Source organism: Oryctolagus cuniculus, chromosome 4, assembly GCF_051225735.1.
Source record: "Oryctolagus cuniculus isolate XC-2025 breed Fujian yellow rabbit chromosome 4, ASM5122573v1, whole genome shotgun sequence".
Classification (NCBI taxonomy): domain Eukaryota; kingdom Metazoa; phylum Chordata; class Mammalia; order Lagomorpha; family Leporidae; genus Oryctolagus; species Oryctolagus cuniculus.
Genome location: NC_142870.1, coordinates 114,816,577 through 115,393,292, shown reverse-complemented (window position 1 = coordinate 115,393,292; position 576,716 = coordinate 114,816,577). Strand labels below are relative to the sequence as shown.

The 576,716-nt window shown below is 37.0% G+C and overlaps 1 protein-coding gene, 1 long non-coding RNA gene and 1 pseudogene across 8 annotated transcripts; 1 reads left to right on the top strand and 2 right to left on the bottom strand.

Annotated features, from left to right (window-relative positions):
- Positions 1–63,032: 63,032 nt before the first annotated feature.
- Positions 63,033–82,968, bottom strand: SLITRK3 (SLIT and NTRK like family member 3). Of its 6 annotated transcripts, none has more exons than XR_011388070.2 (3): positions 81,631–82,162; positions 73,490–76,769; positions 63,033–65,641 (listed from the first exon to the last, which is right to left on the bottom strand). XR_011388070.2 is itself a non-coding variant. In XM_089331016.1 (3 exons), the coding sequence occupies exons 1-3, from the start codon at positions 81,631–81,633 to the stop codon at positions 74,369–74,371; spliced, it is 2,157 nt and encodes a 718-aa protein (XP_089187142.1). In that variant the 5' UTR covers positions 81,634–82,176; the 3' UTR covers positions 74,232–74,368. The 6 variants fall into 6 exon arrangements, 5 of the variants coding, with proteins under 5 accessions (XP_008264655.1, XP_008264656.1, XP_008264654.1 ...); XM_089331016.1 differs by lacking the exon at positions 63,033–65,641 and having other exon boundaries at positions 74,232–74,746; positions 74,994–76,769; positions 81,631–82,176; XM_008266433.4 differs by lacking the exon at positions 81,631–82,162 and adding an exon at positions 82,604–82,968 and having other exon boundaries at positions 63,033–76,769.
- A 12,408-nt stretch (positions 82,969–95,376) lies between these two features.
- On the top strand, positions 95,377–531,912 carry LOC127482892 (uncharacterized). Of its 2 annotated transcripts, XR_016232584.1 has the most exons (4): positions 95,377–95,608; positions 202,326–202,464; positions 344,397–344,454; positions 367,177–369,009. It is a non-coding gene; the product is annotated as an uncharacterized LOC127482892 (long non-coding RNA). The 2 variants fall into 2 exon arrangements; XR_016232585.1 differs by lacking the exons at positions 344,397–344,454; positions 367,177–369,009 and adding an exon at positions 521,531–531,912.
- LOC100354047 (elongation factor 1-alpha 1 pseudogene) lies at positions 411,524–412,878 on the bottom strand (annotated as a pseudogene).
- Positions 531,913–576,716: the final 44,804 nt, after the last annotated feature.

Here is a 576,716-nt window from a genome sequence, read left to right as displayed (position 1 = left end):
TTAATAATTCTTTTAATAAAATTAAGTATTCACTCATGATGGAAATTCTCAACATTTTTGAAATAAAAGATGAATATGTTTTAATCTGATTAAAGCCATTTGAAAAAAACTGCATACCTAATATCATTTTAATGTTGAAAGATTAAATGCTTTTTATGTAGGATCAGGAAAAAGGCAAGGATATGTATTCTCACTTTTCTTAATTAACAGTATTCTAGATGTTCTTTCCAGGTTGTAAAATTAAAAAAGGAAAAGACATATAGATTGAAAAAGAAAAAATATGTCTTCTATTAATAAATAGTATGATTTTCTAGCTAGAAAATATTCCCAAGTCTGGGATGGTTGTTTTACATGTAAGTTTAGCTATCTAGTATTCAGTGACCCATTCAAACAATTTTTCAGTGAAGATATTTGTTATACATGTCTAATACCTATAATCAGTTGACTTTAAATACAGGAAATTATTCTTGATTCTATGAATTGGCTTCCTCCAAGCAGCTGAAAGACCTTAAAAGCAAAACTAAGATTTCCCTGGAGAAAAGAAATTCTGCCTCAAGCCTAAATCACCAACTCCTGCCCAAGAGTTTTCATATTGCTGGACTGCCCTACAAAGTTTTGACTTGCTTGCTTCCAAAGTCTCATGAGTCAATTCCTTAAAATAAATGTAACTTGCTTTGTTTCTCTGGATATCCATGACTAACACAGAATCTAAAAATAAACAACAAACTCATTCAGAAATGAATGAATTTAGCAAGGACATGGTACACAAGGTCAAAACACTCAAATCCAACATTTGGAGTCTAAAATTTAACATTCAGTATGATTTTAATAGCTGTAAGAAGTGAAATACAAAAATATAAATCTAATAAAAATCTTTTGAAGCATCCACACTTGGAAACTAGTAAAGATGATGCCAAAGAAAACCTAAATACTGGGGAGAGACATACTCTCCTCTATGGAATGAACTGTTCAATTGAACATATTAAGTAAGTTTAATTGAACATATTAAGTAAGTCAAATTTCTCCAAAGTGAGCCTGGAGTACAAGGCTATTCTAATAACTAGGTAACTAGATGTTTTTGTTAATATAACCAACCTAAATCTAAAATTTACATGAGTAAGCAAAGAAAAATTTTTAGTGGGAATGTTAAATGACAAAGTCATTCAGAAAATTAGTTTAGCAGTATCTTGTAAGTTGAAGAATAAACTTGCAACATAACCATAACCCACTAATTTTATTCTCACAAATGAAAACTGTTTATCAAAAAAATTGCCTGTATTTCTAGGTAGTCTATTCATAATCACCAAAATCTGGAAATAATTCAGCAGGTGAATGAATAAGCAGACTGTGGTAGCTTTCACACAACGGGATACTACTCAGAACTATGAAGGAATAGGACATTGCTGTACGCAACCATATGAATAGATCTCAAAGGCATTATTTGGAGAGAGGGAAACCAGCTTTAAAAGGATACTTTATCTCTGATTACACTTAATTGACTGCCCTGAAAACACACAACTATAGAGATGGAGAACTGATAACTGTTGTTCAGGGTTAGGATCAGGAGGAAGATCTGACGTTGAATCAGAAGAGTTTTGTGATCGATAGAACTATTCTTATCTCGATGGCAGATGTGGTTATACAAGTGTATGCATGTGTTAAAACTCATAAAAGTGTGAATCAATAAAGATCATTTTCAATGTACATCAACTTAAAGCATAAAAATAATAAAAATCATTTAAACAATGATATATCCTGAAAAACATAGTCACCTTGCTTCCAGTCTCCACATAGTTCTGTGTTCTAACACATGGTATAATATAATTGCTTTACATATTTATTCTTTATTATCTATCTTTCCCATTAAAATTTAAATTCTTTTGTCTAAAGACAGGCATTATTTCCCTTCTTGCTGCTGATTTAGTTCCAGTACCTTAAAAGAGCATTGCAAACAGTAGGTTCTCAATGAATATTCACTTAATGAATGAATGAAGGCACAAATATATTAAAGGGTTGTTACCATCTTCATTTCAATTAAAAAATAGATGGATAATGGTAGTTCATTGGAGACTGGGGCTTTCTTTTCAAATATGTTACTCAAGCATAATAGCAATAAAACAGATAATAGAGGAGAAAGTTGTTATGGTACTTTGATCTTCTTATCACAGTGAACTTTGTATTGCCAATGTACTTGTATTCTATATTTATTTCTCAGTGGGAAGTTAATTATAAAAAGTATGATTATCTTGTTATGTTCCATTTTATCAATTTGTGTGAACTTAAATTATTTAAGTAGAACATGATGTACCAAAATTTTCTATGCTAGTTCTTTTCCTAAAAACCCATATTTAGTGGGACACATAGTAATCTGTAGCACTGGCATACCATATGGGTGCCAGCTTGTGTTATGGATGTTCCTAATCTGATCCAGCTCTCTGCTTCAAATTTCTCATGTGTTTGCATATTAGGTTATACTTTTAATTATTATTTTCTCATTGTATTTAACGTTAATAGCTTTATGAAGTTTAATTGACTTTTTTAAACTTTTATTTAGTAAATATAAATTTCCAAAGTACAGTTTATGGATTACAATGGCTCCCCCCCCATAATTTCCCTCCCACTCACACCCCTCCCATCTCATGCTCCCTCTCCCATTCACATCAAGATTCATTTTTTTTTTTTGACAGGCAGAGTGGACAGTGAGAGAGAGAGACAGAGAGAAAGGTCTTCCTTTGCCGTTGGTTCACCCTCCAATGGCCGCCACGGCCGGTGCACTGCGGCCGGCGCACCGCGCTGATCCGATGGCAGGAGCCAGGAGCCAGGTGCTTTTCCTGGTCTCCCATGGGGTGCAGGGCCCAAGCACCTGGGCCATCCTCCACTGCACTCCCTGGCTACAGCAGAGAGCTGGCCTGGAAGAGGGGCAACCGGGACAGAATCCGGCGCCCCAACCAGGGCTAGAACCCGGTGTGCCGGTGCCGCTAGGCGGAGGATTAGCCTAGTGAGCCGCGGCACCGGCCCGATTCATTTTCAATTATCTTTATATACAGAAGATCAATTCAGTATATATTAAGTAAAGATTTCATCAGTTTGCACCCACACAGAAACACAAAGTGTAAAATACTGTTTCAGTACTAGTTATAGCATTACTTCACATTGGACAACACATTAAGGACAGATCCCACATGAGGAGTAAGTACACAGTGACTCCTGTTGTTGACTTACCAATTTGACACTCTTGTTTATGGCGTCAGTAATCACCCAAGGCTCTTGTCATGAGTTGCCAAGGCTATGGAAGCCTTTTGAGTTCGCCAATTTTGATCTTATTCCGACAGGGTCATAGTCAAAGTGGAAGTTCTCTCCTCCCTTCAGAGAAAGGTACCTCCTTCTTTGATGGCCCTGTTCTTTCCACTGGGATCTCACTCACAGAGATCTTCCATTTGGGTCCTCTACTTTTTTTTTTTTTTTTTGCCAGAGAGTCTTGGCTTTCCATGCCTAAAATACTCTCATGGGCTCTTCAGCCAGATCTGAATGCCTTAAGGGCTGATTCTGAGGCCAGAGTGCTATTTAGGACATCTGCCATTGTCTGAGTCTACTATGTATCCCGCTTCCCATGATGGATCGTTCTCTCCCTTTTTGGTTCTATCAGCTGGTATTAGCAGACACTAGACTTGTTTGTGTGATTCCTTTGACTCTTAGACCTATCAATGTGGTCAGTTGTGAACTGAAATTGATCACTTGGACTAGTGAGATGGCATTGGTACATGCCACCTTGATGGGATTTTATTGGAATCCCCTGGCATGTTTCTAACTCCACTATTTGGGGAAAGTCCGATGCACCATGTCCCAAATTGTACATCTCCTCCCTCTCTTATTCCCACTCTTATATTTAACAGGGATCACTTTTCAGTTAAAATTTAAACACCTAGGAATAATTGTGTGTTAATTACAGAGTTCAACTGATAGTATTAAGTGGAACAAAAAAATACTAAAATGGATATAGTATTTCATTGTACATCAACAGAAAGGACAAGGGCTGATCAAGTCACTGTTTCTCATAGTGTCCATTTCACTTCAACAGGTTTCCCCTTTGGTGCTCAGTTAGTTGTCACCAATCAGGGAGAACATATGGTATTTGTCCCTTTGGGACTGGCTTAATTCACTCAGCATAATGTTTTCCAGATTCCTCCATCTTGTTGCAAATGACTGGCTTTCGTTGTTTTTGACTGCTCTATAGTATTCTATAGAGTACATATCCCATAATTTCTTTATGCAGTCTACTGTTGATGGGAATTTGGGTTGGATCCAGGTCTTAGCTATTGTGAATTGAGCTGCAATAAACATTAATGTGCAGACAGCTTGTTTGTTTGCCAATTTCATTTCCTTTGGGTAAATTCCGAGTAGTGGGATGGCTGGGTTGAATGGTAGGGTTATATTCAGGTTTCTGAGGAATCTCCAGACTGACTTCCATAGTGGCTTGACCAGTTTGCATTCCCACCAACAGTGGGTTAATGTCCCTTTTCCCCCACATCCTCTCCAGCAACTGTTGTTGGTAGATTTCTGAATCTGAGCCATTCTTACCTGGGTGAGGTGAAACCTAATTGTGGTTTTGATTTCCATTTCCCTGATTGCTAGTGATCTTGAACATTTTTTCATGTGTTTGTTGGCCATTTGGATTTCCTCTTTTGAAAAATGTCTATTGAGGTCCTTGGCCCATCTCTTAAGTGGGTTGTTGGTTTTGTTTTTGTGGAGTTTCTTGATCTCTTTGTAGATTCTGGTTATCAACCCTTTATCTGTTGCATAGTTTGCAAATATATTTTCCCATAGCTTTAGCTATTTTCCAAATAGCTTTAGCTATTCGAGGTCTCCTGTGTCTCCATATGAATTTCCACATCCTTTTTTCCAGATCTGAGAAGAATGTCTTCGGTATTTTGATTGGTATTGCATTGAATCTATAAACTGCTTTTGGGAGAATGGACATTTTGATGATATTGATTCTTCCAATCCATGAGCATGGAAGATTTTTCCATTTCTTGGTATCCTCTTCTATTTCTTTCTTTAAGGTTTTGTAATTTTCATCGTAGAGATCTTAAACGTCCTTGTTTAAGTTTATTCCCAGGTATTTGATTGTTTTTTGTAGCTATTATGAATGGGATTGATCTTATAAGTACTTCCTCATCATGGCATTGCCTGTGTATGCAAACTGTTCATTTTTGTGCATTGATTTATATCCTGCTACTTTGTCAAACTCTTCTATGAGTTCCAATAGTCTCTTAGTAGAGTTCTTTGGGTCCCCTAAATAAAGAATCATATCATCTGCAATGAGGGATAGTTTGACTTCTTGCTTCCCAATTTGTATCCCTTTGATGTCTTTTTCTTGCCTAATAGCTCTGACTAGAACTTCCAGAACTATATTTAATAGCAGTGGTGAGATAGGGAATCCCTGTCTGGTACCAGATCACAGTGGAAATGCTTCCAACTTTTCCCCATTCAGTAGGATGTTGGCCGTGGGTTTTTCATAAATTGCTTAGATTGTATTGAGGAATGTTCCTTTCATACCCAGTTTGCTTAGAGTTTTCATCATGAAAGGGTGTTGTATTTTATCAAATGCTTTGTCAGCGTCTATTGAGATAATCATGTGGTTTTTCTTCTGCAGTCTGTTGATGTGGTGTATCACATTGATTGATTTGCGAACATTAAACCATCCCTGCATACCAGGGATAAATCTCACTTGTTCTGGGTGGATGATCTCTCTGATGAGTTTTTGCATTCGATTGGCGAGTATTTTATTGAGGATTTTTGAGTCTATGTTCATCAGGGATGTTGGTCTGTAATTCTCTTTCAATGCTGCATCTTTTTCCAGCTTAGGGATTAAGATGATGCTGGCTTCATAGAAAGAATTTGGGAGTATTCCCTCTTTTTTGATTGTTCTGAACAGTTTGAGAAGAATTGGAGTCAGTTCTTCTTTAAATGTCTGGTAGAATTCAGCAGTGAATCCATCTGGTCCTGGGCTTTTTTGTTGGGAGGGCATTTATTGATGTTTCACTTTCTGTCTCAGTTATGGGTCTGTTTAGGTTTTCTATGTCTTCATGGCTCAATTTAGGTAGGTTGCATGTGTCAGGAATCTCTCCATTTCTGATAGGTTTCCCTGTTTGCTGGCATACAAGTCCTTGTAGTAATTTCTAATGATTCTTTTTATTTCTGTGGTGTTTGTTGTTATGTTTCCTTTTTCACCTCTGATTTTATTGATTTGGGTCTTTTCTCTTCTTTTTTAGTTAGTTGGGCCAATGGGGTGTCAATTTTGTTTATTTTTTCAGAAAAACAGCTCCTCGTTTGACTGAGTTTTTGTGATTTTTTTTTTGATTCAAACCCTTTGATTTCTTCTCTGATTTTAATTATTTCTCTTCTCCTACTAGATTTGTGTCTGGTTTGCTGCAGATTTTCTAGATCCTTGAGATGAATTTTAACTCATTTATTTGGTGCCTTTCCAATTTCTTGATATAGGCACCTATTGCTATAAACTTGCCTCTCAGTACTGCTTTTGCTGTATCCCATAAGTTTTGATATGTTGTGTTGTTATCCTCATTTACTTCCAGAAAATTTTTTATTTCTCTTTAATTTCTTCTATGAACCAGTGTTTATTCAGGAGCATGTTGTTCAATCTCCATGTGTTTGCATATGCTCTAAGGATTCCTGAGTTGCTAATTTCCAACTTCATTCCTTTATGGTCTGAGAAGCTGCATCGTATGATTCTAATTCTTTTGAATTTGCTGAGACTTGCTTTATGGCCTAGTATGTGGTCAATCCTAGAGAAAGTTGCATGTACTGCTGAGAAGAATGTAAATGCTTTTTGTGTAGGATGAAAAGTTCTGTAGATATCTGTTCAATCCATTTGGGCTATATGCCATTTAAATCTACTGTATCCTTGTTGATCTTCTGTCCTGTTGATCTGTCTATTTCTGAGAGTGGAGTATTGAAGGCCGCCAGTACTATTGTATTGGAGTCTAATCTGCCTTTAAGTCCCTTAACAAATCTTTTAAATAAACTGGTGCCCTGTAATTAGGTGCATATACATTGATAATCGTTATATCTTCCTGTTGAATTCATCCCTTAATCATTATATAGTGCCCCTCTTTGTCTCTCTTAACAGTTTTTGTGGTAAAGTTTATGTTGTCCAATATTAAGATGGCTACGCCCGCTCTTTTTACATTTCTGTTGGCATGGTATGTTTTTTGCAGCCTTTCACTTTCATTCTGTTTGCATCTTTGTTGGAAAGATGTGTTTCTTGTAAGCAGCAAATAATTGGGTTTTGTTCCTTAACCCAATCAGCCAATCGGTGTCTTTTAACTGGACAGTTCAGGCCATTAACATTCAATGTGACTAATGATAAGTGGTAACTTTGCCCTGCCATTTGCCAAAGATATTTTCTAATATATGCTTTGAATTCCCTATGATCTTTTGCTGTGAGGTTTCCTTCCTTTACCTTCTTTCTTGATGACCGTGTTTCTGTGTGTAACACATCTTTAAGCATCTTTTGCAGGGCTGGATGAGTGGCCACAAAGTCTTTCAATTTCTGTTTGCTATGAAAGGTCTTTATTTCACCTTCATTCACAAATGAGAGCTTTGCAGGATATAATATTCTGGGCTGGCAGTTTTTCTCTCTTAGTACCTGGGCTATGTCTCGCCATTCCCTTCTAGCTTGCAGGGTTTCTGATGAGAAGTCTGCTGTGAGTCTAAATGGAGATCCTAAGAGAGCAATCGGACGTTTCTCTCTTACACATTTTAGAATCTTTTCTTTCTGTTTCACTGTGGTGAGTTTGATTACAACGTGTCATAGTGAGGATATCTTTTGGTCATGTTTACTAGGGGTTCTATGAGCTTCCTGTACTAGGATGTCTCTGTCCTTCTCCAAACCTGGGAAGTTCTCTGCAAGTATCTCACTAAAAAGGCCTTCTAATCCTTTCTCTCTCTCCATGCCTCAGGAACTCCTAGAATTCGAATGTTGGGTTTTTTTAATAGTATCCTATAGATTCCCAACAATATTTTTTAGATTTCTAATTTCGTCTTCTTTTTTTGGTTTGACTGTACACTTTCCTGTGCTCTGTCTTCTAAGTCCGATATTCTCTCTTCTGTTTCACTTACTCTGTTTTTAAGGCTCTCTAATGTGTTTTTCATTTGATCTATTGAGTTCTTCATTTCATTTTGATTTCTCTTCACTATCACACTTTCCTGTTCTACTAGTTTCTGCATTTCATTTTGATTCCTCCTTAAGATTTCATTTTCTCAAAGGAGATTTTCTCTCCTGTCCAGTAAGGAATTCCATAGCTCGAGCATTTGTTTTTGAAAACTTATAATTGTTCTTATAAATTTTTTGAAATCCATATCTTGTATTTCTTCCATATAATCATCTTCATAATCTTGGCTTGGGGTGGCTTGTTCATTTGTGGGTGTCATAATGTCTTCCTTGTTCTTGTTTTCTCGGTTTTTGCATTTGTTGCTTGGCATTGTGGAGATACTCTTTGGAATCTTCTTCCCTCGCTGTGGTGTTTTTTTCTTGTTATACTATGACTGTATTTAGTGGACTGTCTGCTTTTGATGGAGCCTTAGAGGCTTGAGATGGGTGTGGCCTGAGAGCTCTGTTTGGTTCCTCAGGATTAAGGGTGTGCCAAAGGTGACACTCCCAGGTAAGGCATGGTGAATCTCTCTCTCTCTCTCTCTCTCTTTCTTTCTTTGATTCAAAAGGGAAGTAATTCCACACAGCTGAGTGGAATTGGAGGTAATTAGCAGGCGAATGATATACCCACAGGAGCCAGAAATTGGAAGCTCTTTCCCAAGGACCACACAGGGAATCTGTTCTGCCCTCATTGTGGGCTCAAATTCTCCTGCAGTCTCCCACTGGGTTGCCAAGGTTACCGAATTGTAGCATCTCTGGAGAGTATTCACGTGAATTTGTGAATTCCGTGAGTTCTCTCCCACACTGTCTCTTTTTTCACAGTCTCAGTTCATTACCACCACACATTCACTAGGTCCTAATCTCCTGTTGTTTCACTCCCCACCCAGAGTCAGGTTTTTCTGCGTGGTTGAGGGCAGTTGCAGACCCAAGGTTGCCCCGCTTATGACATATTTCCAAAATGGCACCTGCTCTTTGTCTTGCTCACCTTTGAGAGGTGAGCAGGGAGAGAGAAACTCATGTCCGTATTGGTCACCTTTTTTTTTCCCCCTCTCTCTTCTAGTTAGCCTGGTGATCTTTTCCCCACGCGGTTTCAAGCCTCGTTCCCTCTAGTCTCCTCTTTCCACTTGCCCGCCGGTGTCTAGGGCTATTGCGGTTCAGCTCACCTCGCGTTCCAGCGCTGGTGTGTTGATTCTGCCACTGGTGTCCTGAACTGTGGGCACCCACGCTCTCCATGCAGGTCCACTGTGAATCACTAGTTCAGGGAGAGTTTCCTCTGCTGTTTCTTCCCCTACTCTTCCTTGAACCTACAGTATCTCCACTTTTATTAAACTGTCTCTTCCCAGACTATTAGTGTGCCCCCTTCCTATTTTGCCATCTTGCCGCTCTCTCAATTCAACGTTTATTACAATAAATATTTGTGGAAAATTTCCTCATGCGTCCCCCAGGAGTGAGAGAAAATAACTGCTTTGGAGTACATCAGAAAATTATGTTGTCCTTATCAGGAACTTCCCCTCAAGAGAAACTATGTGTATTTCACCAGATACTAAACCACTGAGGATTTTCAGAGCCTAACCAGCCCCAGTGGATGGAAAATACTCAACCCCAGCCCATGTTGGCCATCCTGTGCTAAGCAGGGAAAAGAAAATGAGAAACATGTGTAAAAGTCATTATTCATAAAAAGAGATTTACCAAAACACTGAGATTAATTATGCAGCTGTTGATGCTTCCTCTCCACTCATACTTTACCACCACATTGCTAGAAGTCTATGCATCACAATTCTTTTTACCAAGTTTAAAATTACAGGGAAAATTCACCAGAAGATTAAAAAAAAATCAAGAAAATTAAATAGTTTGAATAGACAAAACAAGTACCAGAATCAGAATCGGATATGGTGGGGATGTTGGAATTAGGCTAGAATTTTAAAACTGTTATGCTTAATAAGTCAAGGGTTCAATCTTAATCTGTGTAGGCTGATGTAGCAAAATACCACATGTTGTGTGGCCTAAATAAAAGGTATTTATTGCTCACAGGTCTGGAGGTTGGAAAGTCCAATGAAAAATGTGGATTCAGTTCTTGGTGAAGCCTTATTCCTGATAAACACCCACATTCTGAACGTGTTCTCTTGTGGCTGAGGGAGTGAGAGAGAGAACACAACTGTTTCCTCTCCAGAAAATATTCTTTCACTCTCTCACAAGCATCCAGGGATAGAATTTCCACTTTGTTTTCCCTTTAATTATAAATTCTATTTTAAGGTAATTTCTTTTGTGCTCTGATTTCACTGTAAGCAGTTAAAATGAGCCATGCAGTAGTCTGAATGTTTTTCTGACTGAAGACTTTTTACACCCGATATTCTAGTTCACCGCTTTTAAATTCTTCATTCCATAAATTCCTTGGGCATAGATGCAATATAGTGAAGTTCTTTGTATCTTTATAACAAGTGTGGACTTAACTTCAGTTTCCAATATCCAGTTCTTTAATCACAGCTGAGACCTTGCCACAGTGGGTTTTACTGTCCACATTTCTATCAACATTCTGGTCATGAACACTTAAATCTCTGATAAATTCCAGAATTTCCCATCATTCTTCTGAGTCCCCATCAGAATTGCCCTTGAAGCTGCATTCATGGCAATATAAGATTTTGCTGACATTCACTTCAAAACTCTTTCAGCCCCATTGTTAGTATCCAAAGCTACTTTTACAATTTCAGATGCTTATATATCAACAGCTTTGTTCCCAATCAATTTTCTCTCTTAATCCATTTTCTTGTTTTGTAACTGAGTATTACAGACTAAGTAATTTATGAAACAAAGAAATAGAAATACCATGAATTTCCCTAGTGCGCTCTCTCTCTCTCTCTCTCTCTCTCTCTCCTCTGTAAGACACAATTAGAAGTTTTCTCCTTAGTCTCTTTCTGGAGAAAGAGAGAAAGACAAACAGAATGACAATGATAAAAGCCAGTAAGATTTTGGACATACATTGAGACAATGCTAGGTATGTTAGAAGTCATAGTCTAAATACCGTGAAGAAGATGCCTCAGTAAAGCATATTTGGACAGAGATCATGATGGAAGGCTTGGAGTTTATGCTAGGTAATTGTTAAATTTAGCATCATTGTTATAATTCCTGGCAGAAATCTTGAGGTGTAAAGTCCACAGATTTGGCAATCAGAAGAAAGCTCTGGCTTAGAGATGTAAGTGTGAATTTCACCAGAGGGCAACCTAAGTCATTTAACTAGATAAGATTACTTTTTAAAAGTATACATGTAGAGAAGAGAAACTAATAGACTGAGAACTGGCAAGTATTATAACTAAACAGTCAGGGGAAAAAGGAAATATATAAGAAAACTAAAATAACAGGGAGGGATCAGAGATTTGGGGAAAAAACAAGGGAAGTGTCCTAAAAGTCAAATTTCAAAAGTTGTATTAAGGAGGAAGAGTTTACAAATGTTGTTAATGGCAATCATTAACTTCAGAAAATTATAGGTGAATTTTCCGAGAGCAGTTTTATTGGAGTGGTGTTAATGTTCAGTTAGACTGAGTTTAAGAGAGCAATAGTGAAAGAAATTTAACATTGTTTCATTATCTATTTTCTTTGAATAAAATCATTATTTTATTTAATGAAAATCTTAATGCACATACAAATGTTTTATATAACAAGAATTTTTAGAGAAGATTTTAAGTTATAGAAGTTTGGTTTTGAAATTATAATTAACTTGGATAATCCATGCTACAATTTTCTTTAAAGTTATATGACAAGTAGAGATATAGATAGTGAGACAGAGACAGGAGAAAGGTCTGCTATGGCAGGTTCTGCGCCGATATGAAGTCAGGAGCCGGGTGCTTCCTCCTGGTCTCCCATGTGGGTGCAGGGGCTCAAGCACCTGAGCGATCCTCCACTGACCCCCCAGGCCACAGCAAAGAGCTGGATTGGAAGAGGAGCAACCGGGACTAGAATCCGGCGCCCATATGGGATGCCAGTGCCACAGGCAGAGGATTAACCAAGTGAGCCACGGCGCTGGCTCCCATGCTACAATTTAAAGACAGTTTATCATCTCCAAAAGTCCTGTTGAAATTTGGTTCCTAATATAACACTGTTAAGAGTTGATGAGTCTTTTAAGAGGCTTTTTGGGGGCCTGCACTGTAGCACAGCAGGTAAAGCCACTACCTGCAGTGCTGGCATCCCATACGTTCAAGGGTTCAAGACTTGGCTGCTCCACTTCTGATCCAGCTCCCTGCTAATGTTCTTGGGAAAACATCGGAAGATGGTCCAAGTAATTGGAGCCCCTGCACCCCTGTGGGAGACCTGGAAGAAATTCATGGCTTCTGGCTTCAGATCAGCTCAGCTTTGGCCATTGCGGCCCACTTGGGGAGTGAATCAGCGGATGGAAGATCTCTCTCTCTCTCTCTCTCCCTTTCTCTCTCTCTCTCTCCCCCACCCCTGCTTCTCTGTAACTCTACCTCTCAAGCAAATAAATCTTAAAAAAAAAAAAAAAAAAAAAAAAAAAAAACTGAGACTTTTGGATCATGTGGGCAAAAGAGTTAATGATGCTGTACTGGGCTGGGTTAATCCTGAGGGAGGGAGTGGGTTCTCACTGTCACAAGACTGGAAAAGTTACTGCAAGAGTAGATTGTTAGAAAATGAGGCAGCCCTTCAAATTTTCTCTTTTCCACACATTCCCGGTTCATGTTCCATTTCCACTTCATTTCATGAATCAGCATGAGACTCTCTCCAGAACATCATATTTTTATTTTTAACTTTTGTTATATTTTCTATGTTAAATACTTTTCTCCAATTTATTTTCATGATAGTTATAATCTTTTCACTTCTTTTCAAGATGCATTTACTTATTTGAAAGGCAGAACGAGAGAGAGAGAGAGAGAGAATCTTCCATCTGCTGGTTCATGCCCTAAATGGCCACAATGGCAGAGTACATTTACTTCATTTCAATAATTTTAAACTTTTCTGAGCTTCTCACTCATAATGAATTACCTTTCTAGAGATGAATCATGTGTATTTTCCTCTATCTCATTAATCTCCCTTAAACATCATTATTGTGAATTCTTTTAATTCATTGATTCCCATTTCTTTGTGATCTGTTACAAGAAAGCTATTGAGTTCTTTTGGAGGCATCATGTTACCATGTTTATTCAAGTTTCTACATTTCTTCCTATACAACTGGTAGGTCAGTGGCTTCTATAATTTAATAGGATATTTTATATAGTAAAATATTTTCTGATGACTATGTATCCTAGGATGCTAGTTGGATATGGTAGATTTCTTTTGGTTCCAGGTGGTTGCTTTAATGCAGTGTCCATGTAATGTCTTCAGAAGCAATCAATGTTGGTGATGTCTGTGGGTGCCTCAATACCTAGTCTTCAGGCATTGTGAGATTTGAATGCCACTGGGGATAAAGCAACCTTGGCCAGTGATGTACCCAGCTGCAGTTGTAGGCACTTTAATGTTTCTATGTGTCATGTGAGGATGAGGTCATCCCCAGGTGCGTGCAGCGCAGCATGCCTAGTGTGAGTTGGGGTGCCAGTCACTGTCTGAGTACCACGCAGTCCTGGGTTACCTGGGTGTGCCTCTATAGGGCGCTTTCATTCACCTGGGGCTGCATAGATAAATTCATGTGGTTTTTCACAGGCTGATTTGAAATTTTTCTTGGGAACAAAGGTATGCAGGAAGCATCAAGTACCTATGTCTCAGGAATCAATGTGCTAGTCTTCTGAAAGCGGGTTTTTCAAATGCTTCTTTGGAATACGTAAGAATTGATGTAGTCATTCAGTCCAAGTCCCTCAGGAAAGGCTGCCCAGTTGTTCCTGAGTTGTGGGTGAATGTTCATAGCCACTAGTATGTCTCCCTGGGCCTCTGTGGGCCAAGCCACTCAGGACTGTTTGTTGGATTACTTAACAAAGCCAAGGGTGCATAGCTGGAGCCTTGCAGCTGCTTCTGGGGCAGCAGAGGAGGTGAGCAGTGCCACCCACTTGTTTTCTGGGAGCCTCTGCAGGCCAAATTGCACACAGTGTGCCACCCATGTTCTTCCTGGAGCCATGAGAGGGTGGGTGGGGCTTCCTATCTGGTTCATAAGATTAGATCCTTGGAACTGTTCAGGGAAGCTGCTTCAGAGGAACCAGGTGAGTGGAGTCTCATGGGGACTGCATGCAGCAAGACCCTGGATGGGGGAGAATGCAATGTAGATTGGATCCTTTCTACAGATAACAAATGATGTGGTAACCCGGCAGCTCACCAAGCTGGGCTCAGGACCTGCGGGAGTCACAGTGTTCACCTGTGATAAATGCCTCAGGTGTCTATGGGTATGAGTGAGATTTGTGAGGGCCCTTCTGTTTTCCCTTTCCCTACAGAGCAAAGCCTCTCCTGGTTTAGGGTTAATCTCAGTAGATATAACAGCAGATGCTATTTCCTCAGCTCCCTCATTGATAAGGCCATAGTAAAACTCCTTGCTTGGCAATGTCTAGTCCGGTGCTAACTTCCCTTACCCACTCTCCAGAGGGTGGAGTCTTCTTTGCTGTGCTCTCAGGAATTCTATTATAACAGAAACTGGACTAAGACAAATACCATCTGAAATATGCTGCTTATTCCTTTGTTAATATTGTAGATAGCATATGGAAGTTATATTTTTGGGGAATGCGTTATCTTTTAGGTTCTAACTATTTGAGGCTGTAAAACATGTTTTTCATTCTTTCATTGCTACCAAAATTGTTCTTTGATGGCATCACTTAATGCTTACCCACTGCATGAGACATGCTTCATTTACTTATTTTATTTTATTTTTTAAAGATTTATTTATTTATTTGAAAGTCAGAATTAGGGGGAGAGAGAGGAAGAAAGAGAGAGAATCTTTCATTTGCTGGATCACTCCCTCGATGGCCACAATAGCCAGGCTGGGCTAGGCTGAAGGCAGGAGCCAGGAGAGTCTTCTGAGTCTGCCATGTGGTTGTAAGTGGTCCAAGCACTTGGGTCATCTTCCACTGCTTTTCTCAGGCCATTAGTAGGGAGCTAGGTAGGAAGTGAATCATCCAGAGCACGAATCGGGATGCTGGCATCACAAGCAGTGGCTTTACCTGCTAAACCACAACATTGCCTCCACCCTCCTACTTTTCTTTTTTCTTTTTTCTTTTTTTTTCTTTTAGATTTACCTTTTTTTATTTATTTGAAAGTTAGGGTTAAAGAGAGAGAGAGAGAGACACCATTGATTTAATTTGTGATGTTTATTGTAGTAATAAAAATCAGATAAATCTCTTGGCTGTCATATAACTTAAAAAGGTTTCTACCTCTAAATAAATTTCTGTATAATTTTCCAAAGAATACGAAATAAGAACTTCAGTGTATCATCATTAAAAATTTTTGTGCCCGTTTTATAGCTTAAGGAAATGAATTTTTCAAAGTCTATCCCTCTGACAGTATTTTCCTATTTACTATCACTGGGAAATACACAACATAAGTTAAATAAGAAGATAATGATCGGCCGGCACCGCGGCTCACTAGGCTAATCCTCCGCCTAGCGGCGCCGGCACACCGGGTTCTAGTCCCGGTTGGGGTGCCGGATTCTGTCCCGGTTGCCCCTCTTCCAGGCCAGCCCTCTGCTGTGGCCAGGGAGTGCAGTGGAGGATGGCCCAGGTGCTTGGGCCCTGCACCCCATGGGAGACCAGGAAAAGCACCTGGCTCCTGGCTCCTGCCATCGGATCAGCGCGGTGCGCCGGCCGCAGCGCGCCGGCCGCGGCGGCCATTGGAGGGTGAACCAACGGCAAAGGAAGACCTTTCTCTCTGTCTCTCTCTCTCACTGTCCACTCTGCCTGTCAAAAAAAAAAAATAAATAAATAAATAAAAAAAAAAAAAAAAAAGAAGATAATGATCAATTCTTGTAAATAGCTTTATCTATATCCCAACATATTTGGTCATTCAAGATATAAAAAATACACAATTTGACCATCTGTATATCACACCATGTTCATATGCTATTATTTATTTCAATTCTGTATTAAAGTAGTTAATGTTATGATTGTGTTGTATAAAAATAAAGTGTAGCTTATGGAGTGGATTATATTGCTTTTCTAAGATGACATGCCTATAACATGAAGGTTTAAAATATTTAGGAAGTAAATATTAGTGACCCTAAAGAGATCCAGTAGGAAGGCCAAGCGACATTAATAAAAATCACTCAAACTTTTCTAGAAAACATAGAAGATCAAGAAAAACCAACAACAAAGAATATGCCCTAGCTAATTTCCTAATGTCTCTGACATTGTTTCAGAATTGGTTATAAAACAATAATATATTATACATAGTAACATTTTTATTTTTTTAAGATTATTATTCATAGTAACATTTTTAAAAGAAAAAATCAATTTAAATTTTGGTTAAGGATATATAAAGAAAGAAAACAAGTGATCTTGGATATTGATTCCAGTAGATTAAATGAATAAATATTTTCACATAGTATCTTAAATGAACGTAAATGATTAATTTGTCCATAAAATATTGAGTGGATTTTTTCATGTTTTAATATTTCAGAAAGAGTGAGTTTCATTTGTTTGTGGTTTTTTATGCATTTGTTTATAAAACAAACATAAATTTAGTATGGATAACATTACTGAAATCATTTTTACGACTGTTGGCTATTCTATCCAATTGACTGAATTGGTCTGAGACAGGAGATTTGCTAAGATATATTGGATACTTAAATTTGAGATGAACGAGTCATTTCACATTCACCTAAGTATTTTCACCCATATAATGCTTATGTTAAATAAACTCATATAACTCTATGAGTTCTGATTTCCCTTCTCAGATAAAAATTGATTTTGAACATTTCCTATCTTTTGCTACAAAAGTAAAATACTATGTCTAAAATTATGAAGTCTTAAATGTGTGTAATCAATAATTATGTACATTTCCAGAATAACCATAAAAAAGTGAACTTTTTTTCAATCTACCTCTCTGTGGTATACAAAATAGCATGGTACCTGAGTTCCTTCGTAGCTACATCATTCTTTTCCTGGATGTGTCTTTTACAAGGATGCGATTATAGCTTCTGGCTCACCAATCCCTATCTTCCCTCTCTTCTGTCACCATATTGTAAATATGTTCAGTGATGCCTACTAGCCATTATGCCATTTTGCAGTCAAGAAGACTAAGAGTGCAGAGGGAAATATACATTGAATGAGATGATTACTACTGTTTGAGAACTTTATGGATTGGAAAGACCAAGGATGTGGGCCAAATGTGATTGGAATAATAACAAAAACAAGGATTGCACATACACATTAGCAGATCTTCTGATAGGAACTCATAGAAAACTACCACTTGTTCCTAAACTGTAACCACAGAAATCAAGAACAGGTGCCCATTACGTATACATAATAATTGCTCTCTTCTTGGTTTCAAAGCTTGTCTCAGGGCATAAAATAATACAAGAAAAATAACTAATAAAAATGCTGAATGCAAAGAGGTATGAGATTAAACTATATCTCATTCTACATGTGTTTCATTGTGATAAATAAGATTTAAATTCTTTATACTGGACAAGAAGTAAGATCCAAAATTTAATCACAAAAATTATTTGTAAAATTTTGTTGATCACATGAAATGATGAAAAGGAGAAAGAACATTTTATTTATCTATCTGGAGAAAATCTACTGCCTTATTATGATATTTAAAAATCCAGATTAGTGTGAAAATGAATTGTTTCTGAGATGCATAAACCTACATTTTCTCTTACTAGCACTAATAACAAAATAAGTTTAAGAAGAGAAGTCAAAAGAGAAAAATGTGGAGGCAAATTACTAAAACTCATGTAGTATAGACATGGAAAGATGGTAGTACTCAAAACAAAATGAAAAAATAGTAAGAAATTAAAGAAGTAATTTTTTTTTGACAGGCAGAGTTAGACAGTGAGAGAGAGAGAGACAGAGATAAAGGTCTTCATTTTCCGTTGGTTCACCCCCTAAATGTGCCGATCCGAAGCCAGGAGCCAGGTGCTTCCTCCTGGTCTCCCATGTGGGTGCAGGGCCCAAGAACTTGGGCCATCCTCCACTGCCCTCCCGGGCCACAGGAGAAAACTGGACTGGAAGAGGAGCAACCGAGACAGAATCTGGTGCCCCAACCGGGACTAGAACCCGGGGTAGCGGCACCGCAGGCAGAGAAATAGCCAAGTGAGCCACAGTGCGGCCTAAAAAAGTAATTTAATTGCTGAAAATGTGCAATGTTATATGACTCTACCTTATGTTAACTTTTTATTTTGAAAATTTACATGCTGACTGAAAATATATTAGTAGAAATATTTTAGATACTTCAAATCACCTTATAAATTTACCTTGATATTAATTAATGGGACTAAAAAGCAACATAAAAAATCTCACAAAAATTGATTTCAGAAACTAAAAAGGTGTTAAATGTCAGTAGTATGCTAGAAGAGTTAGTATAACAAGTTTCTTAAATATCTGTTATTATTTAATGAAATGGTTTCCAGTGTGGGAGACAAAAAGAAAGGAAGTTAACACTATTACATCCAATTCTTTTTGTAAAACACTGTGTAATATATATTCTTTTTTCATTATTTTATTTTATCCTTTGGTAAAAAGAAACACATGGACTGTGAAGTTGTTCTAGATATACAGGTGGAAAACACAAAGTTCAATGTCCTCAGTCAGCAAAGGTTCCTAGATTTCTATCTTGATAGACCACACTCCCTGCATTAAATCACTCAACATTTTGGAGTTTAGCCTATCATATATTTTAAACAATAAATAATAAGTTCATATAGAATGTAACCATTAATAATCTTCTGAGCCTCATCTGAATTACCCGGGTTAAGTCCAAAAGTTCACCAGGTCCTTTTTATTTATAAGAATACATTATCTTGACTGTGATAGTGCACATGCAGGAAGCACATGTCATCATAAAGATGACTTCCAATGAAGCCCTTTGTCAAGTAAGGCAGATTTAATTTCTGTCATGTCCATAGAAACTGAAGATGTGGGAAAGCAGTGACAGTTGAATTAAAAGACAAGTCAACAGTGCATGCAATTGATAAATATCATGGCATGTCTAGGGGTGACTGTATAGCCTAAATACATCCAAGACTCTCATTCACCGTTGGAAATTTTAAAACTTATAGAAATACCATTTTGATAAGCCTGGGGATTTCTGAATACCAGCTATAATTTTTACTTTAGTTAGTAATTCCTGCTTAGGAGGAGCAGAAGGTGGGTATCCACTCTATTATCTTTTAAGACTTCTCATGGTCATGTTTTCCCTCCCTCTTGATGACTCAAATAATTTGCCTTTTCTCTTTTCCCTTAACCATTAAAACAGACATTTACCTGAACAATTAAATACTGCACAACCAATACATTACTGCTTCCAAGTTAAGTCAGGGTTTGTGATGTATTACAAATATGGAGAACAGGAAACAAATTATGTTTAAATACTTTAGCTAACACTGTTAAAAATGTAGAAATTAAAGTTACTGGTTCAAATTACTGATTAGCAAAATGGTAGTTTTGAAGAAATAAAAAATAATGAATTTCTGTCATACCAAAGTAAGTTACAGATGAACTAAAATCTTAGTGTAGTAAATGAAAGTATAAAAGTACTATGAGGAAACAGAAGAAATGGTCTTATTTTCTTTTTTTTTAAAGAAGCTCTGAGTAGGGAGTTATCTAAATATGTTTCAAAATTCGGAAATGTATATATAGAAAAAAATAGCAAATTAAATACATAAAATGTAAATGAATTACTTTTGTTCAAAACATGGAAAACTGAAGTGTGCATTAAGTCTAGTGATTAAAACTCCTGCATCTCACATTGGAGTACCTGGATTTGGTACTCACTTCCAGTTCCTGACTCCCACTTCCAGCCAATGTGGACTTTGAGAGGCAGCCTGTGATGGCTCAAATACTTGGATTCCTCCCCACCCCTCCCCAGTTTGAGGCCTGATTGCATTCCTGGCTCTTGGCTCCAGGCCTAGCTCTATCTCTTGGAGATACTTGAAGAGTAAACTAGCAAATGCAAGGGCTTTCTCTCTCTCTCTCTCTCTCTCTCTCTCTCTCTCTTTCTCAACATCAGAGTTTCTTTTCTGGAATTAACCTAATCTTCTATAAAAAAATCAGTAAAACCAAAGATCTACTGAAAAGGGCCAAAATTATGAACAGACATTACCCAGGAAAAAAGATGGCTCTTAGAAAATACTCACATAAGAAGAAATACAAAATGGAAACCACCTGATCATGAGCAGTAAACTAATTAGACAAAACTGTGATAGTGTGTGGGAAACAGTCCTTTTCACTCACATCTTGGTAGGATTGCTTTCAGCTTGAAAAATGGTGATTTTGGAATTTCTTTTATTAAAAATGTGTATTGGGTCTAGTGTTGAGACGCAATCGGTTAAGTCACTGCTTGTGAGGCTGGCATTCCATATTGGAGTGCTGGTCCAAGTCAGCTTCTCCACTTCTGACCCAAATTGCTGCTAATTTGCTCCTGAAAGCAGTGGAAAATGGTGAAGTCCTTGGGCCCCTGCTACACATATGAGAGCCTGGTACAGTGTTCTTAGCTTCTGGCTTCAGCCTGGCACAATCCTGGCTTTTGCTTACATTTGGAGAATGAACCGGTATATTGAAGATCTCTCACTCCTACTCTCTTATGAAGTCTATTTGCTCCAACATTTACTTTGTATTAAACATTAGTAGTAAGGTAGGGATTATTTAAATTGTTTAGATGGATTCGTGGAGGTTATATTCAGAGTTTAGCATTTTATCTAACAAGTTTGAATACTCAGAGATTTGGTATCCAACAGCTGAGGGACAACTGAACATAAGCTGTGGATATACACATGCTTGCCAGTCACTGCCTCTAGGGTTTTCTCCTCGCTAGGGCAGGGCTTTATACGACATTCACTTTTGCAGGCTATTAGTTATGAAAAAAAAAAGAAGAATCAGAATTAATTCTGTGCAAAAGTCTTAACATTAATAACATCTATTAACTATGCAATCTTGGGTGGTTATTCTGCATCCTGTTTTCCTCAACCATAAAGCAGTTGTGGTATCTTGTTTGCGTAAGAGACTATTTGTCCCAGTACATCAGATCACATTAATCATAGGATTAAAGATTATGTTCTTATTTTTGTTTCTTGTATTCTGTTCCTGACAAGTTACTTAGTCCACCTATATTTCATTTTTATAATTTATATTTTCATTTCATAATTTATTATATTTATAATATTTCAGTTTTATAATTTATAATTTATGAGAATAAATAGTACCAATCTCCTAACAATGGAATAAAGGTAAAATAGTTTGGTTGGAGGCAAAGAAGTTGTACAGATAGAAAAGACTAGATGTATTTCCTGATTAATTTAATAACCTAGTCACAATATCACACAATATATCTTCAATTACATACCAATGTAGAGATAAATATGCACACAAATGTTCTTAAATTATTTTATTTTTTGAAGATTTATTTATTTATTTGAAGACAGAGTTACAGAGATGCAGAGGCAGAGAAGAAAGAGAGGCCTTCCATCTGCTGGTTCACTCCACAAATGGCTACAAACACTGGAACTGGAAAAATCTGAAGCCAGGAGCCGGGAGCTTCTTCCGGGTCTCCCACACAGGTGCAGGGGTGCAAGGACTTTGGCCAACTTCTACTGCTTTCCCAGGCCATAGCAAGAGAGCTGGATCTGAAGTGTAGCAGCCGGGACTCGAACAGGCACTCATATGGGATGCCAGTACTGCAGACGGTGGTTTTCCTCATTACACCATAGCACTGGCCCCATTAAATTATTTTAAACATGAACTTTGTAGTCATATGGTTTAAAAGAATTTTAGACTTTTGAGGACTTTAAGTATATTGACTTTAGAGTTTATCATTAACCTTTAATTATAGCAATGAAAGCTGAAATATCACTCACTTTTATAGTACATATCTATTATCTCTTTAAAAAGACAGTATTTAGAAAATATTTTTAAAATAAAAATAGGATTTAATATTGTGATGGATTTTTTTGGAGCAGGTGTTGTTGAGGGTAAACTTTGGGAAAAGTAAAAATAAATGCCAGAACATAAGTTGTAAATTAGTAGCTTGAACTTATATATATTAGTTTTCATCAAAAGTGTATGTCTCTTTCTATACATTCTTTTATTGACACTTGTTTTTGGAGTGTTCAAAATAACTAATCTTTTTTCCAAAATTAGAAGCACTGCTAATATTGTATCAATTACCTTTCAAAATGACTCTGGATGCAAAACATTAGCAACTTGCAAACATTTTGACTAAGAAATTGTGAAATAATCCACCCAAATAACTTTCTGAAAGAGCTCATATTTGGAGTACTAATGCAGAATACAACCAGTGCCAATCTCAAATTCAATTCTGTCCAATAATTTTACTGTTTAAATTTTTCTGTTCCAGGTGGGTATTTGGACTATGAATTACAAAGTTGATGTTAATAAAGATGTCTATGTTCCACGTCAGGGTGCCTGGGTTCAATTCTTAACTCCGGTTCCTGCTTCCTGCTTCCTGCCAATGCAGATCCTGATAGGCAGTAAGTGATGGCTCAAGTTGAATAACTGCCACCCATGTGGGTGAATTTAATTTAGTTCCCAGCTGCTGATTTAGACATGGCCTAGTCCTGGTCACCACAGGTTTTTAGTGAGTAAGCCGGTAGATGGGAGCTCCCTCTGTCTGTCTTTCTGTTTCTGTTTCTCAAATAAGTTAAAAAAATACTAAGAACATTTCCAGTTTAATGATGACATTTGTTCCTACTGTCATCACACTTAATTAGTATGTTTTATCAGGGTGAGCTTACAGTTCATTCTAACTATCAAAAAGATAAGCTGTTGGCATATTCATAAACATTTATTAGAAATCAGGTTATAGAAATTATTTGAATGAAGAGAAGAAAATAAAGGGAATAGATAGCAATCCTCTATACATATAATTATTACACCAAAAAGTTTGAAAACTATTTTGGTACAAAGAAATCTCTTTCAATAACATTATTAAATACTAGAGCAGAAAGAAATTCTTAGAACATTTGTAGTGAGCTATAAAAGGAAATCTTTTTATTCAGGCAAAAGATAATACAAGTAAAAGACTATGAAATTAAATAATCAGCACTCCAGGACAGCCAATAGACACATATTTTAGGATTAAATAAACTACTAAATACAAATATATTCCTTATTTCCAAATTTGGAAACTGTTATTTGAAGAAAAAAATCAAGATCTACTGAGAATTCTTGGTCATTTAGTCAAAATATTTTTTTAAAATATTTACTGATTGATTTGAAAGAGAGAGTGACAGTGAGAGGGAGAGACAGAGAGAGATAAAGACAAAGAAATCTTCAACCCACTGGTTCACTCCCCAAGTGACACCAACAGGCATGGCTGGGCCAGGAAGCCCATCTGGATTTCCCATAAAGGACAGGGCCTCAAACACTTGGAAGTTCTTCCCCTATCTTTACATATGCATTTTCAGGGAGCTGTTCTAAAACTGAGCAATAGAACTCAAACCAGCACTCTGATATGGAATACTTGCATTGCAAGCACCATCTTAAACCACTGTACCACAATGCCAGCTTACAATAATGTTTTTAAGTACTTAAATATGCAATAGTTTACACTAAGAATGTCTACCTTTTGAACCAAAGTAGTCTCATATTTTTCATTGCTAAATAAATATAAATGAAATAAACCCATATGTCATAGGGTTGCAAGCAATGTGTTCTCGTTTTGAATCGGTTTGGTGGATAAAAGTCTGAATTTGGTGATGCTTGATAGGACTGCTTGCCTGAATTATCTATTCAGCTCACCACACATATTCAATGGCATTTTGAATATTCTAAATATTTGTGAAGTCCTACATAGCTTACAAAAATAACAAGGTAATTATATCTTGTTTTCTATGGTATTAGCAAATGTACTCATACGTTTCTCCAGAGGTAAGATAAAACACAGGCATTCTGACTGTCTTATAAAGAGAGTCGCTAACGCATTCTTTGATTTCCTAGCCAAAACTATTAGGGCTGTCACATGTTCTTCAAGATTAGACTAACTACCAAGTAATTAGTGAATGTTCTGTCCTTCAATGTCATCTGTTATTGAGCTTCAATTCAACATAGAAAGAAATAATTTTAAGATCCTAATGGGAAATTAAATATTTATAATACTGGTAGGTGATCAGATTTGAAGGTATTCATACTATCAAAGTAACCAAACTATTAGAATTTGAAAAAGGATGTCCCAAGGCATTATCTAGGGCTTTCTTCTATAGAGCTACTTCTGTATCACAAAGAAATAATTTTCAACTTTTTAAAAGAGTAACAAATAAATATTTTATCAAAAAATTAATATTTATTAATTAATTTAATTTATTATATAAATATTAAATAAATTTATATAATTTATTAGAACCTTACAGAAAAATGCTTATCCAAGGTAGACATAAAGTGTTTACATTTTACTATATGTAAATTATATTCTAAATAAGGATAAAATTGAAAAGTTTATAGTGTCAATAGATACACTGTAAATAAGATCTAAGACTCACTAATATGTGGCCGGCGCCATGGCTCAGTTGGTTAATCCTCCGCCTGTGGTGCCAGCATCCCATATGGACGCCGGTTCTAGTCCCAGCTGCTCCTCTTCCAGTCCAGCTCTCTGCTGTGGCCCAGGAGGGCAGTGGAGGATGGCCCAAGTGCTTGGGCCCCTGCACCCACATGGGAGACCAGGAAGAAGCAGCTGGCTCCTGGCTTCAGATTGGCATAGTCCGGCCATGGCGCCCATTTGCGGAATGAACCAACGGAAGGAGACCATTCTCTCTGTCTCTCTCACTGTCTAACTCTGTCAAATAAAAAAAAAATTAAGATTCACCAATTTTTGGTCTCCAGAACCATCAGCTTCCTGATTCAGCTATGAAGATGTTTACACACATGATATTACCAAGCTGATATATCTATCACTAATGGTGTTTAAGCAGTTACCAAACTTACCTGTTTGTAAGGCGGTATGTATGCTATTAAACTCAGATATCCTAGAGCTTCTCTAAATCAATTGAATCTGTATGTTTAACAAATTCATCAAATGAGTCTTAGAATGAGCATATTTGAAAAACAGTGATTTTGCTTTCCCCAGTCTTTTTTCTTTTTAAGATGTATTTATTTATTTGAAATGCAGCGTTACAAAGAGGGAGAGAGAGAGGGAGAGGGAGAGGGAGAGGGGGAGAGAGAGAGAGAGAGAGAGAGATGCTTCATCCGCTGTTTCACTCCCCAGATGCCTAGATGGCCACAACTGCCAGAGCAGCACTGATCAGAACCTAGGAGCCAGGAACTTCTTCCAGGTCTCCCTTATGGGTGCAGGGGCCCAAGGACTTGGTCCATCTTCTATTGCTTTCACAGGCCAGCAGAGAGAGCTGGGTCAGAAGTAGAGCAGCCAGAACTGAAATCGGTGCCCTTATGGGATGCCAGCACTGCAGGCGGCGACCTCACCTGCCCCCACAGCGCTGCCCCTACAAGTCTGTCTTAATAATCACTTTTCTACTGTCTTCTAATTTTTTCCAGCTCAAATTTGTGCCATCGTTCAAATTGTTCAAAGTTTTATGGACCACTCCTTTCTAAAGTTCAATATTTGGTTTTATACATTGATGATATTCTAATCAGGAATTCAAAAAAGAATAAATATAAAGAAAGACTAAAGATTCCTGCTTCTTTTTACTGCATCATGCAATATATTGAAAGAAAATAAAAATATGAGCGTCTTCAAAAAGCTCATAGACAATGCATATTATTTTACAAAATATGCATAGATTTAAAAAATGTTTGCATCAAAATAACCTTATCCTTTAATTCTATTTTCCCATGAGCTTTTTGAAATCTTTCATATGGTTATGATTTACTCCCAATGTCACCTTATTAAACTTAGCTTTACACTCATGCCAGTATTCTTACTTCACACATAATTATGTATTTTTGTAAAGAAAAAATAAACTGCTGTAAGCATTTTGAAGGTCACTAATAGTTCCAAAAAATTACAAAGAACAAATAGGAGAACCAAACAAACAAGGTTTTATTATTTCACTAGTCATTTGGGAAAGAAAATTTATAAATTTTTAAGATAAAACTTAGCATGTCTGACTATATATTTCTGATTTCAAAGAAAAACATTATAATATCCACTTGTTTGAGGTTAAATGTATGTATATAGCTCTCATGTAAAAATTTCGCCTCAATAATTTTTAATTAATTATATGTGCCATTTTCACAAATTTCTAAATTATTGAGTCATTTTGATTATGGTTACACAAAGTTGTCTGAACCGAATACAAATGCTGACAAGTGCCTGGCGTTTCAGCTACCCAAATTATCATCACAAGAGTTTGTTGGCAGGCTTATTCCCATTTACTCTAATAGTCATGATTAAAGAAACTGTCAAAATCACCTGAAATGCTCACCAAAAACAGATTCCTGGATCTTGCCTCATACACGTTCCTCATTTCTGTGTTATCACTCTAATTAAAACTGAATAGTTTATCAACTTTTTAATGTATCTATTTTAAATATTTTGGAGGGTAGTAATTGACAGAAAGCTGTTGCCACTTAATAACAAGACACATTATAACAGCATTTTCTTGAGACTGTTTTAAATTAATCTTTGTCCAGTACACACAAGCTATGGTAATCACTACCATAAAATTGATTAGATAGCACAGTGATCAGTTTTCCTCACGTGGGAGAAAATGTGTTTGTACAAGACACACACATTAACTAAAGCAAAAATTCAGAATAAAAAGTGCATCTGGTATAAATCATACCCCTGTATAAATTATACCAAAAGGAACATGTATTTTATTTATTTAATCTATTCATTTTCCTGGTCTTAAATAAAAAAGAAAAAAAAAACAGTGAAGAAAATCAGTCACCATTAGTTTGCATAGAAATTGATGCCCTAAGATCCATTTATTAAAGAGCACCTTGATGGCCTGAAATAGACAATGCTTGTCAAGTGGAGACATTTCCAGGGAACCCAGAGTGAGTCTAGAAGAATATTTATGTGCTGCCATTTTAAAGTAGGCTAAATGATTTATTAAAATGACCCTTTTTCTTTCACATTTTGAAAATAAAATACTTTTAAAAATGAGTAATCATTTACAAAGTGAATCCTCTAAAGATAATAAAATAAAAACTTTGAAGAAATAGCAATTACAAATATGACAAAGCAACTAATTAAGAATTGAGCACAGGTTCACATATAAATGTATCTAAAATACATTCCTAGAAAGTTTACATACTGAATCAGCCATTGCCTAAACCACATCACTTGTTAAAGTGCAATACTTTTATTATGGTATTTATTATTTTATTTCTCTTTTAATCTTCAATAAATAATGTTAACTCCTTGTTCATGAATATTTTATGAAATAATAAAATTCTCAAAGAATCCCTTCTATTTCCTACATGCATGTTTTCTTACCTAATCTATGTAATCCCAAGAACAATAGCAAAACAAGTGGTTTCAGTCAAGCGAACAGTATCATCAGGTTTGCATTTTCAAAGCTCGATAAATTTAAGTAGAGAGCGTACATTGGAGTGTGTTGAGTTGAAGATATTTTGCTAATCTAGCTTTGGGTTTTGAGGAAACAGTTTGATTTGAGGTAAGACACCAAGTTGTCTGCTACTGATTTAAAAGCTGACTCTGATAGGCCTGGAGAATTCTTTTTTCTTACATTAAAAAAGCTTACATTTTACCAGCAGGTCAAAGGCATTAAAAAGATAAATTAATGAGAGTATAAAGACGTAAGATAATAAATAGTGGTCGAAATAAAAGTAAGGAAGGTAGTATGGGAATGTGAGGGTGGACATGAGAGTTGTACAGTTAAATAGAAAGAGTAGATGGCACTTCCTTGAGAAGGAGCACTTTGAATGATACTATCTTGAAAGCAATTAGGGTGTGAGCATGTGCAGCTCTGGGTGACAAATGACCTAAGCAGAGGGATGGGAGACTGCAGAGAACCTAGCCAGGTGCTGACTGATTGTTGCAGAAACAATCTAGATTATGGAAACCTTTTGGATCTCACATTCCATGCCTGCTTTCCTTGCTACTTCCTTTCTCCAGATCCTAGCCCATGGTCTGGCGAAAGCAAAGAGATCTCCAGCATGCTTGTCCAGAGCCAAAACTCACTTTTGACCTCCATCAGGGGACCGAGGCCCAAGCTTCACCACAGCCTCTAGAGCTGCTTACCTGGCCTAACCAACTTCTTTCCCTAGTTCAAGGCCAGGTGGACTCCAAGTAAGTATGCCTGAGCAGGCATGGAGAGAAGAGGCTGGTAGTTTTGAGGTAGCCCAGTGTGCATATAGTTCTGTGCTTTCCACTTAGTTCTTTGTAGTCCCTGAGTTACAATAGACTAAGAGTGCTAAGAGGCTATGTAGGGTTGATGCTCCTCAGAACCCAGCTTGGCCTCATGGGCAATTTAGTATTGCCCAGGCAGTGCAAGTGACAAATTCTAAGGACAACTATGGGAAGAGGGAGTCTTATTTGCCCCACCTTTTAACTCATTGTAGAACGTCAATTTTTCATTGAGTCACTGAAGTTTTGAGCAGACAATTCACAGCCTTACTTCTGTTTCTTAAGTATCAATGACTTTTGTATGAAGAATAAATGGTAAGCTATCACTCAGAACAGCAAAGACACATATCATGAGAACTGAGTGACTCCACAGTGGTTTTAAAAGGCATCAGCAACCAAAGTGCAACAATTTTATGAACTTTATTCTCTTCCTCTAGATGTCATTTGCCATCAGTTCTTAATTCAGACAAGTGTTCCACAAGTACATTTTCTTTTTGTGTTCTCTTAACATTTTAATGATGAAGTTGCCTGATCCAAGTAGAGTCAGTCTTCAACTTTGATGAGATTGAAATATTTTCGCTTTCTTTTTGCCTTCTATTCACAACATCAAGAATTCTCAGTCACACATCCAAGGCACAGGAAACCAGCAGAAATTTGGATTGTGATTATATGAGTTCAAGTATAACAGGAGCAATCTGGTTAAATTTAAGAAGGTGTTCATCATACATTGAAATCTTATTGATTACAGTGCTATTAGTCTGGGAAAGGGGATGGAAACAGCATACTCAAAATGTATTTCTATCTTGAATGGTTTAGTGATTACTATTTATCTTGAAATTGGATGTAATAGCAAAGAAAAAATCATTAGAATTACTAAATTCAGTAAATTTGCAAGATAAAAAAATCAACATAAAAAACAATACAGTTTCTATATACTATGAAGAAAAGAAATTAAGAAAATAATTCAATTTGCTATATCCCCAAAAGCATTAAAATACTTAAGAATAAATTTACCGAAGGAGTAAAAAGTCTGTACACTGAAAATAATAAAACATTACTGAAAGAATATACAAATAATTGGAAAAATATCCTATGTTCATGGAAGAAAAAGAATCTTAATTGTCAAAAATATCCAAATTACCAAATTAATCCAAAGATTTGCCACAGTCTGTATCAAATTTTTACAGAAATAGGAAAACAAATAGCCAAAGCCATCTTGAATAAAAATAAAAAACAAAGTTGGAGGCATCTAATATCCTGACTTCAATTTATGTAACATATGTATAGTAATCAAAATAAAAATTATGAAAATGACGTGAAAGACATATTGACCAATAAAACAGAATAGAGAGCCTAAAAATAAAACCATGAAACTATGACAAGCTAATCTGTGGAAAATATGCTAAGAATGCAGAATAGGGAAAGGATCGTCTCTTTTAGTTAGGAAAACTGGAGATATATGTGCAAAATAAAGAAATCAAATTCTTTACAGCAATCACACAAATCAATGCAAAATAGTTTAAAGATTTAAATGCCTATAGAATGATAATAAATTTTTGAAAACCATGTAGTCAATAGCAAGTCATCATCCAAAATTGATATAACTCGTAAAAATACAAGTAACTTGATTAAACGTAGGGAAAAGAGTTGAATGGACTTTTTTCAGACATAAAAATATCCAACAAATATTTGAAAAGGTGTTCAGCATCACTTATTTTTAAGAATGTGCAAGTCACAACACAATAAAATATTACCTCACAGATTAAGGTAGCTATCACAAAATACAGAAATATAGTTTGTTGGCAAGGAAGTGAAGAGATGGAACACTCGACACTGTTGGTGGGAATGGAAATTGGCACAGCCATATGTATAACAGTAGGGAGGATCCTCAAAAAATTTAAAAATAAAGCTACCATAGTATTCAACAATCCTAGATGTGTGTGTGTGTGTGTGTGTATGCATGTGTAATGGAATCACTATCTGAATGACATCTCTGAAATCCCATGTTCATTGCAGCATTATATAAATATTAATGATAGCAGAAAAAAACCTATTTGCTTATTCTTTACTGAATACATACAAAGAATATCTCTACAGACACAATGGATTATTCTACAATAAAAATAAATATTGCTATTTGACACAGCAAGGGTGAACCCAAAGGACATTAAGCCAAATGACACAGATAAGACACAGGAAAACAGATACTGAATGATATCACTTATGTGTGGAATCTAAAAACAAAACAGAAATATAGTAGAACGGTGATTACCAGGGGCTGGTGGGCAAGGTGAAATCAGGAGATATCTGTTCTCAGTCCATGGAGAAGAGCATTTCATTTTTTACCACTAAATATGCAATTGTTCTGTTTTTATATGGGATTAGTTTCAGGTTTCCCTGTAGATAACAAAATCAGCCTATGTTCAAGCCTCTTAGATAAAATATATACACACACACACACATTTACCCAAGTACTTTAAGTGCACTCTTCAATTCTGCATTTCTTACAATACCTAACACAACATAAATGTTTTTCAGATAGTTTTCATATTGTTAATATTTTGTTAAGGATCTTTACATTTTTGTTCATGAGGGATATAGGCTTGGAGTTTTGTTGGCTTTTTTTTTAATAAGGGTACTGAATGTATTTGGGATAACAGAGTATCAGAATAATACTATTTGATAAAATGATTCAGGAATGTCCTTTCTCTTCTAGTTTCTGAAAGAGATTATGGTGAATTTTTGTTCATTTTTTATTTTTTTAACATTTGGTAGAATTCTATAGGGAAAGGATCTAGGCCTGGATATTTGGGGATTTTTAAAAATCTGATCTCAATTCCTGAACAGTTATGAAGCTATTAAAACTACTTAATATTGGATAAATTGTTATAACTTACATATTTTGAATAATCTTTCCAAGTTCCAGTTTATTTGTGTAAAGTTGTTCACAGTATTCTGTTTTGATTCCTTTGATATCTAAAGGATCTATTGTGATATTAGTATCTTTTCTGTATTTTATTTTATTTTTAAAAGATTTTTATTTATTTATTTGACAGGTAGAATTACAGACAGTGAAGAGAGAGAGACAGAGAGAAAAGTCTTCCTTCCGTTGGTTCACTCCCCAAATGGACGCTATGGCTGGAGCTATGCCGATTTGAAGTCAGGAGCCAGATGCTTTCTCCTGGTCTCCCATGCGGGTGTAGGGGCCCAAGCACTTGGGCCATCCTCCACTGCCTTCCCGGGCCACAGCAGAGAGCTGGACTGGAGGAAGACCAACTGGGACAAGAACTCAGCACCCATATGGGATGCTGGTGCCGCAGGCGGAGGATTAACCAAGCGAGCCACAATGCCGGCCCCTGTATTTTATTTTTTACCAGTTTTGCTAGATGTTTGTCAATGTTATTGACTGAATCAATTCTCATTCATGATTTCTTTTGGTTTTTGTTGTTGTTGTTGTTGTTTCCAAACTTAAGTTTGCTCTTACTTTACCAAATCTTCCCTTCTGCTTTCTTTGTGTTTATATTGATCTTTTTTCCAGTGTCTTCACGTGAAAGTATAGTATTGTCTCAAAATTTTCCTCTTTTTTTAAGAATTGGCTTAGTTGAAAGAGAGAATACCAAATTGAGAGCAGAAGAGAAAGAAAGAATGAGACCTTTCATCCATGGTTGCAAAACCAGGACTGGGCCAGGCTGAAGCCAAGAGCCTGGAAATCCACCAGATTTCCCACATGGATTGCAGGAGCCCAAGAATCTGAGTCATGAAGTGTTCTCATTTTTCTAATAGAACTTAATGTTAAGAATTTGTCTTCAGCACTACTTTAGCTTTGTGCCATAAATTTTATGTTATATTTTTACTTTCATTTTTATTCATGTGTATATATATATATATATAAATATATATATACACACATATATAAATTTTCCCTTGAGACTTCTTTGGCTCATGGATTAATTAGAATTGTGTTTTTAAAATTAATATATGTTTGGAGGATCTCCTGTTTTCTTTCTATTATTGACTGCTGGTTTTATTCCATTGTCACTAGAATCCATACTCTATATTACTTCATTTATTGTTCTTCAAATTGGGGGATCATTTCTACTTAAATGAATTCTAGAGAAAAATTAATTAAATTCCAATTCTATTGAAAGGACAAACTCCACAGATACTCTTTACATGATAGGAAATACACTTCAATATTAGTAAGATATGATCCTCTTAAATTACATGTAATCTAAATATTAAGTTACTTATATAGCCTTAATGTTCACTGATTTACAGTGTGACCTCAGATAATTTACATTTCTCCACTTCCTCCATTATAAAGTGTCCTCAAATATCCATCCCAGTTTTAAAGTTTTATGTTTTTATGATTCACATCGATTTATGATTTAGTCATTTGTGTAAAAATACCAAGAACCAAATGTGATCACTAGAAAATGTGTTGCCCTTCTTTATCACAGTCCTACCCGTTTATATCTACCATCCTACTTCATCTTGATGCCCTTCTGTCACCTTCGCTTTGCAATTATTGGAGCTACAAACATTCACAACTCACATGCACAGTCACCTCTTTGAACTCCATTTCCATGATATGAAACTCAGAATATTTCCATACAGCTCTCATGCTCCCATCATTCCTTTTCTCTCCCAGTCCTGCTGACTCGCATTTCTCCTCTTTATGGTGTTAGGTCCTTACAATTCTAAGCACCATAGAAAGGTCACCTAACTGCTGATTGAATCCCCTCAAAGGTCAATTAAACAATCTCAGAGAAGCTCTGAACTATACTTTATTTTATTTGTCCATAGTCAAATGTCCATACAATCATGGATCTGTAAACCTTGTCACATTTTTTTTTTTACAATTAATGAAGAAAACCTTTCTTTCTCTTCAGGTCTCACTTAAATTTCTATAACATCAAATTTCTTGAACATATTAGACTGCTTGCCATTCAAAACTTCAATGTTTTGACATTCTTATATATTGTCATTAATGAGTTTAAATCTCCAATTTACACACTTAGAGCCTAGTATATACCAAAGCAAATGTCTACTCTCTCTGTTATTGCTAACTGTTTTTAAAAACCAGGTGATGTGTTCCTCAGGTTCAGGAATTCTACTTTCCAACCAGTCGTTAATCCTGTTGCCAGAGTTCCACCTTTTTTTTTTTTTTCTTTTTCTTAATTGCACCTGAAACTCTGAAGGATGTCTTAGATAAGGGATTGGAATGACTGTCTTTTGCTGAATTGCTAACTGTAACCAGATTTCTCAGAGCTGTTTATTGCAATTGTTTCCTTGACCTTTCAACCAAAATGTCCTACATGCCCTTCTAATACAGTACAACAAAATTGAATTTCCCTTCCCAAGTCAACTTCTTCTCCCATAATTGTTTTTTTTTTCCTGTAACCCCTCTCCACCTAATCTTTCCTTTTCCCACTCTTGACTACAAAGAATTCTCAAAAAACCTTAATATGCTCTCTTAGTATTTCAAATCTTAGCTTATCTCTATTGCTCTTCCAAAGTCAGAAAACTAAACAAACCAAAAAGGAAAGAAACAAAAAACTAAGAAAAAATAGCCTCAGAGATGACAAGGATAGTCTTGGTGTTACTGAAGCAAGGCAAATGAAAGGGATTGAAAGAGAAGATGTTGAATAGTCCAGTGCTGCAGAGCGGGAAAGCAATTTAAACATACTACATTTGCTGCCTGTTTTGTGAACCAGGTAGTTGTTCACTAGTAATAATAAATGACAAACAGTTAAAGATAATGAGCTTTGTCAATGTTTAAATTATTTTGCCAATGGACATTGGTTTGAGGGGATAAGCAGAAGGATATGGATTTAAGAGCACACTGCAAAATAAATACAAAATATATGGAAAACCATTGCCTTTATACATTAAAAAAGGCATATAGAAAAATTTTTGAATCTTGACTTTAAAGTAATGATGCAGAGAAATAATCTTTAAACAGAAAATGCTTACACCAAATGTTTTTAAATGGGAACTCAGAGGTTAGTTTTAAGAACAGACTACCTTGAATATGATAATACATCTCATAGTATATTTTCAGGATACTGAAAAATATTAGAATTAACATTTTTCATATCACGATTAAAGATGAGGCAAACAAGACATCTGGGGTAAAATATAAAGAAATAATTGCTCTAGGGTTCTTGCAAGTGTAGAGTCATTATTTGCATTGGATAGCGTTACTACCTTTAATTTTGTGCCTTGAGTACCTTGCTAGCCTCACTCAGATCCTAGATCGACCATTTGTAAAATGTATCCATATACTTTAAAAATACCACAAGAAATGAAGCCTAACAATTCAAAACTCCAGCTTAGAATATAATAGTATGCAAAGGGATTTCAAAATTGCATGAAAAGTGTTTTGTGAAAAACCTATGCATATTTTTAAAAATAAACATCTTTTAATTCCATTTTTCAAGAAGCTTTGTGAAGTGCTCTATTTGCTTATAGACTCAAAGGTCATATTATTTTGTTGTCAAATTATATACAGAAAAATTTTACTTATAAACATGAATCAGCCAGGGTAAGAATCATTAAATGAGTTAGCATGCATATTTTGTAGTGTATATTTTGAGGCTATGTTTAGATAATATTAGTGATATTGCAAAATTTGCATTTAAGTATTAAATAAAATGAGGAGGCTATAAAAAGAATTCACTGTTTGGTTCAAATTAAATAAATTTATAGATACATAGATGCATAAAGAAAATTAGGAAAAATGCATCAAAATATAAGTAATTTTATTTTATAATTTTCCAAGTTATTTAATTTTTTCACTGTATATTTCCCTGTATTTCTAACTTTGTCCCATAATTTTAGATTAGAAAGAAAAATATAATTTTGAAAGCATGTGTCTTTATTGAAAACCTACTAATCTTGAAATATAAATTATTTAAGAATCAAAGATAAGGAAAACAGTAGTCCCTGAAAAGGAATCTCACTGTTGGGAAGCAGCTCACCATCATACCCATACCAACGCAATTGGTTACAGTGTAACATAATATTTTCCACGATACAGCACAGAAATTTCTCTAAGTGATAGCAAAATAATATGATCTTTCTCTAAGAAAATAAGTCACTTAATTTCATTCCCCAAATGTCCACAACATCCAGATCTGGGCCAGATCAAAACTCAGAACTGGAAAATCAATCCATATCTCTCATGTGAGTGGCAGGTACCCAAGCATTTTAATCACCACTTGCTGCCTCCCAGTGTACACTTTAGCAGGAAGTTATTCTCAGGAGCAGAGAGCCACGACTTGAATTCAGGCATAGCAATATGAATGATTTAATTACTGCTCCACACTTTTTTTCTTCTAGATTACTTGTCATTGAAGAAACTCAAAGCATTTTTTTTCCTTGAGAAAATAATCAGTTGATATCTATACTCATGTGTATTTCCCATATTACAATGAATTATTCATTTAAAAGAGCAGTAAATAATTGAAACTAAATGTTCATAATCATGGTAATGTTATCTCTGTCCCTTATTATAATATTTTATTCTCTTTTATTTATATATATGCTTTAAGAGAAGTTATTAATCTATGTTGACATGTTTTTCTGAGTACAGTTCATACTTATAGATGAATATTATATCTTTCAAGCTTTTCACATCATATGTTTCTCAAGAAACTTAAATCTAAGTGTACATTCCCTACTGATTCATATAAAAGGTAGTAACAAATGTTTTCATTTTCCACAAATTCAATTATTCAATTCATTTCTCATTAATAGGATGGATGATCACTACATTTTATTTTACTTCAGTAGTTACTACCTAATTGTTATAATATTTATTATCTATTTTATGTTTGTTTATGCTTTTCCCAGCAACACCATTTTTTTTTACTTCTTATTTTTTGTAATTTTAGGCTGAGATTTATTGTAAAACAAATTTCAAGCAGTTTTTTTTTTTTGGTAAATGTGGAAGGATTTGGAAAAGAAGGTTAATACATGAATGTATTTTCACACTTATCTCAAAGAGATACACACATTTTTCCTTTCTGCTATGCTCTAAAGATGTACCTGAGCCTAAGAGGAATTAAATACATCAATTTCAAAAGAAAGGAATATTTAATGTTGCTAGCATTGCACTCATAATGAAGAATGAAGAATTTTTCCCCAGAATACTTTTATTTAAGGAGAACAGACTTCATGCAGTTCATAAGTACAACTTTAGAAACATAACGTTTTTCCTACCATACCCATCCTCCCGCCCACCCCTCCACCCTCCAACGCACACTCCTAATCCACTTCTTCCTCACTCTCTCATTCCCAATTTTATATTTTACTAAGATCTATTTTCAATTAACTTGTTACACAGACAATTAATTCTATACTAACTAAATAGCCCAATAAATTATATGAAAAAAATGTTCCTCAATAGTCAAAATTAGGGTTTTTCAAAGCCATTGCAACTCACAGTGTCAATTTCACATCTATAGATTATCTTTTAAGTGCTCTAATAGTTATCACAGATCAGGGAGAACATATAGTGTTTGTTCTTTTGAGATCATTTACTTCAATCAGCATGATGTTTTCCAGTTTCATCTACTTTGTTGCAATGACAGGATTTCATATTTTTAACAATCTGTAGTATTCCATGGTGTACATATCCCATAATTTCTCTATCTAGTCTTCAACTGATGGACTTATGGACCTTTGAGTTGATTCCATATCTTAGCTATTATGCACTGAGTGTCAATAAATATGAGGCTGCAGATAACTCTTTCATATGCTGATATCATTTCCCTTGGGTAAATTCCCAGGAATGGGCTGGCTGAGCCATATGGTAAGTCTATATTCATATTTCTGAAGAATCTCCATGCTGTCTTCCACTTAACTTTACCAGTTTACATTCTCACCAACAGTGGACTAGGGTTCCATTTTCCCCATATCTTTGCTAGCCCTTAATGGTTGTTTTTTTTCTTAAACTTTTATTTAATGAATATAAATTTCCAAAGTACAGCTTATGGATTACAATGGCTTCCCCCCCATAACGTCCCTCCAACCCACAACCCTCCCCTTTCCCACTCTCTCTCCCCTTCCATTCACATCAAGATTCATTTTCATTTCTCTTTATATACAGAAGATCAGTTCAGCATACATTAAGTAAAGATTTCAACAGTTTGTTCCCACACAGAAACATAAAGTGAAAAATACTGTTTGAGTACTAGTTATAGCATTAAATCTCAATGTACAGCAACTAAGGACAAAGATCCTACATGAGGAGTAAGTGCACAGTGACTCCTGTTGTTGACTTAACAAATTGACACTCTTATTTATGGCCTCAGTAATCACCCTAGGCTCTAGTCATGAGCTGCCAAGGCTATGGAAGCCCCCTGAGTTCACTGACTCTGATAATTTTTAGACAAGGCCATGGTCAAAGTGGAAGTTCTTTCCTCCCTTCAGAGAAAGGTACCTCCTTCTTTGATGACCCGTTTTTTCCACTGGGATCTCACTCGCAGATATGTTTCATTTAGGCTTTCCCCCCCCCCCCCAGAGTGTCTGGGCTTTCCATGCCTGAAATACTCTCATGGGCTTTTCAGCTGGATCCACATGCCTTAAGGGCTGATTCTGAGGCCAGAGTGCTGTTTAGGACATCTGCCATTCTATGAGTCTGCTGTGTATCTCACTTCCCATGTTGGATCATACTCTCCCTTTTTTATTCTATCAGCTAGTATTTGCAGACACTATTCTTGTTTATGTGATCCCTTTGGTTCTTAGTCCTATCATTATGATCAATTGTGAACAGAAATTGATCACTGGGACTAGTGAGATGGCATTGGTACATGCCACCTTGATGGGATTGAATTGGAATCCCCTGGTATGTTCCCAACTCTACCATTTGAGGTAAGTCAGCTTGAGCATGTCCCGAATTGCACATCTCTTCCCTCTCTTATTCCCACTCTTATATTTAACAGTGATCACTTTTCAGTAAGAATTGTGTATTGATTACAGTATTCAACCAAAAGTATTAAGTAGAACAAACAAAAAAAAATACTAAGAGGGATAACATATCAAGTTGCTCATCAAAAGTCAGGGTGAGGGCTGATCAAGTCACCGTTTCTCATAGTGTTCATTTCACTTTAACAGGTTTCCTTTTTGGTGCTCAGTTAGTTGTCACCTATCAAGGAGTACAAGTGGTATTTGTCCCTTTGGGATTGGCTTATTTCACTCAGCATAATGTTTTCCAAATTCCTAACAGGGATCACTTTTCAGTTAAAATTTAAACACCTAACTATAATTGTGTGTTAATTACAGAGTTCAACCAATGGTACGAGAACAAAAAAAATACTAAAATGGATAAAGTATTACATTTGTACATCAACCATCAGGACAAGAGCTGATCAAGTCACTGTTTCTCATAGTGTCCATTTCACTTCAACAAGTTTCCCCTTTGGTGCTCAGTTAGTTGTCACCAATCAGGGAGAACATATGATATTTGTCCCTTTGGGACTGGCTTATTTCACTCAGCATGATGTTTTCCAAATTCCTCCATCTTGTTACAGATGACCGGCTTTCGTTGTTTTTGACTGCTGTATAGTATTCTATAGAGTACATGTCCCATAATTTCTTTATCCAGTCTACTGTTGATGGGCATTTGGGTTGGTTCCAGGTCTTAGCTATTGTGAATTGAGCTGCAATATACATTAATCTTCAGACAGCTTTTTTGTTTGCCAATTTCATTTCCTTTGGGTAAATTCCAAAGAGTGGGATGGCTGGGTTGAATGGTAGGGTTATATTCAGGTTTTCTGAGGAATCTCCAGACTGACTTCCATAGTGGCTTAACCAGTTTGCATTCCCACCAACAGTGGGTTAGTGTTCCTTTTTCCCCACATCCTCTCCAGCATCTGTTGTTGGTAGATTTCTGAATGTGAGCCATTCTAACTGGGGTGAGGTGAAACCTCATTGTGGTTTTGATTTGCATTTCCCTGATGGCTAGTGATCTTGAACATTTTTTCATGTGTTTGTTGGCCATTTGGATTTCCTCTTTTGAAAAAAGTCTATTGAGGTCCTTGGCCCATCTCTTAAGTGGGTTGTTTGTTTTGTTTTTGTGGAGTTTCTTGATTTCTTTGTAGATTCTGGTTATCAACCCTTTATCTGTTGCATAGTTTGCAAATATATTTTCCCATTCTGTCGGTTGTCTCTTCACTTTCCTGACTGTTTCTTTTGCAGTACAGAAACTTCTCAATTTGATGCAATCCCAATAGTTGATTTTGGCTTTGACTGCCTGTGCTTCTAGGGTCTTTTCCAATAAGTCATTGCCAGTACCTATATCTTGCAGGGTTTTTCCAATGCTCTCTAATAATTTGATGGTGTCAGGTTGTAGATTTAAGTCTTTAATCCATGTTGAGTGAATTTTGTGTAAGGTGAAAGGTAGGGGTCTTGCTTCATGATTCTGCACGTGGAAATCCAATTTTCCCAGCACCATTTATTGAATAGACTGTCCTTACTCCAGGGATTGGTTTTGGATCCTTGATCAAATATGAGTTGGCTGTAGATGTTTATATTGATTTCTGGTGTTTCAATTCTGTTCCATTGGTCTATCCATCTGTTTCTGTACCAGTACCATGCTGTTTTGATTACAACTGCCCTGTAGTATGTCCTGAAATATGGTATTGTGATGCCTCCAGCTTTGTTTTTGTTGTACAAGATTGCTTTAGCTATTCGAGGTCTCCTGTGTCTCCATATAAATTTCAGCACCAATTTTTCCAGATCTGAGAAGAATGTCTTCGGTATTTTGATTGGTATTGCATTGAATCTATAAATTGCTTTTGGGAGAATGGACATTTTGATTATATTGATTCTTCCAATTCATGAGCATGGAAGATTTTTCCATTTGTTGGTATCCTCTTCTATTTCTTTCTTTAAGGTTTTGTAATTTTCATCATAGAGATCTTTAACGTCTTGGTTAAGTTTATTCCAAGGTATTTGATTGTTTTTGTAGCTATTGTGAATATAAAGAAAACAAATTTCATTAATTTCATAGGTACAATTCTAAGATAACCATACTTCCCACCCTACCCCACTCCCACCCTCAATCCTCCTCTTTCAACAGGTATTATTTTTACTTACTCCAGATGTAACCCTCAAAAAGCAGAGGAATTCAATGATTGACAAGTTTTAAGAATATTATTTAGTTCCCAAATTTATTGGTTTCTATGATTTTCAAAAAATGCCTGGATGGCACAGTTGAAAGCTACATGCTTGTCTCTTCTACTTGTTTCTTCCGGTGTTTCCTTCCAAAACTTAACTGAGCTGTATAATATATAATGGTGAATTTATTAATATCCTAGTGCTGCAATAAAAATATATAGGTTTAGAACAACAGAAATTTGCTGCTTCATTCTGGAGATAAAAAATGAGATTAAGATGTTGGCACAGCTGATTTTTCCTGTGTGTTAGGAGGAGATATATATATTCCCAGCCTTTCTCCTAGCTTCTGATCCTATGCTGACCATCTTTGCATGCCTTATATATGCATCACCTTGATCCTCACCTTCCTCTTCACTTATATTTTCCTGGTGTATGTGTGTGCATACATCCAAACTTCCCTATTTTGAGTGTGCCAGGACACACAGATCAAGATCTATTCTGAGGACCTTATTTTAGATTCTCTCTGTGAAGATTCTATCTCCAAACGAGGTCACATTTTTTAACACTTGGGAGTAAGAACTTCTGCTGGCACACAGCTGCACTCACAACAGTAGATATAACATTTTAGTATTGGTCAAAATCCATAGACCTTTACAACACAAGCAGACTTCAATGTGTAAAAAAGTTTTTAATCATTTAGGAAGTCAATAGGTCCCAGAAAAAAATGAAAACTTTGACAAAAGAATATAATTAAAAAGATGTGAAACATTTTATCAAAAATGCTGATTTAAAAAATTTTGGAAATGAATGGCATCTGTAAAATTAATAGCAAAAAGAATTGCACATGAATGCTACATTGAACTTATTAATATTGTTTACTACAGAGGTATCGGTTAGCAAGCTAATGCTTCTGTACATGTATTATAGAATTCAATAATTAATTAAATGGAAGGTGGATAATCAGAGCCAGTTTTATCATAGTATACAGGGGAGGAGGTTGGAATTATCTGTGATTTAAAGGCTTAGAGGTGGAGGTATCAGTAATTCATATTTAACTTAATGTAAATATAGATGGTATTTATACAAATATTTATAGATACTTGTATATACAAAGGAGTGCACAAATGTATTTATTTATTCAGTAGTTGAGAGGAACTGAAAGAGATGACACCACAGTAGAGATGTGCAAACCTGGAACTCAAGTCCTGGTTTCTAATAACAATCACTCTCAAAAGGGATCCTTGGGAAATGGCTGACCTAGGACTAAGATCAGCAGGAAACCTACAAGAAAATGCTCAAGTAGGAGTCTCTTTAGGAAGTCAGTAGGTCCCAGAAAGTTAGGGACGAGTTAAAACAAAATCAAATTTATGAGAACGTATCGAAGTGGTGTGGTACAGACGCCATGTGAATGATTTTAGGAAAAAAAAACACATTAACCAATAATGCAAATAATAAAATAAATATCTGTGAGTGAATACCGGTACACCTAAGTGAATGGATAGGTTATTTAATGGCAGATAAGAAAAAAATTTCTTGTACAGAATTCCAAATAAGTTAGTTAGCTATTTTACCCCACTCTAAAGAAGCAGAATATGACTGCCCACTTTTTTTAAAAAGAAGAGAAAAAAAAAAACATTTTTAAGATTTATTTTTTGAAATGCAGAGTTACAGAAAGGCAGAGCCAGAGAGAGAAAGAGAAACAAAGAGAGGTCTTCCATCCGCTGGTTCACACCCCAAATAGACACAACAGCTGGAGCTGGGCCAATGGAAGCCAGGAGCCAGGAGCTTCTTCCAGGTCTCACAAGCAGATGCAGGGTCCCAAGGACTTGGGCCATCTTCTACTGCTTTCGCAGGCCATAGCATATAGTTGGATCTGAAATGGAGCAGCTGGGCTTTACCCACTGTGCCACAGCACCAGCCCCTGACTGCACACTTCTTAAGTGTGGGCTGTGCATGGTGATTTTCTCCAAAGGTGTACAATATGAAAATGAAGACAAAGAGTAACTTTATAGTGGAGTAAACTGGCAAACCCTACTTTACCCAGGTGATCATAGTCAACACCAACAGTCATAAATCATATTGTTGGTATGCAGCTTTGGTACATGAGATGAACATGGCACTTTCTTTCTCTGACCTCTTTTTCAAAAATCCATTAACATTACATTTAAACTTGCAAGTATAAGAAAATTCTTCTACTTCTCTAAAAAATTATTATTTATGAAATATGTATAACATATATAATTATGAAAGACTATAGGTACTGTTTTAAGCAATTTGTAGATATAATGAGTTTAGTAAATTAATTCATTTGGTATTACAAATGTAAGGTAAGCCTTACTAAGTTCTCAGTTATAAATTCCTGTCTAATATCTCGGAGAAGTTGAAATGCTTTTAAAGAAAGGAAATCTGACTTCAGAATCTCTGTATCTAAGAACTATAGCATACTGCCTCTCAGACTCCTGGAAGTTTACAACTTATCTGTAAAAAACAAATAATAATGATCAATATAAATGTATATATGTGTATGTTTCTCTTTGTGAATATGCAAGTGCAATAAGCTTAATTGAAGAAAGAATTCAATGGATTCATATACAATGGATCTTCATTATTTGTACACTCTGTTTCCATGAATTTACCGACTCAATAAAATGTATTTGCAAACTCTAAATACGTGAGACAGTTGGGGAGATTATTAATGTACACATGCAGAGTGAATATAAATGAAAACATGCTTCCAGCTGAGGTTCACCATAGCAATACTTCCCAGGTATAGTTCTCATTCTGAAATGACCATGGCATGTCAAAGGCAGAGAGCATTACAATATAGTGTACTGCAAACTGTAATTAATACACAATTATTCTTAAGTGCTGAAACTTAACTGAAAAGTGATAGCTGTTAAATATAAGAGTGGGAATAAGAGAGGGAAGAGATGTGCAATTCAGGACATGCTCAAGCTGACTTACCTCAAATGGTAGAGTTAGAAACATACCAGGGGATTCCAATTCAATCCCATCAAGGTGGCATGTACCAATGCCATCTCACTAGTCCCAGTGATCAATTTCTGTTCACAATTGATCATAATGATAGGACTAAGAACCAAAGGGATCACATAAACAAGAATAGTGTCTGCAAATACTAGCTGATAGAATAAAAAAGGGAGAGAACGATCCAATATGGGAAGTGAGATACACAGCAGACTCATAGAATGGCAGATGTCCTAAACAGCACTCTGGCCTCAGAATCAGCCCTTAAGGCATGCGGATCTGGCTGAAAAGCCCATGAGAGTATTTCAGGCATGGAAAGAACGGGTCATCAAAGAAGGAGGTTCTGAAAGAACTTCCACTTTGACCATGGCTTTGTCTAAATATGATCAGAATCGGTGAACTCAGGGGGCTTCCATAGCCTTGGCAGCTCATGACTAGAGCCTAGGGTGATTACTGAGGCCATAAATAAGAGTGTCAATTTGTTAAGTCAACAAAAGGAGTCACTGTGCACTTACTCCTCATGTAGGATCTTTGTCCTTAGTGTGCTGTACATTGAGATTTAATGCTATAACTAGTACTCAAACAGTATTTTTCACTTTATGTTTCTGTGTGGGAACAAACTGTTGAAATCTTTACTTAATGTATGCTGAACTGATCTTCTGTATATAAAGAGAAATGAAAATGAATCTTGATGTGAATGGAAGGGGAGAGAGAGTGGGAAAGGGGAGGGTTGTGGGTTGGAGGGACGTTATGGGGGGGAAGCCATTGTAATCCATAAGCTGTACTTTGGAAATTTATATTCATTAAATAAAAATTAAAAAAAAAATGTAGTGTAGTGCAAGAAATACTAGATCTGGAGACAGTGGAACTGGGTTTGTATCTCAACTTTGGCATTCATTTTTGGGCCACCAGAAAATAACTTAACACCTCAGAACCTAATTTTCACTAGAAGAGACTTTTTTATTTAATTGAAAGAGAGGGATGGAGAGGAGGAGGGAGAGAGAGAAAGCAGACCAAGGGAGGTGAAGAGCTCCCATCCAAATGCTCTCAGTGTCTGGGACTGGGCTAGGCTGGGACCCGAGCAAAAAACCAGGGACTCAGCTAAGTTCTCTCATGTGAGTTGCAGAATTACAACTAGTTGAAGCATCAGTGCAGAGTTTACAGGAAAATAGAGTCAGGAATGGGTTCCAAGAATCAGACCCAAGCACTCTAATGGGGAACGTGGGTGCCTTAACCACTAGGCTTAACCTCTTATTCTTTACATTTTGAAATAAAGAAACTACAGATACCAAGATGAATTGCTTTTAAGTTAATATTACAACCTATGTGGGGTGTTATGTGTATGCAGGAAGGTGTATATTAATATATAAATTATTATCTACAAATAATATATATTTTTCCTAGAAGAAAGAGTTCATTATCATGTAATCAATGTTTACTCAGCTAAACTGATTCAAATAAAAAAAGACTGCATTTTAAAGCATGACACATGTTCAAAATTTGCTAGATTCCAGCATGTACATAGTCTCTGACCAAAAAATGTCAGTGTCAAGGGGGAAGAAACTAAAAGTTTCATAAGAGAATTAAAAGTAAAAAAAAAAATCTTTCTAGAAACACTTGGCATATCAAGGGGATAAAAGGTAAATTCTATCTTGGACTTCTTAACCAAAGGAATTATTTTTCCTCTCATCTCTCCCTTCTTTTTCCTATCAGAAGTAAGTTTTTTTGGAGTGAGCAGATTGAATAAATAATTCCAATTTGATGTTCAGTTTTAATTCTCGATCTGTATGCCAAAGAAAACCTTTGGAATCTGCCTTCCTCTCTATTTTATGGCATCCAAAGTTATGCAGACCATGCAGTTTGTGAGGTTGTGTCTTGTCCTTGTACTAAACAAAGGCACGAAAGAATTTGTTTTCTTGTGGCTGGATGTCTCTGTTTCTTCCTTAATTCACACACTTGCATCTTTGCTTTTAGGCAAAAAATAACACAAACATGTATGAAAACCACCAAAGTTAATTTTATTATAATTTTAATCTCAACAGATGTTACTAGAAAGTCAAAGAACCACTATAATTTTAATAGTGAGCTTAAATGGCATTAGATTAGTTTTAGAATTAAATTTTTATTTTGGGTTGACAGTGCATTGCCACTTAATACTATAATATTCAGTTTTCTTTTCCCTGAAATTGAAACAAGTGAATAAATTAAAAAAAAATTCCCAAGAAATCTACATTTACTATCTCATTCCATTACAGATGTAAAGTAGGACACAGATTTACAACTTAATAACCTATCATTAATATAGTCTAAATTTTTCCAACTTAAGACATATAAATCACATTACAGTTCAGCTTTTATTTCTTTTGTTCACATTGATCATTAATATTTTGGTAACAATTATAAAAATAATTAACTAAAATAAAGATCACTGTCAAGTGATCTTTTCACTTAAAGATGAGAAAAAAAGCTAACATTTACATAAGAATTTTTTTTTTTTTTGCTTTTAATTTTCCTAGAAACATTGGCAAAACTAGTGTCTTCCTCGGGTTTTGCCCATTAACATTGCCTGGAATCAGTTTATGAATCTTTTACATTTTTCCCAGAAGTACTCACTTGGCAAGCACATGGCTCCTAGAATTGAGAGATAAGCAACTATTGGGCCCCCTGTCCCAATATCAGTATTTACAGAAGCAATGGGGTGATGGCCATCCATCTTTTGCTGTACAAAAAGTCTCATTTATCCTTCAGATGCCAGAAATGGCCTAAATGAAGTGACAAAATTAATTAAAGACATTAGATCATGCAAGGTGACTGAACACTCATTAGACTCTTGAAAGCCACTATCTCATGGTGTTGAAATACAATCACATGGTATTTCCTTGTGTGTCCTTTGCTAGTACTTTTTTTTATTAAAGATTTATTTATTTATTTGAAAGGCAGAGTTACACAGAGAGAGGAGAGGCAGAGAGAGAGAATGGTCTTTTTTTTCCCTTTTTTAAAGATTTATTTTATTTATTTGTAAGACAGAGTTACAGAGAGAGGTAGAGACAGAGAGAGAGGTCTTCCATCTACTGGTTCACTCCCCAGATGGCTGCAACATCCGGAGCAGTGCCAATCCGAAGCCAGGAGCTTCTTCTGGGCAGGGGCCCAAGGACTAGGACCATTTTCCACTGTTTTCCCAGGCCATAGCAGAGAGCTGGATTGGAAAGGAGCAGCTGGGACTAGAACCGGTGCCCATATGGGATGCCGATGCTTCAGGCCAGGGCTTTAATCCACTGCACCACAGTGCTGGCCCCAAGAGAATGGTCTTCCATCCGATGGTTCACTCCCCAATTCACCAAAATGGCTAGAGCTGTGCTGATCTGAAGCCAGGCGCCAGGAGCTTCTTCCAGGTCTCCTACGTGAGTGCAGGGGTCCAGGAACATGGGCCGTCTTCCACTGCTTTCTCAGGACACAGTAGAGAGCTGTATCGGAAGTGGAGCAGCTGGATCTCGAACCGGCACCCAAATGGGATGCTGGCACTCTAGGCCAGCGCGTTAACCTGCTGCACATCAGCCCAATCCCCTGCTAGTACTTTCAATTTAGGGCTCTTTACAACACTAAATTTCTTTAAAATGTCTTTATAGCCTTTTTTGTGCCTATAACCTCAATGTAAACATAAAATGTGATAATTTATGATGGAATTCACATGTGTCTCACCCATCAGGTCACTCTGGAAGAAACAGATTTTATAATTTCACAGTCTCATATTCTTTGTTGTAGTAAAACTAGCCACATATTATTTTTAGAATCCATGAAGATGAACTATCACACTATAATGCAAATTTCTTGGGGAATATTATTAAAGCTTATAATCTTTTGTATATTCATACCTTTGTAAACTCTGAAAATTCTGAGCACAAAGTGCCAAAAACAGAGATAGAGACAAAGACAAGCTGAGAGAACTTTTTCTTCTTCTAGGAAAGCTTTTGGCTGTTAAAACTGCCACATAGTATCCTAGATAGCCTAATAATCTACCTCCTGTTTCTTCTCAATTTTCCTCCCTCAGTACTGAGGCCTGGCCCAAGCAGAAATAGTTAAGCTAGTGTTTAACAGAGTGATATAAAATGTGCATAATCTATCAACCCATAACCATTCCAAAACATGAAACTAGGTGACTGCTTTGATATATTGACAGGTTTGCAATTCCATCAAAAAGATCCTCCAGATTCATCCTTTGTAGGATGTGCAGTGTGACTTCATGGGTTAAGCTGACCCTTGGGATGAAGTCACCCCATATTGGAGAGCTGCTGTAAGTCTTAGCTACTCTGCTTCAGATCCAACTCCTTGATGTTGCACCTTGGAGACAAGAGTGATGGTTCAAGCACTTGACTTCCTACTACCCCTGTGGGAGTCCCAAATGGAGTTTGTGGCTCCTGGCTTCAGCTTGGCTGAGCCTTAGCAGTTGCATCAATTTAGAAAGTGGACCTGCACATAACTCTCTCTCTCTCTCTCTCTCTCTCTCTCTCTCTGTCACTCCATCTTTCAAATAAATAGATCTTTACCAAAAAAAAAATCATACTTCCACAAGTATACTACTCTTTTAGAGAATATATACAGAATGGATCATCTTTATAAAATTTTGAATTTCATAACCCTGTTAGATGGTTGTAGTAAAAGACAAAACACAATTAAAAAGTACTCTTCCACCAGCATTTCTCCTTCTTAGGAAAGAGAAGTGTGTGTGTGTGTGTGTGTATGTATGTATCTACTTTCTCATATAGTTGAAAAAATATGTCAAAGTAATTTACAGTTTCATTTTACTATTTCTATTCCATAACATAATATTTCATAAATGGTTACAGTTTGTAGGAAGATAAAACATATTGCTTTTTAAGAATTGGAAACACTGGTGCCCAACATTGTGGAGTAGCAAGTTAAGCCACCATGTATTATATTGGGATCCAATATGGGTGCTGGTTGGAGCCCCTGCTGCTTCATTTCAGCTCCAGCTCTCTGCTAATATAGCTGGGAAAAAAGCATAGGATCGTCTGGGTACTTATACCCCTGCCACCCATTTGGGAGACCTGGATGGGTTCCTGGCTATAGTAAACCAGCAGATGGTAGATACTCTCTCTCTCTCTTTCCCTCTCTATCTATAACTTTTTCTTTCAAATAAAATAAATAAACTTTAAAAATAAATAATCCAAGACACTGAAACTCTAATTCACTAAGCTGTATAATTAATGTTAGCATCTTAAAATCCTTGATTTTAAATGTGGAGATCTTAATTTAGATCTCTCACATGGATGGTAGGGACCCAACTACATGAACCATCACCTTTGCTTCTAATGGTCTGCATTGACATGAAGCTGGCATCAGGAGTTGGAAGTCAGGAAACAAACTGAGGCATTCATGTGAGATATGGGATATGGGCATTTTAACCATTAAGCTAAATGTATGTTCTGGGTTTGTTTGTTTGCTTGCTTGCTTTGTAGTTATAAAATAAATAATGAATAATATATATTAAAAACAATGCTTAAGCATTTATACAAATTCATTAAATTTTCCCCACGATCTTCAGTTAAGCTATAAAGAATATGTATCCAAGGAATATGTTTAGATGATATTTTCTAATCTATGTCACATGTGCAGTATTTCTTTGAGCTGTTTGAAAAAATATTTTTTAAATAGAAGTGGAAAACAAAGTAAAAGAGAGATAGAGATGATAGAGAGAGAAAGAGAAAGAGAGAGAGACAGAGATGGGGGTGGAGAGAGAGGATAGTTGTTTCTTCGCCAACACACTTGGAGTGTAGGAGCCTGGTTTTGAGAAATCTATCATTTTCAAATGTACCCTGCCATAGTGCCTGGAACTAAGAATGTGATAAACATATTGAATAAAAATGCAGTTGACAGCACAATGATGGCCATCCTAGCCCTTATATAGGGATTATTTGGTACTTTAAAAAAATTTGAGAAGCAGAAGACAGAGTGAAAGAGACCATCAAACATAGTCTCATCTGCTGGTCCATTCCCCAAATTTGCACAATGGACAGGCCTGACTTAGGACTGGAACTAGGAGCTCAGACCACAACCTAGGTCTCCATTATGAGTTATGGGAACCCAACTACTTAAGCCATTCCTACTGCCTCCCAGAGTCTGCATGAGCAGGAAGCTTCAGTCAGCAGTCAGAGACAAGCATCAAACCCAAACACTCCAGTCTTGGATGCAGGCATCTTAAATCATTAGTCCAAATGCCCACCCCATATCATAAAGAAGATTAGAAAGGTCAGATAGGTAGATAAATAGATATTGTTATAACCAATTTTATACTTTTTCAAAATGGGACATTTTTGAGGATATATGTTAAGGGGCAGATTTTGCTTTCCCACATGTCTCTTAAATAGCATTTTACATAATAGGAACCGATTGCTATGAGACTAAAGTCCGAATAAGGTCTGTCTTCTGAACAAGGTGACAATTTGTTTCTTTTGAGGAAGGCAGACTCCTTAACTTATGGCTGACTCACTGAAATGGAAAATGAGCATCAGTATGCTTTTATCTTTGTTTTTATAGTTACACACAGTATCCGTCCCTTCTTCCAGTACCTAATTGGGCAATAAATTTGTTTCTATGAAAGTAAAATCCATTGCTACTTAGGTTTTGGTTAGGGCAAATGGAATTTTCTTCTATTATTCATTTAAAATAAATCGTTAAAGAAAAGTTACATTAAAATAATCCAAATAAAACAAAATTTACAGAAGTTTCACTTCAACCTAGGATATCAAAAACTAATCAATTTTAATTTAAAATATGATGTATGAGTATTTAAAAATCCCTTTAAAACACAAATTTCTACAGCAAGCCTGGAAGGTATAATCTTAGATGACAGCATGTAAGCAAAGCAGGTTCACCTTTCACTGATGTTGACTAACTTGTCTGAATCCCAGGGAGCAGAACATGCAACTACAAGCTGCATGGAATGGGTTTATTAGGCACAGATAGGTAGCAAGGGACAATAGAAGTTTTGGATTCATTACTAAAACCAAATCTCCTAAGGTTTAGAAATGCTGCCCCAAGTGAATGGAGATTCTTCTGTGCATGCCTCGCTTATACTACAGCTGAGGAACCTAGAAAGATCCCCACCCTCCATGTTGCATCCCTGTGAAACAAATGCTGTAACAACTTGTTGAAGTGTACCTTTTCAGATGAAACTGGTATAGAGTCCAGGCTAATATGGGAAATCCCTCCTTATCTAGGGTGTTACATTTACAGCATGTTCTAACTAATTTTTAAAGATTTATTCATTTATTTGAAAGGCAGACAGAAACACAGACAGATACACACACACACACACACACACACACAGAGAGAGAGAATCTTCCATCCACCTGTTCACTCACCAAATGACCACAACAGGCTGTGCTAGTCCTGGTCAAAGCCAAGAGACAGAAATTCCATTGGGCCTCCTATGTGGGTGGCAGGAACTCAAGTGCTTTATTCACCATCTGCTGTTTCCAAGGTTTATTAGCAGGAAAATGAATTGGAAACAGTACCCAGAACTCAAACTGGCACTCCTATATGAGATGTATATATCCCAAGTGCCAGTTTACCTACCCACTTGTACCACAAGGTTTGGCTTACTTTCTAGTTATTTTTGAAGACTACAGTAAGGAGGGAGAATATACTAGTTACACCTTCAATGTAGTGTAATGATCAACAACTACAAAATTTTTAAGCAAAATATATCATTTTGATAATAAAAATATAATAATGTAAATCATTATATAAAAATTAGGATAGAGTATTTGTTTATGTGGAACTCATCTTATAGTTCTAATTTGGGAACTCAGATTTTGTAGTTTTATTTTCTCAAACACATATGAACACCTTCAATGTAACAGAGTTCATTATGGCCATAAATACTGCTCATAATCTAGAAAAGTTATCACAGTAGGTTGTAGTCCCAACTTCATTTGTAAGGATAGAATATCTCTAAGAATTTCTTTTCTCAGCACCTAAAATATAGTTTCAAGGTCTATGCTCTGATCTCCTAACACTTTAATCAAGTACACCTTAATAACTGGCAAATTTACACCCTCTGACATCGAGCTGGCTTTTCTATAATCAGTAGATTTGGCTCTAGGTCTGTTAAGTTTTACTGAATTAAAATCCATCTTACCCTGGGTAGGATCCAGCCATCTTGGACATTTGTAAAACAAGATCTATTTGGTCCATTATTTGCACCAGTTTCAGGAAGTGAGGAATTATTGTCATACTTGTATGTCACTTTATATAGTCAACTGACACTCTTGATTTTTTTTAAATGTTTACTATCTTCAGATAATTTTTACTAATAAATTGAATTTTAAACTTGTTTATTTTCTATGAATATATTAATTTCACAAACACACACACACATACACAATTATGCCTAATCTCAAAGCACATACAGCAAACCTCCAGGCTGTTCATCCCTCTTTTGGATCCCCTTGTAATCAGCTCATCAGTGTGCTTTCAACCAAGACTTCTTAACTGATGTTTGCCTTCACTATTAGCAGCTTCTTACTCTGGCTCTCCTGAGGGCTGACCTACAAATTGCTCCTCTGCATTCCTGGTACCACTTGTTATTGTACTGTGCTTCTTTAAAATTCTTAATGTTAGTTTTAATTAATTTTTAACAGATTCAATAGGATTTTTATTCTAAATTTGCATTAAAGTAAGAAGTTTAACAAGTAAAAAGCAAAAAGATCCTAGTTTAGTGAGAGTATATATAATGGCTATAAACAATAATTGAATGTATAAATGACCATTTCACCCATATACAGGTTTTTTTTTGGTCAATTAGGTATTCATAATTTCTTTCAATGAAATATGACCAATGACAACATAACATCTAAATATTTTCTGTTATTATTATTATTATAAGATAATAATTAAGTTAATTTAGAATTTAAGTCATTTCCCCTCAACTGTTTATGCACAGGAATAATTGTATGCATATTGCAGTGCAAATAACTATACTTAATGTTTTTTGTACTCTATTAGTTATCACACATCAGAGAAGACAAATGATATTTTTCTTTTGAGGTCCGGCTTATTTCAATAAATATAATGTTTTCCAGTTGCATCCATTTTTTTGCAAAAGACACTACTGCCTTCTTTTTACAGCTGAGTAATATACTAATATATTATATGCTAATATACTAATGTATATTATATTAAAATAGTATATTATATTAGTAATATACCAATATAACACATACTAATATACTAATGTGTATGTACCATATTTTCTATGTCCAGTCATCTGCTGACAGACATTTAGGTGGATTCCACATCTTAGCTATTGTGAGTTGAACTGCAATAAACATGGGGGTACAGATAACACTTTCATATGTTGATTTAATTTCACTTAGGTAAATTCCCAGGAGTGGGATGGCTGGGTCATATGGTATTGTTATTATACTTATAACTGTTCAAGAGGAAGAGATGCCAAAAAAGCTTGCCAGTCCTGGCTCTTTTATACCCACAGTAGCTCTCTTTGATTGCCCCTTTCTGAAAACCAGATTCAGATTTAACCAATCACCGTTACCAGATCAGTGTTTGGTGCTTTATTAGAAAAAATATTTTTTAAAAGATTTTATTTATTTATTTGAGAGGTAGAGTTACAGACAGTGAGAGGGAGAGACAGAGAGAAAGGTCTTCAGTCCATTGGTTCACTCCTCAAATGGCCGGAACTGCCAGAGCTGTGCCGACCCAAAGCCAGGAGCCAGGTGCTTCTTCCTGGTCTCCCATGCAGGTGCAGGGGCCCAAGCACTTGGGCCATCTTCTACTGCTTTCCCAGGCCACAGCAGAGAGCTGGATTGGAAGAGGAGCAACTGGGACTAGAACCGGTGTCCATATGGGATGCCGGCGCTGCACCACAGCTCTGCCCCCCAAAAAATATTTTTAGAAAAACATTGTTGCTCTTATTACTTACTATTTCAACAGCTACCACCATCATTAGTTAAAAATATCACTCCTTGTCTAGAATAAATGTGCAAGAGGGTATACAACCTGAAGCAAACTTATATTTCTATCACAATCTTTCTTGTTTCCTATGGTAATTTTTCTACAATTGAAATCTTAAACATCCTCATTAGATAAATAAGGCATAATTACTCTCAGAAACTTTCAAAGGAAGTGAGCGTCTTTCATTTTTCATTTTGCATTGACACAAATTAAGTCCCCAAAATACAAATCACTTTTAAGACATGAAAACCTTTGCATCAAAACTTTATTTAAATGCTAAATAGTATATCTTTTTAAGCAGGTATTTTACTTTGTGTTTCTAAATCACTTCCCTAACAGTCTTAAAATAATTTCCAAAAGGTTAAATAAATTACCCAGATTATAACAAGTTGACCTCTATATTTCAATTTTCTTTCTTTTTGAATTACTAAGCCTATTTGTTAATAGAATTTGCCCTGTGCAAACAGTGGTAATATAGGCCCTTGATTTTTTTTTTTTTGAATTGGGAAATATCCCTTGTTAAATAATCATAAGTGACTGTGTGATAGGACTGCAGACTCACTTACTTCAGAATTTTTCTTTCTACACCTCTACCTTACACCTATTCTGAATGTTTATTATAATAATTTGAATATAGTACATTATCGTGTTTTAGATTTTGCTATTACCATTACATAACATTCTTTCGTCCCATGAACTGCACTAAATACCACTGTTTATATATATTTACTATTATTATTATTTATTTGACAGGTAGAGTTATAGACAGTGAGAGAGAGAGAGAGAGACAGAGAGAAAGGTTTTCCTTCAGTTGGCTCACTCCCCAAATGGCCACCATGGCTGGCTCTGCGCTGATCCGAAGCCAGGAGCCAGGTGCTTCTTCTCGTCTCCCATGCGGGTTCAGGGGCCCAAGCACTTGGGCCATCCTCCACTGCCCTCCTGGGCCACAGCAGAGAGCTGGACTGGAAGAGGGGCAACCAGGACTAGAACCAGTGCCCATATAGAATGCCGGTGCTGCAGGCAGAGGATTAACCAAGTGAGGCAGGGCGCCGACCCCAACCACTGTTTATATACATATAAATTCCAATATAAGTCACATTAACTAATACCATTGCTTCCATTTTGAAGAAAGGAAAATTAGTCTTAAAAATATTAAAGTCTTTGCTGAAGGTCAACACAGCAAATAAGTGGAGCATTCCAAGTCCAGAGCCTATATCTTAACCTAAACATTGCATTGCACAACTTCATATTTTCTTGCTTCACTAGAGAGGTAAAACAGTTTCTAAGCTGGCTATACTATTTAGAAGCATAGATTGGTATTACTTTAAATTTTCTGTTGCTGCACTTATGCCGGGTCCTTGGCATCTCTGATGCATGTTGTGGTTTATACACAGACTCAGCAACCACATTGTGTAACTGCTGTATCTACCACCATGAGCAACATTGCTTAGAGCAGACAATTTTCTCAAACCTGTCTTCAGTTCTTCCCAAACTCCTCTCCTTTTCATTACTTTGGCTATTGAATTACTGGCTCCATATCCTTACACTTTGTTTCTGTACCTTCCTGGTACTTTAAAAAAAAATCTAGAGCCTAGATTCCTACAAATATCAGATTGTGTTCATAACTTCAGTTTAAATCCACTGAAGATTGGATACAATCTTCATTCAGTATCCTATCTTATGAGTGATTCCCCATTCTTTGCATCAGGGGAAATGTATTGAGACTTATTAGACTGAATCATACTAAATAAAATAATAAGAGACTGATAATAAACTAGAATACCAATATCTTTATTTACAGTGAGAACTCTATAAAAGATATGAGAATAGCTTTGTCTGCTCTCAGTGGCTTTTCTTTCTGAAAAAAAAGGGACATTTCCTTAAAAAGTTAATAGTAATAGCTGGTGATCACAGAATCAAAGCAAGGTTAATAACCAGATAATCTTAATGGATACTTCATTCTGCTTCATGCTAGGACAGTAGATCTTAATGATTCCCTATGAGGTATCCATACCCCTGAGAAAGTGTTGTGAAATAGTGATATATTTGTACCCAGTGACAGTTTAACCAGTTGTTGATATTAATTGTGCTTCCTTAAAGATACACTAGAATAGGCTTTAGCTCTCATTTATTAATTAATTCATTCATTCAAAAATATTTATTAAATAGGTGATATACTAAGCAAGGGGAAAGGCACAGTTTTTATCCTCATGTAAATTTTCTGAAAGAAAATGGTGTTATGTGAGTGCACTACAGAACACCCCCTTCTCTGTGTTGAAGTTACAGAAAACATCCCATTAGAAATGATTTTTAAGCTACAAAGTAAAGGATAAATAGATTGACACTACAAAGAAGTGGAGGAAAAAATTTTTAGGCAGTGGGGAAATGAAAGAAGACCCTCAGATGAGAAATCAATTTAGTATTTTAAGTAACTAATAGAAAACAGAAATGAGAATTATGTTGTAGTGATTATCATGCAATTTCTGTGAACCTGAGAACATAATGTATTAATGAATTCCTTAAATAAAAAAGTAAGCAAATAAATAAAGTGAATCCTTAACAAAGGCAAGATATAAGTAAATAAATAAAATATTTACTTTATAAAAGGAGAGATATCCTGGAGTTTAGCTAAATGAAAAGAAGTGACTAATTATAGGAGGGAGATATTCGGGAAATGAGATCATCTTCCCATTTATACTGAATATTTTAGATTTTCCAAGAGGATCATGAGTTGTTGACAGGTTTTTTTAAGCAAGAAAGGAACTGATAAGAAAATCATTTTAGCTGCTTTGGCAAATGTGTTTCACAAGGTGGGATCAAAAGTGAGTGTGTTTAGAATAATTAGCATTGCTACAGTTCAGAAAAAGATTATGGCAGCTAAATAATGTTTTCTGGCATAAGAAAAGATAAAACCATAAATGGAACAAGGACATAGAATCAATAACAGCTCATTCCTGTCATGGAACTCCGAGACTGACCTAAATCATTGTGGCCAAATATGGTTATGTAAGAAAGTCATCAAGAGGAATAACCATGTAGGTTATTCTTGCAGATAGCTAGGATTTTCCATTATAAACTCATCACATTGATAGGGATTCCAGGGGGCCCTGGATAGGAAAGAAAAGCATAGCAGTAAACACACACACACAATAACTCTCCCAGAGTAATGAGGGAGGGGGTGTTGGATACAAGTGAAATGTATACAATGTTACCTTCAGAATGGACTTCACAGAACCCCATCCACTTATGTCCAAAAAAGGTTACTCCTGATGGGCTCCTGTAGCCTGCCTCAGTAGCATGCACTTTCAGTTTCCTGATTGGTTCATATAGCATGCCTCATTAGCATACACTTTCAGTTCTGTTGTTGGTTGTTATATGCTTCCTGACTGATTGTTATTCTACTTCCCCCATGATTGGTGAAATCTGGATCTGGTTTTCAAAAAGTGGACAGTTAGAGCCACTTTGAGTATGAAAGAGGCAGAACTGGCAAGATTTTTTGATAATTCATCCCTTGGAATCTACCTCCTGACTGTTATAGAAGTTTTCTTTCTTTCAAATAATCTCACTTCCCTCACTGGCCCTGCCACTGGAAATTCCTTTTCTTTGTGAGACAAGAACTAAGATTGCCTTCATTGTCCTGGCACAGCGTTGTGCCTATGATTTTGATTTAAGAGAATAACTTCTTTAAGCAGCAGAATAGCGATAACTCCTTTGGATTCACTACAGAGATTAGTAATTATGCACTGAAATTAACAGAATATGTGTAGAATGCTAAGAGTAGTGATATTAACCCAGAGGATTATGGAAAAAAGCTGATCCCCAACAGTTCCACCTCAAAATCTTCAGCCATTCTCTCTGAGCAATGTAGTTAAGTACTTTCCTATCATTCATAAAATAATTACAAGAATATCATAATTCTGAACTCATCCAGAGTTAAATATAAATTCAATCAGATTTAAGGAGTCAGAAGTTGTTTCCAGAAAATATGATTAAATAGGTATTTTAAAGCAAAATGATATGAAATTCTTCTTTCTTGCAGAAGGAGTGCTTAATATCTTCAGATGTAGTTTGAACAAGCCAGCATTTTCTAAATCCAGAACCCTTTTTAAAATTTCAATAGTTTAAATAATAATAACTGTATCATTAAGTGACCCTCCAACTAAGGAATTTTAAGTGCAGAATTGTGGCTAATCTTCTTTCAAATAGTTTCAATACGTAACTAATCTATACATGTAATGACTGATGTGAGTTTATACAGACCAAAATAAAAATGAACTGTGACCAGGAGCTGAGACATGGTAACTTCTATATTCTCCCAAGGTTCAGCAGGTCGTTTTCACAGTGGATCGGCTTGTTGAGAACCTCACACAACATTGATGTGACTTTCTGACAAATGGAAACTTAATCCCTTTTAATTCCTGGAATATGTTTTCTCTATACCAATTTTTTGTGATATTTTCTAATAAATGTGTATGTGTGATCCATAGCTCCTGAAACTAATCTCTCATTTCCTTGAGATTATCTATTTTTGCATTCCCAAAAGCTTACTTTGGAGTAGATATTCAATAACTCTATGCAAAATAGGATGCTATATATTCTTGTTAGTAACTGGCCAACCTATTGATAAATGACCTTGTCATTTGTGTCTGTAACACACCTAACATCATTTTAAATCATTATACTCATAAAATGACTGACCTCTTGCCTGTTTTATAGTAGGTTTAAAATTTAAAGTGGCAGGATTAAATTCCTCACTCAAAACAATATAAGGAAGGAAAAAGATACTGGTGTGCCAAAAGAACTCATGTAACTGAGAAGAATCAAGCACCAATACCACAGACAATAAAGTTAACGTCATTCAAAAACAGCCTTTAAAAACCACTTTCTTTCCTCTAAGGAAGAAGTCTATAGATGTCTATCTAGAGAACTTCCGAGAATATATTTAAATGGCACACATTATTGAAGACCTTCTTTCAATCTCTATCCTAAAAACACATACTTAAATTATGCAAACAGCAGATCCTCTGCTTAGCACTGTGGTGTCTGTGCATTCACTGGAAAAGCAAGGCAGAGAGTTGACCATTATTTCAAATAACAGCAGCAAAATTAAGTAACCCTGTGGATAAAGAAGGAGTAGGCATGTTCTAAACACCCACATTCTTATTATTTACCTATGTGAAGCCAATGTTTACTGGCATTTCGTCCATCCCCAGAGACTGAAGTTGAGCTATGAAATTTACTTAAAGAATTCATGGCCTGAATTTTGCAAAGCTAGTTCTCAATGAAAGCATTCATTTCCTTAATAACATTGCCTTGTTTGTGAATGCTTTTAAACCTTATTTATTATTCTCTATGGCTTCTCATGTATATTGCTCAGAATAATAAAAATATAAAGCAGATCAAACGAAAGATACACATAAAGCCCCTAAGAGAACAAATTTACTAGAAGACTATAAACAGAAGTAGAAGTGAAGTCAGCTCCAGTATTTTCCTTTTCTTCGTAGCTCATATCCTTTCAGCAACCTAGCCAGTTGTTTCTAGATTCAAAATATATTTTATATTCACTTCCTTCTATCTTCACTGGTACTAGCCTAGTGTATTCCAGGCTGTAATACAGAAAAAATAAATAAAATTAAGCACAAAAGTTATGCTTACAACCTATATTGGATCCTGGAACAGAATAAAACGATAGTGAAAGAATTACTGAAATCTAGATAAGTCCTAGAGTTTAATTAATAATGCTATACCAATGTTAATTTCTTAGTTTTTACAAATATGCCAACATTATGTGAGCAGTTAACATTAGGGGAACCTGGCTGAAGGGTATACAGGAAACTCTCTCTGTATTATCTTTGTCAGTTTTACATGAACTTAAAATTATAACAAACAATTTTTTAAAGGAACAAAAAGCCTAACTGCTTTCTTAGCTGCCATCTTAGTTCCCTTCTGTACACTCAGAGTGATCATTTAATAAGATAAATCTGACTGTGTAATTTAGAGGGATTAAGCAGCTCAGAAAGATAAAAACAACCTGTCAAAGATTACATGGATATTAATAACTGAACCGAGATTCTCACCCGGATCTGACAGATGCAATAGCACCTCAGCATGATGTTCCTGGACGCTTTCTATGATACACTCAGCATTTCTACGAAATAAACCAGTATCTCACAGCGTTACACATTTTCCATATATGATTTACATTTGATCTGATTCAGATCCTTAAGCAATTCATGGTAATAAATATGAGCATGGATACATATCAAACTTATTTTGCCCAAATATGTATCAATCATTTTAATAAAAATTAATTTTCAAACCATGCACATATAACTATTTCTTGCTTTTACATACACACACCCATTATATTGGCCTCAAATACAATTGTAAGTTTCTTTAAATGTTAATGCTTATGCCAATAGACATAGTTCGTAGTTACAAAAGTCTTCAGATTTTAAGTTATGGTCTAAAACATTTTAAAATAACTAAATCCTCAAAGAGTTGTTATAGTATATTAACAAATGTACAAAGAAAATCAGCAATCTCATTTATTCCACATTAGAGACTCTCTAACAATATAAAAATTCTAGATGAATATTAAAAATATCAGTCATTTAATATGTTACTATTCCTCTATGAGCCTATACATCAAAAAACCAGTGACTTGTCTTTAGTTCTATATTCTCTTTCACTCAAATATATGTATTAAGGAGAGATAGGGGCACTCAATAGGTTAATGAACAGAACATATCATCATTTTAAAGACTAATATAATGATTTTTTTCAAGGATAATTTGAAAGTTAAAATAGTCAACAAAGCATACAATGTGTAAATTTTTGAAGCTGTGTGGGAATGGTGGTGAGTAAAGCTTTTAAAGCAGAGGAAAAAAGCAGATACAATTGTTTATATTTGACACATTAGGAATGTTGAATGGCTTCATAGAAATTGATATTAGGAAACACCTGGATTGGAGCCAAGGGTGTGGCTTAGCAGGTAAAGCCCCACCTGCAGTGCCAGTATCCCATATATGGGCACTAATTCAAGTCCCAGCTGCTCCATTTCCAATCCAGCTCTCTGCTATGGCCTGGGAAAGTAGTGGAAGATGGCCCAAGTCCTTGGCCCCTGCACCTGCATGGGATACCTGGAAGAAGCTCCAGGTTCCTGGCTTCAGATAGGCCCAGCTCCAGCCATTGTGGCCATTTGGGGAGTGAACCAGCAGTTGGAAGACCTCTCTCTTGCTCGCTCCCTCTGCCTCTCTGTAACTCTGCCTTTCAAATAAATAAATAAAACTTTAAAAAAAAAAGGAAGAAAATACCATGATTGTTGAAGCACCTTTTGATTATAATATTTTGTCTCCACAACCATTCTCCAGACGTTAAGTGTCACACACATACAGCCTACTGCCAGCGGCTAAGACTTAGGCATAGAGAAATCAATTGTTTATTGCACTCACTACTGGCTATACAGTGTTCAGTTCTTATATGTAATTACATTTTCTTTCAATTTTAGTATATGTGCTGCCAAAGTGAGTGCTATAATTACCTTTTCTTAGTCATTTACTCCTATGAATTTTTAAACATTTATTTAAATATTTAAATATTATTTATTTGAAAGGCAGAGTTACAGGAAGGCAGAAGTGGAAAGAGAGAGAGGTCTTCCATCCACTGGTTTACTCCCAAGATGGCCGCAATGGCTGGAGCTGAGCTGATCTGAAGCCAGGAGTCAGTCCTCTGGGTCTCCAACGAGAGTGCAGAGCTGGATTGGAAGTAGAGCAGCCGGAACTTGAACCAGCACCCGTATAGGATGCTGGTACTGCAGGCAGCGAAATGAGATCTTTACCAATACCAAGTAAATTAGTAGGCCATGAGAATGATGAAAGGAGGGGTTTTTTTTATGTCTTCACCCACAATCCAACTTTCAATGTTCAAAATAGTTCAGTGCCTGGGACTTTCTCAAGGTAGCAGCAGAGGTCTGTGAGATTACTGCAACAGTTACAGTTGCTTTCACCATGATATCTTACAAATCTAGACATTCGAACACATGCTGTAGCAGTGATCACTAGCAGAGATCCCACTCTTTGAACATAAAGCTTCATTCTCTTTGTTTCAAATATTCATTTATTTATTTGAAAGGCAAAGCAGTGGAAAGAGAGGAAGACACACATGGAGAGAAAGAGAGAGAGAGAGAGAGAGAGGGAGGGAGGGAGGGAGGGGGAGAGGGAGGAGAGGAGAGGGGGAGAGGGAGGTTGATTGAGGTCTTTTGTCTGCTGATTCACTCCCCCAAATGCCTGCAATGGCCAATTCTCCACCAAGCTGGTCTCCCACGTGGGTGGCAGGGTCCCAAGCCCTTTGACTATCTGTTGCCTTCCTAGGCACAGTAACAGGAAGCTGGGTAAGATGCTTAGCAGCTGGGACTTGAACCACTACTCTGATATGGGATACTGTCTTTGCTAGCAGCAGCTTAAACCCGGTGCCATAAGGCTAGCCACTTCATTCATTTACTTAGGAAGCAATAGCCAGATCATAAAGACATCCTTCTGAAGTTTAGCATCATTAAACATTCTAGAGTGTAGTAGAAAACTAAAACTATGAAAAACCCATTGAGAATTTGTAAGATGTTCTGTCATAGCTGTGCTCAGTATTAGGACAAGAAAAGCTCCAACAGCCCCAAGTCATTCATTCATAAGGAAAAGAGTTTTTAGCAGTGAGATATAAAACCTGTGTTTATCTCTAGGATCCTCTTTTAACTTGATTTCTATCATACAATAGATACCTCAGCTGAGAAACATGAACACAAGGATGCATTACATGTCACTACAGTCTTTTTCTATCTAGTCTTGCTTATAATAGCAGAAAGCAGAGAAAATCTAAATCCTTATAACAAACACTTAAATAAGTTCATGGTTTCTGAGTTTGTTTTTCATCTTTTTCCTTTGTTTCTTTTGTTTTGGTCATTCATGCAATGAACATCACTCATAAGAAATAATTTTGACTCAGAGCAAAATCTGCATACTGTCATGATAGCATATTCTCCACTCTGAAATAATTCTGACCACACTGCTATCCACAACTCTAAACAATCAAACAAAACGGAACATCTTAGTATGCAATAAAAACTACTTTTCATGTTTTGTAGATATCAGCACTCTATAAAACTCCAATAAAACTTATAGTTTGACTATGAGTGTTTTTAAGGTATCTAAAAACTTTTCCTGTGAGTTATTAATTATCACCACATCTGCTCTCGGTATAACATGTTTTACACAGCTGGTTATTTAGAAGAATTTAAGTTAAAATATCTACTAAGATTTTACAGAGGGTTAATATATAAAACAATTCATGTGTCATTTTCATAGTTTTTATAAGTTGTATACTAACCTTTTTATGAATTTTATCATTTTTATTCATGGAAATGTTAATAAGATTGGGATATTGATACATGTATACACATTTATAAATATTTTATCTTAAAATCCCAATATGCTAAATCATCTCAAAGATAGTATTTCCAGATTTTGATTTTATACATGCCTACTTTATGTTTGAAGGATGTGTTATCCTTATATTCCTGATTCTATTAAGTATCAAGATATACTTTATGGTACATTTTTTACATGTTTGACTATATGCCATTTATTTGCTTTGACAACAGTTGAAAATCCTGCAATCCATTTTGCACAGTGTGTTGCTAAATGACTTCTAAAATAATTAAATTATACTCAAAATGTACTAAAATATGCAAATATACGGTTTAGGATCACTTTTTTCTCTAATAGGATTAGCATTCAATCACAAGTATACTTCAAAGACAACATAAAATGCCAACAAGGTTATATAACTTTAACACAAAGTCACATTAAGACAGCTATGGTATAGGACCACAAGGACAAGCATTCACAAACCAGCTCTAAATTTTCATATTGATACCCATACTTTAAATAAAATAAGTGCTCATAGTGTATATAAAAATAACAAGGTATGACTTTGCTGTCTTATCTTCCTTAAATGTTTTTTATTGTGCTAAATTCACAATTAAATAAACTCTAGTTGATGTTTGTAGCCTTCAGTAAGATGGAAGGGAGTGTGATCATAGTAATATTTCAAGAAAAGAAACACAATATGTGTTCTCTGATTGGTGGTAACTAACATATAGGGCACAAAAATGTAATTTGTATGAATAAAATCGACATCTTGATATTTAATTTATGTTTATAGCCCTTGTCTATACTCCTGAGGAACAGTGGTCTTTCTACATACTACTTGTTGAATTCTTTGTATAGTGGAGGATTAAGCTTGTGATTACAAAGTAAACTGAAAGTATGTTGTCACAAATATTAAAAGATAAGAAGGGAAGGAGGAGGGAGAACTAGAAGCATTGTTCTGTTCTTAAAACTGTAAATATATAATACCTGAAATTTGTTCCCTTTATACAAATGAATTTAAAATAAAATTTTAAAACATTCAAACTTCAGTAAAAACATACTTTTTTAAAAGATCTTACACTACCTAACTGAAAATTTGGTTTGATATGCACTAAAATGGGAAATTGGAAGACATACAGTTATATATTCATCCACAGGATCACTCATACAAGCTTTTGTTCATCATCTATTCTTTCTTCACCTTTGTTCACAACAGGGTCAGAATTTGAAATAAAGTAATAGAGTTAGCAATATTATCTCACTCCCATTGTGAAATTCTTGTATATTTTGGTTGAATAGAAGATACAAAAATTATTGAGACTGCTCAGTTCTCTAAAGAAAGGTGATATGTTTAGTACTCGTAAGTGTTCCCCGCTTTATTTTAATACTCTTGGCCAGATTAACACTCTGGTATAATTTCCAGCGAAGTGTTAGAACTGCTAAGGAATCATCATAAAAACATCAACAGACCTACTAAACTATCACAGTTTTTTGTAAACATTGAACCAACAAACCAAAATCTTCAGGAGTACCATTTTTTATTCTGTTTGCAATGCCCCTTTCTCTGCTTTGCCTGCTCCAGAGGAAGATACAGCTGAGCTCTACACATCTGTACTCTCTTTCCTCCTTCCTCAAGGTCTCCCTCTCTTCCTTTCTTTTCTCCATTACTTTCTTCCTAGAAAAAGGCTCATATTATTCAATGTTCTTCAATCTCGATTTCTTGAGTTTAGTGTGTGTATTATTAATAAAGTTAAGGAAAGTAAAAGAAATCATTAGATTACCATACTGTTACACTTCTTACTATCTCTCTTGCACACCAAACTCCTTCATGTTTATCATTTCTACCAGAAGACTGACAACTTTTGTAAGAACCTATCATCCACACAAATTTTAAAACTTTGTTCATTCATTTATTAAGCAAATGTTCCTCTAGTGTCTGGTACTACTAAGGCTCTGTGTTGGAAACAACAGGAAGGCAATACTGTGACTATTCTAGAAACAAGATTGATGAAACCTGGGATTTTGATGATAATATATTGCCCAAAGCTGTGTAAAATATGGGTTACACCATGGACTACAAAACACCTTTAAGACAGTCTGTGCTCTCAAGTGCTTACAGTATAATTGAAAAGCCAGAATTCTTGGCGCAGAGAGACAAAATGACTGAAGGAACACTTAGGATAAAATATTCCAACATACCCAAATCAGCAAAGTGTAAACAATGTCCATGAATCTTTGAGAAAATTCCAAACTTTTAGTTTACTGTATCAGGAAAGGGCTGTTGAATGAAGGAAATTTGGACTTTAATTTTGATGCCCCTCAAAGTATGTATTTTCAGAAAATAAAATATCCACAGTGATCTGGGCAAAATAAGAGTGAACAAATTGCAAATTCTAAAAGATAAAATTCTGAGAGATGGGTTGGTTTGTGGCCAGACTCTTGCAGAGAACAGTATTCCACAAAGAAGCTGATGAATTGATATATCAAAGTACTTCAGAAGTTTCTGTCCATTTGACCACGCATTATCTTCTCTGTCTCTTCATTTTCTGTTCGCAACATTTCTTTCCATTATTCTGTGTTGATCCTAACAGTGGAAATAAGAGTGAAGCTGTGTGTATTACAGTTAGGTTAAGCAGAGTATAGTTTTCAGAAAAGTTCCCCAAGAATCAATATCTTTACCCTCTCTTCTTTGAATTAGGGCACAATGATTAATATGCTAACTCATGTTTTTGAAATGGGGTGGGAGTAGTGAACAGAGTATCTCAGAACTGCTTAGCCATGCTTAAATTTAAATGAAAACTGATTAAATATCAAACTCAAGTGTAGTCATTTAACAAATTAAACATTACTGGTTCAACATTCTACACTACAGCTTACCAACATTGTCCTAAGTGCAACACTGTATGATGCAAATTGTCACATATTTGATTAAAATGCTGTTAAATAAAATACATATGTGTGAATATACATAGCCACAATTCCTTTGAGCAAGTGCTCAGCTATAAGTTTTACACATGCACAAAGAAAGAAGAGTATATGGTCCAAATTAAGAAGCTTTTTCAAATAGTTTATACTGGTAAAATTCAAATTATAAACAGAAATAGAGAATGATATTATAGTTAATGAGAAATTCTTCGAAATATGTATATCTGGATTTGAGATAGTCATAGTCTAGAATATACTACCTGATAAATCATTTAAATATACATGGTTTTCTTAAATAAACATTAATAATTGCTTTTGTTCCTTAAATGCATTCTGGAATGGGGGAGAAAGACAAAGTAATATCAAAATGTCCCCAAAATTAATTGTTATAATGAAGAGTTCATTCAATTCATGAGGTGTTCTTATTTATGCAGGGAAACAATTTTTTTAAGAAAAAAAATAAGTGTTAATAAAGGCACATGTCTGTACCATGGACAATGCTAACTGGTTTAGGATGCATTGTTACCTCAGTTTATCTTAGTTATTTTTGTCATTAAAAATTAATTATAATTCAAATTTAGGAGTATAGTTTAGTTACTGTTAAAGGTTTTAATGTCCAGTTAGTGTGGCACAACATGGTAATTGAAGTGCCTCAGAACTACACTGGCAGATACAGTGGACCTATTATGAGACATAAAGTCTTCCACAGAGAGAAATCAAAATTAATATGAAAGCCTAGCTCAGACTTTCTCCATTAAGCTTTTATCAAGTCTTCAGAAAGGGAGAGCATTTTCATTTCTTCCCATTTTCTGTCCATTGCTCTTTTTGTTAAAGGTTCCCTGAAGAAAAAATGAGATTTATGGACCTGGTTATTCCACAGAGAGATTACTTATTCCCATAATTAACATTTCTCACTCACTTCCCTTTTTACAGCCAGCTAGAATACAAAAAAGGAACTATCAATTTGAAACAGAGGAACATATTTCAATTTTTTGAATCTAAATCTGGAAAAGAGGAACACAAGCAGAAAAAGAAATCCCCACTCAATTTAATACTATAAAATACCCAAATTAGATAGAACTACAAGTTTTCTTTTTTTCCCCCAAATAATATGTCTTTTTGTGTGGTTAAATTTTTTTTCAAAGACTATCTTTAACAAACTTATTTTTAGTATAAAGTTAGTTATTACAACCCCCCCCCCCCAAAAAAAACAAAAAACAAACAAAAAAAAAAGGTGGATGATGGTGAGGGAGGGCTTTTAAGATAAATTGTTTTACTAGAATCCCATTAAAAAAAATCCTCAATTCAAAGTAACAATGTAACACCTGGATGGTCCAAATTTAAAGAAATGATGTGTGGATTCTAGTCAAAGGCAACTATTTTTATATAAATATATTGCATTGAAGTTTTAATCTTAATTAAATCAATATTTTGGATTCCATGGAAAAGATAAATGGAACACCAGATGAGAAAAATCAAGTCTGTAAGATTTTAAAACTAGGTTTTATATTTTAAAAACATTTGCTTATTGTTGATTTACACAAATTGATCTAGCATTGAGATTCTGCTTTTTTGTTTTTTATTTTACCAGACTTAGAAATGTTTCCACGAGGAGGAGAGATTTGTTGAATTATTTTCTTAACTGAGGTACAAAGATAAGTGAATAGGATATTTTGTCATCAGATGTGAAGACACTCATCAATCCCTGATCTTGCCTTGGCACCTAACTTGAGCTCACTGAATCTGTCATTAGTCAGAAGAATATCTTGGTAGAGTCAGAAACAGAAGTAGGAGCTGTGCTTTCAGCAGGCAGTGGTGAAAGGAGTCAGGTCTGAAGAGAGAAGAGCACTTCTTCCCATCTTCCCACACAATCGGAGGACATCTTTGTTTTAGCGTCTCTCTTCAGAGCTAACATTTGTCATTTCCAGGAAATGGAAGTGCTCTTGTTTTCAAGCTACTAAAAATCATGATATAGTGTTCTATCATTCAAACGAACTCTAAACCTGTAACAATAGTTCCATCTTCACATATAATAGAGCATTATACAGATAATTTAGTGCCTTTCCTTAATTAGGGCACAGTATACTAATATTTATAATTTAATTAAAATATTCAGATTATCTTTACATGATCATTAGCACATTTTTATGAAACTTGTTCAGTTTTGATATAATCTAATACCCTGTAAACTCTATCACTCACTGCATTACTCAAAAACAAGTAGATAGACTAAATACACTAAAAAAAAAAAAAAAAAAAAAAACCTTTGATTAAGTATATTGAGTCTCTTTGTTACTGAATGGTAATGAAGACAGTTTTTATTTTTTTATGAATGTTTATCATGTTTTAATGTTTAAAGTTATTCTAGGGGTTGGGTCCAACCATAAATTTATTATAATGTCTCTTTAGCTATGTGTCTTTCAGGTTCATCATAAATACTATTTCCTGGGGCCAGCTCCGTGGCGCAGTATGTTAATCCTCTGCCTGTGGTGCCAGCATCCTGTATAGTCACAGGTTCCAGTCCCAGCTGCTCCTCTTCCAATCCAGCTCTCTACTGTGGCCCAGGAAAGCAGTGGAAGATGGCCCAAGTGCTTGAGCCCCTGCACCCGCAAGGGAGAAGAAGCATCTGGCTTCCGGCTTTCGATCGGCACAGCTCCAGCTATTGTGGCCACTTGGAGAGTGAAGCAATGGACGGAAGATTTTCTCTCTGTCTCTCCCTTTCACTGTCTGTAACTCTACCTCTCAAATAAATAAATAAAATCTTTAAAAAAATATTATTTCCTTTAAGAATTTAGACACTGAAAAATCATCTGTATGAGTATAATAGAAGGCAAATGATATATTTTCTCAAAATTAAACATATTAGTCTCAAGACCAAATGTTATCAGAAGAAGCTGGTTAGAGCATTACCTCTTCAAGACCAGCAACTCCTGTTGTTTACCTGCATTCCTGATAAGAAAAAGCTGCCCCTTCTACTCAGATTCCATTTACATTTATGCATGCCACAAATGGTGAGCTCTGCTTATTCCTAAGCATTTTAAATTACAGGGGATATTAAAAGAAACAAAATGGGATGATGAATATCTTAACACTGGTTCTTCACTTTTCACAATTCAACTTCAATATTTCACTTTTTCTAAATATGTAGATAAATTACAAAGGTCTTATCTCATCAATACATCTATTAAAATTGTTTTTACTTATAAAATCTATTCTAGAAATACAGAAATGAAAGAAAAAAGTATTTGATTTTCATTTGACTTAAGTTGCATTCTTGTAAGAATGGGGTCCCTTTACCATGAAGGTTTAACTTGAATAAATCACAATGTGATGGAGATTTGCCCTCTTTGTTAAACAACAAAAAGAAACAGAATGGCAGATAAAAGAACTTTTAAATTCAGAAGTATTCATTACAGCATTACTTTTTACAGGTAAATATTCTCAAAATGAAAACTCATAATTTCATCCAGCCTCACTTGAGGGGTATCTAGACAGGAAAAATAAATGCAGAAAATGGAAAGTGTTATACATGTAATAAAAATGCACACTATACACAGAATTCAGCATCTGTAAGTTATATACATGTATATACACTGTATATACATATATAATAGTGCTGTATATACACACACGATTGCCCAATGACACATGTGTTATTGCTCCTCTTACTTTTAAAAGGCCTATCGCATATTAAACAAAACACATATATGGTAAATTTAATGATATCATTTAAGTTCTGTTCACCTGAATTTTCAGAGTTGAGGGTTTTGAGCTAATTTATCAACGTCTAAATTCAAATTAAACCAGCTCAAATCACATAAGATGAAGTGTCCTTTTATTATCATTTCCTCTCACATTATCTTGATGCTATAATAATACACCTCTCATCTTTTGAAGCATCTCCTTGCTTTCTTTGTCATAGTCATTTCACAAAAGTGCAACCTTTCTTGGCTTAGACAACAAAATTGCAAAATGATGGGACTGCACAAATAATCACTTTGCACTAAATGAATAAAAATGCTTTGCAGTGGTTAAAGACGAGTCCTTTTGTTCTATGTCACATTATGAATTTTTATCATCCTAAACACAAACATTATTTTCAGATATCAAGGGTTTAAAATCAACATTCATAGGTAAGAAAAAATAAAAATAACAACTTCCAAACTCAGTCATTAAAGTTGCCTTGCAATCTCTCTCTCTGAACCTTTTATTAAAATATGGTATTCATCATCCTTACTTCTTAACTATTTTGCAATTAGATGAAATAAGATAACTTTCTAAATAAAAATATAAAGGCATACACATAAATAATACCATATATGATATATAACATGTTAAACTATTACTGAATTAAACTGATAGTTCATTTTCAATTATTTTTCACTAACCATGTTATAGATTAAGGGATATTTCAATATGTTTATTATTTCCAGTATTATTACTATCATTAGTAATAAAAATAGCAATGAGTAATAGCAAATATATGTAAGATTTGGTACTGCTTCAATCAAATCGACTAACAACTATGAAGTTCATTAGTGATCTATTTTTTTCTTAAAAAAATATTTTACTGTAGCAAAACATAAAATAGATCCTAACCATAGTACCTATATACCATGATATTTCATGAAAACACATCAGGAATTATAAATTAAAGCTAATTTAAGTAATTTTAATGCACAGCTAAAATAGGTGGTTTGATCAGGGGGTAGAAATCTCCCTGGAAGAAAAAATTATCTCCTTGAGTAGAAAATTCCACTCTCATATAAATTTATTTTCATCAAATTTATTCCTTATTCAAGGGAGAAATTTCTAGCTCTGTTTAAGACAAGATAGTCTCTCTATTTTATATATGAATTTAAGCATCATTATTATCAAGTTATATTGCAAATTAATAAGGTTTGTGGAGACTCATCTTTCAAATGTTGGAAGCATCAGGGTCTTTGTCTTTCAGGGATCACACTTTATCTTGATTGGTGCAATAAGCCATGTTATGGTGATGGTGTTCAGCAGTATCTGGCTTTGCACGCTGAATTTTTACTGGATACATGCTTTCTACCATTCACCAAAATGTTTTGATTGGAAGAAATGGAAGCATGATAAATTGAGATTCCAAAATTTAGGTTCCCAAACACTTTGGGGAAAGTACTGAGTTTCTGTGCCTTACAAAAAGAAATTCGTGGAGGAGGGAGACGATTGGAAAGAATGAGAAAGGCAAAACAACAGATGGGGAAAAGGTGACTTGCAAAGTAAAATCAAGAAGAAGAAGAATATAGAAAAAAACAACAAAAAAGGAATGACACCTATTTAATCATGGAACTGACTTTCTGGTATAAGAAGAGCTTTACTTAAATATTGTACAAAAAATTAGAGAGTGAATCATATTCATGGGATCTTTTCTGTTCTCTAACATACTTCAAATAATAGAGACAAAGTTATAGGTACAACATGTCCGCAAGGGAGCAGTGAAATTTCAGAGTTTTATATTGTTGCCTTGAGTTTTTTATTAGTTTGAGTACCTGTGTTGGTACTTACATGAAAATTTCAGGATATATATAGAGTATGTTCTTCTAGACATTTATGGGCTTGTTTTAAGTACAGTGCCTTAGTGTATCAACCACAGACCTTTAGAAGCTGCTATTCTAATTCCTTGTGGGGAAAAATGTGATGTAAGGCATCAGTGACTTGTGATGAATTACATTCAACACATAATGACAATTTCTAAGGGCAGTTGGAGGAAACACTAGTTAAAAACACTGGCCTCCCTGCGCAAGGCTGCAGCGCTGTTGGTGGATCATTGGAGCTCTGCTGCCCTCTGCTGGCTGAATTTATGACTGCCTCAAAGCTCTCCAGTTTCTTTTGAACAAAATACTGGCACCTAAAAAAAAAAAATCCAATGTCTTTGGTTTTGTTCACATGGAAATAGATAATAACTTGGATTATTGTCAGATTAATTTTGTAGCATAACCTTACTGTCCAAAAAGGAAACCTCATTCGGCATCCCCTTAGATCAAGCATTCTGGGGCCAGTTGTAGTGAGTGGTTAGAAAAACAAAACAAAACAAAACAAAACAAAACGAAACAAAAAAATGAAAACAAAAAATGGTAGCCAAATATAGCACTGACAACTTCCACAGATAATGGGATTCTGAAAGTTGAACTGGCTCCGAGACCTTTGATTGGGTGCTATGTGTACCTGTGCGTAGGTAAGAGTATATATGTCTGATTTTAGTGCCTAGCTTTCCAAGAATAACAAGTTCACCTTTCTTTTCCTCTATGTCATTTACTATCTGGAAATGCATAAATCCTTGAATCCATTCTCCTGATAATTCTGTAGTTTTTAGCCATGTAGTTAATTTCCCCCAAATGCATCCTACCTTGCGAACGATGCGTCATTGGGATACTAAGTTTGAAATTCACAATCCAAGAAAAAGAAGTGAACTATAAATCAGATTTCATTAAGCCCTAATTGTATCCTAGCATGGGATGGGGGTAATGGATTATAAGACTTATCAACATCACAGTGAATCAAACTTGTTAATAAATTAGTTTTCTGTATAACAAATAAAAGAAATATATTTGTAAGATGGGAGCACGAAAGGCATGGCATAGCTGAAGTTTAAGGTTCAAGCTTTGTATCCTCTATATATAATATATTATGTTTTTCAAAAACTTTTTATTAGGAAAGCTATACCAGACGCATAATCACTATACAATGATTAAACATTACCTTTACAATTTATAATCACTGAAATTACAGAATAAATATATGCACATTTCTTTTGAATCTTTGTGTGTGTGAGAGAAAACATTAAAAGTGCTTCCTACAAAGCTGTTAGTGATATATACCCAGTTGCTTTTTAATTTTTTAATATTATATATATATATAAGAAAGTGCACATGTTCTCCAAAAAATATTGGTGTCAGGATGAAGTGTCACAAAGAGGGTACTTATCCCTAGGCGTCTGTCTCCAGCTGTTAAACCACCAGGCCTTCACTTCAGTAGGATCCAGCCTCGAATGTGACTTTTCCAGGGTGGTAGGAGAGATGCTGTGAGCTGTACACTAGGGAAGAAGGGCAGGTGAAACTCCAGAGAGGAGAGAAATGTATCAAACCCGAACTAAGTAGTTTGGGTTGAATGGACGTGGTGTGTGTGTGTGCATGTGTGTGTGTGTGTGTTGGTGTGTGTGTACCTGTAAGAGCAGAAAGAGGACCTAACTGTGCAAGGACCTGTGGGCTGAGTATGTGCGTGAGAGACAAGAATGAGTGAGAACATTCGAGCAAGACCCGCCCCCCCTCCCCGTCTTGCAGTTTCCAGGCATGCAGCAAACTGCATTGTTCATACATGTACAGAATCTGTGCCATGATGGGAAGAGGAAAGAAAGCCACAAACGTCAATTCCCCCCTCCCTTTTGAACAAAATTCTAACTAAAGAAAAAAGTTATTGAAAATAAAAAGACACTTTGAATTTTACTGAATTAGGATCAATAGAACGATCCCCAGTATACCTTATACATGGCACAGTCAAAGTCTTAAGTTTCAGTATAAAAAAATAATGGTAACATTTGCTGGCAAAAGTCTGCGAAGGCACTTCATTGATTAATGATCTGAGTGTGGCCCTTCCTCCAAATCACATCTGAGAAGGGAGAGCATACATCTGTGTCTCGAATTGTCATGCGATGTCAGTCCTGTTCAGGACAGGAAAGATGGTGAGGATGGAGTTACTGGGACAAATGAAAGGGAGCGAGGGGTAGATTTATTTTCCTTTTCCTTTCCAAAAAAAAAGAAAAAAAAAAAAAGCACTAATTTATTTTCAGCTTTCCGTTAGAACCTGTATGTTGTCTTCTCTAGGACTTCGAGGTAATCCGGCTTGGTTTGAAGTTTGGCCCTTAACTCGAGGTAATCGCTTTTTTGGGTTTGGTGGTCTGTGAAGCCCTTTCCAGCTGAGAAGAGAAGGGTTTCTTTGAGCCTGGCGTCCTGCTGTAAGTCTGGGTATTGCATGCCAGGAGGGTGGACGTGCAGTTCCTTTAATTTGGGCACTGTGCCATAAAGGCAGTCCACGAATCCCACCGTGCAGGGGGCTGGCTGTGGCCTATCTCGGTCTAGTAGCATACTGCCACCACCACAGCCTCCCCCTGGAGGAAACAGCACCACCCCGCCGTTCTTCTCATGGTGGCGGAATCCAGCCAAGTCTCCCCCGGACCCCCCGACCACCCCTGAAACCCCACCGACTGCCGGGTGGTGAGGGTGAGGGTGATGGTGATTCACCGTCACTATGGTGTTTAGCTGGGAGCTGGACACGGCCAGGGCCCACTCCTTCTCTTTCTCCAGCAAGGTCCGGTAGTTGCTGTGGTTCTCCTTGGGTGTCTCAGCAAATTGCTCACTTCCTAGGAGAACCTCACCCATTCCCGGTGGTTGTGTCCCAGGGCCCCCACGCTCCGCGCCCCCTGCTTCCTGGCCCGATGATACGGCCACTTCTTCCTCCTCGCGAGGCTTATAGATGGGGTTGTTGCACATCTGGGTAACTGGATGCGGGATGTACTCATACACATGCCCCACAGGAGGGGCCTTTTCTGGGGAGGAAAGCGTTGGTCGACCTCCACCTCCATTTCCACCACCACCACCGCCTCCACCATCCTCGAATAGCCGGTGGCATTGCATCTGGATGCCAGTGAGGTCCACGCCTTCCTGCCGCTTACTTCTAAAGGGCAGCTTCTTCCGTCGCCGGCGGAGCACATAGGCAAAGAGGCCTGCAGCGACAAAGACTGCGGAGAAAAACAGAACCAGCAGGCTGAGGATCAATACGGAAAGCGGCACAGGGCCCCCAGGGGGTGAGAACTCATAAGGTGATGCACTTGTTGGCCCCCCAACAAGGTGAGAATCTCCAGGCTGGGCTGGGGATGCCCCAGCTGGTGCAACATGCAGCATCTCTGGGCAGAGAACTTCCAGCTCAATAGTACGCACATCACGGTGGGTGAGGTTCTCAGGGCTCCTGCAAAGCACATCACCTACCACGCTGACTGAGCTGATGGTTTCAATCCACTGTTTAAAGGGCACCAGGTCACAAGTGCAATCCCAAGGATTCTCATTGAGGTCTATCTGGACAATGGCATTCAAGTGTTCCAGGACGCCAGCCACAGGAAGGTAGAGGAAGTAGTTCTTCCTCAAGTTGAGCCGGGCCAGGGATGTGCCTGCAAAGGCATCCGTTGGAAGGGTCCTCAACAAGTTGTTATTGAGGAACAGCAGTTTCAAGTTGGGCATGAGGCTGAAGGCCGCAGGCTGGATTTCTCGTATGACATTGAACTCAAAGTACAAGTAGTGCAAACTCTGTAGGCCTCGGAACATGCCCGGTGTCAGCTTCTCTATGTCATTGCCATTGAGAAAGAGGCTCTTTAGGTTGGGAAGGTTGATGAAGGCCCCATCCTGGACATAAGAAATACGATTGTTTCCCAGATGCAAGAGATCCAAGGAAGAAAAATTCCAAAAATCAGAACGGTATATTTTCTGTATGAGATTGCTGCTCAGGTACAGTTTCTTGGCATTCAATGGCCTTGGAAGAAGTTCAGAAATGTTATTAAATCCTCGTTCTTTGCAGTTGACAGTCAAACCAAGGTCATTGATGTGCAAATTACAGGTACACCCAGTAGGACATATAATGGGAATTGGTGGTCTGGTCTGATAAGGTGCAATGGGAGGTTGGTTTGGACCAGGATATAAAGCTTGGGATGTGGAGGGTGGTCTTGGTGTTCGGGGTTGTTTGGTGGGCTTAGGCTGTTTATTTGAGGACTTGTATTCAACAGAAGAAGCAGTAAAATGCACAGAGGACAACATGGAAGAGGGCTTAGTTGGCCATGCATTCTCCTTGCTTGATGTCAAGTGGGGGATACCCAAACTAGCCTCCACCTCAGAGTCAGACAGCAAGGGACACAGTTCTGTCTTCTTGATTTCTCGAAGGTCCTTCCCATGGAAATGGAAAGGTGTCTCACAGGTGATGTCCCCCACCAGGGCAGTGTAAGGAATGCGTTCCAGCCAGCTCTTCAGCTGTACAATCTCACAGGTACAGTTCCAAGGATTTTCTTCCAGCTGGAGCTCCATGAGGCTTCTGCCAATGTGATCTAGCATTCCTCGGTAAAAGAGAACCTTCAACCTGTTCCCACGTAGATCCAAATGCGTTAAAGAGACAGCTTTAAATAAGTTTGTTGGGAGCATGGGGATGAGATTATCATTTAGAATGAGAACCCTCAGCTTACTTAGGTTACGAAATGCCCCACTTTCTATACGTTTAATGACATTGTAATCTGCCTGCAGATATTCCAGACTTTCCAAGCCAAGAAAGGTGTCATTTCTGAAGACATCTAATTTGTTCTCATGTAGATACAGCCTCTTTAAAATCTTAAGACCATTGAAAGCTCCTGTCTGAATGTCCTGCAATGCATTGTTCCCAAGGTTAATGGACACGGCATTATTTAAATGAAGAAAACTGTTGGTGTATAATTTCCTCATTGAATTCCTCTGCAGATACAGTTTGAAAGGTCTTGACCAGAACTCTGTGATCTGACTAATATTTGTAAATCCTTTACTGTCACAATGTATATGAAAGAGGCTTTCTTTAACTTCACAGTAGCATGGATCAAAACAGGGCTCATCTATTTCCTCTGAGTCCTCTATCAGGGGAATCGGGGTAGTCCATCCTAGAGCAATTGTGCTTAGAAGAATTATCCACAACATCCTCCCTCTGTGAAGCATCTCAGCTACGGACGGTTTCATCATTCGTGGTTGATTACAAAACTGCAACAGAAATAAAGATGCAGATATTTAGCTTGCAGCCATATGTACTATTTTAATTATCTCCTATATGTGAGGCTTTTTAAGAACATTATCAAAATAAGAAGTTGTGAAACTGACATTCAAAATGAGTTAGCAACATGCTTAATGTTTACAGTGTGTGCTATATTTTAATTTGCGATACATTGAAATATTGAACCGATGCAATGACAGTTTCCAGAGCCAAGCCATATTTGGTAAGTGGCATATCACATGAATAAAAAAAGTTTGTATTACCTCTTATTGAAAATAATAAGATTAGTATAGAGTGGCACCTTTTGGACATAAGGAAACCCAGTAATACTGGGAATAATTTGGTCATTACACTTGATTGATTGTTAAAGTCACATTGGCACTGCCCATTATAAAATTGGAATTTTGATAGGGGAAAAAGATGTTTCTAAAATTATAGGCTTCTACTGCTAAAAAGATATACCCCAAAGTTATTAGAGAGTATGATGAAATTGGAACTTATTACTCAACATCAGTTGCTGAGATGTGTGAAATGATTGGCATCCCCCAAAATTTAAGAATTCTTTTAAGAAGTGAGTGATCATGATAAATGCAATTTCAGTGTATGGTCGTAACACTCTATGCCCCTCTCCCTTTGGCCCAAGCACAGATTATTGGCCTGTCCTTTAATTAGATAACTTCTACATATTTGTGTCATTTGCCAATTTAAATCTTTTACCAGTGATTAGTCCTTGTGAAGAATGTGTCCATGCAACTGTCAGAGCTAAAGATAGTGACTCCTAAGGGATGCTGTGTCTGGGAATGTCTGAATTAAAACATTCTTGGAGCTTAGTTTGGAATGACCAATGCAGAAACCTGTAAAAAGTTGGAAAAGCAGGAGACTGGTTTAGGAGGGGTGGGTGGTTAAAGGTAAGAGAGGATGGAAACCTCAATTCTTACCTGCTGATAAATAAACTATCATATGAAATATATTTCAGAAGAAGACATCATTCTTTTTCAATCGGAAGAAACAGATGCAGTGCACTCTTCTACATACAGAACCTTCCTCCATGGCTCTCTTTCCTTGACTAATATCATCAGTATATAAAAATGTGCACATAAATAAATTATAAGAATGCAGTTTTATTAGATTATCCTTCCTGAGTCACTGAAATATCAATCAAAATTGAATGACTGATTTTAATCAATAAAAATAAACCGGAGCTTCAGGCATACATTTTCTCCCTTCACAGATACCTATATCAAAGCAGTATTTTACTAACCCTCCAACTTAAAACACAATGATGTAATTTATAGAGAAAATGAAAAGAATAAATCTTCACATTCAACTTGCATATAATTTACACAGCTGTAAGGAAAAGAGAAACCATGAGAAAGCAAAGAGAAATATGCCTCAGGCATGCAATACTCAATTTTTAGAAACAATTAAATGAAAAAGAGAGATAGAGAGAAACAAGGCAGACCAGGGTACATTGCAGCACCAGTTAGTCTTCCCTGTCTCCCTTATAAAATATTAAAATCTACTTAAGCTCTTTCATCTTCACCACTCTTTTCTTAAATGTTTTTCTTGTTTTTTGTTTTTTTTTTTTTTGTTTTTTTTTTTTGTTTTTTTTTTTTTTTTTACTACCCTGAGGTTTTGGAAAGATAGGCTCCAGATGTCTTTGACTTACCCATTTTGCAGATTTTTTTTTTTAGCATTGAACAATGAAAAGAGGGGTAAAGCTTGAGTTTAAGAATTCTATCTCTTTCCCTCTCCCGCCCCTCCTCTTGCTGAAACTGAAGCAAAGGGAGCTGGGGTTGGGGGGAGACTAAGAGGGGGAAAAAGGCCAGTTAGAGACGTGCCAGGAATGCAATGTGCTCCTCAATGGGCTTCTTTAGGATGCAGAACTGCTGCTTGGCACACTCAATAGGGGAGGGAGAAGGGGCTGCGGGCTTCCAGCTTTGCTGCTGCTGCTGCTGCTGCTGCTGCCGCCGCCGCTGCCGCCGCCTCCGCGGTGGCTGCTCTATGGGCACCAGCAGCACATCATTGGGCACTGGGAGGAAAGGTGGGAAGAAGGCAGGGAGGAAGGAAGGAGCAGAATCTTGGACTTCTCTCACCCGGGATTTTTCTTTCTTTTCCTTTTCTTTTCTCTTTTTAAATTTTAATATGTGCTGTAACCCTGGAGCCAGCTTTCCACGTCATGAAAAAGAGCTCCAAGCAGGGGAACGCGCTTAGCATGGGGTCGGGAGCGAGCACTAGGAAGCCCTGACTATTGAGTTGTGTGTGCCTGTGTGTGTGTGTGTGTGTTTGTGCGAGCATGTGTGTGCGCGCGTGCGTTTCAGGGCAAGGAAAAGAAGTGGAGGAGTCTAAGTGACAAATTGGCGAAATAAGAAACAAGAGTGAACTGGTAAGAGATGAACCCAGGAAACATTCCTTTGCTGGGGGAGGTGGAGATGAGGTTGTTTCCCCTTTCTTCCCTTTTATTTCCTCTCTTCTGCTCTGCTCTTCTCGTCTCCTCTCGTCTCCTCTCTTCTCCTCTCGTCTACTCTCTTCTCCTCTCCTTTCCTCTCCTCTCCTCTCCTCTCCTCTCCTCTCCTCTCCTCTCCTCTCCTCTTTTCATCTCTCTTCTCCTCTCTTCTCTCTTCCTTTTTTCTTTCAAGGAAACCAATCCCTTAGATGATGTGATCCTCTTCTCTGTAGCACAGATGGTTAGGAAAGTGAATTTATTCCTAAGAATTATCCATTTTACAGCACACATCCCCTCCAAAGGTGAGGGTGAGGGGGGAATCCAGGTCCCCAGGGCAAAAGTGCTGAATCTGGCTGATTCTGTTTGAATTCTGTTTGAATTGTCCAGAGTAACAGCCCAGGCAGCCTGAGCAACTTGGACTGAGTTTCTCCTGCATTTTGCTTCGATCCCTTTGCACCAGGAATCCTTTTGTTGTGCTGCAGCTCAAAGCCCTTGATTTACCCTGAATTTAACAGCCATGTGTTTTCTTCCACCCTTTTAAAACCAAAGCCATGGCTCTGGGAGATGCAGACCACTTGGGTAACGGCCGGCACACTTCACTTCCTTCCATCTGCAAAACCCTCACAGAGGAGAGCGAGTGCAGGATTTCAGGATTTGGATTCTTTTTATTTTTCTTTCTTTCTTTTAAAAATCCAAATATTTATCTGTGATATTTTTGGAAACGGGGTGGTAGGGAGCAGTAGAGTGGGCTAGATTGGAGGAAGGTGTTGATATGTAGAAGAACCACCAGGTCATAGTTGGCAGGAAACCTCAAAAAGGAATTTTAAAAGGCTCAAGTGATTCTACAGTCCTATCTGATGAGAGGAAATGCTGCTGAGGGGGAAACTGAGGAGAGCCAAGTGTGCAGATGAGGTGCCTAGCTAGCTGGAATTGTGTGTGGCTGATGCATACCTCCCTCACCCCAGCATACACCAATCCTATCATCAACCCAAGGGGAGAGGGGAGGGGAGGGACTTCCTGGTCACTAAAGAACTAGATTGAACCTCAGTTGCCCAAAGGGATCAGAGTTAGTAGGTCGTCGTGACTTTCCCTTGAAATATTCCTTGCAAAACCAAATTTTAAAGAAAAGCACAGCTTATCCATTTTTTTTGCCACCAAAATATATGCATCATCAAACTAAAAATGTTCCTTTAAAAAGTCATAAGCAATTAACATGATATTGTGCATTTAAAATGACCGTCCCTGTGTCCACTTCCTCCCAGTAGCTAAGACTGGTACAGCAACCAACGATGAGATAAGCAGGGGGCAGAATCCTGTAACATTCTACACCCTTATTATTCCAGACCCACCCTATTCTCAGATAGGTCTCAGCCAAGAAGCAAGCCAACACCAACCAGCAGCCTGACCCCACAGACAATTCCACCCCTTCCCCCTACCCCACTGCACTCCCAGTACCTTCCGTGTTCAATATGCAAAGGCGGGGACTGTTTTCACGGATTTTTATCTGAACCCATGATTTAATAAAATCAGTGGGTAACCAGGAGGCTGCCCTGTGCTCCCCAGTGTCTCTCTGCAATCAAGTCCGGTTGTCTGGTGAACTACAACCCCCTAAGCCTGGACTTGGGCCATGCCCTCAAGGCTATTTCATCCTTTTCCTTCCTTTCATTTCAGGATAGCGTGTCCAAGGGACAGGGAAGACTCCAAAAGTTAGGGGACACGAGGGCCCGGGGGCCCGGTTTCCTACGCGTCCTGCTGGGAGCGCCCAGCACCATTTGTTTGTGCAGAGAACAAGAAGCCCTTTCTCCTGGCTGTGCCCCCTACCCACCTCCCCATTCCCATCGCCGGATCCGCGAACCCTCTCCTCTCTCCAAATCGAAGGTTAAATCTTCCAATATGGAAGCAGAACGATCTCCCCTAGAACAAATAATTAAAATGCTGCATCATTCATTTTCTGAAGAGCTTTGAGTCTCCTAGAGATCCTTTGCTAATCCGCTGTCGCCAGGCGAAACGCACAATGGGTCTGTTCAGACACGGAAAATTGTGGGAAGCACAAGCCGTTTTCCTCCTATCTTTTTACAACACCAGCGAGCGAGCTATTGGGGGGAGGGGTCCCTCGCTCCGCCACCTGGCCCATTTGTCTGAGTTACTTACGATTTCCTTCCCCAGAGACGGGGTCCGAGAGCAGGCTGGTCTCCGGTACCCCTCCTTCCATCATCGTCCTTAGACCTACCGATCCACTTCAAAAATGCAACAAACCCCTAGCACCTGTGAGCGTACGGAAGACGCGGCGGCCAAACTCTTGGCGTGCTGTGCATTGCACACCCTGCCTGCGAGACATACTGGTTTCAATTAGGCAAAGTAAGGAAAAGGATGGCGGCGAGTACCTAGCGGCGCAGAGCGCTCACCATCTCCGAGGTTTGCGGCGAGGGGCTTCCCAGCGGGAGGGGCAAACTCTCGGGGAGGCTGAATTGTATCCACCATGCTGGAGCCTTGCAGCGTCTCCTCTGCTGGCTAGCAACTTTCAGATTGCTCCCGAATCCCGCTTGTAATCCGTTCGAGCGTTTCCACCTTCAGGGAAATGGTCGCTTGCATACCAGCGAAGCCAGGCGCGCACCTAGCGTCAGGGGGGCTCCCGACCACAGCCCGAGGTGGCCCGATGGCAGGCACGCAGCGTGAGCGTCCCACGTCTGGCTTCCTTCGATGTGGAACCTCGGGGCTGTGGATCAGCCAGCGGCGAGCCTCGCTGCTCCCGAGGGCCCGGGGCTCGGGTTCCGGCTCTCTCTCTGTCTTGTCTCTCTCTTCCTGAAAGGTTGTCACTCAGAAGCGCGCAGTTCCCGGCCCGAGGCCTCCTGCTATCCGAGGAGACGGGAAGGAGCCCTCGCCTTTTTCCCGGGTGGCTGCGCTCTTTTGCCCTTTGGGTGGGTGGCCGTGGGGGCTTGGTGGTGTGTGGACCAGAGGCGGAAAGGAGGCAGGAAGGGGTGACTAGATCCCAGATCCCAGCATTGGTCAGACCGCCAAGGTTGGGGGGTGGGGGGTGCGGGGCGGCAGGGAGGGAGGCGGAGGGAGCAGAGACAAATACAACAGTATGGCTGTACACACCAAAGGCGCCTCGGGTGTGGGAGACCTCGCGCGGCGCACCAAGGTGCAGAGATCTCGCTGGCCGCGAGCGAGTGCCCTGACAGCTCACCATTCAGGCACCCTCACTTCTCCGGCCAGAGCCGGGCGGGGGAGGGGGCGGCCGAAAGGCTCAGGCCAAGGAGACGCTCGCGGCGGCGGCGGCGGCGGCGGCGGCAGCGGCATCTTCTCAGACTGACCTGCTTTAAAAGTGCCACTTTAATGGCCTAGGAAATAACTGAAATCGGATTACACGTTACTTACCGACGTCTGCTCCGAAAACTGGGAGCGCCAGGTCGGGTATTAGGGAGGCGAGATAGGACACGCAGGGGCTGGAACCCGAAGGCAGATCCATCAGCCGCCCCCAAATCGCGCACCGAGGGAGCGGCGCTCGGGAGCCCCCAGATCAGCCCATCGCCGGAGCCTCCGCCAGCTGGGCCCCCCCGCACCCCCGGCCCCTCCTCCGCGCCAACTGTGTAAATCAGCCGCCGCAGTCCTCTCGCCGCGCATCGCAGGCAAATCCCTGCTTAGGAAGCAAGGAAGCAAGCGATCCTCGCTCTCTCGCGCGCGCTCTCTTTCTCTCTCTCTCTCTCTCTCTCTCTCTCTGCCTCCTTCCCTTCCTCCCTCCCCAGTCCTCTCTCTCTCTCTCTCTCCCCCCCTCCTCTCTCTCTCTCTCCTCTCTCTCTCTCTCCTCTCTCTCTCTCCTCTCTCTCTCTCTCCTCCTCTCTCTCCTTTATGGGTCACAATCTGGCAGCTCTACAAAGAGGAACCCTACAGAATCTAGTACCAGGAAGTCAGCATTCTTTCTTTCCGGATTGATTTTAACTTTTGCAAAGGAAGATATGGCTGTTTGGAAAATTACAGCCCAAACTGGGGGGATGGGGTGATCAAATTAGGAACATCTGAGCTGTATTGGTGGGCGGTATCGCTAAACGCCTCCGACGACGAGCCGTTTCCAAGTGATTTGCAGTAATCTCCCACCTTCGTGAGACATAGGTGACAATTTGAAAGTACACATATTGCCTCATCTGTTTACACGTGCTAAGGGCAGGTGGCATAGAACTGGAGGGTTAGGGGAGGTCTGAGGGGGCGTTTGCTGGAGGGAGGCTGGACACCATTTCGTTACAAATTAGATAAGAACATTTGAACAATGATTGCACCTACGTGAAACTGTTATCACAACATTATGGAAGCCACCATTACCCCCACTGCAGTCATACTAATGCAGTCGTTTAATGCTCCATTCAATCTGCAGTGTAAACCAACGCAGTGCTTTTTAATAGATCCCTTTCATCAGTGGTGGTGTTGAAGAGGGGAGCCTTCCACGAACTTCCCAGCTGAGCACGAGGTAGCCTGAGAAATCATCTTAGTATCTCTTGCTGTTCCTTCCTGAAGTGAAGCCGGCAAATTGTCCAAGACAAGCCAAGTTGTGTAGCTATAATAAGTGTAGACCAAAAATGAACCTGACCCTATTTTTGAAAGCTTTCAAAGGATCTCTAGCTCACCCTTTGCAAAGAAACACATTTTAATTTAAATATGGAAATATTTGAGAGGCAGGCCTAGAGGTAGGACTTCAGCCTTTATCTTGTGAGTTTTCTGTATGCTGTAAATTATACCATTAAACCACAATTCGAGATGAGAATTGGTATAGGGAGAACCAGGGGCCTACAAAATTTTCTGAATATATACAAATACATTTATGTATGTGTGTATATATACACACACACATACACACATGGCAACTATTGGTTATGCACAAAGTATGGCTCTATATTATATACTCATGAATGTGTGTATATAAACATTTATATATTGTGTTTATAATATTACAATCTGTTTTCCAAAATAATCAGTACTATTTAAGATTAGTAAGGCATCTCCAAGTATATAGTAACTGCAAAGACACCAAGATATGAAAACCTACTCTAAATATAGCATTTCACAACTATTGACATGAATTTCAACCCTATATTCAGTATTTTCTAGGAAAATAAGTCCTTCCATGTGAATTTTACCTTTATGAAGACATAGATATGGAAAGACTATTTGTCCTATGTGTTTCACCACTAGGTCTCCAAATGGGGTTTTAAAGAGGTATATTCAGGAAAGCTGGCCAAAGGAGTTCATCTCTTTAATAAATAAGTGTGATTTAGGAGAAGGCAAATGGCATCAGTAGGCTGATGAGTCACAGAAATGTGTCTGGCCTTTTCAGGTGGTTGCTCAATTCGAGGCAAATCATCCCTGGGTACAACATATTCTGTGTGGGCAAGTGTGAACTCACACACATGCCCCTTGAGCCTCAGTGCTGGGAGGTACATTAGAGTAACCCTGAAAGAAACCAGGCAACATCATTCCTAAAACAACTGAATCACTTTAACTTTTTGGAAGTATTTTCACTTTATTTGATTTTCAAGGTTATCAGTTGATAAAAGGAATCATGAACATGTTAATGGATTTATTCCCAGCAGATGCTGGTACTTGGGAGGCACAGAACACTCAATAGCTGACATGTGTTGTGAGTCTTAAAAGTGACTTCTTCCAATACAAATATTTCATGCCAGATAAAAATGCACTGGGGTGATCATGAAGAATGCTTGATTTTACGTTACAACATTTGAGTGATTTCTGCAATGACACTTATATGTCCACAGCTTTATTTTAATAAAATATTTCCTTGTGAAAAGGAGGAATTCTTGTGGAAAAAAGGTCTTTATGTACATAATGGATAAAAGGAAAACATAAAAATAACATACAGGATGCAACTTTCAGTTCAACAAAAATATATCTACATTGCTGATTAGTGTGTGTCTAAGTCAAAATGGCATTACAGTATTTCAAATAGCTTCTTTCTAACTATTCTGTATTTTTCTAGAGAGGGACAGTGGTATTAAAATGACTAAAATAAGTATAATTTTCTTGTCTAGCATGTACTTCACTCATTCTGATGGCTTAAATAAAAAAATCTTTCAATAGATTTATTGGTAGAGTAACAATAGAGAACTCTTTAACATGCGGTGGAGTATTTATCAAGAAAGTTCCAAACTCTAAAGGCAGTCATCTTTGTTTATGTACAGTGTACCTAAGTCTTCTACATATTATATTCACTTCTCTTTAACTTTTGTACAAGTATTCATGAAGGTTACTGCTTTTTTTTTCTTTTGTCCATTCCAAATGATGTTTAGGCCAACAGACCATATATTTGATAATCAGGAGAAAGCTAACTGGCATCCTCTTTGATATACTACTGTTGAGACAATTGAAAATATATTGCACACAGTTGTCTAGCTGCAAATTAAGCCTGTAAAAGTTAAGCAAATAAAAATATGATAAATTAGAGATTATTGTTTCACTTTTGTTTTGTTTGGGGATTGTCAGTGTTTACTGAAATTCTAAGTGCTGAACAGTATTCATTCAGATGGAGGGCTATATACTTGCAGAAACTGTAATTTGTGTAGATTTTCCTACATCTATATGAAATAAATACTTTGGAAATATTTTATATCCTGTAAAAAAGTTGTAAAGCAGTCTAAAACTGTGTTTTTCAAAAAGATCTTGTAAAATTTAGTGAATCAGCATATATTTGTGTAGCTCCATTATCATTAAAACTAATATGCTATAAATACAGAAAAGTTACAAGATATCCAATTAGACATTGATCTTTTATATCATGTTACACTAAAACATTTCAAAGTACTCTATAAGCATCCACTAAATGAAACCTCAGCTTATTTTTTAAATAAACAAGTATTTTAATCTCAAAGGTTAATTGAATTATTTTAGGACAACAAAAGTAAGTCTATTCAATATGAAAAAAGTTTTTTAATTTGTAAACTGGATTAAGCATAGAAAGCTATTGCTTCCTTTGTAAGATATTTTTAAACATTACTTGTAATCAATGAATTGCAGATGTTATAATGAAAATTAACAAGATTTTTTTTAAAAGTCTTGAAGGACCAAGAAGAGGAAAAAGAAATAACATGCACTTGTTGAAGTAAATTGATTATTGAATAATGCACTGAGAAATAAAGAATTGGTATTATATGTAATTGAAAGAGGTAAATCACATAAGTTTTAGTAGTAAAGGAAGATTATTAAAATAGATGACATTATGAGAAAAGGCAGTGAGAATAATTTTGCAGAATCACAGACTCTCAGGCTTAAGAGGCCTTGGAAGGTTTTATATATTGAACGATTCTGCGATATTTGAATCTTTACAACACTGTGCCCTAACAAATTCGTATCAAGACTATGCTTTAGTAGAACTATGATGTGGAGTTTACTTCAAGATAGCCCATTTTACTTTTGAACAAATTTAACTGAGAAAACACGCTTGCATTAATTTGTCTTGGTTTCACCCCTTACAGACCTGTTTATATGACTTAGAAATTTAATCATGCAGAGACACCTGGCAGGTAGGAAAGCAGAACCAATCAGTCTTCAAGAGTTGCACTGGGGCTAGAGAAACAGTGACTGATAAATTGATACGTGAAGCCATGAGGCCGATTGTCCTAGCTCCATCCGTTGCTGCCATTTGGAGAATGAACCAGCAGGTGGAAGACCACTCTCTCTCTTGCTGTATCTCTGCCTCTCAAATAAATAAGTAAATCTTTTAAAAAGAAAAAAAAAAAAAGGAGAGTAAATCAGCAGATGGAAGATTCTCATTCTTTCCTCTCTCTATTTCTCTCTGTGTGCGTGTGTGTTTATAATGCTGTGTTTTAAATAAATAAATAAGTCTAAACAAGGTCCATTTCATATTTTTTATCTCAAGTAACTTAAAAATTCAAACAGGAGAAACTAGATTTCTCAAATATCATATTATGGTTTAGTCTCTCTAACATATGTGGCTATTACCAGTGCTATTGCTCTATTATGTTGTAGGGTTTTTCAAATTATTGTTTTAAAGATTTATTTATTTATCTGAAAGGCAGAGTGACAGTGAGAGAGGGAGAAACAAAGAGATAAAGAGATCTTCTGCCTGTTGGTTCACTCACCAAACAACCACAGAAGCCAGGAGACTGGAACTCCATTTGGGTCTCCCACATGGATGGCAAGGGCCCAAGCACTTGTGCTGTCCTCCTCTGTTTTTGAAGCGAAGCAGCCCAGCCCAATATGGAATGGCAGCATTGCAGGTGGCACCAAACTATCAATGTCACAATATCAGACATTATGGATGCTTTTAAGTTTAGTAGATTAAAGGGAAACATACATGGGAAGGTATTTAGCACAGTAGTTAAGACACTGCTTGGGATGTCCATATCCCCTATTAGAAAGCCTGGATTTAAATCTCAACCCCACTCCCAATTCCAGATGTTTGTTAATACAGTCCCTGAGATCCCTGCTCCCAGCTTAGCCAGGACCAGTTCCACCTGTTGCAGGTATTTGGGGAGTGAACTAGTAGATGAGAACTTCTCTCTCTCTCTCTCTCTCTCTCTCTTTCTGCCTTTCAAACAAATAAAAACAAAATTTTAAAAATTTGACCCTAAGCATGCAAAGAATATATGATAATAGAGGGAACTAAAATAAAAAGGGACACATAAAGCATTTCAAATGTGTTTCCAAAAGAATTCCAATGATAGCTTATCAAAATAGTTTAGATATTTTCTACCTAATTTTCAAGAGCTGGGCAAATCTGAACCTAGTAGCCAAGAGCTTCATGCAGGTCTCCCAGTTGTGTGCAGGGGCCCAAGCACTTGGGCCATCTTCCACTACTTTCTGAGGCCATCAGCAGGGAGCTGGATTGGAAGTGGAGCAGCTGGGACTTGAACTGGAACCTGTGCCCATATGGGATGCCAGCATAACAGGGGGAGGCCTAACTTACTAGGGCACCACACAGGCCCCCAGTTGACTTTCTTTTAAATGGTTGCAATGGCTGAAGCTGGGCCTGGCTGAAGCTAGGAGCCAGGGACTCCTTCCATGTCTCCCATTTGAGTGCAGAGGCCCAGGCATGTATGCATCTCCTGTTGCTTTCCCTGGTGTATTGCCAGGGGCCTGGATTAGAGGTGGAGCAGCTGGTAAAGGAACCAGTGCTGGTATGGAATGCCAGTTTTGCGGGCAGTGGCTTAACCTGCTATGCCAGGACGCTAGCCCCTGAAATAGATACTTTTTTCTAATTTTTTCATTGAATTTATAGAATTCAATGAAAAAGTCTTACCCCCCTCCCAACTGTTGGGTAAGACAAAAGGTTTTAATATACTCATGTGCTATAATGCACAGACAATGGAAACCTTATGGATAGTCTTGCATTTCAAGTGTAGAACAAAATGTTATGAAACACTGAATATGTTTGTTAATGTCAGCAATTCCTAAAGCGATGCATTTAAATCGACGACACTTAAGTTGCCTTGAACTTAGCTGCCTCCCCTTTATCAGTATGCTGAGGCTTTGGCATTTAACTTCTTTTAGCTCCAGTATTCTCTCCAAAAGTCCCTTCATGTTTCTATGTTGTTAACCAACTAATGTTTAGTGATTCCCATATGTCTGTACCTCTGTATTTTACATTTTGAAATTGACTTTTGTTTCACATTTAGGCATCTGATTGTAAATATATGCGATTTCATATGGGTGCCTATTTTTTTTTTCCATCAAGTCAGACAAAATACTCTTCTTTCATAGATGAATGATCTGAATTTTATTTCCTCAGATGCCGGTGCTTTACAAAATTTGGTGATCGGAAAATTTTTTATTCAGCAAATATTTTCAGTAAAGTAAGAAAAAATTAATAAGCATATGTGGTATGGCTAACCTACCACTCCCTGGTTTTTTTGTTTTTGTTTTTGTTTTTAGATGTCTTGATTTTTATTCATTTTTTTTTTTTTTGACAGGCAGAGTGGACAGTGAGAGAGAGAGACAGAGAGAGAAAGGTCTTCCTTTTGCCGCTGGTTCACCCTCCAATGGCCGCCGCTGCAGCCGGCGCACCGCGCTGATCCTGGCAGGAGCCAGGAGCCAGGTGCTTTTCCTGGTCTCCCATGGGGTGCAGGGCCCAAGCACCTGGGCCATCCTCCACTGCACTCCCTGGCCATAGCAGAGAGCTGGCCTGGAAGAGGGGCAACCGGGACAGAATCCGGCGCCCCAACCGGGACTAGAACCCGGTGTGCCGGCGCCGCAAGGTGGAGGATTAGCCTATTGAGCCACGGCGCCGGCTGATTTTTATTCATTTGAAAGTCAGATTCATAGAGAGAGGGAGAAACAGAGAGAGATCTCCCATCTGCTGGTTCACTCCCCAAATGGCCACAATGGCCAGAGCAGGGCCAGGCCAAAGTCAGGAGTCTGGAGCCTCATCTGAGTCTCCCACATGGATGGGAGGCGCCCAAGTACTTGGCCATTTTCCACTTTTTCCCAGACACATTAAAAGCAAGCTGGGTTGGAAATGAAGCAGTCAGTATTCAAACTGGTGCTGGCATTGCAGGCAGCACCTAGTAGTAGCACCTAGTAGGTTTTACCTACTATTCCACAATGCGAGCCCCCACTTAAGGTTTTTAATGATGACAAAATTATCAAGTGTGGAACCTTGATATTATAAATTTACCACACCTCCTCAAATTATAATAAATCTTCTAGAAAGAATCATCAAAGATATCAATAGAAGATAAATAACAGTTTTATATATGAGCATGTATTTTGATGTTGATCACATAACAAAACAATTTTGTTATTTCTTATTTTAGCTGAGTAATTTTTTTAACAGGTAGAGTTAGACAGTAAGAGAGAGAGACAGAAAGAAAGGTCTTCCTTCTGTTGACTCAGCCCCCAAATAGCCACTATAGCCGGCACGCTGTGCTGAACCGAAGCCAGGAGCCAGGTGCTTCCTCCTGGTCTGCCATGTGGTGCAGGCGCTCAAGCACCTGGGCCATCCTCCACTGCCTTCCCAGGCCACAGCAGAGAGTTGGACTTGAAGAGGAGCCACCTGGCCTAGAACATGGTGCCCACATGGGATGCCAGCACTGCAGGCGGAGGATTAAACAAGTGAGCCACAGTGCTGGCCCCTAGCTGAGTATTTTCATTCAAAATATGGTAGTGACATGTCTAATATTATTAAGACAGTGGCAAAGTGGTATAACTCCTCTCCCCTATTTTGAAGGACTGTATAGTTGATTTTATATTGTGTCATAAGAAATACCATGAGAAATACTGAAAATATGCCTGCACATATGCAATGACACGTGTGTGTGTATGCGTGTGTATCAAAAAAATCAAAATTATAAAGTATTGGACTCCTTATAAAACATTTGTTTGAGCCGGCGCCGTGGCTCAATAGGCTAATCCTCCACCTTGCGGCGCCGGCACACCGGGTTCTAGTCCCGGTTGGGGCGCCGGATTCTGTCCCGGTTGCCCCTCTTCCAGGCCAGCTCTCTGCTATGGCCAGGGAGTGCAGTGGAGGATGGCCCAGGTGCTTGGGCCCTGCACCCCATGGGAGACCAGGAAAAGCACCTGGCTCCTGGCTCCTGCCAGGATCAGCGCGGTGCGCCGGCTGCAGCGGCGGCCATTGGAGGGTGAACCAGCGGCAAAAGGAAGACCTTTCTCTCTCTGTCTCTCTCTCTCACTGCCCACTCTGCCTGTCAAAAAAAAAAAAAAAAAAAAAAAAAAAAAAAAAAATTTGTTTGAATGTTTTATCTCTAAAATGGGAAAGTATCCTTCTTTTCAAAGAAAAAAACAAAATATAAAAAACAAAATAGCTTTGTACAAAATATTAAATTTGAGTCACATATCCTCAATACATTTTCATTGATAGTGAATGAAAATATTCATCCAGTTAGCATCTTGGACAACTCTCATGTCATAGAGGACCTGACAAATCTTTATTTTAGAAGTTGACCTTTCTTTTGCACTTAAACCAAACCCTGGAAAAATAACTTTCTCAACAAAGTAATAGACGACATAAACTCCACATATGTAAGATTTTTCTGCATTTTCTATCATTTAAAAAAGATAAAGTTTTAAAAATTTTTGAGGTCGGTGGTGTGGTGCAGTGGGTTAAAGCCCTGGCCTGCAACACTGGCATGCCATAAGGGCACCATTTTGAGTTCTGGCTGTTCCACTTTCCATCCTGTTCCCTGCTAATGTGCCTGGGAAAGCAGCAAAGGATGGCCCAAGTGCTTGAGTGCCTGCACCCACATGGGAGACCTGGAAGAAGTTCCTGGCTCCTCCCTTCAGATCATCTCAGCTGTTGTCTCTATTTGGTGAGTGAACCAGCAGATGGAAGACTCTCTCTCTCTCTCTCTCTTTGTCTGTCTCCCTCTCCCCATCCCCTCTCTCTTTAAAGGAAAAATTTACAGCTCCATTTCATGGAAATCAAGGACTGAAAGAAGTATAGCCAGACCTCATGAGAAACATAATAGGAAATTAGGACATACTTTGTCCCCCTCAGGGTCCACATGGCCTCCCTGTCACCTCCCTCACTTCCCATCTGTTCTTTATAGCAGCAAGGGTGACTCTTAAAAATATAGATCTGATGTAAATCTTCTAGTAACCCTTGATTGGCTTCCTGTCTCTCTACATCAAAGCCAGTGAGTGCCCTTAGACAAGTGCTACGTGATCTTGTTGCTCACTCCATGTCTGACCTTATAATCTATTATATGACCTCTTTCTCCCACAATAAGTCAGATTTTCCATCCTGCTTTTCCTTTGACTCATGAAGAACACATATATTTCAGTCTTTGTACCATGCACTCTTCTCATAAAACCCTTTCCACAAACATAAGCATGTCTTTCATCTTCACTGCATTTAAGTTTCTGTGCAACTAACACAAGAAGAAATAGACATCCCTGATCATCCTACCCAAGTAACATTTCTTGCATTGCTTTTCAAGTTCATAATTTTCTTTCTTTCTATTCCTACAGCTTTTCACTTAATAGCATATAATGTATTTGCTTGCTTGGGTTTATTTAATCTCTCTAACTGTAAAAATAATTTTCATGAGTTTATAGACCTTGTTCAATCCATTTGGGTATCCCTGGCACATGGAGCAGTGACTAGTGTATAACAATAAATTAACATGAATGTATAGAAAGAATCAAATGAATGAATGTTATCTTCATTTTTATTTCATTTTATTTATTTATTTTTACCATCTGATACTTTTTCATATTATTGTGATATTAATACAAAGAGAACAGATTCAGTATAGATCACAGGTGCAATTATAATATAACATTCTTTTCTTCCTTCCCTCCAACCAAACTCCCTTCCTCCCTTCCACCCTGCCTCTCTCAATAAGGTTATCTTTAATTTCTACTTTCTTTTGAATCTGCTGGGTGACTTTCTTTCCATCAGCCAGCACATAGCTCATAATTGCTACATGACCTGTCAGTTATAGTATGCTCTACCCAATGGAAATTCTTTTACTTTAGTACAATTTCATGAAAATCTAATTAGACAGACTTATTTTTTCCAGTAAGGCCAAACAAACCACAGAGTTCTGGCTAATCTATGGATGTATTCGTTTTGGTCAGATGTATATACTCCTGGTCTAATAATTTTGAGCAACCTGAGAGTTTTGCTAATTAATTGTAAGGGGTTTTGGGCGGGCAGCCAGGCAACATAAACATGTCTAGTACAAATAGCCATTTCAGCTGCATGTGCACCACAGCTCTTCATTGTCCCATGTCTTGCCCATGAGTCTGACATCACTTTCAACTCTGCATCTACCTACTTCTTCCATGACCTTCCTGATTAAATGGCTTCTCCAATATTTTTTGTTCATGACAGATACAGCTATGCATCTATAACAATTCTGTGATAAGTAGACTCATGTCCCTGTCTTGATCCTACAGGCTAAAAAATGTCCCTGTACTCCTTCTGTCCTCAATTCTGTTTTACCTAGCTTTTAATTAGTAAGCAAGAAATTCCATATTGGTCACACAGATCCTGTTGCAGACATACTCTGTGATGACCTCCAGTGAATTCATGTTCCTACTTAAAATCCTCTCCATTCTGTGAGCAGAACCTGCCACTTGCATCTCCTCAGTAGAATATGGCAAAGGTGAAGGGACTGTGTAGTCATTAACAAAGTCCCAACGAACAGGGACATTATTCTGGCTGGGCCTGGCTTAATCAACTGAAAGTCCCTAAAAGAATCATTTGGTCCCCTTCCTGATACGAATATACATTTTCCTACTAGCCTTGAAGAAGAGAGCCACCATGAGTACTATAGCCCCAAAGAAATGAAGTTCCTAACAACTTAATTGAACTTCGAGACTGGTTCTTCCTTAGCCAGGCCTCTAGATTAGAATACAGTTCAATTGACACCTAGATTTCAGTCATGGGAGACCCTGAGCTAAGAATTCATTTAAGCATTGTCTGTACTATTGTAAGAAACTATGAGATAATAAATGATCTTTGTTTTAATCCCCTGCTCTATTTTATTAAGGCTAGCAATAAAAAGCTAACATAGATCTTTATCCTGGTTCCTTTTAATATAATTTTTATGTGTTTAATTTTATTTTTCACTAAAATATTTCCTTTAAATGCTGGGGAGTATTTATTTAAATATTTATGGGTAAAATGATCCCAAATTAATCTGAGTATTACATATAAATGCTCATATAAACTTTTTGGCAAATGCTGGTATTTCTATGTTTGATCACAGATATGCATTTCTTTTTTTTTTTTCATAAGGTTCCAAATGTTATTTATTCTGTTTACGGTCTTTATATATTTGAGTGTCTTTACTTCTGAAGAATTTCTATATGTCATTCACCACAGTATAGTTTATAAAGGCATGTAATTTAGGATTCATTTAGTTATAAAATATATTTTTATTTTTCAAAGTACAAGGTGGCATGAATAGGGTATGAATAGTTAATCTTCATTTCAATCATATCAAAACATATATTTAGAGAACCATTACAAACTCACAAAAAAGTGTAGTTTAAATATTTGGCACCTGCTCTTTTTAATAGAAAACTTACATTTCTTTAGCAGATGTTTAATGGCATGTGTTTGAAAAGCAAATATATTCACTTTCATACATGGAAATAAATATTTAATATGAAATATGATGAAACAAATTTCTTCTATGTTTATCCCACCAGAAATTGTCAAATACTGGTTTGAAATTGAAGTGATTATGACTTTCTATTTCCCAAAGGGGCCCCGAAGAGTATATAATCAAACTTTGGTTCACACTTTGCCGGAAAAAAATCACACAATCACTGTAAATGAGTCTCTGATTACGTAGTTTCAAAGTGGAGTTTTGATTTTGAAGGAACAGGGAATTCCAAATTTTGAGGCATGGTGGAAATAGAATGGAATGGGTTGAGAGAGGGGGTAGCAATGCATGTTTGCTTTCTTGGGAATAGAGAAACATGCATTTGTCATCTTGCTGAATGCATATCACGGTACATAAGCCTTAAAAATGTCCTGTGCAATTAATTAAGCTTATATCTCATTCAGTTATACCAGTTATCCTCTAAGGGAAAGAGGCTTAGGGAGATGAAAGGAATTAACTCTGAGTTCTGCTAAAATTTTCAAGTTATATGGACACCTGTCACAGGAACTGCTTTTACTTGTTGTCATACTCAGTTAGTATAATGCATAGATATGGAACCTGTTAATCATCTTCAGGCATAAGATTTGTAATTTTTAAAAGTCACAGAGCTTGTTTAACATGCTTGCATTGTGTTGGTTGGGATGCGCATAATTTCTCTTTTGGAAAGCTTTCTTTGAGTTAAATACCAAAATCTTGGAAACTTCTAATAGAAGTCGGTGTTAATTATTTTCTTGTCGGATGAGTCACCAAGAAGCAAAAAATGAATTTGCTGTCTCCTGTTTGTACATACACGAGATCACACTTTTACTTTATTGTGAAGTATGAAAGAAATACAAATTTCACAGGCAATAGAATGTGCTTTTCCTGCGTTTTTTTTTTTTCTTGGCTTTTATTTTTTACGTGCCCTGGGATGGGTAAATAAACCCAGTATGCTTATTTAACAAAGAATCTGCTGACATTCTTGTTCCGCCCACAGTTGTTCTAAATTTGCTGCAGCTGCCTCGAGGCACCTCCAGATGGCGCCCCAGCGCGTGTTCTCTCCTCCCGTGATCGGCCGGTTGCCAGCTGCCGGGGAGAATGAGCTTGGAGCGGCAGGGCTTAACCCGGTGCGGCTCAGAGGTGGTTTCTGAAGGACTCGAAGAGGCAGCTGCAACAAGGCATCACTTACTGCACAAGTGTATCCATTTCTGAGAGCGAAAGCAAGAACTTAAGCGGGTGGTACTTGGAGCGTAAATTGCTTTGTAGTATTTAAAAGCAGCATGGATCGTGGGCAACCGAGCTGGTACGTGCGGTAGAAACTACTCAATGGAACTGTGCTGGGTAGGAACCCGTGTGATCATCCTTTGTGTACCAAATGTTCTGTGTCCGGGATTGTGCCTATGTGTATACGCCCATTTCATTTTCATCAGGAAGCTGGGGGCTGAGGGGTCGAGGTCTTTCATTCTTTCCAATACGATATAATAAAAGCTTTACAGAACGTTGTTTATGGATAGAAATGTGACCCGAGTCCTGGTCTGCAGGAACACATGATAATGGCACCAAATACTTTTATATTTCTTTGTTAGAGGACAAGAAGTAAGAAACTTCAATCAGGTTACTTCATAGTTTTACCTGATATGAGTGTTGAAAGACAATGGCAAACAAATATGTTTAATTACCGTGAACTAGATATTAAAACACTTTTAACTGTAAATGTGGACTTGAACACACCTGTAAAATCTCAATATTTTCATGTCTGTGTCAGAGAGAACAGTGTGTAGCTCTGAAAGTACTAGTTATGAAAAACGTGTCATGTGTATGTGCTTTTTATGGTCTAACGTGCCATCTGGATGTGTCATGTATGTGTGTATTCAGTAGTATGTATATGTGACCTAGATGTAGAATTATTATTGCATAGTTTATAATGTACATTGATAAACATGGATGGATTTTAGTGCCTTCACATGTGTTATTTTTATCTAAATAATTTAGAATATAGAATATCTATTACCAAACATTAAATTTGAATTTTAAAAAATGTACTTTTTTACCTGTTATAGTTTAAATTTGTCAAGTTTCACTCAGTTGTGCAGTTTGGTTGCAGTGCTTTTAAATTCTGAGGAAAGTGTTGGTTTTAAGAAATATTGATTTAGGTGATAATTTGGGAATAAGGTGCAAACACATATAAATATAAGTTCCCTGGACATGAGAATGCACATGGAGTTCACAAGAATTTTGAAATCTTAAGTGTTATGACTGAGAGTTTTTATTGTAAATAAATCAGAAAATTGAAAATTCAAAGATTCAGAACTAAACTGGAAATACCTGAGGCTGAATCTTACTCAATAATATTGTTCTAAGTCTAGTGTTAAACTACTTAAAAAATTGATGGACTCCCTTGGAACAGCTATTGCACACAAAGCAGCAGCTAAATATTATGTCCGTCCATTGCACACAAACAAATATAACACAATTAAACATCAGAAATAAAAATTTAGGGCTAAATATATAATAAAATATGCTAAATAACATCTAAGATACCAAAAAAAAAGTTTGAATTTGAAACTGTTGAACTTCTGCCCTCCAGGAGTTGCCAGTTGAATGGCTTGGTGGGGCTTACTCATGAACACAGGCTAACAGTGAAGTACAAATGAAATAAATACCACTAGGGAGAAGATGCACAGCATGTGAGCCACTTAAATAGAGAAAGAGCTCCGACTTAAAGGTATTAATAAGGACTTCATGTTGGAAAGTCCCTTCTCTCAATGGATGAGTTGAAATCACCATTTTGGCAGATGTGATTAGGTAGAGAATTATTCCAGTTAGTTGGTGTTAATACTACCTTCTTCATTGATTGTAGACATGACCAGTAAGAGAAGATTTTATGCCAATAGATTGGGTAACATTGGACATGAGGTTGAACAGCAGACTCGAAATTTGGGGTTTCATCATTAGCTCACTGGCAGCACCACTAACAAGGTACATTCAGCACTCATAGGAACACTGAATACTATGTATAACAGTGAGATCCAGTGCAAAGTTTTAGAATAATTTTTTAAATTTATTTACTGTCTACCATAATAGAACATAAGTTCCAAGATATGGATCTCTTTTTCAAAATTATCTCCTCAGATCCTACGTTAATGTTTGAAAACATTTACCAAACTGAATGAATGAATGAATGAATGGTAAAATGGAGATAAACCGGGATTATGTATCTTTCACTTTTAGTTTCTGTGAGAGTCATAAAAGATTAACAGCCTCAAACTTTACCAAGTCTTTGGTGCTATTGCTCCAGCTAAATCCATTTCAGATACATCAAGCAAGCTCCCTGGAATCCCTGCTACTGATAAATAATCACACTCTAATATCCTATTTTCAAACTTTTACATAGTCTTTCCTTCACATTTTAAAAAATGCTTATTAAGATAATTATAGACTGTGATTATTCAGACATAATTCATTAGTTCATCTGCATATCCCACTGTAGACATTGTAGATAAGAACACACATCAAACAAATAAATTCAGGAAACAGTTGAAGAATTTGTGGAAGTTTTTGCACTCTGTGACATGTTTACTTTCTTACAAATACACTTCAAGTACTTGATTGTCTGCACTCAGTTCAGATGAAACTCACTAGAGTCAATAAGTCTAGATTTCAAATGGATCATTTAAGAGAATCTTAGCTCCCGTAGCACGTGGAAGACTGACACAGTTTGACCATGGAGGTTCCTTTTCTCTCTCCCTGTGTACTGATGTCCTTACCCTTTATGGAAAATGACAGACATACGCAAGAAACTAGTAAAGAAAACGATGCAACTAAATGAAAAAAAAAAGAAATTTTAAAGGAATTTATAAATGTGATTTGTTCAACTAAATTATGAATGAATGCAGATCTTACAAACAGAAAAGTCAAACAAACAATGCCATTTAACCAACAAGTTAAAAAAAATTCACCTGGAATTTAGTCCCCCAAGAGGGACATCATCTGTGATGATGATTTTTATATCCCAATTTACTTTTATCTGACTCACCTAAAATATATATAAGGGTGGAATTTCTCAGTTTAACAATATATGATGTTAGCGTTTATATATGTCAGTTAAATCGAGAGTGCAGAATTTCAGTTTCACTTTGAGCTAATCTGCGCAGAGTCAGGCTTTTTCTTTCATCAGTGTCAATATGACAAATTTCCACACCAGCCCCATTCTCCATCCTGCTGGACCTGCTGTTAATGCTTTATTTTTAGCTCTTTGAGAGGAGGTGCTAAGACATAGTGGCTGACCCAAAACTTTCACCTTATTCTAAGCCCTGGGGCACGGGTTGGCAAGAGACTAATGGATTGGGGAAGCACACATTGTTCCTAAGATGCTGGATGTTCAGTTTTGGGGAAATATACTGCAGTGTATACTGCAGATTTTTTCCCCTAGTGGTTGACTTAAAGCTGTTGTGTTTCTTAAAACATCAGAAGTAATCTTTTCTTCATACAATGCAGCCAATTTGGTCAAGATTTTCTCAATTTGTAAAAACTTATTTCACAAGAGCATATGGTTTTCTTTAAATGATGAGTTTGAAAGGTACAAAGGCAATGTCCTATAACACATACCGAGGGTTTTTCTTTATTTTTTGGAAGGCTGGATATTAGAAAAATACACAAATACAAACTAATATAAAATAATAATAGATGATTCCCTACAACTCGATCCCATATTGTACTCTATATTTTGATGTGTAGAGGAAAGTTTCCTTCTCTCTGTGTATCCAATGCCACTCTTTTCTATAGTCAGTGTCAATGAATCAGTGTCACATGGTTTCTCTTTAGCCTCTCCAACCATAATGCAAACTTCTTAAACGCAGGGAACAGATTTCATACCTCTTTTGAAATTCCCAGTTATACTAAACACACTGCCAAGCCCAAATATCCCTTGCATTTGTTCATTTTTTTTTTGGAAAATTGAATAAAGATTAAATTATTTTTTCATGTAGATTGAAGCAGGTATATATTGCCGTACAGTACCGACTTCTGAAGGGTAGTTCCGTATACCGGGAACATTACACCTGCCACGTTTTGGAAGGAAAAAAAGTTCCTTCATCTTTGCTATTTACAATGAAACATCTTTTTAAAATGTCTGAAAACTGGAGCTATCCATAAAGTCACAAAACTTGCCTTTACTGTATAAAGCTATTTACCTGTAGAATAACTGTCTTCTAGCATATCTGCGTCTCTGGGGCATTGTGTAACTATAGGTAGAACATTGCAACATCAGAATTGCTAAAAGCTAGGGACAATGAGAATATTTCCTAGGAGTAAAAATTGAAGGAAGACTAGAAGCATTGACATGCTTTGGAGCTATTCTTGAAAAAATGTGTATTTTTGTAATGAACATATTTATGAACATACCACAGTCTGCCGCCAAGATGCATAAAATTGAGTTAGTAGCAGTAAATTGCTATTTTTGCAAGTGCTAAAGGAAAATAACAAAGGATCTGTGGCTGTATTGTCTACAGGAGTGAAGAAGCTTCTCTTGTATCTCTGGACAGAAAGGCTAACAGAAGAGCTTTTGGTTACTAAGATGTATTCTTTCCTGGTCTCAGGCTCATTAACGAGGGAAGTAGGAGGGAGAGCCTATAAAGCGGCAGCTGCAGCTGTGGGCACTCAGATCATTTGTCACCTGGCATGAAGTTAGTGTTGGCAGCTCCAGAGATCCAGCACTGAACACCAGGGAGCAAATGCCAGCTGATTGTTGTTGTCCCCAGCTTGCTGGCTGAGTCTTGCTCATTCTTTGCATCTCTGCTGAAGTGTTGCTTCCTCCAGGTAGCTTGATGCTCCCTAGGATGCACTTAGCACCTTCCTCTCTGTTGTTGTGACCTGTATTTCAACCTTGCTATATCACATTTACCTTCTGAAGACAGTCTGCCCTCTTCCCCAGCCTGAGGGCAGAGCTGAGTGTCCTCCAACATTATTCAGTGTCTGGTCTTGCAAACAGTAGATTGTAAATACTGATGAAGGTATTTCCTGTTGTATGATGGTTTTAGGACTGCTGGATTTTGATGTTGACAAAGGTGGAGTTGGGCTCTTGGTCCCCATGTAAGCTGAGAAGAAACTAAACTCTCCTGCAGTGTCTTTATCCAGGATCTGGGTAAATTCTGTACATGCATCTCAAGGGTGGTTGCTGAAGTTAAAAATAATATCTATTGTTGTGATTATTATTATTATAAAAGCAATACTATGAAGATTTTCCCATGGGATTTCTACATATTAACTGAGTTAATCCTCAAAAAAAAAGCCCTTCTGAGTATCAATTTGGTATTATTATTATCCTACTTTATACAGGAATAGAGGCATTAAAAATGAAAAAAGAACCATGGAAAATTTGTTTCATTCCCAAGGTCATGGAGAGAAGAATAATGAAAATGAAGGACTGATGACATAACTCAGAAGAGTAGACATGCATTCAGTCCTGGTTTGGAGGCTATTGCAATTTTGTGAGGGCAAAGCTGATTCCCAAACAATTGGGAAATTACCCTACAAAGTTAAGAACAGTTTGTTCCCTGATTTCAGAACTTTCTGTTGCAAATATTTTATTTGTAGAATTCCCACAGAAGCAAATGTGGTCAGGGAAAAAACCTCTAATCTGTGTACAATCTGAGAGAATCTTTATCTTTCATTGAGGACTTCTCAGGGTAGGCATGTTATAAACTAAAGAAAAAATTTAAAAAGCAAATAATAGCATATTTTGATAATTTGCATTACTCTGTCTTTATTTTGTTTTATTTCCAAATGCATCATTTTAAAATTTCATTTTATTTTATACATTACATATTTTTTTCTCAGTACAAAATGCCTTTTGGAGAAAATGTGTAAAATACAGATGAACTGCGAAATAGAAAAAATATAGTCCAAAAGTGTTTAACCAAGGCATAACTGCTATTAAGATTTTGACATGTTTCTTTCTTATCTCTTAATAAAATTACAAACACATAGCTGTATACACACATGCACTCACACACAAATAATTTAATATGTAGGAGATCATGTTACATATATATTTTATGTCATATTTCATAGCTATCATTTTATCATGTTTTTAAAATAGTAATTTTAGTACCTGTATGATTTTTTAATGTGGTTATAATTTGAATTATGATTTTTGCTTTGTTTAATATGCTAATTTGTAGGTTCTTCTATTGTTTCCAATTTTAGCCCATTTGAACAGGCTTTCTAAGGGACTTTACATAGCAGATGTACTTCCTAAATAATCATACCTAGATGAGTGATTAATCTCTAATAATAAGATTTTAAATGTGGGAATGTGTTTCTACTCAGAAAGAAAAAGACCGAAAAAGAATTTTAAAATGAGGTTCATGTTTAAGAAAATGACAAGGAAAAAAAGAGAACTGAAATTGGGAATGGAGTATTACTTCTTGAGTGACCTACAAAGACCAATGATATAATCATAATTTTACCATGATTAACTGGAGCTCAAAGAGGATGAATGACAAAATCTGGCTGCTCTAGTGGCACTGCCAGGATTCCAATGTAAGTCTCCCTCCTGGACATTGTTATCTTTGTCACCCTATCACGCAGGCTACACAGCATCCTGACAGTGTTCACAGCATCCCACAGCTTAATTTCTTTGAGCCTCAGTTTCCTCAACTGTAAAATGGAAACATTAATAATACTCATTACAGAGGACTTTTGAGATGATTACTTTGACTAAATGTGGAGTTGAATGCCAAAGAAATTTTTCATAGAGCTCAATGATTTCATTGAAGTTGATAAATAACTCATAAAATACTTCCACAAACTGATAAGAGTTTAAAAATCCTGGGATTAGATGGGCTGGCAGAAGCATTGCTAACTATCAAAATTCACAAATGTGGGGGCCAGCTTTATGGTGTAGTGGGTGAAGTCAAGGCTTGCAATGCAAGTATCCCATATGGGTGCTGGTTGCCGACCTGGCAGTTCCACTTCTGATCCAGCTCCCTGCCAAGTGCTGGGAAAAGCAACAGAAGATGATGCTAGTGTTTGTGCCCCTGCCACCCACGTGGGAGACCAGATAAAATACCTGGATGTTGGCTTCTGCCTGGCCCAGCATCAGTTGAGTGAAGCAGCAGATAGGAAAAATCTATCTTTAAAAGTGAATTCACAAAGGTGGGTCTAGAAAACATACTCAGAATCTGAGGTAGGTCATTGTCTTGGTCTTTTACAAGTTCTTCCAGTGATTTTACTAAGATGTAATAAATGGCAAACATGGATACAAGCAAGTTGAAAAATGAGGTTGAAAGAATGCTGAAAAATGTAATTCCAGACATGGAAATTTGGTAGTCATTGGACAGTGGTTGAAAGTAGACATAGCCACCCATTTAAGAAAGAGGGTGGCTGGAAACAGTCAGGACATAAAAACAACTCAGGGTTGGAAGGCGTCATTTTCCCAGGTGATTTGAATTATGTTAAAAGACATTTGAAATCAACAGCAAAAATAATACAGAAGTGACTTAACAGAAATGACATATATTAAAGGTTTACCAAGGTAGGATGTGTTTTATTTTTTCCCCAGAAAATTCCTTTATTTAAGGAATACAGATTTCATTAATGTCATACAACTGGATGATAATGGAAGTAAATGCCCTGGGTGCTTGGTGCTTGGGTGTCATGATCGCATGCACACTATCTATGCTGAGAAATCTGATTTGAATTTTCAATTTTACTGTTTTTACAATCAGGATGTTTTAGGGTTAGTCAGTTTCTTCCATCTCTACAATTCCATTGTATTTTTCCATTCTTTCATACTGAGTAACAGTTGATGCAATTAACAGTTTTTAAGCAAGTGAAAAGTGTTTTCCCTGATCTGTGGTAACTAATGGAGCATCGAAACTATAATGTATAGGAGTGAAATTAACTTGAATAATACGTCACGAGCTCGTGGAGAACAAGGTCCTATATTATTCAAGAATGATGCTTAAGAAACAATTTTTGATCCATGTATTTGTCAATCCATATTTTCTCTAATTTTGATATCATGAGAACATTTCACAACTCTAAGAACATTCTGTATGGGAGACATTCATTAATACTGATTAATTAAAATTATACTGAAGGTATTAGGACATTTTCCTTGTGTGTATTTGAAGCGACTTCTAAGAGGCTACTGGAGAAAATATTTCTTTTTTAAATTCTCATTTTATCTGAAAGGCATAGGAGAGGAGGAGGGAAGATCTTCAAATTATTAACTCCACAAATGCCTGCAAGAGCCAGAGCTGGCTGAAATCAAGAGCTAGGAACTGAATCCCAGTGCCCCAAGTATATGGGCCATCACCTGTTGCCTCCTGGGGTGCACATTAACAGGAAGTTTCAATTGGAAGCAGAGCCCTGACAGGATCACAGGCATCAGCATGGGATGTGGTGTCCCAAACAGTGTGTTAACTGCTATACCCATAAAAACATTTCTAACATTTAAGACCAATGTTCTCCAAGGTTTGCGTTGTTAGGAAGCAGCAAGCTGCCTGACATTCAGATCTTGATGATTGTTACTGAGAAGTGTGAATTCCTTGGTGTACCTTCAGCTACGAAGATTTCGTGTTGTGCCAACCAATTTTGTGGATCTGTTACTACATCAAGAATTTACTGGAGGCTAGATATTTTGACTAATAGGAATGTGGCATACTTTATTATTTTTCTGGTTAAATATAACCTTTAAATTCTCTATAATTGCATTTTTGAACTGGCCCTTAACATATATCTTAAAATCTTATGGGGGCTGAAGAAGAGCTTGAAAAGTGATTTTCAGGGTGAGATGAGAACCTGTACAATTCCCAAGTATTTTCAAAAAAGCCGTGTCACAACTTCCTCTGCTAAGCCATCACAGTGTGCAGCTAGCTGCATTGCTGTAAGGTTCTTGGTTAAGCCCTTTCCTAAATCCTTCCTGGTGCTGCATAAGCCCCCATCTTCATGCTTGATCTTAGCGGAGACTGAGAAAAGCTGGTTACGGTCTTTTTAATACTTGTTATTTAGATGTTAGGAACTTGTTATTGAAATCTTCCTCAACAAATATTGCAGACATGTTACGCATGTCACCAGGATCTCTGGATGATTTCCTTTTGTAGGGTAGGCTGCTGTCCCATACACTTTAATGTAGCTACAAGAGGGTCTTCTTCAAGCCTCCTTGTCTTCTTATTTCTACCTTTTTAAATCAATTTATCTGGTACTGTATTATATCTAAGTTGGCTATTTTTTGTTTTTTGCTCCCTTCTTCAATTTCTCCACTTGTCTTTTTACCTTCCACCTATGACCAACTACATTCAGAGAGAAAAAAAAAAAAAGCAGCTGAGCACTAATGGAGCACTTTTACAATAGGATTTTATATGGATGGGATTTCATACACAAATTTCAGAAACCCCTATTATCATTGTCCTTTTGGCATGGACTATTCAAATGTAGCTTTACATCAAACAGTAAATGGGTTTCTAAATAATGCAAAGGAGTAAACCTCGCCCTTGTGGGAGGCCCAGCCTGCATATAGCAATAACAAAAGCAATACTACCTACTTGCTGTGTGCTGAATCCTAACAAAAATCCTGATGAGAGGTAATATGAATACACTGGAACTAAAAACAAAAGATTGTTTGAGTGATCATGCTGATCTTTTCACCTAATTCCTGAGCAAAGATTGTTTTGTCAAAGTGAGAAACTGTTCTGCTCTTCAGAAATTTAGCCTGTTTCTATTCATTTAATTTATGTCACCTACAGTAATTTGTACCATCCAGTTCTAGAGAGCAAGATTTCCTTGTTTTTTTTCTTTTTCACTTTTTTTTCCCCCTCATCTCATTTTGCAAGTCACTTTCTCTCCTGGCATACTTATGGATTTCACAAGTGAGAAGGTTGTTGAAGTCACATTGATTGCCATTTTCTATGCAGAATCTTCCAGCTAATGTCAAAGACAGCTTATATTACATTGATATCTCACGTATAGGAAATTAGATTCAGAATGGACTGGTTATAGTGAATTCACTGTATTCTATTAGATGAAATTAGATTCACTACAGATTTTCTCATGAACCTTTAAAATGTACCTATTTAATATTAAAATTGAGTGCAATTAATTGAGATAAATTATTTTGGAGTATGTTCATGGTCTTATGCATCATTTTCAGAGACACTTTTTATATTTACATTATATTTTTATTGTATATCTTTCAGCTATTTATTTATTTATTTAAGTTGCTTTCTCTTCAATGTTCAGAGAAATGTGTCTTTGGAAAATAAGAGTTGGGATTCTCCCTAGCTTTTGGTTATCTGCACTACATGCCTGGACAAATTACAAAGGGGCAAAGGAATTAGGCATTGAATTATGAGACATGAAATCCTTTATCCATAAGGAAAAGATGCTCTTTGATTGCATGATTCATATCATATTGTAAATAATAAGAAAAATTGAGGTTTGTATAAACAGTTAGGCTTGATATAAGAAAATGATGCTTTGTCAATTAGTTTGCTGTAATTTAACTTTCATTTGTTGCTGATAAGCATTTTTATAGAGCTTGAGAAATTGTTCCATTTAATTTTGTCTAATACGGTACTTAAACAGATCAATCACTGATTTGGATTTTGTTATGAAAAGGATTGTTAGGAAGAAAATTTCCTGTATGGTGGGTAGTAATGAAGTGTTTCAAAAGCCCTGTTGTGCAATGGCTTCTTAGGATGTGATAAGACATTAAATTATATCAAAATTAATTTATTACAAAGATAAATGTGAAATGCAAGCGGTGAAATGAAACAAAAATATTGAAACAATTAATGTTCAAAAAACAAATTTTAAATGTATTGATGACTGAGATACATTAATTTATATCTGGGCTTTATTTTTATATGCTATTACCATCCCAAATGTCAGCAATGCTTGCACAAAGGCTCATTTTAACATATTAAATCTGAGCAGAATATATAAAATTATGTTGCTAAAGAAAGGCAAATCTGAAGGCCTTTATATACAGCAGAAGGGCCTTTAATCTCTACTTCCTTCAGTTTTTATTTGTTATTTTGGTTTTATTCCTATCATTGCCCTCCTCTGTGTTCTCTGGTTTCTTACTCCATCCCACATTTGGACCAGTCTGTAGTAAAGAGATTCAGAGTGAAAACTCCAGTTAAGATTAGAATGGCAGGGACCATGTTATGGCATAGCAGTTAACCTCAGCATTCCATATCACATTGCAACATTGAGTCCTGACTACTCCACTTCCAATGCAGCTTCCTGCTAATGCACCTGGGAAGACAGTGGGAGATGGCTCAAGTGCTTGGACCCCTGACACCATGTCGTAGACTGGATGAAGTTCTTAGATTCTGAGTTCAGCTTGGTCGGAGTCCTAGCTTTTGCAGCCATTGGGGAGTGAACCTGTATATGGAAGATATCTCTCTCATTCTCTCTTCCTGTTTCTCTGTCACACCACCTTCCAAATAAATAAACAAATAAATAGTTTTTAAAAAAAGTTTAGAGTGGCCGGTGTGGTGGCACAGTAGGTTGATCCTCCGCCTGTGGCGCCAGCATCCCATATGGGTGCTGGTTCTAGTCCCGGCTGTTCCTCTTCCAATGGTCTAGGAAAGCAGTAGAAGATGGCTCAAGTCCTTAGGCCCCTGCACCCACACGGGAGACCCGGAAGAAGCTCCTGGCTCCTGACTTCGAGTCGGCCCAGCTCTGGCTGTTGTGGCTATTTGGGAAGTGAACCAGACCTTTTTCTCTGTCTCTCCCTCTCACTGTAACTCTACCTCTCAAATAAATAAATAAAATCTTTAAAAAAATTTACAACAGAACAAAAATTTTAAAAAAAAATTAGAACACTGTATGAAATAAGGTTGTGGTAGGAGAAGCAGCTGAAGGTTTGATTTGTATACCAATAATCATATATCTGCACCTGCAGTAAGATTTTTGCCATCACAGTCAACTCTTTATTATTTAGAGAACTCTGCTTTGTAGATATTTGGCTGTAGCCCCAGACGTACTTCCCTGGAACACCTAACTTTGCTCTTGGATCCTGGCAGCATGGTCTCTTTTGGAAGAATTCAGCTTAGAGGTGGAGAAGGAGACAATATGAGTTTGTGTATGTGTGAATGAGAATGAATTCCTCCAGATTTCAAAAGCAAATATAAACGGTTTGGGTGCACTATTGTATATACAAGCCTCTTTCTAACATATTAAAACTGATTTTGAGATTTGTGTACCTTTAATACATTTCATTGTAGTGCATGTTTAAATATATTTCATGTGATTTCCCTTAATGTCATGCTTAATATTTAAATAACTATATAGTGAATCATTTCATTTTGGCTACATATACTTGATAGTCCAAGATTTATTTTCCTTTCATGGCTACCCTCAAAGGACTAGTATATTTGTAAACTTCTCTGAGTGAGTTTTAACCTTCCTAATAAGCAAATGTTACTTACATGCTTTTCCACCCACTCCACCAGAGAGAATATAACAGGTACTGGCATTTTGGATTCCTGGTCTTTGGAGACATTCATTTACAAAATCTAAATATTTTCAAAATATCACCTAGCAAACCATTTAAATACCTACTCATGTCTCTTTTGGCTAACAAACATAACACAAAATATACCTACAAGTGACTATAGTAAAGAAAAAGTCCTTTAAACTTTTTTTGTTCTTAACATATTCTGTTTAGGAATGCCTATTCAAAATTGAAGCCTAATAGAAATAATATATTAGATGTTAATATAAAGAATAGTAATACAATGGAACATATTTAATATGAACATTTCTATCTCTTTCATCAGCAGGTGATACATAAGATAGCTGTAGAACCTCAATATTCAAAAGAACATTAAATGCATCATAATCTAGCATCAAAGGCAGGAGTTATGATGTGGGGCAAGACTGTTGGAGAGAGCTTGATGACACATTGTTTAACACTTTCCTTGTTTATTCAAAGTTTGAACTTTCATTCACTGGGCAATGGCATTTTTCCTGTGCTTCCTGTGTGGGATAATGTTATGATTGATTTTGTGTATTAGAAAGATAATCCTGGCAACAATGGGAAGGGCAAATTTGAAAAAAATTTTGTTGCCAGAAAATATGGGACCAAACTGTCAGTGGAAGTAGTGATGGAAAGGAAATGGTGGATTTATAAGTAGATCAATAGAATTTGGCATTAAGGGGTGAAAGAAAGTGTAGAATTAAGGATGACTCTGAGATGTCTGGCTAACGTGACTGGGTAGTTGATATTGCATTGATCATAGGAATAGCAACTAACTTTCTTGAAAGAATGCTTGCACTTTTAAAAGTGACATGGATAGCAGAGTGGAGATTATGAGCTTGGAGTTGTTTGTGTTGAATTTGTTAACCATGGGCCATAAGAACAGAGCAGAGTTTTCCCACCTTGTTCTTATTGATGCTGTAAGCTGATAATGCTTTCTTGTGAAGGCTGTTTTGTACATTTTTGGATGTATGCTTTAACATCCCAGGCCTCTACCCACTAGATGTCAGTAGTACCCCTCCCAGTTGTGCCAACCAAAATTATCTCCAGACTATTCCTAACGTTCCCTGAGGCAGGCGCAAAATCACTCCCAGTAGAGACCACTGAGAACAGTGACAACAGAGTATTGTGATTGTGTGTCTAGAATTTAGGAGACAAATAAGGCTTGAAATCAATATTTTGAGTCCTTATTGGTGGCAATCTAAGCAAGATGATATGTGAGATTGTGCAGGGGGTGAATGTTTATTATAATTTTGTGTGTTTGCTTGACTATGTCCAGAGACTTAAAATTTCCAAACTCATAGAGGAAGCACATTCTGTATATGGATAATTCCAAATGCTAAATCATAATATTGTTATGTACTGTTACAGATGGAGCCGATTGCTTGTATTGAGACACAATTAATCATTCCAAAAATGTCATTCTTTGGACCTAATTTTTCTTTCATGGGACATGAAACAAATCTATTAGGACAAGTCAAATGATTCATCTTAAATCTCTCCGTATTGTTTAATACAACTGCCAAATTAGCTTCTATAATTCAGTGGTATTGTGTGCTGGTTAAATGTTTTTAACATTTTCTGCCTTCCTTTATATGCCATATTTTGAGACTTCTTACTTTATGGGCACTTTCTCTTGAATCATGCCCATTTGAAATACCCTGATTAACACATAGAGCAGAGAACTGAACAAACTCCATCTTTGACCTTCTACTTTATCTTAAAGCTTCATGTTCCAGATTTTGGTCAGAGCACTTTTAACAAAATAGCTCAAAATTGCATTATTATTTTTGTCAGCCATGTTGTATCATTAATGATTTTTAAAAATATCCAAGATAGAAACTTAATATTCATTCCTTTGAAATTATAAGTTTCTTTCATAGCTCAGCATTTCAATCTGCTTGATCTTTTTGCATTATAATTTCATCACCCAACATGTTTGCTCTTTCTATCAGCTTCATGCCTTCTTCACAGTTGAGCAGCATACTCCACAGACACATTCATTCAACTCATTAATAAAAACGTGAGCAGGTGAAGTTTAGAAATAATGGGATTACATATTGTTATAGATCTTTTCTTCAGTGCTTTTCCAGCAGCTTTATACCTAAAAGTCTACAGAATTTAGACTCATGAATAGCCATTGCACTCCAACTTTTCCTAAATAATGCATTCAAATGTAATGCTACTATAGAACATGGTAAGGTTCCATTTACAAGATGGAATATTGTCAGGGGAAAATGATCTTGTTAAGCAATAAAAGTAGGATACAAATTTGAAAGCAAAATGTGACTTTACTACACAGAGTGGATGTAGTTATAAACATACACCTAAGTATTAAAATAGAGACTGTCAAACTCTTAATGATAGTTGTCTCTAAAATGGTTATTTTGATGCATTTTTTGTATTACATTTTGTAATCTCAGAATGTTATTAATTTGTCACTATATTCAGGAAGTATTGAACTGTATTTTCAATATGTAATTTTGATTCGAAAAGTTGAAAACAGAATCAAGGAGAAAACAAGTGGATTCCTGAAGACCAAGGTATGAGGAAAAGGCCTATATGATAGGAAAAACTTTCCTAAGGAAGCCAAATGTTTTCAACATTCCTTAGGCAGAAGGAGAGCTGAAAGTGCACAAGAGTTTCCCATCACCAGCACCTCACTGCAGCTGAAAAATCGCTGAAGAGACGTTAGATGTGGCTGCATAGACCAGAAGAAGTTGGGAAAAGTTGGGGAATCATCCTATATGTATTCACAGGGTTGTTATAAAGATCAAGTGAATGGGAAAATCCGAGTGTAAAAAGATTAAAACTTATTCAAGGGTAGATTATCTATAAAAAGGAGATTATATTGTAATTGTTTAATTTTAAAGATGTGCTTTAGAAATATATAGACTATTTCATCACTCTGCAGAGAAAGTCCCTCAGATAATGATGTATTTAGGTTGGTGTTGTAGCAGTGGGTTAAGCTGCTGCCTGTGATGCTGGCAACCCACATTGGATTGCCAGCTTGAGTCCTGGTTGTTCTACTTCCTACACTAATGTGTCTAGGAACGCAGCAGCAGATGACCCACCTACTTGGGCCCATGTCACCAATGCTGGAGACTGGGACGGTACTTCTGGCTGCTGCTTTGGCAGTTGTGGCCATTTGGGAAGTGAACCAGTGGATGTAGGATTGATATATACTCTTTCTCTCTCTCTCTCCTCTCTCTGCCTTTCAAATAAAAATTCTTTTAAAAGATAATGAGATCTTATTAAATTTTGTATGTCTCTGCACATAACAAATAACCTTATGCCTGTGTTTTAGGTATGGATAGAGAAAGAGTCATATTAATGACATTATTTATACAATTGCAGTAATTTTTAAAGATTTTTTTTTTTCATTTAATGAAAGGCATAGAGACAGAGAGAAATCAAGGTAGAGAGAGATTGCCCCGATGCTTCACTTCCCAAATGTGTGCCACAGCCTTGGCTAGGCCAGGACAAAGCTAAAAGGCAGTAACTCAATCTCTGATGTGGCTGGCAGGGACTCAACTACTTGAGCCAAGACCTGAAGCACTACACAGGGCACATTAGCTGGAAGTTATATGGGAAGCAGAGAAGCCAGAAGAGGAACCAGACACTTGAATATGGGGCACAGGCATCTGAAACAATGACTATATCACTACAAAAAATGCCTACCTCAATTTGCTATTGATAAGATAAATGGAATCTAATGCTGTTAAACTGCCATTTTGTTATAATAGATCATCTATTTACATTATTATTGAATAATAAACAATATTTGACATACTTGTATATTTGCTGATCTTAAGCACTTTAGGAATTTATGTTTGGTCTTATTCTTTATATTCTCATCATTTGAATTGTATCAAGTTCATACACTCCCAAATATCTGTGTTGATGAATTAAATCTGCCTGGACTTTTTTTCCTGTCCTGCAGTCTAACTTGTTGAACATCTTTCCTGGCCATCTTCACATCTATTCAAATTCAACCTGTATAAAACTGAACCTACGGTCGACAGCCCTAACATGATGACCCACTTTCCAAATTACACAGGAGATAACAAATTATTTCAATTTGTTACATATCCTAACCTTTCTGAGAGAGAGAGAGAGAGAGGAGAGAGAGAGAGAATCTTCCATCCATTGGTTTATTCATCAGGCCAAAGCCAGGAATCTGGAACTTCACCTGGGTTTCCCACATAGGTGTCAGGGACCAAACTACTTAGGCCACCACCTGCTAGTTCTCAGTGTGCACATGAACAGGAAGCAGGGCTCAGAAGCTGGAGCTGGAATGCAAACCGTGGCACCCTTCCTTAAGGGATGCAGGCATCTCAAGTGGTATTTAACCACTGCACCAAACGCCTGCCACACATGTCACGTTTAAAGGAGAAAAAGAAGTTCGTGGATTTGAAATGGGTTTCCATTAAGTATGCCTTAGGAGGGATCACAGAGTCCACTAACATTGTTGGAAACGATACCAGGAAACTTCAGCTTCTCCTCTTCCTCCCCGCCACCACCCTGACACCTCTTTCTCCTTTTTCCTTTCTTCCTTGTCACCCTTTCCTCCTAATGCTCATCTTGAATAAGCATGAGCTAAATTGGAAATTTTATAATTTTCATGACTATATAAAGATATTTAAAGAAGTATAATCTAATTTTGTGTACAAAAGCATACTCCCACATGGCTTCAGTGAGTGGCAGCTGTGTTCCATTGATGACTGATTTCTATTTTCTCATGTTTAGTATTTCTCCTGTAGCCCTGTAATCAGTGAACACCATTCTTCTTTAATGCCTGAGTTTACTGTACTTTAAGAGGTTAAATTCAAACAAGAACAATTTTGCAGAACCATCCCACATTCTTTTTCCTGTTTGATAGTTCAGCTTTAGATATGAACCACAGCAGTGGGTTTTTGAGCAACACTGAATATAAAAATCAGGTTTCAGAACATTCCATTATTATTTTTAAATCCTATTTTTTAAATCTTTTTAAACCTTTCTTTTTTAAAAGATTCTTAATTTTAATTAAAAGTAGAGCTGGCAGGCGCCGCGGCTCACTAGGCTAATCCTCCGCCTGTGGTGCCTGTACCCAGGGTTCTAGTCCCGGTTAGGGTGCCGGTTCTGTCCCGGTTGCTCCTCTTCCAGTCCAGCTCTCTGCTGTGGCAAGGGAAGGCAGTGGAGGATGGCCCAAGTACTTGGGCCCTGCACCCGCATGGAAGACCAGGAGGAAGCACCTGGCTCCTGGCTTCAGATTGGCGCAGCGCCAGCCTTAGCAGCCATTTTGGGGGTGAACCAACGGAAAAGGAAGACTTTCTCTCTGTCTCTCTCTCTCACTGTCTAACTCTGCCTGTCAAAAAAAAGAAAAGAAAAGAAAAGAAAAGAAAAGAAAAGAAAATGAAAAAAGAAAGTAGAGTTACAGAGAGAGAGGAAGAGAGAGAGATCTTCCATCTACTGGCCTATTCCCCAAATGACCTTAATGCCTGGAGCTGGCCCAGTCCAAAGCAAAGAGCTAGGAGCTTCCTCTGGGTCTCCCATGTGGTTGCAGGGGCCCAAGTACTTGGGCCATTTTCCATTGCCTTCCCAGGCACATTAGCAAGGAGCTGGGTCAGAAGTCGAGCAGCCAGGATTCGAACTGGTGCCCACATGGGATGCCAGCACTCAGTGGCCTTACCTGCTAGCCACAGTGCTGGCCCTAAACTTGTTTTTCGAATGATTCCTTTGTCCACACTCACTATTGCTTAAATGATGTAATGAGTCTTCCAAGTGCTCAGTCCTAACTGGGCATTCAGATTTAACAGATTGCACAAAGGTTCTCAACCTGAAGTTCCTGAACTAGCATCTGGATCCACAACTGAAAATGCAAACTTTTAGGTGCCACTCCCAAAGTGAGTCTAAATTCCTTGGAGGGAAGTCTAGCAGACTCTGCAAATCCTCCTACCAATTCTGATGCATTTTAGAACTAATGGTTTAAATTATCAGATGCAGGCAATGGATGTAAATTATTCCAGAGGGCTTTGATTAAATATGACATATTATTTTCTGCTAAATTTCTGTATTTGAATTTTTCAGTCAGTACTCTATCTCTGCCCATAGTTTCCTTTTGCATTCATATTATTAATAGTGTCCTGACTTGAATTTTTTAAAGACCTATTTATTTATTTATTTGAAAGTCAAAACTACAAAGAGAGAGGGGGGTAGACAGAGAGAGAAAGGGAGAGGTATTCTGTACACTTGTTCACTCCCAGATGTTTGCAATGGCCAGAGGTGTGGCAGACTGAAGCCAGGAGCCAGGAGTTTCTTCCAGTTTTCCCACGTGGGTGGCAGGGACGCAAGCACTCAGCCCATGCTCCACTGGAATTGAAGCCAGGATTCTAACCCACTGTTCCATTATGGAATGCCACTGTCCCTAGCATGGCAGTGCCAACTGCCCACCTCAATCTGCCTCTCTTGACGTTTGATAATGTATGAAAATAATTTCAGTCTGTGAGGTCAGTTACAAATGTTAGTATCTGTCAATGGTGTAGTCACAGAACAATATCTATAATATTTATTTTCAGGAACAATATATTTGATGTAATTGAAAGATGTCCTCTTCATTTATTTTCTAATGGTTTTGAATTGCCTTGAAGGTATTATTATATATCAAGCACTTATTTTGTTAGAGGTTACACATCTAACCCATAGTGGCAAATGCTTGGATTCCATAAATGTTACCAATTTCTTTTTGTTTCTTCACTTCTCTTTAGCTACTTTTGTCTCTCTGGTGGAGTATAGTGCACACATGGATCCTCATTTTTAAGTCACCCCTTCTATTTTCCTTCCTTTGACTCATTCTTTAGTTTCTTATCTTACCTTATGCCTCAGTAATTACAGCATCCTTAGTTCAGCTAAAATGGGCAAGTATATCATTATGTGTAAAGTGAAGAACAGTCCGGAGAGCTGAAGACCATAGGTTGTACTTTGATAAAAATTCTTCTGTTTGTACTATGGCTCTACTGAACAAAAGAGATGGCAATGAAGACAGCGTAAGTTCGACATATAGTTTTAAGTTAATTTTCTTAGGTTGGCAGCATTAACAGCTTGTTAATTGGACTACTTGAAATAATAAGACAAAATTAGATGAAGTCTCAAAATATTGACTACTAGAGATAATGAAAAATAAATCATTAGTTGATGACAAGAACAAGTTTTAGAAAATTAACATATATCAAAGTTATGCATTTCATTGGTTTTTCTTTCTTAATACCTTCCTATCTCCAAACAGAGGTGTGATTCTCCACCTTATCATTCTTAATAGGTCAGGTTCATCATATTCATTTTCTTAATTTCATGGGTTCTCATTTCTATTGGGCATATCTACTGGCCATTGCTTTCATGAAAGATTAGTACCCTGGCATAGGCAAAAATAAGCTTCTTCATATATCACCTTCTCTTAAAAGTACACTGGATTGTAAACTGTTAGTGCAAATAGGGATCATATAAACCATTTAACTGAAGCCTTTGTTTTACTGGTGAGGAACTCCAAACCCAGAGAAGTCATATAAGTTAACTAAGATCCTTTAGTACGTTAACAATAGGGTCAATGTCAGAATTCCTGTGCTCTGATTCCCAATTCAGTGTTGTCATACACATATGGTTAACTACTAACTTTCTAGTTCTAGAAGTAGAAATAAAACAGCATCATTTCCCTATATGAGTAGATCTTTACTAACTGTAGCAACTGATAGCATCTAAATGCATACTGTATGTCAAATGCTTACTGAGTGTAAAATGTCTTGCATGTATGAGTCTCAGAGATCCTTTGATGTCAAGAATGTAACTACTGTGGCCAACGTTGTGGAATAGTGGGGAAAGCTGCCCCACAATGCTGGCATCCCATTTGGACACACTGGCTGAGTACTGGGTGCTCCAATTCCAATACAGCTCCTGGCTAATGTGCCTGGGGAAGCAGTAGAAAGTGCTTGGGCCCCTAGACCATGTGGGGGACCTGGAAGATGCTCATGGCTTTGGACCTGTCCAGCTCTAGCTGTTGTGGCCATTTGGAGAGTGAGCCAGAAGGTGGAAGATCTCTGTCTCTGTTTTTCCCTCTCTTTCTTTGTAACTCTTTCTTTCAAATAAGCAATTCCTTTTTTAAATAATGTCACTATTTCCACTTTACTGATGGAGAAAATGAGGCAGATCATAAATAACGTGCCTAATATTACAGACTCAGATAGTCTCGGATTCAGAGAAACCACAGACAACAGGATGAAACATATCCAGTACCCTCTTAGATAATGGCTGCACTGAGTCAACCAGACATGGAATCCTTCCTAATGTAATCAGAGATGGGAAGGAACAGGAGTGAGGAAAAGAGCATTGTTCTGGTTGGATCTCAGTGGGTATTTCTGTCTTGGCAAGGATCAGTAAGTTATATGTCCTGTAACCTCAAGAATGTTTCCACTCTCATTTCTTTGTAGGACTGAATGCCCCAGCCTGTTGGACTCACAAGTTGGGGATACACTCAGTTCCTGACTGTGAACCTCTCAATATGACAACTAATTCTTCACAGCCTTCTAGGCTTTCAAGTCTCTAGGGAATCTGCCAGCATGAAAAAAATTAATTTTTATTATAAATTATTACTTCTATATTGTATGCATTTATGGGGTACAAAGTGATATGTTTTATACACATGATGTGGAATAATTAAAGTACTTTATCACCTTACACACAACATTTGCTATGGTGAGAACATTTGAAATTTACTTTTTTGGCCTTTATTTTTTCATTTCATTTTAAACTTTATTTAAGGACACAAATTATACATATTTATGGTTTACTATGTGATGTTCTGTTACATGCATGTATTGTTCAATGTTCAGTTTAGGTAAAAATAACTATCTCTTCAAATATTTAACACTTTTCATGGTGAAAACATCCAAAATCCTATCTTCTGGGTTTGCTTTTTAATACAGAGAAGTATATAATACATTAAAATTATAGCCACCCTACTATGAAATAGAACCTGAGAACTTCTTACCCTTATGTTATTATAATATAGTACCCATTAATTTACCTTTGCTCCTTTTCCCTCTTTGCTCACCATCCCGTGATAAACATCACTATATTTTTAACAGCTATGAGGTCATTTTTCTTTGTTTTGGACTTCACATAGGACTCAGATCATGCAATATTTATCTGTATTTCATGTGATATAACGACATCCATTTCCACTCATATGTTACATATAACATGGTAAGGTTTCATTCTTTCATGGATCAGTAATATTCCATTATGAATATGTACCATATTTTCTTTATCAATCCATCAGTGAGTGGACAAAGATATTGCTGCCATTGCTTGGCTATTGTGAACAGTGCTGCAATAAACACAGAAGTGCACATGTCTCTTTGACAGACTGATATCATTTCCCTTCGATATATACCCAGTAGTGGGACTGCTGGACCATATAGTAGCTTCATTTTTAGTTTTTGTGTAACCTCCATGCTGTTTTTCACAATTGGTGTACACATTTTAATTTCCCCCAGGAGTGCGCTAGGGTTCGTCTTTCTCCACATCTTGCAAACACTTGCTGTCTTTTATCTTTTTGACAATAGCCAATCTAACTGTAATGAGGTGACATTTCATTGTGATTTCAATTTTCATTTCCCTGATGATTAGTGTTGATGAGCATATCACTGTTGGTCATTTGTATATCTTCCTTTGAGATATGTCTGTGTAGAGCTACTGGCCATTTTTAAGTGAAATGCATGTGTGTTTGCTGTTGAGTTCTTTATAAATTCTAGATATTAACCCCTTGTCAGATGTACAGCTTGCAAATATTTTCTCCCATTCTGCAGTTGTCTCCTCACTCTGTTGATTGTTTCTTTTGTTATACAGAGATCTTTAATTTGCTGAATTCCATTTTTCTATTTTTGTTATTCTTTCCTGTGCTTCTGGGGTCTGATATAAATAATTTTTGTCCATTCTACCATTCTGAAGTATTTTCTCTACATTTTCTTCTAGTAGTTTTAAACTTTCAGGTCTGACATTTAGATATTTTATACATTTTTAAAAATTTTGTGTATTAATTTGAGTTTTTAGAGTTACAGACAGAGAGAAGGTGAGAGAGAGAGAAGTCTTCCATCTGTTGGTTCACTCCTAAATGGCCACAATAGTTGGAGCTGGGCCAATCTGAAGCCAAGAGCTAGGAGCTTCTTCCAGTTCTCCCACGTCGGTGCAGGGGCCCAAGCACTTGGACCATCTTTCAATGCTTTCTCAGGCCATATCAGAGAGCTGGATAGGAAGAGGAGCAGCTGGGACTCTAACTGGCACCCATATGGGTTGCCAGCACTGCAAGCGGAAGCTTATCCAGCTATGCCACAGCACCAGCCCCATTTGATCCATTTTTTTTTATTTGACAGGTAGAGTTATAGACAGTGAGAGAAAACAGAGAGAACGGTCTTCCTTCTGTTGGTTCACTCCCCAATGGCCGCTACGGCCGGCGCTGCGCTGATCCGAAGCCAGGAGCTGTGTGCTTCCTCCTGATCTCCCATGCAGATGCAGGAACCCAAGCACTTGGGCCATACACCGTTGCCCTCCCAGGCCACAGTAGAGATCTGGACTGGAAGAGGAGCAACCAGGACTAGCACCCGGTGCCCCAACCGGGACTAGAACCCGGGGTGCCGGAGCTGTAGGCGGAGGATTAACTAAGTGAGCCACCGTGCCGGCCAACCATTTTTAATAGATTCATTTTATGTGGCATAAGATAGATAAGGGTCTAGTTTCATTCTTCTTTATGTGAATGTCCAAATTTCCCAGCATCATGCACTGAAAAGACTGTCATTTTTGTCCCATGTATGTTCTTAGAACCTTTATCAAATATCAAATGGCTACAGATGTGTTGGTTTACTTTCATGGTTTCTTTTTTTTTAACTTTTGTTTAATAAATATAGATTTCCAAAGTACAGCTTATGGATTACAGTGGCTTCCTCACCACCCCCCCCATAACTTCCCTCCCACCCGCAACTCTCCCATCTCCTGCTCCCTCTCCCATTCCATTCACATCAAGATTCATTTTCAATTATCTTTATATACAGAAGATCAATCTAGTATATATTAAGATTTCAACACAAAGTGTAAAGTACTGTTTGAGTATTAGTTATAGCATTAATTCACATTGTACAACACATTAAGGACAGAGATCCTACATGAGGAGTAAGTGCACAGTGACTCCTGTTGTTGACTTAACAAATTGACATTCTTGTTTATGGCGTCAGTAATCACCCTAGGCTCTTGTCATGAGTTGCCAAGGCTATGGAAGCCTTTTGAGTTCACCAATTCCGATCATATTTAGACAAGGTCATAGTCAAAGTGGAAGTTCTCTCCTCCCTTCAGAGAAAGGACCTCCTTCTTTGATGGCCCATATTTCCACTGAGATCTCACTCGTAGAGATCTTTCATTTAGGTTTTCTTGTTTGTTTGTTTGTTTTGCCAGTCTTGGCTTTCCATGCCTGAAATACTGTCATGGGCTTTTTAGCGGGATCTGCATGCCTTAAGGGCTGATTCTGAGGCCAGAGTGCTGTTTAGGACATCTGCCATTCTATGAGTCTTCTGTGTATCCCACTTCCCATGTTGGATTTTTCTCTCCTTTTTAATTCTATTGGTTAGTATTTTCAGACACTAGTCTTGTTTAGGTGATCCTTTTGACTCTTAGTCCTATCATTATGATCAATTGTGAACTGAAATTGATCACTTGGACTAGTGAGAATGCATTGGTACATGCCACCCTGATGGGATTGCATTGGAATCCCCTGGCACATTTCTACTTTTAGGGTTTCTATTCAGTTCCATTAGTCTGTGATTCTATTTGTATGTCAATACCATGCTTTTTGAATATCTGTAGCTTTTTAATATATTTAAAGGCAGTTAGTGTAATTTTGCATCCTTTGTTCATTTTGCTCAAGATTGCTTTGGCTAGTTGGGGTCCTCAGTGGTTCCACACAAATTTTAGTACTGTTTTTCTAATTCTGTGAAAAATGACATGGAAATATATTTATTTGAAAGGCCAAAAGAGAGACACTCATAGAGAGACATAGACAGATACAGAGCAATCTTTTATCTACTAGTTCAGCCACACAACATCTACTAGTTCGAAGCCCCACAACATTTGGAGCTGGGCTGGCTGAAGTTGGGAGCACAGAACTCAGTCTGTATCTCTTGAACTAAGTACTTAAACCATCATTTGCTGCCTTCTAGTGTGTACGTTACTGAAAACTGGAATTGGAAGTAGAGACACTCAGGCCCTTTGAAATAGGATGCAGGTATACCAAGCAGCATCTTAACCACTGCACCAAATGCCCGCAACGTCATTTGATAGGGATCACATTAAATATTAAATAACTTTGAGTAGTGTATATAGTTTAATAATATTGATTCTTCTAATCCATGAATACAAGGTGTCTTTCCATTTCTTTGTGTCCTCATCAATTTCTTTCATCAATGATTTATAGTTTTTGTTGTTGAGATCTTTTGTTGTTTTGATTAAATTTAGTCCTAGATTTTAAATTTTTGTTCTCTTCGTAATTTTTAAATGTACAATACTTTTTATTAACTATATGAGGGTACTTCAAAAAGTTCATGGAAATTAAGACTAAAAGATATGTTTGTTTTGGTGCAAAATATTTTGAAATCCATTATTATAAAAGGAATATAAAAAGTCCATGCAAAATGCAGATAAAAATACATGGATTTCAAATGTTTTGCACCAAAGCACATTTATCTTTTAGCTGCATTTTCTCATGAAGTTTTTTAAGTACCCTCTTATTCATCCTGATGTATAGTAATTACAAAAAAAAGTTCTTTTTGTCTGAGATTTTTTTACCCTTTTTGCTGCTATTGCCCTCAGCCTTGTTCCCTCAGCCTAAGCCTCTGTAACCACCATTTTACTCTATATGTTTATGAATTCTGTTGTTTTAGATCCCACATACAAGTGAGAAAGCTGTGATGGTCTTTCTATATTTGCTTATTTCACTCACAATAATGTTCTTGAATTCTCTAATGTTATGACAAATAATAGATTTCTCTTCTTTTTAAAGGCTAAATAGTATTACTTTGCCTATATATGACATTTTATTTATCCAGTCATCTACTGATATAGATTTAAGTTTGTTATATTATACATCTTTTGGGAATAGTGAGCTAGTAAACACAGATGTGCAAAGATCTCTTGAACAAACAGATTTAAAATATTTTAGATAACACAGAGCTGCATTTTTAGATTTTTAAAGGAACATTATGGATATATAAGTTTCCATACTGGCTTTATTAATTGATATTCTACCCAAACTGTACACTGATTTCTTTTCCTCCATATCCTTTCCAACACTTATTTTTGTCTTTTTGAAGATAGACATTCTGATAAGTGTAAGATGATATCCCATTGCCATTATAATTGCATTTCCCCATGCAATATTAAACATGTCTTTTATACCTTTTGGCCATTTGTGTGTCTTCTTTTGAGAAATGTCTATTTAGGTCCATTGCCTGTTTTTTAATTTTTTTTATTTGATCTCTTGCCATTGAGTTATTTGAGCACATTAAATATTTTGGAAATTAACCCTTCATTGGATATTAAACTTGCAAATATTTTCTCCCAATCTGTAGATTGGCTCTGTACACTGTTGTTTCCTCTGCTCTACAGATTTTTTTTTTTTTTTTTTTTTTTGGATAGGCAGAGTTAGACAGTGAGAGAGAGAAACAGAGAGAAAGGTCTTCCTTCCATTGGTTCATACCCCAGATGGCCGCTAGAGCTGGCGCACTACGCTGATCCGAAGCCAGGAGCCAGGTGCTTCCTCCTGGTCTCCCATGCAGGTGCAAGGGCCCAAGCATTTGGGCCATCCTCCACTGCTTTCTTGGGCCACAGTAGAGAGCTGGAGTGGAAGAGAAGCAACCGGGACTAGAACCTGGTGCCCATATGGGATGCCGGCGCCGCAGGCGGAGGTGAGCCACCAGGTAAGCCACCAGCACCAACCCCTACAGATGTTTTTACATTTGATGTAATCCCCATCGTTTATTTTTTGTTTATGTTGCCTGCACTTTTTGGGGATAGAATACAAAAACAATCACTACCAGACCAAATTCGTATAAATGCTCCCCCTGTGTTCTCTTCTAGTCATGTTAGCTTCTAGCTTTAGTAATCCATCTTGACTTGATTTTGTATTTGAAGTGAAGTAGGGTTAATTCTTCTTTCTGTGGATATCCAACTTTCCTAACATGCTTTATTGCATAAACAAGTCCAGTAAAGTTTCAGGATATAGAGTCAACACACAAAAATCAATACTGTTCCTGTGTATTAACAATAAAGTATCCAAAAAAAGGAATCAGGAGACCAATCCAATTTACAATAGCTGCAAAAATTACTAAGGAATATTTAACCAAGGAGGTGAAAGACTTGCTCATTGAAAATTATGAACATTGATGAAATAAATTCAGGAATGCACAAATAAATGTAGAGATATCACATGTTCATAGATGGAAAAATTAATATTTTTAGATGTATATACTACCCAGAGTGGTAGATTCAATACAAGATCTGTCAAATTCCAATGTCACTTTACATAAAAACAGGAAAGGCAATCCCCCAAATCATATGTAATCCCCCCAAAGTAACCAATCATATCAGGAGCAAAAATATTAATTCTGGATGTTTCATACTCCCTGATTTCAAGTTACACAACAAAGCTATTTGAAATTATTTGTGTACATACTGTGCTTAATAATGGATCTGTTCTTCAAAAGGTCATGAAGGGGATTGCTGGGTCTCTTAGAGTGATAAACATTTAAGAAGTGCAGGATGGGAAGTAGGATTGGGGCCACGGCATGGCCTCTGCATTACAAAATAAAGCCCTGGATATCCTCAAAAAATAATGGATCTGTACGTTTCTGGGCAAAAGAGTCCATACCTTTTATTTCTCTCATGGAGCTAAGTATAGTAAGATATTAGGGGCAGGCATTTGGTATAGTGGTTAAGATGCTCATACTCTATACCAGACTGGATTCAAGTCCTGGCACCAATCCCAATTTCAACATCCTATTAATGAGCACTCTGAGTGGTAGCAGATGATGGCTTAAGTAGTTGGGTCCTTGCCAGTCCAATTGGAGACCCTGATTGGGTTTGCGTCTCCTTATCTTCAGCCTGACCCAGCCCTAGCTGTTGTAAGCGTTTGGGGAGGGAAGCAGCGGATAGAGACCTTTCCATTTTGTAGCTCTCTGGGTCTATCTTTCTTTCTTTCTGCATTTCAAATAAATAAAATAAATTTAAAAAAAAAACACAATATCACATTAGAAAAAGTAAATGAATTCAGTGTACAGAGAAACAAGAAAGTTTTTATATCTACCTGCATACTAAATAGCAAAATAATATTGCTATTACTATAATAATTTATGAAACTGATGTTCACTTGTCTGAAATATGCTAGTGGAAATTTGACCCTATTATCTTCGTCTTCTTTTCATACAAATAGACATTGATCCAGACCATTTCTCTACTTTCAGGAAACATTCTATGAGAGCGTGTGGATCAATTTCTACAAATCTATCATTAACACTCTTAAAAGAAACTTTAAAGTGCATGCTTTAGTTGTAGTGTGTGAGAAATTGTCATCTTTTCATTGCAAAGTGAGCAGTATTTTATAGTTGACCTCACTAATCATGTGACATATTAATTCAACCTGTGCTGTAACTTTTCCATTCCATTCTTTCTTGACATACTTTCTAAGGAAGCTTAATTTTTAAAATAAATACATAAGTATATCCTTAGAGAGTTTTATTTTAAATTGTTTTCCTGCTAGTAATAGCGCTGTTCCTCTGCTTCCCACCTTGAAATACTAAGCCAGGTACAGAGACTTGTTGTTTCATACACAGTGATTGAAATAGTGGTTGGGAGGTGGTGGATGTGTTTTGGGACTTTTGTCTTCAATAAAGCATATAATGAACAAGAAAAAAAAAGAGAAAATTTAAATCATTGTGTTCTTTCATTTATTCAAAAATCAAAATCAAAACTCCAACCCTAAATTGTAATCTTTTCTATACTGAGGAAAGACCAGAGAAACACTATTATGTTATAAAAGCTTTATAATCATTAAAATTGAAGGGCCTGCATTTTAATTTTCACAAAGTTGCTCAGTGATAAATCCAATCTTTTAAAACATTTCAATATAGACACAAAATAATATTTTAGTAAGTGCATTGCATTCCTCATAATGACTTATAATGATCACTTTATAGAGTAGGTATTTAATAATAGTAGATGCTGCTTAGCTTTTTAAAATCTATTATTGTAGAAACATAATTGTTTGGAAATAACATGCATACAAAATATTTCAAGGACTTTATTAAATTTGCTCCAGTCTGATAATAAAGAAAATTGGAAGATAAAAAAAAAAAACTTATTTGGGAAAAGTACCTAAGCAATATTGAACAGTTAGTAATTACTGTTAGTATAAGATCAAATGCTAAATGGTGTAAAAAAATTATATGTGGCCAAAATCCAGAGGGGGAGAGATCGATGCATAATATGAAAAACAGGTTTAATCATAAACCATATTAAAAACTGTTTTAAACAATAATTTGAATTAGTACAGTTTTTCATGACTTTTATTATAGATAAATGGTCTTGTGATGTTTTATTGAGCTGTATTTTTCTGATGTTCTAAGACTGGGACACATGGGGTTATCTCAGACCTTATGCAAGTAATTGAATGCTTGATTGAACTCTTCCCCCTTCCTTTCTTGCCTCAGTTGCTCTTGAGGCATGAAGAAAAAACAAATGCTGCTTTGTAAAGTGACTTTCCAGAATATTGTGGCCAAGAGCTCTGTGACTGACTCTCAAAGAGGATAGAGAAGAAACAAGAGAGCTAAATGAGAAGAGAATTTCTGAAGAGGATTCCTTTGGGAAGAGGTGTGCTATGAATTCCATCTTACCATTGACTGAGAAGGTGAAGAATGTCTGCTTTAACCTTAAACATAATGAGAAGGATTTCAATGAGATTACTTTGAGAGCTTGCTGTGTGTCCTTAGTAATTGAGAGGCTTAGTGGGTTTGTGCTTGGAGTCCTGACCAAAAAAGCTAAAGGGACTAGTGTCAACAGAGAGAACATATTTTTCTGAAAAGAACCTGGACTCATTTTTTCATAAGTCAAATTCCTGTGACGTCACACTTTGTGCTCTCTCAGAAGCCAACTCTGGAGCTGGCTTGCAAGAAAAAAAAAAAAGAGAAAACGGGTGGGTACCCTTTAGTACAACAGCTGTGAAAGGGGAGGCTGAGAGTTGAGCTGGGGAGTTAAATCATTTTTCAGATTCTGCTTGACTTGGAGAAAGGGGCCATGTCTCCTTGTTAATCAGTCTTTGGACTTTGACTGCCCACGGATAGCTGAGAGTACCCCTCCCACTAACTAGGGAATTAACCACTTCTTAGTGAAGGGAAATCTTGGCAGTGCATCAGAATAGTCATCACCAATTTTATATTCTAGGTAAGAAGCTCAAAGAGAAATTTTAGCTTGGAGTCTACTGTCTTCAAAAGTGGGGAGGCACTACCTTTAGCTGGAAAGAGGTGTATCCCTGTGGCACCAAGAGTATACAGAAAGCAATTAGGTGTAGGAAGAGCACTGTCAGAGGCAAGGGAACTCCAATGGGGGAATTTCTTCAACAGAAATACATTGTCAATGGCATATGTAATACTATTATAGTAGTCACATTTTTAAAAAGTTAAAAAGAGGTGAAATTCATTTTAATAATAATGCATTTAACAATTTAAATAATATTTTTCTAACTGAAAATATAATGTAAGATATTTTCATTTTGATCTTGCAGTGAGAATTTTAAAAAACATTAATGAGATATTTTACATTATTTTTTCAAACTAGGCCTTGGGAATCAGTGTTGTTAAGAAACTGGCTCAGTTTTATCTATGGCGTGATCTACACCCTGATTTACATCCTATGCTCTGGCTCCTTTCCCACCATTGCTGGAAGCCAGGTGGCCACAAGGCCCAACCACCAGTGTCAAGTTCCACTCCCATCCTAATGGGATTCATTGCTCCAGCTTCCCTGCCTGCCCTCCGGCAAAGTTTTAAGAGGGCCTGTTCCTGAACACTTGGCTCTCTTGGCTCTTCTCTCCTGCTCTCTTGGCTCCTCTCATCTGCTCTCTCCTCCTCTCAATCTCTCTTCTCTCTGCTCTATCTTCTCTCCTAACTAGCTCCTCTCCTTTGTCTCTCTCTCTCTCTTATACTCTCTTTCTCTCTCTTATACTTCTTCATCCCTCCCCTCCAGTCTGCTGGGTTTTCCCCAATAAACCTTTTCCCTTACTCTGGTGTTCAGGATGCTTTGTGACAGCTAACAAGTGTAGAGTTTATTCTCACTGTAACCACAATTCAAGTGTGTAGTAGCCTCAAGTGACCATATATTAGTACAGCATTAGAAAGCCTAAAGAAATGTCTCTGGAGAGGAAATTTCCAATTTAAATATTTTCCAGACTCAAAGGTTGTCATTATATGATAGTGGCAATCAAATCATAACATTTTACATCATCATAACTGCAGCTCTTTTCTTGAACAGTAAGAAGATGCCTATGCCTTCTTCCCCAAAGGTAATCAGTCTGCTCAAGGTATTTGAGGGGAGATGGAACTACAGTTCCTTATGTGAAGATAAACGTGCTGGATATGTTGGAAAATAATTGATGTTTAGAACTACAAGTTGAAATTGGAAACACTTCTTAAAAAGACCACATTTTGTCCAATAGTTTTATTGATATATGATTGACATGCAATCATCCGCTTATATACAAAGGGTGTATGTTAAGTTTTAACAGATGCACACATTTATGAAACCACCACTACAATCAAGTTAATCAATATTTCCATCATGCCCAAGTTTCTGTATGCCTCTTGGTAGTCCACACCTCCTCTCCCTACTTCTTGTATCAGGCATCTACTGTACTCTTTTCTGTCACTTCAGATTAGTTTTAATTTTTTAGAACTTTATATAAATGCAATAATATAGTGTGAATTCTTTTGTGCCTAGATAGTCATGTTCATGCAGTGCAATTCATGTTATAATATGAATCATCTCATTTTACTCATTGAGAAGAAGTCTATTATATATATTTATATATATATATATATATACCAAAATCGTTTATTCAACTTGTTTTGGATATTTGGACTGTTTTCATTTTTGGGCATTACAAATAAACCCTCCCTGAATATTTGTGTATAAATAGCTGCAAGCACATATCCTTTCATTTCTATTCAGCAAAACGTCAGAGTAGAGTCACTAGATTTATGTTTAATTTTTAAATACATGGTCAAACTTCTCATATGGCTACACCATTTTACATTCTCACGAACATTTTCTCCTCCTTCTCCACAAAACTTATTATTGTCATTCATTTAAATTTTATCTATTAATATGTGTATCTCATATGTGCAGTAGTATCTCATAGTTGTTTAAAGTGCATTTCCTTAATGAAAAATGTGAAATAACTCTTCATGAAACTAGTTTGCATCCATTTGGAGGTGTCTTCATTGTCAAAGTTTATTTTTTTAAGATTTATTTATTTATTTGAAAGGCAGAGTTACAGAGAGGCAGAAGCAGAGAGAGAGAGAGGTCTTTCATCTACTGGCTCCCTCCTCAGATGGCTGCAATGGCCAGAGCTGCACAGATCAAAAGCCAGGAGGCAGGAGCTTTTTCCAGTCTTCCACATGGGTGCAGGGGCCCAAGGACTTGGGTCATCTTCTTCTGCTTTCCCAGGCCATAGCAGAGAGCTGGATCAGAAGTGGAGCAGCTAGGACTTGAACCAGCACCAATATGGGATGCTGGCACTGCAGGCAGTGGTTTTACCTGATACACCACAGCACTGGCCCCTGTCAAAGTTTTTGTTAATCTTATTTGACATCTAATTATCTTCTATGATAAATTGTTTTCAAACACTTTGCCTATTTTTTAAAAAAAATAGATTTTTTTTTACTGAATTGTGCATGTAAATGTTAATTAATTAACCTTCAATACTAGAATATTTCTTTAGATATTATTTATTTCCTTATTTAAATTAAATTTATTTACTTATTTGAGAAGCAGAGACATTGAAAGAGACAGAGAGTGAGGTCAAGAGAGACAGAGAGAGAGATGCAATGCCGGCATCCATATTGCATTCACTGGTTGATTCTCCAAATGCCTGCAAGAACTGGGCCTCAATTTAGTTGAAACTGGAAGCCAAGAACTCCGTTTAGGTCCTCTACATGACTGGCATGAACCCAACTTCTCAAGCCATCATCTGCTGCTTCTCAGGTTGTTCATTAACAGAAAGCTGGGCTCAGATTAGAGTCTAGGACTTGAACCCAGGCACATCCCTGATATGAGAAGCACAAGTCTCATCTCACATTTTAACTGCTAGTTCAAATGTGCACCCCAAGATATTTTAAAAGAACTTGCTATTTTATTTTATTTTTTTTTCTTTCTCTCCAACCTTATGTATTTTTATTTAATGAATATAAATTTCCAAAGTACAGAATATGGATTACAATGGCTTCCCCCCATAACGTCCCTCCCACCCACACCCCTCCCCTTTCCCACTCCCTCTCCCCTTCCATTCACATCAAGATTAATATTCGTTTCTCTTTATATACAGAAGATCAGTTTAGCATGCTATTTTAGACACTATTATTTGAAAGTAAGGAGAAGCATTCCATCACCATTCTCATAAAGAATGGATGTTTTAAAAATCTCCTTTCAAATCTCTCTTTGTGAATCTAGGATATCTCCATAGCTCTCACCAGTCACGCTGACATTGGGGAGCACAGAGGAAAGCTCAGATCAGACATAGGTTTTGAATGTTTAAATACCATTAACACCAGAATTTACTTTTTAGAAAGTATAAAATATTAAAGAAATGCAAATTCCAATTTCAAGTGGCATTGTCAAACTTTTTTTTAAAGATTTATTTTATTTATTTGAAAAACAGAGTTATGGAGAGAAGTACAGACAGAGAGAGAGATCTTCCATCCACTGGTTCACTCCTCAGATGGCCGCAAAGGCCGGAGCTGTGCCAATCCGAAGCCAGGAGGCAGGAGCTTCTTCTAGGTCTCCCACGTGAGTGGAGGGGCCCAAGGACCCTACTGCTTTCCCAGCCCATAGCAGAGAGCTGGATGGGAAGAGGAGCAGCCGGGACTTGAACTGGCACCCATATGGGATTCTGGCACTTCAGGCCAGGGAGTTAACCCACTGCACCACAGCGCCGGCCCGGCACTGTCAAATTTTAATGTCCTAAGACTGCCTACTCTGTAATGGCCTCTCACTTCATTGTAAAGACTTGCCACTTTGTTAACTTCTTCCAAATTTCAAATTACACACATACGCACAAGTAAGACACAATATTAAGCACTCTTGTTTATATAATCTATCAATAAATTATGGAAAAAATGAGGAGAACAAATATAGATGCTTTATAGACTCTTGTGAATTTGTTAAGTATACATCAGTGTTTGACACAAGCAGGAGAGGGTCCGCATTATTAGACTTGAGATTGATTTGCTTTCTTAATATTTCAGTCAGAAATTTTTTCAATTAACTGAATGTTTTCTTGGTTGACCTATATATAGCATTGATAGAAAACTGAGTTGGAATTTAGTGAGCTATGTTTGAAAACCAGACATCTATAATGTAAAAGCAGGACCCAGGCTGTCTGTCTCCCTTAGCCCAAGGAGTCTTTGCCTGTACTCTGTCAAAAGGAATTCACTGTCTTGAGGGAGTGATGCAACTAGTCCTACAATGTTCCTATCGTTGCTGGCGCTGTTGCATAGTGGGTAAAGCTGCCACCTGCAGTGTCGGCATCCCATATGGACACAGGTTGGAGTCTCAGCCACTCCACTTCCAATCCAGCTCTCTGCTATGAACTGGGAAAGTGGTACAAAATGGCCCAAACATTTTGGCTGCTGCACTTGTGTGGGAGACTGGAAGGAAGCCCCTGGCTCCTGCCTTCAGATTGGCGTAGCTCTAGAGGTTACTGCCACCTGGGGAGAAAACCAGCAGATGGAAGAGACCCCCCCACCTCTGCCTCTCTGTAACTCCTCCTTTCAAATAAACAAATAAATATATCTTTTTTAAAAAAGTTCTTTAATTTAACAGGGATCACTTTTCAGTTAAATTTAAACACCTAAGAATAACGGTGTGTTAATTACAGAGTTCAACCAATAGTATTAAATAGAACAAAAAACCAATTTGGGACATGCTCAATTGGACTTGCACCAAATGGTAGAGTTAGAAATGTGCCAGGGGATTCCAATACAATCCCATCAAGGTGGCATGTACCAATGCCATCTCACTAGTCCCAGTGATCAATTTCTGTTCACAATTGATCGTAATGATAGGACTAAGAACCAAAGGGATCACATAAACAAGAATAGTGTCTGTTAATACTAACTGATAGAATAAAAAAGGGAGAGAATGATCCAACATGGGAAGCAGGATACACAGCAGACTCCTAGAATGGCAGATGTCCTAAACAGCACTCTGGCCTCAGAATCAGCCTTAAGGCATGTGGATCTGGCTGAAAAGCCCATGAGAGTATTTCAGGCATGGAAAGCCAAGACACTCTGGCAAAAAAAAAATGACCTAAATGAAAGATCTCTGTGAGTGAGATCCCAATGGAAAGAAGGGGCCATCAAAGAAGGAGGTACCTTTCTCTTAAGGGAGGAGAGAACTTCCACTTTGACTTTGACCTTGTCTAAATAAGATCGAAGTCGGTGAACTCAAAAGGCTTCCATAGCCTTGGCAGCTCATGACTAGAGCCTAGGGAGATTACTGACACCATGAACAAGCGTGTCAATTTGTTAAGTCAACAACAGGAGTCACTGTGCACTTACTCCTCATGTAGGATCTCTGTCCTTAATGTGTTGTCCAATGTGAAGTAATGCTATAACTAGTACTGAAATCTTTACTTAATATATACTAAATCGAACTTATGTATATAAAGATAATTGAAAATGAATTTTGAAACTGGCGCTGCGGCTCACTAGGCTAATCCTCCACCTTGCGGCACCGGCACACCGGGTTCTAGTCCCAGTTGGGGTGCCGGATTCTGTTCTGGTTGCCCCTCTTCCAGGCCAGCTCTCTGCTGTGGCCAGGGAGTACAGTGGAGGATGGCCCAAGTCCTTGGGCCCTGCACCCCATGGTAGACCAGGATAAGTACCTGGCTCCTGCCATCGGATCAGCGCGGTGCACCAGCTGCAGCGCGCCGGCCGCGGCGGCCATTGGAGGGTGAACCAATGGCAAAGGAAGACCTTTCTCTCTGTCTCTCTCTCTCACTGTCCACTCTGCCTGTCAAAAAATTAAAAAAAAGAAAAAAAAAAAGAAAATGAGTTTTGATGTGAATGGAATAGGAGAGGGAGCGGGAGATGGGAGGGGTGCAGGTGGGAGGGAAGTTATGGGGGGGGAGCCCTTGTAATCCATAGACTGTACTTTGGAAATTTTTATTCACTAAATAAAAGTTTAAAAAAAAGTTCTTATTATCAGACAGAGGAGTAATTTACTTCTCCAATAGATAAGAACTTTAAAGAGCAGTATTGTCTGGGTTTGAAGCCCAGCTGTCCATCATAAATTTTCTAAAGAATATGGTATGACTGACCAATTAAAGGAAAGTCAGGAGTACCACTGACTGAACAGAAACTTGGACATGACCTCTCAGCCCAAATTTCAATCTACAAGAATCTCCACCCCTACCTCCTAAGGGAGCTCAAGGATTAATCAATAGCTGCTGGCTTCCTTGCTGTACATTTTGCAGTAAGTATCTACTTTCTTCCACCATGCCCTGATTTGCTTTCTGTGAGTTGGGAAAGTGGGCCTAGTTTGGGGGTTCTACAGCAATGCCTCCAACTAATTTTGAATGTTTTTCTGTAACACAAAATGCAAATCTTGATATTATTCTTATAAAGGAAATGTGAAATACTGGATATGTTACAAAGTCATGAATAAAGGGAGAAATTTAAAAATTGAATGTTAATTGCAAGGGAAAACTAAATAGTAGAAAGGCAAAAATTTACAAATACAGCGAATTATAATTTTCCTGAATACCAAGTAAGGTTTTGATGTTCTGTGAATAGCTTTATAAATTTATGTGAAGATGAGATGAATGGGTAAAATGCAATACATTAATATTGTGTCCTAACCTTTTAAAGAAAAAATAATTCATGCAGTGCTTTTGTTAGCATTGTATGTCCCTAAAGCATCATTGTATTGGTTTCAAGTTGTTCTTAATTGTGGCCTCTGTTACAGCATGTCTGTGTGCTTGTGTACTACTGAAAATGAGAGCTTGTTATTTTTAACTGCACTTTCCCAAATGTGCTAGATAAACATAGAAATCTGTTAATCTGTATTTCTCCAATGTACTATTTTGAAATTTTTACTCAGAGAAACTCAGGAGTCTGTAATGCTTAAAACATTTCAAATTTCTGTAGCACAAAAGTATGTTAGTTATAAAAATAGCATCAATTTTAGACTGATTATTGAAATGCTTATTCTTAAATTCAAAGCAGAATAATAGAAAATTGGAAACCATTTAATTAGCTATCATCTTCAATTAATGGAAAAAGTGTTGAAACTTATTGGGACTAAATCCTTTAACCTGACTGTTAATACTAAGATGTTAAGCTATCTTGATGTAGATCCAAATGACTGAGCTAAATTGTTAAGTGAAAATACCAAGCTTTAATACATTCTGAGATTGTTTTTGTCACTTTTCATTCTCAAAATATATAAAGTAAATATGAAGCAGAAAAAGGCATTTCAGTAAAAAAGTGAGAATGCTTATCACTTACACATTATTTTTCCTTTTTCTATATTCTAATAGGCTAAAAAATTAGTGAATAATTTAAAAACAAATACAAAAAATGGAGGAATGATCTTAGACATTGAAGAATTACACTGCAGCATGCTAGAGAGTAGAAGTGATGTTCCTTTCACCAAAATGTTACTAAGAAATAGCAATCAGAACGTTATGTGAAGTCATTTCACCAAAGACCATGAGGGCATAAGAAAATCGAGTCACCAATGGTCTCCAATGTGGTTTATGAGACAATTTGTCCTCTTTAAAACTTACAGACTTAAAGAAATTGTACAAAAGTAGGAGAAACCTTGGTGCTATGATTATTGTGAGCCTTGACTAGTAGTTAACTGCAGCATATAGAAATCAGAATTATGTTTGTCCATTGTCTTGTATGTGATTCTTCAATATTGAAGTAGAAAATTCTAGGAATCCATCAGTCTTCAATTTTGTTTTCAACTAGTCTTAATTTTCAGCTTTTGTTCTTAACATAGCCAGTACCTTGGTGAGGACGTCATCTAACACCTTGCTACAGCATTAACATCACCTGACAGTTTGTCAAAAATGTAGAATCCATAGTGAAATAATATCTCATCATGGTTTTCACCTGTATTGTCTTGATGATTACGATTGGTAAGTGTTTTTAGACATACTTATTAGCTATTTGAATATTTTCTTTTGAGAAAAATCTTCAAATCTTTTTTTCTATTTTTCAATCTGATTTATTTTCTTGAGAGTTTTTTTTTTTTTTTTTTACTTTCTTCTGTATTCTGGATGTTAATTCTCAGATGCAGAGTTATCAAATGTTGCCTTTCATTCTGTACATTGTCTCTTCATTTTGTTGTTTCCTTTGATGTGCAGAAAAAATTTTTAAAGACCTATTTATTTATTTGAAAGGCTGAGTTACAGAGAGGCAGAGGCAGACAGAGAGAGAGGTCTTCCATCCACCTGTCCACTCTCCAGATGCCCACACTGGCCAGAGCTGTACCGATCTGAAACCAGGACCCAGGAGCTTCCTCTGGTTCTCCCATGCACCCAAAGACCTGGACCATTCTCCACTGCTTTCCCAGGACTTAACAGAGAGCTGGATTTCAAGTGGAGCAACCAGGACTCAAACCAGTGCCCATATGGGATGCAAGCACTGCAGGTGGTGGCCCCACCCACTATGTCCTAGCACTGACCCATAGAAAATTCTTATTCTGAGGTAATTCCATGTGTCTACTTTTTGCTTTAGTTACATTTGCATTTGGAGACTTATCCAAAAATCCACTGCCTTTACCAACATCTGGAAGTGCTTTGTCTATGTTTTCCTCTAGTAGTTTCATAGTTTCAGATCTTATATTTAAATTTTTGATCCATTTTGAGCTTATTTCTTATATATGGTGAGATATAAAATTCTAGTGTGTTTTTTTTTTTTTTTTTTTTTTTTTTTTTTTTTTTTTAAGACAGGCAGAGTGGACAGTGAGAGCGAGAGACAGAGAGAAAGGTCTTCCTTTTTGCCGTTGGTTCACCCTCCAATGGCCACTGCGGCCAGCGCGCTGATCCAAAGCCAGGAGCCAGGTGCTTTTCCTGGCCTCCCATGGGGTGCAGGGCCCAAGGACTTGGGCCATCCTCCACTGCACTCCCAGACCATAGCAGAGAGCTGGCCTGGAAGAGGGCCAACCGGGACAGAATCTGGCGCCCCAACCAGGACTAGAACCCCGTGTGCTGGCTCCGCAAGGCAGAGGTTAAGCCCATTGAGCCACGGCACCAGCCTAAATTCTAGTTTTATTCTTCAGCATGAGGATTTCTAGTTTTCCTGGACCATCCAGTTAGGATGGCTGTTATCTAAAAAGGCAAAAAGTCTCAACTGCTGGTGAGGATACAGATAACTTTTTTTTTTAAGATTTATTTATTTATTTGACAGGCAGAATTACAGAGAGAGAGAGGGAGAAGGTGATTCAGAGAAAGATCTTCCATACACTGGTTCACTCCCCAAATGGCCACAATGGCTGGAGTTGGTCCAATCTGAAGCCAGGAGCCAGGAGCTTCTTCTGGGTCTTCCACATGGGTGCAGGGACCCAAGCACTTGGGTCATCTTCTGCTGCTTTCCCAGGCACATTAGCAGGGAACCAGATCAGAGTGGAGCAGTCAGGACTTGAACTGGTGCCCATACCAGATGCAGGCAATGGTACCGACCCCACAAAAGACTCTTATACACTACTGTGGGAAACATAATTTGGCACAGCCATTATGGAAAATAGTATAGAATTTCTTTCAAAATTAGAAACACAGCTAACCTATTGTAGGTATATATCCAAAGGAAATGGAATTATTACATCAAAGAGGTAACCGCACTCTTAATGTTTACTGCAGCATTGCTCACAATATCCAAAGAATAGAATCAACAAATGTTTTCATTTGTCAATGAATATAAAGAGAACATTGAAGAGACCCTGCAAGATATTGGCACCAAAAAAGACTTCCTGGAAAAGACTCTGGAGGCACGGGCAGTCAAAGCCAAAGTTAACTATTAGGATTGCATCAAATTGAGAAGTTTCTGAACTGCAAAAGAAACAGTCAGGAGAGTGAAGAGGCAACCGACAGAATGGGAAAAAATATTTACAAACTATGCTACAGATAAAGGATTAATAACCAGAATCTACAAAGAGATCAAGAAACTCCACAACAACAAAACAAACAACACACTTGAGAGATGGGCCAAGGACCTCAATAGACATTTTTCAAAAGAGGAAATCCAAATGGCCAACAGACACATGAAAAAATGTTCAAGATCACTAGCCATCAGGGAAATGCGAATCAAAACCACAATGAGGTTTTATCTCACCCCAGTGAGAATGGCTCACATTCAGAAATCTACCAACAACAGATGCTGGTGAGGGTGTGGGGAAACAGGGACACTAACCCACTGTTGATGGGAATGCAAACTGCTAAAGCCACTATAGAAGTCAGTCTGGAGATTCCTCAGAAACGTGAATATAACCCTACCATTCAACCCAGCCATCCCACTCCTGGGAATTTACCCAAAGGAAATTAAATTGGGAAATAAAAAAAGCGGTCTGCACCTTAATGTTTATTGCAGCTCAATTCACAATAGCTAAAACCTGGAATCGACCTAAATGCCCATCAACAGTAGACTGGATAAAGAAATCATGGGATATGTACTCTATAGAATACTATACAGCAGTAAAAAACAATGAAATCTGGTCATTTGCAACAAAATGGTGGAATCTGGAAAACATTATGCTGAGTGAAATAAGCCAGTCCCAAAGGGACAAATATCATATGTTCTCCCTGATCGGGGACAACTAATCGAGCACCAAAAAGGAAACTGCTAAAGTGAAATGGACACTAGGAGAAACGGTGACTTGATCAGCCCTTGCCCTGACTATTGATGAACAACTTAATACTTTATCCCTCTTAGTATTTTTTTGTTTGTTTGTTCTACTTAATACTTTTGGTTGAATTCTGTAATTAATACAAAGTTATTCTCAAGTGTTGAAACTTAACTGAAAAGTGATCCCTGTGAAATATAAGAGTGGGATTAAGAGAGGGAAGAGAAGTACAATCTGGGACATGCTCAAGCTGACTTGACCCAAATGGTAGAGTTAGAAACATACCAGGGGATTCCAATACAATCCCATCAAGGTGGCATATACCAATGCCATCTCACTAGTCCCAGTGATCAATTTCTGTTCACAATTGATCATAATAATAGGACTAAGAGTCAAAGAGATCATATAAACAAGACTAGTGTCTGAATAATACTAACTGATAGAATAAAAAAGGGAGAGAATGATCCAACATGGGAAGCAGGATGCACAGCAGACTCATAGAATGGCGGATGTCCTAAATAGCACTCTGGCCTCAGAATCAGCCCTTAAGGCATGTGGATCTGGCTGAAAAGCCCATGAGAGTATTTCAGGCATGGAAAGCCAGGATACTCTGCCAAAAAAAAAAAAATGACCTAAATGAAGGATTTCTGAGCGTGAGATCCCAGTGGAAGGAACGGGTCATCAAAGAAGGAGGTACCTTTCTCTGAAGGGAGGAAAGAACTTCCACTTTGACTATGGCCTTGTCTAAATATGATCGGAATTGGTGAACTCAAAAGGCTTCCATAGCCTTGGTATCTCATGACAAGAGCCTAGGGTGATTACTGATGCCGTAAACAAGAGTGTCAATCTGTTAAGTCAACAACAGGAGTCACTGTGCACTTACTCCTCATGTAGGATCTCTGTCTTTAATGTGCTGTACATTGTGATTTGATGCTATAACTAGTACTCAAACAGTATTTTTCACTTTGTGTTTCTATGTGGGTGCAAACTGTTGAAATCTTTACTTAATGTATGCTAAACTGATCTTCTGTATATAAAGAGAATTGAAAATGAATCTTGATGTGAATGGAAGGGGAGAGGGAGCAGGAAAGGGGAGTGTTGCAAGTGGGAGGGAAGTTATGGGGGGAAAAGCCATTGAAATCCATAAGCTGTACTTTGGAAATATATGTTCATTAAATAAATGTTAAAAAAGAAAGAGAAAATGTGGTTAATATACACAATGAAATATTATTTAACCATAAAAAAGAATGAAAATTTTGTCATTTGCTACAACATGAATGAACTAGAGGATATGATGTTAAAAGAAGTACAGAAAGACAAATACTATTGACTATCATTTGTATGTGGAGGGTAAAAAGTCAATTTCATGGGAGAGTAGAATAGTGATTACTGGAGACTATTCTAAGAGGACAAATGATAAAGGGATATTGAATAATGGGTACTAAAGTACAGTTTCACAGGAGGAATAAATTCTAGTGCTTATGACAGAGTGGGTTGCTTATAAGTTTAACTGACTAACACAGTTTATAAATAGCCCAAAGTAAGAGTTTGTAGGCTCAAAGCACAAAGAAATGATGAACATTTAAGGAGACAGATATGCTAATTGACTTGTTTCATCATTATATATTGAATAGAGGTATCAAATTATCACACTATACCACACAAAGATGTGCAGCTACTATGTATCAATTAAAATCAGTTTTTAAAGATGTACAATCTGAAGTACTACTTTGGACTTACTGAACTAGAATGATCATCTGCATGTTAATGAGATACCCTGGTGTTTCCTATGCACATTAACCTGTGAGTAGCACTGGTCTAAAAGACTCATTTTCTGGGAAAGAGATGCATTCTTGTAATTTAATTTTCCCTGCTGCTGCCTTTGTCCAGTAATTTGTTCTTCATTCTTTTTGGAATATCTTCGTATACTTTTAGCACTATTGATTCAGGAAAAACTTTAAATTAGGTAATGTTTGACTTTGTTGTCTTCTGTTGCATATATATTAATAAAATATACATATATGTATAAAGTGTATCTCACTTTCACTTTCATTTTATATTCCCCCTTCCATTGCTCCACGATCCAGTCACACTGTCCTCCTATCTACCATCTGAATGTGCCAAATTCTCTTCTACCTCTGGGCCTTTGGTCTTTGCTCAGTGTACACAGTTCAAAGCTTATTCGTGTGTTCACATCAGATCTTTCACTTTTCTAAACTCAAATACCCTCTTCTCTTGGGGGTCTTCTGTGTAAAGCAGATGCTTTCTAATATCAGCTTCATCAAATGTATGGTTGTTATTTTTTAGAAATATATACAGCATTCACGGAAATTACTAATAATGGGAAAAATTTTGTATATTTTGCTTTTTCTGAATGTTTTCATGGAACAATGTTTGGTATTTACTAGGTCTCATAATTATTCATGATAAGTAAAATAAGAAATCTCATTTTCTTATATCTTCTTTATTCTGCTCATATAATTAGCCAAACACATACTGAGGCAAACTACATCTCAGTCATTTTCCCAAGTGCTAGTAATTAGATGAAAAAACCAAAAACCAAACAAAAAATCATTCTCAACTTCCAGGATCTTATGATCTAGAGGAGAAAGGTATGTATTGTAATAAACAAGTAGGATATTCATAGAGGCAGAGGTCATTGTAGGTTGTAAAAAACATGTGAAAAAACCAGAAATGTTTGTAAAATGATGAGCCTCCCTGTTGTTACTCAGTCTGAAATTATTCCAGTCATAGAAGAAATGTGCCAAGCATAAATATAAGCAAGTAAAACACAAGAAAATGCAGCAATCTCTACATTACTAGAAGGAATGTTTAGGAAAGATGTAAGGTGGTGCAGCTGAAACTTGAATTTATATGTGAATAACTGATGAGAGACTGTCATGGCTCAAGCATATCTCAAAAAAAATCTTCTGAAATGGCTGAATTCTTCACTCTCTTCATCTTGAATACAAATAAAACAAAAACCATGGAAGCAAAAGAAAATGCATTTTAAAGGCCACTGTGAAAGACAAAATGGGCAAGACAGTTCAGGACATGTTATTCTGGCCATTGCAACAGGGAGAATTTTCATTCATGGAGAACATCTCAATGAAGGAGACTAGAAGAAATTTATAAAGCCAGAGAGTGATTGAGGCAGGGTGGAGGTGGATCTTTTCATGGAATATGCTTGGGCAGAGTGGCTTTTTACAATTTCTCAGAACAAACATTGTTAGGAGGATTTCTTAGCCCTCTGGATTTTCCAGAAGCACAGACTCGAGTTCAATATAGCCACCACAAACCTCCCTCCCTCTAACCATTTATAGGAGTAAAATCTAAACTTTCCATGGTTTTTCAATTCTGTCAGAATATGTTTTACTGGTACACATATCCCGGTTATAAAGACGATCCATCAGAGTATGAAAATCTAGGTGAAATTGAAAATAAATCAAAATATCATACTTTACTATGAGACTTTATATTTTAGAGTACAGAAAATTTAAGCCATAATTGAATGTTAGAGTACTGTGCAGCTTAGAAATAGTGAAGAATTACTGTAAGTGTAATAAATGTTCTGTGGTTCAAAATTAATTTTCTAACTCTTTGAAATTATGTCATATCTGTTTAAAGTGGTATCTAATCCTGATATTTTAATAGTATCAAAGAAGAGGATATAACTGTGCTCCATAAATATTTCCTAATCATGTTAAATGATCTACAATTAAACTCAAACAATATTTACTATATATTAATACTCTAGAAGTTTCATTTAGAGTTTAGATTCAAAAATCAATTGAGATGAAAGAAAAATCCACTTAAAAAAGACAGAAATGGTTATTCTTTTTTTAAGATTTCTTTATTTGTTTTGAAACTCAGAATTACAGAGAGAGAGAGAAAGAGAGAGAATCTTTCATCCACTAGTTCACTTGCAAGATGGACTCAGAAAACCAGGAGCCAGGAGTTTCATCGGGATTAACCATGTGGGTGGTAAAGGTCCAGTCACTTGGGTCATCCTCCTCTGCTTTTCCTAGGCCATTAGTAGGGAGCTAGATGGGAAATGGAGCAGTCAGGACAGAAACTAACACCCAGAGGGGTGCTGGAGTCCCAGGCGGAGGATTTATCTGCCACACCAACCTGAATAAAAGATTCTTAACAGAAAATGATTTTTGTCCTCCAAGGGACATTTAGCAATGTTTGAAAACATTGGTTTTAATAAAATTACTTGGAGGGTTCTACTGACACCTAGTGGATAGAGGCTAGAGAGAATGATAAACAGCCTACTATGCACATAATAGCTCCTAAAAAGATAATTATTTGCTCTGAAATATCAATAGTTCTGAGGTTCTGAGTCCTGGGATTAAATAAATATCTATCTATCTATCTATCTATCTATAATCTATTTATGTATATTTCATGTATCTATATATATATATAGATCAATATGTGCTTATATCTATAAAGATCTAGAGGGTGTGCATCTATATGCCTGTTTATAATTTTAATTTAAAATTACAAAATCTTGCTCTTCATTTTACTGACTAGAAAAACTGGTATCGTCTTCCACTATAATCTTTGAGAATATGGCAATATTGATTACCAATTACTTTCCAGTGGGGTAAAAATCCTTTGGTTATAAGTAGAATTCACAAAAGGCTTTTTTTTTTAAGATCCCCAGTCCAAAATGACAAGAGCAGCAATACAAAAGAATAAAGTTGACAGCAAACAATTAAATCATCACATTCTAGAACATTATCAATTTTATTATTTTCCAAAGTTGAAAGAAGTAATGAAAAGAAATTTGAAAGTTCTTAGACGAAACCATTTGTTTTGACACAGAGTGAGACAGAGAGAGAATCAGAACGAATAAAAATATTTTTCTATATTTAAAGACTCACAGACAAAATGTAACTATGTGAAAAGGACATTATAATTTGAACTGGGGTGGAGAATCAACATCTTCCACAAGAAGTGATCATAGAAATTCAGTCAAAGAAAATGTAGTCAGTGAAATTATAGGCAGCTCAAAGCAAAATCAGGAATTCTAGATTCTTATAACTGCCATGTTTTGCATTGTTTCAAGACAGATATTCAAAAGTTACAGTTAGCCACATCAGAGATTTGCAAAAAAAAAAAAAAAAAAAAAAAAAAAAAAAACAAAAAAAAAAAACAAAAAAAAAAACAAAGAACAAAGGCATTGAAAGTGCCAAGAAATTGAAATTTGGTTAATAACAAAGAAAAAAGATGGCAACAGGAGAAATCATTGCTGCACTTGTGGAGAGCCAGTCTGAACTTAACTCAAAAGCTGATTATACTTCATAAAATATATGACATAAACAACTGCTGAAATTTCTTTTCATCAATTTCCTTAAACAATTTATAAAATTTTGAGTATATTTGTCAGAGTAAAATTTAAACTTTAATGTACATCACGACCACCACGGGTTGCTCCTTATTCACTAACCCTTGCCCTGATTTCTGCTTCGGTAGTTCTGGAATTCTAGTAGGTCCCCAGTGAAACACATGCTGCTGGGACCGGGTCGACACATTTTGAGAAGCACTCTCTATAAAGAATATCAGATTAAGAGGCAGGCATTTGGCACTGTGGTAAAGTCATTGCTTGGGATGTATGAATTCCATGTTGAAGTCCCTGGATTCAGTTCCTCACTTCTCTTCCAATTCAGCTTCCCACTAGTATGCACCATCAGAGACAGGAGATGGTGGTGCAAGTAGCTGAGTCCATGCCACTTCCTAGACTGGGTTCTGAGCTCTGGGCTCAGCCTGTCCCAGCCTCAGCTTTAGTGGGCATTTTGGAAGTACATCAGTGAATGGAATCTCTCTCTCTTTCTCTCTCTCTCTTTCAAAATTAAATATTTTTAAAAAGCAACGTCAGATTAAGTGTCATGTGATCTGACCAGGTGTCAGATAAGAAATTTTATTAACTATTTTACCTTTGTGAACCTCCTTACCTATAAATTAAAGAGGTTGTATGGTTCCTTAATGCATTTTATGTTACTGTAGCAAAATACCCCAGACTGGTTAATTTATAAGAATAGATTTCTGTGAAGTCCTGTATCAAGGAGTCGACATTGAGTAAAGACATTAGTGCTGTATTAAGACATGGTGGAAGGCATTGCATAGCCAGCAAACACATGAGCTCAGGTCACTCTGCCTCTTATAAAGCCACTAATTGCATAGTTGGGGGAACCCAACCTTATAACTTCTTCTAACCCTAATTTTCTCCCAAATACCCCACTCTATACAGCATCAACATGGATTTGAGGATCAAATTCCTAACACATAGTTTTTACGTGGACCCATTCTAGTCGTAGGAGATGACATCTTTACCATAGAAATAGGGAGCACCCTAGTTAAGTTAATAATGACTGCGATCTCAAATAGAAAATATTCTTACTCTTTAGAAGAGAATGAATGTTCGTCTCTGCTATGACTAATTGATTAAATTCGATCCTGAAGCTTTAACACTGAGTCAGCAAATTGAATGTCCAGTTATTAACCTGGCTCATTATCTTTGATGGTGGTTTGGAGACCATCGTTCCTTCCTTTGGTATCTCACGATATCCTCTGAGAACTGCAAGATATTTTTCACGATATGTTTTCCAATTTCTGGTCTCATTTTTACCAAAAGAGCTTTTGGCCTTTATTTAAGTTAATATGCAATTCTTAATCACATATTTCCAAAGAGGTCTCAGTGCTGTACAGAGATGTTTGCCTCTTAATTGATGGTAAATCCACCTTACAATTCATGTTTTGGAATTATCATAAAGCTCCATATTGCAAACTTGATAATAGATAAACTCAAGAGACTTCAGACTTCAGTGCACATAATGATGGTTGGGCCATTGCAGTGAGATGTTTATTTGGGAATCACTGGCCTTGTTCATATAGGGCAGAAGTGAAGACAGTTTTCATTGCTAACAGAGAACCTAGTGGTTAAAACATTTATTGCTCTGTCAGCGTTTTTACTGAGCTAAACTGCTTATTTTTTCTTTGAATTTGGAAAGGAATTTATCTTCATCATTGGCAAAGGACTCTCTTTATAAAGGCTTCTTTGACTAATTGGAAGGGTAAAATTTGGGTGAGAGAAGAGATGATGTGACAAGAGAATGGCTATTTGCTGAATGATGTGTACAACTCCTTATTAGTAAGCAAATTTGAGGGTCTTTTATACAGTATAAATTAACTTTGATATGAAAAATAAAAAAAAAAAGTACTTCTGCTTCAATGCAATTTATCTTTCCAGTCACATTTTCTTTGGAGTTCCAGAGTTAATGATTATTTATTTTAATAGAATGAGTAGATTTAAGTTGATTAAATACAGAGAATTGAATTTCAGGATTGATGAATAGTGCCACTAATCTGAAGAAAGCCAGGTATGTGAACAGAAAAGAATATCTAATGATGACAGATAAAAATTAAGAATGTGAACCATGTAAATATGAAATTTACCTTTTAGACTCACAGTTTAAAGTTATGCCACATGTGTCCACCTTACTTAGGTTTTTCTGTCTCTTGATGTGGCTCATGATACTTCAGAGTATCTGAATATTTATGAGACCACTAACTATAATAAATAGTACTTAATGTACACAGCATTAACTCATTTGTTCCTAATTTCTCTAAGCAGATACATTTTTATCATAGCTAACATTTGATTGAAAATGACAGCTCAGAATAAGGAGGAAATTCATACTGGCAATCATTACAGTAAATTCTGGAACTGGCTTACTTCTAGTGGTGTGATTTTGTGAAAGTTATTTAACTTCATTGGATTTCAGTCTCCTTAATTTAAAAATTATAAAATTTAACACCTATTCCTTTCAAGATTCTGCCTTTTATATTTTTGTCAATGAGTCTTGGTTATAGTTGGGTCACTCAGTATACTGCCTCAAACTGAAAAACGAAGGACCAGGTATTTGTTTCAGCAGTTAAGGCATTCCTTGGGACATGGATGTTATGTCAGAGTGGTTCCTCTATTGCTAACAAAACTTCCTGCTATCATACACCCAGGGAGGCAGCAGGTGATGGCGCAAGGAGCTGGGTCCCTGACACACACTTCAGAGATTTGGATGAAGTGCCAAGATCCTGATTTCAGTCTGGCCTAGACCTACACATTGCTAACATTTGGGGACTGAAACAGCTGATAGAAGATGTTTTTGTCTCTCTTCCTCTCAAATAAATTGAAAATAAATTTTAAAAAACTGAGGATATTTTAAATCACATTGATAAAAGAAAAGATTCATATATTAAAATATTATAGGCTTGGTGTTATATGGATAAGAAATATATACATATATGTTATCATTTATGTTGGTTACTGAGTTGACAATGTTATTAGATTTTTTTACTTATTTAGTTTTTAATATCTAATGCATTATTATTTTAATATAATTTATTTTTCGTTTCTTACAATCTTCAGAAAAAAATCCTGAAAAAAAAATGTATGGTTAGCTGAAATCTTTAAAATGTAATGATGAAAGATGTTATAGGTTTACATAACAGGGTAATGACTAATAATTTTATTTTATGTAATTTCCCCACACTGATAATTTTGTTTTTCAGAAAGAAAGCACTAACCATGACAACATAAATACATAACAATCAGGTTTCAGACATTCTACTAATGTCTTTAAGATATTGTTACAGTGCTCTTATTTAGACTAAGAAAGACTTGTTAACTGCTTTTCAGTCTAATCAAATGGATTAAGCTCTATGAATCCCGTCGTTGAGATTTTCTACTGATAGTTGACAGTTCTCTATAGGAAAAAAAAAATCCAGAAGTCTTTGGTTTTCAAAGCTCTCTATCTACTAAAAGATTAGAAATATGACATACAATCATGATTTGCCTAACTTGCATAAGGAGAGATTGCCACATGTTATATACAGATTATAATTCTAAGATTTATTTTAGGTAATCAGAGATAATACTAAAGACTGCATTTTATGTGCAAGTAAATGTGTAATTCATATTTATATATTAGAGTCTTACAAAGCAATTAATATGATTTCCTTAACATCAAATCTATGAGAAAATAACAGAATTATGGAGGATTTTTCATTGACTGTCATTATCTTGTATAGAAGATTCTCTGAAAATACAAATTATATTTACTTGACAACTTTCTTTTTAATATATGAAGCTTTTTGGATTTGCGAATAGAGCCTCCACGAACTTGTCATGCAGTAACATTTCCAAGTATTTTTGCTATGTATTAATCTTATAGGATGTTTAACACTCAGAATCAGCTTAAACTTGACCGGGCAGCATTCCTTCAATTTTATTGTCTCCTCTGCTAGCCTGACATCATTAATGAAAGGCTGACTGTCACAAGGCAATGAGGACTGCCCATCAGTTGTGTAGCTTAGTCAACTGTGTAAAAGAACCTCATTGATTTGCTTTTTTTGTACCCTTTGTGACTCTTGACATATCTTGAGCTTCTTAGTGATATTGCTTATTTCACCACTTCTAAACCTTTTGTGTCATTTTACTAACCATTATGGAGTTTATTTTCTATATCTAGTAAGTCACTTGCGAAGTAATTCCCACTTTAGCAGCTAATTGGCGCAAAAGCAGTGTAACAACGCTATTAAAGGCAAAAACATCAGAGATGTTAGGAAATTAGAAACTACATTCACCTTATTTCTTTATTTTTGAAAAAAAATCGAAGGCTAAAAAGCAAATACACCATTGGTATTGGAAAATAAATAATAAGTATATAAATAAAAAGATTAAAGTAATTATAGAGTAATATATGTCTTGTTTTGATATCTCTATCTGCAATGCTTTTCAACACCAACCACCAATTCTCTGAATCTCTAGACACCAATTGGGTTTTCAGCAATTCAATTTGTTTCCAACTGATGCTAACTTACTTGAGATTAGTACATATCTCACAGTTTGATGACAGTTCCACAAAATTGTCTGCATTTCGAACCCATAGCCAGTCTTAAACCACTCATGGACCAGACCCGCTGCCTATATATTGAGGGTGCCTACAGCCCTTCTCCTAATGTTTGAAAATTTGCCAGAAGGGCTCACAGAATTCAGAAAGACAATTCAATATTTTTTCTTATTATGAAGAATGCAATTCAAAAACAGACAAATGGAGAAGACAGAGCCAGGAATGGGGTGGAGGATTGTGAGGTAGATGTCCACAGAGCTTCCATTCTCTTTCTGGGCCTCCCACCTTCCCAACATGTGGATGTTTTATCAGCCTAGAAGCTCATCAAATCTAAGTGTGAAAGACTTATTATAGAGCTCACTCTCCAGCCTCTGCTCCCCTTTTCTGAAGTTACTTGGGCCGAAACAACCACTCCTCCAGTCATTTGACCTTTCTGGCTAACAGCCCCATATTGAGATTATCTTGGGAGCCCTAATTTAATTTAATTCACTAACATAAACTCAGGTGTGATAAAAAATAATTCATTATGAACAACAAAAGTTATTTTTAAGACTTAGGAACTTCGAAGACTTTTAGGAATTTTGTTACAGGCATGTTGGCTAAAAACCAAATGTATTTATACCATGTTATTCCAATCCTAGTTTTAGAAGTCCAGTTTGTATTCTTCCCATTTTTTTTGCGTGTGAGAGCTCAGGATGAGACTGGATTGGACGCAAGGAAACAAAAAAGATATATATTATGCAAATTAATCAATAAATTAAAATCTAAATAACCATTACATAAATTTAAAACATTAGATATATTTTATAGTTCTTTTTATTTTATATTAATGAGATAATTCTTCCTAAAACTTACAAAGTGTTCCCTGAGATAAGCATTTCACAATTTATTTAAGTATTCATCATTGATGAACATTTAATACTTTTCAGTTTTCATTTTTATCAGTGATGCTGTAATTAATATCATGGTGTATATAGATTGAACCATTTCCGTATGACAAATTATTTTCTGGAATAAATAATATGCATGTTTAAAATGTTCCTTTAAAAAGTATACAGCAATATACATTAAAGTTTATATTCTATGATTTTCCCATTTCTTCATAATCATGACTTTAAAAAGTAATAATGTCAATGTGTTTGTTGAAGCACGTTTTGTTTAAACTTGGCTGTGATCCCAGAACCTCACATAATTCCTAATTAAGTGTCACTTGTTGACAGCATAATATCATACGGTGTATCAGGAATGTGTGCTGAAATTGATCAAGCTTTATTTAGAGGTTGGAGATCTTTTACTACTCTTATTATCCAAACTTCTTATTCTATTACAGTGTGGATGTTGGAAGCCATAGCTAAGAAGCAGCCACTAAAAATCTGTGCTTCTCTAGTTCTTTTGGGGACAAGGGAAGAAACTGAAAGAATATGTAATATTTGCCCTCATGGATAGTTAAATGCATTATTATATTTCTTCAATTTCAAAAATAACAAAAGTAAAAAGTGTAATTAAGGGGCTATCATATAATGTGAGAAAGATCATTATGAAGGATCAAATAAAACTAAGAACACACATGCAAAATAAAGAAAGCTGTGATTACAAACTTCAAGAAAACAAAATAAACTTTTTCCAAAAATGAAAAAAAAGGCAATGTAACTAGAGTACACTAACTGGCTCAAGGTTAACTGTATTAACTACTAACAATGAAACAAGCACTAAATACTGATTTGAGCATTAAAATAAAATAATTTCACTGAGTATATATGGTAGGTGGGTGTAATATCTAAATCTGTATTTTAAAGAGAAGGTAATTGTTAATCTTTTAAATGATAAATTGAAAGTTGATGGACTTTGCATGTAATTTAGAAGTACAAAATTAAAAGCATAAATGGTTAAAAGGCTTCAAATCCCCTAATTCTGAGGAGCAGAATTGAAAAATGGCCTGTTTTTAGTTTAACAATTTAGGATTTTTTTAAATTGAATTTGAACTTTTAATTTAAATTTATTTTTGTATGAATTTTTATATAATTTGATAAAACAATGTAATTTTAAATGTAAAAGTAAAGGAGAAGGCCGGCGCCACGGCTCACTAGGCTAATCCTCTACCTTGTGGTGCCGGCACACTGGGTTCTAGTCCCAGTCGGGGCGCCAGATTCTGTCCCAGTTGCCCCTCTTCCAGGCCAGCTCTCTGCTATGGCCCAGGAGTGTAGTGGAGGATGGCCCAAGTGCTTGGGCTTGCACCCCATAGGAGACCAGGATAAGTACCTGGCTCCTGCCTTCGGATCAGCGCGGTGAGCTGGCCACAGCGCGCTGGCCGCGGCGGCCATTGGAGGGTGAACCAATGGCAGGGGAAGACCTTTCTCTCTGTTTCTCTCTCTCACTGTCCACTCTTCCTGTCCAAAAAAAAAAAAAAAAAAAAAAAGTAAAGGAGAAATGAATTAATGGAGATTAGTTCCTCACAAGCCAGACTAGAGGGAAAGAGAGAAAAAGAATGAGGGAGAATGGAAGATGGAGAGGGAAAGAGACAGACAAAAAATAGGGAAAGAGAGAGATTCTGAATTTATTTGATAAAATCTGTATTTTATATTTATAGGCAGTATTTGCAATGTTCTCATAACTACTTTTCTTTACCTTAGTATTTGGGAAATTAAATCTCTCCAGAAATTTCTCATCCCCCACCTCACTGTCTTTCCCATGTGTTTTATAAGTCAGTTATGACAACCACATTCTAGCTAGTGTGCTCTGTATAGCTTTGGAGTCAGTTTGGAATCGTCATCCTTTTTATTTTTACAGATCACAAATTCCTACCAGTTCCATCTAATATATATCCACTCTGTCCTCTGTATTCCTCCCCATTGTTGTCATGTTTTGAGTCTATTTTTTCTTGTCTTGGTTATTTCTTTTTTCTTTTTTTAAAATTTTTTTTATTTGACAGGTAGAGTCATAGACAGTGACAGAGAGAGAGACAGAGAGGAAGGTCTTCCTTCCATTGGTTCACTCCCCAAATGGCTGCTAAAGCCGGCGCTGCGCCAATCGGAAGCCAGGAGCCAGGTGCCTCTTCCTGGTCACATATACAGGTGCAGGGGACCAAGCACTTGGGCCATCCTCCACTGCCTTCTTGGGCCACAGCAGATGGCTGGACTGGAAGAGGAGCAACTGGGACTAGAACCCAGCACCCATATGGGATGCTGGTGCCACAGGCAGCGGATTAACCAAGTGAGCCACAGCACTGGCCCCCTTGACTTGGTTATTTCAAGATTTATAATCTTAAAATACCAGATGTATCTCTTTTATTATTAATTATTTTATTATGAATAATATCAAATATACATAAAAGCTGTGTTTCTACTCAGCTCCAAATTTTAAATATTACTGTTTTACTCTATATTAACGCCAGTAACATAATATGTGAACTTATTCAGATCAGCTAGTGTCTGTATTCCTTCACACTACTTTTTGTTAGTTGTAATTTTTTAGAGGAAATAAGCATTATGTATTATCTTATTTGTGAACCATTATTTAATTTTGGGTATAGATTATGATTATTATTTCCTTGACACAAATCCTTATGCTCATGTATATTCAAATATTGTAATTGTTTGAAGCTTAGTTACAAGAAAAGACTTATTAAAAACAACATGCTATGTTTATAATAGCTTGTAAATTATGTGTTTCAAAGTAAGTTTAGGGACAGGTGTTTAGCATGGCAATGAAGTCTCTTGGGACATCAGCAATCCATATCACAGTGCATGGTTTGAGTTCTGGTTTGGCTTTCATTCCAGCTTCCTGCTAATGTGCTCCCTGGGAGACAGCAAATGAAGGTTCAAGTACGTGGTTCCCTTGTGGGAAATGAGGCTGGAATTCCTGGCTCTTAACATCAGCTTGGTCCAGCACTGGCTCATGTGGGCATTAGGGGAGTGAAACAGAGGAGAGAAGATCTTTCTCTTTCTCTGTGTCTCTTTCTTATTCAGAAATTATGTCTTTCAAATAAATTTTAAAAGAAAAAGTTTGGTTGTAAATGAAATCCTAGACTCTCATTTTATTTGGTTATCTTTCATAAAGATATTACTATTCTCTGGCACATTATATTTGAACAATCTGGTAATAATCAGATTTTTTTTAGGTCACTTGGTCTTTCTATCTATAAGGGCAAAATAGATCTCTACTGTTAAAGTTTGACAGTTACACCAATGTGCCTTGGTTTTGCTCTTCTGGGTCAGTTTTCCAGGTATGTTGTTGTTGTTTCAATACTTTTTCAATATTGTTCACAATCTTCTTCTATTTACAAAAAAAAATCTTATACTGTTTGGTGGTCATTGTATTTCATTGTTTTGCCTCTATTTCCACATCATTTGGAGCCTTTGTATATGTTTCTATTTTTTTTTGAGAAAATATTATTTTCTCCTTTACATTTTCTGCTTCACTTAAGGAGACTAAAACTTTTAATTTAGTTTTTATTTATGATTTTTTTATTTTCTTCTAATCTTTTTTCCTTTTTTGTTTTTAATTAACTTCATATACAGAAGCCCAACCCTATACTAAGTAAAGATTTAACAAATTTAACAATTTGCACCCCCCCCACAAAGTATAAAGAACTGTTTTTTTTTTTTTTAAAAAAACAAGTTTTACAGTTAATTCTCATATTACAGTTCCTTAAAGACAGAGGTCCTACATAGAGAGTAAGTGCACATTGACTCTTGTTGTTTATTTAACAATCAATACTTTTATTTATGAGGTCAGTGATCACTCGAGGCTCTTGACATGAGCTGCCAAGGCTACAAACTCTGTCAGTATTTAGACAGGGCCATAAGCAAAGTGAAATTCCTCGCCTCCCTTCCAATAAATGTACACACTTCTTTGACGGCCCCTTCTTTCCACTGGGGTCCCACTCACAGAGATCCTTCACGTAGAACATTTTTTGCCACAGTGTCTTTACTTTCCATGCCTGAAATGCTCTCATGGGCTTTCTAGCTAGATGTGAATGCCTTAAGGGCTGATTTTGAGGTCAGAGTGCTGTTTAGGGTGTTAGTCATTTTATAAGTCTGCTGTGTAGCTTGCTTGCCATGTTGGAACTTTCTTTTTTAATTCTATTTATTGTTATTATCAGACACTTGGTCTTATTTATATGATCCCTTTGACACTTAATCCTATCTATATAATAAATTACACACTTGATATGATCACTTAATCACATAAGATGCGATTAGTACCACCTAGCTTAATGGGATTTGGAGTCCCATGGCAAGTTTTTAGCTTTACCATTGGGGTAAGTCCGTGGGGATGTGTGCCTAACTGTATATCTCCTCCCTCTCTTATTCACACTCTTATTTTTACTGGGATCTCTTTTCTATTGAATTTATACATCTATGATTAATTCTATGTTAAGTAAAGTGTTCAAACAATGGCTTTGAGAATAAAGAAATAATAAAAAATAAGATGATAAGCTGTTTCTCGACAGTCAAGACAAGGGCTGTTCAAGCCATTACTTCTCATAGTTTCAATTTCCACTTCTACAGGTTCCCTTTAGGGTACTTTGTTAGTTGTCAAATATCAGGGAGTACATATGGTATTTTTCCCTTTGGGATTGGCTTATTTCACTCAGCATAATGTTTTCCAGATTCATCCATTTTGTTGTAAGAGACCAGATTTCTTTTTTTTTTTTTTTTTTTTTAACTACTGTGTAGTATTCCATAGAGTACATATCCCATAATTTCTTTATCCACTTTTCTGCTGTGGGCATTTAGGTTGATTCCATGTCTTATTTATTGTGAATTGAGCTTCAACAAACATGCAGGTGCAGATAGCTCTTTTATTTGATGATTTAATTTCACTTGGGTAAATTCCGAGGAGAGTGATGACTGGGTTGTATGGTACAACTATATTCATATTTCTGAGGTATCTCCAAACTGTCTTCTATAGTGGTTTTACCTGTTTGCATTCCCATCAATAATGGATTAGGGTACTTTTCCCCCACAGTCTTGCCAGCATTTGTTGTTTTTTGATTTCTGTATGAAAACAATTCAAACCGGGGTGAGATGAATCCTCATTGTGGTTTTGATTTACATTTCCCTGATGCCTAGAGATCCTGAACATTTTTTCATGTGTCTGTTGGCCATTTGGATTTCCTTTTTTTGAAAATGCTTATTTAAGTCCTTTGCCCATGTCTTAACTCGATTTTTTTAGTATCTTGATCTCTTTATAGATTCTGGTTATTAATCCTTTACCAGTTGCTTAGTTTGCAAATAATTTCTCCCATTCTATCAGTTGCCTCTTCACATTCCTGAGTGTTTCTTTTACTGTACAGGAACTTCTCAATTTAAAGTAATCCCATTGTTAATTTTGGCTTTGACTGCCTGTGCCTCTGGGTCTTTTCCAAGAACTTTTTTCCTGTGCCAATGTCTTGCAGGGTTTCCTCAATGTTCTCTAATAATTTGAAGGTGCTGGGTCATAGATTTAAATATTTAACCCATATTGAGTGGATTTTCTGCAAGGTGTAAAGTAGGGGTCTTACTTCATACTTCTGTATGTGGAAATCCAGTTTTTCCAGAACTATTTGTTGAAGACATTGTCCTTCCTCTAGTGACTGGTTTTAGCTCCTCAGTCAAATATAACTTGGTTGTAGATGATTGTATTGATTTCTGGTGAATCTGTTCTGTTGCATTGGTCTATCCATCTGTTTTTGTACCAATACCAGGGTGTTTTGATTATAACTGTCTTGTAGTAAATCTTGTAATCTGGTATTGTGATGTTTCCAGCTTTGTTTCTGTTGTATGAGATTGCTTTAGCTATTCGAGGTGTCCTATGCCTCTATACGAATTTCAGCATCATATTTTCCAGATCTGAGAAGAATATCTTTGGTATTTTGATTGGTATCACATTTAATCTATAAATTTCTTTTGGAAAAATGGACATTTTGATGATACGGAGTCTTCCAATCCATGAACATGGAAGACTTTTCCATTTTTGGTATCCTCTTCTATTTCTTTCTTTAAGGTTTTGTAATTCTCATCGTAGAGATCTTTAACATCTTTGGTTAAGTTTATTCCAAGGTATTTGATCATTTTTGTAGATATTGTGAATGGAACTTATCTTAGAAGTTCTTTCTCAACTATGGCATTGTCTGTGTATACAAAGGCTGTTGATTATTGTGCATTGATTTTATATCCTGCCACTTTGACAAACTCTTCTATGAGTTCCAATAGTCTTTTAGTAGAGTTCTTTGGATCCCCTAAATAAAGAATCATATCATCTGCAAAGAGGGATAGTTTTGACTTCTTCCTTCTCAATTTATATCATTTTAAATTCTTTTTCTTGCCTTATGGCTCTGGCTAAAACTACCAGAACTATATTGAATAGCAATGGTGAGAGTGGGCATCCTTGTCTGGTACCAGATCTCAGTGTAAATGGTTCCAACTTTTCCCCATTCAATAGGATGCTGGCTGTGGGTTTTCCATAAATTGCTTTGATTGTGTTGAGGAATGTTCCTTCTATACCTAATTTGTTGAGAATTTTCATCATGAAAGGGTGTTGTATTTTATCAAATGCTTTCTCTACATCTAATGAGATAATCATATGGTTTTTGTTCAGTAGTTTGTTATTGTGGTATATCACACTGATTGATTTGCGTATGTTGTACCATCTCTGCATACCAGGGATAAATCCCACTTGGTCTGGGTGGATGATCTTTCTGATGTGTTATTGGATTTGGATTCTTTTCTGCTACTTCTTAAATTATGCAATTTCTAATTCTATCGTCTTCAATCATGTCATATCTTCAGTTTTTCTAATTCCATAGTTTATTTCACTTTTATAAGTTTATATTTTTTAGCTTGTTTTGAAATATAATTTTCTGTTTGATTTTGCTTTTGCCTTTTCTTTCTCTGATAGATGGTTGCTTTTAACTTATTCGCACCTTCACTTGGTGTAGGTATGTTATTCTGCACATTATGCCTACTTCATTTATAAGTATATTTGCATGAATTTTACTACAATGCACTTCTACTACTCATAAATAAATCAAATCATTCCTCTTATACTCTTAAAAATATTCATGTAAGATAGCCTAATTCATAGCTCTAGAGTTTCTGTTATTCTTGCAGATGCTTGAAACATACTGCTTGTATTTTTGAAATGTTGCCTCTCTTTCCCTTTCCCAATTCTATTTGAATCTCCTCTATTTAGATTTTTTATTCTACGATTTGTCTCAGTGCATCACTACCTGGATAGTGAATTTCAAGGCTACATAGGACACAACCAGTCTCAACAACAGCCTTTATTCAGTCTCCTTAGACATACCTTTGAACTGGTGTTTTGACTGCTGTGGTTTGAATGCCTGGCCAAATTTTTAAGTAGCATCGTCTATTTGTAGACAACTTCAAGGTTCTCAGATTGTGAACTTCATGTAAACTTCTGGGTCATTCCCCTGCTTCCTTTCTTATAGCTGTTGACACTTTGTGGATCTTGTTTTGTCATGCTCTATCTGTAGGTATGTGTGTTTTATATGTGTTCTATGTGTAGGTATGTTCTGTGTGTAGGTATGTGTGATTTCATAGTAGCTTTACTGAAATATAATTCATGTATCATAAACTTTTAAAATGCATGATCCAGTACTTTTTAAGTATATAGAGTTGCACAACAATAATAATCTAATATTTGAAATTTTCATTACTCTGAAAGGAAACCCATTAACAATAACTCTTCATTATCCCTTCCTGACAATACCTGGTAACCACTAACCTACTGTTTATAGAGACTATTTTCTTCCAAGATTTCATTAAATGGAATAATGCAATGGGCTTTTCGTAATTTTTGTAATTTCTCTCCCATAGCCTACATGCAAGATTCTTCTGTATTGTACTGCATTGCTGACTATTATTCCATTACATGGATATACTGTGCTTTGCTCATCCAGTCATCAAACAACGGACAACCGAGAAACTGAATTGTTTTACCTGGGTTATGTGTTTACTCTCTAATATCTCATTAGAGAATTTTGTGGCTTCCAACTTTCTGTGATTTCATTAATCCAAAACTGCCCTCGGCAATCTGTCCTGACTAATCAAAGCCTTAGTCACCTTATCAAGTTTGATATTTACCTAAGCAATGATTGTTTTACATCTATTTAAAATGCAAAAATGAATAGGATATTTGTATATAAAATGAGATTTCAATATATTTCAAGTAATCATAATTTAGAAACTTCAGATGATTATAAAATTCTATCTTGAAGTAGGTATGCTGTGAAATCGTGTGTTCCTTCAATAGAATTTTCAGTTATTGTATACATATCTAATAACAATATTATGGAAAAATTTCCCTTATTACTGAGAAGTTAGACAAACTGACCATCAGTTTCACTTTCAATTTTCTATTTCTATTGTTATATATCCTAGGTATTATGAAAGATTTTTAATATTCACTAACATCATATGTGGTCACTTTTCAAATGGGGTATATATTTTTTTAATTTTTACTTATTATTTTATTTTTTGAGAGGTAAGAAATATATGGTTACACATAGAGCCCTCAACCTCAGTTTCACTGCTCAAGTGTCCACAACAGCTGGGGTAGGGCTGACCTGAGCCGGGACCAATGAACTCAATCCGGGTCTCCTACATGGATGGAAGGGATCCAAGCATTGGAGCCATCAGCTTGAGGGTATGCAGCAGCCAGCTGGAATCATGAGTGGAGCTGGGACTCAAACCCAGGCACTTTGACATGGGATTTGGACTATGGGCTTCCCAATCAGCATCTTAACTGCCAGGCCAGAAGTTCGCCTCTGGAATAGTTTTTTCTGGAACACCTGCTCACATAAAACATGTTGCTCTGTTATACTACAAAAGATATATTCCAACAATATTTGAGCTATTTTCCAAAATTTTATGTTTAAAAATGTCAGGACTGGGGACAATGCTGTGGCATAGTACCTAAAGCTGCTTCCTGAAACACAGGCATTCCATATGGGCATGGATTAATATTGTAGCTGCTCTAGTTCTTTTTGTTTATTTGTTTTGTTTATTTGACAGGTAGAGTTATAGACAGTGAGAGAGAGAGAGAGAGAGAGACAGAGAGAAAGGTCTTCCTTCCATTGGTTCACTCCCCAAATGGCTGCTAAAGCCGGCGCTGCGCCAATCGGAAGCCAGGAGCCAGGTGCCTCTTCCTGGTCTCCCATGGAGGTTCAGGGGCTCAAGCACTTGGGCCATCCTCCACTGCCTTCTTGGGCCACAGCAAAGATCTGGACTGGAAGAAGAGCAACTGGGACTAGAACCTGGTGCCCTTATGGGATGCTGGCGCTGCTGGCGGAGGATTAACCAAATGAGCCATGGCACTGGCCCCTGCTCCAGTTCTGACCCAACTCCCTGCTAATGGCCTGGGAAAAGCAGAAGAACACATCAACACAACCCAAATGTTTGGGCCCCTGCAACCACATGGGAGACCAGGAAGAAACTCTTGGATCCTGGCTTTGTCCAGGCACAGTCCTGGCTGTTGCAGCCATCTAGGATTAAACCAGCGGAAGGAAGATCTCTCTGTCTTCTTGCCTTTCTTTCTCTCTCCAGAACTCTTACTGTCAAATAAATAAATAAATTAACTCTAAAAATGACAATGCTTAGAGTAAAATTAAGGATAGGCTGACCATTCATAATTTATAAAATGCTTCAATTAGGACACAAAAATAAATAAAACAATATTCTTTATAAATATGCAAATGCAGTTAAAGATATACCTCAAATTCCAAGTGTCTAAATATTATAATACATATATAATTTTAGTTACTAAAGATAACATAAACACTTTGGAAAAACTTATAAAGAAGATTTGAGGTAGGTTGCTCTATTATGAAGATAAAAATTAGAATTAAATAATGTATTTGTTTTATTGGGAACTAAAATGAATTATTACAAACTTAGTGGCTTAAAGCAATAGACATTTATATTCTTACAGTTCTGACCATCAGAATAAAATTAAAGTACTATGTCAGCAGGACAACACTTTAAAGAGACTTTACAACAAATTCTGTTCCTTATTACTTCCAGCTTGTGGTAATTATTAGCATATTTTGACTTATGCCTGCACCACTCTAGTCCCTGTCTTCATTTTCATCTGAATTTTTTCTGTGTGTATCTTCCTTATTTCTATCTGTCTCAAATCTCTTCCGCCTTTCTCTTATAAGTACACTTGCTGTTGGTTTTCAGTCCCATCCAGATACTCCAGGATTGTATCTCCATCCCAATTTCTTTTTTTTTTTTTTTTTTTATCTTTTATTTAATGAATATAAATTTCCAAAGTACGACTCATGGGTTACAATGGCTTCCCCCCCCATACCGTCCCTCCCACCAACAACCCTCCCCTTTCCCACTCCCTCTCCCCTTCCATTCACATCAAGATTCATTTTCGATTATCTTAATATACAGAAGATCAGCTTAGTATACCTTAAGTAAGTATTTCAACAGTTTGCTCCCACACAGAAACATAAAGTGAAAAATAATAGATGATTTTTTTAAAATGATTCCATCCCAATTTCTTTAACAATTATATCAGCAAAAAACATTTTTCTAAATAAGACAATGTTCACAGATTGTAGGAATGAAGATGTGAACATGTGTGTTTGGATTTAGTATTCCACCCAATATATGATAGCAGACAACACATAAGCCAGTTTTGAGCTAGCAGTTGTCCAACATGAGTCAACAGTTAAATGTGGGGTCAGTTACATCATGTCTGATGCAATACTTTTTTCATGGTTTGCTGCACTCGGCAGTTACTTGGTGGCACAAAGCTAACGTGCTAAGGAAAGTTATACATGCACCAATGGAACTTAAACATCCTGTTGACATTAATACTCTGTTACCAGTCACATGTGACTAATTCACTTTCCAGAAAATACACATTGTGGCAGAAAGACTATAAATCAAGTATAAATAAACAGGAAACTACACTCCAGTTATAACATTTAAATTCTTATCAGATTGAGAAGTTTTAGAAAGGCAATATTGTGTTTTAGTTATTGAGAAAACTGACAAAACTACATTTACAAATGACTTAACTGGGATTTCAGGCGGGCATATACAGCTGGGAAAGTGGCATTTTATCAGATGATTCTGAAAGTTTTAAGTATAAAATAATGCCTTATTTCCAAAGAATGTAATTTTTGGAATCATTTATGTAAGGATATAAAACAAATATATTGAGATTTGTTCTCATAACATATAACTCAAGCATAGTATCATTAAATATAAGCTTTTCAGGATTCACTATGATTTCCCCAAATTTTTTTAGTTTGTTGTTTGTTTTTGGTATTTGCTATTTTCTCCTTTTCTATCTTTCTTTTCCATTACACTATTTTGTTTTTCAACTTCAGCAATGTGGAGCATATGGAGATACAGTATTTCCTTTAGTACCTTTTGTTGACGAAGCGTGAGACAGAATCAGATCCACTGTATGCCTCTGGGGAATGAGGAGAAAATCCTTTCACATTTTATTTCTGTCAAGTCTTCTGTTAAAGAGAGAATAGTATTTAGTCGAATTTCTAAAGAATTTGATCACCTTACTGAAATCCTACATCAGTTTCAGTAAAATCCTCCTTATACACATAAAAACATCACAGGTTGTATCTTATTTTGGAGTAAAAATAGAGTTATTTTAAGATATAACCATAATAGAGTGGCAGTGCCTGAGTTTCTTCAATAAATTGACAGTAAAAATGTTTTTCTCCATACTTAAGAACTATTAGGCTGGATTTTAGAATTTGTCTAGATAGCACAATTGTGTAATGCTATGTACCTATAAAAATCAATACATTTCTAGCTTAAGAAAAGCATAAGCTGTGGACTCACAGAAGGGTATATGGTTTGCACACTTGGTAAAAGCAGATTCCTTCTCAGAAGTAAAGTTGAGCTTGCTTTTGAAATGGGCTATCAATATTTAATCTATCATCTTCAATGATATCATTTTTAATGATTTATTTTATCATTTTCAAGACCAAGAACTTTCAGAAGCATATAGCATGTACCCTAGAGAAGAAGGGAACATTGCAGGCAGTTCTTACTTTTGTCCCTTTTATTTTGCTGTTTTACTCAATCTCAATTTCCTTATTGTGTTCCTTATCTCAGTTTACTCATTCATTCGGAGATTTTTCCAAAAAGTAACACTACATGTATTGAAGAATCTGTCCCATGTATATCAGCAACAATTTATATTTGTGACATTCAAGTTAATTCAACAAATCCTACAAGTATCAAGCACTTAGTGTTGTCTGAGATGCTCTGTGGGAGGTGATGTGGCCAGGTAGAGAGGGCAAGGCCCTAATGGTGTGGCCTTAAGGCCTGTGCAGTAAGCCCCGCAAGCCAGAGTGCATTGAATAAGAATCAGTGTATCTGTGAAAGAATACACGAATGCTTCCCGGCACAATCCATAATCTTAAACATTTGCTTTCGTGATTAACACCATTCAAGTCCTTAGGAAAGCTTCACTACACATCCCAGCCTATTAATATAGGTTTTTTCTGTGTGTATCTTCCTTATTTCTATCTGTCTGTCTCAAATCTCTTCTGCCTTTCTCTTACAAGTACACTTGCTGTTGGTTTTCAGTCCAGATACTCCAGGATTGTATCTCCATCCCTTTTGGAAACAAAAGGTGACTGTATCCAAATGCTTTGAAGATTTGTGTGTTGCGTCATTACCAATGTCAGAGACTGACATACTGCTCTGCAGTAGAGAGAACATTGGAGAGGAAGAAACGCTTAAAAATAAAAGACAAATCGATTTTTAACATCCTTCCTTTCAGTTAATATGAATCCATTAGCTTCTTACATAATGAAGTAATGTGTCGCAGGAATGAGTGTCCATTTTCTTGTAACTCTTTGTATTCATTCTTGTGAACCTCAAAATAACTAGAAATAAGAAATTTCAATTTATTTTTATTTGCAATTGTTCCACATACCAGTTGGGGAACACATTTTAATATTTAAGAACTCATATTACTCATTAATTTAATTAACTGTAGCTTCAGATGAAATGTTTATAAAGCATTACACTAGTTGTTGGGTGAATAAATAAACATTGAATGACAGGCTTCAGAGTAGTTTTATTCTTATAAAAATACTTAATGACAAAATGCAATTTTCATAAAATTAAATCTTAAAATCACCTTTACATAATTTTATTAAAATTCTTGTAATTTTATATTTTTCTTTATATTATAGTGGAATATTATTATTAATTTTGAACAATAACAATATATAAAAACATTTTTAATTTTATGTTTTTTATTTTTAGTTAGTTTGAATCATATTTGTATTAGGCTACTGGATTTTCATATACTTTTAATGTAATTATTTTATTTAGGTTATTATGTGAAATTTTCTGTTAGTATTGTCATTACTTATAATTTTGTTAAAATGAAGGAAGAAAATATGTTTTATAAAATAAATATGATATATGAAATATATGTATTTTTAACTTGATATTTTATTTTTTGAAATAGCATGTTTTTAAAAGATTATTTACTTGAAAGTTAGAGTCATAGAAAGAGAGAGTGAGACGGAAAGATCTTCCATCCTCTTGTCACTCCCCAGATGACCTCAATGACCAGGTTTGGGCCAAGGCAAAGCCAGGAATCTGGAATTCTATCCAGGTCTCCCATGTGGATGACAGTGGACCAAATACTAGAGCCATCTTCTACTTCTTTCTTAGGGGCATTTACAGGGAGCTGACTTGGAAGTGGAGCAGCCAAGACGAACTGGCACTTTCATGGGCTGTTGGTGTTTCTAGCTGTTGCTTAACCCCCTATACCATAACACTGACCCCCTCCGCCAGATAACATATTTTTAATTTACATTATATCAAAGGCTTAATGGCTCTAGTAACTAAAGAGTTCAAGAAATAAGTAAAAAAGACCATAGTCTAGCAGGAAGGTAGGCAGGGGCTATTAACGATAATCAAATGAAAAGATATTCAACTTCACTTACATAAATTATACTTTAAAATAGTCATAAAATCACTAAAAGTATAATAGTATATAATTCCTGTCAGTTTCTTTTACAAAGATTTAAAGTTTAACCAAATACTGTATTGTGCATATAATTGTGTATATATTTATGTGTGTGTGTGTATATATATATATATATGTCTGGATCTTAACATCAACATAGTAACACAGCATCCAGGCATGTACAGCAAAAGCTACATTTGTCTATGATATATTGTTTATCAAACTGATAGCTTGACACATTTTAAATTAATTAATTTTTAATTTTTTTTCAATGGGAAGCTTAATTTGCTAATGTAAGAAATAGAAGATATCTTGTAGTGTTTTATTTTATTCACAGTTACTAAGAAGTGACTTGTGGATCTGCATTTGCACTCATGTCCTGGGTCCTGCCACATGTTAGGGTCAGGTCAGATTTACACTTTCAGGTTGGAATCCAGCTGAGAAGAAATGTCTGCTAAACTTATCCAAGAAAGTGTTTGCCAAGAACTCTACTGGCTTCTCCCAACATTGCAATGTAACCCAGTCAATGAAGAAAATGTAGACTAACTTGACAAAGTGAACCTTTTTCTTTAGTGCATTACCTATCTTATAAAAATGAATACTCATGGGAAATTTAACAAACAATATCATTTAAAAAAAAATACTGTCCTAGACATTGAGACAAGTACTGTTGATATTTCAGTTTTCAACATTCTTAAATAATGACTATATTTTATGTGAAATTTTAATTCTAATTGAATTTTCTAATTATTAAAATAAGATATTCACTTTGAAAATGTGTACATTAAAATGTTACAACTTTCTAGATTTTTAAATGTTTTAAGCAGTAACATTTTGGTGTAGTTTTAAAATACACTATTTTTATGTGTGCATTTATATCCTGAATCTTTCATCATTACTGAAGGAGAATAACTGATCCCAAGATTTAGAGGACAAAGGCTGATTGATAATTTCACATTTTAAGTGATTTTTATTATTTCTCATCTCAACCAAAGTAAATATAGGTAAAATAATTCAATATGAACTTTAATTATGATGAAAAGTATCAATTAAGTTTTAGGCTGTAGGATGTCTTTTATGTTGTTGTTAGCCTCTAATAACTTTGCAAGAGGAAAATAAAACAAAACAAAATATGGTTTAGTAACTCACTGAGCCTAATAGCTCAACTGTGCAGTTTAGATATTATTCTCAGTGTCTGCAGATAAAAGGATTATTTCATCTTTAGAGCTTCTGTCAATGCAGGAAAGAGATTCCATCTGCACTATTGATGAAGAATGTGTACTCAAGAATTATTTCTGGTACAGGAAAAAAGAAACAGTTGAAGGAAGTATTTCAGGATTAAGCTTCACATTATAGCCTTGTACAGTCGATCAAAAATTCATTTTGTGTTTAATTGATTTCTTATTCAGAATAGGTTCTGCTAATCTATTCAGTTTTGTCACCCTTAAATTGCATATTATCTGTAAGTTTTTTGTTTCAGAGTATGAGTTCAACATAGTTTTAGTTTTTATTTAGGAAGATTTATTAGTGCTGTTAGTTCTAGTCCTATACATATCGTAAAAAGTCTTTCAATTTGATATATGAGTATCAAATAAGTGAAATAGACATACAATTTATGGCTTTTAACACTTTATTTCATTGTCTTCTGCAAAGCAGTGGTTCCTCTTCTGCCTAAAGCTACTAGGATTTTTTATTCTTTATCTTACTGATCGGGAAATTTGCTAGGCTATTTATAGTGTTAAGCTCTTTTCATTGATTTTTTTTTTCTTACAGTGTAGTAATAGCTTGGATTTGTGTTCTTAGTTCCTGTAATCCAAATAATTTTTAAAATTTTTGTTTATTCATTTGAGAAGCAGAGAGATAGAGACAGAAAGAGTGGAGGGAGGGAGAGAGAGAGAAAAAAAGAGAGAGAAAGAGTTCTCTCTCTACTGGTACATTCTCCAATACTGGAAGGCTGGAATTCAGTATGGGTATCCCATGTAGGTGACAAGGACCTAACTTCTGGAACCTTCAACTGCTGTTTCCCAGGCTGTGTGTTGACAGGAAGCTGGAATCAGGAATGGAACCAGGACTCAAACTCAAGCACTCTAATAAGCAGTGCAGGTGCCCCAACCAGCATTGTCATGGCTAATCCTGATACATGCCTCTAATTTTTTTTTAGAGATTTATTTATTTGAAGGCAGAGTTACAGAGAGGGAAATTGAGAGAAAAAGAGAGAGTGTGTGTGTGTGAGAGAGAGAGAGAGAGAGAGAGAGAAAATTAATCTTCCCTTTGCTGGTTTACTCTGAATTGTTGCCATGGCCTGGTCTGGGCCAGGCTGAAGCCAAGAGTCTAAAACTCCATCCAGTTCTTCCACGTGGTAAGGGGCCCAAGGATTTGGGCCAATTTCTGCTGCTTTCACAGGCCCATTAGCAGGGAATGCTAATTCCCATTTGGAATGCTGGCTTTTCAGGCAGCAGCTTAAATTGTTATGCCACAACACCATGCTCCCCTATGTATTTATAATGACTCCTTTATGATACAGTTTATTGTTTCTGCTTTAGTTCATCTCATTTTCTTATTAAAGACATTGAAAAATCTATAATTATATTGTTTTGTATTACCTAATGTCAGTGTCTGTCATTTTCTCCTTAAATTTCTTTTTATATTTGCTTTTCATCATCTGTTTACTAGAAGTTACCAATTTCCCTCCTCAACATCTCTTGTTTAGTTCATACCTTTGCCAATTCTACCCTTTATTTCTCCACTTGAAGAATTAATTATGTACTTTTAGTCTTTAATCATGTATTTTCATTTCTCTTTTGTGATTGTTCACCCCAGTTTTTCTCCTTGCCATTCATTCCTCCTACTTAGCTATTGTTATTATACAATAGTTTTGTTAGTATTCTCCTAATGCCTAGACAAAAACATTGTCAAGAGCCCCTTTGTCTTTTGCACAGTTGGAATTATATTCCAATTCCAAGTACCATAGTGTAATGGATTGTTGGAATATAACCATGTTGTTTCATTGTGCTTTCTGTTTGTTGTGTCTGTTTGTTCATTCTCAAACCACAATTCGGCTCTCTAGATGCACTCTTCGCCTACAAGATTGATGTCTTTGCCCTTTCCTCTGCCAAATGACATGCTAATTTAGTCTCTTCCTCAAAACCACTGCTTCTTGGAACCTGGCACTTTCTGAACCACAGAACACAATCATTTAATGACAATTTCTTCTATTCTCCCACAAATGAGAGAAAAGATACACAATTAGTATTATTCCAATTGAAAAGGAGAGAAGTCACTTCGTTGTTTTCAATTTAATTCTTTCTAGAAACTCAGATTAACAACAACAACAACAACAACAACAACAACAAAAAGCTGGAAAAGTTAAAGTATACAGTTTCTAATCCAATGCATGGTGTCTAATATAACTTTGCTCTTAAAAAGATATAACAAAGAAACATTTTTATACTATTGTTTAATGATATCAGTGCTAACCCCCTTGCTTTTTATTGGTGATATTCAAAGATATATATATATATATATATATATATACACACACACACACACACACACATACCACTGTGACTGGAGTAGCCTGAGGAAGCACATAGAAACATTAAGCAGTAATCACAATTTCAGTGTACTGACATACTGACCCAGGAATACTTAGTTTTACTTTTGCTAGTAATACCAATAGTCTTATTCTTCCGTAGCCATCTTCAGATCTTGATTCAAATGTCACCTGCTGAAATGTGACCTACTTATCTAAAATTTTCCTTTATTCATCTCCACTTTCCTTAGTCCTTTTCACTTCTGTATTTTTTCCTTAAGAAGTATTACTATTTAGAATATTATTTGATTTATTTGTCTATCCTCTATAAAATGTGACCTTATGACATTGTCTTTTCAATTTATTTTTTCATCTTTTTGTCTTTTTTTCTGTATTTTTTAAAAGATTTATTTATTTGAAAGACAGAGTTAAGAGGTCTTCCATCTGCTGGTTCACTCCCCAGATGGTCACAATGGCTGGAGCTGCACCAATTGGAAGCCAGGAACCAGGACCTTCTTCTGGATCTCCCACATGGGTGCAGGGACCCAAGGATTTAGGCCATTTTTTGCTGCTATCCCATCTTCTACTGCTATCCTAGGCCATAGCAGAGAGCTAGATGGGAAGAGGAGCAGCTGGGACTAGAACCAGCGGCCATATGGTCAGAGCCTCAGACCAAGGCATTAATCTGTTGTGCCACAGTGCCAGCCCCTTGTTCTGTATTTTTTTTTTTTTTTTTGGATAGGCAGAGTTAGACAGTGAGAGAGAGAGAGAGAAAGAGACAGAGAGAAAAGTCTTCCTTCCGTTGGTTCACTCCCCAAATGGCCGCCATGGCTGGCGCTGTGCCAATCCCGAAGCCAGGAGCCAGGTGCTGCCTCCTGGTCTCCCATGCAGGTTCAGGGCCCAAGCACTTGGGCCGTCCTCCACTGCCCTCCCGGGCCACAGCAGAGAGCTGGACTGGAAGAGGAGCAACCGGAACAGAATCCAGTGCCCCAACGGGGACTAGAACCGGTGCCGCAGGTGGAGGATTAGCCAAGTGAGCTGTGGTGCTGGCCCCTTTTTCTGTATTTTTAAGATTTAAATATAAATTTATTTTTTGAAAAGCAGAATTTGTTGGGGGGGTAGATAATGAAGGAGAAAGAAATATTCCATCTACTGGTTCACTCCCAAATGGCCGCGACAGCTGGGGCTGAGCCATGCTGAAACCAGGAGTCCAGAACTCTATCAGAGTCTCTCAAGTGGATGGCAGGATTCCAAATACTCAGTCCATCTTTCTCTGCCTTCCCAGGTGCATTAGCAGGTAGCTGGATCAGAAGTGGAGCCACTAGGCACAGGCAGGTCTTAAGGCTGTGCTACAAGGCCAGGCTCTTTTGTCTGTGTTTGGTATAGATTCTAAAGCTATTTTTTTCCTTTATTTCTTTGTTTTGCAGATGGGTGTAGTGACTGAGCATATGCAGAATGGATGAATTTCTGATGAAAGTTTGTGTATGTGAATGTATATTGTTCTGAGTTAGGATTAATGAGAAGGAAACTCATGAGATTTGGTGTTCAATTTGTGCCACGTATTTTAAGCTTGCCCTCTTGTTAAATAATCACAAAAATCCAGCTCTTATTTGATAATCAGCAAGGAAATATGCTGGAGTTTTCTTATCTAGTAGAGAAGTTGAGCTGTAAAGTCTTGTATTACAGAATTCTTTTACTAGAAGTGAAAAACCACTAGAACACTTGAGAAATATTTTGAAGAATAAGTAGGAATCTATTAATTATGTGAAATGACACTGGCATTTCAAGCAAAGAAAGAAGGGCAGGAAAAAAAGCAAAAGTATAAAATACCACAGAATGTTAATTTGGTATTTTATTTGTAACGTTTTGTCATACATTTTCCTTTAATTGCTCATAACTTGGATTTATTTTTGGTAAAGTCATCAAATTGAGATATAATAAACAATTATGGCATTGGTCCTTGGGAAAAATAGCATTACCTAATACAGCTGACTTTAAGTCTGATTTTAATGTTTCTATTGAAGAAACAAGAAGAGATTGTCTGTGTGTAGCATAGGACCTCACTCAGCATTAAGAAGCTGATATTTAAAATATCCATGAAAAAGATTTTTAAGTATGAACTGAAGTGATACCTTTGTCTAAAATAGAATCCTTTCCTATATTCCATGTAAGTGATGGGCTGAAGGAGGTGAGTCAATGTTTCTTAGCTCTAATAAATGCACATTCTTAGATGATTTACACTCTGCTTCATTTCTCAATTCCTCATGGAATAAACTTTTTCTTTCTTTGGATATGTATGCCTATTATCTGGCCATAGGGATTGATTTTTACTCTTTGAGACATTTTTGTATTCCTTCACTTAACTAAGACAGACAAGGTAACTTGAAAAATACTATGGAAAATGGAATTAAGTCATAAATTTACTTTGGTGCAAACATTATGGAAATCCATACAAAGCTTTTCATGATACATCTCTTCCAGGAATTTATGGAAGATATCTCATATGTCTCACTTTCTATGTCCCAAATTCCCAGTCATGGATTTATAAATTGGTCACTTCACTCTCTCAGTTCCAAAAAGGGAAAACAAATCATTCTTGTAGTAATTTAAACATTTCTCAGTATCTATTTTGAAAAGCCAAAAATAGTGATAAAATAATCAGAATCTATTCCCACAAAATAAGGGTATCAAATATATTTTGTTATTTTCTTTTAGTAAAATTAATCAGATATTTCATATTGTACTTTCCTCATTGTATTGTTTGTTAATTTGTATGTTGGGCTTTGTAAAATGTTAGCTATCATCCTGTCATCTCTATTTAGAGTTGCTGAGGTCTAGAAAGATTACACTATTTGCTATTATCTCATAACTAGTTAGACTACATGAAATTTCTATCCCTTATCGAAGGACTTTTTGTACTAAAGCATATTATCTCATTCTGGATGTAGTATGTTTGGAAGATGTATCTTTTTTAGAATAGTTGCTTCCCCTTGATTTTCAATTATTTTAGCATATCTCCTAAGAAAACTTGGTGGAGTTTTCTAACAGCAACTCATTGGCAAATATCATGATCCTCATTTAGCTGGATGACATAGGACTGGACTTACATTGGCAAATATTTAATCATCTGTCAGCCTCTTGTTGGTGACTTTGAGCTAATCAATATCCAATCATGCATTTATGCCATCTGTATTCAGTTCAGCTTCAGGCATGGTCCTGATTCTATTTAGATTGGTTTTGAATCTATTCTATTCTGAAATCCTTTTATCACTTTGTGTATTTCTTATGACTGTAGTATTCTGAATTCTCCTTGTCTTGCTTTCAGCTCCCCTTCAGCAACTCAATTCTTCAATGATGATTTATAATTTCTAAAAAACCCAAACTCCTACCATACCCATAAAAACAAAAGACTAGTTGATGAAATGAATCACCAGTTAAGGGTTAAAATTTCAGTACTGAAAAAAAAATCTAGGGATATTGAAATCTGGTCATCCTAGAGACTTTCAGGAGGTACTGCCAGGTCAACACTATTTTCTTAATAATAATAAGATGCAATTTCATATTTTGTTTTCATTCTAATGTGAATATACAGTAGTTTTCCAGGGGTTACCTGACCGAATGCTGAAACTAAGAATTCAGTTGTTCCTATTAAATAAAGAAATTTGTAAAATAATGCTATGATTATAAATAACATTTTATTATGAAAAATTATAGTCTATAAAGATCAGTTAATTAATTTTTAAAATTTAGGAGCCAAAGAGAGATGAGATAGAGAGAGAGAGACATACAGAGATAGCTCTTCCACCTGCTAGTTCATTCCCCAAATGCCTAGAGCAATCAGGGTAGGCCAGACAGAAGTCAAGAGTGAGCAACTCAATTCTTATCTTCCACGCAGGTAGCAGGGACCAAACTACTTGAGCCATCACTGTTGCTCCCAGAGTGTGTTAGCAGGAAGTGAGAATCATGAGCAGAACCAGACTTGAGCCAGGCATTAATGCCACAACCAGTGTCTTAAGTGCTAGGCCAAATTACTGCCTGAGAAAAGCAGAATTTTATTTTCCTTTTATAAATAATTTTAATGTTAATTTGAAATAAATTTATTTTTAAAGATGAACTAATAAACTTTTTTTTAAAAGTTCTCAGTTGTAACTTACTGCAAAAGTGTGTTACATGCTTTAAAGAGAGAGTTTGAACTCTTTCACATTTATAAGCTGTACAATTTAGGGCAAGTTAACTATGATAAATCTTCCTTTTTTAAGACTTTTTATCTATTCGAGAAGCAGAGTTACTGACAGAGAGAGAGAGAGAGAAAGCGAGAAAGGTCTTCAATCCTCTGGTTCATGCCTCAGATGGCTGCAACAGCAGGAGCTGAGCTTATCGAAAGCCAGGAGACAAGAGATTCTTCAGGTCTCCCACGAGGGTGCAGGGACCCAAGCATTTGGGCTATCTTCTAATGCTTTCTCAGGTCATGGCAGAGAGTTGGATTGGAAGTTGAATGGCCAGGTCACTAACCAGCACCTGAATGCAATGTTGGCCCCACAGGTGGAAGCTTAGCCTATTGTACCACAGAACCAGCTCTAAATCTTCTATTTCTAAATAGAGCACAGAATCATACCAACTGACTTTGAAATAAATGCTATTTATTTTTATTAATACTCAGGACACTCAGGTTACCCCTTCTTTTACAAATTTTGAAGCATTTAAAAAGCTTTTAAGAAGAGATTTATTTATTTATTTTTTATAAGTCAGAGTTACTGAGCTAGAGGGAGAAATGAGAGAGAGAGAGAGAGAGATATTCCATCTGTTGGTTCATTCTCAAGATGGCCACAATAGCCAGGGCTGGGCCAATCTGAATCCAGGAGCCAAGAGCTTCTTCCAGATCTCCCACATGGGTGGCAGGTACCCAATCACTGGGTCATCTTCTACTGCTTTTCCCAGGGAACTGGATTGGAAGTGGAGCAGCAGGGACATGAATCAGCACACATATGAGATGCTGGTATCCCAGGCGATGGCTTTATACCCTATGCAACAATGTTAGCCCCAAATGAAGAATTTTTATAAGAATATTTTAGTTGATTGTGTTTAATGTTCAATATTCTATATCATGTAAATGAAATAAAAATAATTTCCAGATTACAATTCCAGATACCATATCAAATGTCCCATTTTTGTGTCTAATTATGATATTGATTTATTTCATAACTTTCCTTTTTTAAATTTGGATTCAGAGTTAGGGAAGACTATACGTGTTCCAGAATACCAGGGAAAGTAACATATCTGGTTCAGAGGATCTGTTCAGAAACAGAACAACTCATAGATAAGTAAAAAGTGGATCATCGCATAAGATCTCATGATTTCACATTACAAAGTCTTAGTTAAGTGTGACTACCTATAATGATTGTGATTTCTGAATCACTTTGTAAAGAATGGTTTGTATCCAGGGTATCAACCTACAACAACTAATTACAGTTACAAAATGGTTAGCAGATGGGCTCTGTCCAAAATCAGGAAATTCCACTTAAAAAAAAACGGAACCTGGGAAGATACATGATACATTTAGCTGTGGGTAAGATCCTTTGCTTTGGGATCATATCCTTCATTTAACTGACCTCCATGTATGACAAAAATACTCCAGTTTTAACTAAAAATAAAGAAAATCTAAGCAATGTTGATAAGAACTGTGTGGCTTCACAGATTTCGTATAAAAGGTTGGCATATAAATGTCACTGGCTCTCGACCTTTCACAAAGTAGGTTTGTGTCCTGCATGATACTTTTTGTAATGATAGGATCAGAGATCAGCCGTCCTCACACTGTCTTTCCATTGCATTCTGGACAGCAACCTGCTTTTGTTTGATAGCTTTTAGGAACACTGCAGATCCGAATAGGCAAATGTCAAATTAGTTGACAATGGAATTAGATTTCTGATCCCGTCACTAATAGTGCAAAGTTGTAAGTATTGGAGGTGTGGCCACTGACAGCACATACCGTTCACAGACATTTGACAAAAACAATACACATGAAGTAAATCTGTTTTAACTCATTATGTAAAGTGAATGTACAGAGAAAAAGTGAATGACTTATTTTTTCAATATCTGTTCTATTTCCATCTGAATTCCAACCTTTGAACAGTGTGCCTTACAGGAGGGAGATTTAGGGAGTGACTATACTAATGATTCTACACAAAACTATCCAAGTGTTTAGTGTTTATTTTTGTATTAAAAACAGCAAGTTATTAATCTCTCTACCCTTCAAACTACTATCATCCCATATGAGCAAGAGGGTTGAGGCTTCTATGTCTTTGTAAATATGGGAGTAAAGAGATTATGTTGGTCCTCAAGTGTGTAAAGTTAGACACCTGCTGGTCTCCTAGGAAATAACTCTTTTATGCTTGCTCCACTAACAGATTCACATTCTCTCTTTCTATAGGCCTTGAGGACCTTTCAGCCTTCTTCCTCTCAGCTGTCTTGATCTGCCAACCACCACCGCTCAGTCTGGGTTCTAAAACAGGTTACATCAGTGTGTCATGACACACACCATGATGCGTCCTCTGGTTCTTCCTTAACTTCCAACTCATAGAGGAAGTACACTGAGCCCTGAAAGCTAAACCACAAAGCCTCTCATACCTGGTCACATTTTGCTCCAGACTGTTGCTGACCTATTGTGCAGTCACCTCCTGCCAGTGGTTTAAGTAGGTAGTTTCAGGGAGAGCTCTTGTTTTCAACACTCTTTTATAATAAGGTATTTATCCTTCTACAGTTTCTCAAAGATTAAAATGGGGTAAACTTTTGTTTTGTTTCTTCCAATTCATTTAGGCCGTCTTCCAAGTTGAACTATAGTAGACATTGATGGAGGAATTTTGAGAATTCTTATGTAAGCTTGTAATAGCTGTGTTACATCAGAACAACAAAAATCATTAATTTTTAAGTGTTTATTTATTTTTGACAGTCACAGTTATAGAGAGAAAGACAGAGAGAGGGAGAGGGAGAGAGAGATATCAATCTTCCATCTGCTGGTTCACTCTCCAGGTGGGCACAATGGCCAGAAATGGGCCAGGTGGAAGCCAGGAGCCAGGAGGTTAATCTGGGTCTCCCACATGTGTGGCAGGGGCTCAAACACTTCAGCCATTTCTGTTGCTTTTCCTAGGCCATTATCAAGGAGCTGAACTGGAGGTACAGCATCTGGGACACATCGTACGCAGCAGCTTTATCTGCTATACCACAACACTGGCCTCCAGTAATTGCTTTAAGCAATAGCCAAGCTTACAATTGTGTCCGTGTTTGTCTCTGCATGTATATGGATGGCTCTGCATGCAAGTCCCAAAATGCAAATTGAAAAGACCAAATAGAAACATCTCAACATATTCAACTTCTGGCTAGTGAGATAATTTGTGACGGTGTGCGTGTGAGAGTGATGAGTATATCCTTTATTTGTCATACTTTGTATTAATTAATGATATGAAAAGCCTATGAAAAGTCCCTTTTTTCTTAGAGTTATTACTGAAATGGTATTTCATAGAACCATACTTTCTGCTCCAATAATTTAGAATAAGAAATGGAAGAAAGAAAAGATTCCATATGATAGGGATTATATTGTCAACACTGAGAACTTCTTTAGAATAAAACTGTAACTTATAGATGTAAGCTACAAATATTATAACCTATGAAATTTAAACAAACCATGTATTTTCTTTATCTCTACAACATGAAGTACAATAACAGTTAGCTGTCCTTATATAATAGTGAGATTGCTTATATGAGGAAGATAATAAGAAACTTTAAGTGGACCAAAAAAAGGATAAACTTTAATCAGAACACAAGAGATTTCTCAAAGGCAGTATCCTTCAAAATCCCTTTTTAATCTCTAAAATAAAGAGAATGGACCAATGATTTCTGAGGTTCCCTTCCTACCACAGTGTTCTCTGATAGCATGAAATCCTGCTCCCTAATGAAGGATAATGCTGCATTGAATCAGGCCAAAGAGATTTACTGATACAAAATATGAGAAACCCCTATTAATCAGCAGAGTGAAGGAGTCTATGACTGGCTTACGGCTTATTTTTCTCAGATTAACACAAAGTAGAACTGATTCTGAATTGAAATAATTATCTGAAACTATTTCAGTATTTCAATTTTAACATTACACATTACATTAAACTGTATATTTAGGAATACATGGTTATTTACATTTATGGAATTAGTTTTAAATATAACCAATGCTAGAAGCTAAATATTTTGTTCTTTTATTTTTACATATCTCATAGCATTCATTAGGGCCAACTAGGTAGGGCTTGATAACATTGTTTATAGCAGTGACTCATTTATCTGGAAGGTCATTTTCTGACTGATACAACTGTTTAAAATGAAGACAAACCCTCTCAAAATCTGAGAAATTTCCTTAAGCTATCTGAAATCTTTCTCCAACACACAGATACATACACATATGTGAGGCTGTGTGTGAGTGCACATATATATAATCACTTTAATGAAATGGCCTGGAATATGAAAAATGGTATGGAAAAAAAGAGACAAAGAAAGTGGGCTAAGAAAATGCAGTAATATAAACTTGAAAAGAGATGGCAGATATATAGATAGTGAGGGAAGAAATAAGGATCAGAACAAACACAAGAATGTTTGAGATCTGGGCCCGGGCATTGAGTAGAGCAGTTAAGACCCTCCTTAGCCTGCACCGAGGCTCACTAGGCTAATCCTCCGCCTGCGGCACGGGCACCCCTGGTTCTATTCCTGGTTGGGGCGCCAGATTCTGTCCCGGTTGCTCCTCTTCCAATACAGCTCTCTGCTGTGGCCTAGGAAGGCAGTGGAGGATGGCCCAAGTCCTTGGGCCCTGCACCCACATGGGAGACCAGGAAGAAATGCTTGGCTTCTGGCTTCAGATCGGCATGTAGCGGCCATTTGGGGAGTGAACCAACGGAAAGAATACCTTTCTCTCTGTCTCTGCTTCTGTTGTAAACTACCTGTTAATGCACACTTTGGGAGGTAGCAGTGATGTTTCAAGTACTTTCATCCCTCTCCACTTGGGAGATTTGGATTGAGTTTCTAGCTCCTGCTTTGGCCTGGCCTTGCCTGGCTATTGCAGGCATTTGGCAAATGAACCAGTGGATGGAGCTCTTTCTCTCCCTCTGCATTTTTGCATTAAAAAAAAAAAATAGAAAAAACAAAAACTATCTGAATGATAAAACAAGAATCTGTGTATTGTGTAAGTATAATAATGGGCACTCATTATGATAATAATTATTTAGGAAACCAATGAAGTCTATTATTTCTAAAAGATTTCATCAAATATTGTTAGAGGGACCAGTGTTGTGGCACAGTGGACTAAGCCACTGCTCGGGATGTCGGTATCCCATATCAGAGTGCCAGTTTGAGTCCTGGTTGCTCTACTTCAGATTCAGCTCAATGCTAATGCACAAAATAAGGCAAGAGATGATGATCCAAGCACCTGGACCCATGCCTCCCATGTGAGGGACATGGATGGAGTTCCTGGCTCCTGTGTTTGTTCTGGTCCAGCCCTGAGTGTTGAAGCCATTTGGGGAGTAACCTAGGGGTTGGAAGATCTCTATCTCTCCCTTGGCTCTGTTTTTAAAAAAATATTATTAAATCAGTTAAGTCTTAAATGAATTTATTTATTTTTTAAAAAATTTTATATTATTTTTAATTGACACATTCATACATATTTATGGGGTACAATGTACTATTTTCATATATGTTTAAATTTTATAATAATTAAATCTGGATAATTAGCACATTTATCACCTTAAAACTTTTTAATTTCTTGTGGTGACAGCATTCAATAATCTTTCTTTTATATATTTTGAAATCTATAATACATTGTTTTTAATTACAGTAATCCTGATGTACAGTAGAAGCCCAGAATTATTCCTTGTATCTAACTGTAATGTAGTTGTTGAACAATCTTTCATCATTCCTTCTCCTCTAACAACACTAGCTGCTGGCAATCACGATTCTTCTTCATACTTCTATGAGATCAAGTTCTTTAGATTCTGATGTGAATGTGGTCAATGTAACATCTATCTTTTTATGATTCATTTACTTCACTTTAAATGATGTGCTCCAGTTTCATCCACGTTGTCTCAAATACAATTTCATCCTTTTTTATGGCTGGGTTGTATTCCAAGTGTATTAATAACCCCATTTTCTTTATACATTCATCTATTGATAAACATTTACATTTATTCCATGTCTTAGATATTAAGAATAGTGAGGCCGGCGCCACGGCTCACTAGGCTAATCCTCCGCCTTGTGGCGACGGCACACTGGGTTCTAATCCCGCTCGGGATGCCGGATTCTGTCCTGGTTGCCCCTCTTCCAGGCCAGCTCTCTGCTGTGGCCAGGGAGTGCAGTGGAGGATGGCCCAAGTCCTTGGACCCTGCACCCCATGGGAGACCAGGATGAGTGCCTGGCTCCTGCCATCGGATCAGCGTGGTGCGCCAGCTGCAGGGCGCCAGCCATGGTGGCCATTGGAGGGTGAACCAATGGCAAAGGAAGACCTTTCTCTCTGTCTCTCTCTCTCTCACTGTCCACTCTGCCTGTCAAAAAAAAAAAAAAAAAAAAGAAGAGTGAAGCAGTAAACATGGGAGTACAAAGGTCTTTTTGACAGAGTGATTTCATCTCCTTAGTTATTTGCCAAGTAGTGGAATTGTTGAAACATATGACATCCCTATTTTTAAATATTTAAGGAATCTCCATACTGTTTTGATAGTGGCAATAGTAATTTACAATCTTCACATCCTTGCAAATGCTTGTTATCTTTTGTCTTTTTTTATAGTGGACATTTTAATAGAATAAGGTAGTGATTTGATTTATATTTCCCTAATGATAAGTGATGTTGTGAAGTTTTTCAATGATTTTTTTGGTCATTTCTATGTCTTCTTTTAAGAAATGTGTTATCTTGATATAGTGTCTATTTTTTAAAAATTTATTTATTTAGTTGAGAGGTATAGTTGCAGACAGAGAAAGGGAGAGACTGAGTTCTTCCATCTGCTGGTTCACTTCCCAAGTCGTTGCAATGGACAGAGATGGGCTGATCTGATGCCAGGAACCAGAAAATTCTTCTGGGTCTTCCACAGAGGTATAGGGGTCCAAGTACTTGGGCCATCTTCTATTCTCATTCCAAGCCATTAGCAGGGAGCTGGATCAGAAGCAGGAAAGCTGGGACTGGAATCGCCACCCATATGGGATGCCTGCACTAAAAGTGGATGCTTAAACTACTATGCCATAGCGCCTTCCCCTAGTGTCTATTTGTAAACTATTGTTATTATATGTGCAATATATATGTGTGTATGTGTGTTTTATATAGAATATATTACATATATTATACACATATATTATAACAACCCTTTATTTATCTTATAGTTTCCATTCGGTAGGCTATCTCTTTATTTGCTGATTACTTCCTTGGGTGTGTAGAAGCTTTATGGTCATGAAAATCTAAGTTTCTTGTTTTAGTTTTTGTTTTCTGTACTTTTGAGGTCTTATCCAAACACTGTATGCCCAATCCATTTTTTTTCAATAGGCAGAATTAGACAGTGAGAGAGAGAGGCAGAGAGAAAGTCTTTCTTTCCATTGGTTCACCCCCCAAAATGGCCGCTACATGCCAGTGTGCTGCACCAATCTGAATCCAGGAGCCAGGTACTTCCTCCTGGTCTCCCATGCAGGTGCAGGGCCCAAGCACTGGGGCCATCCTCCACTGCCCTCCCAGGCCACAGCAGAGAGCTGGACTGGAAGGGCAGCAACCAGGACAGAACTGGCGCCCCAACCGGGACTAGAACCCGGGATGCCAGCGCCGCAGGCGGAGGATTAGGCAAGTGAGCCGCGGTGCCGCACATGCTCAATCCAAATCATTAAACTTTTCCTATGCTTTCTTCTAGTAGTTTCATAATTTTGAACTTCCATTTAAGTCATAATGGGTCTTAAATTTATCAAATGGATATTTATTTATTTATTTTCAAGTTACTGAAGGCAGCTGGTATAGCACTCAGCAGTTTTTTTGTTTTGTTTTGTTTTGTTTTGTTTTAGATTTATTTATTTGAAAGGTAGAGTTACAGAGAGGATCATGGAGAGAGAGAAATCTTCCATCCTCTGGTTCACTCCCCAAATGGCCAGGCTGAAGCCAGGAGCTATGAGCTTCATCTGGGTCTCCCCTGTGAATGTAGGGGCCTAAGCATTTGGGTTATCTTCTGCTCCTTTCCCAGGCACATTCGCAGGGAGCTGGATTGGAAGTGGAGCAGCTGGAACTAGAACCTGCACCCACATAGGATGCCAACACTACAGGTGGAAATTTAACCTGCTACACCTTAGTGCAGGCCCCTAATTTTTTTTGTTTTTTTGATAGGCAGAGTTAGACAGTGAGAGAGAGATAGAGAGAAAGGTCTTCCTTTTGTTGGTTTACCCCCCAAATGGCCTGTACAGCTGGCACACTGTGCCAATCTGAATCCAGGAGCCAGGTACTTCCTCCTAGTCTCCCATGCGGGTGCAGGGCCCAAGCACTTAGGCCACCCTTTACTGCCTTCCTGGGCCACAACAGAGAGCTGGACTGGAAGAGGAGCAACCAGGACAGAACCGGCACCCTAACCGGGACTAGAACCTGGAGTGCCCGCGCTGCAGGTGGAGGATTAGTCTAGTGAGCCACGGCACTGGCCAACAGGCCCCTAATTTATAATTTTATTTATTTGAAAAAGAGAAAGAGAAAGGGAAGGAAAGAGAGCATGAGAGGAAAAGAAAAATAGAATTCTCATCCACTGGTTCACTCCTCAAGTGCTCGTAACCACCAGGACTGAACCAGTCCAAAGCCAGGAGGCTGGAATGCAATCCAGATCTTCTACAAGTGTGGAGGGACCACCGTACTCTAGCCAGCATTGGTTGCCTCCCAGAATGTTCATTAGCAGGAGTTGGAGTTGAGATTAGAACCAGGACCCAAACTCAAGCTCTCAGATATGGAATGTGGTTCATAAGTGCTATGCCAGCTCCTTCCGCTCTTGCAAATATATGTATTTTAATTCTCTGAAAAATACACTTTGATTAAACAGCTCATTTTATTAATAAATTAAGCATAAAGCTTATGGTGTTTTTCAAGTGTGTGCCCTTGTTCCTTTCTTCAGTAGAACCATCTGTTATTTTCTGTGGAGTTAGGTAAAATTGATTTAAGGTCTTAGATTAAAAAAAAAAAAAAAAAAAAGATTTGTTTATTTGAAAGGCAGAGCCAGAGAGAGAGACACATACACAAAGAGAGTGTGACAGATCTTTCATTTGCAGGCTCACTCTCCAAATGGCTGCATCAGCCAGGGCTGGGACAGGCTGGAACTGGAGCCAAGAACTGTATCCATGTCTCCCTTATGAGTGTCAGGGACACAAGTTCTTGGGTCATTTTCCACTGTCATCCCAGGTAGGTTAGCAGGAAGTTGGATGAGCTTTGGAACAGTTGGGACTTAACCCACTGCATCACAATATTGGCACCTAAAGCCTTATTTTTATGTTGAAAATGATTACTATTGCCATTTTATTTTATTATAGTTATCATAGAAAAAAGATTTTAAATTACTGAGAATATTGCTTTGGATGGATGTTGTTTCTTTCGTGTTCTAAACCATCATTTTAAAGCCCTGCTATTTAGAACTCTTCGCTAAATCCTAACTACTACAGGTTCATAATTCATGATAGCTCTAGGACTAGGATAATTGGTAGTGAAATATTTAAAAGTTTGCTCTAATTTTTATATTTTTTGTATATATTCTTAATAAGATTTTCTGAATGTTTCAATAGACAACATGTAAATATCTGAAAAATTAAAGGAAACAATTCATGGGACAGTTACCAAAAATGTACTGAATACATATAAGAAAATTGCAATGGAGTGAAAAGTCTCTCTGAGATGTATACGTCTGGGCAGGATATATTTAAATATAGAGTTATGCAATTTTACTTTTAAAATTTCTGACATAGAATATAAACATGTGTTTATAATGTCTGAAAATGATGCTAGTATGTAATATAATGATATTACGTAACTTAATATACTCTGGTATTATTGACTAAAACATATTCATGGTGTCAAGTTCTAATTGCTTTAATATGCATCCATGTAATATTACATAATTACCATTTTCTTATAATGCAACAAATTCTTAGTACATTAAACAGAGTGGGAATTTTGAGTTAATTATAAGTGATTTCTTGAGAGCAAGAAATATTCTAAAATTAATAGAAAAATAAAGTCAGATTTGAAGTGTGTTAATGAAGGAAGTAGAATAAATTTTCATAAATTCAGAATTCTCGATTAATATTTAAAAATAAGTCTTATTTGTAAAAGAAGAAGGCTGCTATAAAAAGCAGCAGTCCACAGAAATTTAAATGCTATAAATTAAAAGTATAAGTGCTAAAAGAAACAAATAATTTAGTTGGGGAAGAAAAATGCTAGATGGACAAAATATTCAGTCAAAAATCAAAATATAGGTCTCTGTCCATCTTGAGTTGATTTTTGTATGTGGTGAGTGGTAAGAATCTAATTTCATTCTTCTACACATACATATTTAGTTTGCTAGCATTATTTATTGAAGAGGCTATCTTTTCTCCAGTGTATGTTCTGAGCATCTTAGCCAAAAATCTGTTGACTGTACGTAATGGACCCTCTATTGTGTTCCATTGATCTTTGTACCAATTTTTATGCTACTTCTGTGCTGTTTTAATTGCTGTAGCCTTGTAGTATAATTTGAAATTTCTGCAGGTTGATTTCTTTTGCTCAGGGTCACTTTGGCTATTCTGGACCTTTGTGATTGGATATGAATTTTAGGATTTTTTTTTCTAATTCTGTAAAGAATGTCATTTATTCCCCTATTACTTTAAACATTCATTTTTTGTGATAAACATATTCTAAATATTTTCATCTCACTTTTTACTTTTAATTTTTTCCAGAAAGCTTTTATTTAAAGTATACACACTTTATGTGTATTTTATTTATTTATTTATTTATTTCATAAATACAAATTTAGGAACATAGTGATTCTTCCCACCATACCTATCTCTCACCCTTCCTTCTCTTCCCTCTCCTATTTCCATTCTTATTTTTTTTTTACTGAGATCTATTTTCAGTTAACTTTAAACACATAAGATTAACCCTATACTAAGTAAAGAGCTCAACAAATAGCATAAAATATGTTCCTCAACGGTTGAGACAAAGGCTGCTCAAAATCATTGCATCTCAAAGTGTCAGTCTCACTTCTATAGATTACCTTTTGGTATTCTATTAGTTCCCATAGATCAGGGAGAACATATGATATTTTTCCTATGGGACTGGCTTATTTCACTAAGTGTAATGTTTTCCAGTTGCATCCATTTTGTTGCAAATGACAGGATTTCATTTTTACCACTGTGTAGTATTCCATGGTATACATATCCCATGATTTCTTTATCCAGTCTTCAGTTGATGGACATCTGAGTTGATTCCATACCTTAGATATTGTGATTTGAGTTGCAATAAACATGGGGATACAGAAAAGTCTTTCATATGCTGATTTCATTTTCCTTGGGTAAATTCCCATGAGTGGAATGGCTGGGTCATATCACAAATCTATATTCAGGTTTCTGAGGTATCTCCAAACTGTCTTTCAGAGTGGCTAGGTTACATTCCCCCCAACAGTGGACCAGTGTTCCTTATTCCCCACATGCTCGACAGCATGTGACGTTTGTTAATTTTTGTATGAATGTCATTCTAATGGAGATGAAATGAAACTTCATTGTGGTTTTGATTTGCATTTATCTGATGGCTAGTGATTCTGAACATTTTTTCAAGTGTCTGTTGGCCATTTGGATTTCCTCTTATGAAAAATATCTCCCGAGGCCAAACCGGAGCCCCAGCCCAAGGCCAAGGCCAAGCCAGAGCCCCAGCCCGAGGCTGAACACTAGCGTGAGCCCGAGCACAGGCCTGAGCTCTGGCACTGGGGCAGAGGGTGCAGGAATGTTTCCCTTACAGGAAGTGATGGGACCCAATGGCCCCACCAAAATACGGGTCCCCTTTAAAATGCAGGATTTAAATGAGATGGAAGCAGAAATGGGAAGCTTCACTGAGGACCCCAACAGGTGGCTAGAGGGATGGTATAAGATTACCAGCATGTTTGAGCTTACTTGGAAGGGTGTAGTATTCCTTCTAAACACTACCCTAACTCATGGGGAAAAGCAAATGGTGTCGCAGCATGCCAATGATTATGCAAACGCCTTGCATAGGCAGGATGAGGGAAACCCAATCGCGGAACCAGTGATCCCAATTAAGGAACCTTCATGGAACTATAATACCCCTGAGGGAAGAAAAAGTAGGGACCACATGCTGGCTTGTCTTTTAGCAGGTCTAAGGGCAGCCAGTAAGGCAAGACCGAAGAACTTTAATAAGCTATCAATGATAGAACAGGGACCACGGGAAAATCCAGCTGCCTTTCTTAGAAAGGCTCAAAGAGGGTCTTGATAAGTATACTGATTTAGATCCTGATTCTGCTGTAGGAAATGCCATATTAGGGGATAGGTTCCTAACTCAAGCTGCCCCTGATATTAGAAGAAAGCTTCAGAAATCAGGGTTGGGTTGAGCACTCCCTTGACTGGCATCATAGAGGCTGCCTCCTTGGTCTACTTTATTAGAGACCAGGAGAATGAGGAGCAAGCAAGCAGCAGAGGATATGTGGGGAGCAATCCGGACTGGACTAAGTTACTGGAATTAAGACTTATTCTATGCATCTGCTCTCCCACAATATGGCGCTGGGAGAGAAGTAAACAGCTTCCACACAGCTGCCTCCAGTTCAACCAATAAACTGTAGGACTTGCTCCTGATTGGAGAGCAGCGTACTCGGCGTGTGGGCAGCCGAGTTGGGATTGGCAGAGGAGGACTATAAAGGAGGAGAGAGACGGCATTCACCGGGAACATCTAAGGGGAACATCTGAAGGAACACCTGTGCAGCCCCCCAGAGAGCCGGCCGGCGGTGTGCCGCTCCCCTGCGGAAGTGGGGAATGTGGCCAGGGGGAACTGCCCTTCCACGGAGGTGGAAGGGATAGTAGCCAACCCGGGAAGAACCAGCAGCAAACCCGGGGAGGGCCGAGCAGACGAAAGAACAGTGCAGGGTCCTGTGTTGCTCCTCCACGAAGAGGGGGAGCGACAAGGATAGGCAACAGGCCAATCAATGGCTGCTTTACACAGTGATCTGCCATCAAGGAGACCCAGAAAGGCTAATGCACCCCAAACAGCACCTGTTGCTGATATAAGGAGCCAGGGCATTGGGCAAGCAGCTGTCGTGACAGCAAATGCCTTCTGTCAGCTCTGCCAAGAGCACGACCACTGGACACGGAACTGCCCTGGGTGTCAAAGGACTCCTGGTTCAGAACCACAGACCCTGTGGCCCTGAGCTAAAAAGCCTTTGGCTCTGCCCAGCCTCTGCCCAGCTTCCAGCTCCAGCCACTGCTATTGAGGGATGGCCTAGGGTCAGTGAAACGCAAGTTGCCTATTTCTATCAGCCTCCTATTCGGCTCTCCTCCTAGCCCAGCCATGTAATGCAAGTCAACAGGGTGCCTCCCTTAAAGGAGATTTGCATCTCTTGCAATTCTCTTCCAGCACCCCGTGGATAGGTCTGGGCCTCACACATCCAGCCAGGCCTTAAAAATCTATCCAATAGTGTTAAGCGTAGAAAGCCCTCCCTGCCAGTCCCTAAAAACAGGGCTTTCAGTAACAGCTAACTCAGATAGTCCTGCACCTATTTGGACAGGTCCTCGCTGAGGACTTAAAGGGCCTATCTCTTGAGGGGGGTGCACAATAATTCATAATGTACATGGTTAAATGTAAATGATTTGTTAGTCTGTCTCTTTTCCCAACCTGAGACTCTAGTCTTGTACATTGGCTTAACTTCCTAGCAAAACTAGCTACTAGATATCCAGAGGAAAGCAAAGCATAGCTAGTCCATTAGAGTGTAATTATTTAACCCTTATCCTCACCCCTGGGGAGAGAAAACCAGCCCCAGAGAGGATATAGGCCATGCAGCAAATTCCTATTTCTGCCAACTTCAGGCAGTCCCAGTTTTTCTCTATCAGGTTACAGGTTCCTAGATACAGGGAAATAGCACAGTTCCTAAACCAGGCTCTCGACAGGCAGCCAATGCAGAGCCCTGTGCCGGCCTGCAGCACAGAGAGCCGGGTTTCCCTGGGCGGGGAGTGGGAGTGCTGGGACGGGGCGCAGAGGGTGGAGCCAGGACAAGTCCTGGTCGGCGCTCGCTTGTTCAACAAACCCAGTGGTGTTTGGGCATGGCCAATTGTGCACAGGAGGGAGCACAGGGGATTTGCATGTTGGGGAGACTGGGGAGTTCCCGGTGGGCTTCTTCCTCTTGACAGAGGTGTGGCTGATTGTCTGCATCATCTCTTGTGGGAGGTTTGGCAGTGGGATGGGGTTCTTCCTGTCTCTTCCTGGAATCTCCTTGGCCTGGTTGTCTGTGCCGGGAAGTCTCCATTCATGTGTTTGAGTGTGGATGGTGGTGGTGGGGGGGCAGCTACCTGTGGCTGCCCTCATTTCCCCCTTTTTTGTTTTTTGAGGCATTGTTCCTGTCTTGGGTTGCCCGCCTCTCTTCTTGTCCTTGCCCGTCGTTGGACGCCCCGGATGTTCTCCGGGGCTCCTGTCTTGGGTTGGTGCAGGGAGACCGAGTCTTGCCCTTCATTAGAATTTGGTGCCATCCTTTTTGGCTCGGGGGTGGAGCTGTGGGCACAGCTTTGGAATCTCAGATCCGGCAGCACCGGAGGACACGGAGAGGCATTGGAGTGTGCAGGGCAGGCACGGACAGGAGGGCGGGGGCAGCAATGGAGGACCCGGCAACATCGAGGGCTGGTGGGCCCATTGGGATCCACCAAGAGAAAAGGGATTGATTGGAAGCATGTGCTGGGGTTCACCTTTTGGCTGCTGAAAGATGTTTTATTCGGGGAGCATTATTTGAGATACTGGAGCAGCAGCCTCCAGGAGTCAGGTCACAGCTTATACGATCTTTCAGTGGTGGGTGGTCAGTGGCAGCCCAGTTGCGCAGTGCACCTGTCCGGACCTGATCGAGTTCCTCAGAGATGTTGGCTAAAGCAGCAGCAGTCATGTTTACAGTTTTGGTGACAATACATGCTAGTTCTCTTAAACCTTGATTGTTAGCATGGGCAGGGCCTGGAGCGCCCAGCGCGGGGGGGGGGGGGGGGCAGTGGGACAGGGGCTTCCTTTGGTCGGATTGCTGAAGGGGTGGAGTTTGTGCCAGTGATTTTTGTGGACTCCTTTTTGGTGGAGGGAACTCCCAGGATGTTGTTGGTTGGCAGGTTGGTGGGAGAATCGGCTGTATTTGCACAAGGGGATGACGTACCAGCCGAGGCAGCTGGATGTGGCCAGAGGTTGCCGCTTTCGACAGAGAGGGAGGAATTGACCACAAGAGTCACTCTAACAGTTTCAGCCAATGCATCAATAAGGCCTCCCTTCCAGAATTGATAGGGGTATACCCTGGTGTCCGACAGTGTGACCAGTTTTGATGTGCCGGGATCGGTGTTCTCCCTTTAGGCCATTGATTTTCAGCTGTATCCCTCCCAATACAGAGCAGGGTTTGATTGTTCCTTGCCCATTGTACAAACCCTGCTGTTTTGATTCCATTGTCCTAAGTGCATGAATGGTTTGGAACTGCCAGCGAACCAACTGAGGTGGTGGCATGGGTTTGGCTTGGAGTGAGCCGGCAAGCTTCGTTCATCTTCAGGGGGATCCCGATCAGCAATGTTGTCATGATGAGGATTAGGGGGCTGCTTCGTGGCATTGTCTGTTTGCCACACCAGTTGCTCAGACTAAAAGCTGTCAAACTCCAAATGGTCGTCAGACAAGGCTTCCAGCCCATTCCACTGGACGACATGAGCAGCCCTCTGGACCGAGCAGCACAGTCTTTCCAAGGCCACTGTCGCACACAATAAGACAGATAGCAAGAGGAAATACCCAAATCCCCCTCAACGCCCACATGCCAGCTTTGAAGAAGTTACAGAAAACAGAACTCTTTCCATAATCCCAAAGAAGAATTTTGGGTGTTACCTCTTGAGGGAGGAATATTAGGTAGGAAGTCAGTTATGAGCTTATGTGTGTGTGACATGAAGGCCTAGAGAGAAGACATCTATGTCCAGCATATGCTGCATCTCAAGGTCGTCCCAATGGTGTTTCAGGGGCAGCCCGGTATTCACATCCTGCACTGCCCTGCCCCCTTCCACCTGATAACCTGCCAGGTGAGGGGGTCCCCACCCCTTCTGCCTGACAAATCTTCCACAATCTCCCAGGTGCAGCCCAGTATCTGCATCTCAAACACCCTGCTCCCTTCCTCCTGTCTGATAACATTTGCATCCATAAAGTCCTTCATTTCAGACCTTCAAGAGAGAAGTTTTTCTATTTACATTCAAAAAGCCCTTTGTTCCAAGAGGGGCAGAGGTGGGGAAGCAAGACCCATCTCCTTAAAAGGCCCCCCGGACTCCTCAACCGGACTTCGCGCTCAGCCCTCTGCCTCTCTGCTGAGCCGCCTGCTTGGCCTGGTCAGGTGTAATCTTTCTACTCAACCATGTAACCTCACTCCTCCCCCACCCCCAGTCTCTCAGGTCCTGTTTGGAGAGGTGCCCATGCGTTCTTACGGATGTCCCTTCCCTAATAAACCTTGCTATTTTACCTCTCACTAAAATAAATAAATAAATAAAAATAAAAAGGGAAAAAAAAAGAAAAATATCTTAAGTCTTTAATTGAGTTGTTTGTTTTGTTGTTGTGGAGTTTCTTGATTTTTTGTATATTCTAGCTATTAATCCTTTATCATTTATAAAGTTTGTAAATAATTTCTCTCATTCTATTGGTTGCCTCTTCACTTTCTTGAGTGTTTCTTTTGCAGTGTAGAAGCTTCTCAATTTGATGGAATCTCATCTGTCAATTTTAGAGTTGATTGCCTGTCCCTCTGCAGTCTCTTTCAAGAACTCTTTGCCAATGTCAATGTCTTGCAGGGTTTCCTCAATGTTCTCTCATAATTTGATGATATTGGGTCATAGATTTAGGTCTTTAATGCATTTTGAGTGGATTTTTGTTTAAGGTGTAAGTAAGGGGTCTTGCTTCATACTTCTGCATGTGGAGATCCAATTTTCCCAGAACCATTTGTTGAAGAGAATATCCTTGCACCAGGGATTGATTTTTGCTCCTTTGTCAATGATAAGTTGGTTGTGGATGCATGGATTGATTTCTGTAGTTTCTATTCTGTTCCATTGGTCTGGAAGTCTGTTTTTTGTGCCAGTACAGGGCTTTTTTGATTGTAACTACCCTTTACTATGTCTTGAAATCTGGTATTGTGATGCCTCCATCTTTGTTTTTGCTGTATAAGATTGCTTTAGCTATTTAGGGTCTCCTGTGTTTTTTTCTAATCTGAAAAAAATCTCTTTGATATTTTGATTGGTATCACATTGAATCTGTAAATTGCTTTCTGTATTATGAACACTTTGATTATCTTTATTCTTCTTATCCACGAGCATGGAAGATTTTTCCATTTTTAAGATCTTCTTCTATTTCTTTATTGTTCTGTAATTCTCATCGTAGAGATTTTTGGTGTCCTTGGTTAGACCAATTCCTACGTATTTAATTTTTTTGTAGCTATTGTGAATGGGATTATTCTTAGATGTTCTTTCTCAGCCATGGCATTGTCTATGTATACAAAGGCTACTAATTTTTGTATGTTGATTTTATATCCTGCCACTTTACCAAACTCTTTTATTAAAGAGTCCCAATAGTCTCTCAGTGGAATCTTCTGGATCTTTTATATATACAGTCATGTCATCTTCAAGTAGGGATAGTTTGACTTCCTCTCTCCCAATTTGAATCATTTTGATTTGTTTTTCTTGTCTAATGGCTCTGGCTAAAACTTGCAGGTCTATATTAAACAATGGTGAGTGTGGGCATCCTTCTCTGGTTACAGGTCTTATTGGGAATGCTTCCAACTTTTCCCCACTCAGTAGGATGCTGGACATGGTTTTGGCATAGATTACCTTGATTGTGTTGAAGAGTGTTCCTTCTACACCCTATTTACTTAATGTTTTCTTCATGAAAGGATACTATATTTTATCAAATGCTTTCTCTGCTTCTATTGAGATAATCATGCATTTTTTGTTCTTCAGTTTGTTAAAGTGTTGTATCGTATTGATTGATTTGTGGATGGTGAACCCTCCCTGCACACCAGGGATAAATTCCACTTAGTCCAGGTGAATAATTTTTCTGCTGTATTGTTACATTCAAATGGCTAGTATTTTGTTGAGGATTTTTGAATCTATGTTCATCAGAGAAATTGGCCTGTAGCTCTCTTTCTCTGTTGTATCTGTTTCAGGTTCAGGAGTTAAGGAGATGTTGGCATCGAAGAAGGATTTTGGGAGGATTCCCTGCCTTTCAATTGTTTCGAATATCTTGAGAAGAATTGGAGTTGTTTTTAAGTCCTTGAGATGCATTGATATCTCATTTATTTGATGCCTTTCCAATTTCTTGGTGTAGGCAGCAATTGCTATAAACTTTTCTTTTAACACTGATTTTGCTGTGTCTTATAAGTTTTGATATATTTTACTGTCATCTTCATTTGTTTCCAGAAATTTTTTTATTTCTCTTTTGATTTCTCCTGTGTCCCAGTGTTCATTCAGCAACATGTTGTTTAGTCTCCATTGTTTGTATAAGTTCTAGAGATTCTTGTGTTTTTGATATCCAGCCTCATCCCATTGTGGTCAATGAAGATTTATGATGCGATTTCAAGTTTTTTGAGTTTGTTGGGACTTGTTTTATGGCCTAGAATATGGTCTATGTTCTATGTACTGATCAGCAGAATGTATATTCTGTAGGTTAAAAGTTCTGTAGATATTCATTTGATCTATAATGTCAATTAACTCTGTTGTTTCCTTGCTGATTTTCTCTCTGGTTCATCTGTCCATTGCTGAAAGTGGAGTATTGAAGCCCCCCATTACTATTGTATGTCTGCCTTTGGATCTATTAACATTTCTTTCAAATAGCCAGGTGTCTTGTAGTTGAGTGCATATACATTTATTATATTAACATGTTTTGAGATGATCCTTTAATAATTAATTAAATTAATTAAATAATTAATAAAAATTAATAATTGCATAATAATTGCATAGTGCCATAGTTTCTGTGTTAAAGTATATTTTGGCTGGTATTAGGATGCTTTAATCAGCTCTTTTTAGTTTCTGTTACCTTGCAATATCTTTTTATATCCTTTCACTTTCAGTCTACATGTATGTTTGTTGGTGAGATGTGTTTCTTATAGGAAGCAAATAGATGAGTCTTGTTTTTTAATCCGTTCAACCAGTCTGTGTCTTTTAAATGGAGGGTTAAAGATGTTTACATTCAAAGTTTCAATTGATAAATAATGATTTGGCTCTTCCAAATATTATGTATATATAAATATCCCTATTATTTACTTTGGACTTATTTTGGACTTCTACTGGGAGATTTTCTGCCTTCACCTTTCTTTCATAGTGATGACCACGTTTCTGTGTTTCTGAGTGTACCACATCTTTAAGCATCTTTTGTAAGGCTTGACAAATTGTGACAAATTCTTTTTCTGTTTGTTATTGAAGATCTTTATTTCATCTTCATTTATAAACGAGAGCTTTGCAGAGTACGCCATTCTAGATGAGCAATTTTTTTAAGATAGAGAATATATCTTGCCACTTTCTTCTAGCTGTAGAGTTTCTGATGAGAAGTCAGCTGTGAGTCTAATTGGAGATCCTCTGAAAGTAATCTGGCATTTCATGCACATTTTAGAATCTTTTCTTTAGGTTTTACTGCGGAAAGCTTGATTACAATGTGTCTTGGTGAAGATCATTTCTGGTCATATCTGTTAGGAATTTTGTGTGCTTCCTTTACTTGGATGTCCCTTTCTGCAAATTGGGAAATTTTCTTTAATTATTTCAGTAAAAAAGGCCTTATAATCTATTTTCTCTTTCCATGACTTCAGGACCATATAAGGTCCATATGTTGGATTGTTTGACAGCATCCCATAAATCTCCAACAGTGTTTTTAGTTTTCCAATTTCTTCTCCTTTTATTTTGTCTGACTATAAAATTTCCAGAGGTTGGTCTTCTAACTCAGATATCCTTTCTTCTGCCTCAACAAGTCTGTAGTTAAGGCTTTCAATTGCATTTTTATTTGATTTATTGAACAAGGCCTGTGCAGCACTGAGGAAATCACTGTCATCTTCCAACATATTCTTTATAGAAAAGAGACTAAAAATACATTTACCAAGCATTTAACAACACCAACAAAATAAAACCAAGAAAAGTAAATGAAATAAAAGTTGTTAGAGTCATTTGCAAAGATCAACTGCTTTCTACAATGGATTGAAAGAAAGTAATGTGAATTAAAAATGAAGAATTGCCCTTTCAAATGAATAAACAAACGAAGAATTTCCCCTTAGTAATAGAATTTATTAAATTTATTAAATAATATTCAAATTGCCAAGATCTATATGAAAAAAATATATAGTTCCTTACTCCTACAGTAAGTGAAGACAGAATCTGGATTTAAAGAATCGATCATGTGAAGTGTTAGTGGTAGACACTGTGATATTCTACCCAGATTCTTCTTCAGTGAGCGTTATTTCCACATTGCTAGAAGTGCTGTAGACAGATAGCCCTCAGCAATCACTCCCATTAGAAATTGCCTTAGCTAAATAAACTGCTTCTCCCAAGGTCATGTTCTTCATATCCAATGCCTGACTGATTAAGATATTTGGATCTTTTCATCACAAGTTGGGACAACATTGGTTTGCTTTTCTAATTTCAGAGCTTCCAATAGGGTGGGAAGAGGCTTTCTCTGTGTCTGTAGCATTTCAACATTTTCTGACAACTCTCTGTTTATTTCAGTTCTCTTTCATATGGCTCTTCTTAGTGAGTGATCATCCATGTCTCCAAGTCTCTGTTGGTCTCCAAGTCTCTTTCCCAATGGACCTAGCTTTGATGAATATCCTTTCATCTCAGATTCATGTGAAATACAACTGTCTCACTTTAATTTATGAGTCAAAGATAGTGTAATCAAATTCCAGAAAGAATTGGTTTAGAGTGGGATTACATGCTAGTTTTCAGATTCATATATTTGCAAGATTTTTCTGTCAAATTAAAAGCAAATATTATGATGCAGGAAAGGAGCAACACTCTGAATAAAAAATAAAAAAGTCTTAAAAATGACTGTAGCTGAATCTGGTGCTATAGTATTGAATTAAACAAGTAATGACCAAAGGAATCCAAGTTTATATTTATGTGGATTGCTGAACATGATATTTGATAACTGAATTGATGAAAAAATAATTTTAAAAAATGGTGTTGGAGGAAATGGCTATACCTCTGGAGGAAAACATTGTGCGGGTCTATCTCAAATCATATCCCAAAGTACTAGATCGAGTGCATATGTAAGCAATTAAAGAAACTATAAAATGGAAGAAAGCCTTTAATAATACCATGAGGAAAGCCAGAATAAAACACACTAATGTTAAACTTTGAAGGATTTAAATTTGAGTTAATCAAATTTAAAACATAAGACAGGCAAAGGACACCATAATCATCGCAAACTTTAAGATATAAAGCACAGAATCTGAAAATATTTTAAAAATATACGATAGCTGACTGATATCTCAAGGGAAAAAGCCCTCCAATAAATGAGTCAACCAACATGACTCAGCTTTTGCCTTATGTAATGGAAAATGCACAGCATTTGTGACTTTAATTGATGTTTGAATTTCCAGTAAATTCAAAATATAAATTTATAATTTGTGTCCATATTTCCAACTGTAACCCACATTAATTTCTATCTTAGTTGTTCAAAGAACATTCATTTAGGTACCTAGATACCCCTAGAAGAATCTAAAATATAATCCCTAGTTTGGACAATGAGTAGTGGGCCTCAAGCCTGTTTTACTCAAATCCAGACACCCTAATTTATTCAGGAGTTTCTTGAAGAGATTACACCAGGGACCAGAATTACTTTTCCCAAGGCCTTCAAGAGCTGATTGTCAAGATCAGTTGACATTCATCTGACAGTTGCTGAGGGCTATTTTGGGGGGAATTTGAGACTCCAGTAGCTGATGCTAGTGTGTGGGTTTTGGTAACACTGCTCTGGGAAATGATAGTGTTATAGCTATCATAGAAACTGAAATGTTAGATATTGAAAGATTTTCAAAGAAATATTAGTTCAGTTTTTGTTTACTTCTGGGGAAGCCATGACAAGCATGCCCTAAAAAAACACTACATAGTATTTGGGAATAACATCTTTATTTGCATTACTGAATTCTTTATGTGTGTACAATGCATTAATCCCATTGCTAAAACTCTGGAATATATTCTTTTTTAAAGATTTATTTATTTATTTATTTATTTGGGAAAGTTATGCAGATTGAGAAGGAGAGGAAGAGAGAGAGAGAGAGAAAGAGGTGTCTTCCACCCGCTTGTTAACTCCCTAATTGGCTGCAATGGCCGGAGCTGAGCCGATCCAAAACTAAGAGCCAGGAGCTTCTTCCAGGTCTTCCATGTGGGTGTGGGGGCTCAAGGACTTGGGCCATCTTCTACTGCTTTCCCAGGCCATAGAAGAGAGCTGGATTGGAAGTGGAGCAGCAGGGTTTCAACCGGCGACCCATATGGGATGATGGCACTGGAGGTGGCAGCTTTATCTGCTATGCCACAGCACTGGCCCCAGGAATATATTCTTAAAAGTGTCTGCGTGCTACACACACTCTATTATTGCACAATGTTTTCACAAGGGATTTCTTAGGAGAGAAGGTTTCTAGACATTTGATGCTAATATTGCTGACCTGACACACTTATTATCTCTTGTCAAGCTTGTGATTAATATATGAACAGTCCCCTGCTGCTGTTGTCTTTGGATTCTTTCTTGACCTTCTTATCTAGACTTTTGTTTTAAGACAACACATCATTGTCATAAGCCATAGTCATTTTCTTTATCCTGGTTTAAATTATTAATGTACTATAAGAGTAAAGTACTGCTTTGAGTACTTATTATGTGGACTGACACCATACTAGCATACTAAGAAAGTTAATAGAATGATAGCTAATCTTTGTTGACTGCTAACTGATTTATAATTCTATACTAAGACCTTTATCTTTACATACATTATCACATTGAATCTTCATCTCTATAAAGTATGAATTATTAGCCTTTTTACAGATGATGAACCTCACTATAGAATTAACATAACTTGGCTGAAGTTACAAAGCTTAGAAAAGTTAGAATTTGACATTTAAATTGAGGTCTCTCTGATAGCAGATACCAGAGCAACATCTTTATAGACTCTCAGGGATCCCTCCAGTGTAATGTGGCAGTCATGAACATAATCTTTCCCAGGAGTCAGTTTTTCAGATGGAAAATGAATGCAGGTTGTTGAGTAACTGAACATGCTCTGTCTTTTCTTCATGGAATTTCATATGGTTATACTTCTGCCCACTCTTTGACTTCTAACTCCCCATCAGTTTGTTCTAAGGGATTGTAAAACTGTCTTACAACAAAATAATCACTCATTACATATTTACTTAGAATCTATTTACAGATAGTTATTCTACAATCTCTTATTTTGGGCTATAGCATATATATGTCACATGCCAAAATATTACAGGTCTCAAGTAAAACATAGAGTTCTTATTGAATTAAATCCAGGGATGAGGTCTGGGTAATCATTTTCATACTCAAATGCTTTCCAAAAATTTCTTTTTTGCCTTCTTCTTTGCTATAGAAGCTAAGTCCTTTTACAAAGACTGTCTTGTTTGGGATATTTATATTTTCCCTTTCTCCAAATTTTTACTAAATAGGCTCATATATAAAATTCAACAATTTTTCTTCCCTGTGTTTTGAGTATATGCTACTAATGTGTTTTATACCTTTATTTAGAATCAGTTATTACTGTTTTGTTTTTCATTAATTATCCTTTTGAAGTATTTGTGAAACATTTATATTTTGATACATTCAATTTAAGCTTTGGCTTTCTAATTTTCACTTTAGTAGTAGTTTACACAGAGCCATCCATTTAGTTATTTTAAATGACTCCAGAGTAGGTGGGAAACTATGTAAATTGGAAAATGGAAGTGTTTAAAAATTTTTCACACTCCATTGCTCTTAATCTTAGTAGAAGAAAATAGAACACTGATTTATTTTAGGAAAACATACTCGCTAGAAGAGATAGTAGAAAAAATTTGAAAAAGAAATATCCATCAAAATATGTTTCAGTGAATCAATACATTTAAGTATTTCAAAAAGTAGCAATGCAATTGATTTATTTGCAATATTTTTCCTTATGTCTGTAGATTGTTCTCTCTGATTTTTGACATTAATCACATGCTTGTACTTTGCATGATACTAAAAAGGCTAGTTTTAAACTATGTAAATTTTTATTTCAGAGTCAGGGGAGAGAAAGAGAGAGAAAAAAACAGGGAGAGAGAGAGACAGAGAGGGACCACCCATCTGCTGGTTCACTCCCCAGATGCACACAACAAGCTGAAGTTGGGAACTGGGAATTTAATTCAGGTCTCCTATTCAGATGCGCTGAACCATCACCTACTTCATCACAGGACGGGTAAAACATGTGTGAAGTCAGGAACCCAGGCACCCTGATATCAGACACAGGTGTCCCAAATGGTATCCTAAGCATCAAGCAAATATCCACCCCTACAATAAGTTATTTTTATAACCTCACTTTAAAATCATTTTTGTACATTTGAAGAATACTTTTTGCCTTAGTTTTACTTTGAAATTTTGTTTTATTTCCAATGTTACTGAAACTGCAATATGTTAAAATAAGAACTTGTCTAATTTTGGAAATGTTCAGTTCTGGTCAATTACATTTCTATCTCAACAAGGAGTTTTGTTGTCTCTTGCTTAATAAGGTGAAAGCATTGTATTTCATAGAGCTACATTGTTGAGTTTTCTCTCAAATTATACACTTAATAATGATGTTGCACTTACCTTTATGTATTAGACTTCTCCAGAGAAACACTGGTGGGATGTAAGGAGAGAAGGATTCTGAGAATTGGCTCATATGCTATTGTAGGTTGAGAAGTCCTACTTTCTGCTTTGCAAGCTGGAGGACAAGGAAAGCTGCTTATTCAATTTTGTGCAAATTCTGAGTCTGAAGGCGTAAGAACCAGAGAAACCAATAGTGTAAATCCTGGGTATCCAAAGGCCAGAGAACCTGGAGGGAAGAGACAAGGGTACAAGTCCTAGCCTGAGGGGCTAGTGTTGTGGTGCAGCAGCTTAAACTGCCATGCCATATTGGAGTATCATTTAGAGTTCTGGCTGCTTGGCTTTTGATCTGGTTCCTCGTTAATGGTCTTGGGAAAGCAGCAGAGAACAGGTCACATGTTTGGGCCTCTGCCACCCACATGGCAGAGACAAATGGGGTTTCATACTCTTGCTAACCTGGACAGTAGCAGTCATTTGAGGAGTGAACCATCAGATGAAAGACTTTCTCTCTTTCTCCTCCTCCCTCCCTCCCTTCCTCTCTCTCTCCCCCGTCAACGTGCTTTTCAAACACATTAATAAATCTTAAAAAAAAAAAAAAATCTAGCCTGAGTCATAAAATCCCCAAATGTAAGAAGGCAGTGTATGGCTGTCTCAACCTAAACAGAAGGAACAAGTTTGCTTTTCCTCTACTTTGTGTTCTACTTGGTTCTTCAGTTGTGAGATGTGCACCTTGGTGATGGCAGTCTTGACTCAATCTACAACTGCAATGCTAACCAGAAACACCCTCATATCACACCTAAAAATCATTCACGAGAAATCGTTTTCCAATTATTTGGGCAACTTTAGCCCATTCAGGCTGACACATAAAATTAATCACAATGAGTAAATTTCTTTTTTTGTTTCCTTTTTCAGTCATGGAACAAAGAAGGGAAACTTAAAAAAATGCTGAGATAATTACAATGCACCATTTATTTCTCTATAAAGAATAAAAAATAGAAGAAAGAATTTTGAATTCTTTTACCATAAATGTTAAATGTTTGACGAGATAGTTTTGTTTACCCTAATTGGCCATTAAATAATACATATATGTAATGATACATCACGCATATATCACACATCAGTATTAACAATTTTAATATGTCAGGTGAAATTTTAAAATAATATATATTTCAGAAAGTTTGGTTGGTGAATTTACTTGAATAGACTGCATTAAAGAGGAGGAATTATCTCAAATGTTACAGTATATACTTAATATGTCAGAAGGGTTAGTGGAAAATTTCCTGATTCAGGACTTAGTAATTAATAGCAACTCAATAAATATTTGTAGAATGAGTGAATACAATTATCTTTCTTCTGAATAAGTTCAATGTCGTATAAGAGAGGAACTATCTGACAGGCAGAAAGTAGCATTGCTAAATTTTGTTATCTGCCTTCTTGACCCCCTTACTTTCTATGCAGTAATTTCTTCTAGTAATGCTTTCTCTTTCCCTTAACAGGCATTGTCACAAGTTGTGATGATTCTGTTGGTCATTTTCCTTATTTTGTGTCTGTCACCCCTACTGGAATGTAATATCCAGGTGAATCAATTGTCACGTGTATCTTGTTCAAAATTTTAGCCTGCTGAATGTGACTGTGAGGCATTCAATTAAAATGTGTTGGTAGAGTGGTTTAGCTTCTTCATGGGACCATTTTTACCTTACCAGAAAACGGTAAAGCATTCTGCATTTGACAGTATTTTTTTTTTTTTTTGTCTGATACATCTATCTTTTCTGTGCACCAAATTTGCCATGACTCCCATGGTTCATCAATTTCACAGTGTGTTTACAATTTCATTGGTAAAAAAAAAAAACTAGTCTACACCTTTACTAGGCTTATTATCTCACAAAACACATAGTATTTCTGGCAATTGTAACAGCCACACTGGTACTGTTGTAAGCAAGATGCCTAAAAACCATTTGACACTCAGATATTTTGTTTTGGAAAATTTGCATTTAATTTTGGATTTCTGTTTTGCCACATTTTAGCCCCAGTAATTTATGATTTCCTAAATTGAGGAACTCTGACCTATTCATCCTGATTAAAATTATGAGAGGAAAGAAATAAACGGACCCAGTCTAGTCCTTACTGGGAAGAACAACGAGCAACTCTTACATTTGCCCAAGGTACTATGTTAAGTCAAACAATCTTATGATGGACTGGTGCTTCTCCACAGGCAGGAAATTCTGTTGTAAGCTGAAACTGATGCTAGTTGTATAGAGTACTGATAGAAAATGTAGAAATTAGACAAATGGATGTAGGAGAGTAAAGGCAAATGGACCAACCATTCATATTGTTCAACTAGCAGTGTTTTATAAATATGTGTTCAGAGTACTAGGTGGATCTTGAAAAATTACAACCATAGGAACATACAAGAAAATTGACACTGTGCTCACCTTGTGCTTGACTGTCCTATAACCATAGAATAGTCTCTTGGGTTTGGCACTCTCCACCTGCAATGCCATTCCCAGAGTCTCTCACAATTTCTCACTGTGGCTTTCATAACAGTTCTTTGATTTACTGAGTTTTCCTGCCAGTAGTTTATACCATTGTTAATCTTCCCCACAATAGAAAGTTGTTTTTTTTTTTTTTTTCAATTAGGTAATTTACACTCTCCATTGCTATACCTTTGCATCTGTTTTTATGCCAATATTCTCTGACTAGTCCGTATTCTCATTGATATTTTTACTGAAAACTGTGCAAACCTAGCTAATTGTTGATCCTCGTCACATTCTTTTGAAAGGAACAAATGATCTTGAGAGGCCATCTCTCTTTTTTAAAAATATTTATTTTATTTATTTGAAAGGCAGAGTGACAAAGAGAGATAGAAGACACAGAGAGAGGTCTTTCATCTGCTGGTTCACTCCACAAATGGCCATGATGGCCTGAGCTGAGCTGATCTGAAGCCAAGAGCCAGGAGCTTCTTCTGGGTCTCCCACAAGGGTGCAGGGGCCCAAGAATTTGGACCATCTTCGACTGTTTTCACAGGCCATAGCAGCAAGCTAGATTGGAAGAGGAACAGCAGGGATTCAAACTGGTGCCCATAAGGGATGCCAGCACTGCAGGCTGGGGCTTTAACCAGCTGTGTCACAGTGCTGGAGAGGCCATATTTTAATGGAATAATGAAATAGAATTTCCCGTATATATTGGAAGAATTAACTTTGGAGATAATACTCCAGTGTATTTGTCTCAAATTATATAGTAAATTACTGAAACAAAAATCGCAGAGCAAGCAAGCCTGGGAGTATAATCCCAGAAACAAAAATGAAGAAAAGGCCTGAAATAATTACCTTCTGATTTTAGAGTTTTATACTGTTTAGTGTAGAATGCTGAGTGATGATTAAAAGTCCAATGAGTATCCCCAAATAAGACACATTAGCTCATCAAAGTTTTAGTTTCTCTGAAATAAATGCTGCTAGTTGATTCTCTAAGAATTGATGTCTGATAAATGTCTTAGTGCATGGATTCAAGGTGAATATGGATTAATTGGTTGCTCAGGGAGATTTCATTGATCAATAATAGCAAACAACAGGAAATGGAAACTTGAGTGCTAACAATATTTTTAGAGTAGACCAAAGGAAGTAATCACTGCACAAATTCAGATCTGCTAGAGTGGATTAATAGATTGATGGCACTTTATAGTTGTTGATATTCCTAACATTTGTCTATCCACTACTATTTACTTGGAATGGCATGTACATTTGAGTATGATGTTCTACCATCATATTAAAATTAAGGCATTCTCATCATCATCATTTGAAATTTTCCCTGATCAACACAGACTCATTATAAGCTATCTATTCCCTCCCACTTGACAGCTATACTGCTGGCTTAAGTGGTTTTTAGTTGAGTATAAAGCAAAACTAAGAAACTTGGAAAATCCCCAGGTTTCCATTCACAAGTCATTTGGGGCCCAGTGTTATTGCAGATTGTGCCCAGGAAATATTCTGCAAAACCTGCAGTTCACCAATTTAGATTTGTAACCCAAACTTTAATACTCCAAGGTGTTGATTAGCTTCTGCTTTTGCACATGTTAGCTCTTAGAATAAACATGTACATTCATATGTGATTTATTGTTGTAAAGTTTTCAGTTTTGGTCAGTAGGCATTATATCTTACAAGTATTAATTCATTTCTTAACTGAAGACTAGGGATATTTTAATGCAAATATCTCTATGCATTGTTATTATAGCTAATGAACTACTAAAATGTGAACTCTTTGAACTCAGGCAGTATTTACTAAGTTGTGTATGCTCATTTGTATATGTCAAAATCTACAACTGCATTTAATTTATATCATAATTAAATAGGACAAATTTTGCAGTTAGAAAATATTTTAGAATCAGAATTTTTTTTTTTGACAGGCAGAGTGGATAGTGAGAGAGAGAGACAGAGAGAGAGAGAAAGGTCCTCCTTTTGCTGTTGGTTCACCCTCCAATGGCCGCCACAGCCAGTGCGCTGCGGCCGGTGCACAGCGCTGATCTGCTGGCAGGAGCCAGGTGCTTCTCCTGGTCTCCCATGGGGTGCAGGGCCCAAGCACTTGGGCCATCCTCCACTGCACTCCTGGGCCATAGCAGAGAGCTGGCCTGGAAGAGGGGCAACCGAGACAGAATCTGGTGCCCCGACCCGGACTAGAACCTGGTGTGCTAGCACTGCTAGGTGGAGGATTAGCCTAGTGAGCCGTGGCACCGGCTAGAATCAGAATTTTTAAAGTATACAAATTTAGTGATAGTTTTACTTTTAAAGATGTATTTATTTGAAAATCAGATTTACAGAGAGAGAGGGAGAGGCACACACAGAGAGATCTTGTATCCACTGGTTCACTCATCAATTGGCTGCATTGGCCATGTCAGAGCCAGGCCAGAGCCAGGCCAGAGCCAGGACAAAGCCAGGAACCAGGAGCTTCTTCCAGGTCTCCCACATGGGTGCAGGAACTGAAGCTCTTGGGCCATCTATGCCTTAAGCAGATTTTAATTAAAAGTACATACAAATTTTTATTCATTTTTCAATATTTTTAATTTCTTTCAACTATTCAATCCATTTCTTTTACTATAATTTGAACATATGTGTCAAAAATATATATGCTTATTTTCTTTATTGGCATCAGAGGAAGTGAAGAATATAGGGAGAGGAGGAAACTATATTGTAAATAATAAAAATGATCCCTGCCTTCCTCAAGCAGTATTTTGCCATTAACCAGAAGAGGCATCTTGGGTAAGTCCCTTCATTATAAGCTTCACATACTTTTTCTATAAAGTAATATTGAATGGCCAGGTGATCTTTAAATGTTCTAGGAATCTATAGCATAATTAGAATGAAAAAATATATTGAAAAAAAAAACTTAAGGGAAATGTGCCAAATAAGCTAAAGCAACTGTACTATAATATACTAAGTATCTATATATTGTAGTATAAACTAGATGGCGTGTATACAAGCCACAAGATACTTCTGTTGAAATCATGTGATGCATTTAAATTATAGAAACAAGTGATCTTGTGTTTTACCCTTCATAAAGTTTCCACATTGAAAAAAAAAAAAGAAACCAAGAATGATCTTTCCAAAAATAACAGCATTTATTCTGCAGATGAATTGTAATTTTTATAAAAGCTCTGCTGTCTCTTTTACTCTGAGTTCAAAGCCATGCTCTGGTTCTCTTTAGAGAACACAATATTTTGGGACTTATCCCAGATAATAATCAATGCAAGACCCTGTGGCAAAAATTCAACACAGATGCTTAGATGGATGGTGACCTCATGATATCTACCGAATGTTACTATTCCTGCTTTGGCTCCTAATAAATGCTTGGGCAGTTAAATACACAGAAGCTGAATGCAAGTACAGGCAATGGCCCCAAGAGATGTCAGGAGCAATAAATACTGAAGATCTGGAAATGTGGTAGCTGTTGATGGCCTGAGATAGTGTTCCAGCACAGTGAGTCCCAGAAACTGGCAGCCAGATATCAAAGGGAAAAAGATAACTTCTAGATTTTTTTTTGTAACTAGAGGAAAAAAGCCTCTGCATAGGAGCTACAGATGTATATAAGTAGCATGTTACGAGAATGTCATTTTCAAAGGCTACAGGATGTGTGATTTTTGTGGTATTAATGCGTTGTCATAATAGCTTTGGTTCACCAGAAAAGATGACCCTTAGATGAACAACACTCTGAAGTCAGAGTTTACGAAATTTGTTAAAAGTCTCATTTAAAATTCATTGTATCACCTATTTATTCTTGCAAATAGATCTGCTATTTGATACTTGTTTGTAAGACTCTTTAGGATAGAGATCAGTGGTCTCTTCCATGTATTTGTAGACTTGATAATGCCCAGCAGGTTAAAAATACATGATACGGCAACAGCAATAAGACTTTATATTTAAAAATGCTCTCAGACACATCTCCATACCTTTTTCTCATGAGTCTCATAATAAAAAAGAGAGATTATTCATATTTTGCATAGGAAAATTTCAAGTTTAGGGATCTCTAAGTCACTAGTCTGAGAACAATACCCCCTAAATGATAGAGCTAATTCTAAAATATTTTCATATTAAACCGAAAGCTTTACCTATCATATCACCTGGGCTTCTCAAAGCATGTGATGTTTTCCTCTCACTACAGCAAAGAGAGAGTCACTGTTCACTCGGCATCTACTGTAATAGGCACTATCCTAAGTATTTTAGTTTTTAATAATTTCTCCTCCCAACCCTATGAAGTGGGTCCTATGTCCCTATTGCAGTAGATGTGTTAATTTAGGCAACCTAAATGGCCTTCTCTGCATAACATTACTAACAAGGAGATAAGCCGGAATGCAAGCCCAGAACTAAATAAATGTTGATGACATCATTATGGGATTGAGAGTAAGATTATATAGAAAATAAAATTATATCATTCTACTAGACACTTCAGGTACATATACAGCTTGTATATACAGTCAACATAAAAAGGTTCTGACTTGCTTTAAGTCTGTTTCCTTTGGCTTTCAAAAAAGTTGTAAAAGGTGATGTGTGGAGAGAGAACTTGAGTGTGGAGGAGGTACTGTGAATTAGGATGACTTGAAAATATAGGAAGAAACACTCTTTCAATAATATTTCAGATCTATAGAAAAATTTAGATTATATTTACTGCATTAAAAGCAAACTAGCTTTTGATGGATAGGAGACAAGTTACTGCTTTTTCCTGGATAAGTGTCTTCCTTTGTAAATTGACACAGCAACGTTAAGAGTTTTCATACTAAGTAACCAGAAAGGTGGATGTCTGAATTTTCACCTGTTTACTCCACGTAATTTAAATAAAGCTAAACCAAGCCATTTGGATATCTTCTCTACTACATCTAAAGTAATTTTGTATTAGCTGAGATATTCCTAATAATGATAGAATTAGTTGATATAATTTAGCCTTCTTTGCTGGTTGTTAACACAGCCTGTGCTCCCTAAGGATGTCCCTCTGTTCTGGCAGACTTCCAAAACACATGGGTATTGTTTTGAACCTGAGCCAGAATTGCATGGACATTCTAGAATTTACTCATTTGCTTAATTTCACGTGTTCATCCAAGAGCAATTCCCTGTAGTAATTCCAGATAAAGACTGAATAGTGAACAATAAAGTATGGAACAATTATGAAGCTGAGAGATACATGCATCAAATTTCTAGCTCTTATGACATGTAAAATTGACAGTTGGTCTTCCTCACCTTTTCTTTTTATAAATTATCATTTTCCTTACTGTACTCTGCCTATGTCTCCCTGTCACTAAGCTAGAATTCTGCAGCCCCACCAATCCTTGAATGTCTGTGGTTCCCTTTGTTATTTCTACACCAAACCTATTACAAAAATGTTACAATGATAAACATCCACTTAATTATGACATTTTAATGAAAATACTAACCTTATTTTTTCCAGGCCAAAATTGACTGATAAGTTTCTCTTCTACTGTAGATTAGTAATTGATAAAAGTGCTAGTGAAGGGGCCGGCGCCGTGGCTCACTTGGTTAATCCTCCGCCTGCAGTGCCAGCATCCCCCCGTATGGGCGCTGGGTTCTAGTCCCAGTTGTTCCTCTTCTAGTCCAGCTCTCTATGGCCTGGAAAGGCAGTGGAGGATAGCCCAGGTGCTTGGGCCCCTGCACCCGCATGGGTGCAGGCTCCTGGCTTTGGATTGGTGCAGCACGCCGGCCGTAGCGGCCATTTGTGGGGTGAACCAACGGAAGGAAGACCTTTCTCTCTGTTTCTCTCTCTCACTGTCTAACTCTGCCTGTCAAATAAAAAAAAAGTACTGGTGAAACAATTCGTGGTAGGGCAATGCCTGAACTACCTGCTGTACTAACTCAGGGGCAATAACTACAGTTGCCTCAACTGAAATTAATGATGAAATTTCATATTTTACCATACTTTGTGCTTTGATTGGTGGTGGTTTCACATATTAGCATTTATAATATTAATACAGTGTTAACAATATTATCATTTCCTAATATACCATGGTTGTTTTAGTTAATATATTAATAGTAATAATGTAAATATTTTTATATTTTATAAATGTTCATATGTTAATTTTAATGTATAAATAAACTATAAATCAAAAATATATGCTAATATATATTATATGAAATATAAGCATTACAGGCATCCATTAAACCTACTGTGTTGGACAGTCACCCTCTCTATCCTCCTTATAAAGTCATCTCTTCTGTCAGCACTAAGATGTCTATTAGAAAGCCTTGCTTTTGTTGGCCTACCAGGCACACAGCCAGTTGGCTACAAGCCTACAGGTTTCAGTGCCAGATTTTCATAGGATCTTCTCAAAGTTGTTTGGTAAAGTGTAGACTAACATTACCTATTTCTTTTCCCTTACAGAAATATGTCATGAGAATAAATGAGATAATTTAGAAGAAGTACTTTGAGATCCTGGAAAGAAAATGCATTGAGCTTATCCAAGTTGTTGTAGTCCTTAGTATACTCATTTATTAAATACTACATTGAAGTTGACCTGAAGGTAAGGTTTGGAACTTTACTATTACTGTATTCGAACATAAGGCTTCTACAAAATTGTTTGCAATTTGCTTCCAGGCTAACAATACATGTTAGAATTTCTCATTTTATTGAATATGAAGTTGTGGAATTGCTTCCCTTCCTAAGTGCATTTGCAATGTAAACAATTTGTTTTACAAATCAAGGGCATTTTTCATAGCTGACATGTTGTAATTTCCAATAGAAATATAAGCTAAATTGATGAGTTCATTAGGAGGCGTAGAGTAAGGTGATGCTCATTTATTTTCAAGGGATGAATATAACAGGAATACTAAGTTTGTTTTTATTTTTATTGTTTTCCTTCTGAACAAAAGAATGAAGAAATCCCAAATTGTCAAAAAGGGAAAACAATGGGCGAACAGAAGCTTGTGAATAAAAGATTTTGAATGGAGAAAAAAAGGATAACTTACTACAAAAAGACTAATAATTTAAATGCAGTCTTCCCTTCTTTGTGCATGAACAGAAGGCAAAGCTTTTTTGTTATGAGTATTCTTCTGTTTTTGTCTTATCAGATTACCTCTCCTATTTTCCAATTGTACAAGTATATAGAGAGACACTAGTCTAGGTTACCCAATTCCAGACCATAAGTGGATAGTCTAAAAAAAAGCTGAGTCTGAGACATTACTTTAGTCTGATGAAAGACCATTTTTCCCATATTAATTATCTTCTATTTTTTAAATTATTTGTAAATGAGAGAGGAGGGCTTTTTCAAGAACAGGAATGTCCTTCTTTATTCCTGAACCAGAGCTTTCCAGAGGCAGACATCCTCTGTATGGACAAGTTAGGGACCTTATTTTATATTTGACAATTCTAGATTGATAAAAAAAATAGAATGTTTTCCACCATTCCTAATTTTTTTTTTAACCTGGGAAGAAATAGATTGAGTTCCAGCAAGTGCAACATTATGTTCTTTATTTGAATACAAAAAGAATTGTAATCCACTAAAATAATGTGTTAGATCAAATGTATAAAATAGAATAAAGCCATAATAAAGTTCTGCTGTCCTTCTAAAGGCATATGTCACTGAATTCAAATAATATTCCTTCAAATATTAGAAAATGCTATGCATTATCTTTATGAGTAGTTATAAAGAGAATACCATTTTGACGTCTTTATTTTTAACAGCACTGTCAATATAATGTATTCATATTATTAGAGTTGGAAATGCTAATTCAAATCTATATTACCTTACGAGAAAATGTAAGAAGGATGCCAAAATCTGTTTTAAGAAAATGAAACTTAGACTTGAGACATTTGTAGTATATGTTTCCAAAGCATTGGCCCAAAATATAGACAGAACATATATATTTTTTAAAGAGATGAGTATGTTTAAATTGTGTGAGTAATTTATTATAATAAGCAAAGAAATTTGCTTCCCTTTATGCTTAACACACTTTTTAGCAGGAAATTGCTCACCTAGGAACCATCAATACTCTTATACCACTTACACTGTCTTGCAGTATAAGGCTTTTGTATTTGGGGGTGTATATTTTACATCTTCTAACTCACTGACTGATGGATGCTTATCATGACATTTCCGGAACCTGAGCTGGGAGAGCCAAGAAGGGTAAGTTGAGGCTCCCCTCTTGTGTTCCTCCTCAGTGTTATGACTGTATTCTGCAGAGAAGGAATTTAAAGGTAATCTTTCTTCAAATTTCCTCTTAGTATGAATTGTTACAGGTTGGGGACAGAGGGTTACCCTATTTGCTGATCTTTGGCCAAAATATACAATTTTTAAGATTTATTGTTGAAAATTCTAATTTCGTATATTATTTCTGCTTCTGTATACTGGATATATAGATATTGAAACAGAAAAATACCAACAGGTATGTATGTGAGTAAATTATTTTATACATTGAATATTTATAATTATATAGCAATATTTTCAACTATAATTGAACTTTGATCCAAACAGTAAAATTTTTTAAGTAAAACAAATATATTTCACAAAATATATTATTTGATATATACACTAATGCAGCCATTTATATACTAATGTAGCATTTTACCTAAAAGAAAAATAAAAAACCTAGTGTGTGACCTTGAAATTTTTTCCTGTATAGATCAGTGCCTCTAGTGTGTATAGGCAGTGGAACTAGCTAAGCCATCTCTCCCTCAACATGATATCCAGTGTTCTTGTAGATTGAAAGAAAAGTGAAAGAAGGGGTAAAACGCATAATATTCCCCCTTCAGTATAACAAAATATTTACTTTGGTATTTATTGCTCTAAATTAATTTGAGCAGAAAATAATGAATGATGAATTACTTAAGGAGAGTAAAATGCAACTGTAAAGAATGATACCCCTGAAGATGATGATGTATTAGGCAGACCAGCATGGACATCTAAATATGAATTTGTAAAGAAATTGTCAGGAATAAAGAATATTAAGGAGCAGACAATATAAGAAGGAAATATGCTAAGAGATGATAGTGAGAATACTGGCTTAAATGTAATTATATGTTCATATTAGGGAATTACTGTTCATTCTATCTTGGATAGAACAGGTTCAATCAGGTGATGGAGAGTATTGAAAACCAGATGCAGCACATTGTGCCTGATTGCAGTGGTCAATAGGACACTATTGTAGATTATTAAGGAGAAAACAAAAGCAATGGGTTTGAAAGAGTAAATCAGTGATAAGAAGAATAAAAGCTTTTGGGAAAGAAGATTCTGGAAAGACTACCAGATTCCATGCACTAAAAAGCTACTGCATGAGTTGGTAATAGGAGGAAATAATGGACATATTTCATGTCTTGATGGATTTTGTCACTGCAAGAAACACTGCATGCAGTGAAAGACAGAAAACTGATACTTTTTTTTCACTTTTCTCTTAATTTGGTTAAAGTGAAAGACTTTAATGAGCTTATGGTATAAATTAAAGGAGACTTTGAAGAGAACCTGGTACAATTGTTAAAGGAAATAGAATGTTTCCAGGGATCATGGGCATAGATGAATCTAGAATACTGATGAAAATAAAGAGACTTCAGTAAATATGAGAAAATAGACGTAGAAACAGTGCTCTCTAGGAGTATATTAATTAGAATTCCATGGTTATAATAAAAACTGATTTTTAATGATAACTCAGAGCAATAGAGCATCTTGAATTGCTTTCTAAACATTCAGTGATTAATTTGTGCTCAAAATAGGTTTAGTACTCTTGTTAGCAGACACAAAGGATCCATTCTTGGGGTGCTGAAAAGCACTCAGCCTCAAGCGGGAGTGTCTCAGACAGAAGCTGTATTTACCTCTGACAAGAATAAGAGATGGTGGGAAGCTATAGTTCCTTGAAGAACCACCTCCTTGAGAAGCCGTTTTCTAGGGCTTTAACAGCAAATATTCAGGGAGATTCCAGGATGTAGCAGAGGGTCCCTCCTGCTTAAGGAAAATACTTCATCCTCCATATGTTTAAAACTCTGACTCAGATTAATTTCTCTCGGTGTTCCTTGATTGACTAGTGGGCTGGCCCCCTTGACATACAGTATTTCAAGATAAACTTTCCTGCAACATCCTCTAAAAAACAAGTTCAGTTCAGTCAACTGTCTCAGATTTTCTGCCTCTATTCTTGTGCTCCCTCTTGCCTAAGTCCTACGCTCTGGATTTTAATATCAATGTATCATAATCCTATGAAAACAAGTAAATCATGTGTGTTTACACAAAAACTTTCTAGCAACCAGAAAATATAAAATTAGAAAATGTATTTTTTTCTAATGAGAATGATACTAAAGTATTTCTTACCTTTGCCAAATAACCATTAGAAATTATGGAACTTTCAATACAAATCTGAAGTATTTTTAAATTTTTTAATGAGAAAGCAATCCCAAATCTTTACATACTTAGAGAAACATCTTATTCTTGTGTAAATACAAACTTCAGATTAAAAAAATATTACTTGATGACTCTGAGAAGAAAATTCAGAATGGCATTGCCTTATATTGTTTCCCTGTTGAATTTTACCAAAATTTATACAATAAAGATTTTATTACTAAGTGTAAATAATCAAATCTCTTAGAACCATAAGGATCAGGCTATCACACTGGTGTTATTTCTTATGTGAAATTATTTTGAGATATAATCAGATTTTAACAGAACATGAATGCTTTTCTAAAATCTAGTTTTTTATGGATAAAAATCAAATGTTTGTAAAATATAAACATGATATCTCTAAACAGTACAGAGACTTCTGTTTAATCAGGCAATCTTCATTAACATGTACAAATAAGATCCTGATTAATGAATTGACAACATTCTAATTTTACAGAAATTTTTCATGGTGTGTTTTTGATTTTTGTATGAAAACAATTAGAAAAAGAGGAGTTTTAGGAGAGGTGATAATGACCCTTTCAAGATAAGAATGATGACCATCTTTCACTTAGTGAGTGCTTACTAAATGTCAGGCATCATGATAAAATCTATAGTATTTGATTTTTCCAGCATCTATCTTTCTCATCTAATATGAGAAAAATAACTTTGAAAATCTTTAATATCTTCCCTAAAATCACACAGTTAATAATGTATCAGCATCAATTTTCAAATCCAGGGAGAAATTCTTTCAATAGCCATGACCTTTGCCACTTTTTCATACTGTCTTTTGATATGTGGTTCAAAATGAGGAAATTGGTCAAAAAGGTCGGTGTGAGTGATCACTTGTTTGCAGCTTGGGAGAAAAACACAACAATCAAGAGTATAAAAACTGTATAGAATCATGAAATTTTAAACTTTTAATTTTAGAGGGAGAGAGACAGAGACAGCATTTTGTCCCGTAGTTCATTCCCCCAAAATCCACAGTGGCTGGAAGCTAGGAACCCAAGCCAGGTCTTCCACACACGCATGGCAGAATTCCAATTAATGAAGCCGTTGCCATTGCATCCCCTGCAGTCGGGAGCTGCAAATGGGTATTGAACATAGACACTTCCTTATGGGATGTGGGAATTTTAGGTGCTAAGACAAACACCCACCCCAAATAATGGAAATTTAAAGATAGCAATACAATTTTCAGATCATAGAGTCCAGGTTCTCAACTGAGAAAACTAAGACTCAAAATAGGAAATTAGCGAGTGACATTACAGATAGATCAAATCAAATAGGCATTTAGTTAATCAGTTTTATAATATTTACAGTAAAACCCTAATGTGTGTGTATATATATATATATTACATATAGTGTGTACATGCACACACGTGTAGACAATCTCTCTTAACATTGGAGATATGATGGGGAGAGGAGATTATGATGAGAAGGCAAGTCACTAAATTGTTCTCTACAACATTTCAAAGGGCAAAAAAAGCCTGTTTGTCATAATCTGTCAAGAGTTAATATTAAATGCAGAAGAACAACCTAGTGAACTCCTTCAATATATGAGGCCCGTATTACATATTTCTACATTTATTATCTCATTTAACACTCACAAGTGGTGTTTGGAACTGTTAAAGTGCGCAGTTAATATATGAGTATCAATATTAATACTTGTTGGCAAGTATACTCATTTTAGAATTATCTACCAGTCCTACATTCACAGATAAAAATGTAATAATTATATAATGATATCTATCAGTGTGGTGTGAATACTAATCATTTTCTCCTCTGGCTTATTTAAGATATAAGGGAAAAATTGTATGCATTTAAAATGATATCTGTTATACTTGTGTACCTTGTGAAACATATACCATGATCAAACTAATCAACATATTCATCACCTCATTGTCATAGTTACATGTTTTGTATGTGTTAAGAATACTTTCATATTTCCAAAAAATTCAGTAATACGACAAGAAATTATTGCCTGTAGGCATCATGCTCTTCATTAGATCCTCCGAGCTTATATATAACTAAACTTGTGTGCACTTTGAACAGTATCTCTTCATTTCTCCCATCCCACAGTCCCTGCCTAACACTATTCTCACTGTTCTGAAGAGTTTGACTTCTTTAGATTCCACATATCAGTTAGATCATGGAGTTTTTGTCTTTCTTATCTGGCTTACTTTATCTAGCATAATGTCGTCAGGGTTCTGCCAGCAGGATTCCCTTCTCTTTTATGGCTGAGTCTAACATTCCATATTGTGTGTATGAGTGTGTAATGTATCCATCCTTGTGTCATCAACAGGGACTTCGGTTATTTCTCTGCCTTTGCTTTTGTGAATAATGCTGCGATGGACATGGGATATGTCTTCAACATGCTGATTTCATTCCCTTTGGAGATATACCCAGAAGTAGAGATGTTGGATCATATGGTAGATAGTTTTCTAATTTTCCGAGAAACCTCAATATTGTTTTGTTTAATGACTGTGCCAATTTACATTCCCACCAACAGTGCACAACAGCTCCTTTTAAACTATTCCTAACACTTGTTATTCTTTCTCTTGTAATAAAAGTCATCCTGGCAGATGTGAGATGGTTTGATTTAGACTTCCCTAATGTTAGTGATATTGAATACTTTTTTCACATGCTTCTTGGTCATTTATATCATCTTCTTAAAAGTGTCTATTCAGGCCCTTTGCTTATTTTTTTAGTTATATTATTTGGTGTTTTACTACTGAGTTATTTGAATTCCTTATACATGTTGTATATTTAACCTACCTTTGGCACTTTAGGCTGGCACAAAAAAAAAAAATACTTCCGAGTGGGAAGTTTGTAAACAACAATTTATTGCTTCCAGTTCTGGAGGTTGGAATGAATATAATAAGGCACTGGCAGATTCAGTGTCATGGATGGTGCTTCCTACTTTGGCCTCACATGTTGGAGACAAAGGGTTTTCAAGTTCCTTCCAGCCACTTTTATAAGGACTCTAATGCCATTTATCCCTCATGGCCTACTCCACTCTGACAATCCCCATGTCTTCACACCAAGGCATTGAGGAATAATTTTCAACATATAATTTGGAAGGAGGTAGGGTACACACATTGAGATCATGGTCAATACCTTATCAGATGTGTGGATTTTAATTATCTTATTCTATTCCAGAGGTTATATCTTCACACTGTTGACTGTTTCCTTGAGAATGCAGAAGCATTTTAGGTAGAATTCCAGACGACCAATGCTTTAAAAACAAAGTTGCCTCTAGTTGGATATGCCTTGGTACATCCCAGCACTTTACTATGGAATATGATTATGTTTCTATACAGTGCAAGCTTTTCTATCCTAGAGTATCTGATTGCAAGTGCTTTAAATGGTATTCAAATATTATTTTGTTTACATATGGTTTTTCTGATATCCAAAAATGAAATGATTTAAATAAGCGCACACACACACCAATATATAGCATCTATGATCCAGATCCAGTTTCTGGACCTCTGTTTCTGCACTATAATCTACTAAAGATATTGTTGAAGGTGTAGATTCCCGGCTGTACTCCAGACAAACTGAATCAGAATCTAAGGCTTGAGCCAGATATGCATTTTTAACAAATTCTTGGTGATTTCTGGGGCTTGTGCTGTGGTTCAGTAGGTTAATCCTCTGCCTGCGGCGCCGGCATCCCAAATGGGCACCGGTTCTAGTCCTGGCTGCTCCACTTCTGATCCAGCTCTCTGCTATGGCCTGGGAAGGCAGTGGAAGATGGCCCAAGTCCTTGGGCCCCTGCACCTGTGAGGGAGACCCGGAGGAAGCTCCTGGCTCCTGGCTTCAGATTAGAGCAGCACCAGCTGTTCTGGCCATTTGGGGAATGAACCAACAGAAGGAAGACCTTTCTCTCTGTCTCTCCCTCTCACTGTCTGTAACTCTGCCTCTCAAATAAATAAATAAAATCTTAAAAAAAACAAAACAAAACAAAATTCTTGGTGATTTCAATACATGTTAATGCTGAGAAGCCTTACTCTGTATTCTCAGTCAAAAGCTGTTCCTTATTGCCACCAAAGGGTTAATTTAGCAACTATGAAAGCATTTTTCCTGTTTATTTTTTGCATTATATTGTGGGAGATTCATAACTCATATGTATCAGGAAGAACCTTGTCTTGAGAGGAAAAAAATATCAATGTTGGAAGCAGTTATTTTCTTTTCCTGAAGAATAAATATATGTATACATGTATATGTATGTACACTTACTTGTATATGAAATAGGAAGGAAAAATTAACTACTGTTGTCACCCTCATATAAATAACGTTTTTAAGAAGTTAAGTTGGGTATATGATTCCAAGAAGAGATATCACATTTGTGTGCATTTTGTCCTTATTTTTGATTCTCCTATCTACACAACCCTTTACAGTGAATAATGGATGCCCTGTACTCCTTTGTAATACAGTCACTGAATTGCACTCATGGAAATCTTCTTTAAAGGTCATCTTGTCCTTCGCTTGACCTCCAAACCTCATGTATTTGAAATTCTATTTTTAAAAGATTTCCACAATTGCAATGTTCTGAAGTCCCCTGAGAACCCATTTAGTGTTGAACAGTCTTTTCCATTATCAAAAGCGTCTTTCTTCCTTCCCCTGTTTTTCTATTAAAATTCATCATTCTCTGTTATGTTTTCAATGAAAATGGAAAATCCGTGGTCATCATCATCTGTGACATAACCCTTCATTGAAGACTGTTAATAAAGACCCTTTAACCAGTTCTTCTCTAGCCAAGTAACATAAGTCCTTTAAACATTCATTAGAATTTCCATTTTCTAATCCTTCAGTTATTTCTTTTCTTCAATCTTGAGCTCACTTCAACCTCAAGTTCTGGGATGTGAAACTAGACAGTAGGAGCTCGCCTTGGCTGAATATAATAGTAGGATTACCTTGCTGTTCTTATTTACTCTACTCCTATATATGCATCCTGTAGAACTCTGAGAGGTACAGATAAGATGTAAATGGTGTCCTGATGCTCATGGTCTTGAATAATTTCATAGCATTTTTTCATAAAGATATGGATGCTATTCCCAGGAACCTGGCTAGTTTGTATCACAGGTAATTACTTTCGGCCTATCTATAGCATTCTAGGTTTCAATTAGATGAAATATTCTTCATTTTCACCGAGAAAGCCATTATTGCAAAAAGTTGTTTCAGCGGAACAAAACAGCACTGCATTTTAACAGAGAAAGGACCACTTTATATTCATCCTGTAAAAAGGCTAACATTCCTCACAGGTATGAAACACAGTAATACAGACTCTTTCTCCCCAAGTTAATGTACATGATTCAACATGCTATTTTTTTCTTTTATATCCTGATCTGGTTTAGTTATCCTAAATGCTATGAAGAAAATCTACCTTGATAATGTATTTTCATTCACTAGTTACAGTGACTTTTTAAGATAGAACTTGACAGGTGGCATTTACCAGATAAAATGCTGGGCCATATTTGAGGGCCTGGGATTGATTCCTGGTTTCAGCCCCTAGTTATTTGTTAATGCAGGCAGGAGGTGGCAGTGTTGATGTTTTAAGTAATTGAGTCTTTGCCACCATGTAGAAGTCCTGGAATCAGATTCATCCATCCAGGGGCCAATGTGGGTATTTGGTGAGTGAATGATGGAAGTTCTTTATCTCTGCCTGTGTTTGTCTTTCTGTCCTCAATAATTTTTAAAAAGATATTTTGAAAAATTAAAAGTTAGGTAAAATATGAAATTGTCAAAATTGCAAGTGATATGTATGTATACTTGTTTTATTGATATTATTGAACATACAGAGGATTTACTTCATTTTTTAAGATTTTATTTATTTATTTATTTGCAAGGTAGAGTTACAGACAAAGGGAAATACATGGAGAAGGGTCTTCCATCTGCTGGTTCACTCCCTAGATGGCCACAACAGCTGGAGCTGAGCCAATCCAAAGCCAGGAACCAAGAGCTACTTCTGGGTCTCCCACATGGGTGCAAGGGCCTAAGCACTTCGGCCATCTTCTACTACTTTCCTAGTCCATAGTAGAGAGCTGGGTCAGAAGAGGAGTAGCCAGGACACGAACCGACACCCATGTGGGATGCCGGCACCACAGGCAGAGGCTTAACACACTATGCCACAGCTCCAGCACCAAGAATTTACTTTTTTTTTGCTTGTCTTTTATTGTCTTCTTCCATGTTAGAAAAGACCAAAGAATATGAATATATGTATGTATATACATATATATATGAACACATGTATATGCACACATTATTCCATAAAAACCAGTTGATCATTTATATGTCAGTGCCTACAATTTATTAGTCATCAAAAATTCGAAAACATGTTAGAGCATTCTGGCTTTTGATGTATTCTCTATTTGAATAGATTTGCTTTTTTTTTTTTTAATAGCATCTTCACTATTACCTCATTTTTTGGTAAGATTTATTTTATTTATTTGAAAGAGCAGAGTTAGAGAGAGAGAGAGAGAGAGTGAGAGAGGTCCTCCATTCACTGGTTCACCCTCCAAGTGATGGCAACATTTGGGACTTGGCCAGGTAAATGCCTGGAGACAGGAGCATCTTCCAGTTCTCCTACACGGGTACAGGGTCCAAGCACTTGGGCCATCCTCAGCTGGTTTCCCAGGCACATCAGACACATCAGCAGAGAGCCTGAAAGGAAGCAGAGCAGCTGGGACTCTAACTGGTGCTCATATGAGATGCCAGGGTCGAAGGCAATAGCTTTACCTGCTATGCCACAATGCCAGCCCAAAGGCTTTCTGTTTTGCTTTCTCACATACTCGACTTCTTGGAAATCGCATATTTTGTTTTAACCTGTTTAACTCTATGTGCATTCTAGAGCCTCTTAGATGCATGTGAAGGCTCAGGGGCCTTTGCAGAAGGGTTACAGCAGCACTTCTATATCCACTCTTTCCTCAAGTCTTTCCCTACCTTCCTGAACATTCTTCCCACGATGGGAAGAAGCTTCTGCCTAAGCAGGCTTTGTGAAGGCATATCTTCCTAAATGGAATGCAGCTGCATTAGCAGAAGGTTTGGGTTATTATTAGATATTTCTTTTAGGAAAACTCCTTATCATACTCCAAGGACATAGAAGATGAGCCAGGATCGGAAGTGGAGCAACCGGGACTCAAACCCTTAATTATATATTTGTAAAAACAGATAAAAAAAGATCCTTTTCGAAGATTAAAGATGTGGAAACAAATAGGGTGGTTTGTGAGCATAAATCTGTGGGAATGTATTCAACATATATTAGACCATAAACTGTTAAAGGGCAGGAACTATACCTAATTACTTAAATTACTTTAATAATTAATTACTTCCCTCTAGATACTGAATTAGATGAAAGATACATGCTCAAAAAATTATATTTTGCAAGTGCACCTTTGCTTTCTGGAATAATGAAAATGATTTTTAAAAACCACTAAAACTGAAGTATAACTTTTTTCTATGAGTCACTTCATAGCAATATAAATATTAGGTCATCACTACTATTTTCAATAAAGTGCATTTGGATCAACTCCAAAACTGTTTTGCACAGTTCATTTTTTTCTCTTCTGAAAAATCATTATTGTGGTGGCTTTTCATAATTAACAAGCAAAAATCATAAAATAATATTCTTAAGACATAAAAATTCAACAGTATGGGGTTGTTTTCTCTCATGAAGCATTCAGCAGATGGTAGGATCACTGTGATTCTTGGTGAGTGGGAAGTAAGAACAGTTCCACATTGTACCATGGACAAGTGTCAGCTGACAAGAACATTTTAGTGTAAATCTGATGGGACTTGATATTCCCCTTCGATAGTGAAGTGTTTGTGCTTAAAGGATCCCCGTTTTGAGACTCTATAATGATGCCTGATCCATATCAGAGGATGGGAATTCCCTGTAATATTTCATTAGGCTTGTCAACCAGATTTATTCATAAATGAGAATAAATGAGCATGTCAGCATAAGTTATTGTGGTAATTTGTGAAACTGTTAATGAGATATTTTCAGAGCTCATAAAAGAGAAGTGCTATGTCATTAAATTACTTCACAATAATTTTATTTTGATACAGTAAGTGAGCCAATATCTTATCAAAAATGCCACTCTGATGCATCAGTGAACTGAAGATGAACAATTAAATGTTCCAATGAAAGGGGTTTGATATTATTTATAAATTATGACTTATAAAAATGTGAAGTTGTTCTTAATACATTGGACACATTGTAAACTTTATCAGAAGTAACCTATGCTTATCAGCAAGTAACTTAGTCGTAAGTATGACCTGGAAATTGAAAGTACAATGCACCCAGACATGTCACAGTGTAACAAGTGTATGGTATTCTTGAATATAAATCCTGATATCAGATGTGTGCTGAATGCTTGAGGGATAAACCGGTCTTACCAGGACGTCTAGAGAGACAGCACATCTTGACTACTAAGTCCAGTGGGTTGCAAGAAAAGAGAGAAAAAGGCAGGAATCCTGGAGAAAGATGAATATGTGAGTGCACCTTGATTTGAGAATGTTTAAAAATAACCTGCTATAAACACTGCGGCAGGAAAAGGAAGCTGGTGGTGTCAGCAGATACTACAAAGCATCCTATCAGCAGAAAAGAAACATAGGCTACTAGGATGGAAAATGTCTCTCCCTTCACGGAGAAGAGGCATCTGTGGCTTGATGGATACTAATGTTGGAAGTCAATTGGGGAGACTGTTTCATTAAAAGTGTACTGTTCGGCCCTTTAGTACCATCTATGTGGTATCCATAGATTGAGTATAGCTTTTGTGATGCCTTAAAGAACAAGTGCAGATACTATCATAAAGGTTTGTACACCTCACTGGGAATACAGAAAAAGTTTACTGTCTGCACAGGGGCCTGAGAGTCAAAATAGGAAAGCCTGCGCACAGGTGTGCTGTTGTGAAGTACCAGTATAAGCCTAACTCGTAAATACTCTTTCCTTTTAACTCTGGCTTCATATTGTATCCCTTAATGTGTCTGGGTTGATGGACACCTTCCTGAAATCTTTCACCTCTGGCTTTTTTTTTTTTTTTTTTTTTGAGACAGGCAGAGTGGACAGTGAGAAAGAAAGGTCTTCCTTTACTGTTGGTTCACCCTCCAATGGCCACTGCAGCCAGAGCTCTCCGGCCGGCACACCGCGCTGAGCCAAAGCCAGGAGCCAGGTGCCTCTCCTGGTCTCCCATGCGGGTGCAGGGCCCAAGGACTTGGGCCATCCTCCACTGCCTTCCTGGGCCACAGCAGAGAGCTGGCCTGGAAGAGGGGCAACCAGGACAGAATCCGGTGCCCCGACCGGGACTAGAACCCGGTGTGCCGGCGCTGCAGGTGGAGGATTAGCCTAGTGAGCCACGGCGCCAGCCTCACCTCTGGCTTTTATTTCACTAAGTAAGGGAATCATTATTGGCTCTATTCCTTAAAAGCTAAGTCAGACCCAGAAGACTTGAAGCAGACTGATCCTAAACTTATGCAACAGCCATAATCACATTGATTTAATGAGAGACGTTGCTGGGGTCTGGGTCTGCAGTAAGGACCTGGGGATGCTCTTAGACAGAAGAGGCCCCCTGCCACATGGAGCCAGCAATGTAGGTAAGACATAGGAGACACCCGTAAAAACAAAAGCGACATAGAAGTAACTGAACTAAACAGTGCCATATGTCTTTGAATGAGCACAGAAAGGTATATGAGAGTTTAGAGGGCTTATGGAAAGAAACACCTTCATTTGAGGCATAACACAAAATTCAGTAACGATAACTGGTGCTTTATAGTGTACAAAAGTTTTATGCATGTTCTTTAACTAGTTTGTTTCAAGAACCATGAAAATAATTATTATTTGTTTGTTTTTGAAGCTAGTGAATCACAAGCACAGTAGAGTTAAGAGACAAATTCAAGTCTTCTGTTTTGTAACTTTTCTGAAAAACTTTATTACCAAAATCATGTAGGCAATAAATAGTAAAGATCATGTAACCTGGCAATCAGATTCTGGCTTCTTTGTATTTTAGCTATGTGATCTCTGACACATTATTGTGTCTTTGTTGCATTTATAAATCATGAAAGTATCATGCACTCATAGGGTTGTTTTAAGGATTAAACGAAACAGTGTTTACAGTGAGTTCAGACTAATATCTAGCATGTATTCAGCAATAATTCTCAAGTGTTGGGTCTTAGGGCTCCTTTACAAACTCAAAAGTTACTACTCTGCACCCTAAAGAGTTTTTATAGGGGCCAAAGTGTGGCACAATGATTTAGTTTGCACTTGGTATGCCCAAATCTTGTATCTAACTGCCATGGTTCAAGCCCCATCTTTGGTTCCAATCCAATTTCCTGTACAGTGCACTGAATGACATAGCCAGTGATAGTTCAAGCACTTGGGACACTACTACCCATGTAAGAGACATAAGTGGAGTTCCAGGCTCCTGGCTTCAGCCTGCCTGTGCCTAGCTTTTGTGGGTATTCAGGGGGTGAACCTGATGGAAGATGGAAGGTAGGTCTCTCTCTCTCTTTATCCCTCTCTCTTTCTCTCTCATTCTTTCAAATAATTAAATAGAGCTTTTAAAAAAGGATTTTTGTGTATGTGGAATATAATTAACAATTTAAAAAATATTTGCCTATTAAATAACTTTAACAAATTGATTACAATGTTATATAAATGATATAGTTTTTAATAAAACAGTTTACCAGATAAAAATATTTAGTTATAAAAGCAGAATTATTTCACGCTTTTGTAATTATCTTTAGAATTTGGCTTAATAAAACAGAGCTCACTGAGTGCATGGGAGCTGTTGATAATTTTTGAAGGAAAATGTGAATAAAATCTGTTCTCCCACAGGTATAAAGTTGGAGAAGGGATGAATGTTCTCAAAAGCTTTTCATGCAGTTGTAGATAATCATTGGTGATGCTATAACAAACACTGACAAATTGTAGTTTCCTAGCTAATTGTGGTGTGGAATCTGAAACTATATTGATGAACATTTTGAAGTCTGTTGCATTAATCTATTTATGTATCATGTATTTGGATGGATGTTTCACTGATACAAAATTTTATATAATCAGGCATGGTCATTTGAAAAATCTTGGTTAACTGAATATTGAACAATCTTCCAAGTGTTGACACATTTCATTGCTATAATTAATATCAAAAAACTACATTGAAAGAATATGAACTCAGAGGGACAGATGAAAATTCTCTGTTTCTTATTTTGGCTTGAAATCTTGAACATTATTATTGGTAACGAACAATGCCAGCTGTTTTTCTTGAAGAATAAGCTTACTTTGTTCATTTCTGAGGAAATTTCTGCCAAGTGCACATCTGAATGGTTGTAGCTTATTAATCATCCTTTTCTATGTAAAATAGAAATAGTTCAGTCAGCACTGAACTCACATAAATTGACAACTACATTTTCTCAAGATGATCATCATACTTCAGTTTGCAGCAGAGGTGCTTATGTAAAGTTTCCATTTTATTATAAGGAAGAATAAAAACGACATTCTTAAGGACTGTGATTTAATATTGTTTTCCTGTTTCCTGGACACCCTTATGTTAATTTGTTGTTTTTCCTTTCATTTTTTAACTATGAGAGTGTGGTGATGAATGCAGTGACTGACAAGAGAGTTGTGTGCCACTGCCTTGATCTCTGCCCAGTTATTAGCTGTTTTTTTTTTAATATTTTATTTCACAGTAGTTTTAAATTTACCAAACAAAATGATGAGGTATTATTGCAAAGAGTTCGTGTATACCCCATGCAGTTTTCTTTACTATCGCTTTTACACCTTCAGTGCAAGCGTCAACACAGTGAAAATAGAAGAAAAAATGTAAGAAGCAGTTTGAATTTCAAGAACCTCAGTGAAAATGTCGGTATCTCCAGGATCCTGGACTACAGATTATACATTTTCTCCATATGCTTTGTGGCCATTTGTGTGCCTTCTTTTGAGAAATGTCACTTCAGATCATTTCCCCTTTTTCATTCAGATCATTTGATTTTTGTTGTTGAGGACTTTCTAAATAAATTTTCATTTTTTTGAGAGAGAGAGAGAGAAAGAGAGAGACTTCTGTCTACTGGTTCACACCGCAAATGCTTGCAACAGTTAGAGCTGGGCCTGGCTGAAGCCAGGAGTCAGGAACGCCATCCTGATCTCTCATGTGGGAAGAAGGGGCCAAAGTACTTGGGTCATTTCCCACTACTTTCCCAGGCAGATTAGCAGGGTGTTGGATCAGGAGCAGTGCAGCCAGGACCCAGAAATGGGATACAGGCAGTCAGGTTGTAACTTAATGTCTGTGCCAAATGTTGCCCTTGTTACTCAGGTTTCTTACATATCTAGATGTTATTCTTGCTTCTGATGAGTAGATTGCAAGTATTTCTTCCCATTTTATAGATTGTTTCCTTTGCTGTAGAAGCTTTTTGATTTGATATAATTCCAGTTGTCATTATTTTTTCTTTTGTTGACAGTGGTTTTTGTTGTTGTTGTTGTTTCATTGTGCAAAAAAAAATCTTCACCAATGTCAGACACCATTTCTCTATTTTCTTCTGGTCACTTTATGATTTGGCATTTTAACTTTAATTCTTTAATCCATTTCATTTTGATTTTTATTTACTGTTGTAGTAGATGCCTTGTCTTACTCTTCTGCTTTTGGATATCCAGTTTTCTCAGCATTTCAAAAACAACTGTCCTTGTCCATCCTGTATGTGTGTTCTTTGTCAAAAATTAATTGACTGGTAGTGGAGAGGCTTATTTCTTGGTGTCCATCTTGTCTATTCCATTGGTGTTTGTGGGTATTTTTATGCAGGTGCCATGCTGTTTTGGTTACCATAACTTGTAGTATATTTTGAAGTCAGCTTTATTCTTTTTGCTTGAGATTATTTTGGCCACTCTGTAACTTTTGTATTCTGTACAAATTTTAGGGCTGTTCTTATCCATTTTAGTGAAGTATGCCAGTGATGTTTTTTGTTTGTTTTTGTTTTTTAATTTATTTGACCAGTAGAGTTATAGACAGTGAGAGAGACAGAGAGAAAGGTCTTCCTTCCATCGGTTCACTCACCAAATGGCCACTATAGCCGGCGCCACGCTGATTCGAAGCCAGGAGCTAGGTGCCTCCTCCTGGTCTCCCATGCGGGTGTGGGGGCCCAAGCAATTGGGCCATCCTCCACTGCCCTCCCAGGCCACAGCAGAGAGCTGGACTGGAAGAGGAGCAACCGGGACTAGAGCCCGGCACCCATATGGGATGCCAGCGCCGCAGGTGGAGGATTAGCCAAGTGAGTCATGGTGCTGTCCCTGTCATTGATGTTTTGAAAGGAACTGCATTAAATGTGTATATCACTTTAAGTAGCATGGATATTTTGAGAATATTAGTTCTTCCAATCCAGGAACACTAGGTGTGTTTCCATTTACTTCTGTCATCTTTTCAATTTTACTCATCAATGTTTTATACTTTTCATTGACCCTCTTTTTTAAGCTTACTTTTAGATATCTTATTTCCTTTTTGATTATTGCAAATAAGATTAAATTCCTGATTTATTTTCAATATTATTTACTGTTGGCATTAACACTTTGATATTTTACATTGGTTTTCATCCTGCAACTTTAATGAATTTGCTTTTCAGTCCTAATAGGTTTATCTTTCTGTTGGAGTCTATAGTATTTTTTGTATATATCATGGTGTCATTTATAAAACAGAGACAGTTTGCCTTCCTTCTTTACTACTTGGTTATTTTTTCTTACTGTGGCTTGATCGCTCTATACAGGGTTTACAGTTCTATGCCAAATAGAAAATGGTGAAAATAGTCATGCTGGCTTGTTTCTAGTCTTAGAGGAAAAAACTTTGATCATCTCTACATTCACTTATATTAGTTATGTGTTTGTCACGTGATATTTATTTTGTTTCCAAAAGAGAAGCATTATCTTTTCCTCATCATAATACATCTATTTTCAAATTATATTTAGCTAGGCAGGAACATTTATTGATTTTTTTATACTAGGATGATCTTTAAAATTTAGAATTAACTTGTCTGCATTGCACTTTGAATTTTAACGCAGAGTTTTTACTATGTAATTGTCTCATTGAATATTCTGAAGAATCTTGTGAAATCTGAGTTTTATCTCCATTTAGCTGTTCTTTCTACATGATCCTCAGACCATAAAGCTGAGAATTGAGAATAAAGAGTTTAATCTAGAATTTCTGATTTTTGCATAGCTTTGAATAAATATAGTGAACTTCACTTTATATTCAAATACACAATTTGTTATACTGCTGTACACAATCAAGTGTTAAAACCTTCACCAAAATATCCTTGTTAATCTGTCATGGTCAAACGATGTTGTAAAACTGCAGTAAAAATATTTGCAGCTCAGCCTCTGTTTGCCAGTAGGGGTTGCTCTTAGGTTAGTGATTACCTTGAGATTACATTAAATCAAGAATATTAAGCAACTGAATGAAAGCTACATTATGCTGCAATTATGCAGAAGGTAGGTTTAAATTGAATAACAACTACTTGAGTGACTCTCATGTGCTAATATTTACATTATCAAAAATTTTACTCTTTATAAAGATATCTCTGTAGAAGAGCAGAAATGGATGTTCTTAAAATGAAAATAGATTGTGTTTTGCCAGCAGCTAAACATTGCTAATTTTGAAAATAAAAAAATTAAGTTTATCAAGAAGGATCTATAAATTCATATATGTATTCTAATCATATTATTTTTTGTTTTCTAGAACAAAGTGAAAATCGGTACACATAGGTTTGAAGAAAACAGGTAGTTACATATGCTTCAAAATGTGTCCTAATATGTTTGTAAGAAAATGATACTCCATATTAATAAGCAGAACACATAAATACAAGAAATGACAAAGCATAGACTATCTATAAAATGAACTTGGCCCATTTAAGAACCAATACAAAAAACAGTTGTAGAATTTGAATTCTCTTGTGGTAATTCAGATATGTAAAATTAATTAAACCAAATATTCATTGAACTGGTACTTTAAAAACTGACTTTATTTTAGAAGATTTGAAATGTCAGACAACATTGAGAAGTGGACCTTTTGTCCACATTGTTAGCAATATGATGCTTTGAAAAAAACAAACACTCCTACTAAGATATGATTTTCTACAAATACACATTTGAAACAAAAGTATCCAAGGTTCTAAACCATCTTGTCAGTAACAATAGATTATCCATAACAATGATATATATGGAAGATCAGCCAAGTTTTTCTGTCGAGGGCCAAATAGTAAATATTTTAAATTTGGCAGGCCATGTTTCTACCATAATGACTATGGTCCTGCCTTTAACACAAAAGCAGCCATAAACTAGATGTAAAGGAAAAGCTCTACATTGATCCAACAAAAGCTTATTTACAGGGGCCTGCGTTGTGGTATAGCCTGTAGGGACAGCATCCCATATGGGTGCCTGTTTGTGTTCTGGCTGCTGAGTTTCTGATCCAGCTCCTTGCTAATGGTCTCAGAAAAAACAGTGGAAGATGCCCCAAAGAGTCCTGGAAGAAGCTCCTGGCTCCTGGCTTTGGCCTGGCTTGCCCTAGACATTGCAGCCATCTAAAGAGTGAACCAACGATGGAAGACCTCTCTCTCTCTCTCTCTCTCTCTCCTTTTCATTTTGTAACTCTACTTTTCAAAGAAATAAATAAATATTTTTTAAAAAGTGACAATTTAGAGATTGATTTTCTAGAATAGGGGACAATATAGGCATGAAAAACTTATTTGCATGTTTTTGTGATTAAGTGCTCACACTCAACACAAGTGGACCCAAAGGAATATTCCTACTAGTCCTGTTTCTTTGGTAGATCTAGGGAAGAGGGAGTGGGAAGGATGCTGATAGTGTGACGAGGCAGTTCTTGCCAAGAGAAGTGTATACTGTCATAATGAGTATAATTTTATTTCTTATATCACCTCAAATATTTAAAATGTTTATTAATCAATTTATGTAGTTATTTATTTATTAAAGAGAGAGGGCAAAAGAGAAAGGAGAGGGAGAGGGAGAGAAAAAAGGTATAGGAGAAGGAGAAGGAGAGATTGATTTACCTTCCTTATATTGATTCACTCCCCAAATGGCCATAGCAGCCAGGGCTAGGCCAGGCTAAATCAAGGAGCCAGGAGCACAAACACTTGGGCCATCTTCCACTAACTTCCCAGGCACATTAGCAGGTACCTTAATTGGAAGTGAGGCAGCCAGGACTCAAATATGGAGCTACAATATTGGATGCTGGAGTTGGAAGCAGCAATTTAACCCACCGAGCCACAACACTGATCACATACATCAGTTGTTTCCCGCCTTACCTGACACATGAATACAGGACCAGTGATACAACAACAAGTGCTGGAGCAGGGATGATTGGTAAACGAGAAGTCATAACTATAGTTTTAAGCTTTGGAGTAGAATTTTAAAAGGTCTGATGTGGGTGGGTTGAGTTTCTTTTTATCTGAAAAAGAAAGTCAGGGTCAACAATGAATGCAAGCTGTGATATGCAATGTGGTAAAATAATTACTGCTATTAACCACTAGTTTTGCAACTGTGTAATCTTGCTTGCTCCAAATGGGAATGGATTAGAGGGCAGGTACTTCCTAGACTAGTCTTGTCGCCTGCAGTCTAGAACAGCACAGTAATCAGTTGTAATATTGCTTCCAAAGATAAAAACTTAGGCATTGATAGAAAGAAATATACTAAGTTAGTGTTAAGGAATAAATAAATGAATTATGAAATGGAAATCCAATGTTATATAACACCTCAAAGAGGCTCAGAGTAAGAGGTAAGGTTGTCTCTTAGCTCAGTTATATCCAATGCAAGAAAAGAGTATACCTGTGTTGACTGAAACCATTTCTGATTTTGGAATTTGACAAGATTGAATGGAAGCCTGCAACTCTAGGTGGCCCCAACCCTGGGAGATATATTCTTATAACATGTGGACTAATTGTTTATGATAAAATGGGAAGTCGTATACCTGACATAATTAAAAGTATTTCTTTTACAAAGCTTTCATTTCCTTCCCTTTTCTTTTTTCCTTTTTAGTCAATGTTTATTTTTCCATAGAGTTACAGACTATCTTCTGTAATTATTTTGTTTAATGTTAATACTTAGAAACAGTATGTCAAAGTTTTGTATATGTATATTTTTGAATATGGGTCCTGGTGAAATTAGTTTTATACTATACAGGTAATAACAAAATTTCAGTGTCAAGATATTTTGTGTTCAAAATCGTTGCATCTGAAAGCGTCGATTTTACTTCTGTGTCTTGACTGTTGAGGAACAGTTTTTTTCTTTTTTTTCATACTATTTCTTGAACTCTTTACTTAGTGTGAGGTTAATTTTATGACTATAAGGTTAACTGAAGATAGATCTTTGTAAAAAATAAGAATGGAAATAGGAGAGGGAAGAGGAAGGAGAATGGGAGTGCAAGCAGAAGGGAAGATAGGGTGGGGAAAATCACTATGTTCCTAAATTTGTGTATGTGAAATGCATGGTTTATAGACCTTAAAAATGTTTTTAGGTAAAAAAAGATATATTTTATGAGAATTTGAATGAATAAGTCATTTTAATGTCTTAAGCATTCTAATTATATCTTCATTATTTTATTTTATCTAAAAATGTACTAGTACTGCACTCATGTGACTGTTACAGGGAGAAATTTTTCAAGCTATTCTCAACCACTTGGGAGTCTTGATGGTATAGTATCAGGCATTACTTAGAAACCATAGTCCTAATAATATCTAACCTTAAGTGATAGGCATAATAGTAAAAATTCAAATAATAACAATTTGAAGAAACTTGATCAAACACTTTACAAACCAGAAAACTGATTTTTAGGAATGTTTGCTCCCTGCTTAGTAAATCCATGAAAAATTTTTATTGAGCATCTTAAGCTTATGGAAGGAGTAAGTTTTGCAAGTTGCCCAAAACCTCAATGAGATTTGTGTTCACAATAGTCTTATGTAACCCCAGCAACAGCTATGAATGTGTTAAAACTAATGAAAATTTAGAAAATAAGCAAAATGTAAATGATATATATATATTTAGAAGTACTTTTAAATATTGAAAGATTTGAAGCACCCTCAGTATTTTAAAAGATATTTCTTAAAATCAATATATTTAGAACCAACAAATTTAATTAAGATAATTTTCTGTAGTATTTGTTATTAAGCCTTCTGTGAGAAAGTATATTGTGCAGGAATTTTTATATTTCTTGTGAAGAATAATTATAATCTAATATGTTTTAAAAAGTGTATGTATTTTTCTGTCACAAATATTAGTTAAAAAACACGTTGAATCCTTAAGTTTGAATAAATTTTATTCAACCTGACTTTGGGTCTGAATAGTACAAGCTAAAACAAGAATTAAAAATGAATTTTAACTTCTTGAAAATTACCCTTTGTTAAACTGATTTTTGTACCCTGTATGAATTTATGTAACTATCCTAATTTTTTAAAGATTTATTTATTTATTTAACAAAGTTACAGAGAGAGAAGGAAGAGAGTAATAGATCTTCCATCTGCTGGTTCACTCCCCAGATGGTTGCAATGGCAAGGGCTGAACCATGCTAAAGACAGTAGTCAGGAGCTTCCTCTGGATCTCTCACGTGGCTGACAGGTACCCAAGGACTTGAGTTGTCTTCTGCTGATTTCCCAGCCCTTTACAAGGGAGTTGGATTGGAAGTGGAGCAGCCAGTATACAAACCAGCGCCCATATGGGATGCCAGCGTTGCAGGCCATGACCCAAACTGCTAGGCAACAACATCCCTCTGAAAGTTTTCAAATGCTTAATATTTAAAAATATTTTTCTCTAAGATAATAGCTTAATCCCAATGTGGAAATGAACATTTTTCATTAAGAAAAATAATGATGTCATTTATTTTCAGAGAGTTTGGATTTCCATTTCTTTCCTGGAGAAAATAATGTCACAAGTAGTTAGAGAAACAAATTAGAAAAGACAATAAAATATTTAAAATTTAGCTTTCTGATATGTATTCAAATTATTCATAAAGGATATGTGTATATTAAAGGATATGTAATTTTCATTTAGGAAGCCATCAGTCACACATGTTAACATAAGACATTTGAATAATGTACCTTGATTTCAGACTGTATATACTTAAGTACTTGTTGTGACTTGTGTTGGTTAAAAGGGAACATTAACTTCGGTCACATTCAAGTATTAACAGGAATATATACAGTTTCTGAATTGATTGCAGTTATCAGTGATTGCATGTTATCCTTTTTCATGGTGAGGTAGAGTAACACAGGGCAAACTGTAGCCTAGAGTTAAACTTTCTCTTTGAATGCATGAACAGATTTAACTGTATGCTCTAGGATTAAATACCATATCTGAGGACAATACTCAATACTTAGGAAGCTCATCTTATAAAAGAAAAAATAATAGGCTCTTAGATTTGGCATCCAAATAACAATCACAACAGTTTAGCATTATTATCTCTTCAGTATGTTTGCAAAGTATGTATATCCCAACAATATGCTTGGATGAGCTTTTCTAACCTATGTTTTATGTGCAGTTTTTCTTTTCACTATTGTAAAGAAAATTTTTAAAACAAAAAATTGAAATAAAAGGAATAAAGCAAGATAAGCAGATAAATGGACAGATTTATGATAGATAGGTAGAAGGAAGGAAGGAAGGAAGGAAGGAAGGAAGGAAGGAAAGAAAGAAGGGAAGAAAGAAAGAAAGAAAGAAAGAAAGGAGAAAGAAGAAAGAAAGAAAGAAAGAAAGAAAGAAAGAAAGAAAGAAAGAAAGAAAGAAAGACAGACAGACACATTGGTTATTATTGTTTCCTTACTAAGCTTAGGGCTTCCCAGTTGAAAATCTGTTGTAGAGTCTGGAGCAACAGAAATGTGATAAATATTTGTTGTTAAAAATGTGATTGAAAATACAGAATAGTGAATCTCCAAACCCTTATAGAGCATTTTTGGTCCAATTTTGTTTTTGAGAGATGAACACGCTCATCTGCTCTTCACTCTCTAAATACTCACAATGGTCATGGCTAGAAGCAAGAGTCAAGAAAGCAATCCAGGTCCTCAACATGGGTGGCAGAAATTCAATTACTTGAGTCATCACTACAGCTTCCTAGCATCTGCATTGGTGGAAGTTGGAGTCAGGAGTTGTAGACAGACATTGAACCCAGACACACTGATGTTGAATGAACAGCTTTGCCACTAGACTAAATGCCTCCTCTGTTTTTTTCCCCTAATTTGTAAATAAACAATGAATAGTATATGCTACATAACATTTTTGTCTAAGTTTTATCAAATCCTTTCAACAGTTAGGTAGGTCCCAATATGATTTCTATTTTATGGAGCAGAACAGATTTATATAGAGAGTTGGTAATTTGGCCAAGATTAAATACAGGCAATCTCTGTACAGGATCTGTCCTCTAAATCACTTCATTAATGTTGACTCATAAATATGACCTTGATATGTCTGTCATTCAAAAAGTATGGTGGAAATTGTTGATTCTCTCTCTCTCTCTCTCTCTCTCTCTCTCTCTCTGTGTGTGTGTGTGTGTGTGTGTGTGTGCCTGAAGGTGGTGTCTGAAGGTCCTGGCCTGTACTGAGAGGGTTTTCTCATGTTTTGATTTTTTCTTTAGCATACCTGAATTACACTATGCTATGATATATCAAGTTTATAATATTTAAGAGAAACTTCAAAATCTATTAACATGCACAAATCTAGTCTAGATTTCATCTAGTCTGTATCTGCATTTTCTCTTAGTTTTAGTCTTTAGTGATTTAACTATAGGGTTTTTTTTAAATAAGCTTTGGCATAGGCATTTGGTCTAGTATTTAAGGCACTAGTTAAGAGGCTCATGTCCCTTATCTGAGAAGTTGGTTTCGAGTCCCAGCTCTGTAGATTCCAGCTTCCTGCTAATAAAGAATTTGGGATGCAGCAATTGACAGTTGAAATAGTTGGTTTTCCTGTCAGCCATGTGAGAGATCTTGCTTGAGTCCCCGAGTCCCTGTCCTGCCTTCTCTCTTTGACCTGGCCACACTTTGACTGTTCCTGGAATTTGGAGAGTAAACTAGTGGATGGGAGCTTGCTTGCTCTCTCTCTCTCTCAAATAATAATAATAATAATAATAGTAATAATAAACAGATGCAAGGGGCAGGTGTTTGATACAGTGGTTAAGACACTGCTTGAGACACCTGTATCTCATATGTACTTGTGTTCAAATCCTGCTTCTTCTGCCGATTCAGCTTCCTCATAGTACGCACCCTGGAAGGCGAGAGGTAATGACTCAAGTAGTTAACTCCCTGTTGCCAGAGTAGGAGACCTGGATTGAGTTCCTAGCTCAGCCCCAGCTGGTGTAGATAGATATTGAGAAATGAACAAATGGGCAGGAGCATTCTCTCTTTCACTCTTTCTCTTTAAAAATCACCTGACTTTTGGTTGCTGGAAACTAGTGAAAGAAGATTCATCTTTAAAAGCTATATGGGTGGCTGAAAAGCCCATGAGAGTATTTCAGGCATGGAAAGCCAAGACACTCTGGCAAAAGATCTCTGTGAGTGAGATCTCAGTGAAAAGAACAGGTCTTCAAAGAAGGAGGTACCTTTCTCTGAAGGGAGGAGAGAACCTCCACTTTGACTATGACCTTGTCTAAACAAGATAAGAGTCGGAGAACTCAAGGGGCTTCCATAGCCTTGGAAACTCATGACTGGAGCATAGGGAGATTACTGATGCCATAGACAGGAGTGTCAATTGGTAAAGTCAACAACAGGAGTCACTGTGCACTTACTCCTCATGTAGGATCTCTGTCATTAATGTGCTGTGCATTGAGATTTAATGCTATAACGAGTACTCAAATAATATATTTCACTTTGTGTTTCTATGGGGGTGCAAACTGTTGAAATCTTTACTTAATGCATACTAAACTGATCCTCTGTAAAAAAAAAAAAAAAAAAAAAAAAAAAAAAAAAAAGAAAAGAATAGAAACTATCAACTCCCAACTTGACTCTCACTGGGATTAAACATGACAATAGGTCTGATCTGATTTCATCATCATTAAAAAAAATCATCTATTATTTTTCACTTTATGTTTCTGTGTGGGAGCAAACTGTTGAAATCCTTACTTAATGTATACTAAGCTGATCTTCTGTATATTAGATAATCGAAAATGAATCTTGATGTGAATGGAAGGGGAGAGGGAGTGGGAAAGGGGAGGGTTGTGGGTGGGAGGGACGGTATGGGGGGGAAGCCATAGTAATCCATTATTCGTACTTTGGAAACGTATATTCATTAAATAAAAGTTAAAAAAAAAAATAGCTATATGGGGACCCAGTGCTGTGGCATAGTGGGTAAAGCCACCACCTGCAGTGGCAGCATCCCATATGTGTGCTGGTTCAAGTCCCAGCTGGTCCACTTCCAATCTAGCTCTCTGTTATGGCCTGGAAAAGCAGTAAAATGTGACCCAATGTTTGGACCTCTGCACCTGCGTGGGAGACCCGGAAGAAGCTCCTGGATCCTAGCTTCAGATCGGCGCAGCTCCGGCTGTTGCAGTCAATTGGGGAGTGAACCAGTGGATGGAAGACCTTTCTTTCTCTCTCTCTCTGCCTCTCCTTCTCTCTCTGTGTAACGCTGACTTTCAAATAAATAAATAAATCTTTAAAAAACTATTATGGGTGCGTATATTGCATTTATTATTTATTTTGACATATTTTGTGCTAATGCCTCAAAATAAGGTCAGCCATCCATTCTTTGACTCAATGAAAGATGCACCATATTTATTTTAATTAAGACTATCATGCTTTAATGAAATTGTTTTTATTGTAAAAATCATAGAAGAATGTTTCTTAGAGCACTCCAAATTACTTCAGTCATCCAAAAAACATTTCAGTTATTTTCTGGTACTTTGCCATGTGTCTTTTAAGGGAAAAACTCTTAACTTAGAAATACAAGCTCAGAAAAACCAAAGGATGCATGATAGAACGTAAGAGATAAGGCAGCTTACAAAAAGGACCTGAAGCTGTGAACTCACGGCTGCTTGGCAGAAGCTGTGAATCAATCATACAGCTTGCAGGAAACATTTCGGTCATATAGATATGAAAGGCATTGGCTTAGTTAATTTACATAAAATTTATATTTTCAATTGAATGTTGAACCATTCAGTCCATGTAGTTCTGTTCATAGCTACAATTACTACTTCATTGATACTAATTTTTCTCTCACATTTTACACAGTTGTTTACCATCCCATAGGCAAAATTTTATTATAAACAGCACTAAATTGCTAGCTGCTAATTTTAATTGTAATACAGTTTTATTTTTAAACATTTTTTATATTATATGCAATTGATTTTCAACAGTAAAACTCAAGATTGAGTCTACCATCCTCAAGTTTGTGACCTCATCCATTGACAAAGACAAATGGAATGGTCCTGTGTCATCATTTAATCTGATGAGAAAATTATTTATACTTCCATTGGTGAGTTGATATTTACATAACCAGGCTACAAGAAAATATATGATCAAATTGCTAAAAGTTCTTATTTATTGTTTGCTTTTATTCTATCCAGCTTTTGCTTCTCTAAACATTGCAGGTAATGTGAGACAGGCAAATTTCTTAGATTTTCAAGGTTATTACATATTAAAGTGAATTCTTAGATATTTAAATACTTTGAATGTGTATATTAAACTAAGAAATATGACCTATTTACATGCCACAATACTCTTGAGCTGACCATTTTGACAAACATCTTTCTGAATTGAATACACACTAAGTGTGTGATTCTGAATGTAGCTTACACTCCTTTTATGATTCTCCTTTTATGATTCTCTCCTCCTCTTCTAATGAAAATGTCTCCTGTCTATTCCAAAAATGTATTTTATACCACCTGCTTTGATTTTCGGTGCTGTAATTATTTTCTAAATTGGCAGCACTGGCTATTTATCCTTATTCCTTATTCCTAAAAACACTTATATCTTCCTCTTTCTAAACCAATATTCTGCTCCCACTCTCTACTTTTCTATAACTATTGTTCAATCTCTACCTTCCTTTTTAATCCTGAACATCGCTCAGATATCTCCCAATAGGCCTCATATCTCTTCCAAAGAATTCAGAGGGCCTTTCCTTCTTCCTTTTTATCTTTTCTGCCTGCCCTTACGTTCTATTTTCAATGTCACTAACAGAAACCAGGAATAGAATTTTTTTATGTAATACAGTATATCCTATACAATAGCACAAATTCTGAATCAAAAAATAACTGATAAAAGTTATTATTAGCATAAACGTAGTTATCAATGAATGCGTCTATATGCTTTTACTAAAAGTGTTTTTAAAACAAATCATGTATTTAACACTGGAAGGGTCAAGGAAGCTGGGATACAAGGCCTATGATGTTAGATATATAAAAAGTGCTAAAGGCAGCATATCTTTATTGTTTACAAGTAGAGATTATATAAGCTTCAAGGAAAGTTTGCCTCTTTCCCATTTAACTGCCTATATAATTATTGTACTCCTTTCCGATTTTAAGGTTTTCAATTACTGTATCCTTAGCTTCTTATAATTCTCAATTAGGATAAATTTTTATAGTGCATTAGCTATTCAGCTCTTTGGAGACTGTGTGATGCTTTCATGGAATTCATATTTCAATTTTGTTCTTATTCTCTCTTCTAGAGTCCTAGAGGACAGATATTCCAATGTTGTGCTATAGGAAAAGAATAGTAGTATTGATAAAAACGTGAATGTTGTGATGGGAGTCTTTTTCAAGTTCGAGAAATAGGAAATTTACAAGTATGGTGAGGGAGTCAATACTGATATCTGAAAAGATGGTGAAAATGTATGACCTCAGAGGTCACAAATAAATATACATTTAGCATCATCAGTATATAGCCAGAAATGCAGAGAAAGAACAACCTTTTCTCTTAATTTTAAAAGAAACATCCACAATTTGAGAGTTGATGAGAGAATCTTTAGAGTAAAGGGACAGAGGGGCAATGATAAGTCAGGAAAAAGAAACTCAAGAATACGCAATGTTAGGTTAAAAAAAAAAAGATCATATTCAAGAATGAAGAGATAGGGACTTGCACTGTGGCATAGTTGGTAAAGCTGCCATCTGCAATGCTTGCATGCCATGTGGGTGCTGTTTTGAGTCCTGGCTGCTTCTCTTCTGATCCAGCTCTCTGCTGTGGCCTGGGAAAGCAGTAGAAGATGGCCCAAGTCCTTGAGCCCTGCACCCACATGGGAAGAGCAGGAAGAAGCTCCTGGCTGTTGGCTTTGGATCGGCACAGCTCTGGCCCTTGGGACTGATTGGGGAGTGAACAAGCAGAAGAGAGACTTCTCTCTCTCTCTGCCTCTTCTCTGTCTGTAACTCTGACGTTCAAATAAATAAATAAATCTTTAAAAAAAAGAATGAAGAGATAGTGGTCATACATTCTCCAGTAAGCTTTATAAGAACTGAAACCTAGAAGAGCACTTACAATTAGTCAATAGGAACTTAATTTGAGATTTAGAGTGTGGGTTCATATACTCATGGGTGACTAAGACAAATTGGAAAGATTAAGAGGAAGAGGTTATATTAAAATAGAAAGTAGTTGGTTTGAAATACTGAATCAAAAATTTTGGAGGGAAAAGCTTATATATATATATATATTTTTTGACAGGCAGAGTGGACAGTGAGAGAGAGAGACAGAGAGAAAGGTCTTCCTTTGCCGTTGGTTCACCCTCCAATGGCCGCCGCGGCCGGCGCGCTGTGGCCGGCACACCGCGCTGATCCGATGGCAGGAGCCAGGTGCTTCTCCTGGTCTCCCATGGGGTGCAGGGCCCAAGCACCTGGGCCATCCTCCACTGCACTCCCTGGCCACAGCAGAGAGCTGGCCTGGAAGAGGGGCAACCGGGACAGAATCCGGCACCCCGACCGGGACTAGAACCCGGTGTGCCGGCGCCGCTAGGCGGAGGATTAGCCTAGTGAGCCGCGGCGCCGGCCAGGAAAAGCTTATATTTTTGCTTTTCAGTGTTGAGTATCTCAGTACCTGCACCTTTACTCTAATTTATTAATTTATTCCATTAATTGCCTTTCTTTTCTCATTTTTTTCTCTTCTGATACCTCAAGTTAAGTACCTGATTATGAAACCCAGCTCACCTTGCCTGTGTAATGGTAGCAATGGAGGCTGGAATTATAAAATTGCAAATCTCTCATGATACATCAAGTGTGTTCAAATGAAGCCGGAAAGCTGAAAAAGCACAATAAATGTCTACTATAACATTGTATGATCTTTTCTGTTTGTGCAGAATATAAAACCCATCTTGGGCCTGACATTGTGGCTTAGAGGGTTAAGACACCACCTGAGTTGCTGGCATCACATATTATGGGTGCCAGTTTGAGACGTGGCTGTTTCACTCTGATCCAGTTCCTGCTGATATGCCTGGGAAAGCAGCAGAAGATGGCCCAAGTCGTTACCCCTGCACCCACTTAGGAGACTTGGAAGAATCTCCTACCTCCTGGCTTCAGCTGGCCCAGCTCCAGATGTTGTGGCCATTTGAGGATTGAACCAGCAGATGGAAGGTCTCTCTCTCTCTCCCTCTCTCTAACTCTGCCTCTCAAATAAATAAAAATAAATCCTAATTTAAAAAACCCTATTTTGAGGGATAGTGTACGATTGTAAAAAGACAACCCATCAGCAATTCGGGAGATTCTTGAGTGTTAGACTAATGAATTGATACCACTTGGCAAATGAGGGGCTGTCAAGGAGTGCACTGTGTTAGAAGATTAAATTGGCAATAGTACAAGGAAGAGAAATAAGGATAGGCTCAGTTTACACTAGTTAGGAAGTTTTGTGTTTTTTCCCCAACAGTAAAGTCAAGCTATTTCAGTAATTTCATCTTAAAGGTAGCAGGGTTGAAAACAGGCAGGGGAAAGTATGGCAATCTGTGGGTTTTCAAGAAGTTAACAACTTATAGCAGAACAAACAAAAAAGACCCAAAAATTAAGATGACTTGACCCTTTAAATACATGAAAAGAGTAGATGGCAAGGTGATGAATTTGATTTTTGATTTGATAAGATTTATTGTGAACATTAGGGGAGACAATGTTGAGGAAGAGAAAAGTGTTAGGTAAAGAAGGATTTTGAAATCTAAATGCAGGGATTGAGATTCAGAAAAGAGATACTTCTTTTTCTAAGACTAAATAACAGAATAACAGATAGATGTAGGGAAAGTAATTTACTGAGTTTGGGAGAATTTTTACCCGAGGAACTGTACGCTAGTTGTTACTGAGTGTGTGTGAACTGTAATTTTAAAAAGCATGAGCAAATTTTGATATTGCTTCTTGTGAATGTGCTAAAACATGAGAAAAATGTATAAATTAAATGTTTTGCAGGGATAAGTGTTGTGGTACAGCAGTGAGGTTAAGCCACAGATGTAAACCACCTGCTGTGGCTTAGCAGGTAAAGCCACGGCCTGCAGAGCCAGCATCCCATATGTGTGCTGGTTCTAGTCCCAGCTACTCAACTTCTCATCCAGCTCTCTTCCATGGCCTGGGAATGCAGTGGAAGATGGTTTAATTCATTGGGCCCCTTCACCTGCATCTGAGACCTGGAATAAGCTCCTGGCCCCTGGCTTCAGATTGGCTCAGCTCCAGCCATTGCAGCCATCTGGGGAGTGAATCAGTGAATGGAAGACATTTCTCTCTCTCTCTCTCTTTCTCTCTCTCTCTCTCCCCCCCCCCAACCTCCCTCTCTCTCTCTTAATCTCTTTCTCTCTCTCTCTGCCTCTGCCTCTTTGTAACTCTGCCTTTCAAATAAATTAATAAGTCTTTAAACCACCACTTGGAATGTCCACATCAGAGGGCATCAGAGTGTCTGGGATCCAGTCCTACCTCCATTTATTGCTAACACACCTTAGAGGAACAGAAGGTGCAAATACTTGGGTCCGTGCCACATAAATGGTAGACATGGATGGAATTCCTAGTTCCTGGCTTCAGCCTGGTCTTACCTTTGCTGATGTGGGCATTTGGGGAATGAACCAGTAGATGGAAGTGTTCTCTCTCTCTTTCTCCACCACCCTGCCTTGTGTCTTTCAAATAAATATACAAATATTTAAATATTTTGAAATAGTGAATTCCCAGTAAAAGATGAATATCCTGAATATTTTAAGGGACTTTGTCTTCATGTATTAAATCTTTATTCAGCAGTAATTTATGGCCCATCCTGGAAGCACAAAAACAATAATTTTGGAGAAATCTGAGATTGGGAAGATTGTCAAAGTCAGGATGAGTCCATCATAATTAAAGTTAAAGATCTGTAAATAGGGTTGTGTGAGAGGAGTTCATACTATGTGACCTTGAATGAAAGAAAAGTTGAACGTTTTATCATGGTGCAGAGAATCACCTGTTTTAAGATCTTGAAGATAGAGAGGTTCTGAATGATGCCCATGTGGATGGAGAAATGTGAATTGTGGAGAACGTAAGAGATGTCATGACTAGAAGCTACTAAGCTAGGACTTAGCAATAGGAAAAATGGGATCCCAGGCATGATGGGGAAAATGAGAAAAGGAGGCAAATCATCTAGGCGTTCCTTTCATTTCAGCTGAAAGGAGTCACATTAAAGCAGAATTCCAGTGTTTAGTAGATGGTAAGGGTTACAAAACCTCCAGAACTGAGATAGGTACTCTTTTTCCTACCGAATATTTACAGCATCTTTGCGTGCCTTACAAAATTATCAATTTAAAATTATCTTTATCAAATTTCAAACATCCCACCTGCAGTTGCCTTGGCAGGGCCAGACCCAATAATGTTGTGGGCCTTGTAGGTCCTGTGGGTTGGATGGCTCCCACTCCCGCTCCAGAAGGATCACAGCAATCTGACATCAGTCTGAAGCTAAACTTCCAAAGCTGCAAGCACATCAATGTACAAGAACTATGAGAGATTTAAATAGAATGAAAAGACAACGTGAAGGCTAAGGAATTATTTTGCAGTACGGGAATCTTTTTCCCCTATTCCTCTCAGTTTCTTCCCCTCTGCTTTGCAATATATCTCCTAAATGATATTAAAAGACAACTGGAAGATAGGAAGAATAATTTTACATTCCATTTCCTCTTGTTCTATGAATGCCTAAGTTTAACATCACACCAGCTTGCAGATATTCATTGAAAAGGATTTATACTTAAATGTATAATGTAAGCCATTTCTATGCAATTACATTTTTATTCAGTCATTAGAGTTTTTTTCTTTCGGAGGACTTCCCCAAGCTGCCTGTCTCCTATATTTATAAATGTTAAATTCAACAATGCTGAAATCAGGTTCCACCTAACAAAGCTGTTTTCTCTACTCTTTTCTGAATCCTTCAACCAAATACATCTGATGTCTCCCACCCTTGAGCCCTGCTAGCACTTATCAATATTTTTTTAAACTGAACTGAACAGACCCTTCATTTCTTTTTTCTTTTTAAAGATTTATTTTATTTATTTAAAGTCAGAGTAACACAGAAAGAGGAGAGGCAGAGAGAGAGAGAGAGAGAGAGAGAGAGAGAAAGAGAGAGAGAGGTCTTCCATCCCCTGGCCCACTCCCCAGATGGCGGCAACGGCTGGAGCTGCGCCGATCCGAAGCCAGGAACCAGGAGCCTCCTCCAGGTCTCCTATGTAGGCGCAGGGGCTCAAGGACTCGGGCCATCTTCCATTACTCTCCCAGGCCATATCAGAGAGCAGGATCAGGAGAGGAGCAGCGGAGACCAGAACCAGCGTCCATATGGGATGTCAGCACTTCAGGCCAGGGCTCTAACCCACTGCGCCACAGCGCTGGCCCCAGCCCCTTCATTTCTTATATCGACGATATACTAGATTCGTGTTTTCTTCTGCCTCACATGCTAAAATGTGAACTTATTTATATTTCTATTCTTGATGGTTCTTAGCATTGAATATTATAGAAAACAAGCTCCCAGGTTTGCCTGAAAAGTTGCTAGCATACTGATTACAGTTTTAATTTGATTGTTGTTACCTTTTTGACTATCCAATATATTGTCTTTCATATTATGCTGCACATTCTGCAATACATTCATATCATGTCAACCATTTTCTTAATGTCTTTGGAAATTAGGTTTATACATAACACAGAGAGGATTTTTAAAAAAATATTTATTTATTCTTATATCTTTTTAAAATTTTATTTAATGAATATAAATTTCCAAGTACAGCTTAGGGATTACAGTGACTTTTCCTCCCATAACTTCCCTCCCACCCGCAACCCTCCCATCTCCCGCTCCCTCTCCCATCCCATTCACATCAAGATTCATTTTCAATTATCTTTATATACAGAAGATCAATTTAGCATGCATTAAGTAAAGATTTCAAAAGTTTGCATTCACACCAAAACACAAAGTGAAAAATAATGTTTGAGTACTAGTTATAGCATTAATTCACAATGTACAACATATTAAGGACAGAGATCCTATAGGAGGAGTAGGTGCACAGTGACTCCTGTTGTTGACTTAACAAATTGATACTCTTGTTTATGGTGTCAGTAATCTCCCTAGGCTCTTGTCATGAGCTGTCAAAGCTATGGAGGCCTTTTGAGTTCACCAACTCCGATCTTATTTAGACAAGGTCATAGTCAAAGTGGAAGTTCTCTCCTCCCTTCAGAGAAAGGTACCTCCTTCTTTGATGGCCCCATTCTTTCCACTGGGATCTCACTCGCAGAGATCTTTCATTTAATTTTTTTTTTTTTTTTTTTTTTTTTTTTTTTTGCCAGAGTGTCTTGGCTTTCCATGCCTAAAATACTCTCATGGGCTCTTCAGCCATATCCAAATGCCTTAAGGGCTGATTCAAAAGCCAGAGTGCTGTTTAGGACATCTGCCATTCTAGGAGTCTGCTGTGTATCCTGCTTCCCATGTTGGATCGTTCTCTCCCTTTTTTATTCTATCAGTTAGTATTATTAGACACTAGTCTTATTTATGTCATCCCGTTGACTCTTAGACCTATCAGTATGATCAATTGTGAACAGAAAATTATCACTTGGACTAGTAAGATGGCACTGGTACATGCCACCTTGATGGGATTGAATTGGAATCCCCTGGCACGTTTCTAACTCCACCATTTGGGGCAAGTCCGATTGAGCATGTCCCTAATTGTACATCTCCTCCCTCTCTTATTTCCACTCTTTTTTTTTTTTTATTTTTTTATTTATTTATTTTTTTTGACAGGCAGAGTGGACAGTGAGAGAGAGAGACAGAGAGAAAGGTCTTCCTTTTGCCGTTGGTTCACCCTCCAATGGCCGCCGCTGCAGCCGGCGCACTGCGCTGATCCGATGGCAGGAGCCAGGATCCAGGTGCTTTTCCTGGTCTCCCATGGGGTGCAGGGCCCAAGCACCTGGGCCATCCTCCACTGCACTCCCTGGCCATAGCAGAGAGCTGGCCTGGAAGAGGGGCAACCGGGACAGAATCCGGCGCCCCGACCGGGACTAGAACCCGGTGTGCCGGCGCCGCAAGGTGGAGGATTAGCCTATTGAGCCACGGCGCCGGCTCTTATTTCCACTCTTATATTTAACAGGGATCACTTTTCAGTTAAATTTTAACACTTAAGAATAATTGTGTATTAATTACAGATTTCAACCAATATTATTAAGTAGAACAAAAAATACTAAAAGGGATAAAGTAGTAAGTTGTACTTCAATAGTCAGGACAAGGACTGATCAAGTCACTGTTTCTCATAGTGTCTATTTCACTTCCACAGGTTTTCTGTTTGGTGCTCAGTTAGTTGTCACCAATCAGGGAGAACATATGATAATTGTCCCTTTGGGACTGGCTTAATTCACTCAGCATGATGTGTTTCAAATTCCTCCATTTTGCTGCAAATCACTGGATTTCATTGTTTTTTTACTGCTGTATAGTATTCTATAGAGTACATATCCCATAATTTCTTTTTCCAGTCTACTGTTGATGGTAATTTATGTTGATTCCAGATTTTTTGTTCGCCAATTTAATTTCCTTTGGATAAATGCCAAGGAGTGGGATGGCTAGGTTGTGTGGTAGGGTTAAATTCAGGTTTCTGAGGAATCTCCAAACTGACTTCCATAGTGGCTTTAGCAGTTTGCATTCCCACCAACAGTGGGTTAGTGTCCCTTTTTCCCCACATTCTCACCAGTATCTGTTGTTGGTAGATTTCTGTATGTGAGCCATTCTAATCGGTGTGAGATGAACCTCATTGTGGTTTCTATTTGCATTTCCCTGATTACTAGTGATCCTGAACATTTTTTCATGTGTCTGTTGGCCACTTGGATTTCCTCTTTTGAAAAATGTCTATTAAGGTCCTTGGCCCATCTCTTAAGTGGGTTGCTTGTTTTGTTTTTGTGGAGTTTCTTGATCTCTTTGTAGATTCTGGTTATTATTCCTTTATCTGTTGCATAGTTTGCAAATATTTTTTCCCATTCTGTCGGTTGCCTCTTCACTTTCCTGTTTCTTTTGCAGTACAGAAACTTCTCAATTTGATGCAATCCCAAGTGTTAATTGTGGCTTTGATTGCCTATGCCTCTGGGGTCTTTTCTAAGAAGTCTTTGCCAGTGCCAATATCTTGCAGGGTTTCTCCAACGTTCTCTAATAATTTGATGGTGTCGGGTCATAGATTTAGGTCTTTAATCCATGTTGAGTAGATTTTTGTGTAATGTGTAAGGTAGGGGTCTTGCTTCATGCTTCTGCACGTGGAAATCCAGTTTTCCCAGCACCATTTATTGAATAGACTGTCCTTGCTCCAGGAATTTGTTTTAGATCCTTGATGAAATATAAGTTGGCTGTAGATGTTTGGATGATTTCTGGTGTTTCTATTCTGTTCCATTGGTCTATCCACCGTTTCTGGACCAGGATATTAGTAGAAAGCTGAATCAGAAAAATGGCAGCTGGGACACGAACTGGTGCCCATATGGATGCTGACATCATAGGTGGAGTCTTAGTTTATTACCAGCACCGACCCTGAAGCCCAATTTCCTGCCCACTATGTTTTAATTCCTTCTCTCTTTCTTTGCAGGCTCTGAAACCCATTCACTAAGCTGAATGCTGCTATCCCCAGTTTAGCACTGGCTGGCAGGATCGTAGTTCACCTTTCATGTCCTCCACTGAGCACATCCTCAGGACTTTAGAAGGATAATCATTCCTAGATTTATGAAACCACTCTATTTTAAATTTCTGTACTTTCAGTTAAAGAATGCTTCTAGTTATAATCATTTGTTTATCCAATCAAGCATTCATTAACTACAATTTTCCAGCAATTTGCAAAACTAGAAGAGTAGAATGATCCTGAATCACATAGCTTTTCATTTCATTGGTTTTTTAATTTGATCATAGTACCCTTGTTTTTAGTCTCCTGGAAATAATCAAACCATTGATTTTGTGACTATCTACTTCTACTTCCCAAATTATTATTCTTTCTGGCATCCTATAGCATCTTCAGACCAGGCACCTTCACTTGTTCTACCTTGTGTGAACTTTTCTTTGCAATGTTTTTATTCCAAGGTGGATAAGAGTCATTGTTTTTGTACTATTTTTTGATGATGAGGCATCAAAAACCAAAATCATTAATTCTTCCCCATGCGGCATAGGATATTCTCGTAAATGCAATGTTGTTGTGTCCTAGGGCCCCTGGAATTGGATTTGCTGAGATTTTTGGCACGTCTTTATTTTCATAGTAAAATAATTATCCTTATAAATAACATCACATGCCTGCATCCCATATTGGAGTGCATGGTTTGAGTCTTGGCACTTGGTGCTTCCACTCATTTCTGACTACTATGCCTGAGAGGCAGTGGAAGATGGTTTAAGTAGTTTGGTTTCTGTATTCTATGTGAGAGAGCTGGATGGAGTTTCTGGCCTCTGACTTTGGTCTCCCTTAATCCTATGTGTTGCACACATTTGGAGAGTGAACCAGCAGAAGGTAGCTCTGTCTTTCTGTCTCTCTCTCTGAAAATCTGTCTTTTAAATAAATAAACTAAAAAAAATTTAAAAGGGTAGGTGGTGTGGTGCAGCACATTCAGTTGCTGCTTGGGATACCCACATCTCATATTGGAGTGTTAGTTCGAGTCCCAGCTACTTTGCTTCTCATTCAGCTTTCTGGTAATATCCCCTGAGAGGTGGCAGATGATGGCTCAAGTGCTTTTGTTCCTGCCACCCCCTTGAGAGAGCTAGATGGTGTTCTTAGCTCCAATTTGTGGCCTGACCTACTCCTGGCTGTTGTGGGAATCTGTGGGAGTGAAGCAGTGAATGAGATTACCTCTTTCTCTCTCTTTCTCACTCTTCCCCTCCTTTTCAAATAGATGAAAATAAAAAAAAAAATTAAACATTTTAAATGAGAAACTTTATTGTATAACCTATTAGAATACTTATTTCAATATACTGATTTTCTTCAATTTCTGTAAATGGAAACAATAAATTATAAATTGCCTGACAAAACAGAAACCAAACAAGTGGATTTAATCAAAAGAAAAAGAATGTCTAATGACTGACCATTCCCACAGTTGGGCTAGTTTTACCTGTGGAGTGAAACATTTGCAAAGTCCACTGGATAGAAATACATATCCTCTGAAGTGTGCTAGGGTGAGCAGTGAGTACTTATTGCCACTGTTATAATTTTGTTACCCATTCTAGCATGTCCACACTGTGCATAGTTGAGTAAATTCCTTTTCATCAGTCATGTTTGTTTTAAACTATTTATTTTCATTGTTTGGAAGAGACAGACAGAGATCTCTATCCAGTGGTTTACTCCCCAAATGCCCAAAACTGCCATGGCTGGGCGGGATCAGAACCAGGAGCATGGAACTCAATCCGAGTCTCCCCATTTCCTGGCAGCACTTGAGCCATTACCTGCTGCTTCTCCGAATGCGCATTGTTAGGAAGCTGGAAGTCGAAGTGGTTGGAACTGGAATCCAGGCACTTTTACATGGGTTGTGGGTGTCCCAAGCAGCATCCCAACTGCTACACCAAACACCCACCTCCCTTATTTTTAATATGTTATTAAACGTGTTTATTTCATAGTCTTTGAAAGGCCACCACAAAACACGCCAGACACTGGAGTAAAGGAAAAATTTATTGTTGGCTGACAAAGCTGCCTCTCCGTGCACGAGAGAAACAGAAGCCTGTACTAGGAGAACAGGGCTGATAGCTTAGCAGAGATAAGGAAGTAAGGAGAGCAAATTCCATTGGTGGAGCAAAAGCAATCATATGGTTGGGCCATTAGGTCACCTGATTTCTGGCAAACAGGCTGGACTTAGGAAACTGAAATTTATCTCAGAGAAATCAAAACTTACTACACAAAATGTTGACTGGGCTGGAGCCTAAGTTGGTGCCTGAGGTATAAGATGGCTTCTCAGATAAGATGGCACCAGTTTCACTAACAGGGTTGGTGTGAGGATTAAATGAAAGACACTTCAAAAAACATAGATTACTGCCTTAAATGCATTAAGTGCTCAATGGCTTTAGATTTATTTAATGTCTGGCTAATTCTCTTTCTTAAAGACATGTTTCCCTAATCTAATTTAATCTTTTCAATCAAGAGAACATCAAAGATTTTGACTTCAGATTCATTTAATTCTTTAGGATGACTTACATGATTAGTTATTTTTAAAAGTTGTACTTATGTATTTGAAAGACAAAGCAAGAGAGAGAGAGAGAGAGAGAGAGAGATCACTCATTCTCTTGTTTGCTGCCCCAATGGCTACATATACTTCTACATATTCCTTCAAAAGTTTTGAAATGATCTGATATAAACCATCTGTCATGGATTCTGAAGCAGTGGCTTGTGTTCATTTGGTTCAGAAGTCCTTCTAAGAGGCAAAGTGATTATTAACATTCACTGTTCACAGCCTGTTGTGTGGCACTTCTTGCCCAGTGTTCTTCCTGTGGTTTCAAATGTTGCTTAAGTATTATGAGATACACTGTTAACTCATGAGATTTCTGAGTTTAAAAACTCTCCTACAAGATTTTAAATGAAATAATGAGGACAGCTACGAATTTTGGGAAGCCCCTAGATGAAAACTCCTGTGAAAATATGTCATAAATTGAGCCAAAATTGCTTCAACAGCATTGTAAAAAAGGTAGTTGACTAGCCTCATGCTTCAAATTGCTGAACATTCACTCAGATCAATAGGAGACAAGCTACCAAGATTAAATAAAGAACTGAACAGCAACCTCACTCAATAGCACAATGGTTTCATATTTAAAAATCTAAAATCTTAATTGAAGATGTAGAATAATGCAGTCAATGCTAACAGCTAATGTCATCTGCATTAAGTGTCATAGATTATTTTATTTTGTTTAGTTGTGATTCTTTTATTCATCTTTTCCCATAAACAGACCATTTATTCTTCATATTAACATTGAATGACAAGAGTGAAACAACCATTTTTTTTAATATACCAGATTTAAATATTTTTATTTTAAGCACTTTAAAATTCTGTACCATTTTTCATACAATTACCCCACTGAAAGATGGGGTTCCTTTATAAGGAAAATGTTTCATGAATGTTGATACTTTTACTGTTAATTTCTTAAAGATTTATTTATTTATTTATTAAATCTATGACAGAGAGTGAATGGGAGACAGAGACAGACTTTCCAACAACAGCCAGTATTGGGCCAGGCAGAAGCTAAAAACCCTGTCTAGGTCACCCACATGGTTGGTAGGAATCCAATTACTTGGGCTTTTTCTCAGGTCCATTAGCAAAAAGCAGGATTGAAAGTGGAGCAGCAGGGACTTGAATCAGCATTTCCTATGGGGTTCCAGTGTTGCAATACATGGCCTAACTTGCTGTGCCACAAAGGCAGTCCGCTCTGTTACTGGTGCCAGCTTGCCTGGATTCTTTTTTGCCAATGAGGTAACAAATTAGAATTCAGAGAGATGAAAGCAAGTGTAGTAAAGCAAAAGTTTATTGATGTTCCAAGGGAGGAATGGGCCTGTGGAGAGCACATGCATTCTTTCTTTCTGGGTTGGGGAGTTTATCCCTGAAGTATGAAAGAGCTTGACTAGTGAGGTGGATTGGCATTTGGGAGTTGCATACCTTTGGGCTGTCTGTATGTGTGGCTACAAACTAGACTTTGCTAGTTTGGCTGAGCTGCCATTTTCTAAGAATACTTTAACCACAAATTGAACTGCAAAGTGGACAGTTTTGGCTTGGTCCTGCTGGAGAGTAACGCCCTTGGATTTGCTTCTGCAAGAGAGTTTTGCTGCCCGTCCCCAGTCTCTGATGTCTAATTATTTGCCTGACAAATCCATTGTCAAATTTTTGTTTGTAATTTTAAATTTAAGGGTCCTGTTGAGTACATGCCCAAGGGTTATTTATCAGTAAAGAAAGATGAGAGTGTATAAAGGTGGTAATGATGATTATGACAATGTTTGCTTCAACATCCATATAGCTACCAAGATTGTATCACTTATTATGCTCCAGAAAATACGCTGAGCAATTAACATCTTCTGAAATTATTTGACAAGCAGTTAAATTAATTTTGTTTTCTACATTATCTTGATAAAATTGAAGAATAAAAAATTTACCTTACAAAGTGAAATTTAATCAGTAAACTACTTTATATTCAGATCTTTTGGACTCCCAAATCTGTGCTTTTAACATTGATGTTTCATTGTATATACACAAAAGAACAGTTATCCATGTTCATGTTAATTACAGACATTTCTAGTTTAAAAAATAAAATCACGATTAAAAGTATCTGTTCCATTAGCCAATTTCACATTACTGAAATGTGTATATTATAGAGACATGTTTTCTAGAATTAAACATATTTTATCTCCCAGTTTGCATCTCATTTCTTTCTTTCCTGTTGCTTAGGACGACCAAAATATTAACTAGTGCAAAGTTATTTTAAATATTTTTATTTGCGCTTCTCAAATTGGGGAAGTAATTTTATAGTCGGCGTTTTATAGATGAACATGGACTTTTCGGTTTTCTAGCACTGATGACCGCCTAGCTGCTGTTCAAATTGCGGGGGGCGCTCCGCTACGCCTTCAGCGCAGACCTGCTCATCAGCCCGCCACCTGGCGGCTGTGGCTGCTGCGGAAGAATCTACCCGGGGCTCAATCAGGGCTGCAGGAGCTTTGCCATGAAGCCACCCAAAGGCCTCACATCCTTGAAGTCTGCCAGGTTAAAGGGATTTAAGTATGCCTCCAAGTGAAAGCGTCACCCTACTGCTCACTGTAGAGACAGCGATGTCAGAGTTCAGAAGTTCGTCCTCAGAGCCATTTTGGTGAGATGTGGAGTGCTTTCCCAGCCGCCAAATCCAGTATTTCTAACGATTCTGCAACCCCAAATTATGTATCTTTAGCTCTCCAGCATCTGGTAGAAGCTTTCTTCCTATGTGCCACTTATTTGTTAAACAAATGGCCACGAATTGTAGGTTTTTACTAGAGTCTTCTTCCATCTCCAAAACCAACACAGGTATTAGCTGGAATGGGTGAAGAATTGACTAAAAGTTGAAAGACCAGAAACTTAATATTTTAAATATTAATTTGTCACTGAGACAATATGTGATGTATGTCTGGGCTGACGGGCTTTCCTCTTAGCATCTCCTGAGGATTTGAAGCTACTTCCAACTTTTTGCCTACTCTGAGAGGAAATGGTTTCCAAGGTGACGGTGACCAAGGAGAGCATCCGGAGGCTGTGCGGTATTTAAAATGGCAAGGGCAGCGAGTGTCTCACTCTGCTCTGTTACACTCCGCTGGTAGCCCCAGGAACAACACAGTGGTAAGGAGAGTAGCAAGTAGAAGGGTGTTAAGCGGTATACTCCTTAGCACAGTAACTGACTGAAGGATCCTATTAATTTAAAAATCTGATGGATTCCATAAAAGAAATTTATTGCCAAGATAAGTTGAATTTTTAAAAATCAGTATTATTTTAGTAGATGGATTATAATTGTGGATTTTTTGGGCTACCATGTGAACAATGTATCTAAAACATGAAATGATTAAATCAAATAATTACCATATCCATCACCTCACTTACTTACCCATATGTTTTGCTGAAACACTTGAAATATGTTCTCTTAGCAGTTTTGAAATGTAAATAGATTATTCACTATAGTAACTTTACTGTGCAAAAAATCTTGAAATATTTTTTCTGTTAACTGAAACTTTGCACCATTTGACCAATGTCTCCCATGCTTCATTACATTCTATTGTCATCACATTCTATTCTCTCTTTCTATAAGTTTGACTTTTTCAGCTCCTACAGATAAGTGAGATGTGGTTGGTATTTGTCTTCCCCACCCCCTGGTTTAATGTTCTCCAGAGTTATCCACATAATCCTAAATGACCGGATTTTCTTCTTCCTGAAGTTTGAATAATAATTCATTGGACATATTTATCATAGTTTCATTATCCACACATTCATTGAAGGCCATTTATGTTGGGTCTATGACTTGGTTATTGTAAATAATGCTGCAATAAACATGAGAGTTCAAATATCTTTAAGGATTTATTTATTTATTTGACAGAGTTATACAAAGAGAGAAGGGGAGACAGAGAGAGAGAGAGAGGTCTTCCATTTGCTGGTTTACTTCCCAGAGCTGGGCCAATCTGAAGCCAGGAGTCAGGAGCTTCTTCTGGGTCTACCACATGGGTGCAGGGGCCCAAGGACTTGGGAAATCTTTTAATAATTTTTCATTCCATAACAGAGAGATGCATAGGAGGTGGAGCAGCTGGGACTTGAACTGATGCCCAGATGAGATGTGGGCACTGCAGGCGGCTGCTTTACCCACTATGCCAAAGCATAATGAGACAGTCCAAATATCTTTGGCACATTGATCTCAGTTCCTCTGGGTGTGTACCTAGTAGTGGGTTTCCTAGGTCAGATGGTAATTCTAGTTACAGCTTTTTGAGGGATGATCATAACGGCATTATCAATTTACATTCTCACCAGCAATATAATAAGGATTTTCTTTTCCTACATCCTCATCAACATTTCTTTTTCACCTTTTTTGTACTAGCCATGTTAATAGATGTGAGATGATATCTAACTCTGGTTTTGATTTGTATTTTCCTGATGAATATTGATGTCAATAATTTTCCATGAACCTGTTAGCCGTTCATTCATATGTCTTCTTTTAGGTAATGTCTGTTCAGGCATTTACCCCTTTCCCCTTTCTAACTGGATTATTTATTACTATTTTGAATAAAACTCCTTTTCAGATGTATAGTTACAGATATTTTCTCCAATTCTGTAGTATATATCTTCACTCTGTTAATGTGTTCTTTGTTGTACAGAGCGTTTTAGTTTGATACAATTTAATTTGTCTAATATTCTTTGTTACTTGTGCTTTCAGGGTTGTTATGGGAAAATGATTGCCAAAACCAATACCATGTAGATTTTCCCTGTTTTTTTTTTCTAGTAATTTTAGTTTTATGTCTTAAATTTAAATCTTTCTTTCATTCATTCTTTTTTCTAAAAGATTTATTTACTTTTTTTTTTTTTTTAGGTCAGAGAGAGAGAGAGAGAGATCTTCCATCTGCTGGTTCACTCCCTAGATGGCTGTAATGGCCGGGACTGGGCCAGGCCGAAACCAGGAGTCAGAAACTTTATCTGTGTGTCCTACATGGGTAGCGGGGCCCACATAGTTAGGACGTGTTCCCCTGCTTTTTCCCAGACCATTAGCAGGGAGTTAGATTCAAACTGGAGCAAGTGGGACACAGACCAGTGTCCATATGGTATGTGGCCATGGCAGGCGTTGATTTTGGGACTATACAACAATGCCAGCCCTGACTTTCATTATTTCTTTGTAAAAATTTAAACTGACCAATAAAAAGGTTTATATACATCATCAAGTGGATAAATTTAGATAATTAATATATATTAATTAACGAACCCAGGGTATTAACACAATTCATTTGCTTACTTTTGTGGTGAGGATATTTAAAATAGGGACACATGCTGTGGCATAGCAGGTAAAGCCACTGCCTGCATATGGGTGCTGGTTCAAGTCCCAGCTGCTCCACTTCTGGTCCTGCTCTCTGCTATGGCCTGGGAAAGCACTAGAAGATGGCTCAAGTCCTTGGGCCTCTGTACCCATGTGGGAGACTCGGGAGGAGCTCCTGACTTGGGGCTTCAGATCAGCCCAGCTCCAGCCACTTGAGGGTGAACCAGTGGATAAGAGACTCTCTCTCTCTCTCTCCCTCTCTCTCTCTCCTTCTGTCTCTCTCTGCCTCTGCTTCTCTGTAAATTGTATATCAAATAAATAAAACTTTTTAAAAAAGAATATCTAAAATGAACTCTGAAACTGATTTTCAGGCATTATAATCACCACACTATACCAATGATCTCTTGAACTCATTCCTCCTGTATAATCATCCCAAATAACTTTGTATCCTTTGACTTGACCAATATCACCCCAATTACTTACCTTCTTTATGGTTTTCACTGTCTTTCTCGTGATGAAGGGGAAAGCAGCATTTCTGTCTCCTTACAATGAGGTCACCTCTGCTATTGTTCATTTTGTCATTGTGCTTGTTTATTATTTTGCTCACTTGCCTGCTTCCTGAAGTGTGTTGCTCATTATAAGTTCGTCATATGTGGAGGGGACAGTGGTAAGTCCTAGTTCAGTGGTAATATAGCAGTGCTTCATACTTCTGTTTAATGGAATCACCTCGAAAATCTTCCATGTAAATGTTTAAGTAGTTAAAGCCACTAATCTCCCACTTTCATTGTGTGTGTGTGTGTGTGTGTCTGGTGTGAGACAAGGATCCAATTTCATTCTTCCCCATGTGGATATCTAGTTATCTGGCACACCGTTTTTTATTAAATATATTTTATTTATTTGAAAAGCAGATGGAGAGAGTGGAGATATTCCATCTGCTGGTTAATTGCCCAAATATCTATAACAGTCAGGGCTGGGCAAGGCTGAATTCAGGAACCCAGAACTCAATATGGATTTCCAATATGGGTAAGGTCCCGACTGCTTGAATCACTTTCTACTGCCTCCCAGGGTGGACATTAACAAGAAGCTGGAATTGGGAGCAGCGTCAAGATTTGAACAAAGATACTCCAATTTGGGATGCAGATGTTCCAAGTGGCACAGTAACTGTTGCACCAAACTTCTACCTTCTAGAACCACTTATTAAAGAGATTGTCCTTTCTTCATTGTATGTTCGTGGCCATTGTTAAATTTCAACTGGCCTTGTGTGGTAGTTCTTTTTCTGGATTTCTATTCTGTTCTATTGGTTCATATGTCTGTTTTTATGTTAGTACTATACTCTTTTAATTACAATAATTTATAATATTTGAAATCTGGGAGTATGATGCCTCCAGCTTTGCCTCATTACTCCAGCTTGCTTTTGGCTAATCAAGTTTTTTTTTTTTTATTTTTGCAATTCCATATAAAGTTTGTTATTTTTTTCCTGTTTGTCAGCAATAGCATTGGAATTTTATAAGGATTTCATTGAATCTGTAAATTACTTGGGGTAGTATGGACATTTTAGCAATGTGAATTGTTTCACTCTAAAAACACAAGATACATTTCCATTTATTTAATTTTTTCTAAAACATCTTTCATCAACATTTTATAATTTTCAATATATGGGACAATTTTGATCATAAAATCTTTGAGAGCTATTTTGTGAAGCCTTATTGTATATGTCAAAGTACACAGTAATAACTTTTTCTGTGTAACTTAGCTGGTGCTAAACTGGTTTTATAAGATCATGATTTGATGCCCAGAAGAGAGAGGTCAGGACAATGCAGTAAAACCAGAATTGGACACTTGAGGAGCTGGGATACAGGTCCAGATATGACCTGACACTTTGCATAACCTCTCCATGACTCACTGTCCTCATTTATAAAATGAGCAGTGCAGCTCATGTGTTCTGTAGAACTTTCTATCTCCAGAATTCTCGGGCTTCACTCATCCAAGAAGAAAGGACAGCAGTGGTCAAAGGCATCAACTCTGCTGTCAGAACTTCTTGACTTAACCTGGCTAAGCATTTATTAGCAGGATGAATTTAATCTTCCATGTACTTCAATTTTCTCATGCACACAATGTTGCCTCATAAATTTCTTCAGAGGGCTAAATGACCTAATGGATGGAAGTCAGTATTCCTTGAATTTAATATTTGCCAATTTTTAGTTATTATTTTCATGTGAGTAAGCCTGTGAAAGAAACCTTGGTGCCTGTCAAAAGTAATCAAGCTATTTGGTAGTAAAGTTGGAAATGTATTCCTTGATTTTCATTCTTCCCATTTGCACTAGACAACACTATTACTAAAATTTTTAAATATTTCCATACAAAGTAATTATTTCAGAAGTTATTATTTCTGTATAAAATATTTAAAATGAAAATGTAGTCATCCCTATATATATAAAACTATTTACAAGCTTTCCTGCAAAATGTCTATGCACCTCTAACTCTGGCTAAAAATTATTGAGCTTCCCAAATTCAAGGTTTTTGAAAAATATTATTGAATATTTCTTCAATAGTAGCTATCAGACCTACATTCATTAAAATGAGAATTAAAAGTCATATGCACAATTCTGAGCATGGTAACATATAGGGTAACTACAGACACTAGAAAACTAGATATTTTCTTGAGGGAGAACATTGTTCTATTTTTACAAATCCTGATGTCTTAGAAGTATTTATTCTGTGGGCATGGCTAATGTAACAATTGTTACTGGCAATTTGTTATATTTTTAATATTTGAAATACATACAGTATTTCTTTTAAAGTATTTAAAGGGGGAAACCACTTGTTTAGTGAGAGCCCCGCAGCACGTTTCTCACATGTTTTCATGTTTAATTTCAGAGCCACCTCGAGGAGGGGGATTCTTATTCTCTGGTTCAGATGAAGGAACACAGCTCAGAACCTCAGTAGCTGGTACATAGCAAGTTCTATGTACATTTAAGCGCTCAACACCAAATCAAATATTCACCCAACACTATGCCATCCTCTCCTTCGTTGTCTAAAATACTGGGGCTCTAGTGAATAAAATAGGCACATTAAGATAAATGTGAAAGAGTGTGGGTCTGGTTTTGAGGCAAAGATCATTTTTACTGTCTCCAGAGGTGCCTGAAATGTTCTCATATGGAGGATGATTGTTCACTGGGTAAGGATATATAAGTAGCTATGTTTGAAAATTATAAAGCTCCAGGCCATTGATGCCATTATCATTATTACTACTGTTATTTTAAATATCGGTATAACCTCTATCTTAATTTCCCCACAGTTGACACAATAACAGTTGTTTAAGATCATCAAGAACTTCTTTCATTATTTATTTATTTATTTATTTATTTGACAGGCAGAGTGGACAGTGAGAGAGAGGCAGAGAAAGGTCTTCCTTTGCCGTTGGTTCACCCTCCAATGGCCGCGCTGATCCGAAGGCAGGAGCCACGTGCTTATCCTGGTCTCCCATGGGGTGCAGGGCCCAAGGACTTGGGCCATCCTCCACTGCCTTCCCGGGCCACAGCAGAGAGCTGGCCTGGAAGAGGGGCAACCAGGACAGAATCCGGCGCCCCAACCGGGACTAGAACCCGGTGTGCCAGCGCCGCAGGTGGAGGATTAGCCTATTGAGCTGCGGCGCAGGCTTCTTTCATTATTAATCTACTTAGTTTTTCTATGACATTTGACCATTCTTTACTTGCTCAAACTCTTCTCTCATGACTTTTCTTTTTAAATTTTATTTAAGGTATATGAATTTCATGTACGCAGATTTAGGAACGCAGTGATATGTCATGACTTGATGTCTCCTCGTTTTGCATTCTTATCCTGCACACCCACTACCACCTCTTCTTGGTCTCCAGACCCCTGTCTGTTGGAGTCTTAGTTGACAGTTCTAAGGTTTTCCCTGCTGTCATTTTGTTATTGTAGTAACTGTGTTTGGTTCAATGCTTCATCCTTTTTTTCAGTAGCTTTTACTGATGGCCTTGGCCAGTGAATAAAATCTGTACTTCCAGCAATAATTCTTCTTTAAGTGCCAGTTCTATATTTCTAACTGACTGTATCTCTAGTTTTAAATTTTATGTGTGTGTGTATGTACGTATGCATTTAAGAGGCAGATAGAGAAAACAGAGACTGAAGAGACAGAGAGCTCCCACTTGCTGGTTCACTATCCAAATGCTTGCAATTAGCCAGGGCTGACTCAGGCGGGAATTTGAGAGTTGGGAACTCAATTGAAGCCTCCCATGTGGATGGAAGGAACCCAAGTATTTAAGCCATCACCTTCTGACTCCCAGGGTGTTCATTTGATGGAGTCAAAAGCTAGAGACAGATCAAACTCAGATACTCTGATATGTGATGTAGGAGTCTTTAACCAGCATTTTAATTACCAGTCTAAATGCCCACATCTATCTTCATCTTTATATCCTCCAAGCCTCTGAAACTGAAAGCTAGCTTTCTCATCAGAGGTAGGCATTCTCAATTTTTCTCTCTCCTTCATTAACTAAATATAGGATGTCTCTAAATATAATTATTTTAATGCTTATGTATGCAGTCTCGACCCACGAGGCCCACGCACTGCTGGGAGGGTAGGGCGACAGCATTCTTCGGCAAGATAAGTGTGCTGTTCAATGTGAATTAATGCTATAACTAGTACTCAAACAGTATTTAACACTTTATGTTCTATGTGGGTGCAAACTGTTGAAATCTTTACTTAATGTATACTAAATTGATTTTCTCTATATAAAGATAATTGGAAATGAATCTTGATGAGAATGGAAGGGGAGAGGGAGTGGGAGAGTGGAGGGTTGCAGGTGGAAGGGAAGTTATGGGGGAAAAAGCCATTGTAATCCATAAGCTGTACTTTGGAAATTTATATTCATTAAATAAAAGTTAAAAAAATATAAACAGACGAATCATTAAATAGACTGTGCATTAACCCAGATGAGTGAACATGTCTCAGACTAGGTTAGTAGCAATGCAAATGAGACCTGCTTCAAAAAAAAAAAATACACTTCCTGCTGGAAAAGGTGATAACTGTGAGGGAAAAATAATAATTCTTCATTTAGATTAAAGAGTAGAGTGGATTTGAAGCTATTCATTGATATGAGAAAGACATGGAAGGAAAGTAGGAGGATTTCAGGAGAATGAGAAGAGAATTATGTTTTGAGACCCAGTTTGAGAAGGTAAAGAGTCACATGGGCCTATGAATGTGAAGCTGAAAACAGGGATAATGGCTGGAGAGAATTCACCATCGATGATATGCGAGTGATGGCACTGGGAGGTCACCAGGAGAGTAAAGTTGATAGGAGGAAATGAACGACTTAGAAGATACACTTCTGAAATTTTATAGCTTATAAATTATGAGTTTTCAGTTACTCTGAGCAGTGAACATAGTCAGGAAGTTACATTATCCTCTGAGCAGGTACAAATTACAGTTATGTGGACATCGTAGAACAAAGCTACCAGATCAGATCAAAACCAGATATGAAAACTATATTTTTTATCAAAGGAGATAACTGTGTGAAATTAAAATATGAAACAACATCATTCAGTAGCAATACATTTTCTACCCCTTTATTATTTCTCTAAGAATGACCATTGATTTCTGATACATTGAGTCATAACACTGTTGATTTTCTGATAGGAGAGTGGAAACATTATTGATGCTGATCCACACAAGGAAACCCTGCAAAGTCATCCAGGTCATGCATTAAGCCAAACTTTACATTAAGAATTCCATTGGAATAGATATTTTCCTGTCATATGTAATCTAGGGATTCTTCCAAAATGCTGCTGCTATTGCAACATATCTAATGATTGGCAATTCCAACCTGAAATATGTTTTGATAGATAAACAATTGAATAGAAATTCAGTAGATGTATGATAATTAAATTAATCTGCCTGGAAATTGCATATCTATCATCATCATCATCATCATCTATTATCTATCCATGTATCTTCCTCTCACATAGTATATGGTCTTTCTAAACAGCTTAAGCATCTGCAAAATGCTGTTTTTTTTTTTTTTATTTCTAGAAGAAAAAAATATCTTGTGTGGTTACATTGTTCCCAAGACAACTGAAAAACAAGCATAATGAAATGATCCTATTTATATATCTGCCTAAATTAGGATAGCTCTTGAGAAAACTGAAGATTTTGTCATAAGAAACAAAGACTATAAATATTTAGAGTCATTAAGAAATTAATTACTAGATGCATAACAGTATATGTTATGGCTATATACATATCATACTAGTATGTTTTCACTAGGAAATAACTAGTGGCGTGGGTTGTCAGAAATTCCCATTTATAAGATATATGTAATCACATTCTGGCCTTAGGACACTATAGATGATGACAGATTATACACCCATAGCTGGGAGGGTTGACAGAGGAAGGCTGGATTTCTGGAAATGGAGTGTTTACTAATTTTAGCAACCTCTTATTTCTATGCTAAATTTGCTATAGTTTATTTACGCTGGTTTGCGGCCATTCTTTTGAACAATATCTTTATACAGTGGGCGAAGAGAAGGTGAGTAGGGGGAAACGGTACTGCAACCAAGGCTGAAAAGAAAGAGTCTGAGTCATTGAAGCAGATCAATTGAAAGGCAATAAAATATCTCCAGCGGATGGTTAAATTTAGGCCAAAGCATATCTCATTTGAAAATCAGTTGCTATAATAAAACGGGAAACTTTCCATACACAGAGTTTCAAAGAGTTAAAAAGAAATACTTTTGAAAATTCTATCAACATTATCAAATACACCATGTATCATTTCCAAGTTTCCTTTTTTTCATATGCAAAATAATTCATTATTAAAAATTTTGGTAGGTTACTAATATTAAAAATACCTAAAATTGTTATGTCATTCTTACTTAAAAATTAATATAAGCTTAATTCCTATGACTTATTTTTTCAAAAAATTCTACTTATATTTATTTTCATATTTAAAAATGAAAAGACTAGCATATTTTGAATACTTTGTTAAGCATAGCATCCTCTGAGGTAAATCATCATTATAAGAAATAAACAACAACCCTGGCCGCAAACAGCTTGAAATTGGTTTAGAAAACAAGTTAGAATCATGTTAAAATATAAATACAAAACAGTAGAAGTGATATTGCTGTTTACATAAATATTGTAAAATAGCTGAATAGCAGGACTACAAAAACTTTGAGGAACACAGTTCTTGATACAATTCATTCATGTAAAAAGATTCAGGTGAAAAATGGTTATATAAAAAAAATTCTTTTTCCCTCCAGAACTCTGTACAGTTCTACTTTCATTATCTGTGTTTCTGTATTGTATTAATTATCAAGACTCATGGTGAAATAAGTGAAGAAAAAATAAATCCTACAAATAAAACTGTTCCAAAAAAATCTACCTCCAATTGATAAAAGTTTCAAGGCAAATACATTTAAAAATTATGCATTTTATGTATAGTGTGTTTAAGCATGTTATAGATATTTTTCTGATAATGTTCTGAATACATTTTCATATTTTACTAATTCATTGGATCAACAAAATATAGAACATTTAAAGTGTGAAAAATAGTAGGCTGCCAGATTGACTTAATTCAGAAAGGTCATTTATTTACAATATTTTGTAAAAATGTTCTAGTTATTTTGCATATTTAATAGTTCCAAATTGGAAAGACTTATTAATTCCACAGAAACATAGTCAAAATGTGAATATAATACAAATGAAGCACACCATCATTTTTATGGAGTCATATACACAGAGCTGCTATATTTACAAATTGGTACTTGTCAGAAGGTGTATGAATTTATTATTGAAGAAAAGCAACATTTCTGAAAATACTTAAACTTGAATATAGAGTCATAATCTCTACATTTTTTTGCACACTAAAACATAAATGCACACTTCTAAAATTTAAAGTATTAATAATATATTGTTGTTAGGAATATTCCTGTTTCTCATGAATGTTTTTATGGGATCCACCTTTTCCAAAATGGTAGCATCTTGTTATACATGGCTATTGAGGTTGGAGACGTGGGGTAATTATAAAATACATTCCAGATTTCAAGGGCTTAAAACAAATAAAAGGCTAAAATATCATTCATTAATGTCTTATGATTAGTTATTGAAGTAATATTCTTGATCTATTGGTTAAATACATTACTGACCCTTCTGTTTCACTTTAATAATGTGGCCATGAGAAAATTTATAGATTTTAAATTTATATTTCATTTATAAAATCTATAAGTATATATGTGTCTCATTTTGCTCAAATAATGCTAGACTATGTTGTTGTATTAATGTTTTATTTTTATAGATCAAAATAGTACTTCTATATATGAATTAGAGCAACATTCTTTATTACACCATTCTAATATGGGCATTATGGCTGCTTCCATTAAATGCTTCCAATCCTGGATAATGACACAATGAATAGCTTAATGTTTATAGCTATCTCTTTTATTGAAACATTTAATTAGAATAATAGGCACAAGTCAAGCCAAAGGTCATAGATAATTTTATGTGTCTTGTTACTTACACATATATTGCATGTCATGGAAGTGTTGTGTATACTTTTATAGTGCCTATAGCAATAAATTAGTAAGCTAGATTCACCAAAACTCCAATAGAATTAATGTTTTATTGAAACATTGCTACTTTAATGACTATAAAATGCTCTTTCCAGGTAACTTTCACATTCCTCATTTTTATGGATGATGAATATTATATCATTATACTTACTAATGCATCATCTCTAAATCATCTCTTTTTACCCTTTGGTTGTTTATGAGAATTTTAAAAAGTTTCTTGGAAAGTCGAAGAAAATATGTGCACATGAGTAAAGGAAACAAAAATTTGAATTGTCTTGAAATTATTGAATATCTACTCTATTTCAAATACAGTTATAGGAACTTTATATATTTTATTTATATTTAATTTTCATATGAACCTTAAAGATAGATATTATTAGTTCTATCAAGTAATTAAAATAAAGAAGTTTTAATAAGTTGACAGAGGATTTATTAAGAGAAAGGATGAGACAATTTGTCTTCAAAGCCAATACTTTTTCTTTCATATAGCGTGTTCCTTATTTAATAAATAATTTATTTTTCTATTATATTTGATTAAAGTACTTTCTACCCTTTTGCTGCAATTTAAGAAATTGTATTGTTATCTAAAAAAACACATTTGGGCTAGCAAACAACCTTGTGCAATATTTTTTCTAAAATGTATTAATGTGACAAAATGCTTGGGGAAAAATTATTCAAAATTCAGAATAACAGAGGCAAAAATTAGATTTGAGAATGGCTAGGAGAAAAAAATTACATTTGAGTTTAGACAAAAAGTACAGTGTACCCATCTGTAGAAATACTATATTGTATTCATGTCACACACACTTGCTGAATATAAGATAGTAGGTGATGAGGAGATGAGGCAAAGTACCTTCTTATCCAAGTGATAATGAATAACAAGAGCAAAACAAATGAGGCCTAAATACCTCATACAAAGATCCACAAAAGTGATATCTGACCTCCATGGGTTAGAAAGAATTTACTTAGTAATCCAGGTAGAGAGAGATATTCCGGGCAGAGGAAAGAGCATGAGCAAACAGATATTAAAGGAGTAGACATACTTGAAAATTCTGGAAATCTGATTTATTGAGTCTGAGATTCCTGGGTTAATGGGGGGATTATGTATTAGAACAGAACTTAATTTACTTTATTGAGTACCTCCTGTGTTCCCAGCATTGTGGCAGGTGTTTTTTAAATGTTTTTTGTCATTTTCACATTTCTTTATAAGCCCACTTAAAAATGGGGATTCTGTGCTTCAATGATATAAGTAATTTTGCTAAAACAAAATAAATGAAATGGTTTGTTAGGTGTCAAACTCAGTCTATCTGTAAGGAAGCTTTTATCTGCCAAGGGGCACTTCGATATTAATAACATCAATCATGGGCCATATAAAATGATCAACTTAAAAATTAACCTGCTACAGATTTATTGAATTTTGAGTCCCACCTGTAGTTGCCAGGACAGGGTCAGACCAAATGATTTTGCAGGCCTTATTGGACCTACGGGCTGATGTTCCCCACCTGTGGCAAGGTCCCATTATTTAAGTAATGGCGGGGCCTTTAGATATTATGATGAATTTGGGGGAAAATCACATTTAGTTAAGATTTAAGAAATCGGATTTAATGAATGGTGCTGCTGATGACCTGAAGACTTGGGAAATAAGGAGTCGGTTAGAAGGCTACAGTGGAAGATCTGAGGCAAATCAATGAGAATCTCAACCAAGGCAGTGAAAGTTAGAAGCGGAAATAAAATCAAATAAAATCGGGGGTGGGGAGTCTACCTGCCCTGCCCATTCAGGAGGTTTAGAGAGTATGGCACACCACCTCTCCCAGGAAGGACCACTCAACCTGACTGCTGGCAGGCTGTGGGAGCCCCAGGCACTTTCCCCCACTCCTACTTAAAGGGAGTTAAAGGGCCCTGTAATTACCCACCAAGTAAACAGCTCCCAGGTGTGGCCCAGACCCATCAGGACCACCTGGAAAGCTGTCTTAGCTATGTGACCTTCAAGCTGATTGGAGAAGCATAGCAGCGCCAATATCGGTTCTATCCTTTAGAATTCACATTGCCCTGAATTAGTTACATCCCTCCTGCATGCCCTTTAAAAGATGCACTTGCTCTTTATTTTTTTTTTTTTACTTTTTAAACTTTTATTTAATAAATATAAATCTCCAAAGTACAGCTTTTGGATTACAGTGCTTTTCCCCCCATAACTTCCCTCCCACCCGCAACCCTCCCATCTCCTGCTCCCTCTCCCATCCTATTCACATCAAGATTCATTTTCAATTATCTTTATATACAGAAGATCATCTAGTATATATTAAGTAAAGATTTCAACAGTTTGCACCCACACCAAAACACAAAGTGTAAAATACTGTTTGAGTACTAGTTATAGCATTACTTCACATTGAACAACATATTAAGGACAGAGATCCCACATGAGGAGTAAGTGCACAGTGACTCCTATTGTTGACTTAACAAATTGACACTCTTGTTTATGGCATCAGTAATCTCCCTAGGCTCTAGTCATGAGTTGCATAGTCTATGGAAGCCTTTTGAGTTCACCGACTTCGATCTTATTTAGACAAGTGGAAGCTCTCCTCCCTTCAGAGAAAGGTACCTCCTTCTTTGATGACCCATTCTTTCCACTGGGATCTCACTTCTCACTTGCAGAGATCTTTCATTTAGGTATTTATTTATTTATTTATTTATTTTTTGCCAGAGTGTCTTGGCTTTCCATGCCTAAAATACTCTCATGGGCTCTTCAGCCAGATCTGAATGCCTTAAGGGCTGATTCTGAGGCCAGAGTGCTGTTTAGGACATCTGCCATTCTAGGAGTCTGCTGTGTATCCCGCTTTCCATGTTGGATCATTCTCTCCCTTTTTTATTCTATCAGTTGGTATTTGCAGACACTAGTGTTGTTTATGTGATCCCTTTGACTCTTAGACCTATCAATATGATCAATTGTGAACTGAAATTGATCACTTGGACTAGTGAGATGGCATTGGTACATGCCACCTAAGTGGGATTGAATTGGAATCCCCTGGGACATTTCTAGCTCTACCATTTGGAGCAAGTCTGATTGAGCATGTCCCAAATTATACATCTCCTCCCTCTCTTATTCCCACTCTTATATTTAACAGAGACCATTTTTCAGTTAAATTTATTTTTTTTATTTAATAAATGTGAATTTAAAAAGTGCTACTTTTGTATTGTTGTGGCTCCCCCCCAACCTCCCTCTCTCCAGCGGTCCTCCCCTCTCCCACTCCCTCTCCCATCCCTTCATCGAGTTTCATTTTCAATTACCTTCATATACAGAAGATCATCAGTTAAATTTAAACACCTAAGAATAATTGTGTGTTAATTAAAGAGTTCAACCAATATTATTAAGTAGAACAAAAAAATACTAAAAGGGATAAAGTATTAAATTGTACATCAATACTCAGGACAAAGGCCGATCAAGTCACTGTTTCTCAGTGTCCATTTCACTTCAACAGGTTTCCTTTTTGGTACTCAGATAGTTGTCACTGATCAGGGAGAACATATGATATTTGTCCCTTTTGGACTGGCTTATTTCACTCAGCATGATGTGTTCCAGATTCCTCCATTTTGTTGCAAATGACCAGGTTTCATTTTTTTTTTACTACTTTATAGTATTCTATAGATTACATGTTCCATAATTTCTTTATCCAGTCTACTGTTGATGGGCATTTGGGTTGATTCCAGGTCTTAGCTATTGTGAATTGAGCTGCAAAAAACCTTAAGGTGCAGACAGTTTTTATGTTTGCCAATTTAATTTCCTTTGGGTAAATTCCACCCTGATTAGCCATTGTCTACAAAGCAGCCAATGTGGTATTTTAACGTTAATGACATCCTTCTGCTCAGATCCCTCCAATGGCTTATCATTGCACTTGGAATAAAATTCAAGCTCCATCCAAGTCTCTATCTGAGATAGTCACTGCTTCTCTTTCCAATCTTATCACCTCTTTTCCCTGCTCACTGATTTTTTTCTAATCACAAGAGTGTAATCTAAGTTTCTCTAGAACACCAACCTTATTGCCACTCTTGAAGCTTTACATCTACTTTTCCCTTTGCTTGTAGCTCTCTGCTCCTAATGTATACATACTCGATTTTCTTTTTACATCTTCTCAGAGAGAATTGCCTTGACAATCAATTGAAAGAACTACTTCAGTTTATCTCTCTCTCTTTCTCTCACTCTCTGCTGTTTTTTTGTACGAAGTAGTCCTCATCACCTGAATTTATATTATTTGAGTATTGTTTATTCTATCCTCTAAAATATAAACTCTATTTTGAAAAGTCATTTTCTGCCTTTGTATTACTGTATACCCAGCCCCACTAATAGGAACACTGTAAGGTGTTTATCTGGTTGGATGGGGGCAGGGAGGGATACAGAAAGACAGACAGATAGACAGACACACACATACAAGCATAGGCTCTCACACACATAAATTATGTACATGTAACATTGAAGTGATAGACATCTAATTCACATTCTTCTCAAATTTGCCTTGAAAACATGCTGACTTGTAAGATTCTTGGATTCAAAAACTTCTCTGTGCAAGTATTTGGAAGATTCTATTAAAGATTTATGAATTTCATTGCTCTGTTAATTATTCTGTAAACTTTTTCAGCAAATGTTTCTATTTAATGATAGCTAATCAAATGAAACTTAAAGTTACTTAGCCTTGGAAAACATTTTTCCCTTTTAACATGTATTAAAACCTTGGGAAATCTTGTCTAAATAAACATAATCTTGAACTTAGAAAATAGGATAACAAGAGGAAGCTATAGACCATTATCTTCTTTCAAAATTGTTTGAAATAAAATCTCAATGAATAAGATCTGTATATTTGGTTTGAGTATTTGAGAGAAATTAGAAATAACTAGATTAAGAGAAAAATATGCTAAAGAGGAAATTTGGTATGTAGCAGATATGTAGCTACAATGCAAGAAAGAATGAATACTTTGCAGTAGTTTCAGATTTTTGAAGAATAGTATTAGGAAAATATGAATAGAAAGTAATGTTCCATCCAAGTGTAATATTTATGTGTAATAATATTTATGTGTAATAATTATGTTACTTGCCTGTTAGGAACTCTATAAAAACATATTTGAGAGAACACAAACATTAATAACCTGGTTATAATTATGGGAAGTGCTGCAAAACAGGAGTTTCAAAGTTAAATCAAAGGAGAGATTATGGAGATTAAACAGATAGTAATAAGCCCATGAAATTTATATTTAATGATGGCAAAGAGATAATTTTTAAAAGAAGCTTTTTGAAGAACCTAATTTTTAACTACATAAAATTTTGAGGCCAGCATCATGGCACAAGCCATCACTGTGATGCTAGCAACCCAGATGAGCACCAATTTGAGTCTTACCTACTCCGCTTCCAATCCAACTGCCTGCTAATGAACCTCGGAGAGCAGCAGCAGATGACCCAACTTCTTGAGCACCTGCACATCTGTGGGAGACCTGAATGGAGTTCCACAGTCCTGGCTTTGGTATGGCTCAGGCCGTTACCACCATTTGGAGAGTTTACCAGCGGATGGAAGTTTCTCTCTCTCCCTCTTTCTCTCTTTCTCTCATGCTTACTTGCAAATAAATGAAATAAATCTTTTTTTAAGATTTATTTTATTTATTTGAAAGACAGAGTTACAGAGAGATGTATAGACAGAGAGGGAGAGATCTTCCATCCGCTGGTTCACCCTCCATATGGCTGCATAGGCCAGAGCTGGGCTGATCCAAAGCCAGGAGCCAGGAGCTTCTTCCGGGTCTCCCACTCAGGTGCAGGGGCCCAAGAACTTAGGCCATCTTCTGCTATCCCAGGCCATAGCAGAGAGCTAGATCGGAAGTGGAGCAGCCGGGACTAGAACCATTGCCCAAATGGGATACTGGCACTTCAGGCCAGGGCATTAATCTGCTGTGCCACAGAGCCGGCCACAAAATAAATCTTTAAAAAAAAAAGCTACATAATATTTTACCAACATGGTTATAATGTCTTACATTTTTAACATATATTTATATTTGCCTTGATTTCTTACATGAAGAGCAAGCATGTATGTTTTAGAAAAATGCTTGCCGTAGAGAGTATTAAACTCCTAAATGGAAAAGAGTATACAGCTGAACTCCTAGGTATCTATGTTTATGTATCTATCCAGAGAATGGCTGTTATATTTTTTAAACTTCATTCCTGGAAGCACTGCAGATGTCAGATCAATTTAGAAAGCTGAAAGGCACCAATGGGAATGACATGGCAGCAGTAGAAACAGTATTTGGCCAAAGTATAGTGTATACCAAGGATGCCAAAAATTACAGTGACCTGGCAATGGTCACAACTATTTTGTGTGTTCATTAGTGGTTTCTCCACTGAAAAACCATTGTTTATGTAGTAAAATGGAGCTCAGAATTTAGGTAAGGTATTCTCTTAATTTAATATAAGCAATAGCTGGTTGGGGATTATATGAATCATAAATAGGATTCCTCAAACAAACTATTTGACAAAACCATCTTTAATAAGCTATATGATAGCTCACTTAGCAATGGAAAGGAGAGAATATAAATGTGGGGATATATTTGGCTGCTGAATCTTCGTATCCAAAGTGACATTCCGATTCTAAACTATTCATTCATTCATTTCTGATTCGAACAGACTGACTTGGTTTTAACACCACAAAAGAAGTTTTCAGTTTGAAATGTTTATTCTACACAATTAATAAGATAATTATTTGAAATAATTTCCTCTGTAAGTTCAGCGCTCCCATATCTCTGCTCTTTTAGTCTACCTGATGGTTTTGTGTTCAATGTTGCTATTTAGGGGAAAAAAAACCCTCATTTTAATATTTCTTAGACTATCAAACCAACCACAGTTGCCAAAGTGCCTGGAAATTCATCATTGGTGTTATGAAATTCAAAAAAGTTGGGGCTGACATTGTGGCATAGCAAGTTAAACCACTACCTGTGACACTGGCATCCCATAGGGTACTGGTTTGAGACCAGCTGTCCAACTTCAGATCCAATTTCCTACTAATGCAACTGGGAAAGCAGTGGAAGATGGCCCAAATGCTTGGGCCCCTGCACCTACATGGGAATTCCAGATAAATTTCCTGACTCCTGACTTCAGCCTGGTCTAGCCCTGGGTGTTGTGGCCATTTGGGGATTTCACTAGCAAACAAAAAATCTCCCGTTCTCTCTGTACCTCCTTCTCTCTCTGTAACTCTGCTTTTCACATAAAATAAATGAATCTTAAAATAAAACCCTAGAAATCCACAAAAGTTGATATGTGTATCTGTAATCTCCTTGTGTGTGATTGTCCTAATAATTGTCTAATAATGAACAATGCTCAATGAACTATATCACATCTTAACGTGAGAAAAGCTGGTATCTTGAATGTTTGGAATTTTTCTTTTTTAAAATTTAATGCCCATTTATTTATTTGAAAGGCAGAGAGACCACACTGAGAGAGAGAGAGAGAGAGAGAGAGAGAGAGAATTCCATTTCCAAATATCAGCAACAGCCCAGAATGATCCAACTTAAAGCCAGGAACTGGAAACTCAACCCGAGTCTCTCATATGGGTGGCATGAACCTAGTTATTTGAGCCATCATCGCTGTTCCCAGAGTGTGCATATCAGGAAGCTGGGATCCAAAACAGAGCTGAGACTTGAACTCAGGCACTCCTGAATGGGATGTGGGAATCCCAAGTGGAATCTTAAGTGCTAAGTCAAACGGTCAAAGAATTTTCCCTTTTCATAATTTGTGAAGAAGAATTTCATACTGAAGACATTACATCAAATGCATTAATATATTTTTTCTTAAAAATACTGTTATGGGATATTAATTTTATTTTGTAAGACTCAAATGTAATTAAATAATCTCAATCTTATCCATATTTTATGGAAAGTTCATTAAATTTGATCTATGTATATCTTGCCTCTTCCTCATAAAATGTACCTTATCTAGTCACTCCTCTTTTTTTCTTTCTTTTGACAAAGTTTTCTTTTTTAATATCTCTTTATTTGAAGGTAGAAAGACAGCCACATACATGCACATACACAGATGGGACAAATGATATCTTGCATACACTTGTTCACTTTCCAAATGCCTTCATGAACTGGGCCATGGCCATGCTGAAGCCAGAAACCTAGAACTCCATCCAGGCTTCCCACATGGGTGACAGGGATGCAAGGACTTGAGCCATTATCTGCTGCATCCCAGGATGCACATTAGCAGGAATCTGAAATCCGAGGTGGAGCCAGAACTTGAATCAAGGCATAACAATATCACAAGAGAAGTCTTAACTGCTATGCTAAATGTTCACTCTTTACTCTCATATTTAGTTCTTGGATCAATTAAGTGAACCTAATAACATCTATCTATAAAATAGTGGTTTTAACAAGAAAGCAGAGAGTAATTATCATAACTTTCATTTTCATTATGTTTATTATCAAATTAAATGCAGCCACAAAAGATTCTAAAACTTCCACACTCACAAATATTCATGCAAATCTGACTCCCCTATTCATGAGCTTAGAAGGCACAAATCAGAATTAATATACTACTGATTACCAAATGTAATTTTGACTTTTTTTAAATCAATTGTTGTACCTGCCAAAATTCTCAAATGGTTATTTTGGACAAACAGAAGAAGATACAGAAAGTCTACTTGTAAAAATGCAAATGTTTAATTCAAGCAAAATAAATTATTGGGTGCCTCTAGGCTATTTTATTACCAAGTTGTCATAAAAAAGACTTTGAGTAATCACAAATGAATTGATACTTTTATTGAAATTTAATCTCCCCATATTATGTCTTAAGTAATGCAGTTAAATAAACAGCTTGACAAAGAAATTAAATTCACTAGAGCTATTATAATACTGACACCATGAATTATATTTTAAATGTAAAAAGTAGTTTTGATGTCCAGCATATCTTATTCCATTTGTGATAATAAGATCCTAATATAAAACTAGATTATTAAATAATCCAGACATTTTCTAATTAATTACACAAGTGCAGGTGTTCTTGGCAGAATTGGTGGTAAGCATTGCTGAGGGCAAACTTCCAAATCTAGGGACTGAAATAAAGTGAAAAGTACACACATCTGGCAAACAAAGCTGTGCAAATCTTTTATTATTCTCACTGAGTTTAAATTTTGCAGTTTATTTTTGTGAGATTTGAGTTGATTTTGTGTCAACTTGTATATCCATGAGAAACTCATAATATAACAAAATATAAATAAGTTTGAATGTATGGGTCATTTCATTTATTCCATCCAACCACTGAGCAAACAAAGATCTTTTTTCTGAATATCTGTTTTCAAAAGGCAAAATTAAATGATGTCTGAAAGTCCAGAATGAAAAGCAGACTTAAAAATAATAGTACGAGAAGTGTTGCTCTACACATATATACATGCATACACCATACATAGCAAGGGACAAAGGAAAGTGCCATTTCAGCTTTTCAACATCAGAAACAAGGAAATCTTTAGAGAAGAAAAAAAATCACTAGGATTTGGTTTTGAAATTTAGCAAGAGAATTTCCAAATACTTAAGACAGAGTTGTTTATTCCAAGAGGAAGTAAAAATATCATGTGCAGAGGCAAAGAGTAAGATTGCATGGTCCAAGTTCAGTGAATAAATTATATGAACCAATAGGTGACCACAGATTTTTATAAGATATAATTAAATGCTAAACTAAGCCAATGAAGTAAAGGTAAAGAAGAAATTGTGCTGAAAAATGGGTAGGACATAGTAATGCATTGCACGTAATATCAGTACAGGGAAGAAGAATGAAGATCCCCAGAAGGCTCTATGAGTTCAGGTTTGGTAAAAATATTGTATAATTATTTTATCCGTATCAGAAAACTTCTGAGTGTGAAAGGAAGTTCTAAAATAATAACAATTTTGTGAGGTTGGCATTTATTTCTTAACAAATTTGTTGGTTTTTATGCTGATGAATATATAAAATCTTTAATTCAAAAACTAAACCATTGGAGCTGGCTTTATGGCACAGTACATTAAGCTACCATTTGCAGTGCCAGCATCCCTTATGTATGCTGATTTCAGTCCTGGCTTCTCCACTTCTAATGCAGGGACCTGCTAATAGGACTGGGAAAGCAATGAAAGATGGTTAAGTGCTTGGGCCTCTGTATCCATGTGGGAGACCCTGAATAATCTCCCCTGGCTCCTGGTTTCGGCCCTGTCCAAACCAAGCAATTGGGGTTGAGCCAGTGGATGGAATATCTCTCTCTGTCTCTCCCTGTCTCTTTCTGTAACTTTGCCTTTTAAATAAAATAAATCAAATTTTTAAAAAAATAAAATAAAATCATTGAGGCTAGTATTGTGGAACAGGTGGGTGGCTTAATATGGTGGCATCCCATATTGGAATGCTGATTCTAGTTCCAGCTACTCTTCTTTGGATCCTGCTTCCTGCTAATGAGTTGGGAGAGGTTGACTCCAAAACTCTGTACCATGTACCCAGATGGGGGACTATGATGGAATTCCTGGCTCTTGATATACATATACATATATATATATATATATATATATATCAAAGAAAAGTAAAACATTAAAAATTTACATAAGTAATGACCACCTTCGTGGCACAGTAGGTTAATCCTCCGCCCGCAGCGCCAGCATCCTTTATGGGCACTCGTTCTATTCCTGGCTGCCTCTCTTCCAACCCAGCTCTCTGCTGTGGCCTGGGAAAGCAGTAGAAGTTGGCCCAAGTGTTTGGGTCCCTGCACTTGCAGGGGAGATCGGGAAGAAGGACCTGGCTCCTGGCTTCAGATCGGCGCAGCTCCGGCCGTTGTGGCCATCTGGAGAGTGAACCAACGGAAGGAAGACCTTTCTGTCTCTCCCTCTCACTGTCTGTAACTCTACCTCTCAAACAAATAAATAAAAAAAAATTTTAAAAAAAGTTACATAAGTGGAATGATGATTTTTGTCTCATATACTCATAGATTCACGTGCTTTATTTAGCCATAACTATCTCTAAAACCATGCCACTGAAGAGTGCACTTTTTGAATACATTCCAATTCATTTATGAGCTTTTAAAAATTAAAATTACTGGCTTGTGTTTCTTCAAAATTACATTTTATTGTTAATAAATTTGAATTTTTTGACTTTCTACAAGTCAAAAATATATGTACACTGAATTTGTTCCTGCAAATTTTCTGAGTTCCATTTTGTTGTTGTTCATTACTCTATTTTATTTAGTCAGCTTGGGCTTCTCTAACAAAGCACCATAGACAGGATCACTTAAAAGCAATTGAAAGTTATTGCTCACAGTTTTGGAAGCTGGGAATCCGAGATCGGGGTGCCAGCCTGGCTGAGTTCTGGTGACGTTTTAGACTGCAAATTCATGGTGAGATGAATGCATACGACCTCTCTGGGGTCTGGTTTAAAACGGCTGTACTCATGAGGGCTCCAACTTCATGAATTAATCATTTCTCACAACGTCCTCCACATGTTAATACCACCATATGGCAGGGGGATAGGATTTTAGCCTACGGATTTGTGGGGAACACAAATATTCACCCACAACCATAGGGGAAATTTTTATTCTTTCCATTTACAACTTTAGGTTCAATAATATCAAAGTCTTGAAAATAATGGTGTTGTGTTTTTCTTTGCAATATTTTTAGATAAACAGCAAAATTTTGAAAAAAAGCAACAGAAATTTAGAAAATCATTTCACAGTACAGTTCAATATCTTGCAGGGCACAGACTTGTTAACAAGGTTGTTTGGCAAAGGCTAAGATATTTCTAGAATTGATGAGCAGTTAAGTGAAGTGTGCAAAGCCTCATTGTTTTCAATTTTATTTGAGATATACAAATTTCATGTATTTTGCATATACATATTTAGGAACATAGTGATACTTCCCACCCTACCCTTCCTCCTGCCCACAGTCACACCCTCTTCATCTTTCCTCTCTTATTCCCACTCTTAATTTTACAAAGATCTATTTTCAGTTTACTTTGTACCCATAAGATCAATCCTACACTATCCTCATTTAAATATGTTGTGAGTGTGTTTCTGTGTGTATGATAGCCATAGTATGCAGCTTGGCATAGTAGGTTGGTAAAATATTATAGACAGTTTGGAAATTACTTTTTCGTGTATATAACCAATCACAAATTTACTTCAATACATGCATTTCTTAATTATTTACCATGACTTTGTGATCCACAATCATTTATATCTCCCCAAAAGCATGTCATTTTAATTCTTCAAGGTTTACATTTTAATTATTTTATAATCATACAATAATCTAGACGTTTCACCATGGAAGAATTAGCTACATAAAGTTTTTCTAAGAGTCCATGAAGTAGATGAACTGTAATTGCTGTTGGGGTTAATCTAACTGGCTGTCTATTTAAAATAACTTTAGAGATTAATTTAAACCACACATCACTTTACTATATGAAAAATTCCTCTTAGGAAAATAGGAGTGAGGCCGGTGCTGTGTTGTAGTTGGATAAACCTCCACCTGTGGCACAAGCATCCCATATGGGCACCAGGTTGTCTTGGCTGCTCCTCTTCTGATCCAGCAGTCTGCTAATGGACTGGGAAAGCAGTGAAAAATGACTCAAGTGCTTGGGCCCTTGCCCTCACATGGTAGACATGGAAAAAGATCCTGACTCATGGCTTAGGATCAGCTAAGCCCTGGCCGTTGCAGCCATTTGGGTAGTGAACCAATGGATGGAAGACCTTTCTCTCTGTCTCTCCCTTTCTCTGTAACTCTAAATCTCAAATAAATAAATATAAATAAAATCTTTTTTAAAAACAAAAATAGAACTAATCCATGAACAGTTATTGCTATATCTTATGTGCATAAACAAGAAAATTTGGGATTACAAAAACATGCAACTAAAATGAAGCATTTTATTTAATCTAAATTAGAATTTATTCCAGCAGTGATTTGGCTTTTGAAAATTCATATTCCTTTGTTTATTGACAAATTAGTACAAAACGTGTATTGCTTTTTAAGATTCTTATGTATTAAGTATTGCTATTAAAATATTTGTGACAAATATTTTTAGCTTGTTGTCTCTTAACAATGTCTAAGAACTGACAGATATTTAAAAATTTGAGTTTATGCATCACATTGAACACCGCTTCTCTTTGTGTTACATTTAAATACTTCTATATCTATTTATATATTGTATATTTCATATTTTATATATTTCATATTAAGATATGCTGACACTTTATATTTCAGTTTTTATTTTACTACATTAAAATTTGAACTCAAAAATTATTTTATCCTTTCTATCAATATTAACATAGTATTGAAAATCATCAGAATAGTCTTTAATTCATGTTTGATTCAGGTAACTTAATTTGTATTCCATGTCGTTTATATAGAAGTTACAATTTTTTCAAATTAGATCAAAGTTGACAATGTTATTGATTTGTTGTGTTATATGAAAAGCATAGTACAGATTAAAATAATGTCATTGTATCTTAGTACACAGTATAATCCTTGACACATTATTAGTGTATATAATTCTTATGTTTACAGAATTGGATTGTGAAATTGACTTATCATAAGAAATCAATACCATGGTAATTATTTTATTCCTATAAGGTCATGCATGGCCTTTCTGAAACTATGCTTCTAACCAAGCCAACACATTCAGTTGTCCTCATTCCTTCCCTCTGTGTTATTTCTATCCAGCTTCAGATGATGTTGTCATAGTCTCCCATCTGTTTCTTCTTCAGAATTCTGCTGCCTGAAATAAAATGTTGTGTATTTATACAGTGAATCTTCTTTCTGAACACTTTAGATGACCACCCATTATCTAATATTCTGTCTGCCTGAGTTTTTCTATAAAGCTGGTTTTATGTGTTCTCAAATATGAAAACAATCATTCCTCCCCAAAATCTCTACATTCTGAACCTTCTTATATTATCTGCAGTGAGGAGACTACAACAAATGCTTGGTTACTTGCTTACTGACCATGTATTTTACAATAATCATTTTGATTAGTAGTAGTTCTAGCAAAAACCAGATATTACTCAGAGATTTTTACTAGAAAATAATTCAACATTTGCTAAAGAATAGAACTCTGTGGGGAGCAACTGGGAGCAACTCGGACTAGACTAAGTTACTGGAATTAAGACTTATTCTATGCATCTGCTCTCCTACAATATGGCGCTGGGAGAGGAGAAAACAGCTTCTACGCAGCTGCCTCTTGCCAACTTGAGTGATGACCTCCAGGAGCTGATCCTGCTCCTGATTGGAGGAGAGCAGCGTACTCGGCGTGTGGGTAGCCGAGTTGGGATTGGCGGAAGAGGACTATAAAGGAGGAGAGAGACAACATGCACCAGGAACATCTAAGAGGAACATCTAAGAGGAACATCTAAGAGGAACACCTGTGCAGTCCCCGAGAGAGCCAGCTGGCGGTGTGCCGCTCCCCTGCGGAAGTGGGGAAAGTGGCCGGGGGAACCGCCCTTCCACGGAGGTGGAAGGGTCGGCAGCCAACCTGGGAAGAACCAGCAGCAAACCCGGGGAGGGCCAAGAAGACAAAAGAACAGCGCAGGGTCCTGTGTCGTTCCTCCACGAAGAGGGGGAGCGACAGAACTCCACAGCTGATACATAAATTGTTGGAAAAAAGAATGACATTGAGTAAAAAAAGACATGTGCTTGGGTATTATTTTCCTTAATATTAAAATACAGCTTTATATGTAATAAGATGATCAAATTTTCTGAGATGATGTAGATTGAGTTTAAAACTTAAAGCTTTCTAAAGTAGAGGAGGATATTTGGCTTAGTGGTTAAGATTTCTGGAATGCTTATATCTTATATTTGGGTGCCTGGGTTCAAGTAACATCTTCTCTTCTGATTCCATCTTCCTGTTAATGTGCGCCCAAGGAGGCAGTAGGTGATGGCTCAAGTACACCCCTGCCACCTACAGGAGAAATCTACACTGATTTTTTGTTTCCTGGCTTTGGCGTGGCCACCCTGGACATTCCAGGCATTTGGCAAGGGAGCCAGTAGAGGGGAGCTGATTGTCTATCTGTCTGTCTCTCTCCCTTTCTTTGTCTCTATGCCTCTCAAAAAGTAAAACAAATAAATAAAAAAGTCTTTCTAGGCCAATAGAAAGTATGGGACAAGGGACAGACAGTCAAAATTCAAAGAAGAAAAAATGAGTATAAAGATCTCCATAGAGTAAAACTAACACACATCTGATGTGGTTTCTCTCGATAGATAGATATAGATTAGATATAGATATAGATATAGATATAGATATAGATATAGATATAGATATATGTGTGTTTTTAAGAAATAAACATGGTAAGAAGAAACAGGGGCAGATAATGTTTTAAGGCTAATGTGAAGAAAAATAATGAGTCAATAACTACAACTGTGTGGGTAACCCATAAAACAAGATTTATGGGAAGAGCTGAGTCTAAAACCTCACAGTTTTGCCTGAGGCCAACTCTATTCTTCTTCATCTATGTACCAGGCAAAGAAAAACACTGTGGAAGTTTATCCTGTGTTGTAGAACCTCATGGGTTGACATTTTTGTGGACCATGGTTGTCTATAAATTTTGCACCTAGTAACAAGGAAGTTACAGATGAATAACTCTATCATATTTTTTGATGGTTCATTAAAATAATAATACCCAATACTTATTAAACTCTCACTGTATGCAGACACTGTGCTAAGTTCCTAAAACATGTTTTATTTTATCATACCAGAAACTTTATAAGAAAATAAAAATGAAACACACATTACAGATGAGGATACTGAAGTTTAAGGAGACCTGATTGATACAAGTAAACAGGTAGTTAATGAGTTGCAAAGAGCAGAAGGCTACCAACATCTAAGCCCTGTGCACCATCTAAATTCCAGCACCTTCTATGTCAATTCAATGTGGCTGAAGGTTCTTCACACTAGATCCCCATCATGCACCAGATGCCATGACACATTCCTGGAGATGGCCAAATGCTGCTCTCAGCACCACCCCTTATCCTACAAAAGGACAATCCCAGCCTGGATGGCAACAATTTTCTTTCAAAAGGTTCTCCATGCTCGCAACTAAGAATGTACTATCCATTTGCCTTTCAATAAATCCTGCTTTTCTGATTTACTCTATCTATATCTCCTGGTTGTACTTCTACACACAGGAAGACAATAACCTGGACTACATGCAGCAAGAGATTTCCACAAACCCGTGTGGTATTCCTGTTCCCACACTACTGTATGTCACAAAAATAGAAGTGGTAGAGCAGGAAGCTGAATGTAGGAGTGTCATCACAGACGTTAGGGGGGAAAGGCCCTTAATATCAAGTCATACAAGATCCAGCTTTCAAAATTAGCAACATCAAAATTACTAGATATGGAGTAGGTGTTTGATCCATCAGGTAAGTTGTCTACAACCCTTATCAGAGTGCCTGGGTTCAAGGACCAGCTTGGCTTCTGGCAACCCCAGGTGAAGTTTCAAGTAGTCGGGTCCTTGTCACCCACGTGGGAAACTCAGATGGAGTTGAAGTCTCCTTGCATCTACCTGTCCCATCCCTTGCTGTTGTAGGCATTTGGAGAATGAACCAGCAGATAGGAGTTCTCTGTTTGTCTGTCTCTCTGTTTCACTGTCTGATATTTTGCCTTTCAGATAAATAAAAATAATTAAAATTACTGGGTTTGTTAAGAATTTGTAGATATAATCATGTCAGCTTTTAGGATTTAATATTTCTTCCACAGATTTAATAATTATAATATACAAATATATTGCATATTGATTCACATTAGTAAATAGTATACTAATAACAATTTATACTTATAATAATGACTCTGTCATCATGATAGTTCTTAAAAAACGATAGAAGACAGCGTAATTCACTGGATTAATTTAAATGACTTAAGGTTGTATCCTCTAGTTAGGTCTCATAAGTAAATCCTTAATCTGATGATCTTTCAGTGGCATTCTTTATATAAGTACAGAAATTAATGAGCGATGTGAAATGAATGGCTTTCACATTGAGAAATATTGATCTAAAACTGAGACGTTTGTCTCTTCAGATTTGTCTAAAAGGCATTACTTGATGACACCAAAATTTGAAGTGGTATATATGTTTCTAGTTTTTTGCATTCTTTTGAGGTTTCAAATGAAATAGAGAGTACCAAAGAATAAATAATGTATTAAAGGTGAGATACGATTTTTTCAGATGAGGTTGTAACAGGACGACAGAGACAAGATAATTTATCAAGTAAGTGAGTTTTACATATTGCTCTGAAGGAAATGCATAAAAAGAAAGTAGGTAATGAGATGATCGTTGTGTTGGTTTATTTTTGTTGTACCATTTTTGACACGTCAGCTGGAAGTAACCTGTGTTCCCATTAACCTCTGCTCTCTTTGCTGCTGTGTCCAAACCTTCCAGATGGCCTCTGAACAAGGATCACTTTTGATCATTTGAGATTGGAGAAAAGAGCTTATTTTAGTCCCTCCTGGGATACTGTTCAATTTGAAAAAGAAACTATAAGGAAACGTTTCTTGATGCCTTAAAATAGCTAGCGATTTATTTCAGCTACCACAGTAAAGTTAATGATTTGTCTAATTAATTAATATTATAAAATATAATGATTATATTTATGTTATGCTTAAGAATACATATCACATTAATAACATGATTTTTCATCTTATTTACTTGATAGCCATAATTCTTTCACTAACATTACAGATAATTGTGCCTTTTTCTAAGCATGAAATATAAAATACACATATAGAGAAGGTACTGAGTATGGATTCCTAAACTGAAATATTATCTTGTCCTTTTTCCTATAAAATATTATAAATTAATCACATGGGTTGGATTAATTAATGTGAAGGAAGACATATTTAGACATTTGATAGTTTCTACATTTAACCAGTACTGCAAAATATTAAGCACAATCACTTCAAGTTTGCACAGTCATTTTCCCATTGAGATTCAAAGCAATGCCATCCATCCAATGTGGTTAAGATTTTTGTTTTCATTTCATTGGAAAGACAGGGAGAAACAGATACAACCAGAGATCTTCCATCCACATCCATGTGGTTCACTCCCACATGCATGCAACAACTGGGGCTGGGACAAACTAAAGCCGAGGCTGGTATCTTGGTCTCCTGCATAGGAGTCAGAAACAATTACAGCCTCGGTCTGTATTATGCTGAGAAGTGGCCAACTTCTGCGACTGAGGATGTTTTAAAGGAATATTCATTTTTCCTTCATCACGTACTGAATTAGTAAATCATATATTAAGTCTCTGCTACATATCAGGTACTGTTTGAGGAACTAGAGATATAGATATTTGTTTTGACAGGCAGAGTGGACAGTGAGAGAGAGAGAGAGAGAGACAGAGAGAAAGGTCTTCCTTTGCCGTTGGTTCACCCCACAATGGCTGCTGCGGCCAGCGCGCTGTGGCCAGCGCACCACGCTGATCTGAAGCCAGGAGCCAGGTGCTTCTCCTGGTTTCCCATGGGGTGCAGGGCCCAAGCACTTGGGCCATCCTCCACTGCACTCCCGGGCCACAGCAGAGAGCTGGACTGGAAGAGGGGCAACCGGGACAGAATCCGGCGCCCTGACTGGGACTAGAACCTGGTTTGCCGGCGCTGCAGGCAGAGGATTAGCCTAGTGAGCCGCGGCACCGGCCCATGTCAGGTAACTTTCAAACCAATGATAATAGGACTTGACTATATAGACTCTCTCTCTCTCTCTTTCTCTCTCTCTCTCTCTCTCTCTATATATATATATATATAAAACACATATATAGAGTATATATATATATATAACACACACACACACATATATAATCAGTTGGCTAACTTCTTTTCTGATAAACATTAATATAGGACACAAGAAAGGATAAAAAAAGGTTGATAGCTTTATCTATAGGGTCAGGAAAGACTTCAATAGCTTTAGGAAGAAATACTATGCCAACCTGAATCCTTATTTGTGACCTGTTTTGCTCTGAAAGTCTATAAGCTCTTATTATTTCTAGTATGCTGAATCACAATGATATGCTTGAGTATATTGTAATCTCCCATTCTGAATACTGGTGAAATTCTTAGATTGTGTAGCCTAGATATTACTTCTTTATCAATGTCCTTCACTTTCTTTTTTTTTTTTTTAAAAGAGACTTATTTATTTATTTGAGATGTATAGTTACAGACAAGAGAGGTAGAGACAGAGAGAAAAGTCTTCCATTTGCTGGTTCATACCCCAGATGGCTACAATGGTCGGAGCCGGGCCTCAAACCAGTGCCCATATGGGATGCTGGCATAGCAGGTGGTAGCTTTAACCTGCCACACCACAGCGCTGGTCCCTGTCTTTCACTCCATTTGCTGTTTCTTTTCTAGCTTTTCATTTAATAAGATCTTGGGTCTGCTGAGACAATTCTCCAAATTTCTCATCCTCCTTTTTACATTTTCTTTTCTCTCATTTAACTTTACTATAAGATATATAATACATACAGAGATCTAAAAATACATGACACTTAATAATTAAATGAATATTTTTGTACAAATATTCTAGGATAAGAAAGAGACCATTACAAATAACTTAGATCCTTTTAATATTTTACTTAAGAATTATATTCCTTCTGTGTTAAAGAAATTTGTTTTATTCTTAGTTTGTCTTTTTTAATCCTTGAGTGGATTTTCTATTGGAAGGACATTTTTTTCTCCCTTGCCATGACAATATGGTTAGTTACTTCTCTAACATTAAAACAAGATTGCATGTATGAGACAGATCTAACACAGTCTTTTTTATAAGTTGTCTTCGTTTCAGTAAATGTTTTCTATAGGATCTTTGCTTCAACATTCATGGGTGAGATGCTAGTAAATTTCCTTTTGCATGGTATGTGTAAGTTTGGGAACAAGTCAAGGAGTATTCTCTGTTAGTCTGTCCTTTGAGAATAATACAATATTGAGTAGTCATCTTTCCATTGTGTCAACTTAGTTAAGCTGGAATAACATTTCCAGAATTCCCTTCCCTTTATGGTTCTGTGAAAGAGAGGGCCATGAGAGAAACAAGCATATATGTAGATGTAAAGGGGAACATAAAATAACAGCATGATTCTCTGAGGTTGTTGCAGGGAACCAGATATCATTGCAATTTGCATATTTCTGCCCACTTGCTCATCTTATTGGAACCTCAGCTCTTCAAGGTTCTGTAGTTGCATTTAGTGCTCCTTCAAATGTTCGGAATTCTGAGCCAGAGGCATGTAGTTAAGGACACTAGGGTCCGTAGAGATTGATCCTAGGGAAAGACAGACACAGATTCTAAAACTTCCTGTGCCTCTAGGTTTGTCTGGGAAGCTCCCAACTGATCTTTGTTCTCCTGAACTACATATATAGGAATTACTTCCCAATGGCCATCATGCTGATTTAGTGGCTTCAGACCCAACACAAGATGCAGAAGTAACAGCTTTCCTAGGGTTTTTGATCTTTTCCAACAGTTACATGTGGCCTGATTCCGGAGTCTGCTCCATGAAGCCAGTGTTTTACAAACACCTCCATACTCAGAAGTGTGTTCATATGCTGTGGTTGCCATTGAAAAGTTCTTTTTTTAATAAAGATTTATTTTATTTATTTAAAAGACAGAGTAACAGAGAGAGGTAGAGCCAGAGAGAGAGAGAGAGAGAGGTCTTCCATCCACTGATCCATTTCCCAAATGACTTCAGTGGCTGGAGCTGAGCTGATCCGAAGCCAGGAGCCAGGAGCTTCTTCTGGATTTTCCACGTGGGTGCAGGGGCCCAAGAAATTGGGCCATCTTCTACTGCTTTTCCAGGCCATAGCAAAGAACTGGAGTGGAAGTGGAACAGCGGGGACACAACCTGCACCCGTATGGGATTTTGGCACTGCAGGCCGGGGCTTTAACCCCCTGAGCCACAGTGCCAGCCCCCATTGAAAAGTTCTTAAGTTTTTATCTTTGAATTTGTGCTGTGTGATAAAAATCTGATATGAAAGTTGAGTGTAAGACAGAGGCTTGGTCCTGCCTTCCTGGGAGGACCTTTTTGGATGTCCATTCCCTAGGCCTGCCCAACATTTGCTGCTCTGTTTTGGAACCTGGACAGGTACATGCAATCTATGCATCAACTCCTAAGGCTGAATTGGTGCCTGCAAGGCTCTGCACTAACCCTCACAAATTTCCATACTCTAGATAGTATGAGATTAAACAGTAAATAAAAACACCCTGGCAGGTAGAGAGATTGGGGAAGAAGTAAAAGGCTTTGTTCCTGTTTCTTTGAACAAGAGGTTTACATTTTTCTCTGTTGTGGACCCTCTAAATAACTTAGCTAGCCTGGTCTAATTCCTGAAACAAATCCCTTTTTCTCCTTACTCTTCATGGTTCTGATTCTCTGATTAAACCCTAATTGGTACTTAGTAGAATGAATGTTTCTTCATTGTCGATAGAATTTACTTGTCATACAATTTGACAATGTAGTCACTGTAGGAAGATAGTTATCTGATTACATTTTTAATGTTTATTCAGAATTTTAATATCTTCTAATAAAGAATTGATAAATGTTGTTATCTAAGGATTTATTAACTTCATCTAACTGTTCAAATGTGTAGGTATAAACTTGATTTTGAAATTTTTGTAGCTGATTAACTTCTGTAGTATCTGTGCTTTTGTCCTCTGCCTTCTCTGATTTTGCTTAAACTAATCATCAGTCTGCTTCCTAGACTTTTCCATGAACCACCAATCATTACTGACCTTTCTATGGTGTTTTTTTATTTAGTTAATTTCTGTTCTTCCATCTTTGCTTTTGCATTCTTTGAATTTATTCTGCTACTGGTTTTCAATTTTTTATTTAAAAATTGATTAACCGATTTTTTAAGTTTTCAGTTATACATCATTCTTTTCTGTTTTAATTTTTAATGCTTGCTTTTATATTGCTGTGATACTAATACAAAGAGGAGATTCAATGTAGCTTATAGATGCAATTCTAAGAATATAAGGATATTCCCTTCCTCCCTTCCTCCTTCACTTTGGTCTTTTTAGAAAACTAACAGTTAAGAATGTATGATTATATTTAAGTGAAAAATTTTTATTGAAAGCATTTTATAAAATTTGCGTAAAATAAAAACTATCTTCAGTATACACAAAGTTTAGCATGTTTTGACAAATATATGCAGCCATATAACCACCATTCCAATCAAGATACACAATATTTCCATTACCCTAAACGGTTTCCTCACGCCCTTTTTCTGTAACACTTTCTCTTGAGCTAGGTAACCTTTGATCTACTTCTCCATTATTATAGATTACTTTGACTACCATAAAAGTTTATAAGTGTAAAGATACAGAATATATTTTGGAGGAACAGTTGCCAAAACCACTTATCACTTTAATGCATGTATAAACTTGAAAGTATAAGAGAGTTGACATCCCACAGAGCAAAACTGCCTTAATGAACAGGGATAGCAGCTGAAAGCAACTATCTCCCCCTCTTCATTTCCTGGTGTGGATGATCCTTATCACATTCTACATGACTCCTCAGAGTTGTCCCCAAGGAAATCAGATTCACCTGTCCATCTCAGTGACCATCCAGGAATTGGGTTTCCATCTTCTACTTCACACTTTCCAATCCTCTAATAATTCCTTGGAAATCATTTTCCATAATAAACTGTGTCCTGCAAACACACATCTTTGGCTTTCCATTTTGTGGGAAACCATACTAAAAGAAAACAAGTATAGTCATCAAAATGATTAGGTAGTTCTACATAAGCATATGAAAAGCTAGCAAAAATTTTCTAAAACAACTAATGAACATTTCCATAATAACAAAACCAATACTTCTCATACAGAGTTTGGGGAAGTACTAACATTTCTGCAAAGAAAATCCATTTATGAAGGTGTTCAAAAAGTTTGTGGAGAAGCCTGTGCGGTGGTGTAGTGAGTAAAGCCGCTGCCTGCAGTGCCAGTATCCCATATGGGTGCCAGTTCGAGTCCCAGTTGCTCCTCTTCCAATCTAGCTCTCTGCTATGGCCTGGAAAAGCAGTAGAAGATGGCCCAAGTGCTTGGGCCACTGCACCTGCGTGGGATACCTGAAAGAAGCTCCTGGCTCCTGGCTTTGGATCTGCACAGTTCTGGCGGTTGCGGTGATTTGGAGAGTAAACCAGTGGATGAAAGACCTCTCTCTCTCTCTCTCTGCCTCTCCTTCTCTCTCTGTGTAACTCTTCATTTCAAATAAAATAAATATATCTAAAAAAAAAGTTTGCGGTGAATCCCAGTGTCCCTTAATTCCATTTCCATGGATTTTTGAAGCCCTTCAATTTTTTAACAAAAAATTAACAGTAATATAAAAATAGTGCATATTTATGAGCTACCCAGTGAGTGAGTGGTATATATATATATATATAGAGAGAGAGAGAGAGAGAGAGAGAGTGCAAAATATCCACTCAGATTAAACATATCTGTCTCCCCAAACACTTAACAGCTCTTTTTTTGTTTATTACATTTATTCATTTATTTGAAAGGCAGAATTACAGAAACAGAGAGAGAGAGAGAGAGAGAGAGAAAGATTTTCTATTTGCCGGTTCGCTCCCAAAATGATCACAACAGTCAAGGCTGGGCCAGGCTGAAACTAAGAACAGGAGCATCTTCCAAGTATCCCATATGTGTGGCGGGGACCCAAGCCTTGGGCCATCTTCTGCCTTCCCAGGTGCATAAGTAGGGTGCTGGGTTGGAAGTAGAGGACAATCATATGGGATACTGGTATCTCAGTCAGTTGATTAGCCCACTGTACCACAATGTGTGTCCCTGTTAAAAATTTCTTTATGGAAAATCTGAAATCCAATTTCATACTTCTTTTCTACATGATACATATTATATACCAATGCATATTTTAGATTGTTAATTATGTGACTAACATCATCTCTATCAATGTGTCACAATGGTAGTATTATTGTCATCCCTTTTGAAATCTGTAGAAATACTTTAGTGGTTACAGATGTTGGGAGAGGGGTTGGTGTTCTTGTCATTTACCCAGTGGAGTCCAATAGTACTAAATATCCTCACTTTTCCTAAGAGAATGTCCAATAGTAACATATGTATCATATGTTGCATTACTAAAACTAGACCCTAACTTTCTTTTCCACACACAAAGCATTGTGTCAGTGTTTTATAATACACAGAATTTTCTAAGCATATACTTACAACAAGACTAAGTGAAGATAATGCGAACACCAGGGTGGCAGTCTGGACCGTCAGAAATAGCCTGCATCCGGATTTCACTCAGGGATGAGCAAACACACCGAGCAGTTGATCTCAAGCGTATGCCAGGTTACATGGGCTAATACATTTCCTTATTGGTAAAACCCTTTTGAGCTCTGTTATTTTCATTTTAAAAATTCTTGTCAGAAGCAATCCAAAAGTTTTATATCAGGGTGCTTATTATCATTATCTTTGCTGTGCTGTATTGATATTTTTAGCATAAAATTCCTCACAATCTATTAGTAAACTTTAAAGATTATTAGTATTTTACTTATTTTTAATCAAAGCCCTTTAGTAAACATTTTTTAAAAAATATTTATTTATTTGAATGGCAGAGTTAGAGCAAGAGAAATGGAGAGGTAGAGAGAGAAATCTTACACTTCCTGGTTCACTCTCCAAATGACCACAATGGCTGGGGCTGGGTCAGGCGGAAGCTAGGAGCCAAGAACTTCTTCCAGGTCTGCCAAGTGGGTGCAAAGGCCCAAGCACTTGGGCCATCTTCCTCTGCTTTCCCAGGCATGTTAGCAGGGAGCTGGATCAGAGGTGGAGTATCTGGGACTCAAAATGGCATCCATGTGGGATGTCAGCACTGCAGGTGGTGGCTTAACCCATTGCACCACAGTGCTGGCCTCTTTTGTCAACTGAAATAAAATGTATATTTAGAGTTCTGAATTGGGCAAATGCTTTATATGCATTAATTTGATAACTTTCTTTTTAAGGTACTTTTTGTGTTTTTCTAAGTATAAAGCCTGTGCATCTTTATAACATAACTAATAAACAATTTAACTGATAATTTTCTGTGCTATTTTTAAAATTTGTTTTAAATTATTTTAAATTTAAATAATTTTAAATTATTTTATTTTCATACTTTATAATATTTGGTAATGGATTCAGTTTACTTTTTCTGCACTATGGGAAACTCTAAGCAGCATCTGATTTGAAATTATTAAAAGAATCATATTCTTTTATTACTAAAACAATTCTCCATGTCTCATTTTTCATTATCATATAGCTAACCTTTTAAAGATATATATTTTATATTAATATGTTTGAAAAGCAAAGTGTCAGAGTGAGAGGCAGAGACAGCTAGTTCATTCCCCAAATGGCCATAGCAGCAAGGTCTGAGCCAGGCTGAAACCAGGAGCCAGAAACTCCATTGTGGTCTCCCACACCCGAGGCAGGGGCCCAAGCACTTGGGCCATCTTCTGCTGCCTTTCCCGGCACATTAGCAGGATGCTGGATTGGCAGCAAAGCAGCCAGGACTGAAATCAGCACTCTAATATCAGAGGCTGGCACTGCAAGCAATGACTCAACCATCTGAGCCACAATGCCAGCCTCTCCTGTATGTAATTCTCAATTTTATTTAAATTTATTATAATTATCATGACCAAAGTTTTGTGTATTATCTTACTTCATGTCAAATACACTGTGCTTGAAATATTTATTAGTTGTGCTTTTTCTGTGCCTTAAAATTTTTCTTTATTTATATACAAAATATATGTTTTATTATGTATCCTGGTTTTTACAGCATTCTTCTTAATTAGTATATTTTTACATACATGTACCATGACTTGTTATTTGCTATTTTAGATATTTAATATGCTTCTTTTTTTTGGCTCTGACATATACATTGTGATAAATATTATCATAAATATTTCATTGTTAGTTTCTCTGATTACTTCCTAAGGAAACAATCCTACAAAAAGCTCCTAGGTAGAATGTAATAAACCCTTTTATCAGCAGGAAGCATTGCAAGACCCAAAGAGATGCCTGCACCCATGAATAGTGCTAAAACCTCTGTATACTATACTTTGTCTTATATGTTCATACCTAGGATACATTTTTATTTATAAATTAGTGAACATTAGAGAATAACTACCATTATTCTAAAGTTTAGCTACCTCAACATGCAATTTGTTTTCTTTCCTCATTATTTTAGCAACTTTAACCTTTAACGAAAGAAAGGAAGGAAGGAAGGAAGGAAGGAAGGAAGGAAGGAAGGAAGGAAGGAAGGAAGAAAGAAAGAAAGAAAGAAAGAAAGAAAGAAAGAAAGAAAGAAAGGAGGGAGGGAGGGAGGGAGGGAGGGAAAGAAACTTTAGGGCTCTCTTTGGCATACCTGAATTCCCAGCATCACTGCATTTGGGAAGGCATCACTAAGTAAAACGAGAGTTTTTGAATACAAGTGCTGCTTTAGGAACATTCAATCTGATAACCAAGTTGGCTACGAACTAGTGGCTAAGTAGCTGACACAAACAGAGGAATGATTTACATCCTAGGCAGGATGGAATTGGATGGCATGAGATATATTATGCTACAAAGAAGTGTGTACAATAAAATTTATGAATTATTAATTTCTGGAATTTTCCACTCGATATTATTTGACTGAAATTTATTGTGGATAACTGAAAAACCAAGAAAATAAAATTATGGCTAAGGGAAGACTCTGTACTTTCTCTCTCTCTCTCTCTATCTCCCCCTCTCCCACCCTGCCCCCCCAGTCTCTTCCTCCTTTTTTCCCCTCTCTCTTTACCTGCCTCCCTCTCTTTTCCATCCTCATTGTTATGCATATTCAAAATAATTGCTTATTAAAATCTTTGACTGATAGCCATCAGCATGATTCGGAAGTTCGATTTTAAGCATGGATATAGATTTAGGTAATTATTTTTCCAACGATCACACTTACTTAAAAGTGTAAGTGGGACATTGTAATGCTATACCCTTTTTATTGCATCTAGAAAACATTGAAAGAAATGTAAAATAGTTTCATCTTAGAATTCTTGTAATGAAAGAGATCAAGAAACTCCACAAAAACAAAACCAACAACCCAATTAAGAGATGGGCCAAGGACCTCAATAGACATTTTTCAAAAGAGGAAATCCAAATGGCCAACAGGCACATGAAAAAATGTTCAAAGTCATTAGCAATCAGGGAAATGCAAATCAAAACCACAATGAGGTTCCACCTCACCCCGGTTAGAATGGCTCCCATACAGAAATCTACCAACAACAGATGCTGGCGAGGATGTGGGGAAAAAGGGACACTAACCCACTGTTGGTGGGAATGCAAACTGGTCAAGCCACTATGGAAGTCAGTCTGGAGATCCCTCAGAAACCTGAAGATAACCCTACCGTTCGACCCAGCCATCCCACTCCTTGGAATTTACCCAAAGGAATTTAAATTGGCAAACAAAAAAGCGGTCTGCACCCCAATGTTTATTGCAGCTCAATTCACAATAGCTAAGACCTGGAACCAACCTAAATGCCCAGCAACGGTAGACTGGATAAAGAAATTATGGGATATGTACTCTTTAGAATACTATACCGCAGTAAGAAACAACGAAATCCAGTCATTTGCAACAAAATGGAGGAATCTGGAACACATCATGCTGAGTGAAATAAGCCAGTCCCAAAGGGACAAATACCATATGTTCTTCCTGATCGGTGACAACTGACTGAACACCAAAAAGGAAACCTGTTGAAGTGGAATGGACACTATGGGAAACGGTGACTTGATCAGCATAGCCCTGACTGTTAATGAACAACTTAATACATTATCCCTCTTAGTAGTTTTTTTGTCTGTTCTACTTAATATGACTGGTTTAATTCTGTAATTAATACACAATTATTCTTAAGTGTTGAAATTTAACTGAAATGTGATCCCTGTTAAACATAAGAGTAGGAATAAGAGAGGGAAGAGATATATAATTTGGGACATGCTCAAGCTGACTTGCCCCAAATGGTAGAGTTAGAAACATACCAGGGGACTCCAATTTAATCCCATCAAGGTGGCATGTACCAATGCCATCTCACTATTCCAAGTGATCAATTTCAGTTCACAATTGATCATAATGAAAGGACTAAGAGTCAAAGGGAGCACATAAACAAGTCTAGTACCTGCTAACACTAACCGATAGAATAAATAAAGGGGAGAGTGATCCAACATGGGAAGTGAGATACTCAGCAGACTCATAGAATGGCAGATGTCCTAAATAGCACTCTGGCCTCAGAATCAGCCCTAAAGGCATGCGGAGCTGGCTGAAAAGCCCATGAGAGTATTTCAGGCATGGAAAGCCAAGACACTCTGGCAAAAGATCTCTGTGAGTGAGATCTCAGTGGAAAGAACAGGTCTTCAAAGAAGGAGGTACCTTTCTCTGAAGGGAGGAGAGAACCTCCACTTTGACTATGACCTTGTCTAAACAAGATAAGAATTGGAGAACTCAGAGGGCTTCCATAGCCTTGGAAACTCATGACTGGAGCATAGGGAGATTACTGATGCCATAGACAGGAGTGTCAATTGGTAAAGTCAACAACATGAGTCACTGTGCACTTACTCCTCATGTAGGATCTCTGTCCTTAATGTGCTGTGCATTGAGATTTAATGCTATAACGAGTACTCAAACAGTATATTTCACTTTGTGTTTCTATGGGGGTGCAAACTGTTGAAATCTTTACTTAATGCATACTAAACTGATCCTCTGTAAAAAAAAAAAAAAAAAAGAAACTATCAACTCCCAACTTGACTCTCACTGGGATTAAACATGACAATAGGTCTGATCTGATTTCATCATCATTTAAAAAAAATCATCTATCATTTTTCACTTTATGTTTTTGTGTGGGAGCAAACTGTAGAAATCCTTACTTAATGTATACTAAGCTGATCTTCTGTATATTAAGATAATCAAAAATGAATCTTGATGTGAATGGAAGGGGAGAGGGAGTGGGAAAGGGGAGGGTTGTGGGTGGGAGGGACGGTATGGGGGGGAAGCCATTGTAATCCATAATTCGTACTTTGGAAATTTATATTCATTAAATAAAAGTTTAAAAAAAAGAATTCTTGTAATGAAGAGAAAAATAATAGTAAATATTGAAATAGTCTATTTCCATGGAGAATTTGGAGCTATCTACAAAAGAAATAATTTAAGTAATTTAACTATAAGCTGTAAAGTTTGAACTATAGCTTTTCTATATAATCATGTTTTCATTTCATTATATAAATAAAAGAAGGGGAGTATATAGCTGTAAATTCGTAATCAAAAATGAGTATCAGTGGAGAGGAACAGTTAGGCTATTTTCTCTACATTTCTTATTCTTTACGTTTGTTAATTTTTATTTATTTGAGAGGGACAGAGGAATGAGAGGGAGGGAGACAAAGAGCACTTCCATTTGCTGGTTCTCTTCCAAATTGCCTGTAAAACAAGGTTCCAAGAATCTCTGGGTGTCCCACATGGGTGTCAGGTGTGCAAATACCTGAGCAACCATCTGCCAAAACCCAGCGTATATATCATAGATAAAAGTGCATTTGGGGGGATTTGATTCCCGGAACTCTGATATGGGTTGTGGGGATCCCAAGCAGTAGCTCAACCTGCTGCACAACAATATCACCCCTCTTCTGTATTTAATAACCTCTTGTCCCGTGACTTTCAGCTTCTTGTCAAATCTCTGAACTCTTCAAGAACACTCTTAAGGTAGAAAAACACATTTCAACGTTTTCTAGAATTACAAAACAACTCTCTTGGCTTCCTCACACTTGCAGCTCTGTATACTGGAATGCTTACTGAAAATGAGGGAATGGGGTTTTCAATTATGAAACTCAATTGTTTCTATTTGTTTACACAAGAAAGATAGGAAGACAGGGACAACTGGCTGATAGTTAGAAATATGAGTTCAAGTTCTCTTCCTATAAATTTAGTGATTTTGGAAAGGCATGTTAATATTCTTAAACCTCAGGAATATTAAATTGATTGTGTATGTGTGTGTGTGTAGCTATACATATATATATATATATATAATGACATTACTAGTTTCTCATACCTTTTCAGTGAAAAGTGTGCTCAGGGATAAAAAAGGTTTGTGGGAAAATTCTGTCTTTTGATTTCATTTTTCTATGGACTTTTTGATGCTCCCTCATATATATAACAATTTACTTTTTTTTTTATTTTTATTTATTTTTATTTTTTTTTTTGACAGGCAGAGTGGACAGTGAGAGAGAGAAAGGTCTTCCTCTGCCGTTGGTCCACCCTCCAATGGCTGCCACAGCCCGCGCGCTGCAGACGGCATATCGCGCTGATCCGAAGCCAGGAGCCAGGTGTTTCTCCTGGTCTCCCATGGGGTGCAGGACCCAAGCACTTGGGCCATCCTCCACTGCACTCCCTGGCCACAGCAGAGAGCTGGCCTGGAAGAGGGGCAACCGGGACCCCAACTGGCACTAGAACCTGGTGTGCCTGCGCCGCAAGGCAGAGGATTGGCCTATTGAGCCACGGCGCCGGCCACAATTTACTTTCAAACTTTGTTTATTATTTAACATGTTTTCACTGATTAATTGGAGTTTGTGCATGTGTGTGCACGCACATGTGTACCTGTATACGGTATATCTGTGTATGCAGGCACAATATAATAAATTTGAAAGCATAAGCATTTACAGTAGCCATTGATTTTTTTTTTCTGAAGGAGACAAGCTTATTGGTGGAACTTAGATTCATATTTCAGACCCACTATCCATTTAAGTACATGACCTTGAATAAGTTACACAGTTGCTCTTTTGTTTTATGCACCATGCATCTGCCACCCCTATTTGGGCCAATTGAAGAAACTACTTGAGCAAAACTTGAAATTCATTCATGGAGCAGATTCTTTATCTCTTCCAGACCTTTTATTATACCCTAGCTAACCATCTCATTATGCACACTGCTAAGGTCAGGGAGAGAATGTCAAATATCAAAGCCTCTCTTTGTCTTTCAAGGTCACTATAAGTAAGGAACATATACTTTACACCTGTATTAAACTGCTTATTTAAATTTCCTGCTTCTGTCTATTTGCTGTAACAAAAATAAGAAGTTTAAAAATGTGTAACAGCCTGTTTAGAATATACATCCACTTACTTCTACAATTCATGGATGAACCAACCCCCAGGAGACATCTGTACTGAATCAAGAACTCCATCGAGCATCGAATATTTTTGTTTTCTTTCAGTAGTTTTCTTTTGTCTACTTTTCCTCCCTTAACATTTACTTTGGGAAAATTACACTGAATTCACAATCAGGCTTATTCTAGTCTTCTCAACACAATAGTGGGAATAAAATGAAATGTATAACCAGCATACTGGCAATCCACATTTACAGTAATGCTTATGAATGTGGCATCTAGATGCCTGACAGATGTTTGTCTATGTAATTATCTGGAATTATATTTTCCATTGCTTTTCTGTTAACATGAAGCATAGAGCTGAAAATTTATCCCTGAGCACACTTTTCACTGAAAAGGTATAAGAAACTAGTAATGTCATTATTATTTCTACTGTAACTGCATTTGTCTGATTCCGATATTAGATGCCTGCCAGAATGTCTATCATCTGACACTCCATTTTCTTCTAAAGATGAATTCTTTATAAGCCTCTTCTACCAGCCTCACCCCTATTGAGTTCTCCCTCATTCCTTCAGTAAATTACATTTTACATCTAACCCATATTACTTACTACTGAACTATGCTTATTATTTATGTAAATATGTTTTCACTGATCAGCTAATATGTTTTACTTTGAAAAAATATTTGGCTATATAGAGTTGAGATGGAATATATTAGATTTTCCCATTAAAACTAGTAAATTGTGTATATGTATTGGGATGCAAATTTTTGAGAAAACATTAAAATTGTAAATTAAAAATTTACAAATTTACATAAATTTATGAGACACTCAGAAAGTATAATTTCTATACTATCTATGAATACACCTTTCTTATTGAATATCACAAATAATCTTTAAATTAAGTATCAGGTTTTTTTTTTAACCTAGATACCTTTTATTTAAGGTATGCAAACTTCATGCATTTCATGTATACAAATTTTGGAACATAATGATTCTTCCCACTCTGCCCTCCCTCCCACTCACACCCTACCCTTCTTCCTACTCTCTCTCCTAGTCCCATTCTTATTTTTTACTAAGATTTATTTTTAATTAACTTTATACACATAAGATTAACCTTACAATAAGTAAAGAGTTCAACAAATAGCATGAAAACAAAACAACAACGAAAAAAACTTTTCCTCAACAGTTGAGACATCGATTATTAAATTCCATAAATAGCCTGCTGCAAACAAAACAAAGCATACATTTAAAATAAACTTGTATAAATTTTCTTATTAAATTCAGATAGTATTTATTATATAAATAATGTAGGAATCTTAGCATGCTATTTTAAAAACTTATAACTTAAAAGTGACAAAATTTGATACTAGATTGTCTAGGATAATTTTTTTTAAAGATTTTATTTATTTTTTTGAAAGTCAGAGAGCTACACAGAGAGGAGAGAGGCAGAGTTAGAGAGGTCTTCCATCCACTGGTTCACTCCCCAATTGACTGCAACGGCCGGAGCTATGCCGATATGAAGCCAGGAGCCAGGAGCCAGGAGCCCCCTCAGGTCTCCCACGCGGGTGTAGGGGCCCAAGGACTTAGGCCATTCTCCACTGCTATCATCTACCACAGCATCATATCTACCATAGCATATCTACCATACCATACTGCTGTCATATCTACCATAACAGAGAGCTGGATCGGACAAGGAGCAGCTGGGACTAGAACCGGCACCCACAAGGAATGCTGGTGCCTCATTCCAGGGCGTCAACCAGCTATGCCACAGCGCCGGCCCAGAGGTTAATTTTAATACATAAAAAGATTATCTCATCTAAATGTTAGCTTAATTGTTACATTGTAAAGTCTATTTCCTCAGTACTTATTTCATTATATTTTTATCATGAATAATGAGAAATTTAATATGGGTTTTAATAATACTGATTTATTAGAAGATAATAAAATTTTAGAGTGTCTTAATACATTAAGACAATTATGTTTAAAGTCAAGGCAAACATTGCCTTTGTTTATAAAAAATATTTATTTATTTGAAAGACCTGCAATAGAGAGGGAGAGACAGAGAGAAATCTTCCATCTGCTGGTTCACTGTCCAAATGGCTCACAACAGCCAGGTCTGGGCCAGGTCCAAGCCAGGAGGCAGGACCTCCATCTGGGTCTCTCAAGTGTTGGGTGGGAGTCCAAGGACTTGGCCATCATCTGCTGCCTTTCAAGGTACATTACCAGGGTGCTGCGTCAGGAGCAGAGCAGCCAGGATTTGAACCAGGGCTCCGGTATTGGATGCTAGCGTCACTGGTGATGGCTTAAACTGCAAACCATGTCTGCCCTTGTAATTTTTTTAACATTAAAATTTAAGTGAACGTTTTAAGGAGAGAACTTTTACCTGATACATTTTATGCTCAGTGATATCAAAGTGTAACCTAAATATTTAGATCTACAATACCTATGCTTGTCTTTGAATGGTGTTTATGGAGTTAGAAAATTGCTTTATAGATAGATCAGTCTATATCATGTTGCTATAACTTAATACCTGAGATTGGGTAATTTAAAGAACAGAAGTTTAGTCAGCACATGGTTCTAGAGGTTGAGACGTCCAAGAGCTTAGAGTTGGCATCTGTTTTGCATTTGGAGAGTGACTTCCTGCTGGTTCTTTTATAAGGTGGTGGAGGGCATTGCATGAGGAGCCAGAGCAAGCTTGCTGGTAGGGATATCTTTTCACGAAGTCCCTAGTTGCATCATGTGGCCCTCACCCTTATGATTTTATCAAATCCTACTCACTTCTAAATGCCTCATCTCCAAGCATCACTACTTTATGACTTTGAAGATTAAGTTTCCAATTTATGAAATATATTCATGGGCCAGCGCTGTGGAGTAGCAGGTAAAGCTGCCGCCTACAGTGTGGGCATCCCATATGGGCGGTGGTTCGAGTCCTGGCTGCTCCATTTCCAATCCAGCTCTCTGCTGTGGCCTGGGAAAGCAGAAGATGGCCCAAGTCCAAGAGCTCCTGGCTCTTGGCTGCGGCCATTGCAGCCAACTGGGGAGTGAATCAGCGGATGGAAGACCTCTCTCTCTCTCTCTCTCTCTCTCTCTGCTTCTCTGTGTAACTCTGACTTTCAAATAAATAAATAAAATCTTTATAAAAAATTTTAAAAAAAGAAAGATATTCAAATCAAGATATTCAAATACCAAACTTGTAATGGGACATTAATTACACTAACTAGTCTTCCTTCCCTTTAATAAAACTTTTCTCTTTTATTGTTTTGTAATCCCTTTGAATTATTTCAGTTCAATTATTAATTTTAGATTATTTTGGTAATATGCTTTGTAGCCCATTTTTATTGTGTGATTACCATAAAATCATCTTAGTATTTTGTAAAATAGGCTTTCAAAAATGATCTTAATTCTTTAGTTTCTCAGTTACTTTTTTTGTTTTTGACAGGCAGAGTGGACAGTGGGAGAGAGAGAGAGAGAGAGAAAGGTCTTCCTTTACCGTTGGTTCATCCCCCAATGGCTGCTGCGGCAGGCGCACTGCAGCAGGCTCACCACGCTGATCTGAAGCCAGGAGCCAGGTGCTTCTCCTGGTTTCCCACGCGGGTGCAGGGCCCAAGCACTCAGGCCATCCTCCACTGCCTTCCCGGCCTCAGCACAGAGCTGGACAGGAAGAGGGGCAACCGGGACAGAATCCGGCACCCTGGCCGGAGGATCAGCCTAGTGAGCCATGGCGCCAGCCAGTTTCTCAGTTACTTTCTTTTTTTTTTTTCTTTTTTCTTTTTTCTTTTTTCTTTTTTCTTTTTTCTTTTTTTTTTTTTTTTTTTTTTTTGACAGGCAGAGTGGACAGTGAGAGAGAGAGACAGAGAGAAAGGTCTTCCTTTGCCGTTGGTTCACCCTCCACCGCGCTGATCCGATGGCAGGAGCCAGGAGCCAGGTACTTCTCCTGGTCTCCCATGGGGTGCAGGGCCCAAGCACCTGGGCCATCCTCCACTGCACTCCCTGGCCACAGCAGAGAGCTGGCCTGGAAGAGGGGCAACCGGGACAGAATCCGCCGCCCCAACTGGGACTAGAACCCGGTGTGCCGGCGCCGCAAGGTGGAGGATTAGCCTAGTGAGCCGCAGCGCCGGCAGTTACTTTCAACATTTATGACAAAGTACCCTCCTTTTCTCAAATGGATTTATGATATATGATATAATCTATTTTTCATGTGGTTCAGATCTTCCATGACCAGCTTTATGGAGTCACAAATTCTCCTGTGGTAATTAAACAAATGCAAGATTTTTTTAAACAAAATTTAATACAGTTGAATTGACAAGCTATGTAAAAAAACAGCAAAACTGTATGTAATTATTAATGTATTTAGATAAGTTTAGTTCTGTGACTAAAGACTAAGACTGTGAATTCCTTACTGATGATATTAAACATAATGATTTTAAATTCAAATAAAGCAAAAGAACCACTATATAACATTTCTGAACTATGTAGATAGGTAAAGATATATAATGAGAGATTTTAAAAAATATCTCCTTCTTGTTGGGCTGATATAATGGTCCCTATGACTGTTCAGCTTATAAACTAAAGGGGTTGGAGTCAGGAGACACGTTTTGAAAAATACTTTGAAATTTTCTATTCTCCAGCTCAGGAGTTGACCCTCTAGTGTAGCATTTCAGTGTGTATTTCATAGAAACTATAGTTAACTGCACTGTACATATAGACTTGTTGTCTTTTTCCTTCTGTACTATGTGGTAAATTTCTTTCCCTGGTAGCAAGTAGTAAACTTTATTTCCTAAGAACATATAAAATGAATTGATGTTTTTATTTCTCTATAGCTAAATAGTTAAACTGGGCCAAGCTAAAATACAGAAGAGCTTAAGCTTAGATAACATTTCAAGTCTGGGATTTACTTTCCCTGATCACAGTTAAACAATGCTAGTTTTATGGGAAATAAAAACAGTTTCAGTGCACATCTATTTCTTTTGGGTTCCATTTTCATTATTATTTTAAGCAACTATGGTAGAGAATAAATTTCAGAAACAAAATGTGTTCTGAGTTTATTACTCTGTCTTTATTACTGATTTACAGATACAGTATTTAAAATAGGTCAAATAAAGATACAATATGAAAATAAACATTCCTTAATGCATTTAATTTTTATAATATACTTTTATGAAACAAATACCAAACATTAAATGTTAATACATATGAATGCTATATGTAAATATTTGTGAATTAATGTCATCTTGAGATACAATTATCATTTTCTAAATTCATTTGTCACAACTTGTCATTCCACTTAAGTATGCTCAAAATTTTATAAATGGTAATATATTTAATATATTACTGAGTGCAAGTTACATATGGCCAAGTCAGTTACAATAAATTTCCCTTGAAAAATTTTTACTAAAAGTGCTTAATTCTTTATAAACTTGGTTCACAAAATTACACCTATGAGTATTGACCAAAATAATTAAAAATGAACAAATAACAATAAAAATTAGATAAATACAACTGAAAAATACCTGCTTAATTTATAATATAAAATATATTTATGATTTGTTCTGTATATGCTGTCAAAAAGCTCCTGAGGTAATATAATTTTAAAATACATGTGTACACAAGACAGTTTCAAAAGTCAGTTTTTAAAAGTGGGAAAGTAGCTTAGATATCTTAATAAAACTTCTAATATACTAAAGTTTTTTGAAAACAAATGCAATAATTTATCCAATTTCTCTCTGCATTTTAGAAATCTGTGAAGTGAATTCATAGATAATTCATGAACTTCTTATCATAAGAAATATGATTCTTATGTGAATTTTGCCCTACCCAATTTTTACTGCTTATTCTCTATCCCTGGGTTTATTGAAAGTTCAGTCATAAGAGGAATGTAAGTGAATAGGCTGAGAGATGCTACACTTAAAAGACAACTCAGCAGGGGAGAAATGTACCTGAATTTAAAACCATACACTGTCAGATAAAATATTCACATAACAGATCTGATAAAGGACTTATAAAAATAATAAAATATGTAGACATGAAAATAAGCAAATGAAGAGATGCTCAACATCATGTGATTAAGGGATGCATGTGAAAGTAGTGAGATATCTGTCCTCCCTCTACCACCCAAATTAAATAAATAAATAAATAATAACAAAAGAAAATCAATTTCCACATTTGTTTCTTTCTCTTTTTTTTTTAAGTAAGTTGTGTATAAGTCATGTAAGCTTCTGTCTGCAGTGCTGGTATCCCATATGGACGCCGGTTTGAGTCCCAGCTGCTCTGCTTCCGATCGGCTGTCTGCTGTGGCCTAGGAAAGCAGTAGAAGATGGCCCATGTGCTTGGACCCCTGCACCCTCATGGGAGACCTGGAAGAAGCTCCAGCCATTGTAAATATTTAGGGAGTGAATCAGTGGGTGGAAGACCTTTCCCCCTTTGTCTCTCCCTCTCTCTGTCTGTAACTCTTTTTCTCAAATAAATAAATAAATTTTTTTTTTTTTGACAGGCAGAGTGGACAGTGAGAGAGAGAGACAGAGAGAAAGGTCTTCCTTTGCCGTTGGTTCACCCTCCAATGGCTGTCGTGGCCGGCGCACCGTGCTGATCCGAAAGCAGGAGCCAGGTACTTATCCTGGTCTCCCGTGGGGTGCAGGGCCCAAGCACTTGGGCCATCCTCCACTGCACTCCCGGGCCACAGCAGAGAGCTGGCCTGGAAGAGGGGCAACCAGGACACAATCCAGCGCCCTGACCGGGACTAGAACCTGGTGTGCCAGCGCTGCAAGGCGGAGGATTATCCTAGTGAGCCGCAGCGCCGGCCATCAATAAAATCTTAAAAATGAAACAAAACAAACAAACAAACAAAAAAAACCACCACACATTCTTTATGAAAATACAAACTGGTCAGGGAAAATCACGCCCCAGATCACCCTTTGATAGATAATCTAGTTCAGTATTAATATTTTGCTTTTAGTTGTGACACCTTACTGTTAACAAAACTGCTATATGAAACACAATCACACAGGTTCCTTGTGTGCCATATATAGAAGCGAAAGCACATCATTGGTGAATAGACCTGAAGAAAAGAGCTTTGTCTTTTGAGACAAACTGTGATGTTTCTCAAAGCATCTTGCAAAGACTAACTCTATCAGCTACTCGTTCAAAGGAATCTTTGGAGCCAGCGTGGTGTCATAGCAGGTAAAGCCATTACCTATGTCACCAGCATCCCATATAAGCGCAGGTTCAATATCCTGCTGCTCCACTTCCAACTGGCACCCTGCTAATGTACTTGGGGATGCAGGGGAAGATGGCTCAAGTCCTTGGGCCCCTGGATGAAGTCCCTGGCTCCTGGCTTTGGACTGGTCCAGCTCCAGCAGTTGTAGCCATTGCAGGAGTAAACCAGCAGTTGGAAAATCTCTCCCTCTCTCTCTGTAAACTCCATCTTTCAAATAAATAACTCTTAAAAAAAAAATCCTCAATCTTATCCCTAGACCTTTTAATAAACAATCTGCAGGATTTAGAAACCATAATCAGCAGCAGTTTAAGCCACAGCATAGGATGGGGCATCCCCCATGTGAGTACAGATTTCAGTTCTGCCACCTCTGCTTCTTCTTTTTCTTTTCTTTTCTTTTCTTTTTTTTTTTTTTTTTTTTAACAGGCAGAGTGGACAGTGAGAGAGAGAGAGAGACAGAGAGAAAGGTCTTCCTTTGCCGTTGACCTCTGCTTCTGATCCTGCTTCCTGAAAATGCATCCTGGGAAGCAGCAGATGATGGCGCCAGTGCTTGGGCTGCTTCCAGCCATGTGAGAAACCTGAACAGAGTTCCTGACTCAGTCCTAACTGTTGTGAGCTTTTGGTTTGGGGAATAAATAGCAGATGGAACATCTCTCTGTCTCACTCTCTCTCTCTCCATCATCTCTCCCTATATATATATACATCACCTCTATCTCTCTTTCCCTCTCTGTTGCATTACCTTTCACATACATGAAAATAAATATTTTGAAAGAAGAATTTGCACAAAAAATATAAAAAATTAAAAGTTACCTTTCATTGGAGAACTATTATTCTGTTTCAGAGTAAATCTATATTCCAAAGAAATCTTTACATTAATGTTAATAAATAAGTAGAATTAACAATGAATAATGTTACTGTTAATGGTAGCAAGTAATTTATCATTATATCAAATTGAATTTAAATCATATATTTAATTTGACTTGAAATGATATTCGTAGATTATTAGTAATATTTTAAGATTTGTAACAAATATTTTTGTGTCATTGAGAAATATTTAAAAATATTCAACTAATACTTAAATAATTGAGTTGAATATGTATTTGATGTGTTCAGTAGTAATTAGTTAATAGATAATAGTTTTACTATTTAACAATATTGAATGTTATATAATCCAAAACAGGTTGGTATTTACTGATCTCTATATAAGATTTGTGCCAATGAATTTATTTTAGAGACAGTAGAGTTTATAAGGTATCATGGGTTGAGATGGCTTAGGGATCTTTTAGCCCCAAACTTCCATTTTAATGAGGAAAGCAGGAATATCTATAGGAAAACTTCATAGAAGTCAGATTTCTGGTTCAAAGTGTAAATACTTTTGAATTTTGATACATTGCCAAATTATACTGTTTTGTTGTTTTTAATTTGTAGTTCTACCAAAATGAATGATAGCCTTTATTTCTCCTTAGCATTTCTTTTTTCATGAAGGTTTTTTTAATTGTATCAACAAATTTTTATTTACAGATATAAATCTCTTAAAAAGCTACATGCCTTCATTTAACCACTGGTTAAAAAAACTTATTAAATAGAAACAGAGCCTAAACATTACCACTTAATTTAAAGAGAGATATAGATCATTAAAAGTGTATGAACACAGAACACAAAATGTAGCTTTTACTTAAGCAGTCATATGAATGAGGGTGTTTTTAAGTTTCTTCACTGTCAACTCCATTTTAACTATTGAAAAAAATTGTACTTAAATTAACAGTGGTCAAAATGTAAAAATTCAAATTTCACCATGAAAATATGGAACAACAACAACAAAAGAACAGGAAATATCTTTATTACCAAACAGATTAACAAATTTGCAGACACTCAAATACTTTCTGAGGCATATCAATACACTTACATCAAAGGTTGCATTCATTTGCGAGGTATCAATACATGTTCAGTGCTAAGACTATTTGTAGCACTTACAGTATATACAAAGCAACATTAAATTACTATGGTTCACATTTGTGAAACACAGATTTAAGCTTTATGCTACAACTTGGAAATTTAACATTAAAGCTAAAGCAGAAACATTTACCCATTTCATATTTTTTTCTTCTGAAACTCAGTAAGCAAGTTATAAGTTAAGCACACAGATAAATTCCATGTTTTTTTTTTCCTTATAATAGTAAATTTTAAAATCCAAATACTTTGTGTCATGGAAACTTTACATAGCTCACAAATACAAAGGCTCACAAATACAGTACAGTCATAAAGGTTATTTTTTTATAGATTCCGTTAATTTATAGTTATTTTAGTACAGATAAATGCAGGACACTACTCCAAATTTTTGGACAACAAAAATTCAGTGTGTCATTAGCTGTATTTAAGTATGAGCACACTGCTGGCACCGCAGCTTAATAGGCTAATCCTCCGCCTGAGGCGCCGGCACACCGGGTTCTAGTCCCGGTCAGGGCGCCAGATTATGTCCCGGTTGCCCCTCTTCCAGGCCAGCTCCCTGGAGTGCAGTGGAGGATGGCCCAAGTGCTTGGGCCCTGCACCCCATGGGAGACCAGGATAAGTACCTGGCTCCTGGCTTTAGATCAGTGCGGTGCGCAGGCTGCAGGGCGCCGGCCGCGGTGGCCATTGGAGGGTGAACCAACGGCAAAAGGAAGACCTTTTCTCTCTGTCTCTGTCTCTCTTACTGTCCACTCTGCCTGTCAAAAAAATAATAAAATAAAAAAATAAAAAAATAAGTATGAGCACACCACACCCACAATCATGGCAAATAAACGCCTTTACATATCCTCCATTGCTTCTTGGGGTTTCTTTCCACATCACAGGAGCTAGACGAATGGATACTGTCAGATCTCAACCTATCTCTGAAAGTTCCTTTATTAAAAATTTTCAAATTTAACTAATGGAACATCTACAATCTCAATAAGATTGTTTTATTTTTCTTATTCTTCCCTAACTAGTTCAAATATAATATGTAATGTTTTAAATCTTTATAGACATGTTATTGACTTTTTTTTTTTTTTGGACAGGTAGAGTGGATAGTGAGAGAGAGAGAGAGAGAGGGAGAAAGAGAGAAAGGTCTTCCTTTTGCCGTTGGTTCACCCTCCAATGGCCGCTGCGGCCAGTGTGCTGAGGCCAGCACACTGTGCTGATCCGATGGCAGGAGCCAGGTACTTATCCTGGTCTCCCATGGGGTGCAGGGCCCAAGCACTTGGGCCATCCTCCTCTGCACTTCCCTGGCCACAGCAGAGAGCTGGCCTGGAAGAGGGGCAACCGGGACAGAATCCGGTGCCCCAACCGTGACTAGAACCCGGTGTGCCGGCGCCCCAAGGCAGAGGATTAGCCTAGTGAGCCGCGGCGCCGGCCATATAGACATGTTATTAAAATGATTAAAGGTATCTAAAATACCATTAATGGTAAAATATTAATCAAAAATGACACTGAGTATTTTTGAGACTATTTTTCCCTAACTAGAAAAGCTATGGGATTCATAATGAACACAGATATAATGACACTTTAACCCTGCTGTTTTATGGCATCAATAATATCAATAAATGCATGAAGCACAGAAAAGATGAGCAGGATTTCACAAGAAAAATCTGGTGAACTTGAATTTTGGAAGCCTCAAACACAAAAGGGTTCACAGTGCTTATAAGCACTATTATTATTTTCATCCTTTAAGTAGTGCAAATCTTTATTTCATTTCTAATTTTATTCAAAATTAAAATCTAATTCATTTCATATGTATCTTATAAATTTCAGTTTTCAAATATTCAAGTAATGCAAACCCAAGTATTTTCTTTGTAGCAACAACATACTTATGGACTGAGCTTCAAAGACAGGGAAAAAATCACTTAAATAACCAATACACTCTTCTGCCCAGAGACATAAGGGCTAAGACTTAACACTGAAATCACACAAATTGTATGTAATAAGAGAGGGAAAAAAATTGATCCAATATAATAAATGTCTTTTTCCTGCCATTTTTCTATAAATGTTCCCATTGTTTAATTTGGATTTCCTTTGTACATTTACTGGGAGATTTTCTGCCTCCACCTTCTTTCATAGTGATGATCATGTTTCTATGTTTCTATGCATAACACATTCTTAAGCATCATTTGTAAGGCTGGGTGAGTGGTGACAAATTCTTTGAATTTCTGTTTGTTATGGAAGGTCTTTTTTTCACCTTCATTCATAAATGAGAGCTTTGCAGGGTACAGTATTCTGAGTTGACAGTCTTTTTTTCTCTTAAGACTGGGAATATATCTCACCATTCTCTCCTAGCCTGTAGGGTTTCTGATGAGAAGTGAGCTGTAGTCTAATTGGAGAGCCACTGAAAGTAATCTGGAGTTTCTCTTGTGTACATTTTAGAATTTTTACTTATGTTTTACTATGCAGAGTTTGACTACAATGTGTTGTGTTGAGGATTTTTTTCTGATAATGTCTAATAGGAATTCTATGTGCTTCTTGTGCTTGGAAATCCCTTTATTTCTGCACATTAAGGAAGTTTTCATAATTATTTTACTAAATAGGACTTCTAATCCATTCTCTCTTAACATGCCTTCAGGAACTCCTAAGACCTTTATTTTGGGTTATTTGATAGTATCCCATGAATCTCCAATACTGTTTTTTGGTTTTCTAATTTTTTTTTTTTTGGTTTGGCTGTAAAATGTCCAGAGATTTGTCTTGTAACTCACAATTTTAGATGTCATTGATAACATTTGTGTTTCATGGGAGGAGATGAAAATGTCAATATCAACAGGAGTATGGGAAATATTCATGAAAACCCTCATGGATGTTTTTGAGGACTTTAAGACTTCAGTGGTTGACATAATAGAAGATTTGGTGGGAAAAGTGAGAACTAGAACTAGAAGCGGGTCTTGAAGATGTGACTTAGTTTCTGAAATCTCATGATACAACCTTAAATGATGAACAGTTGCTTCTCTTGGATGGGCAAGGAATGCAGTTTCTGGAGTTGGAATCTATTCCTGGTGAAAATTCTTGAGTATTGTTGGGATGACGGTAAAAGATGTAGACTATCTTATAAACTTAGTTGATTAAAATGGTAGCAGAACTTGAGATGATCTCCTCAACTATGAAAAATGTTCTACTGTGGGCAAAATGCGATCAAACAATTTGACATGTTAGAGAAATTTTTCATGAAAGGAAGTGTCCAAATGATAAACTTCACTGTCTTATTATAAGAAATTGCCATGTCACCTTCAGCAACCCCGACTCTGAGCAATCTGTAACCACCATTGTCAATGCAAGACCCTTCAGGAAAAAAAAGATTTACTGAAAGCTCAGATAATTGATAACATTTTTTAGCAATAGAGTACTTTTAAATTGAAGTTCATACATTGTTTTCTTTTATACATAATGCTATTGCATATTTATTAAAATACCTTATTGGTAATATAACTTCTATATATACTGGAAAGTCAAGAAGTTTGTGTGACTCACTTTATTGTGATATCGCTTTATTACAGAATATGGAACCAAACCCTCAATATCTCTAAGGTATACCTATGCTATGTTGGGGAAATTTGTGTTTATGAAAGATTTGATATATAATGCCCCTTCATGATGTAAGAGAGGAAAAATAATTCTTTTAAATTTTCCTGAGTTCTTAGTTTGAAAAGATCCCTGTAAGAAAATGCAGGTTAACATATGCATTACATATATCCATTATTGATACCTGAAGAATAAATGTTTCTTAAAGAGATGGCTTTGAATTTCAGTTTTAAAAACTGTTCAACAAAGAACACTAAGTTTGTACAAATTTGAAAAGACAAAGGGAAAGGACTTTGAATATCTGGGGATGACAAACTGTGGAAAGGTAAATGAACAGCAGATAAAAGCTAGTTAACAAATCTTGTTTAATGTAAATTCCTCTGGTGCCATCTCTAGGCTGGTATGTGTCTAAAGGCAGAACATATTTTATCTTTATAAATTCAATTTTTACTTGTAAACAAAATAGAGGGGGTGCAGAGAGCTTTCCTGCCTGTACTTCTTTATTGCTTTCAGCTAAAAACAATCCTAAAATCAAAAAAGTATGTTTTGGGATAGCCTTTTCTCATCTCCCATAGTGTAAACATATTTGCCAGATATTAATATCTATATTATTCTGGCCTCCTCAAATAAACTTGGGATTTTTTTTTCCTGAAAAAAGTTTTTTTTTTTTTTAACATTGGTGTTACTTTCTCGATGTATATCCAATAGAAATCAACAATGAAGTCATATATGCCTGAAGTTACTTTTGGGGAATGTTTTTCTTTCTTTCTTTCTTTTTTTTTCTTTTAAAGAGTTAGAAACATACCAGGGGATTCCAATTCAATCCCATCAAGGTGGCATGTACCAATGCCATCTCACTAGTCCCAGTGATCAATTTCTGTTCACAATTGATCATAATGATAGGACTAAGAACCAAAGGGATCACATAAACAAGAATAGTGTCTGCAAATACTAGCTGATAGAATCAAAAAGGGAGAGAATGATCCAACATGGGAAGTGAGATACACAGCAGACCCATAGAATGGCAGATGTCCTAAACAGCACTCTGGCCTCAGAATCAGCCCTTAAGGCATGCGGATTCAGCTGAAAAGCCCATGAGAGTATTTCAGGCATGGAAAGCCAAGACACTCTGGAAAAAAAAAAATAACTAAATGAAAGATCTCCGTGAGTGAGATTCCAGTGGAAAGAACGGGTCATCAAAGAAGGAGGTACCTTTCTCTGAAGGGAGGAAAGAACTTCTGCTTTGACCATGGCCTTGTCTAAAAATTATCAGAGTCAGTGAACTCAGGGGGCTTCCATAGCCTTGGCAACTCATGACAAGAGCCTAGGGTGATTACTGATGCCATAAACAAGAGTGACAATTTGTTAAGTCAACACCAGGCGTCACTGTGCACTTACTCCTCATGTAGGATCTTTGTCCTTAGTGTGCTGTACATTGAGATCTAATGCTATAACTAGTACTCAAACAGTATTTTTCACTTTGTGTCTGTGTGGGAGCAAACTGTTGAAATCTTTACTTAATGTATGCTAAACTGATCTTCTGTATATAAAGAGAAACGAAAATGAATCTTGATGTGAATGGAAGGGGAGAGGGAGTGGGAAAGGGGAAGGTTGCAGGTGGGAGGGACGTTATGGGGGGAAAGCCATTATAATCCATATTCTGTACTTTGGAAATTTATATTCATTAAATAAAAGTTTAAAAAAAGATTTATTTATTTATTGAAAGAGTTACAGAGAGAGAGGAAGACACAAAGAAAGAGAGAGTCTTCCATACACTGGTTCACTCCCCTAATGGTCCCAAAAGCCAGGACTGAGTCAGGCTGAAGCCAGGAGCTTCATCTGGGTCTCCCACAGGGATAGCAGGGGCCCAAGTGCTTGGGTCATCTTTCATTGCTTTCCCCAAGTGTTCAGGATATGGGTCAGGAGTGGAGCAGCCAGGACTCAAAGCAATGTGGCAGTTGACCACTTTACCTACTATGTGGCAATGCTAACCCTGGGAAAGATTTTCCACCTCAATTTTAATTTCCTTAATCAGTACATGTTTTCTCTTTTTTTTCTTTCTTAAGTTAGTTTTCATTAATTTTTAGTTTATTTATTGTCACCTTATTTGAAAAAGAAACACATACACATACACATACACAGAATGAGAATGAAATGAGAGAGAAAAATGAGAAAACAAGAGGAAAAGAGCTTCAGAGAGCTCCTACCTGCTATTTCACTCCTAGACTTTATCTGATTTTATCAACTTTATTAACTTAAAGGTGACGTTTGACTTTTAAATTTTTTTTTATTGATTTTATATTATAATGATTGCTGCTCTACTATCTTTTAAAGATCTATTTATTTAAAAGTCAGCATGACAGGGGGAGAGATAAAGAGACAGTGAGAGTGAGAATGAGTGTGAGAGAGAGAAAGAAAGACAGAGACAGAGAGAAGGATGGATCTATTTCACTCCCCAAATGATATAAATGGCTAGATCTGGTTAGTGCTAAAGCCAGGAGTCCAGAACTCTATCTGGCTCTCTCACACGGGTGGCAGGGGCCCAAGCATTGGGGCCATCCCAGTGCTTTCTCAGGCACATTAGCAGGAAGCTGGATCAGAAGAGCATCCATGTCTTGAGCACCTGCTCAGATACTCACTGTGCCACAATCTAGCTCCTCTACTTTAGTCTTAACTTTGTATCTCTCACCTTGTTTTCTTTGTCATCATGTCTATAAATACTCTAATTTACTTTAGATTCTTCTTTTTCATTCCTTCTTAATTAAAAATAGGTATCAACCTATTTAAGAATTTTCTGTACTTTTTTTTTATTTATTTCTACTGTTGTGATTAAAGACCATACTCCCTATGACTTCAGTACTGAAATTTACTGATACTTTTCATGGTCTACCATATAGTCTCTCATGTAGATATTATATCTGCATTTGTCAAAGTGTGTGTATTCTTCTGCTATTGGATGGGGAGTTAATTGAAATTTATTTCATCATTCTAACACTTAGGTCAAATGATTTGAGAGTTTTGATCAGATTTTCAATACCATTTTTTCCTTTTTATTATGTTGTAATCTGCTGAGAGAAGAGTATGAGAAATATCTAAGATTATGGATTTTTCCATTTATGTCTTCAATTCTGCCTTTAGAACTGTAGTTCCATTTTCGCTTCACACATTTTAAAGCTCCATGATTAAGTTTTAAACATTCAGGATTGTTATATATTCTCAGTGAACTGAATGGTTATCATAAAATGATTCCATTAGCAATTCTTTCCTTGAAGTCTTCTTTGTTTGATATTATAACCCCACAAGGATTCTTGCCCCTAGTGCTGGTATATTATATCATTTCCCAAATCTTTTCTATTCTCTGCTTAAATCTTTTTTTAAAGATTTTATTTATTTATTTGAGAGGTACAGTGAGAGGGAGAGAGAGAGAAAAAAGTCTTCCTTCCGTTGGTTCACTCCCCAAACGGCCACAACGGCTGGAGCTACGCCGATCTGAAGCCAGGGGCCAAGGGCTTTACAATCTTCCTGGTCTCCTATGTGGGTGCAGGGGCCCAAGCACTTAGGCCATCCTCCATTGCTTTCCCAGGCCACAGCAGAGAGCTAGATGGGAAGAGGAGCAGCCCGGACTGGAATTGGTGCCCATATGGGATGCCCGTGCTGCAGGCAGAGGATTAAGCCACTGCAGCACAGCGCTGGCCCCCTGCCTAAATCTTTAAATTTAGAAATATATTTAATAAAAACAGACATTTGAGTGTTGGTAATTATTCAGTCTTATAGCCAATGCCTTTTAATTAGGGATTTAGGCCACTTAAATTTATTGCAATTAATTGATAAGGAAGAGTTTTGATTTACCATCTATTCTTTTCTGATTGTCTCATTTACATTTTATTTCTTTGTGGTTACCATTGCTGAACTAATTGAACTAAGCGAATATCTTTTGGTATGCTATTATATCTTTTTATTGACTTTTGAGCTTTCAGGATTGTTGTATTTTACTGCAAATTAAAAATATGCATCTGCAACTCATCATAATTGAGAGTACTTAAAATAGCTTATAGTAAATAGAATTAAAATGTAAGTTGGGGGCTGGTGATGTGGCACGGTTAGTTAAGCCTCTGCCTGTATCCCATACGTGTGCCAGTTTGTGTCCAGGCTGCTCCTCTTCCAATCCAGCTCCCCAATCCAGGTAGGGAAAAGCAGTGGAAGATGGCCCAAGGGCATAAAGACCTCTGCCACCTACTTGGGAGATCTGATGAAGCTCTTGGCTCTTGGCTCCTGGCTTAGTCTGACCCAGCATAGCCATGGCCTTTGTGGGCATTGGGGAGTGAACTAGCAGATGGAAGATATCTGCATCTCTACCTGTCACTCCCCTTTTCTTGGTAACTTTCATTTTCAAATAAATAAATCTTGAAAACACAAAGTTAATTTTGGCACTAAAATTTTTGAAACCCATGAATAGATTTTTTAATAATGAGGTTTTTGAACCACTATCATCATATAAAGAGATTTCAATTTTTTTCACCCAAAACACAAAACTTGGGTTTTAATTCAATTTTCCATGATATTCTTAAAGTGTCTTCATACTTTAGTAATTATATCCCTACATATATAGTATGACAGTCGTATAGCACTAACTTTTTTGTACCTCTATATACTTTCCTTGCCTTCCTGCTCCAGAAACATGTTATACGTCACTTAACAACAGGAATACATCCTGAGGAATGCATTGCTAGGCGATTTTCTCATTGTGTGAACATCATGAAGTATACTTAATACAACCTATTTGATATATGTCAATCACTCTTGTGCAACTTGGCAGATTATTTAACTGTAAACATTTTTAATAAATTGGATTATAAACTAACAAAAAGCATAATATAGTAAAATGTGAACATTGTCATCTTTTATTATTCTCAAATATTATGCACTGTGTGTGTATTGTACTTATACACAACTGGCAGCTCAGTATGTTTCCTTATTCCAACATCTGAGTAAAGCAATGTGATATTCACAATATGACCATTGTGGTGTCTGCTACCTTTTAATCTTATGAGACCGCCATCACTTATGTGACCCATCATTGACGGAAACAGCTTTATGTGGTGCATGATTATTTCTGGCTTTGGCAAAAAGGACAACAAACTATGAAGCTAGTTTGGGGCAAAATGTATTGAATAGGAGCTGTGTGGCTAGGAATAGTGAAGTAACGGCTTTAGTTTTCCCCAGGAGGCCACTGCACAGGCAATAACTTTAAGCAACTATTGCAAATTACCTTCTCCTGAGCAACAAAACAATAAATGTTGTCAAAGAAAAACAGTGTGTTTTATAACCAAACTTTATTCTAGCTATAAGACATATTGAAGATAATGTTTGACTCAGATTTATTTTTCATTCTTGTTTTCAGAAGTAGGAAAGTGTCAAATGTACAATAAGGCACAAATAAGAAGTATAAAGTAACAGTCACAAATAATCCACTGCCTAGATTAACACATATTAGTATTTCATTATATTTCCTTCTGATGTCTTTTCTTTCTAAGAAACCAAACATTACAGATATATGTAATTCCTACTCATCCCCATTCCATTTCCTTCTCTTGTCTCACTCATAAATGCTTTGTATTTTGGCCGGCACCACGGCTCAATAAGCTAATCCTCCACCTTGCGGCGCCTGCACACAGGGTTCTAGTCCCATTCGGGGCGCCGGTCCTATCCCGGTTGCTCCTCTTCCAGGCCAGCTCTCTGCTGTGGCCCAGGAGTACAGTGGAGGATGGCCCAAGTGCTTAGGCCCTGCACCTGCAAGGGAGACCAGGAGAAGTACCTGGCTCCTGGCTTCGGATCAGCGCGGTGCGCCAGCTGCAGCATGCCGACTGCAGCAGCCATTGGGGGGTGAACCAACGGTGAAAGGAAGACCTTTTCTCTCTGTCTCTGTCTCTCTCACTGTCCACTCTGCCTGTCAAAAAAAAAAAAAAAATGAAAAGAAAAGAAAAACAATGTTTTGTTTTTCTTCGGCATGCACCTTTTTGGACAATAGTATGAAATGAATTTTTTAAATTGAGTAGATTATTATGACTTTTAGATTTAATTTGTTGGTAGTATGCTTCAAATATTTAGAATTTTTTTATTTTAATGCATTTAATTTGTTAGTTTCTAAGATGCACATTAAATTATGTGCATTTAGAATTGTGAATGTAAATTTATTCCACTTCTGTTCAAATTTTTCATGTTTAAGGTTATTTTATTAATCATAGTGGATCATGGTAGTTTTATGATACTTTTCCTTTTTTCTATTGTATTATGACCTTCTTATTCTTAGATTCGGTACAGAGAGAAGTTTTAATGCATTATTATCACTAACTTTTTTTTAAAGAATTATTTATCTATTTGAAAGTCAGAGTTACACAGAGGGAGAAGAGGCAGAGAGAGAGAGAGAGAGAGAGAGAGAGGGAGAGAGGTCTTTTATCCACTGGTTCACTCCCCAATTGGCCACAACAGTCGGAGCTGCACCGATCTGAAGCCAGGAGCTAGGACTTTCTTCTGGGTCTCCTGTGTGGGTGCAGGGCCCAAGGACTTGGGCCATCTTCTGCTTTTCCAGGCCATAGCAGAGAGCTGGATTGGAAGTGGAGCAATTAGGACTCGAACTGGTGCTCATATGGGATGCCAGCACCACAGACGGCGGCTTTACCCACTACACTTCGCACTGGCCCCTGGCACTAACTTTTAGAAGTCATATATTTAATATTTCTATATCACCGTTTGGATATATTTAAATGAGGGTGGCTCTATAATCCTTTAGTATGATTGAAGATTAAATGGGTTAATAGACATAAGATGTTCAGTAAAATACTTGTCATGTGATAAGCTCTAACATCTGTTAAGGTGTCAGAGTGTTACTTCTATGCATCTCAGAGTTTAAGCAAACATCTCTAAGGTCGAGGATAACAAGATAGGTGCAAATGAATCCTCATTCCAAAATAAAAGGCCAACTCACCCACTCAGACATGTTAACAGTTTATTTGGTTATTTCAGCTAGTTTTGATCTTTATTCCTCTTGATGTTATAAAAGGAATTTAGGTTGAAAGGCCTATTGAGAAGTTCTTTATAGAGAGTTATCAAAGTGACTTGGTAAATGCTCTCTGCCCTGCTCTGCTTTTCTAACCCTAGATAATCCTGAAACAGCAGTTAACAAGAGGAGAATAAATTAGATCAAGAAAATAAAGAGAAAAAAAATCACTCCAAGTTTCCACATCAAAGATTATCTGACCTAAGATAGATTAGAGTTGACAGAGGAAGCATTAATTGCTGTTAAGTTTTGAGATTTTAAATTGGGCTGAACTTTTCACTAAGTGATAGAAAAACGGATGGGAAAATACTTGTTCAGGAGGCAGTAGGAAAAGTCTACAAAGATATACTCAGGGAGAGTAGTGCAAAGAGATGAGCTTGCTTTGCTTCACCTTTCACTGGAATCCATTCATCCGTAAATCAACTGTTTTAGGGAGACTCACCTGGGGACCTTCTCAGAATCAAGATTCGACTTTAAAGATGTGCCCCAGGCTCATCAAGTGCCCCCCGACCAGAAAATGGAGATATAAGCTGCTAGATAGAAATTACTGCTATGATACTATTGAAACCTACTGAGATATTTATCAGTAGCAAACAGGAATGGGGTTTACTTTATAGATCATTTGATTTCATAGGGACATAAGGGGGCAAATGTACTAGTATTTTCAGTGTGAGTCTATTGCTTGGAATTTTGTCAAAAAAACCTTATACCTTAAAGATGATGGTAGATCACCTTTAAAGACATCTGAAATATTTTCACTCTTTGACATATTACTGCATCTCCTACCTACAGGCTATAATAGAGAAGTAGAAGAGGTTTGCGTTAGATTTCTGTCGAGAGTTCTCCACGTGCTGTGTTCTCTCTCTTCCTTGGGTACTTCCTGCCCTCACTCGTAGCTAGAGAGGAAAGCTCTGAAAGAGTCTGTTGGAAAGTTTTGCACGTTTTCCCTCACTGTGAGAGACTGAAAAGTCTCAAGCAAAGTACCAGGAGCTAGCTGTTATCTGTATAGTCACAGCAAGCAACTGGAGCCCTCTGGCATTCTGCTCTTCCACATTTTCTTAAAGAAAAAATGATGCACAGACAATATGAAAAAATGTGGACATCTTGAGAATAATGTCTTCCTAGTCTTCAAACTGGAAGTGTATCTTCAGGCAACAGAAGGATCAGAGAGGAAGTCTTAAGCAGCCAGCTGCATGAAGTAGCACCCATGAAAGGGCAAATATATGGAGAGGAAGCATATAGGGGTGGAGAGTCATTGAAGAACCCCTTCTTTGACATGTGCTTCTGGAGAAAAAAAGCAGCAATTGCGCATCTCTCGAACCAGTATCCAGAGAAAAGGTGTGCAATTTTACCAGTGAGATATAATATATTTCTTGACATTTACCACTATCTGATCCCAACTCCACAAAAATGGATTTGCTACTCAAGTGGGGGAAGTGGAGTCTAATTTTTATTCCAGATCATTGCCTTCTACTTAGAGAAGCATTCTACGTCACATATACGGTACACAAAGTGGTAACATTTATTTAAAAGATGAGAAAACAAATACACACGTGGCATAGTTGAGGAGTGGAGTGGGCCAGAAGGAGGAATGGGGTGGGGGAAGGGAAGCAGATGGAGAGGTCAGTTCAGTGCTTCCTCCATTCATGGTTTGCAGAGAGAAAGAAAAATGGAGCCACTCTCATGAGGTCAGAAGTGGAGTGGTTACATAGCACTTCACGCCCACCCCTGGTTGCAGGTGAGAGAAAATGCATCCTCGGAAAGAGGTGGCCTGATGGGAAGCAGGTGGGTAGAATTCAAGGGGGCAGGAGTTTGTGTGGCTTGTGATCTCCCAGCCTTGTGGCTGAGGCCTAGCTAAGCCACATCCCTCCCAAATACATCTAAACATTAAGAAATAGACAAAACCAGGAGGAGAAAATAAACCTACAATTCTTTCTGTTTACTGCAGGTTTTTATCCTAAAGTAGACTCAAACTGGGAAATAAGTAAAATAAAACCGCATGAAGCTAGGAAGATTGTGGTATCAGACTGCCCCTTTATTCTAATGCCAGCAACTCAAAAACTTTTATTGTTTCCTCATTTTTTTTTCCTGCAACTTTCCTTATCTTATGCTTTAACAGTGGATTTGACCATAGTTTTTAATGCCCTGTGTTTTAGGACATGATGACACATGTGTAGAGGGAACCCAGAGCAGAGAATTGCATGGCATGCAATCTGAGTGTGTGCAGAGGAAAATCTAACAGACCTTACCATATGGGGCAACACCAAAACTTGAATACATTAGAGACTTTTCATAAATGAGAGCTTCCTTAAATGTAGAAATCTGGAACTCAAACCCATTTTATTTTCCTAGCCTGATTATAAGCCCTGGCATCCACAACTTGCATTGCTGGGCATCTCTACACACCTGCTTCCCTACTTACCTTATCCATAGGCTTTCCCTAGATCTCCTGGTCAAAAAGCACATTTTATTCATATTTTCTGCTTCCTCACTGAAATGCCTTACTGAATAAAGCCCTTCTTTTCTCAAGAGACTGACATCAGAGAGTGATTGATAGCAATGGCACATCTACCCTGTTCTATAGCATTTCATTGAGGTTGGACTTTTTATCACCAAGAAATAGATCTTTTCCTTATTGACTAACAGTGCACTGAGAATATTTTATGCTCTAAAATTCCTTAGAATTATGTGTTCTGCCTCGGTTTCCTGAAAGGGTAGGGACAATGAGTCTAAATAGTAGTGTTTTAAGGATAGTGATAAGAAGAAAAGAATGTTTCCTAGTTGAACACATACCAAAATATTTTTAAAAAAGTTATATTATGAAATGTTAGTGAAATTCAGATTTACACAAACAGTTGAGAGAAGAGGCTGTCATGGTCGAGGGAAATTGTTTTTCTCTGTGTTGACATTTTCAGCCAGGTACTCAAGTCGGTTTTCTTGGGATACAGTGGACCAAGGAGAGCTTTGCAAACACTGATTTCATATATAAACTCCATTTGTTTTTTTAATGGTAGGCTTGTCCTATCCAAATAAATGAGGTTTTTTCTCAAACATGACACTCAGTCATGGTCCTAGGCACACAGACAATTTGACCCAATATGTCCTGGGTGGGGGGGGGGAGAGTTTCTTATGGAACCTATTTAAATAACTATATTTCCAAGAGAAATAATGAGACTCAGGAAAAGCGGAAAAGCATGTATTTCTGAATTCTGGAGTGATAAGGAGAATATTTAAAATGATTCATTTCAGTTTATAAAATATAGCCTACTAAAATGAGAGTTAGTGATAAAGAGAAGCCAGATATTTTTATATACATGAAAAGGAGATAAATTAAACATAATCCTAACAATATCACAAATAATAAAACTCCTTTCTTTGAGTCTATATTAAAAATATATTAATCAGGCTGGCGCCACGGCTCACTTGGCTAATCCTCCACCTGTGGCGCGGATACCCCGGGTTCTAGTCCCGGTTGGGGTGCTGGATTCTGTCCTGGTTGCTCCTCTTCCAGTCCAGCTCTTTGTTGTAGCCCAGGAAGGCAGTGGAGAATGGCCTAAGTCCTTGGGCCCTGCGCCCGCATGGGATACCAGGAGAAAGCACCTGGCTCCTATCTTCGGATCAGCACAGCACTCCAGCAGTGTTGGCCATTTGGGAGGTGAACCAATGGAAAAAAAAGGAAGACCTTTCTCTCTGTCTCTCTCTCTCTCTCACTGTCTAACTCTGCCTGTCTATATATTAATATATAGAATATAATAGTAATAATATTATATAATTGTAATACAATATAATATAATTATAATATTACTATAATTCTAATATATAGAATATAATATTAACATAATTGATATTAATACATATTATATATTACATATAATATTGTATATCATAATATTGACATACAATATTAATATTATTAACATATTATATTAATATTATATTAATACTATATCATATATAATATAATATGTTGTATTAATATATTAATGTATAATATTAATATAATACAATATTATAGTATGATATAGTGATTAATATAATCATTATGATTTATACAATTGATATTGTATATTAATATTACATAATATATAATAGTTAATATAATATAATAATATTATATATTAATAATATAAACTCAAATTCTTTTCATTGAGTCTATATTATTACTTCTTTTCCTGCATCTTGGTTTAGCAGTGGAATTTCATGGGGTATGTCTACTTCTAGATTGAGGAATGTGCATGAAAATCTGATTTAGTCTACCAGCATAATTTGAAAGTTGCATAAGAAACATCAGCTTGAGACTTTGTCTAAAATTATATTTTTGAACTACTGAAACATCCGTAGTCTAGAGCATTGGGAACAGTACTTTCCTTGAGGTGTTGACATTGTTCTTCACTGAAGACATGAAATTCTTGTCTATAGTTACAGCAAAGCCTTTTGGCCAGCATCAGAAAAGAGAAACCTATTTGATAATGATATTGTTATAATAACTATATAGAATGAAGAAGAGGAAATTCTCTATTGGGTTATACTGCATTATTATATCATAAGGGATTGATCAGTATTTCTCTTAAGAACAAGGATATTTTATGTTAGAATTTCTTCCCCAGCAATGGGCTTTTGAACCATGAAGGAATCACCAGAATGGAATTTCCCCCAATATTTCCCTATGTCCAAGAAGAGATGCACTTATATCCAACAGAGGAGCTGAAAATCAAACTTAGTGTTCAGTTTGGGGTGGGTTGGAAAATCCAGCCACCATTTGAAAAATGACTGCCTTAAAAAAAATGACCACCAAATATAGGTTCACTAAATTTATTTAAAAATCATAAAACGTTTTTTACAAAAGAGCATTACATTCTGCACACTGCTCTGAACAGATGCCAGGGATATGTGGACTAGTTACTTTTCTGCCCTGTCCCATGCCCCCAAATGTTACAGTGACCACAAAGCAAAGTGTTCACAATAATTACATGGGGGAAGTTTTTTCTTTTTAACCACCAACAATGAACAAAAAATAAAATTCACTCACTCTGCTGCTGTTTCAAAATTTCAATGTTAGTTTTTGCATGCCCTCTCCCCGCCCCCAACCCTGTTTGTAAGGAACTAAAACATTACATCTGGTGAACAGCGAAGATTTCACTACACCTCCCTCATAGAACACCTATGAAGCAGAGGAATGTTAGCTTTTTAAACAGAAGCAGATAAAAAAAAAAAAAAAAAGATGCAGGACTCCTTCAGTTCTTCACTAGTCTTAGAAAAACTTTCCAGAATACTGCTTCACACTATAAAAAAGAAAAAAATATCTTGCACTAGAATCCTTCAACATCTGCATACTGCTTCACAGTGTTCTGCAGTAAATACTGTGCATTCTGTATCTGGTCCCGTGTTCTTGTAATGGTAATGATCCGATCTTCGGATCCTTCTAAAGGCTCATCAATTTTGATGGAAGCTCTTGACTCATGATGGATTTGTTTAATCCGCCGACCACCTTTGCCAATAATAGATCCAGCCAAATCTTTGTGTAGTAATAATAGGTCCACCAAGATCACCATATGAGCTGTGACCCCCTGCATAGGAATAATCGTATCCTGAGCCACCATGCGGTTCATAAGCCATCTGCCATTCTGATGGGCTCCATGTATCTATTGCAGAATCCCATGTTTCATCAGCACTGAAACCAACCATACTCACGCTTTATAATAAGCTGGGCATTTTTTGTTTTTATGAATGCTTACCTCTACTTGTCAAAGGTTTGTGATAGTTTTGAAGAATCATAGTGGGGAAGCTGTACTTCACATTGAGTAATGGTATAGGTGTATGCCCGAAACCTCATTGGCAGCAAGTTTTATTGATGAAACTGACAGTTCTGGAAGTGACTGATACTGAATACTGATTATTTTTATTAGATAATTTCTCACTTATAGACTTAAATTGTCAACCTGCTAGTGTCTATTAGTTAAACTTTGTACAAATATATATATATATATATTCTTGTTTTTCCATTGTATGCAAATTGAAAGAAAAAGATGTACCATTTTTCTGTTGTATGTTGGATTATGTAGGAAATGTTTGTGAACTATTCAAAAATGAAAAAAAATTCCTGTGGATGTTTTGTGTTAGTATCTTCACATTTGTATTGATAATTTAAATTCGCTTCCAAATAAACTCCCATTAGATTTGTGTTCCCAATTTGAAAAAAAAAAAAAAAGAACAAGGGTATTTGGATATTTTATGAACACTGAGTATATTAATTTCACAGGGCCCTCCTCAAAATAATATGATTTCTGGATATTAGCATGAATAACATTTTCCCCAACTTAACCTAAGGAAATGTGATTGTCTCTGTGATTTGAGAGTTCTTCCATGTGCCTCTTACGATAGTATTGAGGAACTTAAGAAATATGAAGTCTGACAAATTAGCAATCATTTCTAGAACACTCTCTTCTCTTGTGAGATGATAGCATAAATTTTTGTGACTTTCCTGTGGTCCTCTCAGAAATCACAAAGAATTTTAGCTGTTAAAGATAGTATAAAAGTTTTACTTCAATATAGCTTTAATTTAGGCAGGGATCTTAGGAAGGCAAAGTCAAAAGAACTGTTGAAGCAGTCTTGGTCATTTAACAGGATCACAGGTGTTGACAAACTATAATTGTATACCTAGTTAATCCAAAAGATGAAGTCTTTTAAAATAAACATAGAAGAAAAGAGCAGTATAGGAAAGAACTCTTGTCTTTCACAAAGGAGAGAGCGTTGTTCTTGATATTCTTGTACTTTGTTGTCATTGCTGTTTAACATAATCAGTATATGATCAAGTTAACACAAAGCAAAGAGATTTAAAAGCTCATGCCTATCTGAGCAAATTACACAGAGAATAGAGAATAATTTTTTTTTTTTACTACTTTGTGTTAAAAGCTCTAAGACTAATTTATCTTTAGCAGAGATACAGTCAAATGTAATATTTGGCACTGAGGAATCTAGGCTTTTTTTTTTCTTGTCACTAAACCCATCAAAACAGAGCCATCTTTGACAAAATTTTAACACATTTCATTGCTTTTTTCAGCTCTTAATACACACTGGTATTTTAAACTGAGGCAAATAAAAATTCACTTTTGGCAAGCTTTCTACAACTTTCTGCAGCTGTTCTAGTTCTGTGTTTCTCCAATCTCTTTCACATTCTGGGCCACAGACAACTTAAGACAAACCTACTCCCTTTTCATCTTGAGAAACAAAAACACATACCTGTAGTTGGCCCATGCATGCATACAGCACTGCCGCCAATGTCTCCAAATGCTTACAGTGGATATGACTTTTTCAAAGCTTTTTTTATTTTTAAGAAATTTATTAATACATTAGGTTCTCAGGGTCATGGCAAATTCAAGATAATTACTGCAACATAATTTTCATTGATTTTAATATTAATGTGATATTCATACAAAGAGAACAGATTCAATGTAGTTCATAGATACAATTCTAAGACAATAATCTTCCTTCCTTGCTTCATTCCCTCCTTCTTTGTTTCTTTTGAAGTGACTACCTTCTATTCCACACAGCAAACAAGGAAGTTGATCTCTGAGATCTGTCATGTATCAATGTTTCAGCAGGCTAGCAAAGCTGACTTGCTGTGACCTATCAATTTACTTTGACACCACTTTAAAGTTGCAAACATGAACTCTTTAAGTATCAGGACCCACGTATATAGTCATTTTATAGTTTGCAAAGATAAGAAAAAGTCATGTAAACTTAAAATGATTCTTTGTAATCATAGACTCAGATGAAGATTCCATGATCATTTATTTACTCAGTTTAATATTAATGCATAGTTTTAAGTTACCCAATAATTTTGAAAATTATCTTTAGGAAGAATATAAAATATAAGTCCTGTTATTAGAATCATAGTTATGATTCAGTTTAGTTGAATAAAAATTGAATAGTTTTATAATCTTAGACATTATGTATAATAATATTAGCTTATTCAAACAATACATTAATTTAAGAATTAGGGAATTCAATTTAAACAGTCTCCTCATCCAAAAACAGATTTTAAAAATAAAGATAAGCATGTATCAATTGCCATACTGATAAATATTTAAGAAAAACATAGAGCTTTTATTTTATTATATTTTTATTTTATTTTTTATTTTTAAATACAAAACATTAAATATGTTTGATTTATCCAAAGTTTTACTTTTTAAAGATTTTATTTATTTGAAAGGCAGAGTTCTGGGGTGTGTGTGAGAGATAGAGAGAGAGGGGGGTATCTCGCATCCACTGGGTCACTCCCCATATGGCCACAACAGCCAGGGCTTAGCCAGGCTGAAGCTAGAGCAAGAAGCTACTTCCAGATTTCACACATGCTTGCAGGGATCCGAGCACTTAGGCCATGCCCCACTGCTTTTCCAGGCACATTAGCATGGAATTAGATTGGAAGTAGAGCAGCTGGGACTTCAACAGGCACCCACATGGGAGGCTGGCACTGTGGGTGGCAGCTTGTCCTACTAAGCCACAATGTTGGGCCTAAAATGATTGTAAGCTAGTGATCTAGAAAGAATTTTTTTTATAAAAGACATCTAGCTTCTTTAAGATATCACAAACTCACTTTCCTTGTTTTCTGTGAAATTTTGGAATCTATGTGTAAAGGTATTTATACAGCAATCAGAACAAAGCCATTTTATTATAGAATTCCAAAAATCTAATTTGTAATGCCCTCTGGTGGTAGAAAAAAATGCCACCCAGGAAAGGTAAACGCTTTTGAGATTATGACAAGTATATAGTTTTAGTTCTACAACTTCTGTCACAGATCAGAATGAAATCATAAATTCAAAGATGTGCCATATCAGATTTCAAAAAGCTACTTCCATTCCCAGTGGTTAGAGAGTAATGAAGAGGTTTGAGTTCATCAGTAGGCAACAGAAATATAAGACTAGCTAACCAGTTTCTCATCTCTCAATCAATGGAAAATAGGTCACCACCATTCCATCTGATTGAGATCTTCAAATAGTTTAAATCATAAAGCCAAATTCCCAATTACTGTAGCCATTGATGAGAAAAATTTACTAGCTATACACAAACTCGAAACAAAACACCAAGATAAGTCATTTAAAAAGCAAAACTAGATAGTCCTGAAATTTAAAGTTCAGAGCCTCACTCTGAAACACAAGAAAATAAATATCTGGTTTGAGCAGGCCCTGAGGTGTACTTTTTTGCAAAGCAGGCTTACCTGATTTCCTCAAGTGCATCCACTTAGACATCAAAGCAGATGACCTGTATAAGTCTTAATGCTTTAAAAACGTGATTTTTCACAATAACAAAATATATGTTTTGTTATCAAATTGAAGAAAAGAGCTCCACAGTTACAATCATGAAATAGTATCAATGAAGGGCAAATGTTGCTTACATTGGTTTGATCAGTACACATTCTATATGTTTAGTGAAATGTTACACTATAACTCATAAGTATTTATAATTATTGTTAAAAATAAATTAAAAACTAAACAAAAATTAAACATAAATTAAAGACAAAAAATTGAACATTTAAAAAAATCTTGCTCATACAAAACTAATAATCATACCTTATATATTTTCAAGCAAATATAAATTAAAATGTGCCCAGATTTTATTCAAATTTTCATATATTGGGCAAATTTTTTCACAAGAAAATTTTTTCTTTCCTGTTTATTTTCCATTATTCATTTTCCTATTTTTATGGATATAATATACTAAATATCCTCAATAGCAGTAATTATAAATGTTTCATGTTATCTTTTGTATCCTGAAAGTTTTGTCTCTCTCTTTTTTTAAGATTTTATTTATTTCTTTGGCAGGTAGAGTTACAGACAGAGGGAGAGAGAGACAGAGAGGTCCTTCAACCGCTGGTCCACTCCCCAAATGGCTGCAACAGCCAGAGCTGGGCCAATCTGAACCCAGTAGTCAAGAACTTTCTCTTGGTTTCCCTTGTGGATGCAGGAGCCCTAGTACTTGGGCCATCCTCCACTGCTGTCCCAGGCAGAAAGCTGGATGGGAAGAGGGACAGCTGGGCAGCTGGGACACAATCCAGTGCCCATATGGGAAACTAGTGCCACAGGTGGAGGCTTAGCCTACTAGCCATAGCGCCAGCCCCTAATTTTTGTCTCTTAATGTCATTTATTTGCATTTCTTCATTTATTCCTTGCACTAACTTTATTGAATTTGTCCTCCCTTCCACACACAACTTATATACAGTAATCCTTCATTCTTTATTCACATTAATGAGTAAATGCTATTTGTAATTGTATAAAGGATTAGTAATGGTCTTAAGTATGGCATGAGGGGCTGTCTCTTTAATAGTTCACACTTTAGCACAGAATCTCTGTGTGTTCTGTCTGAGTGAATCACGTATTTCGATAATCAGAATATCCTGTAGAAGACATGGACAATAAGTAAGAAATTAAGTTGCTATGACTCCCATCATATAAAAAATATAGGTTTGTGGTATAGTGTTCTCTGATATTGTAGGCTAGGAAAACATTCTTTTTCTATTTCTATCCCAGATTTATAGCTGAAGTCCTCTAACAAAAGAGAGATGAACTAGAGAAAATCATAGAAATCTATTTAATCTAGGTTTCAATGTGATACAAGGGCCTTCATCAGGAAGTGAATATGCCAAAGGAACTGTTACAGATAAATGCTTTTTAAAAATCATTTACTGGGGCCAGCACTGTGGCTCAGGGGGTTGCTGCACCAGCATCCAATAAGGGCACTGGGTTGAGTCCTGGCTGCTCCACTTCCTATCCAGCTCCCTGCTAATGTGCCTGGGAAAGCAGCTGAGGATGAGCCAAGTGCTAGGGCCCCTGAATCCACATGGGATATCTGGAAGAAGCTCCTGGATGGTGGCTTTGGCCTAGCACAGCCCTGGCTGTTGAAGCCATTTGGGGAGTGATCTAGTGGATGGAAGACCTCTCTCTCTGTCTCTCCTTCTCTCTGTATCTTTGCCTTTCAGATAAACAAATGAATCTTTTAAAAACTCATTTACTTACTTGAAAGTCTGAGTAATAGAGAGAGAGAGGGAAAGACAGACGGGGATCTTCCATCCTCTGGCACATCCCACAGATGGTCGTAATGGCAGATCAGTCCTACGCCTGGACATTCTGAACACTGGAGCTTCATCTGGGTCTCCCATGTTGGATGGCAGGGACCCAAACACTTTGTCCATCTTCTGCTGATTTTCTAAGGTAATTGTAGGGGTCTTGATTGGAAGTGGAGCAGCCAACACAAGAACTGGCACCCCAGTGGGATGCTGGCATCAAAGGCAGTGGCTTTACCTCTTAGACCACAATGATGGCCCAAACCTAAATGCTTTTACAGAATATAAATATAGCATATGAGATGATGTAGCATGTACTATCATGAAGAAATATAAGAGAACAAAGAGATAAATAATATTATAAGGGAAAAGAAATAGCTTTTCTTCCCATCATTGCTTCATTGTTGAGGTCTCTAAAACTAACGGGTGATAAATAAGAAAATTCAAATTTATTTAAGAAAAAATAAGTCCTACATGATACATGAGACTTCATGAAAGATGAAAACCCAAAGAAATAATAAACTTGTATATTTTTATGCTTAAGTTTAATGCACAGTAAATATTCCTGGAGAAATATTGGAAGACAAGAGTATATGATCTGATGGTGATAAAATGGAGGCTTTACCATGGGTTACCAAGGTTGTTTGTTCAGATTCTTCTTAGTATCCTTGAGTCTTCAGAGATAAGAACATTTCTTTCTTCCACATTGAGGAGGATAGCTCTTTTTTATTAGATTATTATTATTTTATTATTATTTATCTGAAAGGCATAGTTACAGAGAAAGGAGAGATGGAGAGATCTTCCATCTGCTAGTTCACTTCCCAAATGGCTGCAACAGCCAGTACTGGGCCAGGCTGAAGCCAGAAGCCAGTAACTTCTCCAGATCTCCCATGTAGGTGCAGGGGGCCAAGTACTTTGGCTACGCCCAATGTGGGCCCCTGAGGAGGGTAGCTCTTAAATGTGAATCTTTACCACCTGCCTTAGAAAGAAAAGCAGAGGACTGTCTGAGATTGAGTTTTCCAGGTTTTATGAATGATTTTATTGCATAAGGAAAAGGAAGTTGAGAGGAACTTTTCTGATTCTGCTATTTTTGCAAACATCAAGTTGCCATATTTTGGCATAGTGCGTACAGGATCCCATCAATCTAATGGTTATAATCAGAAGAAACAGAACGCCCTATTTTCTCAGATTCTTCTCTGTGACCCTCATATTTAGGATCAAGAATTTTCCTTTCCTTCCCTTATAGGGAGGGCACCTCTCACTTGGGGTCTTAGAACTTGTTTATCAGGAAGGCAAGAAAATTTTGTTCTAGGTTTTATGAACTCCTTCAGGGGAGAAGGCCAGGGAGAATGTCAGACCTTTCTGCTTCTTTTTTTTCTCAAATTTCTTCAGTTTAAAATATTTAATATGCTAAGGTGCCACTTGTCCTGATTTAGAACATTAACCTAATCAAAATCACAAAACTAGAAATGTAACTGATATCAATACTTTAATTTTTAGTGTATTATAGACAATTTCTTTTCTTTTTCTTTTTGACAGGCAGAGTGGACAGTGAGAGTGAGAGACAGAGAGAAAGGTCTCCCTTTTCCATTGGTTCACCCCATAATGGCCGCTGCGGCAGGTGCACCCCACTGTTCCAAAGCCAGGAGCCAGGTGTTTCTCCTGGTCTCCCATGCGGGTGCAGGGCCCAAGCACTTGGGCCATCCTCCACTGCACTCCCAGGTCACAGCAGAGAGCTGGACTGGAAGAGGAGCATCCGGGACAGAATCCGGCGTCCCAACCGGGACTAGAAACCAGTGTGCCAGCGCTGCAGGTAGATGATTAGCCTATTGAACCACAGCGCCGGCCTGACAATTAATTTCTATGAAAATTTTAGAATTTTTTAAGATTTATTTTATTTATATGAAAGACAGAGTTACAGAGAGCTTTAACATGCTGCGCCACAGTGCTGGCCTGAAAATTTAAGAAATTTATTAGAAATTATTTCTTTCTAAAAATTTATTTATAGGGGCTATTACTATTAGCTTATTAGGTTAAGCTTCCCGCTGTGGTGCCATCATTCTATTTGGGCGCTGATTTGAGTCCCAGATGCTCCACTTCCAGTCCAGCTCCCTCCTAATGTGCCTGGGAAAGCAGCGGAAATGACTCAAGCTCTTGGGCCCCTGCATCCACATGGGAGAGCCAGAAGGAGCTCCTGGATCCTGGCTTCAGATCAGCCCAGCTCTGGCCATTGTTTTGAGGTATGAACTGGTGAATGGAAGACCTTTCTCTCTGTCCCCCAGACCCGAATTCTGCTCTCAAATAAATAATTAACTTTTTTAAAAAGCACTTAAGTGTTTGTTTACTTATTTTATTGAGAAGCTAGAAGGACAGAGAAAGATCTTCTACCACTGGTTCACTTCCCGAATGCACACAACAGTCTGAACTCAGCCAAGCAGAAATCAGGAAGTCTAAAACTCAGTGCTGCTCTTTCCTGTGGGTGGCAGGGCCACAAGAACTAGAAATGTCAATGTTGCCTCCAGGGCCATGCCTTCCTGAATTAGCAGGAAGCTGGACTTGACAACGGATCTGAGCACTCCAACGTAGGATGTGGGCATTCTAGTTGTATCTTAACTGCTTTGCCAAGTGCCCTTTTCTGAAAAAAAGAAAGTTTACTTTGGTGAAAATTTTAGCAGTGCCGGCTCTGTGGCATAGCAGGTAAAGCCGCTGCCTGCATCCCATATGGGCACCGGTTCGAGTCCCGGCTGCTCCTCTTCTGATCCAGCTCTCTGCTATGGCCTGGGAGAGCAGTGGAGGATGGCCCAAGCGCTTGGACCGCTGCACCCACGTGGGAGAGCCGGAGGAGGCTCCTGGCTCCTGGCTTCGTTCGGATCAACCCAGCTCTGGCCATTGCGGCCAATTGAGGATTGAATTAGCTGATGAAAGATACCTCTCTCTCTCCCTCTCTCTCTCTCTCTCTCTTTCTCTCTGCTTCTCCTTCTCTATGTAACTCTGAGTTACACAATAAAATAGATAAATATTTAAAAAAAAAAAGAAAATTTTAACTTAACTGTTTCTGTTCATGTTCCATTATGAGTAAAGCACTTGGATGATTATCTGGATCTGTCCCTCGCTATTATTTTTATTACTACTAATACTACTATTAGAATATAAAAATCTATATTTGGAAAAGTATGGGAAAAATTTTATAGTGAGTTACATTCATTATCGAATGATGCATATTTTCTGTCCGTAAAAAAGATAATTTCCTAGTCTGATACTTGTTCTGTAAACTAATTATTTTCTTTAATTAAACTTTGCTAAAATTTATCATTGCTTTTTATGACCCTTACAATATATCTGCTAAAAGATTATACAAGATAGGCTACCATAAGTAATGTAACCAGCATTCAAATATATTTGGATCAGATGAGCTGTATTGCTAGTATTGATAAAAATAATCATAATCTGTTCTTATAAAGACACAATTGGAATGGCATGCTTCTGCTGGTTTTCTGTTAGTATCAAAGTATGGAAAACAATATCCCTGCTAACATGTTACACTTCAATTTACATTTTCTGCTTTTCTTCAGAATTGGTTCACATAAAATTTTGTTCACACAAAACAGTTCCCAGTTTCCTTATGATAGAATCGTTGAAAGGAAAGGAGGAAGAAGGAAGGAGAAAGAACTGATGAAGAAGATGGAGGGATACCATGGAAAATATATGTGTTTAACTCAAGGGCATCTGCAATTGAAATGATAAAGGATGCAAATATTTGATACCTAGATGTAATCTGAAGATAATATACTTGTAAAGGAAAGGTGATTTTCTTGTTTTTATTCACCTTTGTCCAGAGTTTCCTGTGTGGTTTACCTTGTCCTGTATTTTAAAGGAAGGGTGCACCTTATTCCTCTCCCATTCACTCATTTTGGTGTCACTGGAACTTTTAGAAGCAGCATTTGTCCTCAATGACAGGCAGTCTATTATCTTCTATTATCATTTTTAACAGATCATTTGGTAAATTTTCCTTAATTCATATTCTTTATATTTGGAGCTTTCTCCCCAATTGGTTACTGAACAACGTCTCCTTGTTTCTCCTTTCTTTTTTAGTGTTTTCTTGCTTGCTTCACTGACCTCTACTCAGAGTGACATTTTGTGTAATGTGTGTCACCAATACCTGGGATTGCACATGTCTCTCTTGTCAAGCCTTTCCAGTAAAGATGCCTCTTAAGTGAAAGAAATACCCTCTTCAGATTGCTTATGCCTTGCTTTTCAATCCACTTTCATGACTATTTGCAAATATTTTTAGAATGTCTCTTATGATAATGTATAAAGACAGTTTTCTGAAAAAGGCAAAATTGACTGCTATGTCTGCTAACTCTCTTGAGACAGATTTCCTCATGTGCTATTTAGCATTGCTCTGAATTGTGTGCTGTAGTTGTAGGTCTCCCACAAGCTGGTAGTTTTGTGTGCAATGGCCAGGCATCTTGTTTTAAAGTCCAGAATGGGAAGCCAAGTTTTCACTGCTATTTAGGTTGGCTTTTAAAATATTTCCTGTACGCTATTTATTTCTCTTGGAATTGTTGTGTGTTTTTTTTTTTTTTAATTACTCTTTATAATGCTTTTAGAGTAACTTCAAAAACATCTTCAAAACTAAAACTGGATTCCTAATTATTCATTCTTTGACACCTTGAAATTTAACTCTGTATCTTTATTGAAATTCCCATATAAATTTAGAATCTTAGAGCTTTTTAAATCCCTAAGGTGACTGAATAAAGAAAATGTGATACACACACACACACACACACACATGATAGACTATTATTCAGCCATAAAAAAAAGATGAAACCCTGATGTTTACAATTAAATAGATGGAACTGGAGATCATTATATTAGGTGAAATAAGTCAGAAACAGAGAAGCAAAAACCACATTTTCTCTCATATACGGAAGTTAATATACAGAGATAAAAATGTATAAATATCATATTATTTGGCATATAGATAGATATGTTTTCACTCAATTATAGTCTCTACATAATAATACACACTTATTTACCCACTTTGATTAATGTCATGAATCCCTTATTCTGTGATATCAATACTCCTGTTTTCAAGCAGAATGATATGTATGTATATGTATATAACATGCATATACATAATGAATGAAGCAAAATGTTAAAAATAATTAAATCTAAAACAAAACAAAAAGAATGATAAAAAACCCAAACAACAGATAACATCCAATCCTGGAGTGGACACTTTATAATAGGACCTCTCAGTGTTTTCTTGTTGAGAAACTGGCATGAGTATTTCTTGGGGTAAAATGGCATGAGTATTTTGGAAGAGAGTTTGATAGTTTCCTAAAAAACTAAGTATAGTGTTCCCATATAATCCAGCACCATTTAAATTGTTATCTAATTAAGCATGATGAAAAATATGTTCACACAAAAATATACACAAATGCTTGTAATAAGTTTATGCAAAACTGTGGCAAAGTGGATGCAATCAAGATGTTCATTAAAAAGTAGGGACTAGATAAACTGTAGTACATCTGTACAATGGAATAGAATTCAACTGTTTAACAAAGTGAGAAGTCAAGCCACTGAAACATGTTGAAAAATCTTACATGAATGTTACTTAATGAAAGAACCCAGTCTGAAAAGACTCTCTACAACAGGATGCCAATCATGCAACATTCTAAGGAAGGTAAAACAACAGAGACAATAAAAAAGATCAGTAGTTTATAAAAATTTTGGGTGAAGAGGGAATAAATGCCCTAGAAATATTCTGTTCATCACCTATTCATCAAAGTTATTGGTAGACACATGACAGGAGCATTTGTCAAAACCCTATATATCTATACAATTCAAGACCAAAATGTAAAAGTAAGTGTTGTGGGTTAAGACAAGATTGGGACATCTGCATCCCATACTAGAATGCCTTGGATGGAGAACCACCTCTGCTTCTAATGCAACTTTCTGATAATTCATACCTTGGTTGACAGCAGATGATGGCTCAAGTATTTGGGCCCCTACAATTAATATGGAATACTTGGGTGCAATTCCTGGTGCTGGCTTTGTGGATATTTTGGGAGTGAACTAGCAGAAGGAAGACCTCCCTCCCTCTCTTTCTATTCTGTTACTTTGACTTTCAAACAAATTAAAAATAAACTTTAAGAAATCCATTTTCATCTCTGTGTGTCCTCACATGGAAGAATGGGCAAGGCAGTGCTCTGGAACCTCATTTATACAACCACGAATTGCATGAGTGCTTTACCCTCATGATTTAAGCACTCAGACTATAGCGCAACTTATTAAACATTTGTCTATAAATAATTTCAAATACTTGAAGAAATGTTATTTTTTTCAAGAGAAAAGAAAAATAAGCAAAACTTTAGAATATGTTGACAGGAAATTTTTTTCTCTTTTAGTTTAGGTCTAGTGGTTGGGAGTCTGAAAATAAACAGAAAGATATACAAGAGAAACTACAATGTTAATTTACTTGTCTATGTGGGAGCATATTTACATTAAATATATTATATTTATATTATGCAACTTATATAAAATATATATACAAAATTATAACATAATTAAATGAGTTGCAGGGCTTCCATGGGAGAGTAGAGGTGATTTGAATGGTAGACGTTAAAAAATTATTTATTTTTTTATTTGGAAGAAAGGATAAACTCCATTCAAAGGTTCACTCCCCAAATCCCCAGAATATCAGGGGCTGGGCTAGTCCAGAGTCAGGACCTGGGAACTCAATCCAAGACTTTTCACATGGGTGTCAGGGATCCAATTTCCTGAGCCATATCTGCTGCCTCCCAAGATCTGCATTAGCAGGATGCTAGAACCAGGTAACCAGACCAGGCAATCAAATCCATGCATTTTGATAAGGGATGTGGGAGTGTAAAAGGCATCTTAACTTGAGTCAGCCATTAGGTCAAATGTCCACTTCTCTATTAGTTTTTTTTTTTTTTTTTTTAATGAAAGAGGACAATCTGTCTTCTTGGAAAACCAGTTTCCTGGAAAATCCTTTTAGGGAGGTTAATGGCAGCTATATTTGGGGAAAGTTTTGCTTTAGGCCAACAAAAGAAGTTCCGATAAAACTTCTTTTACATATTTTGTAGTTCAAATGTCAGAGTAAAAGCCATAACCCCTATAAATTCTTAGTTGGAATAGATTCCTGTAACAAAAAATAGATTAACGTGAGAAAAAGAAACAAATTCATTAGCACACATTATATATATATATATATATATATATATATCTTATATATCCATATATATGGATATACATGGATAACTTTTGTCTTCCAAATCTCTCTTATGTGAATAGAGGAAAGGTGACAGAGTCTCTGTATCCATTTCTTCTGAACTGCTTTCAACTCAACAAACCTTCATATTTTGGTCATCCATAGGGTTTCATTTAAAATAATTTTATATAAATTTTGTGTGCTTAACAAGGTCCTCAAATGTTAGAACTAATACCTTAAAAATCTGCATGTTTTAAAATGCCATAGGACTCCAAAATCCCTTAAGCTGGCTGATAAAAATAGCAGCTTAAATGTTATAAAGACCAAATAGATAGGATTAAGTACTGAAGTGATCACATAGATAGGATCAAGTGAACAAGTGATCATATAAATGGGACTAAGTATATGGAAACAACAATAAACAGAATTAAATAGGATAGAAGGCTCCGACATGGGAAGCAGTCCATACAGCAGATTCACAGAAGAACAATTGCTTTAGGTAGCACTCCGACCTCAGAATGAGCCCCTAAGGCATTCCAGTCATGCTGGGAAGCCCAGGAGGAGCACATCAGGCATGGAAAACCAACATGCTCCAGCGAAAAACATCCTATACAACGGACCCCTAGGTGCGAAACCCCAGAAGAAAGACAGGGTCACCAAAGAAAGATGTACTTTTCTCTGAAGGGAGGAGAAAAAGGCTTCCATAGTCAAAACAGATCATGTTAAGAGCCTTGGGCTATTACTGGTGTAATTCTTAAGAGTGTCATTTGTTAAATAAACAACAAGGATCACTGTGTACTAACTTCCCACGCAGGACTTCTGTCCCTGCTTACGAGTAAAACTTGCTCAAGAATCTCATCCTTTTAGTATATTTAAAGGAGGATATTATTATGTCTCATAAGTTATAGTTATGTCCAAGAGCTCACAAAATAAGTACCATCCTTGGGTTCTTCTTTAAAAATAATTAAGTTTTTAAAAGGGAAAAAAGGAGCAGAAAGGAAGGGAAAAGAGGAAGGGGACAAAAGTGAAATCACCTTCAAGAAGCAATAATAGATCAGCCATTGTATAGACAGTGGAGTAATACTTCTCTTAATTTTTCTTACTCCACTTGTTTTTTCTTTTTCTTTATTTTTATTTCTCTTTCTTGGATAAAACAAAAAGCAAGAAGGAGCAGGAAGAATGGGTAGGAGAGTGGGCATTTATGAGACATATACAAATTAAAATAAATAAATATTAAAATTCTGCATGTTTTTGCATTTTAAGTATGTACTCATATGAGTATGAAATGTTTCCACAATTATTCAACTTTTTACAGAATTTACATCTGTGGCATAGTTCTTGTTTCTAAAATTAATTTTGTTTATATGAAAGGCAGAGAGATTCAGAGTGAGGGAGAGAGAGAGTTTGAAAGACTGACAGAGAGAGGAAGGGTGAGAGGACTCTGCCATCCAATGGCTCACTCCTCCAGTGTTCACAACAGCCCCAGGAGGGACCAGGCCAAAACAAGGATCTAGGAACCTAAGTCGGGTCTCCCACATGGATGGTGGAGCACAAGTGCCTGAGTCTTTTTTTTTTTTTTCTTTTGACAGGCAGAGTGGACAGACAGAGACAGAAAGGTCTTCCTTTTTGCCATTGGTTCACCCTCCAATGGGTGCTGCAGCAGGCGTACCACGCTGATCCGATGGCAGGAGCCAGGTGCTTCTCCTGGTCTCCCATTGGGTGCAGGGCCCAAGCACCTGGGCCATCCTCCACTGCACTCCCTGGCCACAGCAGAGAGCTGGCCTGGAAGAGGGGCAACCGGGACAGAATCCGGTGCCCCGACCGGAACTAGAACCCAGTGTGCCAGCACCACAAGGCAGAGGATTAGCCTATTGAGCTGCGGCGCCAGCCATGTCTGAATCTTAAAAAGCTTTCTCCCAGAGTGTACATTACAGGAAGTTGGAATTGGAAGGAGAGTGGGCCTTGAGTCTAGGCATCTCAATATCACACTAAGATGTCCCAAGCAGCTTTTTAAACACTGGGTCAAATGCCCACACTTATTTTTACATTTGATAAGGCCATCAAGATGTATTTAGTGAGACTTGTGTGAAGAGTCAAGGAAATTTCTCCCTACTCTGAATATTTTAGTCTTTAAGTCAGCTGAAATAAACTGTCAATAGATCAACAGAAAAAATGTTTACAAACATATTGATGTGTGCACATGTACATACATGAGAACTTATAAAACATGAAACTCAAAAGGTATCAAAAGGTATGAGTTTCAATACAATTTTCATAGGAGAAAGGGAAGCAGGGGGCTTTCAGCAGTTTTAGAGGGGTAGTAAATGATTCTTAAGGCAAACAGATGGGTCCAAAGAAAACAGCCTGGCACAAAGTTCCTGTTGGCTTCAGGTGAGACACTTTTGGTCTCTTCTGTGTTATTTTATCCATGTTATTTAATGAAGTTTCATAACCACATATTTTTTTCTGAGATCTAATTTTTTGTGAGATAATGAAATTAGGAGAAAGCCTCTCTGTATTTCAGGACAGAAAAAAGATCAAAGATGATTGAAACAGGACATGGGTGTAGGGGATGGAGAAGCTCAGAGTGACCTTAGTTCTTAGACAATAACTCCAGCTAAGCATAATCGAAGCACCTAGTTTGGACTACTACCTTCTTTCTTTTTTTCATTTCTTGTTTTATTATATTTTCATCTATTTTAAGGACTACAAATTTCAGAAGTACAACTTTAGGGATATAGTTATTCTTCCCACCATATCCGCCCTCCCTCCCGCACCCCTACTTCTCCTCCTCTTCCTCTCCCCTTGCCAGTCCCATTCTCCATTAAGATTCATTTTCAATTAACTTTGTACACAAAAGAACAACTCTACACTAAGTAAAGGTTTAAACAATTTGCACACACACACACACAAACTGAGAACTGGTTTCACAGTTAACTCTCAATACAACTCATTGAGGACAGAGGTCCTGCATGGGGAGTTAGTGTGCAGTGACTCTTGATGGAGTTTTACTTTCAAAGCCCCAACACCTGGATTATCAGATAAAATTCTAAATGAAAGTTTAAGTTATTTATATTTATTTTAGATATATGTACATTTATACTAAGATTGAAAATAATACTGAAAATAATTTTAAGTTAATTTTTACACTGATGTAAATAATTTGAGGGGCTGGTGCTGTGGTGTAGTGGGTAAAGCCACTGACTGCAGTGCCTGCATCCCATATAGGTGCTGGTTCAAGTCCCAGTTGCTCCTCTTCCAATCCAGCTCTCTGCTATGGCCTGGGAAAGCAGTAGAAGATGGCCCAAGTCCTTGGGCTTCTGCACCCATGTGGGAGACCCGGAAGAATCTCCTGGCTCCTGGCTTTGGATTGGCGCAGCTCCAGCTGTTGTGGCCATCTGAGGGGTAAACCAGTGGATGGAAGACTCTCTCTCTCTCTCTCTGCCTCTCTGTAACTCTGCCTTTCAAGTAAATAAATAAATCTTTAAAAAATAATTTGATAAGTGTCTTTCAGAACTTTCTACAAAAATTAAGTATGAAATTTTCAACTGTTATGTTTCAACATGAGAAAAGATCTCTGCTGAATGCTTTTTTTTTTTTTTCAGGCAGAGATTTAACCCACTGTATCACTTTGATGTTCTCTAAGAATAGTTTATTTATTTATTTGACAGGTAGAGTTACAGACAGTGAGAGAGAGACAGAAATGTCTTCCTTCCATTGGTTCACTCCCCAAATGGCCACTCTCTGCTGTGGCCCGGGAGGGCAGTGGAGGATGGCCCAAGTGCTTGGGCCCCTTCACTTGCATGGAAGACCTGGAGGAAGCACCTGGCTCCTGGCTTCGGATCGACACAGCACCATCTGTAGGGGCCATTTGGGGAGTGAACCAATGAAAGGAAGACCTTTCTCTCTGCCTCTCTCTCTATCACTGTCTAACTCTACCTGTCAGATAAAAAAAAAAAAAAAAGAAAGAAAAAGAAAAAGAATTGTGTTTGCAAACCTGTAACTTCAGTTTGTAATTCTCATCCACCCAAATTAATATTTCAGTTCCCAGTGGTAGAACAGTGCTTGGCATAAAGTATATACATGCATGTTAAGTAGGAACACAGATGAAGAAATGCTTGCTCAACTAGAACTAATTTGTATGTATATTTATTCCATAGGCAAAGAAGAAAATATAAACTGATTTTTAAATTGCTAGAGATAATTTCTCTCTGAATTCTTTCACAATAATACTTGCCGGTTTATATGGAAGAGTAATTATTAATATCTGTGTTCATTCTCCAAAGTGTTCTGGTTTGAACAATAAAGTGCACGGTTCTTCTACTTACATTCCATAGTGGATACTTAAGTATATGGGAGGGAAAGTATGTAGAAATGCCTGAATTGCCTCACTCTTTTCATATATTTCCTTACGCCTTAATTAAATGACTTTAAATCTCTGAACTAAATAATTTTCTTATACGAATATAAGAGGTCTTTACCTCCAAATATTACTTTGTTACATAAACCTGATGCCAAAATTTTCATATAATTGACTTACTTGAGTCAAGACCCTGAAAGTGCTACAAAACTCAGATGAGATGCTCTGATATGCAATAATTTAAATATTGCCACACATTAATGTGTTATTGGGAAAGGACAATAGAAGCTCCTCATTTGAGACCTTCCAATACTTGCCTAGATAACTCTTCTTTTAGCTGGTTCTGCTTTGTAAACTGTTGGTATAATAATACTATAATGCTAGGCAAAGAATTTTTTTCTGAGTTTCACAGATTATTCAGTGAATTATTGGACCTGAGCAGGTAATAGGAACTTCAGATTGGTAACCAGCTGTTAAGAAGGTTGGGTTGCCCAGGCACTCCCAAACTCAGATAGTGTCTACTGTGAGGACACTTTTGGAAATCTATCCCTTTAACCTGTGAAGTTTGGTTGAATATCAAATGTTTGGTGTCAGGAGTTATTGCAAAAATGTATTTCAAAATGAAGTATGTAAGTATATAAATTATTTCCTTTTTTGTGCAGATTTCATTTGAGGTGGTCTCATATGTCTAATTTTGCTTTTAAGTCCTGTTTTTAGATTATTATTGCAAACTTTTTTTGCCCAGACCACTGATTAGAGATTATTTCACCTATTACTTATTTTAGTAGTTTTATAATGTCAAATTTTACATTAATCCTGTATTCTGTTTTTTTTTTTTAAAGATTTATTTATTTATTTGAAAGTCAGAGTTACACAAGAGAAAGAGAGAGAGAGAGAGAGAGAGAGAGAGAGAGGTCTTCATTCTTTTGTTCACTCCCAAGATGGCCCTAAGGGCCAGAGCTGTGCTTATCCAAAGCCAGGAGCCAGGAGCTTCTTTCTGGTCTCCCACGTGGGTGCAGAGGCCGAAGGACTAGTGCCATCCTCTACTGTTTTCCCAGGCCATAAGAGAGAGCTGGATTGGAAGTGGAGCAGCCGGGTCTCGAAAAGGTGCCCATAGAGGAGCCGGCACTGCGAGTGGCAGCTTTGCCTGTTGTGCCACAGCACTGGCCCCCCTGTATTCTGTTTTTTTTTTTTTTTTTTTTTTTTTTTTTTTTTTTTTTTTTTTTTTTGACAGGCAGAGTGGACAGTGAGAGAGAGACAGAGAGAGAAAGTTCTTCCTTTGCCGTTGGATCACCCTCCAATGGCCACCGCTGCAGCCGGCGCACCGCGCTGATCCGATGGCAGGAGCCAGGATCCAGGTGCTTTTCCTGGTCTCCCATGGGGTGCAGGGCCCAAGCACCTGGGCCATCCTCCACTGCACTCCCTGGCCACAGCAGAGAGCTGGCCTGGAAGAGGAGCAACCGGGACAGAATCCGGCGCCCCAACCGGGACTGGAACCCGGTGTGCCGGCGCCGCAAGGTGGAGGATTAGCCTATTGAGCCACGGCGCCGGCTTGTTTTTTTTTTTTTTTTAACTTTTATTTAATGAATATAAATTTCCAAAGTACGATTTATGGATTACAATGGCTTCCCCCCCCCATACCGTCCCTCCCACCCACAACCCTCCCCTTTCCCACTCCCTCTCCCCTTCCATTCACATCAAGATTCATTTTCGATTATCTTAATATACAGAAGATCAGCTTAGTATACATTAAGTAAGGATTTCAACAGTTTGCTCCCACACAGAAACATAAAGTGAAAAATAATAGATGATTTTTTTTAAATGATGATGAAATCAGATCAGACCTATTGTCATGTTTAATCCCAGTGAGAGTCAAGTTGGGAGTTGATAATTTCTTTTTTTTTTTTTTTTTTTTTTTTTTACAGAGGATCAGTTTAGTATGCATTAAGTAAAGATTTCAACAGTTTGCACCCCCATAGAAACACAAAATGAAATATATTGTTTGAGTACTCGTTATAGCATTAAATCTCAATGCACAGCACATTAAGGACAGAGATCCTACATGAGGAGTAAGTGCACAGTGACTCCTGTTGTTGACTTTACCAATTGACACTCCTGTCTATGGCATCAGTAATCTCCCTATGTTCCAGTCATGAGTTTCCAAGGCTATGGAAGCCCTCTGAGTTCTCCGATTCTTATCTTGTTTAGACAAGGTCATAGTCAAAGTGGAGGTTCTCTCCTCCCTTCAGAGAAAGGTACCTCCTTCTTTGAAGACCTGTTCTTTCCACTGAGATCTCACTCACAGAGATCTTTTGCCAGAGTGTCTTGGCTTTCCATGCCTGAAATACTCTCATGGGCTTTTCAGCCAGATCCGAATGCCTTTAGGGCTGATTCTGAGGTCATAGTGCTATTTAGGACATCTGCCATTCTATGAATCGGCTGAGTATCTCACTTCCCATGTTGAATCACTCTCCCCTTTATTTATTCTATCGGTTAGTGTTAGCAGGTACTAGACTCATTTATGTGCTCCCTTTGACTCTTAGTCTTTTCATTATGATCAATTGTGAACTGAAATTGATCACTTGGAATAGTGAGATGGCATTGGTACATGCCACCTTGATGGGATTAAATTGGAGTCCCCTGGTATGTTTCTAACTCGACCATTTGGGGCAAGTCAGCTTGAGCATGTCCCAAGTTATATATCTCTTCCCTCTCTTATTCCTATTCTTATGTTTAACAGGGATCACATTTCAGTTAAATTTCAACACTTAAGAATAACTGTGTATTAATTACAAAATTAAACCAGTCATATTAAGTAGAACAGACAAAAAAACTACTAAGAGGGATAATGTATTAAGTTGTTCATTAACAGTCAGGGCTATGCTGATCAAGTCACCGTTTCCCGTAGTGTCCATTCCACTTCAACAGGTTTCCTTTTTGGTGTTCAGTCAGTTGTCACTGATCAGGGAGAACATATGGTATTTGTCCCTTTGGGACTGGCTTACTTCACTCAGCATGATGTGTTCCAGATTCCTCCATTTTGTTGCAAATGACTGGATTTCGTTGTTTCTTACTGCGGTATAGTATTCTAAAGAGTACATATCCCATAATTTCTTTATCCAGTCTACCGTTGCTGGGCATTTAGGTTGGTTCCAGGTCTTAGCTATTGTGAATTGAGCTGCAATAAACATTAGGCTGCAGACCGCTTTTTTGTTTGCCAATTTAAATTCCTTTGGGTAAATTCCAAGGAGTGGGATGGCTGGGTCGAACGGTAGGGTTATCTTCAGGTTTCTGAGGGATCTCCAGACTGACTTCCATAATGTCTTAACCAGTTTGCATTCCCACCAACAGTGGGTTAGTGTCCCTTTTTCCCCACATCCTCGCCAGCATCTGTTGTTGGTAGATTTCTGTATGTGAGCCATTCTAACCGGGGTGAGGTGGAACCTCATTGTGGTTTTGATTTGCATTTCCCTGATTGCTAATGACCTTGAACATTTTTTCATGTGCCTGTTGGCCATTTGGCTTTCCTCTTTTGAAAAATGTCTATTGAGGTCCTTGGCCCATCTCTTAATTGGGTTGTTGGTTTTGTTTTTGTGGAGTTTCTTGATCTCTTTGTAGATTCTGGTTATTAACCCTTTATCTGTTGCATAGTTTGCAAATATATTTTCCCATTCTCTCGGTTGTCTCTTCACTCTCCTGACTGTTTCTTTTGCAGTACAGAAACTTCTCAGTTTGATGCAATCCCAATAGTTAATTTTGGCTTTGACTGCCTGTGCCTCCCGGGTCTTTTCCAGAAACTCTTTGCCTGTGCCAATATCTTGAAGGGTTTCTCCAATGTTCTCTAGTAACTTGATGGTGTCAGGTCGTAGATTTAGGTCTTTAATCCATGTTGAGTGGATTTTTGTATAAGGTGTAAGGTAGGGGTCTTGCTTCATGATTCTGCACGTGGAAATCTAATTTTCCCAGCACCATTTATTGAATAGACTGTCCTTGCTCCAGGAATTAGTTTTAGATCCTTGATCAAATATAAGTTGGCTGTAGATGTTTGGGTTGATTTCTGGTGTTTCAATTCTGTTCCATTGGTCTATCCATCTGTTTCTGTACCAGTACCATGCTGTTTTGATTACAACTGCCCTGTAGTATGTCCTGAAATCTGGTATTGTGATGCCTCCGGCTTTGTTTTTGTTGTACAAGATTGCTTTAGCTATTCGAGGTCTCTTGTGCCTCCATATAAATTTCAGCACCAATTTTTCCAGATCTGAGAAGAAGGTCTTCGGTATCTTGATTGGTATTGCATTGAATTTATAAATTGCTTTTGGGAGAATGGACATTTTGATGATATTGATTCTTCCAATCCATGAGCATGGAAGATTTTTCCATTTCTTGGTATCCTTTTCTATTTCTTTCTTTAAGGTTTTGTAATTTTCATCGTAGAGATCTTTAACGTCCTTGGTTAAGTTTATTCCAAGGTATTTGATTGTTTTTGTAGCTATTGTGAATGGGATTGATCTTAGAAGTTCTTCCTCAGCCATGGCATTGTCTGTGTATACAAAGGTTGTTGATTTTTGTGCATTGATTTTATACCCTGCTACTTTGCCAAAATCTTCTATGAGTTCCAATAGTCTCTTAGTAGAGTTCTTTGGGTCCCCTAAATAAAGAATCATGTCATCTGCAAAGAGGGATAGTTTGAGTTCTTCCTTCCCAATTTGTATCCCTTTAATTTCTTTTTCTTGCCTAATAGCTCTGGCTAGAACCTCCAGAACTATATTGAATAGCAGTGGTGAGAGTGGACATCCCTGTCTGGTCCCAGATCTCAGTGGAATTGCTTCCAACTTTTCCCCATTCAATAGGATGTTGGCTGTGGGTTTTTCATAGATTGCTTTGATTGTATTGAGGAATGTTCCTTCCAAACCCAGTTTGCTTAGAGTTTTCATCATGAACGGGTGTTGTATTTTATCAAATGCTTTCTCAGCATCTATTGAGATAATCATATGGTTTTTCTTCTGCAGTCTGTTAATGTGGTGTATCCCATTGATTGTCTTGCGCACATTAAACCATCCCTGCATACCAGGGATAAATCCCACTTGGTCTGGGTGGATGATCTTTCTGATGTGTTGTTGCATTCTATTGGCCAGAATTTTATTGAGGATTTTTGCATCTATGTTCATCAGGGATATTGGTCTGTAATTCTCTTTCAGTGCTGCATCTTTTTCTGGCTTAGGAATTAAGGTGATGCTGGCTTCATAGAAAGAATTTGGGAGGACTCCCTCTTCTTTGATTGTTCTGAATAGTTTGAGAAGAATTTCAGTTAGTTCTTCTTTAAATGTCTGGTAGAATTCAGCAGTGAATCCATCTGGTCCTGGGCCTTTCTTTGTTGGGAGGGCCTTTATTACTGTTTCAATTCCTGTCTCAGTTATGGATCTGTTTAGGTTTTCGATGTCTTCCTGGTTCAATTTAGGTAGGTTGCATGTGTCCAGGAATCTATCCATTTCTGATAGGTTTCCCTGGTTGCTGGCATACAAGTCCTTGTAGTAATTTCTGATGATTCTTTTTATTTCTGTGGTGTCTGTTGTTACATTTCCTTTATCATCTCTGATTTTATTGATTTGGGTCTTTTCTCTTCTTTTTTTAGTTAGTTGGGCCAATGGGGTGTCAATTTTGTTTATTTTTTCAAAAAACCAGCTCCTCGTTTGGCTGATTTTTTGGAATGTTTTTCTTGATTCAATCCTGTTGATTTCTTCTCTGATTTTAATTATTTCTCTTCTCCTACTAGATTTGGGTCTGGTTTGCTGTAGGTTTTCTAGATCCTTGAGGTGAATTGAAAGCTCATCTATTTGGTGTCTTTCCAATTTCTTGATGTAGGCACCTATTGATATAAACTTTTCTCTTAACACTGCTTTTGCTGCGTCCCATAAGTTTTGGTATGTTGTGCTGTTATCCTCATTTACTTCCAGAAAGTTTTTGATTTCTCTTTTGATTTCTTCTATGACCCATTGTTCATTCAGGAGCATGTTGTTCAATCTCCATGTGTTTGCATATGCTCTAGGGATTCCTGAGTTGCTAATTTCCAACTTGATTCCTTTATGGTCTGAGAAGCTGCATGGTATGATTCTAATTCTTTTGAATTTGCTGAGACTTGCTTTATGGCCTAGTATGTGGTCAATCCTAGAGAAGGTTCCATGTACTGCTGAGAAGAATGTAAAATCTTTAGCTGTAGGATTGAAAGTTCTGCATATATCTGTTAGATCCATTTGGGCTATAGTGTCGTTTAAATCTACTGTATCCTTGTTGATCTTCTGTCCTATTGATCTGTCTATTTCTGAGAGTGGAGTATTGAAATCCCCCAGTACTATTGTATTGGGGTCTAAGTCTCCCTTTAAGTCCGTTAACAAATCTTTTAGATAAACCGGTGCCCTGTAGTTAGGTGCATATACATTGATAATTGTTATATCTTCCTGTTGAATTGATCCCTTAATCATTATGTAGTGTCCCTCTTTGTCTCTCTTAACGGTTTTTGTGGTAAAGTTTATGTTGTCTGATATTAAGATGGCTACGCCCGCTCTTTTTTCATTTCTGTTGGCATGGTATATCTTTTTCCAGCCTTTCACTTTCAGTCTGTATGGATCTTTGTTGGAAAGATGTGTTTCTTGTAAGCAGCAAATAGATGGGTTTTGTTCCTTAACCCAATCAGCCAATCGGTGTCTTTTAACTGGACAGTTCAGGCCATTCACGTTCAATGTGACTAATGACAAGTGGTAACTTTGCCCTGCTATTTGCCAAAGATAAGTTCTAATATATGCTTTGAATTCCCTGTGATCTTTTGCTGTGAGCTTTCCTTCCTTGGTTTCCTTCCTTTACCTTCTTTCATATTGATGACCGTGTTTCTTTGTTTCTGTGTGCAACACATCTTTAAGCATCTTTTGCAGGGCTGGACAAGTGGCAACAAATTCTTTCAATATCTGTTTGTTATGAAAAGTCTTTATTTCACCTTCATTCACAAATGATAGCTTTGCAGGATATAATATTCTGGGCTGGCAGTTGTTCTTTCTTAGTACTTGGGCTATATCTCGCCATTCCCTCCTAGCTTGTAGAGTTTCTGATGAGAAGTCAGCTGTGAGTCTGATTGGAGATCCTCTGAGAGTAATCTGACGTTTCTCTCTTGCACATTTTAGGATCTTTTCTTTATGTTTCACTGTGGAGAGTTTAATTACAACGTGTCGTGGTGAGGATCTCTTTTGGTCGTGTTTATTAGGGGTTCTGTGAGCTTCCTGTACCAGGATTTCTCTGTCCTTCTCCAAACCTGGGAAATTTTCTGCTAATATCTCACTAAAAAGGCCTTCTAATCCTTTCTCCCTCTCCATGCCTTCAGGAACTCCTAGAACCCGAATGTTGGGTTTTTTAATAGTATCCTGAAGATTCCCGACAATATGTTTCAGATTTCTAATTTCCTCGTCTTTATTTGGTTTGACTGTATCCTTTCCTGTTCTCTCTCTTCTAAGTACAATATTCTCTCTTCTGCTTCACCCATTCTGTTTGTAAGGCTCTCTCTTGTGTTTTTCATTTGATCTATTGAATTCTTCACTTCAGTCACTATCACAGTTTCCTGTTGTACTAGTTGTTTCGTTTCATTTTGATTCCTCCTTAATATTTCATTTTCACGAGAGAGATTTTCTATCTTGTCCATTAAGGATTTCTGTAGTTCAAGAATTTGTTTTTGAGAACTTCTTAATGTTCTTATCAATTTTTTGAGATCTGCTTCTTGCATTTCTTCTATGTCATCATCTTCATAATCTTGAATTGGGGTGTCTTTTTCAGTTGAGGGCTTCATGGTGACTTCCTTGTTTTTATTACCTTGGTTTTTGCGTTTGTTATTTGGCATATTGGAGATATTTGGTTTCTTCACTGTGGTGCTTTTTCTTGTTATACTATGACTCTAGATTAAGTGGACTATCTGTTTTTGATGGAGCCTTAGGGCTTGAGATGGGTGTGGCCTGAAAGCTCTCTTTGGTGTGCCAAAGGTGACACTCCCAGGTTAGGCGTGGTAAATCTCTCTCTCTCTCTCTCTCTTTTTTTGATTCAAAAGGGAAGTAATTCCGCACAGCTGAACGAAGTTGGAGGTAGTTATCAGGCAAATGATATACACAGGAGCCAGAGATCGGAAGCTCTTTCCCAAGGACCACACAGGGAATCTGTTCTGCCCTCGGAGTGGGCTCAAATTCTCCTTCAGTCTCCCACTGGGTTGCCAAAGTTACGGAATTGTAGCGTCTCTGGAGAGTGCTCACGTGAATTCCGTGAGATCTCTCCCCCACCGTCTCTTTTTTCACAGTCTCAGTTCAGTAGCACCACAAATTTACTAGGTCCTAATCTCCTGTTAATTCGCCCCGCCCAGAGTCAGGTTTTTCTGCTAGGCTCAGGGCCGGTGCAGACCTGAGGTCGCTCTGCTTATGACGTATGTCCAAGATGGCGCCTGCTCTTTGTCTTGCTCGCCCTTGAGAGGTGAGCGGAGAGAGAGAAACCCGTGTCCGTACCAGTCACCTTTTTTTTTTTCCTCTCTCTCTCTTCCAGTTAGCTTGGTGAAGCCCCCCCCCGGGGGGGGTCATTCCCTCTAGTCTCCTCTCTCCGCTTGCCTGCCGGTGTCTTGGGTTATTGAGGTTTGGCTCACCTCGCGTTCCAGCGCTGGTGTGTTGAGTCTGCCGCTGGTGTCCCGAACTGTGGGCTCCCACGCTCTCCACGCAGGTCCGCTCCCCTTCCAGCGCTGATGTGTGGACTCGGAGCCCTGGACGTCCCAAGTTTCTCTGCTGTTGTCTGTGTGGCACGCACTCCCCTTCGAGCACTTGCGCAGACCCTGCAGCTTGCGCAGCTCGGTCCCGCGGCTCGGCTTTCGCGCGGTGGGCGACCTTGTTCTCCCAGTAGGTCCTCCGATTCACGACCACTGGATCCAGAAGAGTTTCCTCTGCAATATTTTGCTGGTTCTTTTTTCTGAGGCTACCGTAACTCCCCTTTTATTAAACTAAATTTTCCCGGACTATTGGTGCGCGCCCTCACTATTCCGCCATCTTGGCTCCTCCCTGTATTCTGTTTTGAATTTAGTTTTGTATATGGCAAGAAATAGGTCTGTTCTCATTTTTCTCCATGTAGACTTTCACTTTTTCAACACCATTTACTGAAGGAGTGAGTATGTGTTCTTAGTTTCTTGGTCAAACATTATTTTGTGGTAATTATTTGGATTTATTTCTGAATTCTTAATTTAGCTCTATTGGTGCATGTGTCTATCTTTGTGCCATTTACCATGCTGTTTTGATGACTGTATCTTTGAAGTAAAGTTTGAAATTGAGTAGCGTGATACCTCCTTTGTTCTTTTTTTACTTGATTACTTTAACTATTTTGAGTATTTTGTAGTTTCACATGGATTTTAGGATTTTTTGGTTGTATTTCAGTGAATATGAATGTGGTATTTTGATAGGAATTACACTGAATATGTATATCATTTTAGTATGGAAATTATAGCAACATAAATTGTTCTAACCCATGAACAAAGTGTTATTTAATTTTGTGTCCTACTCATTTTTAATCAATATTTTATTTTTCATTGTAGGGATTTGTGCACAACCAACAGAATGAAAAAAATATTCACAAATAATGTACTTGAAAAAGCTTAATATCCACAATATATAAAGGATCAAATGCAATAACAACAACAATAATAATAATCCAATTTAAGAATGGGCCAAAAATATACATAGGCCATTTGGGGGGTAAACCAACAGAAAAGGAGGACCTTTCTCTCAGTCTCTCTTTCTCTCACTGTTTAACTCTGCTTGTCAAAAACAAAACAAAACAAAAAAGAAGTTATAAATAATCAATAGGTTTATTAAAAAAAGGTCATCAATCACCAGGGAAACACAAGTAAAACCACCGTGAGGTATTACCTCACTCCACTTAGAATGACTATTACATAAAAAAAGCTATTAAAGTAAGAATGTATGGAAAGAGGAAACCTTACAAATGAATTGTGGGGAGGTAAATTAGAAAACCCTACAGAGGTTCCATAAAAAAATTAAAAATATAACTACAATATATGGTCCATTAATTTCACTACTAGAATAAATGAAATCAGCATATTAAATATACATACTCCAATGTTTATTGCAGGACTAGTCAAAAGATAGCAGATACTAAATAATCAAACTAAAAATTCATTAATAAATGAATGCATAAAATCTGTGATATATATATATGTATATATACAGTGAAATATCACTCAGTAATGAAAAAAGAATAGAATATTGTCATTTGCAACAACATGGATGAACCTGGAGATTGTTATGTTAAGTGAAATAAACCAGGCACACAGAAACAAATATTATAACATTTCATTACTATAAAACTCATTATGAGTTCAGATTAGGTAGCAATATTGTATTCTGAGTTTCCAAATTACTAGAAGAAAGAATTATGAATGTTATCATCATAAACCATAGATAAATGTCTGAGATGGTAGATAAGATGTCCAGATTAAATCATCATACAGTGCAAATCTGTTTCAAAATATCATATTGCCTTTCATTATTTCCCATGAATCTATACATTATATATTAATTTAATATATATATTATATACATACACAAATAAAATGTGGAAATTGCATTTGTCTTATAGTTTTAAACATTACTTAATTTCTTTTATTTACTTTAGAGTTCAGTGTGAGAGAGAGACCTGCAATGGCCTGGACTGAGACCAGCAAAAGCTGTGAGCCTGGTGTGTGCCATAGCCAAAAGCTGGAATTGCACCAATACTCAAATCCATACCTAAATATAAAACATGGGCATCTTAACCACTAGACCAAGTGCTCATCTTATTAATCTTTTGATTCTAGATAAATATAAACATTTAGATATGCCTCATATATTTTAGTTTTGCATTATGTTTAAATAATCAGAGGATATTTCAAGATTTTAGAATTTTTGTCTTGATTTTTTCCCCAAAATTTGTCTTCTCTCATTTCATGAAAATATAGTTTTTCCAAACTAAATATAAACGTATCTCATTGAAATACCAAAAATGTCAACATTGTTTTCTTTTTTGACATGTACCAAGTGGGTGTTAATTATATATTCTCTGTCTTTCTGTATGTGTGAGTTTCTTAAGTGTATTCATGCTTCAGTATTATGTTTTTTCATCCTTCCCTGTATAAATTTGACACTCAATTACGGGAAAATGAAAAATAAGAGCATCACAGATGCTTTTCCTTTCCAAGAGCTGGTGTTATGCAGTCTACAGTTGCATAGTGGTCATTTTCTTTTTCTTTGTTTCTTTTTTTTTATACTAGTCTTTTTAATTCACTGGATAAAAAAATACAATTTCTACCAGAAACATGTCCTCTTAATAATTCATTAATGAATGAATAAATGACATGTGATATATGCATATATTTTCACACACAAATAAATACTACTCAGTAATAAAAAGTGGAATATTGTCATTTGTAACAACACTGATGGATGTGGAGATGGTTATGTGAAGATTCTGCAGAATTGGAATATTATCAGCTGCAACTTTACACTGCCTGTGTTGTTGCTGACTGACAACCCCACATGCATTCTGCTCTGTCTTTACCTGCCAAGTCCTAACGAGAAATAGCTGGTATTCACAAAATCCTCACTGGCTAAGATACTTCAAATTGTGTAACTTCAAAATTTTAAATTTGTTTTTTGATGAACTCACCTAATATCTCTTGCTTTGCCCTAATAAGCTTAATAAAATCTGAGTACATTCTGTCTTAAATTCACAGCTAGTAAAACTATTCATCTTGAGTTTATCGATATTAGACATAAATTTTCCTTTTGATAATGAGTTATTTAATCTATACAAAGATTTCTTTTTAGTTACTATTAATGATTAACATCAACTGAATTCATGTTATATTACTTTTCCTAAATATTTCCCAGTGGAAACAGCTTTGTGGCACAGTAGTATAAGCTGCTACTTGAGATGCCAGCATCCCATATCAAGATGTTGGTTCAAATCCTGGATGCTCTGCTTCTGATCCAGCTTCCTTCTCATGTATCTATCAGAGCAGCGAATGATGGGCCAAATACTTGGAACCTGCCACGTATATGGGAGACCTGGATGGATTTCCTGGCACCTGGCTTCAATCCGGCCCAACCCTGGCTGTTGTAGCTAATTGGGGAGTTAACCAGAAGATGGAAGATTTCTCTCTCTCTCTCTCTCTTTCAAATAAACAAATGAATAAATAAATAAATATTTTTAAAACTCTACCAAAGAACTAGGTTTTGCATACAACCTTAATTTTCTATAAGCCTTACTTGGGCAGGAGCATTGTCTATTTTTTCAAAGACAAATCAAAAGTGCCTAGAAAAGTTCCAGAAAACAAAGTGGATATCCAATAAGTAAATACTAATTGAATGATTTTTTTTTTCTTTCGAGTAGACTGAAATGAAAATTTAATTTTTGATAATCACAAAATTTAGGAACCTGAATCTATAATCTGAACGTGAGGTTTCAATCAGTTATGTGAAAATATTAAATATACATAAATTATGTATTCACCACCTAAGAACTCTGTCTGGCAAACTTTTTTTTTATTATTCTGGAAATTGTAATATTTGTGATCAACCAGAAACAGTGAAAATATTATGTTGTGGTATCAAGCAAGATAAGAACTGTCTGTTTTACTTGATGGTGTATCAAAAAGTCATACATTAAACAGGGACTATTCTCAAAGATATTCTAGTTCTGATGATTAGTCAGTAACCTTGTCTACCACCAATAACTTTTAGACTTAGTCTAAAACTTTACTTTCAACTAAAACTTTTATTAGCCAAAATGCGGTTCGCAGCACTTATGCTCTTATAGCAGGTGCTAGTTTAAAAAAAATCCAGGTCCATTGTTGATAAACTTTAATTAAATAAAGTTAGACAACTTTTTTTTTTTTTTTGCTGAAAAACAGTTTAGATTATTTAATAAACCACTGGTCAGTATGACTTTGTAAAATTGGACTTACACTAATCAATATTTCCTTAATCTGTTTGAACCTGAAAAAAAATGCTTCTCCTCTACAGGGCATCTTGTGGGATTGCTATTCTATATATATCACACTTTGAGACATCCTGTACAGAATTTATCTTATATCTAATTCTTCTGAACTGATAATCTTAATTACTGGCTTCTATAATTCAGGGTTCTACTGTTTTGGTTGCTACTACTATAAGGAAGTTAACTTGCAATTTCAGCATTCATGCTGTATTTTTCTAATTTTTTTTTTGTGTGTGTATTCATTTATTTGAAAGGGTGAGGGAAAGAGAGAGATTGCGCGCAAGAGAAGCCTTGCTGGTTTATTTATCAAATGCCTGCAATAGCTAGGGCTAGGCCAGCATGTAGCCAGGACTTATGGCTGGGTCACAATGAAGTCAGGAGCCTGGAACTCATTCTGAATTTCCCACGTGGGTAACAGGGACCCACGTATTTGAACCACAACCTGCTCCTTCTCAGGGTATGCATGATCAGGAATGTAGAATCAGGTGTAGAGGTGGATCTTGAATCCAGAACTTCTGTATGGAATATGGACATTTTAACCAGCTTAACCACCATTTCATGCACCTGGACCACCTCCACTGTGAAATTTTTGAAATAAAGTGAGAATTTGAACTGAAAAAATCAACTTATTTAATACATATTCATTTATGAACTACTGCAAAACACTCTGTTAGCATAGAATACATATTAATCAGTTGCCAAATTTCTTCAAATTCAGAAGTAGACAGAATATTTCTTTTAATGACCTATGATTCACAATTTAAAAATGCTGTATCCTTCCTGGCTGCATTGATAATCTTATTTTTATACTTTTTATTTACTAGTAATATTCATTTCATTTTTAAGCCTTTATTTTTATTTATTTGAAATGCTGAGTGAGATTGGGAGAGACAGAGAGAGAGAGATTTTCCATCTACTAGTTCACATCCCAAATGCCCTCAACAGGTGTGACTGAGCCAGACCAAAGCAGAAGCTAGGAACTCCTTCCAGGTCTCCTACGTATTTGGCAAAAACCCAAGTACATAAGTGATTATCTGATGTTACCCACGTGCATTAGCAGGCAGCTAGATCTGAGGCAGAGACAGGACTTGATCCTAGGCATACACAAACACTGGCTCTAACATGTCTTTAATGGCTAAATAGCTAGTGAGCTCAAGCTGTGTGCATTATATATTGACAACAAATTTATTGCAAGGATATGAAATAAAGAAAGGCAGACAAAGTTCGTAGGCAATGGTCATCTCATTGAAGGAGTTTGGTTATGAAATGTTAACCAAACAAAGGCATTATATGAAAAGAATATTTTTAAGCAAAATGAAAAAAAGAAACAAAGTGATTGCCCTGAGGGATGAGATGCAGTAGGAAGTAACCATGATACCACACAAAACAAGAGAGAGTAAAGACCAATTGACTTGAGTCTTGGATGATTCTACTTTGAGTCATATTGTTTTAAGGATATCAGGTCATATTTTGTTTTGTGTAAATCCAAGCCCCTTCCTTGATTCCACATAGGGTACTTGTTTACATGATCTCATATCTTAAATGCTGATTAGTGACTTTCCAGTTTAGGGAATCATACACATAAATAGCAGAGGAGAAGTATTACTACATACTAGAATACAAATATTAGATATAATTTTATAAATATTTTAATATACACGAATGCATGTTAATGTATATGTATATAAAATATCCATAATATATGTTGTGAAATTAAGGTTTATAAATGCATAAATTGGGATGTGAAGACTGGATCAGAGGAGGTTGGAAAAAATCGTACCTTCTTGGGCTTTCCTCAAAATTTACCCAAAGGCTGGAGACTATTTTTAAATCTGTTTCTCTAGCAGTACAGCTTCAGTGGGAACTTCCTGCCTTGTGATTTACTAAGGGAGTGCACTGAGGAGAAATCAGTAAGGACGTGAGAAAAGCAAGATAGGGAAGAAAAGGAGGTATACAAGATGTGATTCCAAGGACAAGATTTATTCTTTCTGGTCTGGTGGGAGCCTTGGAGCATAAATGACAAAACAGTTTGTCCTAACGTCAGGTCAAGAAGCAGAGCTTTTATATACCAACCACATCCCTGTTTATTGTTTACTCTAGGTTGCCAGGTAGAGGGAGACAGGACATAATGGTATAACTGCTCATCACTTCCAGGAAAGTGAGTACAATGGTTAATTTTATGTGTCAGTGTGACTGAGCCATGGCATGCCCAGATAGTTGGTCAAACACCTGGTGTGTCTGTGAGAGTGTTTGTCATAAATTAACTTCTGAATTGCTAGTCTGATTTGATTGCCTCTCCTATGGGGTTAGGTCTCATCCAATCAGTTGAAGGGCTGAATAGAAGAAAAAATATTGACTCTTTCATTAATAAAATGGACCTCCACCCACCTGATTGCTTTTGATCTGGGGCATTATATTTTCTTTTGCATTTAGACTCAAATTGAAGCTCTGGCTGTTCTATATCATCAACTCTCTTGGTTCTTAAGCCATCAGACTCAGAGTGGAATCACACCATTAATTCTACTGGTAATATAGCTTGCTGACTGCAGGTTTTAGAACTTCACAGACTCCACAGTAATGCATATGTAATGTATCTCTCTCTCTCTTTCTCTCGTATGTTCTGTTTCTCCTATAAAATGAGAGATGGCTTTCACAGTCTGGTTGAAATCCTCTAGAAATATTAGTCAATGAGATATATTAACAGAAGCACCCTAGGAAAGCAGTAGAAACAGTCCCAGGGTATATGAGTACAATGCCAACAATATCTACTGTGAGTTTGCATCTTGCTTTCATTAGATAATCCATTTCATGTTTGACTCTTCTACATACATTCTAGGAGACTACCAACAAACAAATTGCATATCCATGCATCTTTTACTCCCAACCTGTGCTCCAGCCAGTCCTTGTGAAGGCTAAACTTCTAGATATGAAGTGACAAAAATTTTTATTCTCTAAATTCATTTTCAAGTAAATCTCATTTCCTATTGACTTAAAGCCATATTTAACTCAACACCCATTCTCAAATAATTTTCAAGATGCTAAAGCCACTTTTTTATGGGTTCCCTATCATTTAGTTTCAACAAACTCACTCCTTGAGCTAAACTACTTCAATATTCACACTGGAGAATTAACAATTAAAAACACATATGTAGTGTATTGGAGTGAAATGGACATTTTGAGATTCAGTCGTTGTTTACCACCCTTGTCTCCTCTGTTGAGGAACAGTTTTGCTTTTTTTTCCTTCATACTATTTGTTAAACTATTTTACTTAGAATAGGGATAACCCTATGCTCATTAAGTATCCTGAAGTAGATCTTTGTAAAAATTAAGGGTGGGAATAGGAGAGGGAGGAGGAAGAAGTGTAGTTTCCTGGAGAGCATCCCATTCAATATAAGTTTTCTTTACACAGTCAATTTCAGGAGAATATGCAGTAAGCTGAGGAATAGAAGATACATGTTAATTTTTTCTACTTTGTGTTTTAAAGTTTTAACACCTTGATCAGCAATTATTTTTTGGAGTTTAGTATAAAGTCATTTATATACAATACATTTTTAATGTTGAAATCTTATTACTCATGACTATAAATTCAACTTGGAAAATTCCTCAGATGCAATTTTCCAGTAAATGTTTTATTAAAAGGAACATATTCGATAGAGAACAAACTATTATGAACAACATATAGTCATGATTTTTAAAATAGTTTATTATTACAAATCGTTAAAGAAAATAATGATTATGGTAATAATAACAACAACCACATCAGCGTTGGCATAGGAACATATTTCATCTCCAAAGAACTCTATGACCCTATTTTTTGACAGGTAGAGTTATAGACAGTGAGAAAGAGAGAGAAAGGTCTTCCTTCTGTTGGTTCACTCCCCAAATGGCTGCCACGGCTGGAGCTATGCCAATCTGAAGCCATGAGCCAGGTACTTTCTCCTGGTTTCCCATGAGGGTGGAGGGGCCCAAGCACTTGGGCCATCCTCCACTGCACTCTTGGGCCACAGCAGAGAGCTGGATTGGAAGAGGAGCAACCGGGACTAGAACCGGCACCCATATGGGATGTGGGTGCCGCAGGGGGAGGATTAACCAAGTGAGCCATGGCGCTGGCCCCTATGACCCTATTTTATGACCTTTACATTTGAGGAAATTGTGGAATTTGAATTCAGTCACTATGGTTTGCAAAATTCTCTTCTGTAAAGCAAACAAACTCCCAATACCTGTACCCCCAACCAGTATTTAAAACAGTGTAATACACATTGAAACTATAATCATACACATTTGCCCAAAACTTCCATGATCTGAATATTGTTTCATTACTCCTCTTGTTTTGGCTCTGAACATAAATCAGTAGGTGGTTATTAGGTGTAATCTACTGATCAAGTGGAAAATCATGTGCTTTAACACGTCTCTTAAACAGTGTTTGAATAATTTAGTTTGCTATTTACTAAAAATCTGGCGACCCTGACCTGATTCCTGGAATGAGCAAGTATACATGGGGTTGATTCTACAGTTAATGAAGGATTACAGAGGCCATAATAATCATTCTTAGGAGAAAGTACAGTGGCATAGAAGTTGGGGGTCTAGGGTTTAATTTCTGCTTTATAAGTAGCTATTTTGTTTTAGCCAAATTATTTAACTCTATGAGAATAATTTTCCTTTGCTTTAAAAGTGAGCAAGCAGGAGCTGGTATTGTGGCACTGTAGATTAAGCCTCCATCTGTGAGGCCAGCATCCCATATGGGAGCTGGTCCTGACTTCGATTCCTACCAGGCTCCCTGATAATGCAACTGGGAAAACACGGAGGATGGTCCAAGTGCTTCAGACCTCACCACCCATGTGGGAGACTCAGATGAATTTCCCGGCTCCTGGCTGTAGCCTGGCCTAGTCCTGGTTGTTGTGGCTAACTTGAAAATGAACCAGGGGACTTGAGGAGTGAACCAGTGGATAGAAGACCTCTTTGTTTGTGTCCCTTGTCCCTGTAACTCAGCCTTTCAAGGGAAAAAAATCTTTAAAAAATAATAAAAAATGAAGAGTTTAGAATTTTGACCTAGATCAACTTGAAGATTCCCTCCAGGTCTATTCTAGCATTGTAGGCTTCTATGTTGCAGAATCTCATTAGTGGTGTTAGTTACAATTATGCCCCAGTGAAATATAATAGGTTGTTAGTTTGTATATGATAGATCCTGTTGCATTTAATATTCCTCTTCTTAGTTTCCATTTTGGGACCCTCTTCTTCCTTCTCTAAAACCATTGCTTATACAAAATAAAGCACATGAAAGGGATGCAGGTAATTTAAACATTTTAAAATCATTCAGCAAGGTAAATTATAAAGACTAAAGATAGTAAGTTTAATGTCTACGTTTAGAAAACAGTTGTTAATTCAGACAGTATATCAGTTGTTCCTTTCCTGAACTGAAGAGAGAGACAAGGTAAGGGATCATACTTTACCCAGGTAGAGAAGTTACAAAATGTGTCAAGAGAGAAGTAGGACTTTGGGAAAGATGTCCTTACTTGGCTTTTTTTTTTTTTTTCCTGTGGCCCTAGAACAGTTAGAAGGCTGGCTGAAACAATTGGAAAACAGGAGTTAGAGGGAGCTAAAGGAGCTATCTGCAACAGCTGAAGCAAAATGAACTTTTCTGCCGAGAAAAGCAGCTTAGTTACAACCATCTGAGCTCAGACTTCAATCCATCCCCAAACAGGACAAGTGTGGGTGATATATGGAAAGGGTATTTTAAAATCTGCTTGAGCTTGCCAATCTGGAGATTCGCCCAGGAAAGAGAGCCTCAGAAAAATCACGATGGAAACAAGCAAATTTTATGAAATTTATGCAGATTTGGAAAGCTACAGAAGCTAATTGGAAAGAATCCCACTGAGAGTCAGATAAAGATTTCATCATCAATAATTACTATGACAGATAGCTTTTCTAACTGTCATTCCTTTCTGTCTGTTGCAATGACTAAATAAGTATATGGGTTAATTTTCTGAAAAATCATGTTGAAAAAACAACTTTGCTCACATGTCCTTATCTTAGTATTTGAAGATTCTTACATGCCTTTTTCAAAGATGGATATACTGTCAAGCAGAAGTATTAGAAACATTTATTTCTGAATTCAGAAGCTTTTCATTTTCAATGCTCATATTCCTTTATAATTAAAGGATTTCAAAAAATTTAAGTAATACAAAATATTTAAGTGATACTAGATAATGATAGTACGCATTTTCTTTGGTATAAACAGAATCTTTTTGTCAGCAAAGTGATGTCAACACATTGAATGTAACATCTTGAATTAAAAATAATATTAATGCTTATTGGCTGTGTGTTAATGGCTTTTTCAGACATCAGCTGGATAATTATGATTTATTCCAAATTAGTTTTTTTAAGGAAAATGTATCACACAGGCAAGTTAAACCCTTTCCAGTAAGATCGTAACAGCTTCAAAGGGAGACACTGGGGTGTTAAAGAGAAGCACATGACTCTTGGTGTCACTGGCAGAGAGCTATAGTTTTAGTGTGTTGAATCACTACAAGTGATGACATGAATGATTGGATTTTACAGCAGCAACTTAATTTGAAAGAAAAAGACATTCTGGTTAGGAGGTCTAGTTAAAACTTCTCAACAAAGTTATAAAAAATGAAAATATGCCAAAAAATTTCAGATAACTTATTTTTAATAGAAAAGAAATTCTATGGTACAGTGATTCCTTTATAGATAATAAAATAGTCTTGGGTTAATGAAAATACTCCAGATGGGGTATAAGTAATTTCTTTATTTTTGTAAACTATTTAACATTAGTTGTTGTGATGGTCATCCTTGAGATACTTATTTAAATTGCTTAATTCTAGTATCTCAAATGACAGTGTTGTTCAAGGACAGCTAGATGAAAAGACAAGATTAACTTATTTTTAACAATTAAGATGTTAAAATATAACTGAATCCAGAGAAAGCAAAATAAGATCAAATTGCCTGCAACTCCAGCTTCCTACTGATATCACTTTGGGGGGCAGTAGGTTTTAGCTCAAGTACTTAGTTCCTCTTGTACCACCCACGCGGAAGATCTGGACTGAGTTACCAGCTCCTGGCTTCAACCTGACCTGGCCCCAGCTGTTGGGGGCGTTTGTGGAGTGAACCAGCAGATGAAAGACCTTTGTCTCTCTGTCTCAGTCTGCCTTTCAAATAAGTAAAATGAAACAAATAAGAATCAACTGTTCTGTACTCTTTTGGAATATATTAGCATGGATGCATTCACTTTAAAAGATCAGCATTAACACTATCAGCCCAATTATCATAGATCACTGCTGATAAGCAGACAGCAATTATTGTATGCAGATCCTCAATGAAGCAGTTGTTTTAGATTACATTGTGAGGCAGCTTGGAATAATTCTGATCAATTTTAAAGAGTCACGACATTCAAATTAAAAGTGATGTTAAAGGAAGAAATAACTAGTAAAGTGCTAGTAATCAATCTCTTTAACCATCATTAGTCAAAATCCTTTACTACTTCTAAACTTAATGTAGTTTCTACTTTATTCTTTTTACAGTGAGTGATATAGGACATAACTTGCTTTTGATTAAATCATAATTTACATATTTTCTGATTTGGAACAGATTTTTATAGAGCACATATCATTTAATATTGATAGCTCTCATTCAAACTAATTTAAATAATTATGTAATTAGCTGTTTAATGTCTGTCTTTCCACAACTACTTTTCCAAAAAGAATAATGTAAAAACCAAGATGCTGTCTGCCTTGTGACTGAAACCCCAGAACCTAGTATAAGACCTTCCATGTTAGGGAGTCACTGTGTAAGGAGTTGTTCAAAAGTGGAGTGTATGCAGAAGCCAACAGCTAGTCACTAAATCAAAGCCAAGTTCTGATCCCGTTCTCAGGAACTAATTTGAAATTGTAAGTGACAGCATATAAGCATCAAATGCATGGATATATTTCTCAGTGACTTGAAACTTTGCTCTTGAATAAACTATGTGTATAATGAGTAGCTTTATTGAATCATTTTGTTGTTCTTATGATGTGATTTCATAGTTTGCTATTTATGGAAATGTCTGCAAGTTACACTTTATACTGCATATCATGATCCTAGGGAGTTCATGGCTAGGGGCATTGATTCAGTTCTTACAGGGGAAATTAGATCTTCCAAGAAAACTTTCTTTTTCCACAGAATTTGTAACTTCAACTCTAGAGAAAAATGCCATCCTGTTGTAAAGGGAAACTACTGGATCCAACACCAGCAGCTCTCAGCCCTTCCTGTCTCAGACCCTGAATCATCAGGTGACTGATTAGCTATTGCTAAGGAACTATACTATTTTAAATAAGCCCCCTTGTGGCTCTGAATGTAGATTGAATTAATAGTAACCAATGGTGTACATTTTATGCCTTTTCATTCTAAAAGCAATTCCAGGAGATAAATGGTAGCATCCCTGTTTCAAAGATAAGAAAAGTGAGACAGTAGTAAATTTTATGTCTCTATTCACATGAATGATTATTCTGAAATGAAATGAAGATGACAATAGGTGCAATGTTATTCAGAGCATATTCTGAACAGTAAATATGAGAAAATCACTGTGATTACTGTGATCTATTAGCTAAATATGATGTGTACAACACAGGGTATAATTATGATTTAATCCAGGTTGCAGAGCTCTACAATGGGGGAAACACACCTTGGGTTGATATAAAATTCCACACATATAAAACTTATCAAAGGATACCAGCTATAGAAATATAAGAGTTGTTAAGAAATATTGAGGAGGCCGGAGCTGTGCTGTAGCAGGTTAAGCTGCCATCTGAAATGCTAGCAAACCATATGGGTGCTGGTTAGTGTCCTGGCTGCCCTACTTCTGATCCGGCTCCCTGCTAATGTGCCTGGAAAAAAGTAGAGGATGGCCCAGGGACTTGGGCCCCTGCACCCATGTGAAAAATATGAAAGAAGTTCCTGGCTCCTGGCTTTGGCTTGTTCCCATCCCTGGCCATTGCAGCCATTCAGAGAGTGTACCAGTGGGTGGAACATCTTTCTCACTCTGTCTCTCCCCTTCTCTCTGTAATTCTGATCTTTAAATAAAAAAAGATTTAATAAAAGAAATGAGACTTAATTTTTATAATTCTGTGAGGTATTGATTATTAAAATGGTAAGTCTTTTTTCAAAGTACAACCATGTCTTTCAGAGTATCAGCTAGCACAGCGTGACTGGGACTCTGGACAACTCAGAGACATGGGTAAACATTCTCATTCTGCCTTGGAGATGGGAAGTAGCTAGGCTGGCATTGTCCTCAGAGCTTCATCTTGATGAGGTAGCTCATCAAGTAGGGACATACTTGTGGTCCAGCAATTTTTTTTTTAAGGCAGAGTTACAAAAAGAGAAAGAGAGACCTCTTCCATCCACTGGTTCATTTGCTAAATGGCTACAAAGGCAGGGACTGGACCAGGCTGAAGCCAGGATTCTGGAACTCTGCTGGACCACTTCCTCAAAGGCTACTGCAGCCAGAAGCCAGAAATCTGGAACTCCATCTGGAACTCCCAGGTGGGTGACAAAAGCTCAAATATTTGAGGTATTTTCTTCTGCCTTCCCAGGCACATTAGCAGAAAGCTAGATCAGAAGTGGAACGCCAAAGCACTGATATGAGATACTGACATTGTAAGCAGTGACTTAATCCACTGCAGCACAATGCCAGTCCCCTCCCCCAGCACTATTTTTACTTTTTTTAGAATTTATTTTAATTTTTAAAGATTTATTTCTTTATTATTTGAAAGGTAGAGTTACAGAGAAGCAGAGGAAGAGAGAGAGAGAGAGGTCTTCAATCCACTGGTTCACTTCCCAAATGGCTGTGATGGCTGGAGCTGGGCCAATAAAAAGCCAAGAGCCAGGAGGTTCTTCCAGGTCTCCCATGCAGGTGCAAGGGCCCAAGGACTTGGGCCATCCTCTACTGCTTTCCCAGGCCATAGCAGAGAGCTGGATCAGAAGCAGAGCAGCCAGGACTCAAACTGGTGCCCATAGGAGATGCCGCACTGTAGGTAGCAGCTTTACTGCTTATGTCACAGTGCTGGTCCCACCTCCAGCACTTTTTAAAACCTTTTTTCTTGGGCTGGTGTTGTGGTGCAGTGAGTAAAACCAAAGCTTGTGATGCCAGCACCCCATATGGGCTTTGGTTCATGTTCTAGCTATTCCACTTCAGATTCAGCTCCTTGCTAATGTCCTGGGAAAAGCAGTGGAGGATGGCCCAAGTTTGAGAATGCCTGCCATCCATTAGGGGGACCAGATGAAGTTCCTTGCTCCTGGCTTCGTCTGGCTCAGCATTGGACGTTTTGGCCAACTGGGTACAGAATAACTGGGTAATTCTTAAGAAGAAAATAAAAAAAAAATCAAAACGTTTCCTCTCTGTTTAACAAAAGTAATGCCAAAGAATCTAATATTGAGTTTGCCAGCTATCTTGGCCACTACTAGACAGACATTTAACTAAGGTTCTCCCAGTGAAATGTACCTCTACAATATTTCAATTCAACAAGAAATAAACAGAGGATGCAAGCTTTTTGCTGAATCCTGGCCAGGTAAATACGGCAGAATTTGACATAGCACCGAGTCTAAGAAGCAAATATGACCAAACTCTGGCTGGGGGTGGGATCCCATGCTTAAGGTGTGCAATGCCTGGCATCTGGCCTGTGGACAGCTTAGAAAGCTTGGGTTTTATTTTTGACTACAACATTTCTAAACCATTATGTGGCCCTCTTGGCACTTCTGAGCTTCTAGTCTCTGATACATTATTATTCTGGTTCGCTTCGTTTTTTTCTCCTGGTGATTAAAATAATTCCATCCCACGCAGCAGGCTTGTGTTAGAATAATGACCCTTCAAAGCTGTTTCTGTGCTAATCGCTGGAGTCTGAATGCAGGAAGTTTCACAGGGAAAAAGGTGTTGCAGATGTGATTAAGATTACAGACCCTAAAGCTGGGGAGTTATCCTGATTTATTCCAGGGCCCCAGTCTGTTCATATAAGTTCTGAAAAGCAGAAAACTTCTCCTGGTGAAGCCCAGAGGGTCTCTGAGACTTGTGATCAAAAGGCAGGATATATTTTCAGCCTGAGAAAGATTCAATCAGCTGTTGCTGGCTTTGAAGAGAGAGGAAGGGGTCCAAGAGCCAAGGAAGGTGAGTGATCACTAGAAAGGGGTCACAGCACTGACAACAAGCGAGGAGACAGCTGCCAGTTCTACCCACTGAAAGCAATTGAGTTCTGCCAGCAACCTAAGCAAGAAGGAGACAGGATCTCTCTGCAGTCACCATGGTTCTGACCCACAGATTTATAAATACTGCATCTGTAATGTTTAAAGCCACTAAATGTAGTTACAGGACACTAATTCAAGGCTAAATCAGATTCATTGGTTCACAGAGAAGGGTCTGAGTGGGAATATTATCCAGAATTTGAAAAAAGTCAGGAAACATGAGCCTGTCCTGGAGAATAATAGGGTCAGGATGGCAGGTTTACAGTCACAAAGTACACAGTTTAAAATCCTCTATTTTTCACAGTCTAGGTTATCAACGGCCTTATCATGTGTGCATCTGGGGATCAAATGTAGTTAGTCAATTTAAAAATTCATTTTTAACTCATTTTCAACTAATACAAAATCAGTATAAAGGCCTATGAGGAACAGGACTTAGTTTGATGGAGAAAAATGAATAATCTAGAGCCTGTTTTTCAGTATGATCTGTGGGAGTTTATTTGGGTGCAGAATCTCAGACTCATCCTGACATCCACTAACTCAGAATCTGCATTTTCACTGGAGTCCCAGGTGACTCATGTGTAGTTTAATGTTAAAAAGCACAGATTTAAACATAAGCAACAAACATTGGAAAGGTAGCCTAATTAAAATGTTAAATTACTGAAAGTTACCTCTACAGTAAAACTATTCTTAGGCATTCTCTATTTTATTTCATCATTTGTAAAAAGAGGACAATATGCTATCTATTCCATCAAGTTCAGGGGATATTTAATAATACATGATGTTATTAACTAGATAATGAATGCAAAGCTCTTTCTGTAAGGTTGCCAGCCAATAGCAAATCTTTATAAAATATAAGTATGTCTAATATAATTTTTATTAATCCATTCTTCTACACAAGTCTGCCTCTTCCTGATTATTCAACAACCTATTTCTTAATTTTATTTAAGTTATACAAGTTTAATATATTTCATACATATAGATTTAGGAACATAGGGACGCTTCCCCCCCTACTCTCCCTCCTGCTCACACTCCAACCCTTCCTCCACTCCCTCTTGCATTCCCACTCTTAATTTTTACAAACATCCATTTTCAGTGTACTTAATGAATATATAGTTAGCCCTACTCTAAGTAAAAGACTTCAACAAATAATATGAAGAGAAAAAAAAATACACTGCTCCTCAACAGAAGATAAAAGGGCAATAAACAGTTACTGAATCTCAAAATGTCTGTTTTACGCCAATGCAACCACATCTACAACATGAGAACTGGTACAACTAATTAACCATTTGAATGGCAACCACAGTGGATCAGGAAAAACAACGATCTTTTGTTGCTGTTTGTATGATTTAGAGGGAATAAGATAAGAAAAACGATATCTAATTTAATCTCATTTTAATAGCATGTTAATTGAGTTTTAACTCATTGCTATAAAAATTCCTCAAGTTTAGATATTTATGCCAGTAAAAAATGACTTTAGTCAGTGCACAGGAATCACTTATAAAATCTAAAACCAGCAAAGACACAAATTTAGCTATGCACACTTTTATACCTCTACAGAAGTATTATATATGAAGTAGAAAATTTCAGCCTAATTTAGAAACCATCAGGATCAGGATTGAAATATTGCTTATTTTTCTTATTCGTATGTGGCATTTAGAAAGTCAGTTAATCCTCTAAAATTTAATTTCCTCACCTGCAAACCCATGCCTTACAAATTGTAGTTATAATGAATGGAAACACCAATTACATGCAAGTATTAAATAAGGATATTTTTAAGACATTTGGATGCATAAATAGGATAAGGTATGTACCAATATTGTATCTTTTTTTAAACTTTTATTTAATAGATATAAATTTCCAAAGCACAGTACAATGTTTCCCCCCCCCCATAACTTCCCTCCCACCCGCAACCCTCCCATCTCCAGCTCCCTCTCCCATTCCATTCACATCAAGATTCATTTTCAATTATCTTTATATACAGAAGATCAATTTAGTATATATTAAGTAAACATTTCATCAGTTTGCCCCCACACAGAACACAAGGTGCCAAATACTGTTTGAGCACTAGTCATATCATTAATTCATATTGAACTACACCTTAAGGACGGAGATCCTACATGGGGAGTAAGTGCACAGTGACTCCTGTTGTTGACTTAACAAATTGACACATTTGTTTAAGGCATCAGCAATCTCCCCAGGCTCTAGTCATGAGTTGCCAAGGCCATGGAAGCCCCCTGAGCTCGCTGACTTTGATCTTATTTTGACAAGGGCATAGTCAAAGTGGAAGTTCTCTCCTCCCTTCAGAGAAAGGTACCGCCTTCTTTGATGGCCTGTTCTTTCCACTGGGATTTCACTCGAAGAGATCTTTCATTTAGGTGTTTTTTTTTTGTTTGTTTTGTTTTGTTTTGTTTTGTTTTTGCTAGAGTGTCTTGCCTAAAATACTCTCATGGGCTCTTCAGCCATATCCAAATGCCTTAAGGGCTGATTCCAAAGCCAGAGTGCTGTTTAGGACAACTGCCATTCTATGAGTCTGCTGTGTATCCCACTTCCCATGTTGGATTGTTCTCTCCCTTTTTTATTCTATCAGTTAGTATTAGCAGACACTATTCTTGTTTATGTGATCCCTTTGACTCTTAGACCTATCATTATAGTCTATTGTGACCTGAAATTGATCAGTTGGACTAGTGAGATGGCATTGGTACATGCAACCTGGATGGGATTGTATTGGAATCCCCTGGCACATTTCTAACTCCACCACTTGGGGCAAGTCAGCTTGAGCATGTTCCAAATTGTACATCCCCTCCCTCTCTTAGTCCTACTCTTATATTTAACAGAGATCACTTTTCCGTTAACAATATTGTTTCTTTAAATATGAAATGGCATATTTTCTATATTTTCTTCACTCTTGTGGCATTGTTTTCCAAGGTCATTGTTTCCCTTTGAAGCTTGCATGTGGTGAAGATGAACAGTCACATGTGAGTGTGAGACATGAAGAATCAACTATATGCTTCCACTGTAGCCTCAGACAAGAGTGGAGCTGCATGCAGAGGAAGACAAGTTTGAGAAGTAATGGATAACTCTGATTAGAGAAACAGAGAGAAGGGTTCACAGACATTTGATGGACTTTTCAAGAGCTTGGGCTACAGGCATTACAGTCAAAAGAGACTAAACACTTACCAATCTATCCAATAAGGGAAAAACTCTGTCCAATAACTTGAACCATTGAAGGCATTCTGAATATAGATGAATGGAATTAAATAGTATATTGGTGACTAAGATGGAACTAAACACAGCCAGACTTTATTTCACTTATTAGTCACAGTGGCACTGCATACTCTGCCAAGAATAATCGAACAGACCAAGTGCTTGAGAAGAACAATGACTGAAGCTACATCTTTGATTTACACTGAACATGATAATGAAATCTTGCTTGTTTACTGCATTAATTTTACCTATTGCAGTTTTAAGAAGTTCCAGAGGGGCTGGAAAATTATTACAAAAATATATTCATCTAACATGTCAAATATATAGAGTACTTGTAGATTATTATACATAAATATGTATATGTTGTACCAGTTAATTTGGATATAATTGTATAATATTTTGTTTAAAAATTACTGAGTAAATTCACTGTATTATTATATTGGCATTTTGGGCCTTAGGACCTGTTTAAATAGAGATTTTTAAAATATATGTTTAGCTATATTTTTTATTTTTTAATTAATTCATTTCTTTTTTAAAAAATAAAATTTATTTATTTTTTTAAAGATTTATTTTATTTATTTGAAAGACAGAGTTACAGAGAGAGGGAGAGACAGAGGGAGAGGTCTTCCATCCGCTGGTTCACTCCCCAAATGGCTGCAATGGCCGGAGCTGCATCTATCTGAAGCCAGGAACTTCTTCTGGGTTTCCCACGTGGGTGCAGGGGCCCAAGGACTTGGGCCATCTTCTACTGCTTTCCCAGGCCATAGCAGAGAGCTGGATCGAAAATGAAGCAGTCGGGACTCCAACCAGTGCCCATATGAGATGCTGGCACTTCAGGCCAGAGCTTTAACCCACTGTGCCACTGCGCCATAGTGCCAGCCCCCAAAATAAGATTTATTTATTTATTTGAAAATCAGAATTACACAGAGAGTGAGAGGTTCACTCCCCAATTAGCCACAAAGGCTGGAGCTGCGTCAATCCGAAGCCAGAAACTTCTTTCAGGTCTCCCACTCAGGTACAGGGGCCCAAGGACTTGATCCATCCTCCACCACCTTCCCAGGCCATAGCAGAGAGCTGGATTAGAAGTGGAGCTGCTGGGACTCAAACCAGTGCCCATATGGGATGCCAGTACTGCAGTGACAGATTTACCCGCTATGCCACGGCACTGGCCCAGCTATATATTTATATGCAGCTTTATAGAGGTTAAAGTAACCACTTAAAAAAAATAGCCAATTTAAAAGAACCACTGTATCCATTGATGCAAATTTTAAAAAATTGTATAGGTTTAGTTCAAAAGATATGTTAAGTCCTTCATATATGCCAGGTAATAGTCAATGTACAACGATAATAAATATAAAAGAAACACTTTTTCAATGTTGTTTAATGTTATAGGAATACATGTAAACATTTTAAAGAGAACATTTTAAGGAGATATCTATTTCTGTGCTTAAATTTTATAATTTTAAAATCATAATTTAATTCATGCTCTGCAGAATATTCAAATTTTAATAATGCATTATTTTAAAACTATAAAGATATTTTGTCTCGATGTTATTCAGATATTTTTAAAAACTTAATTCTAGAATTAGAATTTTTTTAATAACAAATTAAGTAACTTGCATCAACATTCAAACTTGCAATAACTTAAAAAAATACGCATGGCATTTTTTTTCCTTATTTTATTAAATTAACCAGGACTTCCAACACTATGTTAAAAAGCAATAGTGAGAGAGGACATCCTCATATTGTCCTTGTCGTAGCAGAAGAGCTTCAAGTTTCTCACCATCCATCATGTTAACTGTAGAGTTTGAAAAATGTTCTTCGTCAGAGTTACGGTTTCTCTTTATTCCTCATTTCCTGAAAGTTCAACATGAGTGGATGCAAGATTTTGTCAAGTACTTTTATTGAAATGATCATGTTATTTTGATCTTCAGGTTGTTTATGTAATTGATTATATTAGTTAAATATTCAAATGTTGAACCATCCATCCTTGCACACCTGAGATGAATCCTGCTTGCATAATTAGTTTTACAGAATATCGAATATCATTTGTTAACATTTTGTTCAATATTTTTGACTTTGTATTTATGAAAGATATTGGTCTGCAGTGGATTTCTTACACTGTCCTTGTTTTTATGTTAAGGGAATGCTTTCATAGAATGAGTTACAAAAGTATTCCCACAGGCTTTTTTGGAACATATTGCAGAGAACTGATATAATTTCTTTCTAAAATGTATGGTAGAGTTTACCAGCAAATCCATCTGAGCCTGGTGCTTTCTATTTTGGAAGGTCACCAACTCAATTTCATGTAAGTTGAAATGCCTTATGTGTTGATCCAGGTTCTTAACACATTTATGCCTATTAAGATCATCTGTTTCCTCATACATGAATTTTGACATAATACATCTTTTAAGAAATTATTTAAATTTCATTTAGTTATCATATTTATAGATATATAATTCTTCATAATATTCTTTGTTATTCATTTAATATCCATGGGATATATAGTGTTGTGTCTTCTTATATGTATGTTACTACTAATTTGTGTCCTATCTTTTTCTTTCTTACTTGGGTAGAGGCTTAAAGGTTTTATCAATCTTTTCAAAGAATCAGCTTTTAGTTTTGGTGTCTTTTCTCCAGTATTTAATTTCATGAATTTCTCTATTAATATTTACTATTTTTTCATCTGCCTATTTTGTTTGTTGCTTTTCTTTTTCTATTTTTCTTAAGCATGAGCTTAGATTATTAATTTTAAATCTTCCTTCATTTCTAATATACCTATATACATCAAATGCTATCAATTTTTCTCTAAGCACTGTTTTTTTCTACATACAATGCATTTTGATGAGCTGTATTTTTTATTTAATTTAAAATCTTTTTAATTTCCCTTGAGACTTATTTTTTAAACCCGGCACGATTTTGATAGTGTAGCTTTCTCTATAAGTATTTGTGTATTTGTTTCTACTGTTTTCTTGTTCTTTAATTCTAGTTGAATTCTGATGTGAACTGAAACCACACATTACATGATTTCTATCCTTTTACATTTGTTAAGGTGAATTCTGTGGCCCAGAATGTGGTCTGTATTCATGGGTGTTCCAAGTGAGCTTCCAAAGAATTTATAATTTGCTTTTGTTAGATGAAGTTGTCTATAGATGTCAGTTTTATCTAGCTTATTGGTAATGTTGTTGAGTTTTGACCTCTGGCAATTCATATTTCAATTATGTCCTTAATGATTGTCCACTTGATGTATACATTTCTGAAAGAAGACATTTAAGTATCACTTATGATAGTAGGCTCATGTATTTCTCTTTACAGTTCTCTCATATTTGCCTCATATATTTTCATGGTCTGATATTATACTCATAAATTTAACAATTTTTATATCTTCTTGAAATGTTGACTCCTCAGTTATTATACAATGCTCCCATTTATCACTAAGAACTTTCCTTATTTCTAACTCTGCTGTCCTTGAAATTAATATAAATATTTCCACAGTTTTTTTCACTAGTTTTAACATTGTATCTTTCCCTACCACTTTTTTTTCATTTTCAATTCTCTTTATATACAGAAGATCAGTTTAGCATACATTAAGTAAAGATTTCAACAGTTTGCTCCCACACAGAAACATAAAGTGAAAAATAATAGATGATTTTTTAAATGATGATGAAATCAGATCAGACCTATTGTCATGTTTAATCCCAGCGAGAGGCAAGTTGGGAGTTGATAATTTCTTCTTTTTTTTTTTTTTCTTACAGAAGATCAGTTTAGTATGCATTAAGTAAAGATTTCAACAGTTTGCACCACCATAGAAACACAAAGTGAAATATACTGTTTGAGTACTCGTTATAGCATTAAGCCTCAATGTACAGCACATTAAGGACAGAGATCCTACATGAGGAGTAAGTGCACAGTGACTCCTGTTGTTGACTTTACCAATTGACACTCTTGTTTATGGCATCAGTAATCTCTCTATGCACCAGTCATGAGTTTCCAAGGCTATGGAAGCCCTCTGAGTTCTCCGACTCTTATCTTGTATAGACAAGGTCATAGTCAAAGTGGAGGTTCTCTCCTCCCTTCAGAGAAAGGTACCTCCTTCTTTGAAGACCTGTTCTTTCCACTGGGATCTCACTCACAGAGATCTTTCATTTAGGTGTTGTTTTTTTTTTTTTTTTTTTTTTTTTTTTTCCAGAGTGTCTTGGCTTTCCATGCCTGAAATACTCTCATGGGCTTTTCAGCCAGATCCAAATGCCTTTAGGGCTGATTCTGAGGCCAGAGTGCTATTTAGGACATCCGCCATTCTATGAGTCTGCTAAGTATCTCGCTTCCCATGTTGGATCACTCTCCCCTTTATTTATTCTATCGGTTAGTATTAGCAGGTACTAGACTTCTTTATGTGCTCCCTTTGACTCTTAGTCCTTTCATTATGATCAATTGTGAACAGAAATTGATCACTTGGACTAGTGAGATGGCATTGGTACATGCCACCTTGATGGGATTAAATTGGAGTACCTGGTATGTTTCTAACTCTACCATTTGGGGCAAGTCAGCTTGAGCATGTCCCAAATTGTACATCTCTTCCCTCTCTTATCGCCACTCTTATGTTTAACAGGGATCACCTTTCAGTTAAATTTCAACACTTAAGAATAACTGTGTATTAATTACAGAATTAAACCAGTCATATTAAGTAGAACAGACAAAAAAAAAAAACTACTAAGAGGGATAATGTATTAAGTTGTTCATTAACAGTCAGGACTATGCTGATCAAGTCACCGTTTCTCATAGTGTCGATTTTCACTTCAACAGGTTTCCTTTTTGGTGTTCAGTCAGTTGTCACCGATCAGGGAGAACATATGGTATTTTTTCCTTTGGGACTGGCTTATTTCACTCAGCATGATGTGTTCCAGATTCCTCCATTTTGTTGCAAATGACTGGATTTCGTTGTTTCTTACTGCAGTATAGTATTCTAAAGAGTACATATCCCATAATTTCTTTATCCAGTCTACCATTGATGGGCATTTAGGTTGGTTCCAGGTCTTGGCTATTGTGAATTGTGCTGCAATAAACATTAGGGTGCAGACCACTTTTTTGTTTCCCAATTTCATTTCCTTTGGGTAAATTCCAAGGAGTGGGATGGCTGGGTCGAACGGTAGGGTTATCTTCAGGTTTCTGAGGAATCTCCAGACTGACTTCCATAGTGGCTTCACCAGTTTGCATTCCCACCAACAGTAGGTTAGTGTCCTTTTTTCCCCACATCCTCGCCAGCATCTGTTGTTGGTAGATTTCTGTATGTGAGCCATTCTAACCGGGGTGAGGGGAAACCTCATTGTGGTTTTGATTTGCATTTCCCTGATTGCTAGTGACCTTCAACATTTTTTCATGTGCCTGTTGGCCATTTGGATTTCCTCTTTTGAAAAATGTCTATTGAACTCCTTGGCCCATCTCTTAAGTGGGTTGTTTGTTTTGTTTTTGTGGAGTTTCTTGATCTCTTTGTAGATTCTGGTTATTAACCCTTTATCTGTTGTATAGTTTGCAAATATTTTTTTCCCATTCTGTCGGTTGTCTCTTCACTCTCCTGACTGTTTCTTTTGCAGTACAGAAACTTCTCAATTTGATGCAATCCCAATAGTTGATTTTGGCTTTGACTGCCTGTGCCTCCCGGGTCTTTTCCAGAAATTCTTTGCCTGTGCCTATATCTTGAAGGGTTTCTCCAATGTTCTCTAATAACTTGATGGTGTCAGGTCATAGATTTAGGTCTTTAATCCATGTTGAGTGGATTTTTGTGTAAGGTGTAAGGTAGGGGTCTTGCTTCATGATTCTGCACATGGAAATCCAGTTTTCCCAGCACCATTTATTGAATAGACTGTCCTTGCTCCAGGGATTGGTTTTAGATCCTTGATCAAATATAAGTTGGCTATAGATGTTTGGATTGATTTCTGGTGTTTCAATTCTGTTCCATTGGTCTATCCATCTGTTTCTGTACCAGTACCATGCTGTTTTGATTACAACTGCCCTGTATTATGTCCTGAAATCTGGTATTGTGATGCCTCCGGCTTTGTTTTTGTTGTACAAGATTGCTTTAGCTATTCGAGGCCTCTTGTGCCTCCATATAAATTTCAGCACCATTTTTTCCAGATCTGAGAAGAAGGTCTTCGGTACCTTGATTGGTATTGCATTGAATCCATAAATTGCTTTTGGGAGAATGGACATTTTGATGATATTGATTCTTCCAATCCATGAGCATGGAAGATTTTTCCATTTCTTGGTATCCTTTTCTATTTCTTTCTTTAAGGTTTTGTAATTTTCATTGTAGAGATCTTGAACATCCTTGGTTAAGTTTATTCCAAGGTATTTGATTGTTTTTGTAGCTATTGTGAATGGGATTGATCTTAGAAGTTCTTCCTCAGCCATGGCATTGCCTGTGTATACAAAGGCTGTTGATTCTTGTGCATTGATTTTATACCCTGCTACTTTGCCAAACTCTTCTATGAGTTCCAATAGTCTCTTAGTAGAGTTCTTTGGGTCCCCTAAATAAAGAATCATATCATCTGCAAAGAGGGATAGTTTGAGTTCTTCCTTCCCAATTTGTATCCCTTTAATTTCTTTGTCTTGCCTAATAGCTCTGGCCAGAACCTCCAGAACTATATTGAATAGCAGTGGTGAGAGTGGGCATTCCTGTCTGGTACCAGATCTCAGTCGAAATGCTTCCAACTTTTCCCCATTCAATATGATGTTGGCTGTGGGTTTTTTTCATAGATTGCTTTGATTGTATTGAGGAATGTTCCTTCCATACCCAGTTTGCTTAGAGTTTTCATCATGAATGGGTGTTGTATTTTATCAAATGCTTTCTCTGCGTCTATTGAGATAATCATATGGTTTTTCTTCTGCAGTCTGTTAATGTGGTGTATCACATTGATTGTCTTGTGCACATTAAACCATCCCTGCATACCAGGGATAAATCCCACTTGGTCTGGGTGGATGATCTTTCTGATGTGTTGTTGCATTCTATTGGCCAGAATTTTATTGAGGATTTTTGCATCTATGTTCATCAGGGATATTGGTCTGTAATTCTCTTTCAGTGCTGCATCTTTCTCTGGCTTAGGAATTAAGGTGATGCTGGCTTCATAGAAAGAATTTGGGAGGACTCCCTCTTCTTCGATGGTTCTGAATAGTTTGAGAAGAATTGGAGTTAGTTCTTCTTTAAATGTCTGGTAGAATTCAGCAGTGAATCCATCTGGTCCTGGGCTTTTCTTTGTTGGGAGGGCCTTTATTACTGTTTCAATTTCTGTCTCAGTTATGGGTCTGTTTAGGTTTTCGATGTCTTCGTGGTTCAATTTAGGTGGGTTGTATGTGTCCAGGAATCTATCCATTTGTGATGGGTTTCCCTGTTTGCTGGCATACAAGTCCTTGTAGTAATTTCTGATGATTCTTTTTATTTCTGTGGTGTCTGTTGTTACGTTTCCTTTTTCATCTTTGATTTTATTGATTTGGGTCTTTTCTCTTCTTTTTTTAGTTAGTTGGGCCAATGGGGTGTCAATTTTGTTTATTTTTTCAAAAAACCAGCTCCTCGTTTGGCTGATTTTTTGTAATTTTTTTTTGATTCAATTCTGTTGATTTCTTCTCTGATTTTAATTTATTTCTCTTCTCCTACTAGATTTGGGTCTGGTTTGCTGTAGGTTTTCTAGATCCTTGAGGTGAATTGAAAGCTCATCTATTTGGTGCCTTTCCAATTTCTTGATGTAGGCACCTATTGATATAAACTTTCCTCTTAACACTGCTTTTGCTGCGTCCCATACGTTTTGGTATGTTGTGCTGTTATCCTCATTTACTTCCAGAAAATTTTTGATTTCTCTTTTGATTTCTTCTATGACCCATTGTTCATTCAGGAGCATGTTGTTCAATCTCCATGTGTTTGTGTATGCTCTAGGGATTCCTGAGTTGCTAATTTCCACCTTCATTCCTTTATGGTCTGAGAAGCTGCATGGTATGATTCTAACTCTTTTGAATTTGCTGAGACTTGCTTTATGGCCTAGTATGTGGTCAATCCTAGAGAAGGTTCCATGTACTGCTGAGAAGAATGTAAAATCTTTAGCTGTAGGATTGAAAGTTCTGTGTATATCTGTTAGATCCATTTGGGCTATAGTGTCGTTTAAATCTACTGTATCCTTGTTGATCTTCTGTCCTGTTGATCTATTTCTGAGAGTGGAGTATTGAAGTCCCACAGTACTATTGTATTGGGGTCTAAGTCTCCCTTTAAGTCTGTTAACAAATCTTTAAGATAAACCGGTGCCCTGTAGTTAGGTGCATATACATTTATAATTGTTATATCTTCTTGTTGTATTGATCCCTTAATCATTATATAGTGTCCCTCTTTGTCACTCTTAACAGTTTTTGTGGTAAAGTTTATGTTGTCCGATATTAAGATGGCTACGCCCGCTCTTTTTTCATTTCTGTTGGCATGGTATATCTTTTTCCTGCCTTTCACTTTCAGTCTGTATGGATCTTTGTTGGAAAGATGTGTTTCTTGTAAGCAGCAAATAGATGGGTTTTGTTCCTTACCCCAATCAGCCAATCGGTGTCTTTTAACTGGACAGTTCAGGCCATTCACGTTCAATGTGACTAATGATAAGTGGTAACTTTGCCCTGCCATTTGCCAAAGATAAGTTCTAATATATGCTTTGAATTCCTTGTGATCTTTTGCTGTGAGGTTTCCTTCCTTTACCTTCTTTCATATTGATGACCATGTTTCTGTGTTTCTGTGTGTAACACATCTTTAAGCATCTTTTGCAGGGCTGGACGAGTGGCAACAAATTCTTTCAATTTCTGTTTGCTATGAAAAGTCTTTACTTCACCTTCATTCACAAATGATAGCTTTGCAGGATATAATATTCTGGGCTGGCAGTTGTTCTCTCTTAGTACTTGGGCTATATCTCGCCATTCCCTCCTAGCTTGTAGAGTTTCTGATGAGAAGTCAGCTGTGAGTCTGATTGGAGATCCTCTGAGAGTAATTTGACGTTTCTCTCTTGCACATTTTAGGATCTTTTCTTTATGTTTCTCTGTGGTGAGTTTAATTACACCGTGTCGTGGTGAGGATCTCTTTTGTTCGTGTTTATCAGGGGTTCTGCGAGCTTCCTGTACTAGGATGTCTCTGTCCTTCTCCAAACCTGGGAAATTTTCTGCTAATATCTCACTAAAAAGGCCTTCTAATCCTTTCTCCCTCTCCATGCTTTCAGGAACTCCTAGAACCCGAATGTTGGGTTTTTTAATAGTGTCCTGAAGATTCCTGACAATATGTTTGAGATTTCTAATTTCCTCTTCTTTTTTTGGTCTGACTGTATCCTTTCCTGTTCTTTGTCTTCTAAGTCCGATATTCTCTCTTCTGCTTCGCCCATTCTGTTTGTAAGGCTCGCTGTTGTGTTTGTCATTTGATCTATTGAATTCTTCACTTCATTATGATTTCTCGTCACTATCACAGTTTCCTGTTGTACTAGTTGTTTTGTTTCATTTTGATTCCTCCTTAATATTTCATTTTACGAGAGAGGTTTTCTACCTTGTCCATTAAGGATTTCTGTAGTTCAAGAATTTTTTTTTTGTGAACTTCTTAATGTTCTTATCAGTTTTTTGAGATCTGCTTCTTGCATTTCTTCTATCTCATCATCTTCATAATCTTGAATTGGGGTGTCTTTTTCATTTGGGGGCGTCATGGTGACTTCCTTGTTTCTATTATCTCGGTTTTTGCGTTTGTTATTTGGCATATTGTAGATATTTGGTTTCTTCACTGTGGTGCTTTTTCTTGTTATACTATGACTCTACATTAAGTGGACTGTCTGTTTTTGATGGAGCCTTAGAGGCTTGAGATGGGTGTGGCCTGAGAGCTCTGTTTGGTGTGCCAAAGGTGACACTCCCAGGTTAGGTGTGGTAAACCTCTCTCTCTCTCTCTCTCTCTTTCTTTTTTTGATTCAAAAGGGAAGTAATTCCGCACAGCTGAACAAAGTTGGAAGTAGTTAGCAGGCAAATGATATACCCACAGGAGCCAGAGATCGGAAGCTCTTTCCCAAGGACCACACAGGGAATCTGTTCGGCCCTCAGAGTGGGCTCAAATTCTCCTTCAGTCTCCCACTGGGTTGCCAAAGTTATGGAATTGTAGCATCTCTGGAGGGTACTCACGTGAATTCTGTGAGTTCTCTCCCCCACCGTCTCTTTTTTCACAGTCTCAGTTCAGTAGCACCACAAATTTACTAGGTGCTAATCTCCTGTTAATTCGCCCCGCCCAGAGTCAGGTTTTTCTGCTAGGCTCAGGGCCGGTGCAGACCTGAGGTCGCTCTGCTTATGACGTATGTCCAAGATGGCACCTGCTCTTTGTCTTGTTCGCCCTTGAGAGGTGAGCGGAGAAAGAGAAACCTGTGTCCGTACCAGTCACCTTTATTTTCTCTCTCTCTCTCTCTTCCAGTTAGCCTGGTGAACTCCCCCCCGCCGGGGGTCGTTCCCTCTCGTCTCCTCTCTCCGCTTGCCTGCCGGTGTCTCGGGCTATTGAGGTTCGGCTCACCTCGCGTTCCAGCGCTGGTGTGTTGAGTCTGCCGCTGGTGTCCCGAACTGTGGGCTCCCACGCTCTCCACGCAGGTCCACTGTGAATCACGCGTTCCGGAAGAGTTTCTTCTGCTGTTTCCTCCCCTACTATTCCTTGAACCTGCAGTATCGCCACTGTTATTAAACTGTCTCTCCCCGGACTATCAGTGTGCTCCCTTCCTATTCCGCCATCTTGCCTCTTCCCTCCTACCACTTTATTTTTAAAGTATAGGTGTTTGTAGTATGTTTCTTATAGAAAATGTGTAGCTGAGTCTACTATTATTCTTAGTTTTAGACTATTTGTTTTCTATTTATTGGTCTTGTTCTTTATATTTTACCTTCCATTCTTTTTTTTTTCTTTTTGAAGTTTCAGAATTTGGATTTATTTTGGTGTAAATTTTTCTGAATTTTATTTCATAACATATTGTTTCATGATCTTTTTGAAGTAAGATTTTTGTTTGTCTACAAAATTTGCTATTTATGCTCCACTTTTGAAGAATAATTTTCTAGAATATAGGATGTGTCAAGAATGACTTCCAACCATACGTGTCATTTGATTTACAACAAGTCCTTTAGAAAGTCAAATTTCAAGTAAGATAACATAAATGGAAAGAATTTTCAAGGAAATGTATTCATTCATTTATTCAAAAATTATTTGTTAATTTCCTACCATAAGTTACATATTTCAACCATTAGTGATGCAACTTGAAAAACATACCTACATGTTAATCTAGGAAGGTAAAAGCAAACAAGTAAATCTATGGTGGATTAGATGGTGAGAAGTGCTATGAAGAGCTATAAGGCAGGAACAAATGTAAGGCCCATCAACAGTAGACTGGATAAAGAAGTTATGGGATATGTACTCTATAGAATACTATACAGCAGTAAAAAATGAAATCTGGTCATTTGCAACAAAATGGAGGAATATGGAAAACATCGTGCTGAGTGATTCCAATTCAATCCCATCAAGGTGTCATGTACCAATGCCATGTTACTAGTCAAAGTGATCAGTTTCAGTTAATAATTGATCATAATGATGGGATTAAGAGCCAAAGGGATCACATAAATAAGACTAGTGTCTGCTAATACTAACTGATAGAATTATAAAGGGAGAGAACGATCCAACATGGGAAGCGGGATACACAGCAGACTAATAGAATGGCAAATGCCCTGAACAGCACTCTGGCCTCAGAATCAGTCCGTAAGACTTTCTTATCTGGCTAAAAAGCCCATGATAGTTTCTCAGGCATGGAAAGCCAAGACGCTCTGGCAAAAAATGACCTAAATGAAAGATCTCTGTGAGTGAGATCCCAGCAGAAAGAACAGAGCATTAAAGATGGCAGTACCTTTCTCTTAAGGGAGGAGAGAACTTCCACTTTGACTATGACCTTGTCTAAATAAGATCAGAGTTGGTGAACTCAAGAGGCTTCCATAGCCTTGACAACTCATGACAAGAGCCTCGGGTGATTACTGATGTTATAAATCGGAGTGTCAATTGTTAAGTCAACAACAGGAATCACTGTGCACTTACTCCACATGTAGGATCTCTGTCCTTAATGTGTTATACTATGTGAATTAAGGGCATAACTAGTACTCAAACAGTACTTTATACTTTGTGTTTTTGTGTGGGTGCAAACTGTTGAAATCTTTACTTAGTATATACTAAGTTGATCTTCTGTTTATAAAGATAATCGAAAATTAATCTTGATGTGAATGGGATGGGAGAGGGAGCGGGAGATGGGAGGGTTGCGGGTGGGAGGGAGGTTATAGGGGGAAAAAGCTGCTATAATCCATAAGTTTTACTTTGGAAATTTATGTTTATTAAATAAAAGTTAAGAAAAAAGAATTAATAAAAATGATCAAAAAAAACCACAATGACTTAATTTGATTTTTCTGCCTGTTGATTGAGATTATAGTATGTGGAGGGAAAAAGTGAATAAAAGGAACTCAGGTTGAACATACTGGAATAATTCCAGTGAGAAATGGCAGTATAGGCCAAATAGTAACGCAGGCAATGAGAAGTGATTGGAATTGTTTGGTATAATGAAGGTAATATTAATGGTATTTTCTGGTTGATTGAATGAAGGCCAATTTCAGCTATGTAGTCCTAAACAATGAGGGTGATTGTGGAAGTTACATCTTGTCAGGACTTTTCAGATTGGGGTAGACTAGGTGTTAAGTATCGAACATGCTATGTTTTTTTTAATCAAATACTTAACTTCTAACTACTGAAAGAACTCACATCACAGTTGCTCAGCTTCTCTTTTTCCTTTTCACTAATTAGGGTGATTTCCTCCAAACACATGGAATGTACATGCAAATTGTACATCTCTAGTACTTTCTCATCCCTGGACCCTATATTCATATACACAATTTTGCCTTTAGCAGCACTAATTTTATATATATGCAAACATCTTAAAAATAGTGTCCAGGGGTCAGTATTGTGATATACTGAGTAAGGCTGCAACCTGTGATACCAGCATCCTACACGGGCTCCTGTTTAAGATACAGATGCTCTGACATCTGATTTTAGATTCTTGCTAATGGCCTGGGAAATGCAGTGGAAGATGGACCAATTGTTTTGGCTCCTGCCACCCACGTGGGAGATCTGGATGAAGCTCCCAGCTCCTGGCTTCAGCCTGGCCTAGTGCTGGCTGTTGTCACCATTTGGAGAGTGAACAAGCAGATGGAAAATCCCTCTCTGTCTCTTTTGTTCTTTCTCTGTAATTCTGACTTTTAAAAAAAGCAAACAAAACAAAACAAAACAAAACAACAACAACAACAAAAACCAAAAAACAAACAAACAAACAAAAAACAGAGACTTTGAGCCAGGTGTTGACATGCTGCAGGTTAAGCCATCATTTTGGAGGCCCACATTCCATATCAAAATGCCACTTCACATCCTGGCTACTACATTTCTGAACCAGCTTCCTGCTTTTGCATCCTAGGAGGCAACAGATGATGGCTTAATTGCCTGGCCCCTGTTATTCACATGAGACACCCAGATGGAGTTACAGACTCCTGGCTCTGGCCTGGTCTCACTGTTTTCAACTTTTCTCTTATAATTCTTTTCTGAACCAATTTCAAACAGGCTTTCAATCCAATAATCCAACACAAACGCTCTTTCAAGGTCATCTGTGACATTCACATTGCTAAAGGCACTGATCAGTGCTGAGGTCTCACTTGGCCCACCAGAAGCATTTGATTTCTCCTTTTTGAAATGCTCTCTTTACTTTTTCCAGACATCACTCTCTAATGATTTTTTCCCTTTCTGGTAACTTCCTTAGTCCCACTGGCTAATTTTGCTTGACCTCCTTGACCTGTACAGCATATAAATTTACTTGTTCCCCAGGATTTAGCCTTGGAGCCCTTCTTTCTAATACCCACACTCACCCATATTTTCATGCATGATCTCTTCTAGTTTCATAGTCCTACCCTACCAGCTAATTATTCTAAAATGTATGTGTACCTGCTGGTCTTTCCTTGGAAGTATACACTTCTCTACAGAACTGGCAAATCAATATCCTCAATCAAGTGTTTAATGAGCATCTTATCTTACTGTATTCAAAATCTATCGCACGACATTTGCTCTAAGTGGATCTACCCTCAGTCTTGTGCATCTGAGTAAATAGCATCTCTATTCTTGTTAATCAACCCAATGCAATAAATCATAAATGCCACTCCTTTTTCTCACACTCTGTATTTAATATATCAGAAGTCCTACCTTCGTAATCTTGAAATTAGGATATTTCTGGTTTCAATATTCTCCAGTGGCTCACTCTCTCATAGAAAACAAAATTCTGAATAATAGATCAAGCCAGAAGTCAGGAACTCCATCTGGGTTTCCAAAACAAAATGATAGGGATCCAAGCACTTGGGCTGCTGTCTTCTGCTGCTTTCCTAGGCATATAGCACTGAGCTCAAATATAAGTGGAGCAGCTGGGACTCCAACCAGCACTCATATGGGATACTGGTTGCAGGCAGTGGTTTATCCTGCTGTGCCACAAGGCCTGCCCTTGAATACTCAATTTCTTCCTATTGCACTTCCGCTTAGTCCAAATCCTTATTGCATCCTATGTTGTTATATATAATCTGATTCTTTCCTTTAACTTCATAATCTGAGAAACTTTCTATATTTTGTCTGTCCAGGATTTTTCTATCTTGAATGTTTTAAAGGTGTATTTATTTACTTGAAAGGAAGTTACAGAAATAAAGGGAAAGACAGAGTGCGAGAGTGAGTGAGAGCGAGAGGGCGGGGGGATCTTCCATCTACTAATTCACTTCCCAGATGGCCACAATGGCCAGGGCTGGATCAGGCTGAAACCAGGAGCCACACAAGATTTATCTGGGTCTCCCACACCGATTCAGGGGCACAAGCTCTTAGACCATCTTCTGAAGCTTTACCAGGTGCATTAGCTGCAATGGAAGTGGGGCAACTGAGACTTGAACCAGTGCCCATCTGGGATCCCAGTAATACAGGCAGCGGCTTTACCTACTATGCCACGGTGTCAGCCCCTTGACCTTGAATCTTTACTCTTATTCTTTCCCTTCCTTGGAATATTAAACTGCTGACAATGCCACTAAGAGAACATAAGGCCAGTTCTTTGTCACCATTGAGCTTTCATCTAAACAGTACTTACTCAGGCAAACCTTCTCTGATTAATCCCAATAATTAGTCTCAGCTGTGTCAGTCATTTTATTCTATTGCTCTGTGTTTTTGTTGTTGTTTTATGATACTTATATTTTCTCCTAGTTTTCTGTTCTGTCCTCTAGAATGAAAGTCAGATATATCACCACCATTTTCTTAAATCATAGTCGTGGAACATAGAAGCACTCAGAAAATAGGCCTGTTTTCCATTTTGATTCTGATAGTTAAGGGGTTAAAAACTTGTCTTGGGGATTTTTTTTTCTTTTTGGAACATAGGTATGGTCATCCACCTCCAAGATGGCACAATGCTCTCCACCTCTTGCATTGTGTCTTGTGTAATTCTCTCTTCTTGAGTGTGGTTGATTTGCTGACTTGATTCTAATTAACTGAGTATGAAACAAATGATGGATTGTCATCTTTGAGGTTAGGTGGCAGAAAGGCTTTGTTCTGACGTAGGTGTCCTCTCTTACTCTGTCAGTTGCTGGCTCTGAGGGATTCTGGATGCCAGCTTATTAGGAGCTCAGAAAGCAAAGAGCTGCTGTTTTTCAACAAGGCCATCGAGGACCTCAAGCCTGTTAATAATGGATTGAATGCATGTGGAATTAAACATTCCTCAGATGAGTTGTGACATGATGGCAATGTTGGGCCACAGTTTCTTGAGAAGTGCTCAACCAGAACTACCAGGCTGAGCAAGTATGTAGATTCTCAACCTAAAGAACTCTGATATAATAAAAATATCTTGCTTGAATCCAGGATTTTTTTAAAGATTTAATTATTTACTTAAAAGAGTTACAAAGAGAGAGAAGGAGAGGCTGAGAGAGAGAGGGAGAGGGAGAGAGAGAGAGAAAGTGAGAGAGAGAAGCCAGGAGCTTCTTCCGGGTCTCCCATGTGGGTGCAGGGACTCAAGCACTTGGGCCATCTTCCACTGCTTTCCCAGGCCATAGCAGAGAGCTAGATCAAAAGTGGAGCAGCAGAGACCGGAACAGGTGCCCATTGGAGATGCCAGCACTACAGGCGGCGATATCCCCTCTAAGCCACAGTGCTGACTCCCTTCTTAAGGTTTTGTGAAATATATTACCCAATAAAGAAGAACTACATGAGAAGCACCCTCAGAAGGGTAAATTGGTTAGGGTGGTTAATGGGATATTGTCTATTAGACATATAATAAGAGAAGTAAATTTAAAAATATCTGACTCAGAAAGGGACATGAGTTAGAAAATTGCTAAAAAATTACCTATTTTATTTAATGTCAAGATTATTTCCCTTATATTCATTACATCTAATATGCCAAGGCACAAAAATATATGTATGTATCTTGCACGTGAATGTACACTTGTGTGATCTTTTGGTTCTTTTTTCCTAGTCACTTATTTAGCTCTAAGCTTGACAAAGCAAAAAAGAGCTTGGGAATTAATCATCAATCATAATGAAATACCTCTATAGGTCAAAAACCAAAAACCAAGCTACTTTCATTTAAGACTGAACTTGCAAAAAAAATTTATCAGTTAATCCAATAAAATAGTATTATTCTTTCATATAACTTAAGAAGAAAGAAATGTGTCTATATTATGGTTCTGATAACCATGTATAATTCCAGCTCGTAAAGATACTATCATGGGATTGGGGGTAGTTGTAGGTGTTGATTTCTAGAGAAACAGATTTTTCAACAGGACTTCAAATGTTTGCATAAACCTGGGTATTTATATAGGAAAATAGAGAGATTAATTACACATTGGCAATGTTACTGCTTGGAAAATTAGCTGTATGAAAGTATTAATATGTGTATATTTCAAGCACATAAAATTAAGAAGTTGAAAGTTACATGACTTGTCAGTTCATTATGCAAGGAAGACTTAAAAAGAGAATTGGATTTTATGAAACACACTGAAGTTTCTATATATTCAACACATCTTTAAAACACTTCAAATATATGATGAGAAAAAAAAGATTTTAATTTTCTCTCTCCAAAATGCAATATTCTTGGGCTGATTCAGCACAGTAGAAATAATTTTGACACTTGTAGTTTCTAGATGAAATTTAATATGAGAATAAAAGTCCTTATGGGAAATATATGTTTGTAGATTTAGAAGTTTATGTTGAACAGTTTGAAAGTATGAGATTACTTTTATAACCAAGAAAAATGCAAACTGATTTGAGAAGACTGAATCAGCATAATAGGAAACCTCTGTTCATATTTTTGAGATAGAGTTGTTTATATGTTGTTATTTTTATAGGGAAATAACACCAAATTATGTAGGACAAGAGACTTCACTGTCTAGAGTCAATGGCAATGAAAACTGGGGCATTGGTGAGATGGCACTGGTGATGATATTACTGACGGAATTTTCACATTAACATTTATTTGTGGACTCTCTTCTGGCAACCCCAATCAAGGCAATTATAAGTGTCAAATATAATTGAATTTTGTTTAAGTTAAAAATAAAGATGTGGTAATTATACAGATGTCTTGATTTTTAAAAATATTTGTATAGCCTTTATTCTGAAACATAACTTTGTTTCATGTGTTTTGTCATATCTTGACTAACATTCATGGTATGTGTAGTAGATTTATTCAATTAAGGATTAAATCGTAACTAGAACCATATAATACATATTTCAACTCCATATTAATGATGAGAAAGTTTGTGATTAAGTATATGAATTTCAATCAATGTTTTCTCTATTGTGAATATTTTAGTATGAACAAATCAGATAAATTTGAACACCAATTGTATTAACATGAATTCACTACCATGAATTAGCTAATCATTGAAACATTAGAGCAGGAATATTTTAAAACTAAAAAAGCTGCATATGAAGAAATAGTCAATTTCATATATAGTCCAATCATTTTCTTAAGAATATGTACAAATTGATGATAATTGCAACCTTATATATTGTGACTATTAGGCTGTATCTTGAAGATATCAATATTATAATCTATCAGGAAATGAAATAGATGTGTTAAGTATTAATAGGATTAAGTATAAGCTTATATATATTGTTTTTCACAGTAGATACATTGTTTATCATTGTGTTTATTTTTTAAGGATCTATGAGTCATTTTTCTGTTGATTTGATTTATGGCATTTATTGATTTGTTCATATTGAACCATCCTGCCATCTCTGGGATAAATCCCAGTTGATCATGATGTACTACCTTTTTAATGCGGTGTTGGATTTAGTTTCCTAGTATTTTGTTGAGAAATTTTGCATCTATGTTCATCAAGCGTATTGGTCCCTAGTTCTCTTTATTGCTGTGTCTTTGTTCATGTTGGATAACAGATTGATGCTGGAATTGTAAAAAGAGGTTGGCAGAGTTCTATCCTCTTCAATACTTTAGAAAAGTTTGAAAATATTGAAATATGTTTTTGCAGAATTCAAAATTAAAGCTACCATGTCCTGGACTTTTGCTTGATGTGAGACGTTTAATTAGTGCTTCAATATCAATACTTCTTGTGGGTCTTTCTAGATTTTGTATATTATTGATTTAATTATGGTAGTTGATTTATATCCAGGAATTAATCTATTCTTTGAATTTTTCCATGTTAGTATACATATATTATAGCAGTTTCTTATTATCCCTTCTGTTTTACTGGTGTCAGTTCTAATGTCTCCTTTTTCATCTCTAATTTTAATTATTTGATTTTTTCTCTTTTTTTCTTTGCTAATCTGGCTAAAGCTTTGTCTATTTAGTTATTTTCTCAAAAACCAGATTTTTATTTCATTGAACTTTAGCATTTTTTTTAGTTTCAATTTCTTTTATTTCTGCTTGGATGCTTATTATTTCTCACTTCCTGCTAATTTTGGTGTGGTTTGTTCTTGTTTTTCTAAATCCTTGAGATATATTATTAGACGATTTATTTGGACCCTTCTCTCTCTTTCATTAATGTAAGCAATCAGTGCTGTAAACTTCCCTCTTAATATTGTTTTTGCTATATCCCACAAATTCTGATATATTGTGTTCATCTTCATTAAAGAAAGATTTTGATTTCCTTATTTCCCTTTAAATTTTTCCACTGACTCAGTGGTCATTCAGTAGCATGTTCTTTAGTTTCCATATTTTTATAAGTGTTCTGATGTTCTTCTTGCTGATTTCTAGTTTTATTCGTTTGTGGTCTAAGACGATACATGATATGATTTAAAATTTTAAATTTACTAAACTTGATTCTGACCTAATGTATGCTCTACTGTAGAGAATGTTCCAAGTCTTGATGACAGGAAGGTATATTCTGTAGGTGATTGCTGAGGCGTCCTGTAAATGTCTTTTAAGTCCATTTACTCAATAGTATGGTTTTGACTCCTATGAATCTGTTGATTTTCTGTCTGGATGATGTGTCCATTGATGACATTGGAGTGTTGAAATCTCCTTCCATGATTGTATTGGTGTCTACCTCTCCCTTAATATATAATAGTGCTTTATGTATGATAGTATATATGTATATATATATATATATATATATATATGATATTGTTTTGAGTTCACCTGTATTTATGATTGTTATATCTACTTGCTGAATTGATCCTGTCCTCCTTGTAGGTTTTCACAGTATTTTATTTTTTTAAGGTTTTATTGTTTTTTTTTTATTATTATTTGAAAGGCAGAGTTATAGAGAAGCAGAGGCAGAGAGAAAGAGAAAAAGAGAGAGGTCTTCTATAGCTGGTTCACTCCCCAGATGGCTGCAATGGCTGGAGCTGCACTGATCTGAAGCCAGGAGCCAGGAGCTTCTTCCAGGTCTCCCACTTGGGTGCGGGTCCGAAGGACTTGGGCCATCTTTAACTGCTTTCCCAAGCCATAGCAGAGAGCTGGGACTTGAACTGGTGCCCATATGAGATGCTGGCACTGAAGGTGGTGGCTTTACCCACTATACCACAGTGCTGGTCCCTACACTATTTGATTTAAAATCTGTTTTATCTGATATGAGTCTAGCTACTACTACTAATTTTTTGTTTCTGTTTTCCTGGTGTATCTTTTTTCCAGCCCTTCAACTTTGGTATCTGTGTATCTTTATTTGTTAAGTGAGTTTCTTTTATGGAAAATATAGTTGGGTCTTTTTTTTTTTTTTTATCTACTCAGCCAACCTAAATCCTTTGAATGGGGAATTTAATTCACACATTTAAAAAATTAGTATTGAAAGATAAGAACATCTAACATTTTGTTGACTGGCTACTGATTATATCTTCTATGTTAATGAATTTGGTAATACTATGTGTTTTCATATTAACTTCTAATGTAGGACTTCCTTCATAATTAATTTTAAGGCTGATCTGGTGGTGGTGAATTCTCTATTTTTTGCTTATCCAGGAAATATCTTGTTTCTTCTCCACTTCTAAAGGAAATGATTAGCCGTGTGTAATATATATTTTTAAAGATTTAATTATTGACTTGAAAGTCAGTTATACAGAGAGAGAAGGAGAGGCAGAGAGAGAGAGAGAGATTGAGAGAGAGAGATTGAGAGAGAGAGAGGTCTTCCATCCACTGGTTCACTCCCCAGATGGCCACAATTGCTGGAGCTGCACCGATCAGGAGCCAGGAGCCAAGAGCTTCTTCTGAGTGTCCCTCATGTGTTCAGGGACCCAAGGACTTGGGCCTTCTTCTACTGCTTTCCCAGGCCATAACCGAGAGCTAGATGGGAAGTGGAGCAGCTGGGACACAAACTGGTGCCCCAAAGCGATGATGGAACTGCAGGCAGCTGCTTTACTTGCAATGCCACAGCGCTGGCCCCTAGCTGTGTGAGAAGAAGTTTTATTTTGTTTGTTCATTTGTTTTTCTTTTAAGACCTTAATTATACCATCCAGATTCCTTACAGCCTCTAGGGTTTCTGTTGAAAAGACTGCTGCAAGGGGCTGGCGCTGTGGTACAGCGGGTTAAAGCCCTCGTCTGAAACACCAGCATCCCATATGGATGCCCGTTCTAGTCCCAGCTGCTCCTCTTCTGATCCAGCTCTCTGCTATGGCCTGGGAAAGCAGTAGAAGATAGCCCAAGCGCTTGGGCCCCTGCACCCATGTGGGGGCCTGGAGGAAGCTTCTGGCTCCTGGTTTCCGAGCAGTGCAGCTCTGGCCGTTGCGACCATCTGGGGAGTGAACCAGTGGATGGAAGACCTCTCTCTTTTTCTACTTCTCTTTGTAACTCTGTCTTTCAAATAAATAAAATAAATCTTTAAAAAAATAAAAGACTGTTGCGAGTCTAATTGGTTTTCTTTTCATGTAACTTGATACTTTTACTCTCTTTAGGATTCCCTCCTTGTCCTTAATTTTTGACAATTTGACAACAAGATGCCTTGAAGAATATCTGTTCTTATTAGTCTGCTTTAAGTCCTTTGAGCCTCCAGTGTGTGGAAGTCCATGTCTCTTTCAACACTTGGGAAATTTTCAGCAAATATTTAATTTAGCAGTTTCTCAGTGGTTTTTTCCTTCGCTTCTCCTTTAGAGATTCCTATACAATGAGTATTTTGTCACTTAATGATGATATTCCATATTTCACAAAGACTTTCTTCATTCTTTTTAATTCTTTTCATTTTTGTCTGATGGATTATTTTGAAAATCTTACCTTCAGGTCAGGAATTCTTTCCTCCATCTAGTCTGTTCTGCTGTTGAAACTTTTGATCAATCAATTAATTTCATTGATGGAAGTTTTCAGCTCCAGGATTTCTATTTGGTTTTTCTTAATGATTTGTATCTCATTAGTGAATTTTTCAACTCAGACTTTTATAATTATCCTTTCATAAGAATTATCTCTCTGAGGGCATGCTTCCAGTCATGTAAGCATCTCCCTCTAGGCCATACCTCCCAAGGTTCTACCAACTTCCAACACTGCCACCCTGGGAAATAAGCCTTCAACATATGGGATTTGGAGGACACAAAACTAATATCAAACTGTCAATGCTATAGCATTCTGGTCCCTAAAGGTTAATTTCCATTTGCTAATCAAAATACATTCAGTTAATATCTATTAGTTTCAAAATTTGTGATGAAGATTTCCATTTCATTTGAAAGACAAAAACACAGAAAAAGGGACAGATATATACTTTCATCTTCTGTTTTACTCCCCAAATAGCCTCACAGCCAGGACTGAGCCAGGCTGAATCCAGGGACTGGGAACTCCATCTGGGTCTCCCAAATTGGTGACAGAGACTCAAGTACTTGCATTGTCATCTGCTGCCTCCTCAGGTGAGCATGGGCAGGAAGTTGGATTGGAAGCAGAGGAGCTGGTACTTGAATCAGACACTCTGATATGAAATGTGGGCGTCTCTAGCAACAGTTTAAGCCACTGCATCAAATGTGTACTCCCCTTCCCTCCATGTAGTTGAAAATCTTGGTCCAGTATTACATCAAATGTCTCAGGTCCAAAATCTCATCTGAGATGGAAGGAAAACTCCTTGTAGTTGTGAGCCTATAAAATTAAAACAAACTTCTTACTTCCAAGATACAGTGACAGGACAGACACAGGATACATATTTGCATTCCAAAGCAGGTGGGTATCAAAGTTAATAAGCATGAAACAAGACTGAAACACACCAAGACAAACGTTAAACATGAAGCTCCATGTCTGACATCAGAGTATACTCTCCTTCGGTGTGGTCTTCCAAGAACTTGGGCAACCCTGCCTCGCTGGCCTGGCTGATTGCAGGTCACATGGATGCTCACTAAGTTTGGTTTTGCACACCGATGTCTATGTCTTAGCAATTGTGTGGTGTACTGTTTGCAGCCTCCTGTGGTACATTTTCATGTTTTGGTAATTCTACCATACTTGAGTCTTCACCATGGCTTAATTCCCTATATCCACTATGTGTTGCCTTGTCAGGAGCTACATGCAATGGCTCCAATCCTGAGACAGAACTCATTGCCCTCCCAGGGCAACTCATTTCCTCCTTTGAAAGCTTGGTAGAAGTTGCCATGTTCCAAGTAACTCTTACATTCTCCATACATGAAAATCAGCATTACGTGAACAATACCAAGGTCTGCTGCCTTGGAACCATAGTTACAGCTACAAAATGTTTTAAAGGCAGAAATTTGGGAAATAAATTCAGAAGGAAATGAATCTTGAGCTGATTTTGGGAGAACCCATGGAAAGTTTCCTGGGATTCCATGCAACAATTCTGCTCTTACAGGCCTCGTGAAAGGAGAGGTAGCCTCTAAACTTTGTGAATGCCCTCGATGCCTTTCCACTGTCTTGCCATTCAGTACATCCCTTCTACCTGTATTCATTTCTTTACAAAGCAGTTTCTCCACCGTACTCTCCTGTCTGGAACACACTGTTCTTTCTTTCTTTGTCTAGATTGTGAGTTTTGTAAATCTTTCTGCTTTGCCCTTTTATTTCTCCTATTTCTCTCCATACAACTTACTGAAAGCTGCCAATAATATCCATGCCAGTCTGAACATGTTGCCAACTGGAAATCTCTTTTGCCAAACAAACTAGTCCATCACCTTTAAGTCTAGCATTCTGCACATTATATCAGAGTATGGACACAATAAAGACACATTCTAGGCCGGCGCCGCGGCTCACTAGGCTAATCCTCTGCCTTGCGGCGCCAGCACACTGGGTTCTAGTCCCGGTCGGGGCGCCAGATTCTGTCCCGGTTGCCCCTCTTCCAGGCCAGCTCTCTGCTGTGGCCAGGGAGTGCAGTGCAGGATGGCCCAAGTCCTTGGGCCCTGCACCCCATGGGAGACCAGGATAAGTACCTGGCTCCTGCCATCGGATCGGCGCGGTACTCCGGCCGCAGCACGCCGGCCGCGGCGGCCATTGGAGAGTGAACCAATGGCAAATGAAGACCTTTCTCTCTGTCTCTCTCTCTCACTGTCCACTCTGCCTGTCAAAAAAAAAAAAAAAAAAAAGACACATTCTTTGCCATGCTGCAAGAAGAGTGAACTTTTTTTTAAGAGGATGACAGAGCAGAGGCCTCTTTTTTTTTTTTTTTTTTTTTTTTTTTTTTTTTTGACAGGCAGAGTGGAGAGTGAGAGAGAGAGAGAGACAGAGAGAAAGGTCTTCCCTTTGCTATTGGGCCATCCTCTACTGCACTCCCGGGCCACAGCAGAGAGCTGGACTGGAAGAGGAGCAACCGAGACAGAATCCGGCGTCCCAACAGGGACTAGAACCAAAGGTGCCAGCGCTGCAGGCTGAGGATTAGCCTAGTGAGTTGTGGTGCCGGCCCAAGAAGAGTGAACTTTAATCTAGTTCCCAGTAGAATCCTCATTTTCATCTGAAATCTGATTAGCATGGCCTTTTGTGTCCACATTTCTATTGACATTAAGGTCTTCCGAGCCCTCACCAGAATCACCCTCAAACTGAATTTATAATATTTCTAGTTTTTCTCAAGCCTGCTCCTCCAGGACCTTGAATATTTTCCAGGAACTCAGTTCCAAAGTCTCCTACATATCTTCAGGTAGAATTACAATAATGAACCCATTCCTTGATATCATTTTTCTTTTGTATTAGGTTTTTGTAAATGCGACAAAATACCCAAGGGAACTTGTTTTGTAAAGAGAAATAATTCACTTAGTTCATAGTTTTGGAGGTTAAAAGTCCAAGCAGTATGACCCAAGCTTGGCAGAAAATCCCGGAGCAGATGGCAGAATGTGAGGTGGAAGGAACACTTTGTAAGCCAGGAAGCAGAGTGGCTAGGACCAACTCAGGCTTTCGTAACCACCGTCTCAGAAGAATTATCTCCCATAGGCCTAACCCCAATGACTTAGCAATCAACCACTAGGCTTTACCTCCTAAATATCCTAATACCTACCAATAGCAGCTCTATGAGAATCAAGCTTTCAATATGTGGGCCTTTGTGAGAACACTCAAACTAATATGCAAAGGATGGATAGACAGAAAGATAGGTAGACAAACAGACAAATGGTGGTTCACCAGTAAAACTGGCTTACATGATTATGTAGGTTAAAACCTCCCACAACATGCTGTGTAAAAGCAGGAGACTCTAGGATGCCTGCCTGTGTATGGCTCAGTAAAGTCTTATGTCTTAAGTGCCTGGGGGACCACCATTCTGTCACAGAGTTTCCAAGTGCTAGTTGGCCTAAGAGTTCCTTTGTTCAAGGAAAAGAGACGGAGACAATACTGTAGCCCCAGCAGAGCAGAGATAGCAATTTGTCTTTTTTTCTATTTGCATCTACTTAGACTCCTAGGCTGATTAGTCGGTACCTACTCATACTGAATGATAGTCTTCCCCACTTGGTACACTAAGTGTCACATGTCAATCTCCTTTGAAAACACCCTCTAGGATAAATCCAAAAATACTGCTTTACCAGTTCTTTAAGTATTGCTTAATCCAGACAAGTTGACATCTTTACTTTAATATTCATAATTACTGCTATATTGCATCTGCAGAAGACTACTTGTTTAGTATGTTTGAAAATATCTTATTATAATTCCAGTTGGAAATGGAACACATTTAACATACTCTGAGGATATGACCCTTATGCAAAAATTGTGGGACATAATATGCATCGGTTACTAAATTCTCTTAGTGAAAATGACTACTAAAATATTTTGTGTAAAATTTCTTTGCAGGAAAAAAATATTATTATATATACTTCCTCATAAGTATTATGTTCAGTTTCACTTAAATTTAATAGTATGTATGGCTCTTTTAAGAATCACTGTATTTTAAGTTGGTGCCAAGTGAAGGCATCTCACTTGGTTTATAAAATATGAATCTTTGATCTTTTCAACTGTGACTCTTTGTAGTTTCATGTTTAGTCTATCTATTAGATATTAATAGGGTAAAATAAGTTTGAAATTATACAAGTTGAATTTTTTATATTAGATTGTTAAAGATAAACTTTCTTTTCAACATGCATACATATATATGTATATATATATGCATGTATATATTACATTACAATTTGTAAATAAAAAAAGAACTGAAATATACCAGGGATAAAGGAGACCTCCAGATGGCATTGTTCTTTTCCTGAAAGTCCTACAGCTGAATCATTCCTGAGAATAGTATCTCCTTTCCCTTTACAGACCTCTGGAGACAGAGGTTCTCTAGATTTAACAATTCCTTTCTGGAGAGTGTTTATTCCTAATCTGAAATACACATGTTTCAGTTTTTAAATTTTTACAACTATTTTGGTTCTAGCCTCAGTAAAGGTGAAGGACATTTCCCATCTTCTACTGATTATGAAAACAGTAAGCTAGAACTCAGCTTTCACATTTCTATGTCACAGCCTTTTATTTCATTCCACTTTTAGATTTTTCTAGCAAATTATTTTTGAACATTGTAATTCAAAGATGGATTGCATATTACATAAATTAATCCAAATCATCTCTGTAAATTTTAGCTTATTTATCTATTAACACCTCATCAGAAATCAGCTAGGTCTACTGCTCTCAAATTTGGACAGAACATATTTGGGATGGGATGGTCTACATTCCTTATTTATTTATTTGAGAGGTAGAGTTATATACAGAGAGAAGGAGAGACAGAGAGAAAGATCTTCCACCTGCTGGTTCACTCCCCAAATGGCCTTAATGGCTGGAGTTGAGCTCATCTGAAGCTAGGAGCCAGGAGCTTCTTCCAGGTCTCCCACATGCGTGCAGGGACTCAAGCACTTGGGCCATCTTCCACTGCTTTCCAGAGCCACAAGCAAAGAGCTGGAAATAAGAGGAGCAGCCTGGACAAGAAAAGGCACACACTTGAGATTCTATTGCTGCAGGTGGAGGCTTAGCCTACTACACCACGGCACTGGTTCTGGGATGGTCTACTTTCAAAATTCACTGTTAGCAAACCATAATTTTACTTCAGGAGCTAAGGAACATTTTTTAAAAAAGAGAGGCAGTTGAATCCCAATTGTTTCTAAAAACTGAACACAAATTATCATCAATATAGCAAATATGCTAAGAATAGTGTGAGTTAACTATATACTATCTGAACTAAACAAAGTTTATTTGAATGGTGAATTCTGATAATACCTCAAAATGCAGTCATTCAGCTTGAGCAGCTAAACGAGGCCTTATAGTAAGATTTTAGTACTGTGGAGAGGGAATGTCTAAAATGACATGACCATTAACTAATCTCAGGAGTGACATAGCATTACTGGCTGGGTGCCTGCTAGAAAGTTAGAAATGTTCCAAAATAAGCCCATGGTTAATAAAGACTACATAAACAAATTTACTGAAGTCATTATGATTTGTGCATTTTATTAAAAGACATACTTTAATGTAACAGATAAAGAAATCACAGGGATAACAAAGCATGATTTGAAATGCAAGCCCCCAAAATTCACAAATACGGCTGCTGAATATTACAGTTGTGATTAAAAAATAAAAAAATAAGATAGGATTTTATTATAAGGATGATGTTTAGTGAGCAGAATAGCTTACTACTATTTTTATTTGAGCTCTCAAGCTCAAATATTTTAATAAAAATAATTGTTGTTATTTTTTATTTTTTTATTTAGTAAATATAAATTTCTAAAGTACAGTTTGTGGATTATAATGGCTTCCCCCCCCCCATAATTTCCCTCCCACTCACACCCCTCCCATCTCCCACTCCCTCTCCCATTCCATTCACACCAAGATTTATTTTCAATTATCTTTATATACGGAAGATCAATTCAGTATACATTAAGTAAAGATTTCATCAGTTTGCACCCACACAGAAACACAAAGTGTAAAATACTGTTTCAGGACTAGTTATAGCATTACTTCACATTGGACAACACATTAAGGACAGATCCCACATGAGAAGTAAGTACACAGTGACTACTGTTGTTGGCTTAACAATTTGACATTCTTATTTATGGTGTCAGTAATCTCCCTAGGCTCTAGTCATGAGTTGCCAAGGCTATGGAAGCCTTTTGAGTTTGCCGACTTTGAATTTATTCCGACAGGGTCATAGTCAAAGTGGAAGTTCTCTCCTCCCTTCTTTGATGGCCCCATTCTTTTCTTTCCACTGGGATCTCACTTGCAGAGATCTTTCATTTAGTTTTTTTTTTTTTTTTTTTTTTTGCCAGAGTGTCTTGGCTTTCCATGCCTGAAATACTCTCAGGGGCTCTTCAGCCAGATCTGAATGCCTTAAGGGCTGATTCTGAGGCCAGAGTGCTATTTAGGACATCTGCCATTCTATGTTTCTGCTGTGTATCCCGCTTCCCATGATGGATTGTTCTCTCCCTTTTTGATTCAATTAGTAAGTATTAGCAGACACTAGTCTTGTTTGTGTGATCCCTTTGACTCTTAGACCTATCAGTGTGATCAATTGTGAACTGAAATTGATCACTTGGACTAGTGAGATGGCATTGGTACGTGCCACCTTGATGGGATTGTATTGGAATTGCCTGGCACGTTTCTAACTCCACCATTTGGGGCAAGTCCAATTGAGCATGTCCCAAATTGTACATCTCCTCCCTCTCTTATTTCCACTCTTATATTTAAAGGATCACTTTAGTTAAAATTTAAACATCTAAGAATAATTGTGTGTTAATTACAGAGTTCAACCAATAGTACTAGAACAAAAAAAAATGCTAAAAGGAATAAAGTATTACATTGTACATCAAAAGTTAGGACAAGAGCTGATCAAGTCACTGTTTCTCATAGTGTCCATTTCACTTCAACAAGTTTCCCCTTTGGTGCTCAGTTAGTTGTGACCGATCATGGAGAACATATGATATTTGTCCCTATGGGACTGTCTTAATTCACTCAGCATAATGTTTTCCAGAATCCTCCATCTTGTTGCAAATGACCAGATTTCATTGTTTTTGACTGCTGTATAGTATTCTATAGAGTACATGTCCCATAATTTCTTTATCCAGTCTACCGTTGATGGGCATTTAGGTTGGTTCCAGGTCTTGGCTATTGTGAATTGTGCTGCAATAAACATTAGGGTGCAGACCGCTTCTTTGTTTGCCAATTTAAATTCCTTTGGGTAAATCCCAAGGAGTGGGATGGCTGGGTCGAACGGTAGGGCTATATTCAGGTTTCTGAGGAATCTCCAGACTGACTTCCATAGTGGCTTGACCAGTTTGCATTCCCACCAACAGTGGGTTAGTGTCCCTTTTTCCCCACATCCTCGCCAGCATCTGTTGTTGGTAGATTTCTGTATGTGAGCCATTCTGACCGGGGTGAGGTGAAACCTCATTGTGGTTTTGATTTGCATTTCCCTGATTGCTAGTGATCTTGAACATTTTTCATGTGCCTGTTGGCCATTTGGATTTCCTCTTTTGAAAAATGTCTATTGAGGTCCTTGGCCCATCTCTTAAGTGGGTTGTTTGTTTTGATGTTGTAGAGTTTCTTGATTTCTTTGTAGATTCTGGTTATTAACCCTTTATCTGTTGCATAGTTTGCAAATATTTTTTTTCCCATTCTGTCGGTTGCCTCTTCACTCTCCTGACTGTTTCTTTTGCAGTACAGAAACTTATACTTTTAGGAAAGTAACAGTAAAAATTATTAGTCCCGGGGCCAACATTATGGTGTAGGTGGTTAAACTGTCCACTGTTAGACTGCCATCCCATATAGACATAGGTTCAATTCCCAGCTGTTTCACTTCAGATCCAGCTCCATTCTAATGTGCCTGGGAAAGCAGTGATAGATGGCCCAAGTACTTGCACACTCCCACATTGGTATGTGGGAGACATGGATGAATCCCTTGCCTTCTGGTTTCTGCCCAACCCAACTCTAGCCATTGTGGCTATTTGCAGAGTGAACCAGTGTATGGAAGGTTTCTCTCTCTCCCTTTCTCTCTGGAACTCTGCCTTTCAAATAAATAAATGCCTTTAAAATGATTAGCCTTGTTACTTGGAAAAAATTATTTTAAAAATCTACTACTAATAAATAGTTACCCTTCTCTTATTCTATTTTCATCACTGAATAAGATTCATCACTGACTAAGATAGAATCTTTCTTCTCAAAATGTTTTCTGTTGGGGCCAGAGCCATGGCTCACTTGGTTAATCCTCTGCCTGCAGCACTGGCATCCCACATGGGCCCGGGTTCTAGTCCCAGTTGCTCCTCTTCCCGTCCAGCTCTCTGCTGTGGCCCAGGAAGGCAGTGGAGGATGGCCCAGGTGCTTGGGCCCCTGCACCCACCAGGAGGAAGCACCTGGCTCCTGGCTTCAGTTCAGCGTAGTTCCGGCCATAGCAGCCATTTTAGGGGTGAACTGACTGAAGGAAGACCTTTCTCTCTATCTCTGTCTCTCTCTCACTGTCTAACTCTATCTGTCAAAAAAATATTTCTCTGTCAGAATTAGTAGTTAAACTTTACAAAACTTTGTGTTCTCATCATATAGAATGTATATATGTGTATATACACATATACACAGAGACATATATATATATACATATATATATATATAAGATAGTGATGGGTTCTACTTTAAGAATTCTTGCAGATATTAATTTAATCATCAAACAACTACATGAGGTATGTAGTGTTGTGATCTCCATTTTAATGCAACGAAAATAGAGCACAGAGAATAAGAAAGAACACCGAATGTGGTAGATTTGGCAATTCTACATAGAAATTCTGTGTTTGCACTTCTGTGTCCCCAGTTTAATATATACTTCCTGGTTTATATATTGTGAACATACAAAAGCAAATTTAGGTAAAATTAGCTTAGCTTGCTGAGGCAAGTTGTTAGCCTAGTGGTTACTACACTGATGAATATACTCACCTGCCACATAGGAATACTCACATTTCACACCATCTCCAGCTTCTGACCCCAATTTCATGATATTGCAGACCATGAGAGGCAGCAATCATGGATCAATTATTTGGCTTCCTGTCACCCACATGGGAGACCTTAGATTGAGTCCATGGATCCCAGCTTCTGGCTGGACAATCCCTGGCCATTGCAGAAATTTGGGAGTGAAATGGCAGCTAGAGATTCTAAGCCTCTCTCTCTTTCTCTCTCTCTCATAAGAAATTAAAACAATGTTTTAAAATTAGAGTGCTATCAGGATATCCAGTCCATATTTTCACAAGCTCACTCTTAGACCATGGATAACTTTTTTGTTGTTTGTTGTTTCTAAATACCTATTCTTTTATCCAAGTGTAACCTTCACTGGTAGTAGAACCTTTTACTTTAAAACAGATTATGAGTAATGCAGTTCATAAAATAGAGATGTTAGATAATGGAGAGGGACTGAATAAGCATTCTCAAGAGAATTTTGAATTAGTTTTTATTACTGTAATGAAATACTTGAAGCTGACTATCTGTAAAGAAAATGTTATTGTGGATCATGGTTATGGAGATTCACAGTGCAAGATTGGGCAGGCTTTGAGTGATGGTCTTGTTGCTGGCAGAGTCCTGTATGCTGTGGCTTTTATGTGGCAAGACACAAGGAGGACGCCTGTCTGTCAGTCTTTGTCTGTAAGTTCTCTTTCCTTTTAAAACTACCCATTCCAATGATATACTTCAATCTAATCACTTCCCAAAAACCTCACCTGTAAACATCGTAACGGGATTAAGTTTCCACCTTCTTAGCGTCATTTGGAACTCAAGAGAAATAATCAAACCATATCAAGTTGTTAAGGATTGACTTAACAAAGTTAAAAAGCATAGTCTTTCAAATCAAACAGGCATAGTATACATTTGGGCAAATCCACTCAGCTCTCAAAAGCAGCTTTCACAAATGACAAAGTAGTGTTTATATAGAAGAAAAGCTAAACATTTCAAAAAATAGAGGTCAATAAATTAGTGGACCTCAGAATTTGAAACATGTCCCTGTGGGACTATCTAAAGAAATTCAGAGATTATTCTCTTTACATCTCTGCTGCATATCTCTATTAATTCTTCTTTCTGTAAACAGATTTCCTTTGCATACCACCCTGAGATAAAGTGCATAGAGCTCCATTACAGAGATAAAATTAAAAAAAATCAGTAAGATACTATTATATACCTGTTAGAACTGCAAACAAACCATTGGTAGTATAAAAGCCAAATCCTTGAGAATTTGAATTGCTGGTGAGGACGTTGAGTAAGTGGAACCCTCATACATTTCTGGGGGTGATAGATTGAAGACACATAATTTGGACAACAGTTTGGCTACTGAATATGGAATTAAATACTTATTTCACAACCTAAGATCCCATTCCTAGGTATCTGGCCAAGGAAAATGAAAAGAATATGTCCACAATGTGACTAATGCATTAGGATTCAAGGTAGGTTTCTGAATCATGGCTCAAAGCAGGAACTAATGTAAACACCCATATGCCTATGTTTATGGATAAACAAGCTGTGACAAATCCACACAGTGAAATGCGTATCAGCAATAATACTGACCACTAGTACATGCTATGTAGTAAGGTAAGCAATTTCCATATCCTACTCCCCAGAACCTGAAACACTGCCCCAGCATCTGAATAGGATTCCACAGATGTGATTTAATTAAGGAACCTGAGATAAAGACATAATCCTGGATTATTTAGATGGGCTTGTTATATCATGGAGATTCTTATAAGCGGGAGGCAGCAGACCAAAGAGGAATAAAGTGTAAAGAAAGCCATGACCACAGAAGCAGAGATTGACGTGATGCATTCAGGAATCAGGGAATGCTGTTGTCTGAAGGCAGAGAAGAATGGATTATCTGTTGGAATCTACACAAAGAACCATCTCTGCTGACACCTTGATTTTAACTCCTTGGAACTATTTTAGACTTCTGAACTCCAGAATTACAAGAGAATAAATCTTCGCTGTCTTAAGCCTATAATGCATTGATTTCTTGCAACAGCAGTAGGACGTTAGCACAGCAATACAGATGCATCTCGCATTCCATGTAGGCGCCAGTTCTAGTCCCGGCTGCTCCATTTCCAGTCCAGCTCTCTGCTGTGGCCTGGGAAAGCAGTAGAAGATGGCCCAAGTCCTTGGGCCACTGCACCCACATGGGAGACCAAGAAGAAGCTCTTGGCTCCTGGCTTCAGATTGTTGCAGCCATTTGGGGAGTGAACCAACGGAAGGAAGACCTTTCTCTCTGTCTCTCCCTCTCACTGTCTGTAACTCTAACTCTCAAATAAAATAAATAAAATATTAAAAAATAGAAAAATAATTTGTTGCTAGATGAAATTAAATTGTGCTGGATTTTGCACACATATGTAACGAATCTATTCAAACTGATAGGGAGAATCCACATATTTTGTTTTAATCAATGATGATTATCTCTGCTTTTCCTTTCATTGCAAACCCAATTTCTTTATTTATGTACCATTTTTTTTTCATTCAGAAGCTGACTATTGCATTCAAATATCTATCACGAAAATGTCACCTATATTCAGCATTTAAGTTTCCTTTTTTGCCCATTTTGCTTAGCCTTTATTTCTTTAAACTTGTTTCTTCTTTCAGCTCTTTCTTGCATTAACCTAGAATTTTCTTTGCTTGTTGTTAGAAGAAAAACCCATTGAGATTTAAAAAGATCTTAGTATTTTATGTTTTCTGAAAGCAGGAAACAGATTTTTACTTATAATATTTATTATAGGGATTGATACTAATTATGTTTTCTGGATATTTTCTAGATTATCAATTACCTTAACCTTTGGTAATAAATAAGGTAGCCTGTGACAACATACCACAACAGAAAAAAGTTGACTTGCTTGCAATGCAATGTGTCTTTTGAATAGATTTATAGATTTCATAATCTTACATAGTATAAAATTCCAATACTTAATAGTAAGAGAGATCTGGACCACAATAGTCATCTGAACATGTAGGTATTTGCTAGATTCGGTTGGTCAGATGTTTTCCAGTACAAATATGGAAAACTATTTGGGATTACACATTAGATGAGTATTTAGCTGCTTATATTTCTAAAAGGAAATAATTTTATTTGTCTACATAATTATGAGAATATCTGCACCTTCAAAGAAAAGTGAAATTTTCACAATAAGTTCATGCTTACTGGATAAAAAGTGTCATACAGAGTCACAAATACACATGTCTGGAAAATGTTCTCACTTGGAACTCATGGGAAAAAAATGTAAGCATGTCACTGCTAAAAACACACATATATTCAAACTTGAAAAACAAACAGATCAGCCTAGTGTCCTGAATTTTCTAACTTGCTTTAAAAATGTTTTTTACAAAAATGTGCGTATGCCTTAAAATCTGCTGTATAGATATTTATAAATATTTTCTCCACTGAATTATACCCCTTACAATAAATATATCTTCCCCTTTAATTTCATGATCTTTTTAATGAACCCTATATTTTGTAATATTAATATATTCACACACTTTTCAGGAAAATTATGATATGTGCATATTTATATAATGTCTACATAGGAAGCCAATGCTGCTAGATGTCAACTTTGCTAAATCTATGTTTTCTCATTGAAAAAATAGAACTCGGGGCCGGCGCTGTGGTGTAGCAGGTAAAGCCACTGCCTGCTGTGCCAGCATCCCATATGGGCACTGGTTTGAGTTCCAACTGCTCCACTTCTGATTCAGCTCTCTACTATGGCCTGGGAAAGCAGTAAAAGATGGCCCAAGTCCTTTGGGCACCTGCACCTGTGTAGAAGATCCAGAAGAAGCTCTTGGCTCCTGGTTTCATATCGGCGCAGCTCTGGCCATTGCAGCCATCTGGGGAATAAACCAACAGATAGAAGACTTCTCTCTCTCTCTCTACCTTGCCTTCTTTCTCTGTGTAACTCCTTCAAATAAATAAATAAATCTTAAAAAAAGAGAAAAATAGAATTTTAGGAATAATTCAAGAATAATTAGTAATTATGCATCCATAGTTTCTTCTTATTTTCTGATTAAGCCATTGTAATCACAACATATTTAAAAATATTACTATATATCTTACTTGAAATGTATATGTTAAACATCACTTTGATGTGTCAGGTTTTTCTCATTACTGTTTATACTATATTGTATTTATAATAAAAATTTAAAATATATTTTTATAATATTTAAAAGTATATTGTATCTATAATAAAAATGTATATTATTTTATAAACCCTTCAAATAATAGGTGGTAAGCTAATATGTGGAGTGAATTTGCAATAAATAATCTAGTTTCAAACACAGATCTATGTAAAGTAATTAAATAAAACCTTATTCTTCACCCCTTCCAACAGTTTCTGGGTATGCACAAAAATTAGAAAAATACAAGGTATCAGAGAAAAATATTGGGATTAAAAGGAAGGAATTGTTTATACATCCTCAATATTCTTCCCAAATTTTAGGATCTATTTTTATTTTTATTAATTGTAACATACTCTGGAGGAATTTTGTATTTCTGAATTAATCTGGAACTGTGATTATGGGGAGTAATATAAGTGAGAAATTTAAATAGAGTTATTTTACTTCATTTCATAACATGTGTAGCATTTAAGAAGAGGATTTTAGCCAAGGACTTACTTGTAGAATTGGGCAGATCTGTGTCCCATTTATAGTGAATGCCCTATTATAGACAGTCTTTATCTCCCTTTTCTGAAACACTGACACTCTTTTTGGGTTGGCATCCTGCTCCTCTTTCGATTTGTGTTTAGATTCAGTAATTGCCCTCGTATCTTCTTGTAAAACAAATCTCATTTGATTACTAGACCAAATCAGCCTATTTGTGTACAGAACCCCAAAGGACCAGAATTTAATCCCGTGAGTACTTAACATTCTTGTGAGTCAGGAGCAAAGCTAAAGTAAATTGATGATCAGAGGCACCAAGGCCTGAATTCGTGGGTAGAGTTGACAGATACACTCTTTGTTCTATTAAAAGCTTGTAAACACACTGTTTTTGCCCAATAACCTCCAAGAGGGACTGAGGGAACACATTTCAAAATGCCAATCAAAGCATTTTGAGCTATTAGCAAGAATGAATTATGGTCTCTACTAATTCTTAAAGATTCTAAATTTAAATGACCAATACTCAGTAGGAGTTTCTACTTACTTTGCTAATTTTTTTTTCTTTTGACAGGCAGAGTGGATAGTGAGAGAGAGAGACAGAGAGAAAGGTCTTCCTTTGCCGTTGGTTCACCCTCCAATGGCCGCCGTGGCCAGCGTGCTGCGGCCGGCGCACCGCGCTGATCCAATGGCAGGAGCCAGGTGCTTTTCCTGGTCTCCCATGGGGTGCAGGGCCCAAGCACTTGGGCCATCCTCCACTGCACTCCCTGGCCACAGCAGAGAGCTGGCCTGGAAGAGGGGCAACCGGGACAGAATCCGGCACCCCGAGCGGGACTAGAACCTGGTGTGCTGGCGCTGCAAGGCGGAGGATTAGCCTAGTGAGCCGCGGCGCCGGCCTACTTTGCTAATTTTGAAATGAAAAGACAGCATGAAGTCTCCATGGCTTTTCTCACTTCACAGTCTTACCTATGTGGTTTGGATTCTTCCTGCCCTTCCCTGCTAGATCGCTTGGTTATTGTCTGAAACAGTAAAGTTGTCTTATGTGATAATCCCCAAATGCAGTTTTTGTTATTTTTTTTGGATTTTCTGTAAGTTTGTTTTACTATTTATTCAATCTGCTTGAATGCTTGAATTGGTAATGAGTGAGGATTGCTGATGACTCAAGAGAAGAGCATGGCAGAAGGTTGACATTTTTGCTGCCGGTGCCTCGGCTCACTAGGTTAATCCTCCGCCTGCGGCGCCGGTACTGTGGGTTCTAGTCCCGGTTGGGGCTCCAGTTCTGTCCTGGTTGCTCCTCTTCCATTCCAACTGTCTTCTGTGGCCTGGGTAGGTAGTGGAGAATGGCCCAAGTGCTTGGGCCCTGTACTCGTATGGGAGACCAGGAGAAAGCACCTGGCTCCTGGCTTCAGATAGGTGCAGCGTGTCGGCCTTAGCGGCCATTTTTAGGGTGAACCAAAGGAAGGAAGACATTTCTCACTGTCTAACTCTGCTTGTCCAAAAAAAAAAAAAAAAGTTGACATTTGCCACTCACATCAAAGTACGCAAAGTAAACACTAACCATAAAATCCTAACAGGCAATTGTAAGGAAGGATGTTAAGAGATTCATAGAAGAAAAGAGGAAAGCGTGGTTTCCAAAGCTGGGGCTCCCAGCTCCCCTCTCAGACCCCCTACCTTCTACATGTCTGGCTTTGCTTGGCAGTGCCATGGTTACCCCTGGAAGATGGGCCTTCTCTACTTTGAGAGAAAGCGAGCACTACTAGCACCACATTCCAGTCTGTCCATTTTATAGCTTAGCAGGAAGCACAACAAAGCTGCTCCACACTAGAGTCTGAAAATCACCACCAGCAGAATCGTGTGGCTCCTAGACCATGTGCTTACCAGTGGGCTTTTTTACTGGATCTGAAATTCCTGGGTCATGTGTATTTTTGTGATAACATGAAAGTACAGGGTCAATGTCAGGAAACGGAGACAGTAAATCTTTCCAGACAAATTAAGACTCATAGACTTGCCTTTCCTTAGAACTTATTTTTCTTAGAACTTATTTTAAATTACATTATTGAGTAACCTATCCCATAGGGTTAGTCTTCTTCCTATTTCGACTTAAGTTGCTGAGTGAAATTTACCCATTCTTCCCTGGATGCTAAATCAGTGATCAGAGGTCTGAATGCTACTGAGAAAATACTAGAATAGAAATCACAATACTTAGGCCCAAATACCAGGACATACGAAACTCATTGTGAGAACTGAGATTAATGGAAAAATAAAGTTACTATCTTACAGGGTCAACCTGAAGATTTAATCAAAATACCCCTTAAGAATACTGTTTGTCATATAAGATTACCTAAGTATTATCAATAATATAATGATGATGATGACAGCTTTAAGATTCAATTTTTTACCTAGAAAAGCATGGATGTGTGCTACATATGAACTCATAATACATATTTAATATAGATATTTAACCTAAATTTGTGAAACTGAATATGAGAAACTTGGCTTTTTTGAGGCACATAAAAACAGGGATACCTCACCTGCAGGTGGAACTCAGTTCTCATCCTCAGTGGTTGGTTCCCGTTGTGTATGTAGAGCTACTCATATCAGGTCTATGCTATAGTTTGCATATTAGTTTAAATGTTCTCCAAAGGTCATATAGTAAGGACTTCATATCCATAAAGTTCATTTTTTAAAGATTTATTTATTTACTTGAAAGGCAGAGTTAGAGAGAGGCAGAGGCAGAGAGAGAGAGAGGTCTTCCATCTGCTGGCTCACTCTACAGATGGCTACAACAGCGAGAGCTGGGCCAATCCAAGCTAAGAGCCAGGAGCTTCTCCTGGGACTCCCATATGGGTGCAGGGGCCCAAGAACTTGGGCCATTTTCCACTGCTTTTATAGGCTATAGCAGAGAGCTGGATCAGAAGTGGAGCAGCTGGGTCTTGAACCAGTGCCCATATGGGATGCTGGCCCTGCAAGAGGCAGCTTTACCTACTATGCCACAGCACCAGTCCCATAAAGTTCAATTTTAATGGTAACAGGGGAATAGAAACTTAATCCAACCTTGGCATTTAGAGATGAAACCTTTGGGAAGTGATTGCATGGGATTAATGCATTAGGATGTAGCCCTTTGATCAAATTATGGTGTCTTGCTAAGGAAAGACATGGAGAGACAAAAACATACTTTCTGTGTCTTGCTCCATTGTATCTCAAGATTCAGCCAGGAAGAATTGTATCACCAAAATCCAGATTAATGGGGGGCATCTAGTCTTGAACTGTGGACCTCCAAAAACATACATTAAAATAAGTCTCCTCAGTTCACAAATGACTTGACCTAGGGTATTTTGCTGATGTGATGAAAGGATGAATAATAGACACATTAGAATTATTGTTAAATATACAGCTGTAAATTTTAAGATTATTTACATGTTAAACTCCATACAAGTGAAACATAGCATGTTTGTCGTAAACCAATATCAAAGTCCCCGGGCCGGTGCTGTGGCGCACTGGGTTAAAGCCCTGGGCTGAAGCGCCAGCATCCCATATGGGCACCAATTACAGTCCGGGCTGCTCCTCTTCTGACCCAGCTCTCTACTGTGGCCTGGGATGGCAGTGGAGGTGGGCCCAGGTCCTTGGGCCATTGCACCCGTGTGAGATACCTTGGAGAAGCTCCTGGCTCCTTGCTTTGGATCAGTGCAGCTCCGGCCATTGCAGCCATCTGGGGAGTGAACCGGCGGATGGAAGACCTCTCTCTCTCTCTCTCTCTCTGCCTCTCCTTTCTCTGTGTAACTCTCAAATAAATAAAATAAATTTTTTAAAAAAATCAAAGTCCCTCTTAATGTTATATCACTGTAGGGAAGGATCCTGATATCTGTTTGATTTTAAAGTAGATAACAAGATCTGAATTGTTTGATTCTAACCAGCAAGCAATTTTTATGGAAACCCTGGCCTAACATCTCAGAGACTAAAACTAATATAAAGATAATATAAAGTTTAGATAATATATAACTCTAAATTCATAATTTAGATAATTCTCATACTCTTACCAGAATTCTGACTTAATTGTACTATTTTTGTTTTCAAATTTATTTCCATTTACTTTTTTAAATGAGAAAACTCATTAAATCAGGAAAGATGTGCTAATTAAATTTTAAGAGAAATACTATACAAGTATTTGCTTTTAAATTATGATACTATGTATTTTAAAATGCATTTTTCTAGTAATGGAGGTGAGCAAAAATAAGATTTAGAACAAAATCTACAAGAAAAGAATGAAAAAGGATAGTTATGAAGCAGCAAGGAAGAAAGGGAATAAAAATAAATTATTGTTATAATTATATTATTATTATAAGTTATCTGTGAATTCATGGCCAAACATTTTTATATATGGTCTTTAAGTTTCCATGATACATGTTATTTATGATAAAAAAAAATCCTCACAACTATAATAAGAGAGAGTTTCCCCAGAGACAACAAATTCTGTGTTTTTTTTTCTTTTACAAATCAAAAATATAATCAAATTATTTAACTACAAGCAGATACCATTTCACAGTCAGTTGAATGGCTAGCATTAAACATGTTGACATCAAATTTTGATGAGGATTTGGAATGTCTGTAACTATTAAGTTGATCAACTACTTTGTTATTTGTATTTCTTTTTTAAAACTGATATATATATATAAAATATATATATATATATATATATATATATATATATATTGGACAGGCAGAGTTAGACAGAGAGACAGAGAGAAAGGTCTTCCTTCCATTGGTTTACCCCCGAAGTGGCCGCCACTGCCAGCGTGCTGCGCCAGTCCGAAGCCAGGAGCCAGGTACTTCCTGCTGGTCTCCCATGCGAGTGCAGGGGCCAAGCACTTGGGCCATCCTCCACTGCACTCCCTGGCCACAGCAGAGAGCTGAACTGAAAGAGGCACAACTGAGACAGAATCCGGAGCCCCAACCGGGACTAGATATTCTTAAAATTTGTTTTTATTGTATTTAAAAGGGAGAGAGAGAGAGAGAGAGAGAGCGCAATCAAGATATCTTCCATTCTCTGGTTCAATACCCAAATGCCCAGATGAGTCAGTGTTGGGCCAGGTGGAAGATGGAAGCCTGAAATTCAATTCATGCCTCCCATCCACATGGCAGGAACCCACTTACTTGAGTCATGATCTGCTAACTCCTGAGGCATGCCTTAGCAGGAATTCAAATGAGAAGCAGAACCTGAATTCAAAGCAGATGCTTTGTTAGGGGATGTAGGTACCCAAGTAGGACCTTAGCCGCTCTGCCACTCACCCCAGTTTTATACTTCCTTTTTAAAGAAACAAATATGTTGGTATGATCTAGCAATTTCACTCCCAGTTATTCAACCAATAGAAGTATAGTCGTTTGTGTACGAGATGCCTTGTACAAAATGGTTCTCAGCAGGTTTTTTTTTTCTTTTTTTTAAATTTTTTATTTGTGTATTTGAGAGATAGAGTTACAGACAGTGAGAGGGAGAAACACAGAGAAAGGTCTTCTATATGCTAGTTCACTCCCCAAATGGCTTCGATGGCCAGAACTGCATCAATCCAAAGCCAGGAGCCAGGAGCTTCTTCCAGATCTCCCACGTAGGTGCAGGAGCTCAAAAACTTGGGCCATCTTCTACTGCTATTCCAGGCCATAGCAGAGAGCTGGAGCAGATCGAAAGAGGAGCAGCTGGGACTAGAACCAGCGCCCATATGGGATGCCGGCGGTTCAGGCCAGGGCTTTAACCCACTGCACCACAGCACTTGCCCCACTATTTTATTCTTTTTAGTATTTTATTTTTCTACTTAATACCATTGGTTGAACTCTTTAATTAACACACAATTATTCTTAGGTGTCTAAAGTTAACTGAAAAGTGATCCCTGTTAAAAATAAGAGTGGGAATAAGAGAGGGAATTTATGTACAATTTGGCACACACTCACTAGGACTTACCCCTAATGGCAGAACTAGAAACGTGCCATGGGACTCCAAATTCCATAAAGTTGGCATGTTCCAATGCCATGTTACTAGTCAAAGTGATCAGTTTCAGTTCATAATTGATCATAAAGACAGGATTAAGTGTCAAAGGATCACATAAATAAGATCAGTGTCTGCTAATAATAATAATTGATATAATTAAACAGGAGAGAACTACCCAACATGGGAAGCAGGATACACAGCAGACTCATAGAATGGCAAATGCCCTGAATAGCACTCTGGCCTCAGAATGAGTCCTTAAGACTTTCTTATCTGGCTAAAAAGCCCATGAGAGTTTCTCAGGCATGGAAAGCCAAGACACTCTGGCAAAAAAATGACCTAAATGAAAGATCTCTGTGCGTGAGATCCCAGTGGAAAGAAGGGGCCATTAAAGATGGAGGTACCTTGCTCTGAAGGGAGGAGAGAACTGCCACTTTGATTATGGCTTTACCTAATTAAGATAGGAGTTTGTGAACTCAAGAGGCTTCCATAGCCTTGGCAGCTCATGACAAGAGCCTCAGGTGATTACCGATATCATAAATTAGAGTGTCAATCAACAATGGTAGTCACTGTGCACTTACTCCCCATGCACATTACTCCCTTAATGTGTTACACAAGGTGAATTAACTGTGAAACCAGTATTCAAATAGTACTTTATACTTTGTGTGTCTATGTGGTTGCAATCTGTTGAAATCTTTACTTAGTATATACTAAATTGATCTTCTGTATATAAAGATAATTAAAAATGAATCTTGATGAAGAATGGGATGGGAGAGGAAGTAGGAGATGGGATGCTTGCAGGTGGGAGTGTGGCTATGGGGGGAAAAACCGCTATAATCCAAAAGTTGTACTTTCAAAATTTATATTTATTATCTACGTCCTGACACCATTAAGAGAACATTGGAGAAACCCTTCAAGATATTGGCACAGGCAAAGAATTTCTGGAAAAGACCCGGGAGGCACAGGCAGTCAAAGCCAAAATCAACTATTGGGATTGCATCAAATGAGAAGTTTCTGTACTGCAAAAGAAACAGTCAGGAGAGTGAAGAGACAACCAACAGAAATGGAAAAAATATTTGCAAACTATGCAACAGATAAAGGGTTAATAACCAGAATCTACAAAGAGATCAAGAAACTCCACAAAAACAAAACCAACAACCCACTTAAGAGATGGGCCAAGGACCTCAATAGACATTTTTCAAAAGAGGAAATCCAAATGGCCAACAGGCACATGAAAAAATGTTCAAGATCACTAGCAATCAGGGAAATGCAAATCAAAACCACAATGAGGTTTCACCTCACCCCGGTCAGAATGGCTCACATACAGAAATCTACCAACAACAGATGCTGGCGAGGATGTGGGGAAAAAGGGACACTAACCCACTGTTGGTGGGAATGCAAACTGGTCAAGCCACTATGGAAGTCAGTCTGTTGATTCCTCAGAAACCTGAATATAGCCCTACCGTTTGACCCAGCCATCCCACTCCTTGGAATTTACCCAAAGGAATTTAAATTGGCAAACAAAAAAGCGGTCTGTACCCTAATGTTTATTGCAGCCCAATTCACAATAGCCAAGACCTGGAACCAACCTAAATGCCCATCAACGGTAGACTGGATAAAGAAATTATGGGATATGTACTCTTTAGAATACTATACTGCAGTAAGAAACAACGAAATCCAGTCATTTGCAACAAAATGGAGGAATCTGGAACATATCATGCTGAGTGAAGTAAGCCAGTCCCAAAGGGACAAATACCATATGTTCTCCCTGATCGGTGACAACTGACTGAACACCAAAAAGGAAACCTGTTGAAGTGAAATCGACACTATGAGAAATGGTGACTTGATCAGCATAGCACTGACTGTTAATGAACAACTTAATACATTATCCCTCTTAGTATTTTTTTTGTCTGTTCTAGTTAATATGACTGGTTTAATTATGTAATTATCACACAGTTATGCTTAAGTGTTGAAAATTAACTGAAAGGTGATCCCTGTTAAACATAAGAGTGGGAATAAGAGAGGGAAGAGATGTATAATTTGGGACATGCTCAAGCTGACTTGCCCCAATTGGTAGAGTTAGAAACATACCAGGGGATTCCAATTCAATCCCATCAAGGTGGCATGTACCAATGCCATCTCACTAGTCCAAGTGATCAATTTCAGTTCACAATTGATCATAATGAAAGGACTAAGAGTCAAAGGGAGCACATAAACAAGTCTAGTACCTGCTAATACTAACTGATAAATTAAATAAAGGGGAGAGTGGTCCAACATGGGAAGTGAGATACTCAGCAGACCCATAGAATGGCAGATGTCCTAAATAGCACTCTGGCCTCAGAATCAGCCCTAAAGGCATTCGGATCTGGCTGAAAAGCCCATGAGAGTATTTCAGGCATGGAAAGTCAAGACACTCTGGCAAAAGATCTCTGCGAGTGAGATCCCAGTGGAAAGAACAGGTCTTCAAAGAAGGAGGTACCTTTCTCTGAAGGGAGGAGAGAACCTCCACTTTGACTATGACCTTGTCTAAACAAGATAAGAGTCGGAGAACTTAAGGGGCTTCCATAGCCTTGGAAACTCATGACTGGTGCATAGGGAGATTACTGATGCCATAAACAAGAGTGTCAATTTGTAAAGTCAACAACAGGAGTCACTGTGCACTTACTCCTCATGTAGGATCTCTGTCCTAAATTTGCTGTACATTGAGATTTAATGCTATAACGAGTACTCAAACAGTATATTTCACTCTGTGTTTCTATGGGGATGCAAATGTTTGAAATCTTTACTTAATGTATATTAAACTGATCTTCTGTAAAAAAAAAAAGAAATTATCAATTCCCAACTTGACTCTTGCTGGGATTAAACATGACAATAGGTCTGATCTGATTTCATCATCATTTAAAAAAATCATCTATTATTTTTCACTTTATGTTTCTGTGTGGGAGCAAACTGTTGAAATCCTTACGTAATGTATACTAAGCTGATCTTCTGTATATTAAGATAATCGAAAATGAATCTTGATGTGAATGGAAGGGGAGAGGGAGTGGGAAAGGGGAGGGTTGTGGGTTGGAGGGACGGTATGTGGGGGAAGCCATTGTAATCCATAAGTCGTACTTTGGAAATTTATATTCATTAAATAAAAGATAAAAAAAAAAACTTTGACCAAAGGAAAAAAAAAAGTTACAGACTAGAAGCAAAATTAAAAGTAACATAGCATGTTTACAATAAAAAAAAATTATATTTATTAAGTAAAAGTTTTCTAAAAACAAAACAGATGCCTCCTCTACTGTGGGTGAGTGTCATTCAGTCAGTTGAAGATGTGAATAAAATGAAAGGGCTTGGTAGGAGAAAACTCTTGCTGCCTGTTCCTGCTAATAGAATCTTCCAGTTTTGTTGTGTCTTTAAAACTTGTCTTTCTTGGGTTTAGAGCCTGACTGGACCTGGCACCACCAAATTCCCTGGATCACAAGCCGTTGGATTCAGGCTAGAAGTACACACTGGCTATTCTGGTTTCCCAGCAAGCTGAATACAAATCTTGGGACATCTCTGTTAATTGCTAGAGTCAATTCCTTGTTACACACACACACACACACACACACACACACACACGTCTGTGCTTGCCTGCATGCACATGTGAAGGAACTTCATCATATTCAGGGAAAATGAAATTAAAATATGGGTCATTTAGCTTAGCAGTTAAGACAATGGTTGAGATGTTCTTGTCTCATTGTTGGAGTGCCTGGGTTTGATAACTGCCTCCAGATCCTTTCTCCAGCTTCCTGTTAATGCAGACCTTGGAAGGCAGCAGTGATGACTGAAGTGGATGAGTTCCTGTCACTCATGTGGGAGACCTGGATTTAGTTTTTGGTTCCAGCCTATGGCTGTGGCCCAACTCTGGCCCAGCATCAGTCTTTGTGGGCATTTGAGGAGTAGGCTATTTAGGACATGGAGCTCTTTCTGTTTTTCTGTCCACCTCTCAAATAAATGAATAATATTTCTTGAAATAGATATTGGTCTTGGTACCAAAAATTAAAATTTATAGTTTTTATAACATGCATTTTCTTTTTCTTCTTTTTTATTTATTTGACAGATAGAGTTAGACAGTGAGAGAGAGACAGAGAGAAAGGTCTTCCTTCTGTTGGTTTACACCCCAAATGGCCACAACGGTCAGAACTATGCCGATCCAAAGCCAGGGTCCAGGTACTTCCTCCTGGTTTCCCATGCGTGTACAGGGACCCAAGCACTTGGGCCATCCTCCACTGCCTTCTTGGGCCACAGCAGAGAACTGGACTGGAAGAGGAGCAACTGGGACTAGAACCTGGCTCTCATATGGGATGCTGGTGCCATAGGCGAGGATTAACCAAGTGAGCCATGGCACCAGCCCCAATATAATATGCATTTTCTATTGAGTTTTTAAAATACATCTATGTGTGTGTATTTGCTTCTGTATATCATTTTATCTGTGGCCTCTGAAGAATCCTGACTAATACAATTATATATTTATGTTTTAACTCATAAATTGAGGTTAATTTTAGATCCTGTTAGAAGTAAGGATTAAATGTATTATTATTTCTGATTAATTATAAAAAGGATGATTTTGTTATTTTGTTTGATAATCAAGTTTTAATTGGTCATACACCATGAATAACATGGAATAGATTGTATTTCATAGTTTCAGTTCAGAAAAGTGATTATTCAGTCTCATCTTCTTCCACTCTTCCTGTGTTCTGGAGGCACTAGCCCACTTGAAATCTAATTTCCTCTGAATTACTGTCTTTTACCTCGAAATAAGCATTGTATTTGTAGAATTAGATTCATCTGTTTAATTATCACCCAGCTACAAAATTCTCAGCATCACTTTCTTAACTATTATAATAAATAACTTAATTACTATCAAAGAGACATTTCAGATCAGGAGTTAAGATCATGGACTTTGCATCAAAATATTAGCTGTTCCATTTTAGCTGACATTTTGGTGTTTTTATAAATTGTGGCAGAAATTCTACCTATTACATATATTTAGCATAAAATTATTTAATGGATTTCAGGTATTTATATCACTGTACATAGCCAACAAAGTGAATGCATCATTATAGAAATTGAAACTGTGTTGCTACAATGCACATATTATGTTTCTGCTACTGATTTTCAGGATTTTAAAGTAAACCAATAAAATACAAAAACAAAAACAAGACATGAGTTTTTCTAGTTTTATTATGAGGCTTAAAAACCCAACGGTGGGGCCAACACTGTGGTGCAGTAGGTAATTTTCCTCCTTGCGGCGCCAGCATCTGATATGGAAGCCAATTCTAGTTCCGCTGCTCCTCTTCCAATCGAGCTGTCTGCTGTAGCCTTCTGAAGCAGTAAGAAGATGGTCCAATTCTTTGGGCCCCTGCTTTCATGTGGGAGACCGGAAGAAGCTCCTGGCTCCTGGCTTTGGATAGGCCTAGCTCTGGCCATTGAGGCCTTTTAGGGAGTGAACCAGCAGATGGAAGACTTCTCTCTTTCTCTCCTTCTCACTGTATGTAACTCTACCTCTAAAATAAATAAATAAAATATTAAAAAAACCTCAATGATGGACTTTAAAAGTTAACACACAAACCACAGGACTATTACAAAATAATATTGTAAAAATCTGGGAACAGGCCTTTAGTCTAGTGATTAAACCCCCTTTTATCCCACATCAGAGTACCTGGCTTTGATTCCTGGCTCCAGCTCCTTACTCCAGCTTCCTGCAAGTAATGGGATCCCTGTCACCCATTATTGGAGAGGTAGAGTTACAGACAGAGAGAGGGAGAGACAGAGAGAAAGGTCTTCTAACTGCTGGTTCATTCCCCACATGGCTGCAATGACTAGAGCTGGGCTGATATGAAATCAGGATCCAGGAAGTTCTACCAGGTCTCCCACATAGGTGTAAGGCCCCCAAGCACTTGGTTCTGTCTTCTGCTGCTTTTCCAGGCCACTAGCAGGGAGCTGGATCAGAAGTGAAGCAGCCAGGACTCAAACTGGCGCCCATATGAGATGCATGTGTGGCAGGGGAGGCTTAACCTCCTGTGCCACAGCACCAGCTCCTGAATTGACTTCTTGACTTCCAGTTTTAGTCTGGCTCATACCAGGTCATTGTAGGCATTTGATGAGTAGAACAGCAGATGGGCATTCTCTCTCTCTCTCTCACTCTCTCTCATAAAAATTGAAACAAACTTAAAAATTAGCTTGTTATCAGGGATATCCCAGTGCCTAACCCAGACTTAGATGGTGGATAACCTCAACCTACCATCTCCTATTTTTGAACATCATTGGTACTTGTGTCAAGTGTTTTGATCTTTGTCAACACATGAGACCTGCATTGCATTCCGGGCTCCCACCTTTGATCCTGCCCTAACCTTAGCTGTTGTGGGGACTTGGGGAGTGAAGGAGTAGATAAGAACTTTCTCAGTCTGTCTGCCTCTCATTCTCTGTCTTGAAGCCTTGCAAATAAATAAACACTTGAAGAAATATTGCCCATGAAGTTAAAATATAAATCATTTATAGTTACAAATTTTTTATTTTCTTAAAGTTGTTCTTTCTCTTAGAATCTAATAACTTATAGCAAAGGTACCATGAAATATTGCTAAAATCTTATTGTGATATATATATATATATATATGTAAGATATTGCTTGGGCCCCTACATACTACATGTGAGAAAGGAGGATGGAGTTCCTGGCTCTGGCCTTCAACTTGACCCAGCCCTGGCAGTTGCTGCCATTTGGAGAATGATTTGCAAATGGAAGATTTCTCTCTCTTAACCTTGTGTGTGTGTGTATGTGTGTGTGTGTGTGTCTACCTCTCCCTCTCTCTGTAACTCTGCCTTTCAAGTAAATAAATACATTTTAAAAGATGATGTTGCTAATTTCTTGGGCTACATTTTTCCCTACTGCATTCACAAAAAACACTAATTTTGGTTTTAGTGAATAGTGCATTTTCATTCACATTCTCTTACATCCCTCAGGAGGCTACCAAAAGCATTCACTATCCTAATAAAAATCTAATTTCTTCAACTATACCTGAACTTATGACTCACTTCTCAAATAATTCATGCCTACAATCTTTCCTTTTTCCCTTAACATCATCAGTATTTGTTGCCTAAACTATTTCCATTAGCACTCATTTATCTCCTATCTTTAAATGCAACTTTCCTCGAACTCATATACCTTACAGCTTCTACTATTTTTATTAGTTCCCTTCAAGTGAAGACTTCCTGAAACATCATCTGTGGTCACTGCTCTCATGTTCTCATTACCCTTTCCTTTTGAGTCTTCCTAAATCTTATTTTCATCCCCTAATATTGCTCATGTCAGGGTTAACAGTGACCTTTCAGCGCTCACTGTAATAGGTTCAATTACTAGATATCTTAATGGAATCCAAAATTGCTGACTCTAATTGATAGGCTTTATTTTTCTATGACAGTTTATATTTTCCAAAGATGACAGCCTCAATATATCCCACATGTTCGTCTAATAAAGTGACACTGAGATATGGGTTCTAGGCTTCCTGCACTGACTGATCATGGCTTGGATTCAGCCTCTTGACTTCTGTAGATTTTTGAAGTTGCATTGACCAATACATGTGGTGAATTTAGTGTTTCCTGGATTTTGAAGCTAATAAAAATTTGTAATTCCTGCTCGTGGGACACACAACTTCAGAGCCCTGAGCTCCGTGAATATAAAAATTCCAGATATCAAATACCCTCATCCTGGCATGATTACAGGAAGACACTACCTAACAAAAGAGGAGGATGCTCTAAGAAACACTAGCTGGCTCAGTTCAAAGCGGTCTGTTAGTCTTTACAGCACAGGTATCACAAAGTCAAATGATGGCAGAAGCTTTTGAATGATTTCAGCTTCTTGCCTTCAAGCTGCTCCAGCTGATACTTTGAACATCGAAGAATAGGTCCATGCTCAGGGTGCCATTTCAGAGCAATTCCAAGTTTTGTGGTGCTTTTATCACATAATCATAAAATACGAGACATTTGTCTTTGCTGATATAATAAGAAGCATTTTGGATTTTCCCTGTCTTTATTGTTAGTTCTCATTCTCTTCCCTTGGTTCCTATTTCTGTGTCTAATATCCTAATGTTAGAATGTTCCAAGATCCTGAGCTGCCCATCATTTCTAGCTGTATTATATAAATCGCTTTATCTCATTTACACATGATATTGACATGCAAATGGCCTTCTTTACTCCACAATTTCTCACTTCTACCTCTGATGTCTCCTCTGGACTCTCTGGATTTGGATATACATATGTAATGACCCATCTCACATCTCCACTTAAATATTTAATAAGGAACTAAACTAACATATGAATATTTGAGCTCTTGGATTTCTTCTTCCTGTAAAATAGTACATGAAAATTATTCCTCCTCTTGTCATACTCAGCTCAGCAAATAAATTACAAATCACACAATTTTTAACATGGAAAATTTATAAGTCTTTTTTTGATTCTTTCCTTTCTTTCAATGACTACACACAGTCTATTTTCATTAATTATACCTCCAGAACATATTTTACTGTTATCCATTTCTGCTTCTTCTTATGTAAATTAACATTATCTATTTCCTAAACTATAGCAATAAACCAGTTAACAGTCTCCATATTTAATCTTGCCACACATTTATCAATCATCCACATAATAGCCAGAGTGAACTGTTTCAACAAAAATCAGATCACATTATTACCTACCTCAAGGCCATTCAATATCTTCCCAGTTAGACACTTTTTATTTTCCAAAGAGAGTCTCCCAAGCAGTAATCTGCTGCTTTGACGTAACTTGCTACATCTATCATTGAAAGGTGGGAGTCTATGTTCTTCCTCTTTAAATACAGAGAGACCAGTGGAGGTGACATTATAGGTAATAAAACAGATAAAAATATGTCTGATGCTCTTGGAATGTCTGATTTTTGAACTGATTCCCCATGCCTGAATAAGCACATGTAGCCTGTGGGGAGGCTCATATGGTGAGGATTTGGGCCTTGCAACTCCTGCCAAGTTCAACAGCGAATATCCAATATTAATTTTCCAGCCATGTAGGTAAAATATCTTTTTTTCAAAATCCAATAAAAGTTTTCAACCTTGCTATAGTTACAAAATTTTGTATGCAACACATATCTTTTAGTATTGCAAGTTTTGGCTTTCTAAACCAGACTACATTTCCATAAAGTTCATTGGCTTTTTCTGTTCTAGCCAACAGTACTACAACTAAGATTCCTTTACAGTTTTTAATAGATATTTGGAACAACAAATTGGTGGAAAACTGAATCCTTATCAATAAAAAATGTTATCTCAAAATTTTAAAATTTCAGCAGTCTCTGCCCATCAGAAAGACCTATGTTTTGAACTCTGCCCAAGAATCTGTGTTGTAGATTTAGCATTTACCAATACTAGAAGATAAAGGTTTATCTTTAAACTTTGCTTTAATGAGTGTTAGAATTGTTACTGTTTTTTGTTACTATTAAGTAGTGTTTTTTATTAAAAAGTGCTGATTTTATTTTATTGTTTTAAAGATGTATTTATTTGAGAGGTAGAGTTATAGAGAGAGAGAGGGAAAGACAGAGAGAGATTTCCATCTGCTTGTTCACTCCCCAAATGGCCACAACAGTTAGAGCTGGATTCCATCTAAACCCAGGAGCTAGGAGCTTCTTCAGGCTCTCCCCAATGGGTACAAGGACCCAAGCACTTGGGCTATCTTCTACTACTTTCCCAGGCCATAGCAGAGAGCTGGATCAGATGAGGAACAGCCAGGACTTGAACTGGTGCCTATATGGGATGCAGGCACTGCAGGCTGAGGCTTAGCCAAGTATGCCACAACATCAATCCCTCGAAATATATTTTTTTGAAAGCTAATACGTTAAAATTGCCACTTACACACACACACACACACACGTACAGATATACACACAAAATTCCTGAAAACATCTCCTTTGTTTCTAATGTTTTATTTTTTTTCCAAGAAAAGAAAATCTTCACTGAGATACAACTTATGTATCACTTGCACTTGATCTACCTACAGTGTGTAGCCAGTTGGCTTTTGACTTACTGATATAACTATTTTTAAAAAAAAATATGGTAAAATATAAAACTTGCTGTTTCAATCACTTCTAAGGATACAACTAAGTGGCATTAATCGCCTTCACCATGTTGTATAACTTTCAGCATAAAGTAGTTCTAGAACATTTCCTTACCCCCAGAAACTTGCACCAGAAAGCAGTAACTCTCTACTCTTCCTTCCCCCAACCCTTGATAACCCATCATATATACTTGCTGTATATATGAAGTTGTATATTCTAGATGCTTCATAAGCCGAGTCCTATAATATTTGTTTTTCTGTCTCGTTGAATTTTTTGCAGAGGCATTTTTGACTCATTTCTCATTTGTCTTTATGTACATTCTATAGATATTAGCTTTGTGGTTATTATTGCATTTTAAATTATATATTGAAGCTATAAAATTGATTTAAAATTGAGTATAATTTCAATCATATATAAAAGATATCTTTATATCTCTAGTCTCTCCGTTCTTATGTTATTCACTATACAAATTACTTTTCTTAAAATTTTATTTGTTTATTTGAAAAGTAGAGTTACAGACCGAGACTGGGAGAGACAGAGAGAAAGGTCTTCCATCCACTGGTTCACTATCCCGATAGCCACAATGGCCAGAAGTGGGCTAAACTGAAGCCAGGATCCAGGAGCTTTTTCTGGGTCTGCCATGTATGTTCAGGGGTGCTGGACATTGCCTAAAATCTCCATTACAATATGGCACCTGGCAGATGTTTGAGGGGTGTGCCTACTGTGGCTAAGCTACATAAGGCAGGGATAGGTTCACTTTGGTTCTGGACACATGGACAGTGCTTGATCCCTATACTTTGCTTAAGATGCCCCTGTGCGTGGTCCACCCATGCCTGCGTGACCTTTTCGCTGATTGGCTCCCCTGCTACACATGTCTTTCAGTCAGGACATAAACTGGGGCTTCTATGGATTGTTGGCTCCTCCAGCAGAGGCTAAGCTTACTATGCCACAACACTGGCCCCCAAATTACTTTTTATAATGTGTCTCTGTTAGCATAGATTCAGTTGTTTATTATGATTCTATTTTTTAAATTCTATGCCAGATTTTAAGTTATTCATGCACCTACAATACAATGTTTTAGGATTTAATTTTTTTTTTGGACAGGCAGAGTGGACAGTGAGAGAGAGAGACAGGGAGAAAAGTCTTCCTTTGCCGTTGGTTCACCCTCCAATGGCCGTTGCGGCACACTGCGCTGATCTGATGGCAGGAGCCAGGTACTTATCCTGGTCTCCCATGGAGTGCAGGGCCCAAGCACTTGGGCCATCCTCCACTGCACTCCCTGGCCATAGCAGAGAGCTGGCCTGGAAGAGGGGCAACCGGGATAGAATCCGGCACCCCGACCGGGACTAGAACCTGGGGTGCCAGCACAGCAAGGCAGAGGTTAGCCTAGTGAGCCACGGCACCAGCCAGATTTAATTATTTTCAGTATATATGACTTTACCATGGTATTTATATTTTCATATGGTTTTGTTGCTGTTTTTTGTCCTTTTGTTTCAATTTGAAGGATACCCTTTAGTATCTTACCCTTATATATGGCACAAAAGTGACTTGTATGGCAGCTCTGGTGGTATTGAACTCAGTTTTTGTTTCTCTGAGAAGGTCTGAATTTCTCATTAATTTTTTAAAGATTTTTATTTGTTTATTTGACAGGTAGAGTTACAGACAGTGAGAGAGAGAGACAGAGAAAGGTCTTCCTTCCGTTTGTTCACTCCCAAAATACGGCCGGAACTGCGCCGATCTGAAGCCAGGAGCCAGGAGCTTCCTCCGGGTCTCCCATGCGGGTGCAGGGGCCCAAGAACTTGGGCCATCTTCCATTGTTATCCTAGGCCACAGCAGAGAGCTGGACTGGAAGAGGAGCAACCGGGACTAGAACCCAGCGCCCATATGGGATGCTGGTGCCGCAGGCGGAGGATTAACCTAGTGCACCACGGCACTGGCCCCTCTCATTCATTGTTGAAAGAGAGTTTTATAGATACAATAATCTTGGTTGGCAATTTATTTCAGCACTTCGACTATAAGATGCAGAACTTCCACTGAGAGATCCTTTCATCTTATAAGATTAAAGACTAAATATTACAAAAATTTAGACTAGTTATAAAATTTTTCACATATTAGCAATATTTTTGGAATCCATAGAATACATTACATTGTACTGCATTCAACCAACTCACATGCAAAATATAACCAAAATCAAACAATGTAATTAAATAGAAGATGTTTAACGACATCTGAAAAAATGAGATATCTGTCAAAATATTGATGTGACGAAACCAATTTAATTTTTCATTATTGACAAAAGCATATAAGCTTTATATTGGCAAAGCTCATGCCACAATATTATCAAAATTATCTGTCAAAATCACAAATCACATAATATATGAGCAGCAAGTTGATTGTGAAAATGTAAAATTAGATTTTATAGAAATGGCATGGTGCTGCAGTGTCCCTTTTCTATGACAGCTTGGCAAGTTCAGGAAAATAGCAATTTGTGATTTGGAAGTATGGAACAATACCACATAAAAATAGGAAGCATAAAATATTGAATTCAAATTCCACACAGTCTTTATACAAAAATTGCATTTTTCTCCACCCTGTTGTATGCACTCTGTGTATTATTTAACTCTCCATGGCATTGGGCACATTTCATTTCATCTTCTTTTATTTTTATTTTAATATTAATTAGCTTTTTAACAGATTTAATATGCTTTGTAGCTACAAGTCTAAGAACCTAATGATATTCTCTTTCTCCCTTTCTCCCCCCCTCACTCTCATGGTCCTTCCTTCCTCCCTCCCTCTTTCTCTCCCCTCTCTCTCTCTCTTTCTCTCTGTCTCCCTTCCTTCCTTCCTTCCTTCCATCCTTCCCTCCTTCCTTCCTTCCTTCCTTCCTTCCTTCCTTCCTTCCTTCCATTATTTCTTTTACTTCTTTCTGTGAAAACATATTTTAAACTTAGATTAAAATAAAAAAGCTTAACATTTCACAAAATACAAAGTTTAACAAATACAAAGTAAAGAAACCCTAGTGTAGTGGGAATATAAAACAATGATGATAAATAATAATTGAATGGAAAAATGACCATTTCATCCATATACAGTAAATTAAAAAGTATTTTATCATTAACTAGCCTTTTACAATGAAACTTTAGTGGCCAATTGATACCAAGAGTTCTAAGACTCTTCTTCTATTGTTGTTTAAGACTGGAGGGGCAAGTTGTAAAGATACTATTTAATTAGCTTTCTGATCTTCCTGTGCATACTTGCTAATATGACCAGTTCCAATAGACTTTCTGTCTACTGCTTTGATGGCACCCATATCAATTGTCTGTCTCATTTCATGAACAGAAAATGACCCAGAAAAGGAGAGTCAGAGAGATTCTCAACACACATGGGCTTGCCAAGAACCATATCAACGATAGCAGCATCAACAGATTTTAAAAATTTAGAGTCATCTTTCATCTTTTTACCAGAACAGCAATCAATCTTTCTCTTTAGCTCAGCAAATTTGCAAACAATGTGAGCTGTCTGACACTCCAGTGCAGGAGGATAGCCAGTGCTGACTTGGCCTGAATGATTCAGGAAAATCACCTGAGCAGGGAAGCCAACTGCTTCCACTGGTGGCTCATTTTTCCTGTTATCTTCAAGGTTGCCATGTTGGACATCTTTGACAGACACATTCTTGACATTGAAGCCCACGTTGACCCCAGAGAGAGCTTCACTCAAAGCCTCATGCTGCATTTCAGCAGACTATACATTAGTTGTGACATTGTCTGGAGTAAGGTTACAACCATGCCATGTTTGAGAACACCAGTCTACATTTTGACCACTGGGACAGTATCAAAGCCACCAATTTTGTCGACATTCTGAAGGAGCAGACATAAGGCTTGTCAGTTGGATGAATTGGTGATAGGATGCAATCCAGGGCTTCAAGCCATTTGGTTCCACTGAAATTGTCATCTTTATGGGTGAATTTCCATTCCTCAAACCAAGGCATATTAGCACTTGGCTCCAGTGTATTGCTCCCATTCCAACCAGAAATTGGTACAAATGTGATTGTCAGGATTGTAGCCAAATTTCTTAATGCAGGTGCTGACTCCCTTAATGATTTTCTCACATCTCTTCTGGGTATATGGTGGCTCAGTGGAATCTCCATTTTGTAACACCAACAGTTAGCTGTTTCACATTCAATGTGTAAGCCAGAAGGGAAGGCTCATGGGTCTGCCTATTCTTGGATATGTCAGCTTAAAATTCAGTGGAACCGACAGAAACCATCAGGACAGCACAGTCAGCCTGAGATGTGCCTATAATCATAAATTTGATAGTCTCTTTGTCCTAGGGCATCAATAATAACCACATAATGATCACTGGTCTCATATTTCCACAGGGAGGTGTTGATGGTCATAGCATACTCAAGCTCAGTTTATTGAAGACATAAGTATATTTGAAGGAGCCCTTTCCCATCTCAGCAGCCTGCTTAAACTTCTTGGTGATTCTTCTGTTGATCCAAGCACGTTTGTAGATCAGCTAGACAATAGTGACCGACTTGACCAAATCTATGTGTTCAATGAAAATAATATTGATATGAGTTTTTCTTTCCCTTTTTGATTTTCACTTAGCAATGGTTTTCATGACATGTCTTCTGGTAGCAAATCCAGTGTGAAAAATGATGAGATATCTTGACAGTTGGAACAGGCATAGGATTTTCTCCATCATTATTAAGCTCTGCTTTGATTGAAGAGTAATGATCAAAGTAAATATTTATAATTTCTTTAGGTTATTTAGCTTGGAGATTGATTTTTCTTTACACAAAAACAGATTATTACACAGATTTTGGTATTTGAAAATGGGCTATGGCTGTTAAAGCCCTAGAAAATCATTACTGGTTTTGAGACAAACCATATAAAGAAGTAGAGGGGGCTTGACAAAGTGTTACTAGAGGGCTATAGAACCATGAGGAAGCTACCTCTGATAGGTAAAATGGAAACTTTAAATTGTAATTGCAATATGTTTTGTAGTGTGGAAATTTTGACAATGCTATTACCTGAAGTCACAGGGAAGATAAAAAATGCACTAAAGAAGTTGATGATCAAAATGGTCAAACCAATTTCTAGGCAGATATATTGAAAGTGTCCATTGAATTATCCTTACTTATGATAAAGTATGAGGGAAAGATGAGATAAAAATATACTCTCAAATGTGAAAGATCCAGGAGTTCCTGAGTTTGAAAATAAGTATACTATTCATTCTCAATCTCTAGACTACAAACAATCCTTAAATTAAGTACTGGCTTCAGGCAGAAGAGCAATTGTACAGTAAAATCCACTGTTAAGAACTTAGAGAAATCTAAGATGATTTCTCATAGAACCCTTCAAGCAGACAAATACCCTTCTAAGGATCATAGTACTGTGCTTTAGCTGTGCTCTCCAGTATACAATGAAGCTTATAAAAATTGGGGGAATATTGGCCCACAGCAATCTAATGGTGAGGTCAAGTGAGAGGATAGTTTAACTTGAAAAAATAGCTATTTTTTTCCTGATGGACTGAATTATATCTTCAACACAAAAAGCTCTCAAAAATATTTTTTAAAAAGTATCAGCTTCTGAGAAAAATGGAAAGAAACAGCATACAATAAGAAAAGGCCCTAAAACCACAAACATTAACAGTCAGGAAATAGGCTTAAGGTAGACTCAGAGGACAGAATAAGAGTTAGTGCAGTCTGTCAAAAAGTCAGGGAGAACAATTCCCAGGAAGTAGAACTGAGGTCTATTTAAGATACTAACTGCATGTGCCAGTTTTTCACAGTGGATGTGTGCCTGTGGCCTCCATGTTCTTTCCTTCTAATCATCATTTTGCACGCAAGTATCTACCGCCAATTATCCAATACCTGTCCCATCACTTTATTTTGAATGTTTGGAGAATGAGAAAAATTGTCACTATAGATCAGGGAAGTCACAAGGAAGAAAGAGTGCTCAATGAGCAGTATTTGAGAAACTGCACAAATATCATTTATAGCTAAATTTGATTTAGATGATAAGACTAGACATTGAGCTGATGCAAATATACAATGAGATTTTACTTCCTGGAGAAGTGAATGAGTATGTTCTGCATGATGAAGGGATACATACTCTTATTGACTTAGATTATAATTCAAGATGTCTATTAAGAATTCAGTGTTGTAGCTTAGTGGGTAAAACTGCTCCTTGTGATGCTGGCACCTCTTATGTGTGCCAGTGCCTGTCCCAACTACTCTACTTCTGATCCAGCTCCCTGCTAATGGCCTGGGAAAATCAGCAGAAGATGACCCAAGTGCTTGGGACCCTGGCTCCTAGCTTTGACCTGGCCCATCCTTGGCCATTACAGCCATCTGGGGTGTAAACCGATGGATGGAGGATCTCTGTCTCTCTCTTATTCTTCCTCTCTCTTTATGTGTGTGTTTGTGTGTATATCTCGCTCTCTGTAATTGTGACTTTCAAATAAATAAATACATCTTTAAAAATGTCTGTTAAAGTCTCCTATTTCACCCTTTTTCTTAAAATATGTTGTTGATACCCCTCTCATCAAGAGGTATTCCTTTCCCTTGAATCTGGGCAGAAATGTTATTATTAATGCTATAAAACTTTACAGAGTTGTTCATGACATATACTAAATATTCATACTTCATTCATGATAATTGCTCTAAAAATTTTGCAACTGTGCTGTATATGCCTAGTAAGCTTGTTTAGCAAAGAAACATGTGAAGAAGAATTAGGCTCATGGCCAACAGTCTGAGCTCCCACCTGATAGCCAGAATGAACATGACACTCATGTGAGTAAGCCATCTTGAATACTCATGCCCCCAACTTAACCATTTCAGCTGATGCAACAGAGATTCTTACAGATTTTAGATTGAGTAACATTAATATTTTTGCTTAAGCCATTAACTGTTGGAATGGATTGTTATACAGAAATATACAATTAATACAACCATTAATATAGAATAAAATCAAGCTTCTGCATTGGCTGTGTTCATGTCATATTCTAATATTTGCAGCTTTCTGTGATCTTCCTTGGGAATTTTTCAGATATATTCTATTGAGAGAGGTACATAAAATAATTATAGTTTGAGTAGCATGAAATGAAAGTCACAGTGTTTTTTGTTTTTTCAGGCAGAGTGGACAGTGAGAGAGAGAGACAAAGAGAAAGGTCTTCCTTTTTTGCCGTTGGTTCACCCTCCAATGGCCGCTGTGGCCAGCGCACTGATCCGATGGCAGGAGCCAGGGGCTTCTCCTGGTCTCCCATGGGGTGCAGGGCCCAAGGACTTGGGCCATCCTCCACTGCACTCCCTGGCCACAGCAGAGAGCTGGCCTGGAAGAGGGGCAACCGGGACAGAATCTGGCACCCCACTCGGGACTAGAACCCGGTGTGCCAGTGCCGCAAGGCGGAGGATTAGCCTATTGAGCCACAGCGCCGGCCAAAAGTCACAGTCTTACACCAAGAAACAACATGTTGTGAGTCATTCATAGACCTGCTCTAACAACCTTTACTTTCCACTCCTGCATAAGAATTTCCTGGAAATAGTGGTTGCTAGACTCTAATTGCCTTTATTTCGTGCTCATGCTCTTACTTCTTTGATAAGAATGAGAGACTGAGATGTCAATAAATTTTGCACTTATGTCTTATTCTATTAACATAATAATAGTGCAATTCCTCTTAAGCACAAACACAGCAACAGCAATCATTACCTAATTCTAATTCCTTACTGTAAACAAACCAACCCATGCATTTACTAACCAATTTCCAATGCATCTAAATAATAACACAAATTTAGCTTATCATAGTGCTTAACTCTCCCTGATGAGCAAAAAGATTATATTTACTTATGCTTCTCTTGCAGTTTCACAGGATGCCCCATTAATTTCCATACTGTTCCCTTAGGCTATTATGTGCAGTCAATCTCCCCACCACCTGCTTCCCACTGTCAGCTCCTGGTCTTTTTCTTTAGAATTCTGCTTGAGTTGCCTCTTCTATTAGTGACAGCTTCTTTCATGGTCTAACTTCCTTCACTTTCCTTCTCTTTCAGAGTCTCACCGCATCTTGCATTGTTCTCCATCTATATTATTATGCTTATGCCATACTGTATTTGTGAAATACATAAAAGATTGGTAGTATTTTCATTTTATAGGTGATGAAACTGGAGAATGGAAGATAAATGGCTTACCAGAGGCCATGATTTGTGAGCTTTGTAATGGCTTTGATAGGAAGAAAGTAGAGGTGAAATGTCAGAATAGAGAAGTTATTGAGAGCTGAGATGAGAGATAGAGACCATAGAAAGTGGGAGTTAAATGGTCCAGGACATAAAATGACCCAAGGAATAGTAAAAGAAAAGGAAGGAAAGATTTAATATTGATGACTCCTCTATCCTGGTCATTTCAAAGTACACTTAAAGTTGAAATCTCTATCATTCCATTGCATTCGGACAGAAGAATGCAAACACATTCTGAGCACATGAAGCTCATACTGAAGCTTCGCAAATTCCCCACATTCTCAAGAAAAGTTAGAAAAAATACTATGAGCACACTTAGTTTTATATGATTATTGTCGTTTATCCTTCCAAATACATTTCACAAATTCATTGTCTTCTATTATTATACCATTTTTCCTTAACATTAAACAATTCTGCTGGTATATTTCTTTTATTAAATATTAATTATACCTATATAAGTTGCACCTGGCACCTGGCTTCGGATTGACACAGTGCGCCGGCTGCAACACACTGGCCGTAGCGGCCACTTTGTGGGGTGAACCAACGGAAAGGAAGACCTTTCTCTCTCTTTCTCTCTCTCTCTCTCTCACTAATTCTGCCTGTAAAAAAAAATAATGTACTAAAACTGAAATTGGAAGAAGAGTGAAACTTGAACCCAGGTATCCCAGTATGGAATGCAGGCATCTCAAGCTGCACCGAATGCCTGCTCCTTGACACGTTAAATTTGAGATGCTAATTGTCATATAATTAGAGAATATTGTGGTTTGTAAGTTGGCTAACCTGGAATTATGTTTCCCAACATTCATTTCCCTAAAAGTGTTGCATCCCCTTTCTGGAATAATGTAGTGTGCACATGAGGTCACATATATTATATCTCTCCTTGCTGGTGTATTGCAGAAACGTCAAGAGTGTAAAAAATTCTAGTGCTAGAGGTATATTTTTACTGTTTGCATTATAATAGATTGATAGTGGAAATGAGATATGGTATTAATATAGGAAGGGATTTCATCTATAATTAAGGCAAAATCTTGGCTAGAAAGAATAACAAATACAATTGCACAGAGTTCCCATTGGTCTTGAAAACTGGCAAGTACTGGCAGTGTCTTTTAAGAGGCTACAGAGTATGATCTGCTAGTTTTCCTGGACCTGTTAAAAATAGCTCTAAGCCAGACACATGCCATCCATCAGAATTAAGTGGATCAGTCAGCACCTGCTTCCTGTTCCCTGTCTTCTGTTACCCCATGTGCTTTCACAGATGCTGATGGGTCCTTGGCCCTCGTTTCTAGGTGTAGTAGTGATCTCTGCCCAGAGGAAAGGTAATGATCCCTGGAACAAGATATGCAAGTTGGGCATGTATTTATCATTTCAGGATAGAGCTTTCATTGCTAATAATAGCCACCTTGCATTAAATCTGCACTCAATGACAACTCTTACAATGCACATTCCAGATCTTATTTCATCCTGGAAATAGTGAGACAAGACAAGATTTAGTGTTATTTCTATTTCATATTTTAATAAATGTAATTACAAATAAATTGAATAAAATTCTCAACTAAATATCAGAACAATATTCACCTAAATGCCACCTGACTCTAATGCCTGATTTCACTTACTATATTAAATTGTTTCTGTGAGTTTGGGGAAATATTTTTTTCTTGAAGATTTCTAGGGTTATGTGGCTGGTTGCTTTGAAATTGAACTCTGATGTGGCCCCTAGATTCTTTGAAACCTTGAAAGGAAGAGGAGAACTTGCAATGACCCTTGTGATGTTTCAAAGGAAATAGCTGGTTTCTATTTTGAAAGAGAGGTAATAGATATATCTTGAAAGTAGATTCTTTTGCTGTAGAAAAATAACTTGAATAAACTATATAACAAGGCAAATAAACAGTAGATGACAGTATCAGAAAAGCTATTTCAGAATCTTGATTATAAGCAGTAAAGATGGTCTGTATAGTAATGCAAAATGTTGCCACCATTGTACACCTCAACAGACTGAAACCTTCTGGGCATTGCTATTGTTATTGTTGTTGTTGTTAATAGGATGGGTCTTGGCTGTTCTAGAAAATTCCAGCTTCCTCTATGGAGAATTCTGAGGACTTGCTGATGGAAAATCAGGGGCTAAATGCCAAAAAGCAAAGGAGCTCTTTTCCCGAGAGTCCGTCTCTGATCCCAAAAGACTTGTCCCTCTAATGATCTTGGGGGCAGAGATGAGGCATAGAACTGCAGAGGAGCAACAACTGGGAAAACAGACAAGGATGCGTGCCCACCAGGAAGATCAAGCCACTGTAAGCCTATGTGTCCTGAAAAAAAGCCAGAAGTCATGAAAAAGAAAAACAACCAAAAGCACTTCACAGAATATATATTTTATAATTTCCAAAAAACAAAGAATAAAGAGTTTTACTGAAATATTCATAAAGTATTTAAGATGTTAGTAAAAAATAATTTAAAAACTCACAGTAAAAATATCTTATACATGAGATCTTTAAAATGTTAATAGAAAATATGCATTTAAAAATAGCTTATGCAGCCGGCGCCACAGCTCAATAGGCTAATCCTCTGCCTTGGGGCACCAGTACACCAGGTTCTAGTCACAGTCGGGGCACCGGATTCTGTCCCGGTTGCCCCTCTTCCAGGCCAGCTCTCTGCTGTGGCCAGGGAGTGCAGTGCAGGATGGCCCAAGTGCTTGGGCCCTGCACCCCATGGGAGACCAGGAGAAGCACCTGGCTCCTGCCATCGGATCAGCGCGGTGCGCAGGCTGCAGGGCACTGGCCGCAGCAGCCATTGGAGGGTGAACCAACGGCAAAAAAGGAAGACCTTTCTCTCTGTCTCTCTCTCACTGTCCACTCTGCCTGTCAAAAAAACAAAAACAAAAACAAAACAAAACAAACAAACAAACAAAAAAAAACAGCAGACCCATAGAATGGCAGATGTCCTATACAGGACTCTGGCCTCAGAATCAGCCATTAAGGCATGCAGATCTGGCTGAAATGCCCATGAGAGTATTTAAGGCATGGAAAGCCAAGACACTCTGGAAAAAAAAAAAAAACCTAAATGAAAGATCTCTGTGAGTGAGATCCCAGTGGAAAGAGCGGGTCATCAAAGGAGGAGGTACCTTTCTCTGACGGGAGGAGAGAACTTCCACTTTGACCATGACCTTGTCTAAATATGATCAGAGTCAGTGAACTCAGGGGGCTTCCATAGCCTTGGCAGCTCAGGACAAGAGCCTAGGGTGATTACTGATGCCATAAACAAGAGTGTCAATTTGTTAAGTCAACACCAGGAGTCACTGTGCACTTACTCCTCATGTAGGATCTCTGTCCTTAGTGTGCTGTACATTGAGATTTAATGCTATAACTAGTACTCAAACAGTATTTTTCACTTTATGTTTCTGTGTGGGAGCAAACTGTTGAAATCTTTACTTAATGTATACTCAACTGATCTTCTGTATATAAAGAGGATCGAAAATGAATCTTGATGTGAATGGAAGGGGAGAGGGAGTGGGAAAGGGGAGGGTTGCCGGTGGGAGGGACGTTATGGGGGGGAAGCCATTGTAATCCATAAGCTGTACTTTGGAAATTTATATTCATTAAATAAAAGTTAAAAGAAAAGAAAAGAAAAGAAAAGAAAAGAAAAGAAGAGAAGAGAAGAGAAGAGAAGAGAAGAGAAGAGAAGAGAAGAGAAAAGAAAAGAAAAGAAAAGAAAAGAAAAGAAAAGAAATAGCTTATGCACTGATTTCAAATATTTTTGCAGCAAAACAAATTTAATTTTTAATTCCCTATTTCCACAAACTATTTGAAGGGCCATCATAGAAATGCAAGGTAATAGAATAGTAGAAGTGAAAAGCAAAAATAGCCAAAATTAATTAATTGAAAATAAGATCATTTTATTATTTGAATTAAAGAAGCTTTACATTACAGGCATTTACAAAGAATCTCAGGGGCAGGTGTTTTGTGCAGTAGGTTAGGCCGCCACTTGAGATGTCCACATCCCATACTCGAATGCCATGCTCCAGTCCCAGCTGCTTCATACTGCTGATCCAGATTGCTGCTAATGCACATCCTGGGAGGTAGTGGATGATGGCCAAAGTACTTGGATTCCTGCCACCCATGTGAGAGACCTGGATGGATTTCCTGGCTCCTGTCTCTGGCTTCGTCTAGCAGTGGCTTTTGTGGGCATTTGGAGTGTGAACCAGTGGATGGATGATATCACTATCTGCTTCTCCCTCTTTCTCTGTTATTCTGCCTTTCAAATAAATTAGTAAATCTTGAATAAAAACTGAATAAATCTCAGTACAAATCGATATGTCATTAAAATTATGCAATAACAAAAACATATAGTAACAAGTAAAATTTTAGACAGACAAATGCAATTTACATTTGTTTCAAGAAGCTGTCAAAACAAAAAATTGAGAACCAAGGTCAGTGTAGTTTCTTGTCATCTTGTTAAGCTAACTGTAACCAAGAAAAATTCTGCTTCCTTTTCTTAACTGATACTGATAACAAAAATAAGCCAATCATTGCTTTAGGAAATATTTGCTCTTGACAGATAAAACTGTAAACCAAATAAAGCTGCTTTTTAATAAAGACTCATGGCTTGTTTAGCAGTACTCATTCCATGACCCTGGATTCATGGTGCCCACTAATCTGAGACTATTTCCTAAGCCCTGTGTAATGCCAGTCAGTTTTCCATCTGGCATGACTCACTTGAAAATCACCAATTCCAAACATTTAATATAACAATTATTTCCCACCCTTTCTGACTTCTCTTTCCTGAGACTTAGAATCCCATCAAAAGTGTTATTCTTCTGTACCACATTAGGTCTGATAAACTTAGCTTTACTTTATCACCACTTCTGGATGTATATTGGGATGTTAACAGTCAACAGAAGAGAAATGCATCAACCAACATTAAAAACAGTTATTTTAATGAAGGAGAAGGACAAGCCTTTTTCACAGAATTATTCCAAGTAATTTTTGGAGAGACACCTTTCCAGAGATATGGAACTTAATTATTTCCCTTTCTCTGTCCCTACTCATAAAAGGTGGGCTAGAATTGCTGGTATTTCCCGAAATGTAGGGATAGGGAGGAGTCATAAATTTTATAGTTGAGGAATCTTGTAAGCACTACTTTAACCAAATGATAATGGCTAATGACACCAGTGATGCCATATGGACATTATTACCCCCTGATATGTTGTGATGAGAATAGCACTTCCCTCTGTGCTATTGCTTCCAAAAACTTCCAACTCTGTTCTAATCATGAGAAAAACAAGACATATTCATATTTGGAAACAACAAACAGGAAACCTTTCCAGTATACATCAAAACTTTCAAGTCATAGAAATCAGGAAAGACCAAGAAACTATTACATCTCAGAAGACACTAAAAATCAAACAACAGTATGCAATAGGGTAACTTGGGTTGGAGCGTGACCCAGTAAGAAGACATTAAAGAAAAAATTAGTTACATACAAATAAGCCTGGCATTTAACCATAGTGACATCACAAAAGAAAAAATACATTGAAATTTGAAAAAAAAATTTTGGCAATTAAAAAAGAAAAATAAGTGAAATTCTGATTCAAAACCTAGAAAAAAAGTAGTTTGTTTTTTAAAAGTAGTAAACACAACAAAAAATTCAGAGTTTATTTTAAAATTACTGAATCTAGAATTTTATTCTAAAAATTTGAAAATTTAAAGGAAATAAAAAAAGTTTCTTAAAAATAGGTCATGAAAATAGTATCTCTAGGTTTAAATGAGAGGCGTGGAAAGGCCAACCATTAGAAAAGGGTAGATTATATTTCTACATAGTAACTATTAAGACATTCAAATAAATAATTACTAAAAGTAGAGTTCTAAAGTAGACACAATTTTTTAAAATTCAATATAAGAACATTAGGAGAAAAATATTCACACTAACGAGAAAATAACCACAAAATATGAAGCAATATTTTAAGCATGGAATGCTTAATAGTTTTGTAAATAAAAAGTAAGTGTTTATTGAAGAAGTAAATAAAACATGCAAGAATGTAAGAATACCATCTATATGTCAGGTGATTCTATACATCCAATGCAACTGTAGTCGAAATTTAGCATGGAATTGTCTAGCTCTTCCCCATGGGTATCTGGAAATGTGACTGCGTGAGGAAAACTATGCAAGTGTTGGGAGTGAACTACTCAAAGTGGTGGAATTGCTTCCCCAGAGATTAAACAGTCCATGAAATTCATATAATCAGAATAATAAAGAGGAAGAGTACTGTATGTGCATATGGATGAGATGTGTACGATGTGCATGTGGACACTAGGGGTACCCTGGTAAACAAAATACCAACTTAACTTCCTGATCTATGAGATTTGAAGATTTAGAGTTCTAAAAGAATGCATTAAGATGGTTCTGACCAAGGTATGCTGGCAGACAAAGTCACTAGAGGCTATAGGAGGGAACTCATAAAGAGTGAAGGTGATATCATCTCAAGAACATCAAGGCTGTTTATTGGTCAGGAACAGTGGAACAGAACAAAGGATAACTCAGCTTTGTATTGTGTATCCAGTTAATCTGACAATATTACATATTTGTTCTCCAAAGAAATAGAATTAGCAGCATGTATATATGAGAAGCAAGAACTTAATTTAAGAAAATGATTTGACAGTGGATGTTTGTCAAGTTCAAAATCTGTAGGGTAGGTCAGCAGACTTTTTAGGAAGAATTATCTCCTCATCTGGGAAATTCACTTTCTTTCTTCTACTACAACCTTCACTGTTTGGATGAGGCCTACTTGCATTATGAGAGGTGATCTATTTTACTAGAATTTACTGATTTAAATGTTATTCTCATCAAAATATATCTTGACAGACACATCTAGAATGTTTGACCAAATATTTAACTACTGTGACCAAGTCATATTGATACAGAAAAAAGATGAAATTATGTTTCAATGTCTGATTATATGAATTTAAAATGGTCGTGACTGTGCCTGTGGGGCCAAGAGTATGAATCAATAAAACTGCTCTTTATATTTTGGCCTTAGAAACTCCTAATGCAACATGATGAGAGGGGGATAGCACACTTCAAATTATTAAGGAAAAGTCTGGTTGGAGTAGTGACTGAACAAACAAATAAAATGCACACTAAATTCATTAAATAGTTCACAATTACTGTACATAAAGCATTAAAACACAATATATTATTTTTTTTTTCTTAAAGATTTATTTTATTTGAAAAACAGAGATACAGAGAGAGGTAGAAATAGAGAGGTCTTTCATTCACTGGTTCACCCCCCAGATGGTGGCAACGGCCTGAATTCTGCTGATTTGTAGCCAGGAGCCAGGAGCTTCCTCCAGGTTCCCACTCGGGTGCAGGGGCCCAAGGACTTGGGCCATCTTCTACTGCTATCCCAGGGCATCGCAGAGAGCTGGATCGGAAGAGGAGCAGCTGGGACTCAACTGGCACCCATATGGGATACCGGAACTTCAGGCCAGGGTGTTAACCCGCTGTGCCATAGCTCTGGCCCCGACACAATGTATTATTAACCTAATACTTTTATTTTCTTCACTTGAAACACACACTCTTATTAAAGATATCATAGTATGGTGACGAATGCAATTATATCAAAAGTTAGTGGGAAGATGTTATTAAAGATAAATTTAGGGTGGGTGTACAGAGTGGTGGTCAGGACACTACTTGGGATGGCTGCATCATATATCAGAATGCGTGGTAGATTTGTGACTCCACTCCCGATTTCAGTTGCTTTATTTGAAAAAATAAATTTATTTTGGCAAAATTTTTAAATGAAACATTTGAAGATTCCCTGTAAAATTATTTTATGTTATTTATGAGTTATAATACCACAATTGGTTAAAATAAAAGGCACATGGTAAATTATGGTTTGATTGTCACTATTTATTCATAATTTTTCAAATCATTGACAAAATGTTTAAATAACATAGCATAAAAATGGACAAGGAAAAATAGCAATTCAAGGTAAAAACATACATAAAGATAATAACTGAAAAAAAAAGTTGAACTGTGTCAGTGATTGGGAAATGTGTTTGAAAGGAATACCATTTCTCATTTGTGTAAATTTGCTTTTTTTTTTAAAAAGGCAATGATTTAGTGAGGGTGATGGTGTTCTAAATATGCAGTTTTTAGAAAAGTAAATTGGAAGCAAAGTGCTTTCTCCTACCAATATTTGAAACATGCAAACACTGTGAATAAAAATTCTTAAAGAATTCAATCTTATAGAAATTCTCCCACTGAGGTGTTTAATATTTCATTATCAGGAAGAATAAATGAAGACATCTTATATTTTATCAGCGAGAGAATTATTTAGTAAAGGAGGGTATATTTACAATGTGGAGCACCTGGATGTAGTACAAATGTGATGCATTGATGTGCAGAGATTCATGCTATTTTGTTTGTTGAATGGTGGAGAGAAAACAGTAGTATCTATGCTTAGGTTTTATTTTGTAAAAGCACATACATTGTTATATATTTTCCAGCACACACATACATACACATATATACATATTGGTGCACATGCATAAACATACTTTCATTCATATAAAAAGTCTTAATTGTGTTTATCAGTGTGTTCACAGACTTTAAGTAGTGCTTCAGAGTTTAGGGGATAGGTAAAAAAGGTACCTTTTAATTTTTGCACTTCTATATGATTGAATATTTTCAAAAAAATCTTTCTTTTTCATAAGAGTATTTATTTTAAATTATAAGCCAGTGTTATTGAAAGTTGGATGTACTCTGTGCCCTCCTCCAATAAGGTTGGTTTTCCTTGATGTTTAGATCATTCATCACACTATGAATGACTACTTCGTATAAAAATATCAGGTGCAAAATAACAAGCACATAATTCTTAATACTACCCATGAAGCATAATTCAAAATGAAATTATTAATGGATATAAATCATCAAAATTATTAAATAAATTACCTAACAGATGAAAGAATCAACAAACTAAGGTAACACTGGGGAAAATAAAGAAGAAAAAAAATGAGTGACAAATTAGAAAGTTACCATCTACTACAAAGAATTTTCAAAATAAAGTGATACACTAAACATCAAAACATTTTAATTGAAATAACAACCAATGGATACTGGTGTAAATGCTTATCTATTTCATCATTATTTTACAAACAAAATAAAACATGATGATGCACATTTTAAAATAAAACAAATTAACTTCACACTCAAATTGCTTATTTTGTAATAACACAGCCTTCATTGATTTCTTCAAAGCATCTGGATTTCTTTATAGCTACTTAAGTGTATGAGTAGAGTAATTGTTATTTTGTCTAAAGAATTAAATTATCTGTTCTTCATTACTTATCAGAACCAATCACACTTAGTATGAAACCCTGTCATTTAAAAAGATTATGCACTCTACTTGGTAATTTGTTTATTTCTTTTCAATTAATACCTTTGAATTGGCAAGAGAGATAAATGCCTGTTATGTTCATTTGATTCCTTCTAATGGTAATTATTGTTCAAAAAATCAGAACTCAAGGTACTCAAAACACATTACACACACCCATGCTGATATAAGAGAGCTAGTTTTTTCCTATTACTAAAATATGTTACTTTGACACGTTTCTTCCAAGAAAAGTCAGCACACTCAAAATCATAATAATGAAGCTTTTTGAAAATTCTGTACTTCAGACATAAAAATGAAACATTGGCTCCTAGAATGGCGATCATTTCTTTTTAAATGTTTAATGAGATGGCTAATTTATGCAACTGTCAAATTCTTTTAAACTTTACTACAAAACATTATTTTTGAAGAACGCAGATTTTATTCAATCTTTCTAACTAATAAGCCACTTTTAAGTTAAAATAAGAAACACATGAGATGTACCACTGTTCTAATGGTACTAGAATGCCCTTTTTAGATCCTGGAGAAAGGTAACTTACTCAAAAATATTTTGCTAGTGCATCTCCAGATACAAACAACAGTTCATGGATTCAGTGTGGTCCACTTCATATTTTTGTAAATACAGTTTTATGAGATCAAAATTATAACCCATTCATTTATGTATTGTCTATGACCACATTTTAAATTCAATAGCAGAGGTGAGTCTTCAAAACTTAAAGTATTTATTATTCAGCCCTTTGCAGAAATAGTGTTACTTCTTGAACTGAACTGTTTTGCACCACTGAAGCCACACAGACTATAACAGTATTTACCATACTTGAAAAATGTAACTAAGCCCTTCAAAGGATGAAAAGTATTGTATTAGACCAGCAGTTATGGCTTTAATTTCTTATATGGTATACTATTTAAAATCTGAATAAACACGTTCCTAGGTATATTCTCCTATACTTGTAACTTAAGTATTTGAAAAATAATGTGAACATTAAATGGAGTTAATGATGATGTTATTTTGCACAGACTAAATCAGTACTTGGCACAGACAGAATTGGCATTACTTGGTTTTACATACAGGCTCTTCTGAGTTTGGCGCATGGACCCCTCAGCATTCTCTTTGATGACTCAGGTTTACTTCTGATTTTCTCCATTCACATTAACCTGGATCCTCTACTGGAGTAGAAAATGCTGGAATCATTTGGATCTGACTTCTAAACTCATAACACAAGTGAAGAAAGATCATAGAGTTGATGTTCTTTTTTTTTTTTTTTTTTTTTTTTGACAGGCAGAGTGGACAGTGAGAGAGAGACAGAGAGAAAGGTCTTCATTTTTTTCCATTGGTTCACCCTGCAATGGCCGCTGCGGCTGGCGCACCACGTTGATCCGAAGCCAGGAGCCAGGTGCTTCTCCTGGTCTCCCTTGAGGGTGCAGGGCCCAAGCACTTGGGCCATCCTCCACTGCACTCCCGGGCCACAGAGAGCTGCACTGGAAGAGGAGCAACCAGGACAGAATCCAGTGCCCCGACCTGGACTAGAACCCGGTGTGCCGGAGCCGCAGGCGGAGGATTAGCCTAGTGAGCCACGGTGCCGGCTCTATAGTTGATGTTCTAAAACTCTGTTGTTTTTATCATTTTGTCAGGAAAAGGACACTATCTCTTCTTGACACCAACTCATTATCAAAGTGATATGCAATGTGGACATGCCGACACTGGAAATCCATGAATTTTGATTACCATCAGGCTTAACTGACATGAGTTCTTAAATGGAGAGGAAAATGAAACCATTCTTATGGAGAACTTGTCGATTCCCTATGTGCATTTGTACACTCCTATTCTGTGTAAAAAGAAGTGACTCACAGAAAAAATGGAAATATTTAATGGAAAAGAAGTTCAGGTTAATGGTTGTTAGTTCATTGGTCAATGCAGATATAAAGGATGCTCTATTATTATGTAATGCTGGAGTCACTTACAGAATAGACTCCTACAACTTTAACAGAGTTAAAAATCAATCAAATCCAACTTCTAATAAACAACCTCACAATTTTAATGAACTGATCACATTAAAAGTCTGTCGTGCACGGTAAGAATTATAGAGAGACTTGATAGTATATTCCAGATATATGTTTCTTATGATATAAAATCTTACTGTTGACCTAAAGGAATAAGGCTTGATACATCAGATAGTTACATGTAATTGAGTTTCAAGTCTTTGTCTGAATAGCTACCAAAACAAGTGCAAAAATATAATACACTGGGGTCAGCACTGTGGCACAGCAAGTTAAGCTGCCATCTGAAGTACTGGCATCCCATTTGGATACCTGTTTGAGTCCTGGCTGCCGCTTCACTTCCAATCTAGATCCCTGATAATGCACTGGAAAAGCACTGGAAGATGGACCAACCCCTTGGGTCCCTGCACCTGCACTCACATGAATCTCCTGGCTCCTGGCTTTGGCCTGGCACAACCTTGGCTATTGTGGCCATTTGGGGAGTATACTACCGGATGGAAGATCTCTCTGTAATGTCTCCCTCTCTCTCTCTGTAATTTTTATTTTCAAATAAAATAAACAAATCTTTAAAAAAGTAATGATAAATTAAAAATTCTGAGTTTTATTAATTAGACCTAATGACAAATGCATGTATTAATAAAACTGGCTAAATGCTTACTTTATTAAAAAATGGGATTCCAAGTTTTAATTTACATTTAGCATATTTTGATACTAACTGAACATTTTTTGAGAGAATTAATTTGGATATAGTAATAGAAATATAATTTCATTTTCCAATTTGAATTTCTAAAAATTTGGGAAATTATGATTATTCTGGAAAAACTGCATCTCTGACTTGAACATGTTCCAGGAACCAACAGTCTTTGCTATTTAAGCAACTGTTCTAGCACAGACTATGGAATATATTTGTGGTTAGGATGAGTGGAAATGATGACTTGGATTCAACTTTCAAAGCAGAAAATATAAGGAACAAATGAGATAAGAGAGCAGATGAATAATATAAATTACAAAGGAAAATAAGTGTGGTGGACACATACTGTCCCCCTAACAGCATACACCTTTAATCTTACATGCCACTGAGGTGGAGCAGTTTGGGGTTCATGGCAGATCGTGGGAAGGAGATGCTAATAGGCACAGTATGTGTCCGTGCACGTACTGTCTTTCAAGCACACAATGGTCATGACAGTTCCCAGAGCAACTTTCACTATTGTAAAATTTAATAATTCTGTTATTTAGAACTTGCCTCCCCATGCCTTCTCTACAGAGACCTAAGAAGTTCTGTCTTAGGCATGATTCCAATAATATTCTGTTTACATGATTATAAGTACATGCTCTTGTAATGTTTTCTTGAAACAAAAGACCAACGTGGTTGCAAGGAATAATGATAATGAGAAAGAAGAAGTCATAGTTTCTCTATAAAATATTTTTGATTATTTTATAAAAATATACCTTAGATTATTATGCCAACATAAAATGCTCTGAAAAATTGTATGATTTCAAAATTTTATGAATCTTATGTACAATGTACTTACACAATTCCATATACAAAGAAATTCATGGCCAGCGCTGTGGCTCACTTTGTTAATCCTCTGCCTGTGGTGCCGGCATCCCATATGGGCGCCGGGTTCTAGTCCTAGCTGCTCCTCTTCCAGTCCAGCTCTCTGCTGTGGCCCGGGAGGGCAGTGGAGGATGGTTCAAGTGCTTGGGCCCCTGCACCCACATGGGAGACCAGGAGGAAGCACCTGGCTCCCGGCTTTGGATTGACGCAGCGCCGGTCGTGGCAGCCATTTGAGGGGTGAACCAACAGAAGGAAGACCTTTCTCTGTCTCTCTCTCTCACTGCATATAACTCTACCTGTCAAATAAATTTAAAAACATAAAAAATAAATAAATTCATTATCACAAAGGCAATAATAATAGCTACATTCATGCTAAGAAATGATATATAAACCACATAGGACATGGTGGCATCATTGACATTCCTTCTTACACTTTTAAAAGACTGTGGCACATTGAAAAATAGATTCCCTTTAGTTCATGACTTGTTCAGTTGCAAATTCATGTAAACTACAGAACCAGTTTGGCACCTGCTGTGATCATGAGTCTACTGCTGTTTCTCTAATCAGAAAACATTCCTATTAGATAAACCATCTGGCTTGAAAAGCATCCCTTTTGCATTCAAAATGGTTTTGTTAGAATTCAGCCAAAGTATATTTTAAAAGGAAAGATGTGTCAGCAAGACCAGTCTGTTTACTAATGGAACAGTCTTCTATTAAAATACCATTTGTGAGATAAAAGCCATAAAATGAAAATATTACACAAAAGGAATGTGTTCTAGTTACATGTGAAAATGTGGGTGGTGGCAGCTTTTGTCTAGGCCATACACTAAAATCTGTTCAGATTTAGCCACTCATAGTCATCATCTGACCAGAGCCAACTGAATTTCATATTTTTCTGATTGCAATCATTTCCATTGAAGTGCGATGCAGCGATGTCACTTTGTGACCATCACTATTACCTGTGGGCACTAAGGTAGTAATTGATTATCTACAGAGTTATATTGATTCCTGTGAATGTAATCATTTTTATTTAGGTTCTTAATATTCAGAATATATATATATGTATATATATAGAGAGAAAATCATTTATTCAAATATCAATATAAGATTATTTTAGGAATAATGCATAAGAACTCAAAATATTTAGGCTTAATATTTTCAATGAATTTGGGGACATATAGAGATAAATATTTAGTTTTTTTGTCAGGTACTACAGAAAGACAAAAGAGTTGAACCATGTTGACTCAGTTAATTAAAGCTTAATGATAAAGAAAAGAGTGCATCCTGAAGGAATGTTGCTATTGATCTTTTCAGTTACCACATTTGTCAAAATGTTATGGTATGAATACACTTGCTGAGATACTTTTGGTTGTATTTTAGGAAATACAGGCATAATTTTTAACTTCAAGGTGTTTGCCTCTAGCATTTACAGAAGCACTAGTGATGTATAGAACAACCGCACAAGGGCCTAATCTTAAAGGAGAAACTGCAGGTTTTTGAGGTTCAATTGAAAACATAACAGAGGTTTACAAAAGGAAAATGAGAATGGAAGATGTAACATTTGAAGGTTGATCTGTTGGACATAATAACTTTAGAAGGATAGATAGAAATAAAAAAGACACTTGGAGGGAACACAGAGAGGAGCAGAAATGTGGGTACAGGTAAAATCACCTTATTTATAGTCTGTAATGAGGTTTGGATAGATCAAACTTAAGGTACTGACAATTATGCAGTCTTTGTAAGGTGAGTCAAATAATTTAATAGTTGCCAGTGAAAATCAATCCTACCATTATTTTCCTTTGATTTATCCAGTTGGATCATATACTTCTTACCCATAGGACATCCATTGTATTCTGGAGCGCACAGGAACGTGCAATGCCTTGTAAATTGCAACATTTACATGGTGCTTTTTAAAGATTGAGTGTTTGAATGGGTACATAATAAATGCAGGTTGTATGAATGCTTTTTGTGACTAAAAACACCACTGTCATTATTTGTCTAAAAATTCAAAATCTTTTTGTTACTGATAATGCCTGAAGTGAGTGAAATAAATTTGTTGAATTAATGTAAGGTATGGTTATTTTTTAAAAAAAATAAATTACAAAGATAAAATGAAGGGTGTTCGGCAATTCAAACAATTCTATTTTGTAATCACTTCCTCTTTCTTTGACATTAAACTCTCATCATTGAAATTATTCTTTGGGAAAGAACAATGGACAGAGGCTACCAGGAACACACTATGTATTATTTGGAGCTTTTATGTATTATGTGGACCTAGAAATAGATACTGCACTATTTTTCAATCACACTGTTAGTAGGACATCTTCATCATATTTGGTAGCTAACAACTTTGAAAGCATAGAGGAGGATTTTGTTCTGAGAGAAAATGAAAAAGACAGTCGAATTTCAATTGGTAGGAAAAAAACTTTATCAACTTTCAGGACTTTGGAGGGAAGGGAAAAGCAAGTTATTTCAACTAGGTCCTCCTGCATAGATGCATGTGTGTGTAGGTATGTGTGTTCATGACCTAATGTGTGTATGTATGTGTATATGTGCATATGCTAGTATGTGTTATGTGAAAGTCTTATCACCTTTCAATAAGGCACAAAAATGGAAAAGTAAAAACTGAAAGAATAAGTTATTCAATTTCATTATAAGAATTTTCTATTAAAGAATTCTTCAAGATTAGATACTCAATACAATTACCAAGTAAAGAAAAACCTGTTTCTGATGAAAATTTAGGTAAAACAGATGTGTATTGTTTATTAATCATTTAATTATGTCATGCACTGTAGCAAGTGTTTACATGTTCATATTTTATTATGTAGTTGTTGCCGCATTTCTACATGGTTTCTATAGCAGAGGAAACTGTCATACAGTGATCTAGCAACTTCTGCAGTTGAATAGAGCCTATGAATTCAAGCACCACACACCCTAGATGTAGACTCACATTGATGCAAGGCAAGAAACAAAAGAGGAAGTAGATGATTCTGTTTTGTTGTTATTGTCGCTGTTGTTGTGGTTGACATTGTCCAGGTCTAGGTTACTACAAGAACAGAATACCAGCAGAGTTGTGGTGAATAGCGAAGTGTCACTACCTCAAGGATGAGGACTCAGTTGGAAATCTCAGCAAACAGAAAAGTAGACCTAGCGCATTGCTTTCAGTAAGAGCTATTAAAGCTTCAGGGGCATTTGAAACTCATATTTAGTCTTTTTTTAGTCTAGCATGGTCAGAAGAATTCAATACTAGAATTCTGATCAGGCCAAAAAGAAATGGGGAATATATAAAAGTTTTTATCAATGATTAATTGAAAAATATATTTTAATCAGGGATACGTATTGTGTCTTTAGTATAGTCTTTATTATCACAGTCCTGATATTTCTGTTTGATTTTGAATCCTACATTGTCTGACTAGCTGGATAACCTGGGATATAACATTAACTTTACTGTGACTTTTAAAAAATTATTCATGTATTTATTTATTTTTAGAGTGGTGGGGAGAGATAAAGAGAGCTGTCATCTGCTTATTCACTCTCCAAATGCTTTCAACAGCTGGGTTGGGCCTGGGCATGGGGATATAGGAAAACTATCTTCCTATGTTGTAAACTCGACCCACAAACTCAAGCCGTGTCTCACACATAGGTTGTAGGAACTCAATTACTTGAGCCATCACTGTTACTTTTTAAATTCTACATTGGAAGAAAGCTGGAATCAGGAGCTAGAGATGGGCACTGTCTCAGGAATTGGAATATGGAATGTGGAGCTTTAAGTGTTAGGCAATATGCCCACAGGTGAGTCTCAATTTTTTTCATTAAGGATTTGTTTGAGTATCACTGAGTTACAGTATTTATGTTCAACACAGTATGCATTAGCTGCTTTTATGACTTCTAGTAGACTCTGTTAAAATACTGGTTATTGAAAAGCACAGGTTTCTTACTGAGAAATGATGAAATTTCAGGAGGTAGAAGAAAAGGATTTTCTTCATCTAAACCTCCCTGGAATTGTGAAAAACTCCTTTCCTCCTCTATCCCTTGTAGAACCTAGAACATTCTTACTCTCAAAATTTACATTGAGATCTTGCTTGTAGGACTGTCTGGTGGATGGGAATGAGGCTGCAGCAGGAAAAGATTGAGAAACATTGATTTAAGTAGGGCTGGAGTACATTATCTTAACTACTTGAAGACCAACTTTCACTTTACTCACCTTTAGTGGCAAAGCTTTAAATCTTGCTGTAGAATATAATCCTATGCAGTGAATACAGCATCAAGTCCAACTGTTCTAGATCTGAACAAGTAAGACATGGCTTGCCATTCAAAATGCCCCCCAGAAATTTGCCACCCTTGAGAACCAGGAATATCCTGTATGTTTTTGGTGGACTTATTTCTTATTTCTCGATTCACTCATTTTTGTGGCCCCATCCCCAAAATGCTAGAAAGTAAACTCCATGAGAACAAGAATTTTATGTTTGTTCAGTAATTAGAGTCTGATATATGTTGTCATTCAACATATACTCACTGAAAAAATAAATGAATGAAGTGGTAGGTGTTTACTATTTGAAACAAAACATTATGTTGCATTGTATATTTTGTTGTTTCATTTATATAAACATTTATTGCTCTCTCATTACATATGAAATTTGTGGAATTTTTATATTTTTCAATTTTAGTTAACAAAATTGGGCCTACAATGGGTTATTTTATAAATATTTTTTGCTATTTCTTAATAACTAACAAATACTGGCTCAGTATCAGTAACTGAAAAGTGTATTATCTACCGTGTGTTTATTTTTCATTTTTCCAAGGTAGCTATTCACAGGAAAATAATTTTAGAAAATTTTCTTTTACCAACAAATTCCTGAAAATAGTAGTTGATATACTCTTCAGTGTTCTTACCTTGTCAAGAATACAAATGTAATCTGATTTGCTCTCTTGATAATCTTTTTAAAAATTGTATTATTTCAAACACTTTTTGGCTGGGGCCGGCACTGCTACGTAGGAGGCTAAGCCTCTACCTGCAGGGCCAGCATTCCATATGGGCATCAGTTTGTGTCCCAGCTGCTTGTCTTCTAATTCATTTCTCTGTATGGGAAGGCACTGGAAGATGGTCCAAGTGCTTGGGCCCCTGCACCCACATGGGAGACCCAAGAAGAAGATCCTTGCTTCAGATGATCTCAGCTCCTGCTGTTGTGGGAGTGAACAAGCAGATGGAAGTCCTTTCTCTCTGTTTTTCTCTCTCTGTCTCTCAAATAAATAAATAAAACCTTTTAAAAATACTTTTTGGCATACTTTTTTATTTAAGGCATTTACTAATACATTAGATTCATGGCATCACAAGAAATGTATGATAATTACTAGAACATAATTGTCAATCCTCATGTTAATGTGATATTAATACAAAAAGAACAGATTCAAAGTAGTTTATAGATACAATTCTAATTATATATTTATAATATATAATATTATATATTATATATAATTATATGATTATAATATTTATATTACTCCCCCCTTTGTCTTTCTTTATTGTGGCCAGACGTATATGAGTTTATGAAAATGTGCTTGTGAAGGAAGATGATGAACTGAATGGAATTGGAATATTCTCTTATTCCTTCAATCAGAGCGTTCATCCATAGTTCCAGCAAAATGGCCACCTCCATTTGATAACTTTGGTGAAATTCTGGCCTACAGTTTTCTAGAATATGGCTTTAACACCTCCCTAATATATCTGTCCGTCACTGATTATTTCCAGAAACTTATAGTTTGAAACTACCATCACAAGTTGACAATATTTCTTAAAATCATCAGGGACTACTTTTTAATCTACTTTTTATAATTATAATTCATGTTTGTAGTAGCCTAGAGTCCTTGTGTTATTTTTTTCATGTTGTATAGTTTGATTTGTATGTACTAGTTATATTTGTTGTTTCTTTTATCCAATGCCTTAGGGTTTTTCTCTAATATTAATTTTTGAAATCTATTTCTACTTTCATTTTAATTTGTGACTGTGTTATTCAGCCACATTTGCTCATGTGTGCCTAATTGTTCAGTGTCTAAAATATACAAAGGATCCTTTCTCCTTCTCTGTCTCTCTCTCTCGCTCTTGCTCTCTCTCTTTTCCCCTGCTTTTCTCTATTTCCCACATTCAATTCATCAACAAAACTTGCTAAGCTTATTTTTAAATCCATTCACTTTTCTTCTTCTATAAACCTATCACTAGTCGACTGAATAAATTACTAAAGGACTTCTTACTTCTCACTTCATTCCTCTACAGGATACATTCTTTCACAACAGACTGGCCAGAAAAAAAATCCTATTATACTACAGCCATGCTTTATACTATGAAATAGTGTTGTGTGGCATTTAGTACAAGCTCAGGGACTCACTGTGACCCTGGGAGTCATAGCAACTGACTCTGCCAACTACTCTAACACTGGTTTTATTTCTGTCTTCCGACATGCCAAGATCATGTGCAACTGAAAACCTTTCAATTCCCTCTGCTCTTCCCAGATCTGGCTAGTTGCCTTCTCAGCATTAAGTTTCAGCTCATTTATCACTTCCTCAGGAAATCCAGTTTTTAACTGCTTTTATAAAATACTCCATGCTTATTCTCTGAAGCAATTTTTTTTACTTAAAATATATATATTTATTTATTTATTTTAAAAGACAAAGACTTGCGTGCGCACACACACACACGCACAGAGAGAGAGACAGACAGAGAGGGTGCTCCCATCCTCTGGTTTATTAGCCAATTGCTCACAACAGCTGGGGCTGAATGAGACTGAAGCCAGGATCCAAGAACTCAATCTGGTTGTTCCCAAGGGTGGCATGGTTTCAATTACTTGAGCCATTGCAAGCTGCCTTTTTCAGAGTATTCACTGGCAGGAAGCTGGAGTCAGGAGTGGGGTCAGAACTCAAACCAAAGAATGTGGGTGTCAAAAGCAGTAGCTCAACTGCTATGCCAAAAGCCTTACCCCTGTAACAGACAACTGTTTATTAATTTCAAATAACATTTGGAATTTTTTTAGATTTATTTATTTGAAAGACAGAGTTAAAGAGAGAGGTAGAGACAGAGGGAGAGGTCTTCTAGCCACTGGTTCACTCCCTAGATGGGTGCAATGGCCGGAGCTGAGCCAATCCAAAGCTAGGAGCCAGGAGCTTCTTCTGGGTCTCCCACATGGGTGCAGGAGCCCAAGCACTTGGGCCATCATCCACTGCTTTCCCAGGCCATAGCAGAGAGCTGGATCAGAAGAGGAGCAGCCAGGACTAGAACTGGAGCCCATAAAGGATGCCAGCACTTCAGGCCATGGCTTTAACCTGCTGCATCACAGCACCGGCCCCAACACTTGGAATTTGTACATTCTCCCGGCATCTCCCCATGGTTAGGAGGATGTGCACTTCATCCTCATTGGTCTAAGTCTGATGGTTTTCTCTCTTATTTTGTCTGAGAAGTTGTCAACCAATGCCAGAGCCCTGCACGTAGAAATTCTAAAATTATTTTTCTGAGATTGAAAACTATTTTTTCCAAACCATGTATGACATTTTAAATTCAGCTTGGAGTGATTAGGTATAGGAATGGGCATAGGTTACAATTTGGTAAATGAGATGTGGAAGAAAGATTGCTAATGGGAGTCTGAAAATGCTCATTGCCTTATAAAAGGGGTGGGTCAAAGAAGAAATGATCTTTCAGCAATAAGATGGGTGTTGCTTTGTTAGGCCATGAAGCTTGGCACTATTGTGGTTATCTTGTGCCCAGAACGATAAAAGCTTGATGATAAAAGCCAATATCCTAAAGTTGACAGAGGAAAAAAAAAAAAAAAGACAAAAAGATGAGGTTTCAAATGACCACAGCTAGTTAAGCCACCTGAGGGACCCATTTTTCATGTTGGAATGCCAGTTCAAGATTGACGATTCTGCTTTGGATCCAGCTTCCTTTTACTGTACCAGGGAGGTAGTGAATGATGGTCAAAGTATATGGGTCATCAACACTCATGTAGGAGACTGGAATAGAATCTCTAGCTTTTGGGTTTGATCTGCTCAACCCCAGCTGTTACAGGGGTTTTCAGAGTGAACAAGTGGAAGGAAGATTTCTCTTACTTTCTTCCTCTCCTCCTCTCCCTCTCCCTTTCCCTCTTTCTCTCCATCCTTTCTCTTTGTCACTCTACTTTTCAAATAAAAACAAATCTTTGAAAAAATTCAAATAGCATTGCTGAATTATGTGACAAAATAGTAATTTGAGTCTTCTTTATTTTTTAGGATTTATTTATTTATTGTTTGAAAGAGTGACAAAGGGAGAGGGAGAGAAGGAAAGGAGAGAGAGAGAGAGAGAGAGAGAGAGAGGAGAAAGAAATCTTGCATCTACTTTTTTCACCCACCAAATAATTGCAAAGGCCAGGTCTGTACCACATCTGGGCCAAGCTGACTCCAGGAGCCCAGAACTGTACCCAGGTCTCCAATGGGCATGGCTGGGCCCCAAGGACTTGAACCATCATCAGCTACTTTCCCAAGAAAATTAACAGGGAGCTGGATGGAAAGCAGAACAACCAGGACTGGAACCAACACTCCAGTATTGGAAAGTGGCATCACAAATGATGGCTTAGACTGCTGTGCCATGACATTGGCCCCATCTAGTCATCTTTTCACATATGATAATAAGTCCCACTTCTACTTAACCCATTTGAAATTGGGTATTCGGTTCACTTCACACCACAGTAGCTTAATTGACATGTTTTCTAGTCCATTAGCCTGTACGGTGGTCTTCATGTAGGCAATGCATTTCCTTGTTTCTGTATGTCTTTTCCTATTTCTTTCTGAGGAAAAAAACGTCTATTTTGTACTTATTTCTAATCATATGCCTGGAATGGTGTTAGGCAAACAGTAGTCAGTAAATACATATAAATATTTCATGAACGCATTTGGTCTACTCCCTGTTTATCTAAAGGTGAACTTTGTCATGCTTATTTACTATAATAGCTTTAGCTTACTAGTTCTTTCCATTGCCACTTTAGGATTCTCTATCAAAATGTTTCTAAAGTCATATCCTACTAAGTTATTTCCCACACCTCTACTAGAAAAACAAAAATTTTACCTTCTTAAAATCTTTCCATAATGTTCTATTATCTACAAAGTCATGTTCAAACTCTTACATTGTAGACATCAGGCCCCTACTATTTAGCCAGCATACCCACCGTGTCCTGTACAGCAATCTTACCTAAGGTCCAATACCTCTTCTCAACCTTTCTTTCAAGATCTATCTCATGTTTTGCCTACTTTGGGAATCCTTGCCCTGCAGTACAGCTTCCCCTCAGCCCTCACTATCTCATTTTTCCCTCATTCACCCCCTCAGATTTTTTTTCCATTGTTCTACTATTATCCCTTTTCATGTGTCTTTTATGTGAAAGTAAGATTGTCACCAGGAGTAGTTGGCTTGCTCAGATTTTGCTGACAGAGTAACAAATTATAGTTCAGAAAGACAAAAGTAAAAATAACAAAATAAAAGTTTATTGAAATATGTTCCCAGGGAGGAAGAGGCCAGAGGAAAGAGCATGTGGTGCCCTGCAGGGATAGTAAAGCTAAGCACGTGAATGGGCCAGTCGAGAGAGAGTACATGGCAGCTTCTCTTCCTGATTTCAGACTTTTATCCCTAAAATTTGACTGGTGACGTGGCCTTATACTCATGACTGACATTTAGGATTGACATATGGGGTGTAAATACCTTTGGGCAATCTGTGCATGTGGCTACAGAATAGACTTTTATAGCTTGGTTAAGCTCCCGTTTGATCAGTATACTTTAGTAACTTAAAATAGAAAGTTGGTGGTATTGTTTGGGTCCTGATGGAGAGCAGGACCCCTGGGTTTGCCCCTGGAGGAAGGTCTATGGCCCCTCCCCAATCACTCATGTCTAATTATCTGCCTACATGAGTATCCTCATCTTTAACTGAAGCTATAACCCCTATATTGGAAGGAGCAATATCATATTAGAATCAGATCATAGGGAACCTCCTGATAAAAGCATAACCCAGTTATCCTGCAGACATTTGATTGAGCCTGCAACTTTGCCTCTGGTTTCTGAGAGGATATGACATCAATGTTACTCTCTCCTATATTTCTCTCCACGCTAACACTCAATGGGTTAATGACTAAGTCTACAGCTGACAATGGACATCAAAGGCAACAACAAAATAAATTTTTAAGAATTTGTTGCTGGTTTACAAGGATATAATGATATCTCTATAGCCTCTTCTCTTTTTGAAAATATTCTCAAATAATGAGAATTGTAATAAAGAGATAAGGGACTTGATCTTTGATGAAACGAAACTACTTGTAAACCTAAAAAATACACAAAGGCACCCTAAATCCAATGACAATAATACAGTGCAAGAAAATGCTGAGAAAGGAATTTACAGCTGTGTTGTTAGATAATGCTGGCACAGAGAACTCTCGGATGTAAATGGCCATCTTAAGGGATAAAATATCACTAGAGATTGAATTTCCAGGATGGTAGGACAGCCAGGGAAAGCCTCTGGAGAACTTTTTGAACATCACAGAGAAGCCAGGAGAGGTGGCTAAGGAAGAAAGCACACAAACATTTAGGATGTAGAGAAAACAATCTACCAGGGAGGCCAGATAATGAAAGCCTCTGCTCTGTGAGCAGCCCTGCAGCTGCTGATTTCTTTCAGCTGAGAGAAAATGGACAAGCTAAATAATCTGTCTCCTTATATTTCTCTCTGCTTCTACATATGCACATGAGTTTGTTTAAATCATATGCATATGTACATTGTTATAGAAAAGTTAAAACAGAAGAAACAGTCAAAATACAGATATACATACTCTAAAGACAATTGCTTAAAGCCACAAAGCCAAAAGTTATCCTGATTTTACTGAAATGTCAGTTCTAATCATAAATTAAACACAAGACACAAGCTTTATATCTCGCCAGCATGATTCAGTGAAATTAAACCAATCATCTAGAGAAAAAAAATCAGCTTAACTAGCTCTGCTTGCATTGAGAAGATTGTTAGGGTAGTCACATGACAGCCAATCAAAAAAGGACAAAATACTTCCTCTTTTATGATTTATAAACCGCTGTAACTGTTCTAAAGCAAGATTCTTAGCACACGGTTTATGGTCTCCTAGTTTGCAAACTGTTCTTTTACATGCCCAATAAATTTATATAATCTCTAAATTTGATGCTATTTAATATCTGTCACTGTACAAATAAATAAACACAAAGTCTTGCATCATAAGAAATTTCTCCATGAATGAGAGAGATATCCTGGTAAGATGTAAACTGTTCTGTGACACTCTAAACATCTCCTAGCAGATATTGTATGTAATAATTTAATATTTTTGTCATTTATAAAATGATTAAACAAATTAAAGATTAGAATTAGAAAAAATATAAATAACAAAGAAGGAACACATAGCAGGAAAATATCACTGTGGAGAAAACACAAATTTTAACAATACTATGCAGAAAATATTCCAATTTTGAACAGAAACTCAAAGCAGAGAGATAACAGAATGAGGAAGTCGTTGGAAAAATAAATAAAACAGGAACTGGGAGGTTTCAGGAGAGTAAAAGAGAAAATAGGTCATTCAGAGAACTAGGACACATAGAAAACATCAAATGAAGTAGACCCTCCTGGAATGGGGAGAAAAAATCCAGATTGAGAAAGTGGAGTAATCAGGCAATAACTGGTATTAAAGGGATTAGAAAGAACAGGTCAACAAATAAGATACCGAGAGCACATTCAAAATATATAGTTTGTTCTCTTCAGTAAAAGAAAAAATATAATACAAACATTTCTAAAACTATTAAAATTTATTTTATACATTATATTGGTAGAAAATATTTAGTGTTTAGATTGGATATACTGTTTAAGTAAAACTACTGTAATGCTAATTATCCTTCCTAAATTTCAGAGTAAATAATAATAATAATAACCCTTTGAGTTTTTAGAAAAAAGGATGAAGATGCTTATGGTGGTTGCAGAAAAGAAAGCTTCTCAAACCCCAAGCACTTTTCAATGTCTCAAGCAAAGAAGAAACTCAAATGTTTATGCTCACTGAAGATTTTATTCTTCATACACAAATTAAAACACACAAGAACACAGGGGATAGTGTTTTCATGAGTTCTCTGAAATAATTTCAAGATGGCAAGGTGGCCAATATGACAATAAATACAAACATTACAGCAAAAGATTGGCAATTATTATTTCTAATTGATGGTAGAAACATAGTTATACAATAGTGGAAATAATTCCCAGAACAATATAAATATCCTAAATTCTGTTAATACGTAGAAGAAATGTTCATTCACAGGGGCATCCTAGGTGGCAGATAGAGAAAAGACACAATGATTTTGATTACAGGAAGACTCCAGAGGAACAGGGTAGCGACCATGTTCCCAGGGGACAGTTATAGAGAAGTTTTGAGTTGAAAGCTTACAGGACAGAAAGAGACTCTGTGGGACAGCAAAAACACTGTACAAACATGCAACAGCTGCTGGATGCTACTAGTGACTTCTTCATCCAACAGCTGGTGGGGAGATGCCCTTCTCTCAGAGCAAGGTGAGAGGATTCCATAGCAGCCTCCATGCCACCGGTGATCTTGTCTAAACCTTGCAGTCCCCAGTGACTTTGAGTCTGGCCTGGAGAACTGACAAAGGGTGAGGATGCCCACGTAGTTCTGGGAAGGGAGGTTCCATTCCCTCCCCCCCTTCTTCCTGCCAAAGGACCAGACTCAGCTTGCTGTGGTGGAGCACTTACCAACACCTTTCAGGCAGGCTGCTAGCCCCGTGATGGGGACTCCTGCAAGGCAGAGAGCAGATCCCTTGCACTGTGTGACTGCAGGAGCTCAGAACTCCCTGAGTGCTGGGGAGAAATCTTGTACAATGCTCAGGATAACACTATGGAGTTCATAGATCCTTTATATGATTAGCGTGCCTGAGTGGGTGGGATGCACTGCTACTGTGAACTGTCCCTAGGGAGTTTTTTCACTTTGGCATGAAAAAGGCCTGAAGTTGGGAACAGGCCATCCAGGGTGATCTCTGCCTCCACCCCCTACTGATGATAGAAGAGATCTATTGTGTGCAATTTGGGTGTCACTCTGCACTCAAGCCTGATCCGCAAATGCTGGCAAGAGCTCCTTGGTCCCGCACAGCACATACCTTTAGGTATTCAGTGAAAGTGCAGGCATTCCAATGAGGCATAGAAGAACAACTCAAGAACAAGTACTTCAGAAGATATACCGAGAAATATTTTTCTAGATATGCAAACGTAACAGAAATACAAGAAACATGAGCAAGGAAGACAATATGACTCCCTAAAAGAAACAAAATATACTTGAAAATTAGACTGGGAAGACAAAAAGATTGACAAAATGCCTGAAAAGGAATTGAACAGAATGATTGCAAGATTTCTCAAAGATGCAGAGAAGAAATTATATGAACAAAGGAAATTTATACATAACATGGATGACAAATTCTGCAAGAGGTAGTGATATTAAAGAAAACAAACTGAAATATTAGAAATGAAGAATTTAATATATCAAATAAACAATAAAGTAGAAAGCATTAAAAACAAATTTGATGAAAAGAATAAAGCTATCAGAGCTAGAAGACATATCTTTGGAAATATCTCAGTCTGAAAAAAAAGAAGAAAAAATTAGAGAAACTAAAAACAGTGGGATCTATGGGGTACTACAAAATGATTAAATATACATGTCTAAGGAGTTCTTGAAGGAAGGGAAAAACAGAATGACTTATAAAAATAATTCAGTGAAATAATAGCAGAAACTTTCCCTAATTTGAAGAAAATTCTGGATATCCAAGTACAAAAAGTGCATAGAATCCCCAATGGAAATGATCAGAAAAGGTTTCACTATGATACATCAAAGTCAAATTTCCAAAAATAAAACATAAAGTAAAGAATGAAAGTGAAATAAATTTTAAATACCTGGGGACAAATTTAACCAAGGTCATGAAAGATCTCTACAATGAAAAGCTGAAATATTAAGGAAAGATATAGAAGACAGAAAACTTGGAAAAATCTACCATGTTTGTGGGTTGGAGGAATTAATACCAACATGTCCAAACTATCCAAAAAATTTATAGATTCAGTGTAATTCAAATCAAAGTACCAAGGATATTCTTTTCAGATCTAGAAAAAAAAACCTGAAATTCACAAGGAAACATATAAGACTCCAAATAGCAAGAGCTATTTAAGATTTTAAACAATAAAAACAAATCTGAAGGAATCTCAATATCAGATGTCAAGACATGGTACAAGGCAGTTATAATCTAAAAGTGCCAGTGCTGGCAAAAAAACTAGACACTTGGACCGGTGGAAAAGAACCCAGAAATTAAACACATCTACAACTAACTAATCATTTACAAATGAGCTAAAATCAGTCCCAGGACAATGGATACTTTGTTCAACAAATGGTGTTGGGAACATTGGATCTCCACATGCAGAAGTGTAAGATGCATATCTTACAGCTTATATAAAACTCAACTCACAGTGGATTAAGGACCTAAACTTAAAACTTGAAACCATCAAATTACAACAAGACAAGATGGTGAAATACTGGGAGGCATTGGCATAGGAAAAGCCTTGTTAGATAACACCCCAGACAACAAAGTTAAGTGGCAACCTGCAGAATAGGAGAAGATCCTTGAAGCAATCCATCTGATAAAAGATTAGTATCCAGAATATGCAAGGTACTCAAGAAACTCAGGAAACAGAAAACAAAAAATCGAATTAATAAATGAGTAAAGGACATGAATAGCCAGTTTTCAAAATATGAAGTACTAATGGCCAACAAACACAAAAGAAAGTGTTCAGGCTTACTAATCTTCAGGGAAATGCAAATCACAACCACAGATATACCAAAATAAATAGCTTTCAAATATACTAAAAAGGAGCTTATTTCAATAAAATCTCTGTAAGCATTGGCATATTGGCAGCACTGTTTTAGAAACAATGTAACACAATAAACGTAAAGGGAAAAAAGAGATCATTGTCTGCTTTTGCATGATGGGTACTAGGCACAGCCACACAAAGTTCTGTAGAGAAGGCAGGTACCGTCCATCAGGCACGTGTGTAGCAGAATGTCAGTGTCCCATGGGACATCAGTGATCCCTAAACAGAGGTAATTTGGCTAATTTTGCTGGAAGAATTGGCAATGCAGCTCTATGCAGGCAGCAAAGAATTCAGTAGGTCTACAAATAGTGGGAAAACACTAAGAAAATGACCTCACCTCAATGCTGTCAGCATCTGTTTTTGAACATGGTTGACATTCCTCTGCAACCCTGCACCTGAACATCTCCTAAGTCTGGAAAGACCTGACAGAAAACTGGAGGTTTTAAAAAACAGTTTGCATGTAGTATTAACGCTTGTGAACCCCACGGTAATATATCAGGAAACAGGATCATGGCACAGGTCGAGTACAGAAAGGAACAAATTACAAGTCTCTGATTGCTAATGAAAGATATGTGTATTCGAATTACCTAGGAGCTAACGCTTGGGGTCAAGCCTTCAGTTAGTAATGAATTTTCATATAGTTAGTAAAACATGGCCACTGCAGGTAAACAAAGCCCTGGATAAATTTAAGGATAGTTGAATAGAAATGCTCAAGACTGAATAACAAACAAGTGCTTCTAAGTAACTCTCCTTCACTAAGAAAGGAATAGCTAGCAGTGAGAGTGATAGGAAACAGGTGGCATGTGAATATTTCATTAGTTCCCCCACTCCTGCCTGCTTAGTCAGCTTCATTTTACTTTCATCTTCTCTGTTCCAATCCAGCACAATACTCCTTGCTTTGGTCATCCTGTTCTTCTGAGTCCTTGTTCAAAGTCATTTTACCATCATCGGCTGCAGGGAGCATAGCTGGCAGGAGCCACCATAACCCTTCTTCCCAGTCCTGCTGCTCACTGGAGGACCAGGCCAAGCAGCTGCAGGGAGCTTTTCAAAGCAGCCTGGCACCACAGGAAGCGATGCGTTGCTCTATCTGCTTCACCTTCCCTTTGTACCTCAAGTCTGAGTAATGTCAGAACTTAAAACAACCAGTGCCCTCAGAGGATTAGTGTTCATTTCAAACATCAAACAACAAGCAACTTGAAATTAACTCCCAATCATGTACACATTACATTATGGTAGAAGCATAACCTGAAAAGTTCAATTGAGTGATAATTTCAGCCTATAATTCATTTTCATTTTCTTAATTTATTTAACATTTATTACCTTTACATTCTTTGAATTAAATAAAGGGAAATACTCTAAATTTTTGTTATTTTCAGTGTTCAATGCATATATGTAACTGTATTTCAAGCCTCAGTTATTTGTGGAATTCTGAAAACACTTGGTATCAAGATTACATTTTTATATCAAAGTATATTTTATTGAAAAATGTTTTTATGCAGGAAGTAGAAGAATAATGCTTTGTATTGATGCATTTTGTCCTAATCAAGGTGTGGTGTTAAATGCCCCCTCTGAATCATAGACATTTCCCTGTTGGGTGCATGTGCTTATGCAAAACACATTATCTTCTCTGTAGTTGGTTAAACAGTGTCCCCTAGAGATCATGGAACCCAGAGCCACAGAATTTGGCCTTGTCTGTAAGAGAAGCATTTCTGCAGGCATGATTAAATAAAATGAAATGATACAGTATTACAATGATCATTAAATTCTGTGACTGGTGCCCTTATAAGAAGGTCTAATAAAGCACATAGGATCCAAAATCATGAGATGACAGAGACAGAGACTAGAGTTCTCCATCCATGGGCCAGAGAACATAAAGGGTGACTTCAAACCACCAGAAGCTAGGAGAAAGTCAAGAGATAATTTCTTCCTCAGAATCTATAGAAGAAAATGACACTGGTAAGAACTTGTTTTCAGAATTCCAGTTTATAGAACTGAGAGAAAAAAATTACATTGCTTTAGCTAATCCAGTTTCATGGTATTTATTATAGCTTCTTCAGAAAGTGAACCTATTTTTATTCTGAAAACAAATAACTAAAATTGTGAAAGTTGGTTTGGAATTGGGAAGTGGTTTGACAAAGTTGGTGCAAAAAACATGATTGCCTTGAAGAGGTTGATAAAGATTGAATGTCATAAGAGATTTTAATAAAGTCTCAGATGTGAGTGAGGATGAAGGTAGGGAGAACTATCATTGTAGAAAAAAAATATATATCATTGTAACAGAACTTTGGTTGAAATACAAATGTTAAATTTGATTCTAGTGTGTTGTCAGAAGGAAAAGAGAAGCCCGTTATTTGATACCGAATATAAGATGATTCCTGATTCTTATTATGAGGTGGTAGAAAACTTATCTGATTTGTGTTTTAGGGTTAGGTGAAAAAACTTTGAAAGAAATGAATTTGAATATTTAGCTGGAGAGATCCCTAAGCAAAATGCGGGAGATGCATCCTGGCCTCTTCTTCCTGTTTAAAGTAAAATGTAAGAGAAGAAAGAGCAAAGGAACTCTAGAGCAAACAGAACCAGAACTCAATGTTTTGGAGTATTCTAAGTCTATCTATATTGCAAAATGTGTTAAGGCATACTTTTGAGACAATTCCAAGACTGTGGCTAGACAAAGTTTTGTCTAAGAGATGAGGTGTATCACTCATGGGACCAATTCACCACCTCCACCAGAAATAGAGAGAGATTTATTCAGCAGGCACCAGTGAAGAATTCCACCATGTGGTATTGTGGATTCCCTTGAAATGCACAGAAGATTCACATGTTTTCTGAACATTTTATACCAGCATCAATACTGCCAGTCTGAATGGAAAGGAACAGAGATGGGAGGAAATGAAAGAAGAATGGCTTTGAAGGTGACACAGAGGAGTAGTCCAAGAAGTTTTGCAGGATCAAAGATACAGAATTTATTCTGAGATCTTTAAACCCAGTGAAATTTGACCCACTGAGCTGTGAACTTCCTTTAAAACACTGAGCGCTTTATTCCTTTCATGTTTTCTCCTTCAAAATGAGAATTTTTTAAACATTTATTTATTTATTTACTTGAAAGACAGGGTGATGGGGGTGGTGGAAAGGAGACAGAGATCTTCCTTTCATTGGTTCATTCCCCAAATGGTCAGACACAAGCCAGAAACCACAAACATCATCAGGGTTCCCTATATGGATAGCAGGGGCCCATGTACCTGGGTCATCTACTGCCTTCCCAGGCACATTTGCAGGAAGCTGGATTAAAAGGGGAGCATCATATTGACACTTAGCTATAGGCTGCTGACTTTGCAAGAGACACTTTAACCTGTGCACCACAATGCTGGCCCCAGAATATCTTTTATAAGTCTATCCCACCTTTGTATTAAGAAAATAAACTTGTTTTCTAGTTTTATATAGTCACAGGAGTTGTATGCCAGGATGAATTGCATTCAGAGTCTGATTTAGAGCATTTGAATGATGAGATTAGAAATTTTTTGAGTTGATAATTTTTTATCTAAAATTAACACTGGCATGAATCAAGAATTATAGGAATTTTGAACTGGGGAGACTATTTTGTATGTGAGTCAACTCTAAATTTGTGTTGGATGGAAGGTGGGCTATATTTGATTTAGTACTGCTTCACGTCCAACTGGAACCCAAGAACATGACCTTATTTGGAAATAGGGTTTTGCAGATATTATTTAAGGTAAGATGAGATCACACAGGAATGTGGTGAGGCTTCAATCTAATGAATGGTACCCTTGTCAGAATACTGCATGAAGATATACAAGGAAAAAAAACCATGGGTAGGTGGAGGCAAAGATTAGAGTGATGCATCTATAAGCCAGTGTATGCCACAGATTGCCAAAAACCACCAGATGCTAGGAGAGAGACATGAGAGAGTTATTCCTTCAGAGCCTCCAGAAGGAGTCAATGTCCCTGACACCTTGATTTTAAAGTCACAGTCTCCGGAACTGGGGAAAAATAAACTCCTGTTGTTTTTAACCATCCTCTGTGTGGTACTCTGTTACGGCAGCCAAGGAAGTTAATATATCCCCTTAAATAAAACATGGATGTAAGCACATTTATATTCAGTTTAATTTTATTGTAATGCTAACATTTTTGCTTCTTATAACTTACATTATTGAAAGCAACCAGCATTTATTGGGCATTTACAACTTCCAAGCGCTATGCATTAATAATACTCACAGCTGTTGTGGAGTTAGCATTATTATCCCCAGTTAACAGATTAGGATATTTTCATGATTATAAAAGGTGGGAGATTCCTACAGTTCTAAGTAGAAGCCTCAGTGTTTTAACTGATTTCTGTTTACCTCCACACTTCATAGCCTATCTATTACTTTATAATGAGAGAAAAAGAGATTAGTCTAACATATTGCAAAATTTTAAATCACGGTGAGCAATAGAAAGACCACTAACCCTTTATCAGTGTGTAATCTAGGTGCATTTAATTTCCTTTTCCAACCTTGCAAAATGTTGCCCATTGTGTCATCAATCAGGATGAACTTTCCAATTCATTTAGAAGTACAAGCACACTCAAGTGTGCCATGTAGTCAATTCCCTTTTCAATGAACATTCTCTCTGACATCTTAAAGCTTTTATATTTAAGCAAGTCTAATGACAACACCATTACTTCAGGTATTGACCAAAGCTTGCAAATAGACGAGCAATAAAGAGATTCTCCTAAAGATGCTATTATAAAGTGAGAGCAGTGAATAAAGGCAATACTATCCCTTTTAAGTTGAGCTTGCCCTTTACCCTATATTAGTCCATGTCTAAGAACCTTGATGATAGGATGATGTATAACAAAGCGATTCCCACCATTTAAGGGAGTATCCATTATAGTGAGGGGTCCAGGAGCAGTGGTGCAGCAGTTCATTGAGTGTATAACAAGAGTATTAGTTATGAGAAAAGAAAGTGTATGTTTTATATAAAACTTAAAATTATCCAACACCCTGGAATTCAGACCTACTGGATATGTCATGGGGATGTGTGTGACAAAGGAATGGAGAGCTGAGGAGGGAAATTTCAATTTAAGGGATGAAGGGGACGTAAGATTAGGCCCCTTCTATTAACAAAACTTATAAATAAGATGACAAGTGTAATAGTTTGCCAGGAATCAATAAACTACCCCAGAATGAAGTATCACACACTGGGTGACTTATGCAACAGTTATTTTCTCAAAGTTCTGTAGGCTGGAAATCTGAGATCAAGGCCTTCTTATGATTTTCCCTCTGAAAATATCTATGTTCAAATTTCTCCTTCTTGTAAGGGCACAAATCCTACTGGATTAGGGCCCATAATAGAGACCTTATTTTAACTTCATTGCCTCCTTAACAACTCTATCTCTAGGCACAATCACATCTCAGGTACTGGGGATTAGAACTTCAGAATATAAATTTGAGTGCTGTGGGAGACACAATTCAGTCTATAGCAGGAAGGATGATACTAAGTAAAATATTGTGCTATAAAAATTAGTCTCTGGCATTGATGTCCTTAAATTTGTATCTATTTCCTCTGGAGGACTCCAGGGATGGAGATTTTGAAGCATTATATCTCTGTGATAAACCACAACTGCAAAAGCAATAAGGAATTCTTCAGTTTGCATTGAACCTAGTGTCCACAGAGAATCCCCTGAGTTCAGAGTATTAAAGAGTCTGAGCAAGTAATACATTTCTACTGATAGTGAAGAGTTCCTCCCTATAACTATTACCAAACTCAGTTGATCAACACTCACAAAACCATGGGCTCAGTCCCGCCATCCTGCATCTTGTCTCATGATTAATTCTCCAGTTTTCTCATGCCTTTCAAGAATTTGAACCATGAAACTTCACTGGAAATAACTAGGCATTTTATGGCCACCCTCAGTTTTTTTTTTAAAAATAGACTTCAAGCTAATTTCATGAAACAGTCATGAGTCAGCCTCTTGTTTCCATATTTTAATAAGATTTGAAATAATAGCTTTGTTTTTGTTATTTTCATCTACTTCAAATGCCAATTTGGCTCTCTGAGATGTTCATCTCACAAGGGATGGAAGTGCCTGGAAGAGGAGGAGGAGGCAGTGAAAATCCCTATGGAAGGTGAAGGTGCCAGTGGCAGTGGTAAAGACTGGTAAAAGTACTGCCAATGCTTGGTGGAGACAGGTCAACCGTGGGGTGCAGGGGTTAACTTAAAATGGCCTCCTGAACCTTTTTAACAGTGATCTTGGCAGTGTACCTCCCTATAGGAACTTGAACATGGAGATGAAAAAAGAAGGTGCATCAGTTCATCAGCATGTGTAATGCAGACTTTGAGGATATGTATATGATTTGAGTTTTTTTTTAAGATTGTATTTATTTATTTGGGATGTAGAGTTACAGACAGTAAGAGGGAGAGACAGAGAGAAAGGTCTTACTTCTGCTGGTTCACTCCCCAATTGGCCGCAAAGGCCGGAGCTGCGCCAATCCGAAATAGGAGCCAGGTGCTTCTTCCTGCTCTCCCATGCGGGTGCAGGGGCCCAAGGCCTTGGGCAGTCTTCTGCTGCTTTCCCAAGCCACAGCAGAGAGCTGCATCGGAAGAGGAGCAGCTGGGACTAGAACCGGCACCTAATGGGATGCCGGTGCCACAGGTGGAGAATTAACCTACTGTGCCATGGCACAGTCCCCCGATTTGAGATGTTTTAAAAGGGACCTGGGTTTCAATGACCGCAAAGTGAGGAGACAATTTAGATAAATGGCCATTGTAACTGGTGTGACCCAAGGGAACAACTTTGTATCATTTCTGTGAACATTCCTTCTGAACTTCTTTTCCAAGGAGAGCCATTTAGATCAGATTCTGCAACAATGATCATATCTGGGACAGTGCAAGTACTTACATCCAAAAAATATGATCCAATTTTAATTTAAGTCTTAAATTGTGTTGCCCCAAACAAGTACTTAGATATATTTATTAATTTCTGATTTACAGTACATTTTCACAACATGTGTAATTGAACTTCAAGCTGTATTAGGCAAGCATTAAGTTGTTCATATCTAATGAGTAAGGAAATTTGGGAGTCATTTTGCCCTTTCTCCAAAAACATGTATTTCAATAGTACAATTATTAACATTTACTAACTGCTCAATAAATATTTGATAACCATGGGATTCTCATGAGCAAAATAAGCCTGTGAAAAATTTGTGTTCAAGTAAAAATCTAATTGTGATAAAACAGATATTTTATCTTTGTGGATATAACTTTATTCATATTCAGCTACACCAATAAGTAGAAATGTCTGTGACTTTGTCTTGAAAATTCAGTAACAAAAGATGTTGATGTTCCAAAACAATTAATGGAATCCTAATTGTCAATTAAAGATATGAGTTACCTTAGTATCACACCCCATTAAAACATATGATATTTTATTTTTTCTATTAGTAGAATAAATAGAAAAGAATCAGTCAAGGGAAAAACATCCATGTACTTAACAGTTTTAGATTCTATATGCAATGACTTTCTCTGCAGGTTTGCATAACAGTGATTTAACATTGGTAATCACATGATTTTAGCATGGAAGATAGCCTGAGTCATGACTTGTTCTACTGCAAGTGAGAGAACTCTAACTCAAAGTTACTTAAAATCAACTTCACTGAGCAATCAGGCCTAAGTATAGGAACTCATGCTAATCAAGTCCTCTCTGTTTTCCTACTTATCTGTTCTATTTTCTTTTGCATTGGCCTTATTTGTTGGCAGGTTGCCCACCACAGGTCCTCCGAACATCTCCAGGGACTTACATTCAGTCAATTTAGCTGCCCAGGGGGAATGAGCCTAACTTTTCCATAGCTCTAGCAAAAATTTCATGTGTGACTGTGACTGATCATAACTAATTTTTTGTCCATGCATGAGCAAATCACTGACACCCCAAATATAATGCTGCCAACTCTTGAACCACTGTGAGAGACATCTGCACACATCTGAACACATACACTATTACTAGATTAAAGATGATTTCCCCAAAGGACAATGACGGTCTGTTACCAGTATAAGTGGGATTGAATATTGGTCAGGCCGAAAGAACAAACTTCATTCCAGCACTCCATGAATGCTGAAATTAAGTGACTTTTCACAGTGAAATTAAGTGACTTTGGAAGCAAAGCCAAATTGGGCCTGAAATTCCTGTATCCTAGGCCAGAATTTTTCAATTGTACCTCACTGTCAGTTTTTATTATGGAGAGTAAATAAGATTGTGAGCTTAATTGTTCTTTGAGAAAGTGATAATGTGCTGAATAAATGGCTATTATACATGATCTCTAGGCAACAATCTTGAAAGTTCCAGATGTCCTGATTTAATTTGTACATTTGAAATTTATTCAATCTGGAGGAATGTATAATTTAAGTTATTTGGAAAATGTGCTGCAAGAGGACTTTTTATTCAATGGATCTTACTAATGGCCACTTGGAAATGATAATAATCCTTTGGGCTAGGAAGTGAGATAGTCTTTCTAATGTAAAGGCTGAGAAATGTTTGGACAATGCTTCTATTCCAATAGGGCTCCAGGGCTTTCCCAGAAGGCTCTTCATAGTGATTCTTTATTTGCTTCTCTACTCAGCTCTTCTTATGCTGAGCACCACTAAATCTCACCAGAATCAACAACCTGGCTTGGGCACAAGTACTAATAGCTCTCTTACCAAACCAATGATCTACTTCTTTCAAGGGGAAAATTATTCCTTCCTTATAGATTTCCCCAGAGGAATTATATCTCTTATCTCTTCTAAAATTATATTTTGTTCTTCTTATATGGGAAGAGGCATTTATGGCCTATTAAATCCAAATTTAGAAACACTGACATCTTTAAAGCTAGCTCTTTCTTTGATAAAAGGAAAATCTAGATATTTAGATTTCTGTAAAAATAAGGAGCAATTTTGTGTTGCCATCCTTTTAATATGGCAAAACAGAACATAAAATTACATTTTCATATTAAGATCGATTAAAACATTCTGGGGACTGGTGCTGTGGTGTAGCAGGTAAAGCCGATGCTTGAAGTGCCAGCATCCCATATGGGGGCTGGTTCAAGACCCAGCCACTCCACTTCCGATCCAGCTCTCTGCTATGGCTTGGGAAAGCAGTAGAATGTGGTCCAAGTCCTTGGGCCCCTGCACCCATGTGGGAAGACCTGGAAAAGGCTCCTGGCTCCTGGCTTCGGATCAGTGCAGTTTGGGCCGTTGTGGCCAATTGGGGTCTGAACCAGTGGATGGAAGATCTCTCTCTATCTCTCTCTCTTTCTCTCTCTCTGCCTCTCCTTCTGCCTCTGTGTAACTCTGACTTTCAAATAAATAAATGAATCTTTAGGGAAAACGCTCTGTCACAATTACATATTATACTTTTTGGAAAGTATTAGGTATTTTCAATTATAAATTATAATTCTAAGGAAAAGTTATAGTTTCATATAAATCTGCTACTTACAAAATACTCACTATTAATCTAAAAGGGACATCTTTCTGAACCATGAATGTTCTGGAAATTGTTTCTTCCAGTCTGTGCTAAGAAATCATCCAGGGCAGGTGCCGTGGCTCACTTGGTTAATCCTCTGCCTGCGGCACTGGCATCCCATATGGGTGGCAGGTTCTAGTCCCGATTGTTCCTCTTCCAATCCAGCTCTCTGCTGTGGCCCGGGAAGGCAATGGAGGATAGCCCAAGTGCTTGGGCCCCTCCTGGCTTTGGATTGGCACAGCGCTGGTGGTAGCAGCCATTTGGGGAGTGAACTAACAGAAGGAAGACCTTTCTCTCTGTCTCTCTCTCACTGTCTATAACTCTACACATCAAATAAAAAATAAATAAATAAATCATCCAACAGCCACACCATATATTAGAAATAAACATTCACACTCCATCTTAATTGAAAGTAGGAAGAACTAAAACTCAAAATGCGAGATGGATGGTAAAAAATGCCCATACTAGTGGCTATTCCTCACAGAAGATGTACAATTGGATATAGATAAATGCCACCCCTGCATCTCCAATGATATAGAAAAGAAGTACTCTTCAAAAAGAAAGCAAAATATTTTGGAAACCTTTGTTTTATACCTTTGCCAAACAAATAGTTAAGAATATTATAACACTAAGTACCATAGCTTAATGAACTGTGATTACTTTAAAATTTACTATAAATGAGTGAAATTGTCATTTTTCCATTCAATTATTGTATATAGCTGTTGTCTATATTCTCATTAGGTTCTTTTTTTTAACTTGTTAAAATTTTTGTATGTTTTTATTTTAATTTTTGACAGGCAGAGTTAGATAGTGAGAGAGAGAAACAGAGAAAGAGTTATAGACAGTGAAAGAGAGTTGGAGAGAAAGTTCTTCCTTCCATTGGTTCACTCCTCCAATGGCCGCCAAAGCCGGCGCTGCACGGATCCAAAGCCAGGAGCCGGGTGCTTCCTCCCAGTCTCCCATGCGGGCGCAGGTGTTAAAGTTTTCACATAGTGACAACTAATCAAACACCAAAAAGGAAACCTGTTGAAGTGAAATGGACACTATGAGAAACGGTGACTTGAAAAGCCCTTGTCTTGACTGTCGATGAACAACTTAATACTTTATCCCTTTTAATATTTTTTTTTTCTACTTAATACTATGGTTGAACTCAGTAATTAATACAGAACTATTCTTAAGTGTTTAAATTTAACTGAAAAGTGATCTCTGTTAAATATAAGAGTGGAAATAAGAGAGGGAGGAGATGTACAATTTCGGACATGCTCAAGCGGACTTGCCCCAAATCGTAGAGTTAGAAATATTCCAGGGGATTCCAATTCAATCCCATCAAGGTGGCATGTACCAATGCCATCTCACTAGTCAAAGTGATTGGTTTCAGTCTACAATTGATCAGAATGAAAGGATTAAGAGTCAAATGGATCACATAAACAAGTCTAATGTCTGCTGATACTAACTGAAAGAATTAAAAAGGATAGAATGATCCAACATGGGAAGCAGGATATATGGCAGACTCATAGAATGGCAGAGTCTTAAACAGCACTCTGGCCTCAGAACCAGCCCTTAAGGCATTTGAATCTGGCTGAAGAGCCCAAGAGAGTATTTTAGGCATGGAAAGCCAAGACACTGAGGCAAAAAAAAAAAAAAAAACAAAAAAAAAAAAACACAAACCACAAACCCTAAATGAAAGATCTCTGCCACTGAAATCCCAGTAGAGAGAGGAAAGAACAGGCCATCAAAGAAGGAGGTACCTTTCTCAGAAGGGAGGAGAGAACTTCCACTTTGACTATGAACATGTCTAAATAAGATTGGAGTTAGCAAGCTCAAAAGGCTTCCATAGCCTTGGCAACTCATGACAAGAGCCTCGGGTGATTACTGACGCCATAAACAAGGGTGTCAATTTGTTAAGTCAACAACAGGAGTCACTGGGCACTTACTCCCCATGTAGGATCTCTGTCCTTAATGTGTTGTACTATGTGAATTAAGAGTATAACTAGTACTCAAACAGTACTTTACACTTTGTGTTTCTGTGTGGGTGCAAACTGTTGAAATCTTTACTTAATATATACTAAATTGATCTTCTGTAAATAAAGAGAATTGAAAACGACTCTTGATGTGAATGGAATGGGAGAGGGAGTGGGAGATGGGAGGGTTGTGGGTAGGAGGGAAGTTATGGGGGGGAAGCCACTGTAATCCAAAAGCTGTACTTTGGAAATTCATATTTATTAAATAAAAGTTAAGAAAAAGTTTTTATACAATAAAGTATTAAGCCTTTTATTGTAATGTAAATTTAAAATAGATAATTTCAAAAATGAAAGCAAAAAGAGAAGGAAGTAGACTAGGAGAGAAAGGCAAGAAGAGAGGGAGAGAAAAAGGGAAAATAGTTCTGTTGTTAGAATTGTATCTACAGGGCTGGAGCCGCGGCTCACTGGGTTAATCTTCCGCCTGAGGCGCGGGCACCCTGGGTTCTAGTCCCGGTTGGGGTCCCAGATTCTGTCCCAGTTGCTCCTCTTCCAGTCCAGCTCTCTGCTGTGGCTCGGGAAGGCAGTGGAGGATGGCCCAGGTCCTTGGGCCCTGCACCCGCATGGGAGACCAGGAGGAAGCACCTGGCTCCTGGCTTTGGATCTGCACAGTGCCAGCCCTAGCAGCCATTTGGGGGGTGAACCAATGGAACGAAGACCTTTCTCTCTGTCTCTTTCTCTCTCACTGTCTAATTCTGCCTGTCAAAAAAAAAAAAAAAAGAATTGTATCTACAAATCACATCTTTTTTTCATGAATTTTCAAGACAAAGATACAGCCATCTCTAATGTTCTTACTGGTGTGGCTGACTATGAATACAGTCATATCCACAATTAAAAATTAAAATTAAAATTTTAAAAAATCATAAAAAGTAAATAAAGCAAAATATTTAAGATAATATTCAGGGCTTAGCACCATGGCATAGCAAGTTAAGCCTCTGCATGTAGTGTTTGCATTCCATATGGGCATTGTTTCAAGCCCTGATGCCCCACATCTGATACAGCTCCATTCTAATGGCCTGGGAGAGTGGTGAAAATACCCTAAATGCTTGGGCTCCTGCACCTACATGGGAGACCTGGAAGAAGCTCCTGTCCCCTGGCTTCAGATCGGCCAAGTTTCAGCCAGTGCGGCCATTTGAGAAGTGAACGAGTAGATGAAGATCTTTCTCTCTGTCTGTCCCTTTGTCTGTCTGTAACTCTGCTTCTCAAATAAATTCATAAGTATTTTAAAAAGATGACACGCAAACATCTATATATCTTCACTGCAATAATGCCATCAAGGAAGAACTGACTAGAAGTAGAAAAGAAATAACTTAATGAAAAATTATGAATACAAGTAGGAAATAAGTTGTTCTCTGGAACTCAAAGAAAAGAAAATCATTGTATTGGGTTCTGGGGAGTAGGGAAGACTACACTGCTGCCTATTGTCATGTACAAAGAATAAAGTATAAAAGAAATTAATTAGCTTGAACCATAGTCCCGCATCATCTTAAATATAAGCTATTTGCAAAGTAAGTGAAGGGGAGATAGTAATTAAGCAGATAAAAAAGAATATAACAATATTTATTACTAGATATGGTCTCACTGGGCAGGCAAAGCATATTGCAACAAAATATTAATAGAATTTTAATGATTATATAAAGTTTATATATATATATATTGAATTGTATTCCTATATATTAGCGATGAGCTTAACTTCTGAAGGTCCCCCTTTATTGAACATCTGGATTGAGGCTGGCACTGTGGCCAAGTTGGTAAAGCCACCACCTGAAGTTCCAGCATCACTTTTGGGCGCCGGTTTGAGTCCTGGATGTTCCACTTCCAATCCAGCTCTCTGATGTGGCCTGGGAAAGCAGTAGAGGATGGCCCAAGTCCTTGGGCTTCTGCACCCACATGGGAGACCCAGGGGAAGCTCCTGGCTCCTGGCTTTGGATTGGCTCAGCTCCAGCCTTTGCGGCCAATTGAGGAGTGAACCAGTGAAAGGAAGACCTCTCTCTCTCTCTCTCTCTCTCTCTGCCTCTCCTTCTCTCTGTGTGTAACTCTGACTTTCAAATAAATTAAAAAAAGTTTAAAAAAAAGAAAGGAAATCCAGATCAATGAAAATCAATTAACTGAATGAATTTTGTTTAGCAAAATGAGCCATTCTTCTAAAGAAGATGGGGATCCAGGATACATGAGAGAATGGGAGCCCCTTTTCTCCTAAAAGTAGATGCTGATTCTGGATCAAGTGGCTAAATTATTCAAAGACACATTTGATAGCTTAGGTAGTTATAGGTATAGAGCAAACAGTCATAACAGGGAGACTATAACATCTGTATCCTTCAGCTATAAGACTACAGTTGTTAATTCCACAAGCCACAGCATCATCCACCATTACCTGATGGGGCACAAGTAAAGTCCCTTCAGTGGCAAGAAATTCTGTGGCAGTTGCTGCTGCAAATATGATATTACCAGTAAAAACTCACTCTGTGGGGCCTCTGGAAGGTACCATGTTACCGTCATTCATTCCAAGGGACATGGGAAAAGTTTTCTCTGTCCTGTGGTACTGGTGTCAAGATTGCAGCATCATAACCCCTTAACATCAACTGTGTTTGCGTAGTGGCACTAAGACCTAGTGTTTGCAGTGCCAGAATCATGACTGCCACCATCACAAGCTCCAATAGGATTGAAACTAAACTCTATGGACCAGAGGACATATATCATTGGAAACCTGTGTCTAGAGCAAAGTCACACTATCATGTCCACAAACTGCAGCACTATAGAAAATTTCAGCACTTGCAGATACCGCACTAATGCTAAAGAATTCACACAGGTGCTACACGTCTAGTATCACCTAGAACCAAAGCCAGAGCAATTAATCAGCTGAAACCCCACACTACATAAAAGTATTTTTTTCAGTGAAAATTACTACATAAAATTAGACAAAGTAACTGTTACCCTGCATACACAGATCTCAATGTGGAAACAAAAGGAACAGAAGCAAGGAAATATGAGATCTCTAAAGGAACACAATAATTCTGCAAAAATAGATCCTAATGTGAAGGATACATATGCAATGCCTGAAAAATAATTCAAAATAATGATCCTAGGGAATACTCAATGTTATGAAAATAAAGACAAATAAACAATTCAATAAATAAGGAAGACATTTCAGTATGAGAATGAAATTTGACATAGTTAGAAATGAAGAGAATTAGTTATAAATGTCAACCAGTGAAATAAAAAAAAAAATAAAATTGAGAGCTTCAATAAAAAGTAGACCAAGCAGAGGAAAGAGAAATTCTTTATTTTAATATTTGCTAATGTATTCGCAATGCAGAGAGACAGAGATCAATTTTCCATTCACTGGTTCATGCACCTAATAGTCACAAAAGCTATATCTGGACCAGGCAGAAGCCAGGATCCAAGAGCTCCATTTGGGTCTTTCACATGGGTGGCAGCAGTCCAGGTACTTGGGCCATTGCTCCAGGCACATTAGCAGCAATATGGGTAGAAGTTTAACAGTCAGTACTTAAGGTAGCACTCTGATATGAGATGCCAGTGTCTTAAGCAGTACTTTATCCACTGCATAACATGCCAGCCTGAGAAAAATAAAAACAATTTCTGAACTTGATAACAGGTCTTTTGAAATATCAAAATCAGAGCCCTTAGCTTTAAAAAAAGATTGAGAAGAGTGAAGAAATACTGTGAGACATACATAACATCACTAAGTGAAAAAATAGTCACATTGTGGATTTTCTTGACAGAACAGAAGGGAAGCATACACTGAAAATCTATTTAATATAATTACTGAAATCTTACCAAGGTTTGAAGGAGATGTGAACATCCACATCCAGGATGTCCAAAGCACCCAAATTTGACTCAATCACAAATACATTCTTCAAGGCATATTTATCACATCTAAGATGGGCGGGGAATTCTATAAGCATGAAGAGAGGGGCCTGTGCTGTGGCATAGCAATGTTAAGCTACTGCTTGCAATCCCCTCATCCCATATCAGGGCACCGTTAGAGCCCCGGTTGCTCCACTTTTGACTCAGCTTCCTACTGGTGTATGTCAGAAAGCTGTGGGATATGGTCCAATACCTGAACCCCTGACACCCACGTGGCAGACCTGGATGGAGTTCCAGGCTCCTGGCTTTGACCTGGCCCAGCCCAAATGAAGAGAAAGGCATCAAGTCACACGTAAAAGGATACTCATCAGATTAACAGGAAATTTCTCAGGAGAAACCTTACAAACCAAAAGTGAAAGGACTATGTTTACAGTTGTATAGGGAAAATAAGTCAACTAAGAATGCTATACTCAGCAGATATCTCTCAGAAATGAAGAATAAAGTGTTTCGCAGATAAGCTAAAACAGGTAATCCATCACCATCAGAAATTCTCAACAAGAAATGCTTAATAGATTCCTACATTAGAAGTAAAAAGATAGCAATCATCTCTTTCTCCTCCTCCCCACAACTTCCTCTCTCTGTCACTTTACCTTTAAAATAAAGAAGTAAAACTAAGAAGAAAGAAAAATGCTATAAACAAATGGATCTGACAGATATGGATATTTCATACAACAGATTCTGAGTACATATTCTTTTCATCAGTAAATAAAATATTCTCCAGAACACTTCATATGCTAGGCCACAATTCAAGTCTTAGTAAATCTTTTAAAACTCAAAATCATATAGTGTATCATTTCAGGATACAATGAAATGGAATTAGAAGCGAGGGGTGATATTTGACACAGCAGTTAAGAAACCACTTGGGATGCCCACATTCCATTTCAGAGTAACTGGTTCAAGTCCCAGCTACTCTCCCCCCAACTGCTTCCAACTCAGTTTCCTTCTTGTGCACCCTGAGTGGTAACAGATGATGACTCAATTATGTGAGTCTCTGCCATCCATGTGGGAAACATAGATTGAATTCCAGGCTTCAAAGCTTTCAGTGTGGCCTAACATTGGTTTTGCTGGCATTTGGACACTGGGCCAGTAGATGAAAGTTAGACATTAAACAGATCAATTTCAAGTAATGAGATGGATGAAAGGAAAGTATAAGATCTCATGGTTTTACAGTCGAATTCTGTAAAACTTTAAAGAATTGATTCTAAATCTTTTCAGAATTGTCCAAGAAAAATAAAAATGAAGGAACTTTCTCAAGCTTTGTTTGTGAGACCAAAAATGCCATATCAAATACAAACAAAAAATAAAAATTACAGGCCAATATCCTTAATGTTCAAAATTCTCAGCAAGAACCAGTAAACTGAATATAAGAGCATCAAAGAGATTAGAGGTAATGATCAAGGAGTATTTAATTCAAGGATAAAAGAATGGTTTGAAATTTGCAATTATAATAAATCATATCACAGAATGAAATATAAAAATCAATATCATCATGTCCATAGATGCAGAAAATGCAATAAGATTCAATATCCTTTTAAGATAAAAAAATTCCAAGAATTTTGGTTTAGAGATAACCTATTCATAATAATAAAGATTATATATGACAAAGTCACTGACAATATCATACTAAGTTATCTGGAACAAGATAAGAATGTCCACTTCTACCATTCTTTTCAGTATAGTATTGGAAGTTTTAGTAAGAGCAGGGCAACAGAAAAAAATAAAGGGCATAAAAATTTGGAAAAAGAGTCTTAAAAATCCATGTTTTCAACATTATGTGATTTTAACCATAGGAAAGCCTAACTATTCCACCAAAATGCTGCCTGAAATGACAAAATATATTTCACAGGATATAAAATCAACATACAAAAACTAATAGCATTTTTAAACACTAGTGACAAACTTGTTAAAAAAGAAATCAAGGCATAAGGTTAACTCACAATAGATAAAATCAATCAAATAATCAATCATTAAATAAGAGTTAATCAAACCAAGGAGTAAAAGATATTTGTAACAAAAATTATAAAACATTGAGGAAAGGAAGCTTAAGAGAGACACAAAAAATGGTAAGGTATTCCATGTTCATGGATTGCAAAATTATAATTCTTAAAATGACAACAATACCCAAAACAATCTATAGATTCACTGCAATCTGCATCAAAGTATCAATGCTATTCTTTATAGAACAGAAAAAAAATCCTAAAATTTATGTGGAACCACAGAAGAATGAGAATTGTCAAGATGATCCCAATAAAAAATAAACTAATAAACCTGAAAGCCTAACATTATCTGATTTCAAATCATACTAAAAAGTACAGTAAAAATATCATTGTACTGGAATTAAAAACTGAAATACAGACAAATGGAACAGAATATAGGACCTATAATTGGACCCACATGCATACAAACAACTTATTTTTGTCAAAGGTGAAAAGAATATTTATTGGAGAAAGGACAGTCTCTTCAATAAATGATGCCATCAAAACTGGGTATAAGTTTGTACAAAAATGAAATTAGATTCCTACATGTCACTATAATCAAAAATTAACTCCCAATGGATCAAAACGTTAAATGTAACACCTGAAACTCTCAACTTTCTAGAAGAAATATTGGAAAAGCATTTCAGTAAATTGGTGTAGGAAAATATCTTTTGGAATAATAAACAAAAAACATTGGTAGCAAAATTTAAAAAAAAAAAAGTGAGATTACATCAATTAAAAAGCTTCCACCCAGCAAAGGAAATGATCAGCGCAGTGAAGAGACAATCAGTAGAGTAGAAGAAAATGTTTATATTCTATATTATTCATCTGACAAGGGATTAATATCCAGAATATTTAGTTCATTAAAAAAAGTGCAAATCTGGGTCAGCATTGTGGTGCAGATTATGCCACCACTGGCAACACTGGCATACCATAACAGAGCACCTGTTTGAGTTCTAGATTCTCTGCTTCTTACCAGGGTCCCTGCAAATGAACCTAGGAAAACAGCAGAAGATGTCCTAAGCAGATGGACCTCTGCCACCCGTATGGCACCTAGCATGGCCCAGTTTCAGCCATGGTAGCCATTTGAAGTATAAATACTATTTGAAAAAGCTCTTTGTCTGTGTCTTCCTCTCTGTCACTTTGTCTTTCAAATAATAAATAAATAAAACAAATCTTTAAATAATGTGGAAATAACCTGAAAGATTTCTCAGTGCAAGACAGAAATAGTCAAACCAGCATATAAAAAATACCGCTCTATCTAACTACTCATCAGGGAAATGCAAATCCAAACCATAATGGTATATCAACTCATCCCATTTAAAATGTTATTATTAGGATAAAACTTTTAAAAAATGCTGTTGAAGGGTTACAGAAAGTGTAATTCTTATACAAGTTGAGTATTTGAATTAGTGCAGCCACTATGGAAAATAGAATGGGGGCAGTAGGTTAATCCTCTGCCTGTGGTGCCAGCATCCCATAAGGGTACCAGTTCTAGTCCTGGCTGCTCCACTTCCAATCCCACTCTCTGCTATGGCCTGGGAAAGCGGTAGAAGATGGCCCAAATCTTTGGGCCTCTGAACCCATGTGGGAGACCCAGAAGAAGCTCCTACCTCCTGGCTTTGTATTGGCCTAGCACCAAATTTTGCAGCCAACTGGGGAGTGAACCAATGAAAGAAAGATCTCTCTCTGTCTCTCCTTCTCACTGACTGTTATTCTACCTCTCAAATAAAATAAGCAAAATCTTTAAAAATAAAGAAAACAGTATGGAGATTCTTTGAAATACTAAAAAAAAATAGATCTACCATTTGATACAGAAAACTCACTATTTGGTCCCAAGGAAATGAGATCACTTTGTCAAAGAGACATTTGCACTTTCATTTTTATTGTAGCACTATTCACAAAAGCCAAAATATAAAGTCAACCAAAGTGTTCATCCGCAGATGAATGAAGAGAAAGTAATACATAAACACAAAGAATATATATTCAACCATGAAATCCTGTTATTTGCAGCAAAATGTGTGATACCAAAGGACATTGCATTGGGGCCAGTGCTGTGGCACAGTGGGTTAATGCCCTGGCCTGAAGCGCCAGCATCCCCTATGGGAGACGGTTCGAACTTGGCTGCTCCACTTCCTGTCCAGCTCTCAGCTGTGGCCCAGGAAAGCAGTAGAAGATGGCCCAAGGCGTTGGGCCCCTGCACCCATGTTGGAAACCGGAAGAAGCTCCTGGCTCCTGGCTTCAGATCGGCACAGCTCCGGCCGTTGTGGCCATCTGGGGAGTGAGCCATCGGATAGAAGACCTCTCTCTCTCTCTCTGCCTCTCCTCTCTCTGTATAACTCTGACTTTCAAATAAATAAATAAATCTTAAAAAAAAGCACATTGTGTTAAACAAAATCAACCAGACAGAGAAGGAAAAATTCTGAGTCCTTTCCTCATATATAGATACTAAGAAAAGTTCTCCTACAAATAGAATATTGTTTACTACAGTCTGGCAAGTTTGAAAAAAAGAATGGTAGAGGGCATTGAGTAATAGGTAACGAAACATAGAATGAATAAGCGCTGGCGTTCTACAGCACAGTGGGAAGACTACAGTTTACAACAGCCTATCATGTGTTTAGTGTTACAAACAAAAGAGAGGAGCTTGTGCTTCCTAACAAAAAGTAAATGACAAGGAGAGGCAAGCATCGATTCTCCTGACTTGATCCGTGTGCATTGTATGTGACAAGATTTCACACTGCCTCATGCTGTGTAAATACATACAATTATTGATTGTTGAATCAAAACACTATTTATTTATTTATTTAAAAAGAAGGGAGGGAGAGAGGGAGAGAGGGAGAGAGAGAGAGAGAGAGAGAGATCCACTAGTTTATTCCCCAAATGGCCACAACAGGCAAATCTGGGCCAATCAGAAGCCATGAACCAGAAACTCCACCTTGGTATCCCACATGAATGGCAGGAGCCCAAGAATTTGAGACATCTTCTATTGCCTTCCCAAGCATTAGCAGTCATCTAGCTTGGTAGCAGGTTATAACAAACACTTTGATATGAAATCCCGGCATTGCAAGCAGTGGCTTAAGTCATCACAGCATCAGCCCTAAACAAGCCAAGAAATTGAAAGCATATTTGTAGCTAAGGAAATGCAAACTAAGCTAATTTGATCATCACTCACTGCATATATGTACCAGATTATCACACTGTACTCCATAAATATGTTCTGTTTAAATAATATTTTTTTTAAATTAAGAAGAAATGAACCACAGAGAAGAGAGCTTAACATTTTGATGACAGACTTCATCTTTGGCCTCTTAACGTCAGGGAGAGCAGTAGCTAGCAGATTAAAATAACCTAAATTACATTTCTACTTCTATCTACCACGTGATAGTTTATAAATTAAATCTTAACAAGCAATATGGGATTTGTAAACATGCGAGATATTCCTGTGTCCACCAAGAACGACAATGTCTCAGGAGGAAAGACTGCTGCAGAAATAAGGGAGTTTTCATTACAAAAAATATATAAAATGAAAATAAAATTACTCTTAAAATGTAAACAGCAAGCTTGTGCATGATCAAGGACACAAGTCAGCAATTTTCAGTCTATACATTAGAAAATCAATATATTTTCAGCAAAAAGAAACAATTTAGAGTCCTTCCAATATATAATAAAAATTCCCAACAAGTAATCAATACCACTAGACATGTGAAGGAAGAGGGAAATGCTATCTAAACCAACTGAATAAACAGTAAAAAAAAGAAAAAAAAAACATGAAATGTAGGCAGGTATTTTACTTTTAAATATTTGTTTAGTTATATATTAAAAGGCAGAATGACAGAGGAAGTAGAAGAAACATAAAAAAGACAGAGAGAGAGATGTTTGCAGCTGCTGGTTGATTCCCTAAATGGCTGCAGCAGCCAGGTCTGGCACAGGTCAAAGCCAGGAGCCAGAAACTACTTCTTGTTTTCCCACATGGGTGGTAGGGGCCCAAGAATCTGGGCCATTCTCCACTACCTTCCCAAGTGTATTATGAGGACACTGGGTCTGAAGTGGAGCACTTGGGACTCGAACTGAATCAACAAGCAAGTGGTGGTTTAACTTCCTATAGCACAATGGCATCTTCCAAGTATTTTTGAGTACAATTAAACACTTAGTAGAAAATTACACTAATAACAATTATTTTATGTAAGCATATCAGCTTATCAGCTACCAAAGTCGACTTTGGAAAAGAGCCACATAAAATTATACAACTAAAAAATGCAGTTTTTTTTTTTTTTAAATTTAACAGGTAGAATTATAGACAGTCAGAGAGAGAGAGAGAGAAAGGTCTTCCTTCCACTGGTTCACTCCCCAAATGGCCGCTACAGCTGGTGATGCAGCCGATTTGAAGCTGGGAGCCAGGTGCCTCTTCCTGGTCTCCCATGCAGGTGCAGGAGCCCAAGTACTTGGGCCATCCTCCACTGCCCTCCCAGGCCACAGCAGAGAGCTAGACTGGAAGAGGAGCAACCAGGACTAGAACCCGGCACCCATATGGGATGCCAGCGCCACAGGGGGAGGATTAACCAAGTGAGCAACAGCGCTGGCCCCAAAAAATGCAGTTTCTGAAATGACAAATTTAATTCATGGGCTTAATAGTATATTGTATATTGGAGAGAAAATGTCCAGTGACATTGAGTACTAATAAAGGTATCACATATTAAAGAAAAAAAAGTTTTAGGATAGTATCAAATTAGGTATCATGCATGTAACTGAAGTTATAAAGAAGGACAGCAAAACAGTTAACTTTGTTGTGTACTGGGTAAAGCCTCTACCTGTGATGCTGGCATCATATATGGGCACCGATTTGTGTCCCATCTGCTCAACTTCCAATCGAGCTCCCTGCTAATGGCCTGAGAAAAGCAGTGGAAGATGCCTCAAGTTTTTGCACCCCTGCCAACCTCATGGGAGACCTGGATGAAATTCCTGGCTCCTGGCTTCAGCTTGGTCCAGAGCTGGTCACTGGCCATCCCGGGTGTGAAACAGCAGATGGAAGGTCTCTCTCTCTCTCTCTTTCTCTCTCTCTGACTTTCAAATAAATATATAAATATTTAAAAAAATGTATACCAAAAATGATGGAACAGAAAAATAAATAAAAGCTGGAATATTTCCAAATATGTTGAAGGCTTCATTATACATATTCCAGGAGATTGGTGAAGGGTAATCACGATAAGTGCAATGAAAAAAGTATATAAAATCACATTATAATTAAACTACTAAATATCAAAACTTTTGGAAATTGACCAAAAATGGTACATCATGCATTGAATAAAAACAATCAGAAAAAGTATAGAATTATTATAAAGAAATAATGAAAGTCAGAAGAGAATGGAATCTCACTAATATGATGAAATAAAAAATGTTTTCATGCTCAGCAAAAAAAAGTTATATTAAAAATGAAGATTTAATAGAATTATGTTTTTGGGTTGGGTATCTGGTGTAGCAGCTGAAATGCCCCCATCCCATACTATAACATCTATGTTAGAATCCTTGCTCTGTTGGCTGGCACCACAGCTCACTAGGCTATTCCTCTGCCTGCGGCACCAGCACCCTGTGTTCTAGTCCTGGTTGGGGCGCCGGATTCTGTCCTGGTTGCACCTCTTCCAGTCCAGCTCTCTGCTGTGGCCTGGGAAGGCAGTGGAGGATGGCCCAAGTGCTTGGGCCCGGCACCTGCATGGGAACCAGGAGGAAGCACCTGGCTCCTGGCTTCGGATAGGCGCAGCACGCCAGCCGTAGCAGCCATTTGGGGAATGAACCAACTGAAGGAAGACCTTTCTCTCTCTCTCTCACTGTCTAAATCTGCCTGTCAAAAAAACAAAACAAACAAAAAAGAATCCTTGCTCTGCTCCCAATTAGAGTTTACTGTTAATACACATTGTGGGAGGCAGCAGTGATGGTTGAAGTAGTTGTATCTCTACCACCAACAAAGACACCTAGATGGAGTTCTGGTTTCAGCCTAGATGGCTCCTGGTTTCAGCGTGTCCAGAATGATACCTGTTGGGGGCATTTGAGGAGTGAAACGTCAGATGGTAGATATCTATCTGTATCTCTTGCTCTATCCTGTCTTTCAAATAAATAAAGTGATCAAATAAAATGTTGAAAAATGTCTTCTTATAGTTCCTAGCAAAGAGATTTTTATAATAGTAGATGTGCATTGCAAAAAATAAGCCAACAAGTGCTGTTTGAGCTGAAAGGCAACAACAATAGGTGAAAACTCAGATATAAAGAAAAGAAAAAAGATACTTTATAACAGAATGTGGACTTTTATCTTTATTTTTATTTATTAAATTTTATTATATCACAATTTATGGTTTAAGTCAGGAAAATGTGTAATGGCATAGTATTATAATAGTATTTCACAAATTCAGAACATGTTGATCAAAAATTTGATATTTTCAATTAAATGATGAAGTTGGGTATATTATAATTTGTGAGATTTTACTGAAGTCTACTTTGAGACAATAATTTGAGCTTAATCTAAATACTTTCAAAATTAAAATGAAGACTTATAAAGTATCTGTGATTAAATCAGAGATTAGGTTAAGCTTCAATAATTAGAAAAAGCAAATAATAATGTCTGGGCTTCTAGCTTTAATCTCACCCTGGATATTTGTGCTATTCTCTCTAGCTTTCAAATAAAATGAAAATTTAAAAATAAATAAAGAGAATAATAAAAGCAAATGATGTACCAATTAATTTCATATATAGATATATATATAGAGGGATTCAATCCTGCAACAAGTTTTAACAAATAGAATCTTACAATACATAGAAAAATATTATGAAATGTTACTTTTCAGGAACTTAAAGGAAGTTTGTGTTGAAAATACTCTAAGCATAACTTTTTTATAAGTTAAATGAGCTAAACATGAAAAATCATACTTTTGTAGATACAGAAAAGTATTTTATGAAATTTACTATCCAATTCATGATAAAAGCTCTTAGTAATCCAGAAATAAGAGGATATTTTAAAAACTTAATGGAAACCACACATAATGAAAACACTACAAAATGATTTGAAAATATTTTTGCTACAAAATACATGCAACTTTTAACACCACTTCCAACAAACTTTTTGAAGTATGTTCACAGAATAGAAATTTCTTAAGATAATAGATAATGCCTACCAAAAATTTACAGCAAATATCCTACTTCAAAATAGGCTATTAAAAATTAATACCTCAATTACCTTTGATATTTATATTTACTTATATTTAAACTTATCCTTTAGTTAAAATTAGCAAATCTAGTAAGAAAAGAAAAATATAAACTGAAATAAAAATATAATTTCATTATTTGTAGAAGATATGCATTTCATGCATAAAAATCAAATATATGGACATATTTAACTATCAGAATTAACAGGAAATTAGAGAAAAATGCTCACTACAAGGTTGATATGTAGAAATAATTTTGTTTTTGTATGCCAGTAATAAATAATAACATTTTAAAGTATATTTTACAGCAGCAGTACAATATCAAATATCTAGTAATAAATTTAACAGAACTGTGTGAGATATCTTTATTGAAAATTAAGATATTATTGAGAAACATCAAAAATTTAAATGCACAATGCGATAAAATATTTATTAAAATATGGCTCAATACTGTTAACATATAAGTTCCTCCAAGTTGATCTATACATTAAATCCCATCCCAAATTTTTAGCAGATATTTCTTTTCTTGAAATTCACAAGCTGTTTCTAAAATTAATATGGACATACAAATATCTGAACTACACAAGACAAACAACATTATAGAAGATGAAGTAGCTAATGGAATAATTCACCATATATCACAACTTACATATAAAAGAGCTGGACTTGGAGGAGTCCTCCAAGATGGCAGAATAGGGAAGGAGTGCACTGATAGTCCGGGAAAAGATAGTTTAATAAATGTGGAGAAACTGTTGCCGTAGGGAAGAGTTAGGGAAAAAAACTGCAGAGGAAACTCTTTTGGAACTAGTGGTACACGGTGGACCTACATGGAGGGCACTGGTGCCTACGGCTCAGGACCCCGGCCGCCGAGTCTAGCCACCAGCACTGTAAAGGGAGGTGAGGCAAAACCTCAGTAGCCAGACACACTGGCAAGGAAGTTGCAGGAAGAGCCTAGAGGGAATGAAGCTTGAAGCCCAGTAGGGGAAAGTTCACCAGGCTAACTAGAGGAGAGAAAAAAAAATAATAAAAGGAACCAGTATGGACACAACTCTCTCTCTACTCACTTTACAAAGGCAAAGAGCACACGCCATTTTGGACATATGTAACAGCTGCACCAGCTCAGGACTTCGCCCGCCCTCAGCCAAGCAGAAATTCCTGACTCTGGTGGGAAGAAATAAGACCTAGTGAATGTGTGGAGCTTAGGAACTGAGACTGTGAAAAAAAAAAAAAAAAAAAAACTGAGGGTATGTGAAAGAACTCACAGAGTGCCAGAGACATGAGTACTCAGTGAGAGATGCCACAAACTTGGTAACCTTGGCAACCCAGTGGGAGATTGCAGGGGAATCTGAGCTTACACTGAGGACTGCACAGATCCTTTGTGTGGTCCTTGGGACAGAGCAGACGAATATTATACCCACAGGGGACAGCACTCAGACACTGATTGCCTTCAAGGAGAAGAGCTCAGCTGTGGGGAATTACATCCCTTCTGAATAATAAAAAAAAAGAGAGAGAGAGAGAGAGAGAGAGAGAGAGAGAGAAAATTTGCCACATCAAATCTGGGTGTGTCACCTTTGGCACACCTTTATCCCTTTAGAACTGAACAGAGCTCTCTTGCAACACCCATCACAAGCCTCTAAAGATCCACCAAAAGCAGACAGTCCACTTAATCTAGAGTCATAGTATAACAAGAAAAGCCACCACAATGAGGAAAAAAAAAAAAAGAAACTAAATATCTCCACAATGCCAAGCAACAAATGTAGAAACTGAGGAAATGAGAACAAGGAAGGCATTATGATACCCCCAAATGAACATGACACTCCAATGCAAGATTATGAAGATGATGAGATATCAGAAATGCAAGATATGGATTTAAAAAATTTATGATAAGAACATTTAGAAGTTTTCAAAAACAAGTTCTTGAACTACAGAAATCCTTACTGGACAAGATAGAAAATCTCTCTCATGAAAATGAAATCTTAAGGAGGAATCAAAATGAAATGAGGAATCTAGTAGAACACGAAATTGTGATATTGAAGAGAAATCAAAATGAAATGAAGAGTTCAATAGATCAAATGACAAACACATTTGAGAACCTTAAAAACAGAATCAGTGAAGCAGAAGGGACAATATTGGACTTAGAAGACAGAGCACAGGAAAGTATACAGTCAAACCAAAGAAAAGAAGAGGAAATTAGAAATCTAAAAAATATTGTTGGGAATCTACAGAATACTATTAAAAAAAAAAAAAACAACATTCGGGTTCTAGGAGTTCTGGAAGGCATGGAGAGAGAGAGAAAGGATTAGAAGGCCTTTTTAGTGAGATACTAACAGAAAACTTCCTGGGTTTGGAGAAGGACAGAGACATCCAAGTACAGGCGCTCATAGAACCCCTAATAAATATGACCAAAAGAGATCCTCACCATGACATGTTGTAATAAAACTCACCACAGTGAAACATAAAGAAAAGATTCTAAAATGTGCAAGAGAGAAACGTCAGATTACTCCCAGAGGATCTCCAATTAGACTCACAGCAGACTTCTAATCAGATACCCTACAGGCTAGGAGGGAATGGTGAGATATAGCCCAGGTACAAAGAGAAAAAAACTGCCAACCAGAATATTATATCCTGCAAAGCTCTCATTTGTGAACGAAAAATAAAGACATTTTGTGGCAAACAGAAATTGAAAGAATTTGTCACCATTCGTCCAGCCTTGCAAAAAATGCTAAAGGATGTTTTACACACAGAAACACGGCCATCAATATGAAAGATGGTAAAGAAAGAAAACCTCCCAGTAAAAGATCACAGGAAGTTCAAAGCATATATTAAAAATATCTTTGGGAAAATATCAGGGCAAAATTACTACTTATCAATAGTCACATTGAATGTTAATGGCCTCAACTCTCCAGTTAAAAAACACAGACTGGCTGAATGGATTAAGGAACAAAACCCATCCATTTGATGCTTACAGGAAAAACATCTTTCCAACAAAGATGCATGCAGACTGAAAGTGAAAGGTTGGAAAAAGATATTCCATGCCAACAGAAACCAAAAAAGAGCTAGCGTAGACATATTAATATCAAACAAAATAAACTTTAACACAAAAACTATTTTTTTTTGGACAAGCAGAGTGGACAGTGAGAAAGACAGAGAGAAAGGTCTTCCTTTTTCTGTTGGTTCACCCCACAATGGCCGCTGAACTAGTGTGCTGCAACTGGCACACCACGCTGATCTGAAGCCAGGAGCCAGGTGCTTCTTTTGGTCTCCCATGTGGGTGCAGGCCCCAAGCACTTGGGCCATCCTCCACTGTACTCCTGGGCCACAGCAGAGAGCTGGCCTGGAAGAGGAGCAACCGGGACAGAATCTGGCACCCTGACTGGGACTAGAACCCAGTGTGCCAGTGCCGCAGGCGGAGGATTAGCCTATTTAGCCATGGTGCCGGCCCTACACAAAAACTTTTAATAGAGACAAAGAGGGGCACTATATAATGATTAAGGGATTAACTCAACAGGAAGATGTAACTATTATAAATGTATATGCACCTAATTAGAGGGCACTGGTTTATTTAAAAGATATTTCAAGTGAAAGTGAGACTTAGACTCCAATACAATAGTATTGGGGGACTTCAATACTCCACTTTCAGAAATAGACATATCAACCAGACTTAAAATCTACAAGGAAACAGCAGATTTAATCGACACTATAGTCCAAATGGATCTAACAGATATCTACAGAACTTTTAATCCTACACTTAAAGAATTTACAATCTTCTCAGCAGTACATGGAACCTACTCTATGATTGACTACATACTAGGCCATAAAGCCAGTTTAAGCAAATTCAAAAGAATTAGAATCATACCATGCAGCTTATCAGACCACAGTGGAATGAAGTTGGAAATTAGCAACTCAGGAATCCCTAGAGCATATGCAAACACATGGAGACTGAAAAATATGCTCCTGAATGAACACTGGGTCTTAGAAGAAATCAAAAGAGAAATCAAAAACTTTCTGGAAGTAAATGAGGATAACAACACAACATATCAAAACTTATGGGATACAGCAAAAGCAGTGCTAATAAGAAAGTTTATAGCAATAGGTGCCTACATGAAGAAACTGGAAAGGCTCCAAATAAATAAGCTTGCAATGCATCTCAATGATTTAGAAAAACTAAAGCAAACCAGACCCAACACTAGTAGGAGAAGAGAAGAAATCAAGAGGATTGAATCAAAAAAAAATTACAAAAGATCAGTCAAATGAAGAGCTGGTTTTTTGAAAAAGTAAACAAAATTGACACACCATTGGCCCAAATAACTAAAAAAAAGAAGAGAAAAGACAAAACCGAAAATCAGAGATGAAAAAAGGAATGTAACAACAGACACCACAGAAATAAAAAGAGTCATCAGAAATTACTACAAAGAGTTGTATGTCAGCAAACAGGGAAATCTTTCAGAAATGGATAGATTCCTGGACACATGCAACCTACATAAATTGAACAATGAAGACACAGAAACATAAACAGACCCATAACTGAGACAGAAATTGAATAAGTAATAAAGTCCTTCCCAACCAAGAAACGCCCAGGACTGGATGGATTAACTGCTGAATTCTACCACATTTAAAGTAGAACTAACTCCAGTTCTTCTCAAACACCACATTAACAAACCGCTGAAGGAAAACCATATGATTATTTCAATAGATGCAGAGAAAGCATTTGATAAAATACAACACCCTTTCATGATGAAAACTCTCAGCAAACTGGGTATAGAAGGAACATTCCTCAATACAATCAAAGCAATTTATGAAAAACCCACGGCCAGTATCCTATTGAATGGGGAAAAGTTGGAAACACTATGAGAAACAGTGACTTGATCAGCTCTTGTCCTGACTGTCGATGAACAACTTAATACTTCACCCCTTTAAGTATTTTTTTTCGACTTAATACTATTGGTTGAACTCTTTAATTAACACCCTGTTATTCTTAGGTGTTTAAATTTAACTAAAAAGTGATCCCTGTTAAATATAAGAGTGGGAATAAGAGTCCACAATTGATCAGAATGAAAGGATTAAGTGTCAAATGGATAATATAAACAAGACTAGTGTCTGCTAATACTAACTGAAAGAATTAAAAAGGAGAGAATTATCCAACATGGGAAGTGGGATACATAGCAGACTCTAAGAAGGTAGGTGTCCTAAACAGTACTCTAACCTCAGAACCAGAGCTTAAGGCATTCGGACCTGGCGGAAGAGCTCATGAGAGTATTTTAGGCATGGAAAGCCAAGACACTCTGGCAAAAAAAAAAAAAAAAAAAAAATGACCTAAATGAAAGATCTCTGCGAGTGAGATCCCAGTAGAAAAATGGGGCATCAAAAAAGGAAGTACCTTCCTCTGAAGGGAGGAGAGAACTTCCACTTTGTCTATGACCTTTTCTAAATAAAATCTAAGTCAGCGAACTCAAAAGGCTTCCATAGCCTTGGCAACTCATGACTAGAGCTTAGGGAGATTACTGACGCCATAAACAATAGTGTCAATTGTTAAGTCAATTGATCTTCTGTATATAAAGAGAATTGAAAATGAATCTTGATGTGAATGGAATGGGAGAGGGAGAGGCAGGTGGGAGGGTTGCAAGTAGGAGGGAGCTTATGTGGGGGGAAAGCCACTGTAATCCAAAAGCAATACTTTGGAAATTTATATTTATTAAATAAAAGTTAAAAAATAAAAAAGTGCATATAGGGCATACAGCAGTATCTATAGTATGGAATAAGGATATAAAACTACATTAAGTATATACTTTATAAATATACCTTCGAATATATATTCACTTGATAATCAATAAGACCTTCCTTAAATGAGAAAGGATATTTAAAAATTATACTTACTGGGGCCGGCACCGTGGCTCAATAGGCTAATCATCTGCCTGCGGCGCCGGCACACAGGGTTCTAGTCCCAGTTGGGGTGCCGGAATCTGTCCCGGTTGCTCCTCTTCCAGGCCAGCTCTCTGCTGTGGCCCAGGAGTACAGTGGAGGATGGCTCAATTTTTTGGCCTTTCACCTGCATGGGAGACCAGGAGAGGCACCTGGCTCCTGGCTTCCAATAAGCGCGTGTGCTGGCCACAGTGCACTGGCCGTAGCGGCCATTGGAGGGTAAACCAATGGCAAAGGAAGACCTTTCTCACTGTCTCTCTCTCTCTCATTGTCCACTCTGCCTGTCAAAAAAATATACTACTGGGAAAATTTCATATCTGCATGGATATAAAATAACCTTAAGGACTACTTCGGACCCCTTGAATACAGTCCTGAGTGAAACGTAGATTTGAATGCGACAAATCATGGCTTCCAGTGGACAATTTATGGGGATATCTATATAATATTTCATTAAGGAAAATTTAAATAGCATACTGAGTGCTATTATGGAAAATTAGCAAATTGGTTTCCATTCAATATAAGAGTATATGTTCATTAAAAATGCTCTAATGGGTTATCCAATAGCAAATAATGAAATAAGGTGAGTTGCAACTTCCATTTATCATCAAAGATCAGCAAATCAAAACCACAATAACATGTCAGACACAAGATGAGCTAATCAGAAAGGAAGGAAAAATAGTAAAGATAGATACTAAAGTTTGGCAAAAAAATAAATAAAAGGGAAAGTCTTTCTACACGGCCACTGAAATACACATTATTATAATCACCTTGGGGAAAAAAAATTGGCAGTTTCTACTCATGCTAAACTATGTTCGTATGCTTGGGCTGTTGTAACAATGTAAATTAAATAGGTTAAGGTTATTACCAACAGAAATTTATTTCTCATAGTTCTGGCATTTGGAAAGTTTAAGTTCAAAGAGCTGACATATCCGGGTCTGGTGAGAGCCTGCTTTCCAGTTAATAGATGGTGCCTTGTCCCCATGTCCTCGCTTGAGAGCAGAGTTCTCACGACTTACTCACTTCTCAGCACCATCTTCTGTCACAGAGAGAATTAAGTTGAACATAAGACTATTAAGGGACGCAAACATTCAGACCACTGCAATAGACAGGCAATTCCCCTATAATTCTAATCCCCCTACAGCTGCGCAAGTGCACATCCACCAAAAGACATATACAGGGGCCTGTGCTGTGGTGTAGAGAGTAAAGCTACTGTAGTGCCAGCAACCCATATGGGCCCCGGTTTGAGTCCCTGCTGCTCCACTTCCAATCCAGCTCTATGCTATGGCCTGGGAAAGCAATAGAAAATGGACCAAGTCCTTGGGCTTTGTACCCACGTGGGAGACCTGGAAGAAGCTCCTGGTTCCTGGCTTCAGATCGGCACAGCACCATCCGTTGCAGCCATCTGTGGAGTGAACCAGAGGATAGATGACTTTTTTTTTTAATTTTTTTTGACAGGCAGAGTTAGACAGTGAGAGAGAGAGAGAGAGAAAGGTCTTCCTTCCGTTGGTTCACCCCTCAAATGGCTACTACAGCTGGTGTGCTGCACTGATCCAAAGCCAGGAGCCAGGTGCTTCCTCCTGGTCTCCCATGTGGGTGCAGAGCCCAGTGACCTGAGCCATCCTTCCCTGCCTTCCCGGCCACAGCAGAGAGCTGGACTGGAAGAGGAGCAAACCGGGCAGGACAGAATCCAACGCCCCAACCAGGACTAGAACCCGGGTGCCGGCGCCACAGGCGGAGGATTAGCCTCATATGCCACAGCGCTGGCCAGGATAGAAGACCTCTCTCTGCCTCTCTGTAACACTGCCTTTCAAATAAATAAATAAATCTCCCCCCCAAAAAAAATGAAGCAGCCAAAACACAAACCAGTGCCCATATAAAATAAAAAGACATATACATACACACATACATATGTATGTGAAAATAATCTTATATGTACAAGAATTTCCACAACTGTAGTTTGCTAATAGTCTTCATTTATTAGTGTTAAATTTCATTGCAACTATACAACTCCTAAAATTTTATATATCCATAACTGGAACATTACACAGCACTGCGAATGAATAAATTACAACTGCAAACACACACCAATCCATTAATTCACAAATACAATCTCAAATGCAATACTGAGTGATAGAAATCAGACATGTGATTGCATTTGTACAGTGATGGAAAAACACATTATGTAGTCACCATGATTGTTAGCCATGGCTTGGGAGAGCTAGCGATAAGAGTGGCATGATAAACACTTTGTGTTTTACAATGTTTTGTGATTCAAATGGGGCAACACATGCATTTTGTTTTGTGGAAGTCTTTGTAAGTGCTGTGCTCTTATTTATAGATTTTTCTTCAAGTAAATTTTGCTTAAAATTGTCTATGTAGCAAACATAATTCTCAATATAGATAACAGTTCTGAAATTCCTCAAGTAACACAATCTGTTTAAATACATTTAACTCAGTTTTGTTCAAACTGATTTAACACCAAGACCCACAACTCAATTTTTATTTCAGTATAACACATTTTAACATCTTACATATATAATTCTGTCTGAATTACAGTGGGAAATAAATTATATAATTGAGTTTTAAAATCTAAAACAATGGATTATAATTCTTTGTTTTTAAATGAGATTTTAAATCTGCCACATTTGCTTGATATCCAGTTCATTATTTATTTTTAACTGAGATATTACCATATAAGCTATTAAAACACTCCAGGTCTCAGTGTGCTTTTTAAAAAAGTAGCAACAATGAATACTATTCCTCAAAAGTTACTAAATGAATATGAAAGAGACATATCAGTGTAGTTATTCCAATATATGATGAGTCAAATCATAAATAAGTAACGAAAAGATTTCCTCAAAAAGCAGCTTTGTTAATAGTTATAGACTAAGAATTCTAAGGTAAACATTACTGTTGCTCTCAAAGCAATCTTTATAAAAATATTAAATATAATTGTATCTGGTTTTCTCATGACATATTCATTATGAAAGAAGCCATTGGTAATTGGACAAAACTGTAACACAATAACTCCCTGTAGCCTTGTATATGCTTCAAGTGTTACTGACCTTAATTGCCTTTTTACCTGATACTCTTATGCGTAAGCATTAAGATTTGATTTAAGCACTATTAATAACTCTTGCTACTGGATACAGAATTTAAGTGTTCTGCTTGATTTTCTAATGATCTTTCTTTAGCTGGCTTATACATTATTTATAGGAGTTATAAAGACCTATGAAGAAGCCAATATAAAATTCAGATTTTACACTAAGGAAATTCACATTAGATTCACATAGGAAAAATGAAGGGTGAGTGGGCTTCAAAACATTCATAAAAATTAAATTTAGAGGCTAGTACCATAACACTTCAGGTTAAGCTGTTGCCTGCAGCACTTGCATTCCTTGTGGGCACCGGTTCTACTCCCGGCTGTTCCACTTATTAGGCTCTCTGCTAAAATGCCTGGGAAAGCAGCTGAAGATGACCCAAGTCCCTGGTTCCCCTGAGACTTGCATGGTAGACCCAGAAGAGGTTCCTGACTTCTGGCTTCAGCCTGGCCTAACCCTGGCATTTAAGGCCATTTGAGAAATTAGTTAATGGATGGAAGATCTCTCTCTCTCTTTCTCTCTCTGTGTCTCTTTTTTGTTTTTGTTTTTGACAGGCAGAGTGGACCGTGAGAGAGAGACAGAGAGAAAGGTCTTCCTTTGCCGTTGGTTCACCCTCCAATGGCCGCCGCGGCCGGCACGCTGCAGCCGGCGCACTGCGCTGATCCGATGGCAGGAGCCAGGTGCCAGGTGCTTCTCCTGGTCTCCCATGGGGTGCAGGGCCCAAGTACTCGGGCCATCCTCCACTGCACTCCCTGGCCACAGCAGAGAGCTGGCCTGGAAAAGGGGCAACCAGGACAGAATCCGGCGCCCCGACCGGGACTAGAACCCGGTGTGCCGGCACCGCAAGGCGGAGGATTAGCCTAGTGAGCCGTGGAGCTGGCCTTCTCTCTGTCTCTCTTTATCTCTCTTTGTCTTTGTAACTCTGCCTCTCAATTGAATAAATCTTTGAAGAAATGAAATTTAAAGGTAGTATGCCCCTTTCATGAGCTTTTCCAAGTCTCCTCTTATATAATAAATTGATCCAAATCTTTAAAGTTTAAATCAACAAACGTTTATTCTTTTATAGTTTCTCTAAGTATTTGATTATTTAGTCAATAAACACTGGGTTAAGTACATTGCAAGGGGATTTCAAACTGGCAGCTGGGTCTGTGGTCTATCTGAAAGATTCCTTGCAAGGAGGATCTTCCTCCAAGCTTACTTAAGTAGGTGTTGGAAGGACTTTATGTTTTCCATATTTCCTTTGGAAATACTGGGAACTTCAAAGTAAGTCATTTCTTGAAGGTTGTCTAATACGTGGGTATATATACATGGTTATAGTACCTAAGTATCGTTCTGCATTTGCTTTTAATCATATTTACTCCATAGATTTAATAACTAGTACCCGTCTAAATTTTTATTTAATTTTTCTTTAGTGATTTTTTAGTGATGTTTATAAAATCTATAATTATTTTTCAGTTTATTTGTTCATTACACATATATGTAAACCAATATCAAACCATCATTCAAATAAGAGCTAAACTTGTTTGAAATTATACCAAGATAATATATGAAGTGAGCAGAATTCTCCATAGAGAAAACAACAGTAACAGTGTTTTTTAATGGCAAATTTAATATTTTTTGGTGTTATGAAGACTGTATATGAAACCAGTTGTGGAGACTAACAGATACAGATTTAGCAATGATTGTATATGAAAAATATTGTAATCAATTTATGCTTCAGAAGCCATTGGTATGTGTGTTAACTTTATTGGCTCACTTTATTCTAACAACAAGCCTACAAGGTAAGTGTTCTGGGTGTCGGTTTTCTTAGCTGATAACATAGAGACACAAAAATAATTATTAATTGCCCAAGGCCATGTTGCTAGAAAATGTTGGAGCAAAACTTTACTAAACAATCTGTCTCCAAAGTCCACACTATTCTTGAAGGAAAAGTTACTTATAAATGACAAGGAAGCATGGCAGAATAGTAACAAAATTATATCTTTGTCCAGAGATAGGAAAAGGACAGAAGAAAGAACATAGTTTCTCTTTAACAAAGCCTTGATTTGGGGGATTTGAGGTAAGGTTTAGCTTTAGGCAAACAGAGAGGAAGAATTCTGTGCAGAATTTCAGGCTACTGGAGGATCTTTTCATTGAACAAGGAGTTTCAGAGAGCACTGTGTAAATGGTTAAGACGGAAACACAAGGTAGCATCGGATGAAGTATCAGTCATGTGAGATTCAAGAGGATGTGAAGTTCTGGGCTATGAACCGTCCTTGTAATGTCAGGCTGAATGAAGATCTGCCGACACCTAACAGGGTCCAGTACCTGCCTGGGCTTCTCAGTGCAGCATTGGAAAACTGTGTTACTGACTCTGGAATCTCAACCCTGTGGCCAAGGGGAAACACTTTTTTTGAATAAATCCCCAATAGCAAATGCATGTTTGGTGCACTGCATTTTTAGCTACGTGTTTATTTGCAAAACTTATTTTATTGTGTTTGCCTTTTAATCTTTGCCTTGTAAATTATATACAAACTCAAAAGGGATAAAATTCATTCACATGCATCATTAATCAAAAGTTAAAAATAATTACATTTACTTCAGATTATTCCATGAAGTAATCATAGATGAAGATGCAAGTTTTGAAGTTGTTGTTCTCTTTCTATTCTTAGTGGAAGCTATTATTTTTAAAATTGAGGTAAATTCAAACTACATGTTTATATATTAATGATATGAGTATAATATACTTAATAAATCATACAGGTGTTCATTAAAATTTCTACATGTTCATATACTTTGTTTCATATATATAAAAATTAATGAGATAAATACTATAATAAAAAGGTGATAAATAAAGAGAATGAAATTTAGAGAGAAAAGTGCAAAATATCATTGAAAGACATAAAGGAAGAATTAAACAAATGACACAATGTTAATGTTCATAAATACTCACTCGGTATTGAAAATCTTGAATATTTGTCCACTGAAATATAAAGATAATGCAATTACATTCAAACTACCAATAACTTTTTTGGGGGGAAGAGAAATGTGAACAAATTGATTCTAAAATTTTTATGAGGTGCAAAAGTTCCTGAATTAGGCATTGTGACACATCAGGAATGGCAACCACTTGGAACACTCCCACCCCATATTGGAGTGCCTGGTTTAAGTCAGCTACTCTGAGTTATCAAACCAGCTACCTATCAATGTGCCTTGAAAGGCAGTGGATGATATCCCTAGGACCTGGGTTCCTGTCATCCACAACAGAGTCCCAGATAAAGTTCCTGGGTCTTGCCTTTGGCCTGGCCCAGCTGGAGAGTGAACCAGTAGATGGAAGATCCTCTCACTATTTGTTTCTCTGTCTCCTTCTCTCTCACATATATATACTCTCTCATATATATATTTATGTTATATGCATATAATTCTGTCTTTCAAATATTTTTGCCTTAAAATCTTTAAAAAAAATATGAAGCTTCAGGTCAGAATTACCATAAATGATTCTGTCTGTTGAATTTCCTCTTTTGAAAAATACCTTTCAAACAATGAATGCTGATGAGGATGTGAGGAAAAAGGTACACCAATCTGCTGTTCATTGGGATGTACATTATACATTCATTGTGGAAGACTGTATGGAATTATCTCAGAAATCTGAAAATAGATTTACCAGATGACACAGCAACCCCACTGCTGGGAATTCACCCAAGGGAGATTAAATCAGGACATGAAAGAGTTATCTGTACCCCTATGTTTATTGCAGCTAAATTCACAATATATAAGCTATGGAATCTACCCAGATGTTTATCAACTTATAATTGGATATCAACTGATAATTGTGTGTGTATATATATATAATAGTTGTGATATTATTATATCAATATAATGTGTATAAATTTTGTTTATATTTTCAAAAAAGTAGCTTCATTTCACTGGTCTTTTGTATTATTTGTTGCTTAAATTTTATTTATAGCATCTCTATTTCTTTCATCCTATTAATTTTGGGTTTGTTTCCTTGTATTTCTAGTCCCTTGAGATGCATTGAATAATTTGATTCCTTTCCAGTTTTTTAATGTAGGCACTAATTGATATAAGCTTCCCTGTAAACACTGTCTTTGCTTATCTGATAACTTTTGATGTGTTGTATTGTCTTCATTCATGTCCAGGAATTTTTTTATTTCCCTTTTGATTTCTTCCATGACCTAGTATTTGTTCAAGAATGTGTTGTGCAATCTACATATGTTTACATTTTTTCAGAGATTCTTGAGTGGTTAATTTCCAGCTTTTTTCAACTGTGGTCAGAATTAATACTTCTTGTGATTTTTAGTTTTTTTTTTTTTTTTTTTTTTTTTTTTTTTTTTTTGAATTTGCTGAGACTAGCTTTGTGGCCTAGCATAAGGTCTATCCCAGAGAAAGTTCTATGCACTGATCAAAGAATGTGTATTCTGAAATTGTGGTTTGAAAGGTTCTAAAGATATCAGTTAGGTCAATTTTGGTCTATAGTGTCAGTTAGCTGTGTTGTTTGTTGATTTTCTATGTAGTGGACCATTCTATTGATGAAAGCTCAGTGTTGAGGTTCCATTACCCATTACTATTGCATTGTCCTCTATGTCTCCCTTTAGTACCATGAACATTTGTTTCAAATAGCCAGGCACCTTATAATAGGGTGCATATATATTTGTTATAGTCAGCTCATCTGTTGAATTGATCCCTTAATCATTAAATAATGCCCTTCATTGTTGCTTTTAATCATTTTTGCAGTAAAGTCTACTTGGTCTGATTTTGTGATAGCTACACCTGCTCACTTTTCTTTTTGTTAGCATGGAATATTTTTTCCATCCTTTTACTTTCAGTGCACATGTATCTTTGTTGGTAAAGTGTGTTTCTTGTAGGCATCAAAGAGCAGGGTCTTGTTTTTTTATTTTTTTAATCCATTAGGCCAGTATGTATCTTTTTTAATATTTTTTTATTTAGTAAATATAAGTTTCCAAAGTAGAGTTTATGGATACAATGGCTTTCCCCCCAATAATTTCCCTCCCACTCGCACCCCTCCCATGTCAAATGCCCTCTCCCATTCCATTCATATTAAGATTCATTTTCAATTCTCTTTATATACAGAAGATAAATTTTTATTAAGTAAAGATTTTTATTAAGTAAAGACTTCATCAGTTTGCACCCACACAGAAACACAAAGTGTAAAATACTGTTTCAGTACTAGTTATAGCATTACTTCACATTGGACAACACATTAAGGACAGATCCCACATGAGAAGTAAGTACACAGTGACTCCTGTTATTGACTGAACAATTTGACACTCTTGTTTATGGCGTCAGTAATCTCCCTAGGCTGTAGTCATGAGTTGCCAAGGCTATGGAAGCCTTTGAGTTTGCCGACTTCAATCTTATTCCGACAGGGTCATAGTCGAAGTGGAATTTCTCTCCTCCCTTCAGAGAAAAGTACCCCCTTCTTTGATGGTCCCGTTCTTTCCCCTGGGATCACACTCGCAGAGATCTTTCATTTAGGTCTTCTTCTTTTTTTTTTTTTTTCTCCAGAGTGTCTTGGCTTTCCATGCCTAAAATACTCTCATGGGTTCTTCAGCCAGATCTGAAGGCCTTAAGGGCTGATTCTGTGGCCAGAGTGCTATTTAGGACATCTGCCATTCTATGAGTCTGCTGTGTATCCCGCTTCCCATGTTGGATCGTTCTCTCCATTTTTGATTCTATCAGTTAGTATTAGCAGACACTAGTCTTGTTTGTGTGAACCCTTTGACTCTTAGACCTATCAGTGTGATCAATTGTGAACTGAAATTGATCACTTGGACTAGTGAGATGGTATTGGTACATGCCACCTTGATGGGATTGTATTGGAATCCCCTGGCACGTTTCTAACTCCATCATTTGGGGAAAGTCCGATTGAGCATGTCCCAAATTGTACATCTCCTCCCTCTCTTATTCCCACTCTTATATTTAACAGGGATCACTTTTCAGTTAAAATTTAGACACCTAAGAATAATTGTGTGTTAATTACAGAGTTCAAGCAATAGTACTAGAACTAAAAAAATACTAAAATGGATAAAGTATAATATTGTACATCAACAGTCTGGACAAGGGCTGATCAAGTCACTGTTTCTCATAGTGTCCATTTCGCTTCAACAGGTTTCCCCTTTGGTGCTCAGTTAGTTGTCGCTTATCAGGGAGAACATGTGATATTTGTCCTTTGGGGACTGGCTTAATTCACTCAGCATAATGTTTTCCAGAATCCTCCATCTTGTTGCAAATGACCGGATTTAGACCCCAGAAGCACAGGCAGTCAAAGCCAAAATTAACATTTGGGATTGCACCCAATTGAGAAGTTTCTGTACTTCAAAAGAAACAGTCCGGAGAGTGAAGAGGCAACCGACAGAATGGGAAATATATTTGCAAACTATGCAACAGATAAAGGGTTAATAACCAGAATCTACAAAGAAATCAAGAAACTCCACAACATCAAAACAAACAACCCACTTAAGAGATGGACCAAGGACCTCACAGACATTTTTCAAAAGAGGAAATCTAAATGGCCAAGAGACACATGAAAAAAGGTTCAAGATCACTAGCAATCAGGGAAATACAAATCAAAACCACAATAAGGTTTCACCTCACCCTGGTCAGAATGGCTCACATTCAGAAATCTACCAACAATAGATGCTGGAGAGGATGTGAGAAAAAAGGGACACTAACCCACTGTTGGTGAGAATGCAAACTGGTAAATCCACTATGGAAATCAGTCTGGAGATTCCTCAGAAACCTGAATAAAACCCTACCATTCAACCCAGCCATCCCACTCCTTGGAATTTACCCAAAAGAAATGAAATAGGCAAACAAACAAGCTGTCTGCATATTAATGTTTATTGCAGCTCAATTCACAATAGCTAAGACCTGGAACCAACCTAAATGCCCATCAACAGTAGACTGGATAAAGAAATTATGGGACATGTACTCTATAGAATACTATACAGCAGTCAAAAACAATGAAATCTGGTCATTTGCAACAGTATGTATCTTTTAATTGGAGAATTTAGGATTTTTTTTCAGGGAGAATTAGACAGTGAGAGAGAGAGAGAGAGAGACAGAGAGAAAGGTCTTCCTTCTTTTGGTTCACCTCCCAAATGGCAGCTACGTCAGGCGTGCTGTGCCAATCCAAAGCCTGAGCCATGTGCTTCCTCCTGGTCTCCCATGTGGGTGCAGGGCCCAAGCACTTGGGTCATCCTCCACTGCCTTCCCAGGCCACAGCAGAGAGCTGGACTGGAAGAGGAGCAACCAGGACAGAATCCAGTGCCCCAACTGGGACTAGAACCCAGGATGCCGGCACCGCAGGTGGAGGATTAGCCAAGTGAGCCACGTAGCCAGCGGAGAATTTAGCTTATTTACATTTAAGGTTACTATTGATAAGTAACAACTTGGCCCTACAATTTTTCCAAATATATTCCTATTGTTTGTTTTGGATTTCCTTTGTACTTTTACTGGGGTACTTTCTGCTTTTATTTTCTTTCCTAATAATGACTATCTTTCTGTGGTCTGTGTATAGTGCATCCTTAAGCATCTTTTGTAAAGCTGGATGAGTGGTGAAAAATGTTTCAATTTCTGTTTGTTATGGAAGGCCTTTATTTCACTTTTATTCATAAATGTGAGTTTTGCAGTCTATAGTAAACCAAGTTGACAGTTGTGGTTTTTTTTTTTTAACTTTTATTTAATGAATATAAATTTCCAAAGTACGATTTATGGATTACAATGGCTTCCCCCCCACACCGTCCCTCCCACCCACAACCCTCCCCTTTCCCACTCCCTCTCCCCTTCCATTCACATCAAGATTCATTTTCGATTATCTTAATATACAGAAGATCAGCTTAGTATACATTAAGTAAGGATTTCAACAGTTTGCTCCCACACAGAAACATAAAGTGAAAAATAATAGATGATTTTTTTTAAATGATGATGAAATCAGATCAGACCTATTGTCATGTTTAATCCCAGTGACAGTCAAGTTGGGAGTTGCTAATTTCTTTTTTTTTTTTTTTTACAGAGGATCAGTTTAGTATGCATTAAGTAAAGATTTCAACAGTTTGCACCCCCATAGAAACACAAAGTGAAATATATTGTTTGAGTACTCGTTATAGCATTAAATCTCAATGCACAGCACATTAAGGACAGAGATCCTACATGAGGAGTAAGTGCACAGTGACTCCTGTTGTTGACTTTACCAATTGACACTCCTGTCTATGGCATCAGTAATCTCCCTATGCTCCAGTCATGAGTTTCCAAGGCTATGGAAGCCCTTTGAGTTCTCCGATTCTTATCTTGTTTAGACAAGGTCATAGTCAAAGTGGAGGTTCTCTCCTCCCTTCAGAGAAAGGTACCTCCTTCTTTGAAGACCTGTTCTTTCCACTGAGATCTCACTCACTGAGATCTTTTGCCAGAGTGTCTTGGCTTTCCATGCCTGAAATACTCTCATGGGCTTTTCAGCCAGATCCGAATGCCTTTAGGGCTGATTCTGAGGCCAGAGTGCTATTTAGGACATCTGCCATTCTATGAGTCTGCTGAGTATCTCACTTCCCATGTTGGATCACTCTCCCCTTTATTTATTCTATCGGTTAGTGTTAGCAGGTACTAGACTCGTTTATGTACTCCCTTTGACTCTTAGTCCTTTCATTATGATCAATTGTGAACTGAAATTGATCACTTGGAATAGTGAGATGGCATTGGCACATGCCACCTTGATGGGATTAAATTGGAGTCCCCTGGTATGTTTCTAACTCTACCATTTGGGGCAAGTCAGCTTGAGCATGTCCCAAATTATATAGCTCTTCCCTCTCTTATTCCCACTCTTATGTTTAACAGGGATCACATTTCAGTTAAATTTCAACACTTAAGAATAACTGTGTATTAATTACAGAATTAAACCAGTCATATTAAGTAGAACAGACAAAAAAACTACTAAGAAGGATAATGTATTAAGTTGTTCATTAACAGTCAGGGCTATGCTGATCAAGTCACCGTTTCCCATAGTGTCCATTCCACTTCAACAGGTTTCCTTTTTGGTGTTCAGTCAGTTGTCACCGATCAGGGAGAACATATGGTATTTGTCCCTTTGGGACTGGCTTACTTCACTCAGCATGATGTGTTCCAGATTCCTCCATTTTGTTGCAAATGACTGGATTTCGTTGTTTCTTACTGCGGTATAGTATTCTAACGAGTACATATCCCATAATTTCTTTATCCAGTCTACCGTTGATGGGCATTTAGGTTGGTTCCAGGTCTTAGCTATTGTGAATTGAGCTGCAATAAACACCTTGCTCTCCAAAGCTGGTGTACCCTCCAGCTACGGCTGTGGTGGCTGCGTGTGGTGTTAATGCTTGTTGCTGTACATCTGCATCTTCCATGGCATCCCTTTCCCTTATATAGAATTTCCACTGCAAACTTCTAACACTCCCCTGCGAATGCACTTCCTCAGCTTTTTTGCTGGTATTTTCCCCTCTTCTGAAGCAGTATGTCTTTTCTATCTTCAGACATGTTGGAATCCCCTTAATAAGTATTTTAAATGAATGTGTACATTGCTATAAGAGACAATTATTATATTGAGCAGATGTTCAAACTGGTTTAAGTTTTCTTCCAACTCTAAATATGATATATTCTAGTAAGATTTTATTTTGAAGATTATAAAAGTTAATAAAAGCCTCTAAAATATTGTTTTTATTTTTTTCTTCTGCTCCAAAGAAGCCTAAGTCGTATATTTATAAACAATGACTGAATATTAGAGAATTTTGAAAGCATTAGTTTGCTAATCAAGACATCAGTTAAATGATTACATACTTGGCATAATGTCTTTTCATGAGACACAAACAAAAATGCTATAATTGCTTAATCTCTTGAATAAATAGACTCGAAGGTACTAGTCACCCATATAAAGCATTTATCTTGTTGCTCAGCAGGTTAATTTGCCAATTTTTATGCCAGTATCCCATATCAGAGTGTCAGTTCCAATACTGGCTGCTTTCCTTTTCATGCAGCTTCCTGCTAATGGAAGTGGAAAGTAGCAAAAGATTATGCCCATGATATCTATGTAAATGACCAGGATGGAGCTCTTGGTTCCTATCTTTATCCTGTCCAAGACCTGGCTATTGAATGCTATAGGGAAGTAAACTAGCAGATGGACGATCAATCTCTTTCTGTGCCTTTCTTTCTCTCTCTCTTGCTTTTGGCTTTACAAATAAATGAAGTCTAAAACCAAATCATTTAATATTACTGTAAGTCATTCACAAGCAGTATGTTTTTGTGCTTTTTCACAGATGGTATGGTACATATTAAAAGCAATATTAGACATTTTATGAATGTAAAATAATGATTTATATTTTTTAAGTTTTGGTTTATCTATCTATATGAAAGTTAGAGTAAAAGGGAGAGATGGAGAGAGAGAGAGAGAGAGAGAGACGTCTTCTATCTTCCTGGGTCACTACATAGAAGGCTGCAGTGGCCAGGGCTAAGCTACGCCAAAGCCAGAAAGAGATTAAGTGGGATAACCCACATTGGGTGGCAGGGGCACAAACACTTGGGCCATCTTCCAGTCCTTTTCTCAGGCCATTAGTTGAGAACTGGAATGGAAGTGGAGCAGCTGGTACATGAAAGGTACCTTTGAGGGATGCTGGTGTTATTGGTGGCAGCTTTACCTGCCATGCCAAAATGCTGGCACTGATATACTGATATCTACATAATTATTGTAAAATGATTATTTAAAAATGACAATATGGGAAGTATAGTAAAACAATACATAAATTACAGCTAAGAGTGTGGGAAAAATGATACTAAAAGATCATTTTTAAGATTATTGAATTCCTTGAAAATTACTATTAACTTAGTACTCTTCTATGTTTAGAATATTTTTGGACTACATATAGAAATCATTTAACCAAAAAAAAAAAAAAAAAAAGAAATGTTACCTTAATAAGAAGTGGGAATAGACTATTTTCATTAAGCCAGGTTTTTTCTTTGATTTATTAGTCTGGTTGTGCAAATTTCTATCCAGTTAGACTACATATGAAATTGTGATTTCATATTTAAAGAAAATTTCTTATAAAAATAGCAAAAACTCTTCTGAAAAATTTCTCATTGAAGGGCCAGCACTGTGGCACAACAGGTTAAGCCTCCGCCTGCAGTGCCAGCATCCCATATGGGCACCAGCTGGTGTCCCAGCTGCTCTACTTCTGATACAGCTCCTTGGTAAAGTGCCTTGGAATGCAATGGAAGATGGCCCAAGTCCTTGGGTCCCTGAACTCACATGGGAGACCCAGAAGAGAGCTCTTGGCTTTGGCTATTTGTGACCATTTGAGGAGTGGTTATTTAAAGAGTTAACCAGCTAATGAAATACCTCTCTCCCTTCCTCTATCTCTCTCCTTCTCTCTTTATCTCTGTCTTTCAAATAAATCAATAAATCTTTTAAAGAATTTCTCATTGAGTTTTCTTTCTACAGGTTCATATATGTCCCATCAAATACAGAGTCCATTATTTTCCTTCCAAGAAAATGAAACAGGAATAATAAATAAAATTAGGACAAAGATGAGGAGTGTGTGGAGACTTGTCTTTTGGCTGACAAACTATTTCTTACTGAGAACTGCTTTGTTTAGTACTCAACTGTTTTACCTTTCTTTATATCATTTTCATCCACTCCATGAAACATGAATTTCATTTTACAAATCATATTTTAAGCATCAATAAAATTGCATTGTGGATCCATCGTTATTCAAAAAATGGCTTTGTTTCCCTCATTGTTTCTAGTTTCTCCCAAAGCCACTATTGCCTCCCATCCCCCAGACATACCAAGTTAGTCTCTCCTGATGTGGCACACAGGGTAAGACCTCAAATGATTCCGATGCAAATGAAAAGATGAAGATCACATCTACTAAAGCAACATATAGGAAAAATCTGGAATCAATCCCCTTAGACAGTTAAAACCACATAGGAAACTATCCTTTTTTTCTCTAAAATTAATGTTTCTTTTAATTTTGTGTGATAAGTTATAGCTCCTAGCCACAGTAGAGTTTTGTGCTTAGTCATAAATTTGGAGTAAACAAAAGTAGAAACTTAAAAATCAGCTAAAAAACAACAAAAAACTAGCAAAAACCTCTTGTAACAATAAATTCCAGGTAAGGAGACATTCTGATGGCTTATAAAATGTATGAGGTTTTACTAAGTAATATCAGGTAAAGGGCCTTGAATAATATGGGAATTTTCCATTATGGATTTTTAATCTCATTATTCAGTGGCTACTCTTCAGCATACCTTGTTGCCTCTGAATTTGGGAGAAACGAATACTTTATGGAAATCCATGTTAATAATGGCTAATGCCCTCTGGCAATTGATCAATGTACTTAACTTGGAAAATCTTTAGTCTCTTTGAAAATATTGCTTTGGAGAAGTTGAATTTAGATAACAGTTCCCCAAGTATTATAGAACTGTCTTTCAGAAAAATAAAACAAATTAACTTGAGCTAAGTATTTGAGCAATAATCAATAAGTTGGAGAAGACCCCAGACTTGAGATGTGCTCTATAATTTTAAATTATGTGCCAGCATACAATTTTAATATATTTATTTGATTCTTTTATAAATTACTTGACAATTCTGTGGCTTCCTGTCTTTAAATAAATATTAGGACTTATAACGTCTTTGGAGGTTTTTTTTTTTTTTTGCTAGTCTCTATTTCATAATCAGAGAAATAATTATTGCAGTCATTTGCATTGTTACTCTAATTATGACAATCCTATTCAACTTGACTCTTTTTATAGGAAAAGTTACTTTTGGTAACAATATTCTCATTGATTACATAAGCAAATACAATTAATATAAAGAAATAAATAACAAAATTTAAAGATCACACAAAGAATATAGAATCCATTAAAATTTTAGGATTAAGGATTATGAAAGCAAAAATTATGATCATAGAGTAAAAAAGATAGGATTTAGAATATTTTTAACACTGTTCTTAAATTGTCCTTAGAAAACACACATTTGCCATTGCAATGTTAAGGTCCTGGCTTATCTTTAATCATCTGATTCATCAGATGAAATAGTGAGTTAGAGAAGAAAAGAAAGTAGTTAAACTGAATAAAAGATGGACAGAAATTGGATAACAGATTAAACTTTATGTTCAGTATGTTTGAATATAATATTTTCCATGTAGAATCTAAATTATATAAGTCAATCAATTTCTTGAGAAAAATATCCCCAAGCTACAGTACAGGAGTATCTTTTTTTTTTTTTTTTTTTTTTTTTTTTACAGGCAGAGTGGACAGTGAGAGAGAGAGACAGAGAGAAAGGTCTTCCTTTGCCGCTGGTTCACCCTCCAATGGCCGCCGCTGCAGCCGGCGCACCGCGCTGATCCTGGCAGGAGCCAGGAGCCAGGTGCTTTTCCTGGTCTCCCATAGGGTGCAGGGCCCAAGCACCTGGGCCATCCTCCACTGCACTCCCTGGCCATAGCAGAGAGCTGGCCTGGAAGAGGGGCAACCGGGACAGAATCCGGCGCCCCAACCGGGACTAGAACCCGGTGTGCCGGCGCCGCAAGGTGGAGGATTAGCCTATTGAGCCACGGCGCCGGCTTAGGAGTATCTTAATATACATGCAATGCCATGTGGAAATTTCTGTCTTGCAGAATCAGGGAGAGGAAAACAAGGGCTCGCAATTAATGCATTGTCAGAAACAGAATGTTTTTTGTAAAAACTGGTTTTAAATCAAGTGCCCTAAATGTATCTAGAAGTTGTAATGACATCCACTATTGTCAATGAGAAGTATAGTTTTACTGAAAGAAAAGAAAGGAACTGAACAAGACAAATGATAAACTGTTCTCAGAGTAGAGAAATTAATTATTAAACAATGAGTGCATTATAAAATGATGCTACTTATTCAAGAACTGTTTAAAAGGTCATTTGATTTGTTTCCTATCCTTAAAATAGTCTTTATGTATGTGCAATTTTTAAATGCTGTTATATTTTTCATGTTAGTAATTTAACACAAAGAGAATAGATTCAATGTAGTTCATAGACACGATTCTAAGAATATGATATTTCCTTCCTCCTTCCCAGCTTCACTACTTTCTTATCTCCCTCTCTCCCTCATTCTTCCTCCCTTCCTTCCTCCCTCCCTCCCTCCCTCTCCTTCCTTCCTTCCTTCCTTTTTTTCTCTCTTTTTAGCTTATGAGATAACATAGTTTTAATTAATATTGCCGTCAAGAGCTCAATGCTCCACTAAATAAGGAGATCAACATGTAAATAGTAAAAAGAATCTAGTTCAGCAGTAATATAGGAAATGGGCTTAACAATACTCAAATGGAAAGATGTTCATTTCACCCATATACAATAAATATTAAAACAATCACATATTATTAAAACTATAGTAGTATAACATTCTTAACCACTGATTTGGCAAAGACATAAAACAAAGTTTGCCAAAAAATATATTCATAGTATATTGATATACACCAGAGTTTTTCTTCTTTTGGTTTTTATTATTTGATTTATTTCTCTTCTTTAATCTTAGTTCCCACATATAAGGGAGAACATGCAGTATTTGTCTTTCTTTGTCTGGGTTATCTCACTCAGCCTGATGTCCTCAAGTTACATCCATTTTTAAGCAAATTGTAGAGTTTCATTCTATGTTATGGCTGAATAACATTCCATTGTGCATACATATCACATTTTATTTGTTCATCTGATGATGGACATCTTGGTTGACTCCATATTTTGGCTATTCTAAGCAGTAGTGCTATAAATGTGGTGGTGCAGGTCTCTCTTTGACACAACCTGTTCATATACTGGGTTTATATCCAGTAGTGGGATTGAGGGCTCATATAGCAAGTCTATTTCTAGATTTTTTAAAAGATTTATTTATTTAAGTACTTGAAAATCAGGATTGCAGAGGAGGGAGAGAGGAAGAGGGAGGGGAGGGGAGAGGAGAGGGAGGGAGGGGGGAAGGGGAGGGGGAGGGGGATAGGGAGAGGGGGAGGGAGAGGGAGAGGGAAAGGGATCTTCCATCCACTGGCTTACTTCCCAAATAGCCATAACAGCCATGGCTGGGCTAGGCCTAAGCCAAGAGCCAGCAATTCCTGGGTGCAGGTACTCGAGACCTTGGGCCATCTTCTGCTGCTTTATCAGCCACTTTAGCTGTGAGCTGGATGGGAAGTGGAGCATTGGAGACTTAATCAGGTGTGTCTATGGGATGCTGGTGCTTCAGGTAGCAGGTTAACCCACTGCATCACAGCACTACCTCCCTATTAAAACTTTTATAAGAAATGTCCATAATGTTATCCATAGTGACTGCACTAATTTACATTCCCACCAACAGTGTGTAAGTGTTCCCCTTTCTCCACATCCTCACTAGCATTTGTTACTCTCAGTCTTTTGGATTTTAGGCATTCTTATGGCATGAGTTGATATCTCATTTAGTTTTGATTTGTATTTCCCTGATGGCTAGTGATATTGAGCATTTTTTCATATATTTGTTGACCATTTGTATTTATTATTTTGAAAACTGTCTAAAAATGTCCTTTGCCCATTTCTTAACCTTATTGTATTTTGTTGTTGTTGTTGAGTTTTCGGTATAGCTGATATATACTGGATATTAATCCTTTTTTCAGATGATTGTTTTAATGTTCAGTGTATATGGGTGAAATGAATATCTTTCCATTTGAGTATTAGTAAACTCTTGCCTATATTGCTGCTGAACTAAAGTCTTTACTCACAAATATTTTTCTCCATTCTGTTGGATGTCTCATTACTATATCAATTGTTTCTTTTGCTTTGTAGAAACTTCTGAGTTTGTATAATTCTATTTGTTTAGTTTTGTTTTTGTTGTCTATGCTTTGAGGCTCTTCTCTAAGAATCTTGGAGTGTTTCCCCTATATTTTTTTCCAGCAAATTATAGTCTCAAGACTTAACTTTAGGTCTTTGATTCATCTTGAGTTATTTTTTGTGTTTGGTGAGAAGTATAATTCTAATTTCATTCTTCTACATATATTCATCCAGTTTTTTTTTTTTTTTTTTGACAGGCAGAGTGGACAGTGAGAGAGAGAGACAGAGAGAAAGGTCTTCCTTTGCTGTTGGTTCACCCTCCAATGGCCGCTGCGGCTGGCGCGCTGCTGCCGGCGCACCGCGCTGATCCGATGGCAGGAGCCATCTCCCATGGGGTGCAGGGCCCAAGGACTTGGGCCATCCTCCACTGCACTCCCGGGCCACAGTAGAGAGCTGGCCTGGAAGAGGGGCAACTGAGACAGAATCCGGTGCCCCGACCGGGACTAGAACCCGGTGTGCCGGTGCCGCAAGGTGGAGGATTAGCCTAGTGAGCCACGGCGCCAACCACATGCAGTTTTTTTTTTTTTTTTTTTAAGATCTATTTATTTTATTTGAAAAGCAGAGTTACAAAGAGGCAGAGGCAGTAAGAGAGAGAGAGAGAGAGAGAGAGAGAGAGAAAGTCTTCCTTCTGTTCATTCGCCCCCTAGATGACCACAACAGTTGGAGATGAGCTGACCGTAGTCAGGAGCCAGAGCTTCTTCCAGGTCTCCCACATAGGGGCCAGGGCCCATGGACTTGAGCTATCTTTTACCACTTTTCCAGGACATAGCAGAGAGCTAGATCAGAAGTGGAGCAGCTGGGACTCGAACCAGTACCTGCATCCATGACAGTGCCTCAGGAAGCGGCTACACCACAGTGCCGGCCCCATCATCCAGTTTTTCCTGCACCATTTATAGAAGGGATTATCCTTTCTTCAATGTATGTTCTGGGTGCTTTTGTCAAAAATATGTTAGCTGCTTGTATGTGTATTAATTTCTGGACTTTGTATTCTGTTCCATTGATCTATTTGCTGCCATGCATTTTTAATTACTATAGCTTTGTTGAATGCTTCGTAGTTAGGTATTATGAAGCCTCCAGCTTGATTTGCTTTTAAAGTTTTACTTATTTATTTGAAAACCAAAGTTACAGAAAGATAGAGAGAGAGGGAGAGGGAGAGAGAGAGCAATCTTCCATTTTCTGATTCACTCCCCACTTGGCTGTACTAGTCATTGTTGGGCCAGGATGAAGCCAGGGATTAGGACCTTTATCCGGGTTTCCCACGTGGGTGACAGGGACACAGAAGTTGGACCATGGTACTGCTTTTTCCAGGCCACTAGTAAAAAGCTGAGTTGGAAGTGGAGCAGCCAGGACTTAAACCTGACCTCATATGGGATGCAGGCAGCACAGTTAGTGGTCTTATCTGTCAGGTCCCAAAGCCTGCCCCATTTGGTTGATATTTTTAGTGTTTACTTGAATATTTTGAGTCTTTCATGATTTCAAGTGAATTCTAGAATAGTTTTTCTAATTCTGTAAAGAATGTTGTTGGTATTTTTCTTAAGTATTGCACTGAATATGTATATTGCTTTAAGTAGCATAGACATTTTTCATGATGTTGATTCTTCAACTCCATGTCAAGGAGTGTCTTTCAATATTTTGTGTCCTTTATGATTTCTTTCAGAAATCTTTCTAATTTTCATTGTATAAATCTCTCACTACTTTGTTTAATTTATCCTTAAATATTTGATTATTTTTTGGTTATTGTGAATAGGATTTCTTAATTTCTCTTTCAGTGAGTTCATCAAACTTTAGAAGAAAGTATGGCACATATGACACTTGAATAATACTGATAGAAATGTGTAATTTACATACAGTTTAAGATAATTTTTTCCAAAAAAAGCACTCTAGCTATTAATTGTTGAATAGAAATTAAAGAAAGCTTAAAATAATGCACTTATCTCATGTATATGTACAAATTGTCACCAAATATATTAATCTGTTTTTCTTTTGATCAAACTTGTCTAATTTTTTTAAAGTCACAGCACAGATCACAACCTGCAGGTACCAAATAATCTAGCTCTGTATGTGTGTGTATGTGTGTGTGTGTGTTTGTGAAAATTTTGCTAGCCACCTTCACGAATTTACCATTTATTCACCTACAAATGTGGAACAAAATAATAGATGTGGTAGAAATCTCTTCTAGTTGGGTTCTAAGCAAAATGGAGGAAACAATAAAGGATGACAAAAGAACATGCTCCATCTTGCTTCTGAGAGATTATTCCATATATTTTTCACATCATCCTAAATTTTCTGTAAATATTTTTGACAAGAATCATATAAAACTTGAATGTTTTGCAAGGGAAAATATAAATTAGGAAAAGAATCTTTTTAGATCCTTTCCCCTCATCTGTCAATTTCAGAACATTTCCTTGAAAAACATTTGTGATTATAATTTTCTCTGTTAGTTTGGATTACATAAGTCTTTTTAAAATCTGAATATTTTTCGAGTTACTTTATAAACCAGAAATATCAAAGTTATGTGCTATTAGCCCATTCACCCCTGATTTCTTTTCCTTGTTCTATATTTAATATTAAAACTTTGCAAATATTTCTGAATGTATCTTTCACTTACAGTAAACATTTGAGTAAACATTTCTTGAGAAACTCATTCAAAAAATAAAATTGACAAGGAATGGAACTGTTGCATAAGGCAAATATAGAAGTTATGACTCAAATTATAATATTTCCTAAAGGAGGTATGTTCAGTGCATATGAGTGTAAATATGCCACATTAGTGAAGCATAAGTAATAATCATAGTGTTAACATTTGTTCAAAGTGAAAAAATAAAATCTTGTAAAATTTCCCTGATGTCAGAAAAAGTTTTGCAACCTAAAAACCAAAATGTCAAATGTAACTGATAAAAGTAAACTCATAAATTTGAGTTATTTGCAACTAGAAATGTTTGAAAATCCTCTATTCACCTGACATAAGCAGCATCTCAGTTACAAAGAAAACAAAGCTGCATTGATATCTGAATCAAAACAAATCAAATAAAACTTAAACCAGAAAACTAATAGAGCAATGTCTATAGAATATTTGGTGGTATGAGATTTCCAGAAGTTAGTTTACATCCTTTTCTGTTGAAGAACACATAATAATCAGTTGTTTAAAGTTTGAAAAAGCATAAATATCCATATGATATCCTAAAATGATGTTAAAGATACAATTAAAATGATTCAAAATTAAGGAAGTCAAGGGCCAATATAATTGTGGAATATGTTGTGACAGATTGTATTTTCCTGGTTAAGTCAATATCTCACCTCTCTTCTTTCAATATGTTTGCCATTTCTCCATTGTGAAGTGAAGTATACATCCCTTTCTTTTGAAATAGCACAATTTTGAATGCTACAACTCATCTGTTGTATTGCTACAACCCCCTCTACTCTCATACATACAAAAAAAAGACATCTGTAAGTCTAACTCCAGGACCTTATAATATGATCTCATAAGAAAATAGTGTCTTTTCTGATATAATTAGTTAAACTGACATCATATTGAAGTGAGTTGGGCACTTACTGCAATAGTATTGGTGACATTGTAAGAAGATGGCTGTGTGAAGACAGAGAAACATGGGAGAATGCTCTATAAAGATGAATACCTGAATTCCTTCACAATTAAAAAAAAATAACAAAGTTTGTGAGTAAGTCACCAGATGCTAGGAAAGGAAGGATTCTCTATACAAAAAGCATGGCCATACTGATTCAGCCTTCTAGCCTCCATTACTGTGAGACAGTAAATCTCTGTTAAATGGGGCCAAGTGCTGTGGTGCAGCAGGTTAATGCCCTGGCCTGAAGTGCCTGCATCCCATATGGGCACCAGATCAAGACCAGGCTGTTCCACTTCTGATCCAGCTCTCTGCTATGGCTTGGGAAAGCAGTAGAAGATGGCCCAAATCCTTGGGCCTTTGCACCCATGTGGGAGACCCGAAAAAAGCTCCTGGTTCCTGGCTTCAGATTGGTGCAGCTCCAACCGTTGTAGCCAATTGGGGAGTGAACCATTGGATGGAAAACCTCTCTTCTCTCTCTCTCTCTCTCTCTGACTCTTTCAAATAAATAAATAAATCTTAAAAAAAAAGAAATCTCTGTTAAGTAACACAGTCTCAGTGCTTTGTTACTGCAGCCCTTAGAAACTAATATAATGGCCAACAAAGTATGCAAGAAGTGATAACAACTTCTTTTGGAGGTAAGACAGGAAATCAGATTTCCACTTGAATCTCCTGGAGTAAATATCTTGAGAATCCTGAAGTAATATGTGAACAGTCTGACATCTTAAGACTAGGTACAGAAACCACACTGAGATAAAGAGAAATATCAGAAGAAATCCAGTTTTCCAAGTCCTATCTCTGAGCTTTTCACACAAATCACCAATATATAAATCAGTAGAAATGGGTAGTACTTCAGCTGATTCCTCCACAGCTTTGCAGGTGATCCACGTAATACCACATGAATAAATTACAAGCATCCCCAACAAGAGTCAATATTTTAGATTTGTGAACAAAACAGACTTCACTGTTATAGTAGGTCACTGAACTTGTGGGCACTTTTTCTAATCTAATATGTGAAAGAGATTTTATTACCAGAATTTTTTTTCTAATCTAATATGTGAAAGAGATTTTATTATCAGAATTTGTGAACTGACAAAGCAGAAAGAAATGTATGGAGACATCCTTGTGAATACACATTAGCAAATACTGGAACATTGTGGAGTGGTTCAACAAAATACTAAAAAAAAAATACAAAAATTTTAATGAGATCATTAAAACAAACCTTTGATGTCCTTTGAGAAAGTTTTATTGAGAAATATATCTTTAGAAGATTCATTGTCATATTCAATAATTTGAACAGTGGGTAACTAATGGGAGTTTTTCCATATACATGACACACACATTTCTAGATATATCTTACTGAGGCCTAACCCTACCCCCCATGCCAAATCTCAATGAAAGTGGACAAAGATAATTCAAAGGCTAGTGGAATTTGTATTGCTTGGGAAAGACTCTCACCTGGGACATCTCAAACTGCTAAGATAATATATTGTAAACTTTACAAGGAGCCTTTTTTCACATCCCTCACCCACATTATCAGGGTCCATCTGGTGTCCTGTACCTCCCCAGAGAAGCAGCTTAAGAAAGAACTTTGCCTACTGCTCAGACAGAAGGAAGCTTTGCTTCATACCCCATGCCCTCTGTCTAGACATCATCATCTTAGAACCTAAAAAATCCTGAAACCTAACAATGATTGTTTTTCATTTTACTTACTATTGTATTTCATTATTCTTGTGATAGTTTGATAAGGATTTCTACTTTTAAATTCTTAAATAAGATAGTTCTGTAGTTATTCTTGCTATTTCTCTGCTTTTGTAGGGCGATTCTAGCTCTATAAATTGTATTTGTCTTCATTTATGTTAAAGTAAAATATGTTTAAAATTGGTGTTAGGTTTCTCAAAAAGTTGATGGAATTCACCAGGAAATAAGGACTGGCAATTTATTTACTTATAATGAAAATTTTATATATTTATCATATATAGGACTATTTAGGTTTTCTATTTCTTCTTCAGTAAATTTTTATACCTGTGTGTTTTGGGAATATTTTGACCAACCTATGTCAATTTAAAACTAGTACAAAACATAAGACAGAGAGTGAAATGGTAGATTTTTATCACAACTATCAGCAACTGAGTTCATTACAATGGCAATTTAATACAAACTTAAACTGAATTCAAGCAAAAGAAAACCAAACAAAACTGCTCAAGGTTAAATAATATAAGGACATAGAAAAGTAAAAAAAAATGAAAAAACAAAGTATTATTTCTAAATTTTTGTTGATTTACATATGCAAAAGGCAAAGAGAGATAGAGAAACAGAGACAGAGAGCACTCATCTGCTGATTTATTTCTGAAATTTCCACAGTGGGATTGGGCTGAGTCCAAAGCTGAGAGTCAGAAACACAATCCACATCTCCCATATGAGTGAGAGGAATTCAATTGTTTGAGCCATCAGCACTGCCTGCCAGGGTATGTGTTAGCAAAAGCTTTACTTAGGAACTAGATCCTGGTATCCAGTGGAGGAAGCTTAACCAGTGCCTGAACCACTAGCCCAAATGCCTGTCTAAACACAAACCTCCTTTCTTATATCTATTTTTTAATAAATTTTTTACTTACCTGTTTTAAAGGTAGAGTGACAGTCACACATACAGAGAGCAGAGAGAGAGACAGAGAGACAGAGAGACAGAGATCTCTAATCCAGTGCTTCACTCCCCAAATAATTGCAGTAACTAGACCTGTTCCAAAGCAGGAGCGGAAGTAAGTGAGCCATCATCCACTGATGCCAGGGCTCATTAGCAGTGAGGTAGATCGGAGGTGGAATAGCCAGAACTTCAACCAGTGCTCTGATGTGGAATGTGGACCTCCTAAGCAGTAGCTTAGACCAATGCATCTTACTTAGGTTGCCTACTTGCTTTCAGCATGACATAATGAATCCTGTTTCTGAGTTTTTGCTTGACTGGCAAAGTTGCATACTAGGAAAGAAAACAACCACTCAGGACTCACTGGTAGAAATAGATTGTTATATCTTTATTCAGGCTTTAACTTCTTCTTCAGATGCCAATGAATATATTGCTGGAAATTTATTATCATGTCTCTCTAAATGGAGGCCATATTCACTTAAGCTTTTCAAAACTTTAAGCAAAATAAGGGTAATGTTTTTGCATATAGTTAGGAATTGGGTTCTATTATTAGAAGACCAGAAAATTGAGATAGTTTGTAATACATGTCTAATTAGTTGGAATTTTCTAGTAACCTAGATCCCAGAGATATAAAAATATTAAAGTAATGTGACCTAGAGCCCATATTTAAATATCAAAATATATTAATCAGATACATTTTTTTGTAATCCTGAATGATTTGGGGGAACGAAAGTTCCTAAATGAAACTTAAATGCATTTTTAATTATTTTAGGAGGTTGGGAGCCTACAAATCATAAAAATTCATCACAGGAACATGCATTTCCTTATGAATCACAGAAACTTTGGTGGTGGGGTGGGAGTTGGGGGGAGACTACTGCTTCAAAACATGCATAAGCTTCTTTGTCTCCTGAACTTGAAAGTTTCTTATACCATTTCATAGAGATGGCATGATGCTAACAGAGAAAATATGAATTTACTTTATAGGATTGTAGAAGGCAATGAGTACTCTAATTTGTTACTGGAAGGTAGAAATGAAGGATGTTCATTTATGGTTTCTTTGCAAAACCTGATTCAGTGACCTTAAATCATTAGATAAAATTAAATATTCAGCATCTTTTGGGGAATAATAGTCTAGAGGGTTTCTCTTTATATTTCTCTTGAAATTAATTCCTCTGAAATATCTTCAGCAATATTTAATGACAAGAAAGTTATGTTACTCTCTTCTACCAAGATATGGTTTTAGATGGTATAAGTCAGCAATCTGATTAAGCTCTTTAGCTAGAAAGTGAACTCAAAGGTGCCAAGTGTCATCTAAATGCCAAGGTTTAATCATTGGTACCCATACTAAAAAGATTGGGGAAGTAACTAGTATAAATTCATTTCAGTTATCAAGATGTCTAAATCCAAGGCAAAAGGGAAAAAAAAGCCACGAAAATTGAGAGGAGAAACACCGATAGTAGTAAGAGTTTTTTCATTCATTATATCAATGTTTTGATCTGAAAAATAAGGGTAGAGGTGTAGAGGCTCTTTCTAGCTGTCTGCATTAGGCCCAGTTTTTTGAATGAAAAAGAAGAAAGAGAGAGAAAAGATAGAAAAAGAGAGAAAAAAATATCTTCCATCCACTTGTTTAGTCCCAAAATGCCCACAACAGCTGAGATTCAATTGGGCTGAAGCCTGGAATCAAGAACTCCATCCTGAATTCCCATATAGATGGCGGAAACCCAAGTACTTGGGCCATTATCTGCTGCCTCTAAGGCATATTGGCAGAAAACTGTATCAGAAGCTCACAATATCTGGCTCTTCAACCAGGCAGTCTGCTAAGGTATGTGAATGCCCCAAGCAGTGGTTTATCTCATTGTACCACAATGCTCATACCAGATCTAGATTTCTTAACAAGTCATTTTGTTATGCATTTTAATTTAGGAGGTAGATATATATCCTTAGTTGGGGTACAGGATTCCAAATATCAATTTTGTGAAATTTTACTGCACAGGTTAAAGTGAACAATGACGCATAAGGTTTTTTCCAATAAAATTCAAGAGCAGTCTTAAGTTGCGGTGTTTCTGGTAAGCTGAGTTTATGGGCTAAAGATCATGTAGGAGTACATGGTGTTTATTCTTGGGAAAGACACTAAGACATATTGATAATACATTTGTATTAAACTTTCCCAAAAGCTGTCTTTGTCAGGCTTCTGAGTGAAAATAGGAAATGGCATTATTAGAAGGAGCTCATATGAGAATGGTTCATGAGTTCTGTTTTGGAGCGGAGACAATGGTTATGGGAGCCGAGGGCAAAACCTTTATCACAGATACTGAAATTCTTAAAATAATTTTGTCACTATTAATTTTAGTATACCATTCATTCATTCTAATCTGTTTGAGAACTTTGAAAGTAAAGCTTCAAAGCAACAGACAGAACCTTCTCATGTACCTTAATTTTTGTTCAAAAGGAATGGATACTCCTGTCACTGGGCAGCTGAATTTGCTGTAGAGGGAAATGAAAGCCTGAAAGTTGGTTTCCTACCAGAAGAGCAGGTACTTTGTGATAAGGACAAACTCAAGTTAACCAGAAAACCTGCAGAAAATAATAAGAATATCTTGACAAACCTCTAAGACTCAGTTAAGTCCGTACATAGAGGTTTGAAGGAAACTGAAGACATTGGCTTATGATCATCTTTAGAGATTTTTCAGCATATGGGGTTCCTAGGTGGGACATGCACTAAAGATACCCCCTGTAATGTATTGTAATTTTCTAAAGATTATTGAAAATTACTAAATTTATTTTACGTGATGAGTTAAATTTTTTTTTTGAGAATGTCCATTTCAGTGTTTTAAGACAGTCTATAAGGCTGCCTTGTTGTTTCCAGAGATGTTGAACGGACTAAATAGTTTTATCACTTCTAATGTGGAGTGTTTTTGTTTCTTTCCTTGCTTTCAGTAGTGCTGCTTGGAGAAGACATTGAAGCATAGCTGCTCAGCTACCACTTGAGATGCCTGTACCCCATATCAGAATGCTTAGATTGAAGATCGGGCCCACTCCCAATCCAGCTTAATGCTGTGCACACTCTGAGAGGCAGAAGATGTTGGCACAATCATTGAGTTCCTACCACTGATGTGGGAGATCTAGATGGAATCTTAGGCTTTTGAGTGTGGCTTGATCAGCAACAGATGTTGAGGGTATTTGGGGAGTGCACCAGCAGATGTGAAGTCTCTCTCTCTTTCTTTCTTTTTCCTTTTCCCTTTCTCTTTCCCTTTTTCTTTCCCTCTCTCTCTTTTTCTCTCCCTCTCTCACACTCTTTCTTGCCTGTTTTTCAAGTAAGTACATAAAAATAAATATTTACAATTAAAAAATACCATAGTTCTGTCAAAAATATTAATTGGATACTTTGATATAAGAATTGTGCTGAGATCTGGGTAGAAGTCTTTATAGAACTTAGTTAACACTACAGCTGCTACCACTGCCCATAAACAAGCAGGTAAGATTTTTCTCATGAGATTAAGCAAAAAGGTCTAAACAAACAATGTTTATCTACTGTCTTATTGACTTAGAATCCCTAGGTAAGTGCGAAAACAGTTTCTATGTGTGAGGGTACTCAGGTATCCTTCATCCTTTATTTCTTCAATATTAGCTGCCTCAGAGGAAGGCTAGGAAACAATTATGGTTGAGAACTGCAGGGAGTGAGGAAGTATGGACTTGTAATTGGACCATGAATCGTGGACAAGCTGGTAACCACATCCATTTGACTTTTTGATTATAAAGGCAGCAAGGGGGTTATTGATTATGATGTGCCCTAGCCAGCACCACTGCTGGCTACATACATTTCCTTTTGCAAATTCTTTTAACTATACATTTAATATCTCCACACATTCTGTACCTGTGTGTTTTAGTGAAAAATCACCATTTAATTAGATTAGATACTTCCTCCTAAAACTCTTCTCTGAACTACTGTGTCAATAGTAAAGCCATCCCAGACTCTATAGATCTTGCGTTGAGGACTTATAAAGAACATAAATTCTCTGGACATTGTCCTATACAGTAACTCAATGTTCTCTAATTACTATACCCCAGCTTAGCTTACTATGAACTTTTCTTTATTAAAGAGAAGCACCATTTCTTCTGTTAGCATCACAAAAGACCAGTCTTTGAGATTTTCTTTAAGGCTATTTACTTCACTTTTATAAGGCAATTATGCTTTGACATGGTAATTTGTTTTCTTCTCTTGTGTTAAATAGATACATAAATCAAGGATCATCAACCTTCAAATATGTATAAGATGGATTTTTAAAGTTTGCTGAATCACAGATTTTCAAGGAGAGACTTAAAATATAAGGGGCCTTCAAAAATGTTTATGCAAAATGCATGTTTGAGGCAGCTCCACAGCTCACTAGGCTAATCCTCTGCCTGCAGCACCGGCACACAGGGTTCTAGTCCCAGTTGGGGCGCCGGATTCTGTCCCGGTTGCCCCTTTTCCAGGCCAGCTCTCTGCTGTGGCCAGGGAGTGCTGTGGAGGATGGCCCAAGTGCTTGGGCCCTGCACCAGAAGAAGCACCTGGCTCCTGGCTTCGGATCGGCGCGGTGCGCCGGCCACAGCGCTGGCCGTGGCAGCCATTGGAGGGTGAACCAATGGCAAAAGGAAGACCTTTCTCTCTGTCTGTCTCTCTCCCTGTCCACTCTGCCTGTCAAAAAAAAAAAAAGAAAAGAAAACTCTAGAAGACCTTTCTCTCTGTCTCTCTCTCTCACTGTCCAGCCTGCCTGTCAAAAAAAAGAAAAAAAGAAAGAAAATACATGTTTTGAAAAAACTGGATAAATTTCAATTTTTTTGCATCATAAATCAACTTCTATTTTAATTCTGTTTTCCACAATTTTTTTGAAGTGTCCTCATATACACACGTGCTTGGGACTAAATATTTCAAGACTACTGAGTCTGCACCCATAAGGAAATGAGAAGGGTCAACTGTGTAATCAAATAATTCATAAAATGAATGACTTAAAGATTTACCTTATCATTTTTGTGAATCACTATCAGAATTTATCCCAATTATATACTTAAATTATATTTTTATTTATTAAAGAATCAAGGTTATAAGATAATTCCAAACACAAAACTACTTTAACATTTGCTCTAAGTTATGTAAGGAACAGATCTACAGGAAAACACTGAGAGCTAATTAAGTTAGGAATGTTTCAACAAATAGTGTTTGTGAAAGGGATAATATACTTTATGACTTTTAATTAAGTTCTGATGGTACGCCACATACCAAAATACATTCCAGATTTGTTAAAGATTAAATTTTTTAAAAATTACCATATAAAAAGCAGTAAGATAATTTCTTGAACTGTGAGATGGTTAAAGTTCAGAATAGGGAAATAAAGAGGTTTTGGAACTGGAAGTTTTTATTCTAAACATAAATATTAATGAGAAGAATAAAAATATAAAACTATAGTATATTTTCACAAACATTAGTACACATTGGAAAAACTAATCAATAGAATTAAAAGCTAAAGATCAAAGGGGCAAGAAAATACAACAAAGGATTTACATCGTGTACATAAGGATACAAATTATTTAATAATCAAAAATAACTTTAAAATGTGAACAAACCTATAAGAAGACAATTTAGTATATATATAAAACAAATTCCATTCAATAAAGGAAATAATTTTCAACTCCACCAATAATATAGCATTTAATCATCACACTAGTAACTGGTGTCTAAGATTTCACTACACTGGCAAGCTAACAAATTAACTTGTCATAACTGTAGTTTTACCCCAGTAGAAGAACTAGACCTGTAGGCAAGAGACAAAGTTTATTCATCATTGCAAAAAATATTAAGCAGAATAACATCTCGCTTCCATTCTCCAAGCCCTAATTTCCACAGAGCAACATGATGAGGGCCAGATGGTACATGAAATTATGGTGAGAAAATGCTGCAGTAGAGGTCTCCTGTGTTTAGGACAGCCTGATCTTAGCAAACGGCTGCTGGCACACCTATCCATCCTCCCCTCTTGATTCCATTATTACCTTATAATGTAAGCCAATGTCTTCTGGAGAAGAGCTTCCTCTATATTAATCTGCAATGTCTCATGGGAAAACCATTTTTAAATCAGTTGACAAGCCATCACTGATGTCATCTTTACCACATGGAGATGTAAATACATTTGCTGCAGGAGTCCTGTCTTGAGCTTTGCTGAGTGTCCTGTAAAAACATTCTGGGAAAGATAGCTGTGGAGCCAGGGCCTGTAAAGTGTGGAGATGTTGACACAATAGAAATTTGTGGGGAATTGTCTAACAGCAGCAAGAATGTGTGGATTAAATAACTGACATCCTTCTCAGCCATCTTATCACAAATAATATAAATATATATATATATATATATATATATATATATATATATGAGGGATGCAAAAACATACGTATGCACTACTGGATAAAATTTACTCATATTTAGTCCTCTCTCTCTCTCTCTCTCTTGGACATCCATCCACTCGGTCACTCCCCAAATGGCCTCAATGTTCATCTTCTTTTGACTTTCGAGGTACTTTAACTTGGAGTTGGATTGGAAGTGGAGAAGCTGGGTCTCGAACTGGTGCACATATGGCATGCCGGAGTTGCAGGCAGGGGCTTGACCCACTACACCACAACACTGGCCTCTCATATTTAATCTCATAATGTGATAGATAGGGAATTATTGCAAGTTTTATTAAAACATGAAATATTATTTATGTATTTGGCTCTATGCTCTCATTTACAAAAACAAAAGCTAATTAAATAGAATAATATTCAAGCTTTAGTGACAAAATTAATTATTCTATTCATTATGATTAAATTATTTATTATATGAAAATAATGTTTAAATATATTTGGAATATATACACAGTACAATGATTTGAAAGTTATGTTTACATAGAGAATGGTAATTTAGACAATGTTAAGCTAAAATATAATTATTGTCAAACTTGAAAAATTATATGAAGATATAGATTTGCATAATTATATATAGATATAAAAAGTAAAGATAGAATCATATGCAGATATTTATATGAGGGGTTTCAATATGATCATGGAAAATGTACATTATCTTTTAATTCCATTTTTCATATGCTTTTTGAAGTACTCTAGTATGTTCAAAAGTGATGAGAAAGAAACTATTACATATTTTTTAAATAATACCATGAATCATTTCTATTTTTCTTCATACTTGTTTCTGTTTCAAAAGCTCATGTGTCTAATATGAATTTTACTTTCTGAAACAATAAATTAAACTCCATTTTTTTCATTCTTGGTTATTTAAATGGCATCCACATCAGATCCTAATCATGTTTTCATGTACTAGAGTTTATAACACATGACTTGGTTGGATAACTGCAATATGTTACCACTTGGATATGGTTTGCTCATGTTCCCCAAACACGCATGTTGGGAGCTTGGTCTTCAATGTGGCGATGTTGGAGCTGCTGTAGAACCATCAGAAGAGTCATCATGGCTGGAGTTGTGGCACAGTGGGTTAAGTGTCTGCCTGCCTCAGAAAGCAGCAGAGAATGGCCCAAGTGCTTGGGTTCCTCACAACCATGTGGGAGAGTTGGATGAGGTTCCTGGCTCATGGCTTCGGCATGGCTCGGTCCTGATGTTATGACAATTGTGGGAGTGAACCAGTGGATGAAACAGCTCTCTCTCTCTCTCTCTCTCTCTCTCTCTTGCTCTGTGTGCCTCTCTCTGAGAATGTGGGTATGTGTCATTGTGCCTTTCAAATAAATAAATAAATCTTAAGAAATGGAATCTCTTGGAAGGTCATTGGGAATTGCCTTCAGAAGGGATTCAGGTACCACTTTTAGTACCTGGGTTAGTTATTGTGAGAGCAAGTCGTTATAAAAAAGCTAGCTTGGTTCTTCCTGCCCTCTGGCTTGGGATCACTCCCTCTTACATGGTCTCTCACCATGCTGTCATCCACTGTTGGGCCCTCACCAGAGATGCAGAGGTACAACACATGGGTCCCATTGATTTGAGAATTTCAACCTTCTATACTGTGATCTAAGTAAGCTTCTGTACTTTATAAGTTACTCTGCCTTGGGTATTTCATTATAGTGACAGAAAATGTACTAAAATGCTGGGCGATTTTATATTATGAGGTATAAGAAGTTTTGAAGGCCAGCACCACTGCTCAATAGGCTAATCCTCCACCTGCGGCACTGGCACACTGGGTTCTAGTCCCAGTTGGGGCACCAGATTCTGTCCCTGTTGCTCCTCTTCCAGTCCAGCTCTCTGCTCTGGCCCGGGAGTGCAGTGGAGGATGGCCCAAGTGCTTGGGCTCTGCACCCGCATGGGAGACCAGGAGAAGCACCTGGCTCCTGGCTTCGGATCAGTGCGGTGCGCTGGCCACAGTGCACCAGCTGCAGCGGCCATTGGAGGGTGAGCCAACAGAAAAAGGAAGACCTTCCTCTCTGTCTCTCTCTCTCTTACTGTCCACTCTGCCTGTCAAAAAAAAATTTAAAAAAAGAAGTTTTGAAAATCAAGGTTATATACAAGAACACATTAAATCTAGTAATGGGATTTATAATAAAGTATATGATTACATTTTTTTTTATTTTTTTTAACTTTTATTTAATGAATATAAATTTCCAAAGTACGGCTTATGGATTACAATGGCTTCCCCCCCATATCGTCTCTCCCACCCGCATCCCTCCCCTTTCCCACTCCCTCTCCCCTTCCATTCACATGAGGATTCATTTTCGATTCTCTTTATATACAGAAGATCAGTTTAGCATACATTAAGTAAAGATTTCAACAGTTTGCTCCCACACAAAGTGAAAAATAATAGATGATTTTTTTAAATGATGATGAAATCAGATCAGACCTATTGTCATGTTTAATCCCAGTGAGATTCAAGTTGGGAATTGATAATTTCTTCTTTTTTTTTTTTTTTTTTTTTTTTTTTTTTTTTTTTTACAGAAGATCAGTTTAGTATACATTAAGTAAAGATTTCAACAGTTTGCACCCCCATAGAAACACAAAGTGAAATATACTGTTTGAGTACTCATTATAGCATTAAGTCTCAATGTACAGCACATTAAGGAGAGATCCTACATGAGGAGTAAGTGCACAGTGACTCCTGTTGTTGACTTTACAAATTGACACTCCTGTTTATGGCATCAGTAATCTCCCTATGCACCAGTCATGAGTTTCCAAGGCTATGATTACATTTTTGTTGATTGATTACTATCTTTCCTTCTATCCAAACATGTGGCCAAGCTGATACAAACAAAACAAAACAAAACAAAACAACAAACACACACTGACTCCTTCCCTGGGTAATTACCAGGAAGTCCAAACCCCACGACCCCCTCCCCCACCCCCATATGTGCACAGGAACCCTTTGCCAATCCACTCTTTCTGCTTAAGCCAAATGGTGTGGTTTGCCTGCTTCTCCTCCTAACCTCAGAAAGTCTCCACGTGTGAGTCATAAATATTTCTATACTCTTTCAAGGCATACATAGAATCATCAATCTGGGCCTCTGAAATGGTTTTTGGTGGGGAGAAAACATCCCATTTTCCTTGAAGTGAAAACAAAATAATATGTTTCCGCATTTAAACACACACTCGTATATAACAGGTCCTTTGAAAAATATGTGTTGAGTGAATGAATCTATCAATTTCTCATGCCTCTGGCATAAAAAAAAGACAGAGGTCATTTTGTTTTCTGGATGTAAGAAATGTTATCAGCAAAACAGCCTTGAGAATACAAGGGGAACAAACATTTTTACTATTCAAGTTCAACTCAAAATGGTACATATTTCTGGAGAACATTAATGATTAAGTGAATTTCAAAGTATATAGGTTCTCCAGCCTCTTCTCATTTGCACTCTTTCTTTATTAACCATTCACTCATATCCAAAGAAGCTCTCTATCAAAGGAGAAGAGCTTTGTGTATTTCTTCTTCTTGGGGAAACTTAAGTAATGATCAGATCTTACGGGGATTTTCCACACTGTATCAAATTAAACATAGGCAGTTACTTTCTGTAGGGGTGATTATTGGTGTTTACCAAGACCTACTTCCCTCTTCTCTCACACAGAAATATAACGTAAAATTTGGGAAGATATATGTCTGCCCAGAATTTAGACTACCATTTCTTAGTAAACAATGTAACTGAGTGTGGTCATGTTACTAAACTCTAGACAATGGGATATAAACAGAAACTATACTTGCTACTTTGTGAGCTTATTCTTGCTTCATATTTGAGGATGACAAAGAGCAGAAGTATTTATGGCCCAGTTCCTGCACCAGGAGCTCTGAATTTTTTGAGTAATGTGAACTTATAATTTAATTTGTTAATATTGTCTGACCTTAGAATTTAGTAGCACCAAATGGTCTGTGTGAAAGTCAAAGATATGGGGCAGGCATTGTGGCAAATGTGGTTAAGCTTCCACTTGGGACCTTGCATACCATATCTGAGTGCCAATTTGAGTCCTTGCTGCTCGACTTCCAAAGCATCTTCTTGCTAAAACACCTGGGAAAGCAGTGAAGAATGGCCTAAGTGTTTGGTTCCCTGGCACCCACATGGGAGACTGGGATGAATTCGTTAGCTGGCTTTGTTCTGGCCCAGACCCGACTGTTCTAGCTATTAGGGAAGTGAATCCACTATGGAAAGGTCTGTAACTGTCTCTATCCGCTCCCTCCCTCTTTGTTCTGTCAATCTGCCTTTCAAATCAGCCAATCAATAAATAAGTCAAGGATACACTGGGAAATAAATTAAGCTCTGTTCATGATCTAGCATTAATCATGTAATGGCAAATCTTTGAAAAGAATCCTTTATTAAAGACTGTTACTAGCATAATTAGGGAGCATGACAAAAACTAAAATATTTGGGAGGGGGTGAATGATGTTCCTGAGAGTAAATCTACTGTGCTTAAGAAAATCTTGATTTGTGGAAGGTGACTCTGATCAGGGAGTAAAAGTAGTTTCTTTTATTTTTAAACTTTTATTTAGTAAATATAAATTTCCAAAGTACAGCTTATGGATTACAATGGCTTCCCCCCCCATAATGTCCCTCCCACCCACAACCCTCCCATCTCCTGCTCCTTCTCCCATTCCATTCACATCAAGATTCATTTTCAATTCTCTTTATATACAGAAGATCAATTTAGTATATATTAAGTAAAGATTTCAACAGTATGCACCCACAGACCATAAAGTGTAAAATGCTGTTTGAGTACTAGTCATATCATTAATTCACATTGAACAACACATTAAGGACAGAGATCCTACATGGGGAGTAAGTGGACAGTGACTCCTGTTGTTGACTTAACAATTGACACTCTTGTTTATGGCGACAGTAATCACCCGAGGCTCTTGTCATGAGTTTCCAAGGCTATGGAAGCCTCTTGAGTTCGCTGACTTCGATCTTATTTAGACATGGTCATAGTCAAAGTGGAAGTTCACTCCTCCCTTCAGAGAAAGGTACCTCCTTCTTTGATGGCCCATTCTTTCCACTGGGATCTCACTTGCGGAGATCTTTCATTTAGTTTTATTTATTTATTTACTTATTTATTTTGCCAGAGTGTCTTGGCTTTCCATGCCTAAAATACTCTCAGGGGCTCTTCAGCCAGATGCGAATGCCTTAAGGGCTGATTCTGAGGCCAGAGTAAAAGTAGTTTCTAGAAGAACCCAGTGACTGTACTTAAATTTACTTTGGATCTAATCAGTCTTGCAGCATGTTCATGCCCTTGGACATATGGAAAAAACATACGCAACTATAAAGCAAGAAAGAGGCATGACTTAACTGCAAATGAAAGACTTCTAACAACTAATGGTCTTATGATGCTCTTTAACCATGAATAGAAATATTTTTACTATTAACAAAACAAAGGTAGTTTCATTATTACTATAAGAAAGTATACATATAGCATGATTCTTCAGCTGAAGGATACTGGAGAAAAGGGCAATTATTATTGGAGACATCCATGTTTGGCTCCAAAACAGTAGAGCTAATAGGAGAAGTAGTATCAGGGAACCAGAGAGGGAAACCCAAATAAGGGGAAGCGGAGCAGGAAACCTCAAGGAAGCCCCTGTAAGGTCACAAGTTAGTGACCGGAATTCAGTGCATGGCAGAAATGTGGCCTAAGAAGAAAAGAGTGGAATGGCATGCAATGCAAGTAATGCCATGGACTTAGGGGCTATGGCTTGTGGGTTCAAGAAATCTGGGAACACAGCCAGGAGCTGAACATGCGGGACTGCAAATCATTCTTGGAGTTCAGGTGGTCTTGAGAAGTACATTATGAATAGCATAATTGTGAGTATGTCAGTGGTTGGGTGGAGTTATGAAACTATTTCAAGGATCAAGGGCACATGCACAACTCTTAAAGACTTGCAGAGACACTACTAAAGGGAAGCTTGTCATTTGGCACCCTATAATTACACAGATGAAGCAATGGCGTTACTAAGATTCAGTTATATCATTAATGGGATTCAATTTGTACTCACAGACTAAGGAAGCCCCATACATGCAAGCTATAGAAAACTGTTAAATAATGGTCAATTTAAGTTTTACTTTAAAGTTTCATCAGCTTAAAATGTAATGCAAACCAATCATGTAAATCTTGCTTATGGGAAATGCAATAATTTCAAGGAAGTGGCAGGTCTCTAGAAATTATTATTTTAACTCTTGGACATAGGTATAGATAGTTTATAACATCTTCAGTATGACAGAATACATAAAAATATAGTTGTACAATCCAAACTGTATTTTAACTGAAGCACAAAAATAACAATATATCCTTTAACATAATTCTAAAGAAAAATAATTACATATTTACAAGCACTTATAATTAATCATTAATTCATGTCAGAAAGTGAATACTTTTAAAATATTTTTTCTGACTTTAAGGTAAAGTATAGTTGCTACCTTGCACAATAACATGGCACTTACATTTTATGATTGAGTAAACAGTATCTATGACTTCTTATGTACATGCCCATTGACATTTGTTGATATTCTCATTCCTTGCTGAGCTACTGCTTGGAAAAATCTCTTACATAAAATAAGTTCAGCTGGCTAACAAACCGTTAACCAGCCTATCTTTCACTTTAAGGGATTAAAAAAAGATATTGGAAAAACACTCATTAACTGAGCAGTGTTTCCTTAATAAATCCATGTTTAGCTATTTGTTGAGTATGCAGTGCAGCATGGAAATTTCAGCCTGTTTGTTAGTGTCCCTTGTTCTCTTCAGAAAAGCAGTGTTATGCTTTCATCACTTCTCTTAAATCTGTAATTCTATCAGGACTCTTGATGTCACTCTGGAGATAACTCTATCATCTACTCATTTAGAACTAGAATGGTCAGATGGGCTCTCCTCAAAGACTAAAATATCAAATCTGCAAAATTACCTGTAATTTAAGTCATTGACTTTTTTCTCCACTTAATTGCAATTGAAATAGAGTAATCATTCCACCAGGCCACTGAAACTTGCTACTTCTGCTCCGAAGAGGCCACACTGTTGCTATTACCTGTCTTCAACTTCTCTTTTTAATTCTTTTTTAAATTCTCTACAAATATTGAAACATCTCTGATGCTCACATTATTTTTAGTCATACCTCTCAGCCAGTCTCTATCCCAACCCTCTCTACATTCCTTCAAAATGATTTTCTTTGGGTCGCTTCATCTTCACTTCCACTCATGAACAATTCACTGTTATCTGTCCTCTGTTCTTACTCTTTTCTCCTGAAGCTAGTAGTAGTATCACATACATCTTTATTTTTGAGAAATGCGGTGGACACTTTTAGATTTTATTCGATCGAATATCTGGGTATTTGTCATCGTTCTTTTCTTTCTTGAAGTACTGTTGAGAATTTCAGGTCAGGGTAGCGTTTGTCTCCAGAGTTCAGGGCACACTTGGGATGCCTGTATTCCACAGCACACAATACCTGGGTTTGAGTGCAGCCTCTGCTTCTGATTCAGCATCTTGGTAACGCACACCTTGGGAAGCAGCAGGTAATGGCACAAGTACCTGGGCCCCTGCCACGCATATGGGAGATCTGGAATCAGTTTCTTGCTCCCCTGCCTGTGGAAGTGAGATAACAGATGGAAGATCTCAGTCTGTCTTTCTGTGTCTCTAATTTTCATTTCAAAGAAAAATATTTTAAACTTTAAAGAAGAGGCCTATGTCACCAAAGACTCTGGATTTCCCTGTTTTATATCTTGATATATTTTATCAGGTTTCTTTTTTATTTTAACATTTATTTTATTTATTTGGAAGGCAGAGTTACTAAGAAAAGGAGAGAGCGAGTGAGCAAGTAAGAGAAGTCTTCCATATGCTTGTTCACTTCCAAATGGCTGCAACAGCTGGAGCTGGGCCAATCTGTAGCCAGGAGCCAGGAGCTAGGAGCCAGGAGTTTCTTTCGGGTCTCCCACATGGGTTCAGGGGCCCAAGCACTTGGTACATCTTTCATTGCTTTCCCAAGCCATTAGCAAGGATCTGGATCGGAAGTGGAGCAGGTAAAACTCAAACCAGCACCCATACGGGATGGCATGCTGCAGGAGGAGGCTTAACCTAGTTCGCCACAGAGCTGGCGCCTAGACTCTTTTTTCTTATCTTTTATAGTTCAAAGTTTTGATAATCCTCTCATGTATTAGTCAATTCCCATTTATTCTGATGATTCTGTCATTTAGATAATTGAACACCAGTTTAATAAACTTCAGACTCACATGTCCAACGAAACACTAAACACTACAATTAGCTCAGGAACAGCGTGATTGAAACTATCGTTTTCTCTTTCACTTTTTCTTTTGAATGTCCAGTCTCATAGAATCACATTGCCATCAACTCAATTGGCAAATCCCAAAATGTGGCATCAGCCTTGTGTTCCTCTTACTCTCACTTCACATAATCAATTTGTCTCCAGTTGCTGTTTATTATACTTTAAAATTATATTTTAAAATTTTCCACTTTTTTCATCTCTTCTGTCATGATCTGAGTTCTGAAAAGAAAACTTTTTTCCCTTTGATGAATTAAAAATTCTCTTAACTAATATTTCTCTCACTATATTGACTCTAATTAACCTAATACATTTTATACTAATATGTCATGTCACACCTTAGTTTGACACATCAATAACTTTTTGAAAAGTTTATTTATGTAATGTATTTGAAAGCCAGAGAAATAGATACCGAACCATCAGCAGGTTCACTCCAAAAATGCCTTTAATAAACAGGGCTGTGCCAGGCTCAAGCCAGATGACATGAACTTCATCTGAGTCTCCCACATGTGTGATTGGTACCAAACTACCTGATTCATCACCTGCCACCTCTCAGGGTGCATACTATCAAGAAGCTGGATTGCAAGCAAACTCTATCTCAAGTACTCACATATGGATGCTCTTGTTCAAAGTGGTGGCTGAACTGACTGAATGACAACACCATCCCCTATACTATCAGAATTCCAAAACTCTTTATGTGTCTACTGTATATAAAACTAATTTGATGCATTTCTTAAGGAGAAATCACAACTCATGGAAAAATGTGGTACCAAAAACCATACTGAAAAATAAAATCTGAATATGTTGGGAGTACTCAGAACCAGTAATATGATTTTTTGTTGTTAACTTGATTTAGTCTTGTATGTGTATGCCACAAAATTCAGACTAATATGGTACTGAGAGCATCAGAAAATCACTTCTCATGGTGAAAATCAACACTATATGAGAGAAACAAAAAAAAGAAATTGGAAGCCAAAATTGCATCAGTGAAATCTAGTGTTTCTTAAGGATGAGTAAGAAATAATTTGCAGCCAGCACGGAGGCTCACTTGGTTAGTCATCTGCCTGTGGCACCAGCACCCGGGGTTCTGGTCCCAGTCAGAGCGCCGGATTCTGTCCCGGTTGCTCCTCTTCCACTCCAGTTCTCTGCTGTGGCCTGGGAAGGCAGTGGAGGATGGCCCAAGTTCTTGGGCCCTGCACCCTCATGGGAGACCAGGAGGAAGCACCTGGCTCCTGGCTTCGAATAGGCACAGTGTGCCAGCCATAGCGACCATTTGGGGGGTGAACCAACAGAAAAGGAAGACCTTTCTCTCTGTCTCTCTCTCTCACTGTCTAACTCTGCCTGTCAAAAAAAAATAATAATTTGCTTCTATATATATTAGGATGATTCAGTGGCCCAGTAAATAAAAGTTAAATATACAAACTTTTGACAGAGATCTGTTTAAAGGCATTTGATTTTTCTGAAAACAAGAGAATAAACTCAGGTGCAAATTGTAACCAGTATTTTCCTGTTCATAGAGTTTGCTAAATAGTAGAGCGTTTACCATACAGAAACCAACACAAGGAACACAAAGTGATTACCTCTTAAAGTTTAAATTCCCAAAACAGGCCAGCGCCGTGGCTCACTAGGCTAATCTTCCACCTTGTGGCGCCAGCACACCGGGTTCTAGTCCCAGTTGGGGTGCCAGATTCTGTCCCAGTTACCCCTCTTCCAGGCCAGCTCTCTGCTGTGGCCAGGGAGTACAGAGGAGGATGGCCCAAGTACTTGGGCCCTGCACCCCATGGGAGACCAGGAGAAGCACCTGGCTCCTGCCATAGGATCAGCGTGGTGCGCCGGCTGCAGTGCGCTGGCTGCGGCGGCCATTGGAGGGTGAACCAACAGCAAAAAAGGAAGACCTTTCTCTCTGTCTCTCTCTCTCTCACTGTCCACTCTGCCTGTCAATAAAAAAAAAAAAATTAAAAAAAAATTAAATTCCCAAAACAGGATCCACCCCCCCCCCAACACACACACACCGTAGAGTGGTCAAATTGATTCCATAACTGAAGAGAAAAAGTGAATACTCCTTTGTCAGGATAAGTTTTGTGAAGGAGAATATCACTCTCTATAGAAGTTCAAGCAAAGGAAACCTATGGTTGACCTTGCTACTCAAATCTGAGGGGAGGGAGTTTGAGGAAGAGTAGTCAGTATCTTTGTATGTGGTTCAACGTATACCATTAAAGGGTCCATAGTGACCTTTCTCTGATGATGTAGACATACAAGTGTCAGGGAGAGATGGATTGGTGGGTTGGTCAGGTGGAGAAGGTGCAAGATCTAACCTACTTTAGTTCCCAAATCTCAAGAGCAAAATAAAAAGATCCATTCATGTCTACAGTCTCTTAAACATGGGAAAAAAGATTTCTATGCAGAAACATACTCATGATCACATTTCAGGTAACAAATGGGTCCCAAATTTCTTAAACTGAAAAGCCTTCAATCTCTGTCCACCTTAGTAAATGACAGCGTTATCTATTTACTGGATAAGTCAGAGTACTGTGGTTATTCTTAACTTCTCTGTTTCATTTACACTCTTCTAGTCCATCAGAAAATTCTGGTAGCTTTATCTATAAATAGGTTATATTCCTGACTTTTTTTTGTCTTTTCATCCACTAGTACAGGAGTGTTATGTCAAGCCATCCTAAACTCTCTCTATTGTGCATGGAACAGGATTAAAGATCAGTAAATATTTCTTCATTGAATTTTACATATGCATTTATTAATATAAAGATTGTATAAGACACTTATAATGAGAATATGGTTTAAAAAGTGACACCTAGTGCTTTCGGGGATATTATAACTGTCCATTATACTCTGTTAACAACTCTTCCCACTTCTGGTGTAGAATTTCTGCTTGCCTTTCATGGCTTACTTAAAACATCATCTTCCCTAGGAAAGTTTCCCTCAGGCTTCCAAAGAAATGCCTTATAGGCTGCCCTCTTAATCTCCTTGTGTACCCTCCGGCTTATCTCTCTATGGAGCTTAAATTAATTTTTGTCACATTATAGTTATTGTTCTGATTATGTTTTCTTCCTCTATCAGATTATAAATTCCTTGAGGACATCCCCATTTAAATATTGAGAAGCAGTAGATTTTGCTATTGCTATCTTTGTGTCTCCTCCTCCTGACCAGAGACTTAATGTGGTTGAAATGTGACTTTTCTTAGAAAATAGTCATAGCTCACACATATGCCACCTGGATGGCATGTACTATAGTTGATTTCCACATATAATTCTAATTAGGAAGTATTTTATGTGATAGAAGGAAATAATAAACATGTATATGAAACAATTAATAATTCAATGATGAGTAAACATTTCTGATAATATGAAGCATAAGTAGTAACGTGAATATTAATCTATGGAAGAATATAAAATGTAAGACCTAGGCTCAGATACTAATCTTGAAAATAATTTATTACCTGTGCATGCTACAATTGGTTTGTTTAAAGAAAGCACATTATAAACACATTAACTCACTTCAGGTGTTTAATGTAACAATAACATATCCTGCTGTGTTTTATTACTTGGATGGAGTTGAGATGTGGTTTTCCTGCTGACTATTCAATCATATTTTCTAGACAATGGTAGTAACTTAGATCAAATTAGTCTTGTTTATCTATGGAGAATTTTGATCAACTCTATATGGTCTCATGTCAGCTGCTTCTTTTTCCTTAATCACACTGCTTTTGAGAAAGTGTACAGATACCTAACATTTTCAAATATTGGATCAATTCAATTTACCACATTACAGAGCTATGATGCACAGTATTATGCTGGTGATTATGTGAGGTTTCCAGTGTATAATCCTGTTCAGCAACATAATATTTGTCCAACACTTGATATTTTAAGTAATATATTCATTATTCTATTTAATTGTCAAGATAAAGAATATCATTAATAATACCAACCAGCTAAGGAGGTAGGACAGAAAGTAACAACCACAATTTGTAATTTTAGACATTGACTCATAGAGATCAGTAATCTGTTTTTAAGATTTTTTTGTGAAAAATCAACTTTTAAAATTCATTCATTAGTTTGAAAGGTGGATTTATGGAGAGGGAGAAACAGAGAGATCTTCCATTTGCTGCTTTACTCCCCAGACAGCAAAAGTGGCTGGGCCTGGGCAAGGCCACAGCCAGTAATAGAGCAGCTAGGACTCAAATACTGCTCACATGGGATGCTTGTGTTGCAGGAGGAGGCTTAATACGCTACACCACAACTCTGGCCCTGAGATCAAGATTCTAACTAAAGTATTTCAACAACAAATTGTGTGCCTCTCACAAGAGAGGCATAATGTTCAAAAATTACATTATATCTGGACATTATATCTGGACTTCTCAGCATCTCAAACAATTTATTTTATTTTTTGCTTTATTTAAAAGTTTTATTTATATAAGGTGAAAAAATTTAATGTATTTCATATATACTGATTCAAACACATAATGATACTTCCCATTTTATCCTATCTGGCTACCTACACTTGCACTTTCTCTCCTTCTTCCTTTCTTATTTTTTCTCTTGATACAATGAGTTACTTTCAGTTGGTTTTATAACCATAAGCTTAACTCTCCACCTAATAAATAATTCAAAAAGTAGTAAGTAGAAAAATTTCTGTTCCTCAAGAATATAGACAAGGACAGTAAATAATATTCAAATCTCAAAATGTCAACTTTACTCATACATATTACATTTTTGTGCTCTGTATATTAATTGTCAAAGATCAGAAAAATATATGATATTTGTCTTTTGGGGACTTGTTTATTTCACTAAGCATAATGGCTTCCAGTTTAATCCATTTTGTGGCAAAACACCTGATTTCATCCTTTTTCAGATAAGTAGTATTGTGTAGAGTATATGTACTGCATATTCTTTATCCAATCATCATTTGATGGACATCTGGCTTGATTCCATATCTTAGCTATTGTGAATTGAGCTGCCCTAAACATGGATGTTTAGGTAACTCTTTCATATGCTGATTTCATTTTATTTGGAAAAAAATCCATGAGTAGCATGAATAGATCATCTTTTCAGATTTCTGAGGAATCTCCATGCTGTCTTCCATAATGACTGTATGAGTTTATATTTCCAATATGGAATATTAAGGTACCTTTTCTCCCGCGTGCTCAATAGCATTTGTTGTTTTTTGATTTTTAGATGTTAGCCTTTCTACCTGGGTGAGATGTAATCTCAGTGTGCCTTTGATTTTTATTTCCATGATGGCTACTGATGCTGATCAATTTTCATGTGTGTTGGCCATTTGAATTTCCTCTTTTGAAAAATGCCTGTTGAAGTCTTTTGCCCATTTCTTAATTGGATTTTGTTGTTGTTGTTGTTGAGTTTCTTGAGCTCTTTGTAGATTCTGTATATTAATCCTTTATCAGTTGCATAGATTATAAATACTTTCTTCCATTCTGACAGTTGCCTCCTTACTTTGTTGAGTACTACCTTTGTAGTGCAAAAGTTCTTAGCTTGATGTAATCCTATTTTTCTATTTTTGCTTTTATTACCTCTGTTTCTGAGATTTTTCCAAGAAGTCTTTGCCTAGGACAATGTATTACAAAGCTCCCTGATGTTTTTCTTTGGTAATTTGATATATTAGATTATGTATTTACATCCTTGATTTATTGTGAGTTGAATTCAGTATAAGTTGTAAAAAAGGTTTTGGTTCATACTTCTGCATGTGAAGATTGAATTTTCCAGAACCATTTGTTGAAGAGACTGTTCTTTCTTCAGGGATTAATTTTAGCTCACTTATCAAAGATTGTAGATTGGTGGATCAGTGATTATAAATGTGTGGATTGATTTCATGCATTTCTTTTCTGTTAAAGGTCTGTATGTTCATTTTTGTGATGGTACCAGGCTATTTTGATTATGATTGCCTGTAATATGTCTAGAAATCTGGTATTGTGATGCCTTCAGCTTTATTTTTGTTTTTTTAAATTAGCTTTTAGCTATGCAGGGTCTCTTGTGTTTCCATATGAATTTTAGCATCAATTTTTCTAGATCTGAGAAGAATGTCCTTGGTATTTTGATTGATATCACACTGAAACTGTAAATTGCTTTGGATAGAATGGACAGTTTGATGATATTAATTCTTCCAATAATTAACATGGAAGATTTTTCCATTTTTTGTGTCATCTTCTATTTCTTTATTTAACATTTTATAATTTTTTATTGCAGAGCTCTTTCAAATACTTGGATAAATTTGTTCCAAGATATTTAAGTTTTTTATAACTATTGAGATTGGTACTGATCCTACAAGTTCCTTCTCAGTGCATAGCATTGTCTGTATATAGTAAGGCTACTGATTTTTTTAAATATTTATTTTATTTATTTGAAAGGCAGAGTTACAGAGAGGCAGAGACAAAGTAAAAGAGATCTTCTATCTACTGGTTCTCTCCTCAAATGGCTGCACCAGCCAAAGTTGGGCTGATCCAAAACCAGGAGCCAAGAGCTTCTTCCAGGTCTCCCATGCAGTCACAGTGGCCCAAGGACTTGGGCCATCTTCTGCTTTCCCAAGCCATAACACAGAGCTGGATCTGAAGTGAGCAGCAGGGACTTGAATATGGGATGCCAGCACTGCAGGTGGCAGCTTTACCCACTACACCACAGTGCCAACCTCAAGGCTATTGAATTTTATATGATATTTTTATAACCTGTAACTTTATCAAATTCTTCTTCTTCTTTTTTTTTTTTTTTGACAGGTAGAATGGACAGTGAGAGAGAGAGAGAGACAGAGAGAAAGGTCTTCCTTTTTGCCGTTGGTTCACCCTTCAATGGCCGCTGCGGCCCACGCATTGTGGCTGGCACTCCACGCTTATCCGAAGCCAGGAGCCAGGTGCATCTCCCGGTCTCCCATGCTGGTGCATGGCCCAAGGACTTGGGCCATCCTCCGCTGCACTCTCGGGCCAGAGCAGAGAACTGGACTGGAAGAGGAGCAACCAGGACAGAATCCGGCACCCTGACCTGGACTAGAACCCAGTGTGCTGGAGCCGCAGGTGGAGGATTAGCCTATTGAGCCACGGTGCCGGCCAACTTTATCAAATTCTGTCATGAGTTCCAATAGTCTCATAGTGGAGCCTTTTTGTTCTTACATATATATGTTCATATATATGTAATATATATGTTATATATATTTATTTAATATGTAATATTGTATATATATAAAACTATGTCATCTGCAAACAGGGTTAATTTGACTTCCTATGTTCCAATTTATATCTCTTTGATTTACTTTTCTTGCCTAATGGCTCTGGCTAAAACTGCTAGTACTATATTGAATAGTAATTGTGAAAGTGGACATCCTTGTCTGTTTCTGGATCTTAGTGGAAATGCTTCCAATTTTTCCTCATTGAATAAGATGCTGGCTGCATGTTTGTTATATATTGCATTCATTGTGTTAAGGAATATTCCTTCTATACCCAATTAGCTTAAGGGTCTAAGGTTATAATCTTGAAAGGATGCTATATTTTATCAAATGCTTTATTTATATCTATTGAGATAATCATATGGTTTTTATTCTTCAATTTGATTCGCATATTTTGAACTTTGCATGCCAGGGATAAATCCCATATGATCCATGTGAATGATTTTTCTTATGTGTTGTTGGATTTAATTATTTTGTATTTTATTATTTGTTGGTTATTTTTGCATCTATGTTTACTGGTGATATTGGTCTATGGTTCTCTTTCTTTGTTGTATATTTTTCTGGTTCTGGATTTAAGATAATGCTGACCTCTAGAAGGAGTTTGGGAGGATACCCTCCCTTTCAATTGTTTTGAATAGTTTCAGAAGTATGGAAGTAGTTCTTCTTTAAAAGCTTGGTGGAATTCAGCAGTGAAACCATCGATCTTGGGCTCTTTGTTGGGTATCATTATTACTGATTCAACAGGTTTTCTATGTCTTTATGATTCAATTTTGGTAGATTGAATGTGTCCAGAAATCTATCCATTTCTTCTAGATTTTCCAATCTGTTGGCATATAACTCTTTATAGTAATTCAACCAATTTCCTTTTTTTTTTAAATTTTTTTTACTTATTTATTTCATAGGATGAGAAAGAGAGATACAGAAACCAAGATTTTCCATTCCTTGATTCAATCCCTAAATGCCCACAGCAGCCAGGATTGTGCCATAATGAACCCAGGATTCAGGCATTCCATCTGGATCTTTCATATGAGTAGTGGAAACTTAAGTACTTCATCATTCATCTGCTGTCTCCCAGGGTGCACATTAGCAGAAAGTTTTATTAGAAGCAGAGTGACTTAAACACAAGCATTGTGTTATCGGATGTGCATGGCCTAAGCAGCATCTTAACTATTTAGCTATAATGCCTGCCTCTCAATCAATTTTTACATGTAAATTAATTACTCAAAACCTACCTTAACCTCTTGATTTTATCATCAGTTTGAGATCATACAGTCCATATTATTATCCTCTAAATGCCAGAATACCCAAATTAAGAAACTCAATACTGTACATGTTTACAATTTCTTTCCTTTCTTTTTAAAATTTCTTTCATTTCTAATATTTTATTCTATTTATTTTTATTCTTGATGATTTTTGTTCAGATAAAGCCCTTAACCTATGCTCCCTGTCGCTCCACCTTCTCTTGCCTTTTGTTATTTTCTTACAAGACTTCAAAACAATAATTCCTGTTAATAACTTACTAGTCAAAAGCATTAAACAATTTTCCCTATTAAATGTTGTGCCCAGACTCTACAACAATCTTCTCTGCAATAGTACCAGAAATGCTCAATGCACAGAGTAACTGTGTGGATTGATTCTACTTCAAACTCACTATCTAGGTCCTCCTTTTTGTCACACATCCCTCATCATAAACCTGGGCACACCTTGTACATTCCCCTCTGGATCTACCTCAAATTTATTTTTACACCCAGATTTCTTTCCACTCTTTCAGGATATGTCTTGGTGTTTTAAATTCAGAGCAAAAAGGGTGCCAACATTTGAGCACTTCCTTACTTCCCTCCCCCATGTCTGTAGGTTTATTTGCATGCTCAATTATTGTTACATACGAAATAGTATTGCTTCACCTTGCTAAAAACAAAGTCTATTCCTACACAAGTGACTTCACTCTCTGTTTCATATAAAACTTTCTCTTATCTATTATCTCTTCTTTTGTATATCTTCAAACTCACCTTTCATATTAGTACATCAGCAAGTATACATTTCTAAGACTTTTATTTGTTATTATTTTTGAAATATGCATTTATATATTTTGAAAGGTAGGGATGAGGGTGGGAAGAAGTGATAGAGAGAAAGATCTTCCACTCACTGGTTCACTCCTGAAATGGCTACAACAGTCAGAGCTGGTCCAGGCTGAAGCCAAGAACTAGAAGCTCCATCTAGGTCTTCCAAATGGATGCAAAGAGCCCAAGTACTTGGCCTATCTTCTTCTGCTTTCCTGAGCATATTAGCAGTAAGTTGGATTTGAATCACAGTAGCCTGTACTCATACTCATATGGGATGTTGGTGACATAGGCAGATGATTAGCCAATTGGCAACAGTGCAGGTCCCCTAAGGACTTTTAAGTTTAATAAAACACTTCTTCAATCCTTGTTTATTTTCTTTCATCTTTCTTCATTCTGTCTTCCATCTCCTCCAATTATTCCTTTCAGCTTTCCAGGACACATTGGAAGCAGCTTGTTATCCCATAATGTTCCACTAAGAAAGTGTTTATTATATTTCTTTCTGAAACAAATTTGAGTCAAATCAGCCTTTGTATGTGAATGCTAAGTTTGACCTAAAGAAGTCATCATATATAGCAAACTGTACTAACTTAACATGAAAGAAATTGTAATTTAATTGAAGAATATGCCCTTGTAATAAACCATAGAGTTTCATGATCATAATAGTTGAGCTTCCAACTAAAAAGAAATTGAAAGCTGCTAATGCGTGATCATGTAAAGCAAACACCAACTGCAAGCAATCTGGCTGTTTCTGTATGTCACTTTTTTCTCTTACTGTAATTACAACCCATACATATATTGGGGTGGGAAGCATTACAAACTATCTTTTGTCTGGGATGTTGCCTGATCCTATAACTGCTTTCTTGCCCAAGTAAACTTAGAAAAATTGAACTATTTTATCCCATGTTTCAATGTGGATATCATTAGTGTCATTCACTAACTATTGCCAGTTCTTCCTCCTGCTAATGTCACAGTATGACACCTGCTTTTCTCCATAAGTGGGTATGTGTGTATGTGTGTACATGTGTGTGTTCAGAGCCATTGAAATGTGCCTTTGTGTTAGTTATCAATGTACCTTCCTCCTACCCCTGAAAATCCTTCACTGTGTTTACAATGGCTTTTAGGTTTTCGCTGAGGAAATCCAGATATGTGATTTTTCAGGTGCACTACATCCCAGAAACATGGAATTTTACAGCCTTGCAATGAAAAACTTAAAAGAGTAACTGACCTGGAAGGGGTGTAGTCACATAGGTTCTGTGCCCTCTGGTCAGGACAATATTTGGGATTGACTCACCAGCCTCCAGAGCTGCGCTGATGATGAAGCTAGATTCACCCTTAGGGCACTTTACTTGCTAGTAGAAACTTAGCGAGTTCCTTTCAATTTGGTCCTACTTCCCTTTCCCACTTGTGGATTCGGCTCCTATTATTTACTAATGATGTCACTCTCACATGAGCCATCACTTCTGAGGAAGCCAACTAAAAGGAAATGTGTGTGAAATTGATGTGTCAGACCAAGGCTGACAGAGCTCAGGTCAAGGGTGATTTACCTTCTAGTTGGTTCCTCTACCTGGCAACTGGCAATGTTCCAGATAGTTACTGCTGTGTTTTCTTGGGGCGTGAGAATATGGGGAACAGATCCAAAAGTAAAGCCAAAAGTAAAAAACAAAACAAAACAAAACAAAAAAAAACTATTATGATATAGACATGAATTCTCACCTAATTTGTATCAATTTACATATTACCAAGATAGACTAGGCTATGCCTTGGTGATAAATTCCAAAATCCCAGTGGCAAAACTTTGTTTCTCCATTATGCTTCTTCCCTCTGCCAAAGTCAGGAATTTTATGATATGCTCCTCCTGCTGCATTCACTCGTCTGCTAAAATAGAATGTTACAAAAACCAGTGACAGTCACATATGAAATTTATTCAAAATGAGAAGCAAATGAGAGACAAATGAAAGGCAAGGTAACCGATTGGGACTGGCCACCGATCAGGACCGACACTCCTTACCAGAGTGCAGCCCCCAACAGCAGGTTACACAGCTTTTTATAGTATTCTGTCCACTAGGACTCACAGTTTTGAACTGGACCCCTGGTATGCAGTGAACAATAAAGAGTAAAACCAGAATATGGTTGTAAGATAACAGTTAACAACAACAAACCCAATAACAGATTCAATATATGGTTGTAGGATAACAGTGAAGGACACATTTCGGTCAACCTAGTTCCTGGGAATTTGGGCCCAAATAGTTTCACAAGATACACCCTTAGACATTAACAAGCAAAGCTAATATGTACAAAAGCAAGAGATCTGCAATTAGCTTTTAGCCACACTCACTCCATTTTGATTCTGATTTTACACTCCACCTGCATGAGTCTATGCATAAGGAGACATGCATAATGGGGGAATAAATCTTTCTCATTGGGGTTTTGGAATTCATTACCACAGCATAACAGTATATCTTAATAATATATAAATTTATTAAAATATTTATTTTCATGTATCTTATTTCATTATGAATTATTTTAATTGCAAGTAATTTAAAAAGTTACAGAGTGGCTTAAAAGTTAAGTTGGATTGTCTGTGGTTCAGGCAAGAAGACAGACTAAGGTAAATCTAAAACATCTCCTGTTACAAAATGCCAAGAAATACTGATGCAAACAACTAAAAAGCAAGTGGGGGCTGGTGTTGTGGCACAGAGGGTTAAGCTACTGCCTGCCACGCTGGCATACCATTTCAGACTGTTGGTTAAATTCTTGCTGCTCTGCTTTCAGTCCAGTTCCTTGCTAGTGTGCCTGGGAAAGCAGCAGAAGATGCTCCCAGTACTTGGACCCTTGTCATCCACTTGGGAGACACAGGTGAGATTTCAGCTCCTGGCAGCAGCTTGGTCCAGCTCTGTCTGTTACCATTTGGAAAGCAAACCAGCAAACCATTGGGTGGAATATCTCTGTCTTTCATTTTCTCTCCTTTTCTATTGCTGTCTTTCAAATACATGAAATAAATCTTAACAAATAGAAATAAGTGGATAGTGTAGTAGAAGGAGAATGTAAATGAGAGAATATACTTATGAGTTTGGGGTAGTAACAGTTCCTTAAACAGGATCTGAAGCTATAAATCATTAAAAATATAGTAATGAAAGTAATACATTAAAATTAGTCTTTGTATGATTAAAATACATAACCAAAAGACAGCAAATTGTGAATTGGCATAAATATGTATCACCCATATATTGGATACAGATTTTGTAACAGGAGTACATACAATGCTCCAGTGATTAAATAAATAAAACCATAAAGAGCTAATTAGAGAAGAGACAAAGTATACACACATTGAAGCCTCAAAAACTCACATGTTTAAGTAAATTGTATATGAGCCACTTCAGGAGTAATCAGGAAAATGAAAATTAATACCATAATAAAGTACAATTTTTATAACCATCAAAGAGAAAGAATGTAGTTAATCTCAATGATTTTAGTGTTAGTAAAATAAAAACTAACAACTTTGTTGTTGAGATCACAAATTAGTGTAACTTTTTAGAAAGCAATTTTGCAATATATAACACATTTGAAGTTGTATGCATTTAATACCCAAGTAATCTTAGAAAATAGAATGTCTCATAGATGCACAGGAAAATTTATGACAATATATTTTGTAATATTGTATTTGAATAAACATGCAGCAAAAAAGAAAATATTACTTGGAAGAGGAAGGCATAAATAAAGTGTGGCTTATTCATTTAGTAATATAACTACATAGGAAGTAAATTGTAAGTTAGATGATCCAGTATCAACAATTACATTCAGCATGAATGTAACTCATACATGCAATGTTATGTGTTAATTTTCTGTTAAGACAGAAAAATAAATACCAAATAGATATGTGTATAAACAAACCTTAGAAAACCTAGTAACATTATAATTGTAATGATTTGAGATAAAAGAATAAAAATTAACTATAAATGTTATTTTCCAATATCAGAACAGTGATTACCTCTGAGCTTGGAGATAGGGAGCATGAAGAACAATGGCAGGAAGTCTCTGAGATGGTGTTAATGATTTGTGCTTTCTCATATTCACTCCATTGAAGTATAGATTAGATCTAATGCTAAGAATGAACTGAATATGGAAAAGTAATAGACTATCTATCATTTTGGGCCTTCATTTTATTTCTTCACTTGCTTTCTAGCTCTGAGGTAACAGTTGCAATGTTGTAAGCTGTCCAGTGCAGAGGAGACAACACAACAAAGGCCGTAGGGTGCCTGCTGGCCAACCGTCAATTAGGAACTAAAAGCTCTTTCTTTTTTAGATTTATTTATTTAAAAGGCAGAGTGATAGAGAAAATGCACAGCGAAGGAGAAAGAGAGAGAGAAAGAAATATTTTATCCACTGATTCAATCCCCAAATGGCTGCTACAGCAAGGGTGGTCCATGCCAATCCAGGAGCCAGGAACACTTTCCTGGCAATGGCAGAAGTATTTGATCATCTTCAATAGCTTTGCTAGGTGAATTACTAGGGAGCTGCATCAGAAGCTGAGCAGGGATAGTGGTTTGTATAAGCCACTGCTTAACCCACTACACCACAATGCAGGCCCCAGACCTAATGTTCTTTTCCAACATTGTATAAAGAACCAAACCCTGACAGTAAAAATATAAGTAGTCTTAGAAGATCTTTCCCCAGTCAAACTATCAGGTGAGACCAAGCCTTGGTTACACCTTGCTTGCAACTTTGTGAGAGACATTGAGGCACAGGTAACCAGTCAAGATTCATAAGGTTTGTCTAGATTCATGTTCCAAGAAATTGTAAAATAATGAATATCTTTTTTTTTAAAAAATACATCTATTTATTTATTTGATAGGTGGAGTTATAGAGAGAAAGAGAGAGAGAGAGAAGTTTTCTATAAGCTGGTTCACTCACCAAATGGTTGTAATGGCTGGAGCTGCACCCATCTGAAGCCAGGAGCCAGGAGCTTCATCGAGGTCTCTCATGCAGGTGTAGAGGCCCAAGTACTTGGGACATTTTCTACTGCTTTTCCAGGCCATAGCAGAGAGTTGTATCAGAAGTGGAGCAGCTGGGACTTGAACCAATGCCATCTGGGATGCCAGAACTGTAGGTGGTGACTTTACCCACTGTGTCACAGTGTCAGACCAATCATTGTTTTAAACCACTATTTTGGGGATAATTTGTTAAGCAGCAATAGATAAGTAATTCAGAAAGAATGGAAAAGTAACTGAAATTTTCAGGTAGCCTGGCAAAATCAGCAGTTTGCAGAAAGGTTTGTTATTTCTCTTTTCGAGTTTGACTTTCCCATACTCTGTGCTTTTGTCTCATGCTGATGACAAGATGCCCACTGAATGCCTTATAATCACCCATACTTGCACAGTGAAGTCCAGGAGCAGTGTAACATTAACCAAAAATATTAAATTTAAAATTTTCTTGTTATCACTTATAATGAAAGCAAAGATAACAGGAATTAATTTTAGTAATATGTTGTATTTAACTTAATAGATTAAAAATCTTATTCCATTGCAAAATTTGCATAAATTATTGAGACATTTTATATTACTTTTCATGCTAAGTATATTTGTATGTAAATACATGTTTCATAAAATATACAGTTGAGAAAATGGATTTATATTCTGAAGAATATTCTAAAATAAACATTTTCCAAGAGTAAAAATGTGATAAACTAAAACTAGCAATTCCAGCTCTCAGTTGTCATAGCCACATTTCAGAACCCAAATAGCTACCTATGGCCAGTGGCTACCATATTTGACAGCTTGATTCCAAAATCTAGTTCTCCTGATATAAAAACTTTCTTTTCTTTCAGCTATCAGTGATTCTCATTATTAGTATGTTTAGGTATGTATTTTGAGTCATATATTCTATTCTAAACTGACCTCTATGTACGGAGATTGAGTGCCACATTAAGAAAGTGCTTCTCAAATTTCTCTGTACATAAGTTTGAACAGGAGAGTGTTAAATTAAAAAAAATCACTGTGTTCCATTGTCAGGCTCACAGATTCTGATGTACCTGGTTGGTGGTAAGTCCCAAACTGATTCCTCAGAAACCTGAATACAGCCCTACTGTACAACCCAGCCATCCCACTCCTTGGAATTTATCCAAAGGAAATTAAATTGGCAAATAAAAAAGCTGTCTGCATCTTAATGTTAATTGCAGTTAAATTCACAATAGCTAAGACCTGGAATCAACCTAAATGCCCATCAACAGTAGACTGGATAAAGAAATTATGGGATATGTACTCTATAGAATACTATACAGCAGTAAAAAAAAAGAAATCTGCTCATTTGCAACAAAATGAAAGAATCTGGAAAACATCATGCTTAGTGAAATAAGCCAGTCCCAAAGGGACAAATATCATATGTTCTCTCTGATCATTGACAACTAACTGAGCACCTAAAAGGAAAACTGTTGAAGTGAAATGGGCACTAGGAGAAACAATGACTTGATCAGCCCTTGTCCTGACTGTTGAGGAACAACTTACTATTTTATTCCTTTTTTTGTTCTACTTAAAACCATTGAATGAACTCTTTAATTAACACATAATTATTCTTAGGCATTTAAATTTAACTGAAAAGTGATCCCTGTTAAATATGAGTGGGAATAAGAGAGGGAGGAGATGTGCAATTTGGTGCATGCTCACTCGGATTACCCCTAAAGGTAGAGTTAGAAACGTACCGGGGATTCCAATTCAATCCCATCAAGGTGGCATGTACCAATGCCATCTCACTAGTCAAAGTGATCAGTTTCAGTTCATAATTGATCATAATGGTAGATTTAAGTGTCAAAGGGATCACATAAACAAGACTAGTGTCTGCTAATACTAACTGAAAGAATTAAAAAGGAGAGAATGATCCAACATGGGAAGCAGGATACACAGCAGACTCATAGAATGGCAGATGTACTAAGCAGCAGTCTGGCCTCAGAATCAGCCCTTAAGGCATTCGGATCTGGCTAAAAAGCCCTTGAGAGTTTCTCAGGCATGGAAAGTCAAGACACTTTGGCAAAAAATAAAAAAAATAAATAAATAAAATTTCTGTGAGTTAGATCCCAGCAGAAAGAATGGGCCATCAAAAAAGGAGGTACCTTTCTCTGAAAGGAGGAGAAAACTTCCATTTTGATAATGGCCTTGTCTAAATAAGATTGGAGTTGGCGAACTCAAGAGGCTTCCATAGCCTTGGCAGCTAATGACAAGAGCCTCCAGTGATTACTGACATCATAAATAAGAATGTCAATATTTAAATCAACAACAGGAGTCAATGTGCACCTACTCTCCATGTAGGATCTCTGTCCTTAATGTGTTGTACTATGCAAATTAATGGTAAAAGTACTACTAAAACCGTACTCTATATTTTGTGTGTCTGTGTGGGTACAAACTGTTAAAATCTTTACTTAATATATGCTAAATTGATCTTCTGTATATAAAGATAATTGAAAATGAATCTTGATGAAGAATGGGATGGGAGAGGGAGCAGGAGATGGGATGGCTGCTGGTGGGAGGGTGGTTATGGGGAGAAAAAGCTGCTATAATCCAAAAGTTGTACTTTGGAAATTTATATTTATTATATAAAATTTTTAAAAAGAGCTTGTAGAGGAAAGGAGATTAAAAATACATATGTCTTGTTTTCTTACTTATTTAAGTGTGGTATTTGGGATGGATCCTGATTGTAGCACTTTTTTGTTTTCTTCAAAAAAAAAATCTAAATGATCCAAATGTAGAGTCAAGGAGAGAAATAGCTAATTACCACCAAGATCAGACCTTAAAGTTGTATTTGAATAGATTGCTCTGATAACAAGTCTTTTTGGGAAGAAGAGATGGTTACTAGGACAGCAACAAATTCAGAAAGGAGAAATAAATTCTGTGTGGATGATCCACTGTCTCCACTGTACTCTCTGGGTTTTCAAACTTTTATATTTACATTTAATCTGTGTCGCTATTATGTTGCGAATTCCTCTTTATCCGATAATATTCCACTCTTTTACTTTTGGATTTTGAATACTATTATAATCTGATGACTCCTGGCTCCAAACAGAATAATCCATAATGATTTCCTGTCTACATGATCACTTGAAAATGATTTGATTTCTTTTAAGGTTTTATTTATTTGAAAGTTAGAGTTACACAGAGAGAGGAAGGCACACATACAGACACATACACACAGAGGGAGAGGGAGAGAGGGAGAGAGGGAGGGGGGAGGGGAAGAGAGAGAGAGAAAGAGGGCAATGGCTGGGCTGGAGTGGTGCAGTGGGTTAATTCCCTGGCCTGAAGTGCAGGCTTCCCATGTGGGCACCGGTTCTAGTCCCGGCTGCTGTTCTTCCCATCCAGCTCTCTGCTATGGCCTGGGATAGCAGTAGAGGATGGCCCAAGTCATTGAGCCCCTGCATCCGCATGGGAGAACTGGAGGAGGAACCTGGCTCCTGGCTCCTGGCTTCAGATTGGCTCAGCTCTGGTTGTTGCAGAATCTGGGGAGTGAACCAGCAGATGGAAGACCTCTCTCTCTGTCTCTGCCTCTCTCTGTAGCCCTTTCTTTCAAATAAATAAAATGAATATTTAAAAAAAAAAGAGAGAGACAATGGCAGGCCTGGGCCAAAGTCCAGCCAAAGGCCAAAGCCAAGAGGTAGGAGCTTCCTCTGGATCTCCCATATGGGTGAAGGAGCCCAATCACTTGGACCATATTCTGCTGAATTTCCAGGGACACAGCAGGGAGCTGGATCAGAAGTAGAGCAGCCTAGACCCGAACTGATCCTCAAATGGGGTGCTGGTGTAGCAGGCATCAGCTTTACCGGCTATGTCACAATACTGGCCCCGCCTTGATTTATTGGATTTTGATTGTCAGACTTGTTTTCTTCACATGAAGTTTTGATATTCCATATTAAAATAGAAAATTTTACTGCTTTTGTGCTATAACAATTGCTATATTTTGCAGGAGTACAATTTATATTTATATTCAATGTTATTTATATAATTCTCATCTACTCAGAAAATTATTTCTTTGGTTTGTTTTCTAAATGCAGAAGCATGAAATTTAATCTTGACTTTACTAATGTAGTTTCCATGAGATTAAAGGCTAAATATAATTTGACAGTGTTTCAAAATCTTTAAGATCTTCAAGTAGATATATAAATATATATATTACATACTTGATGTTCTTTTAATATTTTCGAAAATTAGAGTTATAGAGAAAGAGGGAGACACACAGAGAGAAATCTTACATCCTCTGCTTTAATCCCCAAATGGCTGCAACCTCTAGGGCTGGGAAAGATTGAAGCCAGCATCCAGGAGCTTCTTCAGGGTCTCCCACATGGGTAGGAACTCAAGCACTTGGGCCATCTTCTGCTGCTTTCTCAAGCACATTAGCAGGGAACTCAATTGGAAATGAAGCAACTAGGAATTCAATTGGTGCCCATATGAGATGCTGGCGTTACAGGTGGAGGCTTTACCCACTATGCCACAAAATGGACCTGGTATATTTTGTTTTTAATATGGTTGAATTAAGGGTTTTGTGGGGTTTTCTTTTGAGTCACTTGTTCGTCTGGTAATAGCTAAGTATCACAGTTCTACGTCATAGATGGACCAATCACCAACTTCTGTACAATAGCCTCTGACGGGGTGGAATAATTCTCTAGGAATCTGTTAAAAAAGATGCTTATCTATTATCTTACAGGAACAGAGAGAAACGCTACACCTAATTATATTAAAAATCATTTGCCATCATGACCTATGTGAATTTTCCATAATTTGGAGCAGTTATTTATCAAGTTATTAGGTTATTAGGAGGAACATTCTGTAATACTGCTCTGTATTAAAACTACTTCTTTTTATTACTAATTAATTTCACTTCTCGGATCTTGTTGCAAAACTACCACTGCCCCTAAACTACTTGAGGGAGTAGCTACAGATCTCTCAAATCTGTGTCTGCTCCCCCTACACTCAGAAAACCAATCACTGACTTCACTGTGGAAAGCTGAATATAATACTCAATTTAATACAAAAACACCATGCGCAGCTGGGGAATCAATATTCTGGGTCATTGTTTTCTGCCTTCCTAGGTACATTAGCAGAAAGCTGTATCAGACCCATTCTCCAAGATGGGGTGTCAGCTACATTAGCAGAAACATAACTTACTGTGCCAAAATGCTGGTCCTGAAAGATGTACACTGTTACAACAAGGCCTCATGACTATGTGTTTGGTAGTGTGTTACAATGTGAATTGCTATAGAGGAATCTTATGACAGTAGTGACAATGCACTTGAAGAAATAAAATCAACAAGTTTTGTCAGTTAATTCTTAGAACATGCTTAAGAGTAAAGAGAAGACAACAATCAATAAGATTTCCTGCGGGCAGAGATGTGGCATAGCGGGTGGGGCTTCTGCCTGCAATGCTGGGCATCCTATATGGGTGCTGGTTCGGGTCCTGGCTGTTCCACTTCCTATTCAGCTTCCTGCTGGTGCACCTGAGAGGGCAATTGACTAGGAACTTCTATTTAAAACTGAATAACGCAATAAAACACACATAGAATAATAGCAGCAAACAAGGAAGTTTTATTTATCATCAGATCCAAAGAAATAAGAATGGAAGTAGGATAAAAGGAAGACCTTTCTCTCTGTATCTCTCTCTCACTGTCCACTCTGCCTGTCAAAAAAAAAAAAAAAGAAGCATATCAACCTAAAAGTAGTGATTTTATATCTTAAAATGTATATAAAAATGTACTTGAGGCTAGAGGCTTCTGATATCTATTATACATATGTGCATACACCCGAAGCTTATTGGATCAAGTGTTGGCTTTGTGAGACTAAAGTAAAATGACTGGAGTTAAAACCCAGAATCGGGAGCAGGTATTTGGCCTAGTGGTAAAAATTCTACCTGGGATGCCTGAGTTCTCTATAAGAGTGCTTGGTTCAAGTCCTGGCTCTGCTCTTGATTCCAGCTTCCTTTCAATGTGCACCATTAGGTCAGAAGTAATGGCACAAGTAGTAGGGTCCCTGCCATCCAAGTAGGATACATGGTCTGCATTCCTAGATCTGACATTAGCCAGGTTCAGCACCAGCTGCTATAGGTATCTGGGGAGTGAACTAGTAGATGGGAGTTCTCTATATGTCTCTGTATCATTCTCTTTTTCGCTGTCTCTCTTGTTATCAAATAAATAAAGACCAATATAAAAAAGAGCAACAATCTTTGCAAAACAAATCTAACAGAATCTACAAAAAAGATACTGAAACTACTAATTGAGGTCTGTAAGATTAAAGAGAAAGCTTAAATTAATGGAAAGAAATACTAGAGATTCACCAATTTTGTATGTCAAGCTCTCCAAACTGAACCAAACATTCTATATATTCCTGGTTAAAATCCCAGCCAGCTTTACTTATAGAAGTTGCAGGCAGATTCTAAAGTTAATCTAGAAAGGCAAAGCTCTCAAAATAACACAAGCAACTCTGATTAAAAAGAGAACAATATTAGAAGACTAACAGTACTTCGTTTTTAGAATTTTTATAAAACTACAATAATCAATACAGTTGGTTGCAGCATTCAAATGCAAAAATAGAGCAAAAGAACAGATTGGATTCTAGAAGTAGACTCATATATATACGTTGTTTTTGTGCATTTGGACTGCTGTAACAAACTCCATAGGCAGTGTTAACAGAAGGAATTTATTTCTCATAGTTCCACAATCCATTAAGTTCAAACCAAGACTCAGGTGTCTGGTGAAGGCCTGTTTCTTGGTTCATAGACAGTTGTGTTCTCCATGGCAGAAGAGGACTTCTCTGTGTTTTCACTGGGTGCACTAATTCCAATCATAAAAGCTTGTCTATTATAACTTAATCACATCCAATGATAATGTCACATAATATTAAATTGGTGAGTTGGTTTCAACATGTGAATTTGGGGAAGACATAATATTCATTTCTATATCATGCTTAGATGACTAATGTCAACAGATGTAAATCAAAAATTCTGTGAGGAAATTAAAATATTTCCAAAATGCAATGCTGGAAAAATTGGATTTCCAAATGCAAAGTATAAGCAAATCCGTATCTCACACTTAAAAATATTATATAAAAATTGATCATAGACTATAATATAATAATCAAAACAATGTAACTATAAGGTGAAATATATGTGATCTTCACTTAGGAAAGGGTTTTTTGTGAATGAAACCATAATTGTAATCCATAAAGACAAAAATGGATAAATAAAACTTACAGGGTCTGGCATTGTGGTATTGCCAAAAAAGACGCTGCCTGCAGTGCTTGCATCCCATATGGATGCCAGCTCAAGTCCCTGCCACTCTAGTCCCAATTCAGTTCTCTGCTATGGACTGGGAAAGCAATAGAAAATGGTTCAAGTACTCAGGCCCCTGCACCCACGTGGGAGACCTGGAAGAAGCTCCTGGCCCCTGGCTTCAGATCAGCCCAGCTCTGGCTGTTGTGGTCATTCGGGGAGTGAATCAGTGGAAAGAATACCCCTCCTCCCCCTCTCTCTGCTTCTCTGTAACCCTACCTTTCAAATAAGTGAATAAATTAAAAAAAAAAGACTTCCATAATGAAAAAATAATAAAATTCTGCTCCTCTTCTCCCTCCCCAACAAGAATCATCTGGTTTTGAAGAACATTGTTAAGTAGATGAATATATAATTCATATGGAGGACATACTACTTTCCATATATTTATATGATAAAGGACTAGCATTCATATTATAAATACTTTTTAAAAATCCTAAAAACCTACAATAACAAATTAAAAGTAGCCAAATATTTGAAAAAATATTACACCAAAAAAGACATACAGGGGGCATGTGAGTGCATGGAAAGATGCTGAATGTCCTTAGTCACTAAGACCATGCAAGTTATATGAGAATTATTTACTACTACTAACTTGACATATGGCTTATACTTGAAAAATTGGCTGTATCCACTGTTAGCAAGACATAGACAGCAGAAACTTTTACACATGGTGGTGGGAATGTGAGTGGTATAGCCACATTTGAAGATCATTTTGATATTTTCCAACCTAGGCCCATCATATATTCCAGGCATTCCACCCCAGGGTTGTTGTCCTAGAGATGTGAAGGTTTGTGTCTAGGGTCAGTATTGTGGCACAGCAGGTTAAGTCATTGACTGTGACACCAGCATCCCATATGTGTGCTGAATTGAGTCCCAGCAACTCCACTTCCAATCCAGCTCAGGCTAATGTGCCTGGGAAAGCATTGACAGGTGGCCCAAGCACTTGGGTCCCTGCCACCCACGTCAGAAACTAGGTTGATGTTTCTGGTTCCTGGCTTCAGCCTGGCCCAGCCTCAGCCATTGTGGACACTGAGGAAATAAACCAGCAGATGGAAGGTCTCTCTCTGACTGCTTCTCTTTCTCTCTGTAACTCTGCCTACAAATAAAATAAATAAATAGAAGAAATCAAAGAGAGATCGTGTCTCTATAGAGATCTGTGAATGCATATTTACATCAACTTTATTAGTCATATTCCCAAGTTGGGAAAATAAAAAGGTTAAGAGTAGAAAAATACATTTTAGTATGTGGTATACTTATACAATAGAACACCACTCAGCAATAAAATGATGCAATATTAATATATGTGGCAATAAGGTTGAATCTCAAAATAATCATGCTGAGTGAAAGATATCACAAAGCGAAGTATATGGTAAAATTCCACTTGCAAAATTCTAAGATAATACACAATGAAAGAAAGCAGATAAGTGATTGACAAGGAATGTTGAAGGACTGATTTAGGGTAGGCTAGATTATAAACACACATGAAGAAAAGTCTGTAGATGAGGGATATGTTCATTATTTCAATTATGATAATAATTTACAGATGTGTATATAAGCCAAAAAAACCTATCAAACTTCATTCTTCAGCTATGGACAGTTAACTGTATGTCAATTTTATCTCAATAAAGTTTTTAGAAATTAATATATATATATATAAATATAAATCACAAGTAGTTTTGTCTAGTTTGGTACAATTTAGAGTATAACTACATGTATCATGATTAAGAAAAGCTAATACGACAATTGTTGGGATTAGAAAAAGTGAACATGACATCATCATATAATGAAGCCAAATTTAATGTTAAGAAAATCTACACTATAAAGACCTGTATTCTTTTTTAGGTCATTAAAAATAAAGGATAAATGCAATCAAATGATAGTCTTAGTACATATGTGATTAATGTACATCACTTTTTAGGACAAATTTAAGTTTTTCTGATAGTATGTATTTAGACCATCTCCATAGCGTATAACAAAGAAGATACTGGCCGGCACTGTGACGCAGTAGGTTAATCCTCCACCTATGGTGCCAGCATCCCATAAGGGCACTGATTCTAGTTCCGGATGCTTCTGTTCTGATCCAGCTCTCTGCTGATGGTCTGGGAAATCAGTAGAAGATAGCCTAAATGCTTGGGCACCTGTACCCACATGGGAGACCCGGAGGAAGTTCCTGTTTCCTAGCTTCTGATCGGCCCAGATCCGGCTGTTGAGGCTATCTGGGGAGTGAACCAAAAGAGGGAAGACTTTTCTCTCTGCCTCTACTTTTCACTGTCTGTAACTATATCTGTCAAATAAATAAATGAAATCTTTAGAAAAGAAAAGAAGATACTATAGATTATATTGCAAGCAATACCTCAAATACTGTACATTATCTATCTATCTATCTATCTATTATCTGTGTGTCATCAACCTATAGATGCATATATACAAATGAGTTCTCTTATAACATCCTGTAGTACAGCTTAATGGTATACATTCTATAAAGATCAGTCTACAACGAACTAAAGGATACAAAGTATGTATGGTTTACATCCACATTGAAATGTTGGAGGGGTGAGATGCTTCAACGAATATATAACTTAACTATTTTTTCAGGCTATAGTTCTACTATATTATTAATTTCAACAAATCTTACAATAATAATTAGAGAGTATATAAAGCATGGTTATAAATGACCATATCAATTATCTCAACAAAGTACCTCTCAGATTTACAATTAAAGCCTTATAAGTTTTGCAAGTTGCAAGATAAAGTTTTATAAAACATAGATATTGAAATAATTTACTATGGTTTGCTAGTGACAAGTCATCTAAATTACAACTCGGAATAAAAACTTTATTTATAATTTGCCATTATTAAATTATTTCTGGCTATTATTAATTAGGAAATTATGTCAATTTATAATTGCTATTCTAAAATCACATTTCACATTTAGAAGACTATCTGTTTTCTGTACCAATCTATTCTTTCTGTACCAATCTATTCTTCTAAACTTGTGATTTTAAATAAAAGATATGTACATTTATAAAATATTAATTTAAAAACCCACACTAGTATATTGTTTCTATAGATTTTTATTTAACAATGTTTATGCAAAAATTTGTTCCTGAATTTATATTATACTATGACGAACTTATATAAATTTAGATTGTAAATGCCCACAGATCAATTAGCTGGAAAAATACTTCAAATTGTAAACTTGCAAATTGTAAAGTATGTTTGTCCTTAACTGATGCATTTAAAAACACATCCAAACACATCCAAATGCCTTTAGAAAATGATTTAGAGTATAATCTCAATGCGTTATTGATAATCTTGCCTGACACCTGTCAGATTTGCACATAAAATTCTGACTGGCCTGAATACTTCAATTTCTAGATAACTAATTTGTACTTTCATAGAAAGGAGATAGTATATCAACAAATCACATGTCTGATGCAACTTTTTACTGTGAACGGATTTTTATATGAAAGGTGTTACTATAAGATGTTTGAAATGAGACATCATCTGTTCCTACTTATGAAGTACTCATATAGCAATTAACACAGAGGCACTCAAAATTTGCTCTGCTTCCTAAAGCTAGGATGGAGTTTGTTGGTGATAAGGTGACTATAACCAAGAGACACTGCTATGACTTACCAAAAGCCAGCCACTACAGGAATGAAGAGACTCATGGTGACTGTCTCCAGAGAATTTCAACATAAGATTATCAAGATTGTACAATTTCCAAGGACCTCTACATTTATGTTCTCTTTATGTTTAGGCTTCTAAGGAAAGAAAATAGTGCTTACTCTGTCAATTTTGAGGTCCAAGTGGAGTCTTTACCATATTCTGTATTTTTTTTAAGATTTATTTATTATTTATGTATTTTTTTTTTTTTACAGGCAGAGTGGAGAGTGAGAGAGAGAGACAGAGAGAAAGGTCTTCCTTTGCCGTTGGTTCACCCTCCAATGGCCACCGCGGCCAGCGCGCTGCGGCCAGCGCACTGCAATGATCCGATGGCAGGAGCCAGGTACTTCTCCTGGTCTCCCATGGGGTGCAGGGCCCAAGCACTTGGGCCATCCTCCGCTGCACTCCCTGGCCACAGCAGAGAGCTGGCCTGGAAGAGGGGCAACTGGGACAGAATCCGGTGCCCCGACCAGGACTAGAACCTGGTGTGCGGGTGCTGCAAGGCGGAGGATTAGCCTAGTGAGCCGCAGCGCCGGCCTCTGTTATTTATGTATTTGAAAGCAGAGTCAGAGAGAGATTGAGACACAGAGAGAAGCAGAGAGAGTGAGAGAGAGAGAGAGAGAGAGAGAGAGATCTTCCATTCACTTGTTCACTCTCTAAATGATCATAACAACCAGATCTGGGCAAGGCAGAAGTCAGGAGCCAGGAAATCTGTACTGGTCTCCCACATAAGTGGCAGAGGCTCCAGTACTTGGGCCATCTTCCATGACATTCCCAGGCACATTAACAATGATGCTGAAATGGAAGGAGAGTAGCTGGGACTGGAACTGGTGGTGCAATATGAGATGCCAGTGTCTCAAGTGGTTATTTGACAATCCAGCCTCTCTTTTTAAATTTTGTTCTTGGCTTCTTAACCCTACAAATTCTTACTCGGTACATACAGTTTATGCAGTACTCCAAGAACTAGTATAAGATTATAAAACAGTGGGATATTTAAAACTTGATTAGTGTAAATAAGATAGATAGACAACTATTTAAAGGGAATTATCTTTGCCAATTTATTTTTTGTTTTGAACTAAATGCCTTAGATTAATTCAATCATTTAAACTTGGACAAACATCTATATTTTGTTAGCTTTGTATGAAGTTTACCACATCATTTTAATATTACACCAAATTTTCTACTCAACTTCAAACCTCATTTTATTTAGGATGAAGAGATTTTAATTTATTAACCTATATTAGATCAAGTTAGAAAGTTTTTATTTCCATTGATTAATTTGGTTTCAAACTCCTTAAAGGATTAATATAACAATGCTGAAGGAATTCATTACCGTCATTGCTTGCACAAATAGCAAATACCATTGTGTTGGGATATGGTAACAATTAATGCAAACCAAAATATATTTGTGCTCTGACATTCAGGGCTCATGGAGCACCTTCATGGTTCTTGGAGCATATATGCAACTAGCAAATTTTTGGCACCATGACTATGCTAATAAAGATGGATTCAAAGAGAAAAAAAATAACGATAACAACCCATTTTCCTATTCATCTAAATTTTCATATTTCCATCAGATTTGACAAGAACCAACAATGAAATTGACTCTTAAATAACATTTTCTGGTAACAATAAAAAGCAGAAGCAAAGACAGAGGACTACAAAAAATTATATTTTTCCACCAAAGAAAATAATTCAACCTATAAATTCATTAACTTAGCTATGTTACCTAGACTGGATTAGTTACTTTGTTTTCTGAGTTCCACAGAAACAGTGACCATGAATATTTGTTCTAAATTATTTCTTTTACTGAAATATTTTTCTGCTGTTGAATGATTTTCAAATATTTAAGATATTCATTTTAAGACATGTAGTTCACTAATTGGTTTGTGCATGCATAATGTCTTATTACCTTAATTATGAATTCTTCACAGAAAAACATATCTCCTATGATTTTGTAATTCCAGTCCCCATCTCTGTGATTGAAGCATAAATGTGTTCTAGTTGTTCTCAACTGCAGTTGTTTTCTTCAAAGTAATCTCCCTAAGGTTGAACTCTAATTCCATTACTTCCCTATCCTAGTTTAATGGAGATGAGCCATCATCCATTTTTTTATGGCTGGTTAGAGGTCTGTGTATTCCCCCAGAAATAAATTATAGTCAGAGATCAACATGAGATAAATCAACCCAAGTCCACAGTAGCATTCCCTGACAAGTCTGTTCATCTGCTTGAAGTGACAGAGTAGAGAATTTGTCACTCAGGAAATTAGTGCAATTGGTACTTCTAGGAGCCTACATAAATGACTTTACATTGTATGAACTTTAGTAAAGCAAGGAATCATCAGTTGCGTCCAGTTGTACTCTCCTCTAAAGTAGCTTATTACATCAAGGATTCGATTTTGCAACTTGTAACTAATTTCTCTGTGGCAGAATAGCAGAATTTGTGAGGTAGCATGAAGAAGTATGCCAAAAAGTAGGGAAAGAGAGGTGATCACAGTTAACTGAGAACATATGTCTTTAGGGGAGCCCCCGAAACACTTAATACTCCTAATTACCTAATAAATTATTGTCAATTTTTAACTCACTATAAAAGGTGTATACATCTTTCACCAGATTTATTATTTCATGATGCAGTCTTGTGAAAGAATTACCACACCTGACATAGTCTCTGATATACCCCATTTCCACAGATGCTGCATCTACAAAATTCAGCAAAATATTTGGAGCATAGTCCATGCCATATTTAATTATGGCTTGAACATACTTTTGCAACCACCATTCTGAGAAAATTAAGCACCACTATTTTTTTTTTTTGACAGGCAGAGTGGACAGTGAGAGAGAGAGAGAGAGAGACAGAGAGAAAGGTCTTCCTTTTGCCGTTGGTTCACCCGGCCAGCGTGCTGCGGCTGGCGCATCCTGCTGACCCAAAGCCAGGAGCCAGGTGCTTTTCCTGGTCTCCCATGCGGATGCAGGGCCCAAGGACTTGGGCCATCCTCCACTGCACTCCCTGGCCACAGCAGAGAGCTGACCTGGAAGAGAGGCAACCGGGACAGAATCAGGCACCCCGACCGGGACTAGAACCCAGTGTGCGGGTGCTGCAAGGCGGAGGATTAGCCTATTGAGCCATGGCGCTGGCCAGCACCATTATTTTGTCAATTATATTAGAGAAGGTACATGGTTAGGGCTATTATGGAGGCAAAAAGATAAGTGAATTTATTGTAAAACAGATCAGTGTCTACAATATTAAGAAGATATTAATATCATGGAAACTCAGTTAATAATTTCCATATTAATTTAATTCAAAATCAAAAAAGAAGAGAAATTTAACAGTGCCTACTTGTACTTTTCTTTTTTTTTTTTAGACAAATAATAGATTAATTTATTTGATGCATGAATTCCAAAAATTTTTTATATTGTTGTCTTACAGTACACAGTTTCCACAACCTTTTCAAAGACCCCATGATGTGTGTGTGTATGTTTTCTTTTTTTTTTTTTTAACTTTTATTTAATGCATATAATTTTCCAAGGTACGACTTATGGATTACAATGGCTTCCCCCCCATACCGTCCCTCCCACCCACAACCCTCCCCTTTCCCACTCCCTCTCCCCTTCCATTCACATCAAGATTCATTTTCGATTATCTTAATATACAGAAGATCAGCTTAGTATACATTAAGTATGGATTTCAACAGTTTGCTTCCACACAGAAACATAAAGTGAAAAATAATAGATGATTTTTTTTAAATGATGATGAAATCAGAGCAGACCTATTGTCATGTTTAATCCCAGTGAGAGTCAAGTTGGGAATTGATAATTTCTTTTTTTTTTTTTTTTTTTTTTTTTTTTACAGAGGATCAGTTTAGTATGCATTAAGTAAGGATTTCAACAGTTTGCACCCCCATAGAAACACAAAGTGAAATATATTGTTTGAGTACTCGTTATAGCATTAAATCTCAATGTACAGCACATTAAGGATAGAGATCCTACATGAGGAGTAAGTGCACAGTGACTCCTGTTGTTGACTTTACCAATTGACACTCCTGTCTATGGCATCAGTAATCTCCCTATGCTCCAGTCATGAGTTTCCAAGGCTATGGAAGCCCTCTGAGTTCTCCGACTCTTATCTTGTTTAGACAAGGTCATAGTCAAAGTGGAGGTTCTCTCCTCCCTTCAGAGAAAGGTACCTCCTTCTTTGATGACCTGTTCTTTCCACTGGGATCTCACTCGCAGAGATCTTTTGCCAGAGTGTCTTGGCTTTCCATGCCTGAAATACTCTCATGAGCTTTTCAGCCAGATCCGAATGCCTTTAGGGCTGATTCTGAGGCCAGAGTGCTATTTAGGACATCTGCCATTCTATGAGTCTGCTGAGTATCTCACTTCCCATGTTGGATCACTCTCCCCTTTATTTACTCCATCAGTTAGCATTAGCAGGTACTAGACTTGTCTATGTGCTCCCTTTGACTCCCAGTCCCTTCACCATGACCAACTGTGAACTGAAACTGATCACCTGGAACAGTGAGATGGCATTGGTACATGCCACCTCGATGGGATTGAATTGGAATCCCCTGGTATGCTTCCAACTCCACCACTTGGGGCAAGTCAGCCTGAGCATCTTCAAAAATATGGTGGCTTCATTTTCTCTATGATCACTTCTAAAAGCAGTAAGGCAGGTTTAGGAGTTTCTCCAGGATGACTAATGGGATATCCCAGGTTCTCTTCTGGCTTTGAATCATATAAAAACAAACTGTTTACTGCCATGGTAGGATATCAAATGACTTCCACTAGAATGAATGAATCCTACATTTTAAGTCTCCCCATTTTATGCCTTATAAGCCTTTTTTGTGTACACAGGAAATCTGCTCAAATATTTTGTATTGAACAAATGCATAATGAATTGGAAAATACTTGATGATATCTGAAATATAGTTCAGAGCTGAACTATTCTTTAATCCTTGCTGCCCCCAGAGGCATGATGGGTATTACCACTTTGAAACAGCTGGCTTTTCACTTTAATTCAGAGTGCTGCCTAATCCCCCTTTGATTTTTTTCTTCATCAGTTAACAGTAAACGTGCTATTCATTATTTAGTCTTTGTATTTGATTCACTCTGATTTTATGAAGCTTCATTCCATTTTCCATGCTATTATTTATGATCATTTAGAAAACATTTCATGTATCCTAGGTTTCCTATGATAAGCATCCTTTCTATTTTGACTAATTCCTGGGATCATTTCTTTCTGGGATTCACTTCTTAGGCAGTTTTATTCCCAGATTTAGTCTCAACTTTGAAGTGTTTGGGCACAATAATAAGAACTATATTTAGATCAGTATTATTAGTATCCAGCTTAGTGTTGAAAGAAATCTATTTAACTTTCTTGCTTTTGAAATAAATATTTTACCCATTTCCATAAACCATTTAAAATTTAGTTTAAATTTTCCACTAACTAATTCAGACTAAAATAACAAATAATTTGAGAGTTTTTTCTGGTCCAGAGAAATGTGAAACACTTGAAATCTGACAGATCAAGTGTAAGGCAGTGCTACGACACCACATAGCCATAGCAGCATGCACATTCCCATTCAAAACAAAGCAGCTTCCACTAAGAAATGCCTTCCTGCACACTGAAATCAAACTGTACTGTTCCCAGGATTGCAGGCTCCACTTATTTCACCTGATTTCCATGGATATTTATCCTCAATTTCTACTTATTTTGCTGTAGTCTGCTTGGGCTGCAATAACAAAATAATATCATAGACTGATGGCTTTAAGAAGAGAAATTTATTTCTCACATATGGTCAAGGTACTGGCTGATTCAGGTTCTAGTAAGACTCTCCTTTCTGGCTTGTAGACTGCCACTTTCTCAATGTAACCTCACATTACAAAAAGAGACCTCTGATGCCTCTTCTTCTTTTATGGGAATACCACTTTTGTGGGATCAGGGCTCCACCTTTATGCTCTCATTTGACCTTAAACACCTCTTTAAAAGCCCTTTCACCAGTCAGTACAGTCTCACAGGGGTTAGGGCTTCCACATAGGAATTTGGGATGGACACACAATTCAGTCCAAGCACTGGGTTACATCTCTCACACATTCCATACTCTACTAGTGAAACTCCAGTGAACTACAGTTTTTCAACAAGGTTTGCTTCCACATCTCTCATTTTATGTCACTAGATCATTCCTAGGCTTTTTTTTTTCCACTTATGTTTCTCTGGTTCTCCATCTTGCAATACCATACTTTCACCCTTCTGAATACCGTGGTGCATTAGGTATGTCATCTAAGGGAACAAAAGTATTACCCAAGGGATTCTTCTATCTAATGAGACAAAATCAGTTCATAAGACATGTGCTATGTCATAATGGACTCCCTTTACCAAATATAAGGTTGGAAAGCTAAACTTTTTTTTTTTTTTTACTGAGGTTGGAGGTGATGATAGAAGAAATGTTCACAAAATGTATTTTTGTTTAAAAATGATGGAAGTGCTGTGTAGAACCAATTATTATAGCTATGGTTTGAAGCATGATTCCTAATTGGTGGGGTCATAAGAGACATAGATGAGAGATAAGAGAGATAATCTGAGAGATTACCAATACATAGAGAAAGCGGGAGACATCTCTCTCTCTCTCTATCGATATCTATGTATATGCCATAAGCATATTTTCCCCCAGGGAGCAAAAATCTCTCCCAAGGCTTGCAATCATTGGAGCTTAGATAGACTGAAGTTAGGAAACAGGAACTCAATCTAGATCTCCCACATTTGTGGCACAGACCCAAATACTTGAACCATAACCTAATGTTTCATGTTGTTTGCTGCAGTAGCAAGCTGAAATTGGAACCAAGACCCAGCACTCAAATCTAGACACTCTGATATGGGATGTGGGCATCAAAATCAGGGTCTTAACTGCTAGTCAAAACATCGAACCCTACATAAAAATTCTGACAAAACTTCATATGCACATATTTCATTTTTTGCATGAAAATAAGCTTACCTTTTAATTTGAATTTGCATCAACTTTTTGCAAAAATGTATTCTTGGAGCCCATTTTGTGGTACAGTTGGTAAGGCTGCCACAGGTAAAGTCCCAGTACTCCATTTCTGGTTCAACTCCCTGCTAATGTGTCTGGTAAAAGTGATGGAGGATGGCCCAAGTGTTTGGGCTCCTGCCACCCACACAGGAGATCCAGATAAAACCTCTGGCTCCTGGTTTTGGTTTGGCCCAGCCCAGGGTCAATACAGCCATCTAGGCAGTGAACCAATGAATAAAATTATGTCCCTTTCTGTCTATCTCCTTCTGTCTCTGCAACAGTGACTTTCAAGTAAGTAAATCTTTGCAAAAAATGTATTCTCTCTATATATCTATATGTATTTACAGATAGATAGATAAATAGATATTTGTGTCTATGTATCTATCTATATATAGATAAATAGATATTATCTATACATATATAATATATATTATATATTATATATTTTAATATATATAATTATAATATATATAAATATATAATATATTTTTATTATAGATAATATATAATTTATGGGAATACCATATATTATTATATATAATATATTATATATATTATACCATATATATATGGTATATATATATGTGTGTGTATATATATGGTATAATATATATAATATATTTACCATATATCATTATATATATAATTATCTATATAATATATATGGATAATAGATATCTATATATAGATATAGATAGATATCTAAGTGTAGAGCTATATCTATCAATCTATATTTATATCTTTCCATCTATATGTGTGTGTGTATATATGTATATTTATATATATATTTATATATGGCTTTTAGCCAAGATGTGACAAGAACATAAATGTTTAGACTTTTATATTCTTTGTATATCTTGGCAATTTTGAATAGTTTTGAAATGAAGGAGAGTGTAGATATTGCTTTTCAGACTGTGATTTAATTTCCCATGCATCTATACAAAATGTGGTGTTGCAGAATCATGAGACAATACTCTTTATTTCTGAGGAAGTTCCATTATATTTTCTGAATTGGATTTGCCAATTTGCATTCCCACCAACAATGTGGAAGGGTTCTGTTTCTCTAGATCCTTACCGCTTTTTATATTCTATTTCCTAATATTAGAGAGAGGGAGAGGGAGAGGGAGAGGGAGAGAGAGAGGGAGAGGGAGAGAGAGAGAGAGAGAGAGAGAGAGAGAGAGAGACTCTCTATACTTCTCAAATGCTTGCAATAGCTATGGTTGGGATAGGCAGAAGACAGGAGCCCAGAACTCAATCTGACTCTTCCACTGCATGTCAGGAACCCAGTGATAATTATCATTATCTTCTTATATACCAAGAAGGTACATCAGAAACAGAAGAGCTGAGATTTGAACTAGGTACTCAGATGTGGGATGCACTAATGTCAAGCAGTATCTTAACCAATGCCAAATTCTTACCCCTCTAAGAGTTTCTTTGTGAATTTTTAGTATTTTCTATGTGCATAACTCTGTAATGTGCAAACAAAGATAATTTTAGCTTTTTCATTCCAAGGTGTTTATTTTTCATGTCTAGCAACACTGACTAGAATTTCTAGAACTATGATGTAAAGAAGTGGTAAGTGTGGGCCTCCTTACACTTTACCAGGTCTTAGAGGGGAAGCTTCAATTTTCCCCATTGACTAGAATGCTAGCCATGCATTTTATATATGCTTTTCCTAACCTCCTCATCCTTATTTTGATGAGTATTTTCATAATGAATGGGTGTGGAACTTTGTTAAATGATTTTCTGTGTCTCTTGAAATGGCCTCTTAAAACAATTTATTAACATGTTGCATCCCAGAGGATTTGTGGGTTTGTTGAATCATCCTTGCATTCCTGGAATAAATTCCTCTTAGTTATGGTGTATAATCTTTTAAATGTGCAGTCAAATCCGCTTGCAACTTTGATAAGCTTTTTGCATTTTTGTTCATCTGGGATATTTATCTGTAGTTTTCCTTTCTTTAATATATTTGCATGATTTTTCTCTCAGGGTAACAGTGCCACATAAAACAAGTTGAAAGTCTTCTCTGCTCTTCTTTGTTTTGAGAGAGTTATTTTTTTTTAACTTTTATTTAATGAATATAAATTTCCAAAGTACGACTTATGGATTACAATGGCTTCCCCCCAATACCGTCCCTCCCACCCACAACCCTCCCCTTTCCCACTCCCTCTCCCCTTCCATTCACATCAAGATTCATTTTCGATTATCTTAATATACAGAAGATCAGCAGAGTAAGCAGTAGCTCAACCCACTGCACCACAACACCTACCACATATGAGAGATTTTTGATTACTGATTTTATATTCTTATTTGATATTTGTCTGTGTTTTCATTTATTCTTGATTCAGTTTTAACAGGTTTTATATTTCTAGGAATTTATTCTTTTCTTCTAGGTTATACAATATTGATGTGAAATGTTTCAAATAGTCTCTTATGACTCTGTTCATTTACAGAGGCAGTTATTGTAATGTGTTATCTCATGTGCTTTATTTATCATCTTTCTATTTCTCAATTTTTTCTTGTTTAAAAAACAAACTCTTAGCAGTAATCATTTAGCCTAGTTATTAAGATGTCCATATCCAAAATTGGAGTACCTGAGTTCAGTTTCTGGCTCTGATTCCTGATACAAGATTTGTAGACTCTGGGAGGCAGTGGTAATTGCCCAAGTAATTGATTCTCTGCCAAACATGCAGGGGAACTAGACTGAGTTCCCAGCTTCTGGCTTCAGTCTTGGCCCAACCCTGGCCATTGTGAGCATTTGGGGAGTGAGCCAGTACATGGGAATGCTCTCTCTCTCACTCTCTCTCTCTCTCTCTCTCTGCCTCAAAAATAATAAATACATAATGTTTAAAAGTCAACTCTTAGTTTATTTTTTCTATTTTTGTTCTTTATTTGATTTATTTCTGCTCTAGTTACTATTATGTCCTTTTTTTTTTTAATTATTTTACGCTTTTTCCCTAGCTTCATGGAGTACACAATTAGGTCACTTTTTTTTATATATATGTAGGCCTTTATCACTAGGAATTTTCTTCCTATACCTGATTGCTGTATCCCATAGGTTTTGGTGTGCTTTGCTTTTCTTTCCATTGGTTTTGAAGTGGTCCTTCCCTTTTTATCTCTCACTTTGATTTCCTGCTTGACTGAGCAGTTGCTTAAGACTATGTTGCTTTGTTTCCACATATTTGTAAATTTCCTTTTTAAATTTTTATTGTTGAATTCCAGTTTCATTCTGTTGTGTTCAGCAAGATAATTGAAAATATTCCATTCTCTTAAATTTGTTGATTCATTTTGTGACTCATTATATGCTCTAACCTGAGAATGTTCTGTATTTGCCTGAAAGCTGCTGTTGGTAGAAAGTTTTGTGTATGTCAGTTAAGTCCATTTATAAGTCAAGAACTAGCGTTCATGATTTTCTATCTGAATATTACAACTGTTAGGGTAAGTAAAGTATTCCCAACTACTATTATATTGTCAATATCTGCCTTCAGATCCATTGATATTTGCCATTATACTTGATAGATTGAAGTGTGCTGATATTGGATGTATTTGTAACAGCTGAGGTGTTTTTTTTTTTTTTTTAATTTTATTTATTAGGGCTGGGGCTGTGGTGCAGTGAGTTAAAGCCCTGGCCTGAAGTGTCAGCATCCCATATGGGTGCCAGTTCTAGTCCTGGCTGCTCCTCTTCTGATCCAGCTCTCTGCTGTGGCCTGGGAGAGCAGTAGAAGATGGCCCAAGTCCTTGGGCTCCTGCATCCACGTGGGAGACCTAGAAGAAGCTCCTGGCTCCTGGCTTCAGATCAGCACAGCTCCGGCCATTGCGGCCATCTGAGGAGTGAACCAGTGGAAGGAAGACCTCTCTCTCTGTCTCCACCTCTCTCTGTAACTCTTTCAAATAAATAAAATAAATCTTAAAAAATTTATTTATGTATGTATCTGAGTGATAGCGAGAAGGATACATGCAAAGAAACACATAGAGAGACCTTCCATCTGCTGGTTCACTCCTCAAATGGTTGCAACAGCCATTAACCAGGCAAAACCAGTAGCGAGGAATTCCATCTTGGCCTCCTACAGGGGTGGCAGAGGTCCCCATACTTGGACCATCTTCTGCTGCCTTTCCAGGTGCATTAGTAGGCAGATTGATTAGAACAGAGCAGCTGGGGCTTGAACTGGCTCTCATATATACGATGCCAGCACTTGCAAGTGGCAACTCAACCTACTGTGTAACAATGCTGGTCCTTAATTTGTGTAAAATTTATCTTCTGTATGTTGACCTTCTAGAAAAGATATGCACTCCTATTAAGCTCCATGGTAACCAGCATGGTCCAGTGCTTAAGGCCATTAATCTTGGAGAGTTTCAAGTCTTCACTCAGCACAATTGTAATATGATGCCAGGTGTGAGGCACCTTGTGCTTCCATAACCATAAATAATGATGGCATGGTAAATCCTAACAATTTAATTTTATGACATAAAGCTTCAAGTAAAGGATTTGCACACTAACTCCCTGTAATATTTGGGTAGATACTGCTAATCCTAGCCACAAATACAGAGCTGCCAACTGCTGATCACACCTGTAAATGAATTGCTGGTCCTTTAATCATGTGGCTTAAGAAATACATAGATCAAATATTGGAGACTGACTCCTTAAGTCCAATATCTGGCTTTTCAGCTAACCTGATATATATATATACACACACACACACACACACACCAGAGGTTGTTATAGGTGAATGGAAAGCTTAGATATGATTTGTTGATTCTGTATCTATTAGTTTTCACCAATAATGTGACTCCAGCAGGCCTGGAGTAACATGTCTTATTTGCATGTTACATTTGCTTTCACAACAGGGCCCATGTATATACTTCATATTAAGAAATATATCATTAAAATTACTGGATGATTCCAAGTCCCTCTTATAATACATATCCTACCCAAATTAATTTGTCATGGATTAGGTACACTGTCATTCTTTATAGTTTTATGTTATATACATAAATTTATAAATTTTTAAAATTTTTGATGATCAATTATGGTATTTCTAGTTTTATTTTTGGTGCTGCCTAAAGCTTTTATAATTCTTTTCTAAGTCTCCTGGTGCACCTGTATGGGCTTTTTGTTCTAGAATGCTTACTTGAGAGTGGGATTTCTGCTTTGTAGAACCTATATTTCAAATACTTAATAGGACAGTGCAAAACTTCCTTCCAAAAACTGAAATTAAGGATGAAAGAGAATTTTCATGGTTTGTCATGTTCACTACACTTTAAATTATCAAAGTATAAAATTATTTTTTTTTTGCTGATTACCAAGTAGAAGCCTTTTTTTTTAATTTTATTTTCCTTTTCATTATTACTGATGAGATTTAGTACCTTTTAATTTATGGTACAACAGCATTTTTTCTTCTGTGAAAGGCTTACTCAAGTCTTCTGCCAGTTGTTGATCCCATGCTATGACTTTTCTATCTCAGACACTGTAATATTCTTATAAGAAAGTTTGATTTGGGTCTTTTTAAGTAAAATTACTTGTCTCTCAATTCTTTCAATAAGTAGAGTATAGCAATAATACAAATTTGAATAATCTTGCTCCCTCTCCCTAAGATATTTTTACATGGTATTTGCAATGTTTAATCCAGTGGTACTTATTGCCTAGTAGCAATGCCTATTTTTGAGTATTCAATCAAATGTTTCATGAGTTATGGGTGTTTCCAGTTTGATTCATGTGAGTATTATTTCTTGCCTTTGTGAATGCCATGTATTCTTCCTTCTAGTCTGATAAATGGGTCTTTGTTATTTTCTTCACTTGCATGACCTGAATGGAAGGAATTCCACTAATTACTCAAGGAGGACCCTTGATGTCTCCAGCTCTCTCTCTCTTCTTTCTCTCTAGGCTAAATGCCAGCCTCTGGATTTGGTTTTGATTTCTGTTTTCTTTCTCATTATTCACAAGTAGAAAAAAATCTAAGTAATTGTTTTCTCAGTTCCTCATTTATTGCCTCATATACTCTGTCTTATTGCCTTCTGGAACTCCAAAGAGACATACCTCTGAAAAAATTCCATACAATGCCTTTATTCCATGCCTAATATTCCATATTTTTCAATGCCTAATATTCAATACAATGCCTTTAATATTTCCCTTCACTTTATTTCTTTGGGTTACATTGTGCACAATTGATTTTTCTCTATTTTCCTTGCAGTAATCCTCATTTAACTCATTTAATATGTTATTTGATCTATCTATAATGGTTTATAAAAGCTCTATTTTGTTACTTGAAAATTCTGATTTTTTAGAAAGATTATTTATTTATTTGAACGAGTTACAGAAAGCAAGGTAGAGAAAGGAGGAGAATGAGAGAGAAAGGTCTTCCATCTGCTGGGTCACTCTCCAGGTTGTCACAATGACCAGGGATGAGTCAGGAGAAAGCTGAGAGCCAGGAGCTTAATCTGGGTCTCCCATTGTGGTGGAAGGGGCCCAAGCACTTGGGCAATCTTCTACTTATTTTCAAAGACCATTATCAGGGAAAAGGATTGCAAGCATAGCAGCCAGGACACAAACTGGTGCCCATATGAGATGATGATGTCACAAGTGGCAACTTTACCTACTACATCACAATACTGGCCCCCAGCAAATCTAATTAAGTATCTCATTATCTTTCTCTTTTTTTAAAGTTTAAAGAAAATGTATATGGTTACTGTATATTGTGTTTCTGGAAAATTTTATATCTAATTTTGATATGATAATATAAAACTTTTACTCCCCTATCTCTGCTAACTTTGGTGAACTAATGGAGCATTGTTTCATGTAATGTTTGAAGAATTGAATATGAACTGCCCATTTTTCCTAGAAATTTATGGCCATATTTTAAAGAGAAAATTGAAGTACCATTTCTATAGAAATAATTTAGCTTTCTCTCAGTAGTAAACTAGGTGACATCTTAAAGAAAAAATTTTATTGATGTTTTCAGAGCAGAACATTAGTATGTATTTGGATGAAAGCCCTACAATGATAATTTTGTGCTTGCAAACTCCCAGAGCATATCTTCTCTGATCAATTCAATGCGAAGTTCACAACAAATGACTGTCTTTCAAAGTGGGGTTATTTCTCTTTTATCTGTGCACTCAGACTATAACCCTGAGGACCCCAAATTTATGGAAAGTCTTACCTTTTTATTGGGATCTGTTATGAAATTTCTAATATTGGGAAGATCTAGGTGGTGAAATATAGAGTCAGGTTTTACAGAAACATGGCTTTAGCTCCAAAATGTCTTCTAGTTTTCCAGTACTCTGCTTCTTAAATCAAAGTACTTTAGGAATATATCTATTCAATTAAATTCCCAAAACACTTACTGAGTAACTTCTGTCTAAGACATTGCTTTATAACATGGTGATATCACACAGACCATATCTGTGCTGTGTGCATATATTTCTATGTTGCCCTTAATGATTGCTTGCTCATAGTTTATTTTTAGATTTTTATCATTCAAACTAGATATAATCAGGCTTACAGACACTTTTCCTTCTCAACGACACTCTAAACAGAGTGCTTGTCCTCTGATAAAGATTCAGAGAGCTTATTGAGTGGGGAGAAATGTAATATTGGTTGTTCAGAATTTGAATTGTCCACCAAACAAGTTCCCTTACATATCTCTTGTCAAGGCTTTAAATTTCCTGCATCTTCACACTAGCGTTGGTCCAATAGCCTTAGGATTTAAAAATATCAGCATCTTTCCATGTAACTGGGTCCTTTTCTTTTTCTTCTTGAGGCAGATACAATCATGCATTTTGTATGCTGTCAATACAAGAATCTTTGCTACTTGTTTTCTCAGCAACTTAGGTCTGCTTTCTGATTTTGAGAAGCGAGTGGGACTCTGGTATTTCACTTAGTATTTTTCACTTTTAGCATAATTAATAATAAAGATTTTAAATATTCAGAAAGAAAATGTGCAAAGCAATTTTTTTGAAGATTGGAGGTTATAATTTTAGAAAACTTTGTCCAAATATTCCTGAATATTTTTCAGTATGTCTTAAGAAAACTAGGAAAATCTGCAACACATTTTTAAATAGATTTGTTTAAACATTTCAAATTAAATATATGTTCACTGCAATTTTGACTTAGAGGCTCTGTAAGCATGAAAACAGTATATTGGAGTCATCAGAAATTTCATAGTGGGGTCAGCTGTTATGGGACAGTGGGTTAAGCAGTGACTGGTGATATTGGCATCCCATATCAGATTGCAGGTTCAAGTCTTCTCTGTTCCATTTCCAATCTATCCAGCTTCCTCCTAATACATCTGGGAAAGCAGCAGAAGATGGTTCAAGTACTGAAACCCTGCTACCCATTTGAGAGACCAGGATGTGCAGTGGGAAACCAGTATGTAGTTCTTGGCTTCTGGCTTCAGAAGCCCCACCTGGCTTTTGTAGCAATTTGGAGAGTTAACCAGCAAGTGGAAGATCTCTCTCTCTCTCTCTCTGTTGATGTGCATTCTAAATTAAAAACAAATGTGTATTTGAAAAGTGTATTATGAAAAAAGCTATGTATAGATTTAAAAAATTGCATCTCAATTTATTGTTTACTTCCTTTTTTTCCATGAACTTGTTAAAGTGTATTAATATAATGAAAAAAGAAACAAATTCTAAAATGTATGATCTTAAAATATTTTTATGATATAAAAAAGAGCTTCCTGGGGTCAGAGCTGATGTGTAGTAGGCTAAGCCTACACCTGCAGTACTGACATCCCATATGGGCACTTATTGTAGCCTGGCTACTCGTCTTCTGATCCAGCTTATTACTTATGGCCTAGGACTTCAGTTGAGGATGGCCCAAGTGCTTGGACCCCTGTACCCATGTGGGACACCTGGAGGAAGATCCAGCTCCTGGTTTCAGATCAGCCCAGCTCTGGTCATTGCAGCCATTTGGGGAGTGGATCAGCAGATGGAAGTCCCTTCTCTCTGTCTCTCCCTTTCTCTGTAACTAAGCCTCTCAAATAAACAAATTTAAAAATAATAAATAGGGGCCAGTACTGTGGCGCAGCAGGTTAAAGCCCCAACCTGCAGTGCCAGCATCCTGTGTGGGCACCTGTTCGAGTCCCTGCCACTCCACTTCTGATCCAGCTCTCTGGTATGGCCTGGAAAAGCCAACTCCTCTGGCCCCTGCACCAACATGGGAGAAGAAGCTCCAGGCTCCTGGCTCCTGGCTCAGCTCTGGCTATTGTAATCATTTGAGAAAGGAACCAGTGGAATGGAAGAACTCTCTCTCTCTCTCTCTCTCTCTCTCTCTCTCCTCTCTTTCTCTGGTTCTACATCTCTCAGTAACTCTGACTTTAAAATAAAAAAGATAATTCTTAAAAAATAATAACAACAAAAATCTTAAATAATTTTAAAAATCTTAAATAAAAGAGCTTCTCATGCTCTTGTTCAAGTTGTTTATTATCCACAGTTTGAAAGAGAAAAGATAGCTTGAAACACTAATGAAGACTTTAAAATCACCGAGTAAGACTCGGTATAATCTGGGCAGGCATGGGGTTATACGGTTTTCATTTAATTAGTCTTTCATTTTGACTTGAATAGCATAAATTCACATTCAAATGTGAATTAAATTTGAATCTGGCGAATAAACTAACCTCAGGAGTAAGAAATAATTTTTAACAAATAGGATTAAAATGTAAACATCATTAAAGGCTAAAATACTATCCTGAGAAATTTGTAAAGAGATTCTTACACTATTAATGAGAGCAACTAATATAAATTACTAACATGAACATTTTACCTTTTATGAGCAAGGTATTGAGCTAGTTTCTCCATAGCAGTTACCTACATTAATCCCTCCATAGGCTCATGAGAAAAGCATAATTCTTATATAGCTCTATTTAGACATAATCATTTTTGTTTGAGACATGTCGTCTTTCATACAGAGTCTTGCTTTGTTGAGTTAATAATAAGATAAGTCGCTAGTGATGTGGTAGCAAATAAGTCTCTCTCATGAATTTGTTAGAGGATAATAAGTTATCAATGCCATGGGTACCTCTGGGTTTTCATTTAACTAATCAGGGGTACTGGAATCAAGAGTAATAACTATAACAAAAATGATTTATGAGATTATTTAATGTATTTGGAAGAACGTAGAGGAAACAGCAAACTACAGAAAAAATATCTTACTGGAGAAGAAGTGAACCATAATGTAGGCAATTTGAATAAGATTTTGATGTGTAGTGTATAACATGAACCCTCATTCCACATTCTCTCAGTATTTCCAGTCAACTATGCAATTCTTGGTAATGGATTGTTAAGTTGGAACTATTTCATGGATAGAGTTAGTGAATTATTACTCTGAGCAATGCTGATTATAACTCTTAGCAACATCTTCAAAATACTCATATCATTTTAGGTGAGAAAACTTGTTCTTTAACAGGTTTTATCATTTACTCAAGTTTAATTAGTTCATGAATGATAAAGAGGAGATTTTAATGAAGGCCCTGTGACTCCTGATATAACATTCTTAATTATTGGGTAGCACTATCATTCTGAGTTTTGTTGAAGATACATGTCCCCATCAAGACTGGTATATATCTTTTTTTTTAATGAGAAAACTGAAGCTTAAAGGGATTAAATAGGGGCTGATGTGGCACGGCAGGTTAGGTCACCACTTGTGCCATCTATATCCCATGTTGGAGTTGGAGCATCAGTGAGAGAACCAGCTGCTCACTTCTGGTCCATTTCCCTGTTGATGTGCCTAAGAAAGCATTCGAGGATGGCTCAAGTTCTTGACCCCTATAACCGAGATGGGAGGACACAGTAGGTTAATCCTCCGCCTGCAGTGCCAGTATCCCATATGGGCACCAGTTCTAGTCCTGGTTGCTCCTTTTCCAGTCTAGCTCTCTGCTGTGGCCTGGGAGGGCAGTGGAGGATGGCCCAGGTGCTTAGACACCTGCAGCCGCTTGGGAGACCTGGAAGAAGCTCTGGCTCCTGGCTTCAGAACGGCATAGCTCCTACCATTGAGGCGATTTGGGGGGGGGGGTGTGAATCAATGGAAGAAGACCTTTCTCTCTGTCTCTCCCTCTCACTGTCTTTAACACTACCTCTCAATAAATAAATAAATAAAATATTTTTAAAAAAACTAAATGAGAGGAGACTGCTGTATCCTGTGTAATATTGCCTGAGGGAGAACCTTGAGGACCACACTGACTTTGAGTTCAGCCTGGAGCTCTGGCAGAGAAGCATGGTGCCTATATGAACCTGTGAAGCAAGGGCACATGGTCTACTGCCGTCCCCACCCCCAACGCCCTGTCAAGGGCTCCTGGAAATAGCAGAGAGAAAGTTCCTTCTTGAAAGGTGTTTACAGGATTCCAAGGCTTGTGTGCATGTGACTATGGGATTCTTTTTTCTGAGGGATAAATCTGTAGCATTCACTGAGTTTGAATCTGGCCTGGAGGGTTGGAAGAGGACAGTGCAAATATTTAAATATTTGAGACACTCTCCTACACTCTATATAGCTGGCACCTGTACAAAAACTACCAAGATGGAACACCAGCAGGCAGCTGGCTCAAGAAATGCCTTGGCTCTCTTCATGGATGGAGCAGCCTCTCTGGACTGAGAGTGAACCCCTGCTCCCTGTGACTGTGGGGGCCATGAGTACTGACTGTGTGAAATTTGTGACTGCACAATGGAGTATGAAGTGTAGCTAGTTCTTTGGGTAATCACTGTGTCTTGTTTCAGAGGTTCAGAATTCCCTGAGTGCCTGGAGTGGATCATTGCAGAGGGTTCTGTGCTCACACTAAGGACGATGCAGCTCCTTCATGTGATTCTGGTGAATGTGTGGAAGGGGTGTGTAGACTCTGCAGGCTCATGCTGGACATTGATCACTTGAGCAGAGAGTAGATGAGGCAGTGATCACACCAGCTCACATGATCATACCCTCCTCTCTGTTGCTACTAGAGGAGATCTACCATTCCCAATGTGAGAGTCATTCATCCTGTACTCTTGTACCATACACAAGCACTGACCAGACTTCCATGGCCCCACTCAGCACATGCCTCTGAATGTCCAATTAAGAAACAGACACTCCATTAAGCCATATAGGTGTATTTCAAAGATAAAAGCCATCAGAGGAGAAAACAAACAGGTGGTTACACAAATGCCAAAAAAATAAGTGTAGGGAGTAGGAGGTGGGCTGGTTTGCAGGTGGGGGGTGGTCATGGGGGGAACCTGCTATAATCAAAAGTTGTACTTTTGAAATTTATATTTGTTAAATACAAGTTTTCTAAAAAAAGTAAATGTAGGAACATGAGAAACACAAACAAGGGAGACGATATGACTACCCCAAAGGAACACAATAACACTTCAATATTAGCATGTGTAGACAGAGATTGATGAAATGAGTGAAAATGAATTAAAAAATTATCATAGATTACTCAAAAGAAATGAGAAGCAAATCAATAACTTAAAGAAATCCATGCATGAAATGTATATAAATTTTTTTCAGTAAGATAGAGATATTGAAGAGAAATCAAACTGAAATACTATAGATTAAAAATGCAATGTGTCAGATTAAAAATACAATGAAAAGCTGTAACAACAGATTTGGTGAGGTAGAAGAATGAATATCGAAGTTAGAAGGCAAATCTTTGGGAATATCTCAGTCAGACCAAAGAAAATGAAGAAGAAGAAATTAGAAAAATTAAAAACTGTGTCCTGATTTATGGAATACTTTCAAATGACTCAACATATGGGTATAAGAGTTCTTAAAGGTGTGGAAAGAGGGAATGGACTAGTAGGCCTATTCAGTGAAATAATCACAGAAAACTTCCGTAATTTTGAGAAAGAAAAAACATCCAAGTAGAGGAAGCACATAGAACTCCTAACATACATAAACAGAAAAGATCTTCATCCTGACACATTATAGTCAAACTTTCAACAGTAAAAAAAAAAGAAAATATTCTAAAATATGCAAGAGAAAAATGACAGGTTAACTTCAGAGGATCTTCAGCTAGAGTGGCAGCTGATTTTTCATCAGAAACCTTGCAAGCTAGAAGATAATGGAGATACATAGTCCAAAAAATAAAAGGAAAAAAAAAAACCTGTCACCTCAGAATACTAAACTGTGCAAAGCTATCATTTATGACTGAAGGTGAAATTAAGACCTTCCATGACAAACAGGAATTGAAAGAAGTTGTCACCACCCATCCAGCCTTATACTGATGCTTAAGCATGTGCTCCACACAGAAACACAAAATGATAGTCATCATTATGAAAGAATGTGATGCAGAAAATCTCCTAGTAAAACTGCAAAGGAAAGTAAAACAAACAATAGGAATCTTGGTGGAAAAAATATAGGGTCAAGTTGTTATTCATCAATAATAACCTTGAATATAAATGGTCTAAATTCACAACTAAAAGGTACATACTGGCTGAAAGGATTAAAAACAAGACCCATCTATTTGCTGTCTGCAAAAACGTACCTCACCCACAAAGATATACACAGATTAAAAGTAAAAGAAAGAAAATGTTATCCTATACTACCAGAAAGCAAAAACAAGCAGGAGTAGCCATCCTTATATCAGAAAAAATAGACTTCAAAACAAAAAATATTAAAAGAGACAAAGAAGGGCATTATATAATTATAAAGAGATCAATCTGACAGGAAGATGTGACAGTAGTAAAGGTATATGCACCCAATGCTTCGCTGCCTGGCTGCCTGGCGATTTAGAACAATGTTAATCCAGTTAAGATATGTGCAAAGGACTTGAATGGGCCTTTTTCAAAGGATGAAATACAAATGGCGAACAAACACATAAAAAATGCTTAGGTTCATTAGCCGTCAGGAAAGTGCAAATCAAAACCACAATGAACTTTCACCTCACTCTGATTAGAATGCCTATCTTACAGAAATCTAAAAAAAAAAATGCTGATAAGAATGTGAGGAAAATCTTTCTGATGTGTTATTGCATTCTATTGGCCAGAATTTTATTGAGGATTTTTGCATCTATGTTCATCAGGGATATTGGTCTGTAATTCTCTTTCAGTGCTGCATCTTTTTCCGGCTTAGGAATTAAGGTGATGCTGGCTTCATAGAAAGAATTTGGGAGGACTCCCTCTTTTTCGATTGTTCTGAATAGTTTGAGAAGAATTGGAGTTAGTTCTTCTTTAAATGTCTGGTAGAATTCAGCAGTGAATCCATCTGGTCCTGGGCTTTTCTTTGTTGGGAGGGCCTTTATTACTGTTTCAATTTCTGTCTCAGTTATGGGTCTGTTTAGGTTTTCTACGTCTTCCTGGTTCAATTTAGGTAGGTTGCATGTGTCCAGGAATCTATCCATTTCTGATGGGTTTCCCTGTTTGCTGGCATACAAGTCCTTGTAGTAATTTCTGATGATTCTTTTTATTTCTATGGTGTCTATTGTTACGTTTCCTTTTTCATCTCTGATTTTATCGATTTGGGTCTTTTCTCTTCTTTTTTTAGTTAGTTGGGCCAATGGGGTGTCAATTTTGTTTATTTTTTCAAAAAACCAGCTCCTCGTTTGGCTGATTTTTTGTAATGTTTTTTTGGATTCAATCCTGTTGATTTCTTCTCTGATTTTAATTATTTCTCTTCTCCTACTAGATTTGGGTCTGGTTTGTTGTAGATTTTCTAGATCCATGAGATGCATTGAAAGCTCATCTATTTGGTGCCTTTCCAATTTCTTGATGTAGGCACCTATTGCTATAACCTTTCCTCTTAACACTGCTTTTGATGTGTCCCATAAGTTTTGGTATGTTGTGCTGTTATCCTCATTTACTTCCAGAAAATTTTTGATTTCTCTTTTAATTTCTTCTATGACCCATTGTTCATTCAGGAGCATGTTGTTCAATCTCCATGTGTTTGCGTATGCTCTAGGGATTCCTGAGTTGCTAATTTCCAACTTCATTCCTTTATGGTCTGAGAAGCTGCATGGTATGATTCTAATTCTTTTGAATTTGCTGAAGCTTGCTTTATGGCCTAGTATGTGATCAATCCTAGAGAAGGTTCCATGTACTGCTGAGAAGAATGTAAATGCTTTATATGTAGGATGAAAAGTTCTGTAGATATCTGTTAGATCCATTTGGGCTATAGTGTCATTTAAATCTACTGTCTCCTTGTTGATCTTCTGTCCTGTTGATCTGTCTATTTCTGAGAGAGGAGAATAGAAGTCCCCCAGTACTATTGTATTTGGGTCTAAGTCTCCCTTTAAGTCCCTTAACAAATCTTTTAAATAAACCGGTGCCCTGTAGTTAGGTGCATATACATTGATAATTGTAATATCTTCCTGTGGAATTGATCCCTTAATCAATATATATATTAACAGTTTTTGTGTTAAAGTTTATGTTGTCCGATATTAAGATGGCTACGCCCGCTCTTTTTTCATTTCTGTTGGCATGGTATATCTTTTTCCAGCCTTTCACTTTCAGTCTGTATGGATCTTTGTTGGAAAGATATGATTCTTGTAAGCAGCAAGTAGATGGGTTTTGTTCCTTGACCCAATCTGCCAATCGGTGTCTTTTAACTGGACAGTTCAGGCCATTAACGTTCAATGTGACTATTGATAAGTAGTAACTGTGCCCTGTCATTTGCCAAAGATATTTTCTAATATATGCTTTCAATTTCCTGTGATCTTTTGCTGTGAGGTTTCTTTCCTTTACCTTCTTTCATATTGATGACTGTGTTTCTGTGTTTCTGTGTGCAATACATCTTTAAGCATCTTTTGCAGGGCTGGACGAGTGGCAACCAATTCTTTCAATTTCTGTTTGCTATGAAAGGTCTTTATTTCACCTTCATTCACAAATGATAGCTTTGCAGGATATAATATTCTGGGCTGGCAGTTTTTCTCTCTTAGTACCTGGGCTATATCTCGCCATTCCCTCCTAGCTTGTAGAGTTTCTGATGAGAAGTCAGCTGTGATTCTGATTGGAGATCCTCTGAGAGTAATCTGACGTTTCTCTCTTGCACATTTTAGGATCTTTTCTTTATGTTTCACTGTGGAGAGTTTAATTACAACGTGTCGTGGTGAGGATCTCTTTTTTCGTGTTTATTAGGGGTTCTGTGAGCTTCCTGTACTAGGATTTCTCTGTCTTTCTCCAAACCTGGGAAATTTTCTGCTAATATCTCACTAAAAAGGCCTTCTAATCCTTTCTCCCTCTCCATGCCTTCAGGAACTCCTAAAAGCCAAATTTTTTTTAAATAGTATCCTGAAGATTCCCGACAATATGTTTTTGATTCCTAATTTCCTCTTCTTTTCTTTGGTCTGACTGTATCATTTCCTGTTCTCTGTCTTCTAAGTCCGATATTCTCTCTTCTGCTTCACCCATTCTGTTTGTGAGGCTCTCTATTGTGTTTGTCATTTGATCTATTGAATTCTTCACTTCATTATGATTTCTCATCACTATCACAGTTTCATGTTCTACTAGTTGTTTAATTTCATTTTGATTCCTCCTTAATATTTCATTTTCACAAGAAAGATTTTCTGTCTTGTCCATTAAGGATTTCTGTAGTTCAAGAATTTGTTTTTGAGAACTTCGTAATGTTTTTATCAATTTTCTGAGATCCGGTTCTTGCATTTCTTCTATCTCATCATCTTCATAATCTTGAATTAGGGTGTCTTTTTCATTTGGGTGCGTCATATTGTCTTCCTTGTTCTTATTACCTTGGTTTTTGCGTTTGTTATTTGGCATATTGGAGATATTCTTTGGTTTCTTCACTGTGGTGTTTTTTCTTGTTATACTATGACTCTAGATTAAGTGGACTGTCTGTTTTTGATGTAGCTTTAGAGGCTTGAGATGGGTGTGGCCTGAGAGCTCTGTTTGGTTCCTCAGGTTTAAGGGTGTGCCAAAGGTGACACTCCCAGGTTAGGCATGGTAAATCTCTCTTTCTTTCTTTCTATTTTTTTTTTTTTTTTGATTCAAAAGGGAAGTAATTCTGCACAGCTGAACGGAATTGGAGGTAGTTAGCAGGCAAATGATATACCCACAGGAGCCAGAGATTGGAAGCTCTTTCCCGAGGACCACACAGGGAATCTGTTCTGCCCTCCGTGTGGGCTCAAATTCTCCTGCAGTCTCCAACTGGGTTGCCAAGGGTTAGAAAATCATACTCTAATTCACTGTTAGTGGGAATGTAAATTAGCACAACTGTTTTGGAAGACAGTATGGAGATACCTCAGAAATCTCGAAGTAGATCTACCATTTAACTTAGTCATCCTACTCCTGGGAATTTACCTAAACAAATTGAAATCAGTATATGAAAGTGCTATCTATAACTCCAAGTTTATTGCAGCTCAATTCACAATAACTAAGATGTGGAATCAACACTGACATCTATCAAATGATGTGTGAATAAAGAAAATGTGACATAAATGCACTATGATAACTACTCAGTCATAAAGATTGAAATATTGTCTTTTGGAACAAAATTGATGCAACAGAAAACCATTAGGCTTAGCTTAATAAGCCAATCCAAAATACAAAATATATGTTTTCCCTTATTTGTGGTAACTAATAGACTACAAAAATTTATAAATAAGCAAAATTGACATTTAGTGGTTCAATTAATGTTTACAGACCTTGTCTCTGCTGTTCAGAAATGGTGTCTTTTCTTCTTCCTACTTGTTAAATTCTTTACTTAGGAGAGAATTAAGTTTATGATTATAAAATAAACTGAAAGTATGTCATTGTAAAATACATATAGGGAAGTATCAGAATTTAATACATACATATCAATTACCAAAACCCCTAAATTTGCCATTTATCACATTCTTTTTTCTTTTTTTTTTTTTGGACAGGCAGAGTGGACAGTGAGAGAGAGAGACAGAGAGAAAGGTCTTCCTTTTGTCATTGGTTCACCCTCCAACGGCCGCCACGGCCGGCGCGCTGTGACCTGCACACCACACTGATCTGAAGGCAGGATCCAGGTGCTTCTCCTGGACTCCCATGGGGTGCAGGGCCCAAACACTTGGGTCTTCCTCCACTGCACTCCCAGGCCATAGCAGAGAGCTGGCCTGGAAGAGGGGCAACCCAGACAGAATCTGGAGCCCCGACCGGGAATAGAAGCGAGTGTGCCAGTGCCACAGGCAGTGGATTAGTCTATTGAGCCATGGTGCAGGCCATTTATCACATTCTTGATAAATATGCTTAATCTTTCTTTATGAGGTCACAATTTTGTTCTGGTTGATTAAGTCTAAATTAAAATATACCTTTAATAGTTCCTTTAATAAAAAAGTCTGACTTTGTTTTTATGTTTGGCTGCTTTAATGCTTTTAAAACCCCACCACTACCCTTCTTTGCCTTTTGCCTCATGCCTGGCCAAGCTGATATGAATTCCAACTACCTCCTTTGGTACCCATAACAATATCAAAACATGAAACCCATGTACCTGCTCCTAGGCCTATCCACCCATCCATAACTTTAGCCACCATAAAGACAAGCAATTCTCCTGTCCCTGTTCTCTAAAGCCATTCTCTGACCAGCAATACAGCTAGTACTTGTGCTAGCCAGCCTCTCAGTGGGAGTAATAAAACCCTTCATATCTTATTTGTGTATGTGCAGGATCATCCAACTTAACAGAGCATAATTTTAGTAAGTGTCCATCTTGTTGCAACAGAGTAACACAACATTTCACAGAATATTTTTTAAAATGCAAGCATGAAAAGAATTTACTGGAAAGATATGGCATGATCTATTAAAGACTTGAAAAACAGGCTTAGCTACTGGGTGACTGCCCAGAGCATCTAGGTAGCTAGAAAGAGAGCCAACGACATTCTTGGGGGATCTTCTGGTTACTACTGTTGGCACTAAAGATGCTGGGCACTTATCACTGTCTCCACTATTTGACCATCCCAGTGATGACTGCCAAAACTGCATGAAAAATGACTGCATATACACATGCCATTTGGTAGCTAATTTTTCAGAATTTAAACCTGGAAGTGTAAGCATTTAATTTTTAGAGTCAGAATAAGTACTCTCTAGCCAACCACAAAGCAGAAAGAAAAGTTTAATTGACTTTTTAACATCTTCCACTAAGGCATGCACAGTTGAAGATAACTTGGAAGTAGAAAGCTTGCTCTGATTATTCATGACATAAAATTGCAACCACAACATCCCTCCTAAATAGTATTCTTCAACACAGTAACATTATTCTTAAGAGATTCCCATTTTTCCCTTGGAATCCTTAGTACAGCTTCAGGATAATCTTCAATTAGAGTCCAGCATATTTATAATTATTACCATTTTATTTTTTGCAGAATGTTCCTCTTCTCTATCCCTAAAGCCACTTTCTTTTTGCTCTCCAGTGGAGATAGCACTCATCTTTATAGCCTCAACTATTACCTATGAGGATGGTAAGAAAAACAGTATGCTAAGCAAAAGAAGCTAGAAACACAAGAGTTCAATCCTATGTTTCCATATATATTAAATTGCAGAACAGAGTAGTTAGTCTGTCACTATAGAAATTGGAAAGCAGATTTCTGGAAAACAAGAAAGAGAGATTGACTAGAAAGCAACAGCAAAAAGAATACTTTGGTGGATAACGTAGTTTTCATCTTGTTTTTAATGGTGATCATAGCTTTAAATTACCAGAACTCAATAAAGTGAATATCTAAAATCAGGCATATTTTATGTTACTTTTAATTAGACGACTTATTATGAACACATGCACATATACAAACGTGTACATATGGGAGTGTTTAAAACTAGAACTGCCACTGTAACTCCATGTTGCCAAAATCTAAACATGCAACAAAAATACTGATTAAAAAAGTAAATTGTGGTTTATACTTTCTATTTTAAGCTTGTTTTATTCCTTAGACTTTTAAACTATAAGAAAAAACACTTAGAGGAAACATTTTGGATATTGAAATAAGCAAAGGCTTTTTGGATCAGATTGTAAAACACAGGACACAAGAGAAAATATAGTTAAGTGGGATTTCATGGAACTAAATAGCTTCTGTATAGCATAGGAAAAAATCAACAGAATGAAGAGACAACTTTAGCTGGGATGGAAGGGGTTGGAAGATTGATCTCTCTTCCTCTGACTTTGTCACTTTTTTTTCAAATAAATAAAATAAATCTTAAAAAAAAAACAAAAATAAGTCAGACAGAGACAGAAAAAATTATAATTAGGAGTAACACATTCTGAAGTTGTCTTGCACAATATGGTGACTATAGATAATATTAATGTACTGTATATTTATGAATAAAAAGAAAAGAGCCTGTAAGGTAACATTTTGGATGTTTTCGCCATTTAAAAATGTTAAATGTTTGAAAAGGTAGATATATTTACCCTAATTGTTCCTCATACAATGCATACAAGTATCAAAACCTCACAAAGTGCCTCATAAATATGTACTACTTTAATGTGCCATTTAACTTTTCTAAATAATAAAGCAATTAGTGGGGGCTGGTGCTGTGGCATAACAGGTTGAGCCACTGCCTTTAGTGCTGGTACCCTATGTGGGAGTGATTAGAAGTACTGGCTGTCCCACCAGCTCCCTGCTGGTGCACCTGGGAAAGCAGCAGAGTACAGCTCAAGTGTTTGGGCACCTGCACCCACATGGAGATTGGAGGAGGCTCTTGGCTCATGGCTTCAGACTGGCACAGCTCCAGCCCTTGAGACCATTTGGGGAATGGACTAGCTGATGGATGATCTCTCTTTCTCTCTCTTTTTGTCTCTCTCTCTCTTTGTCACTCTGTAATTCTGCCTTTCAAATAAATAAATCTTTAAAAATATAATTAATAGCTTTTAGTGAAATTGGGGTCCAAGTCTATGTAATAAGAACTCATGAATCTACTTAAAAATCTTGCATTCAGAATTCTTTGTAAAAAATTTAAAACACAACTCTAATGTGACAAGTGCTATAATTAACTTGAAATTAATATACAGAAAAGCAATCATATGCTTTTCACACTATTGAACTTTAACCTCAATGTAATTGTTGATTTGTATGTTAAGACTTTTATATCAAGATAAGTTAGTTTATGCTGTGAGCACAATAGTCCTTATTCTTAGTTACTAAGTACAATGAAGTTTATTTCTCGTTAGGTACACGTATTTAAAATGGCTGATAGAGGATTTGGTCAGCAGAATCTTTTGGTAATGAGCCTTTCACAATGACCAAAACAGAGAAAATGAGACTTTATAGCCTATGGCAATGAAGTCTCCAGTAAGAAAGTGAGATACTTGCAAGGTCAGCTCTGTGGTGCAGTGCTTATCCCATTCCACAGCGCTGGTCCAAATCCTGGCTGTTTCACTTCCAAACCAGCTTCCAGCTAATGCACCTGGGATGGTAAAGGAAGATGGTTCAAGGCTTTGTGTCCCTGCCAATCACGTGAGAGATTTAGGTGGAATTCCTGGCTCATAGCTCTGGCCTGGCATAGTCTTTGATATTGCAGGCATTTGGGATGTGAACCAGTGGATGGAATGCATCTCCCTCTATTTCTTTTTCCCACTCTCTCTGCCATTCTTCTTTTCAAATAAATAAAAACTAAATGAATGAAAGAAGGAAACCAAGGCAATTTGGTTCTACATACAATTCATCGATCAGAATAAATTGCATGTGCGTGTCATTTTAGAGAGTGTATCTTATACATGGCTGGAATGCCAGGGTGGTGATTCAGATATTGGTGAACAATGGTAGCCTTCCATTTACTAATTTTAGGAAATGAATAATTTATCAGTAATCTTTTGATTTGCCTAAATGACTTTATATAATGCCTCCTCTGCTTGCACTAAAATATCAGCTGTTCATAATTACAGGACAAAAATTAAAAGAACAGAATAAATGGAGTCTTCAGTGAATAATAAGCCTTCTTTGTGTTCATTTTGTAGGTAAAGGTTAGCAGAGAAGCAAGATTTATTTGCATCCAAAGCCAAATTACAGACTCACAATGGTAGGCAGGCATGTTCAAGACAGAGCTACATAAAACACGCTTACATCCACTCCTTCATTTTATCAAGAGTCATAGGTGGTAGAGGGTAGTATTGGGGGTAGGGACTTTAGTCCCCCTGACTCCACATTTCCTTGTTATGTTTTGGAAATGGCACAAATGACATTCTTTCAGGTGTGTGACGTGAGTAGGAGTGTGAGCCATAGTAATTTTATTATAATGACATTGTATTTAGCTAAAGTCATTATGGGTATGCTATTGGCAGCATTGTTGACCTATTTTTAGCCTGTACTAGTTTTAAGCAAACTACAGAAGTGGTGGTTTTTCACTGCATGGGAGTGGCAGTAAGGTTTGATTTGTGGAGGCAAGGCTGCCATGCAGAGAGAGACTGATAATTTCAGCTCATCCTTGCCACCTACATTCCTGCCTCAATTTGAAGATCCTCAGTGGTTCAAGTGCCCTAGTGATCACTGAAATCAAAATATTTACACAGAAACTTGAAAAAGTCAAATCTGAAACTTCAGGGTCCCTTCTTACTTTCCTTAACTGCCCCATATAAAAAATTAAGATAATACCTATTGTAAAACACAAAATTTAAATGAAATAAAAGAAAAAATCAACTTCATGATCCCAAGCAATTATAGTAGTTTCGTTTTTCTCTTGTTTACTTATCATGCATTATCTATTTGTAGACATACTTTTATATTCTATTAAATGCAAAGCAGATGTGGTTAATTCTTTTTCTTTTATTGAGCACTATGTATCATAAATATTTTCTATAAATTTTACTATATTCAAACGGAACACTATGAAATTTGTGTTTATTTTAGAAACATAATGTCTATATTTCTCAGTCTCTATACAATAAGGTTCACTAAATTTTGACCAGTAAGAAGCAAAGCCATAAATACTATTAAAAAAGTCCTTTTAATAGTTTTACTGAGAACTGTCTTTGAAGGAAATACTTAGTCCCTTCTTTATTTCTTTCCTTATACAGAATTTAGAAATGATTTTCTAATTTTAAAAAAAACCACCCCAAGTATTAGGCTAGTAAGAATCTAAGTTCAGGAAGAGAAGTCCTACACTGAAATATCTCAAGAGATAAACAGCTAATCTATTTATCCAGTATTTATTTTATTTGTTTCTTTGATTTCATTATAATTTTGTTTCATTGCATGTGGTGTAACTGGCAGAAAACAGAAATTCAGAATTCTGCACCAATAAAAATATTTGATACTTTTCTAGGCTTTTAGAATTGCATATGTTTAAAAATTTCCAATAAGGCTGGCAATGTGGAGCAATGGTTTAAGTCTCTGTCTATGATGCTGGCATCCTATGTAAGTGTCAGTTTGAGTGCTGGCTGCTCCATTTGCAATCCAGCTTCCTACTAACATGCCTTGGAAAGCCAGGGAAAATGGCCAAGATACTGGGCCTACTCCTGCATCTACATGGGAGATTCAAATGTGGTTCCTTGCTCCTAGCTTCAGCCTGGCCCAGCCCTAGACATAGTGGCCATTTGGTTATTGAATCAGTGGATGGAAGTTCATTCTCTCTCTTTTACTCTCTCCATCCCTTCTTCCCTAAAACTATACCTTTCAAATAATAAACAAATAAATAAATCTTTAAAGTATTACAATGCTACAAAAGGAAGGAAAGAACAATTAAAAGCCATGCACGCCTTTCTTGGGCCTTCAGAATTTGACAGTCACTGCTCCATTTTCTTCAGAGATTCACTGTGAATCAACATGGCTCTGAGGAGTACTGAGGGATGACTTAACATTATTTCTCCCTCTCAATGCTGAAAGTTCTCTTTAGATTTCAGTTTGTCCTAGCACAGACAAATGTAAATCATATATTCCTTTATTGAGGTGGGTCCTATCAATCTAACAAAGTTCACTTCTTTAATATCTATTTTGTATACTCTGTAAGCATTATTTTACGTCACTAGATCAGCTTTTAAAAAAAAAAACATATATACAGAAGATCAGCTTAGTATACATTAAGGATTTCAACAGTTTGCTCCCACACAGAAACATAAAGTGAAAAATAATAGATGATTTTTTTAAATGATGATGAAATCAGATCAGACCTATTGTCATGTTTAATCCCAGTGACAGTCAAGTTGGGAATTGATAATTTCTTTTTTTTTTTTTTTTACAGAAGATCAGTTTAGTATGCATTAAGTAAAGATTTCAACAGTTTGCACCCCCATAGAAACACAAAGTGAAATATATTGTTTGAGTACTCGTTATAGCATTAAATCTCAATGCACAGCATATTAAGGACAGAGATCCTACATGAAGAGTAAGTGCACAGTGACTCCTGTTGTTGACTTTACCAATTGACACTTCTGTATATTAAGATAATCGAAAATGAATCTTGATGTGAATGGAAGGGGAGAGGGAATGGGAAAGGGGAGGGTTGTGGGTGGGAGGGACGGTATGGGTGGGAAGCCATTGTAATCCATAAGTCGTACTTTGGAAATTTATATTCATTAAATAAAAGTTTAAAAAAAACATATAATGATAACCCTCAAAAGGAGTAATAATATTTGAGTGCTGGTTTAAGCTTATGGGTAATGGGAAAAATTCATATAAAAGTAATATGATTTCATTTTCTCTATAATTTAAGAAGTTTGTTGAATAAACAAAAGCCAAACAAAAACAATTTATCCCCACAATATGTTTTCTGAGTATGAGAAAGAAACATATTTTGTAGGGTATTGTCAAAGCTGAAAATATCATGGTCTACTCTTTAAAAAAAAGTTTTAAGTCTTCACTTTATTTATTTGAAAGACAGAGAGACCAAGACAAAGAGAGACAGAAAAAAGAGAACTGTCATCCACTGGTTCACTCCCCAAATGGCCATAAGAACCAAAAATGGGCTTGGTCAAAGTCCGTAGCTGGGAACTGTAGCTCCCCCTCTTCGTGGAGGAACGACACAGGACCTGCGCTGTTCTTTCGTCTGCTCGGCCCTCCCCGGGTTTGCTGCTGGTTCTTCCCGGGTTGGCTACCGACCCTTCCACCTCCGTGGAAGGGCATTTCCCCCTGCCACATTCCCCACTTCCGCAGGGGAGCGGCACACCGCCGGCCGGCTCTCTCGGGGGCTTCTCGGGGGCTGCTCAGGTGTTCCCCTTAGATGTTCCTGGTGCATGCCGTCTCTCTCCTCCTTTATAGTCCTCCTCCGCCAATCCTAACTCGGCTGCCCACACGCCGAGTACGCTGCTCTCCAATCAGGAGCAAGTCCTACAGTTTATTGGTTGAACTGGAGGCAGCTGTGTAAAAGCTGTTTTTTTCTCCCAGCGCCATATTGTGGGAGAGCAGATGCATAGAATAAGTCTTAATTCCAGTAACAGTCCAGTCCGAGCTGCTCCCCACAGGAACTCAATCCAAGTCTCTCAGGTGGCAGGAACCCAACTAACTGAGCCATCATCCGATGCCTCCCAGGGTATGCATTAAAAGGAAGCTGGAAGATGGTGTAGAGCCAGGAGTCAATCCTAAGCTGTACAATGTGAAATGTTTACCCCAATTGGCATCTTGACCACCAGCCAAATGCCACACTGCCCCAACTCCTTTAGTCTACTTGTGCAACTAGTGGATAATTTGATTATATATGTAATTCTGGGTGAATGTTACTTTCCTTTGCTTTAATTTCTTTAGCTTCCAATGCAGCTGTAGAGAAGTTTCATGTCATTCTGTCCACAGTCTCTGAATATCAATAACTGATTTTTTAATGCTTCAAACGCCTTAAAGAACTCCTTAAAATCATTTGTTTACTTTCTGTACTGTAAAATTTCAGGATGATAAGAATTGATATTGTTCTTTCTCCATTTTCTTTGTTGGAGAAACAGTGGTCCTTTACAATTAGAAACTCATCTCTTTCAGATCTCACGACATTATAAAGTTATTTCTCTTTAATTGTTAGTCTTCTATTTTGATGTATCTATCTGGAATTTCTGTTATTCATGGAACATATGAAAACAAAGTTTCAATAATTTTGTTCTTACTCTCCTAATTTTCAACTTTCATGCTCTACTTTTTAGAAAATTCGTCAACTTTTTCTTTCACCCTTTTACTTAGTGTATCATATTATTAACTTCTTTGAGCTCTTTTTTGATATCTGTGTTACTTGATATGATATCATATTTTCTTACAGCTGTAATATTTTATTTTATTGATAGAAAATTCTCATATTTTAAAGTTTTTATTAACTCATAGACTCTGCTCCCTCCAAGATGTTTTTATTATTTTTTTTGGATATCCATTTCATTGCTTTCTTATGTATTACAGAGGTAACTGAAAAGTCTAACAATATCTGCATGTTCCTATCTGATACGGAGCACTAAATGATCAATGACTCAGTGTCTGTGCACAGGGATTGTTAGCTGTGAACCTAATTATAGTGTATACTGGTTGTGCAATTTCAATGAGGAAACTTTATGTTAGATTTCATACTCTTAGGGTCATATTCCTCATAGAAACTTCTTCCAGTCTCATGTCTAGACTTATAAGCCATATTATCAGTCTTTCTAGAATTCATTAGAAGAAGCAGAGGTGACCGGGTGTTTCAACAGTAAATATAACAACAAATTTTAATTACTCAGCCCCTTTTATATCTACAACTGGGACTACCATTGTGCTCAGTGTCTCCAGTTTGCTCTCTTAAAGAATAAAACTCCAAACCTATAAAATATAGGAAGAGAAACTACCTTGAAGTGCAGCATGTGTGAAGATCTTTAATAGAGGGTCCAAATACTGCCTAAATAAATCTTCCAACTGTTCTTACTTAGTTTAATCTTCCTTTCACTCTCATCTCCCTCAGAAATACTAGATACTAAAAATCTCTGAACCTTTGGGTTTCTGGAGGATAGGATATGTTACTTCATTGGTAATACCATCGCTAATGCCAAAGCAGCTCAAATATCTTTGTGGAGACTCATTTTTACTTAAAGGATGTAGGGCTTCCAAGGTGTCTGATATGCTGCAAGTTGCTTTGCAGGTTTTCATTTATAGTCCAGGAGAAAATATAATCACAAGTCATCCTGAACTATTCCATATACTACTGCAAAGGCAATCACCCTGAACTTTATTTTAGTACTACAATTTCCCCTAAGGATGATCTTCAGCCCATTACCATGACATGCGATGCATTGTGGTTGCATGTTTCTAGACTGGGTCTATGTGACATTGCAACTCCCTCTACATGTGATGACAAGTATTTCCCTTCTTCCATAATCATTTTTTCTTAAAAAAAAATTTACCTGTTTTCCCTTGCTCAGGGTCATGGCTTTGAGAAAGGGATCTCTGTGGTCTGCTTATGTGCTACAAATAAACAACTTTGTGTTTCAAGTCCTTCTAGTACATTCAATTGAACTTGCTAGGGTGTAGGCCCACAGTTTTGGATGGATAACACTAACACCATGACTTCAGAATTTACAAATTGACCTTTGGGATTTGGTTTCTTTGGGTATGTTAATTCATTTTTCTTTTACAGATTTGTTCTACAGCTCATAAAATTCTTTGGATGTTTCCTCTCCTCTTCTCTGTGCCTTGTTAAGTGTTTCGTAATTAACAAAAATGTTTAAATCTGATTACTGCCATTTCTGGTAAAGGGATATACTTCCTTTTGCCTTCCTTGATGTGAAGCCCTCAAAATTTTTGATAAACATGAGTGTTGTGTATTTCTGAAAATTTTAATATTTTTAAAATTAATTCATAAAATGAAAATCATTTAAAAATAAAATGTTTATAAAGCGAGCTACCAGGACAAGTGGTAGAGAGACAGACAAAACTTACTGTGAAGGCATACAAGTGTTCTCATTTTGACAGTAAGGATTATGTGATCTGGTTAGTAACTGCCATAGTAAGTTAAACTGAACTCCACAAGATCTATTTTGTGTTTTAACATAAATATTTAGTTCTTTGGTTTAATTAGTCTTAAGTAAATAATATTAACTTTTCTAATATAAATTAAGAAAAACTCTCATAATATTTAAAAATTCTCAATTATGCAATAACTTTTAAAGAACAGAAATAGCTGGTGAATTAATATAATCATTGTCACTTCTCTTGTCCACACATGGTTTGTGAGAAGCCCAGGAGAAAATGCTCTGAAGTTACCATAATCTGTTTTGCTTTTCCCTTCTTCTCTCTCTTTCCTTATCCATCTGAACTTTTTCTCAGGCATAAATTTTTGCCAAGTTAATAGGAGTGCAAGTAGAATCCAAGAAAGGAAGAAGGAACTGAATGCTATGGATTTAAAACTTCTTGACAAAACACAGCTGCTAATGTTGGAGGACATTTTATTGAAAATACAAATCCCCACAAATAGCACCTGGCGTCCAATAGTTTTAAAGCTGACAAGACTGTATTGTGAGTATTCTAACTGAATATTTAACAACTGCTCTGGTATCTCTTCTGGTCATTGCATGGAGGACCACTACAACAGAGAGAGTCTATAATGTTTAGGGCTGTGCCCTGGAGCTCTAACAGGGCCTTATAACATTTGCTGCCTCCACACCCTTTTTGTCTTCAACAACTTTCAAAACCAGAGTCTCTGAGTCTCCTACACTGAGAAGGGACTTCTGGGGTTTTTCTTCTTCATGGCAGTCCGGTGGACAAACGTGTCATTTTCTGGTTCCATTCTTGTTGATAAAACCATATCCATTTCTTAGATTGAACTGTTGTGCTCCCAAAAACTCTTGGTGATGACTTTTTTGTCCCCACCTGCAGGCACCTTGACCTTGGTACTGGATTTGGTTTCCTTGCCACACTCTAACATTACTAAAAGCTAGCAACATTGGACAGTAACAGCATTCAGTTATTAACAATGAGTTTGTTCTCCACATGTCTTTCTCAAAGTGGAATAGTTGTTGAAGTCTAGACATGAATAGACTGACCACTTGGGATAATACATTTGTCTTAAACGTAATATGTTATGTGAGATTCCCTGCTACTTTCTATCACATCTTAAGATGAAACATATGAGTTTTAGTTCCACAGGGAGAGGTTCAAAATAATGTCAGAACAATCTAGTAGCTAGAAATTTATTCAACCACTCCAAGCGCATTAGCTTTTCTAGTACATTCCATCAGCACTCATTTTATTTCTTTCTGTATCCATGTAGCCAGTGTTGCTGTGGACACTGGAAAGTACTTCCAAAATCAAATCTTATATATGGTATCCCAATTCTTTCAGATGTTTGTCTCTCTTACAGCTTATGCATAACTCTAGTTATTATCAAGTGTACACTTTGTTATTTCGTGTTTTAATGTGCATTCCCTTTAAAATTTTCTTGCATTTTTACTACTTGTCAACATTATACTCACTTCCATTAGTTAATTCAATTACATAAATGGTAAAAAAAGTTAATTCTATTTGAAAAATAGAGGAGAGGGTAACTTTCCCTGAACTCTGTTATCCATTTTTATTGACAAAAAGGAATTCAGTTGTCAAAAATCCTGCAGCTGTTTCGTCAACCAGGAACAATCAGCTCTTCCTAGAGGAGAGGAGTGTTTAAGTTTAAATATAGTCAACTTTGTCAAACATTATGCTATGTCCAAACTATTTCTAAAAGAACATACTCATCCTTCCTAAAATAATGTAGTTTCTCATAATTGACATGCATTTCTCTTCCTTCCTCTATTAAGATTCTATATAAACTTTCAAATTCATCAATAGTGTGGATATTTACTTTTTCCCCCAATAATTTCCTTGTGTGTGACATTAGCAATTAAAAAGCTTTTATGTCTTTTCTTCCTTTACTCTGCATGTTATCAGTTTGTTTCCTAAACCAGCTATTAAATTTAAGAGAGTACAGAC